Below are 477,500 nucleotides of genomic sequence, written 5' to 3'. Positions count from 1 at the left end.
TTCCAGTTCTTTTATTTCTTTTACAATATTCAGCAACTCAATACAGTTGGTGCTGACTTTGATTTTTATTTTCTAGTAATTGCTTTTTGCAGCCAACAGAGTATGTCTAGGCCGTTTGGATCCTGTATCATTATTGCATCAGGCAATACAAATGTTTCCAATGCCCTACTCATAAAATCCCAGCTGAATCTGTTAAAAGCTTTCTCATAAAGACCACTGACAACAGAAATATTTTCTTACATTCTGCTTCCCTCTGGATCATCATTGCTCTGTTAATGTTGTCAGATGTTTGACTCCCCTCCACAAAAACATACAGATCCACACTGATCCATACCTATCAGTTATGGCGCACCTTTGCCATTCTTTTAGGTAGTATAGACATAAACACTTTATAATTGTGGTTTAAAACAGAAATGTATCTATATGAGTCTGGGTCTGAAGTATTTTTGCATTCTTTAAGTAACACAGCCAGTTAAATGCTACTAATGCCCCTGGCCTTGATGAACATTTCTCATGCACCAGTATTAAAAAGAAAAGCTTTAAAAAAAAAAAAATATATATATATATATATATATATATATATATATATATATATATATATACATTTCTTTTTTAGGGACTTTGTAATACATGGTTTTTAATAATTTTTCTTCATGGATGTTTTTTAAAACATTTTTTTAAAAATATTTGGATTACATATGATGTACACTTTTTTGTAGTTAATTTATTGATTAATTAATGACTGAGTTATTTAATGGTGACCTTACTTCCTTTTTACTTAGATCTGATGATGTCCCAGAATATTGATGGAGGGATGAAAGCACAAAACTTCAATTTTATGGAGTTTTCACAATAAAATGACTTTTTATTGACTTATCATGGACTGGATGTGGAGCTTATTATAAAGTCCTTGTTCGAGCACTGTTTATTTTATTTGTGTTCTATTAGTGTTTGCTCCAAATGGTTTTGTTTTTCTAAAATAGAAATATATCTGTATGACTCTCGATCTGAAAGATTTTTGCCATCTTTAAGTAACACAGCCACCACAGCTTTCTTGCAAGATGTTGGTGCTCCCCCTCCTTTTAAAATACTGTTAAACAAAATCTTCCAGAGCTTTATCACTTTCTTCCCCCAATTTCCAAACTTCCACAGGAATACTATCTGTTCCTAGAGACTTTCCTGAAGATTGATTATACATCACAGTTTTTATATCATTTCCCCCCATCTTAACTGTAGCTGTTAAGCCTTGTCTATCTCTAACCTTGATATAATTTTTATAAATATTTCCATTTGTATGCTTCCTTGATTTCCACATTTCTATGCTTTATACAAATGTTCATAAAATTTCTGGAATATCTCTAAAACATCTATAGGATCTCTGGTTATTTTTCTTGTTACAGTTTCTCTAAGTTTGGCGACAACCCTTTCACCATTCTGTTGAGCTAAAAGTTTTTGTGCTCTGGAGTTATCAAAAAATAGTTGCTTAACTGTAGTCTTTCTAAGCTCATGCATATTATCCAGATACTCTCTTATTTTCTCTTTAGCACTGTGCATTTGTTCCTCATCTTGTTCCGTGAGATTCCTTTTATTCTCAATGCTTTAACCTTTGTCTGCCCCTCTAAGTAATTTCTATTACTTAACCACTCTTCTGTCTGGTGTACATTGAATAATTATTATCTTCTACCACTCTTCTGTCTCCAATTTTTTATACTTTGCCCTTCTGCCACAATTCTGTCAGGATCAACTGTTTCTGGTATGATTGCATCTTTACTGCTTTCTCATGGTTAGGTTTAGAGCATACACTCAATATGCCCTTTAAATTAAAAAAGTCTGCTGTGAAACACCAGTCCAGTTGCTTATTTGTACTTTCATAAAATTAATACAGTCTTTTTTTTCCAGTTTCACTGGTACAGCAGACCATCTCATTTTTTTCCATGCTCTGTCTTTTAACTCTGCCAATTTTTTTAAACAGTTCTTCTTGAGAAACCCCATATTCAGCCAGCTTTTTCTTCATGTCATCCTCTGATTTTTGTAGTTTTTATCAGTTTATCTGAATGGCCAGTTAAAGGTTGTTCTATTTTTTACACCCTCTTTTTGTTTGAATTGATATATTCCTTCAATGTTTCATTCATTTTAATCACCTCTAAAATTTGACTTATGATTTCTTTTTTTCCTCTACCATTACTGGAAGCCATCTCTTGAACCAAAGATGAAGCTTGAACTGCTTTTTGGAGAACAGCTGCTGAATCCTTCCCAGACAGCATTTTCTCTTCACCTTCTCTGGTTGTTTTTCTTTCAGGTTTTCCAAAATTCTTCTTTGCTGGCATCCAGGCAGTGTATTTACTAACCAGTAACTGAATTTTACCAAAAAAAAATTTTTCAATAGCACTCCTTTTTTCAGTTTCTGTTTTCACACTGGGAGAGCTGAAGTTATGCTGTTGATCAGTGTGCAACCAACTTGGAAGTCTGGAATCTTGACCTTTTTTAGATACCCCGTCATGCTAAATATCAATTATAAAGGGACTAAATACAACTGATGATCTTGCATTGAACTTTCTTTCAAATGTTTTCCCATCTATAGACTCTCTTAATCTATTAACTGAGATCCTTTTGCAACTTTCTCAGAATGTGCCAACAAGCAATACGTTCTCTACTTTGCTGCATGAATCTGAATATCTGGATCACCATAGTAATACCAAAATTCATGCCTCCCCCCCTTCCTGGGCAGCCAGCAGCAACCTTCAGATGACCCCAACAAACAGTCATCAAAACCTATTCACAATTCCTTCACTGATATACCAGCAAAATCTGTGGATAGAACTGGAAGCAATAATGATGGTAACAACAATCTAAGTGCTAAAATAAAGAAAACTAAACAAAAGGTTCTAAGAGGTGATTATAACATGATCAGTATTTGAGCTGCTCTTCACACTTGTATATGTCTTTTGCTTGGGATTAATATCACTCAGTCATGATTAGAGTTTTGTATACATTGTACTGGTGGAGATTCATTTGCACTTACTGTAGGGTAGACCATCTACATTGCTTACTTAGTGGTCCATTGACTGTTACACAACTTTAGGTGCATAGAAGCCAGATTGTTTATAATTCTTGTCTTATTTTTGTTGGTTTGTTTAATTATCAATTGTTTATAGTTACATTTTTAGTTTTATAAAGAGAATTTTCCTCACTTGAGTGCAATAAATGTGTCTTATTTTGAATACTCTGTTAATATAACTGACTTATGTTCTAATGTAAATATAATTCTTTTTAGCATTGGGTGAAAAAAGTATCTGATGAAATTATATTCTTACAGAAAATGAAATTATCAAGAAGCATCTGAAATGCTTAAACAATATGCAACAAGATGTTCTGATTAAGAGCTTATCTAAATCCTCCAAGTGTGGTGTTGCAGTTCTGATACATCCAAGACTGTCATGTCAAATGCAAGATGCGTAGCAATTCTGATGGGAGATAGGTTATGGCTAAACTAAAAAGTACTGAAGTTCCATTAATTATTGTACAATCTATGTCCCGAACACTGATATACGTCCTTTGGAGCACTTTAATAATATACGAGCACCGATCATTTGGGGGGGGGGGTGATTTAAATGTGCTCCCAAATTCAGTTACAAACTGTTCTAATCCTAAAGCTGAACATCATTTTCAGTCACAGAAGCTTTTGTTAGCTTTCATGGAAACTATAAAACTGCGTCATATCTGGAAACTCATGTACCTAGCTATTCCAGGGTATGCATTCACCAGTCATTTACGTGATAGTAGCAGCAAACTGGATTTATACTTAGTTTCCCATTCCTTGACTCAAGATGTAGTCACCCTTTCCATGGTCCCTTGTCCTTTCACAGATCATTGTGGTGTTAAGCTCTCAAATAACTGGCACCCATATAGCTTCCATACAGATAGGAAATGGAGCTCAGACCCTTTAGTCATGACTAATCCTTCCATGGTTATATTTATGCATAAAGAGACCAGGATCTTTATTCTGAGAAACCCTGTTCAAAGTATTCTAATTTTTACATTGCTTCGGGAAGCTGAAAGACTCTCACTTTAGTGACAAGAGAATACTTCAACATTGTGAAACCCTCTTACATAATCTTATTACTAGCCTCACAGAACACGCTGACTTATAGCTTCATAGAGCAGCATTACAGTGCTGGGGACAGGCAGACAAATGGGAAGGTTATTAACATACTGACTACAACAACATCGGCTGTAGTCCAGAACAGGATGCATTAAAAACAGTGAAAAAGTCTCTATAACTAATGCTTGATTCATTAATAACATATTTGCAGAATATTGTAAGTCTCTTTATGAAAAACCTCACAATCAAAGAGATCTTACTTTAAGTCCACTCTACAGAGAAATGTTTGATAGCTTACTTTCCATCAAGCCTCCCAAACTTTCAATAAATCTTTAGAAATACTCAAGAAGTGATATTATCCATAAGTCTATCATTTTCAGGTTACACACTGGGACTGGTTGGGCTGACCATAAGTTTAGATAAATCTTTCAAAGACCTCTTAACCTCAATTCTAACCCAGCTCTTCAATTTAATCAGAAATACAGGTGCGATGCCCCTGTCAATGAACAAATCATTTATTACAGTCCTAAGCCTAGAAAAGACCTGTTACTGGTAAATAATTATTGCCCTATCTCCTTGTTAAACACAGAAACCAAACTTTATACCAGAATACTAACCAACAGATTAATTCCCATCTCCCTACCCAGATCTACCCTGGACGGGCTGGGTTTGTCAAAAACAGATCCAGTACTGATCATTTGCATACTCCTTTGTTGTATAAGCAAGCTGTTAAGCTGTACCCCCAACCAATGGTGGCTATATTTGCAGATTTTGAGAAAACCTTTGACTATGTTCACTGGGATTACATGTGGGAGATTCTCACGAAGTTTGGTATATCTTCCATATATATTCTTGCAGTATACCTCCCCCTTTATCTTTATAACTGCACCATCAGAGATGCCCACTTTTTCCCTCATTTTTCTTATTGGCTATTAAACCTCTAGTACTCCTGATCAGTAGACACAGTTGGGAATTAATGGGACAAGAATTGTGCATTTTCGTATTTTCAGATGACTGCTTGTTGCTAACAGAAAATTCTCAAGTTGATCTTCCCCATTTTTAACACTTTCTGTTCCATTCATTCAGCCTCAAGCTTAAGAGTAAATGTGAACAAAACATTGCTGCCACATATTAATAAGCCAGCCATGGTCCTGAGACAAAATACGTGGGGTCCCCCCTTTCCATAGTCCTAATCTCCTCCTAAATACTTGGGTATCTAATTAGTCAGTGAATAATTACACATAGTCAACTTAAATCTTCACCTTCTTTAGGATTTAATATTTATCTCCATTCATTCTTGGAGAAAGACTGGACTCTCTTGCATGGGTCTAATATATGTTCTACAGATAATGTTCTTTCCAAAAATAGCCTATGTGCTTCATCATTTTCCAGTTCCTCCTACCTCAAAATGGTTAAAAAAATCAGTGACCAGATGATATAATTTCCATGGGATGATGACAGACAAAAGACTCCAAGATCCATCTTATTTCTACCCAAGAAAATAGGCAGTGCAGGTCTACCAGATGTTTATAAATGGGCTATATCTCCATCAGAGGAACATGTACTTATCTGGGTAGACTTAGAAGCAAGAACCTTTAATAACACCTCTTGAGCTGCAATAAGATGTTACCATGCTAAACTACCAACCCATTTACAACTCTGGTCTGCAATCTTGATAGCCCATAAGGTCCTATGGAATGTCTACCAATTTTTTCCAAACTTGCATATATGGCATACATCAGTCCTAAAATGGGCCTTCCTACAGAAACAGTGCCATCAGAGAGAAATCAAATAAGCCAGCATTTAGTTAGAGGTGATAACAAGCATTTTGTCACTTTTGAGTGATTTGCACATTAAAGTAGGAAATGTGGCTACAGGCTTTTGGAAATATTCACAATTAAGATACGTCTACTTCTAATCTACGTACTGTACTTGCCAAAATTCTCTACTATTTTGCAAATACTGTCAGAAACAGGCAAGAAACAAAGCTTCACATATTAACATCTTACTCTCCAAAGTGAACTTATGTAGATCACAACAGATGATTAAAAGAGTATTGTAACCTCTTTGGTGATCACAAGGTACAAGTTCAGGTTATATCCCATTATCAACCATTGCATAAATTACTTTCAACATCTAGATTGCTTTCTTATCAATTGGGATTATTGTGGCATGAGTATTCAACTCATGCACAACTGGATTAGAAAGGATATTTAGTTACATGCACCTGCTAATCTTGTCCTGGGAAGACTGACGATAAGCTGTACACACTCTGGGAGTGCACATTGGTCTAACCAGTTTGGAGGTTTCCGATCCATACCCTGGCCACCAATTGGCTACACACCAATCTTGAAGCTACTCCTACTCTCTGGATATTGGGTGACTTCACTTCATCTACTAAACTGAATAGATCCGAAAAGCTTTGGTTTCATCAAGTGTCTGTCATGACTAGACTACACATTTTGATTCCTGCACCGCAGCAGCGCCTTATAAAGTATGCTAAACTGATCTGTCCAGGTAGAATAGTTCACATAATCCATGATGGGCTCAATCAATAAAAAAGCAGATTATCCAATGACTCTTTGAATGGAACAATTAAGTATCTATGTTATTATGTCATATGTTCCTTATTTTTATTAAATATTAACTGACACTTTATCTCATTACATTAGCTATAATTTTACTTTTATCTTTATATTCTTTTTTCTGCATTAAAGTAGCTTATAGTTGGCCGTCAGTATATTGCTAAATTCTTTTACTTGCACTCATGACTTTTTAATCTCTCACTGATTTATAAATGTATAGTTTTGAATAAGTGCAAGTATTTACAATTGTTTTCTTTGACCATAATCAAATTGTTAGTAGCATAATACTGAATTTATCTGATTTTTTATGTGTTTTTTTTTTATTAACTGTTACTCTTTCCTGGAGTGCTGTTACTGATTTTTGTCAGTAAAAATAAATAAATAAATAAATAATAATTCTGAGTCCCTCAACTACCAAATATAAAGGAATGTTGTAACTCACTGTAATGTGACTGAAGTACTTTTATGGGATTACAGAGTCCCCCTGCACCCCCCCCCAAATGATTGTATGTGGCCTCCACACCTCTGTTACATAGGCATACTAACTGAAAGCCTTCTGTACCATACCTTAAAATAAGGGGAATACTCTTGAGGTACAGCAGGCTCAGATGTAGCATGTATATTCCTCATATTTATATCGTTACCCTTGTAAGTTGAAGCATCTCATTTATTGTCAACTTGAACACTTTTCAAGCTTTTGACTTTAAAAACAGCACATTACACCTGCAAAATAATATTGCTTTAGAGAAATCTTACAGTTATCTTAGTCAAACACTAAATATCTCTGGACTATATTTTTTCTTTATGTATTTATGATTTATACTGAGATGCCCCTCTGGGTTTTAGCCCGTTTTCAGTTGTGGCCAGGTGAAAAGTGTTCAAGTGCAAAGACAGTCAGAGTTCACATTCATAAAGTGAAAAACATATGATATACTATAGCAATAAAATCCAGTATTACCCACTCCCAGCCATGGGTCATTGCTATTACACAGTGACATTATTTAAGAAAAAAGTTAGTTACTTTTCTTAAATAATGTCCTTGTATAAGGGTGTCGTGCTGCTCTTCCACTCTTTGACCATTGAGAAAGGGAATTGTCCCCAAAATTTTGCATGTATATTACTTTTTTGTGATTAAAAATATTTGATGCCATTGAGGTCCATTTTTTGTTCTTTTGTTTGGTAGTTTATCTAGAATACCCGAGAGGGGAATTGTGTCAAATGCCTTAACCAGGTCAAAGAAGGCAGTATGCCCTGTTTTACCCTCATCGATAGCCCTAGTGACTTTCTCAAAGAAGTCCACCAGACTGAGCAGGCTTGGCCTGCCCTTGACAGAACTGAAATGGATTAGGTTCAGTGTTCGGAGGTTTTCTATGTTGTTATTTATCAGGTCCATGATTATTCTTTCCATTGCCTTGTATATAAGTACTATAACCTCTTTATAACAGGGATCCGCAAGGGTGGCTTGTTTTCTCCATTTCTTCTAGGTTTATTTTGGTCTGGTACTACCCTTTCCTTGACGTTGTTTATATGATCATACAGGGCTTCTGTGTACACCTCTGCATATTTTCTGTATTTTCTGGGTCTGGGGGAGTTTGGAAATTAGCAATGCTCTTGCTTAATAGGAGGTAGTTTGCCTCAGAAAAGTTTGTAAAGATTTTGGGGTTAGGTGGGGATTCTACTTTTATATTTATTTCAAGGGAGATTACTTTGTGAGCTGATCTAATCAAGTGAAGACATCACACATGAAGGGTGCAATGCTCTCCCATATTTGTGAGTATGTGGTCTAGGATAAGTGTACCCCAAGTGGGAGTGCAGACTAGCTGCTCTAGGGCATTTGCATCGATAAAGTCTAGAAATTGTTACGTTTGAATGTTTGTGGTTGTGTATGCTTACCAGTTAATGGAGGGGTAGTTGAAATCACCTATGACTTTGGTATAGAGCTGAATGGTAAGTGCTTCTAGTAAATTTAGGTATGAGGTATGATTTTTCTGTTTCATGTTGCGGGACCTGTAGCTAGCAAGGATATGGTAAGGGATTTTTCCTACAGTTATTTGGACATGGAGCAGTTCAAGCATGTCATATTGTTTGACTTGTTTTGAGGTGTGCTTGTCCTTTACATAAATGGATACACCTCCACCTTTTGTCTTTTCATGTGTTGTGGGAGGTCAGAATGTATGAAAGGCATTATAGGTTCATAGGTTCATAGGTTCATACTAGGCTATCTGCCCGAGGGCATTTATAAGCCTAGCCCATTGTTTTGTGGCTTACGCCACCCCTTTAGTATGGGGAACTATACCCATTATTTTGCTGTGCCTCTGTCGAGCAGTGACACTGAGGTAATTCCTGGGGTATATCTGCGATCTCCCATCCATTGGTCAAGATTTCTCTTGAACAAGGCCAGCGAGGTGCTCTGCCTCACATGTACCGGGATTTTGTTCCACAGCATAGGGAGTCTTTGGGTGATGAATCTATCTCTCCAGCACGTCCTATTAATAGCCGTGTCGAGGTTTAAGTCTCCCGCCCTTGTGGCTCTGATGGATCTAGATTTTTGAGGTGAAGCATATTCATCAAATCTGGGTTTGACATGGCCTTGTATGTTAGGCAAAGGTCACCTCTGAGCAAGCGGTGGCGACTGAATAGAGCTGGAGTTCTTTCAGTCGGGCAGCATAGGACAGATTTTGAGACCCTTTATCCTTTTGGTGAGGAACTTTTGTGGCCTCTTCAGCTGCTGCAAGTGTCGGGTCAGATACATTCCGAATGGGGCATTGTACTCAATCATTGGTCTGATGAGTGATGAGTAAAGGGAGACTATGACCTCCCTTGATCTAGATGAGAATCCCTTCATGATAAGGTGGGCAATGTAGAAGGACTTCCTAACTACTTTAGCTACATGGGTGTCGAATGACAGACTACTATCAACCTGGGTCCCCAGGTCCCTGATAACTTCTTCTGTGCTCAGTGGATTGCCACCTATTTGGTAGCTAGGGGTAACCTTGTTTTTCCCAAAGGGTATGACTATGCATTTTTTGGCATTTAACTTTAGGCCATGGCTCTGGCACCAGTTATCCGTTTCTGTGAGACCCTTCTGAAGGATATCTGTGTCAGATGTGTTTTCTACTATGGCGCCCAGTTTGCAGTCATCTGCAAACTTTGTCAGCCATAACCCTCCTGTGTTTGCTTGTACTTCGGAAAAGTAGATGCCAAACAAGAGTGGGCCCAGGACTGAGCCCTGTGGGACACCACTTGTGACAGGTTTTGAGTCTGACATGGCGCCAGCAACTCTGACCCTGTGGGTTCTGTCACTCAGCCAGTTTGCAACCCATCTTGTGATGTATGGGTTAACATTTAAGCTGATGAGTTTTTCAATGATACCCGAGTGGGGTATTGTATCGAAGGCCTTAGCCAGATCGAGGTAGGCTGTATGGACTGCCTTTCCTCATCAATGGCTTTGGTGACTGTTTCAAAAAGTCAACCAAGTTTAAAAGGCATGATCTGCCTTTGACAAAGCCAAACTGGGTTGGATCCAAAGTCTGCAAATTCCCTATGTCTTTATTTATGAGGTCCATTATGATCCTCTCCATGGCTTTGCAGATAAGGCTTGTCAAGCTAATGGGCCGGTAATTTCCAGGGTCTGTGGAGGCACCGCCTTTGTGAAGTGGGACCACAGTTGCAGTGCGCCACTCCCTGGGTACGTATCCAGAGGTAAGACTTTGATTAAACAGCTGTCCTAGCTGTGGGTTTAATTCCTCATTGAGTTCGTGGAGCACACAGCCGGGGACACCATCGGGTCCCATGGATGCTGTGGTTTTTGCTTTGGAGAGAGCAGTTCTCACTTGGGCGCTGGAGATGTTTGGGGGCTGCACTCATTTGGTATAGATATCTCTCCTTTTGTGGGGGAGGGGGGGAGAAGTTTGCACTGAACCTGTCAGCCAGTATGTTGGCAATGTCTGTAGGATCAGTAATCTTCACATCATTTTGAACTAGTTCTGAGCATATCTGGGAGTTTCCTCCTAGGTTTCTAACATAGCTAAAGAAGGCCTTATGATTGTCTTTTGAGTCTTTAGCTATTTTTCTCTCGAAATTTGCTTTGGATGATTTTATGAGAGCTCTTAGTTTTTTACTTATAGTGATCAAGGGTGTCTTACCTTTTAAGGATTTTGCTCTATCTTGTAGTAGCTTCCTCCTTTTGTTGTAGAGTTTGTTTATGGCTGGGGTCCACCAGACTGGACGCTTGCCTTTGGTACAAAGAGTCTTTGTTTTGCTTGGGATTGCCTTATCCATGCAGTCCTGCAGGTGCTGGTAGAAGGCGTTTGTAAGTGATTCAGCGGCTTGAGTATTGTTTTCCATGCTCGGGGCCTGAAAGGAGAACACACTAGTCTTTAGAAGTGTGAAGTCGGCTTTTGAAAAGTTCTTTAATGTGATCTTTTTTATTTCAGGTGGGGTGGGATGAGGACCTCCAGCGAGATTAGTTTGTGATCTGATCTCACCAGTGAGGGTATACTTCCGGTGTTGAACATTGTGCTCCCATGTTCGTGATGATGAGATCAAGTATGTTATCTCCTCTTGTGGGGATGGTGACTAGTTGTTCCATGGCATTTGAGTTTATGAATTCCAGGAACTTTTGGGCTAGGGTGTTTGGGCTTGAGTAGTGTTCCCAGTCTATATTAGGGTAATTGAAGTCACCTAGTATGATGGTGTTTGGTGATACATTTATCCTCTAGTGTTTTCAGGAAGGCCATGTGAGTTTCCTGAGTTTGTGAGGGTGGCCTGTAACATGCTACAATTTGCAGAGCAGTCTTGCCTATGGTTAATTGCACCTGGATGGTCTCCAATGCATCGTGCGTTGCCACCAGTCTTGAGGTGTGGGCGTCCTTGATGAATATGGATACCCCCCCTCCTTTCTTGGTATTGTCCGGATTTTGGGGCCGGAACGCATGATATGAGGTAAAACCTGATAGCGCTGGGGTGCTCTCAGGAGCCTTGAACCAGGTTTCTGTCACAGCACAAACATCGATGTTCTCCATACTGAGAAGGGCCTCGAGTGCGTGCATTTTGAGATTTAGACTTCTGGCATTGAGCAGCATTACCCTTAGTTGGTTTTCTTTTTTGTGTGCCAGGGTCGAAGGATTAGAATTTGAGCCTTGCCTCAAAAAGGCACTATGGGGTGGCAAGAGCCTTTGCCAATATCCGAATCCCAGGGTGACAGGTGCAAGCCGTCCCTCATGGCAGCGTGGCTTGTCCAGCATGTCATCCCAGGCAGACAGATATTGGATCCCCTTTGAATGACACCAGTGTTTAAGCCAATTGTTAAAGCTGATCATCTTATCTCTGTATTGTGGCATCATTCTTGGTGAAGGTAGGATACTGCTCAAGGTCAGGGTCATACCTGCCTGGGCTACATAATCAGAGAGCTCCTCAATGTCTCTTTTCATGTAGTCCAAGGAGGTACGTCTCAGGTCGTTTACACCAGCGTGGACAATGACTGAGTCATATTTGTACCTGCTGTTGAGAGACCTGAGTGCTTGCGTTATGTGGCGGATTCTAGCGCCCGACAGGCAGCTTACTGTGACCTTCTCCTTACTCAGTCTGGTGAGCGGGACATCAGTGTGTCTGACTATGGAGTCACCAATGACTAGTGTGTCTGGCATTGTGTTTGGCCTTAAGGGCTGTGACTGTTTGACACTCTGACTGTGAGGTCTATGTGTTGCGGGTATTGTGTTCTGAGGTGGTGGTTGTTTGGGTGTCTGCTTTGGTGGCCTCTGCTGTTTTGGTAGATTTTTGATCAGAGCCTCCGAGTATGTCTTTGTGTGTTTATGTGTATGATTTGAGGTTGTAATGGTACTATGTGAGACTGGGTCTATAGTGTGTGTGGTAACCTTCTCCTCCTGACTGGTCTTGCCAGTCCTATGTTGAGAGAGCTCAGCCTCCAGTTTGGCCGTATAGTTGCATCTCTCGCATGTATTTGCGTTTTGTGGGAGGAGGAAAGGGTTGTCTGTGTACATGAGGCAATTGAAACATTGCCTCAATATTCCCAGGTTCACCAGCTGAGCAGGAGAGGACACTAGCAACTGATCCCTCGACATGCTAGAAGGGTAGACGAAAAACTTTAAAAAGATTCGGGGACGTGGGTGACCGAGAAATGGGGGTTGCCTTTTGGGGTACTATCTATGACAAGAGTGCCGTATCAAGGTAATAAGTACTGTAGGAGCAAGTGCTAGGTTTAATAGATAGAGAATAGTCTACTTGGAGTCAAGTAGAGTTGATCTTTTAGTTATAGGATACGCTGATTTGATCAGTAGTATAGTTCGAGGAAGGTAGTTTTAAGGGAAAATTTGAAGAGTGGACTTTAGGTAGCCCAAATAGTTTAAACCTGCTTAACCGGCACTGCCCTGGTGTGCAACAGTGGCAGCTCAGCTAAATCGCTCTAAATCGCTAGCAGCGTTTAGCGTTTATACCAGGGGCTGGAAAAAGCTAGAAACTGGCCCAAAACGACCAATAAACTACTAGTTACTGGCTGAAACCTCACAAAACTGGACAAAAGGCAGCTCAATGCTTCCCACTCCCACTGGTAAGCAAGGTAGCTTCCCTTCCCCCAAATAAGGCAAGGAAACAGTACACAGGAACTACAACCAAAGCCCAGGAATCAGCAACTCTGAAACTGGACTAAACTAGTAAAGCAGGAAAGCAAGGTAGCTTCCCTTCCCCCAAATAAGGCAAGAAAACAGTACACAGGAACTACAACCAAAGCCCAGGAATCCCGAATAACAGGATTTGTGTTATCATGCATTTTCCAAAGGATATGAAGTCTGCAATTAAAATGTATGTTATTATTCAGTGACTTTAATCCTCAACGAATTGTCAAAAAACACAAACTTTATGAGAAACAGACCAAAAATATGAGGCAAAAATCCAGAGATTCTGTAAAAATCTTGACAGTTGAGAGGTATGAGCTGAGCCATGATCTTCAAAGTACCTCTTCGGCATCAGATATCAACATGCAAAATGGTGCAGATCCTGCTTAACAAAATTTGCTTATTCATGCTCCTGTCAGCCTGGGGGGGGGGGCACCACTATATCTCATGTGTTACAGTGCCATTGTGTGGTATTAGTCAACATGACAAAATCACCCAAATCAAATTTTTACACAATTGAGAGGTTAGCATTGGCATGGCATGCAGTCTATAATCCATGCTCCCATCTAGAGAATGCTGCTCACCACAGTTGATACTTAAAGCAGTGGTCTATACAACTTTTCTCCCAGTTGACAGCACCTAGTCTCTGCTGCTGCCCATGTCTTCATTCAAATTTGGGTGAGTCTGAGATGGAAACCCCAGTCATGTTTTTGGGACGTCGGAGGTACCCCATAGAGACACAGGGAAAACAAGCAAACTCCTTACAGGCGCTGGCCAGAGGTTAGGAGTGAACCTTCTGCCTTGTGCAATGGAGGCTAAGACCTTAACCATTATGGCTGCACCTGTAGCCCACAGCATTTAAATTAGTGCCCTTCTGTGACTCCTAGACTTTGGGCATGAATATTGCCATTCAGCCACTGTGTTAATTTTACCATCTCCTAAAGGGTCTTAATCTCAGCAGTCATTACTGAGATGACTAATAGCCTATTCTCTCTAATGTATTATCTAAGTTGCTAGACAATTGAAAGTAGCTTTGTACATTTGGAGAGGCCATGTACACCTGATAGGCAGAGATAAAGTGAGGTGAGTGCGGTATATCTGGTTGTATTTTACCCTTTATTTTATATATTTATATATATATTTTATATATTTATGAATTTGTATTACCTAATCAGGGTAGGGCACTGAGCCACATGAACTGGGGTGGCTTGCTTAGAGTCACACAGCATACAAAGGAGGCTGAAGGAGACAAACCTTGGAATACAACATGAAGCTTATTAATAGCTCATAGCCTTAATATTTTCTACTATCTACCAGACATATACATCAAACATTAGTATGGTGTACTCTGCTGTCTACCAGACATATACATCAGAGATTAGTTTGGTGTACTCTACTATCTACCAGACATATACATTAGTATGGTGTACTCTACTATCTACCAGACATATACATCAAACATTAGTATAGTGTACTCTATCTACCAGACATATACATCAAACATTAGTATGGTGTACTGTACTTTCTACCAGACATATACATTATACATTAATATGGTGTAATCTACTGGGTCCATTTCACATGATAGCTCAAAATACTGAAATTCATTTGACTGACTTTCAGAATACTGAAAGCTTACAATGATGAACTGCAAAATACCAAATGGCAGTGTGTACAGTATTTTAAGGTAAGTAAAGGGTATATGCCCTTCTCCTCACTGTAGTGCAATCCCAGAGTTAGTATTTATACTTTGGGGGGAGTGGGGGATGCAGTCCCCCACACTGGGGGGTGTGGGGGGTGCAGCCCCCGCCTAGTCTGGTTTTATACCATCTAGTGTCTGTTAATAAGATAAGTAAGTAGTTTTTCATTTTGGAAAGTTAGTCATTGATGCTGTAAGTGTGCATTTTTTTCTTTTATAGTTTTCATTTGGTGAGACAAATTGTTGGTGATGTTTTGCAGTTTATTTGGTATTGCGAACGTGGGTTTTGTGAATGTTAATGTTATTTGTGATGAAATATTTGGTATTCATGGATTTGTGCATTTTTCTCATGCAAAGCAATTCACTGGTGAAGGTAAGCACATTAGTATGATGTACTCTACTATCTACCAGACATATACATTCCTGGGTACTCTACTATCTACCAGACAAATATGTGAGTATGATGTATTCTACTATCAACCAGACATATACATTAAACATTAGTATGGTATACGCTACTATCTACCAGACATATACATTATAAATTAATATGGCAAACTCTACTATCTACCAGGCATATACAGTATACATTAAAATGGTGTACTCTACTATCTACCAGACATATACATTAATATGCTGTAATCTACTATCTACCAGACATGTACATCAAACATTAGAATGGTGTACTCTACTATCTACCAGGCATATACATTAATATGCTGTAATCTACTATCTACCAGACATGTACATCAAACATTAGAATGGTGTACTCTACTATCTACCAGGCATATATATTAATTTGGCGTAGTCTACTATCTATCAGGCATATACATTATACATTAGTATGGTGTACTCTACTATCTACCGGACATATACATCAAAGATTAATATGATGTACTGTACTATCTACCAGACATATGGATTATACATTAGTATGATGTACTGTACTATCTACCAGACATATAGATTATACATTAGTATGGTGAACTCTACTATCTACCAGACATATACATTATAAATTAATATGGCAAACTCTATTATCAACCAGGCATATACATTATACATTAAATTGGTGTACTTTACTGTCTACCAGAAATATACATTAATATGGTGTAATCTACTATCTACCAGACATGTACATCAAACATTAATATGGTGTACTCTACTATCTACCAGGCATATACATTAAACATTAGTATAGTGCACTCTGCTATCTACCAGGCATATACATTATACATTAATATGGTGTACTGTTATATGTACTAGACATATACATTATACAATAGTATGGTGTACTCTACTATCTACCAGACATATACATTATACATTAGTATGGTGTACTGCACTATCTACCAGACATATACATTATACATTACTATGGTGTACTGTACTGTCTACCAGACATATACATTAATATGGTGTAATCTACTACCTAAAAGGCATATACAATATCTATCAGGCATATACATTTTACATTAGTATGGTGTACTCTACTATCCATCAGACATGCACATTATACATTAGTATGGTGGACTGTACTGTTAACCAGACATATACATTATACATTAATATGGTGTACTCTGCTCTCTACCAGACATGCACATTAATATGGAGTAAACTACTATCGAACAGGCATATACATTAAAGATTAGTATGGTGTACTGTACTATCTACCAGACATATACATTAATATGGTGTAATCTACTATCTACCAGGCATATACATTATTCATTAGTATGGTGTACTCTACTATCTACCAGGCATATGCATTAATATTATGTAAACTACTATCTATCAGACATATGCATTATACATTAATATGATGTACTCTACTATCTACCAAACATATACATCAAACATTAGTATGGTGTACTCTACTATCTACCAGACATATTCATTATACATTAGTATGGTGTACTCTACTATCTACCAGACATATACATTATTCATTAGTATGGTTTACTCTGCTATCTACCAGACATGTACATTAATATGGTGTAATCTACTATCTACCAGGCGTATACATTAAACATTAGTATGGTATACTCTACTATCTACCAAAACATATTAATTATATATTAGTATGGTGTACTCTACTATCTACCAGACATATACATTATTCATTAATATGGTGTACTCTACTATCGACCAGACATATACATTATCCATTAGTATGATGTACTCTACTATCTACCAGAGATATACATTATACATTAGTATGGTGTACTGTACTATCTACCAGGCATACACATTACTTTGGTGTAATCTACTATCTACCAGACATATACATTAAACATTAGTATAGTGCACTCTACTATCTACCAGGCAAATACATTAAACATGTACTATCTACTAGACATATACATTATACATTAGTATAGAGTAGTCTGCTATCTACCACACATATATATTATACATTAAAATGGTGTACTGTACTTTCTACCAGGCATATACATTATACATTACTATGGTGCACCCTACTATCTACCAGACATATACATTACACATTAGTATGGTGTAGTGTACTATCTACTAGACATATGCATTATATATTAATATGGTGTACTCTACTCTCTACCAGCCATGCACTTTAATAAGGTGTAATCTACTATCTACCAGGCATATAAATTAAAAATTAGTATTGTGTACTGTACTATCTCCCACACATATACATTAATATTGTGTAATCTACTATCTACCAGACATATTCATTATACCTTAGTATGGTGTATTCTACTATCTACCAGACGTTTACATTATTCATTAGTATGGTTTATTCTACTATCTACCAGACAGGCACATTAATATGGTGTAATCTACTATCCACCAGGCATATACATTAAAGATTAGTATGGTGTACTGTACCATCTACCAGACATATTCATTAATATGGTGTAATCAGCTATCTACCAGCCATATACAGGGGTTGGGAGGGTGGCCTAATGGTTAAGGTGTTTGCCTTACAAACACAAGGTGCAGGGTTTGAGTCTCACAAGGGATAATTAGCTAGGCTTAAAATGGCTCGCAAGAGCAGTTAGCTTAGTACTGATCTATGAACCTATGAACCTATTAGTATGATGTACCCTACTATCTACCAGACATATACATTAGTATGGTGTACTGTACTATCTACCAGACATATACATTAGACATTAATATGGTGTACTCAACTCTCTACCAGACAAGCATGCACATTAATATGGTGTAATCTACTATCTACCAGACATATACATTAAAGATTAGTATGGTGTACTGTACTATCTACCAGACATATACATTAATATGGTGTAATCAACTATCTACAAGCCATATACATTATATATTAGTATTGTGTACTCTACTATCTACCAGGCATATACATTAATATTGTGTTATCTACTATCTACCAGACATATACATTATACACTAGTATGATGTACTGTACTATCTACCAGACATATACATCAAACATTAGTATGGTTTACTCTACTATCTACCAAAGATATTCATTATACATTAGTATGGTGTAGTCTACTATCTTCCAGACATATACATTATTCATTAGTATGGTTTTCTCTACTATCTACCAGGCATATACATTAATTTGGTGTAATCTACTATCTATCAGGCATATACATTATACATTAGTATGGTGTACTCTACTATCCTCCTGACATATACATCAAAGATTAGTATGGTGTACTGTATTATCTACCAGATATATAGATCATACATTAGTATTGTGCTCTCTACTATCTATTAGACATATACACTATACATTAATGTGGCGTACTCTGCTATCTACCAGACATATACATTATACATTAAAATGGTGTACTCTATCTGCCAGAGATATACATCAAACATTAGTATGTGTACTCTACTATCTACCAGACATATCCATCAAACATTAGTATGGTGTACTCTACTATCTACCAGACATATACATGAGTATGATGTATTCTACTATTTACCAGACATATACATTAAACATTAGTGTGGTGTACTGTACTATCTACCAGATATGTACATCAAACATTAGTATGGTGTACTCTACTATCAACCAGACATACACAGTAAACATTAGTATAGTGCACTCTACTATCTACCAGGCATATACATTAATATCGTATACTGTACTATCTACCAGACATATACATTATACATTAGTATGGTGTACTCTACTATCTACCACACATATATATTATACATTAGTATGATGTACTGTTCTATCTACCAGACATATACATTATACATTACTATGGTGTACTGTACTGTCTACCAGACATATACATTAATATAGTGTAATCTACTATCTTCCAGGCATGTACATTAAACATTAGTATGGTGTACTCTACTATCTACCAGGCAAATATATTAATATGGTGTAATCTATCTATCAGGCATATACATTATACATTCACATGGTGTACTGTACTCTCTACCAGACATGCACATTAATATGGTGTAATCTACTCTCTACCAGGAATATACATTAAAGATTAGTATGGTGCACTGTACTATCTACCAGACATAGACATCAAACATTAGTATGCTATACTCTACTATCTACCAGACATACTAATTATACATTAGCATGGTGTACTCTACTATCTACCAGACATATACATTATTCATTAATATGGTGTATTCTACTATCTACCAGACATATACATTTAACATCAGTATAGTGTAATGTACTACCAGACATATGCATTATACATTACTATGGTGTACTGTACTGTCTACCAGACATATGCATTAATATGCTGTAATCTACTTTCTACCAGACATATACATTATACATTAGTATGGTGCACTCTGCTATCTACCAGACATATACATTATACATTAGCATGGTGTACTCTGCTATCTACCAAACATATACATCAAACATTAGTATAGTATAATGTACTACCAGACATATACATTATAAATTACAATGGTGTATTGTACTGTCTACCAGACATATACATTAATATGCTGTAATGCTGTAATATACTTTCTACCAGACATATACATTATACATTAGTATGTTGACTCTACTATCTACCAGACATATACATTATACATTAGTATGGTGTACTGTACTATCTACCAGACATAAATTAATATGGTGTAATCTACTATCCACCAGGCATAAACATTATACAGTATTATGGTGTACTCTACTAGCTAGCAGGCATATACATTAATATTGTGTAATCTACTATCTACCCGACATATACATTATACATTAATATGATGTACTCTGCTATCTACCAAACATATACATCAAACATTAGTATGGTACATTCTACTGTCTACCAGACATATTCATTATACATTAGTATGGTGTACTCTACTATGGAGGTGTTTAGGTGAAATGGCAGTGGAGTTTCTAACCAGATTGTTTAATGAAATCTTGGAAAGTGAGAGGGTGACTGAGGAATGGAGAAAAAGTATTTTGGTACCGATTTTTAAGAATAAGGGTGATGTGCAGAGCTGTAGTAACTACAGAGGGATTAAATTGATCAGTCACAGCAAGAAGTTATGGGAAAGAGTAGCGGAAGCTAGGTTAAGAAGCAACGTGTTGATTAGTCATCAGCAGTATGGTTTCATTCTGAGAAAGAGCACTACAGATGCAAAGTTTTCTCTGAGAGTATTGATGGAGAAGTACAGGGAAAGTCAGAAGGAGTTGCATTGTGTTTTTGTAGACTTAAAGAAAGCATATGACTGGGTGCCTAGATAGGAGTTGTGGTATTGTATGAGGAAGTTGGGAGTGTCAGAGAAGTATGTAAGAGCGTTACAGGACATGTACAAGGGTAGTGTAACAGCAGTGAGGTCTGCAGTGGGAGTGACGGATGCATTTAAGGTGGAGGTGGTATTACATCAAGGATCAGTTCTGGACCCTTTTTTATTTGCAATGGTGATGGACAGGTTGACAGACGAGATCCGAATGACTGAATGTTCAAAATACTGAAATTCTTTTGACTGAATCCATAATTCCAAATGTTCAAAATACTGAAAACTCATTTGAGCATGTCCATCAATTCTGAGTTGGACATGGCCTTGTATTTTAGGCAGAGATCATTTCTGAGTAAGCGGTATGCAATCGAGTACAGCTGGAGTTTCTTGAGTCGGGCTGCATAGGACATCTGTTTGAGGCCAGTAATCCTCTTGGTGAGGTACTTTTGTGGTCTTTCCAGCTGTTGCAGGTGTCTTGTAAGGTACATCCCAAATGGGGCATTGTATTCTATGATGGGTCTAATGAGTGATGAGTAGAGAGGTGCAATAACCTCTTTTGTTCTAGATGCGAACCCTTTTGTGATTAGGTGGGCCACATAGAAGGATTTTCTAACCACCTTGGCAATATGATTATCAAAGGAGAGATTACTATCTACTTGGGTCCCCAGATCCTTTATTACATTTTTTATGTGGTAGTTCGTGGGTACTTTGTTTTTTCCAAAGGGGATGACTATGCACTTTTTGGCATTTAGCTTGAGGCCATGACTTTGACTCCAGGTAACTGTCTCAGTGAGACCCATCTGGAGGGTGTCTGTATCATCCGGAGAATCAATTATGGCCCCTAGTTTGCAGTCATCTGCGAACTTGGTCAGCCATAGTCCTCCTATGCTTGCCTGTACCTCTGAGAAGTATATACCGAACAGGAGGGGTCCTAGAACTGAGCCCTGGGGGATGCCGCTTGTAAATGGTTTAGAGTCGGACATAGAGCCTGCAACTCACACCATGTGGGTTTTATCCATGAGCCAGTTGGCAACCCATCTCATGACGTAGGAGTTTATGTTCAAGCTGGTGAGCTTGTCTATAATACTAGAATGGGGAATGGGGTCGAAAGCCTTTGCGAGGTCTAGGTAGGCTGTGTGGACCTCCTTTCCCTTGTCTAATGCCTTGGTAACTGTCTCAAAGAAGTCCACCAGATTTAGGAGGCATGATCTGCCCTTAACAAAGCCAAACTGGGTAGGGTCCAAAGTTTGGAGGTTCTCAATGTCTCTGTTAATGAGTTCCATGATGATGCATTCCATAGCCTTGCAGACCAGGCTAGTCAGGCTTATAGGGCAATAGTTCCTGGGGTCCATTGTGGCTCCACCTTTGTGGAGCAGGATAACTGTTGCTGTGCGCCACTCTGTGGGTACATAGCCTGTAGAGAGGCTGAGTTTGAACAGTGTGTTTAGGTGAGGGGTTAGTTCATTTTGGAGCACTTGTAAGACACAGCCTGGGACACCATCCGGTCCCATTGAAGCTGTTTTTTTGGCTTTGAATAGGCCTGTTTTTACCTGTATGTCGGTGATTGATGGGGCCCTACATTCTTCTGGTATGGTTATGGGCCCTTTAAGGGGTGAGAGGGGGGTGAGGTTTGCACTAATCCTGTCTGCCAGAATGTTGGTAATATCAGACGGTTCAGTGTATTTTGTGCCATTCTGCACTAACTCAGAGCAGATCTGAGAGTTTCCACTTAGGTTCTTGACATAGCTTAAGAACACTTTGTGGTTATCTTTGGAGTCATTGGCAATTTTTCTTTCAATGCTAGCCTTGGATGATTTTATGAGGGATCATAGTTTCTTGCTGATACTGATCAGGGATGTCTTTCCTTCTTAGGATTTTACTCTTTTCTGTACTAGTTTCCTCCTTCTGTTGTATAGCTTGTTTATGACAGGGGTCCACCAGACTGGTTTCCTTTTCTTGGAAGAGTGAGTCTTGGTTTTACTTGGAATAGCACGATCCATGCTATCCTGAAGATGCTCATAGAGTGCCTTTGTAAAAGTTTCAGCAGCTTGGACAGCATTGTCCTTTAGCATGGGGGCTGTGAACCTTTCCACCTCGGCCTTAAGTAATGTTAAGTTTGCTTTTGAAAAGTTTTTCACGGTGATTTCCTTGATTGGGGTGGGGGAGGAATGTGGATATCCAGAGTGATTAGTCTATGGCCTGATCTAAAAAGCGAGGGTTGACCTCTGGTGTGAAACCCCAGTTGCCGATGCTGGTGATGACCAGGTCCAATATGTTGTTCCCTCTGGTGGGGGTGTTGACCAGTTGATCCAGGGAGTTTGGGTTTATAAATTCTAGGAAGCGTTAGGGAAGGGAGTTAGTACTTGAGTAGTTCTCCCAGTTTATGTTTGGGTAATTGAAATCACCCAGTATTAGGGTGTTTGGTAGGACCTTCATATTTCCCAGTGTCTCCAGAAATGTGGAATGTGGGTCCTGGACCATGGTGGGTGATCTGTAGCAAAGTTTTGCCCATTGTTAGTTGCACATGGATGATCTCTGATGCATTGTGCTGCGCCACTAACCTGGAGATGTGGGTATCCTTGTATGATGTACATGTAGAGTATGGTGTACTCTACTATCTACCAGACATATACATTAATATGGTGTAATCTACTATCTACTAGGCATACACATTATACATTAGTATGGTGTACTGTACTGTCTACCAGCATATACATTAATATGGTCTAAAGTGCTATCAGGTATATACATTATACATATGGTGCACTCTACTATCTACCAGACATATACATTATACATTAGTATGGTGTACTGTACTAACTACCAGACATATACATTATACATTAATATGGTGTACTCTACTCTCTACCAGACATGCACATTAATAAGGTGTAATCTACTATCTACCAGGCATATACATTAAAGATTAGTATGGTCTACTGTACTATTTACCACACATATACATTAATATGGAGTAATCTACTATCTACCAGGCATATACCTTATACATTAGTATGGTGTACTCAACAATCTACCAGGCATATACATTAATATTGTGCAATCTGCTATCTACCAGACATATAAATTATAAATTAATATGATGTACTCTACTATCAACCAGACATATACATCAGACATTAGTATGTTGTACTCTACTATCTACCAGACATATTCATTATACATTAGTATGGTATACTCTACTATCTACCATATGTATACATTATTCATTAGTATGGTTTACTCTACTATCTACCAGACATGTGCATTAATATGGTGTAATCTACTATCTACCAGGCATATACATTAAAGATTAGTATGGTGTACTGTACTATCTACCAGAAATATTAATTATACATTAGTATGGTGTACTCGACTATCTACCACACATATACGTTATTCATTAGTATGGTGTACTCGTGTTCATATCATGTTATCGAAAGCCGATAACGTTGAATGCCACAATGTCGAACACTATGCATCGAACGCTAAAAAAAAGCGAAGCTTCAGAACATTGAATTTTTTCCTAGGGAAAGAATTTGGTTGTCCATTTCTGTGGTTTCGCTATTTTTAGCACTGTGTTGGAAAGTTACGGGGGTTCAGGTAAGTGTGTGATTGTGTGGACATCAGGTTTAGGGCATGGGTTATGTGAGTTAGGGTTAGGGCGCTGGTGAGGTGAGTGTGCGATAGTGACAGAGTTTAGGGTTAGGGGCAGGTTAAGTGAGTTAGGGTTAGGGCACGGGTAATGTGAGTGTGCGATAGTGATGGACCTTAGGGTTAGGGTTGGGTTAAGGTAAGTGGATAAATAGTAGTGTTTGTATAGTTTAGTTTAAGGTTAGATGTATGATTTTAAGTGAAAGTGTGTGGATTGCAGTTGTTTTGGTGTGCCTGTGTTGTGTGAATGTGTTTCGGAATAGCGAATTATTTCAGTGGGAAAAAATTTGCTGTTCTGAATGATCAGTATTGTGTGCTTTAGATTATTTAGGTTCGATTAACTGGTGTTCGACGTTATCAGCTTTCGATAACGTGATATAAATGCATGTACTCTACTATCTACCAGATATGTATATTAATATGGTGTAATCTACTATCTACCAGGCATATACATTAAAGATTAGTATAGTGTACGGTACTATCTACCAGACATATAAATTAAAAATTAGTATGATGCACTCTACTATCTACTAGACATATACAACAAACATTAGTATGGTGTACTCTATCTACCAGACATATCTATTATACATTAGTGTGATGTACTCTACTATCTACCAGGCATATACATTAATTTGGTGTAATCTACTATATATTAGGCATATACATTATACATTAGTATGGTGTACTGTACTATCTACAGCAGATATACGTCAAAGATTAGTATGATGCACTGTACTGTCTACCAGACATATACATTATACATATAATGGTGTACTCTACTATCTACCAGACATATACATTATACATTAAAATGGTGTACTCCACTATCTACCAGACATATCCACTAATATGGTATAATCTACTACCTACCAGGCATATATATTATACATTACTATGGTGTACTCTACTATCTACCAGACATATACATTATACATTAATATGGTGTATTATACTGTCTACAAGACATAAACATCAAACATTAGTATGGTGTAGTCTAGTATCTACCAGACATATACATTATACATAAGTATGATGCACTCTACTATCTACCAGACATATACATCAAACATTAGTATGGTGTACTCTACTATCTACCAGACATATACATCGAACATTAGGATGGTGTACTCTACTCTCTACCAGACATATACATTAAACATTAGTATGGTGTACTGTGCTATCTACCAGACATGTACATCACACTTTAGTATGGAGTACCCTACCATCTACCAGACATATACATTAAACATTAGTATTGTGCACCCTACTATCTACCAGGTATATACATTATACATTAATATGGTGTACTGTACTATTTACCAGACATATACATTATTCATTAGTATGGTGTACTGTACTATCTACCAGAAATATACATTATACATTAGTATGGTGCACTGTACTATCTACCAGACATATACATTATACATTACTATGGGGTACTGTACTGTCTACCAAATATATACATTAATATGGTATAATCTACTATCTACCAGGCATATACATTATACATTAGTATGGTGTACTCTACTATGTTCCTGGCAAATACATTAATATGGTGTAATCTACTATATATCATGCATATATATTATACATTAGCATGGTGTGCTGTACTATCTACAGGAGCTATACATCAAAGATTAGTATGGTGTACTGTACTATCTACCAGACATATACATTATACATTAGTATGGTGCACTCTACTATTTACCAGACATATACATTAAAATTAGTATGGTGTACTCTATTATCTGCCAAACATATACATCAGACATTAACATGGTGTACTCAACTATCTACCAGACCTATTCATTATACATTAGTATGGTGTACTCTACTATCTATCAGATGTATACATTATTCATTGATATGGTTTACTCTGCTATCTACCAGACAAGTACATTAATATGGTGTAATCTACTATCTACCAGGCATATATATTAAAGATCAGTATGGTATACTTTATTATCTACCAGACATATTAATTATACATTAGAATGATGTACTCTACTATCTACCAGACATATATATATATATATATATATATATATATATGAGTATGATGTATTCTCCTATCTACCAAACTTATACATTAAACATTAATATGATGTACTGTACTATCTACCAGACATTTGCATCAAATATTAATTTGGTGTACTCTACTATCTACCAGACATATACATTAAACATTAGTATAGTGCACTCTACTATCTACCAGGTATACACATTATACATTAATATGGTGTACTCTATTATCTACCAGACATATACATTATACATTACTATGGTATACTCTACTATCTACCAGACATATACATTACACATTAGTATGATGTACTCTACTATCTAACAGACATATACATTATACATTACTAGGGGGGACTGTACTGTCTACCAGACATATACATCAATATGGTGTAATCTACTATCTACCAGGCATATACATTATACATTAGTATGGTGTACTCTACTATCTACCAGGCAAATACATTAATATGGTGTAATCTACTTTCTATCAGGAATATACATTATACATTAGCATGGTGTACTGTAGTATCTACCTGATATACACATTGTACATTAGAATGGTGCACTCTACTGCCTACCAGACATATACATTATACATTAGCATGGTGTACTCTACTGTCTACCCGACATACACATTATACATTAGTATGGTGTATTGTACTATCTACCAGACATATACATTACACATTAATATGGTGCACTCTACTCTCTACCAGACATGCACATTAATATGGTGTAATCTACTATCTACCAGGCATATACATTACACATTAGTATGGTGTACTCTACTATATACCAATCATATACATTAATACTGTGTAATCTACTATCTACCAGACATATACATCAAACATTAGCATGGTGTACTCTACTCTACTATCTACCAGACATATTCATTATACATTAGTATGGTGTACTCTACTATCTACAAAACGTATACATTATTCATTAGTATGGATTACTCTGCTATCTGCCAGAAATGTACACTAATATGGTATAATCTACTATCTACAAGGCATATACATTAAAGATTAATATGGTGTACTGTACTATCTACCAGACATAGACATTAAACATTAGTATGGTATACTCTACTATCTACCAGACATATTAATTATACATTAGTATGGTGGACTCTACTATCTACCAGACATATACATTATTCATTAATAGGGTGTACTCTACTATCTACCAGAAGTATACATTAAACATTAGTATAGTGTAATGTTCTATCTTCCATGCATATACATCGAACATTATTATGGTGCACTCTACTTTCTACCAGACATATACATTATATATTAAAATGGTGTACCCTACTATCTACCAGACATATACTTTAAACATTCCTATGGTGTACTGTAGTATCAGATGTATATATCAAGCATTAATATGGTGTACTCTACTATCTACCTGGCATTTACATCAAACAGTAGTATGGTGTACTCAATCATCTACATGAAACAGTAGTATGGTGTACTCTACCATCCACCAGACATATACATTATACATTATTGTAGTGTTATCTACTATGTACAAGGCATATACATTATACATTAGTATGGTGCCCTCTACCATCTACCAGACATATAGATTATATAATAGTGTAGTGTAATCTACTATCTACATGGCATATACATTATAAATTAGTATGGTGTACTCTACCATCTATCAGACATATACATTATACATTAGTGTAGTGCAATCGACTATCTACAAGGCATATACATTATACATTAGAATGGTGTATTCTACCAGACACATACATTATTCATTAATATCATGTACTCCACTATCTTCCAGGCATATACATTATGCATGTACTATATACTAGACATATACATTATACATTAGTATGATGTACTCTACTATCTACCAAGCATATACATGAGTATGATATATTCTACTATCTATCAGATATATACATTAAACATTAGTATGGGGTGCTGTACTGTCTACAAGACATATACATTAATATGGTGTAATCTACTATCTACCAGGCATATACATTATACAGTACTATGGGGTACTGTACTGTCTACCAGACATATACATTAATATCGTGTAATATATTATCTACCAGACATATACATTATACATTAGTATGGTGTACTCTACTATCTACCAGACATATACATTATACATTAATGTGGTGTACTGTACTATCTACCAGACATATACATTTTACATTAGTATGGTGTACTCTACTATCTTCCAGACATATACATCAAACATTAGTATGGTGTACTCTACTATCTACCGGACATATTCATTATACATTAGTATGGTGTACTCCACTATCTACAAGGTTTATACATTATTCATTAGTATGGTTTACTCTACTAACTACCAGAAATGTACATTAATATGGTGTAATCTAGTATCTACCAGGCATAGACATTAAATATTTGTATGATGTACTGTACTCTCTACCAGACATAGACATCAACATTGGTATGGTATACTCTACTATCTACCAGACATATACATTATTCATTAGTATGGTGGACTCTACTATCTACCATACATATACATTAAACATTAGTATGATGCACTCTACAATCTACAAACATATACATCAAACATTAGTATGGTGTACTCTACTATCTACTAGAATATACATTATACATTAGCATGATGTACTCTACTATCTACCAGGCAATACATTAATTTGGTGTAATGCACTGTCCATCAGGCATATACATTATACATTAATATGGCGTACTCTACTATCTATCAGACATATCCATTAATATGGTATAATCTACTATCTACCCGGCATATACTTTATATATTAGTATGGTGTACTCTACTATCTACCAGACATATACATTATACATTAATATAGTGTACTCTACTATCTACCAGACATAAACAATATACAGTAGTACATTAAAATGGTGTACTCTACTATCTACCAGACATATATATCACACATTAGTATGGTGTACTTTACTGTCTACCAGACATATATCAAACATTAGTATGGAGTACGCTACGATCTACCAAGCATATACATTATACATTGGTATGATGCACTCGACTATCAACCAGGCATTTACATTATACATTAGTATGATGTACTCTACTATCTACCAGACATATACATGAGTATGATGTATTCTACTGTCTACCAGACATGTGCATTAAACATTAGTATGGTGTACTGTACTATCTACCAGACATGTACATCAAAGATTGTTATGGTGTACTCTACTATCTACCAGACATATATATTAAACATTAATATAGTGCACTCTACTATCTGCCAGGCATATACATTATACATTATTATGGTGTAGTCTACTATCTACCAGACATATGCATTATACATTAGTATGGTGTAGTGTACTATCTATCAGACATATACATTATACATTACTATTGGGTACTGTACTGTCTACCAGACATGTACATTAATATGGTGTAATCTATTATCTACCAGACATATACATTATGCATTAGTATGGTGTACTCTACTATCTAGCAGACATAAACATTATACATTAGTATGGTGCACTCTACTATCTACCAGGCATATACATTATACATTAGCATGGTGTACTCTACTATCTACCAGACATACACATTATACATTAGTATGGTGTACTGTACTATCTACAAGACATATACATTATACATTAATATGGTGTACTCTACTCTCTACCAGACATGCACATTATACATTAGTATGGTGTACTGTACAATCTACCAGGCATGCACATTAACATGGTGTAATCTACTATCTACCAGGCATATACATTAAATATTAATATGGTATACTGTACTATCTACCAGACATATACATTAATATGGTGTAATCTACTATCTACCAGGCATATACATTATGCTTTAGTATGGTGTACTCTACTATCTCCCAGGCATAAACATTAATATCGCGTAATCTACTATCTACCAGGCATATACATTCTATATTAGCATGGTGTACTCTACTATCTACCAGGCATACACATTACTATGGTGTAATCTACTATCAGGCATATACATTACACATTAGTATGGTGCACTCTTCTATCTACCAGACATATACATTATCCATTAGTACGGTGTACTCTACTATCAAACAGACATATTCTTTATACATTAATATCGTGTACTGTACTATCCAGCAGACATATATATTATACATTAATATGGTGCCCTCTACTCTCTACCAGACATGCACATTAATATGGTGTAATCAAATATCTACCAGGCATATACATTATACATTAGTATGGTGTAATCTACAAGGCATATACATTTATATTGTGTAATCTACTATCTACCAGACATATACATTATACATTAGTATGATGTACTGTACTATCTACCAGACATATACATGAGTATGATGTATTCTACTATCTACAAGACATATACATTAAACATTAGTATGGTGTACTGTACTATCTACCAGACATGTACATCAAACATTAGTATGGTGTACTCTACTATCTTTCAGACATATACATTAAACATTAGTATAGTGCACTCTACTATCTACCAGGCATTTACATTATACATTAGTATGGTGTACTCTGCTATCTACCAGACATATACATTATACATTAGTATGGTGTACTGTACTATTAAGCAGACATATACATTATACATTACTATGGTGTACAGTACTGTCTACCAGACATATACATTAATATGATGTAATCTACTATCTACCAGGCATATACATTATACATTAGTATTTTGTATTTTACTTTCTACCAGGCAAATACTTTAATATGGTGTAATCTACTATCTATCAGGCATATACATTATACATTAGCATGGTGTACTGTACTTTCTACCGGACATAAACATCAAAGATTAGTATGGTGTACTGTACGATCTACCAGACATAAACATTATACATTAGTATGGTGCACTCTACTATCTTCCAGACATATACATTATACATTAGTATGGTCTACTCTATCTACCAGACATATACATTATACACTAGTATGGTGTACTGTATTATCTACCAGACATATACATTATGCATTAATATGGTGTACTCTACTCTCTACCAGACATGCACATTAACATGGAGTAATCTACTATCTACCAGGCATATACATTAAATATTAATATGGTATACTGTAGTATCTACCAGACATATACATTAATATGGTGTAATCAAATATCTACCAGGCATATACATTATACATTAATATGGTGAACTCTACTATGTACAAGGCATATATATTAATATTGTGTAATCTACTACCAGACATATACATTATACATAAGTATGATGTACTCTACTATCTACCAAATATATACATTAGTATGATGTATTCTACTATCTACAAGACATATACATTAAACATTAATAATGGTGCACTGTACTATCTACCAGACATGTCGTCAAACTTTAGTATGGTGTACTCTACTATCTTCCAGACATATACATTAAACATTAGTATAGTGCACTCTACTATCTACCAGGCATTTACATTATACATTAATATGGTATACTGTACTATCTACCAGACATATACATTATACATTAGTATGGTGTACTCTACTATCTACCAGACATATACATTATACAATAGTATTGTGCACTGTACTATCAAGGAGACATATACAGTATACATTACTATGTTGTACTGTACTGTCTACCAGAGATATACAATAATATGGTGTAATCTACTATCTACCAAGCATATACATTATACATTAGTATGGTGTACTCTACTATTTACCAGGCAAATACATTAATATGGTGTAATCTCCTGTCTATCAGGCATATACAATATACATTAGCATGGTGTACTGTACTATCTACCGAATATATACGTCAAAGATTAGTATGGTGTACTGCACTATCTACCAGACATATACATTATACATTAGTATGGTGCACTCTACTATCTACCAGACATATACATTATACATTAGTATGGTGTACTCAACTATCTACCAGACATGCACATTACACATTAATATGGTGTACTCTACTCTCTACCAGACATGCACATTTATATGGGGTAAACTACTATCTACCAGGCATATACATTAAAGATTAGTATGGTGTACTGTACTATCTAATAGACATATACATTAATATTGTATAATCTTCTATCCACCAGGTGTATACGTTATACCTTAGTATGGTGTACTCTACTATCTTCCAGGCATATACATTAATATTGTGTAATCTACTATCTACCAGACATATACCTTATACATTAGTATAGTGCAGTCTACTATCTACCAGGCATATACATTATACATTAATATAGTGTACTGTACTATCTACCAGACATATACATTATACATTAGTATGGTGTACTGCACTATCTACCAGACATATACATTATACATTAGTATGGTGTAATCTACTATCTACCAAGCATAGACATTATACATTAGTATGGTGTACTTTACTACCTACTGGATATATACGTCAAAGATTAGTATGGTGTACTGTACTATCTACCAGACATAAAAATTATGCATTAGTATGGTGCACTCTACTGTCTTCCACACACATACATTATATATTAGTATGGTGCACTCTACTATCTTCCAGACATATACATTAGTATGGTGTACTCAACTATCTACCAGACATGCACATTATACATTAGTATGGTGTACTGTACTATCTAACAGACATATACATTACACATTAATATGGTGTACTCTACTCTCTACCAGACATGCACATTAATATGGGGTAATCTACTATCTACCAGGCATATACATTAAAGATTAGTATGGTGTACTGTACTATCTACTAGACATATACATTAATATTGTATAATCTTCTATCCACCAGGCGTATACATTATACTTTAGTATGGTGTACTCTACTATCTTCCAGGTATATACATTAATATTGTGTAATATACTATCTACCAGACATATACTTTATACATTAGTATAGTGCAGTCTACTATCTACCAGGCATATACATTATACATTAATATAGTGTACTGTACTATCTACCAGACATATACATTATACATTAATATGGTGCACTCTACTATTTACCAGACATACACATCAAACATTTGTATGGTGTATTCTACTATCCACCAGACATATTCATTATACATTAATATGGTGTAATCTACTATCTACCAAGCATATACATTATACATTAGTATGGTGTACTCTACTATTTACCAGGCAAATACATTAATATGGTGTAATCTACTATCTATCAGGCATATACATTATACATTAGCATGGTGTACTGTACTATCTACTGGACATATACATTATACATTAATATGGTGCACTCTACTCTCTACCAGACATGCACATTAACATGGTATAATCTACTATCTACCAGGCATATACATTAAATATTAATATGGTATACTGTAGTATCTACCAGACATATACATTAATATGGTGTAATCAAATATCTACCAGGCATATACATTATACATTAGTATGGTGTACTCTACTATCTGCAAGGCATATATATTAATATTGTGTAATCTACTACCAGACATATACATTATACATAAGTATGATGTACTCTACTATCTACCAGAGATATACATGAGTATGATGTATTCTACTATCTACAAGACATATACATTAAACATTAATAATGGTGCACTGTACTATTTTCAAGACATGTACGTCAAACTTTAGTATGGTGTACTCTACTATCTTCCAGACATATACATTAAACATTAGTATAGTGCACTCTACTATCGACCAGGCATTTACATTATACATTAATATGGTGTACTGTACTATCTTCCAGACATATACATTATACATTAGTATGGTATACCCTACTATCTACCAGACATATACATTATACAATAGTATGGTGTATTGTACTATCAAGGAGACATATACAGTATATATTACTATGTTATACTGTACTGTCTACTAGAGATATACAATAATATGGTGTAATCTACTATCTACCAAGCAAATACATTATACATTAGTATGGTGTACTCTAGTATTTACCAGGCAAATACATTAATATGGTGTAATCTACTATCTACCAGGCATATACATTATGCTTTAGTATGGTGTACTCTACTATCTACCAGGCATATACATTAATATGGCGTAATCTGCTATCTACCAGGCATATACACTATATATTAGCATGGTGTACTCTACTATCTTCCAGGCATATACATTAATATGTTGTAATCTACTAACTATCAGGCATATACATTATACATTAGTATGGTGCACTCTTCTATTTACCAGACATATACATTATACATTAGTACGGTGTACTCTACTATCAAACAGACATATACTTTATACATTAATATAGTGTACTGTACTATCTAGCAGACATATACGTTATACATTAATATGGTGCACTCTACTCTCTACCAGACACGCACATTAATATGGTGTAATCAAATATCTACTAGGCATATATATTATACATTAGTATGGTGTACTCTACTATCTACAAGGCATATACATTTATATTGTGTAATCTACTATCTACCAGACATATACATTATACATTAGTATGATGTACTCTACTATCTACCAGACATATACATAAGTATGATGTATTCTACTATCTACAAGACATATACATTAAATATTAGTATGGTGTACTGTACTATCTACCAGACATGTCGTCAAACATTAGTATGGTGTACTCTACTATCTTCCAGACATATACATTAAACATTAGTATAGTGCACTCTACTATCTACCAGGCATTTACATTATACATTAGTATGGTGTACTCTACTATCTACCAGACATATACATTATACATTACTATAGTGTACTGTACAGTCTTCCAGACATATACATTACTATGGTGTAATCTACTATCTACCAGGCATATATGTTATACACTAGTATGGTGTCTTTTACTATCTACCAGGCAAATACTTTAATATGGCGTAATCTACTATCTATCAGGCATATACATTACACATTAGCATTGTTTACTGTGCTATCTACGGACATATACATCAAAGATTAGTATGGTGTACTGTACTATCTACCAGACATATACATTATACATTAGTATGGTCACTCTACTATCTTTCAGACATATACAGAATACATTAGTATGGTCTACTCTGTCTACCAGACATACACATTATACACTAGTATGGTGTACTGTACTATCTACCAGATATGTACATTATACATTAATATGGTGTACTCTACTCTCTACCAGACATGCACATTAATATGGTGTAATCTACTATCTACCAGGCATATGCCTTAAAGATTAGTATGGTGTATTGTACTATCTACCAGACATATACATTAATATGGTGTAATCTTCTATCCACCAGGCATATACATTATACATTAGTATGGTGTACTCTACTATCTACCAGACATATACATCAAACGTTAGTATGGTGTACTCTACTATCTAACAGACATATTTATTATACATTAGTATGGTGTACTCTACTATCTACCAGACATAGACATTATTCATTAGTATGGTGTGCTACTATCTACCAGACATATACATTAAATATTATTATAGTGTAATGTACTATCTACCAGGCATATACATCAAACATTAGTATGGTGTAGTCAGCTATCTCCCCGACATATACATTAAACATTAGTATAGTGTACTCTACTATCTACCAGGTATATATATTATACATTAATATGGCATACTCTACTGTCTACCAGACATATACATTATACATTAGTATGATGTACTCTACTATCTACCAGACATAGACATCAAACATTAGTATGGTGTACTCTACTATCTTCCAGACATATACATTATACATTAGTATGATGCACTCTGCTATCTACCAGACATATACATTATTCATTAGTATGGTGTACTCTACTATCTACCAGACATATACATTAAACATTAGTATGGTGTACTCTACTATCTACCAGACATATACATCGAACATTATTATGGTGCACTCTACTAACTACCAGACATATACATTATATAATAAAATGGTGTAGTCTACTTTCTACCAGACATATAAATTAAACATTCCTGTGGTGTACTGTACTATCAGACGTATACATCAAACATTAGTGTGGTGTACTCTACCATCTACCGGACTTATACATTATACATTAGTGTAGTGTAACCTATTATCTACAAGGCATATACATTATACATTAGTATGGTATATTCTATCATCTACCAGATGTATACATTATACATTAGTATGGTGTACTCTACTATCTACCAGACTTACACATTATACATTAGTATGGTGTACTGTACTATCTACCAGACACATATATTATACATTAATATGGTGTACTGTACTCTCTACCAGACATGAACATTAATATGGTGTAATCTACTATCTGCCAGGCATATACATTAATGTTGTGTAATCTGCTATCTACCAGACATATACATTATATATTAATATGATGTACTCTACTATCTACCAGACATATATATCAAACGTTAGTATGGTGTACTCTACTGTCTACCAGACATATTCATTATACATTAGTATGGTGTACTCTACTATCTACCAGACAGACAGCATTCATTAGTATGGTGTACTCTACTATCTACCAGACATATACATTAAATATTAGTATAGTGTAATGTACTATCTACCAGGCATATAAATCAAACATTAGTATGGTGTAGTCTGCTATCTACCCGAAATATACATTAAACACTAGTATAGTGCACTCTACTATCTTCCAGGCATATACTTTATACATTAATATGGCGTACTCTACTATCTACCAGACATATACATTATACATTAGTATGGTGTACTCTACTGTCTACCAGACATAGACATCAAACATTAGTATGGTGTGCTCTACTATCTTCCAGACATATACATTATACATTAGTATGATGCACTCTGCTATCTACCAGACATATACATTATTCATTAGTATGGTGTACTCTACTATCTACCAGACATATACATCGAACATTATTATGGTGCACTCTACTAACTACCAGACATATACATTATATAATAAAATGGTGTAGTCTACTTTCTACCAGACATATAAATTAAACATTCCTGTGGTGTACTGTACTATCAGACGTATACATCAAACATTAGTATGGTGTACTCTATCATCTACCGGACTTATACATTATATATTAGTGTAGTGTAACCTATTATCTACAAGGCATATACATTATACATTAGTATGGTATATCCTATCATCTACCAGATGTATACATTATACATTAGTATGGTGTACTCTACTATCTATCAGACTTACACATTATACATTAGTATGGTGTACTGTACTATCTACCAGACACATATATTATACATTAATATGGTGTACTGTACTCTCTACCAGACATGCACATTAATATGGTGTAATCTACTATCTACCAGGCATATACATTATGCTTTAGTATGGTGTACTCTACTATCTCCCAGGCATAAACATTAATATCGCGTAATCTACTATCTACCAGGCATATACATTCTATATTAGCATGGTGTACTCTACTATCTACCAGGCATACACATTACTATGGTGCAATCTACTATCAGGCATATACATTACACATTAGTATGGTGCACGCTTCTATCTACCAGACATATACATTATCCATTAGTACGGTGTACTCTACTATCAAACAGACATATTCTTTATACATTAATATCGTGTACTGTACTATCCAGCAGACATATATATTATACATTAATATGGTGCCCTCTACTCTCTACCAGACATGCACATTAATATGGTGTAATCAAATATCTACCAGGCATATACATTATACATTAGTATGGTGTAATCTACAAGGCATATACATTTATATTGTGTAATCTACTATCTACCAGACATATACATTATACATTAGTATGATGTACTGTACTATCTACCAGACATATACATGAGTATGATGTATTCTACTATCTACAAGACATATACATTAAACATTAGTATGGTGTACTGTACTATCTACCAGACATGTACATCAAACATTAGTATGGTGTACTCTACTATCTTTCAGACATATACATTAAACATTAGTATAGTGCACTCTACTATCTACCAGGCATTTACATTATACATTAGTATGGTGTACTCTGCTATCTACCAGACATATACATTATACATTAGTATGGTGTACTGTACTATTAAGCAGACATATACATTATACATTACTATGGTGTACAGTACTGTCTACCAGACATATACATTAATATGATGTAATCTACTATCTACCAGGCATATACATTATACATTATACATTAGTATTTTGTATTTTACTTTCTACCAGGCAAATACTTTAATATGGTGTAATCTACTATCTATCAGGCATATACATTATACATTAGCATGGTGTACTGTACTTTCTACCGGACATAAACATCAAAGATTAGTATGGTGTACTGTACGATCTACCAGACATAAACATTATACATTAGTATGGTGCACTCTACTATCTTCCAGACATATACATTATACATTAGTATGGTCTACTCTATCTACCAGACATATACATTATACACTAGTATGGTGTACTGTATTATCTACCAGACATATACATTATGCATTAATATGGTGTACTCTACTCTCTACCAGACATGCACATTAACATGGAGTAATCTACTATCTACCAGGCATATACATTAAATATTAATATGGTATACTGTAGTATCTACCAGACATATACATTAATATGGTGTAATCAAATATCTACCAGGCATATACATTATACATTAATATGGTGAACTCTACTATGTACAAGGCATATATATTAATATTGTGTAATCTACTACCAGACATATACATTATACATAAGTATGATGTACTCTACTATCTACCAAATATATACATTAGTATGATGTATTCTACTATCTACAAGACATATACATTAAACATTAATAATGGTGCACTGTACTATCTACCAGACATGTACGTCAAACTTTAGTATGGTGTACTCTACTATCTTCCAGACATATACATTAAACATTAGTATAGTGCACTCTACTATCTACCAGGCATTTACATTATACATTAATATGGTATACTGTACTATCTACCAGACATATACATTATACATTAGTATGGTGTACTCTACTATCTACCAGACATATACATTATACAATAGTATTGTGCACTGTACTATCAAGGAGACATATACAGTATACATTACTATGTTGTACTGTACTGTCTACCAGAGATATACAATAATATGGTGTAATCTACTATCTACCAAGCATATACATTATACATTAGTATGGTGTACTCTACTATTTACCAGGCAAATACATTAATATGGTGTAATCTTCTGTCTATCAGGCATATACATTATACATTAGCATGGTGTACTGTACTATCTACCGAATATATACGTCAAAGATTAGTATGGTGTACTGCACTATCTACCAGACATATACATTATACATTAGTATGGTGCACTCTACTATCTACCAGACATATACATTATACATTAGTATGGTGTACTCAACTATCTACCAGACATGCACATTACACATTAATATGGTGTACTCTACTCTCTACCAGACATGCACATTTATATGGGGTAAACTACTATCTACCAGGCATATACATTAAAGATTAGTATGGTGTACTGTACTATCTACTAGACATATACATTAATATTGTATAATCTTCTATCCACCAGGTGTATACGTTATACCTTAGTATGGTGTACTCTACTATCTTCCAGGCATATACATTAATATTGTGTAATCTACTATCTACCAGACATATACCTTATACATTAGTATAGTGCAGTCTACTATCTACCAGGCATATACATTATACATTAATATAGTGTACTGTACTATCTACCAGACATATACATTATACATTAGTATGGTGTACTGCACTATCTACCAGACATATACATTATACATTAGTATGGTGTAATCTACTATCTACCAAGCATAGACATTATACATTAGTATGGTGTACTTTACTACCTACTGGATATATACGTCAAAGATTAGTATGGTGTACTGTACTATCTACCAGACATAAAATTATGCATTAGTATGGTGCACTCTACTGTCTTCCACACACATACATTATATATTAGTATGGTGCACTCTACTATCTTCCAGACATATACATTAGTATGGTGTACTCAACTATCTACCAGACATGCACATTATACATTAGTATGGTGTACTGTACTATCTAACAGACATATACATTACACATTAATATGGTGTACTCTACTCTCTACCAGACATGCACATTAATATGGGGTAATCTACTATCTACCAGGCATATACATTAAAGATTAGTATGGTGTACTGTACTATCTACTAGACATATACATTAATATTGTATAATCTTCTATCCACCAGGCGTATACATTATACTTTAGTATGGTGTACTCTACTATCTTCCAGGTATATACATTAATATTGTGTAATATACTATCTACCAGACATATACCTTATACATTAGTATAGTGCAGTCTACTATCTACCAGGCATATACATTATACATTAATATAGTGTACTGTACTATCTACCAGACATATACATTATACATTAATATGGTGCACTCTACTATTTACCAGACATACACATCAAACATTTGTATGGTGTATTCTACTATCCACCAGACATATTCATTATACATTAATATGGTGTAATCTACTATCTACCAAGCATATACATTATACATTAGTATGGTGTACTCTACTATTTACCAGGCAAATACATTAATATGGTGTAATCTACTATCTATCAGGCATATACATTATACATTAGCATGGTGTACTGTACTATCTACTGGACATATACATTATACATTAGTATGGTGTACTCAACTATCTACCAGACATGCACATTACACATTAATATGGTGTACTCTACTCTCTACCAGACATGCACATTTATATGGGGTAAACTACTATCTACCAGGCATATACATTAAAGATTAGTATGGTGTACTGTACTATCTACTAGACATATACATTAATATTGTATAATCTTCTATCCACCAGGTGTATACGTTATACCTTAGTATGGTGTACTCTACTATCTTCCAGGCATATACATTAATATTGTGTAATCTACTATCTACCAGACATATACCTTATACATTAGTATAGTGCAGTCTACTATCTACCAGGCATATACATTATACATTAATATAGTGTACTGTACTATCTACCAGACATATACATTATACATTAGTATGGTGTACTGCACTATCTACCAGACATATACATTATACATTAGTATGGTGTAATCTACTATCTACCAAGCATAGACATTATACATTAGTATGGTGTACTTTACTACCTACTGGATATATCGTCAAAGATTAGTATGGTGTACTGTACTATCTACCAGACATAAAATTATGCATTAGTATGGTGCACTCTACTGTCTTCCACACACATACATTATATATTAGTATGGTGCACTCTACTATCTTCCAGACATATACATTAGTATGGTGTACTCAACTATCTACCAGACATGCACATTATACATTAGTATGGTGTACTGTACTATCTAACAGACATATACATTACACATTAATATGGTGTACTCTACTCTCTACCAGACATGCACATTAATATGGGGTAATCTACTATCTACCAGGCATATACATTAAAGATTAGTATGGTGTACTGTACTATCTACTAGACATATACATTAATATTGTATAATCTTCTATCCACCAGGCGTATACATTATACTTTAGTATGGTGTACTCTACTATCTTCCAGGTATATACATTAATATTGTGTAATATACTATCTACCAGACATATACCTTATACATTAGTATAGTGCAGTCTACTATCTACCAGGCATATACATTATACATTAATATAGTGTACTGTACTATCTACCAGACATATACATTATACATTAATATGGTGCACTCTACTATTTACCAGACATACACATCAAACATTTGTATGGTGTATTCTACTATCCACCAGACATATTCATTATACATTAATATGGTGTAATCTACTATCTACCAAGCATATACATTATACATTAGTATGGTGTACTCTACTATTTACCAGGCAAATACATTAATATGGTGTAATCTACTATCTATCAGGCATATACATTATACATTAGCATGGTGTACTGTACTATCTACTGGACATATACATTATACATTAATATGGTGCACTCTACTCTCTACCAGACATGCACATTAACATGGTATAATCTACTATCTACCAGGCATATACATTAAATATTAATATGGTATACTGTAGTATCTACCAGACATATACATTAATATGGTGTAATCAAATATCTACCAGGCATATACATTATACATTAGTATGGTGTACTCTACTATCTGCAAGGCATATATATTAATATTGTGTAATCTACTACCAGACATATACATTATACATAAGTATGATGTACTCTACTATCTACCAGAGATATACATGAGTATGATGTATTCTACTATCTACAAGACATATACATTAAACATTAATAATGGTGCACTGTACTATTTTCAAGACATGTACGTCAAACTTTAGTATGGTGTACTCTACTATCTTCCAGACATATACATTAAACATTAGTATAGTGCACTCTACTATCTACCAGGCATTTACATTATACATTAATATGGTGTACTGTACTATCTTCCAGACATATACATTATACATTGGTATGGTATACCCTACTATCTACCAGACATATACATTATACAATAGTATGGTGTACTGTACTATCAAGGAGACATATACAGTATATATTACTATGTTATACTGTACTGTCTACTAGAGATATACAATAATATGGTGTAATCTACTATCTACCAAGCAAATACATTATACATTAGTATGGTGTACTCTAGTATTTACCAGGCAAATACATTAATATGGTGTAATCTACTATCTACCAGGCATATACATTATGCTTTAGTATGGTGTACTCTACTATCTACCAGGCATATACATTAATATGGCGTAATCTGCTATCTACCAGGCATATACACTATATATTAGCATGGTGTACTCTACTATCTTCCAGGCATATACATTAATATGTTGTAATCTACTAACTATCAGGCATATACATTATACATTAGTATGGTGCACTCTTCTATTTACCAGACATATACATTATACATTAGTAAGGTGTACTCTACTATCAAACAGACATATACTTTATACATTAATATGGTGTACTGTACTATCTAGCAGACATATACGTTATACATTAATATGGTGCACTCTACTCTCTACCAGACACGCACATTAATATGGTGTAATCAAATATCTACTAGGCATATATATTATACATTAGTATGGTGTACTCTACTATCTACAAGGCATATACATTTATATTGTGTAATCTACTATCTACCAGACATATACATTATACATTAGTATGATGTACTCTACTATCTACCAGACATATACATAAGTATGATGTATTCTACTATCTACAAGACATATACATTAAATATTAGTATGGTGTACTGTACTATCTACCAGACATGTACGTCAAACATTAGTATGGTGTACTCTACTATCTTCCAGACATATACATTAAACATTAGTATAGTGCACTCTACTATCTACCAGGCATTTACATTATACATTAGTATGGTGTACTCTACTATCTACCAGACATATACATTATACATTACTATAGTGTACTGTACAGTCTTCCAGACATATACATTACTATGGTGTAATCTACTATCTACCAGGCATATATGTTATACACTAGTATGGTGTCTTTTACTATCTACCAGGCAAATACTTTAATATGGCGTAATCTACTATCTATCAGGCATATACATTACACATTAGCATTGTTTACTGTGCTATCTACCGGACATATACATCAAAGATTAGTATGGTGTACTGTACTATCTACCAGACATATACATTATACATTAGTATGGTCACTCTACTATCTTTCAGACATATACAGAATACATTAGTATGGTCTACTCTGTCTACCAGACATACACATTATACACTAGTATGGTGTACTGTACTATCTACCAGATATGTACATTATACATTAATATGGTGTACTCTACTCTCTACCAGACATGCACATTAATATGGTGTAATCTACTATCTACCAGGCATATGCCTTAAAGATTAGTATGGTGTATTGTACTATCTACCAGACATATACATTAATATGGTGTAATCTTCTATCCACCAGGCATATACATTATACATTAGTATGGTGTACTCTACTATCTACCAGACATATACATCAAACGTTAGTATGGTGTACTCTACTATCTAACAGACATATTTATTATACATTAGTATGGTGTACTCTACTATCTACCAGACATAGACATTATTCATTAGTATGGTGTACGCTACTATCTACCAGACATATACATTAAATATTATTATAGTGTAATGTACTATCTACCAGGCATATACATCAAACATTAGTATGGTGTAGTCAGCTATCTCCCCGACATATACATTAAACATTAGTATAGTGTACTCTACTATCTACCAGGTATATATATTATACATTAATATGGCATACTCTACTGTCTACCAGACATATACATTATACATTAGTATGATGTACTCTACTATCTACCAGACATAGACATCAAACATTAGTATGGTGTACTCTACTATCTTCCAGACATATACATTAAACATTAGTATGGTGTACTCTACTATCTACCAGACATATACATCGAACATTATTATGGTGCACTCTACTAACTACCAGACATATACATTATATAATAAAATGGTGTAGTCTACTTTCTACCAGACATATAAATTAAACATTCCTGTGGTGTACTGTACTATCAGACGTATACATCAAACATTAGTATGGTGTACTCTACCATCTACCGGACTTATACATTATACATTAGTGTAGTGTAACCTATTATCTACAAGGCATATACATTATACATTAGTATGGTATATTCTATCATCTACCAGATGTATACATTATACATTAGTATGGTGTACTCTACTATCTACCAGACTTACACATTATACATTAGTATGGTGTACTGTACTATCTACCAGACACATATATTATACATTAATATGGTGTACTGTACTCTCTACCAGACATGAACATTAATATGGTGTAATCTACTATCTGCCAGGCATATACATTAATGTTATGTAATCTGCTATCTGCCAGACATATACATTATATATTAATATGATGTACTCTACTATCTACCAGACATATATATCAAACGTTAGTATGGTGTACTCTACTGTCTACCAGACATATTCATTATACATTAGTATGGTGTACTCTACTATCTACCAGACAGACAGCATTCATTAGTATGGTGTACTCTACTATCTACCAGACATATACATTAAATATTAGTATAGTGTAATGTACTATCTACCAGGCATATAAATCAAACATTAGTATGGTGTAGTCTGCTATCTACCCGAAATATACATTAAACACTAGTATAGTGCACTCTACTATCTTCCAGGCATATACTTTATACATTAATATGGCGTACTCTACTATCTACCAGACATATACATTATACATTAGTATGGTGTACTCTACTGTCTACCAGACATAGACATCAAACATTAGTATGGTGTGCTCTACTATCTTCCAGACATATACATTATACATTAGTATGATGCACTCTGCTATCTACCAGACATATACATTATTCATTAGTATGGTGTACTCTACTATCTACCAGACATATACATCGAACATTATTATGGTGCACTCTACTAACTACCAGACATATACATTATATAATAAAATGGTGTAGTCTACTTTCTACCAGACATATAAATTAAACATTCCTGTGGTGTACTGTACTATCAGACGTATACATCAAACATTAGTATGGTGTACTCTATCATCTACCGGACTTATACATTATACATTAGTGTAGTGTAACCTATTATCTACAAGGCATATACATTATACATTAGTATGGTATATCCTATCATCTACCAGATGTATACATTATACATTAGTATGGTGTACTCTACTATCTATCAGACTTACACATTATACATTAGTATGGTGTACTGTACTATCTACCAGACACATATATTATACATTAATATGGTGTACTGTACTCTCTACCAGACATGCACATTAATATGGTGTAATCTACTATCTACCAGGCATATACATTAATGTTGTGGAATCTGCTATCTACCAGACATATACATTATATATTAATATGATGTACTCTACTATCTACCAGACATATATATCAAACGTTAGTATGGTGTACTCCACTGTCTACCAGACATATTCATTATACATTAGTATGGTGTACTCTACTATCTACCAGACAGACAGCATTCATTAGTATGGTGTACTCTACTATCTACCAGACATATACATTAAATATTAGTATAGTGTAATGTACTATCTACCAGGCATATAAATCAAACATTAGTATGGTGTAGTCTGCTATCTACCCGACATATACATTAAACACTAGTATAGTGCACTCTACTATCTTCCAGGCATATACTTTATACATTAATATGGCGTACTCTACTATCTACCAGACATATACATTATACATTAGTATGGTGTACTCTACTGTCTACCAGACATATACATCAAACATTAATATGGTGTACTGTGCTATCTACCAAACATATAGGTTATACATTAGTATGGTGTACTCTACTGTCTACCAGACATATACATTATACATCAATATGGCGTACTCTACTATCTACCAGATATATACATTATACATTAGTATGATGTACTCTACTATCTACCAGACATATACATCAAACATTAGTATGGTGTACTCTACTGTCTACCAGACATATACAGTATACATTAGTATGATGCACTCTACTATCTACCAGACATATACATTATTCATTAGTATGGTGTACTCTACTATCTACCAGAGATATACATTAAATATTAGTGTGGTGTTCTCTACTATCTACCAGACATATACATCGAACATTATTATGGTGCACTTTAACTACCAGACATATACATTATATATTAAAATGGTGTAGTCTACTATCTACTAGACATATACATTAAACATTCCTGTGGTGTACTGTACTATCAGACGTATACATCAAACATTGGCATGGTGTACTCTACTATCTACCAGGCATTTACATCAAACAGTAATATGGTGCACTCTACCATCTACCAGACTTATAAATTATACATTAGTGTAGTGTAACCTATTATCTACAAGGCATATACATTATACATTAGTATTGTGTACTCTGCCATCTACCAGACATATACATTATACATTAGTGTAGTGTAACCTATTATCTAAAAGGCATATACATTATACATTAGTATTGTGTACTCTACTATCTACTAGACATATAAACATTATGCATTAATATGATGTACTCTACTATCTACCAGACATATACACTATACATTAGTATGGTGTACTCTACTATCTACCAGACATATAAACATTATTCATAATATGATGTACTCTACTATCTACCAGACATATACACTATATATTAGTATGGTGTACTCTATCTACCAGACATATACATTATATTAGTATGGTATTAGTATACACGTGTAAATGCCAGTACCATATTATTTTTGAGGGCGTGCACAAATAATATGATGACTGATACAGTTAGTTAATCATGCACATTACATTTTTTTTTGCCCTGTGTTGTAGGGGATAGTGACTTAACATGATCCGAGAAGTAACAGTTCTTTTACCTGGTTAACAAATAAGTAAATTAAACACATCATATCTCCTACTAGAAAAAGTGGAAGTGTGAATCATGTGAATGCATTTTCTGCTGTCCAGTTCATGAGATGATTTGATAGTTCCAGAGTAAATGGGCAAACAATGGAAACTACAACAAAACGTGCTAACAAAACCATATTTATACCCATCTACATTATGCTTTGGTAATGCTGGTATGTTTTGCCATGGTTCACTAGGATTGTGGCAGGATAAAATAAATCAATTATTTTATCTGATTTGCTGTGTTTGTTCTCTTGTTGAAAGTTCCAGATGAAAGTAAGGGTCACACAGATCATGTTTGCTTTTAGAGTGTGAGGAACAATTACAAATAATGGAACATTTTTAACTTGTGAATTTAGCTGGATCGAAATTGGTTTAACGTTTCATATTTAAGTTACTTGCCTATCGAATGGATTTTTATAGCTAGTTGGATTTGACTAGGGCACAAATTGTTGACAGTGCATATTATTTTCTTTACTGGATGGGATACATGCTGTCTGTTCTGTATTATATCAGTGCAACTGGAAAAATAGATCATTTAGTTGTATATAAGCAAATCAGCAAATGAGTTTACAAGAATAAACATCTAAGGACATACAGCTAATGTGCTTTTAGCAGATTTTTTTCTTCTTTGGTATGTAGCTTATATCTGAATATGGGGGCTTGCAAGTATTGGAAAGCAATAATAGTTTTATAGTGTTTTCTACTTTTCTTGTAAGGAGCTTCATTTTTACTTGTTAAACTGAATGATCCTTATTACTGTTGTTAGTTTCTTATTTTTTTTTGTTTCACTGTTGTATAAATACCTTTATTCTTCATCATTAGCTGCCATGAGGTTTTGAATAACCCCTTTAACTATTACTAGTGTAAATTAGACTTGAATTCATTAGCCCATCCAGTGAACAAAGGATAGCATTTCAGTAAAGTGCAGTCCTGTCTGCAATACACTTAAGTGGTGGCATTGGAATATGAGTCCAACAGGACAGTTATGAAGAGACAACAGTTTAGTCTTACAGCATCAAAAACATCAGTGCAGCCACCAATGAACATGTCACGCAACTTTATTCACCAAGTCAACTTTTAAATCATCCCATTTAAAAAGAAGGCCCCGATTTTCTCAGTATAATAAATGGGATAACATCAGTGCTTTCAAGTATCAGTAACAGCAGTAAAGACTAGTTTTAGTTCAACTGATGCATGATCTAGTACTAGTATTTGATGGGTAACCAATTTATTAAGTAGGTACAGATGCCTTGTTAAAATATATTAACTAGAACAACATCTCAAACATTTTAAACAGAAGCTAAAGTCACACTTGCAGAGTTTCTGCCTCTCCCCCTGCACTAACTCTGGTTAAGTACACATAGACTAAACATGATTCCAAACTTTTTCCAGCCCTTCGTCTACATCCCTGCCATCTCTTTCACCTGACTCCTTCCCTACCAGTTTCCCACACTTCATTCCTTCTGACATTTCACTAATAGAATCTACATTAACCTTCCTTCTTCTCCTTCTTCGAACGTTCAGTCAGTTCTAACCCTTCTCCTTCCTCGATCAGTCTTTAGTTTACCTAAACAAGCGCCTGTTTTATGTCTTTATTATGAAACTGCTTATAGAAGTTTATACTGTCACTGATTCGTTGAAATGTATGCCTGTAAATTATGCACACCATCTTCCTTTGCTCAAAACAATATTCTGTATTTATTCCTTATTGTACTATCTGCAATGACTCCATTATTATGTAGATTTATCAAAATACTATTGAATGTGTTTTCTGTAACATAAGAAAACTAAAATTTCAGTAAGTCATGAAAGAAGAGCCGGACTCCAAACACTTAGCGCTTTTGTTCATTTTAATAACAAACCACAAACTTGATCAGATTAAGTTTCTGTAACATATGTAAACTTTTACAAAATGTCTTTTTATTCAGTAGAATATATATACTCTTGTAAAATGCTGTTTTTTCTACAGTATGTAGTATTTATCTAATATGTATTATTGGGAGCTTTTCTCCCTGGGCCTGCACTGAAAAGGGACTTCTGTGTGTACTGGTCAGTAAAAAAAAAAAAAAAAATATATATATATATATATATATATATATATATATATATATATATATATGTTCTTGACATTGCTCGTTATCTGGCTGAGTGAAAGATAAACCTCAAAGCTTCAGTTCTGTACCTGGATTACAACAATTATCCCTATTACTCTCGTAAAATGAGATGCATACCTCTCCACTCTCAGGGTATATATAGCTGTTTGACCTTCTTGTATATCCTTTGTACTTGTTATTGCATTATTTCACCCATAGAAAGTTCAACATCCTCTTAAAATCCAATAATTATGATTATAATAGCATTAGACTCCCATTGTGTATCTCTCTTTGTAAGAGATACACCAAAAACTGCACATCTTTTTCCCATATAATCTCTCTTTAGACAGGTATATCTGCCTTCCACATCCTGTAAGGTGTCCAACATCTTTACCACCTCATAAAATGTTGTTCTCTTTCTTAATCAATCATAATTAGCAGCAGTTTTCTTGCTCGAAGTTCATCTAAACAACTTTCTCTGTCGTTTTCCCAAATGAGCTGTGCAAAGCCATCACTTCAGGATGAATCTGCTTAATGAATTAAACAAATCACTTCTTTTTACTAGTTGGCAAAGCCCATAACATTATATCATCAGTCTCAGACTTAAATTTTCAGACTATTATTTACCGTGTATAGTTAAACTCATTCATGTTAAATGCTAAATAAGTCAAAATAAGTTACCTGTTTAAGCCCATCTCACCTGAGTCCATATCATAACTTTTAAGCAAAACATTAGTCAAAATATCGCACATAATGCTGCTCCTTCATTAAGAATAATACCTTTTTCCTTTGGAGTGACAATAAACATTGATCCTGTGTGAACAAAAGCATAAAACATTCCTAAATATTAACAAACAAAGAAATGTTAGCACTTGGCACATTGTAAGATTCAAACCCTCTATCCAGTCATCCAGTAGACAACTCCTTTTACTGCCAGTCAGCCCTCTGATAAATATTAGTCTCTCTCAGTCTGAGGACTGTGTGCAGTATCTTACAATTATTCTGTAATTATAAGGATGCCCCCCTCTTCGCAAGGGTCCACATTACATCAATGGTTTCCTTCCAGTAACTATATCCATGTGGTGTCAGACCTTCAAACTGCTTCTAGAATTAGTTGCTTCCAGTCAGCTGTGCCTAAGAAAAATATAGCAAACTAAGAAAAGGAAAAAATGCTGGCAAATAGAAGTCAATGTCCACTGGCGGTTTCTCCCAGAGTTAACGTTATAATCTCTATAAATCAGCATTACTAGCCTGATTCATTTAATTACTTTATTTACTGAAGTACGAATAGTATTTATCATCACTTTTCCATACCTACAAGCATGATCTCAGAGTTACTTTCCCAGTTTGAGTACCTGTTCTAATAAATACGTGTCCATCCTCCAGCAGGCTGTATGTGATCTGATCTCTAGCCTACTCAAGAAAGGCTCCTCTCTTATTGCTAAATTAAATCACAAGACTCACTGTCCTGAAATGGAGTGAGCTTCTCTACTCTTGTCTGTTATTACTACATCCACAATTAAAAGGAAAAGGGGAAACAATAAAAAGGTCCCCTGCCAAAAATAAAAAAGGTCCCCTGCCCTTACATTACCTCGCAGGACTGGATAGCTTTAGTTCTACATTACACCTCTGGGGTCCAAGACTGCATGTACACCATTTAGTAAAATCCATTCTTAGTCCAAAAATATAATGGTGCTTCTTTCATCTGTAAGGCCAATCTGCTGCCATTCAGCTTTGCTTTATCTTTAAATCAAGGCATCAATTTGTACTACAACTCAGTGCTTTAAATGAACTCTGTCACTAAAACAATAAACATCCCATGAACTTCTCATTTGTATTGCCTCTCATAGCACCATCATCATCTTCTTTCATGATGATGAAACTACATCGTGATTTTCCTACCAGCTGTATAATGATCATGTCTTAGGATGACAACTCAACATATACTCAAGGACCACATCTAAAGAAAATATTCCTAGATTACATTTGATCATATCTCAAGTAATAAGAGCTCTACTTTTTTAATGATATTTACCTACAAGTAACATTTCTAATATTCTTTTCAGAGATTTGTATCTTTATGTCAAGACTACAAATGTTAGGTTTACTAAACTTGAAACAACAAAAACAAAGCTACTACAAGTATTGTTAAATGAAAACCTTAAGAAATGAAAATAAATAATTTTACAGGTGCAAAGAATCCTGCACTCCCATGTCCCTTTATATATGCTAACTCCACAGCTGCACCAATGCAGAAAAATTTCAAACACTGCATAATTTGATATGATTTCTGTCACCTACAACAAAACATAAATTGTAGCTATGGTTTGAATATGCCATTAAATAAAGTAAATCATTACAAACACACTCTAAATTGGCCCTAGGTTTGAGAGAGAGTGTGTGTGTGTGTGTGTGTGTGTGTGTGTGTGTGTGTGTGTGTGTGTGTGTGTGTGTGTGTATGTGCCTTCTGTGGAAGGTTGGGTGCCGGCTGGCAACTCGACACTGTAAAACTCCACTGCCAATCATGAGCGGACAGGTGAAACGCTGTGGTGACCCCTAACCGGGAAAAGCCAAAAGAAGAAGAAATAGTAGATTACAAACACGAAAGTAAAAAAAAAAAAAAACAACCAGAACCCAAAAACATACTAAAATTTTGCACAAACAATACAGTCAAATTGCTTCCCACCCAACTCATATAAATAAAAGTAATTTCAAAAGAAGCAATCATGCATGTTTTATTTATTCTACTCTAGTGCATCTAAAAAAACTTGACACAGTTCAACTACACAATCCCTATCTTAGTTTTATGGATACACTAGATGACAAAGTATATTCTGATCATTCTCGCTTTTTTGGTGATAGATTCCTGACTACACTTTGGTTAATTTTGCAAGCTATTCAGTTGTGACTTAACATTTCAGAGCAGACATGCCCAGTATCAGCTGTAAGAAGGCAGGTACAGTGACATCTAGTGGAGTTAATATCCATTATGTGGTATTGCAAGGAAGCAGTTCTGTTTTATAGGCATTATAATTTTCCCACAATTTGATTACTCTTGTCTCAAGTAATATTTTCTTGTTAGGGTGTAGTACAGTTAGTGGACATTTACATTATTTAAAGAAATATGAATTTGTAGCATGTTTTAGGATGTATAGATGTTATTACTCTGAGCTATAACACTATATATATATATATATATATATATATATATATATATATATACACGGATCACCTTTAAAATCCTGAAAGCTCAGAATCCTGAATCTCAAAATCATGAACACAAAATCCTGAAAGCTCAAAATCCTGAAAACTCATAATCCTGAATCACATAATACTGAAAAACATACAGGACACCAACACAGACTATACTGCAGCTACACTACACTGCACATACACTACTATCTATCCACTTACCCTAACCCAGACCCTAACCCTAAGGTCCGTCACTATCGTACACTCACCTCACCTGTGCCCTAACCCTAACTCACTTAACCCGCCCCTAACCCCAAATTCTGTCACTATCGCACAATCACCTCACCCGCACCCTAACCCTAACTCACTTAACCCACCCCTAACCCTAACATCCATCGCACACTCACCTCACCTGTGCCCTAACCCTAACTCACTTAACCCGCCCCTAACCCCAAATTCTGTCACTATCGCACAATCACCTCACCCGCACCCTAACCCTAACTCACTTAACCCGGCCCTAACCCTAACATCCATCACAATCGCACACTTACCTGACCTGCTCCCTACCCCGAATGTCCACACAATCACACATCAGTGTTGGTGTCCTGTATGTTTTTCAGTATTATGAGATTCAGGATTATGAGTTTTCAGGATTTTGAGCTTTCAGGATTTTGTGTTCAGGATTTTGAGATTCAGGATTTTGAGCTTTCAGGATTTTAAAGGTGACCCATATATACACACACACACACACACACACACACACACATGCACGCACGCACGCACGCACACACACACACACACATTGTTCTCTGAACTTCAGTCCACATTATTGAGATTTTTGTCAGCAAAGCTGTTTAACAGGATATGGTAGTAGCATGTACATATAAGGGCATTCATCAGTGTGGTACCTACCTTGTTGCTGAACTTGCTGACTTACATACTGCATACAGTATTAATATGTGTCTCTTGTACAATATGCATTTCATCTTATGCTTCTCTTTACATACAATAATCTTTTTTTCTTCTACCATTGTGCACCTTCCAGCTGACTATTTGCTGCTTTCTGCTTCTACTGATCCTAACAATAGTGTCACTATTATTATTATCGCCCAGAACGTGGAATTTCCTTGGTCATAGTTGGTTTGGAAGGAGTTTCTAACGACATCATATATGCTATCTTCCAGGTGGGAATTTTGTTTTCTCCTTGTAGCTGATCATTGGCTGCCATCAGGACGTTTCCTCATCCACTGGGTCTGTTTGGAACTCCTATTCCACCTCTGGAGTTATTCTGACCCATGCATAGCATGACTGAGAAGACCAAGGTTCCTGGTGCAGTGTCATACAGCTGCCAAGGAATGTTCTTGCTTTAAGCCTTAGCTTTCCATTCTTCTGAGCACACCTGTTCACATCTAGAGGTGGACATGCAATGGGAACATGCTGTCATATATTTCTACCTCTTCAGTGACACCGACAGTGTCCACCACCTCTTAATATTTTAGGGAAATGCATCAAAACGTGTGAACCCAGACTATACAAGGGACTGAACATAATGTGCATCCAAGAAAGTGCCCCCCCATGATAAGCATAATCATATTTCCTCCACCAGTGCCTCAGGTGCCTGAGCCACGAAATCAACCTGAGTTGTATTGGACATAGTCAAGCCTTTTTCCTCTATGCCACAATGCTAGCATATTTTAACGCCCTTGCTGGGCAGAGCTGCTAATGCCACCTGCATTACTATACATTAGGTGACTTCTCTCCATCCCTCCTCCCCAATGCTGAGTTTTTAATGGCAATCTGTCTTGTGATCACAGTATGAATCCCATCAGAGTGTAGGTGCAAAACTGGAAAGAGAGAAATGTACATTTCTGTTGACAAAACAGCCAACCTTAGAGTTTGCAGTAAAATAAGTAGTCTGATTTCATCCTCAAAATCTCCTTCTTGGAACTGTTTTAATGGCAAAACAAATTATGTTCAAAGTGGGTGCTAAATGATATTATGTCTATTTTGATTCCAGTGCAAGAATATTTAGCTTTGTGGCTTATTACTTTTTTTTTTGCATTCTGTTATTGCTTAGAAATGAACTAATATAATTCATAAAATAGTCTATAACTTTTCTAAATCATGCATGCTGTAATTTTCAATTTTAGTGAGATAAAACAAATTATGTGACACTTATTTTAACCACATAAATAAACTACTGTAAAGACACTTTTCATGTAAGACTCAAGACTCAGTACAGATAAGATTTCTCAGCAGAGATGATTAACCATTTCATAAAAAAATAGTCTAGCCAAGTAAAGACAAAGCTCCAGAAAGTATTTTAATGCAAATTCAGGAATTCTATGGCGACAGTTATACAGAAGAGCAACTTCCCTTTTTGGATAGTGTATCTGGTAACCATCAATTGCAAACAAGATGCGATTCTATCTGATCGGTTTTCCATAGGAAGTCACTGCTGCTGTGTATGCACAGCAATTCATTTGTTTTCACATATTTCCGTTTTTTTCAGTTTGTTGTAGCAGTGGAGCTAAAGTCTGGGGCGGTGAGCTTTCCCAAGCATTCACATTTCACTGAAAGTGTTATGTATGGCCTTTTCCCCACTGTAGTGCGACCCTGGAGTTGGAATATATATGGTAAGGGGAGTGTTGGGGGCATATTTTAAATATTTTGAACTATGCACACATGGATACTTGCAGTTTCAATAAATTACTCTTTTCTAAACTTAATATACGTGCCCCCCACACCCGCCCTTACTATATATATACTAACTCCAGGGTTGTACTACAGTGGGGAAAAGGCCATATATAACTTTGAGTGAAATGTGTTTCACTGAATTGAGTTTTCAGTGAATTGTGCTTTCTGTGATTTGTGCACAGTCATTTGAGTTTCAGTGAAATGTGCTTTCAGTGGTTTGTGCGCAGTCATTTGAGTTTCAGTGAAATGTGCTTTCAGTGGTTTGTGCGCGGTCATTTGAGTTTCAGTGAAATGTGCTTTCAGTGACTAGTCCTAGGCCCTAAAGGCATATGTTCTGAAGTATAATAAATTGATATGGCTCTAACACACAGACTTTTGCAATAGTTTTTTATACTAGTCATGCTAACAGTATCATGTTCAGTTGTCCTTGACTTTTTATCTTTATTATAGTTTCTGCCATCTTTCTCATTACTCTGTCTTTCAGCATGGGACCATGCAGATGGCTTCTCTTCTGTATTATCATTTCTGCATGATCACTGAAATTCAGTCATTTACAAAAAGCTGCTCTATTGAGCAAATAAACCAGATAGGGTTGGTGAGTGAATCTGATAGATCCCCAAAGTGGTGATCAATTTCATCCTCTTTTTCTCATCATTTTATTTTGTGTTGTAATTCCATGGAAGAACATACATATTTCAGTAAAAACACCACCTGATACTCTGACGGGATTATTGTCAGGCCTTTATGTAGAGGCAGCTAAAACAGATAAAGCCACTCTTCTTGATATAGACATCAGCAGCTCTGTAATTTAGCAATAACCCATAACTGTGTGTATAGGTTATGATGGATTTACCCATAGTTGTCATTACCCTAGTAAACAAATAAAGTCAATCATGGGTAAAATCAGAATTTCTCATATAAAGGAGTGGATTATTGCTATTACATATAAAGGAGTGGATTATTGTTATTACATATAAAGGAGTGGATTATTGCTTACATATAAAGGAGTGGATTATTGCTATTACATATAAAGGAGTGGATTATTGCTATTACATATAAAGGAGTGGATTATTGCTATTACATATAAAGGAGTGGATTATTGCTATTACATATAAAGGAGTGGATTATTGCTATTACATATACAGTAGTGGATTATTGCTATTACATGCTGCCATTATTTAAGAAAGAACTGTTTTACCCTTTTTAAATAATGTTGTTGTATAAGCAAAGCTTAATGTTCCTTCTCTTGTTCCTCTCCTCCTTTTCTAAGGGATATCTAATCATTGATTTGATTGAACATGCCTTCAAAGTACAAGTATAAGAATACAGTTTCTGCAACTTTTGTAAATTTCAGATTCAGGAAAGAATATGTGTCCCACTGTTAATGCAAGAATTCTTGCGGACTTCCAGTATCATGTCAGTTAGGTTTTTTTTTTAATATTTTTGTATTTTTTAATTTTTAGTCTCCTTTAAGGAAGGTGGAAGACAGAGTTTCCATCTTTCTGATATATGTATTTGTTTCCTCTGTTTTATGGAGTGGAGAGCATGCTTGCTATATTTTTTTTTACTAACCACAGTTCTCTGGGTTCATTCTGGTGTTTCTTGGCGGAATTGCAATGTGCATGCTGATTGTTATGTACCATAGGTTCACTGGTGTTTGCTAGGCTATTAATCTGTGAGGATCTTAAGAAACCTAGTTTTCCATTCCTATGTAAATCATTAGCTCTTATAGTCTGCAAAATAAATCTCCAAAGACAAGCTGCACATGTATATGCTGGGTACTTACTTGTTTCCCCTATACTTGAGGGCCATTAATGCTAAACCAGAGGTGAATTTGTAGTTAGTCATCCATACATCTAAGTTACATTTGAATATAGTAAGAGAAGTACTCTGCTTTATACAGAGGGGAAGCTGGTTGCATTGAAGTGATATTCTCTGTGATGCATACTTATCCCTCTGTTAACCTTGTAAAAATGATTTAGGCCACTTAAGTGAGTATTTCTGATACCATTGAACTTCTGAATCTGTAGTAGTTCTGATACAACAGAGTATGTTGAGGTTCTAAATGTGAGGCAGAGGTTGCCTCTCAGTTGCCTGTGTGATACTGATCAAAAGAGACAAGGCTTTAAGATTGTCTGCATACTTTTTGTGATTTAGGCCCTTGATTCTTTAGTGACAAGCATTGTGGTCATTCCAGCTGTGACAAGTGTTTGGACAGGTACATAGCAAAAGGGGCATTATACTCAATGATTGGCCTAATGAGTGTCGAGTACAGAGGAATAATAATGTCCCTTAATCTGGACACCATCTACATGCAAGTTATTGCATAATAATGATTTATTGTATAATAGCCATTTAGATTAGGGAGAAAAGAAAAAAATAAATAAATAAAAGTAAAACAGACTTGAAATAAAAGTAGTACAGCCCCCCCCCCAAAAAAAAAAAAACAATTGATACCTGTTCACAAAAAAATTACACCCCATATGTAGCTCTCCACTTTGCCTATGTGTTATCTTGACACAATTGGTTTTGTCCAGTTGACCATACTTCATTATTTTCTTGCCATCACTGTTGTGGCGGCTCTGGAAAATTCTGAAACTGTGTACAATTGTACATTGATGTTGTGAAGAAGTGGACAGCTATGGTGCTGTCCCACAACCCTCCAGCAAATTCCTGCATTCTTTCCCTTGTGTCCTACCCTCTGCTTGCCAACCTCATTTTTATCACTGTTGTATCTACCCCTTTTTCACATTGTTAATCTGTTCACAAAATAGTGTCACTCACAACACACATGGCCAGAAATGGCCCATGGAAAAGCCTTCACGTTATGTCCTCGACATTTTGTGTGGAGTTTGGCATAGCACAGCAATGCTGAATAATGATGAACGCTATTTAACTTATCATTACCAAAACTGAAGATTTCAATTTAATCTGCAGTGGTGTGATTACTGTCACACAAATGTGTTTACATCTGCTGCACTATGGCAATACAGAGTAAAGGCAGACTAAAAGCAGCACTATGAAATACTTAATTTAACAGTTTATATGCTGCTTGATGTATTAAAGCAGGAGTTCCTATATGGTGTGTTGACATAATTACCCTGTTTGTTGCCTGATAGTTTTGCATAGTGTCATTGGTTCGATTACAGCTGTATGTCAATTTATTATTTCATGACATTTTGTATTACTATCATAAACTTAATTGCATGCATCTGCATTTCTCTCCATATAGCACATTTCCTTAACATAACATTGGAATGGTGCAGCAAGACATCATTTTAAAAACATTGCAGCCCCAATAGGGTGATTTATTAAGTCAGTTACGTCCTGGTTACGTATTCATGTTTATTTCACTCCCCTACCCTTTATTTGTACCTGTAGCAATCAGTTGATTGTACAGTGCATGACAGATTAATGATGATTTAATAAATAAGACTAAAACACCGTGCAGATGTGCCTAGATTTCCCACAAAACACATTTTTGCTATTCCTCTCTGCATCTATCTCTGACTGTCCTTGTTCATCCCTTCTGGTTCATTAAGTTGCCAGCGTGCTTCAATATTATGTTATTTTAATGCTGTGAAGTGGTAATTCCTTTGTGAGTTGTTGAGCTAATGCTCACATGTGTAGAAAGATTTTTGAATAATTTCAAGAGGTCTAATTCATCTATTAGCTAAGTGCTACTGAGTGTTTTTGGTACATTAAGTTATGTGTAGTTGTCACATCAACAAATTTTTCACTTCCAATTCATTTAGGAAACTCACTTATTGCAATTCATTGCTTCATTATGATAGTTGGTACTTAATTTTTCCTATACTGTAACACCTATGTATGCTATCTGGATGATATTTTTATTTTATGGCAAGGACCGATTGGGATGATAATGCCCTTCCTGGAATATATTAACAACATGACAAATTTTTTGAAGTTTACCCACCCAATAAAGGAAAGTGTAATTTCCTATTTGGACGTACTACTAATAAAAGATGAATTGAATGAAAGATTTCTAGATGGAATCTTCCGAAAGGATGCATATTCTAATAGCTTTCTTCACTTCAGTAGTTGCCACCCTTTCCAGCAAAAATGAGCTGTTGTGAAAGGACAATTTGTCCGAGCAGCATGGATGGCCACATTGTGGGAGAGTTTTATTAGAGAATGCAAATTACTAAAAGGAATGTTTATAAAAAGAGGGTACTCCATTAAACTAATAGATCTAATAATGGAGGAGGTTACAACTAAAAGAAGTAATGGTTACTTTTTACCAATTTTGACCCCTAGAAATAGGGGGAGGAAACTAATGTGAACATGTTAGATTTGGTAGAAACAGGAGAGGTAATGAACGACGAACCATCTGTACATCCAGATGCCACTCCAACTAATATTGTAACTAATACTCACAGTGGAACACTTTCCTATCAACATAGTTTTTTGATAACATATAGTAAAGATACATTTAAGGTTAAAAACATCTTAATGAAGAACTGGAACTTACCAAGAAATTATAGGGATATGAGGGATATTCTAGGGGATAAACCTATTTGTGTATACAGAAAAGGGCACTATATAAAGAACTTACTTGAACAGAAAAAATATAAACAAAACAAAGAACACGTACAAATGTGGAACATGTAAGTTCTGCAGTAACATCTTTGAAGCCGAATTTTTAGAAATGTATGGGGTGAAAATAAAAATTAGAGAGAGATATTGCTGCATTAGTGAAAGAGTAGTTTATTGTGCCCTATGCTGTAATTGCCCATGTTTTTATGTGGGCAAAACTGAGCACAAACTGAAGAACAGAATAGGGGAACATCTCAGAAATATAAGGGACAGTTGCAAATGTAATGCCCTAGCCAAGCACCTAATGGTCTATCCAGGACACTAATTTAAAATTATCATTTTAGATTCAATAAGATTACCTGATTGGGGGGAGCCTGGCCATATTTATTAGAGAAGATGGAACTTGCCTGGCAACTTTGCGTGAATTTATTATATTGGCCAGGCCTGAATGCTAACATGTCCATCAGTAGTTTGCTGAAACTAAAGGCATTAAATAGATGACACTGATAAACTAGATTATTGAGTTTAAATCCCGTGATGGATGTCAAGCATTATGTATATATGTATTATACATAAATGAACTATGAATATTTATTAAATAATGACATTCGTAATATAGGGTGAAAATGGGGGGGTAATAATATTTATCAAATTTATTTTTACTATATGCATTTTAAATAATTGATTAACTAGCATAATTATTTTGATTTAGATTTTATTTAAAGAAGACTTGCATGATAGATTTCCGGGATTCTGTATGTATGGGTTGTATATACATGCTGCCACTTTAACACTAGGATGAAATTATGTCATTGCTTTTTATTTATTTAAACAGTGAGTAAACTAATTGTTTTTATCTGATGAAGCCTCTAATAAATCAAATATGAGACGAAAGCGCTTATCCATTTTAAAGAAATAAAAAACATGACCTGCTTTGTCTATCCACGGACTTGTTTCTTCTATAGTTACCTATAATGTGGATGCAAAACCTATAAGAAATATCATTATAAACAATTGTAAAGTTTTGGACATTGGCAGTATGGACATGGAAAACCTAGGGTCTGAACCAATTATTATTATTATTTATAGACTGGACCATAACATCAAGAATTACTTGAAAAAAGGGAATGGGCCCCTAACCACTACTAAGAGATGAAAGGGGATGTTGAAATGTGGTAGATGCTCCCAATGCCCCTAGATTATAGAGGAGGACTTTGTCACAGTCAAGGGATTTGGCAAAATAAAACGCCTGAGGAGGTGCAATTGTGGTACTATGAAAGTAGTGTAAATTGCCCTATGCAGGAAATGCCCCTTGTTTACTGGGAGGGTGTTGAAAGAAAGGATTACTGAGCACCTAAGAGATGTTAAAAAATAGGACCCAAGAAATGCCATATGGAAACATATTAAAAAAAATGATGGGTATGAATTTTTTTTTTTGTTATTGAAGTAATGGGTCAGGACCCTCAGGGGGACTGTGGAAGTTGAGACTTGAATGCAAGGAACTTGAATGGCAACTTAGGATTCATGCCACGGGGCCATATGGGTGAAATGAGGCTGCATTTCTTTCTTGTTATTTGAAAATTAAGGCACTGAATTATTCATTTGGTCCAATTATTTTATTACTAACAAAAAAACAACAGTGACATTTTAGTTGCATTTGATTTATAGCTAGCAATATGACAATAATTGCATGAAATGTTTTTAAAATGGTGATGACAGGTATAAGGAGGTGAAATTGATATATTTTTAATTTTACTGTTTTGATATTGTTTAGTTTTTTATGCAATAACTCAATACTGAGAAGAAAGTGATATCCCTTTTAGTTGAATACTGCAAATTAATTGGGGGAAAAGAAGGTGGGTTTTTTTTAGTTGTTATTTAATCCCAATGTAATGTAAGGTATTTTACTCTGAAGAAGTCCTGTGATATGAAAGGGGCAAAACCACTAAGTGTGTTAAAGTGTATTTAATAAAAATAATATCACCTGGAAGGATTTTGAATTGTGCTCAGTGGCTTTATGGAATTTACTTGGTGACCTGGTGGTATTGACTTCACTGTTTGCTGTTCCCTTGTTCAGTTCTTGGTAACTATCACAATTACGACTTTTTATGTATTGTGCTAAGATAATACTTAGGTAATGTTTTTATCGGCATGCTGCAAATGTTCGAATGCATATGAATGAAAAATATTTCATGATGTTTTGTCTGGCTACTGTGGCTGTAAATGTTGGCTAAACCTTTGCTTAACACGTCATTATCCTGCTGTTACATTAATGTGCCTGCACCTGTTCTGAAGCCTGTCTTGCATGGATTTTTGTGCAGAAGTCGGCACAAAGCAACAGGAAGTTCTGCTAATTACCATTGTAACTTCAACACTTCAAGATATGATTATGCATGCCTAACACTTTGCCATCATTAGCACAAGTTAACTTAGCTGTGCTGTGCTCAAAGAGTACAATAAAAGCACAGATAATCAAAGAATTATAGTTTTCTGTTGCAAAACATTTGTATGTCTGTATTACTGTTGTCAATAGCTGATCTTGATTTCAGAATGATGTTGACTCACATAATTCATTCTTCTAAAGTATATGTCTGCTATACAGAATTTACACTTGCAATGTGTAACCAACTTGGTTAACATATCCTCACAGAATCCATCACTGTCATTCTGTAATGTATTGTCCTATGTATGATGTGCATGTTTATCTTGCTAATGCCCAGAGTGCAAGTATTAGACAATACAAGTATGCATTCATTGTCAGAACAATGTTTGATTGATAACACAGTGGTGGGCAACAGTCAATGTGTATGTCATCCCATTATGTGGGATGTGTTAATATCCCTCACAATAACACAATGTACAGTAAGGACAGTATCTACATTTCATTATAAAAGTATGTCATTACATGTGACAATCATAGTGGTGTTACATTGTTCTGTGTATACATATGCATTTATTGTACAACCTGTGATGCACAGTACCATCTCGTCTAAACATTGCTTTTTAGAAATACTTAAAATGCCCAGTTTCACATAGTTATTGTCTGTCATCTACTGTGGTGCTTGCATCTAGTACTGTGCTCTCTAGAGTGTATAACCTAGATAGGTAGAAGGTTCAATTCCAACATGGAAGATGTGTGTGTGTGTGTGTGTGTGTGTGTGTGTGTGTGTGTGTGTGTGTGTGTGTGTGTGTGTGTGTGTGTGTGTGTGTGTGTGTACCACTTGGTGCTGTATCGGCATCTCCTGAGAAGAATACATTTCACTGTTCTCAGATAGCTGTTACCCTAATTTTTAGAGAAGCATCCTACATGACACAAACTGATGAGGTAATCCTGACAAAAGTACATTGTGTCCCCACTGATTTTTAGAGAAGCATCCTACATGACACATACTGATGAGGTAATCCTGACAAAAGTACATTGTGTCCCCACTGAAAGTCAGACTTTGTTCACAAAGCAATAGTATCCAAGTATTACTTTGATCAAAAACCTTACTGCCATCCATAGAAAAGACCTTCTCTGTCCTAGCACCAAAACTTTAGGACTTACTCTCTGCTGACCTCTGTAATCTCCACAATAAAATATATTTACAGAGCAAATTCTTACATAGCTAAAACAAAAATATACCTCCAAATGCTTCATTCATCATCAATAACAAACTAAACATGCATATTCCTCCCACTAATAACCACTTAAACCTACAACCCACAAGTTTAATTCCAGCAGAGGCATGCCACTTCTACCAGTCTTTCTCCCACAAATTCTACCACCACCTCCATCCTTTTCTCTCCGTCCCTCCTCTACAACACACAACTAACAGTCCATCATCTAGCATCCTACTGTTTACGACTCACTATATCTACTCATTGTTATCACCTGTAGCTCTCTGGATATGTATATAGTATATATATATATATATATATATATAGTATGTGTATATATATAGTTATGTTTTAAGTTTAGCATAGTTTTGATACTGAGCTGTTATGCATATAATGAGCCACTTATGCCTTCTTTGCTAACTTGATACAATGGCTCATAGGTTCATAGGTAAGTACTAAGCTAGCTGTCCTTGCAGCACATTTTAAACATAGACAATTTACTTTTCGTTGCTTTAATTAGCCTATTTAATTTGGTGTTAGGCTAACCTTATCTATTCTGTGGTCAATGATTATATATTACCCCTAATGAGAGTAACTGGGATCATACCATAGATAATTTGAGGGTAACCATGCATGCGATAAAGCATTTAGGAGCTACCTCTGTCCATTAGTAATACACTGTTTCTCTAGTTTACTCGACTACTGCATTGTTTTTCTTATTCCTACTGTAACACTGAGGCTATGTCTAACATGGACCCAGTTTGAATCAGTCCAGTACCCTGGTTCACAGACTTAATTAAATAAATAAAGAAGATGAACTCACTGATACAGATTATCACACAGTCCTCAGACACACAGTTCCAACTACCATTGAACAGAAACAGTCTGCTAGATTGGATTCCTAGGAGCAAGAACTTATCTTGGAGGGGCTGGGGAAAGACTTTGTAATGACACAATACTAAATAGTCCTTTCAAAGAAATCACACCTGTACAGGAGTTTGGGACACTTTTCTTCCTTGGGATTCACAATTCAAATAAAAACAACTGGTTTTCTGGAAAATTCCCAGCAATAGTTACATGTGGTAATTAATAGGAAGTAATTGCTAGGCTATGCTATGTAATTGTGGATGCATGTCCAACTCTAAGCAGTTCTGCTCTACAGCACTTCGCCTTTTCAACAACAACAAAAAAAATGGTTACAGATTCAGTACTTTTTTGTATTTCACATTTATATTTTGTTGTAGCGTTGGAAAAAAATGCAATTACATGTTTTCCCCTTTTTTCACATTTTGTAGCTTTGCTGCATTTTTACTAACAAAACACAATTACGTCCATATAGGTAATAACCCCTTAAGAGGCTATGTTCTACTATTCTCACTCAGTTCTTATCTGTGAACAAACTCTCCATTTCCAAGCATTGTTACTACTTTCTGTCTTGAGCACTCCTTCTTCCTGTATAATACTTGTGTATATATGTATCTTCATATTCAGCTATCCTGGCTGTGCTTGCTATACTTTCTTAGTAGTTCTAGTCTAATCAAATAGTTCTACTCTATAATATAAACATGTCTAGAATTATATAGCCAACATGAACCACATAAATAGTACTCAGCTAAGACAACACTGTGAATTTGCCTGTTTTTCTTAATATAAAATAATTCAATTCATTTTTTATTGATTCCATAGCCAAACTTACCTCATCTTTCCCAAATAATATCTCCTCCAACATATCTGAAATCTTGGCTTCAACCTCCAATAACTCTCAGTCCTCTCCTTTCACTCTCAAATCCATTCCTACCCACACTATAAAAAAACTCCTACTAAAATTAAAACCTTGTTCTAATGCCCCAGATAACATTCCATCCAACTTTCTCAAACTAGCTGCTGATGGCACAGCCCTTCCCATCACCATCCTAATTAATTGCTCCATCTAAGAGTCCTATGTACCACTCCTCTGGAAAAAAAGCCTTCATCATCCCCCTCCACAAAGGAGGTAACAACTTTTCAATCTCCAACTTTCACCCAATAGCTATCCTGTCCCCTATCTCCAAGATTCTCGAAAAAGGTATCCACCTGCAACTTTTACCCTACCTACTTGACAACCAGCTATTGACTCCAACACAACATGGGTTTAGACCAAGATATAGCACCACCACTGCCCTCCTTTCCTTCCTCGACATCATCAACTCTGCTCGAGACTCTGGCGACATAGTTTCTACCCTCCTCCTCGACTTATCCAAGGCCTTCAATACTGTCTCTCATAAGCTCCTCCTTTCTAAGCTCTCTTATCTTAACCTTTCCTCTTCTTCTATAAACTAGTTCACCAGCTATCTTTCAGCCAGGGAACAAGCTGTAAAATGGAACAACTGTACTTCTTCTTTCCTTCACACCCCAACAGGTGCTCCTCAAGGCTCTATATTGGGTCCCTTGCTATTCAATATTTTTATTAATGACTTCCACCAAAAAATCCCCAATGCTAAACTCGTCCATTATGCAGATGACTCTACTATAATCTGCTCTATCAAAACTCTCCCCAAATTAATAACCCTTACTCAAGAGGCCTTCTCCTCCACCAAGTCCTGGATGCTTGACAACCATCTAGCCCTTAATGCCTCCAAATCCAAAATAATGATTTTTTTCCACTTCTAGACACACTGCTATTGAAAAAGCATCCTTCTCTATACTCAGTCAAAACAAGACCTCTATTGAAATAGTTCCCCATGCAAAATTTCTGGGCGTCCTTATTTACGACTAGCTAAAATTTGACATCCATCTACAAACCAATATAAATAAACCCATCAAAAGCTTGGAATGCTTTATCGTCACAGGCGCTACCTTTCTCTTTCATCCAAACAACTCCTATCCACCACCTACTTCATCCCCTCCCTTCTATATGGCACCCCACTACTCACTAATCTCCAATCAACCATGAAATCTAAACTATCTTCATGCTATAATAAAATGTCTAAGTTTGTCACAGGATCCAAATCCTCCACTCATCATTGCAACTCCCTCCATGACCTAAACTGGTTGGAACTCCCAAACCACCTAACTTGCATTCAACTAACAACAGCACACAAACTAATTTTTAAACCCTCTAGCTGTCTGTCTCTCTCCTCTACCTTAAAAATCCACCAGCCACATAAAACACAAAGATCCACAAATCAAAATCTCCTGGAACTCTGCAATCCTTTACATTCTCCAAGTCAACTCTTACTATCCTTCTGCCTTGCTAGATTATGGGAACTCTCTTCCCCCTCACATTAGAACTACCCAGAATCTCCCTTCCTTTAAAACCTTACTTCACTCTTATCTCTCCTCTCTCTGAAAATGCTCCTGTATTCATCCTTCCTGAATCCTGACACTCTCTTTATCCTATCCTATTCAAAACACAGCCATTGTATGAATAATTCTTTTGTATCCATTTATGATGTACTAATTGAACATTAATTTGTTATTCTTGTAAATATCTTAAAATCCTGCACTTAGTTATTACTTTTGAATGTTTTTTAATATTGTTTTACTGTCTGGAGCTTTTCTTCTCGGGCCTCCATTGAAAACGGGCTACTTTGGCCCAATGGACTTTCTCGGTTAACAAACTGCAATAAATAAATAAATAAATAAATAAACAAATAAATAAATAAAAAATCTGCAAGAGCTTATATATCTTTTTTGTATAATGTGTTGTCTATGTAATGGAACTTTTCTACTTGGGAATCGACTAAACATGGCTTTTTACACCCAATCAGACTTTTCTGGTAAACAAATTCAAATACATAAATAAATACGAGTTACAGGTTTTTATAAACTTTCCACATTTTTCCGCAGCATCTCAGCTGAAAAAATCATTTGCAGGTTTTTATATAGATGTTAAAAGAGATAAAGAAAGAATAAAATAAATTAAATGAGGGTATTAAAATGATGTCTGGTGAAAAAGTAAGTAAATTAGATGAGTTAATTAAGGTAAAAAAAAAATCAAAGCAGTTTTAAAACAGGTGAAATTTGAATTTTCACCTTAGAGGATTGAAATGGATACATACCTCTCATCCTCTAATAGCAATAAATCTGGATGAAGCCATAACTAAAAGTAGGACAAAGGCCCAAAAGTAGGGACAATTTTTAAATATTAAAGAAGGTAGTAATGAGATAAGAGCAGATCACTGACTCAGTAAAACCAAGCACAATGAATACACAACAAAAGCCAGTTGGACAGTATATACTATACTTTAATAAAAAGAAAATAAAATCACAAAAAAGATGAGTGCTTTCGCAACAAAAGTTGCTTCTTCTGACCTTATCAAACAGTTGAAATTACAGCACATATATAGCACAATTAATCTAATTAAAACAGACAATTAGACACAATCAGCGCTTCAAAGCCCTGGACCTTAGAGATGGCCTTAAAGGGATAGTTTCATTCAATCCCATTGCCCTATTAGCTGCGAGCAGGAAGATCCATTTAACCTCTAGACAATTAGTATGAGTTCTAACATCACCCCCTCTATTCATATTTCAATGCATCTCTTAACACCAAAAACTTGACTCTATGCATCTGACCTTCCTTTACAACATGTTTTGCTAATGCATTCCTACTATCCTCTTTGCTAATAGTATAAGCATGCTCCTTGATATGGTCTCTCAAGCATCTATTAGTCCTCAACATAGTAAGAACAACGTAACTCACAAATAGCTAAATATATTAAATCCCTCATACCACAGTCTGCATAGATATTAAACTCAAAACTCCATCCACTAAGGGGCTGCACAGATAAATTATCAGTCTTTATATACCTACAAACATTGCATGCTCCACAAGAGTACATCCCTTTCTTCTTAAAAACTTTTAGATATGCATTATCCTTTGTCAGAGATTTATAGCATAACATTCTTCTCAGAGATGGATTATTCCTAAATGCAAAGTGAGGCACATTACACAAAACTTCTCTATACTTATAGTCTGATATTAAATCCTTCCAGTGCTTTCTACACTTTCTGCAGATATTCAACAAACAAGTTGAGCATCCCAACTGTTCCAGCTTACACACAAAAAAAAAAAAAAACACATCATCTACGAAACGGCCATAGTGCAGGATGGAATCTAAAAATGAATTACAACAGTCAAATACATATAAAACTCACCAATGGGCAAACACCACATTCGCATAGCTGTTCGCACATACTGTGCCCATTGCAACCCCCACTTTTTGAAAAAAATATCTATCCATAAACATAAAAAACATTATTATTTGGCAATCTGGTCTAAGGACAATGCTATTGAAGAATACTTGTTACTGACTATGGATGTGGTCTCCTTGTTTACTGTGATTCCCAATGATTTTGAGATAGAAAACGTCAGGAAATGTCTGAGTAGATGCTCAGAGAACTCGGTAGATAAGGTTGATTTGATTTGTTTTTTGTTAGAGTTGATTTTAACTAATAATGTTTTTACATTTATGGATAGATATTTTCTTCAAAAAGTGGGGGTTGCAATGGGCAAAGTATTCCTGAATAGTTACGCGAATATGGTGCTTGCCCATTTGGAAACTTTATATGTATTTGACTGTTGTAATTCATTTTTAGATTCCATCCTGCACTATGACCGTTTTGTAAATGATGTTTTTTTTTTGTGTGGGCTGGAACAACTGAGACGCTCAACTTGTTTATTGAATATCTGCAGAGTTCTACAGAATTTCTAATGTTTACTTTTGATTATTCCCCTTTATCCATTGACTTCTTAGATGTTCAGGTTTATAGGACTGTTGATGGGTTGGATACAGTTCTGTTTAGAAAACTGTGTAAGGTTAATAAGTTACATGCTCGAAGTATGCCCCCTAAGAAGGTGAAGATGAATGCCATGAAGGGTCAATTTTTTAGAAATTCTATACTACTTACTAGGGACAGTGATATGTATACTTCCTTTGTTATCCTTGCTGATAAGTTTCAGCACTGTGCTTACATTTGTGGAAGTTTAATGTCTTTTCTAAAAGGCTTTCACTTATTCCTGCCATATGTAATGTCTTACATTGTGCACTGGTATCCACAGAACCTATTATTAGTGTCTTTAGGAAGAGCTACCACACACACACACACACACACACACACACACACACACACACATGCACACACGCACACACGCACACACGCACACACACACACACACACACACACACACACACACACACACACACACACACACACACACACACACACACACACACACAGACATACTATACACCTATATATGCAGTCCTTTGCATTATTCTTCAGTAAAGTTTCAAAGCATAACTATTTATTGTACTCACTGTGGCAGGACTAGCCACCCAGGGGTGTAAACATTGGCTGTAGATGATTGTCACTGTTTAAATGACACCCCAACCCCATAAACAGAAATGAGAAAAGGGGTTGTGAATGAAAGGATGGATGGATGGATGGATTTGTTGTGTTCACTTAGGAGTATGAGTCTGAAAAGAAAGCGTTAAATTTTATATTACAAATGCTCTGTTAATTCCGTGCTGATGTTTTGAGCTTGTGTGTATAGTGCTTTACTGACACTTTCAGCCTCTGCTCCCTAGAGTATACAACTAGTTTCCATTATACTTCCTTTGTGATTGGGTCAGTGTGGAAAATTATATCATATTTAGACTTTATCCAATAATAATAACTTCCCATTCTCTAGTCTTGGAACAATTGCCTAAATATTTCCTTCACCCAAAAGGCATGGTAGGTTTAATAGCTATTAGAAGCTTTAAACCCTTATGCTGGTATAAGTTTTTGGTTTCTCCAAATCTACTCTTTTACTTTAAGGCCTCTTAAAGGTGTAATATTTGGTCCAGTTTTCCCCACCCCTTCCAGATTCCCTTACTGTTCTTTTCTCACTTGTGGGATTGCCACACTGTCCATGTTATCCATTCTACATCCCTTTATCTTGGGCTATTCTTCTTTAGTCCATTCTTATGCATAGCACCGTATGTTGTATAAATGTGACCACCTCCATCCACCTTATGTTGTATAAATGTGACCACCTCCATCCACTGTATGTTGTATAAATGTGACCACCTCCATCCACCGTAAGTTATATAAATGTGACCACCTCCATTCACCGTATGTTGTATAAATGTGACCACCTCCATCCACCGTATGTTGTATAAATGTGACCACCTCCATCCACCGTATGTTGTATAAATGTGACCACCTCCATCCACCGTATGTTATATAAATGTGACCACCTCCATCCACTGTATGTTGTATAAATGTGACCACCTCCATCCACCGTATGTTATATAAATGTGACCACCTCCATCCACCGTATGTTGTATAAATGTGACCACCTCCATCCACTGTATGTTGTATAAATGTGACCACCTCCATCCACCGTATGTTGTATAAATGAGACCACCTCCATCCACCGTATGTTGTATAAATGTGACCACCTCCATCCACCGTATGTTGTATAAATGTGACCACCTCCATCTGCCATATGTTGTATAAATGTGACCACCTCCATCCACCGTATGTTGTATAAATGTGAACACCTCCATCCACCGTATGTTGTATAAATGTGACCACCTCCATCCACCGTATGTTGTATAAATGTGACCACCTCCATCCATTCCCAGCTAGTTACATCATCAAATAATCTTCAACAAAACAAAGGCAGTGTTCTGTGGCACCACTGCCATACTGTAAATTGACCTTTTATTCATTTTACTAAAAACACCTAGCCAGTATGCATTTAAAGGGTTCTGTCCATTTAAATATGGATGCCACTCTTTCCAAACTAGGCATACTGACTGCATTCAAAACAAACTTTCCAGTCAGATAAAATATACCTACTCATTCTCCTTGTCTCTCCTTATGTCAGGTCTGCCAAGGGAAAAGTAAGAGTCAGTCTCCCATAGACTGCCTGTCATCACTGCTTCTTACTAATCAGACGCATCACTCTTCAAGCCCCACTAAATGGAGTGTGTACTCTGCTGATGAATTCTGCTATGTACCTTCTGTAAATGAAGCTGAGGCTAAATGTTTACCGTTTGCACTCCCTGCTTTTGTACCTCCCTTTCATTGTTAAGCTGTTAAAGGAAAACATCATTCTCCAGTTAATTAACCACAGTTACTTTTTTCCTCATTTCATAGAGATGTAATTTTGTGTCTAAAAATCCTTCTGTTAATTTTAAATTCTTCATTTATATTTTCTGTCAGCTCATGAAGGCCCAACCTGTTCAGATCTCATTGCTCCAGATAAGAATCTGTCTCCACCTGCATGATCTGGCTTGAAACTCTTTTCTAATAGCTCTTATTATTTATCACTGCTCACAGCTTTACATCCTCAAAGTATGTCTTGCTGATGTCAGTAAAGGGCACGCATTAATCCTTAAAGTGAGACAATTTTCCAAAGAGGTAGATTTTGGATACAATGTATGTGAAAATACCAATGAGGTAGTTATATTGCATCAATGTATAAAGTAACCACAAGTGCTGTCACGTTTTACCAGTGAAGTGCTGTTTTTAACTAAATATAACTGGTGATACTTTAAGGACAGTCTAAAATACTGCATACCTTACAATTTCTTTTGAAATTACAGTTGCTAGCCACAAATGAATGAGCAGAATTGCTAGACTGACATACTTAACACTTCCAAAAGAGTATGGGATGAGGTCTGTTAATTGCTGAAAAACAATATATTTGACTCTGTAACAAAACCCTCATTTTTGCTATGTTTTTTTTAAAGATTTCCAGGTGCCATGAAAATCATTGTAGTAGGGGAAAAAAATCTTTCTTTTTACATCGAGGAGAAGTCACATAAAGCAGACACGGCTTTCATTGTAGGAAGAAGGATCATATTAATATGGCAGGCCACATGATAGCCAGTTAAGGGCATAAGAAATTAAAACATAACAAGAAACAGTGATTCTGAATTATTAGTATAGAACAGAATGTTAAGAATATTAAGATATGATGAAAAAACATGGAGATTCAGAGCAGTTTTCCTTTAACTCTCAAGCACTATTCTGCACAGCATTCTCTTCTCAACTACCAAGGTATTTTTCTCTTGCTCTTCCTGTCATCTTTCTCTTTCTATACCTTCTCACAGACTTAATAAAGCAAAGCATGTTCTATCAGTGATTGGGGTATGGATTGGGTTTCCTTAATTATCATATCCCAACACTCCAATACTTCTTCCACAATGATCCAAAACATACTTAAGGCTAGTATCACAGTGTAAGTGTCTGCTGAAAGGCACACACAGTGCAGACTACTGATATATTGTAAAGTTTATGGTTGCCTTTGAACTTTTGATGTATATTTTATTTCTGTGTTTTCTCTAACACAGCATTATTTTGTATTGTAATTGTCCACATGTCTGGTTATTGTATAGCATATTATTTATACTTTCACATTTAATTTGTGCCTTCTAGGTTGTGGTTGAAAAATACAGTCCATGGCTGGGTAAATTATTATCAAAAAAAGTAATTTCATAGCTTCCGTCAATCAAGAATTACATGCAGAGTAGATTTGTATCACCTTTATATCACCCACATGGAACTAACCTCCATAAATAAATGCAGCACTTAAGGTCACATGAATTAGTCCCTATGGTCTTGGCCTGTCACCTCAGTTCCTCCACCATATTTTCATCAAGATTTTACTTTTTTCTGTCAAACCAATGTGGCATAATCCCTTTTAACTGTGTTGCTGGGATTTTCCAAATGGTAAGCATTTGAAATGTCAGGACCCATTGAACAGATCCCAAAACACTGAAACCGAGTGGCCCAAAAATGGACTTACATATACTTAGCCTGAGTTGGCTATTTCCTGGAATATTCCCTTTTCTCTGAGGTATGACAATCTCAAAGTTGTTATATATATTATACATAAGTTCGGGGGAGAGGGGTGCAGGGGGGCTTGACCCCCTGCAAAAAAGAAGTTTAAAGGAGAAGTGCAATGACTGAGATTTGCTCTTCTCCTGTAGTTTTTGTCTTTTTTTTAATTGACATTTCAAGTTCAGACATTTCAATAGGTAGGCTTTCCAAATATATCCACTAAATATCATACCATTAAGTGTAAAATCTTCTTCTTCTCCTTTCGCTTTTCCCATTAGAGGTCACCACAGTGGAACAACTGTCCCCAGAATGATTGGCAGTGAAGTTTTACAGTGTTGAGTTACCAGCTTGGTGCCCAACCTTCCACGGGAGGCACACACATGCACACACTCATACCTAGGGCCAATTTACAGTGTCCAATCCACCTGCAGCATGTGTTTGGGATGTGGGAGGAACTCCTAAGGCAGCAAAAAGATAGTCAGACAGGGAGAAAAATGAATGAGTTCAGACAGAATAGCTTATCTGAACCATGACTGAGAAACAGCAACAGGTGAGTGACTTGCAATGATGAATAGAGACAGTGTATTACATGAGTGACAGATAAGGTTGAGGGTTGGTATAATTGTTAAGGTGTTTACCCTACAGAGACAAGGTACAAGGTTTGATTGTCACCTTTGAAACAGAAATTAGATCATCTTAAAATTACCCACAAGGGCAGCTAGCCTAGTACTTACCTATGAACCTATAAGAACATCACAGAATATATGCAGAATATTGTACACTGACGCAACTATATCAGATGGACCTTCCTGTGCATGGTGTGGGTATAGTGACAGAAAACTGCATTCAGATTACCAGAGTGAGGACTGTACATTCACTTTAGCTTTTCTAAATGCATCCCATATTATGATTCCTGCTGTGTGCCCTAGACTATTTTTTTTCTTTTATTATAATGATACTCTTCCATGGAAGAGGGGACCCAGTCTATAACAAAAAATGCTGGGTTACAGCAACACTGGTGAGAAGACATACTGGGGCACAGTTACTGCAATTAGGTCATCCATCCAAATTTATATAAATTTTAAGCAAAACCACAAACAGGTTTAAAAAAAAAATAGCCTGAATTCAACCATAAACTTTGCCTAATAATAAAATGATTCATTTTAACAGTCCTTCTATTTGCCATAGTATACTTATAAGCTGTATTTTGTTACAGTGTTCTTTCTTTTACATCAGTATGTGTTTGTAGCATTGTTCAGTTTGTTGGATTTAAGCATACAACTTGGACAAAAACGTGGATGGCAATAGACGATCAATGAACCAAATATTGTAACTAAAAGATGTTCTTGCACTTTTATGCTTTTTGTTTGGTAACACAGATATAGCAGACACTGTGTAGTACATGACCTAGAGTCATTATAGACATTTCTGGTAAACATTAGCTATGTGCTACTGGTTTAGTCACCTTAGGAAGGCAAACAAAGATTGCATTTGTTGGCCTGCTAACTCAGTATAAATAAAGATCCCTCTAATAAATCTGTAAACGGTTAAGAATTATCTGGGAATAAATTTAGATCCGTGTGGTCAGTCAAGTACAAGTAAAATGTCTCACTATTTTTCTTCGAACAAGGTAAGAATAAACTTAAAAGTATCTTATGCTACATAAAAGAGCAATGTGTTGCTTTACATGGCTGCATTTAAGGTATATACCTAATCACATATGACAAGTCTTTATGTGTTCTCAAAAATGTTGTTTTAGTGGAACAGTTAGTTACTTGTAATTTGATTCTTGTAAGAATGGATTTGCAAGAGCCACACTGCGACAAGAAATTATAACGTTTTTTATAGTGAATTAGTTTAAATCACCTCTTATTTTTTTTTTTTTTGTCAGATACATATTTTGATATTTTTCTGCATAGCTCCTACAATATTCTGGTTATAAACTTTATGGGAACAAACATTATTACAAACACAATACAGTGTTTTTCTTTATGATTGCACAATTGTGTCACTGTTTGCATTTCAACCAATTATTATAAATTTAGTTCAGAAAATAAATAAAACTATGTTTAGACAGATTTTTATTGGTAATAACCTTAAAAATAACCCTATTCTGTGTCCCTATGTTTTTCTCTACTTTTCCGACATTAATAGTGCTGAGTGATTTTACTAAACTGAACTGAATGGGCAATAAAGACAGCAATGAAATATATGTGTATATGTAAAGTATATGAATATGTAGCGGAAATGGACATCTGCCATAGGTCTTTACTGTGCTTTTATTAACCCTCAGAAAGTGGGATTTGGTAAAGGAAATGCAATGCTTCCCTGTTAAGTAGATTGCCATTTTCACAGGATCCAGGAGACCCAAGTCCATTTTCATATATGGTCATAGCACACTACTAGTACAGTGTTAATGTTACATTATGCTGTTTTATATTTAAAAAGCTATTGTTAAGTGACATATAAAATGTAGCTTCTTACAGAATCAGCTGTTACTTTATCCTTTATTTCCTTAGTTGTAATCCAAACTGATAAGCAGCTTTCTATATCAACAAGGCCAGTTAATATTCCTCAGGAACCATGTGACTGTAGGATGGGATAAACCATGAACCATAGTGCACATATTTATTTTTAAAAGGCACATTTTGACTACCATAAAAGCATCAGAAATGCCACCTTGAAGCACATAAAGAAATTAAAAGAGTGCAAATGAGATAACAAAGAATATAAATGAAAGAGGATATAACAGAAGATTAAGTGGCAAATGAAATACATGGCAGAAGGTAAAACATCTTCAGGAATGTTTGTGTGAAGGACATGGGCTTGAATAGCCTAAAGCCTAGAAAATGGACACTTTTAATATTTCCTGTGTAATCAGTTACCAAAAGCAGTAGGGGAGGCCAGGACACCTGAGACCTGGTTTATTCAATAAAGGTAAAACAATGGGGGCAGGCATCACTGAAATATGTGCAGGATGTTCAACTTTTTTTCCTTGAGAAAGAACTATTTAGAAATTAAGGTATCTTCAGGTTACATGAATGATAAATAATTGGTATTAATTCCACTTAAAACTAACATAACACTCATTATCTTCAGTGAGTCCTTGATAGATGAAATAATGAAGAAAATACATCTGCATGCCATAGAGGAGATAAGGAGCATAAAGAGAGAGATGACTCTTAAAACTAGCCTTGTAGCTCAGAATGTTTGATAATTTAATTCTAGCAATGAAAAGGCTTTACAGTTTTGTGTATTGTTTGAGACTCATGGTAATAGCTTTACTGATAAATTGAAGAACTACTACAGAAGAATGAAATTTATTTCACTGCAAACAACAGAGATCAATGAGCTGATTTGCCACTGTTCTTAAGATTTTATTCTCTTTCAATTTCTGTGTCTTTAAACATTGTAGACACCAGCCAGAAACCAACAAATAAAACAAACCCTCTGAAAAAAGCAGCAAAAAGAGGGAAAATTCCACGAATTCCACTTTATTCACCAGTAATAAATTGATTGAGTGCTTTCATAAGCTTTCAAGCTTATGAAAGCCCTCAATCCAAAGCTTATGAAAGCACTCAACCCATTTGTTACTGGTGAATAAAGTGGAATTGGTGGAATTTTCCCTCTTTTTGCTGCTTTTTTCAGAGCCTTTAAACATTGGTTGGAGCGATATTGATATCCGGATAAAAGTTTTTAATTGGTACCTTTTGTACTTGATTGGATAGTAGAGTATATAACAAGTAATGTGCATGCATGTTGGTATGTGGCTGTGGTAGAGTATATAACAAGTAATGTGCATGCATGTTGGTATGTGGCTGTGGTAGAGTATATAACAAGTAATGTGCATGCATGTTGGTATGTGGCTGTGGTAGAGTATATAACAAGTAATGTGCATGCATGTTGGTATGTGGCTGTGGTAGAGTATATAACAAGTAATGTGCATGCATGTTGGTATGTGGCTGTGGTAGAGTATATAACAAGTAATGTGCATGCATGTTGGTATGTGGCTGTGGTAGAGTATATAACAAGTAATGTGCATGCATGTTGGTATGTGGCTGTGGTAGAGTATATAACAAGTAATGTGCATGCATGTTGGTATGTGGCTGTGGTAGAGTATATAACAAGTAATGTGCATGCATGTTGGTATGTGGCTGTGGTAGAGTATATAACAAGTAATGTGCATGCATGTTGGTATGTGGCTGTGGTAGAGTATATAACAAGTAATGTGCATGCATGTTGGTATGTGGCTGTGGTAGAGTATATAACAAGTAATGTGCATGCATGTTGGTATGTGGCTGTGGTAGAGTATATAACAAGTAATGTGCATGCATGTTGGTATGTGGCTGTGGTAGAGTATATAACAAGTAATGTGCATGCATGTTGGTATGTGGCTGTGGTAGAGTATATAACAAGTAATGTGCATGCATGTTGGTATGTGGCTGTGGTAGAGTATATAACAAGTAATGTGCATGCATGTTGGTATGTGGCTGTGGTAGAGTATATAACAAGTAATGTGCATGCATGTTGGTATGTGGCTGTGGTAGAGTATATAACAAGTAATGTGCATGCATGTTGGTATGTGGCTGTGGTAGAGTATATAACAAGTAATGTGCATGCATGCATGTGGGTGTGCGGCTGTGCTAGAATATATAACAAGTAATGTATGTGCATGCACGTGGGTATGTGGCTGTGGTAGAGTATATAACAAGTAATGTGCATGCATGTTGGTATGTGGCTGTGGTAGAGTATATAACAAGTAATGTGCATGCATGCATGTGGGTGTGCGGCTGTGCTAGAATATATAACAAGTAATGTATGTGCATGCACGTGGGTATGTGGCTGTGGTAGAGTATATAACAAGTAATGTGCGTGCATGCACGTAGGTATGTGGCTGTGGTAGAGTATATAACAAGTAATGTGCATGCATGCATGTGGGTGTGCGGCTGTGCTAGAATATATAACAAGTAATGTATGTGCATGCACGTGGGTATGTGGCTGTGGTAGAGTATATAACAAGTAATGTGCGTGCATGCACGTAGGTATGTGGCTGTGGTAGAGTATATAACAAGTAATGTGCATGCATGCATGTGGGTGTGTGGCTGTGCTAGACTATATAACAAGTAATGTATGTGCATGCACGTGGGTATGTGGCTGTGGTAGAGTATATAACAAGTAATGTGCGTGCATGCACGTAGGTATGTGGCTGTGGTAGAGTATATAACAAGTAATGTGTGTGCATGCACGTGGGTGTATGGCTGTGGTAGAGTATATAACAAGTAATGTGTGTGCATGTACATGGGTATGTGGTGGTGGTAGAGTATATAACAAGTAATGCGTGTGCATGTGCCTATAGTAGAGCATATAACAAGCAATGTGTGTGCATACACGTGGGTGTGCGGCTGTGGTAGAGTATATAACAAGTAATGTGTGTGCATAGATGTGGTTGTGTGGCTGTGGTAGAGTATATAGCAAGTAATGTGTATGCATGCACATGGGTATGCAGCTGTGGTAGAGTATATAACAAGTAATGTGTGTACATGCATGTGAGTATGCAGGTGTAGCAGAGTATATAACAAGTAATGTGCATGCATGCATGTGGGTATGTGGCTGTAGTAGAGTATATAACAAGTAATGTGTGTAAATGCACGTGTGGATGCGGTTGCAGCCCAGCCCCAATGTGTGTGCTAGTCATTAACCACTTTATCATAATATGTGGCTTATTCTGCCTTGAGTGATGTGCCTCATTTATGCCTTCAGTGGTACTGTACCTTATCTTGTAGGAATACATTATCCCATGGAGCCTTAAGAAGTACCATGTTGACCCTCCCAATATCCCTTTCCTGTTTTGTAACATATTGTTTTCTGCCAAGCCTTGCCACCAAATTCAAATGTGTTAACCTAATACATACATTTTGTATTGTTACAAGCTGTAGATATGTTAGATCTGCTTTAAATGTGGATCTCTGTCTACCTAGTTTGTTGTTAGAAAAAGAGATATAAATACTTAACTATCACACATAACTACCATTCACTACCTTGAAACAATCGAATCATTTTGTTGTGCATGGAGTGCTTGTGATTATACCCTGGTACAAGAAGAAGAAAAAAAAACTTCTTAAGCATCTTTCTGACATCATATGCACTATTAAGTTTAATCTTGTACTTGTGATTAACAGCTGACAATGCCTGCTGGAAAAGAACAGTATCAGAAGATAAAACAGCTTTAAAAGCTGTTCAATACTTTGCTCTGCCACAGTTTTTGCTACCATTTACCCTTAACCGAGATAGAATTTACTAGGTTTTGTCAAAGCTTTAAACTCAAGACACAGCATTTTAATTCTGCATAATTTTCAATGTCCCTTCCAGTCCGCTGCTTTAATATGCCATACAGATAAATGCAGTTTTCTAATATGCAGATTAAAGTGAGTGACACACTTGGCACTAATACTGCCTGCATCAGTTTGCCGATATGAATGACTCTAAAACTAATGAAGTCTCTAGAGCTACTGTAAATGATGGATATCACTGTACCTGCTATTAGAAAACAATAACCTAAATGTGTTTTGTGAAATACAGGACGCAGCAAATGCAAGATACAGAGGTACAAAGGTAAAATGAGACAATTCTGGAAAAAGTGCAGAACCTCAAGCATGGTTCCTCTTTATTACATGTTTTATTTTTTTTTTCACATTGAAACACTTCAGTTTTGCTTATCAATACTGTAATCATATTGGCATTTTCAGAACATACTGATTAAGCACTGCTTGTAACCAGTAATATGTTTGTTCCATGCCGAATCACTTTTTTTAGGCTATTATTCAGTTCTTAAAACTTATCTTATCCTGTACTGGTGTCTTTCTTTTTGCAGTGTAAGATCTCTGGCAGTTAGTGCAGAGGGCTAAAGCTCTGAGCTGTTAATGACCTGCTTGTTTTGCCCAGGGTACAGTGTTCAATTTCTTCTACTATCATTTGCCTGCTATGTGACTCAGAACAGTCATTTAACCAGACAGTGCTACCAGGCTACCCCTGAAATGGGACAATTATGTCTAGTGTGTTTACCCAGTTAACATATCATTGAAAAAGCCATCACCAGTGTCCTGAGGTCCCTAAACAATCTCATTCTGTGATGCCACCCTGACATCTGTCAAACATGTTCCTTCAGATGGGAACCTCCCCAAAGACAAAGGGACACAGAAGACAATCTGAGTGTAAGCACTGTTGGGGGGTTGTTAAGGACAACCTAGTGTAGCGTCATCCGCACATTTGTACACAGAATTTTATATCAACCCTATCTGGATGATGTTGCTAACATTGCATACATCACTAAATGCAATATCAGTTAGTCCACCCTCACATGTCAAATTCTATGGCAATCTGCTAAGTGTCCACAAACAATAACCCCACCCTCTTTCCCCCCTGGAATGTCTGGACTGATAATTCCCTCTTCTTCCTACACCTTGTCTGTCTCTTCAGTGCCTAAGTTGTGGTGCCTCTCATCGGTATGAAATTTAGCAACTCTGCAGTTATTTTGAACTTGTAGTCCACTCCTTATTCATCTGTACTATCATCAAGTGCAGATTGATATGTATCAAATGCTTCTACTTTTTATCAATAGTTTTTATTGATTGTTAATTTGACTATTGATGTGCTGTTTATTTTCTGGACTTTGTACTGCATTATTAAGAAGGGCTTATTAATTGATCTAACCTGTTGATGAATTCAAACTGTATTTGATTTGTTATTTTGGGGATTGTGATGACTCACCACTGGATCAGTAATCAAGGAGCCTCAGTCTTAAACACTGGCACCTGTGGAGGACCAGCTACTTTAAGACCCTTAACAAAGGGTGTCCAATCTTATTGTGTAATATTAATATAAATATTAATATTAATACAAATGGTAGTTTGACCAAGAGCAAGGCTATTAAGAGTGGCCTACAGTGTTACCAAATAAACATGCAAGTACTCTCAGAACTTAAATATGTCTCACAAAGATCAACCGCAATGAAAAGTTTAAATTTATTTAATAATAAATAATAAAAAAAACAAGAAAATACTCAGTATATATATTCACAGTGATATCAGAGTTCAAAACCACAGGAAATATTTAAAACAACCTTGCAAGACTGTCTCAGATAAATAAAGAAAACATCTAAACTATACTTCATTGTATTCCTGACCGAATCTAAGAGAATTACTATACCCTAGTTAACTTACTTTAGAGCAAGGCAGATGTCTGGCAAATGATTCCTGTTGCTGTCAGGTCCAAGTCGGAATAGAGAATGCTCTGTCTTTCTCAGAGGTTTCTCAGATTAATATCTCAAATATTACTTCTGGGATAGCTTGCAGAATTACATAATTTCTTGTCATCTAACTCTATCCCAGGTGAAATTCCCATTGCTGGAAGCTAGCAGTATTTAGCATCTACCTGTGAAAATACATAGACCTCAGATCTTTGGCAGATGCTGGAAGTCATAAAACAGTTACATTTCTTCACATTCAAAACTAGTAATTATTTCCCCTTAAAGACAAGTATAGGCATTCTGTCTTTAGCTGCCATAAAGTAATTTAATTGCAGCTATTTTTCTGAAGTTAACCTCCTGTATTCCAGTTTCCACTGTTGAAATATATACATTTAAACAGTTATAATAGTGTATGTGCATTCTGTTCTCTTCCAGCAGGGCACACTAAGAATACATCTTTAAACTCAGTACTTTACAAAATACCTTTTTTAACACACATTAAACCGAGCACAGAAAACAAATGGAATGGAGTTTGCAGTGCAGTGAGGATTGAGAAATTTACCCCTTTCCCCACTGTAGTGTGATCTTGAAGTTGGTATTATTTAGTTTGCAGGGGCTGTTTTTATTGCTCATTTTAAATGTAGAATCTCTTCTTATGACTGCAACACGATCTGCAGTCATAAGAGTACTTTATAACATGCGCAATAGATAGTTCATTACAAGTTTCGGTGCTACAAAATTTCATTTATGTAGCATTGCAATGTTTTCATCTCAATAATATGACTGTCGACATTCTAATAATTTGAGCAATTGAAGGTAATCCACATATATATATATATATATATATATATATATATATATATATATATATGCAAAATTAAAACAGTTAATAAAGTACACTCATGATGTTCTATGTAGTAAATATGAGAAAATAATTACAGGCCATTGTGAATTAATGCTCTTTTCTTAAATGCCAAATTCAATGAAAATCCCAGATTTTTTTCTAGTACACAATCCAAATTTGAGATTTACCTGCATTTTCCACAGAAAAATGGAAAATCCATGTGTCATACGAGAGAGAAAGAAACATGGGCCTGAATTCAGAAAGGTTACCATGAAGTGTACATGATGTGTACGGCACTTTATCCTTTCCACATTCAGTGACAACCCTATCAGTACCATGGTGGGCTGTTTCTTTGGTCGTGTTAGTCACTAAAGAGGCAGTCCTAGGTAGAAGAATATGTTAATTAACCATGTGCTGTCCCTCAGAACTACCTGTGATAAGTTATTTATGCAGCTAAGTGCACAGTCAACCCTGGTCTCTCGAGCATTCATATTTATCATATTCTCATGTCTTTACTTATGATCGTGAAGCATAAGCCAGTTTTTAACTCTTTGTAAGATCAGATGAGCAGTACATCCTGCTTATGCAGTCTCTGCCACATATCTTTGTAGTATAACTTCAAGAATGGATAAAGCCATAAATAGACTTCATGTCACATGGTATTGCCTCAGTCTCGGGCCATTTGCAGTAAAGAATTTAAGCTATACAGTCAGCTCCACTTAAATACATATCGGATAAAAGCATATTTTGCTTGAATGCATAGAGTCCATTCAGTCGCATTTTTAGTTAATGGAAATGTTTGGAGTGTATTCCGCATTATCCCATATTGGTTAATTGCATATTTTGTTTAAATACATAGCTGTCTCATATCCAGTGTAGATCATTGATATGTTATTTTACTTCGCATAACTGCATAGCCAGTATGGCTGCATGCTGTAATGGTGGGGTGTACATACATGTATGTCCTGGAGTCATTATGTGAACAGGAAGTCTATCAGTTATCTACGGGATATTACAAGAATGTCAAAGAAACTATTACTTTAGCTGAGCAGGTTGACGTTATTAAAAGACTTGATAATCGAGATGAGAGTGATGATGAGGTTGATGTCTCTACTTCTGCAGTACACTTCCATGACATTATTCAATCTCTGGATATATTGCGCAGATTCATGAAACAAAAGGGATATGAATCGTTTTCCACTTTCTGCGAACTGAAGGACATTGTATTTCATCTGAAATAGCTTTTCAAACAGTAAAAATTTTTTTTCTAAATCACATGGAACTGTATTGACTACTGTAAATGTTTTATGCAGTACATTTTTCTATAAAGTTTCTGAAATGTATCACTGTGCACATTGCCTTACCTAGCATAAGAAGAAAGAAAAGGCACATACATTGTGACTATAGGGAATAAAATCTATTTTAGATGGAAGTCAAACCATACTGATTTTCTATGCTAGAGACATCAGAAAGTACACAGACTGAATGTTAAGTAGAATAAAGCTAGAATAAAGTGAATAAGTGGTAATGAAGCCTGTGGCAAGCAGAATAATGATACTGTAGAGTAATGATACTGTAGTAATGATAGTAATGATACAGTAGTACAATTTTGCAAATAGGCTTTTCTTCTGCAACTAGATGTAAATAATCCTGTTATTGATAGACTTCCTGCTCATGTATTTGTATATCATCTGAAACAGTAAACAGCTGTAAACTGTAACTTTTCTATAAAGTTTCTGAAATGTATCACTGTACTTGTGTTTTTTGTGATTACTGTTTATCCAGCAATAATGTAACTATTTCTCATATCAACTTCACTTATGAACATACTCCACCTAACTGCATTAACTAACCTCTGCCTGAGGCTATGCATTTAAGTGGAGTTGACTGTAAATACCAACAAAGTCTCTCTCACATTACTCAGCCATAAACTATAATTTTTTAAAATAAGTATTAGGTGGTCTTCGAATGCTACATGGAGGTACTGATTATACAAGTAACAGGTTGGCATAATGGTTAAGGGCTTCAGCACAACAGATACAAGGTACAGCCTTTGATTCTGACCTCTGGTTACTGGCTTGGCTTGTATTAGTCTGCAGTTCAATAGCGTAGGGTTTACCTTTAAAGAAGAAGATAGCTTCCACCATAAGGAGATCACTAGTGTGCAGTTATGAAAAATATCAAGGTGCAAGTCTTCTTTTTGTCTTCTCATATGTCTCATTGTCACTTTTTGCTCTCTTTAAATTACTACACTGTTAGTTCATGTGAATAAACAATCAATTGCAGCCACCAGCAGAGAGTCATTCACACATTCAGGAGGGTGAACTGAATGTTTCAGTTAACATTGGTGAGTCATAAAATAATAAGTAGAATGTTATGCATGCAGAGAGCATGAATATTGCTGAAACATGTAGTAAATAATAAACAATGAGTCTTGCAGGATACAAAATGATCCAAAAAGTACCACTAAAAATCGACTGCAGAAAACTGTAGCAGTTGATCAGAAAATACAGCAGCAGACTCAAGAAATTGAATTTTGCAGAACTACGCAGCCCTGTTCACTAAGCTAGGTTGTTTGCCAGGCGAGTACAGTATGAAAACATCTCCAAGTACAGCATCTGTAGTCCGTGTGACCAGAAGAGTATCAATGGCTCTAAGAGAAGTAATATAACAGATGAAAATAACTCACAACATGGGTGTGATTGTATAGTAATCAAAATGTGCCAAATGGGTTAACAGTTTAATCGCTGTAATAAAATAGGACAAAGCAGAATATTTACAGACATACAAGACTTGATTAAGGTAATAAAAAAACATTAGCCACTGCTAATAGTTGGAGAAGTTGTGTACACTACACATAATGCAAAATACATTAAAGTGAATGATAGATGCTAACCATGGTTTCTTGGGGGCTAAGTTAGAAGGAAAAGCCCACATCTTTGTATTTTTAATGCACCACTTCAAAGATTTATTTCACCTCGCTGTGACTGCAAATGGTCCACTGAGATGAGTGCACTACTCTGGTAAACAAATATAAATAGATAAAATAAAATATGATTTCGAATTTTCAGACATTTGATACTTTGATAATTTGTCAGTGCACAGGCTGTGGAAGGTCAGGACAATGTGGTGAATATTATTTATGAAACCTAGCAAAAACATGACGCATTAAGTATCAAACTGCTAGTCAGAATAAGGCGCTATAACTTAAAGTAAGACAGAAACAAATGTAGATTTTTGTTATCAGCCTGAAGTATGTAGGTGACATATTAGCTTCAGAAGGACTAAAGCCAGAGACTGAGAAATGCACTTGCCTAAGTCAGAGGATAAGCAAGTTGTTATGAGATTGTTGGACATGGTGCTATACTTTACAACATTTACACCATCTAAACAGACATTATAATGCTTCTGAGAATGTTCTTATTGCATGACATTGAATGGGAAAGTTCACCAAAAACAAGATAATCGTTTGTTTGGGGTACCTGCTTATTATGCTTATTTATTCATTTATTACAAATGATTAACCACAACACTCCTGCTGAGATTTAATATCTCTTCTTCAGAGGAGCTGAAGGGATAAAACGCTTCAGGTACATTATTTGTTAGATGTACATAAACCAACATAGATAATTAGACAGTTCATAAAATCAAATGAACAACATTTGCATAATACAAAGAATAGTGTGTTAAAAAGGTACACATTTAATACAGGGTGCTCATGTTGAGAAATATAAACAAAAAAGGAACACAAAAGAAAATGAAAGAAATAGTAATTAGAACAGTTAATCTGTCATTAGTAGGATGTAGGTGCAAGGGGTGTGTCAGCAAGTATTACAGTAGCTACAGGAAGAAGGCTTTTTGCTGAATGGGTTTGGGGAGTTGGAGAAATGGTTAGTTTAAGTCATGTGGTTTGCAAGTAGATTCCAGTCAATTTGGAAGTGAAGCCATATATATGCAAATGAATAAACCGTAAAGCATTTACTGATGCATACACCAGACATGCTCAGACTGACAAAAGATTGGTAGCCATTGTGTATAGATATGAGAAATTTCAAAGTACATATATGGAAGACAAGTGCTGATTTACACATACCATAAGTCACTGCAAAGCATCTTCATAATGTTCTTATACACGACACTTGTAAGGTTATAAAGCATGATATTTACACTGCAGAAATATGATTTAAGAGAATGATATAAACCCAGAAATGGATTACATTTCAGATATATGGAGGAAAAACCATTATGAAGGAGTAAGCTGAGGATTTACTGAGTAAAGCCTTAGATATAATATGGGTCCTACCAAACATACCCATGTCAGAGGACAGAATCACACAATTTAAGAAATACCTACAGGAAGACGAAGAAATGCAGTTACTATTAGGGAGCAATTAACAACGTTGTATATAGAAATATAGGTGTACTGCACTTACAGAGATGAAATCAGCTGTATACAAGAATGCATATTTAAGCCAATTAATATCATAATACTGAATCAGCTCTGAGATGGAGAAAATACAGAGGACTCTTTTCATAGAATAGTACTAGGCTAAGTGCCCTTTTGGGCCATTTTAAGCCTAGCCAATTACTCCATGTGAGGATCAAACCATGCACCTTGTGTTTGCAAGGTAGACACTTTAACCATTATGCCAACCTCCCACCCTTTTAGAAGTTATAAAATGTACAGAAGAGCATGTGAAGTATGAAATGGCCAGGAACATCAGGACAAATTGAGATGGTAGGGCACAACTGTGACACATACTATGTATCCCAATCAGAATCACTGTGAAGAGATAATACATTAAATACTTCACCTGCTCAGGCAAAACTGTAAAACTAGAGCATTATTGCTTCTGTTTAAGGAAGAAAAATACATCTGAATAATCTTGACATGGGTAATCTGAAAGATACAACATATGCCAGTGCTATTAATACATCGAAATATATATTTTAAGGCACACATTACAAAACATATTAATTTTTGTTAATGGTCTACAATTGCCAAATTAAGAATTTAAAATGTTTATAAATTCATGGGAATTGAATTATATTACTACAAGCTGAAGATACTGTCAAAGTAATGGCCAAGTAAAAATAATAATTCAGACAATGAAAAACATCATGAAAAAGAATACAAGTACTAAAACGTGAGGCTGTTATTTACCTGTAATGGAAAAGAGAACTGCACCTTTGCAAGGAACTAAATTTATCACCTGCACAACTGTTAACAGGTACAAGGCTAAGAAGTAAATTTTAGTAGGTGCTACTTTGTTATTACTAACAAATTAAGTTAATGTTGCTCAACTATTAAGAATTCAGACTGAAAAAAAGGGAATCGGACTGAAGGAAAGAGAATCAGACTGAAGAGGGAGGTTGGTATAATGGTTAAGGTGTGTACCTTACAGACACAAGGTACAGGGTTTGATTCTCACTTGGAGCACTTTTTTAGGCTTAAAATGACCCACAAGGACAGTTAGCCTAGTTTTAATCTATGAACCTATATGGGAGGTTGTCATCTATGAATTGTTGTAGCAGTCATACTAAAATGGTATCAGCTTTATAAAAGGGAAACAGGGTGAGCATGCAGTGCCAATAAATGTGCATGAGGGTCAGTTTGAAGCTGTTTACACCTTAACATAGATACTTTTATGTTCAAGCAGCAGAGTTACAAATCTACATCAAAAATCTGCATAGAATAGAATCAAGGTGGTATTTACAGAGAATGGAATTAACAAGGCCAACATTAAGTTCAACTTGCTCAAATAATGAGGACTCAAAATGATACCAATAGAAGTCAGAAGAGCTAAGAAATATGTACTGACGTTAAGCTTGAAAAATTCTATAAAGCAATAAAACTAGTCCCCATGATCAACAGAAATAGTTGGGACTGAGAAAAGTTATAAGTTAAGACCCAGAACACATAAAAGCAATTACTTGTGACTGAGATTACTGATAAGCATATACCTGTGTCCATAAATGAAAGACATCTGAGGAAGTCTTTAAGATATAGTGACTACACATAGCATATTTGTAGAGTACATGATGTTGTTACAAGCTGCACAATATTTAAAATGTTGTTTCTGAATTCGCTTGATATTCATTTAAGGAAAAAAAAGTAGTATGGTATAGTAAACTCCGGCATGTTTTTAATGTAAATACTTCATAACATATGTACTAGCGTATGTGGTACAACTCAATCTTATAAAAAGGGAGTTGTGGACTATATCTGTAGTATAGCTTTAAGAATGGGTGAAGCCTTCAGGGGTTTTTCTTAGCACCCTCACAGGGGAGGTACAGTAAAAATTCAAGCTATAAATATCAACTGAATCTTGTTATTATTGATCAGTTATTGTTGCAATTTTATAAATGAATATTAGAGCTTGGATGACTGTAAACAACTCTCTGTTTGCTTTGAACAGAACAACCCAAGCCATTTTAGTATGTAAGAACGCAGGCACTTAAAAAGAATAATTTTGTTCTGATTAGATATTACAGCACAAGGTAAATCAGCAAAACATTAACAAATATATTTAACACAGAGAAGTGGCAGTTACTAAGAACAAACTAAGTCTATTTTTAGCTCCCTGCATTGACCAACAACTGCTACCAGCTCCTTTCCTTATTTACCGTGTCTCTAGGCCTGCTTTAGCCTTCTACAGCCTCTACCCTATTCATGGCTAGGGTTGGTGAGAAGATCACAGACGGTGGTGCACCATCATACTGCTGTTAATGGACATGCCCTAACCCATCACCCTTTACCAACCTTGCAAGTTCTGCTATGGATGCCTTCTGCAGGTGCATGCATGCTTCTACACATGTCAAGTAGCACACCACTTGTAGTGTGGAGCTTGTCAGGCTCTTCATGCTGCTATTGCAGTGAGCCGGATTGCCTTCCACCTTCTCAGATGAGCAAGCCAGCATGAACCTGTCACTCCCATCCTTACCTGCCCACTCCCTTCAGCACCCTTACTGATAATTAAACATGAATCATTTAGGGTGCAATCAGAGTGTCATCCTGGTAACTATTTGAAATGTCAGGACCCACTAGATCAAGTTTCAAAATATGGAGATTGAATGGCTGAAAGAATGGACTTACATATTCTAAGTCTGAGATGCCATTTCTCACATGGTGTATGGTGAGTGTCCTCCCTCCAAAAAGAAGTTTTAAGGAAAAGTGCAATTTTCAAGATTCACTCTTCTCAAGATTTTTGGTCCTTTTTCTTCAGCTTTTCGGCACTTGGCATTTTGAGTGCAGACATTTCATTTAGGAGCCCTTTATTCCTCTGTGCCTAGCCTGGTCAACAAATATAAAATAAATAAATGAATAAAATATTACCAATGGGTGAATATATAACCACAAATATATACTTAGCCTCCCTGAAGAGAGTTTAGCATAATGTAAATTAATATTCCCCTCTAAGAAATTATTTTAGTAAGTTACAGTAATTACCGAATCAAAGAAGTATTGAATTCAAACAAACAGAAAACAAAGTCTAAAATATTAGCTAAACCTTCTTAAAATCAGTCATTATTAACAGCATTTGAGTAGCGTTTAATACCAAACTGATTCATGTTCATAGGTTCATAGGTGTGTACTAGGCTGATGGCCCTGGAGCCTTTACAAGCCTAGCCCATAGAAGTGCCCTGGCATCGTGCTGCCCGACGTTAGTTCTGATGTTATGTAAAATCCCTACAAAACTAAGACATTATAACAATAAAAAAGTAGCAATCAAAGCAGCTAAGTATCCATTTGCAATTTAAACAATAATAGTGTGTCCCAAGTTCTATAGCAACTTAGTACTTCTAGTGAAACTGTAACTTGTAGCATCAGAATATTGAAGCATTTTGTTTTAGTTCTGTTGCTTACTTTCAGCAGCACTCTGTATGGCAGCCATAGTTCCCCGCTATATTTTTCTCCTGTTCCTGCTTTATATTTATGCCCCACATTTGATATATCCTTTATAAAGAGACATTTTCCCTATACTAATGCCAAAACACCCTTTTGACATGTGATGGACTCATCTCTGCATATGCATGGCCCTTAAATTAAACTCTGTGAGCATACCAAATGCTAAACCTCCTCTGATGTCACCAGCTAGTTCCATAGATTTTTTTTTTTTTGGGGGGGGGGGGGGGGGGGGCATTGTTTAAGTAAAAAAATTGCAAATTTTTTTTATTTTTATGTTTTATTAAAAATCACGCAAATATACTAGGAGTTATGCGTTAGAAAATGCATCTCTACACTTCAACCACCAAATGCAGCAATAAATATAGTATCTGTATCAAAATACATTAACTTTAAGCTGGCTGGCACATTTGCCTCTATTAACAAACCTTTTCTTAAGTCCCAAAACCTAATTATTGTAGATAGAAATAGAATCTGTTTTACTTTATTTGAACACTTGGAAACATACAACAGGAATCCAAAATAAGTTACAGTCCAGGCAAGACAAAGCACTAAAAACTCCACTATTTAATATAGGGAGTTTTTTGACCCTGAGTCTTATACTGTGCATATATTCTTTTGGAAATGAATCTATAATCATTAACCAAAATGTTTGAGAAAAATATAAATTTAACAACTATAACTTGAATAAAGTAAGAAGAAATATAGTGACAAAATGGACTAATTCTAAGTGTGCATTATATACATATGCATGTAATAAGCATTTTACTAGGCATATCCATACACATGTACAAAAAGGTCCATTGCGTTCATGAATCAGGAAATTGTTTTTAGTAATTGTTTTCAGATTCATTAATACCTACACTAAGTGTACATAAGGTACATTCATGAATACCCCTACCACATTTTTTGTGCTTCCTAATTACTCAGAAAGATTATACTAAGTGTACACGTAGTTTACACTTTGAGGTAACCTTTATTATGAATACCCCTAGAAATTCAAGGCTGAAAAAAAATCAGTAGGAAAACTAAAAGCAGATGGAAGAAGGTGTTAGTTACTGAGTGCAGTTTAAAGGTGTAGCTATTTTAAATTCAAAGTTCTACTGGCTGAGAACTGGATTTTAAGGGAGTTGAGAAGAGTAGCTGAAACTGTAAGCGATACCACATCCAAAATGATCATGTAATGTTGTAAAGCACTGCGATTTTTATGTAAATGACCCAGATCATTTATTAAGTATGTTGCAGTGGACAGATTTATATAATGATGTCATTTTAAGAGGGGACAGTTACATGGTGTAAGACCCTTCTTTAAATATGTCCCATTGGGACGAATGGTATACTTTAGTGTGCATGCGGCTTTACAACTGACCTAAGGGATCTGGGATTTATAGGTCAATATTGTGCTCCAAATCTTCTAGAACAAGATCAGTGTTGTACACTACATCTTCTGGAGTAAGAACAGTGGTATGCACTCTACCATCTAGAACAGAATGACTGGTATGCACTGCATCCTCTGGAACAAGGTTGATGGTTTGTACTACATCCCATGGAGCAAAATAAGCTACATGCACTATATCATCTAGAACGAGATCTCTCTTATTTGGTTACCCTAGGGTAGGGCTACTACTCAGTCAGACTACTGAGTGCTTAGATCCAGTTTACCCCAGACAATACATGCAGCTGAAACTCTTACCTATTCTTTGTCTGTTGATAACTCTGTCCATATGGAATTAGATCACTGTGCCCACTTCCTCTGTCAAACCTCACCCTAGTTCTTCTCAGATTACTGAAATTCAAGATCATTATTAAGGTGCTTGAACCCATCACAAATAAAAGCAAAGATAAGAAAAACAAAATCCAATAAATAACATGGTTAAATAATTGCTGAGAAGCAAAACAAACTTTTAAAACCTCAAGTTCTCTCATGGCTTTCTGGAGACAACACCAGATTAGAATACTTTACCCAGATAGCCATTCAATTGCTTGCCTTTGACTTCAGTTGGAAAGTACTATATCCTCAGCCATGAATGCCTTTGAATGGTTCTATCCAGCACAACAGTTCCTCTATTATCACATCCATCATTAATATGCAGTTACTTACATTGTCGGATGTCCGTATAAGCTTACATATTTTTTCAGAGTGAGACACCGGAGATGCCTTTAGCTGAGTTACCTCTTTGTTTTAGAATCTGTCTTTGGTACTGTAACATGAGAATCTGCTAATTAATAACTTTAATACTCAGAGTTGCAGAAGTATACAATTCTTGTCAAGTGTGTCTGTGATCCTAGTTTTGCTGCGATCTGGCAGTGTATTTTCTTGTACTTCTTTTGATTAGACAGCTCTGTAAATCCAGGGTCAGCGAGTGGATTCTAGCAGAATATAAACTGATTTTGCTATATATACAAAGATCAGGTTTATGTGGCTGTGACTATGGTTCTAAGGACAAATTATTGTATATATCTTAAAATGATGGAATAATACTAAGGATGTGTAATTGCTTAGGAGCATCAGTTTTCTGTAACTCTGCATGTAATTCAATAGGGGACAAATGTTCTTTTAGTGGCCCACGTAAGGTGATATTTCATTAAATATATTGCCTCTGCAAATCACCTGTCTTGTTTTGAAATCCAAACAATAGAGAATCCTTCTTTCCAGTGTCTTTGCTTGAGAAAATATGAGAAGAAATCTAGACATTATATAGTAAAGTGTCCCTGTGTTCATCAAACCTGAAGGAGGGGGGCAGGAGGCAGCTGTTTTTTTTTTACTTTTTAACCACATCAGTCCCAGAAATAGAAAATTATGTGAGTTGCTAAAGACCGAGATGCCAGTTGTAGCAAGACAAAACACTACTGCATAAAATTCTTGTAATAAAATGAAGCCGGGTTGACAACTTAGATGTCAAGTGGCATGACATCTGATTCCCAAGCACTCTTCCATCAGGTGTGTAGGTAGTGGTCATTTGCTCCCAGTACATGAAAGATGTTTTATATACAGTGACTCCCCACTGATAACTATCTCCTGGATCATGCATGAAGAGAGTAGCAGAAATGCAAGTAGTATCGGGCAAAGAATGGAGTAAGACTAGTGTTGTGACATATGCCAGATGCATGGCAGCTATGTGCAAGGTGGAATGCTACTTTTTTGCAACTTGGAATCTTTTAGGACTGGTTGCCATTTTAGCAGCCATTACTGGTAACAAAACAGTCAGTTCCAGTTTTGTTTATCCTCATGGAACTTCCTGTTGAAGGAGTGAGGTGAGTAAGGGACCCACTGTAATAGAAAATGCAGTAACACTAGATGGATAAGGAAAGAACTTTCTTGTGGAGGGCAAGGTGGCAAACAGATGATTCCTCTATAAACTAAGAGAGGATGAAGGATATGTAAACTACTTTGAATGTCTCTATCTAATTTGTTGAGAATGATCATTGAGTTTTAAGAATAACAAGTACTGTTTTTTTCTGACATTGAAGAGTATTTTGTGAAGAAGGAAAGGAAGTTCCATCTGTAGAGCTTTATTACTAATGTGATTGCAATGGCAAAACTTTATTTTGTTTCTTTTCACTGTTGGACTAACAATAAACTAATTTGGATTTGTATTGAAGCAAAACTATATTACTTACAAGCTAGACGTACTGGTCCATGTGTTTTTTGAATTTTTGGAGGAGACTTGAGTCCTGTAACTGGCAGAAGACTTTCATGCTTGGTTTTAGTTCCACAGTGATAAGACTGTCCCAGTGTAAGCTGTATGTGAACCCTGATGAAATCAATATGAGAGTTAGATGTGTGCAAGCAAAGATTCTCTCTTAAGAAGGTGCTCAAAGAGCTAGTAAGAGTCATTTATGCAAAAAACATTGTACTCTTGGATATATAGTTTACTACGTGTTTTTCATCTGTGCTGTTTTGCTGAGGAGTCAGAGAATAGAAAAATAACAGTAGCCAGGGGCTTCACATATATGATTATTTTGTGCAGAAGAGAAAACTTGCTATGCTATGTTGTTACAGCTTAATACTTGGGTACATGCTTTTGCCTGGTGTAACCCTAACTGCTTCCATACTTTGCTTGGGGAATAAGTATGCAGTACAAAATATGTCTCATGATTTATTTATTTATTGCATTTGTTTACCGGGGAAGTCCAATGGGCCTAAAAGAGCCCATTTTCAGTGGAGGCCCAGGGAGAAAAGCTTTGACAAGAACATAGATACAGAAAATATTAAACTTTAAATATCATTGGTCAGCAGTAGCAAAATGCATAGGCATTTAGTTATCATATAAGAAGAAGGAGAGAGCAGGTACATAGCCAGGAAAAGATCTGATGATTTTTCAGTATTAGTTGTTTCATATGGCAGGTGGAAGTGAGTTCCATAGTTTGGCGATGGTGAAGGAATAGAGGAGCTGACCAGCAGGTAAGGTGGGCTTTTCTACTTTTAGAAGGAGATGATTTTCAGATCTTAGCTGCCTGCTGGGTTGGTATTGGGTGAGTAGTGTCAAGAGAGCAGGACAGTTTGTGGGTCTGTAGATTATTTTTGTGCACTGTAGTTAGTTGGCTGAATGAGAGATGGTGGGGGAGTTCCAGCCAGCCTAATTGTTTCAATGAATTACAATGGTGGATTTGGGCTTGGTGGAAACTTGGCTATTTTGTTATAACACATTTCAAGTTTGGATTTTGCAGAATTTTGGATATTAGTGGGGAGAGGGGTGCCATAAAGAAGAGAGGGCAATAAAAAGATGGTTGCATGAGCTTGTCTAGTAGAGAGCTAAGAAAGTGTTGGTGCCTGTAGAGCAAACTGAGCTGTTGCTGTGTTTTTATGATGTTATTGTTTATGTGTAGGTCAAAGTTAAGGTTGCGAGTGCATGGCTTCCAATTTGGATACATAAGTGCATCTCTCACAAATCTGAGTGATGGGAGGTAAGAGGAGAGGGTTATCAATGTACACGAGGCAGTTGCTACATTGCCTCAGGATGCCCACGTTCACCAGGTTAATAGGGGAAAGCACAGGGAACTGACCTTTAGAAATGCCTGGAGGGGTGGGCATTAATAATAAGTACTGGAGCTGTTTCCTTGTAGAACGTTTAGTGCTGGTAACAATTTTGTGTACTACAATAATTGCTATAAGAAGTCTGGTAAAGTGTTAGACTAATAAGCTAGTAAAAGTGCAGGAGAGGAGAGAACTAGCAGATCTAATGGAAAAATTGAAAAGCAGACTTTTTGGTACAGCTCAGAAGCTTACAAACAGTCCTGGATACAGCATATCTGTAGGCTAGATAGGCTATCTAGTGCTTACCCCTCTCACTGATAAGCTAGAAGGCTTCCCTCTGACACGGAAAGGCTTGGGGTCTCAGAAGCTTATAGTCTTGGATACAGCAAATCTGTATCTGGACTTGACTAGTTGCAGGAAAGGTGGGAAACAAGCTCAAATGAGGGCTTTTAAACCAGAAAGTAGAAAGAGATGGAAAAAACTGACCAAATGTACAATAAACTACAATTTCTGGGCCAGAAACCACTCCTCTTGTGGTAGATAGGCTACCTAGTGCTTACCACAACCACTGATAAGCTAGAAGGAGTCCCTCCAACACAGAAAGGTCTGGGTGGGGGGGCTCAGAAGCTTACAAACAGTCCTGGATATAGCAAATCTGTATCTGGACTAGTCTAGTTACAGGAAAGGTGGGAAGCAAGCGCAAATGTAGGCTTTTAAACTAGAAAGTTGAAAGGGATGGAAAAACTACCCAAACAGACAATAAACTACAATTTCTGGGCCAGAAACCACTCCTCTTGCGGTAGTTAGACTACCTAGAGCTTACCACTCCCACTGATAAGCTAGAAAGCTTCACTTCAACACAGAAAGGTCTAGGGGGGCTCAGAAGCTTACAAACAGTCCTGGATACATCAGATCTGTGTCTGGACTAGACTAGTTACAGAAAAGGTGGGAAACAAGCTTAGAACTTTTTTTTTTTACAGCAAAGCAGCTAAAACAGCAGTAAAAACAATTCAAATTCAGTGCAAACCAGCACACTTGAATATGTAGCAATATTAAAGCAAATACAGTTTAAATAAATGCAATTAAATAAAAAAATGACTAAAAACAAGTGCAGAAAGTAGTAAATTAAGAAAAAAAATCAAAATGGAAGCACTTAGAGTATCAGAAAACAATGGCAACAAATATATATATATATATATATATATATATATATATATATATATATATATATATATACACAATTCAGTCAAGCAAAAATTAAGACAGTGCAGAACTCTGAACCATTAAAAAGTGCCAAAAAATATACTTATCAGCTCTATATTGCCAGATTGTTTGAGAAGGTTAAAAAATAAAAAAGATAGCTAGGTGCACAAGACACAAGATAAAAAATGCCCAGTTCTGGTAGGTGCACTGGTGCCAGGAATGGAAAAAATAGCAGTGCAGAATCCCCAAGACATGGAAACATTCTTACAATGGGGCTAGGCCAGGCCTGGGGGAGGATGACTCCTCTGTTGTAGAAGGAAGTAGCAGTCCACAAAAATCACAAAAACTGATAGGCCAAAAAAGAGCCATAAAGATGATAGAGTGGACTATTGAGGATAAGAAAGACATTTTGTATTGTTACTATTATGCAAGAAGCCCAGAATTTCCAAGCAGAAGATATACAAAAAGATGAAGAGAGAAATTACAGGAAAGAAAAATAGTTCCACAAGAAAAATTGTCATAAGCGTCAAATAAAAATTTGTGTTTATTAATACAATAGATTTATGAAAAACATTATATAGACCAAGAAACCTTGATCTGTTTGGAATAAGAAGCATCTGAGGAAGTAAGAAAATATAAACAACAAAACCTAGAGACTTTTGAAAGGTATAAAAAAGAAATATGGACATGAGAAAGAAAGCGAGACCTGATATGGTGCAATATTTATGCAATGGAGAAAGCCAAATTAATCAATAAAAAGGCAGCCCCAAAGATATTCAAAGAGAGACACAGGAAAAGGTTTTCAGATTTGGAAAATTTCACAATAAAAAAATAAGGTCACAAAGAGGGAACGTATAACAGAAGATTAGAAAAGCAGAAGTTAAAAAACATAGAAGTTGAAGTTAAGGAATACTTGCGAAGTGAAGGATTTAGTGTAGAAAGTCTAACACAAGTTATTTCACAGCATGATGGAATGAGTCCCTAAAGTAAGGAGAAACAGGAGGATCAGAAAACATCTGAAGAAGAAATATGGATATGGGAAAGAAAAAAAGAGATTTAATGTGGTATAATAGTTATGCAAAGGAGAAAGAAAAACAAATCAATACAAAAAGAGCAGCACCAAACATATTTGAAGAGAAATACTGGCAAAGGCATCTGCACATGGACAATTTTACAATACAAAAAATAAGAAAACAAAAAGAGGAAAAGTAGAAAATTAGTAATGGAGAAGTTAAAGAACTAGAAACTGAGGTTCTGGAGTACCTGTGAAGTGAAGGATTTAGTGAAGAAAATCTAACTCAGAAAACACCACAGCAGGATATAACAATGGATCCTCAAATTAAGGAGAAAGCAGTGGAGTGAGAAACACCTCATTATTTGCCATATGAAGATACTTTGGAGTCTTCCATAGGAAACCAGTACAAATGTTCAGTTGGAGTAGCACTACAAGGGGAGGAGAACAGGAACCTGTGGCAACTCTGACACAGTCAAGGTTATGGAATGACAGGCCAGTGAGTTCCTATATGAAACAGCTACGGATGACACAGGATGACACTGAAGAGAATGTGGCACAGGAATATACTTTGGAACTTTCTATAGAATGCCCAGAAGAAAATGATATAAGAGAAGAGTTGCTTGATTTAATAGAGATGGACAGACATATTAAGAAAAATGAAAGAAATAGACTACAGAAAGTCAATAAAACCCGAAAAGTTAGAAGTTTGATAAAACAAATGAACACAGTAATTAGGACTGTCCATAGATATTCATGCGATATAACAGAAGCAAACAGGCTATATTACTGTGCAGCTAAATTAATAATAGATAAAACTTTTACCACAAAAACACAGGGTAGTAAGGGAAAGGAAGGGGAGAAATCAAATGCCACATGGAAGTATCGAACAGAGAAAACTATCAAGCAATTAAGACAAGAAGTGTGACTGTTAGACGAGTATAGAAGAGGGAGCAGATCAACAAAAATACTCAGAAAGACAGACATGATAAAATCAATGCACAGTATCAGAACAGACCAGGATCTATCGCAAATAGTAAACTAAAAATATCAGCACAGGCAGAAAAACTTAGAAGATATGCAGATAAATATTAAGAAAAAGTACAAAATAAACAATTTACTGATGACCCAAAAAAGCCTTATATAGAATTGGGAAACAAAGCAAAAGCCACAAAACACCACCAAAAAAAGAAGAAATAGATATTTTTTGGAGAAATATCTATGAAGATTCCATGGAACATATAAGGGTGCTAAATGTATAGAAGAAGTAAAAGGAAAACCTTTCCTGACAAATCAAGCCAGGCTAGCCACAGCCAGATCTCAACTTCAATCTACCTTACTCTACTGCTCACACATATTTACAACCTTCCGCAAAACCAACCTAAACAACCTATCATCCTGCTATAATAAAATTGCAAAATCTGCCAGCAATCATCCCCATAAATCTCATCACTGCTCTGCTCTCCAACAACTGAACTGGCTTGAGCTTTCCAACCTAACACTGAAGCATCCCACTTTTGTACACAAAATCATTCACAACCCTAACCTATGCCCCTCACGGTCCTACCTAGTTCAACCACAACTCAGTACTAGGCCCCTTAGCTCTTCCAACAGATTGATGCTAACAATAACCCAGTCGCACAACTAGTATGGCAACTGCCTCTACTCTAATAAAATAGCTAAGGCCTGGAATGCTCTCCCCCAACACATTCAAAACACTCGCAAGTACCCTGCCTTTAAAACTAAAACCAGAGAACATCTCATATCCAGCTGGTTCTGCTTTAGCTGTTCTGGATAATCAATCCCCTCCCACTCTACTTTTTTCCAACCCTCTCTCAAAGGAACTTTATTGTCTTGCTCTAGCCCATTTTAGATTTTTTAAATTTAAATGTGTTACAACTTATGACACCATGGATGCTTCTCTCAATCAAATTCAATCATTATATTTCAATATCTACAATGCTAGCTACATTCATAATCTTTTATCTCTGTACAACTAGAATATACATGCATTAGTTTTGTATTAAGTGTATCATTATCTGTATTTATTTTTTATGATTTTTTATGACTTTGTGTTATCTTTACAATATCATTGTGTGTGGAGCTTTTCTCCCCGGGACTCCGCTGAAAATGGGCTCCATGGCCCACTTGGACACTACTCGGTCAACGAATGTAAAATAAAATAACATAAATAAAATAAATAAATAAATAAAGTTCAAATGTACAGGATATGAAATGGGATGAAGTAACAGCGTGAGAGATGGAAAGAAAATGAAGAAAAACGCCTATTTGGAAAACTCCAGGCCCAGATGCAGTAACTAACTTATGGCTAAAAGTGTTAACATCTTTGCATGAAGATTTAGCCATAAATAAGAACTATTTATATGGTCACCCTGAACAGACACCAGCCAGGTTTACAACAGGAAAAACAATATTCCTACTTAAGAGTGAACCTGCAAGCTATCCTAAAAACTATAGACCAATAACTTGCCTTCTGATGATGTATAAACTATACACTGGAAGTGATGTCAACAGAGCTTACAGATATTTAGAAGAAAACTCAATCATGGCACTAGAACAAAAGGGTAATAAAAGAAAGTAATTCAGAACAAAGGATCATTTGTCATTAAAGTCATAATGGAGAACTGTAAAAAGGGGAAGAATCTAAGTATGGCATGGATAAATTACAAAAAAAGCATTTGACAGCAGTCCACATTCATGGATAAAAGAATGCTTGAAAATGTATAAAATACACCCTACACTGATCGATTACATTACAGCGACCATGAAACAGTGGCAAACCACTTTGCAGTTAAGCCATGATAAAGGACAAATTATTATCCTAGGGATAAAAATTCAAAGGGGGATATTCCAGGGTGACTCTCTCTCACTGCTGCTCTTTTGTCTTGCCCTTAACCCATTAAGTTGTCTACGTAAGATTAGATCATGGCTACAATTTGGTCCCAGTAAACAACAAAGTGGGAAGAATTCTCATCTTCTTTTTGTAGATGATTAAAACTGTATAGTTTATCAGATCATTATGACTGAAAGCACAACTGCAAGTGGTCAAAACTTTTTCAGATGATATAAGAATGTCATTTGGTTTTGATAAATGTGCAAAAGCAACCTTTACAGCAGGAAAGCTGCAGCACCAAGAAAAGATCAGTTTGGGACAGGAATGTGATATAAAAGAACTTGAGCAGAGGGAGTGCATAAATATTTGGGAATTGATGAAGACTCAACAACAAAACATGAACAAAGGCTAATAAAACTCACTAAGGAATATTTCAGAAGACTAAAATTAATACTGAAAAACAGCATTGACATCTAGGAACAAAGTCCAAGCTATAAATCAATTTGCTCTTCCTGTCCCACTCCTAACTTACAGTTTTGGGGTGATTGACTTGCCCCAAAAGGTGTTGGATAGGTTAGACAGAAAAACAAGAAGGATGCTTCATGCTCATCAAATGACATAAAAATCAGTGCATACCAAAATTATATATTCCCCGTTCTGAAGGAGGTATGGGCCTCCTTGACATTGATTACATGTATATCTGCAATTGTGGGACTGCATACATATCCAAACATAGTGAAAGTTTTGAAACATGAGGAGAATAACTCTAAGATGACTTCCCTGCTTAGTTTAGCAGAAGCATATTGGCGTCAAGTGTGAATGGAATTCAAATCAGAAGTAGATAAGCATCAGGCAGCAACTGAATGCGCCAAAAACAAAATAAAGAATATAAGGCGAAGGATCAGATGAAAAGGAAGAAATGTGGAAAATGCATAAATATAGTTACAAGTATAGAAAACTCTTGGAACAACCTCATGTTGATCAGGATCGAACACAGAAATGAATGAGAAGAGGTGAATTTCAACCAAAAGACAAAAGGTTAATATTGATGGCCCAAGACAATGGACTGCGTACACTTTGATTTACAAAGTTTCTTGAACGTGTGGGAGAAACAGACAAATGCAGGTTTTGTAAAACAGAACTGGAAATAGTCTCACATCTTGTTGCTAGTTGTGATGTACTAATGGCAGACAGATTATATACTGAAAGGCATAATAATGTTGCAAGACTGCTGCACTGGAAATTGTGCAAACATAGTCTATACTCTAAAAATACTGAGGTAGCTGAAAAACACTGGAAACATGAGGCATAAAGCATCATAGAAAATGATGAAGTTTATATCACATGGGATCATCCATTACCAACAGTTCAAAAATAGATGCGAGTAGTAGGAGCAATGGGTCTTATAGAAAATAATTTACAATCATACGTAGATATGTTACCGATACATGTAACTTCATATGAATTGCAGGAGTCATTACTGATCACATTGTGGGTGCTGTGAAAAGCACTTTTGGCTAACATAAAAGACTGAAACAAGACTAATTTCATGAACTTTAATCATACTTTGACTAAGGAATAGGGTTCATTCCCGTCATGGTATTAGAAACCCGAAAGACTTGGAGAAATTAAAAAGGGAAAAACTTGCAAGGAAATGGTATTGGATTTAGCCTATGGTGATTTGAACATGGAGAATATGGAGAAGCTCAAGTGCATTATCATGTTTGACCAGCACTGAGGTATATTTATTTTTGCTGTCGTTTTTTAGTTTTATTTATGCATTTGTTAATCAAGTAAGCCCGTTGCTCACAAGTGTTCCTTTTAGGGGTGACCTAAAAACACTGTATGGTTAATTGACTTCTTAAGAATGACTCAGTAGGGCAATTCCATGGAAGGGGCCAGCATGGTCTGTGTGTATTCTGGGCCATGGCATTTCTGCCATTCCCATGGTTGTAAATATTTATGTGGTGGTAAGTTACTGTTTGCTTGACATTCATCACATAGTTTTCTTTCCTTATCCACAACCAGGTCCATGAAAGTCCATCACATATATCATATAGCTAAGCATTTTGTAACAGATACAGGTGGTACCTCACAATCTGACCACCTCGCAATTCGACTGTTGCATAACTCGACCACCTGGGCATCCCACAATTCGAACGCAGTCTCGCAATTCGACCTGGAAAGGAGGCTGAAAAGTTGTTCATTGTTTACTGTTGCTGTTGTGTTGTTTATGTAGTGCAGTTGGGTCTATATTAGAACATTGAAGTTTCAAAACTTCGAATGTTCTAATATCGACCCCTATTCAGTGAAAGCTGAAAACATCGAACATACAGAACAGCAAATTTTTTCCTAGGGAAAAAATTTGTTGTTCCAAAACACATACACACAACAGAAGCACACCAAACAAACAGCAATCCACACACATACACCTAAAATCTTACACCTACCCCTACACTAAACTATACATACACCACTAACTATCCACTTACCTTAACCCAAACCCTAACACTAAGGTCCGTCACTATCGCACACTCACCTCACCCACGCCCTAACCATAACTCACCTACCCTGCCCTAACCCTCATGTCCACACAATCGCACACTTACCTGACCCGTGCCCTAACCCTAACTCACCTAACCCATCCTAACCCTCACGTCCACACAATCGCACACATACCTAACCCACACCCTAACCCTAACTAACCTAACCTATGCTCAATCACACACTTACCTGAACCCGACCTGTAACTTTCCACCACAGCTCTGAAAATACCGAAGCAACAGAAACGAACAACTGAATTCTTTCCCTAGGAAAAAATTTGGTTTTCTGTAGCTTCAATATTTTCAATTTTCACTGAATAGATGTCGATATTAGAACATTCAAAGTTTTGAAACTTCGATGTTCTAATATAGACCCATGCAGTTGTTTCTTTTAAGTGTTGAGAAGAAGTGAGGAACTGGGGACAGAGTAGAGTGAAAAGAAGAGTGACAGGGAAAATAGGTGAACGAGCATTGAAAAGAGCAAAGAAATCACAGGTAAAATTGGGAGAGGAGGCAAAATAGGACAAATAGCAGAACAGTATAGCGTGCCTAGGTCTACTATCTCAACATTTTGGAAAAATAGAGACACCATTATGGGTGCTAAGGTGTCAAAAGAAGAACAAAGGTTTTGGACAAACACAAAAAAAACAATTCATGAAGATATGGAGATGATGCTTCTTGTTTGGATCCAGGAGAGGCAGAGGAAGGGAGATCCAATAACTCAGACCATGATCTGTGAGAAAGCTAAGCTCATCTTTGAAGACCTACAACAAAAAACTCCAGGAAGTAGCTCACAGCAAACAGAGAAATTTAAAGCAAGTAGGGGGTGGTTGCACAGATTTAAAAAAAGAAGCGGCATCCACAGTGTTCTGAGACAAGGAGCTGCAGCTAGTGTTGACAAAGAAGTTGCACAGAAATTTGTCAAGGAATTTGGAGAACTGATACAGAGAGAAGGCTATCTGCCAGAACAGATTTTTTAATTGTGATGAAATGGGGCTTTTCTGGAAGTGATTGCTAAGTAGGATTTACATAACCCAAGTGGAAGCTAGGATTCCAGGTCACAAGCCGATGAAAGATAGGCTTACACTCCTCCTGGCAGCAAACGTCAGTGAGGACTTCAAGCTAAAGCCTCTGCTGGTGTGTCACTCAGAAAACCCAAGATTTTTTGGAAAAAAGATAATGAAATCAAAACTACCTGCAATGTGGAAATGAAACACCAAAGCTTGGGTAGACCAGTCAGTTTTCAAGGACTGGATTTTTGAGGAGTTTGCTCCAAGTGTCAAGAAGGGTTTACTATCAAAATATCGAGTGTACTTCACCATTCATTCATACTGCCAAACTACTTACATGAAATCCGTACTGCCAAATTGTCCAAATGTAGAAAAATGTTTGAACAGCGACATTTCCGACCAATCCACAGCTAAAAACAATTGCTAACATGGGTCAAGAAGGGGGCGAGATTTTATGATCCAGAATATTGGTGCTGGACATTTTCAGTATTCTGAGTTTGGACTTCGTGTAAGTGGATTCGATGATGTATCATTCAAAATTTTGATAGTAAACCATCAAGAAGTACCTGACAGAGGTCTCTTTGCCAATGAAAGCTCTTCTGCTTCTGGACAACACATCTGCCCACTCATGAAAGTTAGGAAGTTCTTGAGATAGACTATGATTTCATCAAGATCCAGTTCCTGCCCCCCAATACAACTTCTGTGATTCAACCTATAGATCACCAAGTCAATACCTGCTTCAAGAAGCTCTACACAAAACCACTCTTCTCAAGGATGTTTGATGTGACCCATTCTTCAGATAAAACACTGAAAGAATTCTGGAAGACAGAGTTCAACGTTCTTTATGCCATATCATTCATCAAAAGTGCCTGGGATGGAGTGTCGCAGAAAGCCCTTTGTGCAATCTGGAGGAAACTGGTTCCTTCCTTTTCCCAGGGTGAAACTGTGGATGAAGCAGCTGAAGTGCTGCAAGACATTGTTTCCACAGCAGAACACCTGGACAAAGGGGATGTGGATGATGTTAAGGAACTGCTACAAGACCATGATGAGGAGCTCACAATGGAGAAACTTACACCACTTTGCAATGAGCAGTTCAAAGAAAAACAAAGGGAAATTTCTTCTGAAGATGAGAATGACAGGGAAAAAGCACCTATGCTGACAGCTTGCATTAAAGAACTTTTATCCAATTGGGAAAAGGTGCAGGCTACGATCTTGGACTGGCACCCCAACACAGGTGACATCTACAGGATGATGGACCACTTCAAGACCATCCTGAAAAAGATGCAGAGAAAAGTCACCCTGGACAATTTTTTGTTACCTACACCTGCCAAAAAACAGAGTAAACAGACAAGACAGGGTGACGAAGACTCCCCTTCGAACAACTAAAGACTAAGTGGACTCTATAAATAGTGTAAATATGGTGACTCATGTTCAGTTTTTGGCATCAACACTGGTAGGACTGGGCAGAGAGAATGGCCACAAGTGTATGATGCCTACTCACCTGTTCTGGAGGGGAGGGAGATGACATGGCCAAACTCATTGGTGACACCTGCTGGAAAGCAAAAGCTCACCTGCAGAATAGGCCAGGTCAAGCTCATGCTGTTAAGCAACAAATGCCCCACTGAATTAGTGACGATGGGTGTCAGCATCCATATCATTCCCTGTCAGGGAGTTATTACATATCAGCTAGCCTTCTGTGGTAGGGAACTTTCTGGGATTAGTACACTGTCCTGCTGTCCAATTCCAAATGATCACCTCCAGCTGAATGAATGGGCCAGTCAGGTCCCTGAACAGGAATGAGTGAGACAGGTGGCTCTTGCCCAGTTCAGGATATGTGTCTCTAGCTCACTGGGAGAATGAATAAGCCAAGTAGGGGAGCCACTGAGCAAAGTCATGGATAGGCATTAAAAAACAGACACACCAGTTTACACTGTATTGTGTTATTATTTCTTTTGAGTGTGGATAGGAAACTGCTTTAAGATGGTTTAAGTTATAATTTATATCACATTAAACTTAACTAAATAAAGCATTAATCATAATCAGAGACAACAGATATTCATTTCATAACTGCTATCACAGAATGATGTAATGAGCATGCATTTTATCTGGTCTGGAAACGTTAGTCTGGATTCTTAGATGGATTTAACATCAAATCAGTTTGTATGTGATATGTGAGCCATAGTTTTCGGAATACAGTAGTACTCCATCCCTCCTTCTCATCCTCGCCTCCATTTAAGATATGTTCTACACTTCAAATCATAGTGACCTACATTTTTGTAATTTTTTGAGTGTATTTTTTTAATTTTGTTTGGGCAAGGAATGAATTAAATCATTTTTCATACATTTGTATTGGAAATGGCATCTTGCAATTAATTCAACTGTTTCGCAATTCAACCACCATTCCGGAATGGATTATGATTGAATTGTGAGGTACCACCTCTGTTCCAAGGTGTGCTTGAAGCAACAGTTTAAGTTTTAATGAAAGTATTTTCCAAGGCACTATGAATTTTGATCTCGATGGTGTGCACTCATCTATGGCATTTAAAGCTAGGCTTCTAGAATGAAATGTTATGAACTGTGGCTGCTATATTACCAGACAATCTCTTCATCAAACACTCAAAGGTTTATTTTGCTAACCACACATTTGTGTACTGTCGATTAAATGGTCAGGTATATGAACATACGTTGGTTTTGGTGAAATAGGTAACCCAGTTAATGCATCAACATTAGCATAGTAGTTTCCAAGTCTTCCAACAATTCCTAAACTCATACAGTGTAAGTGGAACTACCTAGTACTGTAGTTTTTGAAAACTCATTTGAGGAACAGGTTACTTTTTAGTGAACAAGGTGCTCAACTTCTTGCGATCTACTAATATAGCGAAAGCAGGAGCTGTCCACTTGTGAACAGCTTTCCTTAGCAGGTATCAGTTCCCTTTGTGATCAGCTATCTTTTGTGAAATAATAGTTCCTCTGGCTAAAGCAAAAAATCATAGCAAAGGGTCAGCTGTTACCTGAAATGTGAGCCCACATTTCTTAGGATTGTAGCAAAGTATTAGACATTTGCAATTTTAGTTAATGCTCTTTGTGTCATGGCCAGAGTACATCTTTCCCTCACAGCAATTGTAATAGTTTAAGACATCTGGTTTGGTAAAAATCTGCTATAGTAATTAAATAAACCCAGGAATGCTTTTGATTCAGTAACATTTGTAAAGTATGGAACTTACATGGTGGTTCTGATTTAGTCTCTGCAAGACACCATGTATAAGTATTGTACATTTTTTTACAAAACAATACATCTCTTTTTAAGACACAAATCTCAGTTCACCAAATCTTTTTAATTCTTTGCCTAAGTCCTGCAAAATTTTCAGTTGGCATAATTCCTTCCAAAACCTAGACTATTATTTAAATAAATAGCAATGTGTGACACACATATGTCATCATAGTTCTGAACGTAATGTACCAACTAGACGTGAGATTTGGATACAGAAGTTACTAAAGGATGTTGTAAGACATGCAATGTTTTTGACTGAGGCACGGAATGTTTTGGGCTGATACACACTTAAAGTAACAAAACAGGTAAAAGGAGTTAGTTAGGTGAGTCACAGATTTACAAACATGGGAGTAAGATGTAATTAGGACATAACATTTGAGCTAACGAAGGACAGCAGGGAAGTACCTAGAGAATAAGAAAGAATGCATTACTGACCTCTCCTTTTTTGAAATGGCAACCAAATAGGTTAAGTCTCTGTCAGATCCAAAACACTTCTTTTCTGATTCAATAAAATGGAAAATAAATCAGATGTACTGACTGGAAAAAAGGTTAGTGTCTGTTGCTTCTGATCTCTATTTGAAAAATTCTGATAAATGTGTCGACTGCTGTAATTTTCAAAGTTAATAAGAACGACTAAAGTGTAAATTCATTTGAATTACTTTAACATGCATTTTAGAGTGTTTGATTGCTCAGCATTTACAGTTTGTTGATGACCTTTTTTCACATAATTGGTATGAGTAAAGTGCTGCTGTTAGAATTTACTGCAAAGATAATGGTCACCATCATTAAGTCTGTTATGATAACTATGACAAGAGATGCTAGCTGACTCCAAGGTTCATAAGGATATTGCCCTGACAGTTCCAGCTGATTCCATCTTCATTTAGTGCTCTGAATACTGAAAGATATAGCCAATAACAGAAGGGAGTGAGAGCCAGATGCTGACTTCACGGTCTCAGGAGCCTCCTGATTCTGCTGTACTGCAGGAGTGGCTTCTGACTGAGGGTCCAGAATTGCATTGCATATTATCAGGGAGTGAGACCACTGAGTCTTGTCAAGGAGTGCTTGCTCTACGAGCACTACTAGCCAGCTCAATCTCAGCATAGAGGACATTTTAATAAGCTTGCCAGACAACATTGCGATAACTGAGAAATTTCCTATTCCAGTAGGTGCTGATGGCCATTGTCCCTAGCTCTTGCCTCCTCCTGGTATTCTGTGACACTAAAGGAAGGGGAGGAATGCTGGGCCTATCAGACAGGAGGGCTACTGGTTGTAGGTGGGTTAGGAGTCAAAGAAGACAATATGAATGAATAAACTGAAAGAGTACTTGAAAGACTGTTTTCTAAATATATATGCTGCAATGGGAAAGAGTTACAAAAAAGTTGTTATACTTAAAATAATTTGCAATCGCATAGCTATGTAGTATTCTAGATGAGAGAATTCTGAAGTTAAGGTACAGAATTCATGAAATTCATTTGATATATACGAAGAAAAAGAAAAGAGGCATTTAATTAATTTAATCTGTAAAAGTTACTTGTTAAAATTAGAGAGGGATTTAATATATTGCTAACAACAAGGGGCGTGCTATTTGCATAATGCAGAAGAAAGTTAATAAAAATCTTTTCCTATCAGTTCTGTATTCTTACAGGTAAGAAATTACAAGTTTACTTGTTCTGATATGACCATATGATTTAAGAATGGAGTTTATTCTTATCACGGTATTAAAACAAACTTAATCATGTGTGAAAGTTAAAATGAGTATGCAGTATATCCAATGCTGAATTCCTAAGAGCAGTAGTTATTAGTATATCCAATACTGCGGTTCCTGAGATCAGTAGTTATTAATATATCCCATACTGAGGTTCCTGAGATCAATGGTTATTAGTATATTCCATGCTGGGGTTCCTGAGATCAGTAGTTATTTGTATATCCCATGCTGGGGTTCCTGATATCAGTCATTAATAATATATCCCATGCATGGTATTAAAACAAACAATCATGTGCGAAAGTAAAAATGAGTATGCAGTATATCTAGTGCTGGGTTCCTAAGATCAGTAGTTATTAGTATAGCCAATACTGCGGTTCCCGAGATCAGTAGTTATTAATATATCCCATACTGAGGTTCATGGTTCAACCAAATCTACTCGAGCTACACGCTCTAGGGATATAAACCTCAACACAACAATGAATAGAACATGCTGGAGGGATAGATTCCCTTCACAGAGACTTCCCTTGCTATGGAACAGGGTCCCGATCTACATAAGACAGAGCCCCTCATTATCACTCTTCAAGAGGAACCTTGATGAGTGGATGGGTAACAGAAAGTTCACACCGGGGATCACACCAACAGCACTACTAGATAGGGGCCAAGGGTACTAGCTGCTAGTATAAGGGTCTAGGGAACTACTAAAGGGGCGGTGAATACCGCACAATGTGGCTGGGCTAATATATGCCTTTGGGCAGATAGCCCAGTACCAACCTATGAACCTATGAACCTATGAGATCAATGGTTATTAGTATATCCCATGCTGGGGTTCGTGAAATCAATAATTGTTAGTATATCCCACTGTAATGTTCTTAAAATGAGTAGTTAATAATATATTCCATGCTAGGGTTCCTGAGATGAGTAGTTATTAGTATAGCCCTTGCGGGATCCTCAGGCATTGGTTATTAGTATATCTCATGCTGGGGTTCCTGAGATGAGTAGTTATTAGTATATGCCATACTGGAGTTCCTGAGATCTGTAGTTATTAGTATATCCCATGTTAGGGGTTCTGAGATCAGTAGTTATTAGTATATCCCTTGCTGGGGTTCCTGAGGTCAATGGTTATTAGTATATCCCATGCTGGGGTTCCTGAGATGAGTAGTTATCAGTATATCCTAAGGTGGAGTTCCTGATATCAGTCATTAATAGTATATCCCATGCTGGGGTTCCTGTGATCAATGATCATTAGTATATCCCACTGTGGGGTTCCTAAGATGAGAAGTTATTAGTATATTACATGCTGGGGTTCCTGACATCAGTAGTCATTAGTATATCCCATACTGGGGTTCCTCAGATCAGTAGTTATTTGGATATCCCATGCTGTGGTTCCTGATATCAGTCATTAATGATATATCCCATGCTTGGGTTCCTGAGATCAATAATTGTTAGTATATCCCACTGTGGGGGTTCCTAAGATGAGTAGTTATTAGTATTTTACATGCTGGGGTTCCTGAGATGAGTAGTTATTAGTATATGCCATACTGGAGTTCCTGAGATCTGTAGTTATTAGTATATCCCATGTTAGGGGTTCTGAGATCAGTAGTTATTAGTATATCCCTTGCTGGGGTTCCTGAGGTCAATGGTTATTAGTATATCCCATGCTGGGGTTCCTGAGATGAGTAGTTATCAGTATATCCTAAGGTGGAGTTCCTGATATCAGTCATTAATAGTATATCCCATGCTGGGGTTCCTGTGATCAATGATCATTAGTATATCCCACTGTGGGGTTCCTAAGATGAGAAGTTATTAGTATATTACATGCTGGGGTTCCTGACATCAGTAGTCATTAGTATATCCCATACTGGGGTTCCTCAGATCAGTAGTTATTTGGATATCCCATGCTGTGGTTCCTGATATCAGTCATTAATGATATATCCCATGCTTGGGTTCCTGAGATCAATAATTGTTAGTATATCCCACTGTGGGGTTCCTAAGATGAGAAGTTATTAGTATATTACATGCTGGGGTTCCTGACATCAGTAGTCATTAGTATATCCCATACTGGGGTTCCTCAGATCAGTAGTTATTTGGATATCCCATGCTGTGGTTCCTGATATCAGTCATTAATGATATATCCCATGCTTGGGTTCCTGAGATCAATAATTGTTAGTATATCCCACTGTGGGGTTCCTAAGATGAGTAGTTATTAGTATTTTACATGCTGGGGTTCCTGAGATGAATAGTTATTAGTATATGCCATACTGGAGTTCCTGAGATCTGTTGTTATTCGTATATCCCATACTGGGGTTCCTGAGATCAGTACTTACTTGTATATCCCATGCTGGGGTTCCTGATATCAGTCATTAATAATATATCCCATGCTGGGGTTTGTGAGATCAATAATTGTTAGTATATCCCACTGTGGGGTTCCTAAGATGAGTAGTTACTAATATATTCCATGCTAGGGTTCCTGAGATGAGTAGTTATTAGTATATCCCTTGCTGGGGTTCCTGAGGTCATTGGTTATTAGTATATCTCATGCTGGGGTTTCTGAGATGAGTAGTTAGTAGTATATGCTATACTGGAGTTCCTGAGATCTGTAGTTATTAGTATATCCCATGCTAGGGTTTCTGAGATCAGTAGTTATTAGTATATCACTTGCTGGGGTTCCTGCGGTCAATGGTTATTAGTATATCCCATGCTAGGGTTCCTGAGATCAGTAGTTATTTGTATATCCCATGCTGGGGTTCCTGATATCAGTCATTAATAGTATATCCCATGCTGGGGTTTGTGAGATCAATAATTGTTAGTATATCCCACTGTGGGGTTCCTAAGATGAGTAGTTACTAATATATTCCATGCTAGGGTTCCTGAGATGAGTAGTTATTAGTATATCCCTTGCTGGACTTCCTGAGGTCATTGGTTATTAGTATATCTCATGCTGGGGTTCCTGAGATGAGTAGTTATTAGTATATGCCATACTGGAGTTCCTGAGATCTGTAGTTATTAGTATATCCCATGCTAGGGTTTCTAAGATCAGTAGTTATTAGTATATTCCTTGCTGGGGTTCCTGAGGTCAATGGTTATTAGTATATCCCATGCTGGGGTCCCTTGAGATGAGTAGTTATCAGTATGTCTCAAGGTGGGGTTCCTGATATCAGTCATTAATAGTATATCCCATGCTGGGAGTCCTGTGATCAATGATCATTAGTATATCCCACTGCGGGTTCGAAGATGAGTAGTTATTAGTATATTACATGCTGGGGTTTTTTGACATCAGTAGTCATTAGTATATCCCATACTGGGGTTCCTGAGATCAATAGTTATTTGTATATCCCATGCTGCGGTTCCTGATATCAGTCATTAATGGTATATCCCATGCGTGGGTTCCTGAGATCAATAATTGTTAGTATATCCCACTGTGGGGTTCCTAAGATGAGAAGTTATTAGTATATTACATGCTGGGGTTCTTGACATCAGTAGTCATTAGTATATCCCATACTGGGGTTCCTGAGATCAGTAGTTATTTGTATATCCCATGCTGCAGTTCCTAATATCAGTCATTCATGGTATATCCCATGCGTGGGTTCCTGAGATCAATAATTGTTAGTATATCCCACTGTGGGGTTCCTAAGATGAGTAGTTATTAGTATTTTCCATGCTGGGGTTCCTGAGATGAGTAGTTATTAGTATATGCCATACTGGAGTTCCTGAGATCTGTAGTTATTAGTATATCCCATGCTAGGGTTTCTAAGATCAGTAGTTATTAGTATATTCCTTGCTGGGGTTCCTGAGGTCAATGGCTATTAGTATATCCCATGCTGCGGTTCCTGATATCAGTCATTAATGGTATATCCCATGCGTGGGTTCCTGAGATCAATAATTGTTAGTATATCCCACTGTGGGGTTCCTAAGATGAGAAGTTATTAGTATATTACATGCTGGGGTTCTTGACATCAGTAGTCATTAGTATATCCCATACTGGGGTTCCTGAGATCAGTAGTTATTTGTATATCCCATGCTGCAGTTCCTAATATCAGTCATTCATGGTATATCCCATGCGTGGGTTCCTGAGATCAATAATTGTTAGTATATCCCACTGTGGGGTTCCTAAGATGAGTAGTTATTAGTATTTTCCATGCTGGGGTTCCTGAGATGAGTAGTTATTAGTATATGCCATACTGGAGTTCCTGAGATCTGTAGTTATTAGTATATCCCATGCTAGGGTTTCTAAGATCAGTAGTTATTAGTATATTCCTTGCTGGGGTTCCTGAGGTCAATGGTTATTAGTATATCCCATGCTGGGGTCCCTTGAGATGAGTAGTTATCAGTATGTCTCAAGGTGGGGTTCCTGATATCAGTCATTAATAGTATATCCCATGCTGGGAGTCCTGTGATCAATGATCATTAGTATATCCCACTGCGGGGTTCCGAAGATGAGTAGTTATTAGTATATTACATGCTGGGGTTTTTTGACATCAGTAGTCATTAGTATATCCCATACTGGGGTTCCTGAGATCAATAGTTATTTGTATATCCCATGCTGCGGTTCCTGATATCAGTCATTAATGGTATATCCCATGCGTGGGTTCCTGAGATCAATAATTGTTAGTATATCCCACTGTGGGGTTCCTAAGATGAGAAGTTATTAGTATATTACATGCTGGGGTTCTTGACATCAGTAGTCATTAGTATATCCCATACTGGGGTTCCTGAGATCAGTAGTTATTTGTATATCCCATGCTGCAGTTCCTAATATCAGTCATTCATGGTATATCCCATGCGTGGGTTCCTGAGATCAATAATTGTTAGTATATCCCACTGTGGGGTTCCTAAGATGAGTAGTTATTAGTATTTTCCATGCTGGGGTTCCTGAGATGAGTAGTTATTAGTATATGCCATACTGGAGTTCCAGAGATCTGTAGTTATTAGTATATTCCATGGTAGGGTTTCTGAGATCAGTAGTTATTAGTATATGCCTTGCTGGAGTTCCTAAGGTAAGTAGTTATTAGTATATCCCATCATACCTCTCAACCTCTTAGAGCTAGAAATCTGGACAAAGTCACAAATAATGGGATGACAAATGCCCAAAAATAGGAACAATTTTTAAATATTGCTCTTGCAAACTTAGAAAGTTGGTAGAATAACATGTTTTGCATTGCCATGAATTATCTGAAGGGTATGAAGTCTGAAATGTAAAAGCCTATTATTATTTTTTGACTTCAACCCTCAATGATTTGTTAATGATCTGCCAGAAAACCACAATTTCAGGAGAAACAGACCAAAAAATATGAGGCAGAAATCTGAACATTCTGTAAAAATCTGTACAGCTGGGAAGTATCGTAAAAGAAAATTGCTGGACAAACGCAATAAAATACCTTCGGCGACACCAATAAGCGTGATAATGCTGTAAAGTGGAATGAAACGCTGGACAACCTCCAATAATCCACAGAAATCCAAGTAGGCTTATAATCCTTTAATGGACAACGACAAAAACTACACCATAAAACACGGCAAAACACATAAAGCACTTCCTGTGAGGTCAGAAAGGCTCGCACATAACACGTGAATGCATGAAAAGACTGTGCACACCAACAAGTGAAACTAATAACCACGAACTAAAACTGAACCAGTTGTTTAGCGCTTTCAGCCAAAACTAATGGCCTTCTTCAGAACTGAAAAAGTATAATGGCTCATTCAATTTATAAACATTTTGGCGCCACAAAAGCAATTAAGGAATTATTTAAAGATACACTTCAGCAACAAAAAACCTTAACACTATTTCAGTCTAAAAATCCTGTGAGTGGTACAAACCTCAAAGAATCATGTGTATATCATCTCAGTGGTACAGTGGTATGACATAATAAAACATAATAATATAATATAATAATATCTGACATTACCACTTGCTAATCATATATGGTATGAAAACCCATATGCAGATGGTAAATGTAAACAAATGTAGATAGAAAGAAAGATATCAATATATGAGTGCAAATATGTATGAATATATACATGTATAAATATATGAATAATTTTATTATATTATTGTGTTTCACTAATACTATATAAAAAATATATATATGTAGAAATGAAAAGTATATATATCTAAAACATGTTCATATATACACAACAATATACCAAAATCTAAAATACTCACAACTACACAAAAATACACTACAAATAAATATGTGCAAATGCTATACTAAAATAAGTTGATATATATGAAAATACTATAACGTAATTGTCAAATAAATAATAATAACAAAGTGGCTACATAAATATGCTAAAAACTGTCTATCAGAATCACCCTACTAAAAACTATTAAGAAGGTGTCAATCTGACTAAAACAAATCATATTGTAAACACATAATTATCAATTCAATTAATATTATCAACCTTATCTATGTTAATAACAATAATGTGTACTATAATAATAAAGATCTAACAGAAATACATTCATTTAGACCTGGTGGATTTGTGGCATCAAGAAATAGTTGCCACCACGTTTCTTTAAAAGCAATAAGGCTTTTAAAATTACCACCCCTTGGATCATTGTAAATAACGTCTAATATAAAAAACTTAAAAGTATGTTCACTTCCCAATGCCTGTATATGTCTGTAGAGGGCATTATGTATATCTTTGGTCTTAATGCTGTACATATGGTCATAAATACGTTTTCTTAAATTACGTTCCGTTCGACCTACATAAAATGCAGGACACATGTCACACTTTGCAAGATAGATGACCTGTTTCGTGTTGCAATTTCCTGATTTACTAACAATAATACTTTTATGACCATTAAGAAGATGTATCTTCTTTGCACTAGACATATACTTACAATAATTGCAAAATCCGCATTTGTTACTAACAGTATTTCTTTGATTGCTATGACCCAAATGTTTAATATTATGCTGTTGTTCAAATAATTTCTTCATATTAGTTCCCATTCTATAAATGAATCGTGGTTTCGAACCTAAGATGTTAACTAAAGTCTGTTCGGTACTGATCAAATACCAAAATTTGCTTATAATTGATTTAATATGGTCACTTCCTACACAATATGGTATGATACATGCCCGTTGAAAACTAGGATTGACACCATTAGATATTATTATGGGATTGTTCGTCACCTCACCTGATCCAAGTAGAACTTTATATTTACTTTTAGCTGGGAAGTATATATATCCCATGCTGGGGTTTTTGAAATCAGTAATTGTTAGTATATCCCTTAATGGGGTTTCTAAGATTGGTAGTTGTTAGTATATCCCATGCTGGGTTCCTGAGATGAGTAGTTATCAGTTTATGAACAACAAGCAGAAGTATACCAGATGACTGAAGGTCGAGTTAGCACAAAATGCAATCCAACAGGTAAAAACAAGCTCAACCACCATGGCTGACACATATAAAACTTTAATAGAAAAACAATAAAAAACAAAAAGTAAAAAGTAAGCACTTTCATGGCTGGAGACCACTTCTTCAGACCATAATACTCCATACAAACTGCAGCACTGCTAAAAGTACAAGTCACCCAAATAGAAAAGCCAATCAGGTCACATGGCTGCTCATAAACTGGTAGGGCAAAGCCATTCATAAGAGCATTCTAAAAAATTATAAAATCAATGCCTTAAGCCACATGCTTGTAAAACTGATTTGATGGAAACATTATTATTCAAACCAGGGAAAAATCTGCTTTTAATAAAGTAATCCACCTAAGTTCAGCATGTTCAGTAATGTTTCTGATATTCCTCTCCTCTAATGGTAAGTTCAATGCACTCTAAGACAGTAAATTTAAACAATGAGCAGAGCCGGAATCAGATACAACATTTAGCTAAAACATTTGTAAGTTTTTATTGCAAATGCCCTCAATATGTTCAAATATTCCCTCTTTCAGCATCCGATTTATTTTTCCTGCATAAAAACTGCTGCACGTTTGACATTTTATATAACAAATCACAGTCAAACCCTTGGAGTCAGCATAGAAGTCAAACTGGATTTGATAGCAAAAAGAGGGATATTCAACAGAGCTTGTAATCAAAATACATTTGCATGCTTGACAAGATCGACATGGAAATGTACCTGTACGACCTGACAAAAGAAAACTTTTGCATCTGGTATATTTATAGCATAGTTCTCTTTTTAAAGATTTATTATTGTGAAAAGAAAAAACTTTATGTGGGCCTTAGTGTCCTTCTAACTGTTTGATCTGTCATCAGAACTGGCCAGTTCTTTTTTACAATCTCACAAATTGCTCTTACTTTGCTTTAGTATGTAAGTACAACTCGAGCGGTGACAGTTTCTCCATCTGACCTATTAAGTGCTACTTCATTATATTCCTTAAAATAGGGTCGTGCAGTAGTTTCCCTTAAGGAATGTAATTCAGATATTGCTTCATCTACTTCCTTACAAGAGTAGCCTCATGCCAAGAACCATTCAGACATCGCTGTTAGTGCTTCATCTGCACTATTGTTCATATTGTGAAGCCTCAATGTTCTGAGCAACTGATCCTTCAGCACATTTTAAGAGACGTGTCTTGGATGCATGCTGGTTTTATGCAAAATGTTCTTTTTGCAAGATGTCCTAAAAAGTTTAGTCTCTGTTTTCCACATTTATGTCCTTGGGTACAGTAACATCTAAAAAATCAATTGATTCACTCAAGAAGCGATGAGTAAATCTTCAAAAGGTAGTTATGGTATGTAGATAATCAACAAATCAAGAAAAGGTCTCAGACGTACCTTTCCATACCAAAAAGATGTCATCCACAAATTGTCTATAGTAGCTGATGTTGTCCACAAATGGATTATTTGAATAAATAAATTCATATTCCCATTACACTAAGATCAAATTCTCATATAAATTGGCGCATGTTGTGCCCATTGCCACCCCAACAGACTGTAGATAAAAAGCATCTTCAAAGATAAACACATTATTCTCTAGAACTAGTTCAGGAAGCATACATATCAAAGGCACTTTGTAGAAAAGTCACTATTCCTGTACAAAAAGGCTCTAACATATTAAATACCAACATAATTTGGAATGACAGTAAAAAGTGAATTAATGTCAAGGGTAACCAGAAGTAGTTGCTCAGTATTCTCAAGTTCTTTGTACCAAGCAGAAAAGTCATGCAAAAATATTTTTTGTATCTTTAAGGACACTGGGTACACCATCCAAAAATAGGACACAAGGATTTTTCCACAAAAATAGTAATGCCTCTGCCACCCATCCTCTGCTAGAGAGACAATTGGTCACATGGGGGGTCATTCAAATACTTGTGCACCTTAGGTAGCCCATATAAAACAGGGATAACTGGATGCTCGTTGAAAAATAATTATGTAAGTCTAGAGAAATCTGGCCAGTCATATGCAAATCAGAAAACATAGAACTCAACCTTATTAATCAGACCTTTAACCTGCTGCTTCAGAAGGGATATATAGGTGTTTGCATCATCTAACATTTGATGCATCTTAGTAAGGTAATTATCGCTCATCTTGTATATTCAAATACGAAGATGAGACTTGGGTGTTCGTTTAAGTAGTTTATTACACACAAACTCATCTGGATGGAGGACTGAAACATTAAACTTAAATGAACTAACTGACTGACTGCTACACATATATATCCTTTCGCTTTGGCGGCTCACTTAAAATGGAGCTCTTGTTTGCATGTGCTCAGTACTTATATGAGCATGCCCACTGTCTGGTATGCTTCTTAAAGATACAACACACACTCTGATCTACATCCTCCATCTTTGACTAGTCTGCCTTGCAATGAAAAAATGACAGTAGAACAATCATACAAATTCTACAGACACATATAAACAATAACAATCATGTCCAGGTTACTGTGTATCTAGGATTAGGCACCACAAATAAAAGTCCCAAGTGGATGCAGTTGTATAATAGAACCACAAAACAAAAACCGCCAATCAGGCAGAATAAGTTCACCGGGAAGCAAATACCAATTTCTTAGCGAAAAACTGCTTTAAAAGCAGTTTTTCACAAAGAAAGTGGTATTTGCTTCCCAGTGACCTTATTCTGCCTGCTTGGTGATCTAGGATTAGGTCCTGAGATACGACCTGACCTCGTAATATAATAATTAGAACTGGGTTTAGCAACAGGGACAGTTACAGGGGAATGTTCTCCTTCAGGATTTTTAGGAATACTTTCAGGAACAGGAACAGATGATGAAATGTTCTTTGGAACAGGAACATTGGACACATCACTGTGAGAATTAGAGTCTCCTTTACAGGCCATATGCTGTAGCACTGGCTTGGACACCAGTAATAAATGTTTCCAATTCTGCCTAAATTCCATCCCTTGTGATTCCACAATGTACAAACTCGATTCTTCACAAAAATGTTTCACAATTTCAGTCCGATAAAATCCTTTTGCTATCTGCATCCTCATTATCTCTCCTTTTAATAGATTCAGAGATTTGCTGGTCTTGTCATAGAAGGACTTTTGGGGCAAATGATTTTTTAGAAGTTGGGCTTTTACTGCTTTGTTGTTTTTAGCACATGGAACCAAGACATTCTTACGGATTAGTAGTGTGGTGAACCAAGTAAATTATCATGAGGAATGTTTCTGAGATAAGCAAATTTAGAAAAACATCAGCATTGTCTCTTTTAGATTTCTCTAATAGCTGTTTTGCACTTTGAACTGCATGTTCAGCCAAACCATTTGATTGTGGGTATTCAGGACTACTAGTAACTTTAACAAAGTCCCATGTTTCAGAAAATATTTTGAACTCCTGACTTGTAAACCATGCACCATTGTCAGAAATGACATTGTGTGGACTAACATGGACAGAAAAATGCCTCTTCAACTTAGTAAGACAGTACTGGATGTTAGGTCAATCTTGAACCAATCTAAATAACAGTTTACTAATACAAAGTAATGTTGACCATTCCATGTGAAAATATCTGTAGCTACTGTCGACCAAGGTAGTTCAGGAATCTGACTTAACTGAAGTGGTTCTTTTTGTTGATGCGCTTTAGTACTATTACAAACAGACCAAGATGAAAGTACCTTCTCAATATCTTTTGACAAAGAAGGCCAAAATAATAGACCTCTCACCCTTCTTTTGGTAGAATCAGTTCCTGGGTGTTCACAATTCAAGATTTTAATATACTCTTGCTGCAAGGATGTTGGAACAATTACTTTTGGACCCTTCATGATGATACCATTTTCCTGGGCAATCGGGATAAAGTATCAGCAAGATAAAGAAGCTTACCTTTTGTATAGACTATTTTGAAATTGTAATTTTGCAATTTGAGTATCATGTATTACAATCTCGCAGGAGCAGTGTGCATTGGCTTTTTCAAAATAGCGACCAATGGTTCATGGTCAGTCTCAATTTGAATAGGTCAGCCATAAATATAATCATGGAACTTCAAACATGCAAACACAGTTGCCAAAATCTCTTTTTCAATTTGCGCATACTGCATCTCAGTTTGGGTTAGAGTTCTCAATGCATAGGCTACTGGTCTACCCTCTTGATTAATGACTGCACCAAGTCCAAACTTTGAAGCATCACAGGAAAGAGTTACTGGTTTGTGAACATCATAGTATCTTAAAGTGGGTGGACTGGCAAATTTTTTTGTTTCAGGACATCAAATGGTTTTTGGTGTTCTAACCAAGACCAGATTTGCATGTCAGCTCTCTTAGCAGTGCTGAAAGTTGACTCAAATCTGGAATGAACCCGTCTAAATAGTTGACCATACCAAGAAAACGCTGTAAGGCTTGGTCACTGTCTGGAGCTGGCATCTCAAGAATTGCTGTTTGCTTGGAAGGATCTGGTTGTAAGCCTGAACTGGTAAATAAATGACCCATGTAAGTAACTTCTGGTAGCCTGAATTTACATTTCTGAGGATTCAGCTTAAGATTCACTTCATGACCATGTTCCAGAACTTTCCTGACATTTCTATCATGTTCCACTTACCCACTGCCTCCTACAAGAATATCATCTAATATAATAACACTTGGATAGCCAGAAAAAAATGTTTCCATCACAATTGAAAGACTTCACTGCAGAATTTATTCCAAATGGCATTCTGAAAAATCTGCATCTAACAAATGGTGTACTGAATGTGGTTAGCACTGAAGATTTTCAGTCAAGCAAAATTTGCCAAAATGAACTTTGAACAGTGGCATTTGGCATGAGGGCAGCAACTTCTTTGACTTTATGCATAAAAAAATGAGGCATTTATAGTGCTTTGTTCAAATCTCTTGGATCAATACATATTCTAATATCATCTGAGCTTTTCTTATGCGCTACTACCATGGAAGATACTCATTCAGTTGGTTCTTCTACTGGACAAATTACTCCTATCTGCACCATTCTGTCTAGCTCAGCTTTGACTCTGTTCTGCATAGCTATTGGAACTTTCCTTGCTGGTCTGATGACTGGGCTTACCTCATGGTCTAACTTCATGGAGTACACAACTGGTAGTTCGCTTAGTTTGTCTTTGAAAATATCAGCATACTCAGAAAAAATAGTTTGGGCAAAATTTGAGCTGTTATCATTCAAGCTTACTTGGTGGAGTTCTTTATTAAATGAAAGCAGTCCCATTTTCAAACTACCGACAAAACACAAACCCAAGGCAGCAGCTCGTGGAACAACTGATGAGACACAGCATAATAAAACCAACAATAATTACTTCCACCAAAAAGAACTGATAGTCCAAGAGTATCAAAAAATTCTCGTTTTTATTCCACAGAGTTTAGCGCTTTCATTCCTATTGGAACTTCATCAGAACTCAGTTTAAAAAAACAACACATCCATATTAATACAATCTTAAAAACAATTAAAAACAATCACATGTACATTCCTAACAATAGAATCAGCTAAACTTCATTTGAAATTCAATTGCTTTAATTTTAAAACAGGAAGTAAAGATGAGCGTCATTCAGACCTGGAAAATATGTTGCGTTTAACACTATTTGCCACTTCAATTCAGTCATATCTAAATGCTCATCAACCACACTCCCTTGCAAATCTTTAACGACTTTCTCCACTACCATGAATTTAAAAGAGTGGGTGGGATTTTTATTAATATGTCTGTATAATGGAACAAACAAACTAAACGAGCAAGGGCAAAAACACACAGTCCAAAAAATCCACTTTAATTCACTTAAGCGCTTTTCGTCAGCAATGTACGCTGACTTCTTCAGAAACTGTTAAAACTGGTTAATTAACCACCTGACCTTTATATAAACAAACAATTAAAACATCTTAAACACGTGGCTAGAAAAGCCAATCTGTTAATGCTATTCAAGATAACTAAACTAGAAATTCTCAAGACATAAATAATGACAATAGATGTTGAAAAATGCAGTACATTATAAAAAGTAGATATAAAAGCGCTTAAGTGAATTAAAGTGGATTTTCACGTTTTTTGGACTGTGTGTTTTTGCCCTTGCTCGTTTAGTTTATTTGTTCCAGTTTATTTACTAGTTATACGTTTTTCGATGTCTGTATAGTGCATTACTCAACTTACAATTCCTAATATCTGCACTGTGCTCATACATGCGATCACGCAACCTTCTCATAGTTTTACCTCTGTAGAAACTTGTACATTGCTTGCACGATGCCAAATAAACTACATTTTTTGTGTCACAATTAAATCTTCCCTTTACATAATAAGTGACATTCCTCACTGTAAAGTGGTCAGTAGTCATAATACCTGAACATTGTGAGCATGCTCCACATTTTCTAGTTCCATTAATTTGCATATTATTAGAACTATTAGAGTGCCTGAATTCCAATTTCTGTTTAAAAGACACCCCTTTCTATACACGAATGTTGGTTTACCACCCATAATATCTGTTATTTTACTGTATACATCCATATCACTGGCAAAAATATACCAGTTTTTTTCAATTATATTTTTAATAGCCCTGCTATCCAAACTATAGGTAGAGAGAAAACTCTTATTATTGACCCTCTTTTCTCGGTTAGTGGCCACCATTGTTAAACCATCATTTCCCAATAGTGGTAAGAATACACCATTTTCAAACTATCATTGAGGCCTAATAATGACTGTATGTGTCTTTTGACTATGCAAAATTGCAAGTCATAACTGTTCCCAGAAGAATAATATGAATAGTCTACTGAGCCTTCAGTTTGAATCTCTTCGCCACCATAAGCAGCAAGCTTCACACACTTTGCCAAAACAAGTTGTTTTCCAGCTTTTGCTCTAGCAAACACATCTGCTGACATAACATTGCACTTTAAACCAGTATCTACTTTGAGCTCTATAGGCCTCCCTTTAATCAGAGCAGTACAAAATACTTTGTTCTTTGCCCATAAATCTACTGTATTGACCTTTTCACAAATCACAGACACACTGTCAACATAAAAAGTAGAGTTGCAGCTTTCTAATTTATCAACTTGCCTCTTTGTATGCTCTTTTTTAATAAAAGAATGTGCCCCTTTAGATTTGCAGAACCTTTTGAAATGATTCTACTTTTTACATTTGTGGCACAGCTGACCAAAAGCTAAGCACTTCTCACGTCTGGCTGGTGAGTACCTCCACAATTACAACAGTTAACTATGAGGCTTGTTACAGGTTTTGCTGAGTCACCCCTGTGCTTTGTTCCATGTGCCCTTTATCTTACTGAAGCTGCTCTGGGTTTTATAGGAACCCTGCCCTTAGGCCTGTATCTTTTAAGCTTGTGTTGCGTACTATCAACATTAGCACTGGAAGAAGCTACTTGCAGCTTTTCATTTGTAAGCATATTTGACTAATCTCTATGGCCTTATTCAAAGTTAAATCACTGCCTCAAAATTAAATCTTTCTCACTGCATCATTAGCACTACACACAAACCTGTCTTTTGTCATCTCATCTCTCAAATCACCAAATATGCATGTTTTAGCTTTATTTCTCATGTCAGTTATATATGCTGCAAACGTTTCACCAGGCTTTTGATCTCTTGTGTAAAATAAATGCCTTTTCATTGTAATGCTTGTTTGGGGGTTACACATTTCCCTAAATTTATATTTTAAGCACTCATGGTCAGGGCCCCCTCATGTAATCTGTCTCTATAAGTAGAGGTTCTATGAGCAACAAATATGGGAGGGGGGGGTGAAGAAATGTCAGGCACAGTTACTTCAGGTGGTTGAACTTTTAAAGAACCATTACTACTGTTAGCTGCCTCACTAGTATCCTGGGCCTGTGTAATATTGTTATCAGATGTGATAATCTCTTCTTCATGTGCAGAACCAACAATAATATCTGCAGTGTTGGTTCTGTCACGAGGCCAGGAAAAAACATTGGCTTTACTAAAAATCAAGTAAATCTGTTTGTAGTTTCTTCTTTTTGATCATTTGCAGCCTTGACTCATAAGCTCTAACATTGTCAAATAAATCATCCAAGTAAGCGTTATGTTGTTCAGAAGTAAATTTACTTCTTATGCCTATTTGTAATTTCTTAATGTCGCATAACAGAAGTTCTTCATCAGGTTTAAAAAAGTTTATAAGAAGCTTCATGTAATCAAAGCTCACCTGTAAGTTAATCAGTTGCCAGTGTTTCAGCAGTTCAGAATACTTGTACTATACGCAGGCATCTTCAGAATGCTTAACCCTCATGGTACGACCGTATGATGAAGTGTAGTTTCTAAATGTAGGCACTGCCATTGAAGACTCAGTCTGAACAGCTTGTTCTCTAGCTTCTTCAATACAGCCATAAATGCTTCAAGTGTATTTTAATCCATTCTGGAGTCAGCAGAAGGATCATTTTTAGCCATATAAAGCAATGGATTCGCTTCAAAAGGCAACAGTCGTTGCAAATGAACCATACCAGAAGCACACGTCCTATTAGGGTTATAACCAAGTTCTAAATCATGCCCTTCAGCCATATTTCACCAAATGACAAAAATGAACAACAAACGTAAGTATACCAGATGAACGAAGGTTGAATTAGCACAAAATACAATCCAACACGGCTGACATTTATAAAACTTTGATAGAAAAACAATAAAAAACAAAAAGTAAATGGTAAGCACTTTCACAGCTGGAGGCCACTTCTTCAGACCATAATATTACATAGAAACTATAGCACTGCTAAACGTGCAGGCTACCCAATCAGAAAAAAACAATCAGGAAACATGAATACTCAGAAAGTGGTAGGGCAAAACCATTCTAAAAAATTATAAAATCAATGCCTTAAGCAATGTGCTTGTAAAACTGTTTTGATGGAAACATTATTATTCAAACCAGGGGCAAATCTGATTTTAATAAAATAATCCACCTAAGTTCAACACGTTCAGTAATGTTTCTGATATCACCTCCTCTAATGGTGAGTTCAATGCACTCTAAGACAGTACATTTAAATCAATGAGCAAAGCCAGAATCAGATACATATTTAGCTAAAACATTTGTAAGTTTTTGTTGCAAATGCCCCCAACATATTCAATTATTTTCTCTTTCAGCATCCTTGACATTTTGCATAATAATTCACATTCAAACTACTGCAGTTAGCATAAAAGTCATACTGGATTTGATAGCATAAAGAGGGATGCTCAACAGAGCTTGTAATCAAAATATGTTTGTATACTTGACAAAATCGACATGGAAAAGTACCTGTATGATCCAACAACAGAAAACTGTTGCATTTGGTATATTCATGCCATAGTTCTCTTTTAAAAGATTTATTATTGTGAAAAGAAATACTTGGTGGGGGTCCAGTGCCCTTTTAACAGTTTCATCTGTCATTAGAACTGGCCAATTCTTTTTATAATCTCACAAATCACTCAATTCAATTCTGTCCATATTTTTGGGCCTTTTCCCCCCATTGTTTTTGGCTTTGCACAAATGTTTTGTTCTAAGAGGTTGAAAGGCATGGATACTATGGCTAGCAGTGGTTAATGGAGCTGTTTGTAGATGAAATTATTGCTATGCAGTTTGCTCTTGTAATTAAGGCTTTGCAGGACTAGTGTGTCTGTGGTTTAATCAAACTGTAATATGAACTGTGACTACTCTTTAGTTGAAACAGAAATACATTAATGCAACCATTTATTTTTTATTCCGGCAGATTTTAACTAGACACTATGACTGCCATGCAGTTTGCTGTTTTAATTAAGGCTTTGCGGGACTAATGCTTGTTGGGCTGAAAAAAAGCTGGAATGGGCAAGTTGTAGCTACCACTTATATGATACAAAATTATATTACCATAACCATTGTTTTTTTTTTAAATCCTGGCAAGGTAAAAATACCAATGGGCACTGGTTCTGTCTGTAGATGAAATGATTGTTGCGCCATTTGCCTCTGTAATTTGGTATTTACATGATTACCGTATATTTGGGTTAATCAAACTAGAATACAATACATGCCTGCTATTTATGTGAAACAAAATACAGTAATATAATCTTTATTCTTTACCCTTGCAAGGTCAACATGGTTACTTTAAAAAGGCAATTGGATGAGGGATGTAATTCAAGCTTTTGAGGACTAGTGTGTATTTGCATGAAGCAAGATGGAATACAAGCTGTGACTGCTGTTTGTACAAAACAAAAAAAAATTAATGTAAGCATTATTTTTTTATCCTGGCAGGGTAAAACCAGAGACTGTTAGTACACAATGGGAATAGGGGCTATCTGTGAAAGAAGTGATTGGCCTCGTTGTTTACTGTTGTTATTCTAACTTTGCAAGACTCTAGTTTTTTGGCTAAAGCATGTTGGAGTGAAAGCTGGGACTACTAATTATGTGAAAGAAAAATACATTAATGTAGCCATTATTTTTTATCCTTGGAGGGTCTAGCAAACTAGTTACTCTGGATAGGCAATGGGTATTGTGGCTGTCTGTGGGTGAAATGATTGACCACAATGTTTTTGTTGTAATTCTAGTCTTACCAGACTAATGTGCATTTAGGTGGAGCAAGCTGCAATACAAGTTGAGGCTACTTTTGGTATGAGACAAAAATACATTATTGTATCCAATTTATATTCTGGTAGGGTAAAATCCGATACTCTGGGTAAGAAGTGGGTATGGATTATGTCTTTAGTTGAAAATGACTGGTGCTTTTGTTTGCTGTTGCAAATCTAACGTTACAGAACTAAAACATATTTGGGTGAATCGAGTTGGAATACAAGTTGTTAATACTGTTCCTCTGAAAACAAAAATACATTAAAGGAGAACTGCATCCATTTTTGACATCACTTCAACTTTCCTGTATTACTAATGTCTCTGTATCAAAGTAAGTGGCTATTTGTTTTCTAATTTGTTATACCCTAAATGGCCTAAAAGAGGGCTGCCATGCTGCATGATTTTGTTTTAAAGTCAATGTTTTGCTACCCTGATGTTTTAAAGGTACAGAGAGAAAACTCTATGATGAGAGGATCATTTACAATGGATCTCTCTCATCAGCTTCCAATAATACTCTGACTACTTACTTTTGATGATCAGCATAAACTCATACTTTTCATTACTTCTCTTACTTGATTTTTATTTTTGGTCATCTCAATATAGCATCTTAAGTAATCTTAAGTAATGTTTGAAGTGTGGCTGAGTTAACTGATCTTTTCAGAGTAACAGCCATAGATTCAGTGTTCAAGTATGAGAAATTTGACCCCTGTGATTGACAGGTTTTACTTGGACTAAGCTAGTTTGTCTTGTACTCACAGTTTGTAATACTATATCTAGATTTGCAGTCTTAAATGTTAACATTCACTCTCCAACTTACTGACTTGCCTCAACCAAACACAGTATACAACACAAAAACAATATAAAAATACTAGAAGAAAACATGCACTTTTACAAAAAATACAGGGTAGAAAAAATAATTAAAAATCAAATACTGACAGAAAATCAGGAAAGTAAGAAGAAAATCTATTCTTTGTAGTGCTAAGTTTGGTTAAAGACTGAAGACAATTAATTTGTAATAAGAAAAAAATAATGTATGAGTGGAGTTTTCTTCTTCATTTGCATTTTCTGAAAATTAAGCTTGAAAACATTGCTTTTGTTTAGACTCCTAAACGTAGTTCTGGTGTCATGTGTGTGTTAGAGATTATAAAACAAGTTAAGTTAAATCTTGTAATTTATCCTATACATGAAGATAATGTACAGGAGTTTAGTCTATAATTTGAGAAAGTGGATGTGCAAAATTTGATCCATTCTATACTCAAAGGCCAGAAGAAGGCTTAATCAAGATATGGTAGGCTGGTTAAGAAACATATCAACTTTGCTATACTGATAGCAGCTGGGGACATGGCATCAACCAATTAGCTGGGATAAAATTAAAGTATGAATTTGGAGAGGGTTAGTATTTTTAAAGCATAGCAATGTGTAAGGTTAAGGAAGAAGATAATCCATCATTAAAAGTGTGTCTTTTACAGGCAGAATTGTGACACTAGTGAGAATTAATCTGATACGTGTGGCATCATACACATTTTTTTAGTAAAGCTGAATATAGGGTTATACAGGAAATGAGAATGGAGTAGATGCAGCCCTTGGCTATAGTAATTGTACCAAAGGTCTAGGATAAGACAGGAGTACATTTGAGATATGTTACTAAATCTCATAAGTATTAATTCTTTTAATGACATTGCCTTCACAATGTTTCCTACATTCTATCAGCAATATGTAGAATATTGCCAAATGTACCCCTTCAATGTTAGAGATACAGAGATAAATGTCTGGGATTTACAATGAATTTTGGCCTAAAAGGCATTCCTAGATACCTCTCCATTTTTGATTGCTGCTACAATAAATATACTTGGTTAAAAATGATTTGATGCTATTAGATTTATTAATACGTTTACAGACAAATGCAATGAATCATAAATGGATGACGCAAGAATATCGAACAACAGGATCAGAAGTGATAACTAATCACTAAGTTTTGTTATCTAGAACATTCATATACAGCTAAAGAAATAAGGGATAAAATGGTGGCTAAGTGGGCTGGCTGAATATGTGAATTTCATTTAACAGTGTAAAGAGAGTTTGTTAACTGACACATGTTTTTTTACTTGCCTCATGTTGAGCTGTTATCAAGTAATAAGATGGTTTTGGGTTGGTGAATGTCTTGAAATTTTTTTGACTGGCTGACTTTGGGTAACAACATGGATCAGATGAAAACACTGTATTCAGACCTTGCTTTGCTTGCTAACACTTTTGATAATACACCTCTAAGAGTTTACCCAGTGGTCAGGGCTTTGGGTATGCATGTAGACTGTGGTCTTACCTTTGACTCCCATGTGGCTACAGTGGTGAGGAAATCCTTTTATCCTGTACAACTTATAAGTAAGGGCATAGCATCTAAGTCCATAGAGGTCATTATCCCACTGTACTCTGCCCTTATTAGACCAATCATAGAGTACAATACTCCCTTTGGTATGTACCTGACCAGGCATATGCAGCAACTAGAGTGACCTCAAAGGTTCCTTGCAAAAAGAATACAAGGCATAACAAGCCTGCCTTATGCAGAGCACCTTAAAGCCCTTTCTCTATACTCAGTCTCCCATAGGTTGCTGAGGGTGATCTATGCCTGGCTTACAAGGCATCCACAAACCTCACACTTATTAATCTCCTACATATTCATAAGAAAAAGAGTACCAGAAATACAAGGTCTAGGGACCTGCATTTCATCTGTCAAATAAACAGAACATGCTGGAGAGACAGATGCGTGTCCCAGAGACTGCATCTCCTACAGAACAGGCTTCCCATTTATGTGAAGCTGAGTTTGTCTATTACCTAATTTAAGCACAACCTAGACAAGTAGATGGGGAAAAGGAAATTTACATCTGGCCTGGCACCCATATCTCTTACGCCAGAGGTATCTTATAAATACCTGGCCCTCAATGTCCTACCAGGATACAGGACATCATTATTCTTTTGGGAAAACTTGTCTAGGCTTAGAAAGGCCCCCATGTTGTTAGCCTAGTAACAGTCTATGAATCTATGAATTAATGAATCTATGATAGTGTTTATTTGGCTGCTGGTTATTTAATTCTTTTAATGAATGTAATGAATCTTTTCATACTTAAATGTTAGTTAGTTATCATGTTACATTATGTCAGAGTTAGTTATGTAAAAAACAAATCTGAGAACCTAGCTCCTATCATTGTCAGGGACCCCTCTCTCCACACTGAACTTAGACATGCATAAACAATGCTTCCCAGCTCAACCCTGAACTTACACATGCATAAACAATGCTTTGCAGCTCATAGCGCTTTACATAGAATGTAGGTTAACACATTAATAACAATCAATCTGTACTAGGCATCCACATGCACGCAGTATGAGAACTTATGAGAGGTTTAGCTGAAATCTAGGCTCCACTTGAGGCATCACTCCTGTTCATAATTACCTTAGAATGGTTAACACTGAGCAACCATCCATGTAGTATCTCCCATATATTATTTATTTATTTATTTATTGGCATTTGTTGACCGGGAAAGTCCACTGGGCAAAAAGGTACCCATTTTCAGTGGAGGCCCGGGGAGAAAAGCTTCACATATATACAAACATCAGAAACAAATATCAAAACAAAATATATCAAACTATGAAGTACAGATCAGGAGGGAAGGCTCCACAATTAAGACAGACTACTATTATAGAATAATATAATTGCAAAAAAAATATATTATTTACAAATTACTATATAAACACCATATCATAGGTAAAAATTATATCACAAGAAAAGCAAGGTGTACAAGTACTAGAGTATTATAATTCAGTTGAGTTGACTGAGAAATCAGAGGTGTTAGTAAAGTGGGATTATAGTTGAAAAAGTTATGGGATTATGGGGGCTTGCATTTTATTTCACATGTACAGCTAGGGATTTGTAAAAAAGTAGGTTTTTAGTGCAGCTTTAAAGTACTTCAGGGAGTCTAGTTGAGTAATGGAGGAGGGCATTCCAATGTTTGGCTATACTGTATGAGTACAGGCACTGTCCTGCTCTCTTGTTGGGTTTAGCTACACTTAGAAGGGTTTTCAGCGACGAAGAATGGAGGGATCGAGTGGGGGTGTGTGTATGCAAGATGGATTGGAGAGCTGGGCATTTATCCGGTTGGAAAAGTAATTTATGGGCAGTAGTTAGTTGGGTAAACTGGAGATAGTGGTGAAATTCTAGCCAGGATAGGTCTGAGAGTGCGCTGCAGTTATGTGAGTGGTTAGGCAGGTTAGAAGCAAATTTTGCTATTTTGTAGTAGCATTGTTGTAGTTTATTATTGAGTGATGTTTGGAGGTTGGTGAAAATGTGGTTATCGTATGTAAGACATGGAATAAGCAGGGTGTTAGCTAATTTGATCCTAGTTTGTTTGTCAAGGTAAAGTTTATGTCGGTATAATTTGCCCAGTTTGAAGTGGGTTTTCTTTACTGTGTTGAGAATGTGTTCAAAAAAGAGTTTGTTGTCAAGGTTTACTATCAGTATTTCGACTCACACTCAGTCGAGCGCACTATGTTCGACAACGGAAAGTCGAACACAGCAATATCGAACTTTACAAGCAAGCCTAGGAATGGGTTTTAACATGGTTCGAGATAGGGGCGAGATTTGTAGTTTGGCAATAGCAGCGAGCTGCTATCTCGACCCATGTTAAAACCCGTTCCTAGGCTTGCTTTTAAAGTTCGATATTGCTGTGTTCGACTTTCCATTGTCGAACATACTGAGGTCGACCAAGTGTGAGTCGAAATACTGATAGTAAACCATTGTCGATAGTAATTCCTAGAAGTTTTGCAGATTGTGCCTGTTCTATTTTAGTTTTGTTATATGAAAAAACTTTGAATTCTGTAGTTGGAGGCTTTGATGAGAATAATAACAGCTTAGTTTTTTTGGGGTTAAGGATTAGTTGAGAGTCATTCAGCTAAGTCTCTATGGAGGAGAAGGCATCTTGGGTGATTTTTTGGAGGTTAGAGAAATTATAATATAGTATGCTTTGATGGGAGGCTTTATTTAGATCATTAATGAATATATTAAAAAGCAAAGGTCCTAAAATGGATCCTTGTGGGACACCTGTGTTAATAGCAAGGTAGCCAGACTGTTGCTTTTGCCATTTAACCGATTGTTGTCTGTTGCTTAGGTTGGAGGAAAACCAGGATGTTATGCTTTGAGAGCAACCCAGTTTGTCTAGCTGTTGCAAAAGTTTAGGGTGAGATACTGTGTTGAAAGCTTTTGAGAGGTCTAGCAGAAGTACTGAAGTGGGTAGACCAGCATCAAGAGCTTTATTCACAATATCAGTAAAGGAGAGTAAAGCTGAGGTAGTACTATGGCCTGGGCAGAAGCCATGTTGTGTGAGAGATAAGAGGTTATTATTGATGAGGTGATTGAGTAGTTGGGTCTGGATACATTTTTCTAGGATTTTTGATAGTGGGGAGAGAATGGAAATGGGTCAGAAGTTTGAGAGATCATGGGCATTACCTCCTTTATGAAGTGGGGTAATAATGGATGTTTTCCACAGTAGGGGGACATATGACTCAATGATAGAGCGGTTAATAAGAATACTCACTGGGTAGGCTATAGTCTTGGCTGCTAGTTGTAAGTATTCTGGTGGTAAGTTATCAGCAGAGAGTGAGCAGGGTTTTAATTTGGTTAGTAATTTTTGAATTAAGGCTGTAGGCATGGGTTGGAGTGAGAAAGATGAATTAACTGGTGAATTTTGTGCGGGGGAATGAGGGTCAGTGGGGGGTAATGCTAGAGATGGGATTTATTCTAGAGGGTGAGTCCTTCATTAGTTTTTGGATGGTGTTAATAAAGTGGTTACTGAATATGTGGGCTCTCTGGAGAGGATTTTTGTCATGAGCTGGTGATGGATTTTGAATGTTACCTGGATATAGTTAATCCTGATCATTACTGTTCTTCAGCTGGCAATATACATTTACTTCCTTCAGATAAACAACAAATTCTGATCCAAAGGATCAAGTCCTTAAAATATCCCAGAAGGAATGCACATCACTCTTATGTTTGTTATGCATACATTCAGAGCATAAACATGCATCTAGAGCCAGGTGCAGAAAAAAATAATTAAAGCTATTGTTCTTCATTGGTTTTCTGCGTTTTGGCCAGTCATTGCTTAAATAGCTAGAACTAGTTAGAACAATGTGGGTTGATTTTGTAACATTGTAACTTTCATGATTTCTTCATTATCTATTAAATGTAAAGGTTTATATCATTACACACAATATAGATAAACTTACTAAGCTGGGCATTAATCCCTACATCACTTGATGGGTTGCCAACTGGCTTACTGACAGATCCCACACTGTAAAAGTAGCTGACTTCAAATCCAGCTAAGGACAAGTGACAAGTGGAGTACCTCAGGGTTCAGTCCTGGGACCACTCTTGTTTGGCATCTACTTCTCTGAAGTACAGGCCAATACTAACGGACTCTGGCTAACAAAGTTTGCAGATTACTGCAAACTAGGAGCCATTATTGAATCTCCAAATGATGTGGATACTCTACAAAAGGGCCTTACAGAAACAGACACTTGGTGCCATAGCCATGGGCTCAAGCTCAATGCCAAGAAATGTATAGTTACCCCCTTTGGGAAAAAAACATGTACCCATGAATTACCACATAGGTGGCAGTACACTAAACACCGAAAGTGTGATAAGAGACTTAGGGACACAGGTGGTCAGTGGTCTTACCTTCGATAACCACATCGCCACAACAGTCAGGAAATCCTTCTATGTTGCACACCTCATCACTAAGGGCATTTCATCCAGAAAAAATGGAGGTCATTGTCCCACTGTACTCATCCCTCATTAGACCCATTATAGAATACAACGCCCCATTTGGTATGTACCTCTCAAGACAGCTGCAACAACTGGAAGGGACGCAGAAATACCTCACTAAAAGAATCACAGGTGTAAAGCACATGCCCTATGCTGACCACCTTAAAAAACTCCAGCTATACTCTGTCGCATATTGTCTACTCAGAGGCAATCTCTGCTTAATGTACAAGGCCATGTCAAACCCAGAGCTGTTGGACATGCTACACTTAAAGAAATCCCAATTCCTCAGAGCCACACGCTCCAGGGATCTAAACCTTGTCATCACAATAAACAAAACATGCTGGAGGGATAGGTTCCTGACCCAGGGACTCCCCAGACTCTGGAATAGACTGCCCATACATGTCAAGCAGAGCGCCTCTTTGGCCGTCTTCAAAAGGAACCTTGATGATTGGATGGGAGAAAGGAAATTCACCTTGGGGATCACGTCAGTCGCCCTGCTAGACACGGGTCCAGGGAAGTAAATAGCGTGGGAAGAAATAGCCAGGGAATTGTTATGGCTAGGCTTGTATAGGCCCTAGGGCCGATAGCCTAGTACCAACCTATGAACCTATGTAGGTCTGGTCCCTTAAGTGTATCAGTTTATTGTTCAAATATATCTGAAGTGTATGAAAATATCTTATTTCAGTCTTATACTCTTATTTAACACAAAGAAAGTAGTAATGGGATCATCCACTTTCTCTGATCCTGAACCGTCTTTGAAAAATGATTGTCAAAAAAAAAATCATCACACTGTTACAGAATAAAGGTCTGTCAGACCATACATAAGGTAGTACTGCCTTTTTTTTGTCAAACTGATAAAAGTATACTATTAGGGAATGAGATTTGGCATTCTGGGTCCTGACTTTTGGCCGCAAAGCCTAGACACACTCTGAATGGTACCAAAGTCTGTTTTCAAAAACATAGGCAGCCATCCCTTTAAAAAAGAAATAGTGTTATATCTTTGCCCATGAATATGAATGTTGGATCATCAGTCTATTTTCTAGATCATTGACTTTCAACATTGCAGGTTGCTGTTGATTTAACACATATTCTAGTGCGTGTTTATTTCCTGGAAATGTAAGCACTGCTCTTGTACTGCTTCCCACAGCCAGCACCCTCTTCTCCTAGTGCCCCTGCTTGTCCAGGTGCTTGATATACCTCACCTTTGTGTCTTTATACTCCAGGAGCAGCACTCAATGCCTGTATCACCTGGATCTTCCCCCTGATAAAAATACATAGTAGTTTCTGGGTATTTGTGACCACTACTGGAGTTTCTGGAATTTCTTCTTCCTAGATGCTTACAGTCAATTAATTATTTTTTTTGTAAAAATCACTCTTTGCAGTGAGTTAACTGCTGGACCTTTGCACCACAAGAGAGGGTCTCCTAGCTCTTTGATCACTTAGTACTCCTGTAAGTACAATGAAATAGTAAATTGGGAACTGTGCTTTTATTTACATGAGGATTTAGTTTGATTTGCTGCTGCAGATACTTTACGTAACTTCTCAAATGGGGAGGCCATAGCTTGTTTCAGGGGTGGATCAAATTAGTCAGAAAGTGTTGCATATTTAAAATGTGTTGGAATATTGAATAGTTGTATCTGTGATGGAGCATGCTAAGTAATAGTCACTGAAAGTATATACCTGATTATAAACCAGTGGTGAGATGATAATGTTCTGAGACAAATCTCAGTTATATAAGAAAACATTAGACATCACTCAATTTAACTTCTAAAGACTAAAGCAGAAAATGGAATTCAATGTAAAAGTATAAGATAGTCTATTAAAACAGAAAAATAAATAAAAAATAATACACTTAAAGTTTCAAGCTATAAAAAGCACATTTTTCATCAGACAGGTTAGATGCTAACTCTATAGCCTCTCAAGGATTGTGAAAGGAGAAGCATTACAGAAAAAAAGAACATATGTGCAGCACTCACCTGCAAACATAGTTCAAAACATTAAACTGGAACATGTACATCCCTATTCCCTCAGTCCCATTACCACATATTTAATTTGAACCACAGCAAGCCACAAGCATCTAACAGTGAATCTAGCCAAGTTACAGAATTAAGAGCAGCACTCACTTTTGGCATCATTTGATGTTGGCAGCCCAATAATAACAACAGCTATGGTAAGATTGGTGAGGATTAGTCATGCACCCCTATCAAAGGCATTTTAATATTAAGAGTTGCTGGTGACAGGATGCTTAAGAAACTATTAGAGAGGTCTATAGCATGTGTTGGTCTTTGCTCATAGTAGTAAGCTCTGTGTTCTTGTATACATTTCAGTAACCATTTGAAATGTCAGTACCCACTAGAATGAGTCACTCCCATCCTTCCCTGCCCAGTCCCTTCAGCACCCATACTGATAACTGAACACAAGTCATTTAAGGTGCAATCAGGATGTCATCCTGGTAACCATGTGAAATGTCAGAACCCACTAGATCGAGTCCTGAAATGTGGAGACTGAATGGCTGAAGTAATAGACTTACATATACTAAGTCTGAGATGCCATTTCTCTGAATATTCCTTTTTCTCCAGGGTATGGCAACTTCCAAGTTGGTATATATAAGTTTGGGGGGTATGGAGTGGCTTGGCCCCCACATGGGGGTGCAGGAGTTTTAAGAAAAAGAGAGATTTTCGAGATTTGCTCTTTTTCAGGGTTTTCAATCTGTTTTTTTTCCCGGGCTTTTCAGCTCCGAGCATTTTGAGTGTCAACATTTGCAATAGGGAGCCATAAATTTCACATGGTCAGGACTTATAGCTATGTAAATCCACAGAAGAATATGTGCTATAATTTTCACCTAGATTATGATATTTATATCGATATGCAAAGCTAATCTTGAGCTAGACATTTTGCTGAACTTCTTTCAGCATTAGTAAATACTTAAATTATCCAAGCTTAAGTGAAGTAATAGTTTGATATCCTTATCTAAAAAAGTATAACAAAAGGATGGTGTGCACGTTCAGTACTGTAACTCTTGTAGAATTCTGAGAGAATCTGTTAAGGTTCTGAGGCTTTGGCAATGAGAAGCAACTGGTACAAGATCAGAGTTCACTGAAGGAAACAACTGCTTGAAAAGCAGAGAAGTATGAGTCTGAGAGATCATGAAGATCTCTGTCTTCCAAAAAATCCCGATGTTCCTTATTCTTTTTTCCTTGGGAAAAGTAAGCAACTTTTGTGTAAGGCATGCATAATACCAACATATTGGATTTTATAATCACAAAGCTAAGAATAAACAAATATGTGTTCTACAATGGGTTTGCGTGTACCTAAATTTATCATTTCAAAACAGAAATGGATTTTGGATCACTGGAAAAATCCCAAATTTTGACTGCTTATATACATGAAAATCATGGCATTTTCCTTAGGCTGTCACATTTTTGGCCTTATCACTCATTCATCTTAACTTTAAGTTCTTCTCATGTTTACTTTGTATAATTGTGTCAATTTGATTATTGTGTGTTCTGTACTTAAGACTCTATTTTAATTTTGCATACATAGATGCACTAAAAAAATTATAATGAAATCACACCCAGTTAATAGCTAGAAATTTTACTTTATTTGTTAACCAGGTAAGCCCACTGGGCACAAATGTAACTTTTCACAATTAAGCCAGGAGTAGTATCTGGTTTAGTGACTTACTCAGAGTCACACATTAGGCAAACAGAGGAGAAAGGAAACAAACCCTGTACTCTTTGGTTACAGGAAGCAGTTCATTAACAGCTGTAGCCTTAGTCATCTGTACTAACTGCCAAACACAAAAAACACGCACTAGATTTGTAGATTTCTTCCCATAAAAATGAAATAATTTTTTTTCAACTAATATAGATCAAAAAAACTCACTAAGAGGATTAAGGGCCTTAAACAATTACCCTATGAAGCACGACTAAAAACGCTCCAGCTCTTCTCAGTCGCTTACCGTCTGCTCAGAGGTGACCTATGCTGAACCTATAGAGCCATGTCAAACCCTGAACTAATGGACATGCTTCACCTCAAAAAAATGAGATCCCTCAGAACCACTCGTTCTAGCGACTTGAACCTATGCACAACAATAAACAGGACATACTGGAGGGATAGATTCCTGCCCCAGCGACTCCCCTCACTCTGGAATAGAATCACAATCCATATTCGACAGAGCTCCTCTCTGACCCTCTTCAAGAGAAATCTTGATGAGTGAATGGGTAATCGTAAGTTCTACCCTGGGATCACTTCAGGAGCCCTGTTAGACAGAGGCCCAGGTTACTAATCTAATGGGGCGGCGAAAGCCATCACTCTGTGGCTAGGCTTATAAATGCCCCTGGGCAGATAGCCTAGTACTTACCTATGAACCTATGAACCTATGTCTGACAAAAGCAGTACAGCCACATAACTGGAGTAGTAACAAAGTGAAATAGCCTTCCCAAAAGTCAAAGGGACAGTAAATTTAATAAGCATTAGACCATGTGAGGGCATGTCAGGCAGCTTAAATTAAGAGAGAAACAGCACTTCAGCCACTGTATTATTTACATCTAAAAAGTAACATGGCAACAATACTGAGGAGCTCAGTTCAGATTCTTGCAACAGATTTATAACCAGAATGACACCTACACAAAACAAGTACAGCACAGGTAAATAAAAGATGAATCACCAAGTTCAATTTAATAAGCAGTAAACATATTTTCTATTACTAATGAACTACCACCATCTTGAATAGCTTCTCCCTGTGATCTTGGTAGGCTTTTCACATGCATCTTTGACTGGAAATTGAGCCAAACTGCATTCTAATTGTATGAGGAACCCTGCTGGATATGTAGCAGATGATATCACTATCCAACAAATCATAATATCTCAAAATTCCCCATTTACTACTAAAAACTCCTGTTGTCCACCACGTCAGTAAAACTTAATAATAAAATCAAAGCTTTAATAAAAAAGAATATAACATAAAACAAGCAGCCCTCAGTCTTCCGATAAGCGCTTTCGGCAAATATGCCTTCCTCAGATCGTATAAAAAGGACTGTTCAGCTTTTGTTTTTATAAGGCATCACAGCCATTCATCTGCAACACGCCCTTGTTGCAACATATTAAAGCTTTGATTTTATTATTAAGTTTTACTGGTGGACAACAGGAGTTTTTAGTAGTGTTTGCCTTTTTTTTCCTCGTTGTTGTCCTTCACAGTGTAAGAAAGTTTCTTACCTAAATTCCCCATTTAGGTTTCCTTAAGCATTGTTTTATAACTAAGACTCCTGGCCCACTCTATCCCCTTGGGTTTTTCCATATGCCACCATAACAATCTTGGAATTATATGGAACCATACTATTTAAGTTGTATGTCACATTTGTTTCTGGTATAACAAGCCATGCATTATTGTTATTATGACTTTGCTTCTAACCAGACCCTAATCACTACACCCAAATGAATACAAATTACGCTCAACCTTCTCAACAAGTTTACTTACTGATGCACCAAAAGCAAAAATTGCTTCTATTTCATGCTCATAAGGCTGTTGCACTCTGTGTTGCATTCTGAATTCCTGAAACCCATCTATCTGCTTTCTTGCCTCATTAGTTCATGCTTTCTAGCCTCAGAAAATGTACACATACCCCAAAATGTACATTATTTTTGTCCTGCATGGTAAACAAGAGAGTTATTGAATGGTCCATATTAATGCCCATTAACTGCTCACCTCCTCTACCTTTCCTTCATTAGGAGTACCCCTAACTTACACGTCTTATTTTTACCGTAATGGAAGACTTGTACACTGTTAACTGCTTTCTACACCTTCTCTTCTCATGATTATTTGGGTCTATGGCATTACAATTACAAAATTAGCTGTCCCACAGAATTACACCAGACTGAATCCCACATGATTTAATGTCCTCTTAAAAGCTGCTTTCAAACTGCATAATTAGTGAGGAATGTTTTCCTAGGGGTAAGTATAGGGCAAATCACTCCAGGTCCTCTGGTGATTGCTATTATGGTTTTGGCCCACCTTGCTGTACAAAGTCATGGAAAATCCATTATAGTTTCTTCCTGCTGGGCAGCCAATCTGTAGATCATTACCAGTCTAGTCAATAACTTATATTCAGTAGTTCCCACTGGCTTAAATGAGGGCAGTACAAGATATATTAGTAGAGAATCTGAAGTTTTTCATTCAGTTATCTAGGTTTACTGTGAAGGTGGGAAGGTCTGATTGACATGTAGTGGCAGCTTGTTCTAGAGACAAGAGTACACATTTGGATATGAATCCATCATGCAATTATGTCTTATGTATCTGTTGATGAAGGTGTAGTGCCTTTAAATGGCTTTTTGAAGAAATATTTATTCTGAAAAAGAGCAGGAAATCAAAAGTCTATAAGAAGCTGAGTACAGAGAGAAGGCTGTAAGTCTTCCCTGATGACTTAGATTAGGCCTATGAAATTTTAATTAGGACGCTCTGAGGTCTTTCAAATGGTATGCTTAGGTGAATACTTGCCAAAAGGGGTATTGCTTTCAATAATGGGGCTAACAAGATATGTGTAAAGAGGAATTTAGACTTCTCTGGAATTAGGTGAGATGCCTTTGAAAATTAGATGAACCACATAGAAGTCTTTCTGAGCTACTGCCAAGACATGATGGTCAAATGATAAGAAATTATCAACAGGAGTTCTTCGATTCCTTACAACAATGAAGTATTACAGGATTGTATCGCCTACATGGTAACAGAAAATGTTTTGTTTACCAAAACTAACCATGCCACATTTTTTTCACATTTAATTTAAGACCATTGTCCTTGCACAAATTGTTAACATGGTCTAACCCATGTTAGAGCAATTGTGTGTCAGTGGAAGATCAAATAATAACACCTAGTTTACAGTTATCTGTTGGCTTAGAGAACCATAGGCTAGGAGTGTCGTCCTCAAGGTCTGAAGAGTTGATGCCAAATGGGAGATGGCCCATCATGGCTCTCTGTGTTATACCACCAGTAACTTTTTTTTTTATTTTCAGAAGTGGTACCTGTGATTCTAACCAGATGGGTTCTGTCAGACAACCGGTTAGCTATCTAGCCCACAACATAACAATTTATATTAATTTCAAGACTGTAATTAATGCCTGTACAGAGAATAGTGTTAGAGGCCTTGGCCAGATCTAGCTATAGTGTATCTATTGTGTAATCATTGTCCTGCTATTTAAGGAAGAGGGACTGATGTAATGTCCACAGGCTATTACACAATAACAATATTGTTCTTGAAAAAGTTTGCAGATGTTTGCCTTGTGGCAGAGCTCTTGCTATTTGAGGGACAATGACCAATGTAATGTCCATAGCTTCTGCCATGTGAGGGAAGATGGTGACCAAGTGGATGAGGAGACCTACATCATGTAAAGGGCATGCACTCTGTGATCTCAAGGTCAAGGAGAGGTGCAGGAGGCAGGGTAGGTAGACAAAATCATTTGAAACTTCTCAAGAATTTCTTATAATGGCTAATTTCCACCATATCTGTATTTTAGACCTCAAACACATGTTCTCAACCATTTTATAAAGTAGCATAGCAGTTTGTCAAAGAGCACTTTTCCAAAAGCTGGAATTTTCAAAAAAAAAAAAAAACAATAGCATATCAGGCTTTTGTTAAATAGTAGTCTTAAAAGTTACTATACTCGCAGCTTTTGTTAATGCTCACAAAACAAAGCCCATTACTGAAAATAATAAAGAAATGTATGTTGGTGAGTGCAGGAGAGAGAGAGATAAAGAAAATTAAAATTATAAACAGTCTTGTACATAAACAGAAGCAAAGTCACAAATTCATAAATCAACAGCAGCAGAGGGATTGTACGTGAAAATGTATGCCACACGGCACACAATACAGTGCATAATTAAATATATATATTTTTGGTAGTAAATGCTAGAGGCATTAAATCCACCCAAACAGGTGACTACACTTGACCAACTAATCACATTAATATCTGATGGGCCTTCTGTTGACTGCAAATAAGTGGTGTATATACGAGGAAATACAGATTTGCAGTTGTTTAAGTAGCTTTATAACACTTTAAAATTACATTATGAAAGCATCACATACAATTCAGTTTCCAAAGACAGCAATACTTTTCAACTGTTAAATATATTGAGCTGTACTGAATCAAATGCTGAAGAATCCAGTGTTAATTGTAATCTGAATAGATGTTATACAGGCATGTGCTACCATCTCTCACAAATGCTATTATGGTTTACAAATACTTCTTGTATACATCGCTAAATGGCAAATTCTTTTTTTGTTACCACAGGATGGAGATGTTGAATTTGTCCGCACTGGCTATGGTAAGAATGCAGTAAAGGTACTGCACATCAGACGGGAAGGAAAGCAGCATTACATCAAAGAAATGGAGGTGAATGTACAACTCACACTAAATGCACGAAAGGAGTACCTGTATGGAGACAATGCTGATATAATACCAACTGACACAATTAAAAATACTGTCCATGCCCTGGCAAAACTCAGGGGGGTAAGTTCAGTATACATTGTTTCATTCATTGACCATATTTCCAATCACCATTATATTTTGCTTTCTAAGAACTCTTTGCTTTGAAAGTTGCAGATATAATTTGAAATTTTCCATTAGACTGTAATAAAATGCCATTAACACTCAATGACCTGAAAAAGCCATACAAATTATAATAAAGGCTTTAATCTGAGCACTTAAATGGATCACATCAATGACGGTTATTGCTAATGCATGTTACCCCTAACTTTAACCCTGTTCCTGCTACAACCCCAACCCTACATCTTACTTTAAAAAAACATTAATGTAAAGCTACCACTATACCGGACCATCAGACACACATACCACATATAGCAACAAGACTTGCTAGACGTACATATAGTTTTCCAACCCTAATTGCACCTCTTAACTCAGCAATAGACTTTTTCTTGAGTTCTGATAACCACCAATCTCATTCCCTTTCCCATCACAGCATTTCATACAGAGTTTAAGCTTAAAACCCACTTGACTGGTTTTGCTCATGAATTAGCTTTCATATGCCATAGCAATGTTTAATAATCAGATGACGTATTTTTATGAATGCAGTGACAGTTCCTGCACCAACTAAGACTCCAAGAAATAATAGATTCAATTAGGATGCACCTGCCCAAGCTTGTTTTTTTTCTTTCTTTTTGCATACAATACAATGAAAATATACTAATCAAAATAAAAATGCAAACTATGTATGTACCACTGTTCCTATCACTGTCTTTGTGATCTGTTTAAATGTGGTTTAATGCCTTTATTGTAATTTACGTGACTTTTTATATGTAAAATAGAAAAGTATGTATTATTTCTTACTTATATGTGTAACTTAGATCTGATGAATCTCTGTCAAATGCGAAAGCCGTCATCTCGTTTTCACTAAATAAACAGTGGTTTAAACAAACAATACCACAGCTGTGCCTCTCGAGTCACACAAAAATTAGAGCAGGTCAATTAAGGTTAATTACCTGTGAAATGAGGGTGGAGCGAGGAGCTAAGCCTTCTATTTAAGGGGTAAAATAAAACATTTCAACACTTTAGTGGCTAAGCTCACCCAGACTCTGCCACAACTTGCTGTGAGGGAAGGTTAGTTTGTTTTTTGCTTTCTTGAAGTTTGTATTGCTTCATTGCCTTCTTCTGTTTTGTATATATTGATGTATTTTCTTTATACTGTGTTTTACTTGTATTCTACTTTTAACTACATATTTAAACTAGGAAACAGACTACAGCTGTGCCTTTTATTAGTCACACTGAAATGCAGTTTTTCCCCACCATTTCATCCTGCTGCTGTTGTGTTTTTAAACTTAACTGTCTTTCTGGTTGCCTGACCCTTATCTTAATTTGACCACATAACTCCTTGCCTCTCCTCTTTCATTGGCTATTGTGAGTAAGTACACAATTATCACTCCCCTTCAGCTTTATTTATTTATTTATTTGTCATTTGTTAATTGGGTTAGTCCAACTGAGCCAAAGGCCCATTTTTAGTGGAGACCCCAGGAGAAAAAAAAATAAAAAAATATGAAAAATGACATAAATGCAAGACTGTACAAATGAAAAAATATATATAAATTCAAGATTGTACAAATTGACAGTAAACAGTTACATAGAAAGTTTATATAGGTCAAATTACATGTTATAAAAGTAACAGAAGATGAAATACCTATGTAAGTCTAGAGCAACAAGTTAATATCTATGTTGGCATTACACTGTATTACAGAAAACCATCTAGATAGGTAACGTAACATGGAAGTGTTGCTATTTACAAAAAATATATGTGCAATGAAGCAGCTGATAGCTAACAGAAATTAGAAGTAGAATAGAATGTGCCCACTCCCTTCTGATATGTATTACTCTTTTAAAATTAGTGGCTCTCCACTTAGATAGCTAAAGCTTAAGTTATTCCCTCTGTTATAGCTAACCGCTAAGTGCACACTACAGGTCATAAGATATTAAACCTTTTTCCCCCATCTTAGCTTTAAAATCTCCGACATCTACTCCAAGACCACCAATTACTGGAGAGCCCACATTCTGCCTCTCAGTAGTCATCTTGGGATTATTCTTTCTGGTTAACTTTTTGTGAGATAATGAGCAGAGGACATTACTTCCTGGAGACTGGTGATCACGAGAAGGCCTATTAATGCCTTCATAGGCACCAGCTTATAATTTGTCATTATATTTTGCTCCTGGTGAGAGAAGGAGCAGACTGCATTGATTCCTGACTGTTTCTAATTGGGCAGCGAGTGTCTGTGTTTCACCTTCCTGACTGGTCTGGTTGCAATTCAAGGCATCTACCAGGAAAGGGCCACAACAAGCCTGCAGACCCTTGCATCATCTGGAACAAGACAGTGGATCACCAAAGAGCATATGACCTATGTCTTATCTTAGGACTGATAATACTGTTTTGCTTCTGGTGAGAGAAAAAGCAAAGGAGCATACTGCTTGATTTCCTGATGTCCAACCTAACTTCATAATATCTGCAAAAATACTTCTTTCATAAATAATCAGGATCTCCTTATTAGTTTTTCTTCAAGTGTTTGCCATTGCTCTGCATAGAGACAGACACCTTGAGTTGACATTTTTCCTTTAAAAGCACAACTGGAATGTCAATAAGGTTGTTAGTAGTACACACACTGCACCCATCACACACAATTTTAAAGCGGACAAATAGACCCACATATGCTGAAGCACTTAAATGTAACCTTCCTCAACCCCAAAGACATCCTAGATGAAGTACACATAACAATTACCCTCAGTAGCTCTGAATGCACTCTTGCAAAACAACACTCACATCAACACATACAGCCACATCTCATGGAGCCTCTACTTCTATGTCCATAAGGTAAGTCACCACACAATCCAGCATTCTGGCAATTGGAGACTCCATTGTGAGATATACTGATGTCCCTGTCACCAGGCTGAATAAGGAGAAAGTCATGGTCAGTTGCTTATCAGGGAGCAGAATCTGCCACATTACTCTCACACTCAGGTCACTGGGCTACAAGTACCAATATGACACAGACATAGTCCATGTGGGTATAAATGATCTGAGACATACTTCCCTAGACTATATGAAGAGAGGATTCATGGAGCTCTCAGAATATGTGTCCCAGGCTAAAATGAGTCTAGTATTGAGAAGCATTTTACCATCTCAAATGATGATGCCACCATATGAACAAAAGATGACTGACTTTAATAATTGGCTTAGTTCTGATGTTATTCTAAGGATGTGCAATATTTGTCAGCAAGGAAGGCTATGGTCAGCTAAAACATTGCCCTCCCCATAGTACTTTTTTTAGGCAATGTCAAACTGAAAGAACTTTTGACATAGCAAATCAAGACCAAGAAAATCTAAATGTATTACTGCTCAATGCCAGCAGCCTAAGTAAAAAACTCCACTCCTATAGAATGCTGATGTCTGTGCGGTCACTGAGACGTGGTTTAAAGCTGTAGGGAGCACACCAGCAATGCAAGGTTATAATGCCTTCCAGACATTTAGACCAGCTACTATACAGACAGGTTCTAAAGGTGGAGGTGTCTGTACCAGATCACTCATGCAAAAAAAGAGACAAGGCTTGGACAACTTATTTAAAACATAAAACTCACAGTAATTTACAGCATTTCAAAACCTTGTAAAGAAACAGGTTCATTTAAACAAAAAACAGTTCTATGCAAAGCCAAAAGATCAGCACAAATCCAGTCCAAAAACCTTCTGGCACACTATCAAAATAAAATCCTAAACCCATGAAGTCAATCCTCTCCCCAACCATCCTGTGTTAGTACCTCCCCTGATATAGCAACTCAATTTAACTCTTACTTCATTTATAGCATAGCTTCCATCACTAACAAATTCCCTCCATCTCACTCTACCTCTCTCAGCCTCCTATTAGCTGTCACTCCACATTTTTCCTTCAATTGGTTTTTACTTCCTTTATCAAATCCCTCCTGTGCAATTCAGGCCATGTTCCCCCTCTGCAGACAACTTCCTAATGAATTTTTAAAAATGTCTGCTGACTCAATTGCCTCCCCTGTCTCAACAATCATTAATACATCCATCAAGGAATTTAGAAAGGAGCCACTTTTGAGATTTTAAGTATTTTTCCTCTGTTTATTTGCTAAGTTTTTCTGCATAGCCGCCTATTTTGAGCATTTTCTGGCTTGTTAAACTTGATTTCTGCATTAGTAACTGTATTTAGAGCACAACCTAGAGCTGTTTACTGAATTTCCTGTTTGCACTTATTTTTAAAATTGTTTTTTTCTCAAAACTTGCATTTTATCTGTCTTTGGCCTAGCACTCTTGTGTGGGGTCATTTACTGCACTGTTATAACTTGTTGATACTTGTGAACCTCTGCTATCTCTGAAAAAACAAAAAAAAAAAATCTTGCTTTTTCCCTACTTTTCTGAGATTTAAAAAAGTTCAGTTACAGGCTTGCTGTTCTTGAACTGTTTGTAAGTTTCTGTGAGGCCATTTTTTGCTTGGGCTAAAGGGAAGTCTCTCTGTTGATCAGTGGCAGTGAAAAACATTGAGCAGCCTGCCTGCCCCTGTGGGAGTGGTTACTGACTTGAAACTGTACTTTTATTGGCCATTTTGGGTCAATTCCAAAACTCATTCATCTTCCTCTCTTAAAACCCTCTTTTGCGTGGTTTTGCGCGTTTTTGTGCATAGCGCAACAGCGGGCAGCGCCGTCTAATTGGGTTTAAACTATTCCTGGCTCCACAAAGTCTGCTCTTCACTTTTTCCCTTAGAACTGCTCTATCTCTCAATTTAAACACCATATTCTCATTCTAAGGCCCTTCACTGGTCCAATTAAGTAATCCTACAAGTTAGCACTATTAAACCATAAGCACTACTTACTCTTATACTCTCTACGATTACCCTGTCCTCTATTGGTCCGTCTTAAATTCAGTTTCCCTATATTACTCTAGCATGTCCAAAGGTCAGTCAATGGTTTCCTCTCCAGTCCAGCTGGTGAATCTGGGAATTTTGAGGCAATGTTACAACTGTCTCATGTACACGGACAACCCTCTCCTCCTCCAAACAAGTTCAAATATATGTGAGAGATGCAACTATTTAGCCAAACTGGAGGCTGAGCTCTCTCATCTCAAAACTGGTGTAACCAGTCAGGAGGAGAAGGTAACCTCACACAACACAATTCCAGTATCACATAGTCCCACCACATCAGCGAACCAAACACATAAATACACAAAAACATACTCGGAGGCTCTAAATAAAAATCTACCTAAGCAACAGAGACCTCCAAAGCAGACAACCAAGCAAACGCTACCTCAAAACAAAACACGCACAACACATAGCCCACAAAGTCAGTGTACCAAGCAGCCACAGCCCTTAAGGCTGAATAACACACCTGATACTCTTGTAATAGGTGACTCTATTGTCAGACACACTGACGTCCCGCTCACCAGGCTGAATAAAGAGAAGGTCACGGTGAGCTGCTTGTCGGGTGCTAGGATCTGCCAAATAACGCAAGCACTCAGGTCACTCCAAAGCAAATACAAATATGACTCAGTCATTGTACATGCTGGTGTTAATGATCTGAGACGTACCTCCCTGGACTACATGAAAAGAGACATAGAGGAGCTCTCTGATCATGTAGCCCAGGCTGGTATGACCCTGACCTTGAGCAGCATCTTACCCTCACCTAGAATGATGCCACAGTACAAAGACAAAATGATCGATTTTAACAATTGGCTAAAATTTTGGTGTCATTCAAAGGGGATCCAGTGTCTGTCAGCCTGGGATGACATGCTCGACAAGCCACGTTGCTTTGCTAGGGATGGCTTGCATCTGTCATCACTGGGCTTTCGCATATTGGCAAAGGCTCTTGCCACCCCCATAGTGCCTTTTTTAGGCAAGGCTCAAAAGTCAAACCCACCCCCATAGACAGCACAAGGAACAAGAAACTAAGGGTAATGCTGCTAAATGCCAGAAGTCTTAACCTCAAGATGCACGCACTCGAAGCTCTCCTCAGTATGGAGACCATCAATATCTGTGCAGTGACAGAAACCTGGTTCAAGGCTCCAGAGAGCACCCCAGCACTACCAGGCTATACCTCATATCATTCTTTTCGGCCCCAAAACCCGGACCGAACCACAAAAGGAGGGGGAGTTTCCATATTTATCAAGGATATCCACACCTCCAGGTTAGTGGCATTGCACGAAGTATCGGAGACCATCCATGTTCAACTAACAGTGGGCAAGACTGCTTTTCAGTTTATAGCATCCTACAGACCACCCTCTCAAAGTCAGGAATCCCACTCGGCTTTCCTGAAAACATTGGAGAACATGAAGATCTCTCCGAACACCATTATATTGGGTGACTTCAACTACCCAAACATTGACTGGGAGCACTACTCAAGCCCCAGCACCTTAGTCCAAAGATTCCTGGAAATTATAAACTCAAATGCTATGGAACAACTAGTCACCACTCCCACAAGAGGGGACAACATACTAGACCTGATCATTACCAACATGGGGACTCTATGCTCCACACCAGAAGTATATCCCTCATTGCTAAGATCAGACCATAAATTAATTTCAGTGGATGTCCACATCCCGACCCCACCCCCAGCCCAGAAAACCACAGTGAAAAACTTCTCAAAAGCGAACTTCTCACTTCTCAAAACCAAAGTGGAATCCTTCAAGGCCCCAGGGCCAGTGGAAACTATGGCCCAAACTGCAGAATCCTATACAAATGCATTCTACGGACATCTCCAGGAATGCATGGATCATGCTATCCCAAACAAAACCAAGACCCAATCATCCAAAGGCAGGTGTCCAGTCTGGTGGACCCCTGCCATAAATAAACTGTACAACAGAAGGAGGAAGCTACTACATGATAGAGCAAAATCCCTAATAGGGAAGGCATCTCTGATCAGTACTAGCAAAAAATTATGATCCCTCATAAAATCCTCCAAGGCCAGCTTCGAGAGAAAAATTGCACAGGACACCAAAGACACTCATAAGGCTTTTTTCAGTTATGTTAGAAACCTGGGATGCAACTCCCAGACTTGTTCTGAGTTGATTCTAAATGACAGAAAATACACTGAACCCACAGAAATCGTCAATATCCTGGCAGACAGGTTCAGTGCAAACTTCTCCACCCCCTCCCCCCCAAAAGTGCAAGTATCTATCCCAGCAGAGGGCTGCCTCCTAAACATCTCTGATGCTCAGGTGAAGGCTGCCCTCTCCAAAGCAAAAAACACTGCTTCCATGGGACCAGATGGCGTCCCAGGTTGCATCCTACATGAACTCCAAGAGGAACTAATCCCTCAAATAAAACAGCTATACAATCTCAGCCTCACTACAGGATATGTGCCCACAGAATGGTGTACAGCAACAGTGGTCCCACTCCACAAAGGTGGAGCCTCTACGGACCCTGAAAACTATCGCCCCATAAGCCTGACTAGCTTAGTCTGCAAGGCTATGGAGAGGATCATCATGGAGCTCATAAACAAAGACATTGGGGACCTACAGACACTAGATCCTACCCAGTTCGGCTTTGTCAAGGGCAGATCCTGCCTTTTGAACCTGGTTGACTTTGAAACAGTCACCAAAGCCATAGATGAAGGGAAGGTAGTCCACACAGCCTATCTGGACCTTGCAAAGGCATTTGACACAATACCCCACTCGGGCATCATAGATAAGCTATCCAGCTTAAATATAAACCCCTATGTCACAAGATGGGTCGCAAACTGGCTCAAAGACAGAACCCACAGAGTGAGAGTTGCTGGAGCCATGTCAGACTTGAAACCGGTCACAAGTGGCATCCCACAGGGTTCTGTCCTGGGACCACTCTTGTTCGGTATATACTTTTCCGAGGTACAGGCAAATGTGGGAGGACTATGGCTCACCAAGTTCAGACGACTGCAAACTGGGCACCATAATCAATTCTCCAGCTGACACAAACATCCTTCAAAAGGTCTCACAGAGGCAGATAACTGGTGCCAGCGCCATGGTTTAAAGCTAAATGCCAAAAATGTATAGTCATACCCTTTGGCAAAAACAATGTGCCCACAAATTACCACATAGGCGGAAACCCATTAAGTACAGAGAAAGTTATTAGGGACCTGGGGACCCAAGTTGATAGCAATCTCTCCTTTGAAAACCACATTGCCAAAGTGGTTAGAAAGACCTTCTACATAGCCCACCTCATCACGAAGGGTTTCACATCTAGATCAAGAGAGGTAATCGTGCCCCTTTATTCATCCCTCATCAGGCCCATCATAGAATACAATGCCCCTTTTGGGATGTACCATACCCGTCACCTGCAGCAATTAGAAAGACCCAAAAAGTATCTCACCAAGAGGATCAAGGGTCTCAAACAGATGCCATATGCTGCTCGGTTAAAAAAACTCCAGCTCTACTCAGTTGCATACCGCCTACTTCGAGGCGATCTATGCCTGACATACAAAGCTATGTCAAATCCAGAATTAATGGACATGCTCCACCTCAGTAAATCTAAATCCCTTAGAGCCACACGCTCGAGGGACTTGAGCCTCAGCACAGAAATAAATAGAACTTGCTGGAGGGACAAGTTCATAACCCAGAGGCTCCCTTCGCTCTGGAATAGAATTCCAGTTCATGTGAGGCAGAGCACCTCATTGAATCTTTTCAAGAAGAATCTCGATAGGTGGATGGGGGATCGTAGGTTTGTCCCAGGGATTACTCCTGTGTCACTATTAGACAGAGGCACAGTAAACTAAACCTTAAAAAGTGCACAGTATACTCAAATCAAGGGGTGGCATAAGCCATACAGAATCAGGCTAGGCTTATAATTGCCTCAGGGCAGATAGCCTAGTATGAACCTATGAACCTATGAACCTATGTCCCCTCCCTGTGGAAAACAATCCTTCATCCTTACTCTCCACAAAGGTGGCACCTCCACAGAAATCTCTAAGTGTAGGCCAATTGCTATTCTTTCACCACTATGAAAAATTCTAGAAAAATGTATTCATAAACAACTTCTTCAGTACCTCCTTGACAATAATCTTTTCTCTTCCACCCAACATGGATTCAGACCAGCACACAGCACTTTCACTGCTCTACTATCCTTTACTGACACTGTTAACAAAGCTCGTGACTCTGGAAAGTTTGTCTCTTCTCTGTTCTTAGATCTATCCAAAGCCTTTCATACTGTCTCCCACCCCCAACTCTTATCCCAACTATCTCTTCTGAGCTTAACCAAAACATCCTTACAATGGTTCACTAGCTATCTCTCTAACAGATATCAGTCTGTCAAATGGAACTCTAACCTCTCCTTACTTACCTGTTAGCACTGGGGTACTCCAAGGCTCAATACTAGGTCCACTTCTCTTCAACATTTTTATTAACCATCTTAATACTGCCAGCAAACAAGCCACCCCAATTCAATATGCTGATGACACTACATTAATCTGCTCTGCCAGGACTCTCTCATCTAAAGAGTTTAACACAAGAAGCATTCAATTCCATTGAGTCTTGGCTCACCAACAGCCATTTACTACTTAACCCCAAAAAACAACACTTCTACTATTTTTACTGAAACACTTTTCTCCAGGTGCATCTAACTTTGCTATTACTTCTCTGAACAATACTTTAATCAATGTGGTTTCACATATAAAACTGTTAGGTGTAAGTATTGACAATAATCTTAAGTTTGACGTACATATCAGCAACATCATAAAAAAAATAATCAAAAATTGGGCATGCTGTATAGGCTAAGAAATTTATATCTGAAGAAGTACTGTTACTAGTGCGAAAGCACTAATCTTTTGATACGTGTTTTTATTTTATTTCAACTATTAAAGTGTTACCTCTTCAGACAGCTTCTGTGGTTTTAGTGAATACTCGCTGTTTGCCTGAAGTGCTCCTATCTTGCTTGTTTTAGTCTTATCATAAAAAAACTAATAAAAATTAGGCAGGATGTATAGAGCTACGAAATTTATCTCCATCTCCACAAGAGCAACACTTGCCACTACCTACCTCTTACCCTCCCTTCTATATTTTTCACCTATCCTATCCCATCTTTACTCTTCCTTCAAAGCAAAACTTACTTAATGTTATAATAAGGTAGCTAAATTTTCCACAGTGCAGGCCCACTACTCTCACCATTGCTATGCTTCCAAGTCCCTAAATTGGCTTGAACTACCCCACCTTCTCACCTTTAATCAACTAACATTAACTCCCAAATTACTGTACAACCCCTCATTTTCGCAAACTACATCATCGCTATTTCAACACTATATTCCATCTCATGACCTACGCGCCTGCGACAAGTATCTACTATCTTTTATAAACCTCAAAGATCTATCGGGGTTAGTCTGTACTCTCACTATGTTGCCAAATCATGGAATAGCATTTCAGAAGTAATCAGACTTATACCCCACTATTGTTCTTTCAAGTCTAGGCTGAAAGAACATCTAACCAACAATTGGGTCTGCCCATGCTCCTTGCCATCTTAGTACTCTTCTATGCCCTTCTTCCCCACTGTTAATAGGCTTTCTCTTGATGTATCCTACTTCCTTTCCTGCTTTACCTACTTTCTAGACTCATCTCTCTTTAATTCCTTAACATTCCAATGTCCTTTCTTTATATTATTACACTAACCTTTATCTGTCCCAGAATATGACTGAAATTTACTATCTAGTTCTCCTGCCAGAAAAAAGTATATTGCTTTTATGACCTATTATTTATTCTGTTAAATATTTTTCATGCATCATTATATAACATGCACATTAGGAACTCTCTTCTACCTTGTAAATAATGTATGATCAACTTTATTGCTTGCCTTTATATTTTGCTTATTTTTCTTTTATTGTATTTCACATATTGTACTACTTCGTTATTGTCTTAATATTTCTAACCATTGTTCAATGTTTTAAATCTGTTTAATGTGAGCTTTTCTCCCCAGACCTTCGCTGAAAATGGGCTCATACCCAGTCGGACTTTCCCGGTAAACAAATGTTAAATAAATAAACAATTAACATCAAAAATAAATATACCTCAAGGCTGGTCATACAGAACAATGCACTTGAGCTTCTCCACATTCAAATCACCATAGCCAAAATCCCGTACAAAACCCCTGCAAGCTATAAGTCCCCCTCCATGACCCAGGAAACCTATAACATGTATTTAAACTTATTGGAAACACTCATGATCCAACCCAATACCATATTTATGGGTGACTTTAATTATTCCACTTTTAACTGGGAATCATAAATGACACCAAATGTACAGGCACAAAGAATCATGAATTTTGTAAACACAAACTCCATGGACCAGATTGTCAATGCATCAACCAGGCAGGGGTGCAACCATACTGGCTCTGGTCTTCACCAACATGGGAGAGTGCTACACACCTATACTTTCTCTGGTAAGGTCAGGCCACAAAATGGTCTCCTCTGAAGTAAAAATAAAATTTGGATCCCCAGCTAACCCTGGAATATTCAGGAACTAATCTAAGGCTAACTTCTACTATTAAGTGATAACCTGGCAAAGTTTCAAGCCTCCATAAACCCTGAGAACACTGCTGCCTACATGAAACTGTTCACAGAAACCCTATACAAGAATGTTATTAGCTGCATAGAGACAGCTGTGCCCACCAGAAGTAGTACAGAACTAACTCAAAAAACAAGCCACCCTGGTGGAATCACAACAGCAATAGGCTGTATAACAAAAGGAGGAAAATCATGGCTAAAATTAGGAAGTGCAGCATCTAGAAGGATAAATGCACTCTCATCAAATTAAACAACCACCTCAGAGGACAAATAAAGTCTAACAAAGCCAAATGTAAGGTAAATGTGGCCTCCCAGGCCAAGAGCAATCACAAGGCATGGTTTCCTGGGTCATGGAGGGGGACTTATAGTTTGCAAGAAAGTGGTCTGGGATTTTGGCTATATGCGCATGCTGCAGCCTCAAAGGCAATACAGAATTGTGTGCAGAACTTATTGTTAATGGAGCCACCTATAGTGAGCCAGAACATATAGCAAACCTATTGGCTGATAAATTCAGCTCCAACTGTACCCCTCTCTCTTCCTCAAGCTTCCCTCAAAGAATACCATGAAATATAACTTCCTGCTATTACTACAGAACAGGTCCTTAATGCTTTCTCTAAGGATAGGAACACTGCATGCAAATGGCATGAAACATGTCCTATCAGGCCTTCTGGAATTATTATTTAACCGTAGTTTCCAAACAGACTCTGTGCCTCATCTCTCTGCACAAAGGTGGGCCATCTACAGACCCTGGCAACTACAGACTCATAAGTCAAACTAGTCTCATGTGCAAAGCCATGGAAGGAATTATCATGGAAATGATCAATAGTGACACAGGAAATCTTCAGATACTGGACCCAACCCAATTTGGTTTTGTCAAGGCAAGTCATATCTACTTAACCAGGTGGACTTCATTGAGAAGGTCACCAAAACAATAGATGAGCGCAAAATGTTTCGCACTCCCTACCGTCACCTGGCCAAAGCATTTGGCACAGTACCCCACTCTGGCACTGTTGACAAACTCAAGAGGTAACGTACAAATCCTTATGTCACCTGATGGTTAGCCAGCTGACTCACAGTCAGGACCCATGAAGTTATAACTGGTGAGTCCACCTCTACAAAGAAGCCAGTCACAAGTGGAGTCCCTCAGGGATCAGTCTTGGGACCACTTCTCTGAAGTCAAGGCCAATGTCAATAGGGTCTGGCTGACTATATTTGCAGATAATTGCAACTTAGGAGCTGTCATTGAATCCACCAACCACACAAATGTTCTCCAGGAAGGGTGAACACAAACAAATAACTGGTATCAGAGCCATGGACTAAAACTAAATGCCATGAAATGCATAATAGTATCCTTTGGGAAGTCATCTAACCCTAGTAAGTATCATGCTGAGAACACACCCCTAAAAGTTAACCCAGCAGTCTGGGACTTGGGGACACACATAGACAATAATCTAGCCTTTGACCATCATCTGTGTACAGTAGTGAAGAAATCATTCTATGTTGCACAATTTATAAACAAAAGTATGGCATCTAGGTCCATGGAAGTCATTGTTCCACTGTATTCAGCATTCATCAGACCTATCACTGAATACAATGCCCCCTTTGGTATGTACCTAACCCAGCATATCCAAACATTTTAATGTCCACAGAGGTTCCTCTCTAACAGAATATGTAACATATCCTATGCAGACTGCATCAAGGCCCTATTCCTGTATTCTGTCAACTACAGGCAGTTGAGGGGAGTTATATACCTGGGATACAAGGCATTGTCTGACTTCACCCTGATGGACCTCCAGGAATCAAACTGCACAAGAATTACCCATTATAAAGACTTAAACCTTACCCCTGATATAAATAGGACCTGCTGGAGAGACAGGTATGTATCCCAGAGATTATCCCCGTCTCTGGAAAAGGCTCCCCATCCATGTGAAGCAGTCTTCCTTCCTAACCCAATTCAAGTGTAACTTGAATAATTGGATGGGGAACAGGAAATTCATCCCAGGGTTTGTCACCAATGTCTCTAATGGACACAGGCAGCCTGTAAATGGCTCATCTCCCAGGCCTCTGCTTGTAAATCTTTCATCTCTAAGCTCCTGCTTACACTTATCAAGGGTATGAGAGGTTTAAAAAGGCCCTTTTGGCCATTAGCCTAGTAAACATGAACTTATGAAATAAAGTGTATCTGTATATGAATCTTATTACAGAGTTTTTCTTATTCCAATTAACTTGGATGCACCAGGTATTAAATCTATTATTAGTGACATATGGAAAATCATTAGTGGTAACACAGATTTATTGAAGACTGTTGGAAATTCACCAAAATTTGTATATAAAACACTCAAAATTTAAAAGATTTGTTTGAAAATCCAAAATCAATAGTCAAAACACTTTTTTGAGGTCCTTTTGTTACATATCTTTGCAAAAGTACATCACAAAGAGGATCCTAGGCCTTAAACACTTATCCTATACGGACAGACTCAAAAAACTCCAACTATTCTTTGTGTCATATTGCCTACTTAGAGGCGATCTTTGCTTGACTTACAAATCCATGTCTAACCAAGCTCTGTTAGAAATGCTACAGCTAAAGAAATCCCAGTCCTTCCGCACCACACACTCCAGAGACTTCAACCTCATTATTATAATCAACAGAACAAGCTGGAGGGACAGGTTCATAACTCAGAGACTGCCCATGCTATGGAATAGACTTCCCATACATGTCAAACGGAGTACCTCACTGGCCCTCTTGATGAGTGAATGGGAAATAGAAAATTCACACCGGAGATCACTCCAGTGGCTCTACTTGACAGAGGCACTGGGAACTAAGGTTAGGTGGCACAATGCCATGGTAATTCTATGGGTTAGGCTTGTAAAGGCTCCAGGGCCATAAGCCTAGTACACACCTATGAACCTATATCCGTGTAAGGATTTTAAGAACTACAGGTTCATTTATAGTGGTCACAGTTTATCTTTAAAGACATATAGATGGAAAGATATTTCCCAAAGCTCAATACACTTGTATGAAGAAAGGAGTAGTTTATCTTGCCACCTGTGAATCATGTGAAGGTTTCTTTATGTTGGAAATGGGTCCCTATTAGACGATCGAAACACTGTTTCCGCAAATACAAAATGATCAACACGTATTGCGCGAACTACGTAAACACCGAATGTCCAAAACAGTGAAATCCGAAATGTCAAAGTATTTTGGTTGGCCCATCTGCGGTATAGCTCTGTAAGGTAAGTGTGCAATAAGTATGGACCTTAGGGTAGGGTGCGGGTTAAGGTAAGTGTATAGATAGGTAATATAGAAGTAGGGTTTTGTTAAATGTATTTATGTGTATTATTTATTTTGTTAGGGTATATCTCCGTAGGGGAAGTGTGCGGTAGTTACGGACCTTAAGGTTAGGGAGGGGTTAAGGATAGTGCATAGATAGTTGTTTATGTGGGGTTTAGTGTAGTCTTAGAAGTTGGGTTTTGGTGCTTTACTTTAGGGTTAGGAGTAGGGTTTAGTTAGTGTTTGTATGTGGCTTATTTATTTTGTTTGGGTAGGTAGTATGTAGCGGGTGGTGTGGTTGGCCGACTATGACCGTTTGATGTTTTAAATTTCACGGTTTGGTGCATTCGGTGTATTTGCGGTTTGATTAATACGTGTCGATATTTTGGTATTCGCTGTATTGGATTTTCGCAGAGCTGATATAGACCCGTTGGAAATATGATTACAACATTGTCTGAATATGTTAATGAAAACAGGTTGGCTAGAAAATATATCAGGATAAAAATGTCTTGGCAAAGCATAAAATGAAGTGTAGAACTTTCAGAAAGTTTTCTTATGCAGTAATAGACATGGTTGAAACTGATTTTAATATGGGTGGCAATAATAATGTTCTTGAAAAAAGGTAGAATTTCTGTAGATGTACAATACTGTAATTAGCATATGTGAGTGGTATTATTACCAGTTTATGTTATTCTGTGTGTATGGGCTTCTAGCTTAACTGTGTAGTTGTAGGGTATTGGTTTTAGCATGTATAGGTAATGGCATATAGGAGAATGGCAGAATATGTTAAGAATTGTGTGGCTCCTTCTGTTACATGAAGGGGTTTCAGTTGTAGTTGTAAATTTATATCAGTTCATATTTTTGTTGGCACTTAAACAAACATTTATAATCAAGTCCACCATAGTTATATCTTTTGACTGGCTTAATGGTATATGTCTTTAACTTCAGTTGAAATATTAAAGTGTAATGGTAAAAAGCAACAAATAGGATACCTACTCTCAAATTACGAATTAAGTTAGGGTTATCTATTAGAATGACATTCAAAATATGCTTGCCTCTGGTACTTTCATAGACTAGCTGTGTCATACAATGTAATAAAATACTGGGTGATATTCATAGTCTGGGGCTTCATATTTTCATGGCAGTGGTCCAGGAGGTATGGCACTACATAGTTATGCAAATCCCACATTTTCAGGATGACTATGGAAATGTGGAGGACTTTTTGTGAACACGCCTCCCCTATCGCAAATGAGTAACATGATTAACACAAACAATAGACAGACAGCTAGTACGCTGTTAAGGGGCTTTACATGGGTCTATATTAGAACATCGAAGTGTCAGAACTTTGAATGTTCTAATATCAAACCCAATTCAGCGAATGCTGACAACATCGAACATTCAGAACAGCAAATTATTTCCTAGGGAAAAAATTGCTGTTCCGAAACACATACACACAACACAAGCACACCAAACAAACATCAATCCACACACATACACCTAAAATATTACATCTAACCCTTCACTAAACTGTACATACACCACTAACTATCCACTTACCTTAACGCAAACCCTAACCCTAAGGTCCATCACTATCGCACACTCACCTCACCAGCGACCTAACCCTAACTCACCTACCACACCCTAACCCTCAAGTCCACACAATCGCACACTTACCTGACCCACGCCCTAACCCTAACTCACCTAACCCACCCTAACCCTCACGTCCACACAATCGCACACTTACCTGAACCCGACCCGTAACGTTCCACCACAGTGCTGAAAATAGCAAAGCGACAGAAACGGACAACCAAATTCTTTCCCTGGGAAAAAAATTGGTTTTATGCAGCTTCGCTATTTTCAACGTTCGCTGACTAGGGTTCGATATTAGAACATTCGAAGTTCTGAAACTTCGATGTTCTAATACAGACCCGCTTTACACATATGCTTATGAGTTCAAAGTGTGTAAATAGCCCTGAATTTACACCAGAAAGTAACAGTTTTCAGTCAGAATATGGAGATCTGAGGGGAGCTTAGTTGGTGCTTCTACATACCTGGATATTTTTACTGGAGGGGTCACTTGGGTTAATGTTTTATTTTAATGCTTGTGCATACCTGGACATTTTACTGAAGTGGTCACTTGGGAAAATGTTGCTTTCTCGTGCTTCTGCATACTGAGAACTGTTACTGAAGGGTTTGCTAGGGAATAATTTATTTGTGTGTCAGGGAAGTGTTTGTGTATATTTGAACAAAAAAGTTTGTGGAATGCAATTTCAGTAACAAAGATGAAGCACCACATTTAACAATCGATGTCTATACTGCAGGGATTTCAGACTATGAATTGCAAAACTGCCTCATTAGCATATTACTCTTTACAGCATTACAAATTAGCTATAATGATCTCTATGAATCTTGCCTTTGCTACACTCATTCATAAACATCAGGAATACCCCTATCACATTTGTGCAAGTGACTATGAATACTAGCCAATATCTACAAATTCTTTTTCATAGCCTGTTTTAATTGTCAGATTATTTCATGAAATGCAAGGATAGTTACATCATAACAACATTTTATCATATCCAGAGTTTTATTTGGGTTCTGTATGTTTTGCATTCATACTTGGACTTCAGTAGCATAATACTATGTTTAAATGATTGTTTCCTGTGCCCTTAGTTATCTGAACTGCTACACATTTAAAAAAAAAAAAAAAACACCCTGGAGCCATGCTGTTCTCTCTGCTTCTAAAATTTATTTACTGGTGCTTCTGGTACCTTGGCATTTCACCTTCCAGGATTAATATCCTTGCACCAAACAAACCTTTTTATACAAATTTCTGCACATAATTAATTAAATAATTGGAAACCAAAAAAAAAAAAAAAAACAATTAAACAATTATACCACACTTCACTGATTATAAAGTGCATAGTGCAGAACCCAAAGGATATCCTATGCAAAATTTCTCACATATACAATGTTAAAAAATACAAGCAATTTCACTTTTAAATGCTTCAGATACACTGTGAAAACCTTAAAAGTTCAAGTTGACTTCTAAATTTAGCCCCCTAGGTTGCATGGTCCTGTAATTAAGAATTAGCCTACTTTCTAACTCTAAAGGTTTACAAGCAAAATCACCCCCAATAGCTGACTGTGGTTTTGCCAATACACTAGGGAAAAACTGTTACCTGAACCTCCATGAGCTTGGTGAAAATGGTCAGCAATGGGGCTATTCAAATTAATGTTTCTAATATCCCTAAAATGTTCCAACACACACATTTTTACCTTCCTTTTGGTTTGCCCCATATACCATTTAATAGATGTGCAACCACATCTGATGATGTAAACTACGCCACACAAATCACAACTAAAACTTTCAGAGGAAGTGAACTTTCTTTCATTTACCTTTGAACCTGACAAATTTCTGATCTTTTTACATATCTTGCATTGCCCACAGACAAAAGAACCCTTTGATTCCTCCTCTGTGGAAGTAACATGTAAACATTTATTTATTTATTTTATTTATTTGCAGTTGGTTTACCAGGATAGTCCATTGGGTCACAAAGAACCCGTTTTCAATGGAGTCCTGGGGAGAAAAGCTCCAAGCAGAAAATTACAGTGAAAATATCTTGTTACAAATTGTTAAAGTTATAGTTACAAAAGCCTAGTAAAAACAATTACAAATACAACAGAATAGTGATTAATATTAATATAGTACAATCAAAAGAGAGAATAAAATTTACAATATGATAACAGAGGTGACTTTACATATATGGTATGTTACACTAGGAGGTGCATGTTATGCAATCGGTATCCAGGCTTAAACAAGTGACATCAGGATGTATGAGATAGGAGGAGAAAAGAAGAGAGGAGAGGAGATTATATGGGGTGAAAGCAAGAGCATTCCCACTGGGAAAATAGATGTGAGCGAAGAGATTTTTTGAAAGAACGGATGTTTGAGGTGGTGCGGATGGGTGGTGGTAGGGGGCTCCAGAGACGAGCTAGACTATGGGACAGGAGATTTTTTCCTGGGGGATGAGATGGTTTATACAGTTCTATTAGGTTTTGGTTGTTAGATCTAAGTAGTCTATCAGGGAGGTGCATTTTGAAGGTAGGGGAAAGGGAAGGACAGAGGGAAGGGTAGAAAATTAGCTTGTGGGCAACAGTAAGTTGCGTATAGGTAAGATGATTGGTGAGTTCCAACCATTTTAGTTTGTGGAGAGATGAGCAATGGTGTGAAGTGGACTTATGGCCAGTAGCAAACTTGGCAATTTTGTTATAGCAAGAGGAGAGTTGTGATTTGAGTGAAGATTGTAGGTTAGTTAGGAGTGAGGCACCTAGAGGAGGGAGGGGAGGAGAAATGAGGTGGAGAGGGTGATTTTAGTGGAGGGTGTTAAATAGCGATTTTGTCGGTAGAGCATACCAAGTTTTTTATGGGTTTTTTTGATATTAAGTTGAAGATGGAAGCAGAATTTGAGCTGACTATCAATTTGGACACCTAATAATTTGGCCTCTGAAATTAGTTTGATGGGTGTATTACTATGACTAGTGATAGGGAATGTACTTATATTATAAGAGGTGGCTTTGGATGGGATGAATAGCATTAGTTTGGTTTTAGATGCATTTAGTGCGAGGTGATTTTTTTTCATCCATAGTTCGGTGGTTAAGAATACATCTTGTGTGAGCTTTAGAAGGGTAGGTATAGAGGTAGCAGAACAGATAATAGTTGAATCATTGGCATATTGGATGATGTTAGTGAAGGGGATGGAGTTATGGAAGTCATTTATGAATATATTGAAAAGAAGGGGGCCTAGTATGGATCCTTGAGGGACTCCAGTTGGGGTATTACGGAATGGGGAGGTGGCTTTTTTCCATTTTACAGCTTGGCATCTATTAGATAAGTAGCTAGTGAACCAATTCAGAGAGGAAGGTGACAGGTTAAGCTTAGAGAGTTTAGTTAGGAGTAAATTGTGGGAGATAGTGTCGAAGGTCTTGGAGAGGTCTAGCAAAAGGGTTGAGACAATGTGGCCTGAATCTCGTGCTTTATTCACAGTTTCCAGGAAGGAGAGAAGGGCAGTCATAGTGCTGTGACCGGGTCTAAAGCCATGTTGTGTGGGAGTAAGTAGATTATTATCTATGAGATATGGTAAGAGTTGTAGGTGGATACACTTTTCCAGGAGTTTACAGATGGGGGATAGGATGGCGATGGGACGGAAGTTAGTTATGTTATTATTGTTGCCACCTTTGTGCAAAGGTATGACATAAGCCTTTTTCCAGATTTGGGGTACTAAACTTTCTTGAATGGAGCGGTTGATTAGAATACTGATGGGGTAGGCAATGGCTTCTGCAGCTATAGCAAGATAGTATGAAGGAATGTTATTGGGGGCATGAGAGCATGGTTTCAGTTTCAGGAGGAGTTTTTTTATGGTGAATGTGGGTACAGGTTTGAGTGAGAATGGTGGAAGTTGAGAGGAGGGGGTATTGAGGGGTGGTGATGGAGGGGAAATAGGAGGGGAAGCAGAGATGGGGGTACAGGAGGTATAGGATTGAAAGAGGATGATGGGGATAGTGTGGAGGGTGTGGTGGTGTTAGAGGATGAGAATGATGAGGTTAGTTTGGATATGGAATCAATGAAAAAAGTATTGAACTGAGTAGCCAGATCTATGTCTGGAGCTTCAGGGTCTGGGCTAGGGTTGTCTGATTTGCTGGGGTTAAGAAGGGTGGAGATGCCTTTCCAAAACTTTTGGGGGTTTGTTTTGTTATTGTTTTGGAGTATAGAAAAATCGTTCTGTCGATCTGTGATGATTAATTTTTTTACTTTGTTCCTAAGCATTTTGAATTCATTATGAGTGAGGGGAGTCCTGCATTTTTGGTAATATGCCCAAGCTTTATCTCTGAGGTGCATGGTTGCTAGTGTGTTTTGTGATAGCCAAGGAGCAGTTTTGTTTTTTATTCTTTTTGTCCTTAAAGGAACATGGTGGTCTAGGAGGTTCAAGAAGGTTGTGTTGAAGTGGATGACTGCTTGTTCCAGTGGTAAAGTTTTTAGAGTATTCCAGTTTATTGCTTTTAGAGAGTTGGAGAAGGTGATGGGATTGAAAGTTTTTTGGTGGCATATAGTAATATAAGTGTGTGTAAGATGCAATGGAGAGGGCAAACGACGTATGAATGTGGGTAAGTGATCACTAAGGGAATCGGGAAAGGTGCCACTGTCTGAGAAATAATGAGGGTGGGAGACTAAAATCCAGTCAAGGATACTACCATTATGGACTTGTTTTGAGGGCCTGGTTATGGAGTTGATCAGTTGTGAGAATATATAGAGGTTAATGTTAAGTGGGTTTGTGGGAGACTGTATAGAGGACCAGTTGATATTAGTATCCCCCAGAATTATTGTTTCCATGCTAATGTTAATAGAAAGCCAGGAGAGGATGTCCACAAGTGTAGAAGTATTGTCACCAGGAGGGATGTAAAGGGAGACTATACATATGTGTTTATGTTGGTTAACTTGAACTAGGGCTAAAAGTAATTCAGCTTTATTAAACTGGGGTGTGGGTTTGTTATAAGGAGTAACTGATAAGGAGGATAAGTATAGGAGGGCTACTCCACCTCCTTTTTTGTGGGTTCTATCTTTTCTAATGATTGAGTAGTTGGGTGGTATTATTTCAGTATCTTTTATATGGGGTTTCAGCCAAGTTTCAGAGATAGACAGGATATCTGGTTTATTGTGTGCAAGCCAGACATGGAGATTAGGGACTTTGTTAGCTATGCTTTGGGCATTTAAGGAGGTGAATAGTAAGGATTTATCTGTTGAGGGAGATGTGGAGGGTCCTGGGTTGGGGTGTATGTCTCCAGAAAGTAGTAAGGTGGCTAGATGTAGGAGTAGGTTAGAAAGGTAGTTAGATTGCTTGGAGTCAGGGGTGAGTTTTATTAGGTATGTGAGGGTATTATTGGGTGCAGAGGGGATAGGATACTAATAAGGGGTTATGAGTTTGTAGGGGAAGAGAAGGTGGTGTTGTATAGGGTACAGGTAAGGAGATATTGGGATGTGTGGGTGTGAAAGGGGTTGGCTAAGATGATAAGTTATGTTTTAGGGTGGAGAGTGGTTAATGTTTGTAGGTTGGGTGAGGTAGTGAAAGTAGGTTATACTGAGAAGTAGTAGTAGTTGGAAAGAGTAGAATTGTGGTTTTGAGATCATGGTAAGATAGAGTAGTGAGAGTAGGTTATTTATAACTAACTAAGTTGCAAGGATGGGAGAGCTGTGTGTTTTGGGTGGGGCAGGTGAGAATTTGATTAAGGGGAGGGAAGTAGTTGTTTAATGGGTAGGATTGGAAGTAGATAATGGAGGGAGGATTGGAGTCTAATTGCTTGAGGCTGGATGGTGGGTATGGTTATACAGGTATAAGTGTAGAGGTGCTAGGGGTGGGTGAGATTTGGGGGTAGGGTAGGGGAGCAGAGTGAGCCCGCAGGGCGAACGGAGAGGGGAGAGCCAAGGTAAGCTGCTGATGGCTGAGAAACAATCAGTAGAGTACTGATAGCATGAGATGAGTACAGGGGACAGGGATTAGACAGGGTGGAGACACATAGATATAGGAAAAGAGAAGACAGAGAGGGGCTTAAATTGGAACTATAGGGATATTTTAGGAAAAATTAAGGCTTGGTGTAAGAGGTCAGGAATTATAAGGGTAGGGTGCCATCTAGTGGGCAAAGCAGAAAGTACACTTGGCTCTGAGGAGACAGGTCCCAATAGATGGTGGAGAAGGGTGGGAGCCCAGTGAAAAAGGAGGGCTAGAGAAGAAGCAAGTATGGGGGGGGGAAATGAGAAGGTTGGTTAGGTGGATGGCTATCCTGGCAAGGGAGACTATTGAAACCACCTAGCAGGAGCTTTAGACAAATATAGTCAGTTAATTAGGGCAAGCAGCAGTTACCCATACTTTCTTATTTTCTTCAGAGGCTATGCCTCAGGGAGAAGCTTTGGTCCTGTTCCCGTGGTGAGGATAAGGCAGCAGGGTGAATAGTATTTTATTGTAGGAGTAGATATCCAATGAGGCACGGACAAAGTGGGGGACAACAAGTTTCTTATTTTCTTCAGAGGCTATGCCTCAGGGAGAAGCTTTGGTCCTGTTCCCGTGGTGAGGATAAGGCAGCAGGGTGAATAGTATTTTATTGTAGCAGTAGATATCCAACAAGGCACGGACAAAGTAGGGGACAACAAGTGAAGGTGGGGCCAGGGATGCGCAGCAGCCGAGGGCAGAATCAGAATTTAAAAAAAATGGGTTCAATAATTCTTTTAAATTCAAGAACCTCCCATAAGAAAAAGTTACCTGTTTGGGAAACAATCTGCCACCATGCCATCATGACAAATTATAGGCCATAAATTATTCATCAAGGTTCTTAAAATGTCTGAAAAGGGAGAATATCTGGTGACAAAATAAATCTTACCTTCATGTTCTTCCTCTTTTACTGCATTTGCTTTTAATCATTGCCTCTCTACCTTATTATGTTCCCATTACCTGTGCTTGCATCCAGCTTTCTTCTAGCTTTATCTAGCATATCCGAAGAATACCCTCATCCTAATAATCTCCCTCTCACTTCAGCTAAATTTATTTGCAATAATTTTGCATGTAATGTGTTGATAAAATTGCATTTAAATTCACCATAAAGTAAAGAACTAATCAGGTGGGAGGGTGCATACTGTTGGCATGTAAAACATTATCCACTGCTATTGGCTTCCTGTATGGTTTACATTGTATTCAATCATCCTTCCCTACATACACTTCCACATCCAAAAACTGCATTGACCATCTATTCAATATGTATGTAAATTTCAAACCACACTGATTCCTGTTTAATTCATCCAAAAAAATCACCAAATTATAACTAATTTCCTTTGCAAATAAAAATCAAATCATCAATATTTCATTTATATGTGACTACATGCACAGAAAAACGTTCTATGGAATATGTGAACTTTTTTCCAAATTGTTCCATAAAAATAATGGCATAGGAAGGGGTGTAAAGAGCACCCATCACAATTCCCTCTTTTTGCAAAAAATTTCTTCCCAAAAGAAAAATAATTATGTGTGAGATTTTAATAAGAAAAGAGGTGCAGGATCTTCTCCCAAAAAGTTAATAACAGCCTCTAAACCCCATTTTATTTTGATGTGAGCGTATAATGATCTAACATCTGCGATGACCCAATAGTAGTCATCCTGCCATTTAATTCCTTTCATATTCTCACACAAATCTGCAGTATTTTTGATGTGAGCTGGAACTTTTCGTAAATGTTTCTTCAGATGCACATCCAAAAAAATGCCAACATTCTCTAAGTAAGACTCTACTCCTAATACGATGGATCTACTTGGAGGATCATTAAGATTTTTGTATATTTTTGGGATCACATAAAAAATAGGATCTCAGTTTTTTTTTAACATGCAACTTCTTAACATCTGAGGCTGTGAGGAAACCTAGCCTCTCTCCTCTTTCCAAAATTTCAAGTAAAGATTAATTAAACTCAATGAGTGGATTATGGGGTGGTTTTTCATAACCATCTTTATTCAAAAGCAAATCATACACCATTTGATTGTACTGATTCTTGGACATTATTACCCAATTACCCCTTTTGTCTGCCTGCCTACAAACATAATTATTGGTAACACAATAAAGGCTTTTGAGAGCTAACCATTCCCCTTTCTATAAATTGAAATCTCTTGCTGATTTCATAAATTTTACTTATTCAAGTTCAACTTTTTTTACATAATACTTTTTCAAAACTGCATAAAGTAATAGAAGTTCTCAGTGGAATACATTTGCTCATGCCGGAAAAATCGGGCGCAAACAATTTCCCATAACCCATGCAAAAACCATCACCTAGAACAAAGCCATCATCCTCATGTGCTTCTAGATTATTATCTTGTCCTGCATCACAAAATTCATTTTTATATACTGAAACCTTCAATAAAGAATCATCCAAATCTATATTATCGAATGCGCTACTAATATTGTTGCTAAATTTTTTATCATGAATGTTTAAATGTAATTTTCTACAAAATCGTTTTATTTCAATTGATACATCAGCTAGAGTTGGTAATTTAGTAGGCATGAATTTAGCACCTTTTAACAACAAATGTTTAACATATTCTGTAACAACCAAATCCAACAAATTAATGATATTTAACAGTCCCAGTTGATTGGAACACTCTTCTGTGTGGAGTCTGCATGTCGTCCCCGCGGTCGAGTGGTGTTTGTAAGACATGCATAGAATAGGCATGCCTTTGTTGAAGGTTGGGTGTCAATCTGGCACCTTGGCACTGTAAAAATCTACTGCCAATCATTAGCGGACCAGAGTATCACTGTGGCGACCCCTAACTAGGAAAAAGCCAAAAGAAAAACAACAACTTTGAAATTAAATGCATGCGAGTCCAAATAAATTAAATTGTCCATGCTATGTGCCGAAACACTGGAAGCTTGTGCTACATTTTTCTCGCACATCCTCTGTACTTTCACCCTTTCCCCCAACTATTTTGGTGAAAAACTGCTCCATTGCCATGCTTCTCCATCTATCCTAAAACATGGCCATTGTCTTCTGTCTGAATATCTTCAAATGATGCAATCTTCTTACTAGAGGAAGTGTCTACTGAAGACGCTGATTAATCCCATGTCATAGTAGCCCATCCTTCATATTGCCTGAACTTTGACCTTCCTTGACATGATTTTCTTTGCCAGGAATAAATAAGGTAGCTCTTAACATCTCTCATGTCTCTGTTTAAAGTTTTGTTTTAAGACCAACAAAATGGGTTTGTGACTCAGAAATAAAATATTCTACCTGCATTCCTTGTAATAACTGTAATAGCTGTAATATGTAATATCCATATATGCAAAAGTATAACAGCCTCAGTTTGACTCATCCTCTTGCAGGTAAGTCAGTCATTCCTTTTAATCCTAAGTGGCGACATCCACCCAAGGAACTACAGTGATTACATATGTGGTAGAGTGAATCTGTGCATCTTCAGCTTGACGACATCTTGATTTTCGACTGGAAACAGACTGCCTGCCTTGCTTGGATTACTTTTGAATACTTAGTAATTCTGTATATATTTTTTATTTTTATTTATTTATTTTTACTTAAGATGAGTTTAAGTTTGCTACTTCTACTACTATTGTCTGATCTGATTAATATACAGTGATTAACTAGGGATATATGGACTTAAAATCTTCCACACAGAGAAGTTTCTTACACTGTTTTGATTCTGGTTCATGGATATATCAAGGGGATTTCAGAATACCCCCAATAAAGCTGCAACACTGTGTTACTGAATAACTAAGAAACAGAGTGAACATCTACTCCAGGAGGCAGGACATTCCTCAACACAACTCAAGCACTGTTATCCACAAACAAATGAAATGACTTAGGAAGATACTGTGAAGAATTCAGAGAAAATAATCATTCACCAACAGGACAGGAGGCCAACAAGCACAGTGTTCTCAGGTACTATGTGGCACATTAGTGTGTGGCAAAAAGTTATCTACCATGAATGGTCATATGTATACAGAGCAACAAGATGTGTTTTTATCCATGATGTTATAGAAACAAGTTATATGGGCCATTGTAGAGCTAGTATTTTATACTGAAACATAACCTAAATGTAATTTCCACTGAAAATAAAAATTCACTAAAAACGTTTTACTGAGTGCAAATGAGAGACAGTATATCTCACCCCCCCAGCTATATATTTATTCTAATGCCTACACAATATCTTGAGAAAGAATAAAACCATGATACCAACCCCCCCAGCTGCACAACTCCCATTTTAAAATTATTATTTATTAAGTCATGTATTCAAATCTACCGCATCCACTATACTGAAATCTGTACACTTAAGTTCACCCAAATGCCATCTAGGGACTTAAACTCCTTCAAGTTGTATGTGAATTTTCTGTTACCAGTCTAGTCATCAATCCTTTCTTTAAAACTTTGTTACATTTATAAAAGTGCTAATCTCCACTAACACTCTGTTACATAATTTTGTAACTGCTTGTGTAAAATAATTACTCCCGTTTCATGTAATGGTAAGGGCTTTCTACTGAAAATCTGACAAATGTGTGATTGTCACATAAAACAACAGATCACAAATCTTCAGAAAAGCTTGAATGTGAAATACATTAAAAATCAAGAAATTACACACGTTTTACATGGGGGGGCATGTTTTCCTGCATCCCTGCTTGGGGGTTGTACCCCAACACATCTTGTAACTTATATAATGTATACGGCTCCAAGATTCCACTATGTCAGGGAAAAGGAAGACTCCCCAAAGATTGTAGAAGCTCAATCTTTGGTGCATCATTCCTAGAACACCACACCAATGGTCCCCAATAAAAGTGCTGTTCAGTTGTATAGAGAAGTGAAGTTTGGCATCCCATGTTTAATGTTACTGCAATTTGTGCATTGCCCTAGCTAACTAAATCTGAAAACTGCATTAGACATAACACATTTAAGTGAATGGCATTTCAGTGTACATTGTAAGACCTGGCCAGTGTATGACCTGTGTTCTGTTTGCAGTAGACATCATCAGATTACTACATCACCAAGGATAGGTCAGTCAGCACAGCCATGACTGCTTGCAGGCAGAGCATATATAAGTCATGCGCATGATCACACATTAATCGAAGGTCATTTAGATTAATTTGGGGGAATGCACAAAGCCTCACAGCTACCTAGTTATGCAACCACAGTGTACAGCTGGTGATAATTTAGGTATATGGAGTGCCACCATCTAGACTTTACCACAATGTGAGAATCCTTCCCACTGCTGTTGGATGTTCCCTGCCACCCAAGAATGGTGTGTTGAAATGATACATTATGGGAATCTGGTATCTATCATAGTGTGGCAGGGCTTGTAGGTGTATCCGTAACACTTTTAGAAGTTCACTTGGCAGCAACCTGGAGAAACAAGTCCTCCTTCCATAAAATAACACATTGTCGCCCATGTTAACTAGGGATTCAGATAGCCTGTATTTAGTGCTGATAATCAGACAACCTGATATATTATCAGGGCCAATGGATGAGATTATCTTAACTTTTGAGAGAGGTGAAAGGGCTTGTTCCATAGTAGTTAAAGGGGGTGTCTGGTACTGTAGAATCTATATAACTGTGGCTGGAGGACAATTTGCACTAAATGCATCTGCTAGGATATTAGCTATTTCTATTGAGTCAGAGTGGGCAGTACCATTGTGGACTAGCTCTGAAGATTGTTGAACACTAGTTCTTAAGTTCTGGATATAGTTAAAAAAAGATGTGTAATTATTTTTGTTTTTGAAGTGGCTGTTTTAAATTCATATTCATCTCTAAGCTTCCTATTGGTTCTCTTAATCTCTTTACTAGTTTAAGTGTGCTCTTAATGGTAGTAGAATGAGACATCGTGTAAGCATTACATATTTTCTTTCTTGTTATATAATTTATTTGTATGGGTACTCTACCACAGGGGTTTGATTTAAATTTAATAATATATTTGGAGAGGATAGAGAGTTTCTTATCAGTACAGCTATTTAAAATGGAGCCTAAGTCAGAGGCATAAGCTGCAGCCTTAGCAAGGGGATCCATGGATTACAGTGGAATTTTTTTAGGCCATCAAGTAACTGAAGGTATGTTTTTGAGAAGTCCTTAAACATATCTGGGCTGAGCCTGTAATTGTCAGTCTTTGATCAGTGTTCTGCCCCGATAAAGAAATTTATATATATAAATTAATAAACAAAGGTATTTGCATGGGAAGTTTTAAAGGAAAAGGCCACTGATGTATGGTCTTGTTTATCATTGGATGAGGATACATATAAAAGTGCAGAAGAAATGGCCATATTTGTTAGGACAAGAGCAATGATTCTGAGGCCTCTAGAAGGAAAATTAAATAGTTGTACAAGGGAATTTTCATTTATAATGTCAAGTAAGCATTGGTCATACTGACCATTGCCAGTGTAGGTCAACTACTTTATTAATGGATTGTTGATGTCCCCCAGTGTAAAGGTGTTGGGCTTACTGAGGATTTCAATTAATGTGTTAAAATAACTATCATGCCCAGAAGGAGACATGAAGGGGATGGTGTTCTATAGTTAGTGGTGTTAGTATGGGTGCCGACACCTTGTTTGTATAAGCAATTTGCCTCCATCTGTAATTAGTGTCTGTATATCTCAACTGTGTACTCATTCTGTATTAATAACAAATGGTTGTCAGTGAGCATTTGTCAGTTAATGCATTGATTCAGAGTACCTAGTGGTAGAAGGCTGGCAAAAGATGGGATAGAGGGACAATGTACCCATGGTTGACATATGTTGTGCAATATTATGGGATTTGTTGACTGTTGGTCAAATTATGGGGTGTGGGGATCTGTATGCTACATAAAAGGGAAGTTAAGTGCAATTAATGCAAAAAAGTGAAAAGACAGTATAATATACTACAACACAGCAGCTGCATAATTTATAAAGGGAACGTAAAACAGATACAGGACAGGGCAAAATGTTAATATCTCTATAAAATATAGTACAATATGATACCATACTATATATCGCTACTCAATTTGGCACAACACAGTGGAACCCAGTACAGTAAAGTTCACTAGTAGTATAGCTTGGTGAAATGCAGTATTATAGAGACCATATAAACAGTAGGGATGGATTGTGCGGTACAATAAACTGGCAGTGCTGCAAGCAAGAATATCACAATGTGGCAGCAGTGCAGCTTCAGTTATTAGTGCATGAATGCATAACAAACACACGACACAGCACTGTAATCTAAACACCACACATGTGGTCAACTAGAACACATCATGTGGTGCTTAATACAATAGGAAAATTGCCCCAAGAGTTTGTGAGGAGGATGTTACACTAAGTAAAATTTTACAAAAGCACTATGGACATGACCGTCCAAAGTTCGGCATGTAAGGGGTCTTTGGAAGGCTTGGATACCAGGTACCAAAACTGTACAAAAAAGATGAAATTATGCAACTAGGTATGTGATGATGGTATTACAGCAAGGCTGCAACATATGCGAACAGGAAACAATCAGTCAGAGCAAGTATATTATATAGCAGGATAGGAAAATTCGGTCACAGCTAGACAGTAATATTGCAAAAGAGTAAACAATCAATCACAGCACAGAATAAGTACATTAGGGTAATAATCACCAACTGTTTAGAAATATATACAACAAAGCAAAAACTAGCAAAGTTAAATTCAACATCAACAACTGGCAGAAAGTGCCACAAGTTGCAACCACATGCACCCAGGGGCATACAGCTGCAGGTGGTCAGTAGGGTGCACTAGTCCAGGGAGTAGGGGATGGGGAATCAGGACAGCTATCAGGAAACAACTGTAACCTATCACCAGACACACCCAGGAACAGCTAAGCACAAGTGATCACTAATGTTTACCAGTCCAGGTAACAGGGAGTGGGAGGAATAAAAGTGTTACCTGATTCAGAGACAGGCCCACTATAGTCCTGATGGCCACACTGTAGGATAGTGAGGCACTCTGGGGGAAACAGCTAATATTAATTAGCCTTGTGCTCTCATCAAAAATGTCTACAGTAAGTGATTTACTCTGACAAATGATTCCGAGAAACACTCATCTGCATTATTATCACAGCAAGCCGTGATAATTACCATGGGAAAAAGATAGTGGTTACCCATTCAAATAAATAGGAGAGACCGCATTGCAGGTAAGTTTAGAGAAGTTCATCTGGGAGGTAGTGGTTGGTTTATGAGTGTGTGGATGTGTGTAGCAATGTGACAGTGATGTGCAGATCTGCTGGGGTAAGGGGGAAGGCCCAATCCATTAACCTGCCTAGGACACCATTTGACCATGATGCCAAGCGGAACATGAAAAAGGAGATGCAACAAATGCATTGTGCAGAAAAGGAGTATGCAACAGGTTCATTGCGCGGAATGCAGAAAAGGAGTATGCAACAGGTTCATTGCATGGTCTGCAGAAAAGGAGTATGCAACAGGTTCATTGCACGGAATGCAGAAAGGAGTATGCAACAGGCTCATTACACGGAATGCAGAAAGGAGTATGCAACAGGCTCAGGCATGCGTCAGTGTGAGCAGGGATGCACAAACACATACCGCTCAAGTGTTCAGACTCTTATATTCTTGGTTCCAAAGTCATTAAATAATGAGAGACATTTGAGTTAAAGACTTCATACCCTTCAAGAAATGCATGCCAACATAAACCCTCTTATTCTAGCAACTTTCCAAGTTTGTATGAACAATATTTTAAATCTATCCAATTTTTGGGCTTTTCATAACCCCAGTATTTTTGGCTCTGTCCATATTTCTTTCACATAAAGGTTGAGAGCTATGCACAAATAGAAGTGTTCTTAAAGAAGAGCACCCATAAAGGATCTGTCTCTTGTTTTAGTTTAAGCTTTTTGTGTTTAAAATGTGAAAAGCTTTTAAAAGGCAAGTCTGCACCTCCTTACTTTTTGCACCAGAGACGGATCACACTATCCATCCTGCATTAGTACGTTTCTGGGTTTAGGGAACAAATTGTGTAATGAATGGCAAAGCCATCAATAATGAACTAAATTACCTAACTCTGCAGTACTAGATATTTAATATAGCTCATAAACCAGGCCCACACATATTCCATGTAGTCACTTTTTTCCTGTAGATTTATGTTAGACTGCAGTTTCCTATTGATTTCAGTGAGCTGCATTCTTTGCTAAAGTTTCTAGTGAATAGAGCTTTAGGGACTTTGGGCTTCTGTTCTGGATAGAGACTGAATATGACTAGGCCTACTGCATTCTGACCAGAGAAATGAATGGACAAGTTGTGGAAAGTAGTGATGTAGGAGGAGGAGGATTAAAGTAAAACCATACATACACACTAAATATGTGAGTGTATATATATATATATATATATATATATATATATATATATATATATATATATATATGCCTTTGTAGTGTTTTTTCTTTGTTGATATTACCGTTTCGGTGAACCGGTATTCACGAAAGTGCACTTTCGCATAAATAGGGCTGTACTTTTCCTTTCAAAAGCATATATTCACACATGTATATATTATATTTACTTGATATGGCCAAAATTTCAGAATTTTAGACCATACAAAAAAAAAAAAACACAACAAAATCTTACCTTCACGCTGATCTGCCCCCCACACCCCCTGGAACTTGAATATACCAACTCTGAGATCGCACTACAGTGCAGAAGATGGAAATCTTTCCATTCTGCACTGTTTGGAGATGCCGGTTCCACATTGTCGACATTTCAAATGTTGATCATATGGTTTCGACCATATGGTCTTCAGCATTCTGAAATGTCGACCATGTGAAGGGGACCCATATATATATATATATATATATATATATATATATATGTATATATATATATATATATATATATATATATATATATATATATATATATATATATATATATATATATATATATGTATATATATATATATATATATATATATATCATCAACCCTGTTTTTTCCACGCTCATCATGGAGTTGGAGTGTCACATTTTATCATAAATTAAATGCAGCAATGCATCAAAATGTAGCCATCAATAGGGTGAACTATGCAATACAAAGAAATAGGTACAGGTTAAGATTTAATTATAAAAACTTAACCAATACCAGACCTAAGCTTTTACAAAGACTTTAAAAAAACAAGAAAGTATTTGGACTGCAGGTTAAAGATTGCCTTCCCTATCAGGGACTGATATGAGAGTATAGGCAAAGAGAAAGAAATAGGAGGGTTCTAAACCAAAGACCAGCACTGGTAGAGTTTTTAGTAGAATATAGAACAGAAGCTGCTATTAAAAAGGAATAATTAGTAGAGCATATAAAATATTGCATGATAACTATAAGAATCAATCAGAGGAGGTTAAAAGGGATTGGGAAAAAGAGAATGGATAAGCAATTTACAAAGAAACAATGGGAGGACATATGTATGTTTCCTAATGTTTATATAGATATTTTTATACCCCAAGTAGACTCCAAAGAATTTTTCCTAAGGTAGACAGTTAATGTTGGAGGTGTGAAGGGGAAGAAAGAGATAGTTGGTAACGTATTTTCTGGGAGTGCAGTGAGTTGGTGGACTTTAAGGATTCCCTGTAGGATGCTCTGTCAGAGATGTTGGGTGGGCAGATTGGGCTATGATACAGAATCAGAATTCTCTAGACATGGTACAGCCTTGCTGTGTCTAATAATGATGGCTGCCAAAAAAGCAATTATTAGAAAATAGAAATCAAAATCTAAACCAACTATACTGGAAGTAGTGAATATAGCAACAGAGATAAAGCAACTGGAACTGAGATCTTTAGAAAAGGGTAGGAGCAAACTACATAGGAAATGGAAATTGTGGGAACAATACATATAGGAGAGGAATGAGGTTTAAAAGGAGGGAGGACTTATATGAGCTATGTGATGTTTGATTGAGAAAGGTTGGGTAGATTATAAGTGATGTAGAATGTTTGCAACTGGGAGTGTGTCAGTATGGTTTGTGATGTAATGTGCTTGTGACTAGGATTGTGTTGGTGTGGTATGTTTTCATTTATATAAATGTATGATTGCAAATGTAGTAAGCAATGGTTTAATAAATATGTTTCTTGTTTAAAAAAGAAAAGGCAGGAACTGAATAATTTATGCAATATTGCTTAGGTTATATGATATATAACAATATATGTGAAGTTTAATGTTTGCTATGTTAATATAGTTTGATTACTTTTATGTAAATGTAAATTTGCCTATGTCACAATGATAATTCAATAAAGGCGAGTGGTTTGGGAGTTTAAAGGTTGCTGTATTTTGTCAGCTAATAGCAACTCCCATGGCGCTGGGAGAGGTCTGTAGCTTCACAGTATGTAAGGTTCATGTACACAGTGGGATTATCTTTTTGAACAAGGAGCTGAAGTACAAATAACAAAAGCTTCAAAAGGTCATTAGAGGATGAAAATGCATCTGTAGTGATAACAGCATTTATGGTTTTATTCTGAAGAAAGTGTGTTTCAATAAAGCTTGTTCGTGTGGAAAATACCAGTGGAGTTGTGCCTTGGTGGAATTGCTCTATTTTTCTTTTGGTTTTGAATTTAATAAAGGTGTTTGGAAAAAAAATTTAAAAAAGCAAATGTAAAATGACTGCAAAATGCATAATCAAAAGACATCAAAATAATTACATTGCTTTACCTAGTAAGGTTACCAGCAGTTTGTTCTGAATACAAAAGATTAAAATGTCTCCCTATTGAAATGTTAGCACTTAAATGCCAAGTGCCAACAGGCCAAAAAAAAAAAAGACTGAAAACGTTTGGCCTTAAATAGTGAAGGCTGGAGAATGTGCGGTAATATAACATAAAATAGAATGGCTTTGTTAAACAATGTCAAGGTTCACAGCTGTTACTGGCATGCTTTATATAAAGAAAAGAGAAGCTTTAAGAAAGTGAATGTAGACACATTCATTAATAAAATGTTCTGATACAGTGGGAAGAAATCTGCTTTTAACAAATGAATTTTAAAATAGCACTGGAAATCCTTCTTAGCTCAACTGATAACCAAGGCGATTTCATCCAGATCCAAAGAGTTAACCAATCCCCTTTATTCAGCACAGATCAGTCTTTTTAAAGAGAACAATGTTCCATTTGGTAAGTATCTCATTTGACATATCAACAATCTTATAAAGCCCAAGAGTTTCCCAACAAAAAGCTATCTTGCAATTATGAACCTTAGTTACTAGATGGAATCCCCTATCACTGTACTCTGTGCCTTACAGACTTCTGGGGGGGGGGGGGCTTGGTGCTTTGCCTGCTGCACCATTACAGAGCTGGGGGACCTTGATCAGTTTTATTTGAATAACTCAAATAGTTCAGCTAATGGTAAAACCAGACAACTAATCCTTCATCAACAGATAAGCAGAACATGATGGAGGGATAGATTTGTCACCCAGCACCACCCCTTCTCTGGAATACATCTGAAGTGGGTTAAACAATGTCTTTCATTATCGTCTTTCAGACTAAACCTAGATAACTGGATAGGTGCTCTCAGGTTTACTCTGGGACTAACTGGCCCCTCCCTCCTTCAGAAAGGAGGTAAAACCTGAGGGGGGGGGCGTGACAAGGTATTCATGGTGTTTGGATTGAATGGCCTTATAACTGCTATAAAATCAATGAAATCTAATGGCAGATAAATGTGGCAACATGAATCAGAAAAGTCATAGTAAGAAATGTGCCCAGTAGCTCATGTATATGCTAATATGTTTTGCTAGTTTTATGCATATTGCAATGCTTTTTACAGACTGAAAACCTCCTCACTTTTACTGCTATCTTAGGGAGGCATTTAATCTACACTTCTGTAAGTGAGAGCAATGGTTTGGAACTTTGCCTCATCACAGCTGATGTGGTGATAACTGCTTAATTATGTCAGGGCTTTTATCATTTAAACAATAATGCTGGTCACTCTTGCAGATGGACAGATGATGTCAGTAAAATCTCAAGCAAGCGCAAGGCTTGGCATTGATGAGTACTCATGAGGTTTGAATGTAGGACAATTTGTGCCTGCAATTAGGGGGTGCAGGAAGGAAGACAAAGGATTTAAAAGTGGTACTTTCCTTGATGAAAAGAATAGTATAACTTCTAAAGTATTTGATAAATGTCTTTACTATCTGTCTTAATGCTGCCTGCAAAGTAATGCTTAAAATGTTTAATTTTTATTGTTTGTAAATATATATTTTATGCGGGACTTTTCTTCTCAGGCCTCTGCTGAAAATGGGACTTGTGCCCAGTTGGACTTTCCCAGTAAGCAAAATATAACAAATAAATAATAATAAATCAATAAAAAGATGAAAAGATTCAATTGGCAACTTCATATGCTGTTTTAAGCATGTTTTATATTGTGTGGGTAAGAAATATTTGTGGAAGATTTTTTGTGCATGTTTTAAGGGATATATTGTGAGGAGTATTGAGTTTCATGGCCTCTGGTACATTTTGAACTGTACGTGCAGTTTAATTATAATGTTTTCTAAACTTTACTGTGTTGCTTAAAGGACACGATAGTACATATTTATTTTATTTATTCACACTTTTTAACAAGATGGGCTATTTAGGCTAAAACCTCCTTTTCAGCAGAGGACCAGGAAGAAAAGCTCCAGCATACATTATAATGATAAAACACAAATACAGTCATATAACAATGTAAAGACAATCATGACTATAGTACAATGCAAACAAAATATGAATATGAATACTTACATATCATCTAGTACATATTACGTTATACATATGAGTGACAGGATTAAGACTGGCACAATAACATTTTGTTTTTTCTATACATTAAATATATTTATACTATATTTGGATGTTAAGATCACAGTCATTTTCAGTTGTATATTTTCCATTAGAGCTGTTAAGAAATGATTAATTATGATATATGAATAGATGTGAGGCTTGTTAGTAGTGGTGATAATATGGGGAGGATGAACAGATGTAGTGACAATAGCGGAAGAGAGCTGTAGGTGTTAATGTTAAAATGAGAAAGGCAGATAAGGTTGGGGTGAATTGCACTGTGAGAGGTATAGCATGGAAGTTAGGCTCGTGAGCTTATCTTTGGTATTAATACATGCTATATCATAGGGAAGGGAGGATATGCTGGGTAGTTATGTAATGCTAATACATGAGCAGTTCTGTTAAGCTGTAAGGTATTGTATTAGATTGCATAAGAAAGTAAAGAAGTAAAAGCTATGAATATATTAAATAAACAAAACAGTTTTTTTTCCAGAGAAGGATCAGTAAATTAATAAGCACCAGATGAATTGTATGTGAGCTTTTTATATGAAAGGTTAACAAAAAACAGTTTCTAAGATACACAGCTGTAATTCAATAAATAAGCACTAAATATTTGTTGGTAATTTCCTTTTCAAACTTCGAATGTGTAAATGCAATTTGCTTGTGTCAGTAAGTTTTCTTCAGATATTTTATAGCTGATATAAGTTGTACACTACCAGTAATAATGAACAAATGTTTGTTTTTCCTGCCATTTACCTTCTGAGAAGAGACAGAATGAGTCACTTTCAAAAAATGCTGATTTTTAAAGCTTCTAAGCTTACTCTCGTCTCTAGTATAAGTGCTCTTGTACCATTAGCTTGTGACACATTTCTCTACTGACACTCACTCATGTCAGCAAGTGCCCTGCCTTCCAGTAAAGGCTAACTATCCCTCACAGAACCCTGGCCTTAAAACTAAAAATTCCCACCCAGTCCCAAAACCTAAACTCAAGATTGGTCTTTACACCTAAAATCTGCCTCCTCCTAACCTTAACCTTCCACTACCCACTGATCACTCCCAAAACCTAAAATCCCCCTCCACTCCCTAACCCTAAACTCCCAGTCCCTGTTTCCCTTGCCCACTTATCTGCCCACTTACGTTTTCTATGGTGAGTATTTGACTGCATCCAACTGTTGTGACGACTGCATCTCTGAAGTGATGTTCAAGCCCAAGCACCTGTTTGGGTAGCTGGGCAGATGGGTTAAAGCCATTCGAGTCCCTGGCTGTGAGTCAGTGGAATTCAAACAGCTGAGGCTCGAGTAGCTGAATAACACCCCTTACTTTCTGTGTCATCTAACCAATTTATTTCTACAGGTTCCATGTTTTCCAACAACAAAAAGCTTTCTGACCTTCAAAAAAACATTTACTGTGTTTGTCTTTGTCAAGCAGGGAGTGAAAAACATACATCATATCAGTTTACAAAGACACTCTGTTTTCTCTCTCTCTATATATATATATATATATATATATATATATATATATATATATTGACATTGAGAGAGAGAGAGAGAGAGATAGGTGGATAGATATATCATGGCCAGTGTTAGCAGTTTGGGTGCCCCCAGCAAATGTCAAGCTGGGGGCTCTAGACACTCCCACAGAGGGAGATTCATGGTGATTAACATTCTGGTTCCAGTAAAGTTACATTACAACAACCCTACATGCAGGTCTGGTCTCAGGTAAAATGGTGCCATGGATGGAGGGTTTCATAGCATCCTCTGTTGGCTATTGCTCCCAACCTGCACACATCTCCCAGTGGTCCCCCTGGTTTTCTTCCATCCTGGCCCTCCTCACAACATACAGATTGTTTTTCTTCCTATCCCACATGTTGCCTTACTCTTTACTGTCTTCCAGAAACCATGTTTTTCTAGATGCACTGGAGTGCAATTTATACATTTTTAACAATCTTTTAATCCAGAGATGGCCTGAACAAAAATCATGACTAATGAAAGAAATTTATATTTGACTTTTCTTTTTTCTTGCATGTTTTCAACACAATGTATCAGGCCAAGACTGCACAGTCATAACTATATAAGATTTATTTGAATTAAGCTGAGGTGGCCCTCAGAAGACATGGGATTACAGATGCACTGAGGTGCATTTCAGAGCATGTTTTCAAAATTTTGATCCATTGATGGCAGAAAATAAATCACGAGTAAGGAAAAATTCTGTGTTATTTTTTTCAAGGCTGAAAAAAGTTGTGTCCGAGGCTTAATGTTGAAAGGTGACAAAACTGTACTGAGAACACAAATGTTTTCAGGAAATTTAAATTCTATATGGGAATAGTACTTGCCTCTCTAGCCACACCCCACAAGAAAAAGACAGGCATCATCCTTCTGATATTATATTGGGATGAAAGCAAAGTTTTACAAAGAGTGTCTTTGTAAACTGATATGATGTATGTTTTTCACTCTTTGCTTGACAAAGACAAACACAAATGACCAAAGTCATACATTTCAGTTGACTGCTGTCATACATATTCAAAGCATGCCTTCTTAACCTTACACCGAAAAGGATGCCACCTTGTACCTCTCTTATATTAGGCTGGGACAAAGTTGAAATTTCAACCAGTTGCTATCAAATGAATATAAATATGTCTCCTTACCCCTACCCCCGAAATGTAGCCACCTGTATAAAGTGTCTGATGTTTCATTATCAGGAATGTGAAAAAAATAATGATCATAGTAATATATTCCAAATTTTTGTTCCCAGACAGTACGGTGTCCCTGCGTGAGCCATTGTGATTCTCTGTGCCTTCCTCTGTGTTTTTTCAGAAAAGAAGTCATGACCACACTGACCCCACACCCACCTAGCTCAACAACTTTAGAGAGATCAAGGAATGCAGAGAAAACAAGTTTGCCTTAATTTCTGGCTTTGTTAATAGCATCTGTGAAAGTTAATAAGGCCACTTAGTGCTATGGGTTGGTCTAAAACCATGTTGTGTTGGGGCCAGGAACTTTTTCTGAAGCATATGTTGAAGAAGTTGCTTGAGAATGCACTTCTTCAGAAATTTTGACAAATGGGTAATATGGCAATATGTCTGAAATTGGTTATATCACATAAGGTTCCTCCTTTATGAAGGGGGTTGATGATTTTTTTTTTCCTTAGAGAAGGAACATATGATTCACTGACTGATCTGTTAATTAGAAGAGATACAGGCTAGGCTATGGAACTGGCAGCCATTCTGAGGTATTCTGCTGGGAGATTGTCTACTGAAGGAGAGCAGGGCTTCAGTTTTAGAAGTAGTGATTTTGATAAGATGAAGGTGTGTGATAAACCTGAACAAAAAATGATTGACTTTAACAATTTGCTTAGCTTCTGGTGTCAGTCCAAGGGGATCCAATATATGTCAGTCTGGGAAGACATGGTCGACAGGCCATGCTGCTTTGCCAGAAATGGTCTGCACCTGTCTCCTCTTGACTTTTGGATATTAGCAAATGCATTAGCCACCCCTATTGTGCCTTTCTTAAGCAGTGTCAAAATAACCAACCTCCCAACATAACAAAATCTTCTCTAGATAAACTCAAGGCACTGCTGCTTAATTTAGGAGTTTAAACAAGATACTGCACTCCCTTGAAGCTCTCCTTACTTTGGAAGATGCTGATGTATTTGCAGTTACCAAGACATGGTTCTGAGTTGCAGAAAGTACCCCAAATGTTTAGGGCTACAATGCCTTCCATACGTTCGTACTACAAACTGAGCACAAAAGAACCAAAGGAAGAGGTGTATCCATCTTCATTAAGGATAAGTGCACCTTGAGACCGGTCAAGCAGTATGACTTTCTCTTGAGCTACTCCATGTCCAATTAATTACAGGCAAAGTCCCCTACCACATCATAGCTAGCTATAGGTCCACCAACATAAAACAGGAAAAGCATACCACATACCTGCACTTATTGGAGTCACTTGCTATACAAAGCACACCTTACTCATGGGTGATTTTAATTATCCTACCATTGAATAGGAAATATACATGACCACAAACATGCTGGCTGGCTCAGAGGTTCTTGGACTTTGTCAATGCAAATGCTCTAGAAGAGCTAGTCAGCACACCCACAAGAGGTTCAAATGTCCTAGACATAGTACTCACTAACATGGGAGGGCATTGCACCCCCCCTACATGTGATATCCTCCCTGGTAAGATCAGACCATAAATCATCTTATTTGATGTAATTATAACACTAGATACTCCATGAAGCTCAAAAATGTTTAAGAATTTTTCTAAATTGCTTCCTACTAAGTGATGGTGTAAGTAGTTTCAAAGCCCCCTTGAATGCGGATAACATAGACTCCTATGCAGAGATAGAATCAGCTGTACTTGACTGGCTTAAAATCATGTCTTGCTGAAAAAAACAAGCTACCTTCGTAGACCTCTAGTATAAGCAGGCTATACAACAAGAGAATGAAACTAATGTCCTACAGCAACGGGGAACTGGCTCAGCAGAGGAAGAAATCCCTCTCCAACTTAAACAAACAAATTAGAGATCTTGTCAAGTTTTCCAAAGTTAATTATACTGCAAAAATAGCCTCCCTAGTTAAAGATAATTACAATGCATTCTTTAACTACGTCTGAAATCTAAAAGTAAATACGCATCTATGCACTGAACTGGTTGTGGATTTGCCCACCCATACTCAATCAGATGTACTAGTCAACCTGCTAGCTGACAGATTTGGCAAAAACTTTATCCTCCTGTCCCCTCCAGTCATCCCCCAATATATACCTGCCACCAACTGGGAATTAATCCCTAAATTACCAGATCAGTAGCCAACTGGCTTACCAACAGGACACATACTGTCAAAGTGGGTGACGTCACCTCTAGTAAAAGAACAGCCACCAGTGGCATACCACAGGGCTCTGTCTTGGGCCCTTTACTGTTTGGAATTTATTTCTCAGAAGTCCTGGCAAACTTGGACAGCCTGTGACAAATTAGGAGCAATCAAAGGGTCTCCCAGCAATCTTAATATGCTGTAAACAGGGTTAACAAAGACAAATGATTGTTGCTAAAGCTATGGATTAAAGCTAAATGCAAAAAAATATATTACTATTCCCTTTGGAATAGCTGACATCCCTGCTAATTACACTACAGACAACATGCCACTAAGTGTAGACCCAGTGGTACATGAGCTAGATATTCAGGTTGACAGCAATCTAAACTTTGACCACCACATATCCACAGTAGTAACAAATTCCTTCTGTATGGCATAGCTTACATGTAAAGGCATTGCATCTAGATCTAAGTATGTTATAATTTCATTATACTTGGCCCTCATCAGATCAATAAGTGAGCACAATGCTTCCTTTTGCATGTACTTCACCAGATACCTGCAACAACTGGAGAGACCACAGAGGTTTCTCACCAAGAAATTACAGGGTACACAAAACAAGTCTTATATGGAAAGACTGAAAGCCCTATCACTGTATTCTGTCTTCTGCTTAAAGAGCAGTCTCTGACTCAGCCCTGATGGAAATGCTACACATTCTTAAAACAAATTTCAAGAGAGTCACTCACTCCAGGGATCCTAACCTAACCTCTACTATGAACGGGTCATAGTGGAGAGATAGATGCATTTCCCAGAGACTGCCATTTCTCTGGAACAAACTTCCAATTCCCGTGAAACAGAGCCCCTCCCTGATCCTCTTCAAATGCAACCCAGATCAATGGATGGGTGACCACAAATTCACTGCTGGGGTGGTGCCCATGTCCCTTCTGAAAACAGGATGTTGGTATTAACTACCATAGATCCTTACCTCTGCAAACTTCACTCACATAATCGAGGAAGTCGGTATTAACTTCCATAGACCCTTACCTCTGCAAACTTCACTCACATAACCACCAACACTTGGGGTAACACAGGATAAATATGGCTAGGCTTGGAAGTGCCCTAAAGGCATTAGACTAGTAACCTCCTATCAATCTATGTAGAAGGTTGGGATGGATTTTAGGGTGAAATAGGGGGTGTTTCCTGTCTAAGGAGAGGGCATATCAGGATTATTGGGTAGAAAATCTTTAGTAGGGGCTTTAATGCTTTCTTTAAAATGTGTGTTTAATTGAGCAGCTATTTCAGAGGGAGTGTTATTTGGGGCAGGATTAGGAGTGGTGGATGTTTAAGGATGATATTTTATTAATAGAAGACCGGAATTTTAGGGTTGGAAAACTGATTTACTAAGGAGTTACTGAAGTGGATTTTCTTGCCTGTGATAGTCTGTCTTTTAGTACCATTATATAGTTCTTTAATGTATTGTAGGATTTGGGGACCTATATTTTATCCATTCTTTCCACGCCCTATCTCTTTCATAAATTAGATGCCTGCTTTGAGTGGATAACCAAGGGGTATGTTTATTCTTTATTGTTTTTGTTCTAGTTGGAGCCAGACTATCAAAGGTTTTCAGGAAAAGTGAGTTAAATTTGTGTACAGCTTCGTTGAGTGGAATATTTTTCAGAAGCTTAGAATTCTGTTAACTCATTCCCTCCAATGGCGCTCTGGAAGTTTGCACTGTAATTTCCAATGGGTGGTGCCTAATCCTTTTCTTAGAACCAAATTATGTCCTCACATTTCAAATTTAAATTCATATCTCTAGAATAATAGGGGGTACTAAAGAAGTATAAATGGCAAGCTCTTCAGCTCAGACTATTTTATAGTGGCAGTACTCTTTAGGTTCTAGGTCTTAAAATGGATTTTATAAGTCACAGTAGACACAGTAACTGTTATGTTTGTAATATTTTGTAAACAGCTTGCAATGTCTCAGCAATCACTCAGCTTGCACACATACTGTCAGCAGCATTTTGTCCACCCAGCTCAGAGCTTTCATATGAGGCTAAGTAGTTCTGTCTGTACTACTTGGTTGCTGAGATATTTAGAAAAACATGACATTTATGACAATATAAATAAATATATGTTTGGTCACGAGGGCGAAGCCCGAGTTGCCAAATAAAGATAACCGTGGGTAAATCCAGTATTGCCCACACCCAGAAGTGGGTTATTGCTATTATACAATGACATTATTTAAGAAAAAAAATAATTACTTTTCTTAAATAATGGCATTGTATAATGCCTCCTTGCTGCCCTTCTGCAGCTGTCTGGTATTCTGCGGCAGTTCTGATGTACTGCGCATGTGTATGCTTACGCAGTACATCAGAGCTGTGGGCAAAAGCAATGGAGAAAGCAAGATCTCCGTTGCTTTTTACAAACTGTCTCGCTATGTTAAAGGAGTTTAACATAGCGAGACAGCTTTAAAAAAGCAACAGAGAATCTCTGTTGCTTTTTTAAAGCTGTCTCGCTATGTTAAACCCATTTAACATAGCGAGACAGTTTTGAAAAAAGCAACTGAGAAAGCAAGATCTCCGTTGCTTTTTAAAGTGTCTTGCTATGTTAAAGGAGTTTAATATAGTGAGACAGCTTTAAAAAAAGCAACAGAGCATCTCCGTTGCTTTTTTAAAGGCTGTCTCACTATGTTAAACCCATTCAACATAGCAAGACACCTTTAAAAATAGCAACGGAGAAAGGAAGATCTCCGTTACTTTTTTTAAAGCTGTCTCGCTATGTTAAACTCGTTTAACATAGCGAGACAGGTTGTAAAAAGCAACGGAGATCTTGCATTCTCCATTGCTGTAAAAAAAAAAAAAGAGTTATACTAATGGAAAAAGTCCGGGCGACCGGACCTTTTTCCATTACTATAACTCTGATTTACAAGGTGCACGCTGACCAATCAGTGTGCATGTTTTGGAATATTAATGGGGGGGGGGTCATTGTATAATAAATTTTTTCAACATGTTTACAAGAAATAAGCATTTTTTAAATGCAATAAAATGAGTAAATTAAAATCAAATGCTTAAAGATGAAATAACAATGCCACTATTTATAGTATATGCAAAATATCTGAGACCAAATTATTAGTAATTAGCAGAAGGCAAGCATACTAATTCTAAAACCAAATTAAATTATATATGCTAAGATGAAAATGTTTCAATTAGGGCTAATACTTTCAAGCAAGGATTATTCAAAAAATTTATCAGGGTAAATTTAGTTCTCTTTTACTGCTGAACAGAAATTAATTTATCATTAGTTGCACCTCCACAGAGATCAAATATCAATACAGTTGTGTATGCCACTGTGTAATATGAAATATGTTAATGCTTTGTATGTAGCATGGTCTTGGAATTATTAATGCAAATATAAACAAGCAATATTTGAGTCCTAGAGGTGTTAGCAGGATGTAACTGCAAAAACGCTTGGAGGCATCACTCAGCTATAATAACTTAAATGTATCAGGGTTAAAATTAATGATGTCTTAAGTGTTTTTGACATGGTGGGTACTGATTCTGTTTGCATATACAGGGAGGTGATCACTGAAGGAATTAAAGAGAGGGTGCCAATGGAGACATACTTAGTGGAATCAGGCACTAATATCCAGTCGAAATTTGAGCCAATGTTTTTGGGATAGTTATAATGTATGGGAGAGGAAATGAGATTACTCCATCCAAATAGGTTTAGGCCAGGTGATGGATATTGGTGGAGATAATCTGCAAATCAAAATTAACATCACCTAGAATTATCTTTTCATTAGAAATTGTACATGAAGTCCAGTTTATATTTTCCAGGTTTGTAGCATTGTTACCTGGGAGAATATAGGGTACTGTAATACATGATTGTTAATGGTTATTTAGTTTATGATGGGAGATGAGCAGTTCAGCATTATGGAATTTGGGAATAGGTTTATTGTAGGGTAGGTTTTTGAGATAGTCAGGGTATAGTAATGGTACTCCACCACCTGTTTTCTTTTTTAGTTCTATCAGCCCTGATGATATTATAACCAGGGTGTGATACTTCAGTCAAGTATATGAAGTTTTAGCCATGTTTCAGATATGGTAAGAATATCTGGTATACTGTGGGAGATCCAAACATGGAGTTCTGAAATGTTATTCTAGATGAAATGAGTATTTAAGCTGATAAATTTAAGCTATTTGGGTAAGTTTGAAATAGGTTGGGTTTTGCTGGTTTTGGTGATGGTGGTGTAGTTCCTGTTTTGGAAGGAGATGGGTAGGCTGAGGGGAGGGGTGGCTTGGGACAAGTTTTGTAGGCTACTGGGAAGTCATGCTTATCTTGAATTAAATCAAAAGCATATGCACTCAATCCTCAGAGATGTTTTTATTCTTTCAGACATTTTTATCAATGTCAGACTCAAACTGTGAAAAAAATGACCTAATCATTTTTTAAACTAACTATTTTTTATGACTAGGGCTGGGTTTGGGGAATGCTCTGAATGACAGCAGCAATTGTCAATTATTTAAAAAAATGAATGGAGTGTTTCTTTGAAAATGCACTATATTTCAATTTCATAAAAGTAATACATTGGTGGAGATTGCACAACTGAGTGAATTATGTAATCCATGTGTTGAAGCAAAAAAGGACAGTTCTCGGTTATCCATAATTTTGTAGAATGTTCCTGATTCTGTGTCATATTTTTTGGTCTGTTCTTCAAAAACTATGCTGTATTGAGGCAAATTATTGTGGCTTACAGTCACTGCATAACAACATATGTTTGTCTTTTAGACTTCATGTCCTTCAGCAAAGGCATGCCAATGTAAAACCTGTTATTCTACCTACTTTTTAAGTATATAACAGAAATATTCAAAACATTTCCTTTAGTTTCAGCCTTTGTGCCCCATTATTTCTTGTCTTTACCCATGAGTCTTGCACTAAGAAGTTGTGAGCTATACAGTAATCTGGTTTGTTTTGGGCAGGTAAGTACTAGTAATTTCTAAGTAGATAGCATCAGTATTCAAAAGTGTCCTTGAGGTTCAGCCTTTGTCCCCCATTATCTTTTGACTATTCCCATGAGTCTTGCGTTAAAAAGGCATGAGCTATGCAGCAATGTAACTTGTTTTGGGGTGGGTAAGTCCACAATTATATGACAGCAACAGGTTGGAATTCATTGCTGGGGCAATTCTTTATTATGTTTCACTTACTTTATACTTAGATGATAAATGTGCATTTAGAAAGTGGACCTGTGTTATTTTCAGGGTGGAGGCAAGCAGGTTTTGTGTGTGTCTGTGTGTGTGTGTGTGTGTGTGTGTGTGTGTGTGTGTGTGTGTGTGTGTGTGTGTGTGTGTGTGTGTGTGTCTGTGTCTGTGCGTGTGTGCATGTGTTTGTAAGTAAATGACTGTGTTTTATTTCTTGGAGGGAGAAGGGGGATAGAGAGAAAGAGAGACAGAGTGTGAGAAAGAGAGAGTATGTAGACTTGCCTGTGTGCATGGCATGAAGCAATGGATTGCACTATATGTGTTGGACAACAAAGGGCTGATTTACTTTACTGTGGTCATTGTTTAATTATAGTCTATTTTTCATTTGATTGCAATCAGACATCTAAGGTGTACTCAGTCCATAAAGGAACTGCAAATGGTGGGCATACAGACAATTAGTGTCCCTTGCTGTTAGTTGACCACAGTTAAACAGCCATAGCCACTGTTAGGCAGCTGAGAATCCTATAATTACAGGGCACTCCTTTGTCATCCATGATTGTGTGGGGGCCTCCACAGGAGCTACAATTGCTTGGAAAAAAAAAAAGAAAAATCCTTCCTTCCTTTCTTACGTCATTATCCAGATACCTACTTTATCATAATCAGGATCTTGGTATGACAATGATTAGGATAAAATGGGTAACCAATGAATGAAGAAATATAAGTTAAGTGCAAGAGATCAACAACTTGAATGTTAATAGGAGCAGATGCCTTCCATCTTCAAGGGCATTTTTCTTCTCTCAGATATAACTTTATAAATGCTAGCAGACCACCATATACATCTTTGGGTACTGATTGCAGTACATACTGCTGGCATAAGTGATCTAGCCATGTCTTTACTTTTTCTATCTATTTATTTATTTACTTATTAATTACAGTGATTGGGGCTCAGACTATGGTTTGGGATGGTACCAATAATGGCAGTAAGTCAATATACATTACTCTGGACCATACTCTTTTTACTTTCTTTGCAATCATACATTGGTGGTACTTAGCAAATGGAGGTGAGGTAATCTTTAAGAGTAAGGAAATGACAATAAAAATAATCATTAATATGATTTATCAGGGGAGGAAAAAGTCAACAAGTTGGAATACACTACTATGGCTATTCTTTCACCTTCACAAGCTAACTTCACTATTAAACAGAAGGCAGCTATCGTTTGGGGGAAGACAAACTGTGTGTAAAAGTGCAAAGCATTTATATGAACACCATTGAAGGATTATTGACATGGCATGTATGGGGAGGAAAAAGTAGTTTGCAAGCATTAAGGTGAAGCACATTACTTTAGCTATTATGTCTTTCATGTTCTTCACACTCAGGCAATAGAAGTCTACAGAGGATGTACATATCTTTTTTGTGGGTGGAAGCAGGTAAGCTGTGTTGGAATGCAACTGTCAGTCAAATTGTCTTTTACGTGACAAAGCATGTGTGTTTGTCCATACCTTTGTGTGCGTGTGTATGTGTGTATGTGCCTGTACGTGCGTGCACATGTGTGTATGTGTGTGCATGCACATGCACATAATCGTGTCTGCCTGTGTAAGTGCAAGTCTGTGTGTGTATATGTGTGTGTGTGTGTGTGTGTGTGTGTGTGTGTGTGTGTGTGTGTGTGTGTGTGTGTGTGTGTGTGTGTGTGTGTGTGTGTGTGTGTATACAGGAGGTGCTTGATATGTGTAAGTAATCTATAACTGAGGCATAGCTTATCAGAACTGGTATATTTGAATGTGATAGACTGTGGAAGCAAAGGGCTAAAATTGTGAGGTTTTTTTTTTAATAGTGAAGACACATCCCATAATTTGACCGTCTAAGCATTACTTTATTATTACTTAATGACAAGTATGCTTATTTACTTTATCTTAGACAGGCATGACTTATAAATTCATAGCTATATTGCTACAGACTGAAATTCTGTATTATATGGAACTTCCACTCAGGTGAGAGCAGTATGTCTTCTCATCGGGTTCCATACACTAGATCAAATTTTCATTAATTCGAAATAGTGCATGGTATGCTCACTGCAGCGAAAGTGCACTTAATCGAAAGTGCGCTTACGCAAAGTTCAGTACAACGAACGGGTGTTGTGCCCAACTTCCGTGCAGTACTCACTGACATTAGGGTTAGGGCACGAGTCACAGTAAGGGGATAGCCCGTAGGGCCCATAGTATTGTAGAAGATACTATTGTAGATTTGAAACTGCTGTATGTTTGTATGGGTCTAGGCCTATAATGCCATACTTAGCAATGCTAATTTGTGTCTAAACATGAGATATGTGATATGCTTTGTGAAGACTGGTAGAGAAGGGGTGAAGGCTGCCAGCCTAGTCAAATAGAATTTGATACATAATTCTGGCATTGTAAATATAAATATAAAATACAGGTTTGTTTCTTAAATGAAAGAAAACACCATAAAATGTGAACTTCAAGATTGTAGCAACATTACCATCTGCTGTAAGGAAAACTAAGCCAAGCATTTCAAATGTTCTTTGAAATTAAAATGATGTTTTATATGTCCTTTGAAGTTAGAATTTGGAGTCGATGAGTCTGGAGTAAGCATCCTGCCTATTGTTTTAAGGCTAAAGTTAATGACCAGAATTTACATGTGGAATGTCCTTTATTGTTCTAAGTGTAAAAGAATGTAAATGTATTTTCAGTGTGGCCTGGGAACCAGGAAAGTGTAAACAAATGATGTAATGTTTTATCAGAACTGCAGTTTCAATTTAAACAGTGAGAACCAGAGATTATTAAGCATTTTTGTCTTGATATCTATCTCATCAGCTCTCTGCCTGTGTCCTTGTAAGTTATTTCAGAAGTATGTTTTCTTGTAGTAATAGCTAGGAAATTAGAAGAAAGTTTTTCTGCTATATCAGAACTTTCCTACTGCATTGTTTTAAGTTTCTGTGTGATCTCTGAAATCTTGAGTAGCACTGTGGTGTAGTGGTATTGTCTTGTGTTTTTAGTATTTATTATTAAATATTTTAAAAACCTTTTACCTGTGGCTGCTTTGTGTAGAGATAAATTAAGCTCTAGAGTACATTGCATGTTTATAAGTGATCCTGTAATAAGTTCTTCCAAAGCCTTAAGATTGCTTAAGTTACACTACTACTGGATAATAATATTCCACAGTAATAACTGGACACCCTTTTAAGGGCCTTTGGGTAGCTGATAACTATTAGCTGGTGGTGGCAGTGATTACTACCGTATAGTCTGGATAAAGGGGCACAGCTGGAGAATCTGTGTCAGCCTTTCCCAGGAGTGTCTGTGAAGTTGTATAAATACTTATCTATAAGAGTATGTGTGTCAGCTACATGGGTAGGGACATAAAGCACTGGCTGGACAGAGATGGTACTGGAGGTTTTAGCTTGCCAGCTAGGCTGAGATCTGGACCCTATAGCTGTGCCAGTGGGGAGTCTTATTGGGGACCTGGGGAGCAAGGGAGCAACCAGCCCCAGACTGACTGTGATCTTTTTATGCACTTAAGGGAAATTGTACTTTAATGTGTGTATTTGTTATCATTTCCTCTTAAATGAGACATCCTCTCTGGTGTTAGTGGTGAGGATTGAGGCTCCTTGATTGCTGGGCCAGGGCGTGGGTGTCACATGCTTGACTGTAACTGAATAGTTTTGTGGTTTGCATGGCATGGCTTATTGCATTGCTGTGTACTTTGATGTGGCAGAGATTTTTCTCAATGCAACATCACTACAGCTAAAAACAGTCTGTGTGTCTGCTATTCATGAAATAGAAGATTGCTTGTACATGGTCTCATATACACATTAGTATGACATAAGTGCACTATGCAAAAGTAATTTCTAAATGTATTTCTGGTGCTGTCAGGACAGACTTGATTGGGCCCCTCAAATTATTAACACTGGGCCTGTAACCAAGAAAGTAAAACTAATATCTGATGCCCTTTAAATTATGCATGGACCTGCTTAAAATACAACATTTTCATGGTGGCTCATTAAGGGCACAGTATTCTTTTGACAGTTTGACTTTTGAGAAGGCTGTGAGTGGTCACATAGTTCAGTGGTTTATTTTATGGAAAAAAAACATATATTTTAAATGATTATTCGGACTGTTCAAAAGCCTCCCTGTTGAAGACGTGGCTCTGCTACATATTCTATTTCTTCTGTGATGTGTTCTCTATGAAGTGCACAAGAAAATGTATCTTCAAACATGACAATGTGAAAGTGATGATGAGAATAAAAAATAAGTTATTTAAACAATGTAAAAATCATTACAAGTTCAAGTTATTCTTTAAGCTTTTAATACTTATATGTCAGTAACCTGTGGTTATGTAAGTGAGCAAACAGTACATACACAAACTTTCTTTTAAAAAGAAGTTTACAGGTCAAAGCAAAAAAATTAAAATGGGCACAGAATACATGAGTCAGAGATCAAAGAAGAAAATATTATATCTTTAATCAGAATGTTGTGTGTTTCTAGGAACTAACACAGTGTAGTTTATGTCTTTGCTCATAAACACATTTCCAAATAACAATGGATTTGAAATAATGTTCAGTGCTCTCTCATACATGAATGCACTTTACAGTATTTTGACTTTATGTCAGTAGTTTCACTATGTTCTTTACAGATCAAAACTGACCATGTTCATTACAGGTGAAAACTATTGAACACTTTGCCATGGATATTTGTAACCATTTCTTGACGTCCTTCAGACATGTTAGAAGAGTCCACGTTTACATTGAAGAAGCTCCATGGAGAAGGCTGCAAAAGGTACAGATAAATGTAAATGCATGATAATTTATGTCTAGTTCATTTTACATCTCTAATGACCACATGCCTTTACTTATAGAATGGAACTGGCCACGTGCATGCTTTCATTTACAGCCCAGAAGCGGTTCGGTTTTGCAATGTTGAACAATACCTAAACGGTAAGTAATTTAATATGAGAAACGTAAAGCTAGGAATGGTAAGTGATAGTCTTTTACTTGGCTGGATACAAATTATATATAATGTAAGCTTCACTCTTAGTTACTAATGCTATTTTTTTATTCTGTAAGTGATGAAGAATTGAATTTCTTCAGTTATTTGTGTTTTGCTTGAATACAATCTACAAGCAGATAATAGTTCACGCACAGTTCTGTTACAACAGTGAAAATCTCTTGAGCAATTCTATTCATTTTCAAGGACAGCCAGCATGAATTACACAATCATAATGCGAGCAGCTTTGTGTATCTAATTTAGCTGTTTTTTTTCAGTGTAGTAAGGTGTACAGGTCATATAAATAAACTGTGGGGCATAATTTGTTGTCAACAATCAATTTATTTCTTTAAGTATGTTGTTTAATAAAGTACATAATCAGACTGGTGGTATAATATATAAAAACATGTGAACACCCATGTTGTTGTTCTTTCTTTCCACTGCAAATTTGCAGATTTTAAAAAACTAATCTGGTCTGCAGAACAAAGTCTGAACATTGTGTAAATGCAAAAATAGGGATACGTGTCCACTTAGCCTTGTTGAATCAGTGACTATGGATTTTTAAGGTTAGAATTATGCAGGGATGTGACAGTTCTTTTCAGATGGTAACTGCGTGAGGACAGAAAGTGAACTGTTTTTAGATATGATGTAGGTATTTTAACTGCAGTAATATGACTTGCTATTCAAACATCACTGATCACTGGGGATTTAGAATACTTTTATCCCTCTGTTTAAATACATTAGACTCTTTGTCATTTTAAACTTCCTTTTGTACAATTACTGGCTTCCTTCACCCTGAAGTAACTATCTTGTAGTATGAAAATGAGGTATGAATCTTCAAAAATTCACCCTGTCAGTGGTCTCCTTTGATAATGTTACTAGCTGGAAAGGTCTCTTTGTGGATGTGGACTACAGCACTTTCTGACATGTAAAGTAATATAGCCCATTGCATTTAAATAGGTACACATTTTACAGAGTGACATCAGAATAATGCATTTTGATTGCATGTGCTCTTGCTTATTGCATGAATTCTATGCAGCCAGCATCTTAGCCAGTTGCAAGCATTATTTAATGTTAATTCTTTGGCACACATTATTTTGTCCATATGGTCCAGTATCCAGCAATTAGTTGAGCTGATTGTGATGAAACTGTTATAGGGTAAGGTGTTTCTTTGGCATGGTCTGTCATGCATACAAGACACAGAGCAAATCCCATCTTGGTGTATGATGCTGTTCTGAGCATGATTCATGGAGAAAATCAGACTGCTGACAGTGTGAGCTCTGGCCAATTAAAGAGAATGTGCAAATGCTCAATATACTAGATATAATTTCAGGTCATAGCGCAATCACATATGGCTGGCCAGGTGAGATCTGAACCTATGCAATATGGCGGACCACACTCCTTGGTGAAGTATTACATATGCACTGAAGACAGAAGACATGGTGGGTTGAAATCTAAGCTCGGGGGATTGTTAGAGTATTGAAATGCAGGCATGCCTGGTGTTGTTGAGAAGTAAACTTGGAGGGGTAGAAACCCATAGACTATGAACATTGAATACCAGGGTGCAGTACAGGATAATAAGACAGCACACATATAAATACATACCTACATTCAAACACAAAACAACACTTATAATTTTATGTAGCATGTATGTTAGTGTGTATGTATGCAGATGTGCATGTGTGTGAGTGTGTTTATGTGTGTTTGTGACTGATGGTGCACAACTACACTACTACTCTACTATAAACATAGAAGAGTGACAGTGACTGCAGATGTACACAGTATAAGAAACTGTATGCACTGCCTTTCAGTTATGTATGGGCATATTTTCTATATTATTACACAGTGTATAAGTACAAATGTTGCTCTTGTTTTGTGCTTGGCATTTCAACTGGATAATGAGCACTCTTGCATATTGGTGATTCATGGTAAATAGCTGGAGGAGCCATTGTGCACTGATAACAATGTGCAGTATATTCTGGGTGTGGAAGGTGCTGCTTGTATAGGTTCATTCTACAGTGCCACATCTACATACACAACCTGCTTATTGTTGTATTCCCCCACTTTCTGCATTACAAAACATGTTTACGTTGTGTAGCATGGAAGCATATTTATGTACCATTTATTGATTTTAACTTTGTTAATCAGGTGGGTGGACTGGCCCATGGACCTTTTTCAGTCATAACTTAAGCCAATAGGCCCACCTAAATCCACAGTTACTTGGCATTTACAATCTAATATTGCATAATATTTTGATATCTCCAGTACAAGTTATCAAGATTATACACAGAATGACAGCATACAAACAGGATACAGGTATTTACAGACTGCATGATATTTTAAACTGTGTGCATAAATTTGCAAAGTGCATGAATATTCAAGCAGTGTCTATATATTTACAAAGCATATCTCACTACATATAGTATTGTATGTCTTATTTACAAGGTGACCTTAATAGTCTAAGTCAGTTGTAGTGCAGATTCATTGCTATTCAGTGATTCAGCAGGGAGAGAAAATAGCATACAGAGTATAAACCATGCATTTTGTTAAAAAATGACATGTCAGGCTTCTTAGAGGCATTATTTTGGTGGTTAGTGTTTACAGTCCCAGTCTTTTGTGAAAGAGAGAGAGAAAAAACAAGATGTGAGGTGTTATGGTTTTGTTTAATGTGTCCAAGAGAGATTCGGTGGAAGAGAGTGAGAGAGAGAGAGAGAGAGAGAGAGAGAGAGAATGGAAAGTGGAGGAAAGGAAATAGGTATAAAGAAATTACTTCCACGTGCATATGCACATTTATGCATTTTTGCACTTTATAGCCCCTCGGCTCTTGAAACAAAAGTTGATGTTACTTTAATCAAACAAATGATACATAAAGCTGATTAGTGATTGTTTAAAAGAATATTATTTTGACTTTACTAAAACCAGAAGTAAGAGCCTTAAGTCTTTAGCTGGGATTCATTAAGGCAGCCACCTCCATGTACACATTCAAATACTTGTTCCTAATTTAGTAACTACCCTAAAATGATGATGCACAGTCCTCTACCACAATGATGTGCAGCTCTGAATAGGGCTGGCCCTGTGCCATTACTGAATGCTAATGAGGCATTCTGGGGAAGTGATATATGCTAATTAGCCATATGCTGTCTCACTGACATCACCTCCAGGAAGGTATCTACATGGTTGAGTGATTCAAGAAATGTTTGTTTAGATCAGAACAGCCATCCCAACCACATCATAGTATTATGTTTAACCACTTGCCACAACTGTGGTATGAGGGTTGGAGGATGGAGGAGCCACTAGTCCTCAGTAAATACTACTAAAGCAAGTGCCATAATGGCACTGATGGCACACCAGGGATCAGGGGTGGGGGGTGTCAACAGACAGCAAGGTTTACTCGGGGTAGAAGGGCTGTAATGGCACTACCAGAAATACAGGGATTAGGGTAGGGGGGTGCACTAGATTACCAGGTTATAATAAATAGATGCCGTAATGGCACTTCCACTATTACAGGAGTGGGCGAAACCAGGGGAGTGCAGACACATTAGGGAAAAGGCACTGGGACTGTGGTGTGCATAGGTGTATGTGTGTGTGTGTGTGTGTGTGTGTGTGTGTGTGTGTGTGAGTGTGTGTGTGTGTGTGTGTGTGTGTGTGTGTGTGTGTGTGTGTGTGTGTGTGTGTGTGTGTGTGTGGGTGTGTGTGTGTGTGTGTGTGTGTGTGTGTGTGTGTGTGTGTGTGTGTGTGTGTGTGTGTGTGTGTGTGTGTGTGTGTGTGTGTGTGTGTGTGTGTGTGTGTGTGTGTGTGTGTGTGTGTGTGTGTGTGTGTGTGTGTGCGTGTGTGTGTGTGTACGCGTGTGTGTGTGTGTGTGTGTGTGTGTGTGTGTGTGTGTGTGTGTGTGTGTGTGTGTGTGTGTGTGTGACTTGAGTAAATGCCATTGGTTACATAAGCAGACGTTTACTACTATGACATACAGATCGGCAATAATCTGCAAGTCGTGGTTGTAAATGTGATTCAGACACATGCAAATTAGACTATAATGAGGTCTTACCTCATCACAGCTAACATGTCCCTGAACTTCAAATGAGCACACTGCAGGAGAAGAGTCTTTTTAGCATGATATATATGGCTCGTGTTAGGCCCTTTAATGAATCCCCAGGTATCTGCTTCTTAGTGGCTTCAAGTACAAATTCATCAATTGGAAGTGGTGGGTTATAAAACAATTCATAGGTATTTGACATAAAAATGGAATACTAGATTCTTCATATAACAAGGTTAAAATAAATATAGGTTCGTAGGTTCATAGGTAGGTACTAGGCTATCTGCCCGAAGGCATTTATAAGCCTAGCCAGAATATGTTGGCTTTTGCCACCCCCTTAGATTAGTTCCCTGTGCCTCTGTCCAGCAGAGCCACTGAAGTGATCCCGGGGTAAATTTTCTGTTTCCTATCCACTCGTCAAGGTTTCTTTTGAAGAGTGTTAGCGAGGAGCTCTGCTTAACGTAGATTGGAATCTTGTTCCAAAGCATGGGAAGTCTCTGGGACAGGAATCTATCCCTCCAGCATGTCCTATTTATTGTTGTGGTGAGGTTTAGATCCCTATGACAGTATTTTCTGTAAATCTGATGATGACAAACTCATAGCATGTGTTAGGTCAGCATTAATGCAGTTGTCTATTCTGTTTGTTGAGCTGATTCAGAAATCGTCTATCTTGGGATGAATACCTAGACATATATTAGACAATGCAATCATTGAAAAATAATGCACAATCCACACTACAAACCACATATAAAGAAACTGGAAGAAATTAATATATAACCTAGAGGCACTGTCGACATGACCTCAAGTACTCAAGGATATCATGGAGTCTGTCTAGATGTGATAGTTCAGTTCTTGTTGTAAATTACAAAAAACTCTTGTAATATATGGGCTTTTAGTGGCTTCTTAAATGATGCCTCAGAGTTAACCCCTAAAAGCCATGGAGGTAGTTAACTCTACATGATGGGGGCCTGTTAAATGAATAAGCACCTTAAAAACAAAACCCATGACATCATTGGAATAAATAACAGTCCTTCCTTAGTGAGTGAGGCAAGTGAATTAGCTAGCAGTGATGAAGGTCCATGATTGTGAAGGATCTGGTAAGTTAATACCAAGGTCTTCAGCATTGACCTCTGTATTGGTAAAATCTATCATTTACTGGTGGGAGAAGGAAAGGTGCAACTGAATGTCAGCTACATACAAATACTATTTTAATCCCCACCTTCCTATGATATTTGCCAGTGGAAGCATATATACTGACACTGTAAACAGCAAGAGTGCCATGACTGGGCCTTGTTGAATCCTAAAGAGAGCAGGCAGTTTCCTGATGAATTCATGCTAAAGATTACCTGCTATGACAGCAGCAAAATGTATGACACAAACTAGGAGAATGATGGAAGAAATGCCAGAGTGGGAAATGTGGGTATTTGATCATAATGTTGTGGTCCATAGTGTCAAAATGCTGAAAAAATATCTAGTGGCTTGGGTGTTTGATGTGACAGGAAAGGGTGGATGGGCAGGCCCATCCTGGGAAGGAGAGGGATGAAGCCAATTGCATACAGCTATTTCCTAGGAAGAGGAGGGTAGATTACGCAGATGATGTCTGAGGGCAACATTGTGGTACACCAATCTGCCAATTTCCAGTAGCCTTCATTGAACAAGTATGTCCACTTACATGAGGAAAAGGCATAGTGTCCTCTGTTAAGAAGCATGTCACATACAACCCTAGCAGGGGGTTTGGAATACGTCATTCCAAAAAATGCCCTGACTGCAGGGATGCTACTGAAGGGCACAAGTAACCCTCTTGATTTCATGAATGATGGTCCCTCCAGATATCTTTCATTCTCCGTATTGTACAGGCTATATCCCTTGTGTGAGATGAATGGGCTGAGCATATCTGGGGAGAACTAATGGTCAGCAAGCATGGCAGTTAAAGGATACAAGGAAAAATGTTGAAGTGCTATAGAAGTTCATCAACAACAAACAAGAGGTTTCAACAGTGTTGTATCAAGATATAAAACTGGTCTGCCATGAACAGGCTTGAGGAGGCATTCAAAGATAAATAGATAAGATTCCAACTTAACATTAACTGTTTTCTTTATAACATTTTCTGTAAAAGCAAGGTTAGAGATAAGCCAATAATTCTCCATATGACAAGGCTCAAGAGAATGAGTCTTAAGTATAAGAATTATATTAACCTCTTAATGGCACAATTGAAAATAAAATTTTCTTTAAAGAAGGTTTCATATTATAAACAATAACTGGGCCCAAGGACTCCAGACCTGGTTTTTGATAGTATCAGCCTGGTCCGACCTGAATCCAGCTTACAGTAATTTGAACAAGCAAATGAAATCACTCAATAGATATATCTGACATCCATCCAGCAGCACTATGAAAGAGTCTTGGCAAAATAATAGTTCTGCTCATCAGAGGCCAACAACAGGTAGCTATGATGACAAGGGCAATCTAATCAGTAAAGAAAGTCCACATCATCACAATCTGAGACAGAAAATGTTTTTCAAAAATTGCCACACTGTGCAATTTTCAACAAATCAAATCAGTTATTCTAAGCAGTTTTGTGGAGCAAAATTATCAAAAAACAAGAGTGTGACTTTTTTAATTAGTTGTCTAAGAAGCAGCCAGCATCAGATCCACACATCCAAGCTCATTCTGCAACAATTGTGTTTCCCACTGTTAGGCTCAGTTCTTAACCTATGCACCTGACAAAGACTGTTACTATGTCAGCATTCATAAGATACAAGATGCACGCGGCCTATACATATTAAAGTAGCTTGATGAAGGGCTCAGCAAGAAAATGCCTAATTATTGTCAATGATTCAGGATCATCTATACTACACTTGTATAGGATTTCATCTAAGATTATGTCTGCACTAAATATGTTTTTCAGATCCTTACACTAGGTTAGTTCATCACTGGGTGGCCAAATGAAAGTAGCTCTGGTTTGAAATGAATTACATGGTGGTTTGATCACAAACCACCATACTCATCTGCAAGTCTATGTAGAGTATAACCTTTTAGAATTGACTGCAGTAAAAACAACACAAACAAAACAAAATAGCTCCACAATTTGGAGGAAGTCCTGGCAAAAATCAATAGTTTCAATTTAGTGTCAGTAGTGCAACAGGAAGATTACTGACTCAGGAGTACAGCATAACGGGGGTGCTGCACTCTTGAGTGTGCTGTCCTTTGGATGAAACATTAAACCAAGGACCCATCTGTCTGAGTTCGTGGTAGTTCAGATGGATATAAAAGATCACATGGCACCTATTGAATCAAATTTCTCCTGATAGTATAAATACCACCTTTGGTCTCGCCTGAAAAGAGGCTACTAGCCAAGTGGGACTAAGCCAGTCAACAAAGGATACATAAATAAATAAATTGCTCACCCATGTGTAGAAATCACCTAAAGGGAACTACTTAGGATTATTTGGCACACACAGGGTCACTGAAGATGCCTCTGAGCTCTCGTAGGTTGTTGTTGTTTGTCTTTTGGCTTTTCCCGGTTAGGGGTCGCCACAGCGGAACTCCGGCCCGCTAATGATTGGCAGTAGATTTTCACAAACGCCGAGGTGCCAGCTCGACGTCCAACCTTCAATGAAGGAACACCCACTTATGCATGTCTTCGAACGCCACCCAACTGCGGGGAGGACATGCAGACTCCACACAGAAGGCACTCCCCGCACTCCAACCGAGAATCGAACGGGAGAACATCTTGCTGTGAGGCAACAATGCTACCGCTGCACCACCGTGGCTATTGTAGGTATGCCTCCAATTTAAGTACTCAACAGTATACATAAGGAAGTACCAATCATCAACTGGATATACAAAAAGTTATAAATCTTGCCAATGAGTCATTTCAAAGCCAGATCTAAAAAATGGCCACTCCTCCATAGATATTACCTAAAACTGGGCACTAAATGAAAAAGAGCTCTGGAAGAAGGAAGACTAAATGACTCATAAAGCCAGTTCTCCCTGATAAATGCCAAGTTAGTGTTCTACAGCATATTGGAAACTGTGGCTAGTTTGTTGTATATTAACCTAATGTTAATGAACAGTGCCCAAGGTTTGACCATCTAAGGACAGGTTCTGCCTAATAGTCAGTATTGATAGTTTAACTTAGTGAGTACCTTATGCTGGGCTCTGTGGTGACAGAGGGAAGAAGCTCTGAACTTGGTGACCAGAGTCTGATTAGCAGCCATAGCGCAGGAGGAGCCTGGCAATGAAGAAGAGGAGTGAAGCAGTTTGGTCAACTTTCCTCTCACAACTGGTGGGAGCAGTTGTTGCATTTTGTGTAGCAGATTGGCATAGTGCTATCCTCTGGAGTACATCTCCCATGTCTTGTGGAAGGTGAGCGGGGCTGCTTGCTGGCAACATCCCTTGCGGAATGTCTACCACGAACAGCTCATTTACACCCCCCTTCCTTTGTGTAACTAAGTATGCAGATGGACAAAGGACCACATAAGGAAAAAAAAACTTTGAACCACACCTGATAGCTGCCTAAATGATGGCTGTTCTCAGATTAATTTTTATCCTTAGTGATGAGGGAAGGAATGGCTCAGTTGACCAAGAAGGGGCTAATAACCAGCAGATAGTAGACGCAAAGAGAGACAAAAATTTTGGGAGTATCCTGAAGAGATATGAAACCCAAAGTGATATTAGTACAGTAAATACTTTGACATTCTTCATTTTCTGTCTTTTCCCTATAGTTAACAACAAATAATATGTGATATAATTATTCAAATTTCGTTTTGTATTTCTTTTAACAAAACTTATTATAGCCATCTTAACATATTTGGGCTGCTCACCTACCTGCAATTTTAGGCTTTGTAGGCCACCTGCACTTCAATGCTCCTGACTCCATTACATTAGCAAATAAATAAAAGCCATAGCTATGTCTGTGGTGGAACTGTTTTTTGCAGCTGTTTGTGTTGGAACTTCAAAGAAAGGTGTTAAAATACTGCATGCATATTTTCTCTTGATGAGATCCAACACCATAGAAGGATGGTGTTTAATTCCTGAAATGTTTGCTATTCTCCAATGTCAACTACAGTGGAGGGTGCTACACCATTTAGAAAAGAATAACTTCCAAAGAAAGTATTTTGATTTTGAAGTGCTTATAAAAGCCTACTTTTTGTAGTGTTGAAATAATTCTTCCACATAGTGATATGTCTATAAAAGAAAAGTTTCTGCTTATATGCAGTTTTGCTGGTAGAGTGGAACAATGCCAATAATAACCTCAACATTTGTGCTGACTGATTTCACCAAGCAGTAACCATATAAGATGCAAAATGATATAGCAGCAGATAACACTTTGGAATCACATAATTAGCCTTAGCGAAATTTGTTTCTTTATTTATTCATTTATTACTTTTTCACAGGGAATGTCTAATTACAAAAGTAGCAATTTTTGCAGAAACCTGGGCAAACATTTCCAATAAGTTAACAGACAGCTAAATACAGCAGTTGTTTACAAGAACAGACAATTATGATACCAGATAATCTCATTAATATTCAACAATGTGCATGCTGATTATTTAAAGCATGACTAAGAGGTAAATCCAGCACTGCCCCCAAGAATGTCTGTTTGTCTATCCAGCACTAACCCCAAGAATGTCTGTTTGTCTTTACCTGTTGAAAACAAAAGCTGTATCATCCATGTTCTCCTCTTAACTAAGAAGAAAATAGAAACACAAATACCAAAAGGGTACAAAAACTTCTACCCCTCACAAGGGCGCACACACATACACACACATGCACACACTCATTTGCACACGCGCACACATGCACACACACACGCGCGCGCGCGTGCGCACATGCACACACACACACACACACACACACACGCACACACGCGCACACACACATATGCACACGCGCGCACACACATACACACGCACACACACACAATTGCTTGAATATCCACTGTAGTCATTTCAGGGAGAGCTGGGAATCAGATCAACAGGTAGCATAAGACAGATACCAGTCCTGGCTTGGAGGGCAGGCCATCAGAGGACACAAGAACACTTAAACACACACACACACACACACACACACACACACACACACACACACACACACACACACACACACACACACAGATGCAAACATAAATACACACTCATATGCGCACACAAATACACACAGAGGGTAGTTTTGAGTATCACCAATTCCCATTTGAACATATGCTTAATTAGGAAGGATGTGAAAGGATAATGGACCTCATGACAAAAATACATGAGGACACATTGGGGACATGCAAATTCTGCATATAAGGCATCCAAAATGGACCCTAAAGTGAAGAACCCACTTTGTGAGACAGCACTGTGCCACAAAGCATATAGAAAATCCAGTTGTTATATCACTGACTTCTCGTATATCTAAACCTTTATTATCTAATATTTCTAGTTTTCAGCCTCCAGTTCACAGAAAATCTGTGTTTATACATATAAAGCCCCCAAAAAATGTCACTAAGCAATTCATTGTTCCAGTCATCTATGCAAGAGTGCGGAGATTAACCATAAAGCAAAGCCACTCACATTTAGCTGAAAGTATTACTGGACAAAACATTTTGTGTAGTACACCAGACAGATTACACAGCAGAGTCAAAGGTCGAGTTAACTTCTTGCATATTAAAATCTCCTGTCAATGTCTCCTATCCTTTAATTATAGCAGGACTCCCTGTCCTTGTTTACATATTAGTTCTGTCAGTTTGATTCCTAGAATTGTATAGAGGACACATCACCCATATATTTTATTGATCCAGTCAATGCTATAATCTAAGTTCCTGGTAAATTTACAATCAAGTTATGGTCATGTTGTACCATGTTTCTGTAACTGCCATATAATTAACACACTTTTTAGTAAAAGTCATTATTTTTGGGTAGTCATTACATCAACTATGCACAATAGTTCTCATTACCCTACACTTTTCATTCATATTACCTTTTTTTGCTTAAGTTATGTATATTATGTTATCCATGTTTTTCTCCGTTTACCAGTTATTAACATTTGGATAACATTACGGATGGCACAGTGGTGCAGCAGTAGCGTTGTTGCCTCCCAGCAAGAGCTTCTCCAGTCCATTTCTCGTCTGGGGTGCCTTCTGTGTGGAGTCTGCATGTCCTCTCTGCCTTCATGTGGGTTTCCTCCGGTGCTCCGGTTTCCTCCCATGTTACAAAAACATGCGCTTGGAGTGTTTCTCCCCAGGCCGCTGCTGAAAATTGGCTTTGTTCCAAGTCAGACTTTCCTAGTAAACAAATAATAAATAAAAAAGTAAATAGTATTATCATAACCACAGTGCTGTAGACTCATCTCAGCTCACCACTTATTATATAATATTTTGTCTTGAGTTTCATTTTCATTATAAGATGTAAAAGGCAAAAATGTATTTTTATATATATATATATATATATATATATATATATATATATATATGTTAAAAATACACACAGTACAAAATTCCTATTCCATGCAAGAAACCAGGACGCCGGGCAGATTAAGGTGATCTGATGAAGTTCCATTTTTTGATAGTGAACAAAGGGAGAAAAAGCACTAATCACCTTACTCTGCCTGGCGTCCTGGTTTCTTGCATGGAATAGGAATCTTGTACTGTGTGTTTTTTTCTTGTGTGGATATCAACTTTTTACGATATTTAGAGTTAAGAATAAATTAATACATAATGATTTCCTAGATAAATTCTAGCATACACTTCAATGCAACTAAGTCAAAATATATTAACTATGAAGACATCAATTTTAAACTAATAAATGGAGCATTGAAATCAGTGTGAAAAGACTATATAGAATGTTAATGTGTTTGTCTTTATATAACAGCAGCTGGTTCCATAATGAACACCCAAAAGCTGCAAGCTTTGTTAAACAGAAGTTGCACCTAACAATGAGCTTTGCTGCCATAACTTTAGTAAGCTGAGCTGGTTCTCATTATAGGTACATCATTTTATCAGCATATCTGACAATGGTGGATATGTATGCGTGTGCATATGTGTGTGTGTGTGTGTGTGTGTGTGTGTGTGTGTGTGTGTGTGTGTGTGTGTGTGTGTGTGTGTGTGTGTGTGTGTGTGTCTGGGTGTGTGTGTGTGTGTGTGTGTGTGTGTGTGTGTGTGTGTGTGTGTGTGTGTGTCTGGGTGTGTGTGTGTTAGTGAAATACTCCATAGCAAGTCACATATACAGAGAGCGAGTTTTTTGGAATATGATGTGTGATATAAGCCTGCTTTATTAATTGGACTTATACCAGTGTAAGAAGAACCATAACAGCATATCTGTGCCCAGTGCCAGTTCCCAGTATAGCACCCCACCCCCTCATCTCTTCAAGTAAAGAGCAAAAAAGAAAAAGACAATTTGCTAAGCTCCTGGGAGTAAGTCACTTATACTGGGAGCATGTCTTTTGGAATCTGGCCCAAAGGCTGCTTAGTTTTGGTGGGTGAGTGCAGTATTTTGCTTTAAATGAAAATGAATAGTATCCTTACTTCCAAAGGTGTCTGACCTCTAAATGAGACTATTTAAAAAGTGAGCGTGTAGGGTTGTCGTGGGAAGTCCTTATGCCTGAGGGGCCAAGAGGCTTGCCTTCCAGCAAAATCATGTATTTCACATTTGTAGGATAAGAATAAATTTCCTTCAGGACACAGGGCCAGATTCCTAAAGACTTACTCTCAATGTAAGTGACTTACTACACTGAAAGGCTTATCGATGAAATAGGCTTATACTGGAGTAAGACATACTTATAGCAAGTCTTTAGGAATTGGGTAACCTGGAATGCTAAAAAAGTCTAATTGGCATTATGGACTTTTTGAGGGAATTTTACACACACACACACACACACACACACACACACACACACACACACACACACACACACACACACACACACACACATATCTATATCTATATATCTATACATCTATATCTATCTATATAGATAGATATAGAGATAGATATATATGGTTTGCCTTCAGAAAGTTGAATGCACATAGCCGAGTGTGCTCAACACACACACACACACACACACACACACACACACACACACACACACACACACACACACACACACACACACACACACACACACACACACACACACACACACACACACACATGTATATATGTATATATACATATATATATATATATATATATATATATATATATATATATATATGGGTTTAATTTAGATTATCGAGTTTTCGGAAACTCGAACTTCATATAGTCGAGACCATATATTCAACTTTCTGAAAACTCAAGGCATTTGCATGGAGATTCTGATTCAGTGGGGAGGTGCAGGGGGACTTGTCTCCCTGCAAAAATGTAGATTTTTGATGGTTTGTTTCATTTGAGTTTTTGGAAGATCGAACATATGGTCTCAACTGTATGAAGTTCAAGTTTCTGAAAATTTGATCACCTGACACAAACTTATATATATATATATATATATATATATATATATATATATATATATATATATATACATATATATATATATATATATATATATATATATATATACATATATATATATACATATATATATATATGTTTGTACATGTGTGTATGTGTGTTGTGTCATGCTTTGTTCAGTATTGAAATATTAGAGCAAGAGGAAAACCATCTAATTTCAATGAATCAGCCCTGGTTTGATTGCCAATTTCACCATTGTTTATATATATATATATATATATATATATATATATATATATATATATATAGTTAAGTAGTTGAGTTAGCGATGAATTTGATACACTAACTTACTTGACCCAGGTCCCATGATCTTGTATCTATGCTGCTACTAGTTTAGTATATCAAGCAGGATTGAGCATTTACAACTTTACAGGTCAGCGACAGGTCACCCTGTAAATGTCTGTAGGAGAAAGAGAAAATGAAGACAACAGGGCTTTTAGATGCTGAGCAACAGAGGGAAGCTCATACGTTTTATTTATTTATTTTTTTTGTGATGGACTGTTGTGGTTTTTCAGACAGACATATACCAAAGGGCACATTATAGTCTAATGTAGGTCTGACAGTGTCTATTTTAATAGGGTCATCATTTATTTGGTAGGTATGTGAGAGCTCTTCTTTCCCAAACCGAATGATGATATTATCTATCTATCTATCTATATATATATATATATATATATATATATATATATATATATATATATATATATATATGTGGCCATCCTTTGCAGATGTACTAATTTTAATTCATATATTAGCTCTGCTGGATTTAATCTTAGCCCTTTCTGAGGTTGAGTATAACTCTGAGAATTTTTGCATTATTCTTTACAGCTATGAGATTTTTCTTTTCATTGTAGTCTTTGTTTATAGTTGAGTTATACCAGTTGGGTTTGCTTTTAAACTTGGCATTTTATTTGTGGCAAATAGGAACATGAGCCTCTTTGCAAGAGTTGAGTGTAAACATTGTGTACATGGAATGGTATTTACTGTAGTGTCATTGAGTGGTGGGGAACTGTGACATCATATCAGGTCATCAGTGAGTATGAGGAAACTGATCCTGAAGAAGACTCTAAAGGTGGTTGGGTTGGTCAGTGCCCTCTTCTGTAACTGTGTGATGAATAAAACAGCACAGTGATCTGATGTGACCAGTGAGAGGGATTTGGCTCATTTATATGTCTACAGAAGCAAGGCAAGTTACCAATAAGATGGCCAAAAACTTCAATTTGAAAAATGAACTTGCATATCATGACTTATGTGGTGTATGTCCAATTATACCCCTGAGTCAAACCTCCACTTACAGCTTGCCTTCAGTTTAGTCCTGTGGTCATATATACCACCAGCATGTTTACATTAACATTATATCATGTTCATTCTCAGATAATCTCCCTCAGTACTTTTAACTGCAAAAAATAGTGTGTTAGTTTTCTTCGATTCAAGCACATTCATTCAGTGTGGAAGTCCCCTACAGTAGTAAAAGACATGTGTCAACTTTCTTTCATTTATATTAGTATAAACACTGGATGGACAAGAAGCAAAATGCTGGGAAATATTTTCTAAATGTGTGTTTGTTTAACCTACAAATATTTACTTCAGCAGAAATACGTCAAAGTAACATGACCTTTCTAATTTGCAATATGCAGCATTGTAATCCATCAGCGATACAGATGTGGCTAGTAAGTACTGTTTATCTGTAAAATTACAGAATTAGACTGTTATACCATTTTGCAGTAAATATCCTGTTAATGATTTGCTGTGATACTGCAGACCTAAAGCAGTACCAATCTGTTATTTATAAATCTGTAATCCCCATTTTTAACTGACATATTTATATTAGATGCCTGGGCTGTATTACATCTATGTCAGTCCTGTTGCACTGTTTAGATTTTATTTATTTTTGTTACATCTATGTGCTTGTGTTTAATAATGAACCACTGACCTATTGTTAGGTTGTTAACAGTATTGATCTTACAACTATTTACGACATCGATAGATAGATCTATCTATATAGACATATTTATAATGTCCACAAAACCAAACCATTAGATTAGCTAACAGAACTACTAAAATATATACAAAGCATGTCAAAGTGAATTGATTTCATAGGTCCAGCAATATATATATATATATATATATATATATATATATATATATATATATATATATATATATGGATCTATGTCAGCTGATTGAGTTTTCAGAAACACGAAATTCATACAGAGGATGAGACCATATGATCGAGTTTATGAAAACTAACATCACAAAAAAAAAAAAAAACAACACACACAGAATTCTACTTTTTTATGTGGGGGCTGCACCCCCAACCCCCCCTGCAAATTATATATACCAACTCTGGGATCGCACTACAGTGAAGAAAAGGGTAAATGTCCTGATCCTCACTGTACAGCGATCTCCATTCAAAAGCTTTGAGTTTTCAAAACCTCAATCATATGTTCTCTACCATATGAATTTTGAGTTACTGAAAACTTTGATCGACTGATAGGGATCCATCCATCTATCTATCTATCTATCTATCTATCTATCTATCTATCTATCTATCTATCTATCTATCATCTATCTATCTCTCTCTCTCTCTCTCTCTCTCTCTCTCTCTCTCTCTATCTATCTATCTATCTATGTATCTCTCTCTATATATACAGTGGATATAAAATGTGTACACACCCCTGTTAAAATGCCAGTTTTTTGTGATATAAAAAAATGAGACCACAATAAATCATTTCAAAACTTTTCCCACCTTTAATGTGACCTATAACCTGTACAATTCAATTGAAAAACAAACAAATCTGTTAGGGGAAAAATATAAAAAATAAAAAATGTACAATAAGCTGGTTGCATAAGTGTGCACGTCCTTTAATACCTTGTTGAACCACCTTTTGATTTAAATACAGCATTCAGTCTTCTGGGGTAGGAGTTTATCAGCATGGCACATCTTGACTTGTCTTGCAAAAGCACTCCAAATCTGTCAGATTGTGGGGGCATCTCTTGTGCACAGCCCTCTTCAGGTCACCCCACAGTTTTTTATTGGATTTAGGTCTGGACTGTGGTTGGGCCATTCCAAAACTTTAATTTTTTTCTGGTGAAGCCATTCTTTTGTTGATTTGGATATATGCTTGGGGTCATTGTCATGTTGAAAGGTGAAATTCCTCTTCATCTTCAGCTTTCTAGCAGATGCCTGAAGGTTTTGGGCCAAAAGTGACTGGTATTTGGAACTGTTCATAACTCCTTCCACCTTGACTAAAGCCCCAGTTCTAGCTGAAGAAAGCAACCCCAAAGCATGATGCTGCCATCACCATGCTTCACCATGGGGATGGTGTTTTTTTGGTGATGTGAAGTGTTGTTTTTGATCCACACGTATTTTTTGGACTTGTGGCCAAAAAGTTCACCCTTGGTCTTATCAGACCATAGCACATTTTCCCACATGCTTTTGGGAGACTTGATGCATTGTTTTGCAAATTTTAGCCGAGCCTGGATGTTTTTTTGTGTAAGAAAAGACTTCCATCTTGCAAACCTACCACATAGTCCAGACATATGGAGAATACGGAAGATTGTTGTCACATGCAGTACACAACCAGTACTTTCCAGAAATTCCTGCAGCTCCTTCAATGTTGCTGTAGGTCTCTTGGCAGCCTCCCTGACCAGTTTTCATCTTGTCTTTTAAGCAATTTTGGAGGGATGTCCAGTTCTTTGCAACGTCACTGTTGTCCCATAATTTCTCCACTTTTTGATGACTGTCTTCACTGTGTTCCATGGTATATCCAATGCTGTGGAAATCTTTTTGGGGCTAATCCTGACTGATACCTTTCAGCCATGAGATCTCTTTGATGCTTTGTAAGCTCTCTGCGAACCATGGCTTTTGCTGTAGCAGGCAACTGAGTAAATCCCAAGAAAATCCTACTAGACACCTGAACTTTATTTGGTGTTAATCAGAGTCTCTTTAATTGATGGCAGGTGTGTACCCAAGAAGACTGAATGCTGTAATTAAATCAAAAGGTGCTTCAACAAAGTATTAGTTTAAGGGTGTGCACACTTATGCAACCAGCTTATTGTATGTTTTTTATTTTTTATATTTTTCCCCTAACATATTTGTTTGTTTTTCAATTGAATTGTACAGCTTATAGGTCACATTAAAGGTGGGAAAAGTTTTGAAGTGATTTATTGTGGTCTCATTTTTTATATCAGAAAAACCTGGCATTTTAACAGGGGTGTGTACACTTTTTATATCCACAATATATATATATATATATATATATATATATATATATATATATATATATATATATATGTTATCCAGTAATGCTTAACCCTGTGAATTAATCTTTAGAAACTATATTAAAACCACATAGCTGTCTAAAAAGTAGGAATGATTCACTCATAAAGAGGATTGTGGAGCCTTCCTACATTTAATTAAAAAATAATAGTTACATAAATCCTAATTCCACCACAAAAAGATTGAACTATTATGTATATCTGCTGTTTACATTTCTAGTGCATATATTGTTATGTTTTATTTGTTGCTCCTTAAGGTCTGGTCTGTAGCTGAGAAGGGTCAATAGACCAGCCCACCCACTCAGTCAACAAATAATAGATAAAAAAATAAATAAATAAAAAACATGTAACACAACAGCATTGTCTTTTAGCACTCTTATCATCATCTCCTATGTTTGACTAGCCTGCTGCCATGTTCTGATGCTCAGCTCTTACCAACCTCCCTTATTGGTTGTTATTCTACCTACAGGCAACACGGAGGAGAAAGAATGACCAAGTTAACAAAAAAGCATACATTCAAAGTCCATTGTTAGCATAATAAGACTGAATAGCCTCTTTTAATGATATTATCACTTCATTTTGATAAACGCTAACAGACATATCAATATTGTATTAGAAGATAACATGCTATTACAATTTTTTTCATACTGAACCTTTGATGCTCATAACAGCTTTTTTTTATTCTTTGCCATAGATACGTTCCATTTCTCCTTTTAATGTAATATTGTATAGTACCTTTACAGGGGCAGCAACACCAATGCAAATTCAGAATGTGACTTCACTCAGCTAGTAGGAAGCAGGATTTACCAGTTTTACTACATTGTAAATTTAAGGTACAACATCTCTAGTACATTTGCCAAAATAGTTTGATAACAAAAAGTATGCAGTGATGCTAAAGCTGAATGACATGCATTTTTCACATCCTTTTCTGTAGCAGCACATCTATATCTGCACTCACTATTTAAAATTAAACTGCAAGCACCTCTGCCTGCCATGATATTCTGTGTGACGTCATCGATGTTTATTTACCACTCAGCAACAATAATACATGTCATGAAAGAGGTACATAAGAGTAGTACACATGTCACTGTATGAGCTATGTGGGAAAAGGATTAGTGACATGTAACGACTAGGTTAACTTCACAAAAGTGATACTTCTTTTGTCACAAGTTCAGTTAGTTTACAATTCATCATATAAACAATACCACACCACATGCAAACTGAAAAGCTTTGTATTACTTAGTATTGTTGATAATAAAAAGTATGAACTGCTTTGGGAAGCTACCCATTTGTCATATGCAGCTAATTTCAACTTGTATAGTACACTACTGAACTACTGTACCTACTGTACAAGGTGGAATATAGATGTACATACAGTAGAGAGTTGATTATCCAAACGTCGATTATCTGAAATGTCAGTTATCTGAATGCAGCCTTCCAAAGTTTTTGGGTAAGAAAAATCATCAAGTCTCAATATGTAAACATTATATGTACTTACTTATGCATTTTTGTTTTGAGTTTGTAGCCCGCTCGTGTGTAAAAAATATTCTTTGTTGTCCACTGGAATCGCTGAGTTGTTAAAAAGCGTATCCCCTGCATGCAGAAAAAACAAGATTTTAGACATTTTTTTGTCTGGTTCAATGTATGTTTGATTATCTGAACAGTTTGATTATCTGAACTACCATAGGTCCCAATTAGTTTGGATAATCGATTCTTTACTGCATACGGTTCCCCTGCAATTTATCTAATGCGCATATGTTTGATAAGTTACAGTATGGGACATTTTCTCAAATGCTAAGATATCAAACATTTGTGTTATCATGTTTATGTTTTGCTGAAAGAGGTAAATGCGGATATAGCAGGGGGTGGGAGGCTTTTGTGCATGTGCACGTGTGGGTTTGCAGGTTAGAGTTAGATAAGGGGATAGAGTTAGTGTGTGCATGACGTTTTACTGGCCAGGGTTACAGTTAGGGTTGAGTAATGGAATAGATTTAGTGGTTTGTGTATGTATGTGCATGTGTTTTTGTGTATAGATATATCTGTATCTGTATCTCTCTATATCTATGTATCTATAGCTATCAATATATCTATATATATATATATATATATATATATATATATATATATATATATATATATATCTTTATATATATATATATATATATATATATATATATATACAAATATTCACACATAATGCATGCATAGATAAATAAATCAGTATTTTAATTAGTTCATCTGAAAAAAATAAATATAACATAAAAGGCAGTTTAGCAGCTTACACACTAATCAAGAAAAAGATAAGTAAAAGTAGAAGAACCTGTAATTTGTACCACTGAAGCTGTATTTGTAAATGTAGATGGAAATACACACAACCTGCTTACACCTGCAGAGACTCTGCTTAATGCATATATTTAAGCACATAAAGTAACATAAAGCTCATTCTAAATAAACATGGACATAGCGGCTTTATCCAAAAGTCTGTAAATTGTCCAAAGATTTGTTATAAAGATAAGTTATGCCTAGCTGGTTTGCTAGCACAGAATTCGTCAGTAATGCTGGCAACAGATGTGGGTCATCAGCAGGCAAATTAACAGTATAAGTATTTAGATTAATGCTCTTGTATCAGTTACAGGGCTGAGCCAGCGCTAGTCTACATGTGTACTCTGCTGAAAACTAGATGCTAAAATACGACCACATAAAGTGGAATCAGAAGGTGCTGTAATATAAAGGGTTATAATCAGGTTTCCAATTGTAACCGTGTTATTGTGTGTTCAAGACATGGACGCCAAGAAATTCACCTCAAGAGCAAAGACTGAGATGTGAATCTTGGCAACCATGTTGAAAACACATACTAATGGGTTATGGTCAGTGAGACTTGATTATAACTCTTTGTAGTACATGGAGTCTTATCTGAAAGCCAGTAAAGCACTTAGCGGGTGCTGTTGCAAAGACAGCAAGTAAGGAAAAAGGCCAGACAAAGTTACTAACAGACTAATGTTTGCAAATTTCTGTGGACACAGGAGGAAAGATATTAGGTGACCAAAGGAATGTCCCTTCACTTATACCCAAGTGGAACAGCTCTTTGTGCTGAGTAACAAATCTTACACCCTTATAGAAGCACCGTTATGGTCAGGTCTCATGTACAGTAGCGGGTAACAGGTTTATCTTTTTTTCCAGTTTTGGAGAGTATTCACTGCACTCTGTGTGCTGCACAGACATTGTATATAATTCTCCTAAAGATTAGGAGAAAGCAACAGAGATTTTCTCAGATAACAAAGTACAATGACCAAGTATTTATGCACTTCTGGATCTTGGACTATGTATCCAAAAACAAAATGGAAAGCTACAAAGAGACCCTTCTTGTATTTGCTATAAAGTCCTATTTTCATAGAAGGAAATTTCTGCTCAAGGAACTCTGTCCTTAGCCCCTGCAGCAGCCAGTGTTAATGGAAACTTTGCTGAGAGATTTGTCTAATGGTCCAGAGAGAGAAGTCAGCCAAAACAATATCTAGTTTAAAAGAAAGAAAAAAAAAGAAAAGAAACAGTAAAGAGTATTGTGCCTAAAGTTCTTCAGTTTCTGTTGTTAAAGACTACCAAATCTATGTGGTACTTTTAGAACTAGAATTATGTTTGAAATATTACTCTGAAATCCAGTATTGCTGTTTTTGTATCCTATTCATAAACCTCATTTTAAAACTGTAGAATATACTCTATGCCCTCTTTTGCTTTTTTTTTTTGCTACAACTTGTTTATATTTTAGCCCATAAATGTGCTTACTAGTAGCATATTATCTATCTACAAATAATCAGCTTGTAAAGCAGAAATCACAGTGAAGTGATTTATAAATGTAGCAATATAATGTTCAGAATGGCAGATAATTAAAGGTTCATAGGCGTTACTAGGCTATTGTCCCAGGATCTATTTTAAGCCTAGCTAGGATTACCCTAAATTTAACAAAATATTGCTGACATTTGCCAATACCCCAAGGAATTTTAAGGTTATGATATAGATTTTACACATCAAGCATTCAAAGGCTGCCTTGTCCATTAGGTACATAGGTGCCAAATCAGGGGTAAATTTGTGATTTCCCATCCACTGGTCCAAGTTGTATTTAAATAGGGTTAGGGATGAGCTTTGCTTCACATGCATGGGAAGCCTGTTCCAGATCAGTGGGTAATCTCTGAGACTCATACCTGTCCCTCCAACATGTCCTGTTTATGTTGCAGATGAGGTTTAGGCTTTAGGTTTAGACATTGAACAAAAATTGCTTAGGATCATAGAGTAGTTTTATTTTAGAAGCATTATATTATATGAAGTGGGGGTGACAGTCCAGGACACATAGAGAGAGGGAGTGATGAACATTAGACAAGGTTCCCACATCTGTCCTGCAGGAGTGTGTCACTCTTTGTTACACAGATATCAGGTATATGACATTTGTGCGTGCCAGCTCAGCAGAGATAGTGGCCAAATTGAAGAACAGGATTGGGAATTTCTGTCAGCCTGAACAGTGGGCCCCAGGGCTCATAAAAGTCTGTCAATGGTGGATATGGGTACAGTGAGCATTAATATTCCCATACTATGATGTGCTTCTGCTGTCAGGTTATATATCTGATAAAGTTTATTATCAGTAGAGTAAACATGTGTACTGTGTTAATAAGCATTGCAGGACAAAGATGATGACTATGTGATCCATGAGTTTGGTCAGTGACCTAATAGGTTGAAAATTGTGTAGGTAATTTACAGCATAGTTTGTAAAGAATTTAGAAAGTAACACAACTTTGTTACTTATGCATCTAGTTAAGTCAACCCTTCATTGTACAAACCCTCAATTAACACCCATTCTGTCATCACCTTAGAGTTCAGAATCCGCTGTCTGCTCCTAGTAAATCCAGATTCTCCTATACCTCTCAACTGTCCAGATTTTCACAGAATGTCCAGATGTTTTGCCTCATATATTTGGTCTGTTCCTTATAAAATTTGTGGTTTTCTGGCAAATCACCGAGGATTGAAATAACTAAATAATGACATTCATTTCAGATTCGGATTTCAAACCCTTCAGAAAATGCATGCTAACAAAAAATGTTGTTATTCTAGCAACCTTCTGTTTATAAAAGCAATTTTTAAAACATGTCCCCATTTTTGGGCCTTTGTCCCCTATTATTTTAGGCTTGGATTTCCTACTCTAAGAGGTGGAAAGTTATGGCATCTCTGTGAATATAGCCCTCTTTCTGTTGCCTAGCTCTTCCCTAGTATTTCATCTTCCTTATTTGTTTTGTTAGGTTGCTGTTAAACTATGGTCCCTCCATCTTTCCTGTACCTTCAAATCAAGACATTTACTCTAGGTTCTAGCCCTGCTTACTAACTTGCCCCCATCATAGGGTGGTGTGCCTTCTCTTTTCTGAGCTCATTTAATTTTCTGTTGTATGCAGATTATGGCTTTACCTACACCCTATTCTTTTCTGTCATTCCTGAACAGTCTATACCTAGGCATCTCCATATACCATCTTGTTTTGCTCCTGGACTATATTTCTGTAATACCAGCAAAGTCTATGCTCCCCTTTCTAATTCACTCTTTGAAACGTCTCCAGTTTTCTATCCTCATCCCATGCATCATGCTGATGCAGTGGAATTAAATTGAAATTAGTGATCACTTCCTATCCAGCCGTTCTTTTACTATGTCTTCGGGTAATTTAATATGCAACTATTTGCTAAAAATGCTACACCAAACACAACTTCATTCACAGTTCCACTTCCTGTGTGCATGCCAGATTCCAAGCAAATTGCACATAAACTTCTAAATACCTTGGCAACTTTCTTGGAGCTTAAAAATCAGCTTAAATGTTCTTCATATTAATCACTGCTGTAGTAGCTTAAGCTATATGAGTTATATCCTGCATAAGATATAACAGCCAGCCAGCCAGCTTCTAAAGCTTCAGAGTACCTTCCATGTAGTCAAACCTTTAGTCATCTCAAGCTGGGCTGACTAAATGGATAGGTTTGGGTCCCGAGCCCTTCAGAGCTTTCCTGCCATTGAAGAGGGAGCTCCTCTCCAGGCTTCAGGGATTGAGAGTCGGCTTGTGCTGTTCCATTGTTGGACAGATAAGTTCCATTTAGGGAAAAAAACCTTCCACATATTAATTTTAACATTTTAAGTTATTCTCCTGTATGGGAATGTACATTTTAGGTAGGAATATTTATTTTTATTGATTGTCACATGACTTAGTTGCACTTTTAAAAGGGAATGCACTTTTCAGTTTGACAGTTTAAAAGTTGATTTTTGCATTCTAAAAGCATTGTTTCTGTGGGTAAATTGTGTTTACATTACTTTTTGGGGCTGGTACAGTATATTACAGTACTTTTCACTGTGTTCTTATTTGGAAGGCTAGTAATTTGTCTCAGCTACAGAAGGGTGACCCTGCTGCAGCCAAAGCTGGTTCCTCAGACCACTCATCTTTCTCCCTGGATCCCCCTGGTGTTTTCAATGCAGCCACTATCAATGGGGGGTTAGCCATATCCTCTGCAGCTGTTGATGTCCCCTAAATGGGCAAGGGAGACCCTCTTTTGTTGGTGTTGGGAGAAGGGATAGGGAGAGCACCCCTACTAAAACAGAATGTTGTTTCATCCCTAGGGAAGCTATTGCTGCTACTGAAAATCTTGTTTGCCCTATAACTTTCCTTTCAAAAAGAAACAGAAAACTAAACACATGGCTTCTCCTGCTACAGTTTCACTTGACAGAATTAGTTTATTAAGCCTGACTCAGGGTCTTGTGCAGTCTATTGACCCTTCTTATCAAGTTGTTTCCAGTAATAGAAAAAGGGGTTCTTCTTTTCCTGAAAAGATTCAAGATTCAAGAATCTGAATCTGCTGAGGAATGTGACAGGATAGATACATTTTTTTTCTCCTAAAATTTCTGATTCAGAATCAGACGAGAGCATGCTATCTGAATCTCCCTGTCAAGAGTTCTCTTTTTCTGAGACTATTTCCAGAATGTGCCAATGTTTTTGTGGGTGAACACTGAGGCTTTTCAATCCCTCAAAAAAACACTTTGAAATTTTACAACTGGAATTCACAGAACATCTTCCCATCCCCCCAGTGCAGCCAGAATTGAAGGATGTGTTTGTCATGGATCCCTTTTGAAATGTTGGCACATGAAATGCCGAGGGCTTAAAATAAAAAAAAAAAAAAAGACTGAAAACCCAGAGAGGAGCGAATCTTGAAACTTCCACGTCCCCCTGAACTTATACATATACACTCCAAGGTTGCCATACCTCGGAGAAAAGGGAATATTCCAAGAAATGGCATTTCAGACTTAGCATATGTAAGTATGATCTTTTGGCCATGCAGCCTCCACATTTCAAGACTCACTCTAGTGGGTCCTGACACTTCAAATGGCTACTATTTGCCACAGCCTGTCGTTTCTATTATAGCCAGCCTGCTGCACCGAAGAAAGCAGACAGAATGTACAAAGTCCTTCAGTCTTTTAAATTTCTATACAGACATTCCAGATGTGACTCAGCAATAACAGCTGTAGCTGGTGCCAAGCATTTTGTTAATTCTAATCCCTTCTGACAAGGATAAATAAACAATTGATAGGTTTTGGGAAAAGTGTATGCTTGTGCAACTTTGTGTTTCAGAATTTTGAATTATCGGGCTCATATGTAAAAGTTTATTCTGACTCACTCTGAAAGCATGAGGAATGTTTTATCTGCAGTTTCTTTCTGTAAGGAAAAATCTGCATTGTGTAGTTTAGTTCATTTCACTTTTCAGGTCACTGTTCATTAAAATGTGTTTAAGACTCTGTAGATAATACAACCAGGGCTGTTGTCACTGGTACTGTGTTGCGATGATGGGGCTGTCTGCATTCTTGGAACCTTCCAGAGGATGTAAAAATGAGATTTTTAAGTCCCCTTTGTGTAGAGATTTAAGTTTTTGGACCCTCTGATGCAGAGGTTGTAAAAAATGTGATGAAAGGGGAATCTCAGATTTTCAGCCCTCCTTCTCTAAATTGTCCAAGAGTTTTTCTGCTCTCTAGTCCAGTTTTGTCAAGAAACAAAACAGTCTCAGCAAAATGCAGGTAAGTAGACACTTTAAAACTATTATATGAAGGTTCCTAAAAGAAAGCACAAAGCCCCCAGGACAAAGCACAGTCAAATAATTTAGAAAGACAGTGTAAGGAATCTTGTCCACCCCACCCATATCCCCACCTACACCCTGGCAATCCCTTATCCCTTTTAGAAAGTCTATCTATCTACTTCTCTCTTACACAACAGATTGTTTCAGACAAATGGGTTCTAAGACTGATTCAGCAGGGTCATAGATGGTACTGGGGAAACATCTCTCCTTTCTAAGGAATGAATCCACATCCACCTGATCAACCCCCTCTGTTGCCCCTTGTCCCTTGTGATAGTGCCCAAGTTCAAAATGCTTTCACATCACATTCTCTTACCCCTTCTTCCTCATTTGAATTTTTTGCTGACCTTGGATTTAAAAGATGCTAATGTTCACATTCCTAGCCATCCAAACTTCAGAGGTTTCTTAATGTTTTAGGTGTCTGGATCACATTATCAGTTCGCTGCTTTACCCTTCTGGCTATCCATTGCTCTAAGAGTGTTCACAAAGTGTCTAGCTCCAGTTATGGCACATTGCATTCTACAGGGTATCTGCATTTAGATTACTTGCTTATCTTTTTAGAGTGTTTTAAAAAAGTGTCAAGAATCTCTCACTGGGATTCCAAGAGAACATTCAAAAGTCTTTTTTTGATTCCATTACTCAGGATTGTGTTCCTGGGATGTATGCTAGACACCTTAGTTCAATGAGCTTTTCTTCCACAGGAGGAAAATAGAGCTATATTTAGATCTATTCCAGGGCTTTTCCACTCTCAGACTTCCATCACCATGATGGAATACCTCAAACTTCTGAGTCTCATGGTATCTATGATTCTCATGATACCTCTGGCAATACTCCACATGAAAAAGATATAGAAGTATCTAAGTTACTTTAATCTGAGCACCAACACCCATTATCTATTCAGATTCCAGTTTTGGGATTTATGAGAACAGAAATCATGTAGTAGAGACATCAAATATCCATGAATCTAGGTCTCCCCTGCTCCCTTCCTGCTCCAAAACAGTCATGGAGAGGTATCTGGCACAACAAAGACAGACACAAGCTTATATATATATATATATATATATATATATATATATATATATATATATAAATATATATATATATAATTATTATAATTGTCAAAGCACTCAATTCTCTGAATCAAATTTAGTCCCTTCCTACATTCTGTCAAAGCAAAACTGTGTTGCAGACAAGATGACAAAGGCAGACCCTCAAGAGTGCAGAGTAGATAAGGGGGTCTTCCAAGAATTAAACTATCTATGGGGAGTTCCTCAAATAGACATTTTTGCCTCCTCTTTGAATAATCAGCTGGCAAAATTCTGCTCCAGGACTCCATACAAGAATGCCAGTAAGACATATGCCTTTTCTTTCCCCTTGGACATACATTTTTCTGTATGCTTTTCCACCCCTTCCACTGATATACAGGGTACTTCTTAAGATTTAGAAAGAATCCCCCAAGATCATTATGGTAAATCCCTTCTGATCCAAGCAACAGTGGTTCTCTCTTCTTTTGGAATTGGCCAGGAGCAATTATCACAATCTTCTTCACAGACTGGATCTACTCACACATGAACAGGTTTGATACATCCTGACCCCAAACAACTTCAACTAATCGACTGGATGACAGAGTCTTAATACCTTTTAGGCACCAGTTTGCTGAGGATATGCAGAATCGGAGGTGCTAATGGAAGCAAGAAACTCCGCTACCATAAAATCATATGTTAGCAAATGGAAAAGGTTTTCAAGTTGGTGGCAACAACATAACCAGCACCTATTCAGTGCCAATGTTTCTTCGGTCTTACAATGTTTACATGAGTTACTTTCCTACAGCCTGTCTTATTCTTCTATCAAAGTTCATTTGTCAGCCATTTTTTAGGATGCGTGCCAATGGATCACCTTCTTTCAAGGCATTCCCATGTCAAAAAGTTTTTGAAAGTGTTGCATAAGCGATCTCCAAGAAAACTGATAGCTTCTCCTTGGGATCTTAATTTTGTGTTAAAGTTGCTAATACTTGTTCCATTTAACCCATCTCATCTAGCTGACTTGAGATTTTTAACATGGGAAGCAGTTTTACTGGTTGCTCTAACCTCTGCAAAAAGAGTATCTGAGTGGCATGCTGTTATGGTGTGTTATCCTTATCGCATTTTCCACAGAAGCAGGGTTTCCATCAGAATTAATCATTCTTTTATGCCTAAAGTGATCTCCAAGTCTACTTTAAGCCAAACAATCCAGCTCCCTATATTCTTTCCTGAACTCCAAAATCAGGAAGAAAAGATACTCCATTCCTTGAATGCTCACAGACAACTCAGGTGCTGTCTTGACAGAAGAAAATCTTTCAGAACTTCCCATTAGTTGTTCATTTCTTGTAAAGGTAAAAAGGGACAACCAGTATCAAAGCAGACTACTTCCAAATGGTTGTTCCTGGCTATTACCTTTTGTGATTCCTACCATAACAAAACAATCCCATGTAAGGTCAAGGAACATTCTACCAGAACCTTGGCTTCATCTGTGCCTTTTTGGAAATGGTTTGACTCTAGAAGTATTCTGGAAGCAGTACCTTGGTCCTGTCTACATACTTTTACAAAGTACTACAAACTAGTGTCCTTCTCCAGTCAAAGCCAAGTTTTCTAGGACCATTCTCCAGGGGATCTTGGACTCTTCTCCTTCCACCATCCAGAAGAACTAAGCTGTGATAATGTAGGCATAGAGCTTTAGGATACAGCAGTAGCAAGCAATACAAAGAACATGCATAAACATACATAGCTGTGAAGGGCTTGATTCCCAAACCTATCTTTTATTCAGCTCAATGTGAGCTGACTGATAGTTTGGGCACATGGGAGGTGCATGACTGAGTATCCATTACAAAAAACACAAAGGCTTTCATCATTTTTACTTTCTCCCCATGCTACCATTTTTCTGAGCTGTAAACATTTTCTTACAGATATAGTAATTCATTGACCCTAGAAACTTTACAAAAATAAAGTCAATGTGGAAAAGTATAACTTATAGAACAGCAAACAAGATGACATTTTTGCAGCTGTAAGGTCCCTGCACCCCTCCACACACATCTACCTTTGCGGATAAGGAAAAACTTTCCTACCTCTAAAATTCTTGAACTTGATCAAAATTAATTCAGCTATACTGCTAAAGAGGAATTCAACTAAATACATTTGAGTTTTTTTTGCAACTATATGATATTTTTTATGATATATGATATATGATATATATATGTATATATCTATACATATATATCTATGCATATATATCTATCTATCTATATATATATATATATATATATATATATATATATATATATATATATTCAACTTATTCTATTCCACCCACTTGCCTGTACTTCTATGCCAGCCACTGTCCATTTTTACTGTCCTCTAATTTTTTCCACCTCCTCTTATCTAATCTCCTATAGCTTCCTCCTCTCCAGCCACACTCTATCTTTTCTCACCTGAATAACCATTCCACTGTTACCTCTAGCTCCCATATTATACTATGAAACTCTACATTTTTTGAAGACTATCCTGTGCCATCCTAAAGCTTCCTGAGCCAGACAAACAGATGTCCCAGTCCCACAGCCTGAACATCTCTGAAATGTCACTCCCATTCTTCTCACCCAGCATGTGCTGTGATTTTCATGTCCCATTCTTGGATTTTTCACTTTTCCTTTATAATTATCATTTTTATTATCTTTTTTCTTCATGATCATATCTTTTTTAACTCACTAATACCTAATGGCGGTCAGTTAATAGGTTCATAGGTAGGTAGGTTCTTAGGTAGGTACTAGCTTATTGGCCCTGGGGCCTATACAAGCCCAGCCAAAAAGATACCCTGGCTTTTGCCACCCAAGAAAATTATTTTCCTGTGCCACTGTTGAGCAGAGCCACAGAGGTGATCCTTGGGGTGAATTTCCTATTTCCCATCCAGTCATCAAGATTTTTCTTGAAGAGTACTAATGAGGAGCTTTGTTTGATATAGATAGGTAGTTTATTCCAGAGTATGGGAAGTCTCTGGGACAGGAATCTATCCCTCCGGCATGTTCTGTTTATTGTGGTGACAAGGTTTAGGTCCCTAGAGCGTGTAGCTCAGAGGGATTGGGATTTCTTTAAGTGGAGCATGTCCAACAGCTCTGGGTTTGACATAGCTTTGTATGTTAGGCAGAGATCACCTCTGAGTAGGTGATATGTGACGGAGTAAAGCTGGAGTTTTTTGAGACGGTTCATGAGGGCATCTGTTTGAGGCCGGTAATCCTCTTTGTGAGGTATTTCTGCGGCCTTTCCAGTTGTTGTAGATGTCTTGTGAGGTACATACCAAAAGGGGCGTTGTACTCTATAATGGGTCTAATGAGTGATGAGTAGAGGGGAATGATGACCTCTTTTTATATGGATGAAAAACCTTTTGTGATGAGGTGTGCCACGTAGAAGGATTTCCTGACTACTGTGGCGATGTGATTATCAAAGGAGAGACTACTGTCCACCTGTGTCCCAAGGTCTCTTATCACACTTTCAGTGTTAAGTATACTACCGCCTATGTTGATGTTCATGGGTACAGAGTTTTTACCAAAAGGGATGACAATGCACTTTTTGGCACTGAGCTTCAGGCCATGGCTTTGACACCAGGCATCTGTCTCAGTGAGGCCCTTTTGTAGGATGTCCACATCATTAGGAGTTTCGATTATGGCTCCTAGTTTGCAGTCATCTGCGAACTTCGTTAGCCAAAGACCTTCTGTGTTAGCCTGTACTTCAGAGAAGTAGATACCAAACAGGAGAGGACCCAGGACTGAACCCTGTGGTACTCCACTTGTCACTGGTCTGAAGTCGGATTTGGAGTCTGCTACTTTCACAGTGTGGGTTCTGTCAGTGAGCCAGTTAGCAACCCATCTTGTGACATAGGGATTTATACATAGTTTAGTGAGTTTATGTATAATTCCAGAGTGGGGGATGGTGTCAAAAGCCTTGGCAAGATCTAGATAGGCTGTGTGAACCACCTTACCCTTGTCTACGGCTTTGGTGACTGCTTCAAAGAAGTCCATCAGGTTTAGGAGACATGATCTGCCTTTTATAAACCCGAACTGGGTGGGGTCCAGAGTTTGGAGATTACCAATGTCTTTGTTTATAAGCTCCATGATGATCCGTTCCATGGCCTTGCAGACCAGGCTCGTCAGGCTAATGGGGTGGTAGTTCCCGGGGTCCGTGGTGGCTCCCCCCTTGTGGAGTGGGATAACCGTCACTGTGTGCCATTCAGCAGGCACAAAGCCTGAGGTGAGGCTATGATTGAACATGGTACTTAGGTGGGGTGCCAGTTTGTTCTGTAGTTCATGTAGAACGCAGCCTGGGATGTTATCTGGTCCCATGGATGCTGTGCTCTTGGCTTTGGAGAGTGTGGTTTTTACCTGTGCAGCCATGATTACAGGAACTTTGCATTCTTCTGGTATAGAGATGGGCTCTTTAGGGGGTGGGGGGTGGGGGTAAAGTTAGCACTGAACCTATCTGCCAGGATGTTGGCAATATCAGTTGAGTCTGTATATTTACTGCCATTGTGCTGTAACTCAGAGCAGATCTGAGTTTTGCCATTGAGATTCTTGACATAGCTATAGAATGCTTTGTGGTTGTCTTTAGAATCAGTGGCAATTTTGTTTTCTTAACTAGCTTTGGAGGTTTTTATCAGGGATCGCAACTTCTTACTGAGGCTGACCAGGGAGCTCCTCCACTCATGGGATTTTACTCTCTTTTGCAACAGTTTCTTCCTTCTGTTGTACAGTTTGTTTATGGCAGGGGACCACCAGATTCGCTTCCTTTTTTTGGAGGATAGCGTCTTGGTTCTGTTTGGGATAGCACGATCCATGCACGCATGTAAGTAAAGTGCAATTGTGTAGGATTCAGTAACTGTATTGTCCATCTGCATGGGTGTCATGAAGTTCACCACTTCTGTCTTAAGAAGCATGAAGTTGGCTTTGGAGAAATGTTTTACCATGGTTTCCTTAATTGGGGATGGGGGCAGGATGTGGATATTTAGGGTAATTAGCTTATGGTCGGATTGGACCAATGATGCGTTGACTTCAGGTGTGGAACACAAGTCACTCATGCTGGTAATGACTAGATCTAGGATATTGTTGCCCCTGGTGGGGGTGTGGATAAGTTGATCCAGGGCATTGGAGTTTATGAATTCCAGAAAGCGTTGAGCGAAGGAGTTGGTACATAAGTAGTTTTCCCAGTTAATGATGAGGTAGTTGAAATTGCCCACTATTAGGGTGTTTGGTTGAACCCTAATATTTTCCAGTACATCAAGAAAAGAGGAGTGGGAATCCTGGGGCATAGTGGGTGATATGTAGCAAGCTACAATTTGGATTGCAGTTTTGCCCAGAGTTAGTTGCACTTGGATAAACTTGGCTGCATTATGCTGAGCAACTAGCCTGGAGGTGTGGATATCCTTAATGAATATGGACACATCTCTGCCTTTGGTGTTCCGGTCCACAGCCGAAAAGTGTGGTATGAGTTATAGCCTGGTAGTGCAGGGATGCTCTCTGGAGCCTTGAACCAAGTCTCAGTCACTGCACAGATATCGATGTTCTCCATTTTAAGGAGTGCCTCGAGTGAGTGCATTTTGAGATTTAGACTTCTAACATTGAGTAGCATCACCCTTAGTTTTTGCTTGCCTGTTCCTGTTAGGGTGGTGAATTTGTCATTTGAATCTTGCCTAAAAAAAGGCACTATAGCAACCTATAGCAAGAACCTTAGCCAGTATCCGGAACAGGAGTGACAGGTGCAGGCCATCTCTGGCAAAGCATCGTGGTCTGTCGACATGTCATCCCAGGCAGACAGATACTGGATCCCTTTAGAATGGCACCAGAAGCTTAGCCAATTGTTGAAGTCAATCATTTTGTCCTTGTACTGCAGTATCATTCTGGGTGATGGCAGAATGCTACTCAGGGCTAGGGTCATACCTGCCTGGGCTACAAGATCGGAGAGCTCTTCCATGTCTCTTTCCATGTAGTCCAGGGAGGTACATCTCTGGTCATTCACACCAACATGGACAATGACAGAGTCACATTTGTACTTGTTGTGGAGTGACTTGAGTGCATGGGTTATGTGGCGGATCATGGCACCCGACAGGCAGCTGACAGTAACCTTCTCCTTGTTTAGCCTGGTGAGTGGGACATCAGTGTGCCTGACTATAGAGTCACCTATTACTAGTGTGTTGGGTACATTGTTTTGCCTTATTGGCTGTGGTTGAGTGGCACACTGAGTCTGCTGGCTATGTGTCATTTGGGTTGTGCTGGGGGGTGGAGGTTGCTTGCATTTCTGCTTTGGAGGTCTCTGTTGCTTGAGCAGATTATTATTGAGAGCCTCAGTGAATGTTTTTGTGTTTCTATGTGTGGATTTTGGTGGTGTAGATTTAATGAGACTATGTGATAAGTGTGGTGTGGTGCAAGTGTTTACCTTCTTCTCTTGACTGTCAAGTTCAGTCTTGATTGGAGAGAGCTTTACTTCCAGTTTGGCTAGATAAGTGCATCTCTCACAGGTTGTAGTGTTGGGTGGTAGGAGGAGAGGGTTGTCTGTGTACATGAGGCAATTTCTACATTGCCAAAAGATGCCCAGATTCATCAGATAGACAGAAGAGAACATTGGGAGCTGACCCTTGGACATGCCTGAATAAAAAAATATTTTCCTCTAGATAAGTGAGGAAAGTGAGTACAAGAGCTGTTTTTCTCTAAGCAAGTGAGGAAAGTAAGTACCAAAACTGTTTTCCTCTAGGTAATGAGGAAGGTTGAGTGCTGTAGTAATTAGTAGGTTATTTAGTGCTTACAAGTTCTGAACAAGTGTTGATCACGAATAAGCAAATTCAAGTGCTAAAACTAAGAATCTGTATCTGGACTAAACTAGTTACAGGAAAGGGGGGAAACAAGTGCAAATGCGGGCTTTTACATCGGAAAGTTGAGAGAGAGAGATGGAAAAACTGCCCAAATGGCCAATAACTACAATTTCTGGGCCAGAACCACTCCTTATGTGGTAGATAGGTTACCTAGTGCTTACCACTCCCACTGATAAGCTAGAAGGCTTCCCTCCAACACAGAAATCTTGGGGGGGGGGGGCTCAGAAGCTTACATACAGTCATGTATACAGCAAATTTGAATCTGGACTACACTAGTTACAGGAAAGGTATATATATATATATATATATATATATATATATATATATATATATATATATATATATTTTTTTTTTTAATGAGGTGTTATATTCCTGACTGCTGTCAGGCTTGATATCAACTGGCTAGAGCTACCAGTCAAAGAATATTTAAATGTAAGAAAATGCTAAAATGTAAAGCAGTTTTTTCCTTACGTGTTCAATTCAATTAAAATAATTTTTCACACTTAAATAGATTAATTATGGTTCCGAATACAGCAATTTCAGTATGTGATTAAGTAAGCCCTGCTAACAAAATCAGTATTTGCGGTATGCCTTGCAAGTGCTGCAGATTTGATTGAGCTAAGGCATCACATACCACTAGTCGGTGCTGTAAATGTGCATGAGTTAATGTAGCTGAGTTTTTCTGCCTTACAGTTTATCCTTGATCTGCAATCAAATGCCAGACACCTGACAAAATGAAGGGTAATTATACGTAGAAGACAGAAAGGAATCACTTAATTTACTTAAAGATTCATTAGTCAGTGATAATAGAACAACTATGCCAGCCAGTTCTTTCAAATGAGACAATTTCACGTGTCATTTAGGAGCAAGCGTTTCATTCTTAGTTACTAGCAGGTGAAAGACCTACAAAAGTAAGATTGCTTTTCTGACCTAAGAATTAAAAATAACACAGTATTAAAAGACTTGAATAATATGCCTCATCTATCTAAATGTTATATGTTAATTGTACATTAGAACATATATTTACAAAATTTAAAATCCTAAATCACAAAAGTGTGGACTACTCTATAAGATGCAATATATCATTTGCGAACCAGCAGGTGTTAACAGAAGTAAACTGGCAGTACTAAACTGAAAAAGACTGCTTAATATCTGTTTCAACTGGGTATTTGAAAAATATAGTTCCAAGATAATAGCCCCTTAAATACGTTTTAAAATTATTTATAACTGTATATCAGGAATAAAGTCTGCAATCTATACATCAAATTCACTTCTGAAATCAGATAGTCTGTCAGATGCCACAGTTTATGAAATGCCAACTAAAACTAAGAAACAGCTATAAAGCAAAGCAGCAAATCTGAAATGTAATCCTACTGTCAAGCTCCTATTAACCAATTAACCCCCAAACCAACAAGCCCAGCTTAATGTGAACATAAAATTAAGAATAAACTTATTTCAGCTGAAGTTTAGGTTATAGGAAGGTAAATAAAGTTAAGAACAACAAATGGTTTAATGCTCTACAAATAATGGTATTGAATTAGTATACACAGTGTAACTTACCTTTTCTTCTATATAACATTAAGAAGGGTTTCATTCACAGTACTGTCCTGACTGACACCAGCAACCAACACTCACTGTCCCCGTAGAACATGACTCCAAAGTGTATGCATTGTCCAAAGAAATCCATGCCTGCCACAGAAATATGCAGGAACAACATGTTATCCCTGTTTTGTGATAGATAATCTGTGCATAATAAAAGTATTTAATCTAGCAATAAACATTATTGTGTTGAAGTTTGACATGTAAATAGGATGTGGTAGGCTTAGAAAATTCAAACTATAACTCATAGCAACTCAGTCCATGATACAGTGACATACAAAAATATGCTATGTCTTAATTCTATGAACACATGACTAAACCAAGAAAACAAGAAAGTGATATCTGATGAATAAAGACAGGTTTATAAAATATAGCTGTATCTGGCATCAAAATTAGCGGCATTACTCTGGCAGTTTATCTCAGACAATTGAAGATGTGACCTGTTAATGAACTTAAACTTACAGTCCAGTCTTAGACTGCCTCAATTTCAATTGGCAGTGTCAATAGCTAAAAATGTAGCCCATGTGCCTTTAGAGCTGGAACATCAGAAGTTTGTGAGCTCGATTCCTACACCAGGTTGTTGGGTCATTTTTCCAGTATGGACACTGCAGCGGAGCATGGGGATGGTGCTGCACTCCAGAGTGTGCCATCTTTTGGATGAGACATTAAATGAGGTCCCATCTTTCTGAGTTGGTGGGAGCTCAAATGGATATAAAAGATCCCAATGCACTTATCAGAATGAGTATGGGTTCTTTATTACAAAACACAATATAGAAAGATAACAAAGAAAATCCATACAATGTAATCACAGACACAAAATAACCAAATAAATAAATAAATAAGAAAGCACAAAAATGACGGAACTGTTAAAAGTAATACATTAATAAAAGTAGAAGAAAATGATCCTGTCATATAACAATGACATTTTCTTCAAATTATCTTACTTTCAACATTTCAACCATACCAAAAATATGATTATTTTGGCTGTCTCCCTTGCATCGCACTTTTTCAGAAATATACCACAGAATTCTGATACATACCCTATCTCCCCACTCTATGTAAATATCCATAAGATGACCATAAGTACCATGAAGAATATTATGCATTTGTGTTAATGAAAGACTAGGCATTTTCAACTTTCTTGATACCAAGGAAAAAAATTCAAAATATGCTTACATTTAAAAAATATAATACAAGGTTTCTTCTATTCCACAAAAATATTTTTTTCACTAACTTTCCAGTTTATAGTCAATTTCTGACTTAATTAGTAATTTTCCCAGGGATACTCTACATCAAAATCTAGCCATTCCCCATATTTTTTAATCTATAATGTCTTTGAACTAACAACATTTTTGTATACTGCATTAACTTCTGCAAAGGATCAAGTGAAAAAAGCATATCCATAATTGCAAAATACTATTGTTTCCTAGTTAGACTGTAAATAAGAAATATCTATTTTTCAGGCTATTATTTTCTTCCTCTGCTATTTAATGTCATTATTATAATTCCTTTCAATTGACACAATTTCCCAACATATTATATTTAATTTGAAAAAAATGCACCTAAGGGAGTTAATACTGTTGAACAAAGTTGGGGTTTGTGTAATGGTTAAGGTGTTTGCCTCACAGGCAACAGGCACAGGGTTTGATTCTCACTAAGGGAAATTGGCTAGGCTTAAAAATGTTCACAAGGGCAACTAGCCTAGTACTTACCTATAAACTTGTAAACTTCAATATAAATGCAGTATATCAAGGAAAGCCACAGGATGAATCAAACCCAAACATCCCTTTTATCAAAGTAGAATTCTCTCTTAATGGGATTCAGTTGACAAGCACAAATAATGCCAAAAACAATTTCTAATTAATCCACTTCATATTCCCTTGGGAAAGCATAATCAATTTCTACATATGTCAGTTTCCCTAATTGTATAGAATGCATATGATACTCTTTTTTGCAAAAACCCAACTTAAAGGTTTACCATACTTATACCATAGTCTTACGACTTTGTAAAACATCCTTCCACTGAGTTTTTATGCATTCCTTCACCGCAAACTGTAAACCCAATAAGACAATAGAGATAGAAGAAAATTCAATATTGTTTAATAATCTCCAACTAACAAAATATATATTTATGTCTATTCAACTATATACCTCCAGTCAACAGGAACATTTCAACTGTGTGTAATACAATTTTCAGAGTAAGTGCATCTTCTGTCACTAGTAAAAAATCATGAGCATAAGCTGACAATGTGGTACAGAAAATTGTTTTGTATTTCCCAATATTTACATTTGAGATGCACCTGATCAGTTTGTACAACTGCATTCATAACCAGTGTAAAGAACACCCTACTAAATGGACATCCTTGCTTAACTCCTGCATTAATAAAGACCTGTGGCCCTATCCAACCACTTATTTATACTTGAATGCTGGTATTAGAATAAATGGTTCTAAGCAACTGCAGTAAACAAGAACCAATTCCATTGTCAATAATATATGCCATGTATGTTGATGCAAAACCATATCCAATACCTTTTCAATATCACAAGCTAGTAACATTTTTCAAAATGATTTGTCGCCTTTTTTTCCAAACAGCTTTAATAATGTTATAACAAAATGTAAGATTTTTTTTACCTTTGCCTTAAATGCTCATTTAAGATATGTAAAAAAATTAAGTTTTTCTTTGTCCCTCATTTTTTTATAAAAATCCTAACAAATAGCATCTGGAACAGGAGAATTAATAGTATTAAAAGACATTAGCACCATTTCAAACCCAACCAAAAAAAAAAAAATGAATTCCTTAACCCAGTCTTTAGTTAGTAAAATAATTTATATACCAGAAACTTCTCTTTACCTGTGCTGCAAAGCCAAACATTTGTATTATATACCGAATAATAATCTGTAACATAGACTCTGTAGTTTGCCAGAGAGTACTGGAAGTATCTTAGATGCCAGATATTATAGAATCAGAAAAATACACATGCTTACCTAAAAAGGTAGAAACCTGTTTTTTCCAGTCATACTATACCCTTGCCTTTTTAATAACTTTTCTGTCTACTGTATTTGGTCAACTAGCAATCTTTCTATTCCAAAACATTTTTATTACTTTCAAAAGACATTTAAAATTCTGTCTGACCAAGAAATATATAAAACTTAAATAAATAAAAAGCAAACACTAATCGTTAAGATGATCATCCCACTCTTGTTGTATATGAAATGCTATACTACTAAACAAGTGAACAGTCATTTTTAATAATCCTTATTAATATAAGTCTATTATAATAGTCTATTAGCTTCACTCTGAAACATAGTCCACATAGCAATGTGATCTGTAAATCCAGCAGGAAGATTTCCTCCATCAACTTCAAGTAAACCCTTGCAATATATAACATAATCAATTTATGTTGCCAATGAATCCATATGATATGCTATCTCTCTGTTTTTTTCACAAAATTAGATTCCCATAATGAATAACTTCATGCATAGCTGTAACATCTAAGTTCAATTTCTTGGAAGAGCATTGGAGTTTTCAGTTAACATCTCCTACAAGAATAATATTAGATTTCATAAGAATAAACAGACTTATATCTTGGAATAACTGTACTCTCTCACTTAAGGGAGTAAGAGCATAAAGAACAATGAACAAAACAAAACAAAACAAAAATACTTCTCTAAGAAATGTTAATGGCTACAACATCCTAAATCTAGATATCACTATCTCTAGCCAGAATAGATGTCTCCGAAGAAGTCTCAATTTCAGAAGATATACTTTTCCTCCTTAGAAATAACAAATTGCACTTTTTGATAGTACATTAAATGATGACTATCAAGAAAACATGAATAGTCACCTGCACAGATGTATGCTGTTTCCAAACCACAGAACATCTCAAATCTTATTGTTTACTGTTATCACTCAGGGGACACAATAACATAAATAATAATTTTTGTCTATTGGTAGAATTTTGAGACATTATTATTTTAGCTTTTATTTTTTGGTATGACTAGCTCTTTTGTCTATAGTAAAATCAGCCTCACCCCCTGAAAACTATCCTTATCATCTCCCATATACTCACCTTTTAAATTAAGCACATAATATTTATTAAATTTTGAGACAGGAGATTGCTTAATCATCTGATAAGAAGATGAATATGGCTCCATCTGAACAGGATTCACATCATGTTCTAATACTAATAGGAATTTGTTCTGCAGCATAAGACTTTTCAGGAAGTGGAGAAGACTAATCTAACTGTCTGTATATTCTCATTTGATTAAGCATTCTGTCTTAAGTATATTCTTAAATCGTAGCCACCAGTCTGCCCAAGAAATACAATATAAGGAAGCAACATTATTCATATTTGGACTTACATGCCCCTGGGAATTACATTCAGGTCTCCATTGTGCCCACACCCTGTAGAACATAAATCATTAAGATGAGAAAAAAAACACACAGTAATAAAAAGACCTTTTACTTGTATAGTATATAAAAAAAACATTTGAATTCCAGGCTGTCAACAGCACTCAATATATCTTGCATATTTCTAACTTTTACAGCTAATGTCATCCAGGCCTCCCACCTACTAGTCCAATAAATGTCTCTCATCAAACATTTTATATGTACAATAAATAGTATCACAATGAGTGCATAAAAAATCATAAATCTTGTGCTCTTCAATTTCTGAAGACAGAAATTGCAAAACCAAGTTTGCTTTGTAGAAACATTTCTAGAAAAAAATGACAAAACTAAGTAATGAAAATTCATCTTTGTGGTTTTTCAGGCTAAGAGATGAATCATTTAGCAAGTGCAAGAATCTCAAATATTACTTCATAAAAATGTTCTTTTCCAATATGAGTAAAGCCTCCAAGGACAATAATATTGTCCCATATCTCATAACTATCAAGAATCTTATCCATAGTGGACTGAATTTTAAATATTCCTGTTTTACTCTTCTCTTAATACTTATTTTTTCCATCCATCCATTGATCATAGACTGTAACCATAACATTTTTATTACATTAATATTTTTGTCTTATGCCTTATGTATGCCTGTAAAATCTGCCACAGTGCTTTGTGGCTCACTTTATCAAAGGCTTTGACTTCATTACATGCTATCAGTTTTATTTCATTATTTTCTTTCAGTGTCATTCTTACTATTTATTTCACTGCCATTAACATTCCATTCACCTCTCTTCCTTTTATGCCACAGATCCCTTCTCCTACTACCTCATCCAATACATTCTGTACCCCTTTTTGTACAATTTTCATAAGTATTTTATAATTAATATTCCCTAGTGTTGTAGGCCTCCAATTTTTTATATATTTTCTTTCATCCTTTTTATATATACATTCTATCATTCTACCGCATATCTTTTTTCATCATGCCTTCCATCATCCATTCATTTAATATGCAAAAAAAAAAAATTCTATCCTAGTGCTGATTCATACTTACCTTCTTTTATCACCCTCTCTATTTCTTCTATTATATTTAATGTCTTTACTCTTTCAGATTTTTTCACTTTCCATTCTTTTTGCCCATCCACTTCTTCTATTTCTTTTATTTTATCTATAAAATTCTCTACTACCTCCATAATGTATTCTTGTTTGTATTTTATATCTCATTTTGACATCCAAGATAGCATCCATCCTTCATTCTCTCATGTTTACTTGTTTTTTTTAATTCCTTTCCTTTTATAAATAATATTTGCCTATGTAATACAATTTTTAATTTTTCTCTATTATTTTCATACTTGGTCCCAAGAAAGCTGATTTGGGCAGTTTTGTGTGGTTTGAAGTCCCAGAAACATTGGTAGAATTATTGCAGGCTATGTACAAGGACCCAATGGCTCAAGTACAAACAATGTTTTGTCTCACAGAGGGGTTCCTAGTGGGAGTGGGTGTGCATCAGGGTTCAGCTCTGAGACCACTGCTGCTCATACTGGTGATGGATTACATTAGCAAACAGGTCAGAGGGGACCGATCAACAAAGTTGCTATATACAGACAATGTGGCATTACAGGCAGACTCTGAGTGTGAACTTCAACAAAGGATAGGGGAATGGAATGCAAAACTGGGATGAAACTGAGTATAGATAAGATGGTGGTAATGGCAGCAAATGAGGGAAATCAGAAGAAGCTGAGAACTGAGGTAGAAGTGAAGGCAGTGGAACAGGTTTACAGCTTCAGGTATCTGGGGGGTAGTTGAGGAGAAAGGAAGTCTAAATGAGGAGATCAAAGCTAGAATCAGAGTGACTGCATCCAACTGGCACAGAGTGTCAGGGGTAGTGTGTGACAGAAGGATGCCAAAGAAGCTGAAACGTAGGGTGTACAAAACAGTGGTGTGACTGTTACTACTGGATGGTACAGAAACCCAGGCAATAAAGGCAGGTGATAGATACGGCGTGCATGAAACAGGTAGTAGGTTGCACACTGTGGAACAGATGAAGAAGTGAGGAGATAAAAGCAAAAGCTAAAGTAGCTCCATTTGCAGAAAAGATCAAAGAGAGCAGATTACTGTGGTTTGGGTGCATGTGCAGAAAAGCAGAAGACAATCCAGTAAAGAAGATTTTTTGAGACAGGCAGAGAGAAGACAAGAGGAAACGAGAGCATCCAGCAAAGATGTGGATTGATTGTGTGACAGAAGATCTGTGACAGTCAGGCATGAGTGTACCCACAAACTACCACATAGGTGGTAGCCCCCTAAATACAGAAGACGTAATAAGGGATCTGGGGCCCCAAGTAGATAGTAACCTCTCCTTTGATAATCACATTGTCAAAGTGGTTAGAAAATCCTTCTATGTGGCCCACCTAATCACAAAAGGGTTTGCATCTAGATCGAAAGAGGTCATTGGGCCCCTCTACACATCACTCATTAGACCCAGCATAGAGTACAATGCCCCATTTGGGATGTACCTTACAAGACACCTGCAACAACTGGAAAGACCACAGAAGTACCTCGCCAAGAGGATCACTGTCCTCAAGCAGATGCTCTATGCAGCTCGACTGAAGAAACTCCAGCTGTATTCTGTTGTATACCGCCTACTCAGAGGTGATCTCTGCCTGACATACAAGGCCATGTCCAACCCAGAATTGATGGACATGCTCCACCTAAAGAAAACCATATCCCCTCAAGCCACACACACCAGGGATCTAAACCTCACCACAACAATAAATAGGACGTGCTGGAGGGGATAGATTCCTGTCCCAGAGACTTCCCCATGCTCTGGAACAAGATTCCAATCTACATTAGGCAGAGCTCCTAGCTAACCCTCTTCAAGAGAAACCTTGACGAGTGGATGGGAAACAGAAAGTTTACCCCAGGGATCACTTCAATGGCTGTGCTGGACAGAGGCACAGGGAACTAATCTAAGGGGGCGGCGAAAGCCAACACATTCCGGCTAGGCTTATAAATGCCTTCGGGCAGATAGCCTAGTAACTACCTATGAATCTATGAACCTAAAGAAGGCAGGAGTGTGGCACTGAATCAAGAGATATGGCACTAGTTAACTTGACACCCTGACCCTATGTAGAAAATGGGAAAAAGGTGGTTGATAATGATGGTGATGATGATGATTTTCATGCAGCATTTTTTCTATTTCCCTTAATTTGTCACTTCCTTATTCTATCTCTTTTTTATAATTACATCAAATTTCTTTATTTCATCTTATTTCTTTGTTTTATTTTTCTTTCCACTTCCAAATATATCTTTATACTTCTGCTTATACACCACCCACCACTATGTCCAATATTTATAAAACTGTCTCACTGTAATTTGACATTGCTATAATGTTTCTGTCTCTTCCCTATTCTAGCCCATATTGTGCTATGATCTGAATACCCCTGTTATTTCATGTGTGTCTTTAGAGTGAAATATATAATCAATTTCAGTCTTAAAATTCCCTTTGTATGTGTCCATTCTCTATTCTTTCTTACTTTAAACCTCCGCATTTTATTAATTCCCTTAACATTTAACAGTTCATTTTTTTCCCTCAGGTTACAGTTAAAATCTTCTACCATCACTACTGATATATTTACTAACACATTTTTAATTTCTTCAAATAAATAAATCACTATTAATCTTAATACATTTTTGTCTCATTCTCATATCCCATATCACTACCCTTCTTGGTACTACTATTTTACATCTAGAAATCTTATTTTTCATTTCTTTTTATAAAGACTCCGGTTCTGTAGTATGTGTCATTTCCTACTGACCAAAGAATTTGCACCTCATACTGCCTGTATTCATTTTTTCTTTGCTACATTTGGTATCTAGCAAGCAAAAAAACATCCATGTTTCTTTTCACACCATTCCATCACCACCAAACTTCTTATATCATTTATAATGCTATTCACATTTAATTCTAAAATTCCTATATCATCCTTTTTTGTACGAGTTTTACTTCCAGATCATAATATTTGTTTCCTTTTTATGTCTCCCACCAACTGATTTTTCACTGTCTTGTTCTTATTTTTCTCCTGCCTCTATTTTCACTGTTCTTTCTCTTCTCTCTCTAAAACTGCAAATCTCTTCCCTTCCTTTATATTAATAACCTAGTTTTGTTATCTGTTCTCTAACCACCTCGTCATTGTTTAACCTTTCTTCAGTATCCCCTTCTCCCATACCATTTTCTCTTTCAATATCTTCTGTAGTAATATTTCTACTGTTTGCCTTTCTTCTGAGCATTCTTCTTTATTTTTGCTTTCCTTTTCTAATATAGGACAGCCATTTTACATTTTCTACTGACAGGCTTACAGGTTTTGCTACATTTTCCATCTCCCCACATTGGCTACACCTTTCTTTGGGAATTCCTGTACTGAATGATCTTCATCCACACAGAAATAACATGGTATCTAACACCCCTCCTTATTATTCACTATTATTGTATTTGAAATATGTAGAATTTCCCATCCTTAACATCCGTTGTTACTCACACTTTTCAATCCCCAGTCTTTACATAGTGAAAGCAAAAACAGTTTGAACTCGTGCATCCATGTCTGAAATCTTAAATTGGACATTTATTTTTTTTTTAGTTCTAGGCCCAAGCTCTGAAATATTTTTTCTTTCCACTGTGCTAGTAAATTTCTTTCTCTAGTCTTAGTCATATTTTTTTCCAGCAAGTTAAAGCTTTTACATATCACTTTACAAAACTTTACATTTTTCAAATTATTTAATGCTCTTATGTCTTTAATCCCAAACTCTAATGGCAAAATAATGCTATTCATGATGTCATACATGTTCACACTGCCATTGTTTTTACTCTTCAGTCTTACCATTGGTCATCTTCTCTGTGGTTGCTGAGAAACTACAAATCTTTGTCTCCTTTCAGTTTCTTCTTCCATTCTTCTTTGCCCTGTTACACCTGTGTAAACTTCATTGCGGAGGTAAACCCTTAAAACTGGCTGCTCCACCAGCCAGGAGTACCTCTGGTGTTTCACTTCCCAGCTATCACTTTTGCTTACAACCTGTCAGTTTCTTCTTCCTGTAATACTCTCTGCAACATGTTACTTCATCATGTTTCCTGTCCTTCCTTTGTCTGGTTCATCAAATATACCGGTATTTAAGTCTCCAGTCCTGCAGTTTTCAACTCTGTAGCAGTTATCTCATCTTCTTATCCTTCCTTTTCTCCTGCTCCTCGCTCTATCTCTGCTGCACTCTCCTCTATCTTGGAATTGCTGGAGCTGCAATAGCAGGCCTCTGATGCCACCTAGTAGCTCCAGAGAGTGCTTCACTTCTTCTTCTTTGAAGAGTAGGGATCCTTTAAGTAACACAACATAAACAAAACATAATTTACATATTTATAAAATATTCATGTTTACAGGTACATATCAGCACATTCCTATAAACTATCATTGTTACTATTCTTCTATAATTGATTCCCCTCCTTCTTACACAGCCACAATCTAATTTTTCTCAATATATCAGTCAAAATCCATTTCCTAATAAACAAAATTTCATTCAATCTTTTGTTACAAATAACCCGTATTACATAAAATAAATTCTTATCTACCCTTCTCACATATTCTTTCTTGTTTTTATAGGTTCATAGGTTTATAGGTGTGTACTAGGCTAATGGCCCTGGGGCCTTTACAAGTCTAACCATAGGATTACCCTAGCATAGTGCCACCCGACCTAATTTCCCAGTGCCTCTGTCGAGTAGAGCCACTGGAGTTACCCCTGGGGATGAATTTTCTGTTTCCCATCGACTCATCAAGACTTATCTTGAAGAGGGTCAGCGAGGTGCTCTGCTTGACATGTACGGGAAGTCTGTTTCATAGCATGGGCAGTCTCTGGGTTATGAACCTGTCCCTCCAGCATGTTCTGTTAATTGTGGTAATGAGGTTGAGGTCTCTGGAGTGTGTGGTGCAGAGGGACTGGGATTTATTTAGAGGTAGCATTTCTAACAGAGCTGGGTCAGACATGGCTTTGTAAGTCAAGCAGAAATCGCCTCTAAGTAAGCAATATGAGACAGAGAATAGTTGGAGGTTTTTGAGTCTGTCCATACAGGACAAGTGTTTAAGGCATAGAATCTTCTTTGTGAGGTACTTTTGTGGCCTTTCCAGTTGTTGCAGGTGTCTAGTGAGGTACATGCCAAATGGGGCATTGTACTCAATGATTGGCCTAATGAGGGAAGAACAGAGAGGGAGGCAATGACCTCTTTCTTTCTGGATGCAAAACCCTTAGTAATGAGATATGCCACATAGAAGGACTTTCTGGCCACAATGGCAATGTGGTGATCAAAAGAGAGGTTGCTGTCAACCTGTGTTCCCAGATCTCTTATAATGGCTTCTGTGTTCAGTGGGCTACCATCAATGTGGTAATTCACGGGAACCAGGTTTTTCCCAAAGGGGATGATGACACATTTTTGGCATTGAGCTTAAGGTCATGGTTCTGACACCAGTTGTTGATCTCAGTGAGGCCATTCTGTAGGATGTCAACATCACTTGGGGAGTTAATAATAACTGCCAACTTGCAATCATCTGCGAACTTTGTCAGCCAGAGTCCCTTCTTGTTGGCCTGGACTTCAGAGAAGTAGATACCAAACCCTGTGGGACTCCACTCGTGACTAGTCGGCAGTCTGACTTGGAGTTAGTTACGTTCACACTGTGGGTTCTATCTGTGAGCCAGTTTGCAACCCACCTAGTGATATAGGGGTTGATGCCAAGCTTAGAGTTTTTCTATGATTCCTGAGTGGGGAATGGTATCAAAAGCCTTGGCCAGATCAAGATAGGCTGTATGAACCACCTTGCCTTCATCCACAGCTCTGGCAACTGACTCAAAGAAGTAGACCAAGTTGAGAAGACAGGATCCACCCTTCATAAAACCAAACTGTGTGGGATCCAGAGCTTGGAGATTCCCTATATATATATCCTTGTTTATTAGGTACATGATGATGGGTTCCACAGCTTTGCATATCAGACTCATCAGGCTAATGGGGCGATAGTTCCCAGGGTCTGTAGTTGCTCCTCTTTTGTGGAGAGGGATGACTGTAGCAGTGTGCCATTCGGTAGGGACAAAGCCTGAGGTGAGGTTGTGATTGAACAGGGCACGTGAGGTGCCAGTTTACTCTGTAGTTCATGTAGAACACAACCAGGGATTTTGTCAGGTGCCATCGAAGCTGTATTCTCGGCCTTGGACAGTGCTGTTTTAACCTATGCAGCAGTAACACTGAGGTGATTGGCAATCTACTGGTATTGTGATTGGTCCTTTGGGTGGGAAGAGAGGGGTAAAGTTGGCACTGAATCTGTCAGCCAGTATACTGGCAATACCTGTTGGCTCAGTATAGGAGGTACCATTGTGCAGTAGCTCAGAACAAATCTGGGTATTGCTGTGGAGATTCTTTACATAACTATAGAAGGCCTTGTGGTTGTCTTTACTATCTGCTGCAATTCTGTTTTCATAGCTAGCTTTAGAGGATTTGATGAGGGATCTCAGCTTTTTGTTGAGGCTGATAAGGGAGTTTTTCCCAGTCTTGGGACCTCACCTTATTCTGCATCAGTTTCCTCCTTCTGTTGTAGAGTTTGTTTATGGCAGGGACCACCAGATTGTCTTTCTTTATTTGGAGGAGAGTGTCTTGGTTCTATTGGGTATGGTGAGATCCATGCATTTGTGTACATGTTCATACAGTGCATTGGTGTATGCTTCTGCGGTTATGCAACTATTCTCCATTTGCATGGGTGCCATGAAGTTAGCCACCTCTGTTTTTAGGAGCCCAAAGTTAGCTTTGGAGAAGTTTTTCATGGTGGTTACATTGTGGGTGGGTGGGTGGGGGGGGGATGTGGATTTCCAAGGTAATTAGTTTGTGGTTGGATCTAAGCATAGGTTCATAGGTTCATAGGTTGGTACTAGGCTATCAGCCCTAGGGCCTATACAAGCCTAGCCATAACAATTCCCTGGCTATTTCTCCCCACAGTATTTAATTCCTTGGACCCCTGCCTAGCAGAGTGACTGACGTAATCCCCGGGGTGAATTTCCTATCTCCCATCCAATCATCAATGTTGCTTTTGAAGAGGGCCAAAGAGGCACTCTGCTTGACATGTATGGGCAGTCTATTCTGGAGTCTGGGGAGTCTCTGGACCAGGGAAGTACTGACTATTGGTATAGAGCAACAGTTGCCCATGTTAGTAATGACCAGGTCAAGGATGCTGTTACCTCTAGTGGGGGTAAGAACGAGCTGTTCCTGGGCTTGGAATTAATAAACTCCAAGAAACGTTGTGCAAGTGTATTGGTATATGAGTAGTTTACCCAGTTAATGGAGGGGGTAGTTCAAGTCGCCTAGTAAGAGAGTGTTAGGTTAGACCCTAATATTCTCCAGGGTGCTTAAGAAGGTGGAGTGTGAGTCTTGGGACATGGTTGAGGTCCTATAACAAGCTAAGACCTGAATCTCTGTCTTACCCAATGTTAGCTGCATTTGAAGTATCTCTGATGCGTTATGTTGGGCTACCAGTCTGGAGGTGTGTGCATCCTTTATGAATATGGAAACATCACCACCTTTGGAGCTTCGGTCCATGTTCTGGGGCTGAAAGGTGTGGAATGAGTTATAGCCTGGTAGTGCAGGGGTGCTTTCTGCTGCCTTGAACCAGGTCTCTGTTACAGCACAAATGTCAGTGTTCTCCATTTTAAGGAGTGCTTTGAGTGAGTGCATTTTGAGATTTAGACTTCTAGCATTGAGCAGCATGACCCTCAGATTGCATTTGATTGTAGCTGTGGTAATTTGGTCTTTGGAACACAGCCTAAAAAAGGCACTATAGGGGTGGCAAGAGCCTTGGCCAGTACCTGGAAGCCCAGGGGTGACAGATGCAGGTTATCTCTGGCAAAGCATTGAGGTCTGTCAATCATGTCATCCCAGGCAGACAGATACTGAATCACCTTAGAATGACACCAGAAACTTAGCCAATTGTTGAAATCAATCATTTTCTGCTTGTACTGTGATATTATTCTGGGTGATGGTAGGATGCTGCTCAGGGCTAGGGACATACCCGCCTGTGCTACATAATCCGAGAGCTCCTCCATGTCTCTTTTCATGTAGTCCAGGAGGTACATCTCAGGTCATTCACACCCACATGTACAATGACAGAGTCATATTTGTACCTGTTGTTGAGGGAGCTGAGTGCATGCGTTATGTAGCGGATCCTGGCACCTGACAGGCAGCTGACTGTTACTTTCTCCTTATTCAGCCTAGTGAGTGGGACATCAGTGTGCCTCACTATTGAGACACCTATGACTAGTGTGTTGGGCATGCTGTTTTGCCTTAGGGGCTTTGGTTGAGTGGCACACTGTTTAGGAGAGTTATGTGTCTTGTGATTAGTGTTGTATTGTGGTGGTCGAGTGCATTTCTGCCTTGAAAGTCTCTGCTACTTGGGTAGATTTTTATTGAGAGCCTCTGCGAAGGTGGCTGTGTGGTTTGTGTTTTTATGTGAAGACAGTGCTGGTGTGTGTTCTGGAGGGCTATGTGTTCCATGTGGTGTGGTGCAAGTGTTGACCTTCTCCTCTTGACCAGCTATTCCGGTCTTGGCTGGAGAGTGTGTGGCTGCCAGTTTGGATATATAAGTGCATCTCTTGCAAGTCTGGGTGTTGGAATGTAAGAGGAGAGGGTTCACGGTTTACATGAGGCGTTGCTACATTGCCTCAGGATGCCCAGTTTCACCAGGTTAATAGGAGAAAGCACAGGGAACTGACCTTTAAGCATGCCTGGAAGGGTGGACATTGATAATAAGTACTGGATCTGTTTCCTTGTAGAACGTTTTGTGATAGTAGCACTTTTGTGTGCTACAATAATTGCTACAAGAAGTCTGGTAAAGTGCTAGACTAATAAGCTAGTATAAGTGCAGAAGAGGAGAGAACTAGTAGATCTAAGGGAAAAATGGAAGAGCAGACTCTGCAACCACTCAGAAGCTTACAAACAGTCCTGAATACAACAAGTCTGTATCTGGACTAGACAAGTTACAGGAAAGGCGGGAAACAAGTGCAAATGTGGGCTTTTAAACTGGAAAGTTGAGAGAGATGGAAAAACTGTCCAAACAGCCAATAAACTACAATTTCTGGGCCAGGAATCACTCCTCTTGTGGTAGATAGGCTACCTAGTGCTTACCACTCCCACTGATAAGCTAGAAGGCTTCCTTCCAACACAGAAAGGCTTGGTAGGGGGCTCAGGAGCTTACAAGCAGTCCTCGATACAGGAAATCTGTATATGGACTAGACTAGTTACAGGAAAGGGGAGAGAACAAGTGCAAATGAGGGCTTTTAAATCAGAAAGTTGAGAGAGATGGAAAAACTGCCCAAATGGCCAATAACTACAATTTCTGGGCCAGAAACCACTCCTTATATGGTAGCTAGGTTACCTAGTGCTTACCACGGCCACTGATAAGGTAGAAGGCTTCCCTCCAACACAGAAAGGCTTGGCGGGGATCAGGAGCTTACAAACAGTCCTGGATACAACAAATGTGTATCTGGACTAGACTAGTTACAGGAAAGAGGGGGAACAAGTGAAAATGCAGGCTTTTAAATCAGCAAGTTGAGAGATACAGAAAAACTGCCCAAACGGCCAATAACTACAATTTCTGGGCCAGAAACCACTCCTTATGTGGTAGATATGTTATCTAGTGCTTACCACTCCCACTGATAAGGTATAAGGCTTTCCTCCAACACAGAAAGGATTTGGGGGCTCAGGAGCTTACAAACAGTCCTGGATACAGCAAATTTGTATCTGGACTAATCTAGTTACAGGAGAGGGGGAAACAAGTGCAAATGTGGGCTTTTAAATCAGGAAGTTGAGAGAGATTGAAAAACTGCCCAAACGGCCAATAACTACAATTTCTGGGCCAGAAACTACTCCTTGTGAGGTAGATAGGTTACCTAGTGCTTACCACTCCCACTGACAAGCTAGAAGGCTTTCTTCCAACACAGAAAGGCTTGGGGGGGTCTCAGGAGCTTACAAACAGTCCTGGATACAGAAAACTTGTATCTGGACTAAACTAGTTACAGGGGAAACAAGTGCAAATGTGGGCTTTTAAATCAAGAAGTTGAGAAAGATGGAAAAACTGCCCAAACATCCAATAACTACAATTTCTGGGCCAGAAACCACTCCTTATGTGGTAGATAGGTTATCTAGTGCTTGCCTGTGGAAAATACAGCCCAGACTGCAGAATCCTTTATAAACGCATTCTATGAACACCTTCAGGAATGCATGGATCATGCTATCCCAAATAAAACCAAGACCCAATCCTCCAAAGGCAGACGTCCTGTCTGGTGGACCCCAGCCATAAACAAACTATACAATAGAAGGAGGAAGCTATTAAATGATAGAGCAAAATCCCAAAAAGGGAAGGCATCACTGATCAGTATTAGCAAAAAACTACGGGCACTCATAAAATTGTCTAAGGCCAGCTTTGAGAGAAAAATTGCACAGGACACTAAGGATAATCACAAGGCTTTCTTTAGTTATGTTAGGAACCTGGGTGGTAATTCCCAGATATGCTCAGAATTAGTCCAAAATGACAAAAAATATACTGAACCCACAGACATTGCCAACATCCTAGCTGACAGTTCAGCGCAAACTTCTCCCCCCCCTCCCCACCAAAAGGGAAAATATCTATCCCAGCAGAGTGCTGCCCCCCTGACATCTCAGATGCTCAGGTAAGAGCCGCCCTCTCCAAAGCAAAAAACACAGCATCAATGGGACCAGATGGTGTCCCGGGCTGCGTCCTACATGAACTCCAAGAAGAGCTAAACCCAAACATAAAACTGCTGTTCAATCTCAGCCTTACTACAGGATATGTGCCCAAAGAGTGGCGTACAGCAACAGTGGTCCCTCTCCATAAAGGTGGTGCCTCAATGGATCCTGGAAACTATCGCCCCATAAGCCTGACTAGCTTGGTCTGCAAAGCTATGGAAAGGATCATCATGGACCTCATAAATAAAGATATTGGGGACCTACAGACACTGGATCCTACCCAGTTCGGCTTTGTTAAGGGCAGATCCTGCCTCTTAAACCTGGTTGATTTCTTTGAAACAGTCACCAAGGCCATTGACGAGGGGAAGGTGGTCCACACAGCCTACCTGGACCTCGCAAAAGCCTTCGATAAAATACCCCACTCGGGCATTATAGATAAGCTCTCCAGCTTAAATATAAACCCCTATGTCACTAGATGGATTGCAAACTGGTTCAAGGACAGAACCCACATGGTTAGAATTGCTAGAGCCATGTCAGACTCCACACCAGTTACAAGTGGTGTCCCACAAGGCTCAGTCCTGGGACCTCTCTTGTTCGGTATATATTTCTCGGAGGTACAGGCCAACACGGAAGGACTGTGGCTGACCAAGTTCGCAGATGACTGCAAACTGGGCGCCATAATCGACTCTCCAGCCGACACAAGCATCCTCCAAAAGGGCCTCATAGAAACAGACAACTGGTGCCAGAGCCATGGCCTCAAGCTAAATGCCAAAAAGTGTATAGTCATCCCCTTTGGCAAAACAAAGTGCCCACAAATTACCACATAGGTGGTAATCCATTAAGTACAGAAGAAGTAATTAGGGACCTGGGGACCCAAGTTGATAGCAATCTCTCATTTGACAACCACGTAGTCAAAGTGGTTAGAAAAACATTTTATATAGCCCACCTAATCATGAAGGGATTCACATCTAGATCAGGGGAGGTCATCGTGCCTCTTTACTCATCCCTCATCAGGCCCATAATTGAGTACAATGCCCTTTTGGGATGTACCTTACCAGACACCTGCAGCAACTGGAAAGACCCCAAAAGTACCTCACCAAGAGAATCAAAGGGCTCAAACAGATGCCATATGCTGCCCGGTTAAAGAAACTCCAGCTCTACTCAGTGGCATACCGCCTGTTCAGAGGCGATCTGTGCCTGACGTATAAAGCCATGTCCAACCCGGAATTAATGGACATGCTGCACCTCAGAAAATCCAAATCCCATCGAGCTACGTGCTCGAGAGACTTGAACCTCAGCACTGAAATAAATAGGACATGCTGGAGGGACAGATTCATAACCCAGAGGCTCCCTTCACTCTGGAATAAAATCCCAGTCCAGGTTAGGCAGAGTCCCTCATTGACTCTCTTCAAGAGGAATCTTGATGAGTGGATGGGAGATTGTAGGTTTACCCCGGGTATCACTTCTGTGTCACTGTTAGACAGAGGCACAGTATACTAACCTCGAAAAAGGGCATAGCAAAATAAATTTAAAATGGGTGGCAAAAGCCAAACACATTCTGGCTAGGCTTATAAATGCCCTAGGGCAGATAGCCTAGTATGAACTTATGAACCTATGAACCACTCCTACTGATAAGCTAGAAAGATTCCCTCTGACACAGAAAGGCTTGGGGAGGGGGCTCAGGAGCTTACAAACAGTCCTGGATACAGCAAATCTGTATCTGGACTAGACTAGTTACAGGAAAGGGGAGAAACAAGTGCAAATGCAAGCTTTTAAATCAGGAAGTTGGGAGAGATGGAAAAACTGCCAAAATGGCCAATAACAACAATTTCTGGGCCAGAAACCACTCTTATGTGGTAGATAGGTTACATAGTGCTTGCCACTCCCACTGATAATCTAGCAGGCTTCCCTCCAACACAGACAGGCTTGGAGGGCTCAGGAGCTTACAAACAGTCCTGGATACAGCAAATCTGTATCTGGACTAGACCAGTTACAGGAAAGGGGGGAAACAAGCTTATAATTTTGTTTTTGTTTTTTTTTTTCAGTAAAGTGGAAAAGGAGAAAGCTGGAACAGAAGATAATTCAAGGTTAAGAATGTAAATGGGTTGGCCTTCTCAAATGTTCTCTGTCTATTAGGTAGAATGAACTAATGACACTAGACTGGGAAGAAGGTCCCAGATCAGATATGCAGTATGGGTGGCCAATTGCAAAGCCACCAAGTATAAGAACAAGACAAAAATAGGGAGATCTAGTGGGAAACTATTACAGCTACTAGCATTAGCCACTAAATGAGTCCCTACATAATCATATTCTCTATATTATTTACATCATAAATAATATTCTCAAAGAATTTTTCTTCACACAACTTTTTCCAGAGTTCAATTACTCTTTTACATTTAAAAAAATGCTCTGTTGTCTTTTCGTCCCACAATAATAAATGCACTCTTTCAACATTCTTTTCATATGTCATATTCCACTTTATTGGTAATTTATTTATTATCAGTCTTTACGATTCTGACAGTCTACAGTTTTTAGTACACCACTTCTTCCTTACTTTAATGGCTTTTATCAATTCTTCTGGAAATGTCCCCAAGGATTTACATAATAATATTGTTTTATCACACTATTATACCACATCCTTGTATCATTTTCTATATCATCAAGTTTTATTTTACATGTTAGTATTTTTCTTGGTAGTTTTTAATTTCTTCATTTATATAATCTTTACCTGTTTTTCTTATTCTTACCATCTCCCAAAATTATTTGTACTTATATTTAAACATTTTCCCTATTAATTTCTCATTCTATTCCTTTACCTTCTGTAATACTCAATGCAAGTTTAAAGAATAAACAACTGGATTTAATTACCATAATTCTACTCCATCTTCTCTCATATACAACATATTTCTTTTCACTGGACTTAATCTTGAACCTCATATGAAAGAAAATACTTATTGCACAATTTCTTTCTCATATTTTCTCAGGATTATATAAACATTTAAACAGTTACTATATATGCTATTTGTCCAATTAAAACACAATTCAGCATATAAACCTTTTTCTTGAATTCTAAACTATAATTCCTTCACATAACCATCCCATTGCCTCATAACTACATCATTTTCCACAAATTTTATCCTTAGCAAAGATACTTCATTCATTGAAAAACACACCCCTCCAATTTTCAAAACATGACCCAATCAATTACTTTTATCTTTATTCAAGGTCATTCCCATTTCCTTTAAACATGCTTTCAAAGAAACCAATACTTCCCTCATCCATATTTTATTCTTAACAACCATTACAACATCATCTACATATGTCAGAACTATTGTAATCACCACTTCCTTTTGCATTACATGTCCACCAGCTTTCATTTTCTAAGTTATTTCACTTACTATCGCATTCATTACTAATGCAAGCAATATTCCACTCATAGGACAGCCTTGTCTTATACCGTACTTCATGTATATTTCTTTACTCACCCATTCACTAATACTCTATTACTTTGATATGCTAACATATACACTCTTCTGATTCTATTACCTATTCCATACTTTTCCATAACATCCCACAAAACATCATGTCCTGCTGAACCAAATGCCTTACTAATATCACCAACCATAAGTTTCACATCTTCCCTTTTACTTATAATATCATCCACAATTTCTCACGCCACCAGTGATAATTCTTGGCATTATTTCCCTTTTATACCATATATACTTTCTTCCACAATGCCTTCATCCTTCCTTCCATTCTCCTCTCTATTATTCTCATAAAACATGTATAGTCTGTATTATTTAATGGGATAGGTCTCCATTTTTTATTTCATTGTTTTCATCTTTCTTCCATATACATTTTAATATCCCTATACATAAATCTTCATGAACAAACCCTTCTTTTAACCATTCATTCAAAACTCTCTATTTGCCAATGTATTACATTTCTTTTTCTAACATCCTTAACATTCCCTTCACCAACACGTGATTTATCACTCCATTTTCATTTTAAACGCTGTCAGTACAGTTACCTTGATGCTCCTAAAATATAACATTTTTATCTAAGTCATATTTTATTACTTCATCCTCTTTTTTATTAATATATATCATTTAGACTGTGGAACATACCTCCCCAAAGAAGAAATCCAGGGACATTCTGAAAAATAACCCCCTCCATCTGGGTGTATGTGCAATACTCTTTGTTAAAGCTTATTTTTAAGGTGTTTTGTATTGCTAATGTGCACACTAGCAGCTCTGCAGCAGTTCCTTTTACTAACTCGTTCCCCTCCAGCCATTTCACTCCCTGTAATAAGTAGATTCTACATTTTACTTTTCTCAGGAATGCCACTAGGTGGCGATATATTTCACACTCATTATATTGGGTAACTTTCAATACTTTTTCCCTGCTTCCTACAGCTGTAAGGCCTGTTGTCCTTTCTCATTGTTTTTTTTGCACAATTGTCTCACCTGTTCAATTCTCCTTGAATTAGACCAAACCTTAACTCATAAGTAACATACCTCTGAGCTTGTCAGTATCTTTGAGTGCTCAAGAGTGCCTGTATTACTGATTGTTTTTGTTGGTCTCTTCTACTCCTTCCTCCTTCTCATCTCTGCCCGCACCATTTGCCCTCCAAGCTCATTCCGCTTCCCTACCCTGCCCCCGATTTCCACCCATCTCCAGTGCCACTACACTTATAGCCCCCAACCCACACCCCATCTAGTATTCTGCCTATCTAGACAATCCCCACCCACCTCCTCATCCACCAACCCCTCCTGTCTCCTTTACCCAGTGCCCTCCCCTTACCTATTCTTACCTTCCTCCATTCTTACTACCAAGGACCACACACCACTTTGCCTTCTGCTAATTCCTTCCCCCCTGCACATCCTCACTGCATTCTATAACTTTACACTACGATGCAAATCAAACCTACACATACTCTACCATTAATGTGTCTACCTTTCCTCCTCTACTGACTACTCTCTCTTACCAGACTGCCTGACTTTTCTTACTCCCCTCTCTATCATACAACTTCAATACATGCCTTAAAAAGAATCTCACCCCTCAACTTATATCTCCCCTCACCTAAATTACTATAATGACTCTCTTCTCTTTAAAAGAAAGATTCTTCCTGATATCTGTAATACAGTCCCAATCCCTCACAATCCATACCTCTCCAGCTACCCTGCTTCCAACTCCAAAGAATCTAAAGACCTTGCCTTCCTCCTATTCCAACCAATATCTATCCTCCTCTCTGGTGACATACATCCTAATCCTGGACCCTTAGACAACCATGCTTCTAACCTTAACTTGTCTTCCTCACCCTCTCACCATAAGTCTCTCCTTTTTGCTACTATTAAAACCCAATGTTTATGCAATAAACTTCCTACTGCTCATGCCTGGCCATCACATTACCACCCTGACATTTTCTCTATCTCCGAAACATGGCTAAAACCCCATATAAAAGATTCCAAAATTACCCCTCCCAACTACAAGATCACAAGAAATGACAGAACTCTAAAGAAAGGTGGTAGAGTAGCCCTACTTTTCTCCTCCTCCCTAACAGTGACACCCTTTGCCAAGCCTATACCCCAATTTGCAACAGCTGAACTAACCCTGGCCCTCCTGAAAATTAATATCTATAAAAACATATGTATAGCTGCTCTTTATATTCCACCAGGAAATAACATCCCCATTCTTGAAGATATCCTCTCTTGGTTCTCATCCAATATAAGCAATGAAACTATACTCCTAGGTGATGTCAATATAAACTGGACTTCTATTCAATCACCTACATCACCTCAGAAGATAAACCTATACAACTACACCCAAATAATTACCTCTCTTACCAGATTTAATAAAGATAACTCTGGTAGCATTCTGGACTGGATATTAGTTTCTCACCCCAACTCCATTTCTGACAATGGCACCCTACCCAACTCCCTCAGTGATCATCTCCCTGCCTTTGCTTGTCACTCACCATCCTCCCTTCATCTTCACCACAACTACATCACAACTCGTACCCTAAAAAACTTCAACCCTCTAGCTTTCTCTGACTCACTAAAACATATGAACTGGAACCCTGTAAAAACCCTGTCTTTTGACAATGCTGTTACATACTTCAATACTACATTCAATAACCTACTAGATAGCTTCACTCCCCCAGAACTAAAAGAATCAAAACCAAATCCACCCCTTGGCTAACCAAAGCAATTATTACACTCATGCATCTCCGAGATAAATCTTGGAAGCATTGCCATAAATCTAAAACACCTAAGACCCTTACTGAGTATAAGCAGCTCCTTAATAAAGTGAAAAACAAATTGCTTTACACCAAAAGTCCTACTACTCCAAGCTTCGAAACAATCATAGATCCAACCCCAAAACATTTTGGAACAGTATATCTGCTCTCCTCTCTCCTAGCAAAAAAGACAATCCCTGCCCTGGCCCTAACTCTCCAGATCATATCTTAGCTACCCAATTCAACTCTTTTTTTATTGCTACAATAGCCAAGCTCACCACATCATTCTCCAATAACACTTCTACTTCACTCTCATCCCACACCTTCAACTCTAGTCCCACTGACATCAACACCACTCATCTCCCCCCTTTTACCAAACATTCCATCTCTCTGAACACAGTAAAAAGACTTCTACTAAAACTAAAACCATGCTCTCATGCCCCAGACAACCTTCCATCTAACTTTCTCAAGCTAGCTGCCGATGGCATAGCCCTTCCCATCACCATACTTATCAACCGTTCAATCCAAGAATCCTATGTACCCCTCCTCTGGAAGAAAGCATTCAGCATTCCCCTCCACAAAGGAGGCAACAATACTAAAATTTCCAACTTCTGTCCTATAGCCATCCTGTCCCCTATCTCAAAAGTCCTTGAAAAATGCAGACACTTGCAACTCTTTCCCTACTTCCTAGACAATCAACTTCTTTCTCCAACTCAACATGGATTTAGACATGGACATAGTACTACTACCATTGCCTTTCTCTCCTTCCTTGACATCATCAACCATGCATGAAACTCTGGCAACATTGTAACTAGCCTTCTCCTGGACTTATCAAAGGCCTTTGATATTGTTTCCCACAACCTCTTCTTGTCCATACTCTCTCTTCTCAGTCTCTCCCCCTCCTCTATTAACTGGTTTTCCAGTTACCTTTCTAATAGACAGCAAGCCATCAAGTGGAACAATAGTGTCTCTTCCTTCCTTCATACTCCAACAGGAGTTCCACAAGGCTCAATACTGGGTCCCTTACTTTTTAACATCTTCATTAATAATTTTCATCAGTGCATCCTTAATGGCAAACATGTCCAATACGTGGATGATTCCACTATAATTTGCTATGCTCAGTCTCTCCCCAAAACCATGCAACTCACACAAGATGCCTTCTCTCGTACCGAGTCTTGGATGTTGAAAAATCACATTGTTCTCAATGCATCCAAAACCAAAATCATGATCTTTACCCTATCTAAAAACACCTCTATTGATAAAACTTCATTCTCCATAGTCAGTCAGAATAAGATTCCCATTGAAATAGTCTCCCATACAAAACTTCTAGGTGTCATCATTGATGAACATTTAAAGTCTGACATTCATATGCAAACTAGTATTAAGAAAACACACCAAAAGCTCAGAATGCTGTATTGTCACAGCCATTATCTCACTCCCTCTTCCAAACATATATTGTCTATTTCCTACCTCATCCCCTCTCTGTTGTATGGAGCCTCTCTCCTTACCAACCTTCAATCCTTCCTGAAGTCAAAACTGTCATCTTGCTACAATAAAATCTCTAAGTCTGCTACTGGGATCAAATCCTCCTCCCACCACTGTGATACACTCCACTCCTTGAACTGGCTGGAACTCTCCCACTATCGCTCTTACGTTCAACTGTTAACTGCTGACAAACTCATTTTCAAACCCTCTAACTGCCCTTCCCTCTCTTCCATACTCACCTTGCATCATCCTGACAGACTACTCAGGTCCAGTAACCTAAACCTCCTCAAAATGTACAAACAGTTATGTGCACCTGGGCAATTTCTCCTGTCTTTTTCCCTCACTCACCTATGGAATTCACCCCCCCCCCCCCCACATTCGAATCACGCAAAACCACTCCGCCTTCAAGACCATGCTCCATTCCCATCTGTCTTCTCACTGGGAATGCTCATGCTTTCACCCCACCTGACTCCCTCTATGTCATTTCTGCTCCTCCATCCTTTTTTTCTCTCCTTTCTCAAAACTCAACCTAGTGACTCCCTTCATTTCATTTTCACTGTCTCTCTCTTTGTTCCTTTCTCATAACTCAGCCTATTCACCTTTCACTGTTCTACTCTCTTGCTAATTCATCCTACCGCTTACCTCATGAAACTGAGTGCTTAAGTGCCTACACTCCAAATTATACTTATGTACTACAAAATACTTGTTTTAATTTCATTCAATGCTTTGTTACAGCACCTTGTTCAAATGTTATTTTTCTGTCTTCTATATTACTGTGTTTTTAGTCATTTTGAAAACTGTATTGTACTTAACTTTGTTGATATTAGCTTTGTAATAATTGTATATGGAGCTTTTCTCCCTGGGCCGCCATTGAAAACTGGCTCATTTTGGCTCAGTGGACTCTCCCAGTTAACAAACTGCAAATAAATAAAATAAATAAATACCTTCCCATTTTCTGCTTTTCCCACTACTTCCATATTACTTTCAGACATACTTTCCTCATCTCCTTCTCAACATTATATTGCTTATTTATTTTACAATCAAACCTAAAATGCCTTTCATTTTTACATATTCACCATTCTTTTACACTTATTCATCCAATGACATTTTCCCTACATCGATTACATCTTATTTTTGTACACTTATTTATCAGATGATTGAAATCCCCACAAGAAAAAAAAAAGTTTTCGACTGTCACATATACCTAATTGTTCCTCTATTACCATCTACGTATACAACTCTTGGTAAATGCTTTATCATATCTTTTTCATATTTTAAAATAACATCCACTTCCCACCCCCTTTCCAAATACCCATCTTATCTTTAATTTTTACAAAATCAGAAATTGAAAAACACATAAATGAAAAATAATGTTTAACATCTTTTAAATCAATTTCATCAGTGCTAAATAATTTAATCAAGTCCCTTGCCTGGAAAATATGAGTTTATTCCACAGGTAAAAGTCCTTTTTTCACAATTAAACAAAAATCTTGGTATTAAGTCTTCAGTCTCAAATGTTAAGTCACAAAATGTCTGTTTCACCAAATGAATAAAGGATCTAATGTCTTTTTCCTTCAAATCCCAAAGGCAGCAAAAATGATCCCACAGAAAATATTTGTCTATTATTTCTTCTTTTGTCTTTCTTATCTGAACAACACATCTTTTTTTCTTTTTTTAATAAAGTTTACAGAACTTTTTATTCTTCCAACTGTAACAGCATAGAATTTTCCAGACTGCATCCCACCTGCAACCTTATGTCCATCCAGCTCATTGTCCATTTTGAAAACCTTTTCATCATATCCAACTACAAAATCGTAGAGTCTTCTCCAGGGTCACTTTTGTTCAATAAACCAACCAGCTTTTCATTAGGTAAACCTCCAGAAGCAATTTCAGTTACAACTTCTTCACAATACTGCAGTTTAACTTCAGCTAGACACTGACTATTTGTACTATCCAGTCAGTTTACAGTCTGACTGATAGAACCACACTACTATCACCAGCAGAACAACTCTCTTCTCCTGCCATTACTGCACAGCTTCTCTTAGCCGCCTCCCCAATGGGAAAAGAAGCAGGAAATGCAACTTCCTAAGACATAAATAACCACAATATTTTACTGCCATTGTTTATAATAAAATTTACTGAACCAGCATTATACAAACTGAGATGAACACCTTGTACAAATCAAAATCATTATCATGTAATAATATTTTTGGAAGATTGTGATTTAAATAGGGCTGGCACAGTGGTGCAGCAGTGAGCAATGCTTTATCAAAGTGAATGGTTCTGTAGTTCATTACCCATCTGAGGGGTCCTCCTCTGTAGATTCAGCACGTTCTCCATGGACCAGCATTGGTTTTTCTTAGATGTACCCATTTCTTCCCAATCTCAAACTTATTCTACAGTGGTGACCTTTCACATGGTCCATTGCATGCATGTGTGTGCATATTTGAGTGTGTGTGTGTGTGTGTGTGTGTGTGTGTGTGTGTGTGTGTGTGTGTGTGTGTGTGTGTGTGTGTGTGTGTGTGTGTGTGTGTGTGTGTGTGTGTGTGTGTGTGTGTGTGTGTGTGAGTGTGTGTGTGTGTGTGTGTGTGTGTGTGTGTGTGTGTGTGTGTGTGTGTGTGTGTGTGTGTGCATTTGTGTGTGTTTCTGTATGTGTGTGTGTGTGTGTGTGTGTGTGTGTGTGTGTGTGTGTGTGTGTGTGTGTGAGTGTGTGTGTGTGTGTGTGTGTGTGTGTGTGTGTGTGTGTGTGTGTGTGTGTGTGTGTGTGTGTGTGTGTGTGTGTGTGTGTGTGTGTGTGTGTGTGTGTGTGTGTGTGTGTCTGTGTGTGTGTATGTGTGTGTGTGTGTGTGTGTGTGTGTGTGTGTGTGTGTGTGTGTGTGTGTGTGTGTGTGTGTGTGTGTGTGTGTCTGTGTGTGTGTGTGTGTGTGTGTGTGTGTGTGTGTGTGTGTGTGTGTGTGTGTGTGTGTGTGTGTGTGTGTGTGTGTGTGTGTGTGTGTGTGTGTGTGTGTGTGTGTGTGTGTGTGTGTGTGTGTGTGTGTGTGTGTGTGTGTGTGTGTGTGTGTGTGTGTGTGTGTGTGTGTGTGTGTGTGTGTGTGTGTGTGTGTGTGTGTGTGTGTGTGTGTGTGTGTCTGTGTGTGTGTGTGTGTGTGTGTGTGTGTGTGTGTGTGTGTGTGTGTGTGTGTGTGTGTGTGTGTGTCTATGTGTGTGTTTGTATGTTCACATTGACATATATATATATATATTTGTTTCTCTGCTATGTGCAGCTGAGCATCATGATAAGTGCTGGCTCCCCTGCAACTTTGACTTGGATAAAAAAGAATATCAATGAATGAATGGCTGGATGGATAGATAGATGGACACTGTTCAAATAATGTCATTTGGGTAACAGGTGAATCAGTTAAGAGCAAGAGATGAGTAGGGATTATCTAGTAACATACTTATATTTGAAATGTAATGTGCTGTTTATTGCAATAGTTGAAATCTTCATTTAATTTTTGATTTGCACATTTCTGATTGTGAAAAAGATTTGGGTAGACAGTTCTGCCATTGACTGTTTTTTAATGTTTTGTTAACTTTTTTAAACTTATAATTGAATTTTTGGTAGTGGATCATTTATTTCCTGCTTTGGGGAGGAGATATTTTCAGGTCCCCTGTCAGTTTGCATTGGCCATTTTGTGAGAAATTTTATAGAGAACTATTGAGTATCACTTTATGTTTTCATTCTAAATATGTCTGTGTTACTATGTACTTTTTATAGTCAATTTGTACAGATGTCTATTTGGGTTAAGTATATGTAAAGCCTAGATTTATGTGTTGGTATGACTGAGACGTTGCAGGCTTGGTTTAGGCATGGAGTATTCTTTTTAGTTTTGTGGTTGTGGTAATTCATTTTCTAAACATCTGTTTGAATTTTGTGTGCAATCTAGTACTTTTAATATATATGTATTATACTGGTAAGGTCTGTATACTTGAGTATTATGTACTTCTTACATATACTATGCATAAATTATTAATGAAGCAAACAACTCACTACTGAACTACTGCCAGTGTTGAAGGATGATAAAAAAGTTTCTATTTTGTACGGAGAACCAAATAATCAGATTTATTCTACATATACTTGTATTTATAAAGAGATTTCAGTTTCTAAACAAGTTCTAAGCACTTGCTTACTCTGAAATCTCAAACAAGATTGGTTAGTTTGTGGTTATTCTTCTTGATTTTGAGGAGTCTCAGCCTGCAAATTACTTGCTCAAGAAGTACCAGTTTTCCTCAATAACACTGCAGGGAAAGGTCTTTTCTCTCACACCATTGATAGGGTATGGAATGACCTCCCCCAAAATATCTCCTCAGCACCATCCATCTCACTTTTCAAGAAGACACTTAAGTCACACCTCTTGCAATCATGGCTCTATCTTTGCATCACATAAATGCTTTTCTGCTCTCCTCCAAATCTTGCCACCCCTCACCTACTCACTGCTTACCTCAGCTACTTTGTACTACTCAAATACTCCCTTTCAGGAACTACTAGCCTACAAACTATGTCTCACATTGTGACATATCTCCTGAATAGCATACATTTTCTTGAGTGCATTCTTTCAATTTTATGCTTTGTTCTACCAATAGTGACATCCAAGGTTTGCTATGTATATACCAAGCTTGCTTAGATCAAACTAATGTACAATATATCTCCTTGATTGTATTTATGCCACTGTACAGAAATTTCTTGTTATTTGTTGTATCTGTGTTGTTATGTTATGGAACTTTTCTCCCCGGGCCTCCATTGTAAATGGACCTTGTTCCAGTCAGACTTTCCCGGTAAACAAATGTAAAATAAATAAAATAAAATAAAAAATATATATATAGTGCTAATATTTGATTGTGCCTGACGTTGGCAGTTATGTAGTCACCCACATATGGTCAACTAGGCAATTGATCTACAGGTATATAAGATCTCACAAACACTGGATTTGTGAAATTTGCCCTTACCTGTGTTTGTGTAATCTCAGTTAGTATAAATATATATATATATATATATATATATATATATATATATATATATATATATATATATATATATAAAATTAACAAAGAGTGCAGGGGTACTTACCCCAATTACAAAAATGATGCTTGATTTAACTTTTTAAAATAAAATGTTGCATGTGCTAAGGCTGCTTTTTGACATATGTGAATTGTTGTGTCGACTTCCATGTTTTTGACCATTTGTAGTCAACATTCGTGCAGTCAACATCAGGTGTTTTTACATACTTCAGGGTTCAAACCCTGCTGCAATGCCTCTGAAAATTTACCCCCATCATTTCTAAAGATTGCAGCAGAAGCCATTGCTTTCCTTATAAGCATCTTAATCAATAGGTCCATCCAAGAATCCTACATGTCCATGTTGTGGAAAAAAGCCTTTATTCTCCCTCTACACAAAGGAGGTAAAAATTATATCTCTAACGTCCGACCTATCGCTATCTTCTCCCCTATCTCTAAGATCTTAGAAAAGTGCATTCACCTTCAACTAATGTCCCATTTAATTCAGAACCATCTTCTGTTTTACACAAAACATGGTTTCAGACCCAGCCACGGTACTACCACTGCCATCATTTCTTTCCTGGATACTATTAACAGAGCCCATGATAATGGCAAAATAGTATCTACTATCTTCTTAGATCTCTCAAAAGCTTTTGACACAGTTTCCCACCCTCTGCTTCTTTCACAGCTCTTCTATTTGGGACTATCCAGCTCCACTCTTACCTGGGTTACTAGCTACCTAAAAGACAGACAACAGGTTGGCAGATGGCAGAACTCAATCTCCTCCTTTTTTCACACCTCTAATGGAGTGCCCCAAGGCCCCATACTTGGTCATCTCCTATTCAATATTTTCATTAAAAACTTCGACTCATCTGTGACCAATGGAGCCCTTATCCAATACGCAGATGACTCTACCATCATCTGCACAGCAGACTCTGTCTCTGAACTCCAACATAAAACCCAAGCTGCCTTCACCACCACTGAGTCCTGGATGCTTAATAACCACCTAGCCCTCATCCCCAACAAATCCAAGATCATGCTTTTTACCCCCAGGAAGTCTACCCTGTTGGACAAAGCCATTTTTGACCCAAAGCCCAAATAGAAATTGTCAGCCAAACAAAACTTCTGGGAATAACCATAGATGAGCAGCTAAAATCCGATATTCATCTGCCACAAAAATAAAAAAAAACATCAAAAACTCAGAATGCTCTATAGGCACAACCAATTCCTTAGCCCCTCCTCCAAACACTTGCCTCTACTTACGTACTTCCTTCCCTAATGTATGGTGCCCCTCTACTTACCATCCTCCAAACCACTCTAAAAACTAAGATCAAGACTTGTTATAATAAAATTGCTAAATTCACCACAAATTCCAGAAACCTCTCCATCACCGCACTGCTCTCGTCTCACTAAAATGGCTTGAACTTTCAAACTACCCCAACTATCTGCAACTAAATACTGCTCACAAGCTTATCTATAAACCTTCTGACTGCCTTGCCCTTAGTTCTATCTTCAATTTCTACCTCTCAAATAGGTCCCTTAGATGTGAGAATCAACAACTTCTTCAGGTTCACGAACCTAACCGGTTACCTGGACAATTTCTTTTCTGCTACTCCTTATCCAAGAATTGGAATCTTCTCCCATTAGCTATCAGAACAATCCAAAAGCTTGCCCACTTCAAAACTTCCCTCTATACTTACTATCCTCCACGTGGAACTGTTCCTGTATTCAGTACCCATAAAAAAGAAACATATCTCTTCGGACACATTCTCCCCTACTGTCTATACTGTGTTTTTATCTATAAATTCTATATGCAATAGTGCTCACTATCTCAGTAGTCTGGGTATTGTTAAAAAGATATACTCACTGTCTAAAATTGTATATAATTTAATTTTTTCAGAATGTGATTACAACGCTGTTATTACAACAATTTGGTAATGAATACCAGACTACATGTGTACATAACTTTATGTTGAATTTTTACTTATTTTACTGAAGAGCTTTTCTCCCCGGGGCTCCACTGAAAATGGGCTCTGCTAGGCCTAGTGGACCTCCTGTTAACAAACTGCAAATAAAATAAAATAAATAATAAATAAAGATTAGTGGTGTATATATATATATATATATATATATATATATATATATATATATATACGCACACACACACACACACACACACACACACACACACACACACACACACACACACACACACACACACACACACACACACACACACACACACACACACACACACACACACACATATATATATATATATATATATATATATATATATATATATATATATATATAGATGTACCTTTAAAATTTTGAACAAGACATCGTTGAATCCACTTACACAAAGCCTGAACTCCGAATGCTGAAAAAGTAGAATACTGATATTCCAAACCGTACAATCTCACCCCCTTCTTGACCCATGTTAGCACTTGTTGCTAGGTGTGACGCAGTCGGAAATATGGATGTTCAAATTCTTTTTCGGCATTCAGACCATTCGATATTATGGATTTCATAAAATTGATTCAATGATGTGATGAAACAGTTAAGCGTAATCGACATTTTGAAGGTAAGCCATATACATATATACACATATATATGTATATAGCTCAGTTCAGTACCTTAGTGAAATTGTTTCAATTCAGATAAATGCTGTAATATTTCATGTTTCACATGCCTTTCTATGTTTCCTGTCTGCCCATATTTTCAAAAAGCTAACTTCAGTATCGTGTCTCTTTTACAGAACCTCCCGTGATTCATTCTGGTATGAAAGATATGAAGGTACTAAAAACAACACAGTCTGGTTTTGAAGGTTTCTACAAAGACAAGTACACAACTTTACCTGAAGTGAAAGATCGGTGTTTCAGCACAGTGGTCTATGCTAGGTGGCGGTATAACAAATCCAGCAACATCGACTTTGATTATGCTTGGTATGTCTAGTGATCATGCTTCTTCATACTACAGTAGGAAAAACAAATAATTATTCTCCTCCCTGTTTAAGAAATTATTCTTTTGATCTGCTCCTTCATACCAATTTCTACTACCTCTTCTGTCAATGTAAAAGCTAATCAAACTCTGAACGATAATTTTCATGCTGGCTAGCTCAAAAACATTGTTGCACGAGAGTTCACGTTCAAGTTAAAGTTCATTTGGGGGCTTTGAAACAAGCATCATTACAATACAAATGTGTAAAGAAGTAGCACTGTGCAGTGCTAATAAATGTTAGTGAATGATTCATAACAGCAGTAATCGTAAAAAAGGTCATAAGTTAATTTAAATACGTGGATCTACAGCAACTCTTAAAGTTGGTCAGCACTGGGAACTCTTGTCTCTTTCACTAACTGGGAGACAAGGTTCCATGTTTGTAGCATTGCACTCCTAAATGAGTGAACACTGAAAATCTCCAAGTGCACTCTGAGAACCTGCAGTAAACCAAGAAAGGTGGAATACAAGGACCTAAGAGGGGAGTGAGGGATATAGGACTGAGAGCAATATTACATAAGAGAGAGCAAAACCATGTAGGCAAAATGTACTAGCAATTTAAGGTGATGAAAGGCTAAACTGACAGTCTGTGCAAGCCTCGCAGAAGCAGACGCACTGTAAGTGACATTAATATGAAGTGACTGTTAAGTAACTAGCCAACAAAATTCTGTATCAACCGTTGTCAGTCAGCTCCACTGCTAAGATGCCCATGTACATGAAGATAGATTATTCAAAGAGGGAAAAGATGAAGTCATGTACAGCATAAGTCAGGTCATGTGGAGGGAGAAAGTACTCGATGAAAGCAAATTTGAAGCAGAAACATACTCTAACAACAGATTAAATTGAGTTTTTAACTGCCCATTTGTCTTCTAAGACCACACCAATATTTATCACTTTGTCCGCAGTTCTAATGCATCACCACCATAGATGATGGTGGAGCTTTAAGCCAGACAGCCAGTATTCCATAAAGTCACACAAAACAGCTATGACCACTATCTTCCTGGTGTTAATTATTTGACAATTGATAGTAGCCTTGTTTTGGATGTATTCCCAGTCCACCACAAACATTTTATCCTGAGTTAAGGTGAAGTAAGGTTGCATATCATCTGTACTACAATTACCTTAATATATATTCTGTCAGTGGGAGCATGTATATGGTGAACAATAAGGGGTCTAAGAAACCCTCTGGAACAGTGAAGATGACAGCTGGACTGGACAATGTGTTCTAGCAACTGTGTACACCCAGAAAGGCAGGAAACAAACCAGTCCAGAAAAGCACTTGAACCCCCATATTATATCTGCCAATGGTTCAGAAGAATGTTGAAGTCAACATATTACTTCTGAAAAAAATGTGAATGTGGGCTCATTATCTTGTCTTCTAGCTATTAATATCAGTATGAGAAATTAAAGAAAAGAAGAATGCTTTTCTGTCACATTACTAATCTTATAACTGACCTATAAAATGTTCCACAATATGTACTGCCGACACTTTTCAATAGATTATGGCTTAAATACTCTCTTTACACATATAATAAGTCTTGTACCTTCATGAGCACTCAGTTTGATACATCCACAAGTGAGAAGAAATCTATAAAATAGTATCAGTTAATTGACACTGGACCCAACCCAGTTTGGCTTTGCCAAGGGAAGGTCATGTCTATTAAACTTAGTGGAGTTCTTTGAGAAGCTCACCAAGCAAATGGATGAGGGGAAAATGGAGCATACTGCCTACCTGGACCTGGTTAAGATGTTTGATACAATACTCCACTCGGTTTAATTGACAAACTCACCAAACTGGCACAAACTCCTACATAACTCACTACATTGCCAGCTGGTTCACAGACAGGACCCGGGATGTCAGGATTGGAGAGACCGCATCCACTAAGAGACTGGTCACTAGTGGGGTACCTCAGGTCTCCATGCTGGGGCTGCTCCTATTTGGCATGTACTTCTTGGAGGTAAAGACTAATGTCAAGGGCCTTCGGTTGACCCGATTTGTAGATGACTGCAAATTGGAAACCATCATAAATTCCTCCATGACACAAACATCTTACAAGAAGGTCTAACACAGACAAGTGATTGGTGTCAAAGTCATGGTTTAAAACACAGTGTCAAGAACTGCATTACAGTGCCTTTTGTGAAAACTACCACCCAGGCTAATTACTCCATTGAAAAAAACACCCCTAAGAGCTGACCAGGTTCCTCAAGCATAATATAAACAGTAATCCGGCCTTTGAACAACATTTGGTCAAGGTAGTAAGAAAATCATTTGATGTCACCTAACTTATAAGTAAGGGCATGGCATTCAGGTCCAGAGAAGTCATGGTGCTATTTTATTTGGCCCTTATCAGACCCATCACTGAGTATAATGCCAACTTCAGTATTTACCTGAGCAGACATATGGAGCAGTTGGAATGACAACAAAGTTTCCTTATAAGGATAATTCAGGGTTTAAACACTTTGTCCAGTATAGATCACTATAAAGCTCTGTCTCTATACTCTGTCTCCAACAGGTCACTGAGAGGCAGTCTATGCCTGCCATACAAGGCATCCATGGATCCTGCTCTGATGGACCTTTTGTGCAGCCATAAAACAAACATCAGAACTTCTAGATCCAAGGATTCACATTTTGCTTGTGACATACATAAGACATGCTGGTGAGACAGATATGTGTCTCAGGGGATCCCCATGTTCTGGAACAGGCTTTCCATCCATGTGAAGCAGAAACTATTTCTAACCCTATTTAAGCATAACCTTAACCAATAGATGGGAAATCAAAAATTCACCTCATGTATGGCCCCCATGTCTCTGATAGAGGCAGACAGTAATACCTAAACTAACATATCCATCCCACATAACCTTAAGAAACTTCCTAACTAACATACCCCATCCTAATAAATGCCCTTGATACACAGGGACATAAATGGGTTGGGTAACCATGCAACCCACCCCAATTTGGTTGGGTTGCATGGCTAGGCTTATAAAGGCTTTGGTGGTCATTAGATCAAAACAAAAAAACAGATCTCAAATACCAACATTTTTTAAAAACTTTTAAATTTAATACAGATAGACAAGCAAAGCTTTGGGGGCACTTCCCTTTTTCAATGCATCCCAAAAGCTTTGCTTATCTATTTGTATTAAATTTAAAAGTTTGTAAGAAACATTGAAGTGTGAGATCCAATTTTTGCTTTCTCCTATTGTTGGATGCTTTTCTGTTGATCTCATGTCTCGGCCCTAGCCTGTTGGAGTTTGCTGCTGTTTGGTGGTCATTAGCCTGATAAGCCTACGTACCTATGAAAAAAATGCAAAGACAATATAAATAATACTATAATGGAAGCTGTTTTATAGATACTGGCTAATTCAACATACAGGCTTCTGACCTCCATAAAGGTAAAACTCAAGGAGTAACATGTTCTACCTTTGTTGATTATGTAACAAAAATGTCAGACTAGTTCTGCGAAAACTAGTTTAAACAAAGCTGATGTTGCATTATACTTTATCACCTTTGTAAAGGATGATTCCATTGCCATTGCAGTACAAATAACCTCAGTATCTGCACCCTACTCCCTTGTAAATATAATGCCATATATTTTGTATTCCTTACATTTACATGTATAAGTCAAATTATTAATGCTTGTATTTATCAACTTGTTTTTTCAAATGTTATTACAGTCATGACTTCTTGTAAGTACTATAAGCTTGTAATACCAAATTCTGAAAAGAGTCATCAAACCTGTTCATCCATCTGGTTAACACAGCTGGGTAAATGAACAAACAAAGAGAGGTCTGAAGGAGGACCAGATAGAACAGTGATGTTGATCTACTGTGCTTAGGATATCAGTCATGAGCTGAATGAGCACCATCTCAGGATGGTGTCTAGTACTGAATCCACAATGAAATGGATCAAGGACACAGTACTTGTGTAAAACTGAAACAAGGAATGAATAAACAACCTTCTCAGTAACCTTACCAATAAAAGCAGAACATTAATAATGAGGCAGTGACTATCAAGAGCTTCCAGATCAAATGATTTCTTCAAGACAGGATCACCAAAAGCCTTCACTAATAGTAAAAGAAAGACCTCATTGCTCAAAAGGAGAAGATACAGTCAGATAACTCATAGAGCTCAGCACATCAAGATAGACAAATGTCACTCATATTAAGCATGGATCCAGCTGAATGCTTCAAACAAGAGAGAAAGAGAGATAGTGATAAGTTCAGGGAAATCTAAGAGCTGAAACTCACACCATAACCAAGCCAGATTTCCAACAGATATGCTGCATTCCTTCCTCTGAGTTTATCATACAAATGTTCTTTCATAATACTAACATATCTGCAAAGAACAAATCAAACAACACACATTTTTCAGAAGAATGTCTTATGCAGGTGGAAAGGCAGGCAGGATTACACAACCTGTCAAATACACAAAACAACATGCTATGTCAGTTCCATACACTACAGATCTCTGTTGACAGAAATTCTGTCATTTTACAAGAGAATCAAGCTTGAAATACAGCATGGTACTCACCAAGCCTAAACTTGGTATCACATAAGCCAGTTCACCTCTACCTATGCTCAAGCCTCCATGGCAGTCCTTCATCTCATGGAGGCATGTCATCTAAACAGATCTCATGTGGAACGATGCATGCAGGTATTACTCAAAATGGGGATGATCGACTGAGGACCTAATACCTTTATTATAGGCTGTGAGAAATGATCTATACCACTTGCACTTGTTAACTAGAAGAACTTGTAGAAAGCAGAAGCAAAGTGATCCAGCATTACAGCAGGCTAACACTTTTCCATCAGCTTAAGGCTGAAGGCCTGTAACTGTAGTAGGACAACTGCGAACAAAGCAAGGTGGCATTTTAACAATGAGGTAGGTGATACAACAAAATCAATGGTAGAGTGTATTTACTGACTTTTTACAGTTAAGATTAACACATTTTGTGTACTCTCTTTGATGCAATATTATAGTTTTTTTTACCATTCTTGGTTTTACTAAGTTTATGGATTTTTTTCAAAATAATTTTTATTTATTTTTAAAAGATTAAAATTGTACAAATCAAATAATCAATAAAAAGACATAAGTGGAACTATTTACATATTTCCACAACAAAATTAGAATAGTGAACAAAGTCATTAATATTTTTCTAATAAATAATTTAGTTTTTACCAGTATTTATTTTGATGAGTAATATTTGATGGCCTCATTTTTAAGGTTAACAGTTCTTTATTACATACATCTTTAGCTAGGAAAATAAAATCAGTGAAAGATAAAGCAGTTTTAGATTTCTAATTTGTAGTAACCACTTTTCTCGCTATGGTTAAGATAGACCAAAGGAGAGCCACTTGCATTCTAGGGATAGCATCTGGTACTGGGGAATTAAACAAAATTAGTGAGCTAGATATATATACATTTGTCCGACCACAATGCCTGAGAGAAATCTTTAAATTCATCACAAAGAGGTAAAACTAATTTTATGTTTTCATCAGTAAATAGTTAGTTGAGGTAAAGGAATGTAGACTCTATGTCAGGAGTGTTTGCCTCTGCAAAAATATATATATATATTTTTTAATTTTATTCATGTGTTGATTGGGTAAACCCATTAGGTATAACCCTGTTTGGTTAATCAATTTGCTCATAGTGACATAGTAGGCAGTAGACTCTGAAAGAGTCAAATTCTGGACTACATAATAAAGGAAAAAATTGAATATCAAGGAAAAAGATGTATGTGCACCAAAAATCACACTGGTAACCAAAGAAGCAGATGCACAGGTACAGTGTCAATGTAACACCCCCCCCCCCCCAGCTAAATGTCCAATATAAAGACAAGGCCACATGATGTTGTAAATTGTTAATTCCAATCAAATATAAAAGTACAAAAAGTTAAGTGCTTTCATGTTCTGTTTAAACACATACATACAGAGCTTCATCAGAACAAATGCAAAGTTCTTCACCTTGATTTAAATATGCTTCCTTCATTGATGTACACACTTAAAGTGACAATACTTATTTACAAAAAACTAATACTCCATAATAAAAGCAACTTAATTCATGTGAACAATAGCCACAAATCAGTTATATAATCATGTCAATTAACAATACATACATTTGAATACCAGCAAGATTCACAATTTGATGTTCTGAAATTAGAATTTATTTCTGTATATTTAGAGTTCAGAGAATCAGATATCTGCTGTAAGAAAAAGCTGATTACAGTTGCCTATTTCTTCTACATGGGGTGCACAGTGTAGATGTTTGACTGTGTTGTGTTAATGTATGATGCACATATGGCCTGGATGTATACTTGCATTTCATTCATTCTTTAGATTATTTTTCTATAGTTAATGCCACTGTGACTAGTAATGTAACTGCACAATTTTTTTTTCTGTTGTGTTTCTTGTCCCTCAATAATTCATTAAAAATAGAGCATAATCTGTCATAATGACTCCCATTTTTCCATATATAAATAAAATAATGAATGTTGTACCTTTTAAATTAAAAATCTATATAACTAAAACCAAAACATATAGCGAGTTCTGAAAAAAGTCATAGGTTGTCAGGTTAGGATACTCTTTGTTCTGTCCCCACTCAAGGGATATTTGTACTTATGCTATGGTACATCACGTGGGAAACATTAAAATTAATATTCCAGTTGTCTGTTTACATGATAATAATAATAGGTAATATATATCATACTTATGAATTTTTGAAAACATATTAAATATAATGTATAATAGAAAACTGAGGAAAAAACTATGAAAAATAAAAAGATCACATAAAACATGGAATTAAAATTCAATACATTTATGCAAAGAAGAAAAAATATGTGTTTAATAAATATATAAAAGTTACAACAAACATTTTTTTAAGGCAAATGCAAAATGATGCAGAGATACTGTAATCAAAGTTTGAAGACATATAAATTGGCATTCATATTATATGAAATAAATATACATTTTCATATTTAAAATCATTTATAAAAATAACTTATTATTCAATAAAGTATATCTGATTTATGCAGAGGTTTTCAAATTATATTTATATATCAAACAGAGACGCACAGACAGACAGACAACACATGGATATTCAAACCAAGTCTTCCATTTCAACTGCTCTTTTGACACAGGTCATAATACTGTATTATATTAGAAGGGAAAAAAAAATGAAGTATAAAACAAAGTAGGGGAATTACTGAGAATAGAAAAGTATACATATTTTTTATTTATCCATTTTGGCCAGGTTAGCCCCATTATGCAATGGCCTCTTTTTAGGGGACACCCAAGATGGTATTTGTACTGAGTAGGGGAGGTTTGGCTGGGTAAATCAGGGAACTTCCACCTACTCTTGGTAGCAGGGAAAATAGTTTGTGTATGACACAACTGACTTCCTGTCCCCTTTCTAGGCACATGGGTGGCCTGTAGGAACAGGGAGAAAACATGGTTGATTCAGGTTTTTCTGAAACTGAAATGAAAGTTGTTGAAAATGCAGTTGAAATGATAGACTCGCTACCAGAAATGTTCTCAAATGATTTGGGAGCAGAGAAAACATTGTTTTCAAATGAAGAAGAGGTTGAGGAGGAAACAGAGGTGAATGCAGAGGTGGAAGTGGATTCAGAGCACCATTTCCAGAAAAATCTGTTTGAATCAACACTAACAGTGGAAAAATGCATTATTTCAACTCTCAAGTTGGGAGGGTTGTAGGATGTTCATTTGGAGGAGATGATAAACCAGAGTGAGCCAGAAAGTGGAACCACCATATCCTGAAGTGAGATTATGGAGAAAATAGAAGAAGAAAATGAGCCAGAGAAAGTTCCAGAGAAAAAGACTTATGCTGAAACAGTGGGAGAAACCACCAAAGAGAAGAGGGGAATAAAGGAAACAAAGAAGAAATTTGTTGTTTAGGTGAGCAGTAAAAAAAGAAGAAGGTTTAAACAGATATGAGGTATTGGACAATGTTATAGTACTGATGGGTGTTAAAGTTGAGGTAAGAGCTTTCATTTTAATTAACAAAGACATTTTGTGACTTGATATTTGAAACTGGGCAGGCTATGGAAAAATTTTGGGGGGGTTATGAGAAAAGAAAACAGACTTTCGTTGGTCAAAATATATTGTACAACCCTTTTTTTAGACAAACAAGAAAAGGGTTTTGATTCAGTTTAGAAATGAAGTGGAAGCAAAAGAACTGAAAGAACATTTGTTGACAATATGTAAAGAAGTGATGGGCACTACTAAAACATATGATGAAAGAGAAATATGGACTGGGGGGTGGGAATGTGGAGTAATTTTAAAAATGGAAAATGACAATGTGATATATATACCTAGTATTATTAATGTGCAATAAAGGGCTTTTGAAGTGCAGAGGACAACCAAAAATGTGTTATTTTTGTGGAAAGAATGATCATTTAATTAATGAATGCGAAAAAAAGATGTTAAGTTTGTGGTCAGACAGGCCATAATGCAAAGAAATGTAAATTAAATTTGAAAAAAACGTGGCAATGCAGGACATTCATGATTATAGCGTGAGATAGAGACACAAGAAAATGAAAATAAAAAAGAAACTGTAAATTAAGTTATACAAGAAAAAGAGATAGAAGAGGATGTTATGCAGGAATTTACACCACAAATGAAACATGCAGAAGGTATCTTTAAAATTAAAGAGAAAGAAAAAGAAATAGATGAGACAAGTGAAAAAGAATCAGTGGCATATGGTAAAAGGCAAGAAAAATTCTATAGGAAAAAAGAGTTATTGAAAGAAAAAGATAGTTTGAAAATATTATGGTAAGAGAAAATAAAAAAAGGTAAGGGATAAAATATATTTACTATAACTATCCAATAAAGCTGAAAATTTTAACTTTAAATGTGAACAGCATGAGCAATATGAAGAGGAGAATTAATATTATCTATTGGTATGCAGCTGTAGGTGCTCAAATAATAGTATCAGAAGACATTAGAGTGTTAATGGAAGAAGAAAGGGTACAGACAGGCTTTGGAATGGTACTATTATTTGGAATATAGGCAAAGAAACCTGTTCAGGTATATGTAAATTGTGTAAAGAGAATATAAAGATATTAGATATAACAATAATAAAACTAGGGAGAAAAACTGTAGTGGATCTGAGATGGAAAAGGTATGTATATAGGGTTATAGCCTTATATGCATATGTGACAAAAGAGAGAGAGAAGCAATGTTTAAAAGTATACTTAATTATGTGTGTGTGAATATGGATATAATAATCACAGTTGACTTTGGACTGTGATGTTAAAATAGTTACAGAAATTATGAGGAGTGGACAATCAAAGATATGGGGAATAAATACTGGATATATGAAAGGAATTAAATTAAGATAGAAATTGATTACTTTTTAATATCAAAAAGTTATTTGGATAAAAATTCATGAAAATGAGGAACAAATTAAAATAGGAAAAAAGGAATAAAAATAATTAATGAAACAGAAATGGATATAGGAGAAAGAAAAGAGCTTATAGAAATATGGAAAGAACACATTAGAATGAGACCTTTCTATGAAAGTTGGACTATTTGGTGGATGCAATGTAGAAAGAAATATAAAAAATGTATTTTAGAATGTGTAGAAGAGAAAAGAAAAAGAAAAAATAATAATACAGAGTATTAACTGAAGAATTTTTAAATGTGTAGTAGAAAAAGATAGAACATTACATAAAAAATATACAGTACAAATTATTATTTATTATTACTTATTTACATTTAGATTTGTTTAACAGGAGTGTCCACTGGCCTGGAATGAACCCGTTTTCAGTGGAGGACTGAGGAGAAAATCTCCAATAGACATGTTAGTACAACATTCAGTTAATTACACATTGTATTAACAAAGCTACAAACAGCTACAACAAAGGTAAAAACAGCTACAAATGAGCTGAAGAAGTTTAACAGTCAGACTGATCATAACATTACATAAACATCAATTGAGAAGAAGTAACAATAATGATAATATACAATGAAATTGATAGTGTGCAGTAAATAGAAATGTCTAACAAAGTCATGGGCAGTAGATAAAGAAGAAAAGAAAGAAGAAGAAATAAATAGATGGAGTTGAGTGTTACAGGTTATCATATTTAAGGATGTGTGCGAGAGATGAAAGTGTGGGATAGGTAAGGTTATATGGGGTCTGGAGCAAGAGCATAGCCAATGGGTAGATAAGTGGAGATGAAGGGCCTTTTTGAAAGAGTTAGCATCCTTAGTGGATCTAAGTGGTGATGGGAGTGAATTCCTGAGTTTGGCAGTGCAGAATGAGTAGAGCATTTGATCAGCAGGGAGAGTGGGTTTTTGGATGAGCTGTAAGGTCTCATTTTCTGATCTAAGGGATCTATTTGGGTGATATTGAGTTAGAGTGGATGAGAGAGATGGGCAGTCGAGAGGTTTATGGATTATTTTGTGAGCTATAGTGAGTTGTTGGTAGATAAGGTATTGTGGTAGTTTGAGCCATTTGAGTGTGTGAAGTGAGAAACAGTGGTGGGCGGAATATGTGGCATTATTTGCAAATTTGGTGATTTTATTGTAGCAGGATTCCATTTTGGCTTTTAGGGATGTTTGTATGTTAGTGAGAAGAGGGGCACCATATAATAGGAATGGTAGTAGGAAGGTTGAGGCGAGGGTTTGTTTCGTAGAGGGGTTAAGGAAGTATTTTTGTGTCTAGAGTGTTCTTTGTTAGATAAGCAAAAATATGGCTTACAAGGGAAAAAAGAGGAAGTAGCACCATATTTATGTAAAATAATGAAATATAAAAAATAAGAGAATTAAAAAATGAAGACAGGAAACAAGTGAAGAAGCAAGAAGGAATATATGAAATAATGGGTCTATATTAAATCACCGAATGCTTAAAAAAGCAAACGGTGATTGATCGACCCTATGTGTTTAAAGCTACAATGTCGAGAATCAGAACAGCAATTTTTTTCCAAGGGAAAAAAGTTGCTGTTCAAACAAAAAATAAATAAATAAATAAAAATCAATTTCAGACATTACACACCCCTTACTTAAATATACCAACTCCGAGACTGCACTACAGTGCCAAAAATGGCAAAGTACTGAAGTGGCCAAGCAAATTCTTTCCCAGGGAAAGAATTCACTTAACAGCCGCTTTGATAATTTGCATTTTCAGCCTTTTAAGTTCGACCAAGACACATTCGAAAGAATGTGTCTTCGGTCTTCTAATATAGACCCGAAATAATTAAGAGCCATATATTAGATTTATATGGCAAAAGAGAAGTGTGCATAAAACAAATTTATGATGATGAGAGATTTAGTAAAGAAGACAATGACTATTTAGAGAAAAAATAAATATAAAGGGATTGAGTAAGATTATGAAATATATTAACATAAATTCAGCCAAAGGATTAGATGAGATAGAATATAATATGTATAAAGAAATGGAAGACTGGGAAAAATTTATATTTATACAAGTGATGACTGAATGGATGGAAACAGGGATTAAGTATAAGGAAGTTTGTCTGGGGAGTTTAACTTTCATGTATAAGAAAGGAAATAAAGATGAGATTAAAATTGGAGACTGAGAATGTTAAATAAAATGGACTATGCAATTTTTTATGAGAATAATAGCTAAAAGAATACAAAATAAAATGGAAAGGTTTTATGATCAAAATGCGTATGGAAGAATGGGAAAGATAAATCAGGGTTGGTTGTGGTTAATAAGAGAAGTAGTTGATGACATTATTAATAAAAAAGAAGAAGTAAAGGTTATGATAGATGATGTAAGTAAGGCAAATGATAATAGCCAGTATGAAACACTATGGAGAATTTTGCAGGAATATAACATAAGTGACAAAGTATCACAAATTATTAAAGCAATATATGAAAAAAATATGTGAAATTAAACATAAATGGTTGGATTGGGGAAAGTGTGAAAATATAGTGTGGAATAAAACAAGGATGAACAACAAGCAGTGTGATATTTTCATTAGCCATGAATTTAGTAGTGGTGGAAATAATTAAAATGACAAGTAATGGAGGATATAAAATGATGAAGAATGTACAAATACCAGTAATGCATACTTATGCGGATGACATTGTAATAATTGCTAAAAATAAATCATGGATGGAAGAAATAAATGAAAATTAAGTATGAAAAGTAAGTATTCTATTCAAGAAAATTGCTTTAAGTATAAATAAAGAGAAAAGCAAAGGTTTTGGCTGTGAGGGCATAATAGGAGGTGTAGAATATAATTGAAAAATGTATAGCTATATTGGGGGTAGTATTTGGTAGAAGTGAATATAAACCGGAACAATGGGACAATGTTATTAAAGGAATTAAAGAAATGATCACTTTTTGGAAAACTTAGATTTTTCATATAGAAAGAAAACACATTTGATAAATAATATAATATTGGGTAAAATACCAGTGAGTTATGAAAAAGGAATTATGATGGCAATATTTTCATTCATTTGGGGGTCGAGCTTGAACCCTGTAAAGAGTGGAATTTTATATATGAAAGAAGAGCAGGGGGTAAATACTAATTTGAGAAGGTATGGAAATGAAGAAAAGAAGTAAAAGTGTTATTGATGAAGAAATGAAAGACCGTTATAGTAAAATTGTGTTACTGGAAGCAAAAAAAGTATGCAATAGAAAAGAATAGATAGGAATAGTGTACTAATATTATGAAATCTTTTTATTTTGTTGATCCATGGAAAGTTAGAAACAAGTAAGAAAAAAGCAATAATGATGAGATATTCAAATGTGAAAGAATTAAAGAATGCTGTGATTTTTTTGTGGAGGTTGTCCACAGGTAAATTAGCAGGAAAAGCAAATATGGCATACAAAAGTAAACAAGATAGAATATGTATACAGAACATGTGTTTTTAAAATGTGAAAGAATTCAAGAGTTGTGGAAAGAAGTATGTAAACAGATTTAGTTAAAGATTATTTGAAATTTGAAATGTTTAATATGGACATGATAGAATATGTTTATTATGGAATGAGATCTCAAGAGAAGGCACAGAAAATGGACAGAGTTATATTTTATGTAACATGTACAATTTGGAATGAGAGACTTAATGAAATATAATAGATAATGGACATTGACAAAAATATTGGAAAAAATATGGTTTTGGTTGTAGGTACAAGGGTAGGGGGAAACACTTAAAAAGAAGTTGATGATGTTATTTATGTAAATAATGTAAATATGTAAATATTGAAATGTAAATAATATGAAATGTATGAATGTTTACAAATATAAGCTCTACTCTTTTATTTGGAGTTGCTAGATGGTGCATGAGGGCTGCTACAGCAGCAAGGAATAGGCCTAAGAGGAGGAGAGAAAAGCTAAGGAGAATTTGAAGGTGGAAAATGAAAATTTGGAGAAAATGTTATTCAGTATGGAGAATCAGAATGCAGATAAAGATTCCTGTGTGCTAGATAACACAAGTTAGTAGTGTTTAGCTGTCTCAATCATAAATTAAGTTAGCGGGTCCATTATGTAGAATTGGTGTCAGGATGACTTGCAGATGGTGTCCTGTTGAAAGAAAAGTTAGAAAAAGTAAAATATGAGAAATTTATAGAAACGTATTAGAGAATTTAGAGAATAACACAAGAGTATTATAATATGGAAAAAGAAATATATAAAATAAATTGAGAAAAAATGAAGGCGTGAATGTTTAGGTAGAGATATTTAGAGATAGTAAATTAGGATAGTAGTGTAATGATAGAAATGAAAATTTTAAAAGAAGAGATAAAAAGAACACAGAAGCAAATTATGTGTATTGTAGTACAACTGGTGGAAAATATGTATAGGAGTATTTTGATGGAAAATAAGAGAGAATGGAAATGAAATAAATTTCCAGAACAAATTAAGGCAGAATTTGAAAAAAAAGACATTACTATTGGTAAATTGGATGAAGTACTTAAGAAAGTAATTGTTGATTCAGCATCAGGCCCTGGCCCAGATGGCATTGGGTGTGGAATGTAGAAGAAATTAAGGGAGTGGTAAAGTGGGTATTTTGTAAATGTACTAAATAAATGGTTGAAGGAAGGTGATGATTATGAAGAGTTATGTAGTGGAATTTTACAATTTATATGGAAGAAAGATGAGAAGAATGAAATAAAAAAAATTGGAAAAACCATCATACCAAATAACATTGATTAATTTTTTATGTGAATAATACAGAGGAGAAGGGAATAAATGATGAGGGATATTATATCAGAAAGTATATATGGCATACAAGGGAAGAGATGTGAAAAATGGTTATTGGTCATAAGAGGACCTATGGATACTGTTATAAACAAAAGGGAGGAGGTGAAACTTATGGTAGGTGATATTAGCAAGCCATTTGATACCATAAGAGATTATGCTTTGTGGAATTGCATGGAGACGTATGGAATAGGTCATAAAATTAGAAGAGTGTGTATGTCAGTATATCAAAGTAGTAGGGTAAGAGTGTTAGTGAATGGATGGCTGAGTAAAGAAATATGCATGAGGTGTGGAATAAGAAAAAGCTATCCCATGAATGGACTATTGTTTGCATCAGTGATAAATACATTAGTATAGTAGCTTATAAAATGCAAGATGCTCAATATGTGATGATACTGACAGTTTTGACATAATTGAACAATATAGCTGCAGTTGCTAAGATCCAAATATGGATGAGAGAAATGTTGGTTTGTCTGAATAGATGTTTAAGGGAAATAGGAATGTTGTTGAAAAAGATAAAAGTATGGGCTTGGGTGATGGGTAGTGTCAATTGTACGAAGTATCTGCTAGGAATATGGGCTTGGGTGATGGGTAGTGTCAATTGTACGAAGTATCTGCTAGGAATAAAAACTGGGAAAAGTTATGTTGCAATAGGAAGGGTTGATAAAAGAAATGAAATAATTATGTCTTCTGCTTCTGTGGAGTACATATAGATTAGCAAACAGGAAGGTTTATCTGGTGAATTCAGAATTAATGAGAAAAATAACATATATGGAAAATGTTTATATGATCCCAGTAAAATATGAAAATGAAATTGTGCAATTGGTGTTTATTATCATATGTGATTTAAGATTAAACCCCGTGAAAAGGGATGTGTGGCATATACGTGAAAAATGAAGGTGAATTAGGTTACTAAATCCATTTTTGTATTGTGCTTCTTTAAACTTGTATATAGTATTAAAGTGGGTAAAAGAAAAGAATGATAATTTACTAGTGAGAATGTTTAAATATAAGTACAAATAATTCTGGGAGATGACGAGAATAAGAAAAAAGAGAAAAATAATATATGAAAGAAAAAAATAAAAATTATCAAGAAAAATGCTGCTAACATGGAAAATAAAAAATTGATGATGTATTAAAAGCTAGAAAGGTGTGGTATAGTAATGTGATTAAACAATATTATTAGGCAAATCCATGGAAAAATATACCAGACAAAGTGATTAAAGCCATGAAAGTAAGAAAAAAGTAGTGTAGCAAGATATTAGAGTGTCAGGATTTCCTACTGAGTCTGATAACAAATAACTTACCAATGAATGGGAATATTCATTATAAACAGAAAGTTGAAAGAGTGTGTTTATTTTGTGGGGAGGAAGAGAAAAAACATTTTTGAACTGTAAAAGAGTGGCAAACATCTGGAAAAGGTTGTGTAAAGATTTATTTTGAGAATATCAATGACATAAACAATACATATATGACTTATGTATGGCTATTATAAGAATAATAAAAAAAGAAGACATGAGAAGGATAGATAAGAATTTATTTTATATCTTCTTCTTCTTTTGGCTTTTCCCGGTTAGGGGTTGCCACAGCGGATCATCTGTCTGCTCATGATTGTCAGTGGAGTTTTACAGTGTTGAGTTGCCAGCCCAGTGCCCAACCTTCCACAGAAGGCACATACACCCACACACTCACACCTAGGGCCAATTTAGAGTGTCCAAACCACCTACTGCATGTCTTTGGGATGTGGGAGGAAAACGGAGCACCCGGAGGAAACCCACACGACCACAGGGAGGACATGCAGACTCCACACAGAAGGCACCCCAGCTGAGAATTGAACTGGAGAACCTCTTGCTGTGAGGTGGCAACACTAAACACTGCACCACAGTGGCCACCCCTATAAGAATTTATTTTATATAATATGTCTTATTTGGAATGGTAGACTGAAAGAATTTTTGTTTACTTGAAAATGAGTTTTGAAAGATATATTGCGAAAAATGACATTGTAGTTGTGGAAGAAAGAGTGGGGGTCAATTATGGAAAAACAACAATGAGTCTGCATACATTTATATATATATATATATATATATATATATATATATATATATATATATATATATATATATATATAATATATGTGGGTGTGTGTGGGTGTGTGGCTGTAAATATGTAAAGTTTTTAAATATGTAAATAATGCTTTTATACTGTGTTAAATGAAGGACCCCTACTCTTCTGAATAGGTACAATGAGATCTTTTATATCCACCTCAGCTATCTCCAACTCAAGCAGATGGCACCTCAGTTTAACATTTCATTCAAAAGACAACACAGTACACAAAGTGCAGAATCCCCATATGCTGCTCTGCAGTGTCAGCAAATGATCTACCTGGTATGGGAATAGAACTATAGCCTTCTGCAAGAAAGGTGGGTGTGATACCTGTTGCACCACTCACACTGACAAAAGGAAGTAGTTTAAATAGTGGAGTAAAATCATAAGGAGTGTAGAAGAAATGTCTGGCAGAAGCAAGTGTTGATACATAAAACTGTTGAAGAATTATTTTGATGGTAGGGAGTGGGTTGCTAACATCGCTGCTGCTTTCCCCTCATTTATCTAGTCCCTAGTGCAGTATCGGCTAGCTTCCATGTGTATCCCCATGCTGTAAGAAATGCAAATACTTCTTAATCCTTATTTCTCAGTCATCACATTTAAAGGATATTGTTGCAACACTATGTTATAAACTTGCTCATTCAAGGTACTGTGCAAAACTTGACAAAATGTTAAATGTTAATGTGAACTGGTCTACCCAACACCACATACTGCTTATTTGTTCATTTATTTAGTTTATTTATTTAAGTTTTCTTACTCAATTGCTTTAATGTAATAATTATAAAACAATGGAAAGAAATACATAAAAATGCCAGCCAAAAATATTCTTTAAAACAGGACAAAAGTATGACAATGAAATAAAAATGACTGCATCTGTGTTCTTGATTTCATTTTTATACTCACAGACTCAACCACCATTAACTTAACATCACTTTATACTATGGATTCCTTATTGTGTACATGTTAGATATACACACACAGTGCAATCTGCTATATGGATTCTCTGGAATGCTCAAAGAACATGAGCTTTTCAAAATATTATTTATACAGAAGTTGAGCCTTAATGTGTTTATACAGGATATATAGCAAGGGAGAGCATCAACTTTCCAGATTATAAGCAGAAGGCTGAGTACAGAAAGGGATCATTCCCTAAGGAAAAGTCCATGAAGATAGGTCTGTTTGGTAAACCAACTAGGCAGACTTATCACAGGACCTGCACTGGATGAAGTACAATTCCAGAAAGCTGTTAACCTTTAAACAGGTTGACAGAATGTATACAAAATCACTACCACTACACTCACATTTAGGATAATTTCCATGAGAAATAGGATACAAGATTTGGATACCCTTTGGAATACAGTAAATTTTAAATCTTAACATCATCATACAGTTTCAGTTTAGCTGTATGGGCGCTATCAGAGGTTGCTGTTGTTTTATCACTTAGCTGAGCATGACTGTGTGACCTCAAGGACGTCAGCGCACCATGCTGTCAATTCTTCTTTAGCCACTGATTTTTTTCTCAGCATCACTGCCTTCTCAGGTGAATCTTGTCTTTACGAAGACAAAGTATTTGAGGTTTTGCTGTATTATCACACATTTTAGTGAACAGTCTAAGTTTGTTTTCTTTAAGTCTTGATTGATATATTCTGATTACAGTCCATGGAATTCTCAAACCGTTTCTCCAACACCACTTTTCAAAAGCATTGGTTTTCTTGCACATTGTCTTACTTATAGCTCAACTCACACAGCATAATGCTATGACTAGTAAAATCGTACCTGTGACTATATGGACTTTTGTTGACAATGTGATGTCCTTGCTCTTTAAAATATAATTATGATTTTCTACACCTTTTCTTCCAAGAAACACGTCTTTTAATTGTATGCTTGCAAACATCTCCTGCAGAGATCTTTGAGTCCAAGAAATAAAATCTGTCGCTGCCTCTTCTTCGTCTTTCCTGTCTGCATGAAAAGAACTGATACAAAAAAGTGACACAATTTTAGTGTTTTTGATGTTGAGCAGCAATCCAGCTTTTGCACTTTCTTCTTTCACTGTCATCAACAATGTCTTTAACTTTTATTCACTTTCAGCCAAAGTGATATCATTTGCATATATGAGGTTACTACTATTTCTCCAGGCAATTTTGATTCCAGCATCTGATTTGTCTCATCCAGCATTTCTCATTATATGCCCAGAGTATGAATTAAGTAAATAGGATGACAATATGCAGTCTTGTTACACTCTTTTCTCAGTCTTGCCCCATTCAGTTATTTCATATTCAGTTCACTGTTGGTTCTTGTACTGCAGATTACTCAGGAGTTACCTTCTTATTGAACTTCTATCCTCATTTCTAAGAACCTGCACAGTTTGTAATAGTTCACACAGTCAAAGGTATTAGAGTCGCCTTTAAAATAAAAGAAAATACTTATCTGGAACACCCTTGCTGCTTCCATCTATTACCCAGTGGATGTTGGTAATCTGATCTCTCTTGTGCCTTCCCTTCTGAAACCAGCTTGAACATTTGGCATTCCATAAATTGCTGGAGTTCACTGTGTAGACTTTTGAGAATTAACTTATAAGCATGTGAAACCAGTACAGTTTTTTTCAAAAATTTTACCATTTTATAGCCTTGTCCCTTTGGGACTTGGTTATAAAATGACTTTTTCAAAAAGGATTAGCCTCTGTTTTGTTTTCCAGATTTGCTGGGAAATTCTAAGTAACACTGTAACAGCAAGGTCTACTATAAGTGCATGTGTGATAGTAGCTCACAACACATCTACTTTCTGACATTTGCTTGAAAAAGCAAGTTCTCAAACTCTCACTGTCCAGATGTCCTGTTTCTGCATACCTCTTGCAATATCTGATCCCATACAGTACATAGCCATACCAGAACCTGAATCCTAAACATAAAACTCCCACCCAATTCCTAACCCTGCTCCTCGGTTCTTAACCCTAAACCTGCACCCCCTCCCTAATCTTAAAGTTCCCAATCATTCCCTCAACCTAATACTCCAACCTCTCCTTCCTAATCCTAAATTCCCCGATCACTCCATAATCCTACAACTCCCTTCCCACTCACTAAACCTAAAACTCCAAACTCCCTTCCTAAAAATAAATTCCATAATTGCAACCTAACCCTAAAACTGCCTTCACACTCCCTAAACCTACAATCCTTCCCCTCTTCTAATCCTAAAATCCCCCTCCTACTCATTAATTTTAAACCCCCTCTCCCACTACCTAACCCTAACTCCTAGCACCCTTCCCACAGCTGCTTGCCCTTAATTCATAACCATGTTTGAACGTAAATAGCTTTCCCTCCTCGTGGTTGCTTGCCTGGGCTCACTTTTTGAGTTTGAGTATGAGCAGCAGTCTACACAAGCTACTAGGCGCTAAGTCCATGACATTGAGACAGTGTTTTTTTAGCACTTGGGACTTCAGCATCAATAGCTGAGCAATAATAATTGTCACCAAAAGTAAATTCTGCATCATTTCATATATGGCATGTACTCAAAAGACTTTCAAGGTAAGGGTGCACCTGTTTCTCAAATGTTTTATAGCAATTCATTGAAACCCATCTGAGTAGGATTTTATAGGCAGGCAGGGACCTAAATACAATCATAATCTCATCAGCAATATCTGCACAGATGGTAGGGTGTGGTAGCACCATTACAAATTTAAGGTTCAACAGGACTTCTTCACTTTCTGCTAATTAACTATTAGCATTCTTGAACATATTACTAAAGTCATATTCCTGTCATGATATTAGAAATCCAAAATATTTGGAGAAATTAAAAAAGGCAGGGAAATATCTCAAATATTGTGTTTATGAGCTTGGGGTTAGACTTGTCAGATCTCCTAGCTCTACAACCTGTTGGTAAGCACCAAACAACAGCCTCAGCCACCATAGTTGGAACATACAAACTTTTAATATAAATGATAAAAGCCAATAATGGCTGATAGTCACTTCTTCACACCATAACATCAATGAAAGTACTTCTATACTTAAAATATGAACTAACCAATTAGAAAAATCACTTTTTCCTACTACAAATCAAGTAACCTGAATTCATTCATAAAACCCCCAATCAAAAAACTTCATTCAAAAAGAGGAAGCCAGTAGAATCAATGCCTCAAGCCACGTGCTTGCAAGACTGGTTTAATAGAGTCTCATTCAAACCAGGAGGCGAGTCAGCTTTCAGTAAAATGATCCATCTGAGATCAATACATTCGGTGACATTTTTGATATTAGCCCCTCTATTGGTTCATTCAATAATCTGTAAAACAGTAAATTTAAAACAATATACAGAGCCAAAGTCAATAACATGTCTAGCTAAGGCATTTGTAGATTTCTTATTACAAATGTCATCTACATGTTCAAGTACTCTCTCTTTCAGCATACGATTGTTTTTTCTGACATAAAAACTATAGCATCCTTGACACATAGCATAATAAATCATGTTTGAAGATTTACAATTACATAAAAATCAGAACAACTTTACTATACTTACTTTAGTATTTAGTTGCATATTGTTTGTGTGATTTTTTTGACATAGAAGTTGATTTAAGTTCTCTTTGAATTCTGCGGTTACTGATTTTGATTATTCTTTTACAATATTTTATTAATTTGAAGCTGAATATGGATTCCTTAAATGAGCATGAAATTAGTGATTTCCTAATGCACAAATATCTTGTACAGTGTAATAAAGGTTATGCATATTTAAAGGGAATAGCTGATAACACTGGTGATCTGTGTTCCTCATGTCAAACGTTGGGTGATTTGCTTAGGACTGTTAGAAGTAAATCTAGCCTTAATGTTGATGATTGCACTAGTGCAATTGGCATGGCTTGGAGAACTGATGTTTTATATATTAATGACTGGACTGGTGAGATAAATAATGTTAGGCAAAGAACAGATAGAACACATTTAGGAAATGATGCATCTTTTTTCTGTAAAGATCATTCAACCCATATGAACAAGATGATGCCCCTGACAACTTTGGAATTCTGGATGCAAGTATTCAGCAATAAGAGGATCCAGATTGTTTAGAAGGAAACAAAAAAAAAAAAAGAAAGAAAGGAAGAAGTTCACAACAAATAAGAAGCAAGAAAAATAAACTGTTTAATGTCTGCAAAGAGAATATGTACTAAAAAGTACACTGCTTTGTTATGTAACACACAGGTTACAGTGAATGATAGCCATACATCCCCTTAAGTCTACTTTCATGTTGTGGAAAAATAATGGAGAAAGCAATACTGGATAAGTTATTGCCAGAATTGGATAGGTTGGGACTTGAAACAATATGTCAGTGTGCATATGTTAAAAATAGATCTAGTACCACCTGTAACATGATGTTCTATAACAATATAATAACAGGTATGAATGAAACATTGTGCTGTGATGTAATTTATATAGATTTAACTTCAGCATTTGACAGGGTCATACATAAAACATTGATCAATAAATTAAACCAACTAAGTATTGATGTACTCTTGATAAGACAAATAGCTGCATGGCTTACAAATAGGACAAGGCAAGTATCATACAGCAACTGGAGAGGTGAAATCCATGGTAACAGTCAGGGTGTCCCACAGGGCTCTGTCCTAGGCCCTTACTTGTTTAGATTGTATCTTTCAGACCTAAACTTTTCATCTGAGGTGTTCAACAGTCTATATACAGACAACATGAAATTGGGTAAACTGATTACATGTGTTACAGATAAGGTATGTCTGCAAAATAACTTGGCTAAATTTACAATTTGGACAGAGGAGAATAATATGCTGATAAATACATCAAAAATTAAGCATATGAGATTTGGGAGACATAAATTGGAAGATGAATATTTAATACAGCACACAGTGATTGAAACTGTAGACTCATTTAAGGACCTGAGTGTATGGGTAGATCCAGCTATGAGTTTTTCTATTCATATCAACCAATTGGTTAATGATAGTTATAGAACTATAGGTTGTATGAAAAGATTTATAAAGTCTAGGAAATCAAAAATGATGAAGTCATTGTTTGTTAGTTACATTAGACCCAAACTTGAGTATGGAATATCAATATGGAAAGCATATAAAAAACCAAGCATGAGTAAACTGGAAAGAATACAGTGGAAGTATACCAAGGCCATCCATGGATGTGAAAATTTAAGTTATTATGAAAGACTAAATATTTGAACTTGTACAGTGTCTCTTACAGATAACTAAGAGGAGATCCTATTCAGGTATATAGGGCATTTAGAGACAACTGCCTCTGGGAATGTTTGGAGTTATCAAAATGTAGTAGAGAATCATCAGACAGCCTATGTAGAAAATTCTATAGGAATGAGACGTGCATAATTGGTTCTCTGAAAGAGTAGCTGATACGTGGAACAGACTACCAAATTACATTAAAGCAAGTTCTAGTTTAGATATTTTTAAGAACAGCCTGGGCACTAATTATGGGAACAGGTGTTTTGGTATATAGGCAGGCTAGAAAGGAAATTAATGCCCATACTTAAAATATTTGTATGTATGTAGGTATGTAAAGGTGTGGCACTTTTATAAAATCATGCATACAGATAAAAATCACTGATGATACTTAGCATCAGGAAAGGAATTTAGGAGAGAAGTAAGGAGATAGAAAACTAAAACTGAATTAAACTTGGCAAACTATTCCCATGACAATGGAACAGTTTTCTACAAGCATATCAGATGTTGTAGTGGTGATAGCTTGAGCAGTATGGTATTAAAGTAGGGAGATATTTATGTTTCAGACTGTCATCAAGTAGCAAATACCTTCTTAGCCAATATTGCTATTACTGGATATATAAGCCTTACTGTACTAGTTTGCAAACACTAGAGAAAATACCAAATCTTAAGAGATATTTGGTGGAAGATGCTTTAAATAGAATTAAACAGTATACTACAGCTAATCCTAGGAATTTAAATGGTTATTTGTTGAATAACATTAAGGATTATATTTTCCCTTGTCCAACCTACTAGAACTGTCTTTCGGCTTTTCCCGGTTAGGGGTCGCCACAGCGGAACTCCGGTCCGCTAATGATTGGCAGTAGATTTTTACATACTGGTTTGCCGGGCCTAATGCACAACCTTCAACGAAGGAACGCCCATTAACCTATTTAATTTGCACTTGGCTCAAAATAATGCGCTTGCTTTGGAACAGTGCCAGAACTGTCCCAGTACATAATGAATGAGACACTCATAACCCAGATAAATATAGACAGGCAAGTCTGACATGTATTCTGGGAAATACATTGAGAAGATCATTTTAACTACTATTCAGGTAGAACTGTACTGCATGATGGATATTTTCTAACTTGGTTTTATAAGTGATAGATTTGCACTATTAATTTAACTTGCACCATTAGTTTAATAAAATTCTATATTAATATGGCTGATTCCCTAGACTGCAATATAGCAGTGGACATAGTATTTCTCAGTTTGGCTAAGTCCTTTGATATTGCACCATATATATTTATTATTAATGCCCTCAAAAGTTGGGGAATTAAATGCCATATAATAAGATAGCAAACAGGTCTTCCTGTAGAAAGTTTTGTGTTCAAGTTAGAGATGCATATACAGAACATTTTGAAGTTGACAGAGGTGTGTCTAAGGGATCTGTCCAAAGACCATTTTTGTTTAACATCTTTATGGCCACCATGCCTGAAAGTGGCCATGTATAGATCTAAAAATCTGCAGGTGATGATGTCAAACTAAATAGTATGATGATGGCTTATGGAGGATCACAAGAACATGCAGAGGTATATGGATTAATTGTATGCCTGGGTGTATGAACAGTTAGTATCATACAATTGCAATAAATGTAAAGTTATGGATTTAGGGCACTCCAATAATTTATATCCTTTTGCATTAACCCCTTATGTAATTCAGAGCTGTACAGAGTTTACAGACCTTGGGGTACTGGTGAACTATAGTTTAGATGGTAATATTGTTGTTATGCAATGTTATGGAATTATCAAAAATATTCCTGGATCTATTTATTCTAGGCATAGATCAGTACTTATTCAATTATATATAAGTATGGTTAAAGCTGCTATAGAGTATGATTCTGGCTTTTGTAGTTATAGTAGTGGCAATGTAAACAAACTATGGTTCATCAAAATTTTACAAAATTTTACAAAGCAAATGGTACAGTCTAGAAATGTATCTTCTAGTGGAAGATTAAGCCTTCTTAGCTTGCACTCAGTCAAATATAGACTGATGAGGCATGACCTAATCTGGATATATAAATGGGGTCATCCCCTTTTTGTGTGCAACAACAGATGATACCTTGTCCAATCATAGCTTGTATACCAGAAAAAGGAACATAGGTACAATAGTAGGCAAGTTATCACAGGGACCATTAGACACCCAACCATATACACTTTAAGTAGACAGACTTAAAAGTTCTTGTCATCCTTTATGAGTAGTTACAAGTAAACACCTAACAAATTGAGCAGGGCCAGGCTTGATAAACCTGGTATAAATGTGTCTACCCATCCAGTCATCAAGACTAGCCTAAAAGGAAGACACAGTAGCACTTTGACCTGTAGCAATAACCTATTCCATAGGATGGGAATACATTAACTTTGGAACCTGTGCCTCCAGTGAGTCTTATTGACTTGTTGTATTTTTAGGTCCCTAGTAGAAGCGTCTAGCCCAGTTATTGTACTTTGGGGAATAACATGTAAATTCTGTCTGAGCTCCTACTACTGAATTGACATCTCCCATACCAAATATTTTCATAAATTTCTTTCAGAGATCTAACTTCTATTGTTATATTTTTCCCTTCTAGATCCCCTGATAGATCCTCACTATTGCAAATAATTTCCAGTCCACACCTAGAAATATATTCCCTGCTGAAAGCTGATTATTTCTCCTAAAATCTTCTTAAACTCAATTAGAGCAGTTTTTGGTGGAATATAAATGCATGCCAGCATAATCCCTTGTCAATAGCCCCTTAACTACCACTGATCTACAATTATTGACTTTTTCCTCTTCTATCACTATTGGAGCCCACACTAAAAATCAGTATTATTACTCCCCTTTTCTCTTGTCCATGATATTTTTCTGACTATCCATTCTGAAATCCTTATTTTATCAAATTTACATGTTCATTTATTTCCAAATGTGTCTCCTGCAGTAATATTATTTTCCCTCTGCATTTCTTACTGTAACTCAATAATCTTTCCTTTTTGTCTGTAACTGCAAGACCATTTATATTCCAAGATACACAGCCCTCCACATCACATATCATGCATAGTTCACATACCTGTGTCTCACAGTCACTAAGGCTTCACCATAAACCCAACATATTAGTCATAGGTGGCACCATTGTGAGACACACAGATGTGCCTCTCACCAGGCTGGATAAGGAGAAAGTCACAGTTAGTTGTCTGTCAGGTGCCAGAATCTGCCATATGACATACACACTCAAGTCTCTCAACAACAGGTACTGTTATGACTCTGTCATAGTCCATGTTGGCATGAATGACTTGAGACGTACCTCTCTGGACTATATGAAGAGAGACATGATTGAGCTCACTGATTATGTGTCCCAGGCAGGTATGTCCCTAGCCTTAAGCAGCATTCTGCCATCACTCAGAATGATGCATCAATACAAACAGAAAATGATTGACTTTAATAATTGGCTTAGTTTCTGGTGTCATTCCTGGAGGATCCAGTATTTGACAGCCTGGGAAGATATGATCGACAGACCATGATGCTTTGCCAGAGATGGCCTTCATCTGTCTTACCTGGGCTCCAGGCTTCTGGCAAAGGCTCTTGCCTCCCCATAGTGCCTTTTTTAGTAAAAGTCCTGAGGTCGATAAAACCAACATAAAAATTTCAACAAATCGCAAATTAAAGGTCATGCTGCTAAATGCTAGGAGTCTAAACATGAAACTGCACTCATTGTAAGCATTCTTAACCATGAAAAATGCTGACATCTGTGTAGTCACAGAAACATGGTTCATACATTCAGATCCCAAACTGTGGGCAGTAAAGCCAAAGGAGGTGGAGTTTCAATATACATTAATGGCATACATACCTCCAAGCTGGTCAAACAGTATGATGCACAGGAGATACTACTGGTGTAGTTAACCATTGACAAGATCCCTCTTCAAATCATAGCAAGCTACTGGCCCCCAAATCTGACTCAAGATGCCCAATGCACCTATTTGGACCTGTTCGAATCTATCAAAATTGAACCCTTTACCCTGATCCTGGGTGACTTTAACTTCCCAAACATAGATCGGAAGAACTACTCATGCCAGAAGAAAAATGCCCAGAGATTCCTCGATTTTGTCAATGCAAATGCCTTGGAACAGGTAGTCAATACCCCCACAAAAGGTGATAATATCTTGGACTTGGTATTAACCAACATGAGTAACCACTGCAGCATCCCTATAGTATCATTCTCCCTGGTAAGATCCAACCATGAAGTGGTCACTTTCAAAGTCACCATCTCCCCTAACCCACCTCTAGCTAGGATCAGACATAAAAGCTTCTCCAAAGCTGATTACAGCCTCCTGAAGGATGGTATAAACAGCTTCACATCCCCCCCCCACTTCTGTAGGAACTGGCACCAATATCCAAAACTACACCAAAGCACTATACGAGCATTTATATAGATGCATGGAATCAGGAATACCCGACAGGACTAAATTATCCTCCGCAAGGAAGAGTAAACCTGTCTGGTGAACATCTCTATAACAAAATGATAAAATTGCTGTCCAAGACCAAGAAGGAGCAGGTGCCCAGTTGGAAGCAATGTCTCCTTAGCCTGAACAAGCAAATAAGAGCACTAGTGGAATCCTCCAAAGCAAACTTGGAGTCCACATCTACTAGAGACAGTCATAAGGTCTTCTTCACATATGTCTGTAGCCTCAAAGGAAGCACCCAGATCTGTTCAGAACTGGTGGTCAAGAACACCACATATACAAATGCTGTAGATATAGCAAACTTGTTGGATGACAGATTCAGCAAAAACTTCACCCTTCTGTCTCCCATCAGTAAATCAGAACATCCCCAGTACCTGCCACTTTCCCATATATCTAGGGAACAGGTCATCACTGCTCTCTCAAAGACAAAATATACAGCCTCCATGGTACCCATTAACATACCAGGCTGCATCCTAAGAGAACTCAGGTAGGAACTTGCAGCACCATTAGACACTCTCTTCAACCAAAGCCTGAGTACCGGCTTCATCCCAGCTGAGTAGAGGACAGCTACTGTCATCCCTTTACACAAAGGTGGAGCATTCATTGATCTGGGAAATTATAGACCCATCAGCCTAACTAGCCTGATCTGCAAGGCCATGGAATGGATTATCATGGACCACATTAACAAGGGCTATGGCAACCTCCAAACACTCAGTCTCACACAGTTTGGCTTTGTCAAGGGGAGGTCATCTCTGCTAAATTTGGTTGACTTCTTTTAGACAGTCAACAAAGCCATGGATGAGGGGAAGACTGTCCACACCACCTACCTTGACCTGGCCAAAGCCTTTGACACTATTCCCCACTCAGGCATAATAGATAAACTCTATCATCTAGGTATCACTCCATGTATTACCAGATGGGTAGCAAACTGGCTCACTGATAAGACCCATTTAGTCAAAATAGGGGAAGCCACCTCAAGCAGTCGACCCTTAACAAGTGGCGTACCCCAAGGTTTGGTGTTGGGGCCTCTGTTCTTTGGGATATACTTTTCTGAGGTGCAGGCCAAAACCAGTGGGATATGGCTGGCCAAGTGTGCAGATGACTGCAAGCTGGGTGCTGTCATTAATTTCTCTAGTGATGTGAACATCCTCCAAGAGGGTCTCACTCAGACAAATGACTGGTGGCAGAAACATGGCCTCAAGCTGATTACCAAAAAATGCATCATCATCCCCTTTGGGGAGAGTGATATCCCCACAAATTATCACATTAATACTAATGTCCTAAGCACACAATCAGTCGTGAGGGATTTGGGCACCCAGGTTGATAGCAACCTGACTTTTGACCACCATGTTACTTCCATTGTACAGAAAGCCTTCTACATGGCCCACCTCATAAGTAAGGGTATCTTGTCCAGGGACAAGGAGGTCATAACATCCCTGTATTCTTTCCTTATAAGGCCCATTATGGAGTACAATACCCCTTTTGGCATGTACCTTGCAAAGCACATGCAGCAGCTGGAAAGACCACAGAGGTTCCTCACCAGGAGAATCCAGGGCCTCAAACATCTACATATACAGACAGGCTAAAAGCCCTATCCATCTACTCAGTTTCATACAGATTCCTCAGAGGTGACCTCTGTCTGGCATACAAGGTGATCACAGACCCCACCTTGATGGGACTGCTGCATATTTGCAAGTCAAGCTCTACTCGGGTACCTTGCACCCGCAGCCTCAACCTGGTCTGTGACATCAACAGAACTTGTTGGCAGGATAGATTTGTGTCCCAGAGACTCCCCCATCTATGGAATAGACTCACTCTCCATGTCAAGCAGAGTACCTCTTTACCCCTTTTTAAGCTCAACCTGGATAACTGGATGCAAAACAGAAAATATACCCCTGGGATTCCACCCATGTCTCTGCTGGACAGGGGCATTGGGTGCTGACTTATCTAAATGTGCTAAACTCTAGACTAGGCTTATAAGGGCCTTAGGGCCAATAGCCTAGTAACCTCCTATGAACTTATGATCCTATGGGTAGAGTAAAAAAAGCTATTTTTCCCCTCACATATTATAAATGGCAGTTTTTTTAATGTTTATTTTCAACTTTTCTCTTACATGCACACACTAATGTTCAGCAGGCTGATCTTTTATAGTCATTTCTTCTCATCTCCTTTTGAACCTATATCACATTTCTCAAGATGTTTTGCTTTAATAAAAACCCTCACAAAAACAAAAACAGCTTTACTGACAGGAACAGTCTAATCTAAAATTAAAATTACCTATGCTAAACAGCATGTTTCAGCCTGTGTTCTCACTTACACCAGTTACTATCTGTTCTTTTCATATCTCTGTTCCCCTCCCAGATTTGAAAAACAGCCTGCAAGCTTTCAGAAAACATTAACTTTTTAGCCCAACAAAAACTGCACTGGCTATCTTTAAATAAAGCTAAAGTATGCACTGTTTATTAAAAACATTAAATATTAAGGCTTCTGGGGAGGCTATTATCTCTTATTTACTTCCAATAATTTCAAACTTTATTTTTCATTAAACTGCTTGTCATTGTATCTTTAAATTTGTATTTTCCATAGCAAATAATGCCCAGAGTTCTTGAGATTAATTGCTTGAACCTACAGACATCTTATCTCCATGTAAAACTAACCAACAATGAAAAAAATAGTTAACAAGTTGCAGATACAGGAAGGAATCTTTGTCATTTTCACTCATAACAGAATGTGCATAATTTCCCTGTATAACTGCCTTCAGTTGTAAATGTCTTCTCTGTCACTGAGAACATTTGTGAATGGAAAAATTAGTAAGCTAATATGTTTGCAGATGTAGGAGGACTGGCATTTTTCACTGCTTTCCTCATTTTGTCTTATTTTTCAAGTCTATTTGTTCACAAAAAAACTTCTTCATAGCTTAAGCCAAGGGCATTAATCTAGACACCCACCCTTGTAAAAGCAAGGGAAATTATCGTCTTAGTTCTACATATGACATAATCAATACATGTTAACACACACCCCTCTCAGCAGCCTTGATCACAGCATTATATCAACTTAAACTTGCTTCTCTTCAGCCTTTCATCCCTTGTTATACTGTAAAATCTGTATTTCTAACAACTAAAAAGTACTTGTTTACTTTAATATCTTTATCATATACAACACTGAAAAGACCCCCGCACCCCCACACATGCACATACTTTTAAAATTCCCATGATTGTACACTATACAAAACTCCTCTACAATATAACATGCATTTTATATCATGAGATGTATTATATAAATACTAATACAAACAAAAATTGTTTTACTTAACAGGTACTTCTTTTTTATTCCTTCAGTGTTCTTCGAAACACTAATGACTTATTGTAGGGTATATGCTTTACAGCCCATCCACAGAAGTCAACAAAAGTCCAGTCTTTTCTCAGCTACTTTTATTTACAAAGCCATATATCAAAAATGTGCTTGAGTGATTTATTCACTAATTTCAGTGTTGCTGATCTTCTTCCTGATTATCTCAATCTCCCAATACTAGATGCTGGTTCAAGTCCAAGGTACTCCTGAATCTTCTAGTCAATTCCTATGCTTTTTTCTGTCTCACAAGCATTTTCCTTTGAAACATTGGGAACAGTTTCACTGGGAAAGCCTCTCTGTGAACTTTATTGTTGGAAGAATTAGATGAAGAATCCCCTTTTGGTTGTTGGTTCAGTTTTAATTTGATTTTGTTTATGTATTTACTGGGTTAGTACCACTATGCTAGTAGCTCCTTTTCAGGGGAGATCTGAGATGGTATTTATGCTACTAGCGGAACTTTGGCCAGGGCTTATCCTTCAGGGGAAGTTTATTCTAGAGATGTGCCCATACATCATGTTCTGTTTATCAGCAGATGGATAATTTGGTCACGTTTGTGGTGTTTGTAGAGCCATTTGACTTGCAAACACACAAGAGCTCAAGTACAACAAAATCTCTAATAATGTGGTAGGTGAAGCACAGAGTGCTCCTCAAGAGGCTGTAAGATTTTAAGTTAAGGGACAGAGCTTCTACCCTTTCTTGGTAGCACAGTGTCTTTAAGGCCATAATCTTCTGGTTATGACCTTGTGAGGCTTCTCTAGTTGTTTAATATGTCTAGTATAGTATATCCTGAAGACAGCATTGTACTCTGATTGGATTAGTCAGGGTTAAATACAGGAGGACACTGTCTTCTTTAATCTAGATGATATAACCTTGCCTATCAGTTGGGCTGTGAAGAAGGACTTTCAGACTATAGATGCTATATGATGATTGAAGGAGACGAAACTGTCAACCCTAGTTCAAAGGTAATTTATTATGCTTATACATTGTAGTGGGGTGCTGTCTATACTATAGGCTGAGTGTAGGAGTTATTTCCCTAATGCAACAATACTACACTTTTTTGCACCTAATTTATTTTTATTTAATTTGCATTTGTTTGCTGGGTTTCAACAACTGGGTTTAGTCAAAAAATAAAACCTTTTCAGTGAGGGCATGGGGAGAAAAGCACCAACATACTACAAATATTTTTTAAACTGACATTCAGTAATATACATGCACAGACATTAAGTAAAATGCATCACCTATTACACATTCTTTTGTAAAGTAGATTTCATTTATATGAGATAAAGGCAATTATCACAGTATAAAAGATACCTGGGCATTAGTAGATGTTGAACATCGAACATTTGAAGAGGTGTCTTAGTGGATTTATCAGATAGATAATAGATCATGTGATTAGTGCTTAAAAACTCAAAGAAATATAGATGACGGAATGACCGAGGTAAGACAGAAAATGTTAATATTGCAGTTAAGAGGTGTGGTTTAAAGCAGGTTCATAGATATTTATATATACAGTATGTCTATCATAATAATTGATATTAGAGGTATAAATGTTCATAGGTTCATAGTTGGTTATTAGGCTATTGACCCAAGGTCTTTATAAGCCTAGCTGTGTGTGCCCAATATAATACTACAGAAACCCAATATAAAGGATCTTACCTAAACTTGAGATCTTAGTTAGCAACAACTCCTCATATCTAGAAAGGTCATAGGTGAAATTCCCATCAGGAATTTATGGTTTCCCATCCAGTCATCCTGGCTATGCTTATACAGGGTCATAGAGGGGCTTTGTTTGATGTGAACTGGTAGCCTATTCCAGAAGAGTGGCAACCTCTGAGAGATATATCTGTCTCTCCATCAGGTTCTGTTTATGTCACAGGCCAGGTTAAGATCCCTGGGCTGAGTGACCCTTGTCCCATTTGACTTGCGGATGTGCAGCATTTCCATTAGATTTGGATCTGAGATCGCTTTGTAGGCCAGGTACAAGTCTCCTCTAAGTAGTCTGCATGCTACTGAGTACAGTGACAGTAACTTCAGTCTATTGATGCATGACGTGCTGTAGACCCTGAATTTTCTTGGTTAGAAATCTCTGAGGTCTCTCAAGTTGCTGCAGGTGCCTGGTAAGGTACATATCAAAGGGTGCATTGTACTCAATTATTGGCCTGATGTGGGTTGAGTACAGGTGTGTTATGACCTCTTTCTCTCTTCAGGCAATGGCTTTGCCAATCAGGTTTGTGAGGTAAAATGCCTTCCTTACCACAGTAGACACATGGTGGTCAAACTTTAGGCTAGAGTCAACTTGCATTCCCAAGTCTCTCACTACTGAGTTGTTACTTAGGCTATTATTATTATTTATATGATAGTCTGCAGGGATATCATTTTTACTAAAGAGGATGATAATGCATTTTTTTTGCATTGAGTTTGATTCCATGGCTTTGTGGCACCAGTCATTGATTTGTGTAAATCCTTCTTGAAATATATTGACTTTGTTTGGCGATTCAATCATTGCACCTAATTTACAGATATCTGCAAACTTAGTCAGCCATAGCCCCCTCCATTTTGGCCTGAACTTCTGAGAAGTATATTCCAAACAATAGGGGCTCAGTACTGACCTCTGTGAAACCCCACTGGTGACATTTCTGCTGGTTGAGGTAAAGTCCCCAACTATGATTGAATATGATCTGTTGGTGAGCCAGTTAGCAACCCACCTGGTGATATAAGGGTTGATACTCAAAGGGGAGAGGGGCATGAACAGTGTCACAAAAACTATGTACATGTCTGGGAGATGTTAGTAAAACTATTCACATATTGGTGAAGACCGGTTGTAGGGCATATGATTCTGAGTGAAGAGAAACCATTTGATAATATGGCAAGCTGAAGATAACAGTGGCATTTATCCTAAAGCTACAGGAACACATCCACTGATTTGATAGGCGAAGTTTTATTATGTTTTAAATTAGTTTGAATTCTGAATGTATTTAAGTGACAGTGGGATGTGGCTCCATAGTTTAGCTACACCATTTGGTTATAGAGTCATCTGCAGTATTAGATGATTTGGCTATAGTGATTACTGATTTTTCTCTACAGCATACAATTCTATTAGTGGACTATTGTTATATTAAGTTAAGGGCTGGGCAATTTTCTGACTTATAGAAAAGTCTGTGTATTGTAATTAGTTGAAAAAGAGCTAGGTGATGAGATAGTTCCAACCAGTTAAATTTTCTGAGGGCCATGCAGTGATGTGTTTACTGCAAATTTGGTTGGTTTATTATACCATTTCTCATATTTGGACAGTTGTGAGACTTGAAGGTCAGTGAAGATTTGGGCAGAGAGATGGCAGTAAGAAATTATTGGCCATAAGTCTTAGTAAGGTAGCATTTTGCTGGTTTAATATCTCCATGCATTTTGGGTTTGTAGTACCATGAATGGAATGGACCACATTCCTATGTCAAACTATGATTAAAGTTCATGAAATTGGTATTGTTTCAACTCACAATGTGCCCAGAACTGACTCCTTCTGTAATTTATATGGAGTTACATGTATCGGTAGCAAATCTAAATACAACTATGAATTCTTTTTTATGAAGCCCATTGCCCCTACTACTACTACTACTGAAACTGTCTGGGCATCCTTTATCCATATTTCCCTCATTTCTGCTGGCAAATACTGGTATTTTCCCATTTTTGTTTCTCCAAGTCATTTGGGTTTCTAATATCATGATGGGAATGGACCCCATTCATAAGTCAAAGTATGATTAAAGTTCATGGACATGGTATTGTTTCAGTCTTTGATTTTTAGCCAAAAGTGCTCTTTGCAGCACCCACAATGTGCCCAGAACTGACTTCTTCTGTAATGCATATGGAGTTACATGTATCAGTAGCATATCTAAATAAGACTGTCAATTCTTTTTCATTGCTCCTACTACTATTGGAACTATCTAGAGATCCTTCTTCCCCAGTTCCTTTGTTTCTACCTGCAAATTCTGGTATTTTAAGACTTTGTGTCCCTTTGTAAGTAAGACACTGTAATCACAGTGTGTAGCAATTTCAGTGATCAATGCTACTTTTGTCTTCTTTTCATGGACTACTATATCTGATTTTCTTGTATCTGTTTTTTGAATTGTTGTTAATGGGTGATCCCATGTGATATAAACATCATCATTTTCTATAATGCTTTGGGGCTTCTCATCTATTTCAGTATTTTAATGTTTTCACAGTCCCCAATTCACAGTCTTCCCACATTATTATGCCTTTAAGTGTGCAGGCCCTCTGCTATTAGTGCATCTTACCCCAGTAATAAGATGTATGACTGTTTACAGTTCTGTTTTACAGAACCTGTATTTGTCTTTTTCTCCCACATGTTCAAGGGATTTTGTAAACCAACTTGTACATATTACAAAACAAACCAAGCATGTAAATGATTGCAAAAGGAAATGGAGACAAAGTAAAATCTTGTATAAGGCTTTTAATAAACAATAGTTCAAATCTGAGTATAATGCCAAACTGTTCACAAAGTGTTTTCATCTTTAAACCAAAAGACTTCATCAGTGAAAATGTTTTCATTGCACCTATTTTAAAACTGAGGGCCACAAAGTTGTAATGGTTTAAGTAAGGTTCTTGTTTTTTTTTCTAGCAATATATAATACACATACAACATATTTTTACATGCGTTTATGTGTTGTGTACACTTGGTTTGTTTTGAAGTCTGGGAGGTGTGCGTTGCTACTGTTCTCTCTTTTTTGAGTAACGTGTATGTACTTCAATATCCTGGGCCGCTAATATTAATCTTTCATCTTTTGGTTTAAATGTACCTCTCTTTAAGCATTCCTGTATCAGATCCTGACTGACATAAGATTGTTACAGAGGTTTTCTATACTTGCAGCTATATTTATGTCTTTTCTTCATTTCCTGCCTTCTCATCTGATTCTTCTGTTTATATACTTTATTTTGTTTTTTTGGCACGTTCAGTTGCTGCCTGATTTTTATCTACTTCTGGTTTGGTTTCCATTTCTACCTCTTCTAAATTTCTAGCTTATGCTAAATAAGCAGGGAAGTTATCTTAGACTTATTCTCTTCATTTGTCAAAACTTTCATTATGGTTGGATCTGATGAGGTCAACAGATGTATATGCAGTCCAATGATTGCAGATCTACATATGTAATCAATTTCAAGGAGGCCCACACTTCCTTCAGAAGGAGAAATATATAATCTCGGTTTACACTGATTTTTATATATCATTTGATAAACATGAAGCATTTTCCTTGTTTTCCTGTCCAACTGATCCAATACATTTTGGGGCCAGTCAGTCACCCCAAAACTATAAGGTATTACAGGAAGAGCAAGTTTTTTTACAGCTTGGACTTTGTTCCTAGATGTCAGGGCTGTTTTCAATATTAATTTTAGTCTTCTAAAATATTATTTACTGAGTTTTGTTTACATTTGTTCATGCTTTATTATTGATCCTGCATCAGTTCTCAAATATTTATATACTCCTTCCAGCTCAAATTCCTTTATATCACATTCCTGTCCCAGACTGATATTTTCTTGGTGCTGCAGCTTTCCTGCATTAAATGTTGCTTTTGCACATTTATCAAGACCAGATGACAGTTTTATATCATTTGAGAAAGTTTTGACCACTTCCAGTTGTGCTTTCAGCTCCTCATCTGATGAAGTATCCAGTTTTAAATCATCCACAAAAAGAAAATGAGAAGTCTTTATAGTTTGTTGTATTCTGGGAGCCAAATTGTAACCATAACTTAATCTGTTAAGTTGACAGCTTAATGGGTTAAGGGCAAGACGAAAGAGCAGCAGTGACAAAGAGTCACCCTGGATTATCCCCCTTTGAATTTTTATCCCTAGGATAATAATTTGTCCTTTGTCACGACTTAGATGCAAAGTGGTTTACCACTGTTACATGGTCACTGTAATATAACTGATCAAATTAGGGTATATCTTATACATCTGTAAGCACTCCTTTCTCCAAGAATGTGAGACAATGTCAAATGCTTTTTTGTAATCAATCCATGCCATACTTAGGTTCTTCCCCTTTTTACAACTCTCCATTATGACTTTATTTAACGACAAATGATCCTTTGTTCCATATGACTTTCTTTTATATCCTTTTGTTCTATTGTCATGACTGAGTTTTCTTCTAAATGATTATAAACTTTGTCATCATCATAGTTTATACATTGCTGGAAGGCAAGTTATTGGTCTATAGTTTTTAAGATGGCTTGCTGGTTTACTCTTAAGGAGTAGTATCATTTTTCCTGTTGTTAACCAGGTTGGTGTCTGTTTAGGGTGCACATATAAGTAGTTCTTACCCAGACATCATTTTCAAGTAACAACGTTAATACTCTTAGTCAGAAGTTATTTACTGCATTTGTACCTAGTTTTCAATAATTTGTTTTAAGCAAGTGGAGGTCAAATCTGAAATGGTCAGCTATGATGGCACTCAGTAGTTTTGTATGGTTGATTTGTTCTACCATGATGTTGTTGGCAGAGGCAAAAGTGAATACTGTTGTTTTCCTATAGATGTGAGGTAATGAGAAGTAATTTTATTTTTTTTTAGGGTTTACTAGTCATTGTGAGTTATTTAGCCATAACAAGAAGGATTGTTGTATCAGGTCTTGGAGTTTAGTGACAGATTTGGCAGAGCAGATTAGGATTATGCCATCAGTGTATTGAACTAGGGCAGCATTTGTGTAGCAAGTCATTGATGAATATCTTCAAAAGTGTGGGGCCTAGTATAGATCCTTATGGAATACCAGCAGATATAGGCAAGAAGGTGGAGAAAACATTTTTCCATTTCACTGCTTGTGATCTGTTTGATAAATAGGTATGGAACCATTACAGTGAAGAGCTGGTCATCCCTAAGGATGAGAGTTTATGTAAGAATTTCTATGGGGAGACAGTATCAAAGGCTTTTGATAAGTCTAGGAAGATGGTGGAGACTAGGCTTCTGGCATTATTATGGATGTTGACGATATTAACAAAATTTAGCAAAACAGCAATTGTACTGTGATGAAGGAAGCCAAGTCGGGTTGAAAATAGAAACTGGTTATATATTAGATAGTTAAGAAGAAGCCTATGAATACATTTTTCTAATATTTTGTTAGGGATGATGTAAGACCACTTTCAGTACACCAGATATTTACTAGGGTAAGTTATTTAAGAAAGGTATACATCAGAGAAGGTCTTGACAATTGCATCCAGTTTGCAGTCATCTGCAGACTTAGTTAACCAATGTTCTTTGTTCCCAGTTTGGGGATCTGAAAAGTAAATGCTGAAAAGGAGTCATCTCAACACAGATCTGTAGGGGAAGGTACTGTTTCCCTTCTTGCTGTCAGATAAACACATCTGACAGGACAGCAACTAAAGAATGTCCTCATTAATGCTCCCACCTTCCCACTTCCCATGATTGTATCACATTAGTCATCCTGTTCAGGAAGTATTTAACTGTAAGAATTAGGCTATCATGGGGAGGCAAGTTGGCAGCCAGCAAGTAAACATTGCATTAACAGAGCTCTTATAACTCATAAAGCACTATTGCTAACTTAAGTTGCATAATAGCAGGTAGAAAATGCAAAAAGTGTTATAAAAATATAGGTGACAATTACTGACTTAAAATTAGTATTGAAAAATGTAACACAAGTGGAAATGCTGCTGTCTTTGAGCTTACACTGAGCATTAATAAGCAATGCATGCCGGAATAACAAACTTACCTTGTGTCGGAACTGCTAGCAGAGTTCTTCAGTCTTGGGTTTAACTAGAAAAGGAAACACAAGTAAAAGGAGAAATACAATTGGTGTTATACAAGCTTTTAAGCAGGCATTTACAAACAAACCTAATTTCATCTTCCAACTTTACATATAAGAAGGTGCAATATATATAGGTCTAAAAAAGGAACAAAACTGGCGTACAAAGCAGAAAACATGGATACCCAGACATCTAAAACTAAACTTTCATCCATTCTATCCCCAGAAAAAAGAGTCATTAACATTATCTAAAAGATACAAAATGATGGTCAAAGAAGAAAACAAAATCCTGCAATCAAAGATCATACCTGAATCATGTTTAGCTCTGGAGGACTTAAGAACAGTATTATCACTGATACAGTAAGCAATAGACAACATATCATTGTAAGTCACTGAAATTAAGTCATCTAGACATCTCACATTGAATAGATACATCAGAACAAAGAATATCAGACTGTGAAGATAATATTTTAAAAGTAAACAAAATAACAACTATACACACAGAAGAACACCATTACATTAAAGATAAATTGCTAGGTCTTGAAGCCAGAAGTTGCTGAAATATTATTATTGCTCGGGGGCTTCCAGAATCATATGATAAACCAAAACTACAAGATACCTTCAGGTAAATATTTAATCAATTATTAAATAATTCTGCAGCATCCAGAAATATAATTATAGACCCGATACACAGAGGGATGAGGAAATTCCAAAAAGATGAATATCCAAGAATTATATATATATATATATATATATATATATATATATATATATATATATATATGCAAATCCTGAACTACCAAGATGTTTAGGAAATCTTAAAAGCAGCAAAACAAAATAAGAATTTTATTTGGAAAGGACATAAACTTTCTTTTACCCAAGATTTAGCTATATAAATTAAAATGGAAAGACAGAAACTCACACCTTATTGCCAATACCTTATCAAAGAAAACATAACATTTCAAACAGCATAACCTTTCGACCTTATTTTTATATTCACAGGAAATAAGTATACTGTCAAATCAAAAGATGAGGCCAAACAACCACTCCAAAGTCTTTTTTACTTCATCATTACCTAAATCTTTGGGCTTTGAAGGGGAAAAAAGGGAAAAGAGAACAGAACTGACAGATGCAGAATATATGTATTAGAAACTTGATAAGAAGACTGCTGCAAGACAGTTAAATTTTATTTTTGCCCAAAAGAGGGGGCTACTAACAAAAATCTATACCATTTAATTACAAATATATTATGTAAATCAGTGTAAAATGAAAGACAATGAGCATGGTGGGATTACCTAATAAATCCCTTCAAATTATTCCGAGGTCTGGATATGCAAAACAACTGATAAACCAAATGTGCAGCATTGATGACATGACACAGTAATTATAGAACTTTAATTAATCTGCTCCCTATCTTGCTGTAAGTTAAGTATTATTAAGGTAGTAGTATCAGAAGATAAAAGTGTTAACATATCTAAGCTCATATTTTACCATTGTAAAAAACAGTAAACCTAAACAAATATCTTTATATACAAATATTAACAACTTTAATATCTAAATATTTCTTATAACAATTTGTTCTTTAACAACTTGATATATACAGGTATATAAACATATCTAGCTTTAAATGGATATATAACAAGAATGTTAAATAAATAAATAGTTATATCTTTGAATTGATTATAATATCATCTCACTGAAGCTCTGATATGGAAACACAATCTTTTTAGTAAAATAAATGTTGGCTGAATTTTATCAAGTACCAGATGTTATTGTGGTCAACACATGTTATAAAATAGTTAGAATTATTAATAACATATTCATTTTTTATTGTTACAAGCAATTATTTTCTCCTGTCAAAGAAGGTGGGACGGGGTTAGGCCCATTAGGTTAGGGAGGAGTGGTATGTGACATTATATACATTGTACAGATAAGCTGTCATATAGGATTACTAGACTTTCATTAAGGATACTAATTCCAAAATTCATTTCTTAAACAGGATATAATGAATCATTTGTGTCTGATTTAAGTTAAGGGGTTACCTATGATATCTTTATATGTATTTTCCTTCCCCTTCTCTAATACAAATGAAATTAGCCATAAGATGTGACATGGATTGTTGAATCATGGAATGTGAGAGGTATTCACACAATAGATAAAAGAAAGTTATTTTTGAATTTATGTTTTAAATCAAAATCCCAAATTATTATGGTACAAGAAACATATAAGATCCTTGAACAGTGGCATGGGATTAACAAAAAATGGATTTCACACAAAGTTGCATGAACCAGTGCACAAAAAGCTGGGGTTGTGATCTTAATTAAAAAAAGTTTCATAGAAAGTGATTTACACTGGTCTAGATGAAAATGGTCATTGGTGTTATATTATCTATACAAATAATGTACTAAATAAAACAATTATATTACTGAATGTTTATGTACCTACAATCAATCAAAATAAATTCACATCAGAAATATACAATATCCTAAAGAAACTTTAAAATACAATGTCAACACAGGAGGAGATTGGAATACTATACAAGATCCATAGAGGGATACTACAAATGTAACAAGAAATTTTGATTTAAATGCTTTATGTGCTATAAACCATGAGAACACTTTTGCTTATGCAGAACTGTTCACAGAAACCCTGTACAAACATGCTAATAGCTGTATAGAAGCAGCTGTACCCACCAGGAAGAAGTACAGAGCTTACTCAAAAAACAAGCCACCCTGGTGGAATCACAAAATCAATTGGATGTATAACAGGAGGAAGAAAATATATATGGGTCTACCTTCTTTGAATGAAATTTAACCGAATTTTACTTTCCTGACCCCACTTCTCTGAAGTTGCAGTCTACCACAGACTGCCGAAATCCTTTCCCTGTGAAAGGAATCACTTGACCACCATGGTGAACTTTGCCCTCTCTTCAATATAATGCGAACTTTGAGTTGGTATATTTAAGTAGGGGAGGTGGGGTTGGGGGACATTGCCCCCCACAGGAGGGATGGTGTGGGGGTGAAACCACCCCACTTTGATGGGTTTACTTTTGGTCCATTTTGGTTTATTCCCATGGTGGCCAAGTGGTTCCTTTCACAGGGAAAGGATTTTGGCTGTCTATGGTTTTGGTAGAATGCAGCTTCAGAGAAGTGGGGTCGGGTAAGTAAAATTCAGTTAAACGTAATTTCATTCAAAGAAGGTAGACACACACACACACACACACACATACACACACACATATATATATATATATATATATATATATATATATAAAATAAGATATGTATCCCTTATTCAGGTTTTGCTGATGACGCTAATATTTATTTAGCCTTACTTAATGATATCCCAAAAATGTTTGAATACCAATGAAAAATTTGCAGAAATATGTAACTATTGTCTGAATCTGAATAAAACTAAACTCTTTTCACTGAATTCAGAGTACAGACCGATAGATATTTCAATATTAAATGGTATTAACATTATGGACAAATTGCAATACTTATGAATCCAGTACCAGCAAGACAAAACTGGAGAAATTAAAACAAATTTTTTAAACACATGGAATAACATCAAGAAGAATGTTGAAAGATGGAAACAATTTAATTTTTCTCTTCTATCAAAAGTAACAATAGTTAAAATGAATATTGTTCCCAAATTATTATATCAGAAGATGTCATCCTTCAAAACAATTCCCAAATATATTTTGCAACAAATTAAAATACATCTTAGCAAATTTATTTGACATCCCAAATCAGTCCGAGTTAAGTATAATAATAATAGAGAGAACCAAAGAAAATGGTAGCCTAGCACTACCTCTGCCAGATTTCTATCTTATTAACTCAATTAGAATAATATAGTATAATATAAACAAAGATGCTTAGCAACCAGTATGGGCAAAGCTCTGGCACAATAAATTAAAATGCATTCTATGGAATCTACTTACTCTTCCTTTCCTAAATAAAAATAATATTAAAAGGTTAATATTAATTATATAATTAAAGAGTTTATAGTTAAAGAGTTTATAAACTCCTTTCAAAAACTAATTGAATCTTTAGGTTTAAACTCTCAATATTAACTCCTCCAACCTGTAGATCACAATCCTAATATAAAAATTAACAATCAGAAGATAGACTTAAAAAAACTTTCTACTCCTAAAATACAAAAGCATTTGGGATTATCTGTCAATAGAAGCAGATTCATTAGAAGGACTAAGAAAGGAATTAAATATACCAAAAGGATATCTCCCAACCTTAAGGCAAATACAGCAATGTATTTTAGTAAGATATAAAAGATACTTAGATACAAACAACAAACTGTTATTTTTAAAGACCTTAATTAGTACCTTTTTACAACCAAAAGCAATCTCTAACTCATATAAGCTTGTACAAATCTATGAACTTATATAAATAAATGTACTTTCAATTATTGGAACAACCTTAATAACACATTGATGCATTATGGAAAATATGAAATATGAAATAGCTATAGAGTTGAATGATAAGTACATTCCAATTAAAAAAAAAATTACTATACTCAATTTAGGATTAATTGTAATGCTGATATGACCCCCATCAAGAATAGCAAGTTTTAAACCATCTTACCCATCACACTGTAAAGAACATCAAGATAAAATTGCAGATTTATAACATATACTTTGGTCCTGCCCTTACTTGAGCAAACTATGGGGAAAAACTTTATGAAAATCCATCCACAAATAATATACATATTACCCTGTGTAATTGGTAAGTTACTTTACTTCATATTTTTCCAGACAATTGCAGTAAAACTAGTGTTAGAATTTTAATTACTCTTTTTGCATTATTAAAATAGTATACATGCTCAATTGAAATCAGGACAATCTAGCTCATGGAAATTATTTACAGAGGTAGCCCTTACAAATATCAAAGCATAAAACCAATTTACAATAGCAAAATAACCAAATTATGTCCCATAAATAAATGAAAAAATAATATCAATCCTCCCATAAAGATTATATTACAGTACAGAGAGCTCAATAACATTTTGTATGATTACTTTTTAAACTAAATAGTGTAGCTAAGTGAGGTGGAAGTATATATATTTTTTACATCAAAGGCCATATGCTACTTTAGTATATGAAATTTGGTTTGATGGATTTGTGTTAGATATGTTGTAATTTTGTTCTATTCAGCTTAGCTATTTTGCAAGCACTATTGTATGTATGAAAACAGCATTGCCATGTAATGATGCATTGATGTTTCTTGACATAAAGTTATTATTAAAATAAAAAAATATATTGGGGAAAAAAAAGAATTAGGCTATGATTTAATAACTATGTTCAGGGTATTGTTGCTACATTTTAAAAGTTAGCAAAAAAATGGTCAACACTTTACTGTTTACTCACACTGTTTAGACATCTATGAGACACTATATGATTTTTAAAATTGCATTGTAACCTTGTTAAGATTCACCTGTGACACAGTGCCTGGCACCAGCTTAACAAGAAATTCCATAACAGCGAGCTATATCAAAACATAAAGACATCTCTGCAGAAAAAAAGCCCCCAAATGGTGCTGCCAAACCCTGTGTCCTGTCCTATCCAGTATTGCAGAATGTTTCCCCCAGCATAACCGCAATAACTAAGGGAAGATCCTGAGATAAGAATAAACCATGCTGCAATTAAAAGTAAGAGTCCTGATCCAACTAAACAGATATTGCCATGCCTGTATCATCCCAGACCAATATATTCAAAGCAGATATTTTATTTGCAACTGTTTAAAGTTTCTTCCTACAATTTATAGTGACTTAAATTATCTTAGCAGGCTTATATACATTTAGAACTTCTAACTGCATCAGACTAGGCTCCAACTACTTAAGCATGTTCAGGGTAACTCATCCACTGATTAACCCTTCTGACTGTCCATAGCACAGGCTTGAACAGGGAACCAGACCTACATAAATGAGTGAACCTCTGGAGCTGAGCCTCAAAAATAGCTCTTTAACACTGTACAGCTACTAAAAGCATACAACAAACTTAACATGTGTGCATTTAAAGTGCAACACCACACCCCTCAGCAGCACAGTACTTGGTCTTGGCATCTAATGTTAAACACAATAAATACTTAACTCTGCCTTGGCAAGCAGCATTCCTTTCAACAGGAGTCAGTTAAGTAAGTCTGACAGCTGAAGTTAACCTTGCCAGTGACTTCTTCCACAGAGTCAGATGAGCACCATGTATCCATTTAGAATTGTGATGAAGCAGGCACAATATTTCTCCAAAAAGCAACATCCTTATACTCTGCCAACATCAGAAGAACACTTGCTGAAAAATCAGCCATTATCTGCAGATTGCTTTGAAATGGTAATATATTCTGCTGTCTAAACCTCTTAAGAGCATCTTGCCTGTTTAGGAAATGCAACAATTGCTTTCAAGAGACAAAGTGATTTCTGCCTGTAACATCAGAACACAACACATGATGCTCTCATTTGTTTATACAACAGGTTTTCTGCTGAGAGGGCCATATCAAATTCTCAAAGGATTTTTATAGAAAAATAGTCAGGTTCTGGCCTTACTCCATTTCAGCAATGTTGTAGATGTTGTTTTCCCCTGATTATCTAGCTAGGCTTCACATTTTGAGTCCATCTTCTTCAGATGTCTATTAATCAAGTTAGCAGAAGCCTCTTCACCATTGGACACACTCATTTCCACAAAATAAAAACAGAACTATGCTGATAAATCTCTAATGTCTCTTTACACATCATTCACATCAACTATTTTACATGAGCTCTTGGACCACCCTATTCATGTCACTTGGTAGATTCCTAATCAGGATGGGTCTTCTCTTCCAGAAATTTATGTTTGAATATGAGGGCTATCTGAGCCACTGTTTTTGATGTAGAATTTTTTGAGAAGGACAAAAATCATATGATTGAAAATGTTTTTTAAAGGACAGATTTAGCTAAATCTAATGACACTGCAATTTTAGACAACTCAGCTATTTTTGAACCATTCCCAAACACAGGAAACTATAGTTTATTTTTAATCAAAAACCTTTTTGTCAGTTGCATTTGTTGCATGCTATTTTCCATGTCTTAATACTTGAAATCTCCAAGGGAGCATTTTGGTTTTGTGTCAAGAAATACAAAAAACCAAAACCTTAGTTTGCCTGCTTATGGCTTAGGCAGTAAGTGAAGCTAAAAACTACAGCTGTGTATATGTGGGAGACAATTGCTTTAATAGCAGATCTTTGATGTTATGGCTTCCTCTACAGAGCCCATACTTCTGGGTATTCCATAACCTACCAGGAATTCAACTAGCCAAAACAGCATCAAGCAACAGTACACCCTCTTAATCCATAGACTGCCTGAGGTGGTTCTTCCCCAAGGGGGTATTCCAGTCTCATTTGGGTTGCAAGAAGGAGAGTACCTTAGGTATCCACAGCCATGGACCCCATTATAATAACTTAGGGACATGACTTCTCCATAACTTATCCAAATTATCTTTTGCTTGATTAAGGCTGCCCATCGCTGGTAAATAAAAGTTATCTTAGAAGCATCACAAAAAAATTATTGTTCTGTAAGCACACAAATGTTACTTTAAATATATACTAGAAGCATCTGCCTTTCATACTTGCTGTTTTGTAAGCAATTTTTGTTGTATATTATCTAAGAACCTGCATTCTGTTATGTGACCATATAATCAGTATGCATATTATTAAATTTTCTGGCACGTTTCTCTCCAGGCCGGAGTTAAAAGTGGGTAACAACACAATCAGACAGAGACAACATAATGCCCATTACAGTCAATGTCATCATTCAATGTTCTTGAAAACATTAGAAAAAATATTGTGTCTCCCCAGGTTAGGACCAGAGTTATAGCTGGATATTTTTGCACTCGATGCTCCATCCCGTAAGGAGTGCCTCAAAAAATAAATAAGTTCTTTTTTTCTATTAGATTGTTGCAACTGCTTGCCACATTTGTAACAAGCAGTTGATACCACACATGAATACAGGTTTTGACTGCAAATGCAATCCCTGCATTTAGAAATAAATGCCAGTGTGCAATAAAGAGCAATTAGGAATGTACGATCATACCTTCTAACATTTTGTGCCTGGGACAGCTGCCCCTTTGCCACATCCTAGCTGCACCACTGGTTAGGACAACTGATATTATTTATTAATATCCATGCAATCACAGTATGTCAATATAATGTTAGAGTGCAAAGTGCAAAATACTTTTGACAGCTATTACAGTTCTTAACCTTTAATTATCATGTCAGGCTTGAAAAGTTAATTAATAATCTCAGTAGACAAAATACATCTCCAAATGAACATAACATATAACCATGAAAAGAAATCAAAAGTAGGTCAAAACAAAAGGTATGAGGAATAGAGGAGTGACCTTCTGGAAAGTGAATTGAAGTCAGTGATCTACTGTTAATATGAGTGCTTAACTCAGCTGGAATATATCAGTTCCTTCATTCCTTTCTCCAGATGCTTACCTCTAGGTAGGGTAGGATACCAAGGTATATGTCCTGACAGGAAATGGTCCCCATTAGCAATGAGAACCATCTGAAAGTTGATATTTAGTTACAGTAAAAGTTTCTGAGAGTCACATGAATTAATTCTCTGTACCTTTCAAGCATATAGCAACAGTTTTATATTTTTACAATGTTGTATTGTTTTCTTAAGGAAATGCGTCACTGACTCTATTATAGAGAAATTTGCTGGACCATTTGACAAAGGCGAATACTCTCCATCTGTCCAAAAGACACTGTATGATGCCCAGGTTCTTAGCCTGAAGAAAGTTCCAGAGGTATGTAGTAATCAGAATGTCTTCCATTCTAATAAATGCACATTATCTGTCATATATCATAGTTCCAGCATATTTAAGCACTGAACTTATTTATTTTATGTATACCACCCCATCAGTCTGATGAGCCTGATCTGCAAGGCTATGGAACATATTATCATGGAACTTATAAACAAAGACATTGGCAACCTTCAAACACTGGATCCCATGCAGTTTGGGCTTGTGAAGGGACGATCTTGTCTCCTGAACCTGATTGACTTCTTTGAATCAGTCTCCAGAGCCATGGACAAGGGTAAGGTGGTCCACACAGCCTATATGGACCTCACCAAGGCCTTCAACACCATCCCCCACTCTGGAATCATAGATAAACTTACTACGCTGGGCATTAATCCCTACATCACTCGGGTTGTCAATTGGCTTACTGACAGAACCCACACTGTAAAAGTAGCTGACTCCAAATCCAGCCCCAGACAAGTGACAAGTAGAATAACTCAGGGTTCAGTCCTGGAACCACTCTTGTTTGGCATCTACTTCTCTGAAGTACAGGCCAACACTAAGGGACTCTGGCTAACAAAGTTTGCAGATGACTGCAAACTGGGAGCCATTACTGAATCCCCAAATGATGTGGATATTCTACAAAAGGGCCTTAAAAAAACAGATGTTTGGTGCCAGAGCCATGGGCTCAAGCTCAATGCCAAGAAATGTATAGTTATCCCCTTTGGGAAAAAACATGTACCCATGAATTACCACATAGGTGGCAGTACACTAAACACCGAAAGTGTAATAAGAGACTTAGGGACACAGGTGGAGAGTGGTCTCACTTTCAATAACCACATCACCACAACAATCAGGAAATCCTTCTATGTGGCACACCTCATCACTAAGGGCTTTTCATCCAGAAAAAAGGAGGTCATTGTCCCACTGTACTCATCCCTCATTAGACCCATTATAGAATGCAATGCCCCATTTGGTATGTACCTCTCAAGACATCTGCAACAACTGGAAAGGCCATAGAAATACCTCACTAAAGGAATCACAGGCCTAAAGCAGATGCCCTATGCTGATCGTCTAAAAAAACTCCAACTATAATCTGTCGCATACCGTCTACTCAGAAGCGATCTCTGCTTAACATACAAGGCCATGTCAATCTCAGAGTTGTTGACACGCTACACTTAAAGAAATCCCAATCCCTCAGAGACACACACTCCAGGGATCTAAATCTTGTCATCACAATGAACAAAACATGCTGGAGGGATAGGTTCCTGACCCAGAGACTCTCCAGACTCTGGAATAGATACATGTCAAGCAGAGTGCCTCTTTGGCCCTCTTCAAAAGTAACCTTGATGATTGGATGGGAGATAGGAAATTCACCCCGGGGATCATGTCAGTTGCTCTGCTAGACAGGGGTCCAGGGAAGTAAATACTGTGGGAAGAAATAGCCAGGGAATTGTTATGGCTAGGCTTGTATAGGCCCTAGGGTCGATAGCCTAGTACCAATCTATGAATCTATGAACCCATAAATAACTTGCATTTTGTGTGCAATGCAGTATTTACAAATAATGTGAATATTTTATGTGTGGTGTTGTATTCTATAGTGAAATAATAGCAATAAAGAACAACTGCCATAGTTAAAAGTATAAAGACATGCAGATATGTCAACAAATACTGTGATCATTCCACAGTATGTTAAAACATGTTAAGGCACCATGACAGTTCAATGCATATTACCTCTCAGTGTAAGGCCCATTGTGTTTGAACTAGACATGTTTCATTTATTTACAGAGTATTTGTAGGCTGTCTGATGTTTACTGAAGATACACGTGAATTTTCTAGTTTAAATTGTCTTCAGTATTAGTGTTTTGAACAGATTTGAAACTGAGAATAGCTGCTTTATTCTTGTGACAACTAGGATTTTATAGGTAAAATTATATTGCCACCTACTGACTAAACTGTTTTAAAATAGGATTTAAATAATGCAATGTAATGGTAGGTATTCACAAAGTTTAAACAAGGGCAATAATCAGTGATAGTGCATCAAACAAAACATACTGCCAGACGGTAATAATTATTATGAATTTTGACTAACAGCTATCAGAAAAGGTGATATGTTTATCATGTACCTTATCAATGGTCTTTTAAAAAGAAAAAAAGGCAGTATTGTGTTCAGGAAAGAGAAACCATTGAAATAAGTCAGATGAATCATAAACATTATAAACAGCCCTACTTCTATTTAAAATGAAATTAATCACCAATTAGTGCTGTATCTGCAAAAAGAAAAAAGAATGATCTGAATAAAATGTGAATTGTATATGTGCAGGAAAATGCCAATTAATTATTATGCATATTTTGTAGTATAATTTCAAAAAAATATGGTCACATATTTGGGCTGACATATGAAAGGAGACACTGACTGGGGTTCACAAAAATATCACTACCGGGACTATCTGGACAATAATGGAGTACTCAATAGTCTGATGGTGATGTTCTGCAGTTCAGAGACATGATAAAGCTGTTATGAGCAACATCTCATTAGCTACATATTATCATGTCTCTGAATCAGACATTAGTGTTTTTAAACCTAACGGTGCTAATTTTCCCCCTCCAAGCTCAAGTTTTGAAGTATTTTGAAACACAAGTAAACACACACACACACACACACACACACACACAACGTACAGATACATACAGACACACACGCACACACACACACACACACACACACACACACACACACACACACACACACACACACACACACACACACACACACACAAACAGAGCATGCACATACATATGCACACACCAACACTAATGCACATAAACACACACACACAGATGGGGGCCAGATTCCAAAAGAGTTGCTCTCAGTGTAAGTCTGCCTTGATTTTAAAAGACTTGCTCTCAGTACAAGTGAATTAATTTGGTGTAATGCCTATCTATAAACTGACTTACACTGGAAGCCAGATGTTGAATGACCTGCTGTCAGCCAGCAAGTCTTTTGGAATCAGGCCCATAGTCACCACACATGCACAGACATCCAGACTGCAGCAATCAAGGCCAGACTCGAATATGAACTACCCATAATAGCCACAGCTTTTAGGAAAAAACTCTTCCATACTACAGCCTATTGAAAACAAAATCTGTTGCTTCATCGTTAACTCAGCCTCTCATGATTACCACTGCCTCTCCCTCAAAGAAGACAAATGGCTCCCAAAGCAACACAGAGCAGATCTGATACTAGAGCCTCTCATCTTCAAACTCATTGTCACAATCAAACTTTATACTAAACACACACATTAAAAACTGATGCTTTTTCCAAACGAAACTCCCAATTCAACTCCCACAAACCAGGCTACATTGCATCAACCACTCTTTCTTCATCCTTGCTCCTAAAATATGGGGAATCCCCTCCCCAACTAAAGGAAGTACAATGCCCCTTCCTCACATTCAGAGCTGAACTCAAAAAAATTCCACCACAACAAATCAGACTGTACTTGCCACACAGCAGGCCACTTCATACAAGGCCTTCCATGTTTTAGTCTTACTCTGTCCCAGCTGCTAACACATTTAATCTTCACCTTCCCACAATCCCATGTCCTGAGTCTCATTACTCCACAAAATTTCAACAGTTGTAAACCTTAAATGTTATCATGTAACACTGTAAAATGTCTTTCATAACTGTTCCTGTATCATTTAATTACTACTGTATAATTTTTGTTGTCTTTGATATGTACAATGTACTCCCCCTCTTTTGTCTTCCTTGTGAATTATTTTACCCAGAGCAGTACCTGCAGATGGTCTTTTCTGATCAATGGACTACCATGCTAAACAAATGTAAAATAAAATAAATAAAAAAAACACATCTGCGTGCGCATAATACCCCCCCCCCCCACATACATATGCACACAAACCCACATGTACTCACACGCACAAGTGGCTTCATAATACTTAACTCCCACAGTGCTGCAAGCCTTGATACTCCCAGTGAAATTACTGTGTTTGCGTTAGAAGACAGTATACACGTTTTCTGCTTTATTCCCCAGATAGTGTGATCGAGCTCTTCTTTGAATTACTCTGCCATGCTGTTAAGATATTGGCAGTATTTCTAGGGTTAGGCACATGGCTAATTAGCATTAGCCTTGCCCCCAGACTGCTGCATTTGCACGTGGCCTTGCTAGAGAGACAGTTGTTCATGCCGGTACCTTCATATTGTTGTAGAGCTACAATGACTCCTAAATTATTTCAGTCTTACATGCTGTGCAGTCACCCTGCTGTGAGCAAGACTGCCTGGTGCATTAGGCATTTCTGAAACTAAGGAACAATTACTAGGGTAATCTGATGCACTATTTTCTTTGGAAATGTGACTCAGAAAATGAGAAAATATGAAGTAAAAGGAGTGACGGCTGGGGCACAGCCATCACCTTTCTTCATATTTGAATAAAGTTTAGACAATCTTTCAAATGCCTCATTTACGCAACAGAGGTTAACAAAATATTCAGAGCATTCAGCTGTTCAGATATCTTCATATGATGGGATACTAAGTACGCATCCAGTAACCAAGTATATCCAACCTCAGATAGGCACCATCCGACCATTGCTATTTTTTTTTCTTTTATGGTGTTTGCTGCTGACTTCTGGCACTCCCATTGTTCCCATCCTCTGGAGGTCCCCAAGCATTGGCATCAACCTGATGTGCCCCATGCTGTGAAGGTCTTCCTATCAAGAGACCCCTGCACAGGGGAAAGCCCAGTGTTTTTTGTTGTTGTAAAGGATGCAAACCACCATGCACCTCCAAGTGAGATGACCCTAGCAGGGAGCTATCATACTGTGTCTCCGCAGTAAGCTTTTCTGTTTTAAGCCCCATGCCTTACTGATGTGGTAGACTGTGTCTCCAGAAGGGGTGTGTAATGGTGTCATGAGAGAAATGCTCCCACCTTCATGGTGATGTGTCCCTCAAAAGCCAACCACTCTACTGCAACACTGGGTTACCAGCACAGCAATGGTTTTGTTACCATTGCTTATGTCTTCCCATAGGTACTCCACGCAGAGTCCCATGCTATCACCCCTGGGAGAGGGGATCAGCAACTGCTTCAGCATTCCTCTTCCTGTTCACTGCTACAACAGCTGCCCCAGCTACTAAATGATTTAAGGCCCCCTGTGTTGTACGCAGGACTTTATCACTCTGTACCACTGGTGTTGTTACCCCCCTCCATATTTCTGTACACATCAGTCATTCTACACTCTCCTGCATGTATCCTGTTGGTGTTAATGTTTTCTTTACGCAAACAGCAATAAGTCTGCTTCTACTTAGTGTCTGTTTTCTGTTGCTCATACTCCAGGCATATTGGCATGTATCAGTTAAGTGTCCCGTTCTTCCACAAAACAGCATAGTTTCCATTAAGTCATCTTATTGTTAGCCTGTTAAATGTCCTCATCCCAAATACACTTAAATATTTACTTAGCATATGCAAAGTCTTTCCCTACTTTACACTGGAACAATATCCTTCACTTGATCTATTTCATCCCTACATTTGTGTCATTTAAAAAGGAGTTACTTGCAAATTTAATTCACCTACACTGTTGTAAGGACAATTGCGCTGTAATATAAACTATTTCAGTATCCATCCATTGTGCTATCTTAGGTGCTTCTATAGCTGCAAAATGTACATCTTTCTGTATTAATGAACTTTTTGTCTTCTGTTGTATTACCCGCCTTTAATCGCTCTTCATAGCTTCTCGTTTCCAAATTTTTGGTGAACTCATTTTCTGTAGTGCTTAATACTTTGCAAATACCTTATAAGAAATATTGTTATTAATTTTTTTTTAGTAATAGCAACGTAAAAAACTCCTGTTAAAAGATGAACGCTCCTAGTTTCAAACAAGTGTTAATATACGAAATCAACAAACTGGAGCGAAATGACCTCAGTGAAATGACGTTTCCAAAGGCACACAAAAGAGTTATTCAACTCAGTAGGAATAGTGTTTCCAAAAACACAGAAAGGTTATTCAACCCAATAGAAATAAAAGTTCACACTCTTCCAGTCCAGTAACCACGCACAACGGCATATAACCCAAACGAAATATTTATTTGAGCTAGCAAACAGTAAGTGCTTTCACCATAGGGCTTTTTCAAACTTCAACAGTAGCCTTTAAAATTAAGCAGCTTATATACATAAGGGGAGAAGTTCATTAGTATAATCAAATCAAATTAATTAATTAATTGGTTAAAATTCATCTCATTTGAATCATTTAAAGGCAAACCAAACCTATCCTTATAAAATATATGTAACTGTGGAAACAGTAACCTGATCTCTACCACGATGCAATAAAGTAACACTTGAAATGCTTTTAAATGTCCAAAAGGCAGCTGAATAAATAGCACACTTGTAGTTAAAAGTCCATGAAGCAGCCAAATAAACGTAGCAAAATTGTAAAAAACTCCTTTAATCCATAAAATCCATAAAATAGTGGGTAACGGTAAGCGCTTTCGCGTGGATGCAACCACGCTTCCTCAGACAAAGAAAAACCCCACATACACTGTTTAAATATCAAGAGTTAAAATCTAAATTGTGTCAATTAAGCTAATTGGCAATGAACGCTTTAAAGAAGAAGAACAACCCAACTAGCGTCTATATAACATTCTTATAATATAGATGTAAAACACAAGACAGAACTGTTCCAAACCGTGCATGACCACTGACATTCAGATCCAAAAAACCGTTTCCAAAATCATATCATTTGTAAACACTAGACTACAATAACTAAAAGTAGATGCAGGAGTAAATGTCAACTGCAAGTTAACGTGAAACTAAATAAATCAATTAAGGTGCTGCTAAAACATTTTTTTCTTTAGTCCCCAAATCCAACTTTGTGAAACTAATTTCCGGACCACTAGCGGTAAAATAAAGATAAAATTTCAGTAAGCAGTAAACATTTTTACAACAGATACATTGAGTTAACAGACATATAATTTTAGTTAGTCAATAGTTATAGTTTGACGGCAATAAAGTATTTCAAAAAGCCGACAACTTAAAATGCAGCTGAAGTCAAAATCACTCTAACCAGTCTAACTGCTGGACTGTAAATATAAGCAATATAAGCTAACATACTGACAGAACATATAAGCGTGCTGGCTGACTGAAACATTATGCATGAGACTATTTAGATAAAACTATATTTACAACATACCGCTGCAGAATATGGTTTCAGTGCTGTTAAAGGCGGAAGCTTGCAATGCAACCGCCACTTAACACTGAGCATGTTTCCTCAGAGCTATTTACTGACGTCCGGAAAAGGAGTTAAGCAGTAAATCCAAAGTGATAAATAGCAAATAAATAATGATTGAAATGAAATATAAAAATACCTAACACATAATTTATACCTAAAAAGTTTTTTCTTGATGTGTATATAGGTTTTTAAAATTTCTATATAATATATTATTATTATGCTATAAAAAATGTACATATATATGTGTACTAAAGGTATAAGGTGTCATTACATAAAGTAATAAGATGAAATAAGAAAAGAAATGATAAAATGCTTCATGGATAGTATATGTAAACAAACATGAATAAACATGAAAAATGATATAAATAAATGAATATGGTTAATATCAGTAACTGTAAATTCTAAAGCCTATATATGAACTATATATCAATTAAGTAATATATACCATATAATAAAATATACCATATAATAAAACCTTTAATTTTAAGTAAATTAAATTATTTCTTTTTTCTTTAACATAACTTATAACAACAAAATTTATATTTAAAATGATATTTAAATTATTTATATTTAAATTATTTAAGGTAATATCTATATCTATTGTCTATTAATACCGTTCTAACCTGAAAAGGTCAAAAAAATATATGTATATATAGTAGAGGGTTATAAAGGGTTATGTACTGATAACCATAACCTTCCAACTTTAGGGAAGTGTGTAAGAAAATGGTAAAAAATAAAAAGATGTGCAAAAATATATAATAGAGCAAGATATATAAATATAAACTATTTAACAAAAAATATAAATATATATATACAGTTTAATTTATTAATTCATTTATCAGCTATAAATAATATTCATATTTGTTATTAAAGAGTATGAAAATTAAAGATCTATAAAAAATATATATTATAAATTATTATAGACTTCCAGTTATACCACATTTACTATTGTTTTAACGTTTCCTAGTGTTCAGAATAGGCTTAATAGACACAAAAGTGTTAAGACCAGGAAAATTATGCGCATTAAACTTCAGTATCCACCTAAGCTCTGCTAAGGCTAAACTATTAGAGTCATCTCCCCCTCTAACATTTAAACGCACCAATTCTAATACTCTAAATACGAATGTATGGTCTCTATGGTCTTTTATATGTTGTGCTAAGGCATTCGTATCTGATACTTTCTTAATTTCATATAAATGATTATAGATACGATCAGCTAGCCTTCTTTTCGTGAGGCCTATATAGAAAGCAGTGCATTTTGTACACGTAGCTAAGTAGACCAGATTTTTTGAGTTACAAGTGGCTGGTGTATTAAAGCAAAAAGTAAAATCCAAAGAAGGATGAGTAAATATTATATCAGTGCAGATGTTAATGCACCTATTACATTTGCCACAGGGAACTGTTCCTGTATTCAATGTAGTGTCTCTCAATATTGGTTTATTATCCTTGCACAATAACTGCTTCATATTGGGGCAGTTTTTATAAACAAAGGTAGGATGGATACCTACTAAACTAGATATTAAAGTATCAGTTATTAAAATGTTCCAATTTCTGCAAATGACTCTTTCCAGACTCTTTACATCACTGGTGTATTTCGTGATATATGGAATCCTAGGTAGTTTTCCTGAACTCTTAGGCCTGTAAAAGTTGGGCTTCTTGGGTGGATATAAATCTGGCTCTAAAGGATACAGAACTTCATTTTTAATAGTGTCAACTAGTTTAGAATCATAACCTCTATTAAGAAAAAGAAGTTCCATTTTATTGATTTCTTGTTCAAGAGTTATTCTGTCATGACACAATCTAGTCAATCTAATGAACTGACTCTTGACAATGCCAGGAAATGTGTGCCTTGGGTGCATACTATTAAATTGAAGTAGTGTATTTGCCCAAGTTGGCTTTCTAAAGATGGAAGAAACTACTTTACCATGTTCATTAATAGTCAAGGAGACATCCAAGAAGTTTACACATTCCTTAGAGGCTTCCATTGTGAACCTTAGATATGTGGTAGTAGTCTCTAGAAACTGCAAGAATGATTTAAACTCAGCTAAAGTACCTTCCCAAATTAAAAGGACGTCATCCACAAACCGTCTGTAGAATATAACCTTTTCAAATACAGTGTTATTGAAAAGGAATTCCTTTTCCCAGTTTAATACTACCAGGTTTGCGTAGGTATTTGCACATGGGGTGCCCATAGCTACACCCCATGTTTGCAAATATGATTGACCATCAAAATTAAAAAGATTATTATTGAGTACTAAGTCGAGTAATTGACAGATCAAGATTATTTTATCATTTGAGAAATTAGTATCTCTGACTAATAGTTCTCTTATAGCTTCCAGACCCAAATCATTGGGAATGGAAGTAAAGAGGTTTTTTACGTCAAGAGTTATAAGCAGATACTCCTTATTCATGATGTCAAGAGTCAAACTACTCAGGTTATCTAACAAATGATAAGTGTCTTTTAAAATAGATGAGACTCCATCCACTATTGGTCTAAGAAATTTTTCTAAGACAGTCGAGATTGTTGCAGTAACCCAGTTGCCACCTGAAACAATAGGCCTAAGAGGTAAAGGTTTAACCTGTTTATGTATTTTAGGTAGGCCTTTTATTATTGGAACAGTTGGAAATTCTATAAATAAATAACTGTAAAGTTCTGGCGATATCTGCCTACACATAAGCAAGTCATGTAGAGTAGCATGCACATTTGACACTATGGAATTAATGTCCTTTTGAGAAATATTTCTATAAGTGTCTTCATCAGATAGCATATTAAACATTAATGAAGTATAATCAGCCTTGTTCATAATAATAGTACCACCTCCTTTATCAGCAGGTCTAAAGATTAAATCTGGGACCTGTTTGAATTTCTTAAGTGAGGCCATTTCTTTAGTAGTTAGATTTACATAAGCTATCTTATTTTTATGACTAGAAAACAAGACATAAAAATCCTTTTCACAGGCTTTTAAAAAGCATTCAAGGTTCGAACATAAAGGGGGGGAAAAATTGCTTTTACATTTCAGAGTCATGGGATCAACGTACTTTAAGTCACTTTTTTGTTCAATTGAATCTTTTTTAAAAAACATTTTTAGAGCTACGGACCTACAAAAGACACGTAAATCACATAATACATCAGTCAATTTACTGCATTGAGCAGGAATGAAGTTGAGGCCCTTATTGATTAAGCTGGCATCAAATGAGTCCATAACATAATCAGATAAATTAACAAAAAGGTCAGTCACATTCTTTGTCTCCTTGTCACTCCATACTTCTCTTCTGACATTTTCCGCTTTCTGGGGCCTCTGCTTTGTGAGCGTCCTCTCCCTTGAAATTTCTGTTTTATCGGGTAGGGTAAAAAACGACCTGCTTCTTGGGTGTTTTTAGATCTAGCCCCTAGTTGATTAGGTCGATGTATATCAGCAAATGCTTGCTGATTTGGTGGAGGGGTAGCAGAAGATGCTGTGAAGTTTAATAGTTCAGCTCCAGTAGAGGTAGGGGCATTAGCCCCTGTAGTAGACAAAGGAGGCAAAGCAGGGGTTTCATTAGGGGAGACAAAATCATTAGTGTGTACTCCTTCAGTATCTCGGCTTATGGGTAAAGCCTGTCGCTGTTCAGAAGTCTGAGAGTTATTGTGTCTCGGCCAAACAAAAATCTGACCAGTTTGAAAGTCGTTGAAGTCTCTTTGTAGCTTTTTAAGTTTGATCTGTTTCAGTTTGTCACTGAAGGAACTAACTTGTGAAAATATGGCTTGTAATTTCTTTTTAGCAAAGTCAGATTTATACTTTTCACACAGGTTTTTATGCATACAGTCTATTTCTTTACGCAATTCGGTTTCAAGTGGTAAGAAGTATTCATTGAGCAGGGACATGTATCTAAAGCCCTGTTCTATGTTTAAGTCCTGCCACTTTTTAAGGAGTGTAGGATGGTTACTACCATAAGACGGCATGCAAAAAACACGCATTCCTCTAGGGACAATGCGATGATGTAAAGAAGCCTCAAGATGTTGCCTCTGCCAGGCATATCTTTGCAGTAAAAATAACTTGTCTTCAAAGTCTTTAGCAGTTAAATTAAATTCAGCAATATTCTCTTCAGGTATAAGTAATGTAGATTCATTAGAGAACTCACCAAGCTCTAGAGCCAATAAAGGGTTTGAAACCCGATGCAACAGTCCATCTGGTATGTGTATATTATCCCTCGACTCCGGCCTGTAATCAAGTTCCACCACCTGGGTATCCATCGTGTAGTGCAGTCACCACACACTATAAAGAGTCCAAAAAACACAAGAGGCAACTGCGACTTAAGGAGATCAGGAAACACAATATAAAAAAGTAACTGTGGAAACAGTAACCTGATCTCTACCACGATGCAATAAAGTAACACTTGAAATGCTTTTAAATGTCCAAAAGGCAGCTGAATAAATAGCACACTTGTAGTTAAAAGTCCATGAAGCAGCCAAATAAACGTAGCAAAATTGTAAAAAACTCCTTTAATCCATAAAATCCATAAAATAGTGGGTAACGGTAAGCGCTTTCGCGTGGATGCAACCACGCTTCCTCAGACAAAGAAAAACCCCACATACACTGTTTAAATATCATGAGTTAAAATCTAAATTGTGTCAATTAAGCTAATTGGCAATGAACGCTTTAAAGAAGAAGAACAACCCAACTAGCGTCTATATAACATTCTTATAATATAGATGTAAAACACAAGACAGAACTGTTCCAAACCGTGCATGACCACTGACATTCAGATCCAAAAAACCGTTTCCAAAATCATATCATTTGTAAACACTAGACTACAATAACTAAAAATAGATGCAGGAGTAAATGTCAACTGCAAGTTAACGTGAAACTAAATAAATCAATTAAGGTGCTGCTAAAACATTTTTTTCTTTAGTCCCCAAATCCAACTTTGTGAAACTAATTTCCGGACCACTAGCGGTAAAATAAAGATAAGATTTCAGTAAGCAGTAAACATTTTTACAACAGATACATTGAGTTAACAGACATATAATTTTAGTTAGTCAATAGTTACAGTTTGACGGCAATAAAGTATTTCAAAAAGCCGACAACTTAAAATGCAGCTGAAGTCAAAATCACTCTAACCAGTCTAACTGCTGGACTGTAAATATAAGCAATATAAGCTAACATACTGACAGAACATATAAGCGTGCTGGCTGACTGAAACATTATGCATGAGACTATTTAGATAAAACTATATTTACAACATACCGCTGCAGAATATGGTTTCAGTGCTGTTAAAGGCGGAAGCTTGCAATGCAACCGCCACTTAACACTGAGCATGTTTCCTCAGAGCTATTTACTGACGTCCGGAAAAGGAGTTAAGCAGTAAATCCAAAGTGATAAATAGCAAATAAATAATGATTGAAATGAAATATAAAAATACCTAACACATAATTTATACCTAAAAAGTTTTTTCTTGATGTGTATATAGGTTTTTAATTTTTATATAATATATTATTATTGTGCTATAAAAAATGTACATATATATGTGTACTATAGGTATAAGGTGTCATTACATAAAGTAATAAGATGAAATAAGAAATAAAATGATAAAATGCTTCATGGATAGTATATGTAAACAAACATGAATAAACATGAAAAATGATATAAATAAATGAATATGGTTAATATCAGTAACTGTAAATTCTAAAGCCTATATATGAACTATATATCAATTAAGTAATATATACCATATAATAAAATATACCATATAATAAAACCTTTAATTTTAAGTAAATTAAATTATTTCTTTTTTCTTTAACATAACTTATAACAACAAAATTTATATTTGAAATGATATTTAAATTATTTATATTTAAATTATTTAAGGTAATATCTATATCTATTGTCTATTAATACCGTTCTAACCTGAAAAGGTCAAAAAAATATATGTATATATAGTAGAGAGTTACAAAGGGTTATGTACTGATAACCATAGCCTTCCAACTTTAGGGAAGTGTGTAAGAAAATGGTAAAAAATAAAAAGATGTGCAAAAATATATAATAGAGCAAGATATATAAACATAAACTATTTAACAAAAAATATAAATATATATATATACAGTTTAATTTATTAATACATTTATCAGCTATAAATAATATTCATATTTGTTATTAAAGAGTATGAAAATTAAAAATCTATAAAAATATATATTATAAATTATTATAGACTTCCAGTTATACCACATTTACTATTGTTTTAACGTTTCCTAGTGTTCAGAATAGGCTTAATAGACACAAAAGTGTTAAGACCAGGAAAATTATGCGCATTAAACTTCAGTATCCACCTAAGCTCTGCTAAGGCTAAACTATTAGAGTCATCTCCCCCTCTAACATTTAAACGCACCAATTCTAATACTCTAAATACGAATGTATGGTCTCTATGGTCTTTTATATGTTGTGCTAAGGCATTCGTATCTGATACTTTCTTAATTTCATATAAATGATTATAGATACGATCAGCTAGCCTTCTTTTCGTGAGGCCTATATAGAAAGCAGTGCATTTTGTACACGTAGCTAAGTAGACCAGATTTTTTGAGTTACAAGTAGCTGGTGTATTAAAGCAAAAAGTAAAATCCAAAGAAGGATGAGTAAATATTATATCAGTGCAGATGTTAATGCACCTATTACATTTGCCACAGGGAACTGTTCCTGTATTCAATGTAGTGTCTCTCAATATTGGTTTATTATCCTTGCACAATAACTGCTTCATATTGGGGCAGTTTTTATAAACAAAGGTGGGATGGATACCTACTAAACTAGATATTAAAGTATCAGTTATTAAAATGTTCCAATTTCTACAAATGACTCTTTCCAGACTCTTTACATCACTGGTGTATTTCGTGATATATGGAATCCTAGGTAGTTTTCCTGAACTCTTAGGCCTGTAAAAGTTGGGCTTCTTGGGTGGATATAAATCTGGCTCTAAAGGATACAGAACTTCATTTTTAATAGTGTCAACTAGTTTAGAATCATAACCTCTATTAAGAAAAAGAAGTTCCATTTTATTGATTTCTTGTTCAAGAGTTATTCTGTCATGACACAATCTAGTCAATCTAATGAACTGACTCTTGACAATGCCAGGAAATGTGTGCCTTGGGTGCATACTATTAAATTGAAGTAGTGTATTTGCCCAAGTTGGCTTTCTAAAGATGGAAGAAACTACTTTACCATGTTCATTAATAGTCAAGGAGACATCCAAGAAGTTTACACATTCCTTAGAGGCTTCCATTGTGAACCTTAGATATGTGGTAGTAGTCTCTAGAAACTGCAAGAATGATTTAAACTCAGCTAAAGTACCTTCCCAAATTAAAAGGACGTCATCCACAAACCGTCTGTAGAATATAACCTTTTCAAATACAGTGTTATTGAAAAGGAATTCCTTTTCCCAGTTTAATACTACCAGGTTTGCGTAGGTATTTGCACATGGGGTGCCCATAGCTACACCCCATGTTTGCAAATATGATTGACCATCAAAATTAAAAGATTATTATTGAGTACTAAGTCGAGTAATTGACAGATCAAGATTATTTTATCATTTGAGAAATTAGTATCTCTGACTAATAGTTCTCTTATAGCTTCCAGACCCAAATCATTGGGAATGGAAGTAAAGAGGTTTTTACGTCAAGAGTTATAAGCAGATACTCCTTATTCATGATGTCAAGAGTCAAACTACTCAGGTTATCTAACAAATGATAAGTGTCTTTTAAAATAGATGAGACTCCATCCACTATTGGTCTAAGAAATTTTTCTAAGACAGTCGAGATTGTTGCAGTAACCCAGTTGCCATCTGAAACAATAGGCCTAAGAGGTAAAGGTTTAACCTGTTTATGTATTTTAGGTAGGCCTTTTATTATTGGAACAGTTGGAAATTCTATAAATAAATAACTGTAAAGTTCTGGCGATATCTGCCTACACATAAGCAAGTCATGTAGAGTAGCATGCACATTTGACACTATGGAATTAATGTCCTTTTGAGAAATATTTCTATAAGTGTCTTCATCAGATAGCATATTAAACATTAATGAAGTATAATCAGCCTTGTTCATAATAATAGTACCACCTCCTTTATCAGCAGGTCTAAAGATTAAATCTGGGACCTGTTTGAATTTCTTAAGTGAGGCCATTTCTTTAGTAGTTAGATTTACATAAGCTAAGCTTCCAGTCCAGTAACCACGCACAACGGCATATAACCCAAACGAAATATTTATTTGAGCTAGCAAACAGTAAGTGCTTTCACCATAGGGCTTTTTCAAACTTCAACAGTAGCCTTTAAAATTAAGCAGCTTATATACATAAGGGGAGAAGTTCATTAGTATAATCAAATCAAATTAATTAATTAATTGGTTAAAATTCATCTCATTTGAATCATTTAAAGGCAAACCAAACCTATCCTTATAAAATATATGTTAAAACTAAAATAAGATAACATTTATACATATACAAAATTCCTATAATACTATTTAATTTAGTAGCCCCTGTAACTTAATAACTTCAATTCATATCTAATCATAAATATTTTTAATAATAATAAAATAAATAAATATAAATAAAGAGAATATAAAATACATATAAAATACATGTAAAATCACAGTTAAAAATATAACACTGAGATTTGTGTCATCATACCAATAAGGTATAAACACATGAATGGGCATATGATGAAATGTATACCTAGCTCATACCTAAGAAGCTAGGGAAGTAATAAGAAGGTATATGCGTGATAAATTAGCTGAAAATGTATGCATGTATATATAATGTGAACATTTAAAAGGACTAACAGAGAAACATTGACAGTAAACTACAATTTATGGTCATAGATCTGATGATATAAAACTGGTGATAGAGGGCTATATAGCAGATTATTTCATGATTTAGGCCTAGCCAACCTTTTCCTACATATCAAAGGTTTCACTTGTACTTTATCATTTATGCCTGGGAACTTGTCAGCTCTTAGGCGGATAATCCATCTAAGTTCACATTCCTGCAAGTAAGAGTCTATATCTCCACCTCTAATACCAGGTTTAACCTGTTGTAACACATTGAAAGTAAATAGATGACCTGGTCCTGTATTCCTTACATGTTTTGCTAAGGCATTATTCTCAGAAGCAGTCCTAATACTATATACGTGTTCTCTAATACGTTCCCTGAGTTAACTACAGGTCTTGCCTACATAGAATACTGGGCAGGACGTACACTTAGCAATATATACTACATTAGTACTAGTACAACTAGTCCCAGTATTAAACTTATAGACTTTTTCGTAGATGGGTGTATAAATCTATCACTATTATCTATGTATTGACATTGATTACATTCTAAACATGGTGTAGTATTGCAATCTTTTATTGGCACATTGCTATATCTAATTAAAGGACGATGACATAGTGTCCTTTTTAAATTAGGTTTATTTCTATAGGAAAAACATGGACCATCACCCACTATCTTAAATATATCATCATCCAATTCAAGAATTTCCCAATGCTTACGAACAATTTCCCTGATTTTATCTACATCTCTCGAGAAGGATAGGGATAACCTAACATCATCATTTTTATTCATAACAGATGTTACATGTGAGCTTTCCTTCTCAGAGAAATATGGTTTGGCCACAGTTTCCCTCAACTTATTGACTAATCCTATGTTCCTATCTATCTCTTTCACTTTGTACTTCCTTTCTAATAATCTATTTTTAAGGGCATTAACTTCTTCAGAATGCCCCATATGGCAAGGATTCAGCCTGGACGCTCTAATAAACTGACCTTTCATAATGTTATCAAAGACAAACCTTGGATGCATGCTTTGACGATTTAAAAGTGTGTTCCTATAACATGCTTTCCTGTATATAGAGGTATTCAAAAGACCAGAAGGTAATCTATTAATATGTATATCTAGAAATGACACTTGATTTTGGGAGTAATTAATAGTGAATTTCAAAAAAATCTGCGAGTCCATTAACTATTTCAAAGAAATCCAAAAGAGATTTCTCATCCCCTTTCCAGATAAAGAAAAGGTCATCTACAAATCGTCTGTAGTGACCAATATTTTCCTGGAACTGTGATAGAACAAATAAAGAATTCTCTTCCCAGTCGGCCATCACAATGTTGGCGTAGCTAATGGCACATGAAGTGCCCATAGCTACGCCATCTTTTTGTATGAAAATATGTTCCTCGAAAACAAAAATATTGTTCTCAAGGGCAATTTCTAAAAACAATGAAAGTAGATCAACAGTCCCTTCGTCAAAATCTGAATGGTTTCGAACATACCTCTGAAACCTTATTAGACCCTCTTCATTTGGGATCTTAGTAAATAGACTTACTACATCAAGTGTTACAAGTAAATAGGATTCCCTATCTTCCAAAGTACTAGTATATTCATATAGATCAACTAAAACATGTTTACTATCTTTCAGTATATGCTTATTCACATCTACTAAGGGTCTCATGTAGAATTCCAACATAATAGAGAAGGGCTCAGTTAGCCACCCCTGCCCTGCTACTATTGGTCTCATTAATTTTTTTTTAGTTTGTTTACTGAAAGAAGTTTCAGCCTACTAACCTGCTCAAAATCCAATATCTTCATTCATATCTCAGCTACTCCCCAGCATCCATATTGCCCAAACTTACTGATGTAGATATCTAGCTAAATAGCTAGATAAATTGATACATATGTTTGATATGGAATATGAAGAGGGTCTGGTGAGCGATACACAAAACATCTTTCAGTGCAAGATTAGGGAAAACATTTTGGGATTCACACTAAAGCCATGAAGTACACAATTAGGGTAGACATTTTGTGATGCATGCTAAAGCCAAAATTGCACTCTCTAATCTTCCAGCGCAAGATGCTTCAAAGATGTTTCAAACATCATATGACTTAGAAGCTTGTTTATCTACGTTTGACATTTTTACTGATATCATTTAATCTGAATTATTGTTTCCCATTCATTTCAATGGGAATCAGTAATTGTTTACTCAGTATGCTGTTGAACTGGGTTTTATGTATTTTCAGTAGGTTCCTAGAAATGGGCTATCTAGTCTTACAGTTAACTTATTTTTGGCTAGTTTCATTTGTTTATTTATGTAGGATGAGGCCCATTTTGCCAATAATTCTATTTTCTGTGAAGTCATAAAAATAATGTTAACTTTATTATCTAGAGAGTTGGCATAGATTGGGTATTGTTTTGGGGGGTGGACTTGGGTCTGTTGGGGCTGATGCTTAATGAGGGAAAAAAGTTTAAAAATGTTCATATTGCCTGTACTAGGAGGTGTGCATTATGGTTTTCAAGGTGTCTGATGAGGGACAGGGGGATAGATAGTTCCACCAGCAGGCATAGGACTCCCTGTTAACATGTGTGAAACATGATATTGTGATTCCCAGCACTTCAAAAATAATCTGTAGTTCAAACAAAAGAAACAGCAAATTTCAATACCTTCTGTTACACCATGTTACATCTTTTGAGCACTATTGTTGGTAGAGCTTTATCTCCACACACTCCTGATATGGGCAGCTACACCCCTTCACCCCTGATACTTAAGTGCATACCAAGTCTGAGATTACCCTAGCTCAGAATAATAGAAACACTTGGAGAAACTTGACCTTGTACTCATTATATACTCCCCTCATTTGCAGCTGTCGCTCATCTTTTTCCAAGCATCAGACTTGTGATCTTTATCATTTCAACAGGCCCCCAGGTGAAGACCCATTTGTTTGATTCACAGAAATCCAACAAATACAACATTGTTAGTCTTCCTTTTGTTCATTGGGAGAGGAGGAGTAGGCTAACTTGCTGTCGGACTTTTACTTTGTATAATAGGAGCACACATGAAAATGGGACAATTTCTTGAGCAGCCCAACACACTTTAAACAGTACTCACATTTTGAATATATATTTATCTTAGCAAATAATGAATGCTTAAGCTGTTTTTTTTTTAATATCACCTAACATGCAACAGTCATATTTAAAGTTACTGCTACATATTTTAACTGTTTTCCATTGCTCATGTAAGGGCACTTATGAGCCAGCTACATAAAGGCTGACACAGTAGTTGAGGGACAGTTCCTGTGCTGGATGACAGCTGATAGTGTATATGTTTATCTGGGGGGACTTTGGTATCTGTAGTGTCTCTGTCAGTAGATGAATGACTAGATCACATGGTAAGCTCACTGTTTTCTTCTGTTTCTTTACTCTCTGTCATTGGTTAAATCTATTCCCAAGTAGGATGTTGGGATACATATTCCCTTTCTCACTCACTAACAAGCTATCACTCCCTTTTTTAATTTCTCCAAATCTTTTAGGTTTCTCTTACCATGACAGGAATGGACCCCATTCCTAAGTCAAAGTATGATTAAAGTTCATGAAATTAGTATTGTTTCACCCTTTGATGTCAGCCAGAAGAGCTCTTTGCAGCACCTGCAATGTGCCCAGTAATGACTCCTTCTGTAATTCATACAGAGTTACATGTATTTGTAGCATATCTAAATATGATTGTAGACTCTTTTTTTATAAGATCTGTTGCTCCTACTACTATTGGAACTATCTGGGTATCTTTCTTCTACATTGCTCTAGTTTCTGCTTGCAAATCCTGGTATTTTATGACTTTCTATCTCTGTACGCAGGACACTATAGTCACTGGGTGTGGCGATTTCAATGATCAATGCTACTTTTGTCTTCTTTTCATGGACCACTATATCCATTTTTCTAGCATCTATCTTTTGAACTGTTGGCAATAGGTGATCCCATGTGATGTAGCCTTCATCATTTTCTATGATGCTTTCTGGCTCATGTTTCCAGTATTTTTCAGCCACTTCAATACCGTAATGTTTGCACAATCCCCAGTGTGACAATCTTGCCACATTATTATGCCTTTCAGTATACAGTCCTTCTGTCATTAGTATGTCACAATCAGCAATGAGGTATGCAACTGTTTCCAATTCGGTTTCACAAAACCTACATTTGTCTGTTTCTCCCACATGTTCAATGGAGTTTGTAAACCAGCGTGTAAGTAGCCTACTATCTTGGGCCGCCAATATTAACCTTTCATCTCTTGGTTTGGATTCACCTCTCCTTAACCATTTCTGTGTTCATTCCTTATCAACATGAGGTTCTTCCAGAAGTTTTCTATACTTGCAACTGCATTTATGCATTTTCCACATTTCTTGCCTTTTCATCTGGTCTTTCACCTTATATTCTTTCATTTGTTTTTTGGCGCAGTCAGTTGCTGCCTGATTATTATCTACTTTATTCCTGCTTGACGCCGAAATGCTTCTGCTAAGTTAAGCAGGGAAATAATCTTAGATTTATTCTCCTCATGTTTCAAAACTTTCACTACATTTGGGTCTCATGAGATCATCAGATATGTGTGGAGTCCCACGATTGCAGATGTATACAAGTAATCAATTTCAAGGAGGCCCATCCCTCCTTCAGAACGGGGAATATATAATCTTGGTATGCACAGATTTTTGTAGATCATTTGGTGAGCATGAAGCATCCTTCTTGTTTTAATATCTAATCTATCCAACACATTTTGGGGCCAATCAATCACTCTGAAACTGTATGTTAGGACAGGAAGAGCAAATTGGTTTACACCTTAGATTTTGTTCCTAGATGTCAACCCTGTTTTCTGGATTAATTTAATTCTTCTAAAGTATTCCTTATTAAGCTTAACTTGCATTTGTTCATGTTTTATTGCTGATCCTTCATCAATTCCTAAGTATTTATACCCTCCTTCGTGCCCGAGTTCTTTTATATCACATTCTTGTCCCAAACTGATATTTTCCTGGTGCTGCAGTTTTCCTGCTTTAGAGGTTGCTTTTGCACATTTATCAAGGCCAAATGACATTCTATTATCATCCGAAAAAGTTTTGACAACCTGAAACTGTGCTTTCAGTTCCTCATCTGATGAGCTATACAGTTTTAAATCATCAACAAAAAGCATATGAGAAGTCTTTAGACTTGTTATTTTCTAGGAGCCAAATTATAGCCATGACCTAAGCTAAGTAGACAGCTTAATGGATTAAGGGCAAGGCAGAATAGCAACAGTGACAGAAAGTCACCCTGGAATATCCCTCTTTGAATTTTTATCCCTGGGATAATAATTTGTCCTTTATCATAGCTTAAATGTAAAGTGGTCTGCCACTGTTTCATGGTCACTGTAATGTGGTCAATCAGTGTAGGGTGTATCCACTGTGGATCTGTGGATGATGCTTTAGGTGGGGTGCTTGTTGATGACCTTCATTCCATTTTTAGTGGGTTCTTATACATCCAAGTGTATTGAATCCTTTTTAAGCACCAGAGTAAGGTCATGTTCAGTACTTGTTAGAGATGCCCTTTTGGACAGAGGTGGTGCAAGAGAAAAAAACACCAAGTCCCATATGTGCTGCATGTGCTGCCAATATTAAATGGTTACAAAGACCTCTAATTCCCATGCACTGCCAAAATTAACTGTCTGGTTTTTGAAGGAGTGTTGTCAGAAATAATACTGTGGCTTTTAGACTATGTTGTTTTAACATTAGCAAGCATGAAACCATCTCCTTTTTGACGTTGGTGTACAATGGTTGAACAGTCCTGTGCCATTTTGATTGTGTTCCCTTCAGCCATCCCTTAACATTAACGTGACAAGGAAAGTTACTTTTAGGACCTGTTTGCTGTTTATCGTGAATACATTTATTGATTGTGATGCAGTAAGTGTACTGGTCTGTAAGCAAGTGGCTTGCACACTACAGTGGATCAGATCCCTTCAACCCTTCTTGCAGGCCAAGTAGCGACATTATATTTCTGTGACTCTTTTTCTCCTTTTAGGCAAATAGCATATTTGATAAGTAGTCCAGAAGACCACTGAGGAGCCTAGCCTAATTTTACAATTGCCTAAAGGCACTATCTGGTTAAGTGACTTGCTCAGAGTCATAGATTAGGGGCTAGTAGCATAACTAGAATAGGGTGTGAGTGCAGTACCAGCATTAATTTAAATAGACCTGACTGGGGTTGCAGTGACATAAATGAATGAATTTTAGATGTTAGGAACTGCAGCAAGGAGCTAGTAGAAGCTCTTCACTACAGGTTTTCTTTACTCCTCAAATTGTAACAGACAAGAGGATATATTTAAATATACAGAGAGACAGATAGATAGAAATACTGGTCATCAACTTATGGAATGACATTTTTGGTCCAAATGTTTGGACTGAAGAGGCACAAATCTGAGAAGTGCCCAGTGTGTGCCATCTAAGCTAATTACAGCTTTGCCCAGATTATACAGAAAACAGGTCATTAGCTGGTCATAGCCTTAATTCTCTGTGCTAACTGCCAGATCTGTTCATCTGTTTTTCCCTTGCTGGGTCTGACACCTCTTCTCATATTCCCTGACGTTTAAGGCTATAGACAGCAACATCACTTTCTTCTCAGATATACTGCTCTTGAGCTCTCTAGTGGTGATGTTTATCTCCTTGATGTGTTTCTGATATGTCCTACACTCTCTACCTGGTGACCAACCAGCATAGTGCTTTGTAGGACCAAGTATAGTGAATGCATGCTCCTACAAATCTGTTTCACAGCTAGACTGCTAAATTCTCCTTGGATCTCAAAGTCTCCCCTTTTGTCTTATTGCTTTGAGCCTGTCTCACTGACACCTATCAGATGTCACTTGTGCTTTGGGCCATCCATCCTGTAATACTGATCTCAAGTTCTTCAGTTTTTATTTGGCTACTGTGTGACTATCAACAAGTTCTCTAGCCAGACATGATGGTCCATGATCACCCCTTAAAACTGGCACTTTTGCTTTGTGAGTTTGCCCAGTTAACAGATAAAAAAACATATGCCCTAACATGGCATCATTAAATATTCATTCCCATCCTTCCTTAATGAAAAATTCAAGCAGCGGTGCAGCTATTCATGCCGATGCTTCTGGGGTTGCACTCATGACTTCCTTCTTCAGTACCACATAGCTGGCTTAGCTGTCCTTAATTTTGGCTCATGTTTTAGCCATGGATGTATCACGTCACATCAACATCACAAAATTACTTTTCTTACTTTGCAAAGTATGTAATTTACCTGTAAAATGAAGATGAAACATCTGCATAAACTTTGAAGAAACAATGAACAAATCCTTGAAATATGAACAGTTATGGTGTTTCCACATTCTGGTTCACAAAAAGACATATGTTAGACTCAGGAAAAGAAAGTCTAAATTGTCAGACAGGCTAAATAATCTTCTGTTTTACTGATAAGCAAATAACTGCAGCATCTTAAGTTTACCTAAAGTGCTTAAAAAGTTTTACAGAAAATCCTCATAGTTAATCTGCTGTTCTTTTCACATTGTATTTATGTATTGCCTTACAGATTGAAGAAATTGAAATTGTCATGCCAAACAAGCATTACTTCACCATAGACATGTCAAAGATGGGGCTCAGCAATAAAGATGAGGTAAGAGACCCTTTTCACAGTCAATACAGGTTAGTGCCTCTAAAGACTAGAGAATGCATTCCAGAAGGAACAGAGGACAGGTTTCCACAATAAAGTGTAATTGAAGTAGTCTCCTTTGTTAGGCATCCTATCTTCTCTTGCAAGAGAAACCCAGCCATGTTCTAAAGACTCACAGCTTTTTGACATATGAATGTTTTTACCTAAATGGAGTTCTAGGATGCAGTCAAACTACTCCTGATGGGCTTATTTATACATATTATTTTCACATTTGCACACTTGCAACCGTTATGCAGTGTTTTACTGATACTTAGGGTTCAGCGTCATCTTCTGCATAAAGGTAGGTCAGCAAAGATTCTGAAACACCTTGTAGATTCACTACATCATGCATCCTTAAATGCAGAGTTTACAAGACACTTAAAATTTAGAAAGAATCTCTCTGATTCAAAGATGGCCGCCATTCTGTAGACACTGCAGATCTACAGCTCTTCAGATACTCGGAATAAAAATTAACCCTGAGGATATACTGCAAGATTTTCTACACTAATTGTTGGCTATAACTAATCTACTACAACTAAATATCGCTTGAGAGGTAAAAGATCTGGAGGAAATTAAACAAACGCACAGGATTAGATCTGATTGTCTGTCTGACTCTGAACAGAGTATTAAACAAAGGAACTGTCTGACTAGTAATCGTGGATATTTACTATTCAGTTATACTAAAGTTTTGCTTTGCTTCACAATGCAAAAGAAGACAAAAGTATGGAAACAACAACAACTAAAACCAAATTATCAGCACTTCAGTCACGAGAAAAAGATTCAATAATAAAAAGGCAGAAGACTACAAAACAGCAGGAACTTTTAAAAGCTGGAATGACAAATAAACCGGATCAACTGGCTAACATGGAAGATATTAAAACTGCTTTGTTGCCCATCCAAGAAGCTTTGAAAGAATTATCAAACCAGGTACTCTCTTTTGGTGCCACATGCAGTCAAATTCTTGAAAGGATGGATAAATCAGAAGCTAGAATATCCGAAAATGAGGACAGAATAACATTGCTTACAAAAAAAACAGACATTCATGACCTGGATATTCAGTCTATGCAAAATAAAATTCTGGACTTGGAGGCAAGATCCAGAAGGAACAATATAATTATTAGAGGAATTCCAGAAACTATCTAATATAATGATTTAATTTCTACCATCATACAAATACTCGAAATATTGTTCAATGACTCTGACATCGCCAAACAAATAGTTATAGAAAGAGCCCATAGAGCTCTCAGAGAAACACAAGCCTCAAACATACCTAGATCAGTTTACGTCAAAATACTCAACTACCAGGATGTAAATAAAATAATTCTAACTGTTAAAAAGAATGGAGGTTATGTTATGTGGCAAAATAATAGAGTTTCTATGGTACAGGATTTACCATTGCAAATAAGACAAGCCAGGCAAGCATTATCTCCATACTGTAAGTTCCTCATTGAAAAGAATATTAAATTTCAAATGAAATACCCTAACACATTAATTTTTACAGTTGATGGCTCCAAATATTCCATATCTACAAAAAAAGAAGCAAAAGTTACCTTTTTGAAGATTTTTAAGTCTCTTCCAGCTTCGGAAGCTTGATCTGGCCATCCAGTCTGTTTACAGCAACGTGGATGCTGGGATTCCATGCTTACTACGTCTCGAGGCTTTGAAATCCTTTGTTTGTTCTTTTTTCTTCACCAGGCCCCTTGGTAAATGTTTACTTAGTTTCTTTTTGCAGCTCCAGCTCGTCCACGAAGATTTTCCGAACTTTTACGGCTTCTACGAACTGAGTCCCTTCGCGAAGTAACAGGAAGTCCTTTGGGTGCTGCTGAGGGTCCGCTTTCGAGGTAGCGCATCCTGAAGTCCGTCCGCATAATGGTTCCCCGTCGCAAACTCGAAGACAAGATTACATGATCAGGCAGTAGGAAGATCTCTGTGGAAGAAGGGGAAGCTAGTTGGACTGTAAAATGAGCATTCGTGGACATTTAATGTATGTTACAGTTTTTATTTCTTTAAAGGGAACTGTGAATCCATTCAGGTAGGATTACAACTGAACTAATAATGTACAGGTTTAAAATGTGTTATTTAACTGATATTTTAGAAGTATGATAGCTTTACCATAGTTATTCTTTTTTCTTAGGTAGTTTATCCTGAATGTGGTTGTGTTAATAACATTGTAGTATACTTTATTATTTATTTTCCTGTATTAATGATGTGTTTTTAATACTGCAAATGTTTAGATAATAAGGGGATTTAGTGTTGGGATAGTTAGTAGATAAAAAGACCAGAAGATATTATATTCTGGCATTTCTAGGAATGTGAAGGCTATCTTCTTTTTATACTGGCATGTGGTTCTGACTGTTTTGGGAACTGTGTTATTTAGTCATCATTTTATAAATTCAAGTATATTACCCAGTAAAGTATAGTTAGAGTGCTATTTTTATTCACCTTTTTTGCTGACATTATAATTTTAAATAATTTAGATTATATAAACAAAGTCAGATTTAATAATATACTTATAGGTTAAACATTTGTTTTCTCTCTCTCCCAGCTAACAATATATATGGTGAATTATCTTGAAGTCAATAATGTTATTGTTTAATAGGGGTACTGTCATATATCTGTTTTGGTTAGATTTAAATATGATAGTTAGTTATCTTAAGGTAATACAACTAATTAATATAACTAATAATATATGTGAACTATTAGAGAGGTATAATAGTAACTATGAGTGTAGTGAAGACCATTTATTTGATAGGTTTAACTAAATAGTGTGTTCAAGAGCTGTGGATAGTTATCAGTGTTTATTAGAGAATGTTTTGGTTAGGCTTTGTAGAGTTAGATGTAGTCTCTATAGGTTTTTTGCATGTTTTTGATGTTTTATTTTGTAAGATAAAGAATAGATGTTTAGTAAGGTTATTTACCCATAAAAGTTCTAACAGTGTAAAAAACCTATGTATGTCCTGGTCCAGGGGAATAGTGGATAGGCACTGGTTAGGGATGGGATGTCAAGATTGCTTCCAGACATTATATACTGTGCTAGTATATTTGAATTTAGTATTGTTTCTCAATTTTAAAATATCTTTAAAAGATTTAAAAATCTTAGTATGTAGATAGTAGACTCATAGAATACTAAAGGGCTCCAGAACTTGAAAAAAAGGAAATTATTTCTTCATTTATTTCTCCAGTCAAAGGCATATTTTATTTTATTACAAGAAACCCATTTGACCAATGACCAATGGGCTGTCCTTAAGGATAAGAAATGGATTAGAGAGGTGGTAGCTTCAGAAGGGACAACTAATAGTGCAGGGGTGGCGATTATTATTAAAAATCAGTATCAAGAGAAAATTCTAGATTTTAAAATAGACAAAGAGGGAAGATGGTGTTATGTGATTCTTTCATCTATACTTTATGATAAACCTGTGATACTTCTTAATATATATGCCCCATGTACCAATCAACAACTTTTTATAACATCACTTTATTTTATCCTGAACCAATATAATAATTGCTATATAATAATAGGAGGTGATTGGAATACATACCAAGATCCCAAATTGGATAAATCAAGTTCACACAGGTCTTTTAATAACCAAGCAGTGATAGCACTACAGGAACTTAAAACAGATTTTAAACTATATGATCCATTTAAATACACAAATAATCAAATGAATGCAAATAACTTTACATTTTATTCAAGTTGCCATAAAATGTGGTCTAGGATTGATTTTTTTCTAATTTCAGACGTACTAATGACTTTTGATCCCTGTGTATCTATACAAGCTCGACATTTATCGGATCATTCTAGGATCACATTAATTTTTAATAAGGATACTAGACATAATATGCATCTTAGAGGTTATAATTGGTCCCTAAATCCGTATTTATTAAATAAAGAAGATATAATTAAAGAAGTTCAAGAGACCTTTAATCAGCTACTAGTTAATCTTTCTAAACACCGGCATCCGTCTGATATAGAATGGGCAACGACCAAAGCACAAATAAGAGGAATCTTTCTTCAGAAGGCTACTTATTATAAGAAAATACAATCTAGAGACATACAAGAATTGGAAACTAAAATTAAATTACTAGATCAGGATTTAATTGGGAACTATAGTAAACAAACTGAAACAGAGTTATTAAAATGTCAAAAGGATCTTTTTTTACTACATAATAGTAAATTATCATTTTATGAACAGAAAATACTGGTAAAATATGCTAATCATATACAGACCCCTTCAAAAGCACTAGCGCGTATCATTAATCAATCGAAAATACCTTCTCAAATTTCTGAAATACACTTTAATAATAAAACATATACCAATACTGAAGACATTATGAATACCTTTGAATTAATATTTTCTCAGATCTATGGTGAACATCAGGAATTATTTATAAATAAGAGTAATAATGACTTTCGGCAGAAGATTATCTTTCCGAAAATTGGTGATGAGTTTCATATGAATTTAGTCAAACCAATTTCCTCAGAGGAGATAACAGATACAATTAAGAATTTGAAGCCATATAAAGCTCCAGGACCGGATGGTTTGACTACGGAATTTTATAAAACTTTTAGTGATATATTGGGGAAAATACTTCCACATGTATTTAACTATATAATCAATAATAAAATTAATGATCCGCACTTTAATGCTTCGAAAACAATTCTTATACCTAAAGAGAATGCTGATTTGCAAAATCCGGATAACTATAGACCCATTTCACTTTTGAATATAGACATGAAAATTATGACATCGATTTTGGCTAATAGATTGAAGAAGGTAATTAACCTGATAATATCAGAGGAACAAGCTGGTTTTATAAATGGCAGACAAACTACGTTATCACTTCATACACTAATTTCTTATGCCACTCATAGAAATTTTAATGCACAAAAAGCTTTCGATAGAGTTAATTTAGAATTTTTGTTTGATATTTTATCATATTTTAACATACCTCAAGACTTTATTTTAACATTAAAAAAATTATATGACAATCCCTATACAAATTTATTTATTAATAAAAATTTCTCAAAAAGAATACAAATTAAGAATGGTACCTGTCAAGGATGTCCGTTATCTCCTATATTATTCAATCTATATTTAGAACCATTATTTCTACATATCAAGCAAAATAGCTATCATAATGCTCCAATAATATATGGTACGAAAATATCCATGGCTGCTTTTGTGGATGATCTAAATATTTACTGTACGACGCCTGTTTCAGATACCAAGAAAATATTAAAAGCAGTGGAAGACTTTGCAAAAATATCTAATTACAAAATAAATTCAAAAAAACAAAGTTATTTCCTTTAAAGACGCCTACACCCTTTTCGCTTTTACCATTGGTAGGTCAGGTAAAATCCGAAGAAAAAATAAAATATTTGGGTATTGTTTTTTCAACAGATAATAGAGACTTTTATGTGAACAATGTTAAGTTAATTTGGGATCATATAGTGTCTGATTTAAAAAGATGGAATAATTTGAAATTACCAATAATGGCAAAGACCTCAATTATTAAAATGAACGTACTCCCCAGAATATTATATATTTTTAGAGCTACTCAAGTCCAAATTTCTAGGAAATTCTTCAAATAACTTCATACGGAATTAGGTAGATTTGTATGGGAACCTAGAAAAACTAGAATATCTTATGATAAACTGATGACTCGAAAAACAGGGTGGTTTAGATTTACGAATTTTGAAGCATATTATTTAATAATAAATGCTAATAGAATTCTAAGAGTGGTTAACTTTGACAGGTCCAGTCCTAAATGGTCACCCAAGTGGTTGATTCTGAATCATAAACATGCTGCTGGGTTGGGTATTAATTGTAAGGCATTACCTTTTTTAAATAAAGATACCCTTAAAATGTACGCTCTGATGGAACATATCAGAGTATATATAATATCAGTACAAAGTCTGTTTAACTCACTAAACCTCTTACAATATATGATGACTTTCCAACCATTTCATAAGAACCCGAATTTGAAAATTGGTAATCAACTGATAGATCTTAAAAAATTCCCACTTATAAGTGATTTAATCATACTTGATTTATATCCCTTTCTTGGTATCTCAATACACGACATGTTAAGAGAGATGAATCTTCCTAACTCGTATTTAATTATAATGACACAGTTAAAGGATCTTTCAATAAGTTATTTTAGTAACTTTAAAATTAAAGAAGAAGACTTAACCATTTGCCTAAACTTATGGCAAACTCTTATGCAGGACTGTAAATATATAACGGCTTCATATAATTTGATAAAAGACGTGAAATATAATAACCAAATACTCTTATCTAAATACTGGAAGGAGAAATTATTAACGATTGATGATAGTAAAATATTGAAAGCAATTAATCTAACCCTAAAATCAGTATCTCTTCAAAAGTTATTATTTACTCAGTTGATGATATTTAATAACGCTTATTACACTCGTCTCACTCTGCATAAATTCATCTCTAAAAATTCACCTAAATGTCCATATTGTATAGATCAAACAGCTGACCTTTTACACATGTTCTGGAGTTGTAAATGTATTTTCAAACTTTGGAATTCTTTAAAAATTCAATTACAAAAAATGGGTTATCAATAGTCTACACTTTCTTGGGAGTTTATGATTCTTCATATTCCTCCGAATAATTTGGATAGATCCTAAATGATCATACTCATAAATATTTTCCTGTTAATGAAGCTTTATATAGCTACAAATTGGCTGAATCCATCCCAGACTTCATGGGAAAACTTTAAAAATGTAGCGATAAGACATATTTTAGCACATAAATTACTAATTAAAGATCATAAGAAAAGTATAAATAACACAAAAATATGGGAGCAAATCTTTAACATCGTGTTAGCTTAAGATTCCAATCCACTTTTCCCCGGGAAGTACATACTTAATATGGAGGCTAGTATATATAAGCCTCATATTGATACTAGATTTGTATTTTCTCTTTCTTTAATACCCATCTAGAAGTTTATATTAATGTATAATGATTTTATGTAACTGTTGGAAGCATTCATGTATATAATGTACATATGTTGTAGTATTGTATTAACATTTGGAAAAGAATAAAGACTTATTATTGAAAAAAAAAAAAAAAAGAATCTCTAATCCAGGGATTGTGCCAGAATGAATAATGACACTTAAGCAGGCCATCACAGGGGTGTGCCTTATGTAAATCAGGCTCAGTTTATGGTAACTGGGGTACTGGAGTGGTTTAGAAACAATATGAGCAGCACAGCTGTTCCAGTAATGTAAAGCTATAACAGCAAAGGTGCATATTGATAAATTTTAGCATTAACTCTATGTTACGGGATATTTTTTAAAAAGTGATGCATGGATATTGAAAGAGCATCTTCACTGCTCAACATTGTGCCAGTCAGTTTTTTATGCAGAATTTTACACAGTTTGCATAATAGAAAATACTGGAGACATGATTCGGTAATTGCTATAGTACTGCTGCATAATGAAAATTCAGGGGGCCAATATCAATAAGATGCATATCACTGCATGAAAGGTGCAAACTATGTAACATGAATGCAAGAAGATATGGAAATTCTCCATATCTCTGCATCCTATTAATTGCACATGTCACAATTTGGCCTTGTTGTTTGCATTGAATGGCTTGGGCCCCATCATCTGAAAATTTGCCATTATTTTTACTTTACTTTGCGCAAATATATATTTCAGCGCTACATTTAAACTATTTAATCCACTTACTCTTGAGGCTATTCAAAATGGGGAGAGGGTTTGCCACTAATTTTATATATACATAGATATACAACTTTCATCAAGACAGCCACATTTCAACCTTGTAAACGTTGCCCACAAACATCAACAATGCCAATGGTAACATGCTACCATGCCTGCACCAAGAAACAACCTCAGTGCCTATAAAATTTAAAGTAAAACAGACAGCAAAAAACATTGCAGGGGAAGTGGCATATTGCCCAGCCATGAGAACTGTGCAATCTCGAACACCAGTCAACAATTTAGCCATATATCTATATATATATATATATATATATATATATATATATATATATATATATATAGTTCCCCTTTATAATCTTGAAATACTGAAATCTTGAATTTCAGTATCTCGAAAATATAAAGGCGAAGGACTCACAATCCCGAAACCCAAAAGCACGAAACACACAATCACGAACAAACACACACCCTACACCACACAATACACACACCATTCTACTCACACCACACAAACTACACAATGCTACACTACATGTAAGCAGGGGTCAAGCACCCCTGCACCCCCCATGTGGGGGGCTGAACCCCTACCCCCCTACTTATATATACCAACTCCAAGATCGCACAAACAGAAAAAAAAAACAAACTCACACCCAGACATTCTGCAGTCCCTTCCATGCACACACACACTCGCACACACACACACACACACACACACACACACACACACACACACACACACACACACACACACACACACACACACACACACACATATCACACATACACAAACACCAACGCATCCAACACTCACACTCATACTTCCATTTTCCTACCCTAACCCACACATACAACTTACAAAACTTCTCACATACACTCACTCACCTTAAATTCGGGAAACCATCCCAGCCAAACACTTTACGTAACGTAGCGTAAATGCATAAGCAGAGATTTGATATTTTCGTTTTTGCGCTTATGCACTTTCGCTATTTTGAAATTTCATCTTTATGGTCTCAAGATACTGAAATTCAAGATTTTAGTATTTCAAGATTATAAAGGGGAACTATATATATATATATATATATATATATATATATATATATATATACATACATATATATATATATATATATATATATATATATATACACATATATATAGGTATTTCAAAATCATTGAAAAATAAGTGTTCAAAATCAGAATGATCAAACTGCGAAGATCAAAATAGAAGAAGCCCTGCTGCATCCTCCCCACCCACCAGTGGGGAAAAGACAAATTCTGTCATCATATTAAATGCCAAAGGGCAGTGTACTGGAGCCGGGAGATGATATGGGAATGACAGTAATTCACTTCAAAATTTTGACATTCTGCTTGGATGGGGTGAGGCAGAAATGTAAAATTCTTGAGTCTCAAAGCACCTAGGCTATGTAGAATGCGAACAATGTTGGAAGGTATGTAGCTGAAGCTCATATGTCTCACCCCAACCTGCGATGCATAGGCTCAGTGGTCTAAAACACAAGGACAATGTCTTTTGCTTCGTATGTCCGTCAACATAGTGATAATTACAAGAGCAATACTCAGAAACAGTTATTTGCTAAAACTTTGTAAAGTGTTTGTGTTCAGACCATGTTTTAAAATATTGGGAAATGTATAAGAGCTTCTTTGGCATATAGTATTGGTAGTCCTTTTCACCACACTGTACTAGATTAGTAGCACAAGAGTTCTAGTTATTAGGAAGATACTGCGATACACTGACCTGGAATTGACTGAGCTTGGTTTTCCTGATTGTTTTTTTTTTTTTGGAAGTTGGCCTGGTCCAGTTTTTCTGGCTCACAACCTTGTATTAATTTGTGTCTATCCCCCTCCCCCACCTTGAACCTGCACTTCTCTCTCCCACTCCTGCTCCATTACAGAGGAATCTTAAAACCTGACATAGAAAGGCACCATCTTTGACTTAGCTTTTCTGCCCTTGCTTCATAGGAATCCCCAGTAGTGTGCTCTTATGTAAGTATTACCTGGTATTGTTTTTGTATGTGATTCTTATTGCTATTTTTGTGAAGTTTCACACATGGTCTGTTTTTTCATGCACATTTTTAGTTGTTAACAGCTCTATATGCTCACTTAGTTTCTGGACCTATATTTCAAAATAGTTTCTGTTTTTTGATTTACTCTACTTGCCCTGCATATGAGTGTTTTGGTTATGGCAGTACAGAATTATACTCATAGCATACTGTGGCTTTAAATAACAAGCACAATTTTGCTTTATTCACTAATGTAAATATTGTCACCTGCTATCTGTACTTTAAATCAGTAACCTGTTTAGCAATTAGAATAGAACTTACTGTAACCTCAGAGGAATACAAGCGATTCTGAGTTACTGAATAATACCACTGTTGTTATTCCTGACTTTTAGTGGAGAAAGCTAAATTGTGTGTAGCATCTTAGTAGTTACTGTTTCTTTTCATACTCCTTATAACAGTACATAATAGTGTAGTATATGTTATAATAGCTTGGTATCAACTGCTGTTACCTTTTGTTTTTTTTTTCTCTGCTTTCCTTACATTTTACATTGGTCATAGAATTGTGTTGTTTCTTACAAGATATGCTGCCCCTCCCATGCATCCCCTATCTTTTTACCTACTTGGTAATAAGAGTGTTTTAAAACTTTATACCTAACATTTAACTACTTTTCCTTTTTATTTAAAGTACCCTCAGCAAAAGTTTTATTCGGTGTCCTGGCCAACCTCCAATAAACAAAAGGCTGCCTGGTTGCCCTGCACTGAGACCCTGCATTGGTGGAATGCTAAAGTGCTTTCAGCTAAACTAGTGTATGTTAGCATTGTATTTAAACTGTCCTCTAAACTGAAGATATGTTGCTCAAGTCTTTTACTGTAAGTGTGCACACTACTGGTCCCCCCCCCCCTCATTTTTCTCTTCCTATTGTACTCTTAGGTCTACCTATGTACCTGCAGCCCAGAGTTGTAATGTTTATCCCTATAGTAGTGGTGATACTTTTCACCACAGTGTACTAGATTAGTAGCACAAGATTTCTAGTTATTAGAAAGCTACTGCAATACACTGACCTGGAATTGACTGATCTTGGTTTTCCTGATTGTTTCTTGGAAGCTGGCCCCTGGTCTGTTTTTTCTGGCTCGGGTTCATGTCACTTCTTTACCCTACCCCCATTCCCACCCACACCTGACATCATTTCCTTTATAGCTAAACCTGGTTTGCTCTTCCTCCACACCAGCAAATAGATACCCCCTCTCCTCTACTCATACCCCACATGACCATTAACAGTTACACCCACTTTCCACCCCTCCTGAGCCTTACCTGCTTTTATCTCTTTCAGTCACTCATTTTTATAAAACTCCTTCTATCAATCCTGATTTCTTCTACTAACCTTAAATAAATTGTTACCCTTTACTTCTTTCTGACCTGAAACTAAATCATGACTATATCTTTCAAAGCTCTATTTCTCTCCCTCCAATTTATAATTCTTTTCTCAGCTCTAGCCACTTACCATAATCCTCACCTGCTTACCATCCCATCTCCCACACTCTCTTATCCCACTACCCACCATACCAATAACTACTCCACCCCTATTTTTCCCTGTCTCTTTAAAAATACCACTATATCATTTCACAAGTTCAAAGTACTGTGCATACCAAATGCCCAATCTCTCATTAAAACAAAACATCAGTTCCTTTGCAAATATTTCTTCCTACAAATAATTCAAAGTACAATACTACTCTTATCTAGTGATATTCACCCCAACCCAGGCCCTTGCCAATAGCACTCTAACCATACTTATACTGCAACCCCCCTTTCTAACTGCCTCACAAATATCTCATTAAGATCACAAGCCTCCAAAAATCTATCTTTTTTGTCAATGACTATACAAAGCATTGTCAATAGAAGCACCCTCCTTCACACCTGGATTTCTCAATATAACCCAGATATACTTCCCTATCTGAGACATGGCTAAAACCTTATATTACAAACTGTGAAATTCTTCCCCCAGTTATAATATTTGTTGACTGGATAGAAGTAAAAAAGGGTGGAAGAGTAGCTATACTCTACTCTGACTAGCTCTTTCTCTCTACCCCCTCTCAATAGCTATCTCTGATTTCTGCCCTGCCAAAATACTTGTAGCAACCTGTAACCTAAATCAACACAAAAAAATTGTCATTGCAGCAATCTACATACCCACAGATAAAAACATTCCCATGCTTGAGCAGTTTCTTTCTTGGATTTCTATATCCATTCCCTATGAAACAATTATACTTGGGGATATGAATACTACATCCTCTAGCTAATCTATAAACCTTTATGGCTTTACCCAGCCAATCACCTTGCCCATGCACCACCAAAAAAATTCTCGGAATGGCTCAGTCATTGACTGGATATTAGTATCCAACCCCTAATCCTATCATAACCGTTCCACCCTACCTAACTTCCTTAGAGATCACCTCCCTTCCTCAGTAGTAAACACTCTCCCAATCTTAACAAGAGCCATCAATACAAAGAGTCTCATAACCCTAAAAACTGCAACCCTGTCAGCCTAAATGAATTACTGTCCTCTGTAAACTGGTCATTCCTACACACATTACCCCTTAATGAAGCTGCCCAAAGCTTCAACAATATATTGCTAGAAACCCTTAACACCCTGGCTCCCAGTAAAAAAATTAGGCTAAAATGTAATTATGCTCCATGGTTAAACCAGGCAACTCGATCACTTATGAACAAGAGAGACAGTGCCTGGAGAGCATGGAAAAAGATAGCAACTCAACTTTCCACCTGAACTTATATAAACAGCTTCTCAACCAAACAAAAAAGTAGGCCCTACCAGGCAAAAAGAATTTTTGTCAAAAATCTCTGAGCAACCCACATTCCAGCCCAAAGAAATTCTGGCACTCAATAAACAAATTACTATCTCCAGGGAACCCCTCTTCATCAAACCCCTTCCCTAACAAACCCTCTAATGAAACTACAACCCTACTTAACAACTTTTGCATTGAAACAATAGAAAAGCTTAGTAAACCAGAAACTCTTGATATTAAGACTCCACCTCCCATATCTTCCCTCATTCTCCCTAACACCTGCAGCAACTTCCTTCATCAGATTACTTCTTAACAAACTCAAACCCTGTTCCCCATCAGCCGACAAACTACCTCCATTATTTCTCAAAGATGCAGCCAAATCCATAGCATACCTCACAGCAAGAGGTTCTCCCGCTCGATTCACAGCAGGAGTACAGGGAGTGCCTTCTGTGTGGAGTTTGCATGTCCTCCCTCCGGTTGGGTGGGTGTTCGAAAGACATGCGTTGAAGGTTGAACATCGAGCTGGCACCTCGGCGTTTGTGAAAATCTACTGCCAATCATTAGCGAACCGGAGTTCCTCTGTGGTGACCCCTAACCGGGAAAAGCCGAAAGACAACAACAACAACAGCCCTCTATCTATACTTATCAGAAAATCCATCCAAGAAAATACAGTACCAGATATCTGGTAAAAAAATCTTCATAATATCCCTCCACAAGGGAGGAAATTCTACAGAACCCTCAAATTACAGGCCTTTTGTCATAATATCCCCCTTATCCAAGATACTGGAAAATGTATACATAGACAAATACTAAAGCATCTCTTACATGCAAAGTCCAATCAAAAACTAAGTCTTCTATACCACAACAGCAAATATATACCTAACAGATCTAGACCTCTATTGGCTCAAACATTTATTCTACCATCCCTGCTGTATGCTGCTCCCATACTTACTAACCTCCAAAATAATCTCTTAACCAAACTAAAAAACACCTATATAGCCAGATTTGCAGCCATTAATAGCCATAAATCCCATCATTGTATAGCCCTGAAAAGCTTAAGATGGCCTATGCTCCCCCACATGCTTCAAATATCACAACTACACATTGCATACAGCATCCTAAATAGCGTCATCTCTTGCCCTGCCCTTTCACCCATAACCCTACACACAGAATTGTGACCTTAGAAGCACACAACAAAACCTTCTGCAGGTGACCAAGCCAATCAAAAATATCAATTTCATACTCATGGAACAAATTTCCATTGTCCCTTTGCTCCACTACAAAAGTGGAAAATTCAAAAATCAACTAAAAATTAATTTCCAACATGCATGGATCTGTACTTTTCAGGAATTTACCTAATGAATTTTTCTTCTTCTCTCAATTAATATATCTGCCTGGTATCTGCTATCTAAACTGTCTACAAATATTACTCTCTCTGCAGTTAGTAACTATGCTATTAAATGCATCTTTGTTGTACTATGCCATGCTGTTACTCTGAATTTTTTACTTTAGGAATTGCTACGGTCCTTGTAAATAACTTAACTGCTAACCAAATTTCTCAAACATATTGCTACTGCATTCTCAAAATATTGTACTTTTGCCTTGTATATATTCATATTGTATAGTTCTCTTTCTCTGTTTTTGTACTGTTAAGTATCTTACAACTTGAATTGTTAGTTTTTTGTCTTCTTATTTTTTAATTGCTTTCCTGGAGCTTTTCTCCTCATGTCTCCACTGAAAAAGGGCTCTCTGGGCCCAGTCGGATTAACCTGGTTAACAAATGTAAAACTAAAAAATAAAATATAGGTATGAAGCTGTGACTATGTCTCAGGTGCCTTGAGTTTGATTAATGGCTTGCAGCTGGAATGGAGGATGTGCATACCTATGTTGTGGTGCCAAGAGCATGCTGGTGAGGATGGATCATTCACTGAGCCCTGGTGGAGATCAGATCATGTAAAAGTTGATGGTTTGGGACATGTAGGTTGTCTAAGGAAGTGTGGCTACAATAGGGCCCAGGATGGACATGTCCTCATAGATCACACCTCATTGCCTACACAATCTACAGCAGTAACATCAGTATGCTGAGGACTGGAGCCTAAAACACAATATGATGGATTCTCGCCTGATGATGTTCCACTCTTGGTGATGGGTGGCTCGCTCACCTTGACCTGCACATGGGGATTGGGGACATCCATGTCTATGAACTCTCCCAGAAAGGTAAACCCTTTCAGTATGGTCACATATGAGGGCTGCCAGGAATTGAGAATCAGAGAGGGATCATTATGGTGCTGGCAGTGGAGGAACATGAAGTCAGCAGCAGCAGACGAATAATATATATGTAGGTAAATATATGACATCAGGACTGAAAATGCTCTATCCATATTCATATGGAGATACCTGCATATCGATACCTGTGAATGAAACATGATTTAAAGTGGTAAAACAGTGTTATGTCTAAAGCACACTTCCCCAACCTCTTCCTATAAAACTTGCATGTTTCTCTGGTTTCTTTTTCTTTTGGTGAGGAAAGGATTTTATGTTAGGGGAGCTAAGGATTTCTAGTGGCTTTACATAGTGCTGGGCTGCCAGGTGTCTCTGTATCAAAGCTGGGAAGAAGAAAAAGGAATGTATCTGGTGTTATCATTTTGAAACCTAATTTTTCACACGTCTTCAAATGTGGCTTAAGTAGTGACAGATGTTTCAATGAAATTTACTGAAATGCTTCCATTTAAGGTGCAGTTTACTTATATTGAAACTTTATCTTTAGCTGATATTAATTTGATAGTTAATTTGATGGTTGACACTAAGTTTTATGATGTGCAGTGATCTTGCTTGCAATATACCATTCTGTTGTTTTAGAAAAAACATTAAAAGGTTGAGAAGTTGTTATAGTTTCAGGGCCTCATTATTTTCACAGAAAAGTGAGATATGACATATGAAAATGCATCATGCTTTTTAAAAAGCACCAGAACTTTTGAAATGGCCACTTGGCTACTATTTTTGTGTTTCTGATAAATAGTCTTAGTTGGCAATGAAGTCAATTTAAAGTAATTCTAAACTGCATATATTTTATTGAACTCAAACTTCATTTTGCCTTATTGGTCCAATTAATCAAATATTTTAACATTTGTGAATTCTTTCTAAACTGTATTTTCAAAACCTTTATAATTTGTAACAGCATTAATGAGATATTTGCATGTTTCATGATTCTAATATAAAAGACATAATTCATGAAGACACTTTCTCAGTCTGTGAAAGTTAAGGTTTTAAAAACCTAAATTTGTAACTGCCTTCAAATTAATACATCGTCATGTGGAGTCTTCAATTTTCAGGTATAATATCTCTTGTTAAATTAAAGCATGTTTTGCTACTTTCTACTTAGCACAACCTGGATGAGTGTCACCTTCTCTCATGAATGGTTTGAATAGCTTCCTCCCTCACTCACTGAGAAAGTTCTTGTTTTAGCACTTACTCAGGTAAATTAGGACAACTCTCTACAAGCACTATCCAAAAGTTTATCTTCTTCAACTATTTTTAATTGTATTTATTTGTCATTTGAGTAGGATTAAGAAGGATCGTTTTAGTAGGGTAAAATAGCACAAGTGGACCTTTCAAGGCAACCTGGATGCACTGTTTGGTTAACTAAGTCACACATATTTGCAAGAAGAGTTTGAGTGAATCAGACCCAGTAGAGAATGATGTTAATTAGCAGCTCATAACATTAATATTCTTAACAGCTTCCCTAACAACTAGTGTTAACATGAAGCCCTATCATTACCATAATGACTACCATATGGCCACCGTGCCTTGCTACAGCCTCAACAGTTGAGGCCTTGAACACTCTCTATTCACATTCAGTTGTTACATCCTCACTGAGCACACATTAGAAGTGTTCTTGGATGGGGAGTTGAACTTACCTCACACTGAAGGTGCTGTCATACTTTCCCAGGAGACCCTTGCTGCCTAGCTGACACCTGTTTCAATTAGTCCATCTCTTTAATTAACAAGTGAAGATTAGCCTACAATTCATAGGTACTTACTAGGCTAATGATATGTGAGGATCTTCAGAAGCCTAGCCATTCATTCCCAGTATGTTTCTAGCCCTAGTATTTTAGTATTGTGTTATGATTATGAATAAGCCAGTGGAAAGTAAACACTCACATATTACCCATCCGTAAGAGACAAGGGTGCCAATCAAGGGAGTGAACTTTTGATTTCCCATCCACTCATTTAGACTATGTTTGATAGAGTAGAGATATACTTTACTTTACATTGAGAGGAAGATGATTCCAGAGAAGTGGTATTCTCTCTGAGACATATCTATCCTTTCACCATGTTCTATTTAACTTGCAGCAGAGACTGAGTGCCCGTGATTGGGTGTTTCCTCCACTATTGGATTTGTAGATGCGTAGTAGTTCTGAAAGGATGGGGTCAGTGCAGACTCTATAAGCAAGGCAGAAATTGGCCATCTAGTGAGATACAGAAAAGAGGGACAGGGATTTGAGACAATCAAAGTGGCTTCTGTGATTTAGGCCCTTAATTTTCCTAGTGAGAAAGCATTGTGATCATTCGAGTTATGTCAGGTGGTTAGACAAGTACAAGGCCTTTATACTCAATGATCATTCTAATGAGTGCAGAATACAGATGAATAACCACCTCCTTGGACCTGGATGCCATACCCTTACTAATAAGCTGCACAATGAAAAAGGACTTTCTTACAACAGTGGATACTTTGTGATCAAATGACAGGTAATTGTCCACATGGATTCACAGGTCCCCTCACTACTGGATCAGTTTTCAGGGATGTATTGTTAGTATGATTGTTGCAGGGAACAACATGCTTGCTGAAGGATATGATTACACATTTTTTGAAGTTTACTTTTAGACCATTGCTTTGACACTAGCTGTTTTTTGGAAAAGGCCTTCCTGAAGGATGTTGGTATCTTCTGGAGAGTTTATGATGGCACCAAGTTTACAGTCTGCAAACATAATCATCCATAAGTCCTTGACATTAGCTTTGATTTCAGAGAATAGATACTGAAGAGGGGTTAATCAAGGATTGAACATTGAGGTACACTACTACTGACAGGACTTTTAGAACAGATTCACCCAGCGTAATTTTCTGAAATCTATTTTTGTTATCCAATGAGTTATATAGAGGTTCATATTTTGTTGGATGAGGTTATCAACTATGCCTGAATGGGGGATGCTGTTAATTGCCTTTGTGAGGTCTACAGATACGATGCATACAGATTTTCCCCATTCAACACTTTATGTCCTTATTTATTAATTCTGTAATTACACTTTCTATAGCTGGTTAAGCTTATAGATCTATAGTTGCCGGGGTCACATGACATCCCACCTTCATAAAGAAGAATGACTGTTGCAGTGCTCTACTAAACCAGTAGAAACCCTGATTGTAGAGCCTCTGTAGGGTGTTGAAAAATCACCAATTGGGCTCCATAGAAGCAGTGTTTTTTGATGTGGAGAGCACTTTGGGGGCTTGTTCCTAAGAGATGTGAGGGGTACGGATGCTGCTATGTGATCTGGAAGTGTGTGTAGTGGGGAGGAGGTAAAGTTAAAACTAAATTTATAAGCAAACTTAAAACAGCACACCACTGAATACACCAGATAAATGCTACCTGTCACCCAGTTTAAAAAGCACTTAGAAGTAAAATCAAGTTGGAGGTTGCAGGAGCAAAACAGGTCCAAAAAATGAAGAGTATCTCAAGACCAACTATGTAAAAAGAATGAGTATTTATTTAAAGATGAGCGCTTTCACTGTTAACACAGCTTCTTCAGATCTAAGTTAAAATAAATAAAAACTTAAAATGGTTCTTTTATATGATCACCTCTAGTGGTCAAACAAGTAATTACAATGAAGGTCATTTCATTTGGAAATGTAGTTGACTGGGATTTTCTTTTATTTTCAGGACAGGCATTGTTTGAGCATTTAACATCTATTTGATTTGTGATTTTATGATGTATATCCAACTTGTTATTTATTCATTATATGTATCCTCATTGTAATTACTTGTTTGACCACTAGAGGTGATCATACAAAAGAATCAGTTTATGTTTCCTTCATTGTAATTACTTGTTTGACCACTAGAGGTGATCATATAAAAGAACCATTTTAAGTTTTTATTTATTTTAACTTAGATCTGAAGAAGCTGTGTTAACAGTGAAAGCGCTCATCTTTAAATAAATACTCATTCTTTTTACATAGTTGGTCTTGAGATACTCTTCATTTTTTGGACCTGTTTTGCTCCTGCAACCTCCAACTTGATTTTACTTCTAAATTTATATGCAAGTAGATTGGCTTTGCACTCAGGTTTGAATATGTGATAGAATTTACTATTAGTGCTGCACAGCTTTGAGCATTATTTCTGATGAGTTCACAGTTTTCCAGTCTCACAGGTTCATAGGTTCATAGGCAGGTACTAGGCTATTGGCCCTAGGGCCTATACAAGCGTAGCCATATGGATTCCCTGTCTAGCGGCACTTACAGAAATTCATTTTCGTGCACCCCTGTCAAGCAGAGCCACCGAAGTGATCCCCGGGGTGAATTTTCTATTTCCCATCCAATCGTCAAGATTTTTCTTAAAGAGGGCCAAAGAGGTGCTCTGCTTCACCTGAATGGGCAGTCTGTTCCAGGATATGGGAAGTCTCTGGGACAGGAACCTAGCCCTCTAGCAAGTGTTGTTTATTGGGGTGACAAAGTTTAGGTCCCTGGAGTGTGTGGCTCGGACAGATTGGGATTTCCTTAAGTGGAGCAGGTCCAACATTTGTGGGTTTGACATGGGCTTGTACGTTAGACAGAGATCACCTCTGAGTACTTGATATGAAACAGAGTAGAACTGGAGTTTTTTGAGGTGGTCTGCATAGGGTAGATGTTTTAGGCCAGTGATCCACTTTGTGAGGTATTTCTGTGGCCTTTCCAGTTGTTGCAAATGTTTCGTGAGGTACATACCAAACGGGGCATTGTATTCTATAATAGGTCTAATGAGGGATGAATAGAGGAGAACAATGACCTCCTTTTTTCTAGATGAGAAGCCTTTTGTAATTAGGTGGGCCACGTAGAAAGATTTTCTGACTACTGTGGTGATGTGTTTATCAAAGGAGAGACCACTGTCCACCTGTGTCCCAAGGTCTCTTATCACACTTTCAGTGTTAAGTGGGCTACCACCTATGTGGTAGTTCAAGGGCACTTGTTTTTTTTCCAAAGGGGATGACTATGCATTTTTTGGCATTGAGCTTGAGGCCGTGGCTCTGACACCAGGCATCTATATCAGAGAGGCCCTTTTGTAGAATGTCCACATCCTTTGGGGATTCGATAATGGCTCCCAGCTTGCAGTTGTCTGCGAACTTTGTTAGCCATAGCCTTTCAGTGTTGGCTTCAACTTCAGAGAAGTAGATGCCAAATAAGAGCGGACCTAGGACTGAGCCCTGTGGTACTCCACTTGTCACAGGTCTCGTACTGAATTTGGAGTCAGCTACTTTGACTATGTGGGTTCTGTCAGTGAGCCAGTTTGCAACCCATCCAGTGACATAGGGATCAATGCCCAGTTTAGTAAGTTTATCTAAGATTCCGTAGTGGGGGATGGCGTCAAAGGCCTTGGCGAGGTCCAGATAGGCTGTGTGAACCACCTTACACTCATCCACGTCTCTGGTGACTGTTTCAAAGAAGTCAATCAGATTTAGGAGACATAATCTACCTTTCACAAACCCAAACTGTATGGGATCCAGGGACTGGAGGTGTCCAATGTCCCTGTTTATGAGTTCCATGATGATACGTTCCATGGTCTTACAGACCAGACTTATCAGAATGATAGGGTGGTAGGTACCAGGGTCCGTGGCAGACCCCACCTTATGGAGAGGGATAACCATAGCTGTGCACCATTCAGTGGGCATAAAGCCTGAGGTGAGGCTAATATTGAACATGGTACATAGGTGAGATGCCAGTTCATTTTGTAGTTCATGTAGAACACAGCCTGGGATGCTTTCTGGCCCCATGGATGCTGTATTCTTGGCTTTAGCTAGTGAAGTTTTTACCTGTGCAGCCGTGATTACCGAGACTTGGCCTTCTTCTGGTATTGAGATGGGCCCTTTGGAGGGTCGAAGGAGGTGAAATTGGCACTGAACCTATCTGCCAGAATGTTGACAATATCAATTGGATCAGTATATTTGGTGCCATTGTGCTGTAACTCAGAGCAAATCTGAGTGTTGCCATTGAGGTTCTTGACATAACTGTAGAATGCCTTTTGGTTGTCTTTAGAATCTGTGGCAATTTTGTTCTCGTAACTAGCTTTGGAGGATTTTATGAGGGATCTCAGCTTCTTACTGATGCTGACCAGGGAATTTTTCCAAGCCTGGGTTTTTACTCTTTTTTGCAGGAGTTTCTTTTTTCTGTTGTATAGTTTGTTTATGGCTGGGGACCACCAGATTGGCTTCCTTTTTTTGGAAGATAGCATCTTGGTTCTATTTGGGATGGCATGGTCCATGCACAAGTGTATGTGTTCATGCGATGCATTAGTGAAAGATTCTCTGTACTTGCTTTCACATTCCGTGCACATGGGTGTTGTGAAGTTTGCCACTTCAGTCTTGAGAAGTTTGAAGTTGGCCTTGGAGAAATTTTTTAAGTTGTTTACCTTGGTGGGGTTGGAGGCAGGATGTGGATGTCTAAGGTGATCAGATCTGACCAATGAGAAGCTGACCTGTGGAGTGGAGCATCTGTCTCCCATGTTGGTAATGATCAGGTCCAGGACATTTGTGCCCCTGGTGGGGGTATGGATAAGCTGGTCCAAGGCACTGGCATTTATGAATTCCAAAATAATGTTTAGCAAATGTGTTGGTACTTGAGTAGTTTTCCCAGTCAATGGCAGGGTAGTTGAAGTCACCTAGTATTATGGTGTTTGATTTTACCTGAATATTTTCCAGTATGTTGAGAAAAGTGGAGTGGCAGTCTTGGGGCTTAGTGGGAGATCTGTAGCAAGCTACAATTTGGATTACAGTCTTGCCTAGTGTTAGTTGCACTTGGAGAATTTCAGATGCATTATGTTAGGCAACAAGCCTGGAGGTGTGGATAGTCTTAATGAATATGGACACGCCTCCACCTTTAGTGTTCCAGTCCTGATTGGGTGGGTGAAAGGTGTGGTATGAGTTGCATCCTGGTATAGTTGGGGTGCTCTCTGGAGCCTTGAACCAGGTTTCTGTCACTGCACAGATATCAATGTTCTCCATTTTAAGGAGTGCTTCGAGTTGGTGCATTTTGTGGTTGAGACTTCTAGCATTGAGTAGCATTATCCTCAGGTTTAGCTTGCTTGGACTTGTTATGGTGGTAGTTTTGTCATTTGAACTTTGCCTAAAAAAGACATAATAGTGGTGGCAATGGCCTTGGCCAGTAACCTGAATCCCAGAGGCGACAAGTGCAGGCCATCTCTGGCAAAGCATTGTGCCCTGTCGATCATGTCATCCCAGGCAGACAGGTATTGGATCCCATTAGAAAGAAATCAGAAACTTAGCCAATTGTTGAAGTCAATCATTTTGTCTTTGTACTGTGGTATCATTCTGGGTGAGGGCAGGATGCTACTCAAGGTTAGGGTCTTGCCTGACTGGGCTACCAGATCTGAGAGCATCTCCATGTCTCGTTTCGTGTAGTCCAGGGAGGTGCATCCCAGGTCATTCACACCAACATGGACGATGATAGAGTCATAATCATACCTGTTGTGGAGTGACCTGAGTGCATGTGTTATGTGGCGAATCCCGGCACCCGACAAGCAGCTGACTGTAATCTTCTCTTTATTCAGCCTGGTGAGTGGGACGTCAGTGTGCCTGACTACAGATTCACCTATGACTAGTGTGTTGGGTACTTTGTTTTGCCTTATGGGCTGTTGCTAGGTGACACACTGGTGTTTTGGGCTATGTGTTGCTTTGGTTGTGTTGGTGGGTGGTGGTTGTTTGTGTTGGTGGGTGGTGGTTGTTTGTGTATCTGCTCTGGGGATCTCTGTTTCTTGTTTAGATTTACATTGAGAAGCTCCGCGTATGTAGGTGCATGTTTGGCATTGCTATGTGTGGGTATTATTGGTAAATGTTTTGAGGGGCTATGTGTTGAGTGTGGTGTTGTGTGGGTGTTGACCTTCTCCTCTTGACTGACCAGTTCAGTCTTGGTTGAAGAGAGCTTGGCTTCCAGCTTGGCTATATAAGTGCATCTCTCGCAGGTTGTAGTGTTGGGTGGTAGGAGGAGAGGGTTGTTTGTGTACATGAGGCAATTGCTACATTGCCCCAAAATGCTCAGATTCACCAGGTGGATAGTAGAAAACACTGGGAGCTGACCCTTGGACATACCTTGATAAGAGCTTATTTAATTTAAGTACTAGAACTGTTTTCCTGCTTAATAGGCAAGGAAGGTTGAGTGCTACAGCAATTTAAGGATGATATAGTGCTTATAAGTACATCTGCGCTATTTCTGGGTACAGAGCCAAGTTAGAGTACTGATACTTAAGAGACTGACTAGATCTTAGGGAAAATTTGAAGAGCAGACCATCTGGCTCTGGTACTAGATTTAATAGTGGCTCAGCGGCACTGCGCAAAGCACAAACCCGTGCAAACACGGGTTTTAAAGCAGGAAGTTGAAAGGGATAGAAGCAGCACAAAATTACCAATAGGACAACAAAACTAGAGTTGGAAAGCACTCCCCTAGCGATAGATAGGCTGTTCAAAGCTTACCACTGCTACTGATAGGCTGCAAGACTTCCTTCTATCTCTGCAAAGTCTGGTCGACTCCCAACACAAAACACAATCCTGAAATCAGCAAATCTGAGATCTGGACTATACTGGTTTAAAGAAAAGGTGGGAAATGTGGAGGCAGATAGGACTTTTGTAGTAGTTTTTTTTTTCAGAAATAGGGAGGCAGAAAATGCAGAAGCAAAATACACTTATAAAGCTCTAAAAGGTTAGCACACTTGAGTGTGTAGCCTGTAACAGTAAATACAATTTAAAACAAATGATCTAGTAAAGTGCAATGTACAAAACTGGCACAAATGCAGTTAAATAATTTAACACAATTGTAAAACACTTACGACAAGGTGCGGCAGGTAATAAAAAGCAGAATACAGATCTTCTGAACAATTAAAGTCTTTCTCTCTCCTTTCTGCTGCTGTAATTCTCTGCAGGACACCCAAACGGATCTGCTGAGGTAAAAACAAGCACAAACCCATGCAAACACAGGTTTTAAAGCAGGAAGTTGAAAGGGATTGAAGCAGCCCAAAATGGCCAATAGTACAACAAAACTAGAGCTGGAAACCACTCCCCTAGCGATAGGCTGTTCAGAGCTTACCACTACCACTGATAGGCTGCAGGACTTCCTTCTATCTCTGCAAGGTCTGGCCACTCCCAACACAAAACACAATCCTGAAATCAGCAAATGTGAGATCTGGACTATACTGGTTTAAAGAAAAGGCGGGAAAACCAGGAGGCAGATAGGATTTTTGTAGTATTGCATCTGTAACTTACTATATGAGGTAATAGCAGTATTTTCTAGCTGACGTGTGTTACTTAATGTTGACCTACTCTCAGGATTCTCTTTACTCATGAAACATTTGATAATTAACCTATGCATGTAACCTCTGTAAATATTGTATCTTAAACTTTACTGCTTGCTTAGTTATGTAAACTAATGTAATTAATGTCTTTTAGAACCTAATTGCTGACCTTGGAGCTTTTCTTCCCGGGCCTCCACTGAAAATGGACATGTATCCAGTCAGACTATCCCATTCAACAAGTATAAAATAAATAAAATAAATAGTAGGGTTTTTTTTCAGAAATAGTGAGGCAGAAAATGCAGAAGCAGAATATACTTATAAAGCTCTAAAAAGCTAGTGCACTTGAGTGTGTAGCTTGTAACAGTAAATACAATTTAAAACAAATGACCTAGTAAAGTGCAATGTACAAAACCAGCATGCAAATCTCCAGAATACATGGCATCACTTGTGATAATACAACCATCTATTTGATCATCGGCCTTTGACCTAAGATGTTTTAGTAATAAGTACATTTATGAGTCTCTTGCATTTGAAAAACGGTGTTTCTTGTGAAATTTATGACTTGCACAGAAGTCAAATAACATCTCACCAGTCATGTTTATATTGACAGGCTAGACCTTCCAGATATATCACTTCAAGTATCTCCATTATTCATACATAAACATTGAAGTATCCTAATAAGATTATACTGTCTCTGTGACTTAATTTCCTGACCACCTCACCATTTTCTCCAAATGTCAGATTTTTCAGTCTGACTCTCACAGCCACAATAAGGCAACAACTTATCCACTGTTAAAGATTTGTTTTCTATGGCACTGGACCCATCATAAGGAGCAATTCCAGAGTAAAGGAGAGACAACCCAATTTAGAAATCTATTCCTACAGCTCATTTTGCATCTAGATGTGAGTCCAGCTATAGCCAGTGGGTTCATTTCTAACATCTACAGCAGTTCCAGCTCTGTCTCTCCAATCAGGTGATATTTCATGTCACTAAAGGCGGTCTCATATGTAATGGTGTCTCATGTCTGCATTTCAGTTGGTGCTGATGTCTACCCATTAACTGTGACCCACAGGTTTGTCCTACATTAGTATTTTGGGATGAGCCTGGCTGGATTATGTGGGGGCTCCTAATCACCAGGCACTCACCAGTAGATATGGCCCCCATGCCTTGGCTCCACTGGGGATTCCAAGTAACAGTAGTTTGTACAACAGCCACTTTGATTTAAGATGACCTGTTACACAGAGTTATCAGAATGGATTTGTAAATTGAATGAAAAAATAAAAATGTCTTTTTTCATGCAGTACGGGCTAATTAGGGAAGTGCAATCTACATGCACTAGGGACAATTTAATATGGAAATGAAGAGAAAACCAAACTAGAGGAAGAATCCCATATGTCTCTGAAAAGGCAAAGTAAATAAAATAATCTGTCTGGCAGATGTATTAGGCTACCTGTTATTTATGATTATCATATCCACCATCATCCCTAATAATTTGCTATGAGAAGTGACTACAATGGTTGTGTGAAGATAGGTGAAGGCTGCCAGCCTAGCCAGATAGAATTTTGTAGATAATTCTGTCATTTGTAAATATTAATATAAGCCACAGGCTTGTTCTCTTAAATGGAAGAAAATGCTGTTAAATGTTGAACTTCAAAAATGTAACAACAGTGCACTCTGCTGTAAGAAAGCTGATAAGTCAAGCATTGTGTAATTGTTTGTTGTCAAAACTCGGAGCCAAGATGTCTAGCTAAAGGCATTCTGTCTATTGTTTTGAGGCCAGAGTTAATGGCTAAAATTTACATGTATAATTTATTTTATTGCTCTGGCTTCCTGAACAGCTGCAAGATCAAAAGGGCTATTAACCTCTGAGTTTCTGTTATTCTGGGAAAGCCAGAAAATTGTTAAGTATGATGTAATGTGAAGCAGCACTGTGTTATTAATTTAAAAAGAGAGAATCAGAGGGCATTTTGCATTTTGTCTTGAGAGCATTCAACTCACCAATATCTGCCTGTGTTCTGTATGTAAGTAGGATCTTAGACTTCAGTGTCTCTTTTAGAAATAGCTAGGAAATAGGAAGATTAGACATTTGTTTTCCGTATTGATGTCAGAACTATTCTACTGTATTATTTTATGCATTTTCCTGTGTCTGAACTCGACTAGCACTATGTAGTAAGAAGTATTGTCTGGTGTTTTTATTATTTATTATTAAATATTTCTAAACATTTCAACTGTGGCTGTTTTGTGTAGAGATAATTTAAGCTCTAGAGTACATTGCATATATATAGTGATACTGTACAAAGCCACTTCAAATAAGCCTTGACTGTTCAGTTGCACTTACCATATGGATAATAATATTGCCCAGTATAATTGGACACCCTTTCATAAGTGCCTTTTGGTAGCTGATAAATATTAGTGGGTGGTGGCAGTGATTTCTAATGTATAGTCTGGGTAAAAGGGGGCACATCTGGAGAATCTGTGCCAGCCTTCCCCAGGAGTGCCTGTGTGTTTGTATATAACTCATATCTCAAAGTGTATGCGTGTTAGCTACTTGAGCAGGGACACGAAGCACTGGTTGGACAGAGAGGGTGCTGGAGGTTTTAGCTTGCCCACTAGCCTGAGATCTGGACCCTATAGCTGTGCCAGTGGGGAGTTTTATTGGGTATCTGGAGAGAAAAAGAGAAACCAGCCCCAGACTGACTGTGGTCTCTGTGTGCTCTTAAGGGAAATTGTACTTTACTGTGTGTGTATTTGTTATCTTCCCCTATGTGGATGCCCCTCACTGGTGTTAGTAGTGAGGATTTAGGATACTTGATTGCTGGGCCAGTGCACGGGTGTCACATGTTGTATTATCAAGTGCGAGGACTTGTGAATTGTGTTTTTTCCATGAGAGGGATTTGGGGAAAAAAGTAGTAATTTTTTTTTTTTAGGGCTGAGAATGAGTTGTGAGTTACCAAGCCATGTTTCAGTGGCTGTTAAAGCTTCCTGAGTAATTTTTTGGAGGTGTGCCATGTTTTCAGATATGCAAATGAGATCTGCATACTGTATTAGGAAGGCCTGTTGTGTGGAAGTGTGGAGGGTGTTGGTGAGAATGTTATAGAAGAGGAGACAAAGGATAGAGCTTTGCGGTACACCGGTGGTTACTGTGAGGTATGGAGAGAGGGCAAAGTGCCATTTTGCTAACAGATACATATTGGATAGGTAGCTTTTGAAACACAGAAGAGTTGGCTGAGAGAGACCTAATGAGGACATTTGAAGTAGAAGTTTGCTGTGACAAACTGTATCAAAGGCTTTAGAGAAGTCTAGAAATAAGGAGGTGACTAGTTTGCCATTATCTCTAGCTTTATTGACAGTATTTATATAGGTTAAAAGTGCAGTGTTAATACTATGAGAAGGACTGAAGCCATGCTCTGTGGGGCTTAGGAGTTCATACTGCAGAAGATAGTTTAGCAATAGTTTTTGAATACATTTTTTGAGTATTTTGGTGAGGGGGATAAGATTGCTATAGATCTAAAGTTAGTAAAGTTTGCTGAATTTCCTCCTTTGCGCAAAGGGATAATGTGTGACTTTTTCCAGAGAGAAGGAATGTGGGATTCCTGGACTGACCTGTTTATAAGGAATGAGACAGGATAGGCAATGCTACTGGCTGCTATTTTAAGGTACTCGCTTCAAAGGTCATTACCTGTAGTAGAGCATGGCCTGAGTTTGCTTAAGAGTAATTTTATATAGGATGTAGACACAGGTTAAGTGACTTTCTCAAAGTCACACATATTCCAAGTAGAAATTGAGGGAATGGAACCCATGACTATAGGATGAAGGTCATTAACAGCTTGCATCCTTAACCACCTGAGATAAACATGTGATGTGCTATTTAAGACACATATCAGTGTGATAAAAACAAAAGAAAAATAAAATAAAGCTAAGGCTGCGACTAAACTAGGCTGTGAAATAAAATATATGTATATACTATACAGTAAAGTACAAGTCTAACTTACAAGTCAGACAATTTAAAATGCAACATGATGCTTACAAGAGAAATAGAATACATAAGCATCGTTTAATTAGATTATGGTGTGGTTCATAGATTAGTACTAGGCTAATTGCCCTTGTAGACCATTTTAAGCCTAGCCAAGTATCCCATGTAAGAGTCAAACCCTTCACCTTGTGTCTGTAAGACAAACACCTTAACCATTATGACAACCACCTAATGGCTTTCAAGATTCTCATGGATTTTTTTGTCTCACTATTAGTCTTTGAAGGACTGCATTTCAAAAACAAGGCAGGTTTTAGACACAGACTACATATTTCCATACCTACACAATATATAAATTGCATGAACTATAACTTAGTTGATAAGTATAACTTTTTTGTCAGCTGTGAAACTGATCAGTGATCTAATTGTCTGCCCAATGCCTCCCCATCTGGTGAGCATGTATTGATTATTGTTGGGTGTTGTCCTAGGATCACATCCCAATATGAGTCTGTTGCAGGGAACAATGTATAGCCAAGTTTCTATAGACAGAAGTGATCAAATATCAGCCATTAAAATGTGCACAGTAACTGCATCATAGTGATTAAAATGTTTACCTGTAAGAATATACAAATTACTTTATTAAACCTTGCATCAGAATCAGATTTTAAAGGTTTGGTAGTAGTGTAACATTATTTATCTCACCTGATGATAGTTTTCATTTTATGTTTCAGGCAGAAAAAACACAATGCATGATTTTAATATTCCACTCTTCCAGAATATCATGAAGATGTTTTTTGCAAAAGTGTTAAGACTGTTTCAGTGTTTTTAACATGTTTTTTTTTCAACAGGTTCTCCTTCCCTTAGATAACCCATCTGGAAATATTACTGGCACTATAAGAAGAAAGCATCCATCGAAACTGTGACACCTTTGACTTAGTATACAACACATACTTTCTGCCTGCTTGGATTGAAGACCAGCTAAAATAAATGCATCTACTTATACATAATGCGTGTTGTCTTTATTAATGTCTTCCAGATCCATCCTGAAACATTCCTCTCTAATCTCCATTCCCAAAACAGTGTACCTCATAGCATCTTTTAGGTCTTCAGCTGATAAAAAATAGAATTTTCCCTTTCCAATCTAGCCTGCAGTACAAACCAGGAACTGTAGACCAAAGCACACTGGCAGAAGAGAAGCTGGTCCAGACAAAGAAATCTAAACAAACAATCAGAATTTATCTTTCCCCCTGCAGTGTGCCATCACCTCATCTTCCTTGGAATATAAAGGCTGTGTAAACTGCATACCTAGCTGCACACATACACCAGCAGCATGTGCCATACTGAGATCCTCCAACTGTGTAGCAATCCAGTCCTACAGGTGGGCTGACATATAGAAGAGCATCATTATCCACTTCTCTGCCACAGACAGACAAAGGAACAGTTACTGAGACACCCTTCTCTCTGTATGGCACTCATACAACCTAAGTTTTTTTAAATCTTGACTTACTGGAGGATCTGCTTGGTGTGGCATGAACAGTTTATTTTCCCATGTTCTTGCCAGTTGGCTGTGTGATAACTATTTCACAATGTCAAGAAAGGTAGAATAGAAGTCATTACATGCTTCAAGTGGTTTTAATTAAAATTAACTGATATGAATAAGTTTCATTGCATCTAAAGAGAACATGCAGTTTCACTAGTTTATATAATTTTATCTAGGAATCTAATAATTACATTTTTACCTCTGGTCCATGAAAAGGCTAAGATTTAAAAACATGAAAAAAAAATTGCCACACATAAGTGTGATCACAAAAGAGATTGGTTATCAACAGAACGGAAGCATGTTCAAACAGTGTAAGACACTGAAAAAAGCTTTTCTCACTGGGCAGGGCCTCCATTTCTCCCCTCACCTAATATGGGGAACTGTACCCCCCCCCCATGCCCGCTATTTATATATACAAACTCTAAGATCACTGTATCCTGAGGAAAGAAGAAATCCCAGAATTACAACAATCTCAATCTTTAAATACAAAAGCTAGAGACCTCACACTCGTGATCACACAACGAAGTGTTAATTGCCACTGTATGGTACTTAATCCTGGCATACAGAAAATAATGCATGACTGAGACCAAACCACTTAACTAGGCAGTTCTTCTGGATTTCCATGGAAAAGTAGAACTTGTGCCATATTGGTTTACCTTGTTAACAATTAAAAAATGAATAAATAAAGAAACAAATCAAAATGTTGGGGAAAGCTTGACACATCTCCATTAAGTAATGCATGGGCAGTAATCAAGTCAAAATGTTTTCACTGCATTCTAATTTCACTGAACAACACAGAAATAATACACATGAACGAAAACTTGATCTACAACCCCAGCATATTTTTGATGGCATGGCTGAAAAAACTTGCTTGTCTTAATTTTTTTTAGTAGGTAATAAGAAGAAAAGGTTTACATAGGTCATCTGGCATTCTGTGCAGTTCCCTAACTGGTGTCTCCCTCAACTAAACTTTGAAGGCAAAAAACACTCTTCTGCTCTAAAACTGTAGCAAGTTGCTTGGTATCCTCATGGCTTCATAAAACAATACAAATATTGCACTGTTCCATCATAACAGCTTGCACCTGAGGGTAACTGTCCCCTTTTATGGCTCCCAACAGAAGGCATTTAGTGTGTGTTTGTGGGTGTGTGTGCGAATGGCTTAAAACCACTCTGTGTGTGTGTGTGTGTGGGGGGGGGGGGGGAGTATATAGTTCTAGCATGATATTGAGTCAGCCTTGATTTCATAAAACCAAAATGAAAATCTGAGATGATCTGGTAACCACCACCCCCACCAAAGATCTCTCTAAACCCAATACTTTCATTAATTTTCTCAGTCTTTTCCTTCCCATTACACTTGTCCATATTTCTCCCACTCCATACTCACTCCCGGCATAAGGTTTCTATTTCTCTAAAAATTCCTAGTCTACAAAATTGTCAGCTGCATAGATACTTTTCACAGTACCTGGTAGTCTAAGTGACTGTTCCTTGCTGTACAGTTATAGAACTTGGCTCTGCCCGCTCCGTTCCAGCCTCACTATGCTCGGGCTTCACTCTGCTCCCCTACCCTGCCCCCATCCCCTCCCGCCCCTAAATCACTCAAATTTATCTAATCCCAACCACTCCCACTCACACATGTCTACCAGTCACCACCTGTACAATTTTGAATTATAAAGTGGCCCACATTTCCACACTAATTCTAATCAACACCCATCCAGTAGCACACATATATTAACCTTTTACCAATCCCTACTCTTTTTACCATTACAAAATGCTATCAATACAAACACCCTCTTGTTTCATACAAATCTAACAGTTGTCACTCCCTGTAATCAAAACAGGCCAATCTCCACTATACCCTCCTCCCCACCATTACAATACAACACATATCCATCTACACATTCAGCTGCTCTGAACTTCCACAGTCACCCTCCTATCTGATTTAATCCCTACTCTACCACATACCCACAAACTCACAACTATCACCTCCCCCTCCAACATCTCACAACAAACACTAACCACACACTGGTAGTCCCACTTTAACAACCTCAACACACTAATAAAGCACACAATATTACATTCGCTAAAACACACATCATTACATCCAGTAAAACAAACACTATTTACTACCTTATCTCTCCACACAGCCAAGCTATTCACACTAGCCCTTCTTTATCTAACTTTTACAACCCCATCTACCAGTGGCGGCTGGTGACTTCAAATCAAAGGGGGGCTACAGGAGACAGCTGAACAGGTGGAGTCAATGGGAAGGGGTGCGGCCAACTAGAAAGGGGAGGAGCTATGCTCAAAACCACAAAAACTAACTAAATACATTGCCCTGGATGCCAAACCATCATTATGAGAGTCCAATCCAGACAAAATGAAGTCTAGGAGAATAAAAATATTTAAATGCATTGGCTGCATGACCGCTTACTTAATATCTAGATGGAAACAAAAAGGTTGTGAGGCATGAAAAAATAAATTACTTTTTGAATACATTAATGGAATACCAGTCAAAATCAAGTATAAGAAAAACAAGCAGTACTCAACTCAAACCACTTCTTGCACTGCAGTTCTAATTATAATTTATATTCAGCTTTATTAAAGTACCAAGTAACATGCTGAAAGTAGAAATCTCTGATGCCCCCACTTGTAAAAATGTTTCTTATCCAGAAAAGACCTGCTTCCTGACAACTATCTACTTGTTTCATGGGGAAACATGATCAAACTAAAAAATGAAAAGCAAACAAGAAATAAGCTCAAGATACATTGCTTAAAAGGATTACTGTACAGGTTATGGACCACACGATTGGCATTCTGTTTAGTTTATGGGTAAAGCCTGCATTGATGACTAGAAGTCTCCAAGTGTAATGAGCTTCTTAAAATAATGTAATCCTGTCCTTTATTACAAATACTGTCATATGCATTTCAATACCCAAGGCTTATACATTATCTAGTTAAGTATTCTCTACATGGCAACAACAGAAAGGCTTTCAATGTTGGCAATTCTTTAACAGTATGCTTATTAAAGCTTACTTGCATCTTATTATCTCAGCCAAGCTTACCTGATAGTCATTAAAAGTATTGCTACTTAAACACAGAGCAACAGGCATTTTGAGTAATAAGCATAAATCAACAGTACAAAAAATATGACAGAAACCAGACCATTCTGCAAAAATCAAGGACAGATGAAAAGCCACTCTAGTACTTGTGTCTACCTTGGAAGGGGGGAATACTCTGCATATTTACACCGCATAACTACTCCTTGCCTTGCTTCGACACATCCAGAGTCACTACATGGGGGAGTGGGGTGCAACAAGTATGTCACAATTTGAAATGTCTCTGGCTGACTGTGATGGCTCTGACACATTTATCATACCTCTCAACCTCAGAGCAAAAAATCTGCACAAAGCCATACAAAGGCCCAAATATAAGGACAATGTTTAAAATATTGCTCTTATAAACTTAGAAAGATAATAGAATAGGTCTTGCATTAGTATGAATTTTCTGAATGGTATGAAATCTGAAACTCAAATGTCTGTCATTATTTTCTAACTTCAGTCTTTAATGATTTGTCACTAATTTGCCAAAAAAACACAATTTTATGAAAAATGGACCAAAAATGTGATGTAAAAATATAAAATAGCCATACAATACAGCTGGGAACCTGTCAAAGAAGGGACACTTTAATATTATTACTGCTAACTTGAGCAGCTGACAAAATAAAAGAATCTACATGCATTTCTGAAATAAAAGTAATCTATAACTCTGATTATTACAGTTATTTCTTAATTGTAAACCCTCCATGTTTTCTTCCAAAATTGCTATTTTGCGGAGGGATTATTAGGGGGAAGGGATACATTTTGAGCCAAAATCAGGGACAGTTGAGAGGTTTGTCTATGCCTAATTCTATAAAGCAATTTATTTGCATGTACCTCTCAACCTGTTAATGCAATAAATCTGGACAAGGCCAAATATATTGGGGGAACATATAAACAGTACTAAAAATTGCTCTTGTATAAACTGAGACAGTTGATAGAACAGGTCTTACTTTAGCATGCATTTTTCTGAAGGTTATGAAGTCTTAAACTCAGTGTGTCATTATTTAGTGACTTAATTCCTAAATGATTTGCCAAAAAAACACACATTTTATGAGGAACAAACAAAAATAAGAAGCAAAAATATATTCATTCTTTGAAAATCCAGACAGTTGGGAGGTATAGTTCAGCTGGGGCTGTCTTTAAGTTTGCCACCCTTCCCCCTCACAAAATCATGGTCGAATGGAGCCTCCCCCTGCAGCCATTCCAATGATCCATTACTTGGCTATTTCACTCCATTTACCATAAACACTAATGTGCATACTAATTTACTTCTATGATGATTTGGACTTAATTTGAAAGTTTTATTTTGCATTTTACAGCACAAACACTAAGACATCTGCTAAACAAACTTAGCATTAAAACCTCTCTGCCCTTGAAGCTCACATTCATTGAAACAGCATTGAAACCCACATTCAAAGAAAATACATTTTACCAGTGGCAGATAAAGATTAATTCTGGGCTGTTTTCAAATCATAGGCTCCTTGCATATGAAACATACATGTGCTCTTTGTATACCTTCCTATTGTTTTGAACATTTTTCCAGTAAACAATGAAACAAAAACGCATGCACCAATAATGACAAAACTGCCCAATTCAGAACATCTTTCCAGTAAACAGTGAAACAAAATACATGCACCCATAAATGACAAAACTGCCCAGTTCAGAACATTTCCATCATAAAAGTCTACTAAAACTTCTACAGTCCACCATTATCAGTAAATATGCACAATTCTACAGTCCACCATTATCAGTAAATATGCACAATTCTACAGTCCACCATTATCAGTAAATATGCACAATCTCTGAAGAAGTAAAAAAGCCATCTAAATAATTCCACATTAAATAAATCTGTAACTAATGAAGAGGTTGCTGCTAGCAAACACCTTTATATTTCATGGTTTCATCAAAAAATAAAGTGCCTGATGCCCCTGAGGAATAAATTGCCTATATTACATTAAAAATGATAAGCTAGTAATATTGCAATAGGAAATGGATGGCAATTTGATAACAGGCTCACACTTAGTATCTTAACTTTTTCAGTACAGCAGCATTTACCCCTTGTGGGATTAGAACCAACAACCTTCTGCATCAAAAGAAAGTACACAACCTGTTGTGCTATTAACAATGCAAGCTGCCTCAGCATAAGCAGCACTAAACTTCTCTTCCCCTGCAGCTCTCAGCTCCTCGTAAAATCTACTCAATACTCAACTGCATCTCAACTTCGCAGCACAAGAAATCTGGAAAAAGCCAAATTTATAGGGGGGGGGGGGTCAAAAGGCCAAAAACCAGGGACACATTAAACATTGCTTGTATAATCTTGGAAAGTTGCTAGAATAAAATGCTGTGTTACCACCATACATTTTACTGCCAAGGTCCCTGTGCAAAAGAGTCAGAGCAACATACCACTATGCCAAATCAGCTGCTTTGTGAAAGAAAAATGTTGTGTTACCACCATACATTTTACTACCAATGTCCCTGTGCAAAACAGTCAGAGCAACATACCACTACGTCAAATCAGCTGCTTTGTGAAAGAGACGAAGACTGAAACTTAAATGGCTATCATTTAATGAATTCAGTTCTCACCATAGCTGTCAACCTCTTAGCACAAAACACCTGGACAAACCCAGTAATGAGGGAATACAGCCCTCAAACATATTCAGTGAATTCAGTTCTTGTCATAGCTGTCAAACTTAGCACAAAAAACCTGGACAAAGCCAATAATGGGGTAATACAGTCCCAAAAACAAGGACAAATTTCAAATATTCATCTTATAAACTTAGAAAATTGCTAGAATAAAAGGTTGTGTTACTATGTATTTTCTGAAGAATATGAAGTCTGAAATTCAAATGCCTGTCAATTTTACTTCTGACGGAACAAAAACAATTTTCAGCAGAGGCCCAGGGAGAAATACTGCAGACACATGTCTTTGTAAAATGGCAGGACACCAGAGCAAATCCACAGAAACACAGGGATGAGATGAAGACTCCACACAGAAAGCACCCTAGCCAAGAATCAAACCAGAAAACCTATAGCTGTGAGGCAACAATGCTACCACCGCACCACCAAATATCAAGCATTGCAGCATTTAGAAACCACAGATATTACGAGGAACAGATCAGATCAAATATGAGGCAAAAATCTGCAATTTATTTTACAAATGGTGGTGGGTAGGGAATTCAGGTCCTTAACACCTGCATACAAGATACAGGGTTCAAGCCTGAGTATCTCTACTCACCCCCATTTGTTCTCTCTAGCCACCAGTATATAGTAACTGGGGCGTTACACACACACCAGCCCAAACTCCAGTGAGCAAATGAACACCTACCCGGTAATCCGAAGCAAGCCCACAATCCAAACACCTACCTGAAGCCTTTGTCCACGAGGCCCACGCACTGACAGTCCCGCGAGAGCAGCTCAGTCCTCCTCATTGGTTCTGACTGTGGCTGAAGCAGTCCGGAGCTCCTCTGTTCTGTGTGGTCGTTACCACACAGATTCCTGGTATCTCACAGCAATGATTGCTGGGTACCTCTTTCTCCATATCCGGACTGCTGATAAAGGCAGTCTGAGTTGTCCATGCATGAGCAGAGGATCGGGACTCGTGAATTGTTTTTTTGTTTTACAGATTTTTTTTTGTTTTTTTCTAGGTGGGAGGGCTGCAGCCCGGCTGTCCGATAGGATGAGCCGCCCCTACCATCTACTATGACCACCCAACCAACTCCATCACCAACTCTCCACTGCCCATAACCCACCACTACAACTCCCAAATTTCACACAACCTCTACAACACAGAAATAGACTACCACCCACTTAAATACCAACAAACCAGACACAAAAATTAACCACTGTTTAGAAACCACAAACAACTAAGCAAACGTATAACAACTTTATTCCATATATTATCAAAACTAAAACTCAGTGGTAACATCCACCGCAACCCTGGCCCCAAGACTACCAATAAGCAAACTACCACTTACACCTCAATCAACTCCACCATACCCCTTCACCTCAAACAACACTCCCTGCTGTTCCTTAATATAAATTTAAGAAGTATACTAAACAAAAATCCATGACCTCCATGCACTAATTGACTTACATTCCCCTGACATAACCATTTTGACTGAAACATGGCTCAAGCCACATTTCAGAAACAATGAAATACTTCCCCCAGGGTTCAACATATATAGACTCGATCATCAAAATAAACGCGGAGGAGGTGTAGCAATAATGTCTAAATAAAATATAGCCCTAGAAGTTATCAACACCACACTTCCTACATCTAACAATGCAGAATTACTCATCACCAAACTGAATCTCAACAAGAACAAAACACTAATCATAGTGGCTATCTATGTTGCTCCAGGAGATAACACTAGCACAGTTGAAGATATACTTCACTGGCTATCCACAACCTTCCACCAAGAAACCATAATTATGGGTTACCTCAACACTGACTGGTCCACCTATAATTCCAATAATCCATCTATTTTCATAAACCTATATGGTTTCTCCTAGCTCATACAAAACCCCACAAGAATAGACAAAACCTCCAACAGACAATCCATCCTGGATTGGACTCTCACAAATAAAAATAACACGCCCCTTCTAGCAGGATGCCTCCCCAGTACCATAAGTGACCACCTACCCACATACATAATCAGAAACAATCTTAGTCCACCTAGACAAGTAGTCTATAGGCTAATCTGCAACAAGAAAAAATTTAATACCCACATTTTCAACTCCCTCTTCCAACAAATTAATTGGTCCCTCCCTCAAAACACTACCACTAGATGATGCTGTTCAACACTTTAATACTACCTTCCTCAACATCCTAAACAGCCTGGCCCCCTGCAGAATAGCTAAAATAAAACATCACCACACACCCTGGCTTAGAAACAACACCAAAGACCTATTAAAAGAAAGGGACAAGGCATGGGAACACTGGCTAACTAACAAATGCAATGACAACCTTCTACTTTTCAAACAACATAGGAATAAAGCCAAAACCGAGACAAAAGCTTACAAAAAAGCCTACTACATCACTGCACAGCAAAGAAACAAAAACAACCTAAAAAAATTCTGGGCCACTATAAACAAACTCCTGCAACCTGGTAGAACATCCACCCCCAATCCTACCACACCCCCATCAAATGATAACATTGCAACACAATTCAATTCCTTTTTCATAAACACAATTCACTCCCTTATTGACTATGACCAAAATATCACTACTACAATCCCCATAGCCAACAATGAGGGTGTAAACTCCTTCTCCTTTAATCCCATCCCAACCCATACCATAAAAAAACTACTCAGTAAACTCAAGCCCACCAGCCTAGCTGCTGACAACCTCCCATCAGAATTCCTCAAAGCTATCTCTGAAGTCATAGCCCACCCCATTTCTATCCTCATCAACCACTCTATCTCTGAAAACCATGTCCCACTATTCTGGAAAGTCTCCTATATCATTCCACTGCATAAAGGTAGCAACTCTACCAAGCTTACTAATTACAGGCCCGTTGCCATTCTTTCACCCCTCTCCAAAATACTAGAAAAATGTATTCACTCCCAGCTTCTAAACTACCTTCTCTCCAATAACCTCCTATCAAACATACAACATGGTTTTCACCCCCACCACAGCACCACAACCGCCATCCTCATTTTACTAACACAATAAATGAACACAGAAATCAGAATAAATATGTCTCATCCATCTTTCCAGATCTCTCAAAGGCATTTGACACAGTTTCCCACCAAAAACTGCTATCAGACCTGGCCACATTACATCTCAGTCATTCTTCCCTAGCTTGGTTCCACAGCTATCTAACCAAACTCCAGCAGGCTGTTAGATGGCAACAGGAGCTATCATCTTTGTTCCCTGTTAACATAGGAGTTCCACAAGGCTCCATATTAGGCCCCCTACTTTTTACCATCTTCACAAATCAACTCCATAAATCCACATCTCTCGCCTCTGTCATCCAATATGCAGATGACTCTACCCTAATATGCTCCGCCCCCTCTCTGACACAACTACAGGCTATAACACAGCCATCCTTCCTAGAAGTAGAATCCTGGCTAACTAACACTAACCTCATACTTAACCCAAACAAGACCAAACTCATGCTCTTTCTCCCCACCAAAACACCCAATCTCTCAGCCACATTTCAAATCCACTCCTCCAACAACACATTCATAAACACCAGCACACATACCAAATTACTAGGTGTCACAATTGATAGCAAATTAAAATTTGACCTACACCTCTCTCAAACCATTAAAAAAAACACACATCAAACTAGGCTCTCTTTACCAAATTAATCCTTTCGTAACTAGCCATTCTAGACTAAGCATCGCCAGGACTCGTCTCTTATCTATTGTTCTCTATGCTTCTCCTTAACAAAACTGACCTTACCAAACTTGAATCACCCTACAATAAAATAGCCAAGTTCACCACTAGCTCCCCATATAGGTCCCACCACTGCTCTGCCCTACAACAAATAAATTGGCTAGAATTCCAACAACAACTAATATATATATATATGACTTTACTATATTGTAATAACATTCTCCTTTTCACTAAAGTGCCTATTGCATATTGTACTTTTTTATTGTCTCTAGATATTTCTGTTAAATTCTATGTAAAACTGACACTGTACCTGTCAATGTTCTTGTTTTATTGGAGCTTTTCTCCCCGGGCATCCGCTGAAAATGGGCTCACATCCAGACAGACTCTCCCGGTCAACAAATGCAAAATAAATAAATAAAGAAATACATCTCATTAGCAACCATCCTCCCAGCTATGAATACATTTGATATTGACATTAATCAATGTTACAGGACTATAATTCATAAGTAATTGTGAGTCTCTAGTTGGTTTGAGATTGTTTTTGACTGATTCATATATTTATCTTTGCGACCATATTTTAATATGGTTGCATAATTTGATCAACAGTAAAGATGGTTGTTTTTTATTTTTTAAGAAGATGCATCACAAGTATCCAATGCAGGAGTCATGCTTAACTTAAGATATAATATTACCTCTAAAATGCCCTCCATCATTATATGTGAGTGTAATTTACTCTGAGATGTGGTTCTCTGGAAACTGATTTGGAGATAAATTCAAGAACATATCTTTCAAATGCTACGATTTGCACACAACTCTGTGCTGACATCAGATTTTGCCTTCCCCCTCCTTGATCTACTGATTTTCATTTATTTTCCTCCTATAATTAGAGCTGTTAATGGGTATATACATAACTGGGTGGTCACGGTGGTGCAGCGGTTAGCATTGTCACCTCACAGCAAGAGGTTCTCCAGTTCGATCCTTAGCTGGGGTGCCTTGTGTGCAGTGTCTACATGTCCTCCCTGTGGTCACATGGGTGCTCTGGTTTTCTCCCACATCCTAAAGACATGCTATAGGTGGACACTCTAAATTGCCCCTAGGCATGAGTGCATGTGTTTGCCTTCTGTGGAAGGTTGGGCACCAGACTGGCAACTTGACACCATAAAATGCAACTGCCAGTCATTAGCCGACAGGTGATTCACTGTGGTGACCCCTAACTGGGAAAAGCTGGAAGAAGAATGGGTATATACATAACTAAATAATTTAGATAAGCCTGTATGAAGATTCCTTATAACTAACTATATGAGTTCTAGTATCTATAAACTACCTATTCTTAAAAATGAGAAAGTGCTCCTCTTCTCAACAATCTGCTATGATTTTTAAAGGTCAGCATTATGACTTTTAATCTTCTAAGGTTAAGAGGTAGGGTCAAGCATTTAGAGATATATGTTCATCTGTATGAGAATTGTTGGAAAAAATATCTCCTAATATGTTTTAATAAATGTGATAAGAATATCTTCCAGTTGAGCAAGAACATTTCCATTTACTAGCACTGGCAATAGTTGTAGTTCATTTGAACATTTGAAATGTATTTATTTATTTATTTTACATTTGATGACTGGGATAGTCCATCTGAGCTTAGTAGCCATTTTTCAGTGTCGGCCCATGGAGAAAAGCTCCACATAGATTAACAAGACAAAAGTCAACAGTACAATAAATGATATAGGATAAAAGTGTCTATACAATACAAAAGGTTTAACATTTTAAAACAATGAATTTGAAGCAGTAAAAATATTTTACACATGTATGATATGTATTAGTAAGAGTTTTAGGTGAAAGGTGAGAGACAGTTGATAGGAAGGATAGAGAGGGGCTAGAGGAGAGATTACAGAACTAAGATAGGAAAGGTTTATGGGGATGGTTTCATTGACATATCCATTTAGATTGCAGGTATTGTTTAGTAGCTGTTTTAAGTTGTTTTTGTTGCTGTAGAGTCCTAATTTTGAGTGGAAGGTCATTCCAAGCATTAGCAGGGTTGAAGCTGTAGAGATTTTGTCCAGTTTTGGTATTAGGTTTATGGATTTGTAATAACTCTTGATTAGTACTATGAAGGGATCTTGTTGGGGTGTAGTAAGAGATTAGTGGAAACAGAGTTGGACAGTAAGAGGGTTTGTAGAGAATAGAATGAATGATCTGTGTCTGAGTTAGTTGGAGAAGGTTAGGTAGTTCAAGCCAGTGTAGTTCTTTCAATGAGAGACAGTGATGGGACTTATATATGTGTTTTGTGTAACAAATCTAGCAATCTTGTTGTAAGTTGTTTCAAGTTTGGCTAGTAGTCCAGTGTTGAGATTAGTTAGAATTTGTGAACTATACAGTAGGGTGGGTAAGAGATAGGAGTTAGATATGGTTAGCTTGGCTTCTTGCTTGCAGTGGTGTAGCGGTTACGTTGTCACCTTACAGCAAGAGGTTCTCTGGTTCTATTCTCAGCTGGGGTGCCTTCTGTGTGTAGTCTGTATGTCCTCCCTGTGTTCATGTGGGTTTCCTCTAGGTGCTCCGGTTTCCTCCCATGTTACAAAGACATGTGTCTGGAGCATTTCTCCTCAGGTCTCCACTGAAAATTGGCTTGTTCCAAGTTGGACTTTTCCCGGTAAACAAATGTTAAATAAATAAATTGCTTTTGCTGACTTAAGACACTGAATTGTCTATTTGTTCATTGTGTGTATGATTGCAGTAAAGCGGGGAGTGGAACTTACCCTTTCCTTGTTATTGTACGATCTTAGAGTAAATATATATAATTAGCAGGGTTTGTGGGGCTCACAAGAAAGCTTGCTCCCTTGCATAAAATTGTTTTTATTTTTTTATTTTTTATTTTGTGTATCAATCTTTTTGGATTAATGTTTTATTATTTCAACATTTGAGTGTTCAGTATTTCATTTTATAATCCAAACAATATACTGTGCAAGTTACTGAGCAGTTTTAAAATATTAACAGTGGCTTTGATGGAGTAGAAACATACTCAAAATATTTTGCATGAATTTTTGATTTGAAAAGTAAGGTATAAGAAATATCTAGCAATTTGAACTCATGATGGGAAAGAAACAGCATTGCCAGTTTCTCTGTGTCATATTTTTTTTTTTTTTGGAGTGTCTTACCTCGCTTTGTAAAATAGTGTTTGAGATTAGAAATCTACCTTTGTTGATATTTTCATATATGTTACTTTAATAATCAAGAAGCCTGCAACAGCATTGGATTTAAATGCAGCTCACCTAATATCCAGTGAGATATCCTCAGCCTGCTAGGATATGTATGACAAATGTACCGGTGCCTCACTGTATTCCTTGACCTCCTTGTTTGCACTTATAGCGAGTTTAACCTCCAGGTAGTACCAGAACTAAGCTATGAATATGTTGTCATTTTTAAATGAGTTAATGAGAGATCTGAGAAGGATCGTTCTGAGTTATATTCAGAGTTAATTCTCTGGAAGGTCTTAGACAATAAAGATAGTCAATTCTTGATAACAACATGGGAAAAATGTGAATGCTTTCCCCTGATGGGTGCAATACACAGACAACTAAAGAGAATGTGTACATTTATAAAATCTGACAATAATTGTACATATTTATTATTGTGGAGCAAGAAAGATCTAGGGCTGTCTAAGGAAGAGACTAAAGTTAGATTCCAATTCCCACCTAAAGTTAGATATGTTTTCTAAATTCAAGTAAGATCTTAAAAAGTAGAAGGAAGAAATTGGCGTTATCCTAACATGTTGCATATACTGGTCTATAGGGTAATAGGAAAAATGGACTGACACCTTCCGCTATAACAAATCTTCCTTAAAAATTATTCCTGACCTGTAGTATATTAAATGTGAAACCTCCTTTGATCATATTAGCTACTGTACAACTATTGGTGGAATTACCTGAGGATATGCATCTCGTACCTACTTCTTATTGAATGATTTAAATCAAGAAGTTTGAATAAGAGTTTCTTGTAAACAACATATACTTTGAAATATATTGTTAAATAAGTGATAGGAGAGTTTCCTTTAGCTATCACCTGTATGCAATATCACACATATGAGACTACTTGGTTTACCTGAATGTACAGTTAGGTAGAGAATAAATTGCTCAGAAAAGCAGCTTAACTCTTGTGACTTTTGGGAAGAAGACTACTACAAAATCTTTCATGATAGCAGTGCAAAAATTAAACCAAAGGCAGATACCCCCTAATCTAATTTTAACACCTAAATGACTAGCTTAAAACTTGAAAACACTAAATATGATTCCCCCTTAATTCTTTAAGTACAAGTGAAGTATTTACAACATGTTATCATTTGTTCTGTTCTTGCAGATTTATAAGAATAATCAGATCTCGTATAGTATATCTGCTGCTCCTCTCAACACATAACCAGCATTAACAGAGCTGAGTTTCAACTACAAAAAAATAATTTCACAATAAAATAGATTATAAGCAGGAAATAATAAAATGCTGACCCAGATGTTGACCCTAAAAAGCATATATTTTTTTCCTTTATATTTTATCAGTATTAGGCATTAAATTTAAGTACATTTGACTGGGTATATAAAATCATAGACTGACATGTATCTATCACCCTTGCTATAACTGTTTAACTAAACTGGCTAAACAATAAAATTAATGTGTCATGTATGCAGGTATCTCTTATTTTTGAATATTATAAACAAAATGCTGCCATTGCTAGAAAGTAAGATGGACTCAGATCCCACTATGAAAACAGTCATGGCATAATAAAAATATTGCGGTACAGACTATAAGCTACAGCTTCCAAATAGTTTCAGAAAAAGAGATGAGCAATATAAGGTTCTGCGTACTATAAGGAACTGTCATATAGTTATGTTGTTAACTTCTATTTATATGATTCAGTTATTATTTCTGTCTACAATACCATTACAGTCATACATTAATCAGTTATTAACATATATACTCTTCGATAATAAATTTGCATTGGTTATGTTGTATGACTAATCAATAAATATTATTGTCAGCCTTGATGAAAATATAATTTACTAGCCAATTATTAGTACTCAAAATAAAATAATGGGTTTCTGTTATCATAACTGCTAAATATTAAAAGACAAAAATCAGTGAAATGTCACAGTGGACTGGGAAGAGGGGAAAATGACCCAACTCTAGGAGAGAACTTATCTTTAGTCATGCTAAGATCAAGAGATGAGTTTCAGCCATATTGTAAATAAACAAGCCTAATATTAAAAAAAATAGAACTCAAAAAGCTTATAGATAGCAGTTTACCAGTTTGTTCCTCATGACTTATTGTTATCTTGTAAGTAAGAATCCAAAATTCACATCCCTAAACTATGACAGTATTGCCAATGTAAAATATTTAGAATGTATGGGGGTATATACTCTATACGGCAAAGTACTCACTTTTTCAGTTCATATGTAAATGAAGCATAACATGGGAGCTCTGAGCAGTTTTCTCAACATCATTTCATACATCTTTAATCAAAATGTGCAAGTCTATCACTGCCTAATGAGTAAAAAGTCACACAATGGGATGAATCACCAAGGCTACATTTCCACCTGATCAACTTTATTACTAGATGGTTTTATTAGAATTCCTAGACTAATTTATATCCCTGTTACCATCCATGCAGCAGCACTAGTCATATCTCATGATGAATTAAATCATAAATAGACTATTAGTATTGTTTTAGAATGACACACTACCGTCAACTCAAATCTCAAAATAAATTAAAAACTTGTCACACAAAAGATGGCATAATTGGAGGACAGCTGATAACCTTTCATATCAGAACTGTTGTATAAATCATAGATGGCTGTGATGTAGACTGCAACTTGCATACAAAGCATTACATACTGGAAAGTTAAAAAGCAGTGGTGACTAAAGATTATTGACTGGCCTAAGTGATTAAAAAACATAATATTACTTACATAGAGTAAAAAGATCAAGATTTATAGCACATTCTATTCAAAGAAATGGAATAAATTACCAGAAAATATTAAAAAATGTTTCACTTTAAATTTGCTTAAAATCATCTCTAGATATCTATATGTATGTATGTATGGATTCAATATTTTATTCAAAAAATCCAAAGTCTTTGCTGTCATGTTGCCTTAGGGTCTTAGCACTGGTATTATACAACTATGACACTATGCAAATATGATTTAGTAAATCATATCATGAGGTTTTAATAACATTTAGCTATATTAATGTGGTCTAGCAGTGTGGGAGTTAGGTCTAACAGTGTGTGAGTCTTACTCGGTGCATTCCCCCTCCTAATAATATCGCAACAGTTCTTTACTTGCTCTTATTTTAATGTTATATAACCAAAACAGAACTCTTAACAATAAATGTTTGTCAAACTTATAAATGGATAAATATAAACTGCACTGTCACTCTTGTTCGGAAATTAAAACTGTTAAAAGGAGTAGCCTGAAAACACTATTCTTAGAAAAATACAATTATTAAATGGTATAATGGCTTAGATGCTACATTCAGTTAAATATACTGTTACAAGTTTGATATAGAAACATTTAGCATTGAAAACTTAGTAATTATCTCTCTTCAACTAAAAGGGCACAGAATGTGGATGTGCCATTTTAAACTTAATGCCATTTTAAACTTAATGCCATTTTGAAACAGCAGTTGTATTTTGGATATTTCTCTCTGTTCACACTTCTTTGGCAGTCATTTTTAAGATACAGCCATGTCATTCATTTTTTAGCTGCTTGTAAACATGAAAAGCATCTGTTTCCATCTCTCTCTCTCTCTCTCTCTCTATATATACATATATATATATATATATATATATATATATAAAACATATGGGTCTACTTCAAAGTATCAAAAACCACTTACTTTAATCCAGAATTATCGAGATGAAAATAGTGAAACCACTTTTCTGCGAAACATTAAACCAGTGAAAACTTTCATCGGGAAAGGAACCACTTGGCTACCAGAACAAAACACACACAACAAAGCAAGTAAAACCCACCAAATTGGGGGGCTTCACCACACACACTCCCCTTAACTAAATATACTAATTCTGAAATTGCACAATAGTGGGGAAAAGGGGCAAACTTTCCCATGGTGGCCAAGTGGGTCCTTTCCTGGTGAACATTTTCGATGGTTTAATGGTTCGCAGAAATGTGGTTTAGCTATTTTTGCCTCTATGATTTTGGATTTGAAGTAGACCCATAGATATATATATATATATATATATATATATATATATATATATATATATATATAGCTCGAGAGAGAGAGATTTATATATATATATATATTGATAGATATAGATAGATATAGATATAGATATATCTAGAAGGTTAACCTTGAAGAGGAGTTACAAGAAAGCCCTAAACATAGCATGATGACAGAGCTTTTGTGGGTGCATTAACAAAACAGAAAAGTTCTTGGTCATATAACTCAAGTTTATCATTGGGGTAGTGTTCCCCTAACCCCTGAGGATTATATTTGCCCTTATTGGTGTACCCACTAGAAAAAATAAGAGGCTTTTATTTGAAGATTTAGTGAGAGCATCTATCTGATTTACTCTTGGAAGCGACTTATTATGGCAATCTTCCTCATTAGAGAGACTCTGATTATTCAGAAAAAATACAACTAAGTTTTTAATGAGATTTTAATCTGTAAATTCTACCTCGTAAACTGCAAATTAAAGCACACATGAAAGCTAATAATTTTTAATGCTGTCACGATTAATGCTGACAGTCTGATATTGAATGTATGTCTGAAGTTAGCAGTACTATTCTGAAGCATGCTAGTGGAGGCATGAGTTTTTGACTACAAAAGCTTTCATTATTTATTATTTTATTGCTATTATTATATTGATCTTCCCCTATTTCTGTATACTTATCTGATAGTCCTCATAGATTGACAGAGGAAGCCTAACCAAGTTTTCTTGAAAGCGCAATGATGCTCTGTATCCAAATAGGACACTGAAGACCAGGCATGTATAATCTATCTCTGTCTATAAGGGACATGGGAGCCAGGCCCAATGTAAATTTCTAGTTATCCATCCACTGGTCTAGATTTCACTTAAACTGGGTAATAGATGAACTCAGCTTTACATGGATGGGAAGCCTGTTCCATAGGAGGGGCAGCCTCTGGGACATATATTTATCTCTCCAGCATGTTCTGTTTAAGTCACAGACAAAATTCAGGTCCCTAGTCTTTGTATTTCTGGTACTCTTTGGCTTACGAATATGTAGTAAATTCATAAGTGTGGGGTTTGTGGACCAATCAAAGTATAGCTTATTTTTGTTGTTTTTCTCACCCAGTGAAAATGGAGAAAACCTTGGGGCTTCAGATTCGCTTGCTTTTGTGAACATTGAGAATTGCTCTAAATGTTCTGCTTGCCATCATCTTTCTAAATGTGCAAATTTTGCAGCTCAACAGGTGCTAATGATTGACAGTTGGTTTTTATGGTGTCGAGTTGTCAGCCCGACGCCCAACCTTCAACGAAGGCATGCCCATTCAACGCATGTCTTTCGAACGCCCACTCGACCGCGGGGAGAACATGCAGATTCCACACAGTAAGGCATTTCCTCCAGCTGTGCACAAGTCCTACATTGGGAATTATTAAAGGTGTTTAAAATAGGTATCTAAACCATACTGGTTAATGTCAAGAAATAATAAATTGCCTATATCCTTTCAAACCATTTGCCTCAGAATCCTTTGTATAACCTTGCAGATGATACAGGTAAACCTGATGGATCAATAATTCTCTGGGTCAGCTGAGGCTGTCATACTCTTTCTTGTAAAATCTATGACTTAGTAATACTCACCATCAAAAAACAGGAAGGGACTTAATGAAAGGTGACTAACTGGAGGGATTACAGTCACTTGCTGTTTTACACTAACAAAGACATTTGTTAATTAAGATGTCCAGAAAGTCCTCAATGATTTGCTTGATAGTGATAAAGTAACTTGAAGCCCTTGAAGCTGGTATTTTTCACCTTAGGCAACATCACCTCTCTTTCATGAGTTTTCACTAAAATTCAGCAAAACTATAAGTGTGATCCTTAGTACAAGATTAAAAGTATGAGTATGGGAATATATGTAGTAAGTTTGTATGGCACAGTGAGTAATACTGTCACCTCCCAGCAACAAGGCCTCTAATAGAGTTCTCTGCTGGGACGCCTTCTATGCCGAGTCTACATGTTCTCCCTATGTCTGTGTGGGTTCTCTCTAGGTGCCCCAATTTCCTCCCTCATTCCAAAGATAAGTGGTAGGCAGGTTGGCAACTTCTAAATTCTTCATAGGTAAGCGTGCATGCTTGTGTGGCAGTCTACTTCTGCACCCTCCCCCTATTGCCCTGTAAACTCCATTGATGGTAGTAGTTGTTTATTAAGTCACTGTAGGAGTCAATGTGACTTGCAAGTGTGGATGGACTGATAGTGAGTCCGTGGACAGGGTACAGTGGAATATTCTACTACCCTGAGGTACGGCAAGCTTGGTATTAGTATAGATAAACAGTAGTGAAAGAAAATACTTTAATGGCATTAGTAGTGCGTTTCAAGATTTATTTCTGTTTCTTTCTCAATAAAATTTTACCTTTTGTAGTTGCAGGACTCAAAATTTTTATTCTCACACTTCTGACAGAAAATCCAATTTGATTCCAAGTTATGTTCAGTGAGTTAACCCTGGAGTGTAATCTATGTTTACTCACAAAAATGATAATAATTTGTGGTTCAGAATGTGCCATATCGTTGATTTCAACGGTACTGCATTCTTGGGAATCATATCTACATTTCTTTCTTTACATTTAGAAGGATTTATAGTCATATTCTGATTTGGTAGTAACTTGAAATATTTATGAGGCCTATTTTAGTTTCAAAAGTTAATTTTTGCTTTACTGTCTCTGATTTTATTTGAAGTTACGGAGAATGTTGTTGTTTGTCTTTCGGCTTTTCCCAGTTAGGGGTCGCCACAGCGGAACTCTGGTCCGCTAATGATTGACAGTTGGTTTTTATGGTGTCGAGTTGCCAGCCCGACGCCCAACCTTCAACGAAGGCATGCCCATTCAACGCGTGTCTTTCGAACGCCCACTCGACCGCGGGGAGAACTTGCAGATTCCACACAGAAGGCACTCCCAAGCTGAGAATCGAACGGGAGAACCTATTGCTGTGAGGCAACAGCGCTACAGCTGCACCACCGCGGCATCACTGAAGTTAAGAAGAATATTCTAGAATTTTGAGAATAGGCTTTTTGGCTTACTGTAGTTTGTTTATTTCAGAATTCTACTTATGAAGTTTGTTTCTTAATCTCCCAGCACATTTAAATCTTATGAGGACATGGTTTGTTTGCATTTATCAAAGATGTTATACAACTGATCTTGTCTGTTGCTATCACGTTGAGGTTGTTTAGGGCATGATCTCAATTTGCGTTAATAAAGTTCCTTTCTGAGTTTGATAAGCAGGACTCCTGTATCATGATCATATTTTACAATAAAGAGTATGCCAGTCAGGGCCAAGCAATCTGGTGCTATGATACCTAAGATATTATCTAGCATACTATTTCCATGATAAAGTTTTTCATAAGCTATGCCAAACAGTTTTAGTTTAAAAGTATATACATTGTTGGTGGTGCAACAGATAGCATACTCACTTTTGGTGCTAGAAGGTCAGAAGGCTGTGGGTTCTCATCTCACTCTAGTTGATTGGATTGCTGACACTACACTGCAGTATTGAGGGAATGACCCCCAATATTCCATCTGCTATAGTTTGTGGTAGCTCAGGTTGAAGTAAAAGATCCCATGGTTGTTCCCTGATGGCCTGGCCAAATTTCACCTAGTAGTATGAATACCACCATTGGACTCCCCTGATAAAAGCCAGTAGCCTACTGGTACTAATCTGGTCAACAAAATAAAAATAAGGTTAAGGCAGAATTGTGTATACTTGTTAGTGAATGTGGAACTGCATAAATTACTTGTGTGATAATTAAAATATCCCAAATGTAATGTGCTCATTTAATTTGCTAGTTCTTCAGGTTTAGGAAGATAGCTATGGTAAGATATACATCTTGTTCCAAAAGCTGTCCCACTGACAGCCAATTATGTTGAGATGCAATATTATTAATGGGTACCATGGCTGCTGTTAGGTCTGCCATGTGCCCTAGGCTAAGTAGCCTTGACTTTACACTTTATTGCTCCATTGTATGCTAAACTACAGTTGCTTCCTTTATTGTTAAGTTCTCAAGCATCTCTTCTCTAGTCCATGAGGTTCATAACTTCTGCAAAAACTACTTAATGTTTCTGTTCAGACTTCTCATATGGATGCAGAATTTTTCTTTCCTTTTGTGTCAGCTTTAGGAACCACTACATAAAACCTGTGAAACTGAAAATGAGACAAACGTCAGTACAAAATGATAATAACATTTAATAGGAGCTGTGAAAAACTGAAAGGCTGCCAGCCCAGCCAGATAGAATCTTGTAAATAATTCTATGTGATTTGTAAATATTAATATAATACACAGGCTGGTTTTACAAATGTAAAAGAGACCTATATGTTATCATTAAACTATATGTTGTACTGAGCTTCAAAAATCTAACCACAGTGCACTCTGCTGGAAGAAAGCTGATAAGTCAAGGCTTGTATGACTGTTTGATCTCAAACTCGGAGACTTGGTGTCTGGACCAGTAAATTCTTTCTATTGTTTTGAGACTGGAGTTAATTGCTAGATTTTACATATATAATGTCTTTTATCGCTGTGGCTTCCAGCAGGTGCACATTACAAAAAGATATGTAAATTTTGAGTTTCTGTTAGCATGGGAAACTAAATCAGAACTGTTAAGAATGATGTAATCTAAAATGAGTCAGCAGTGATGCATTATCAATTTAAGAGTTTCTCAGACAGGGAGAATCAGAGCATTTTGGATTTTGTCTGAACCTGAACACATAAACTCACCAGTACTTTGCTTTGCTTGTAAGTAAGATATTTATTTAGAACAGTTACTTCTCTTAGAGATAGATAGAAATAGCTAGTTTAGTCTAGCTGTTTTCTATATTTATGTCAGACTATCCAACAATATTGTTTTAAAGCATTTTCCTGTGATTTCTGAACTCTGTAATGTCATTGTGTTGAAGTATTAAGTATTGTCTTGTGTTTTTATTATTTATTATTAAATATTTGTAAAACTGTGGCTGTTTTGTGTAGAGATAATTTAAGCACTAAAGTATTTGCATCTATTTGGTGATGCTGTACAAAGCCACTCCAACAGCTTTGCTGTTCATCACACTTACTAATTGGATAATAATAACATTGCACAGTAAAACTGGTCACCCTTTGGGAAGTGCCTTATAATAGCTAATAGTAGTGGTTGGTAGCAGTCGGAACTACCTTATAGTCTGGGCAGAAATGGAGCATAGCTGGAGAACTTGTGCCAGCCTTCTGCAGGAGTGTCTGTGTGTTTGTATATAAATCAAACCTTAAAGTGTATGTGTGTCAGCTACTTGGGCAGGGACACAAAGCACTTGTTGGACCGAGAGGGTGCTGGAGGTTTTATCTTTACCACTAGGCTGAGATCTGGAGCCTATAGCTGTGCTAGTGGGGAGTCTTACTGGGGATCTGGAGAGAAAGGGAGAAACCAGCCCCAGACTGACTGTGATCTCTGTGTGCTCTTAAGGAAAATTGTATTTTACTGTGTGTGTGTGTACTCATTATCCTTCCCAACGTGCGTGCCCATCACTGGTGTTAGTGGTGAGGATTGAGGCTCCTTGATTACTGGGCCACTACATGGCCATCACAGGAGCCAAAACGCATGGAACTGAAAATGAAACAACAGTATAACATGATGATAACTTTAAATAGGAGCCCCTACATAAAACCTGTGGAACTCAGAATGAGACAAACATCAGTATAACATGATGACAACATTTAACAGTTTATAACACCTGTCAAATATTACTCCTGAAATCAGGATGTTATCAATGACTGCTCCTTCACAAATGGTCTGCAGAGCTAAAATGAAAACATCAAAATGAACACATATTTCTGCACAACAAAATAACATGGCCTTATCATAGTATAAGCCTCTCACAACTGGTAAACACGGATCTCCTTTAAAACATCGACATGCAAAACACCATCGACGAGAACACCGAGACCGGAAGATCGGCAACTAAGATGACCGACAGTTTAAAAGCACGAAACTTCACATGCCCGACAAACCACAATCCCGACAATCAACAAAATAAAGCAACTACCTTTTCCGAAAAACACACACACAACACAAGCACAACAAAAACCTTACAAACCTACACTAAACCTTACATACACAAATATCTATGCACCAACCTCAACCCAAACCCTAACCCTAAGGTCTGTCACTATCGCATACTCACCTAACCTGCACCCTAACCCTAACTCACTTAACCCGCCCCTAACCCTAAAGTTTGTCACTATCGCACACTTACCTTAACGGTGTTCTCAGCATCAGGCTTTTAAACTGTCGGTCATCTCAGTTGTCGATCTTCCGGTCACACTGTTCTCGTTGTCGGTGTTTTGCGTGTCGGTGTTTTCAAGTAGACCCGGTAAACACAATATCAGTCAGAGCAATGGTTTTATGAGCAACAGTTGGGAAGCTACTTTATTGTCCACACTGACAAATTAATGTATACTCCTAACAATGTTTTGATTATTAACATATTCATTTGATAATTATGAAACTGAAGATGCCCATCTCTGATCCCAGTCAGACATCCATCAGGCTAAAAGAGCAGAGGTGAATGCAATACATATGAACAATTTAGAGCAATAGTAAAGTAGCATGTTTCTGGGACATGAGGGAAAACTAGATTAACCAGAGGAAAGCCCACACAAGTACAGGGAAAACACTCAAACTCCCCATAGTGGTTGGAGGTTAGGACTTTACCCTGGATGCTGGAGCCATGAAGCACAGATCATAAGTATTCAACTGATATGCTAACACTGACACTGTCCACCATATCATTTAATGATGCAACTCAAATCTTCTTAAAATTATCTGATATGATTTCACCAACTCCAAATTCCCATTCTGGAGTTAATGTGAGATTTAGCAGCTAAAAGTCCTTGATGACTTTTTAGGCATGAATTCTAAAAGAGACATATGAAAATCTGAATGAGGTAGTTTATATAAGTGAGGTGCAACCATCCCTGGATCCTATTCTTTACCACTGAACTCCCACAAAATGCCCCTTTAGCCTTTTGTGGATGGTAAATTTAGCATCTTCCTGGAATACAAAAGGAAACTTTCTGAAAATCAGTTCATTTTCGCTCCACATTATTCAAATTGGTGGATAACCATTCTGCTTTCATTGAGAAACATTGGTTATATTTGTTGTTTTATCTCCTCCATCATGGTTTAGACCCTGAGTTTCCAATGCCACCGGCTGCAAAACCCTTGTTTTTCTCCTGACACCCTACCTCTAATTATATCTCTATTCACTAATAATCCTTTTTGGTGCCATCAAGCCCCTTTATTACTTACATTTCCTCCAGCGATAAAATGCCAGATGTTCATTCACACAGTATGCACAAAACAACAGAAAGGCCACTTGCAACTTACAATTCTGAATTCTGAATAATTCCTGAACCTGTCTTGGACATCCTTTTGCATCCCGCCTCCAATGTCCAACTTTAGACATTATGGCCAGCCACATGTTGGTGTAAATAATATTCTAACATAGTTATTTTTATTAATTTTCACATCCATTAATTTTTGATCCTGTTTCATCCAGCCTGGCCTAAGTAAATGGTATATCTTTCTAATTTTCAACTAATATTGTACTATAACATGAAACTAAAATACATGAAAGCCACTTACCTGTTTTGTCATTTCTTGATCCTCTGTTGTAGTTCCTACCCTTTATTTTCTTGATTCATCAACTAATGGTGCAAACAAATCAATATCTTCATATTCCCTATCTTTTTCTTGAGTTAGGCTATTGAATGGTTGGTTACCTATCAGTTCTATTACCCACTATCCTGCCACCACGAGTTCAGATCCATGTGACATAGAAGCTTCATCCTGGCTCTACTCATCCTGCACTGTCTCATAGGTTTCTCCATACTCATCCTCTGTCGTGATGGCCTTTATACTATAGTCCACCATATGCATCAACCTGCTTCTTTCTCTGCTGACATTGAACTTACCAATTATAATGGATACCCCCCATGCCATTTAGTTTTACTCTTGTTGGAGTTGTTAAAACTTTGTTCTTCCCTTTTGCATTTATTGGTGACATAGTCTCTATTACAAGTTGCCCTTCATATAACGTTTTGGACCTCTTTTGGCTGCCTTCCATGTGGGTTGGCATGTAGTGAAGTAACTGCTCTTGCAACCTTCTTTCCCATTTGGCCTTTTTAATTTGCTTTGTTGTTGCTAGCCTATTCTGCAGTATAATTTGTCATGCGGTTGCCTATCAAATGATGTCTCTCATCTCCTTGGCATTTTTTGCACTCCCTGCAGCAATAATCTAGAACATGATGTATTTTCTCTGTTTTTTTATGTAATTGCATCATGAACAGTTCTTTTATCAGTTCCTGGTTACATCTACAACTGACATCTGTTTGCTTCTAAGAATTACCATTATTAGCTTTAAATAAATTGTGGCACTACACAATATAAAATGGTTTGCCACACATACTATACATAGTTAGCATATTTCCTTCTCTACTGCTTTGCTGCGCTATTTCTAGGATTGAAAACAAAGAATATGCTCACTCACTGGTCACTAATATGTGCTTATATACGTAACATTAAAAATAAGGACATGTAAAATACATCTGCAAGTCACATCTGGAAAATGAGTGTTTACAACAAATGCTAGTACATGCAAAGGTAATGAAAATGTTACACCAGAGATGTTTCATGAAAAGTGAGACAATTAGACGAAGGAGGATAGACACCTCAACAAACTTAAAGTAAGGTTGAATGATTATTTTTAACTGGAATTTCTTTAATTTACGTGATGTGGTGTATCTATCTCTTTCTATATCTATCTAGAGAGATAGCTAGAAAGAAATAGATAGAGCGGGAGAGATAAATATAAACTGATTATATACATAGATATAATTATTTATATTAATGATAAAAATAAGTTGTTGATAAATATTTTTATCTTGACAAAAGTTTTCAATATAATCTAAGGGCAATCAATTAATTCTGTATTTTTATATCCTGTTGCATTTATTGGTTGATCATTGCATTCTTCCATTTGGTTTACGTTTGCACCTTATACCTGTACTGTTGAATTGTCACATCATAAAATAATGCCCTGTTGGTCAAGCCCTGTCAAAACACACACTCTGTCTAAAATACCTTCATATCATTTCATATAATTTATCCTGATATTTGGCATTCAGGAAAAGAGTTTAAATATCAGATATCATCTAATGGATATCTACAGATATCATCTACTGGATATTTATAGATATCATCTACTGGAATGGCTAAGACAGAATAAAGGGACATAGTCCTCATGTTCCATTCTGAAATGCAAAATAATCCTGGCTTTTTCCTGGTAGCAGGCCTATGACTAGGGTTGCATTATATTTCTGTAGGTATTTAAACACCAGGGATTAGGATCTGGGTCAAAAATCACATCTTTCCTTCGTCATACATATGGTCTGTTAAAGTTTCCAATATTCTTTCTTAAAATTAATTGCGGTAAAGGCACGCAGAAATATTTTTGGAAAAAAAACAACTAATAAATGAAATAAAACAAAAAAGAGAATGAGGCAGAGACGAAATATGCTGCTGGAAAACTGCTTTACTGGTACTTCTGGTGCTTCTGGTACATTGGCTGAAATGACTTCAAGGAATAAATTGCACACCATCGAGCAGATCTTTAAATATACATAACTTTTACACATCATTAGTATTTAAACACCAATTACAAATTAATACAATGAACTAACCTGTTAACAATGTAAAAACAGTATAAAACACATAATAAAAATCTACATCACTATAAATTTCATATAGATATAATCTTTAACTGTTAAACATTAAGATTAATTTCCAAGTTCATACCACTAGGTTGTAGAGTCCTGTAATTAATGATAAATATTGTTTCTGTTGCCAAAAGCATGTGAAAAAAAATCACCCCTTGTGTCCAAATATGGTCTAGCTAAGATGCTGAAGAAAAAACTAACATCAGACCCTGCATGAACTGAATGAAAATGCTGGGCCACAGATGTCCCCCAAATGTTTGAGTATACATATTTTAATCATTCTTTTAGTTTGGCCTATATGCCACTTGGTGGATTTGCACCCACACCTTATTATGTACACAACTCCATATGAATGGCAATTAAATCTGTCAATCAACCTATGCATTCTCCATACCTCTCAACCTCTTAGAGCAAAAAATCTGGACAAAACCTAAAATGATAGGGGGACAAATAAGGACAGATTTTAAATATTGCTTTTAGAAACTTAGAAAGTTGACAGAATAATAGGTTTTGCATTAGCATGAATTTTCTGAAGGATATGGAGTCTTAAACTCAAATGTTTGGCATTATTTAATGACTTCAATCCTCACCTATTTGCCAGAAAAGTACAGATTTTAGGAAAAAACACACCAAAAATATAAGGCGAAAATCTGTACAGTTGAGAGGTATGACATTCTCCTATTGATTCTGCTGCCAGATATGTTCTGAATTATTTTGCATACCTTATACCTACTAGAAGGGAAATATCCCAAGTGTATTCCCCCCTCTTGTGGTCTTTTCAAATTTAATATTTCCTTCAAATTTAAAAATCTGTGATAGGAAATAATAATCCTTTCAGGAAACGACCTATTGCCTCACCCTGACTGATAGGACACAAATTGTTTAACAAACTTTTAAAAACATCAGAAAAGGGGGAGAACCTACTAACAAAATAAATTTCCCTCTCATTATCTTTATTGTCTTTTTTTCTATCCAAGTACACACATTTATCATCCATTCTACTTGATGTGTTTACCCTGTGCAATTGCCGTATTTTGGGAATCAGATTATTTCACGCAGGTCTGTAATCAAAAAGGATGATATCTGGAGAAAAGTTAAAAAACAAACAAAAAAAATATGGTAGAATAGCTAAGAATAATTTCAAAAACTGACAGAACAGATTCCATTCAAACCAAATGCAATAAACCCCTTCCAGAAACAAAAAATATATATATTTTAATTATATTGCCAGTCATCTTATTCAAAGTGGTACTTACTAAGAAGAAACAGACTCCCACAAGTCTCATCATAATTCTTAGTTTACAATTTGCATTCCTTTTTCTGCTCTAATTCCTAAAATGGTGGTAGCAAGTCACAAAGCAGTCATCTTCACTGACATCTAATGTCCAGAGCCATAGCTGTATTCGCAGTAATTGTGTTACTACAGCATTAAATCAGAATAATGCTCTTTGCCTTTAACCCTGGAATGTGTCCACTTTACAAGTTTTGTGTATTCAGGTGGATAAGCCAACGCTAGACTGTATCAGCAATTTTATACATGTGTAACTTGGCTGATAATGCTTAAAGCAATGTTTTACTTGTGAACTCGTAATACAGGCTGACATTTCAGAAAAAAAGAGCAGATGGGGAAACTGCATGGTCACTCTAATCCTTTCAATGAAACAAACTGCAAAAAACAGAACAGTTTTATAAATAATAATATATATGATGCATTGCAATATGAAGGAGAGGGAAAAATACAATCATGTTGTAGACAGCAGAAGACTAAGCCTCATCTTAAAATTAATATTTTTTATAGCCTCATTTTAAAATGGATATTTTTATAGCTGTTTTCTCATTGTTTATTAAATTAACTTGACTACCTCAGTTTTTCTTCACTCATGCATTGCAACAGTAATTTGTGTAATCATACCTTTATTTTATGGAAGTGTTGCTACAGTCTTCTTTTTGTATATGTGCAGTTCATAGTTCTATCCAGTATTTTTTTTATGTTAAATTAAAACCCACTGGCAGTGAAAGGGGAACCATGGACTAAGTAGAAACACAACAATAATAAACTGCTTTTGGTTTCAAAATAACTGAAGTAAATCCACGTTATACCAGTTGGCGAAACATTAAAAATACATCCTCCTCCCACATAAACGGCATAGGCATCCCACTTCATGTTGTTGAAATACTACTAAGTACTGAAAGGAGCTTTCAGCAGAAAATTTATTTTAGTATGCATACTCAGTTAAAGAGTGTCATACAATTGCAGCTAATATTACAATATTTTATAACCAGTTTGGAGTGTCACATGAACAAAAACCACTTTAGCACTGCCAGTAGTTTTATTGTTACATACTGGTACATATTTTATTTCCCTGATTTATGCAGGCTTGTAATAAAACTACATATGCATTCAAGTAAACAGAAAGCGCCTGGTTAAAGGAATATAAAACAAAATTTAATGAACATATTCTGAGGAATATAATCTATTCATTTTACAAGACTGCCCATCTGGTTATACTTTTGATAAGATACAACGATGAATTAAAATTGAAATATGAGAGTATCCAGGAGTGCATTATATAATTCATGAAAGTCTAGAGAAAGTTTAAACCATTTTTAAGCATTTTCAAAAAAAAGAAATAAAAAAAACACTTCAGCAATGATCTCAGTCCTGGGTCACAAAAATGCTGCAACATTACAAAGAGCCAAACTACATACACATTTCATGTTACCACAAGCATACAAGAAACTAAGACTAGCATAAAGATGCAGATTATAAGCACCTCAATATATTAAGTGTTGGGCTGGGAGTGGCTAATGTTTGGTTTGTCTATGGTTTGTTCGGTATGGTCGCAAGAGCAAAGTTATAATTATGATTTTATTTTATTTTTGCATGTTGCATTTTATTTTTCATTTACAAGTATTTACTGAATATGCATAGAAAGAGGATGAAGAATGAAAAGGATATTTTTTCTGTATTGTTCTTTATTTTATATGTTCTTTTGTTTTCCTTTATATTTCTGTCCTGCTTTTATTATTTTCATCCTCTTATCTTCACATGCTGAATTCTGTTATTTTTGTGTACTACCTGTAATGAAATGTTAGGCTTATATTTATTTTGGTGTATATGCATTTTATTCATACCCGGGGATTTGATAAGTCTATACAGAGTTTATGTGTTTGTGTGATGAGCAGCAACGCTAATTGCGTATACATGCCACGCATGACATTTGCACAAATACAACTGAGGTTTTCTGGCCAGCAACACCAGGAAGCCATGCAGAGGAGCATGACCACATAGGAAATGTGCATACAAGTCTGCCTACTGGCAAACCTGCTCTGCGAGATTGAATAGACAGCCCCAAAAACTACCAGGGGTGAAATTACTGCAATATGACTGAAGTAAGAACACATTACGGAAAAGTTTACTCATTGCAATGTATACTACAACAAGTTTTTGCATAAAGAAATATTGGATGTTGGAGGGATCAGCAAGGGCAAATGCAATACAACAATAATACATGAGGCAAGGAAAGTGTGCTGATTAAAATAGCCACAGACATAAATAGGAATGAAGAAAGAGGAAGTGGGCATTTACAGTAATGCAAAGTACCAAGACAGGCTATGTCAATGTATGTACACTTCCAAGACAGGTCAGTAGCATAACATCAATTGCATACGTACATCACACAGTACACACTGCTGTTTACACCTCCTGTGTGAGTATATTCATATCAACACACATGATAGTGTATATGTGTGACTATCACACAAGGGTAAATTTCAATGTAGATGAAAGGTTGTGATATAAACATCACTGATATGCTCACTGGAGAGGACATTTTGCAAGGATGTTTTATACTATAGGGGGTACGTGCATGGAACATATGTTTTATGTTTTTCTCATTACATTTTTTCACTCTTATGTTTTTGTAGTGTAACATGATACTTTGTGTTTTATAATATCTGTACTTGATATTTTGTAATGTAACATGAAAGCTGGCGATAGTCTGTACCTGATTTTTGGAATATTGTGATTGTGGAGCTTTTCTCCCTGGACCTCCACTGAAAATGGGCACTTTCTGACCCAGTTGGACTTTCCCGGTAAACAAATGTCAAATAAATAAATAAATCTGAAAAATGACTTGCTTGAGTATGATTGAAATTTCAACATACCTCAGAAACAATCATGGAAAAATAAGCAACAGACTGATGGACAACTGCTGACAGAAGCAGGCACAATCAGAAACAATTATAACATATTTACAAAATTAATCTGTGATAATGCCAGAATATGAGTTTAAATTATTATACATGTTCTGCAGGAACAGACAGGTCCAATTATTATGATTGCCATTATTCTATAAAGGGAAGTCACCATCCCTTTTCCAAAAATAAACTGTCTTTAGAGGAGTTAAGTGGGGCAGTGTTACACCTGGAGTTGAATTCAGGGGCAATCTTAGCCATTTGACAGGTTTGCATGACAGATAAGCCACAGGTCACATGTGGACGAATAAAACCCATGCCAACAATGTTGCCAATGATCTCTGTATTTCCTGCGTGAAACACAAAAATATATGTCACACATGCATCTTGTACAACACCTTGAAGGGAAGTCTGCACTGTCAATTCCTAATAGGTATGCATACTAAAGAATAGCTCTGTATGGCCAACAAAATACACTTGATTAAAACACCCCTAGCCGACATAGGTATCAGCCATAATGATAACAGCACTTACAAACAACGCACTATTATGAGTTGATTCCCTACACACAGATGAGTATTTAGCATGCATGTGCCATATGTAATAGCAATGGATATTGTCTGAAGCACCTGCATTTGATGAGTGAATTAAGAAGTGGTGTGTCATACTGAATGGCACAGCACTATGTGAGACTGATGGCAATGCATCAGCTATGGCCATGTGCACAGAAACTACAGCAGTGCAAAGTCTAGCATCAATGAGTGAGGAAGCTGTCACTGTGATACTGTTCATATACCAAACAATGCATGGAGCACACTGTATAAGTGCATGTCAAACCTCAAGACATGTGCCACATAATCACTGTCCCCCTGACATTGACAGTGAAAATGTTCTACCATGAAATCCTGACATGCATGCATGTGTTCATGCAAACTGTCAAGTGATAATAGTGAAGTGATAGATATACTGTTACATCTGTGACACTATACAGTCACACTATAGCTGTACCTAGTATACAATTGGACTTCATAGGTTCATAGTTTCATAGGAGAGTAGTAGACTAATGTTCCAAAATGACATAAAATCCTAGCAATATTTAACGTGTTTCACAATTTTAAATAGCTGTGTAAACAAAGTTCCCACAGTTATGCGCCTATATTATGTTATCTAAGGCGAACTACCTCTATCCATGAGGGACATGGACATAACACCATGAGTAGAATTACCATTAACCAGCCATTGATGTCGGTTGCATTTGAACTGGGTCAGGAAAGGCCTTTGCTTTATGTGAATAGGAAGCTTGTTCCAGAGAAGGGGTAGTGTCTGAGAGATGTTTCTATCTCACCACCATGATTTATTATGTCAGAGGCTAAGTCAACATCCTTGGAAAGAGTGACCCTCGTGCAGTTTGTTTTAACAACGTGTAACATTTCTATTAGAGGCAGATTGTAGAATGCCCTGTAGGCCAGACACAAATCAGCCATTAGCAGTCTGTAGGGGACACAATGCAGCAATATGCTTTTCAATTTTTCCAAGAAGGACTTGTCTTTTACACCCTGCCCCTTCATTGTGCAAAATCTCTGGTGTTGTTCCAGCTGTTTTAGATGTGTGGCAAGTTACATGCAAAAGGGTGCATTGCTCTCAAATATTGTTGTGATGAATTAACGAATGATCACTGACCAGGAACAGAGTCCAAAAGCAAACAATTATTCAAGTTAAACTTTAATGCTGTGTAGAAGTCAATAAAAAAATAAAAAAAATACAATAAAAATCAAGCGCATTCATCTCCGTAATTGGAGACTTTATCAAGATAAGGAACAGTCCGTTAAACAAACCATTTAAATAGTCCATACCCAAGTATTTAACCAATCCAAAACCAGCAATCATAAATAATTCATGAAGTGTCAGGACACATAATTACAATCCTTCACAGTAAAAGTATTTAAAACAATAAATAAACCAAATATAAAGAAATGTACTCAAACAAATAAAGCACCCATTCAAATCCTACACTAGAGTGGCACCCTTCTATGTAAAAAATCATTTAATAAGAAACATTTAAAACCTATACATGAATAAATAAATAACTATATATATACATATAAATACCCGAACACAGAAATGCTCTCATTTGAACCTATTCATATAAAAATATAGAAATAAGCCTCAATGCCTTATTAATAAATACTGTACAAATACTAAAAGACATATGAATTCAGCCCAAATCTATCAAATACAAAAATCAAATACATATACAATATATCATTAATATATAATTAATTAAATAAATAAATATTAAAAAAACATATTTCATTTTTAGCTTCCATTATCTATCCAATGTCTTTAATTTCAAAAAGCAAGTAATTTAAAAAGATTCATTTAAACCTGGCCATTGGATTGCATTAGTCCTAACTTGCCATAGGGCCTCATGTCTTTCAAGATATAGTTGCCATGGTCCACCCCTTGGATCAATTTGCAAGTGTTCAATCACAGTAAATATAAAAGTGTGGCCTGGTAGTTCATTGCAGTGTTTCGCCAGGGCATTTGTGTCCTTTTTCAGTCTAATATCGCTTAGATGTTCATAAATACATTTTTTTAACCTTCTCTATGTCTTTCCAATATAAAAGCAGGGACATTTTTACTGCAGAAGGCACAATAAACCACTTTATCTGTGTAACAAGAACAGGTTTTGTTAAGACTAACCCTCACTCCATTTATATTGAAAGACAGCCCTTCCATTATATAATCAAAATAATTACACAGGCCACACTTTTTCATAGAGCCCTTTACGTGTCCATGGCCAACGCTTTCAAAGATGTTTTTAAGACATTGCACCTTCCTATAGACTAGAATAGGTTTTTCTCCAACACATTGCCTAACCTCACTACAGGATGACAGAATAGCCCTATTTTTAAAAAGAATATCTGTAATTTGTTTACTTGCCAAATTATATTTTGTAATAAAAGCTGAACGAAAATTAAGTTTATTTGAACCAATGTTATTCTGTGCCTCAAAAATTGTGTTAGACACCATACTCACTTCATTAGATAGAGTATTAAACTCACTGAAATCATTCATGTGTTCCGATAGCCTACACTCATAAGTTAAAACAGCCTTAAAAAAGCCTCTTTCCCTTTTATTAATAACTTCCAACATTAAATCATTAACCAAATCAACCAGCTAGTCCCTTTTCAGAAACATACCCTTTAAAAACTCACATTCATTAAGAAAAGAACTAAAACAGGAAACCATCCGGGCAGCCATTACGAACTGCCCCTTCACCACCGCTTTCTTCTGCTTATATGTATGAGAGCTATCAAAGTGTAAAAAACTGTTGGAATATGTTTCTTTCCGGTAAATCTCTGATAAGAATATTTTTGAAGGAATGTCCTTTAACAGCCTGATGTCTAAATAAGAAATTTCATTCAAGCCACTTCAGGAAGGATGTCAAATCATTAATATAATTTAAAAACTCACCAATTATATTTTCAGGACCGTCCCAAAAAATAAAAATATCATGCAAAAACCATACATACATACATCCTGCAGTGGGTATAATAATGTGAGTTAAATACATTTTTTTTCTCCCACTGCAGCATAACCAATTTGGCATATAGGCCCCCACAAGGGGAACCCATAGCAACTCCCTACAGTTTGGGTGAAGAACTCATTTTCAAAAAATATATAATTATTTCTTCAAACCAGGTCAAATAACTGTTCAAATACATTAATATTGGGCTGAGATATCCCTCTCTGTAATAAATACTCACACTCTCATTCGACTCCAATGTTCTGGGGTATCGAAGTATATAGATCTTTTACATCTATAGTGATAAAAACACCAGTGTCCACAAATTCCAAATTATTAACCCTCCATAAAAAAATCCCATGAATCTCTACAAAGACTCGGTTCATCAGATAAAAAAGATTTTAACTTAATATCCAAGTAACTGGCCAAGGGATAAGTGATAGAACCCGAGCGTCCACAATTGGACGCATAGGTGGATCTGAAACACTCTTATGTATTTTAGGTAAATCAAAAATAAGTGGGGTCCTTGAATGGGGAACAGAAGGAAATTAAACATCAATGGAAATGGAATCCTCGATGAATAAATCATTAAGTTCATTCTAAATTCTGTTATAGGTACCATTCAATTCATTTAGAGATATTTTCTTATATGCATCCCCCTCAGAGATTTTTCTCATTCGTATATTGTAATCACACAAGTCCATTTTTACAATACCCCACCTTTATCTGGTTTTATGATCCTCATGTCCTTATTCAACCTCAATTTAGTTAAACCAAACTATTCACCCTTACATAGGTTGGTGTGAAAAACTTTCTTCTGCAAATTTCTCACATCAATTTCACACAGCCTTTCAAAGGTCAACAAAGAGGGATGAATGGGTGGGCTATAGGTACTAGAAATGTGCAAGGGGTTACTCACATGCTCAACAGATTTAAATAAAACGTTTAAATTCAACTTCCTCACAAAATGTCTTAGATCAACTAATGTATGAGCTAAATCACAGTTCCTAACAGGCACAAACATCAGCCCTTTAGCAAGTAAATCACAGTCATTCACATCAATTTGTACAGAGGAAAAATTGAAGACATTAAAATCACCTTTGGAATTTTTAAAAATGGAGCATTTATCAAAGGATTGTCCTTGTGCAATCAATTCCAACCCCAACACCCCCCCCCCCGGTAAGTAGATTGCCCTCCTTGACCTCTGTTCATGGGATATGTCCCTTGACACTGGACATTCTGGTTATGTCTGTCCCTCAGTCTCTCGGACCTCCTCAATGGAGGAAGATTCTCTTGGTCTAAAAAAGAATCCTGGTTATTGGAATTTGAAGATAAAGAATCTGGGTTAAAATCACTATTCCAAGTCTGTGGCCTAGGAAGCTGAGGGCAGGCCATATTAGCATTATATTGGGCCCTATCTCTCTCAGTTTTTTTTTCATTTTTCTATTTTTTATTGAGGCCATTTCATGTTCGATGCTTTTAAAAATCAGATTGTAATCAAATATATTCTCTTCATGTGCCACATCCTGGACAATTTTAACATCAAGATCCATTGCTTCCTTCATTAAGTCAACTAGCAAAAGTTCATTATGTTTGACCACAAGTTCCATGTATTTAGAGTCATGTCTGTCAAACATTAAAATCAGTTCCTTATGTAAAGCTGAATGAGTCACCGACCCTGTGGGGAAACGCCACATATGCAACCCCTTAGGTACCAACTTAAGTCTCAGGCACTCTTTAAAATAAAAATTGTCCAATTGTACTTTCTTAATTTTAAGTGAAAGGTGGTCTAACTTTTGAAAATTATTAGCATAGGAAGAAGCACTTACAGTTTCATTCATGGAAAAGGCCATTCATTAATTTTTATAGGGCCATTTTGATTCATTTGGGAACCTCCATGTGCAGTCTGCCTCACTGAATTAGCCCCATTAGATGAACCAGTAGTCCCATTTGGGACAACCAAATCATCCGAACCACTTGCTGCCAGCTAGTTGCTAAAATTCAGATTATTATGCACTCTCTGACTTCCTTGCCCTAAATCGGTGTTAGTTCCATCAAGAAATTGTAAAATAGGACTCTCACCACCAACCCGACTCACTGTAGAAGCCAAAACTTCCTGGTTCCATCCTCCATTCAGAGCTGATGTCAGCTGGGCATGCTCAATGTGGTCCAACCTCTGTGACATGCATTTCAACTGAGCCATTATGCTCTCAACGGACTGTCCAAATGACTGTAAAAATAAAGATTGCTGGGACTCCATCCCCTGGTTCTCCGATACCATGTTCACACAAACAACAGAATAAAAGTCCAATAAACCAATCAACGAATGATCAGCAACCAGGAAGAGAGTCCAAAAGCAAAAAATTATTCAAGTTAAACTTTAATGCTGTGTAGAAGGCAATAAAAAATAAAAAACAATACAATAAAAAGCAAGCGTTTTCATCTCCGTAATCGGAGACTTTATCAAGATAAGGAACAGCCCATTGAACAAACCATTTAAATGGCCCATACCCAACTATTTAACCAATCCAAAACCAGCAATCATAAATAATTCATGAAGTGTCAGGACACATAATTACAATCCTTCACAGTAAAAGTATTTAAAACAATAAATAAACCAAATATAAAGAAATGTACTCAAACAAATAAAGCACCCATTCAAATCCTACACTAGTGTGACACCCTTCTATGTAAAAAAAATCAATAGATAAGAAACATTTAAAACCTATACATGAATAAATAAATAACTATATATAAATATAAATATAAATACCTGAACACATAAATGCTCTCATTTGAACTTATTAATATTAAATATAGAAATAAGCCTCAATGCCTTATTAATAAATACTATACAAATACTAACAGACATATGAATTCAACCCAAATCTATCAAATACAAAAATCAAATACATATACAATATATCATTAATATATAATTAATTAAATAAATACATATTAAAAAACATATTTCATTTTCAGCTTCCATTATCTATCCAATGCATTTAATTTTATTGAAAAAGATTCATTTAAACCTGGCCACTGAGTTGCATTAGTCCTAAGTTGCCATAGGGCCTCATGTCTTTCAAAACCCAGTGGCCAGGTTTAAATGAATGCTTCTGTTAGGGGTTGCCACAGTGGATCACTGGTCTGCAGAATGAGTGGCAGTAGAATTTTATGGTGTTGAGTTGCCAGCCTATTGCCCAACCTTCGTCAGAAGGCACACACATGCACACACTCATACCTAAGGCCAATTTAGAATGTCCAATCCACATGCAGCATGTCTTTGGAATGTGGGAGGAAACTGGAGCACCCGGAGGAAACCCATGTGAACACAGGGAGGTCATGCAGACTTTGCACAGAAGGCATCCCAGCTGAGAATTGAACTGGAAAACCTCTTGCTGTGAGGTGATAACTCTAACCTCTGCACCACTGTGCTGCCCTCCCCCCAGTTACACATACAATTCATATGATATCATGGGCATGCTCAGTCAACCTGTTATACATAATTATTGTTATGTATAATTATGTTTATATTGTCATTTTTATATACATTACAGTGGAATGCCATTTAAAAAATGGAGTGTGCTGGATTATAACCCTGACATACCTGTGTTGTGGCTATGAACTTTCTCCTTGTACCACAGGGAAAGCTAGACAGCTGGTGTATTTTTTACACTTAGTATTTTCCAGAGTACTTTGCTCAGCTCAACACTGCTTATTCTATTTACAGGAAGGCAGGCAAAATAAGTAATTATTATCATTATTATCATTTTAATCAGAGTTACTGGCTACTGAGACTTGACTGCATATATCAACTGGGCACAAGCTGATTTAAGTATACTTTTCTCTGCAATTATTTAAGATTTGAGTCAGTAAATATTGTGTGTCTTTGATTCAGTAAATGTGTCCCTGTCTCTCTGCAGTTAAGTTGCCTGAAGTGTGAAAAAGTGTAGCCATCTGGGCTCATTGAAAGTTGTTAGACTGCTTTGAAATTCCTGTGCTAGTGTTAGTTAGCCTGGGGGTTTCTGCTAGCATTAAAATCTGTGTTGATTACATTTCTAGTAATCATTTTAATCGGAGTTGCTGGCTACTGAGACTTGTCTGCATATATCAACTGGACACAAGCTGATTTAAGTATACTTTTCTCTGCACTTATTTAAGATTTGAGTCAGTAAATATTGTGTGTCTTTGATTCAGTAAATATTGTGTCTCTGTCTCTCTGCAGTTAGTCCCCCATCTCACCCCCCTCCCTTTTTCCTGTTGTGGTGTTAATCTTGGTGGCTTTGGAATTGCTCACCCCTGCTGTAAATCTGTTTTTTCATACTTCTCCTGGACCCATCTCATTTGCTCACTCAGTTGAGTACAGTGAGATCATATTTTGATTTCAGATACTCCTACCAGTCCCATCTCCTCTGCGGTGTACAGAGATAGCACTTGGGAAGGACATTCCCCTATAGTATCTTAATCTGCTCTGTTTCCTCCCGCTCCAAAAAAAAAAACATTTACACTTCATCTGCTTTACTGTATTTGTGTCTCTTCCTACTTTATTACCTTATTTTGCTTTTGCCTCTTCTTAAAAGTACTCATTTGAATTTATTCTGCTGCCTTTATTACTGCTTGTTAGTAGCCTGATTAAATTGTAACTGTTATTCTAAGGCCCTTGGTTTAAGCACTTGGGCTTCAAACCAGTTGTTTTACATTAAGAAGGTTTGTGGTCTGCACTGTTGTGGCAGGACAGGTAGCGTACATCCTTCTAAGTTGGGAACTGCTGATTGAAGGTTCAGTGTCTGTTATTCTAAAAGTGTATTAGTTCTAGGTTAAGCACTTGGGCTTCAGGCCAGTTATTTTACATTAAGAAAGTTTGTGGTCTGCACTCTTGTGGGAGGAGAGGCTAGATTCTGCCCTTCTGAGCTGGGAATTTCTGGTTAAAGGCTTATTGCGCATGTTTGCTTGAACTGTTTCTTTATGAAATTGGTATGCTTTGTTTGCTGTAGCATAGACTAGATTCAGGCTGGCTGGATCTAGCTTTGTTTGTATAACTTGTGCACTGATACAGGCCTTCTTTTTTGGAAAAGGTTTCTCTGTACCCTAGTGGCAGGACTGTGCAGTTAGAACTTGTCTGATTGAAGACTGCTGGAACAGGGCTCAGTTTTGAGCTTTTTAACTGGTTATTTGGGTAAAGTGTTGTTTTGACTGTATCTGCTCTATTTTCTGAAAAAAAACAAACAAAAAAATACTTATTTCCTGCCTTTCTGAACTAGTATAGTCCAGTTTTCAGGTTATTGCTGAATCCAGGGCTGTGTTACAAATTTCTGTGTTGCCCATACCTTACTTGGATAGAAGGAAGTTTCTCTGTTCACCTGTGAGAGAGGGGAGCTTTGAGCAGCCTATCTGTCCTTGGAGGAGTGGTTTCAGCCCAGAAGTTAGTAGTTTATTGGCCATTTTGGGCTAATGTTGATTGTATCTGCTCTATTTTCGGAAAAAAAACAAAAAAAAAACAAAAAAAAAATACTTGTTTCCCGCCTTTTTGAACTAGTATAGTCCAGTTTTCAGGTTATTGCTGAATCCAGGGCTGTGTTATAAGTTTCTGTGTTGCCCATATCTTACTTGGATAAAAGGAAGTTTCTCTGTTCACCTGAAAGAGAGGGGTGCTTTGAGCAGCCGATCTGTCCCTGGAGGAGTGGTTTCAGCCCAGAAGTTAGTAGTTTATTGGCCATTTTGGGCTAATTTCTATCTCTTTCACTTCCCTGCTATAAAAACCGCATTTGCACAGTTTTTGTGCTTGTATTCCACTCAGCAAGTGCCTTCCAGGTGTTCTGCAGAGTCTACAGCAGCAGAGAGACAAAAGAGTGACTTTGGAGTGATTAAGTATCATTTTTCTGCTTTTCTTGCTGTCTTAACTAATTCTGCCTAAAACACCAGTTTTTTTAGTGAATCTGTGATTTAAAAAGTTTGTTATTGCTACATATTGTACTTATTTGCTGCCTGCACTTGAATTAAGTCATTTTTGTGTTTAAATAATCTGTTTAACTGTTGTAGACTGCATACTAAAGTGCGATAGCCTTTTCTGTGCATTTAAAGTGTTGTTTTGATTGTATCTAAAAAAAAAAAAAAAAAATATGCTTGTTACCTGCCTTTCTCAACTAGTATAGTCCAGTCTTCAGGTTATTACTGAATCCAGGGTTGTGTTACAAGTTTCTGTGCTTGCCCATTGGCCATTTTGGGCTAATTTCTATCTCTTTCACTTCCCTGCTATAAAAACCGCATTTGCGCAGTTTTTGTGCTTGTATTCCGCTCAGTAAGTGCCTTCCAGGTATTCTGCAGAGTCTACAGCAGCAGAGAGACAAAAGAGTGACTTTGGAGTGATTAAGTATCATTTTTTTGCTTTTCTTGCTGTCTTAACTAATTCTGCCTAAAATGCCAGTTTTTATTAGTGAATCTGTGATTTAAAAAGCTTGTTATTGCTACATATTGTACTTACTTGCTGCCTGCACTTGAATTAAGTCATTTTTGTATTTAAATAATCTGTTTAACTGTTGTAGGCTACACACTAAAGTGCAATAGCCTTTTCTGTGCATTTAAAGTGTTGTTTTGATTGTATCTACTCTATTTTCTGAAAAAAAAACAACAAAAATATGCTTGTTACCTGCCTTTCTCAACTAGTATAGTCCAGTTTTCAGGTTATTGCTGAATCCAGGGCTGTGTTACAAGTTTCTGTGTTGCCCATACCTTACTTGGATAGAAGGAAGTTTCTCTGTTCACCTGTGAGAGAGGGGAGCTTTGAGCAGCCTATCTGTCCCTGGAGGAGTGGTTTCAGCCCAGAAGTTAATAGTTTATTGGCCATTCGGGGCTAATTTTGATTGTATCTGCTCTATTTTCTGAATATATATATATATATATATATATATATATATATATATATACATATATATATATATATATATATATATATATATATATATATATATATATATATATATACTTTTTCCCGCCTTTCTGAACTAGTATAGTCCAGTCTTCAGGTTATTGCTGAATCCAGGGCTGTGTTACAAGTTTCTGTGTTGCCCATACCTTACTTGGATAGAAGGAAGTTTCTCTGTTCACCTGTGAGAGAGGGGTGCTTTGAGCAGCCTATCTGTCCCTGGAGGAGTGGTTTCAGCCCAGAAGTTAGTAGTTTATTGGCCATGTTAGGCTAATTTTGATTGTATCTGCTCTATTTTCGGAAAACAAAAACAAAAAAAACAAAAAAATATACCTTTTCACACCTTTCTGAACTAGTATAATCCAGTCTTCAGGTTATTGCTGAATCCAGGGCTGTGTTACAAGTTTCTGTGTTGCCCATACCTTACTTGGATAGAAAGAAGTTTCTCTGTTCACCTGTGAGAGAGGGGAGCTTTGAGCAGCCTATCTGTCCCTGGAGGAGTGGTTTCAGCCCAGAAATTAGTAGTTTATCGGCCATTTTGGGCTAATTTCTATCTCTTTCACTTCCCTGCTATAAAAACCGCATTTGTGCGGTTTTGTGCACCAGGCAGTGCCGTTTAGCTAGAGTTAAACTATTCTCGGCTCCACGAAGTCTACTCTTCAATTTTTCCCTTGGAACTAGACAAACCTTCAACTTTACCACTCAAACCATTCATTTCACAGTCAAGCACTTGCTTAAAACTCATAGCAAGCACTAATTAACCCTAGCACTAGACGCCCCTATACTGTCCAGAAGGACAAGGCTCTCTATTCGTCCCCACCAGCCAATCAGAAAAACAGCTTACTCTACCTATTCAAGCATGTCCAAAGGGCAGTTTCCGGTGTACTCTCCAGTCCAACTGGTGAATCTGGGCATTTTGAGGCAATGTTACAACTGCCTCATGTACACAGACAACACTCTCCTCCTAAAACCAAACACTAATATATGCGAGAGATGCAATTATACAGGCAAACTGGAGGCAAAGCTCTCTCAACCCAAGACTGGAACTGACAGTCAAGAGGAGAAGGGTAGTACTTGCAACACACCACCAGTCTCACATAGACCTAATAAACCAACACCGGCAAATAACACATGAATACATGAAAACATACTCGGAGGCTCTAAATAAAAATCTGCAAAAGCAACAGAGACCTCCAAAGCAGACATGCAAGCAACCTCCACACAACTTCACCAACCATGAAACACATACTTCACATAATCAGTGTGCCACGCAATCACAGCCCTTAACGCAAAATAACATACCCAACACACTAGTAATAGGCGACTCTATAGTCAGGCACACTGATGTCCCACTAACTAGGCTGGACAAGGAGAGGGTTACAGTTAGCTGCCTGTCGGGTGCCAGGATCTGCCACATAACACAAGCACTCAGGTCACTCCAGGACAAGTACAAATACAACTCTGTCATTGTCCATGTTGGTGTAAATGACCTGAGCTGTACCTCTCTGGACTACATGAAAAGAGTCATGGAAGAGCTCTCTGATTGTAAGCCCCAGGCCGGTATGACCCTGACCCTGAGTAGCATCCTGCCCTCACCAAGAATGATGCCACAGTATAAAGAAAAAAATGATCAATTTCAACAATTGGCTGAGTTTCTGGTGTCATTCAAAGGGGATCCAGTATCTGTCCACCTGGGATGACATGCTCGACAAGCCACATTGCTTCACAAGAGATGGCTTGCACCTGTCACCCTTAGGCTTTTGAATACTGGCCAAGGCTCTTGCCACCTCCATAGTGACTTTTTTAGGCAAGGCTCAAAAGACAAACCCACCACCATAAATAGCACAAGTAACCAAAAACTGAGGGTAATGCTACTCAACGCCAGAAGTCTAAACCTCAAAATGCATGCACTCGAGGCACTGCTCAGTATGGAGAACATTGACATCTGTGCAGTAACAGAAACCTGGTTTAAGGGTCCAGAGAGCACCCCAGCACTACTAGGCTATAACTCATACCATACCTTTTGGCCACAGAACCAGGACCGAAACACAAAAGGTGGGGGTGTATCCATATTCATCAAGGATACCCACACCTCCAGGTTAGTGGCACAGCACGATACTTTAGAGATCATCCATGTGCAACTAACATGGACAAAACTGCAATTCAAATTGTAGCTTGCTACAGATCACCCACCATGGCCCAGGACCCCCATTTTGCATTTCTGGAAACACTGGGAAACATAAAGGTCCTACCAAACACCCTAATACTGGGTGATTTCAATTATCCAAACATTACCTGGGAGAACTACTCAAGTACTAACTCCCTTGCCCAACATTTCCTAGAATTTATAAACTCAAACACCCTGGTTCAACTGGTCAACACTCCCACCAGAGGTGACAACATATTGGACCTGGTCATCACCAAAATGGGCGACCGGTGTTCCACACCACAGGTCAACCCCTCACTGGTTACATCTGACCATAAACAAATCACTTTGGATATCCACATTCCGCCCCCACCCCCGGACAAGAAAACCACCGTGAAAAACTTTTCAAAAGCAAACTTCACGTTACTTAAGACCGAGGTGGAAAGTGTCAAAGAACCCATGCTGAAGGATAACGCTGTCCAAGCTGCAAAAATCTTTACTAATGCATTCTACGGGCACCTACAAGAATGCATGGATCATGCCATCCCAAGCAAAACCAAGACTCACTCCTCCAAGAAAAGGAAACCAGTCTGGTGGACTCCTGCCATAAACAAGCTATACAATAGAAGGAGGAAACTAGTACAGAAAAGAGTAAAATCCCAAGAAGGGAAGACATCCCTGATCAGTATCAGCATGAAACTACGATCCCTCATAAAATCATCCAAGTCGTGCTTTGAAAGAAAAATTGCCAAGGACTCCAAAGATAACCACAAGGCATTCTTTAGCTATGTCAAGAATCTAAGTGGCAATGCTCAGATCTGCTCAGAGTTAGTGCAGAATGGCACAAAATACACTGAACCGACCGATATTGCCAACATCCTGGCAGACAGGTTCAGCACAAACTTCACCCCCCTCTCACCTCCAAGAGGGCCCATAACTATATCAGAAGAATGTAGAGTCCCTGAAATCACAGACACTCAGGTTAAAACAGCCCTCTCCAAAGCCAAAAACACAGCATCAATGGGACCGGACGGTGTCCCAGGCTGCGTCCTACATGAGCTCAAAGACGAACTAACCCCTTACCTAAACACACTGTTCAAACTCAACCTCTCCACAGGTGACGTACCCATAGAGTGGCGCACAGCAGCGGTTATTCCACTCTACAAAGGTGGAGCCACAACAGACCCCGGGAACTATCGCCCGATAAGCCTGACTAGCTTGGTCTGCAAAGCTATGGAGCACATCATCATGGAACTCATTAACAGAGACATTGGGAACCTCCATACACTGGACCCTACCCAGTTCGGCTTTGTTAAGGGAAGATACTGCCTCCTAAACCTGGTGGACTTCTTTGAGACAGTTACCAAGGCTAAAGATGAGGGAAAGGTGGTACACACAGCCTACCTAGACCTTGCAAAGGCCTTCGACACCATTCCCCACTCTGGAATTATAGACAAGCTCACCAGCCTGAACATAAACCCCTATGTCACAAGCCACCACAGACCCCGGAAACTACTGCCCCATTAGCCTAACAAGCCTGGCTGATGGACAGAACCCACATGGTGAGAGTTGCGGGAGCTAGGTCCAACTCTAAATCGGTTACAAGTGGAGTTCCCCAGGGCTCAGTCCTAGGACCCCTCCTGTTCGGCATATACTTCTCAGAGGTACAGGCAAGCAAAGGAGGACTATGGCTGACCAAGTTCACAGATGACTGCAAACTAGGGGCTATAATTGACTCTCCGGCTGACACAGACATCCTCCAAAAGGGTTTCACTGAGACGGATACCTGGTGTCAAAATCATGGCCTCAAGCTAAATGCCAAAAAGTGCATAGTCTTCCCCTTTGGAAAAAACAAAGTACCCACAAACTACCACATAGGTGGTAGTCCCCTAATTACGGAAGACTTAATAAGGGATCTGGGGACCCAAGTAGATAGTAATCTCAACTTTGATAATCACATTGCCAAAGTGGTTAGAAAATCCTTCTACATGGCCCATCTAATCACAAAAGGGTTCGCATCCAGATCAAAAGAGGTCATTGTACCCCTCTACTCATCACTCATCAGACCCATCATAGAGTACAATGCCCCATTTGGGATGTACCTTACAAGACACCTGCAACAGCTGGAAAAAACACAGAAGTACCTCACCAAGAGGATCACTGGCCTCAAACAGATGCCCTATGCAGCTTGACTGAAGAAATTACAGCTGTACTCGGTTGCATACCGCCTACTCAGAAGTGATCTCTGCCTGACATACAAGGCCATGTCCAACCCAGAATTGATGGACATGCTCCACCTAAAGACAACCTTATCCCAATGAGCCACATGCTCTAGGGATCTAAACCTCACCACAACAATAAATAGGACATACTGGAAGGATAGATTCCTGTCCCAGGGACTTCCCATGCTTTGGAACAAGATCCCAATCTACATCAGGCAGAGCTCCTCGCTGACACTCTTCAAAAGAAACCTTGACGAGTGGATGGGAAACAGAAAGTTTACCTCGGGGATCACTTCAGTGGCTCTGCTGGACAGAGGCACAGGAAACTAATCTAAGGAGCCAGCGAAAGACAACACATTCTGGCTAGGCTTATAAATGCCTTCGGGCAGATAGCCTAGTGCCTACCTATGAACCTATGAACCTATGTATCAACTCTTGTGCTCAGCATTTTCTGGAATTCATAAATTCCAATGCCTTGGATCAACTTATCCACACCCCCACCAGGGGCAGCAATATCCTAGACCTGGTTATTACCAACATGGGCAACCGGTGCTCCACATCAGAGGTCAATTCCTCGTTGGTCAGATCTGACCACAAGCTAATCACCCTAGACATCCAACTCCCTCCCCCAACCCCCATTAGGGAAACCACAGTAAAGAATTTCTCCAAAGCCAACTTCACGCTTCTTAAGACAGAAGTGGCAAACTTCACGACACCCGTGCTAACAGACAATAGAGATATGACTGCTGAATCCGACACAAATGCACTTTATAAGCACTTACACAAGTGCATGGATTGTGCAATCCCTAACAGAACCAAGATGCTATCCTCCAAAAAAAGGAAGCCAATCTGGTGGTCCTCTGCCATAAACAAACTCTACAACAGAAGAAAGAAACTGTTGCAAAAAAGTAAAATCCCATGATTGGAGAAACTCCCTGGCCAGCCTCAGTAAGAAGCTGAGAACCTTCATAAAATCCTCCTTAGTTACGAAAACAAAATTGCCACTGACTCTAAAGACAACCACAAAGCATTCTATAGCTATGTCAAGAATCTCAATGGCAACACTCAGATCTGCTCTGAGTTACAGCACAATGGCACTAAATATACAGAACCAACTGATATTGCCAACATCCTGGCAGATAGGTTCGGTGCTAACTTTACCCCCCTATCATCCCATAAAGGGCCCATCCCTATACCAGAAGAATGCAAAGTTCCTGTAATCATGGCTGCACAGGTAAAAAACACACTATCCAAAGCCAAGAACACAGCATCCATTGGACCTGACAACATCCCAGGCTGTGTTCTACATGAACTACAGAATGAACTGGCACCCCACTTAAGTACCATATTCAATCATAGCCTCACCTCAGGCTATGTGCCCACTGAATGGCACAAAGCAATGGTTATCCCACTTCACAAAGGGGGAGCCACCACAGACCCCAGAAACTACTGCCCCATTAGCCTAACAAGCCTGGTCTGCAAGGCTATGGAACGTATCATCATGGAATTCATAAACAATGACATTGGTAATCTCCAAACTCAGGACCCCACCCAGTTTGGGTTTGTAAAAGGCAGATCATGTCTCCTAAACCTGATAGACTTCTTTGAAGCAGTCACCAAAGCCGTAGATGAGGGTAAGGTGGTTCACACAGCCTATCTAGATCTTGCCAAGGCTTTCGACACCATCCCCCACTCTGGAATTATAGATAAACTCACTAAACTAGGTATAAATCCCTATGTCACAAGATGGGTTGCCAACTGGCTCACTGACAGAACCCACACTGTGAAAGTAGCAGACTCCAAATCCAACTTCAGACCAATGACAAGTGGAGTACCACAGGGTTCAGTCCTGGGTCCTCTCCTGTTTGGTATCTACTTCTCTGAAGTACAGGCTAACACAGAAGGTCTTTGGCTAATTAAGTTTGCAGATGACTGCAAACTAGGAGCCATAATCAAAACTCCAAAAGATGGTTTTGTTTCATATATAGATATATTTGTGTGTGTGTGTGTGTGTGTGTGTGTGTGTGTGTGTGTGTGTGTGTGTGTGTGTGTGTGTGTGTGATTAACTCAAAAGCAGTGAAAAGAAATAAATGAGCAAAAAAAAAAAATGATCTAAAAGATTGAACCCCCCCCAAAAAAAATCAAGCCCCATTGTACCCCCCACACCTCCTTCTGATTATATATATATACCAATTTCGAGATGACACAATAGAGTGGAAAGGACAAATTCCCAGAGTGTGTATTACTGCAATCTTGTACACACAGCAGTCAACATTAAGAGAATTCAGTCTCTTAAGCCAAGAGAACTAGCCAAAAAAGAAATGCTCAATATTTCATTCATTCATATGAATTGCAACAATATGGGCAGGATTCACGAAGCCTCCGTGTAAGAGTTATAACTCTTACACGGAGGCTGCAGTTAAACGGAGTGATGTCAGCATGCTCTGCATATTCATGAGAGCATGCTGAATCACACCTAAGGCTAACACGGTCCATGTAAGACAGTAGGGGGCGTGTCCGTAGGCCGAGCCCTGTAAGCGGACATGCCCCCAGAAGAGTAAAAGTGCCCAAAGTAAACACCCACGACAGAGTCCATGGAAATGTGAATAAACACAACACAACACATGCCCCCACAGACTATGAACAGAAAATATATAAATTAACATGTTATAAATTTTTTTTAAATCGTAAAGATGTTTGCACGTGAGTGCGCTCGTTTGCACGGGCGTGCCCGTAGCGCAGCTACAGTTAGCAGTCAGTGGGAAAGCATATAAGAACTAAATATGCAAAGTAAGCCAAGATGCAATAGTGTAGCAGTAGAGATGTCGGCTGAAGAGCAGGCATTCATGGTTCGAGCCCACACAACACCAATTTTTATTTTTAGCAAAATAAGCACGAAACAAGTCCCTGACAAACATGTACACATATAAAATCACATTTTATGTAAAATGTAATGAAATAGTTCATTTATTTTGAAGAAATGTGAGGTAACAAAACAATAAAAAATGTCAGATGTGCCTATAGCTGAGCCACAGTTTAACAGGGTGAGTGCATCTGCCCGTAGCTGAGCAGTGATTTACCTGGTGCAAAATGAGTGCCCGTAGCTGAGCAGTGGTTTAACAGGTGCAAAATGAGTGCCCGTAGCTGAGCAGTGGTTTCACATGCTGAAACTGTGTGACCCTAGCTGAGCTGAGCGTAATATGCGTGCTGACAGCCAAATGAGGCGTGAACCAGCGCACCGCGCTAACAAGCTAACCGACGGGCAACGTTGAGCAAGCTGTAACAAAACTGCCTTTACACAGACACACCCCCTAGCCTGTCTAGACAGTCATAAAAGATAAAAAGCAGTGGCCAGGTTTGAACCCAGGATACCATGCACCATAGTCAAGGTACTGAACCACTAAGCCACGACAGCTGTACTCAGAAATGCAGCAATAGCAAATATATAGGAATGAATAGAAAGTGGAGCATGACAAAGCAGGTTTTGTGAAGTGGATACAATTCCAAAATGGCCAATCACAGATAAGTGCAGGAAAAACGGCATATATAAGCCCCATAGGCGGGAATACACAGCATAAACAATTGTAGAACTGACTTGCAGCCAGAATGTCAGGTGTAGGTGAGGGTAGTTGCTTTCGAGCACAGAGGTGGGGTGTTGAGGAGTCCAGATACATGGTCTGGCTCCTAGTCCACAATCATGAGGCCCAACTCATGCAGGGCCAGTTCCTGTGGGGAGCATATAGGGCTGAGGCGTGGGACCGGTTGGCTCATGATCTCACCAGTGCCACAGGGATTCCAAGGACTGGTGAACAGGTCCATCACCACCATGCGGACCTGAAGAGATGCAAGCAGGACCAATTGAACCTTTGGATCCAGGAGGCCCGGCAAATGCCCAACGCCCCACTACTGAGTAAGTTACATTTAATTATGTATGTAAGAAATTAAATTAGCTGATATTATGGATGTGTATTCCAATATTACTTCATTTATATTACAGCTGCAGGTGTCCGTTCTGCGAACCGCAGAGCCTATGGCGATAGGCTGGTGCGGTTGCGCCACCAGGCAGATCAGTAATCCACTCCCAGTAACTGTAAAGAAATATCAAAGTATGACAGTTAGCAAAAGAGTGCAGTGTAGTCACTAAGTAATAAAATGTGCAAGTAACAGTGTAAAAGTGTTTGCAAGTATTGCTTGATTACAAAAGTGTGTTGCAGTCTGTAATCCAAACAGAAAAATGAAAATGTCTCAAATAAAGTCTGAAATAAAGATGCCCCACCTGTAATATAATAGTGCATAACCTGCAGCAGGCTGAAAAGTACAGCTGCAGAAGATGAGCAAATCATATGTTCATAGGTTCATAGGTTCATACTAGGCTATCTGCCCTAGGGCATTTATAAGCCTAGCCAGAATGTGTTTGGCTTTCGCCACCAATTTATTTTGCTATGCCCTTTTTCGAGGTTAGTATACTGTGCCTCTGTCTAACAGTGACACAGAAGTGATACCCGGGGTAAACCTACGATCTCCCATCCACTCATCAAGATTCCTCGTGAAGAGAGTCAATGAGGGACTCTGCCTAACCTGGACTGGGATTTTATTCCAGAGCGAAGGGAGCCTCTGGGTTATGAATCTGTCCCTCCAGCATGTCCTATTTATTTCAGTGCTGAGGTTCAAGTCTCTCGAGCACATAGCTCGATGGGATTTGGATTTTCTGAGGTGCAGCATGTCCATTAATTCTGGGTTGGACATGGCTTTATACATCAGGCACAGATCGCCTTTGAACAGGCGGTATGCCACTGAGTAGAGCTGGAGTTTCTTTAACCGGGCAGCATATGGCATCTGTTTGAGCCCTTTGATCCTCTTGGTGAGGTACTTTGGGGTCTTTCCAGTTGCTGTAGGTGTCTGGTAAGGTACATCCCAAAAGGGCATTGTACTCAATTATGGGCCTGATGAGGGATGAGTAAAGAGGCACGATGACCTCCCCTGATCTAGATGTGAATCCCTTCATGATTAGGTGGGCTATATAAAATGTTTTTCTAACCACTTTGGCCACGTGGTTGTCAAATGAGAGATTGCTGTCAACTTGGGTCCCCAGGTCCCTAATTACTTCTTCTGTACTTAATGGATTACCACCTATGTGGTAATTTGTGGGCACTTTGTTTTTGCCAAAGGGCAAAATATATCCCTGTTGAAATACTGAAACATGACAGAAGTGAGACTGCTGGAAAGGATTGTAATAACTACAGGTAAAACATGTCAATAAAGCCTAGACGTAAGTACCATCCTGAATAGTAAAATGAAAACAAGTGAGAGGGTGTGATAAAGAGTTATCAATCCACCAATAAAGTAGTAAGAACCCCTGAATAAAGTATACTGCAGTCAGTACAGAATGAAATGAATGTGACAAGTAGAACCAAACTGCGAAATGTGTCCAAAGTGTTGCTGCAGCTGGAATGTGTATCCCAAAATCTGGATATGTTGCTCTCAGTCTGCAATATGCAGATAGCATGATTGTCTGAAATATCAAACATCCACAGTTGTCTATAGCTATATAAAGCAAATGTAGCAGGATGATTTAGCTGAACAAAGCCAGATATGAACGTGTATGAATAACAATAAAATGTATATTGATGTAGCAGTAACAGTCCTATCACCAAAGTGAAGTAGTTATCATATAGGAAACTGTAGTTAGAACAGTAGTGTGTATGTATCTGTAGCTATTAGAAATGTACAGCATATATATTGGTATTCGAAGGTGTTAATAATATTTTCTTCACCCCACCCTATAACCACATATAATCCATTCCACGCGAAACTGGCATGTGCAGTCACAATTAACACCCCTGGACATTTGTCCTGATGGGTCATTATTTGCATGTCCGTTGATGCATCTGCCCTGTTCATACATCCAAACCTGATGGCCTGTTGCCATAAATCAACCCTGCATGTTGTTGGACTGTGTATTGCTGTTCAGATTATGCATGTGTTATGCTCGCTGTTCAATGGTGTGAATATCTGGGTGTTTGGTTAATGGGAATACTAATGCATGCTGTTACAACTAATTGCGAATGGTATTGTATGTTACTAACCCAAACTGTCATGACATAATGCAAAACATAGAACGACAGGGAAGGCGGGTTCCAGCGGACCCACCTCTCCCACCTCAGCTGGCGAGTGCACCTGGCACTAGTGCCCAGTCTGGACCCTCCTCCGGTGGCCCTGTGCCACCTGCGGGTGGAAGCGCTGCAGGGGATGGGGCCCGTCCCCCCTCTGCAAGCGTGGCCGGAGGAGAACCACCACTCACCCTCCGTAGCATCCAGACTGTGGTGCGTAGGGAGATCCAGGACTCTGTTCTTGAGCCCCTACGCCAGCTTGAGGCACAGGTGGCACAACTTATGGGCATGCCTGTTGCCCGACCTACACAGCCCCCAGCACAGCCCCGTCCTGGGCAGTGAAGAAACAGTGGCAACTGCCCATGGGTGGGGATATCAGTTCCACTGTTGCCATCTGTGGGCTCATGGGCTCTGGATATCCAAACCTCCGTCCCCGTCAATTGTGTAACCCCCCCACATGTGTCATACACCACCCCTGTATGCGTCTTGTTTGTCTTGTCTGTTGACCTACCCAACCTACCTCCCCAGCTATACCGACTGTCTTCACCTGACATACCACTCTCACCTGAAAAAAAAAAAAAAAGGGCACTCTGTACCCACAAAAAAATTATGCCCCATACATAGCTGCCCATTCCACACATATGTCTGCCGGACATGGAAACTATCAATTACAATTGGCTGTACAACAAGTATTATTGTTGTCCTTACACCTCTCTCAGGGGTGGAAGGTATCAAATGTCACACCAAATTACAAACATATGCACAGCTGTTGCTGATGAAGAAATGGGCAGCTATGGGCCTTACCTACATCCCTCCTGCAAAACCCAAGCTTGTTTCCCTACTGTCTTACCCTCTTTGTGACCCCTTTTTCACCACTTTCCTGTCTCCCCATTTTCATTTATTTCAAAGAAAATAGCGTGGGTGTGCGCAAGAGTAAGCACGTTTAAGTGGTTGTAAGCGGGTGTGCGCTTGTGTGCGTGGAGCTGAACGCCAGTGCGCATGCGTGAGCTCTGCGCAAACCAGCGCTAACCCGGTTACAACTGCTTAAAAGTGCCTTAGTCACTTTGATTGACAGGTCCTGTAGTCAGTTCAGAAGCAAAATAAAATCCCACTGGCAGCCCCGAACCCAGGACCTTGGAAACAGTAGTCTGCATGATTTACCACTAAGCCATGACTGTAATACAAGAACATTGTGCTAAAATAAATATACCATGTAATAGTAGGAATGAATGTAAAGGGAATATAGGATGTGTAGTACGCAAAGCATGTCATTTAGAATTACTGTCAAAACTAGTGGATTTCCATAATAGTAGTGTGTGAACAGAAACAGCCATGCTAGTTGGTAGCTAGTAGGTAATAATGTCACTTGAACACCTTGCAAGCCACACACATACTCACAGCAGGATAATCACTGCCCATACCCCACAACCTCTTACAGGAACACATCCGGACCAAGTAATAAAATATGTGGAGCAAAGGGCCAAAACCAGGGACACATTACAAATAATGTTACAACAAACTCAGGCAGTTCAGAGAGTAACAGGTTCTGCATTTTGTGGGATGTTTGGAAGGGTATGAAGTCTGAAACTTGAATGTTTGTCACTATATTCTGACTTGAGCCCAGAGTGATTTGCCAGAAAAAGCTGTGCATGAGATATTGACCAAAAATATGAGGCGGAAATGTGGACAACCTGCAAATATTTGTACACATGAGAGGTCTGACACCACCATATTTGAATAGTTAAGAGCCTAGACATAGCAACAGTGAATGAGTTACAGGGATGCCCCACAGACTCCATGTGAAATGTACAAACAGTAGGCAGAAAGGTGTTACAATGCATGCAATAGTAACTATGGAGTCCTGAAAGTATGCACCACTTGCATGGCAGAAAAAGTGTAGTAATACATATGCGCATGCTATCCCACAGTCACAACTGCAGCATACCAGACAATTTAATGGGTGTACCCCACTGATATGTACCATTCCATGAGGCAGATAACAGATGCACCTGAGAGTCTCTGGGGCCTGCTCAGCAGCATACTCAAATGCCCTAATAGATGTCAAGGCCCACACCATGGCCAGACCACACTGCATGCTGTAACACCCTAGCAGATATAGCAAGCATTCCAAGGTGTGAATGTACATGGAAAATAGGAAAGCCACAGCAGCACACTACAGTCAGGACACCTAGCAGGCATACAAGTAGTGACTGTAAAGGGCAAATATTGAAGCCATAGCAACAAAGTGCAAGCAAAAGTGCAAGGAAAGCACACACACACACAATAACAGTAGTAGTAGTCGTAGGTGTCAGTGTACATACACAGTTAGTACAGGAAACTGGAGAAATGAATGGAGGAATGTTAATCTACAACACAGCTGGAAATATGAGAGAGATACCAACCTTTACACTCACAGAACATTGTCCACAGCATACCAGCATGGTCCCTGCCCTTAAAATCTGAAAGGGCTACGCCTATCTCACATACCTTTTTATAGCACTGTTCTGAAATCACAGTGAGAACTGCAATCAGTAAACAACTGGCTGCATGCAATTAGCAAATGCTGGCTAACAATTGGTGCAGAGGCCATCACATGGACATATACAGATACCTACAAAAGTATGCTGTACTCCTAGTCCACACATGCAATACTTTCATTGCACCCTGAGGAGGAAGTGAGAGACAGAGAGAGAGAGAGAGACAGAGAAAAACGAAATTAAACAGACACAAACAAAACTGTTCAGCAACAGCCACCTGAAAGGTGACAACTGGCAAGTGGAGCAGCAGGACACAAAACCAGACGGCAACACAAGCAGCTGTGACAAACACAGGTAATGTAAAGTAATACTATAAAGGTCTACATACTGTGAACCCTCCATATGTGTCATTGGTCTGTATCCATATGTATATGAAGATGTGCAAAGGGCAGGGGACATACAGCAACTATCAGTGAAGGCTGTACATACATTTGTATGTGAGAGCATCTATGTGCACATATCAATGTATGTTGACTGTAGGTTGTATTGCAATGTACAAAGTAGGTTTCACAGTTATGTATGTTTAGCAGTATGTTAGTGTGTGTATACAGTATGGTAGACAAACATGTTGATATACCTGTCTATCATATGGATACGTATGTATGTCAAAATATGTATGTATGTATATATATATATATATATATATATATATATATATATATATATATATGATATGCATATATGTATACATACATAGAGAGAGATGTAGGAATACATAGACAGATGTAGATAGAATATGTACAAACATATATATGTAATACACACATACAGATATAGATATATGTAGATACATATACATAGACAGACTGATCTGACTATCTACAGGTATGACTGTATATGACGACCTCAACACCCCTGTCCCACCCCTCTGTCACTCTCACCCCTCTGTGTCCCCCCTCCATATCTATAACAATATATGTACATCAATATATATATGTGTATATATATACAGACATATATATATATATATATATATATATATATATATATATATATATATATATATACATATAGATATATCTATATACATATATATATATATATATATATATATATATATATAGAGAGAGAGAGAGAGATGTATATATATTATGAGTGAGGCACATGTGTACAGATGTATTGCAACAGGTGCCTGGTGACAAAGGCATGGAGTGAACACCAGTGTCAAAACTGGTGTACCATACCCCATTTCAAATCACCTACAGCAGTAACCACCAGATATGTGATTGGCTGCCCACCACTGCATGTGTCAGGGGTGAACAGGGTCATAAATGTGTACAATAGTCCCCCCAATGATATGCACAGTGGCACACTATTCCTGGAACATGGTATGTGTCAGCAGACATGGTGTGTCAGCTATGGACATGTAGGTCAGTGTACCTCTCCACACCACATAATGGCTGCCATGGTATGTACCTCACATGACAGCTACAGATATGGAGAAGGACACAGTGACATATACAACACTGTGACAATGCACTCAAACACATTACCAATGCACAGTGACTGACAACACCACAGAGTACACACATACTACCCACATAGAGGTTCCCACTCCTGGATTTACATACGTAAGTCATACCCATGACAGATGTCCAACAACCATAGTAACATCTCACACCATCCACAACCTAAATGACTGCTGTGTGTTGTCCATGCCACTGCAATAGAGAGCACATGTGGAGGTAAAGGTTCCTACCCACAGATAAGATATACCCTCCAATAAACCACACAGTGTTAAGAAGCAAGACTCCCCATGAGTACATGTCACACATACCCCTGCTGAATGTTAGTCAGATAGGTAATATGCCATATGAGTCACCCTGTGTAACTGTGTGACAGCAGCAGGTACCATCACACCACATGTGTCACAATGGTCAGGGTAGCAGAACAGTATGCTGCTGTAGTCCCAGGGGCAATAGCATATTGTATAGCATTGTATTGTAATGTATTGTATTGTGTTGTATTGTATTGGTATGTTGAGGTGCCTCCTTCGTGGAGTGGAACCACTGCTGCTGTGCGCTAGTGTACAGGTACATATCCTGTAGTCAGGCTAGTGTTACATAGCACTTCTATATGTGTGTTCAGCTCCTGTCAGAGTTCATGTAGCATGCAACCGGGGATACCATCAGGTCCCAGTCATGTTGTGTATTCTGCTTTCCTGAGGGTGGCTCTCACCTGGACATCTGTGATGACAGGGAGGTTACAGTCAGCTGGGATAACTATGTCTTATTTTGGGGGAGAGGGAGGGGTGACACCTGCACTGAACCTGTCTGCCACAATGTTGTCAATATCTGTGGTTCCAGTGAAATATTTGTTGTTGTGTACTAACTATGAGCATAGAGGAGGGATTCTGACCAGGTTGCTAAGATAACTGAAGAAGGCCTTCTGGTTATCTGTAGTGTCCCTCTTGATTTCCCTCTCAAAGTTGCCCATGGATGTTTGTATGAGGGAAAATAGAACCTTACTAGTGCTGCTCAGACATGCCTTCCCTTTATGGAATTATGCTCTGTCTTGCAGTAACTTCCATCTTTTGTAATGCAATCTGTCTATGGCTGGGGTCCACCAGACAGGATGCTGTCCCTTTGTGGAGAGTGTCTTGGTCATATATGGGATTGTATGATCCATGCATTCTCGGAGATGTCCGTAGAAAGCATTTGTGTAGGGGTCAGCATTGTGGGTTGTGTCTTCCACTGGCCCAGTGGGCTGAAAGGATACCATGTCACTGTTACAAAGTGTAAAGTTTGCATCTGCAATGTTATTCACAATAGTCGTATGTGCTGGTGGTGGAGGTGGGATATGTATATCTAGGGCAATTAGTGTGTGGTCAGCTCACAGTAGTTGATGATGTAGGCCATACAGTACCTAGATACAAACCCCCAGAGTGAGGAGGTGCTCTGGACCTGAATCAGTATTCTGACTGCTGGGGTTTGGTAGTATGTCGTATGGAGTGTGCCAGGTACTGTTGCACAGTTGCTGGCTGAGCACTGATACCTGGCCATTTACATGTGTATCCACCAATAGACAGACAGATGTTATATATGTGAGATATGTTGCATCATAACAGTCGAGTAGCATGTGTAGTATGTGTGCCAAATTCTGCTGACATATATTGCTGATATCAGGTTATTTTCTCTTTCAGGTACATGGCTCACCACAAATCCCGCTTACTCCGCAGCTGAGGATGAGGAGATACACCAGAGCCTGGTGCGGGATTATGCAATACTCTTTTCCCGCACCAGCCAGAATCAGCAGGAGAGGGCTGCACTGTGGCAAGACCTGGTCAGTCGGGTAAATGACATAGGCACGCATAATAGGACATATGAGCAGGTACGACATCACTGCAGTGATTTAATCAGAAATGTCCATCAGCGTGCGTCGGATATCCACAGGCAACAGGTTGCCACAGGTGGTGGGTGGCTACACATCCCCCACTCACCAGACTGGAGGGACTACTCATGAGTGTAGTGGCTCCAGTCCGCCAGCAACAACAACAGCAGCAGACATGCATTATGATGGAGGCTGGAGCCACACAGCAGCAAGACTATGAGCGTGCAGGTAATATGCCATATGTATAGTTGACTGTTGTGTACACTGGTAGTTAATGCATGTGTGAGGTGTGTCCTTGGTTTGTAGCTGTCATCATAGTATTTAATGTGCAAGTGTGATATCCTCAATATTAGCAGCTGACCTGTGAAAGGCGACTGTTGTACTACTGACCTGTATCATACCCAGTAACAATGGCACAGTTGTGCCCACTGACATTAGTTTCCTCACTTCTGCAGGTCCCTCCGGTGTAACAGCAATGCAGCCTGTCCATGCTGGTGAGTGTGTATTAACAATACCTGTAATAGTCTTGATAGTAATAGTAATATTAGGCTCACTTAGTAGTGCTCTTTGTATGCATGCAGGTGTGTCTGTGTCTGTGTGTTGATATCACGCATACTGAGTAGTGTACAATTGTGTGCAACTGTGTGCATGTGTACGTGTGCATGTGTGCACCTGTGCATGTGTGCACATGCGCATGTGTGCATGTGTGCATGTGTGCACCTGTGCATGTGTGCATGTGCGCATGTGTGCACGTGCACATGTGTGCATGTGTGCATGTGTGCACCTGTGCACCTGTGCACCTGTGCATGTGTGCATGTGTGCATGTGCGCATGTGTGCATGTGTGCATGTGTGCATGTGCATGTGCACGTGTGCACGTGTGCATGTGTGCATGTGCGCATGTCTGGACCTGTGCATGTGTGGATGTGTGCATCACTGGTAATGTGTAGACATTGTAAACTGTGTTTCCTGTTTCCCTCCCACAGGTTCTGGTGCTGCTCTGGTGTCATGCAGCAGGGAACCTGAATCAGGTGCCATGGGTACTGATAATGGTGACATCTGTGTAATGGCACAGGAAGGTATGCCAGGGTCCATCATTGGTCAGCCGATTGACAGTACACAGCTGTCAACCCCATCAATGCACACAGTTATCCTGCCAATACACCCTTTGTCACCAATGTCCCTAGGTGATGGACAGCATACAGTGGGCATTGACCAGGGTAATGTGGTATCTGTGGCGCATGCCTCCCCACACAGCAGCCATGGGCATGGCCCTGAGATGGTACCACACAGACAGATGTCCAGGGGTTCTCGTGGGAGCATCCGTGGGTGTACTGCCCCTGTCAGATGTGCCCACAGAGGTCTTACAACCTCAGCTATGTTTCGGGCTGTCATGCAGGCACAGTCACGTATGGAACGGTACACCAGACAGGGTCTGAGGGAGCTGACAGCATGTCGCACAGCCATGACTGACAGTATGCGTGACATTGCGGCTGCCATCCGTAATTTCACCGATGTCATAGACAGACGTTGTGGGGACATATTAGACCGGTTCCACAACTACATGTCCATGAGCCAGGGTGATGGTGGACGGTTGAGGCATCGACGTGGGCATATGCCAGCAACAGCAGCAGCTGGCAGTCGTCGCGGACGACAACAGGGTCGCGGCTGCCCCCATAGTGCCAGCAGCAGCCCCAGCAATGCTGGGTCTGTGCTGTCATCAGACCGCCCCAGGAGACCACATGCACGTGGCTCTGGCCAGGCCCGACAGGGATCTGTGTCCAGTCAATGAACACCTGCTTCTGATGACAGTACCCAGTCTGCGTTGGTACCGGATACAGTCCGTAGCACCCCTGCAAGGCACAGGTATCGTGTCCGTGGCCAGAGACACTGATCTGTATGACCTGGCAGGTACTGTCTGTGGCTGTCCACAAACACCAGTATATGGCAGCCATGAGGTGGAACTGTGTGCATCCATACACACATGCGAATTGACAACACCTAGGGCTACCACATACACGCACACACTGCATCAACATTGCCCCACCTTGTACTGCTGTCCCTCACCAACACACATACACATACATGTCAATCGGTGGTATCGGTGGCTGACTCAGGCATACCAAGTTCACACCCTGTGCATATGATGAAACTGTGCCACCTCCTGCAATCTGTAACATCAGTGCAGGTACAGGTTAACATGTTGCTGATGCACAGGGTGACTACATAGATGTGTAGTAATAGTATCATGTTGTTAACAGTACTGTGTGCTGGAATAATTGTGGGTATATCACAGCATGCCTGATGAAGTAAGGGTGTGATTGTCATGTACTATTGTCTACACCCATGGTAAGTACCATAGTGTATCATCTGCACATGTTGGCATACTGGTGGTAAGGATGTCAACAGAAGGCTACATACATAGGTAGCACAGGGGATAAGGTAATGAATGTATTAATACGCAATGATGGACATGTAAACTGCAAGTGGCATGTTGCCCACACTGGACTCTGCAATGCGGATGTTTGAGGATGTTGATATGTGTGCAGTACTACATGACTGGTACAGGACACACAGGAGCACCCTAGCACTGCAAGCTCACATCTCATACCATGCTAGACAGCCCCAACACACAAAACTAACTGTCACAGGAGGGAGAGTCCCCATACATGTCAGGGATACTGTGGTGGCAGGCCAGGTAGCATACATCCTACTAAGTATGGAACCACTGAGTGAAGGCTCAGTGTCTGTTATTTGACATGTGTATTACTGCAGGTATGAGCACATGGGTTTCCATCCAGTTATTGTACATCCTGACAGTACATGGTCTGTACACTTGTGTGCGCTGAGACTGGACCCTAGCCATCTGACCTGTGTATTTCCATGTACATGTGCATAGTGCCTGCATATTTGCAGTGTTACCTACTGGAAGTGGTACAGCTTGTTTGTTGTACAATGGACTACATGCAGCCCTGCTTACTGTAGCTTTGTTTGCATGCATGTTTGCTTGCAATTACCCTGGAATACTGATCCCACCTGCAATGCATAGTTACAGAGCTTCTGTGGACTCCTAGTGACATCTGCATAGCTTACTATATGTATGTCCATGTCTCACTTGACAGAATGTCACTGTTTGTCCTGTTCACATGTCCGTTGCCTGTGACACATTGCATATGACTTACCTGGCATTTGTCCACGTGAGCAGTCATATATGCTACTGCTAACTAATCACAGGCACTACACCCTCACATATTCATCTTCTGTTGAACCACCTGCTTCGCTAGGGACGGCTTGCACCTGTCACCCCTGGGCTTTTGGATATTGGCAAAGGCTCTTGCTATCCCATAGTGCCTATGTTAGGCAAGGCTCAAATGACAAACCCACCTTCATAGGTATCACAAGGGATAAGAAAGTAAGAGTAATGCTACCCAACGCCAGAAGTCTAAACCTCAAGATGCATGCACTCGAAACTCTCCTTAGCATGGAGAACATCGATATCTGTGCAGTAACAGATGCCTGGTTCAGGGCTACTGAGAGCACCCCAGCACTACCAGGTTATACCTCATACCATGCTTTTCAGCCCCAGAACTTGGAACGAACCACATATGGAGGGGGAGTATTGATATTCATCAAAGATACCCACACCTCCAAGTTGGTGGCAAAGCACCAAGCATCAGAAACTATCCATGTGCAACTAACAATGGGTGAAACTGCCTTCCAGGTTATAGCCTGCTACAGACCACCCTCCCAAACCCAAGAACTGCACTCGGCCTTCCTGAGAACAGTGGAAAAATGAAGGTCTCTCCAAACACCATTATATTGGGTGACGTCAACTACCCAAACATAGACTGGGAGCATGACTCTAGCTCCAACACCCTAGGCCAAAGATTCCTAGAATATATGAGCTCAAATGCTATGGAACAACTTGTTACCACTCCCACAAGAAGGGGAAACATACTGGACCTGATCATCACCAACATGGGGACTCTATGCTCCAGACCAGAAGTGTATCCCTCATTGGTAAGATCAGACCATGAACTAATCTCACTGGATATTCACATCCCGACCCCACCCCCTGCCCAGAACACCACAGTGAACAACTTCTCTAAAGCAAATTCACACTCCTCAAAACTGAGGTGGAAACCTTCAAAGCCCCCGGACCTGTGGAAACTACAGACCAGACCGCAGATTACTCTATAAACGCATTCTATGGACACCTTCAGGAATGCATGGATCATGTGATCCCGAATGAAACCAAGACCCAATCCTCCAAAGGCAGACGTCCTGTCTGGTGGACCCCAGCCATAAACAAACTACACAATAGAAGGAGGAAGCTACTAAATGATACAGCAAAATCCCAAAAAGGGAAGGCATCACTGATCAGTATTAGCAAATAACTACAGGCACTCATAAGATTGCCTAAGGCCAGCTTCGAGAGAAATTGCACAGGACACTAAGGATAATCACAAGGCTTTCTTCAGTTATGTTAGGAACCTGGGTGGTAATACCCAGATATGCTCAGAGGTAGTCCAAAATGTCACTAGAAACACCAAACCCACAGACATTGCCAACATTCTAGCTGACAGGTTCAGCGCAAATTTCTCCCCCCCTCCACACCGAAAGGGCAAATATGTATCCCCGCAGAGTGCTGCCCCCCTGACATCTCAGATGCTCAGGTAAGAGCCACCCTCTCCAAAGCAATACACACTGCATCAATGGGACCAGACAGTGTCCCGGGCTGTGTCCTACAAGAACTCCAAGAAGAGCTACAACCAAACATAAAACTACTGTTCAATCCCAGCCTTACTACAGGATATGTGGCCAAAGAGTGGCGTACAGCAACAGTGGTCCTTCTACAGAAAGGTGGTGCCTCAACGGATCCTGGACACTATTGCCCCATAAGCCACACTAGCTCGGTCTGCAGAGCTATGGAAAGGATCATCATGGACCTCATAAATAAAGATATTGGGGACCTACAGACACTGGATCATACCCAGTTTGGCTTTGTTAAGGGCAGATCCTGCCTCTCAAACCTGGTTGATTTCTTTGAAACAGTCACCAAGGCCATTGACGAGGGGAAGGTGGTCCACACAGCCTACCTGGACCTCGCAAAAGCCTTCGATACAATACCCCACTCGGGCGTTCTAGAGAAGCTCACCAGCTTAAATATAAGCCCCTTTGTCACTAGATGGATTGCACACTGGCTCAAGGACAGAACCCACATGGTTAGAATTGCTGGAGCCATGCCAGACTCCAAACCAGTTACAAGTGGTGTCCCACAAGGCTCAGTCCTGGGACCTCTCTTGTTTGGTATATATTTATCGGAGGTACAGGCCAACACGGAAGGACTGTGGCTGACCAAATATGCAGATGACTGCAAACTGGCCGCCATAATCGACTCTCCAGCCGACACAAGCATCCTCCAAAAGGGCCTCATAGAAACAGACAACTTGTGCCAGAGCCATGGCCTCAAGCTGAATGCAAGAAAGTGTATAGTCATCCCCTTTGGCAAAACAAAGTGCCCACAAAGTACCACATAGGTGGTAATCCATTAAGTACAGAAGAAGTAATTAGGGACCTGGGGACCCAAGTTGATAGCAATCTCTCATTTGACAGCCACGTGGCCAAAGTGGTTAGAAAGACATTTTATATAGCTCACCCCATCATGAAGGGATTCACATCTAGATCAGGGGAGGACATCGTGCCTCTTTACTCATCCCTCATCAGGCCCATAATTGAGTACAATCCCCCTGTTGGGATGTACCTTACCAAACACCTGCAGCAACTGGAAAGACCCCAAAAGTACCTCACCAAGAGGATCAAAGGGCTCAAACAGATGCCATATGCTGACCGGTTAAAGAAACCCCAGCTCTACTCAGTGGCATACCGCCTGTTCAGAGGCGATCTGTGCCTGATGTATAAAGCCATGTCAAAGCGGAATTAATGGGCATGCTGCACCTGAGAATATCCAAATCCCATCAGGCTACATGCTTGAGAGACTTGAACCTCAGCACTGAAATAAATAGGACATGCTGGAGGGACAGATTCATAACCCAGAGGCTCACTTCACTCTGGAATAAAATCCCAGTCCAGGTTAGGCAGAGTCCCTCATTGACTCTCTTCAAGAGGAAGCTTGATGAGTGGATGGGACATTGTAGGTGTACCCCGGGTATCACTTCTGTGTCACTGTTAGACAGAGGCACAGTATACTAACCTCGGAAAAGGGCATGGCAAGATATATTTACAATGGATGGCGACAGCCAAACACATTCTGGCTAGGTTCATAAATGCCCTAGGGCAGATAGCCTAGCATGAACCTATGAACCTATGAACCTATGTACCATGTTCCCCCATTGGCCCTATGTGCTGTTAATCACCATGGCAATCACAATACTATGGTAGCATGTGCAAAGGTCAGTTGTCAGTCACCTCTATGGTACAGTTGTGGAATATGTGGGTCATGTGGCAATGTCACAGCTGCCACATGTACACAGTCAACCCTGTCCCCTACACATGGACGTACAACACATGTATGAGATGGAACCACATAGCCAAACTGGGGACTAAGCACTCTGAACCCAGTACTGGCATAACATGTCAGGTGGCATGAAATACTACAGTGACTACAATACCAGTCTGATGTAGACCTACACTGACAGCAATACAAGCACGTGAACACACTGGGCCATTCATGGAGCCTAAGCATAGCATCCTGCATGAGTGGCAGACACCTCTGCAGCTGGCACACAGGCATACGTTATGCCCGAACACATCACGCATAACACATAGCACACAAATCCTGTGTGCCAAACAATCACAGCCTGTACGGCTAGACAACACACCTGCCACAGTTGTGTTAGGTACCTTTATTGTCCGGTACAGTGAGGTCACGCTCACCAGGCTGGACAAGGTGAAGGTCACAGTGATATGCCCGTGGGGCACTATGGTCCACCACATAACACAAGCATACAGGCCAGTCAGAGGCATGGACAAATATGACTCAGTCATTGTCCATGCCACATACCTTCTCCTGCTGTACTTATAGGGTGCTGACATCATCAGTGTTTAGAAAGGGGAATGTGCATCCTGTAGTGTGTTTTCCCAGTTGCCAAAAGGGACATTTTCCTCACACAAAATTGCACACACACTAACCCCCCTCATCCAAACACACACACTTGCAGGATTCAAACCACTACCTAACTATGTTATGACACTTGAGACGTACGCATTAGCAGAGCGCGCTATTTGCATTACTGGGAGGTTTCCCTTCTCCTGCTATACTTATAGGGTGCTGACATCATCAGTGTTTAGAAAGGGGAATGTGCATCCTGTAGTGTGTTCTCCTAGTTGCCAAAAGGGACATTTCCTCACAAATTGCACACACACTAACCCCCCTCATCCAAACACACACACTTGCCATTTGCAGGATTCAAACCACTACCTAACTACGTTATGACACTCAAGACGGACGCATTAGCGGAGTGCGCTATTTGCATTACTGGGAGGTTTTACTTCTCCTGCTGTACTTATAGGGTGCTGACATCATCAGTGTTTAGAAAGGGGAATGTGCATCCTGTAGTGTGTTTTCCCAGTTGCCAAGAGGGACATTTCCCTCACACAGACTTGCACACACACCAACCCCACTCACACTGAGCATTTGCAGGATTCAAACCCCTACCTAACTATGTTATGACACTTGAGACAGACGCATTAGCAGAGCGCGCTATTCGCATTACTGGGTGGTTTCCCTTCTCCTGCTGTACTTATAGAGTGCTGACATCATCAGTGTTTAGAAAGGGGAATGTGCATCCTGTAGTGTGTTTTCCCAGTTGCCGAAAGGGACATTTCCCTCACACAGACTTGCACACACACCAACCCCACACACACTGAGCATTTGCAGGATTCAAACCCCTACCTAACTATGTTATGACACTCGAGACCGAGGCATTAGCAGAGCATGCTATTCACATTACTGGGAAGTTTCGCTTCTCCTGCTGTACTTATAGGGTGCTGACATCATCAGTGTTTAGAAAGGGGAATGTGCATCCTATAGTGTGTTTTCCCAGTTGCCAAAAGGGACATTTCCCTCACACAGACTTGCACACACACCAACCCCACTCACACACACTGACCATTTGCAGGATTCAAACCCCTACCTATGTTATGACACTCGAGACAGACGCATTAGCAGAGCGCGCTATTCGCATTATTGGGAGGTTTCCCTTCTCCTGCTGTACTTATAGAGTGCTGACATCATCAGTGTTTAGAAAGGGGAATGTGCATCCTGTAGTGTGTTTTCCCAGTTGCCGAAAAGGACATTTCCCTCACACAGACTTACACACATACCAACCCCACACACACTGAGCATTTGCAGGATTCAAACCCCTACCTAACTATGTTATGACACTTGAGACCGAGGCATTAGCAGAGCACGCTATTCACATTACTCGGAAGTTTCGCTTCTCCTGCTGTACTTATAGGGTGCTGACATCATCAGTGTTTAGAAAGGGGAATGTGCATCCTGTGGGGAGGCAGACGCCAAGCACACTCTGGCTAAGCTGTCATTCCCTAGGACAAACAGCCTAGTGTTGACCTCTACACCCATATGTTTAATTGTCAAATGCACATTATTTGTTGCTGATAGACTGTTTGCAGGTCTTTATTGCCATAGCATTCCCTGTTTGTATGAACAACTTGTGTATCTGTGGAAGATGTTTGCATATGGGAGGGATCCACTATATCAAGCATGTCTCTGTAGTCATTTAACTGTGTGCACTGGGCAGATTGCTGTAATGTGGTTGGTTCCTGGAATAACACGTACAAATACCAGATATGTGTGGCCAACTGCTAAACTGAGATTTGGCCTAAGTGTGTGAGCATGCCCAGTTCAGCCTTCCCATGGCATGTTGTCTGACATATGTCTCATTTATCAAAGTGTGTGAGCATGCCCAGTGTGAGCTTTCCATACCTTGAACTCTGCAGCCCACCACATTTGTGGATGAGTGTGAACTTCAACAAATATCTCCCGTTTATGGTTGTGTGTTGTGTGTCATGTTGTGTAGTTACTGTCCGACTGCTTTGTGTGTGAACACAACAGGGATTATACTGTGCCTGCAGGGTTTGCATGGGATACTTTGCATATAGTTGTCAACATCCTTTCATACTGACCTAACACTGTAGTACCGTATAGTGTACTGGTTCAGTACTTTGACTGTGGTGGACAGTATCCTGGGCTTTAGTCCTATCACTGCTTTACATTTCCATAGTGAGCACAATAGCCTGGTTAGGGGCCAGTTGTGCACATCTGACCATGTTGCATTATGTTCAGATATGAACTACTTAAACCAGGCTTGTCCAACATTGGTAGTGTATTCCACAACATAGGTGTACATTTGCAAACACTAGCGATGTGCCCTAGGCCATTTCTAATGCTAGTCGGAGAGTGTGTTTGTCCTTCGACACACATTGTAAGTGGAGTTTGTCATGACATATGTCATGGTTAGTATACTGTGCCTCTGTCTACCTGTGACATAACAGTGATACCCAGGGTAAACCTACCATCTCCCATCCACTCATCAAGATTCCTCTTGAGGTGAATCGATGAGTGACTCTATGGATAGCCTGCACTGGGAGTTTACTCATGAGTGGGGGTGGCTTCTGTGTTATGGATCATGCAGTACAGCTTATCCTATGTATGTCAGTGCTGGGGTTCAGGTCTGTCATGTGCATAGCTCACTGCCATTCAGATTGTACAAGGTGCAGCATGTTTATTGATTCCAGCTTGGACATGGCTTTATACATCAGGCACAGCTTGCCTCTGGGTGGGCAGTATTGCAGTGTGTGTAGCTGCAGTTTGTTTAATCAGGCAACACATGGCATCTGTGCAAGCTCTTTGATACTCCTGGTGAGGTACTGTTGGGGACTTTACAGTTGATGGAGGTGTCTGCTGAGGTACATCCCACAGGGGCTATTGTAGTCAATTGTAATGCTGATGAAGGATGACTGCAGAGCCACAATGACCTCATCTTATCTAGATCTGACAACCTTCATGATTAGGTGGGTATATGGTATGTTTCTGTAAACACTACAGCCACATGTTTGTCCAATGCAGGATATCTATCACCTTGTGTCCCCAGGTCTCTCATTACATGTTAAGTGCGTAATGGGTTCACACCTATGTGGTAATTGGTGGGCACTTACTGTATGTCCACGGGGGTTGACTATACACTTTTCTGCAATTAGCTTGCTGACATGGCTATGGCACCAGTTGTCTGTTTCTATGTGGCCCTTTTGTGGGATGCTTGTGTCAGCTGGAGGGTCAGATATGGTGGGCAGTTTGTAGTCCTCTGCAAACATGTTCAGACACAGTCCTTCCATGTTGGCCTGTACCTATGGGACATATATACCAAACGAGGGAGGTCCCAGGACCAAGCCTTGTGGGATGCCAGTTATATCTGGTTTGTAGTCTGACATGGTTGCAGCATGTCTGACCATGTCAGTTCTGTCCTTGGTCTGGTTTACAACCCCTCTACTGACATAGGGGTTTATATTTAAGCTGGTGAGCATATCTATAATGAAAACGTAGGGTATTGTATAGAAGCCTTTGCAAGGTCCAGCTACGCTGTGTGGACCACATTGCCCTCATCAATGACCTTAATGACTGTTTTAAATGAGTCAAACATGTTTAGGGGCAGGATCTGCACTTAAGAAAGCCACACTGGGTAGGGTCCGGTGTCAGTAGCTCCCCAAAATCTTTATGTCTGCGGTACATGCTGATCCTTTCCATAGCTGTGCAGACCAAGCTTCTCAGGATACTGGGGTGGTAGTTTTCAGTATCCATTCAGGCAACACCTTTGTTGAGAAGGACCACTGTTGTTGTACACTGCTCTTTGGGTACATATCCTGTGGTAAGGCTGACATTGAGCAGTAGTGTGATTTGGCATTCCATTCTTCTTGGAGTCCATGTTGGACTCAGCCCAGGATACCATCTCATACCATTGCTGCTGTGTGTTTTGCTTTGTAGATGCTGGCTGTTACCTCAGCATCTGCAATGTCAGGGGGGCAGCAGTCTGCTGGGATAGATATTCTGCATTCTGGGGGGGGGGTTGCACTGTACCTGTCAGGATGTATGTTGGCAATATTTGTGTGTGTTTGGTATGTTGTTTGTAATATTTGTGTGATTCAGAGCATATCTGAATTCCCAACACGGTTCCTACCATCAGTTGTGGAAGCCTTGGGATTATCCTTAGTGTCCTGTACAATTTGTATCTTCATAGGTTCATAGGTTCATACTAGGCTATCCACCCTAGGGCATTTGTAAGCCTAGCCAGAGTGTGTGTGGCTTTCGCCACCCCTTGCTATGTGAATATTATGGACACTTATGATTTGCTTTGCTGTGCCTCTGTCTGGACGTGACACAGTGAAGACCCCCAGTGTAACTCTACGATCATCCATCCACTTGGCAAGGTTCCTGTTGAAGAGTGTCAGTGAGGGGCTCTGCCTAACATGGAGTGGGATTCTGTTCCAGGGTGTGGGGAGCCTCTGGGTTATGTATCTGTCCCTCCAGCACATCCTATTTCATTATGTGTTGAGGTTGACACCTCTCACTCTCACAGCTCCGATGGCTTTGAGTTTTCTGGGGTGGAGCATGTCCATTACTCCTGTGTTGGACATGGCCTTGTACAACAGACATACAATGCCTCTGTGTAGGCAGTATGTGACTGCATTCAGCTGGGGTGTCTACAGCCAGGCAGCATATGACATATATTTGAGACCCTTTATCCTCTTGGTGAGGTACCTTTGAGGTCTTTCTAACTGCTGCAGGTGTCAGGTAAGATACATCCCAAATGAGGCATTGTACTAGATTATGGGTGTGATAAGAGAACAGTATAGGGGCACAATGACCTCTGTTGACGTAGCTGTGAATCCTTTCATGATACGGTGTCCAATATAGACAGTCTTCCTAGCCACATTGGCAATGTGAGTGTCACATAACAGGTTACTGTCCACTTGTGTCCCTAGATCCCTGATTACTCCTTCCATACATAATGGTTTACCACCTATGTGGTAATTTGTGAGTACCTTGTTTGGTATTTGGTGGGACATTCATACTGTCCAGTGTCTTCAGGATGGCTGGGTGGGGTTCCTGTGTGTGAGAGTGTGGTCTGTAGCATGCTACAGACTGTACAGCAGTCTTGCCTACGGTTAGTTGCACATGGGTGGACTCCAATGCCTTGTGCATTGTCAGTTACCTGGACGTATGGGTGTTTGTGCTGAATATGGATACTCACCCTCCTTTTATGTTTTGTTCCAGGTTTTGGGGCCATAACGCATGATATGTGGTATAACCTGGTAGTACTGGTGTGCTGTCAGGAGGCTTGCAGCAGGTTTCTGTCAATGCACAGACATCAATGTTCTCCATACTGGGGATGGCCTCGGGAGCATGCATATTGAGGTTTACACATCTGGCATTGGTCAGCATTACCCTTATGTTTCTTTCCACTTATGTTTTGTAGGGTGGTGGGTTAGTCTTTTCAGCCTTGCCTACGAAAGGCTCTATGGAGGTGGCAAAAGCCTTATCCAATATCCAGATGCCCAGGGGTAACAGGTGCAAGCCATCCCTGGAACAGCTGCGTGTCTTGTCAAGCATGACATCCCAAGCAGACAGACATTGGATCCCCTTGGAATGACACCAGTAATTGTGCCACTTGTTATAACAGATCATTCCGTGTTTGTACTGTGGCATCATTCTTGGTGAGGGTAGGATGCTGCAAACGGTCAGTGTCATACCGGCCTGGACTACATAATTGGAGAGCTCATCTATGTCTCTTTTCATGTAGTCCGGGGAGGTACATCTCAGGTCATTTACACCAGCATGGACTGTGACTGCATCATATTTCTACTTGCTTTAGGGTGACCTGCATACTTGTGTTATGTGGCATATTGTAGCAGCCTACAGGCAGCTTACTGTACCCTTTCCCTTGTTCAGTCTGGTGTGCGGGACAGCAGCGTGTCTCACTATGGAGTCACCTATTACAACTGTATCAGGCATGTTGTTTCTCCTTCTGGCCTGTGACTGTTTGGCACACCAGCTTTGTGTACTATGTGTTGCATGTGCTATGTTTGGAGGTTGTTTGATTGGGTGTCTGCTTTGGAGGCCTCTGTTGGTGTGGTGTGTTTGTAATTCGGCCCTCCAGGAATGTTTTTCTGTGTTTATGTCTTTGGTTTGCAGTTGTGATAGGTCTATGTCGGACTGGGTTTGTGGTGTGTGTGGTTACCTTCTCCTCCTGACTAGTTTTGGGAGTACTGAGTTGAGGGAGCTCAGCCTCCAGTTTGGATAGATGGTTGCATCTCTCACATATATTTGTATTTCTTGGGGGGAGTTGGGGGTTGTCTGTGTACTTGGGGCAGGTGTAACATTGCCTCAAGATTCACAGATTCAATTTGTTGTGGCTGGCCTTAGTGGATTGTATGTGTGGACATATTTTATTGCCATACTACTGATCAGTGATTATTTCTTTTTTTATGTTTGCTCTATCATGTAGTAGCTTCCTCATTCTCTTGCATGGGTTGGTTATGGCTGGTGTCCACTATGCCAGATGCCTGCGTGTATGGCATTGTGTCTTGTTTTAATTTAGGATTGCATAATCCAAGCATTCCTGGCAGTGTTCATGGAATGCCTGTATAACAGGTTCTGAGGTGTGGTCCATATTTTGCACCTGCACAGGACCTTTAATGGATTCCACATCAGTTTGGAGGAGTGCAAATTTTGCTTTACACATGTTTTTCACTGTGGTTTTCTGGCCAGGGACTGTGGTCAGGATGTGTATATCCAGTGTGATTACTCTATGGTCTGGTCTTACCAGTGAGCAATACACTTCTCATCTTGCCATCCAGTACCCATGTTGCTGATTATCACATCCAGTATGCTTACCCCTCTTGTGGGAGTGGTACGTTGTTCCTGGGCATTTCGGTTTATGGATTCTATGAACTTTTGTCCTACAGTGTTGGAGCTAGTATAATGCTCCCAGTCTATGTCTGGGTATTTTCAGTCACCCAATATAATGTGGTTTGGAGGACTTGATATATTCATGTATTCCAACATAGGCCAGGTGCAGTTCCTGGTGTTGGGACGGTAGTCTGTAGCAGGCTATAAACTGGGGAGTTTTAGCCACTGTTACTTGACCATGGCTAGTCCATGCTGCTTCTTGTTGTGGTACCAACATGGGGGTGTGGTTATCCTTGACAATTATTGCTAGTCACCCTCCTTTTGTAGCTTGTTCCATGTTTTGAGGCTGTACAGCACAGTATGAGGTGTAACCTGGTAGTGTTAGGGTGCTGTTTTGAGCCTTGACCCAGTTTTCTGTTACAGCACAGATATCAACATTCTCCATACTGGGTGAGTTTAGACTGCATGCATCTTGCTGTTTAGACTTCTGGCATTGGGTAGCATTACATCTAGGTTCTTATCCCTTCTGATACCTATGGAGGTAGGTTTGTGTTTTGAGCCTTACCTATTCAGGGCACGCTGTGGGTAACAACAGCCTTTGCCAGTATCCATACGGCCTGCACTGATAGGTGCACGCCAGTCCTAGCAGGTGGAGCATCATGTCATGCTCAGCATGTCATCCCAGGCTGGCACACATTGAATCCCCTTTGACTAACTGCAATACTTCAGCCAATTATTGCACTTGATCATCTCATTGTCATATTGTGGCATGATGCTTGGTGAGGGTAGGATGTTAGTCACGGTCCTCAGGTGTGCATATAGTACATGGTGTTACATTACTTAACACATGGCATTCATGCCTCAGGTGGTGCTGCAGGGCTGCCTCTGTCGGATGCACATATTACACTCCCTGTACATGTTTGTGAGCAGGTCATGTAATTTTAGGCATCCCTGTTACTATTTGAGTGAGTCAGAGGGGGTATCATTCCCAGGGTTCCTACTGAGCCAGTGTATGTGCTATGCATTGCCTCTTTGCCAAGGCCAGGGCATACTGGGCATACTGGGCATGCCTCCTTCGGCCTACTGGGGCAGGCTCAGGTTGTCGGTGCAAGCATCAAAGCACCAGCCGGTGAGCGGGGTAGGGCCTACATTAACTGCAAGGGCTTCCCCTCCATCAACTGCCAGGTTGTGTGTGATGCCCAGGGCATAATAATGAATGTGTGTGCTGGCTGCCCTGGGAGCTACCATGATTCCCACATATGGCATTTGACGCAGCTGTACCAGACATTTGCCAATGGGGACATCCCACATGGACACCTAGTGGGGGATGCAGGTTATGCACTGGAGCCGTGGCTGATGACCCCCATATTGCTGGCCAATACCTCACGGGCATTGGGGAAATATACATGATCACCGACATGTGCTGACATGGCATCCAGGAACTGGTGCAGTACCCTGGAGGTTGATGCCTGTGATATCCCCATCATATCACCAGTTGGTCTCTGGAAGGTACCAGTTGCTAGTATTCTTAGACCAACACATACCTTGGTTTCCACTGGGATGGGTTCCCCTCTGTTGGTTCTGTGTGTGAGGTGTGGCCTGCACAGCTCCACTATTTGCTGCAGGAGCTCTCTGTCCACTCTATAGCGCTCTACTATCTCCAGCTCATGTAACCCATGGTAGGTGACCCTGGGCCTGTACACTCTTCTCCGTCTCCTCACTGTAGGTTGTCTGGCACCATCTGCATTGTCACCACCCTCAGCAAGTCGCCTATGTCTCATTATGACAGCCCCTAACATTTCTGCTCTGAGTTCAGCTTTTTCAGTTTTCACTTCTAATAGCTTACTCCTGTCTTGCAGTGTCTCTTGAGAGAAACATCTTGCACTGCTGTTTGCAGAGTTTTAAGTGTTGGGCTGAGCTGCTATTCTGCCTGTCTAATTGCCTGCTTCTAATTGTTTTCACCTGCTAGCTCCAGCAGTATTCCCTGCTAGCTTCCTACTAAATCTGTTGCTTCCTTTTTCCTTTCTGTTTCCTCAGGGGGGAGCCGTGTGCATACCAGCAGAAACACGCTCACAGTGGCTTACACGCACGCACACATGCTTACACGTTTCAGAACCTGCTTATTCGGGTTAAAACGCGTGCACACCCACGCAAATAGTGTTAAACATCTCCCAACACGCTCCCACATGCTCAGTCTGTCTTACACGCGCGCACACTGTCTTACTCGCGCTTCATGGTGCGCGCACATGCGCATGCACGCCCAGCAAGAAACTTTGGTGTAGGCAACAGTGTACACCTTCCATTTCTTGACTTTCCCATACTTATGTTGTGGCACTCCTCTTTCCATGATATGTGTCTGACATCTGTCATGTAACTCTGACCTCCAATGAACTGCATTTCTTTCTGCCATTCCCCCTTGTGATGTCACCTATCTCCTACTCTATTCCTCCCCCTTATGTATCTCTTACACTACTCAGAATGTGCTCATTTGCTATGTGACAGTGGAATTCAGTATCCTAACACTCATTTGCATCAGATTGCCTACTAATGCTTAGTTACATCTCTTAGACTTAGCTTCCCCCCTTAGCAACCACTAAACGGTGGCCATGTTGTTTTTGGTCTGCTGGTCCCTGCATTGTAAAGCCATGTATTGCATAAAACCCACATTTGTGGGTTTATAACCTTCGTTTTTATGTTTTATATAGCGCAGCCCGTTTGCGCGGGGCTGCGCTGCGTTTAAACACCGGCGATCGCCGAAAAAAAAATATATTTATTTTTCATATTTGCATTGGGGTACCTTGCCAATGGCCACATATGTGACCATTGGCATGCTGCATGACACATATGCACCCTTTATTTGGAGCTGACATGGCTCCATTGTGGTTTTTGCAGAAACGTACTCAGTTGTCAACTGAGTACATTTCTGCAGCTAAAACGGCTCTTACATGGGCTGCTTTGGGCTTCCTGGATCGCTAATCAACCTCATTTGCATGCTATTCGGCTGCAAGTGAGGTGATTAGCTTATCCATGCCAACTCCGTGTAAGAGACGTTTTAGCTGGTCTCTTACATGGACTTTGGGCTGTTCCTGGATCGCGAAGGCTGCATGGAGTCTAAGACTACTCTTAGACTCCGTGCAAGCCTTTGTGAATCCTGCCCTATGTGTTTGTATGTGGTGTGTGTATCTTTTTCTCTCTCTCTGTCTATACACACACACACACACACACACACACACATATATATATATATATATATATATATAGATAGATATATATATATATATATATATATATATATATATATATATATACATATTTGCAGATGCAGATGATTACATCATGAAAGGTAGAAAACTCAAAAGAGAGTATTAGAAATAGTAGAAGAAAAAAGACAGGATCACAAAACACTGAATGACACGTAAGAGTGAATCACAAAACACCGAATACTTCTCTCCCACTAAAGGAAACCCTATCTCAGTAAACTCCAGCTGCAAAACTGAGATCAAGTGTCGTCTTGGTAATGATACTATTAGGGAAAGATTGTTAGTAATGTTAATGTGTAGGGTTAAGGATAGGGGCAGGGATAGGGTTACGAGCATTTGAAGTTTCATATTGTAAGTATACATATAGATATATATATATATATATATATATATATATATACACACACACACACACACACACACACACACACACACACACACACACACATGCACACATGCATATACATTATGTATATAATATGGATATGATATGTATAGTATGTATGTAAGCCACGGTGGTGCAGCGGTAGCGTTGTCGCCTCACAGCAAGAGGTTCTCCCGTTCGATTCTCAACTGGAGCGCCTTCTGTGTGGAGTCTGCATGTCCTCCCTGCGGTCGAGTTGCATTTGAATGACATGCGTAAATGGGCAAGCCTTCGTTGAATGTTGGGCATCGAGCTGGCACCTCAGCACCATAAAAATCTATTGCCAATCATTAGCGGACAGGAGTTCCACTGTGGCGACCCCTAACCGGGAAATGCCGAAGGAAGAACAACATATATAGTATGTATGTATATATAGATAGGTGGGCAGATAGATACAGATATGCAGATGAGAACGAAAACAACAGGCAGCCTGACATGTAGTATTACAGATCGAAGATTAATGGCTGGGGCTATTTAGATAAGTACAAAAAGACAGCTTTTTAATGGTACAATATAATAGCACTGTGATCCCGGAAATAATCAAAGACATAATCATAGACCATGCTGGTCCTTCATTAAAAAAAAAAAAAAATCTTACACCATGGTACTAACAGTGCCCCCAAACCATATCCTAAAGTCTCCCTCTTTCAAACACCTACAAAGTTCAACTCATACTTCATAGTGTCCATAGCTGCCCTTATCTCCGACTCCTCTCAAGTCTCATCAGAATCAGTACTTTCTTCCTTATCAAATAACCTGCCTCTTTAGACTAAAACCAGTCTCTTCCTTATATATATTAGGCATTTACTACGCAAACATAACCCATATTTACTAAGAGAGCAAGAGTCAGTGAAGCTGTAAATGCCATTACGCTCCTTCTCTCAGCAAGACAAAGCAGCCGCACTAATTTCAATGTAGTTCCTAAAAAGCAGGTCACATGCAGCCTGCTGATTATAAGTGTCTTCCCAAATGTTACAGGGGTCCTTAGGCTTGCTGTAATCTTCTCTTATTAGAAGCACTTGGTAGTGAATTCAGCAGCTCAGCGCACTAGAGTACAGATCAGTGCAAAAGTCCACACCGTAAATTGAAGGTTCAGATCAAAATAACAACCAGAACAATTATGAAACTCCTACATATGCCTCACAAAGACAGCTAGGAATAAATGCTCCTCTACTTCATCCCTCACTGGGAGCCAAACAATAGCAGTCATCCCAAACTGGCTCCTGTGAAATGGTTTTCAGATTTGCCAGAGATTTTAGTCTTATTCCTGATGTTGTCAATTTTAAGTGTAAGCTGGAAAAGGGAATTAATGCTGGCATTACAGTGAACACATAAAGGGCTGGAAGATAAGAAAAAAAGAGTAAGTTAATTCAACACTCTAAGGGAAAAGGACTTCTCAATATGATCTTGTAGTGACCACTAGTATGACTGGGTAAGATAAGATGGGAATGTGCTTTTAAAGTCAAATGTATATATGGAGATGGCAGCTCAAGAGCCACTGTGTTTTAAAACACAGAACAGACAAGATGGGCAGAATGGGAAAAATCTCAGTCACAAAGTGGCTTATACAGCAATTCACAAAGATTAAACCTTGTAATCATACCTCTCAACCATCCAGATTTTCACAGAATGTCCAGATTTTTGCCTTGTATTTTTGGTATGTTCCTCACAACATTTTTGTTTTTCTGGCAATTCATTGAGGATTAAAGTCAGAAAATAATGCCAGACATTTGAGTTTTAGACTTCATGCCTTTCAGAAAATTCATGCTATTGCAAACTGTTAATGTGAAGTTGTTCATTCTTAATTGATGGGTTCGGAGCCGATTCCTCGGCTCCAGTACGGCCACATTCAAAGCTCGAGGTCTTCCAGTAGCTCGAGGCCAAGCCCCCTATCCCATGATGCACTGTGAATTACCTCAGATCTAGTTTGCTGTGGCATCTGATTGGAGGTTCCAGTGAAAGCTCTGGCTAGTAAATTTTAAAATTTCTTTACTTAGCAGCTTTTTATATAGCATTAGTAAATTTTTTGGCATAGGTAGTTAGATAGTTAGCTCTTATAGCTTCCTTGCAGTTCCCCTTCCCATGTGTTATTATATACTTACTATATATTTACTCTTTAAATATTTGGCCTCATTGTTTTGGCCTAGTTAACTTTGAGTGTGTGTTTATATAGCATTTTTTTATAGTACTTATAGTTATAGTATAAGAGTTTTTGGAATACTTTTATCTCAGGCTCGTCTGTGTGTGTGTGTGTGTGTGTGTGTGTGTGTGTGTGTGCGTGCGTGCGTGCCTGTGTGTGTGTGTGTGTGTGTGTGTGTGTGTGTGTGTGTGTGTGTGTGTGTGTGTGTGTGTGTGTCTGTGTGTGTCTGTGCGTGCGTTTAGAGTCTATTATTACTATTTTCACACTGAGTTTTGATCCACGTGGGTTTATAGTGTTATCATGGTGGATGATAAGGACAAACATCCCAAGTCCGGTTTTAAAAAATGTCCTGACTGCAATCAGAAAATGTCAGTCACTGATGGGCATGTTACCTGTGTATATTGTTTAAGGGCTGTCCACTTGCAAGAATCTTGTGCTATCTGACATTTCTTTTCTTCCAGGGTTCGGTTAGAGAGGAAAAGGAAATTAATGGAAAGGGGTTTGTTAAAACACCCTTTTCAAGAGGCATTGAGTGACCAGGATTTTGCTAGCAAATCTTCTAAGTCCTCTAAGTCATCTGTTGAATCTAAGGACTCAGAAAAATCACAATCAAGAACATCTGATGAGACATCGGCTCCACAGGTTTCAGAGCCGACTGTCTTTTCTTTTCACAGCCGGCCCACAGCCTTGGAGCCGGTATCCGAAGTGCCTCAGTCACCATTACTCTAGTCGGCACCATCTGTGCATTCATTTAGGTCATCTGTCAGCCTTTCAGATTTGGATATGGATCGACTGGTGCAGAAGCTTCTGCAAGCACCAGACCTTGCTAAATTGTTGTTGGCTCCAACCCAAGCGGATTCGGAGCCGAAGACCACTACTCCTGCTTTGTCTACTCCTCCTCCAAGCCATACCAGCCCTTCAGACCCAGAAGAATCAGACCTGTTGATTGTGGAGCCATTGGGGTCGAGGCCTGTTCCAGTATCCTCGGCTCCATCCACTCTGACATCCTCAGCACCAACCGGGGTTTCTAGGAGCTGACACTCTCCAGTCAGATCCGGAGAGGATAGTCAAACTGACTTGTCGGTGCTGACTATCCCTCTCAGGGATTTGGCTCAGATGAGCTCAGCTCCTACCTCCAGCACGGAGCCCACTGCCTCAGTGTGGGAGAATTTGACAGTTCCCTTGAATATGTTGACTTCTTCCCATCGGAGCCATGATGCCTTCGATGCTATGAGGAGAGCTTTGTCTCCCAAGACATCCTCAACTTCAGGCCTTGCATCCTCATCCCCTAAAGCACCTGTGTCTGCTTCTGCTTCCATCATCCAGGCTAAGTGTAGAGACCCAGAGCCCCAGGTAGCCCCACAGGGTGGCCCTTGCTGTTCCGAGACCTCTCCAGAAGCCCCCAGTGAGGAGGTTCCTAGGAAGAGATTGTGAAGAGGAGACACTTGGACTTCCCACAGGAGTCTTTAACATCTGATACTCACTTGGATGAGTCAGAAGGGTCCCCACGTTCCCCCTCTGAGGATATCTCCTTTGCTGAGATACTTGAGATCCTTAGGCAAAGGGGTGATTGGCAGTCCAAAAACCCTACTGAGAATGAGTCAGTTCTCCTGAACGCTTTTGGGTCTCAGCGCTCCACCTCTTGGGTGTCTCCCCCCTTCAATGAGCTCATGCAGTTGGTTTCTCGAAGGGCGTGGGAGTCACCGGAGACTATGTAACTTGTCCCTAGGAGGCCTAACAAATTTATATCAGCCCCACTAGACAAAACATTCTTAACCAAAGGAATTCCTGTTGATGCCATGGTGGTGGCGGCGGCCACCAAAAAGGAAATGTCTGAGACTTCCTCATCTATCCATCCTCCTAATAGAGAGCCTAGGATTATGGATAGATATGGGAAACGCTTGTTCAGTTCAGCGACATTTGCTCTCCGTTCACTTTACTACTTAACCCATTTTACTAGGTTGCAAAGAGATCTCCTTAAGGAATTGGAAGGTACTCTTCAGGGTACAGTAGCTGCAGGAGCCTCTGATAAAGTTGCTGCCCAGCTTTCTACCCTAAACTCTATTGTCAACTCATCCATCCATCTCATATCCTATGCAGCTGATGGAACGAGTAGGTCAGCGGGTACAGGAGTCACTCTTAGAAGGCATTCCTGGATGCACTTGTGTTCCTTCATGGAGCTCTTCATGTCATCCTTCGTGAACACCCCCTTTGATGGCTCATCCCTTTTTGGGCCTAAAGTGAAGGAAACCTTGACCAGGTGTGAACAGGAGGGAAAGACTCTGTCTGCCGTCGGAGTCCATTTTTCCACCCCTACCCGACCTTATCCCAAAGGTCAAAGGGGAGGAAAAATGTGGTTCCGCAAAGCCCAAAGAGCCTTTCAGGACACATGTGGTGAACCCCCCTCCAGGGGCAGAGGAGGGGGTAATAATGGAAGATGCTGCCCTCACAGCAGAGGGGGTCTGCAACACCAGGGTGACAGAGATCACTTCTCTGGGCAACCCTATCAGCACTCCTGAAAGGAGGCCTGACTATCCTGCTCTTGAGGCAGTCAAGGGTCACTTATCTTTGTACCCAGACGCCTGGCTAAAAATAACAAAAGACAGCTGGGTACAAAGTATCATTTCCAGAGGGTACTTTATAACATTCGCCACACCCCCTCCATCCATAAGGAGAATCCTGGACGTTCCACCCAGTTACTCGGAACAGGCAACTATAGAGGTCCAAAAGTTGCTAGAAAAAAGAGTCATCCAGCCAGTCCCAGCAGACCAAACAGGATCCGGAACTTACTCAACATTCTTTTTGGTTCCAAAGAAAACAGGGGACTGGAGTCCCATTTTGGACCTTAGCAGACTCAACCAATATGTAAAGAAAGAGAAGTTCCGGATGGTCACACTTCAGTCTATACTTCCCTTCTTAGGAAAAGACAATTGTATGTGCTCGATAGCTCTCAAGGATGCATACTACCACATAAAGATGGCCAGGCCATCCAGAGATCACCTGCATTTCCGGCTGGGAGCCAATCATTACCAGTTTTGAGCCCTGCCCTTTGGTCTCACTACAGCTCCCAGCGTGTTCACCAAATGCATGGCAGTGATCATGGCTCACCTGAGGCATCTAGGAATCCAGGTGTTTCCATACCTAGACAAATGGCTCCTTACCGCCACCACCAGGCATCAACTGATTCAGGCAAGGGAGTACACTCTGTCACTCTGCAGTCATCTAGGCATTACAGTCAACTCAGAAAAGTCTGCCTTGTCGCTATTGCAGCATATCTTTTTTATCGGGGCAGAGCTAGACACCTCAACCACCACTCTAAGGCTACCAATAGAAAGAGTCTTTCTTCTTTGTCAGCATGTCAGCACATTGGTATCAAAAGACAGAGCACCAGCTTCAGAAGTTCTGAAAGTACTGGGTATGATGGCAGAAGCAATCCTAGCCATACCATTAGCAAGAATGCATATGTGGATCCTTCAATGGCTGTTGTTCACTCAATGGTCTTACCAGGAACCACCCATGGACCACACAGTATTGATTACAAGCTCTTGCAAGAAAGACCTTCAGTGGTGGTTGACGTCTCTTCATGTCACCATAGGACGCCTCTTTGTTCTACTCCCTACTGTAGCCATTGTGACCATGGATGCTTCCCTGATAGGGTGGGGGGGCATTTTCAGGGAAAGACTGCCCAAGGCACATGGACCGATCAGGAGTCACATTTGCATATCAATATCCTGGAGATGAGAGCAGTATTTTTGGCATTGCAGTACTTCCAGGACTCTCTTCCTCTAGGAACAATTGTGATTCAGACAGACAATATATCAGTAGTCTGGTATTTGAACAAACAAGGGGGAACCAGATCTTACCCCCTTTGCTGAGAAACCCTCAGAGTTTGGCAGTGGGCTGTTTCTTACCAGCGCTTTCTGTTGGCAATGCATATCCTGGGGAGATCCAACGTGACAGCAGACAAACTAAGCAGGGCAGTCTGGTTGCCACATGAGTGATCCCTCAAGAAAGAGATTGTGGACAGGATTTTCTGCAAATAGGGCCAGCCTTGCTGCGATATTTTTGCCAGTCACATCAACACAAAATGCAGAAGCTACTTTACCCCGATTCCCCCTCTGGGATAAGCCCCGTGGGAAGCACTTGTACATGATTGGCCCCCGGGTCTCCTCTATGCATTTCCACCAATACCATTGATACCCAAGTTTCTACAGAAAGCAAAATCTCTGGGAAGGACCATCATTCTTATAGCTCCTCATTGGCCTTGGCAGATTTGGTTCCCATTCCTTTAACCTCATCTCTTGGAGAATCCCTGGATTCTGGACCCAGTTCCAGACCTCCTGACACACCCGTCAGGGGACCTTCATCCCTCTCTGTAGTTATTGAAGCTGACAGATTGGCTGCTCCAGTTCTCCTCATAGCCAGGCTTCATAACCTTTCCAATGAGACAAAACAGATCCTTTTGTCTTCTCATAAGCCTTCCACTAGAATAGGATATCTTAGTAAGTGGACGACATTTTCCATATGGGTCTCTAAGAATAATATTGATCCTTACCAAGCCTCCATGACATCCATATTAGAATTTTTGACTATGATCTTTAACAAAGGAGTGGCAGCAGCAACAGTTCGGGTTCAGTTGGCTGCTATTTCTAATTTTCATCTTGGGGTTGACGGTTTGAATATCATGTCCCACAAGTTATCCAAAGCCTTTCTTAAGGGGATATTTCATATGAGACCACCTGTGAAAACTCTCTATTCTCCATGGAATCTAAATTTTATGCTTTCATGTATAATTCTCCCTCCGTTTGAACCAGTATCATCTTGTGACCTCAAATATTTGTCGTAGAAAAACATTTTTCTGGTAGCTATTACTTCTGCTTGCAGAGTGTCAGAGCTTCAGGCTTTATCTATCAACCCTCCTTATTTGAGTTTTCATGCTTGACAGAGTATCGCTTAGGACAAATCCTTCTTTTTTGCCGAAAGTTTGTTCAGAAACCAATATTAACCAAGTTATTGAGTTACCAGTTTTCTTCTCTAATTATTCCAACAAGTTAGAGTATATGCTGCAACAACTTGATGTTCACAGACAGCTCAGATTTTATTTGGATAGAAAAAAAGATTTCAGGAAATCAGACCAGCTTTTTGCTTCATTCTCTGAATCTAGGAAAGGCAGACCAGTGGCTAAAACTACTCTGTCTAAATGGTTATATGATTGTATCACCTTTGCCTATTCAGCTGCTAATATGCCCTTGCAACATAAGATTAAAGCTCACTCAACCAGAGCAGTTTCTACATCCTATGCATTTTCAGCCAAACTTCCCCTTGATAACATTTGTACAGCGGCCACTTGGTCAAAACCTCATACCTTTATCACTCATTACAAAGTTGATAAGGCCTCCAGGGATAGAGCATCCTTTGGGTCCAAGGTCCTGAGAAATGTACTCCCGTGAGCCACCCGAGATTGATGGTACTTGGGACGCTGCCCATCAGTTAAGAATGAATAGCGGGATTGAACAACTTCACATTAAGAAGTTATGTAGTCACCATAATGTTCCATGTGAGTTGTTCATCTCACCTTCATTCTTATGTTCCTCCTTCCTACCCCCTCCTGGCTGATAGTTGACCTAGATGTTGGTTTCATCCAGGTTGCTCAAATTCGTCTTCCCTTCTATAGGGGAATAACTATTATATATGGTTATAGTATATGCAGCAAACAAGATCTGGGGTAATTCACAGTGCATCATGGGATAGGGGACTTGGCCTTGAGCTACTGGAAGACCTCGAGCTTTGCATGTGGCTGTACCGGAGCCGAGGGATTGGCTCTGAACCCATCCGTTAAGAATGAAGGCGAGATGAACAACTCACATGGAATGTTATGGTGAGTACATAACTTCTTATTTTATCAACTAAGTTTATGAGTGCAATATTTAAAGTTGTCCCTGTTTGTGGATCATTTGTCCTCCCATTATTTATGGCTTTGTCCAGATTTCTTATGCTAGGAGGTTGAGAGGGATGCTTGTAATGCTTTGTTTACTTTAAATAAAAATGTTGTTTATGAGCTTCTGCCACAATTTATTTAATCCATTTGTAGTCCAGGAATGCAACACAAATGCTTGCTATATGGCTCTAATAAACATAAAATAACATAAAATAAAATAAAACTCAAAGAAAAAAGCAAACTTAAAGCAAAGCAAACTGCAATAAACAAGAACAAAAAGCAAGGCACAATCTAAACATGCAAACCATAAATGAAATCCAAACTAATTAAGTAGTAGCTTTACTTGACAGCTCACTCAGATTAAACCTTGTCCTGTTGTTACCTTAAATAAAAAAATACTACTTCTTAGCTCCCACCATATTTAAATAGTCAAACCCTCTGCAGTCAAACAATGCAGCACAAATGGTTGCTAACTAGCCCTTAACCAGACACTGATTTAAAATTGCAAAACAAAAGAAAATACATTTAAAATAGAGAAACAGATTTAAAGTAAAACCAGTTGCAATAAAACAGCAATAAAAACAAGAAATATTGAAAGCATAGAAACTACAAAATCCAAAACAGTCAGAGAGCAGTTTTATCTGGCATCTCTGACAGATCAAGCTTTTCCTCTTGTGAGATGTCAAAGGAAAGCAGAAATTGCACAATTAGGCACAAACTTTCCCTAACCAGTTGACCCACAAAAATATTTCACAATGTTTTATAACATCTATTTTTTTTTTTGTATTTGGGATCTACAAACCCTTCCTTCAAACTAGGGACAGTTGAGAGGTCACTCTGTGACTCTTCTGCCATGCCAAGCTTGAGCATTTCTTGAACATCTTGTCTTACTCTTTCTGTGACTCTGGTACTCTATAAGGCCTTAGTCTAACCTTTACTCCAGTTGTTACTCTCAAATGTCCTGTTAGTGTAGCTTTCCAATGTACTCAAGAACAATATTTTATTTTAATGAAAACTCTCTCACTTCTTGCTTTTGTACTTTTGACAAGGATTCCTCAAACTGCACTTTGTGTAGACATTCTCTAGTCTCAGCGGTATCAAATTCATATTGTAATCTCACTACAGTATTTGTACTTCTTTCTATGGCTTTAGCATATTAATGTGTTACATTTCCTCTGTCTTTTTCTTTCCTGGTTGTCTAACCTTGTAGTTCACTGCATTTATATATTTTAATCACATCAAGTGGACCCTGAAACTTGGTCAGAAATGCATTGTGGAGAGGACTAACAGTGTTCATAGATTCATAGGTTAGTACTAGGATAACTGTTCTTATTGGGCATTTTAAGCCTAGTCAGTTATCCCATTTTTAGAATCAAACCTTGCACTTTGTGTCTATAAACACCTTAACCATTATGCCAACCCACAATCCCTAAAAAAAAATCAAAACCCTTCCAGCTGGAACTAATCCAGAAACCTAAGGATGCCTTTGGAAATCATTAGACTCCTCAAATCTCCCAGCTGAGCTGTCTCCTGGGTTAAATTCTCTATGTCAGGCAATCCTAATATAAACCCATTTGCGTTACTATAGGCATAATATTGGTAATCTATCCTGCACATTAACATAGTTTTATATCACAATTTTAAATGGTATATGTTTCTTCAGAATTGTTTGGAAATGTCAAGTAGCCCTCTCAGAAGTTTATAGGATGGGTTCTGGGGGTGTAGGTTTCTCTGAATGAAGTTAATAATACAGTGCAACTTTTACCAAGAAGGAGTGAAGGGCACTTTAAGGTATTTTGAACAAACAGAGATGTATTATTATTGTGTGAACAATAGGCATTCAATTAATGAATGTCCTACATGTAGGGGTAACCGATGAGGCCAGGATGGTCACATGACCAAAAACTGTGAAATGATATGTTATAAGTGCAACAAAAAAGGACAATTATAGTTTAGTTGCGAGGGGGTTCAAAAGTAGTAAGAAGTTACAGAATTATCTGTTGCTCAAGGGCAAAGTATTATTGAACATGAAGAGACAAAAACTTTCAAATAAATATTGTGCAAGATAAAGAGTTTCAAGAAGGTGATACAGAGGGATCATTAAATTAGAAACTGAAGAGAAAGAAGACAATGTACTATAAGATAATATTGTGCAAAAAAAATGTTATCCCTTTATAGACACAAAAATCAAACTGGGGAAAAATAAAGTAGCTGTATCTATAGGTTTTAAGTGTTTTAGATCTTTAGATTGGAAGAGAAAAAAAAGTTAATTTTGAAACATAAGACTACAAAAAGAGCTAATTCCCTCTCATCTTATTGAAAACAAATATTATTAAACTATAGAAAGAAGACTGTGTATACTAAAATGGTGTCATAAGGTTAAGAAAGATATAATCTGTTTGTTGGATGTATGATTATTGGGTAAAGAACAAAAAAAAACAGTTTGAATGACAATGGAGAAGACAATGGATTATTGTTTATGAGAAGAGACATTTTTTACAATTCCATTTTTGATTTCCCCTTATGTTAAGATTTTGAACATATAAAGAAATACTTTTTTTAGCCATGAAAAGAAAATGTCATATTAAAATACAATATGCAGAAATTTCACTCAGTAAAGATCTTCTCAAAGAAATTATCATTCCTACATTCAGGGGATATTATGGAGCAAAAAGCTTAAATCTCATTTTATTTTTTTACTGACTATAAAAGTGGTTTGAAAGTGGCCAGTGGTATGTTTTCAATAATGCACTGAAGCAGAGACAGATGTTAAAGCCGCAGGAGCTATTGAATGAATACATTTTCTGAGTTGACCCACATATGGCCATTGGTTCTTGTGATGTTGAACTTAGATGTCAGAGAAGCTGGAACATTCACTCAGCTCAGTAGCTTTCATGAACTTTTGTCATTCTCTTTGAGTGTTGTTTGCCTTGATTTGTCTTCCCTTGTTTGTTCTCTCCAATGTCTGTAAGAAATTTTTTCTGATGTTTTCATTATCTGCACTCATTAAACTTGTGATGAATCATAATTGAAACAACAGTGATTTTCATTGAATATTAATGGCATGAAACAGTTAAGGTTAAGACATCAATTGTATGACAGAGCAATATAAGAAATAAGATTGTATACTGTCTGCAAGAAGTTCATATTACATTATTAGAAGCAAATGAAATAAAAAACAAGTGGATATCTGGAACTTTATATGTGGTGGGTGTACTAATAATACTGAAAAGATTGGTCCATAAAATACTGCTGCTCTGAACCTATTATGCAGTATAAAGAAGAGACTTGGTTTATATTAATTATACAAATCCAGCTATTTAGTTCCATTAGTGCACCTTTAAGAGATTATAACATTTTCTTACAAGATATTTTAATGGGTTTGCATTCATTACTTTATTCAAAGACTGGGATGTCATTCTTGATCCCAAGCTTGATAGAATTCCACACTCTTTCCAAGTATAATGCCATGAAAATCATAGCTACTTCTACAGTCAGTTATGAGGATGCAACAGTTAGTCGATATTTGGAGATTAGAAAAATCTAGGATCAGAACGTACTCTCTGTTTCTCTACAGTCTATGGCATTTACTAGACTAGATTTTTGTTTATTATCACCAAAGTTTCTGATACCCAAAAATCATAGTAGACATGATTGCATGCAGGTTTTCAGAACAGTTGATGCTGCTGACGAAAGGTGAATTTTATGTTTCAACATCCATATATGGAAAAAAAGCAGACCATCTCTCAATTTTAGAAGATTAGGTTAAGAAATGGTTAACACTATATACCAAGGATGAACTGAATAAGCTAAAATTCTATAATGCATGTCTGGAATTCATGTCATCTATTAAAATAAATATTTTTAAATATGCAGTATGGACAGCTTTAATCTGTTATCTCTTAATGTAAATATTTTAAATAATGGCAACATAAAGAAATCATTAATGAAATATCTAAAATTAAATAGACGAGACATATTCTTGCAAGAGACTCACTTGATAGATAAAGATATGCAACTTAGGTTACAAAATATTATCATCCGGTTCTTTTTACAAAAAGAGGGGAGGAACTGCTATACTTTGGAAAAAATCTACTGTGATGCCTAAGGTTATGGAATCCATTAATGATCCTTAACTCATTCACTCCAGTACAGCTCTTTTGAGTGTGTAACTTTATCTCCCAGTGAGTGTGGCTTGAGCCTTTAAAAAAATGAAGTTATCACCTTACAGTTCTAACAAATCCTCATTGACAGAGGTCAAATATCAATACAGTTGTGTTTGCCATCATGTATCCTTCAAAATAAAATATTTTGATACCTTGTATGTAGTGTGGTTTTGAAACTGTGACTGCAGAAACGCCTGGAGGCTCACTCAGCTGTAATGAGTTTTAAGGAATGTATACAGTTGTAATCATTCAATGTATTGGCAAACTCTATACACTAGCTAATTTTTACTGGATCCCTGGAATAGGTGCAAGAGTGGCTAAAGATCACTTAAACCTATTACAAAGTCATTTGAAGGGCAGTTTAATTTTAGCAGGGGATCTTAACTGCACATCTAGTATAGAAGATACAAGTGAACAGGAGAAAGCTAAAATACTGACATCAGCTAAAACACTAAATATATGGATTAGTGACAATAATTTAGTTGATTTAATAGTAAAAGCAGAAGATAAATTGGTCTTCATGCATAATTCTTATGGACATGAGATGCAAAGTAGATTTGACAGAATTTATGCCGTTTACTTAATAAGGTGAATTATTTTAAAATGATTCATTGTCCTTTATCTGATCATAATGCACTAAGTATTAATATAGTAATAGATATAAGGAATTTTCAGATTATTTATAGAATCCCAGTATATATACGATGAAATTAAAAATTGTAAGAGTTACCTTAAGGAACAAATCAAGTTTTTTTTAATCTCTGAATGATAATGGTCAGGTTAGTAAAGTCATACTATGAGACTTCTTAAAATGCATAGAATAGGAAGATGGACTTGTAATAAAATGAAAGAGTGGGATAAACAGTTGTTAAAAATACAGAAGAAATTTACAAAGTGAGGTTTGAACAACAAAGAAATTAGATAATACTGAAGGCATTAAAATGAATGAGAAAATATCAAATACTTATAATGCATAGAAATAGTTTTAGAAAAAAAATAAATGCACAGTTATACAATTACATCAAAAATCGACACAGATCAGCTAATAGAAGTAAGTTGTTAACCAAAAAGGCACAAATCAATGTTGTTGTTGTTGTTTGTCTTTAGGCTTTTCCTGGTTAGGGGGTTGCCACAGCGGAACTCCAGTCTGCTAATGATTGGCAGTAGATTTTCATGAACGCCGAGGTGCCAGCTCGATGTTCAACCTTCAACAAAGGCATGCCCATTTATGCATTTCTTTCGAATGCCCACCCAACTGCATGGAGGACATGCAGACTCCACACAGAAGGCACTCCCCACAAATCAATAATATCCAAAATACTCACACTAATAAGCTTATTTTAGACATAGAGGAAATTTTTAATATTTTTAAAAAATTCCATGAGGATCTTAATAAAGACAAAAATAATAATCCTGATGATTACAAAATTGACAAGTATTTAAAGAAAAATGTTACCAATAAACTTAATAACAAACACATATTTCTGTTGAATTAAGCCTATTCCCCTAATAGAAGTTAAAGAAGCTTTAAAAAAGGGAAAATGGTAAGGCTTCAGTGTTAGATGATTTAAGTATGGAATTATAAAGTCTGCTTCCTTTAAATATTTTAGAATCACTGAGTGACATTTTCAGGGTAATTCAGAGTGACAAAATAATTCCTCCCTCATGGAAATTTTCTATAATCTCACTTGTACTTAAACAAGGAAAGGATAATAAGTTAGTTTCCTCATATAGACCTATTTCATTATTAAATATAAGCTATAAAATATTTACTTCCAACTTTTCTGAGATATAGTAGATAAATTAATTGAGAAAGATCAAACAGGATTTATAGACAATAGATTAATATATGATAATATAAAGGGAGTAACTATCCTAGATTTAGCAAAATGAATGAACAAGAAATTGACACTAATTGCTTAGATATTGAGAGAGAGCTTTTGGTTCTGTAGATTGGAACCACTTGTTTAAAATGGGTCTATATCACTTCTGCAAAGTGACAGTTTATGAAACGACATTTCAACGAAAATGCCGCTCATCGAAATCCACTCTTGTGGGGGGCTGCATCCCCCACTCCTCACCCCACTAATTATATATATATACTAACTCTGAGATCACACTAAAGTGGGGAAAGGGCAAATTTCCCAACCATCACTGTACCGTGATTGCATTATGAACAGTTCAAGGGACAGTGTGTTATATGCAAGCAAACTAAAAATGCTATTCACTGAACTGATTTATTGCTGAAGTAATATAGACCCATTTAAAAATTTAGAAGCATATGCATTTCCAGAACAATTTATTGTAATATTAAAAAACCTGTATAGAGACTCCAAAGCATATGTTAAAACTGGATCTTATATTTGTCAATGATTCACTTTAAACAAAGGTACAAAGAAAGGGTGATCCTTGTCCCCTCTACTATTTGCATAAGTTATCAAACCCTTAGCTAACAGTATAAGAAACAATGAAAAAACTGATGGATTCTCAATTAACAAGGATTATTAATCTAAAATACAACTTTTTGCAGATGATATTTTACTAATTATAGGAGATTTAAACTATTCACTCAAAGAAATAGATGAGGCTATTGAAAATTTTCAAGAATTATTGCTGCTGAAATTTAATAATAACAAAACTGAAGCTTTAGTGTTAAATCAATTACTAGATGGTAAGTTTAAAGATAAATATATAACTGGGAAGGAAAATAACTAATATATTTAGGAATAAAATATATCAAGATGTGAATAAGATTATTAATAACAACTTTGAAAAAATAACTGAAGAAGTGTTATTTCTTAAAAAAGAATGAATAGTTTTTTTACTTTTGAGAATATTACCCAAGATTTTTTATATATATATATATATATATATATATATATATATATATATATATATATATATATATATATATTGCATTCAATATATCCAATACCAAACAAAAAAACTTAAATGGAAAAAACGTTAACTTCATTCTTATGGTATGCTAAAAAAGCTGAGACTTGCTTAAAAAAATCATATAATATTATGGGAGTATGGTGGTATTAGCTTCCCAGATGTAGAATTGGATTCTATTGCTGCAAATTTTAACTCTATTATAATCTGGAAAGATTCAACCTACACTAATCAATGGAAAATCATTCAGGAGCAGATTATAGCAAATTCTTACAAGTTTATCAAATATGATAAATTAGAAGTCTGTAATAATCCCTTCATCTGGTTAATATAATTTACATTAGAAAGAAATTTATTTCACTCTTTAAACTCTGCATGTATGAAATCAATTCTTAAAACAGTTAAGAAATATGTTGTTAAAACTCCATTAATATCAAAATGGAAATGTATGTGCTTTCTCATTGTACACAGCTCTAGATTTAAGGAAACTCAGAAGAATGTTAAAATTAATTTGATAAAAAGGAATGGATAAGTATTATGGCCTGATTGCTGTAAAAAGGAAAAACTAAGTCACCAGAATATTTAATGAAAGATTATAAGCTGGACGAATCTGTTAACCAGTTCATGTTATCCATCAGTAAGAAATTAAATGAATTTGTGATAATATGAGTGAGGAGGAGTAAAATATTATTCCCCATTGTATTAATACATGAATGCTATCATTGAAGTTAAATTGACCTACAAAGGAAGCTCGTCCAAGTTCTATAAGTTAATTATACATAATAATTTTGATGCAAAATTCTGGAACTTTTTAGTTAGTAGTAGATTGAGTGGCTCAATAGATGGTAAGAATAAAACTTTGTTAGTTTAATCAGTTAGTCAAATTTCTTCAAGTTTACACTGGAAAGTTTTTATGTGGAAATATATACACAGAATGTTTGTTACTAATTATAAAATCTCTAAGTTTAGTAAAATGACTTATTCAATTTGTCGGCCATGTAGTAAAGTTGTATATGCTGATTGGATGCACATGTTTATGGATTGTAAAAAATTAAATGTATATTGGGAAGAGATAAGTATATTTTCTAAGGGGTTATGGTCTGATAATTGTTCTTTAACTAGATCAATAATACTCATGAATGTTCCACTTCCTTTATCTGTAAAAGCCAAACAAAAAATCTGGGGTTTACTGGCAGTAGCTAGAAAAGTTATTACGACAAATTAGAAATCAAACTCAGTTCCACCATTCAAAGAATTTTTAAATTTAACAGCAATACTATGTAAGACTGAAAGAAGAAGTGATTGGAATAAGATCTATAAATCATACTAAGACTTTTAGTGGTTGGGATAGCCTTGAAATATTGCTATTGAAATACCAAGACTCTTAATGTTTTGACTGTATAAGATTATCTTGATGATTCAATGTATTCCTAACATTGTATAACCGTATGTGATGTTGAATTTCTTATTTTCTGTTTATATGTTGTAAATATGTTAAATTAACAAAACAATTCTTTAAAAAGTTATATGTTATACAATTGCGCATCCATAAGCATTCATCCTAGTTCTGATTCTTCTGGCTTGTCCCTCCTATATAACCTGTATCTGGCATGCCCTGCCCTGATTAGATAAACACAGTCTTAGAACTGCATGTAAAAGAAACCAGTACTTTGAAACTACTGTTGTGTGAAGTTATTATAATGGAAGCAATACAGATCATCTGACATGTTTTGCATCTTGGCTCTTTGCAGGATTTAGTGCTGGTTTGGAGTGTGCTCTGTTCTGGTATGAGTATACATCTCACAAGAATTTTCCTTAGATTTGGTAGTTGTTTTAAGGACAATAGCAAGAGTGCTTGAAAAATATTTCTCAACATGTCATCCTTACTAAATATTGATTGTAGGCTCTTTATGATTTTGAAGACTTGTTTAGATTCTAGATGGTATGTCATCACTAGTGGAACTCTGTCACAGGAGTTTCTGTCTTTACACTGGGAAAATTGTTCCCTTAGTAGCTATATTACACTGTCTACGTCCCTTCTAAACTCCTTGGCAGAGTTAACTTGATTAAGCATGGCTTCTGTCAGTTGTGCCAATTATATGTCTGTCTCTGCCTGACTAGAACAAATGCAGCAATATTAAAGTTTCTGTAAATAATTGACTGTATGCAGCTGTGAGGATTACTGCTTCTGTCCAGAGACATCTGTCTGTCATTTGTAATGTCCCATTGTGTACTAGTAACCTTAATATCAAGGCAGGCTACACTTACACTCTTCAATTCTAGTGGCAGCAGAAAGCTAGCCTGGTTTGTTCAAGTTGGGAAACACACAGGGAGACTTAATGTGAGAGACTTCAGCCACTTTTCTTTGAATCCATAAATTTGTTGTATTTGCACAGCTCTTGGCTCAGTTCCACAGAGCTCAAATGCTTGATGTCTTTGCCTCTTTTCTTAGAGTGTTTGTCTTATATCCTTTGCCATTTAGGCTTAGACAGGTACTTTAAACTGAAATACTGCATATAACATTAATAAGCCATTTCTGAAGACTGCTGCTAAATTTGCAAATTATTTTGTTGTATTTTTCTGCATTTCATCTCTGTAAAGTGTATTTACTTTTCCATGGTCTAACTGGTACTAGTGTGCTTTGAAATCAACTTAAAGTGTGTGTTCCTCATTGTTGGCTTGTCTGCTTTAGAATCACTTTGTAAATATTTATTGTAGTTAGTTGCTTGATTTGTTTCTGGCACCTCTTCACTTTTAGCTAATGGGGACTGCAACTGTAGTGACAGTAGAAACTGACCAAGTTGAGAAATACACAGGGAGGCTTAAAGTGAGATTGTTTCATTTGTTTTGTTGGCAAGAGAGCTTTTTAGTTGGTTTAGTCACTTTTCTTTGAGCCTATAAATTCTGCAGCTTGTCGTGCAGTTGTGTTTAGCAAAGTATTCTACAGACACAAGCTTTCCGAAAGTAAATTTTGCCTATAAAACATTCACTAGTACTTTAACCAGTACTCCTACCAGCAACATGTTTGGAGCACTGCCACACAAATTCAGTCATACATAGCCTAGTAGTAGTTTTTACCTATGTGGCACCCAAGATAGCCTGCTATACTATTTCCTTGGAGTTCACCTAAAAATAGACCTGACTTCATGGATGGGCACTTTCCCAATTTGTCCACCACCAGCTTGGTAGATATGGGTATTCTGAGACAATGTAGGAATTGTTTCATGCTCACAAACAACCAGCTACTTTGCAGAGAAATTAATACAATATGTGATAGATTACTAAAATGCCACTGGAGGTAAGGCTCTCACACAAAAACACAACATTTTAAAAAGGTTGTTGGTAACATAAATATTACACCTCCCACACACAGTACTGAGCCAGTACATATACCAGCATATGCTGAGCCCTTAAAAGCAACCTTCCTAAACCCAAAAGACCTCCTAGACATTCATCTTACAAAAATAATCCTCAGGAACCTCAAAATCATTCCACCAAGACAATGCCAAACACATCACATACAGTCACATCCTTTGAAGCCTCAACTACAAAGCCCATAAGACAAACCAACACACTACCAATATTTTAATCATTGGATATTCCATTGTGAGACATGCAGATGCCCGATTCATCAGGCTAAATTAGGAGAAAATCACTGTCAGTTGTCTATCAGGGACCAGGATCTACTAAATCATTCATGCACTCAAGTCATTAGATCACAAGTACAAGTGTGATTCATTGTGATGTGGATGGAAATGACCTGAGACATACTTCCCTGGACTATATGAAGAGAGACATTATGGGAGCTCTCAGATTATGTGCCCCAGGGTGATATGTACCTAACACTGAGAAGCAGTCTACCTTCACCTATCATGAAGCCACGATATGAACAAATGTTGATTGACTTTACTAATTGGACTAGTTTCTTTTGTCATTCCAAGAAGGTATTGTATTTGTTAGCATGGAAGAATAGGATCAACAGACTTCAAACATCCTTTGCCAAGGATGGTCTGTACTTGTCCCCTCTATGCTTTCAAATATGCATAATGCCAGGAGTTAAACAAGAAACTCCACTTACTCCACTCTCTCCTCACCCTGGAGAATGTGGACATCTCTGAGGTTACTGAGTTATGGTTTAAAGCTGTGGACAGCACCCAGGTAGTGCAGGGCTACAATGACTTTGCACACTCAGGCCAGTTACTGCACAGGCAGGGACTATAGGTGTAGGTATCTCAATCTATGTCAAACAAAAACGCACCTTAAGAATAGTCAAAAAGGATATGCATCTAGATCACTTCTCCCTGGGCCTCCACTGAAAATGGGTTCTGTCCCACTCTGACTTTCCTGGTAAACAAATATTAAATAATATCACACTTCAGCTTCTCCATGTATGGATTTTCACATGCAAAGTCCCATATCATATTCTTGCAAGCTGTAGGTCACCCTCTAAAACCCAAAAAACTCCATAACTTGTATTTGAACTTACTGGAGGCCCTCCCCATTCAACCAAATACCATATCCATGTGTGACTTCAACTACCCCACTATAAACTGAGATATTTACACAGCCCCAAACTTACAGGCCGAAAGATTCCTTGACTTTCTAAATACAAACACCTTATACCACACAGTCCACACAGTGACTAGGGGTGCAAACATACTTGAACTGCTACTCAAAAACATGGGAGAGCACTCTACCCACCCTAGTGCAGTGTCTTCTCTGGTAAGGTCAGACCATACAGCAGTCTCCTTTGTAATAAAAATCAATTATATGACCCTGGCTAACCATATAAAATTAAGGAAATATTCTAAGGCAAATGTCTTACTACTAAGTGATAACCTGTCAAAATTTCTAGCCCCACCCCCAAACTTTGAGGACACAGATGCCTATGTGGAATTATTTACAGAAATCCTGTATAGTCCTCTTTATATTGCATACAAACTACTGTCACTACCAGAAATAATCCCAGAGCTAATTCAAAAAACATACAACCCAGGTGGAATTCAAACATAAACAGGGTGTATAACAAAAGAAAAAAAATGTCATTGCCAAGATTAGGAAGTGCTATGCCCAGCTTAATAAAAACATTCTCATCAATCTAAACAAATGACTAATAGGGTAAATTAAGTCTACTAAAGTAACATTTGAGTTAAAGATAGCTTCAAAGGCAAAGGGCAACCACAATGCGTACTTTAGCTATGCCCAAAATCTCAAAAGCAGCACACAGCAATGTGCAGAACTGAGTGTAAATGTAGCCAGCTACACAGAACTGGATGAGACAGCAAATATGCTCTCCAACAAATTCACCTCCAATTTTACCCAATCTCACTCTTCACCAGCCACCTCCAAGGAATACCATCAAATAACCTGCCTCCCCTCAACTATCACTAGAGGGCAGGTCATAGATGTGCTCTCTAAGACCAAAAACACTGTATCAACAGAACCTGATAATATCCCAGGATGCATCCTAACTAGCCTGAAACATGACCTACTGGGACAACCGGAGTTGCTGTTTAAACATGGCATCCAGACAGGCTTTGTACTTCATGAATGGAGAACTAGAAGTGTCATCCCTCTGCACAAGGGCAGACCGTCAACAGATACCGGGAGCTAGAGATTCATATTGTCATATGTAAAGCCATGGAAAGAATATCATGGAAATAATTAATAAGGACACAGAAAGCTTTAAAACACTGGCTCCAACCCAGTTTGATTATGTCAGGGACAGATCAAACTTACTCAACCTGGTGGACTTCTTTTAAAAGGTCACTAAGACAATGGATGAAGGCAAAATGGTGCATATTACCTACCTTGACCTGGCTAAGGTATTTGACACAATACCCCACTCAGGCATTGTTAACAAACTCACAGATACAGGCATAAACCCATATGTTACACACTGGATAGCTAGCTGGCTCAGGAACAGGACACATGAATTTAGGATAGGGGAGACCACCTCCACATAGAGGTCAGTCACTATCGGTGTCCCTCAGAGCTCTGTGCAGGGTCCACTCCTTTTTGGCATCTACTTTTTGAAAGTCAAGGTAAATGTCAAGGACCTCTGGCTGACCAAGTTTGCAGATGATTGCACACTAGATGCAATCATAGAATTCCTCCAAGATACTAACATCTTGCAAGAAGGACTAATGCAGACAAATGACCGGTACCAAACCCACAGTTTAAAACTCAATGCCAAAAAATGCATAATAGTACCATTTGGTAAGTTAGCCACCCTAGGAAATTACCTCACCAATTACACATCCCTAAGAGTAGAACCAGACGTCAGGGAATGGGGTACGTATATAGATAATAACCTGGCTTTTGAACTGCATGTGTCTAAGGTAGTAAGGAAATCCTTCTATCTGGCTCAACCTTTAAGAAACAGCATGGTATCCAGTACCAATGAAGTCATAATTCCACTGTATTCAGTCCTCATCACGTCCATCATTGAGTACAATGCCCCCTTTGATATATACCTGACCAAGTACACCAACATATGGAATGTCGACAGAGGTTCCTCACAAAAAGAATATAGGGCATAAACATCATGTCTTAAACAGTACACCTCAAAGTTCTGCCCCTATACTCTGTTTCCTACAGAATATTGACAGGCAATCTACGCCAGGCATACAAGGCATCCACAAATCCCACTCTGATGTACGTATCTCAAATGGAATAGCATCACAATTACTTGATATAGGGATTTAAACTTTGCTTATGACATAGATAGGACATGTTGGAGGGACAGTGTGTACCTCAGAGAGTTCCCCTTCTCTTGAACAGGCTTCCCATACATGTGATGCAGAGCTCTTCCCTCACCCTTTTCAAGAAAAAACCTGGACCAATGGATTAGAAATCAAAAATATGCACTGGATCTAGCACCTGTGTCTCTAATAGACTGAAGCAGCCTGTAAATCTGGCCCTAACTTACATATCCACCTTAAAATAACCTGTAAGGCACAGAAACAGTGGGATACAATGGGATGCTTGGCTAGGCTTAAAAAGTCCCCAGTGATTGATAGCCTAGTATATACCTATGAACCTATGAACTTGAGGATGACTATTCCAAGGAAGGCTTAACAGATGAGTGTATTATGTAGAAATAAGCAAGTAGTATTTATGTGCCGTGCTGTTGAAATTCCATATCTAGGTTTGCCATGAAGATGTTTGCATATTGTGGAGCCATTATAGTGGCAATTGTAATATCCACAGTCTGAACATAATGTTTCCATTAAAACTAAAATTGTTATATTAGAATGAGTTCTATAAGTTGTCTCAGTATTTATGTATTAAGTGTTTGTACAGAATGTAGCACACACCACTTTAGCAGCGTGTGTGTGTGTGTGTGTGTGTGTGTGTGTGTGTGTGTGTGTGTGTGTGTGTGTGTGTGTGTGTGTGTGATGCATTCTGATATGTCAGTGATTCATGTCCTATAGGGTTATTCCAGGGCCACAACCTCAACATATTCAAGCTGCAACAATGGCCACACTGTATGTAACTAGCATGTTAGACTGGCAGAACCAGAATTTATTTATAAATCTAAGTGTGTCCACAAATGGGTAGCTGCTGTACTGATACATGTCTGACAATGTACATTCTTGTTCATCTTAACATGCATGTGGCCAAGATGAAGGGGTCAATACAGTCACCATTGTGATACAGAATATGGAGCCAGTGACTGGGAGCACCTTGGAATAGCAGGTGTCAACAGGATCACACTGCCTGAGTTTGACGTAAGATTTGGTGAGGAGGGGAATGAGGAGCATGTAAATGGGGTTATGCATCAGATACTTGAAACAACCGGTAACCATGACAATACAAAGGAAGACGGCTGCACCTCTGGAATCAGCCACACATTCTATACAGCCTATTTAAGGCCCAGGTGGACACCTGCTGCTGTCATTGCAGAGCTATAGCAGTCCATGAGAGGCTGTCACATTGGCTCAGGTGACCAGTGCTGAGAATCGAATATGCCATGTTCATGTGCAGGGTGAAGTACATATTCACAGTCATGGGCTGATGCATCCAGTAATAATATTTTTCAGGCCAGACCACTAAATATATACAGCCATCTTTGATGTCATGGCCAGCTGTTGTATAATGTGCTGATTGTATGTCCCTAGACAATTTTTGTACTGTGAGTTGGGAGGAGGTGATAATCTGCATGCCTGAAGCACTTTAAAAGGATTATAAGTCTACTGTACCTGACACATAGCACAAGCACCTAAACTGCTTACACTATGCTTTACCTTGGTCAAGGAAGCAGCACAGCTTTGTGCATCATTTTACTGTTCACACACTTAACTTGGGTATGTCAGGCAAACTAGTTTGGCAAAGCATGCATAGATGACTGCCACATGCTACCCTGGAAAAACAAAATGTACCAAGCACTGCAAGGATGCTACAATGTATATGTTCTCTGCCTGTTGTGTGTCATGTATCAGTGATGCTTCTTCTTTGTCCTCCTCTTCTTCAGCCTGCTGTGAGCTGACATTAATGTGATAAGCTGTTCACCTGCCAGCCTCTATCCCAGCTAGATTTTGGGCAGTATGGCACAAGCCCAGACAATGTGTGCTGATTCTTACTGTTAGTATTAGGCCAGACTCTTGAGGTATACAGATACCCGAGATACTCCACAGGGTGCCAAACATATTCTCCACTTCTGCACATTTAGCTGCTCCACACCCAAGGTGTACATCTCCTCAACAAACCATTAGTGAAATCAAGATGGCATCAAAACTCAGAGTTACAGTAGGTATGTGGCACCATCCATGTAATAAAAAGATTTGAAGAATATATTCAGACTTGTCTCTTTCTTATAATGTTCATCTTAACAGGGTGTTTTATGGCATGGTTCAGTTCAGTTGGACCAAATGCCAAAAATTAAATTCCACATGACAGAAACCAAATAAGAGAAACACATTAGACTGAAATTGTTTTTGCAGGTGCAGTGGTGCAACCCCCTCCCCCCTGCACCTTGTCATCCCTTCTAATATAGTCTCTCTCTATGGTTGGAATAAGAAATATTTGATTATTTGATTGTGCACAAAAATAAATTCATTTACCTTTTTTTATCAAGTAGTATAACACTGGAGCAAGAATATATTAGCAACGGGAGTAGAAAAAGCACCCACATAAGTCTGTGCATCACGGCTTGGCCACAGACAAAATATGTGCAAATGTGTGCTGTTTTGTAAAATGTGTATTATTCTGAAGTTTCAGTCAAATTGTTTTCAGCCATTCTGTCTCAAATGACATTTGGTCTTTTGCATTCAGTATAACTGAATAGAAGCTTGTGGATCTCATGCCTGCAAGGTAGCCTTATATATGTGCTCATTGAGTAAAGGTCGTGCACAGGCTACTCCTTGGCATTATGCAGGCATCGTAGGTAATCATGAGGCTCTTGATAATGATGTCATTTGATTTACAGTTTACATTGCATCACTGGGAGTAAAACGCTTTTTGATTCAAATATGACATCCCTTTACTGTGTGTAGAGGCACTTATTGCTATGTGGGTACTGTGTGTTTTACTCAGTATCCCTAGTGGTTCTACTAATATGTATAATGTTGACAAGGTGCTTTGTCATTCTTGGTGGTTATTGAGGAACATGATGTATTTCTTCAGGTCCCACAACATACTAGTGAGAGCTGCATCCAGCACCCTGAATGCAGAAGCACCAGAATTGCTTATGTATCACTTGTAGGGCACTAAATTGTCCCTTTGCCTAGGACATGGTGCATAGAACTAACAATAGTGTCTAGCAGGTTGGGTCAACTTGGCAAACTGGCTCATTTAAGGTCCAAAATGGCATATGTCACAGGTTGCATTCAGAATTGTTGTTTGTACCTTGTAAAACACAAACATCTTTTGATTAATAATAATAATTAATTGTAATAATAATAGTGTGGTTCTGTCCGTTGCAGTGTTGCTAAAATTCTTTCTCCAAATTTTTATCTTAAACCTTACATAAAGTAAGTAACGTTAATACCACTGCCAAAAACTGAAAAAAACTTTTTCTACTCATTAGCACATTCAGGTGTCTAGGAATATGACTGGACAAAACCTTAAACTTTCATCAACATCAAGCAGAAAAGACATAGTCAAAATTAACAAATTACTCCTCCAGGCCCGGAACATTTCTCATTTCAACACAGAAAGAACAACAGCTGGAGAAGGAGTTATGCTTGCACAACTTGAGCACATCCTCCCTCTTATTACTGTGGCCTCCCAAGAAAATTGAACCTTGATGCATATTAACAACATTAGCCCCAGAGTGGAAAAAATCTTATTGACTTTGTCCTTACCAACACTATTCTTATAGTTTCATCTCTGGCCGTATCCAATCACAAGTGAATAATCTTTTTCTTTGAGGCACCTAAACTCACTTCAGGGTATACCTCTGAAATGAAGGACATCAAAAAGAAAAAAGAAAACATTAAAAGTATATGATGAATTCTTGAATGTTATCGTCAAGATTTCCACCCCATCATGTAGTCTTAGGGTCAGGTCACATGCCAGCAACCTTTATTCCTGTCTAACAAATAGCATAAAAATGTCCTAAACACAAACAGATATATTTGGGAATGTAAAAATAAACAATATTGGTGGAATGCCATCATTAATCAGTGCTATAACATAAGAAAAAGCTAATTAAGGCCTATAGTAAATCAAACTCTACCCACATTAAAGACTCTATCAAAAAAGATAGACAAAAATCTGAAAGTTACCACAAGGAAGATCAAAGCAAAACACAAATTACAGTTAGCAAAGTATTGTCAAATATTGTCACAAATTCTTCTTTAACATCAGTCAACTAAAAAATACCCTAAAAGCTCTGAATTAATTTATAATGGTATTACCTACTATGGCCCTAAAATATTGCTAATATACTAGTAAGCAAATGTGGTGCCAACTTCAAATCACTAACAGACATTGAAGTTCCATAAATTTCTGAGACCCTGCCTTCCCTCAAGATTATTATGGATCATGTTTTAATTGCACTCTCTAAAACTAAAAATACCACATCAATGGGCCCAGAAAATATACCTGGTTGCTTAATAAACAGCACCAAAATAGCCTGTCTAAACACATCCTAAAATTGTTCAACTTATACGTAGCCACATGGAATGGTGCTGAAGTATATAAACAGCTACTGTTATGCTCATATATAAAGAGACTCACCTCAGATCCCAAGAAATAGAGACCCAACAGCTGAAGAGGCTAATTTGCAAAACCATGACATGTAGTATATCTGATTTTACAAGCTCCAGCATAGAAATACAATTGCTCTAGATGTACAATAATGTGGCCTTTTATCAAGGAAACTGTGGCTGCTTAATTTAGCAAATGCATTCAATAAAGTCAGTGTAGCTGTAGGTAGCAGCCATGCAGTTCATTCAGTATATCTGGATCTAACCAAGATGGTTGGCACTATTCCCCATGCAGTAATTGTAAATACATTTAAAGACCTCAGCATAGACTCATATGTTATAAGATAGACAGTAAACTGGCTGACAGATAGAACTTTTGAAGTTAGAGTAGCAGGTACCATTTCAGAAGGCAAACAGATATTTTCCAGCATTCCTCTACTCACAGTACTGGAATCTCTTCTGTTTGGCATACACTTGTTGGATCTTCAAAACAGTGATACAGACATATGGAAAACTAACTTTGCACATGTCTGCCAGTTGGAAGTTGACAATGACTCAGCATCCAACATTGCATTGCTAAAGCAAGGGCTAAATCATGCAAATCAGTGGTGTATTACAAACAGGCTGAGATTAAATGCCAAGTGTCTTACATTTTCACCTATGACAGATCCTGGCAGTAGCTTACGGTATAAATAGCACCTAACTGCAGACTTATACAGTGGTCAGAGACCACAGCACCACCAAACAACTCTCTATCCTTTGACTATCACAAACAGTAGTCATGAAATCTTTCTATTTAGCTGAATTAATAACTAAAGGTATTTTATCCCAGTCAAAAGAAATCATCATTCCTCTATACTCATTCTTAATTAGACCAGTTACTGAATATAATACAAAAATTAATGGAAGGTGGCAAAGGTTATCCTGCTACATGGGGGGGGGGGGGTCCAAAGACCTGGGGAGCTACAGACCAATAAATCTGACTAGTCTCATATGCAAGGCCATGGAAATAATTATCATGCCTCTGTTAAACAATGATGTAGGAAACCTACAGACACTGTTCCCTATCCAGTTCAGTTTTGCCAAAGGTAGATCATGCCTATTTAACCTACACTTCTTTGAGAAGGTCACTAATGTTATGGATGAGGTAAACAGTACACACTATCTACCTCAACCTGGCCGAGGTACTTGATACAATACCTTACTCTGGCATTGAAGATAAACTTACAAAATAAGGCATAAAGCCATATGCCAACCAATGACTCACTGATAGGACACAAGAAGTTAGCATAGAAAAATTCTCCCCCACAAAGATGCCAGTGACTAGCAGAGCCCACAGGAATCAGTTTTGAAGCCTCTCCTTTCTGACATCTACTTCTCTGAAGAAAAGGCAAATGTCAAGGGCCTCTTGATGACCATGTCTATAGACAACTGCAAACAAAGCCCGGTCATTCAATACCCTAAAGACACAAAAACCCTTCAAAAGGGCCCAATACAGACAAACAAATGGTGCCAGAGCCATGGACTAAATCTCAATGTGAAGAATTTTGCATAAAAATACCTTTTGGGAAGACGGCCGCTCCTGGAAATTGCCACATTGATAATATACTCCTGACTGTAGACCCTATGGTCAAATATCGGGGAACACATGTTGATAGTAACCTGACCTTTGACCATCATGTGTCTACTGAAGTAAGAAAACCATTCTCTGTTGCATAACTTATAAGTAAGGGAGCATGGCATCCAGGTGTAAGGAAGTCATTTTTCTACTGTATTTGGCTCTCTTCAGACCACTCATTGAGTAGAATGCATCCTTCGGTATGTACCTGAGCAGACACTTGGAACAGCTTGAGAGACTACAAAAGTTAATCACAAAATGAATACAGGGAGTATACAAAAAATCCTATGTGGATCATTTCAAAGTCCCCATCATTGTATGCGGTCTCCTGCAAATGTCTGTCTGTCAGTCTATGCCTAGCCTAATAGGCATTCTCTGATCCCACATTTGTAGATTTTGTTGTACATCTGCAAAACTAATAGCATCAGAAATACCTGTTGAAAGAACCTAAAACTCATTTTGATAAGCTCATCCTTAATCTTATTCAAATGTAACTTGGACCAATAGATGGGAAATTGCACATTTACTCCTGGTTTGGCACCTATGTCCCTAATGGACAGAAGCAGTCTGTGAACATTTATGTATACAAAAGTCTCATAAACAGGGACGTGAAGGCTTGTACAAATCAACGCTTCTTCCTCACCAAGTCACAATAACACTCAGTCTCTCCGCAAACACTGGTAAATGGTCATAAATGTCAATGGCAGGTGAAAAGCAAACGAAAAGCAATCCAAAACACTCAGTAAAATGAGTATCTCCTTTATTGCATGCAGTAGTAAGCGCTTTCACCAAAATGGCTTCCTCAGACTGTAACAGCACACAAATCACAGTCATTAAATAGCATAGCCAATCAACAGGGTGTAGTATAAATTAATCAATCAAACCTTAAAGTATTCATAAAACATCTATTATAAAAAACATATATTTTAAAACATAGATTAAAAACAATCGAACTAAAATATTTATTCATTCATTTATTTAGTGCTTTGCCTATATGCATCATCAACTCCCCATGTAATCAGGGATTGTACTCTAAATCCTTGCTTCAGGCTCCATTAAGCAAAAGAAAAGAAATTGCCAACACTCTGCATGCACTAAAATAAATACTATAAACAACTATAAAACAACTACCCCCTCAGCTAAATCAAGCCCCTGCAACATGAGGCTGACTTAAGTCATTTAAGAAAAATAATCAGGACTGTTAAAAAGTAAAACAAGGAAACAAAAATGGCAAAATAGGTAATGGTATCACTGGCAAAACAGACTCAGTCTTATATAATTAAACATATATTATGCTGTCTAAAAAATATAACTTAACTATCAAATTAAAATATGTTAACATATCCATTGCTATATTAATAAAATAATACCAAAAACTTACTCCACACCTTCAAAAAATAATACATTAAATATCCTCTCAGAACTACACAGCAAAGCCACCTAAGAAAATCTCCCTTCATAAAACCTAAGACTGCATATAGACCTTGGACAGTGCATGCACTGGGGGAAAGAATACACCATAAGGGAAAAACATTCTTGTGGTAGCAGTATTATGCTGTCCAAAATAGTCCAAAATATGGTTGGAGCACGTCCAGAAGAGGACAAGTGGCTTCTATAGAGGTGGTAGATGAGGAGAGGTCCTGTTAGTGGCTGATGATCAGCTCTGGAGTAGGCAAGAAAAAAATGGATCATACATATAAATACTGTATAACCCAATGAAATAAATGGGAAGCGATAATTTATACTAAAAGAAAACATTAAAAATATAGAAATAGTGTGGTCTGCTTTGTGTGGTTTTTGAAAGGTCCTGTATTATAAGATTAAAAAACTTGATACACAGCTTCACCATTCATCATGTAACATGGAACCTATCCTAACCTTACAGCATAAAATATTAATATTTATATGTGTGTGTGTGTGTGTGTGTGTGTGTGTGTGTGTGTGTGTGTGTGTGTCTACTTCAAAGCATTGAAAGACCACATCAGTGAAGACAAAATCATTGAGATGACATTGGTGAAACTTTAAAACATTGAACACCCGGAACTCTGAAAACCATCCCCAGGAAAAGAACCATTTGGCCACCAAAAATAAAACAACAAACAAGGAAGCAAGTAAAACCCTGTAAAGTGGGAAGCTTCTCCCCCCACACCCCCCCAACTAAATATACCAACTCTGAGATCGCACTACACTGGGGAAAGGGCAAAATTCACCATGGTGGCCAAGTGGTGCTTTTCCCGGAGTTAGTTTTTCCTGTTCTGAGAGTTCAATGATGCGAAGATTTGATGATGTCTTCTCGATGAGTCCGTCTTAGACACTCTGGTATGTATGTATATATATATATATATATATATATATATATATATATATATATATATATATATATATATATATATATATAATATGCATATAAAGCACACAACACACACACACACACACACACACACACACACACACACACACACACACACACACACACACACACACACACACATGGAATAAATACTCCAGTTTATATTACATGGTCTGTATTCCAAGCAACTGCATTAGAACTCATGCACACTTCAAAAAATCTGAAGTAGCTTTGTAACTACATTAAAGAGTGGAATAAAAATTTGTTGTAACTTTGTAACTAGATTAAAGAGTGGAATCCTACTGAATTCAATAATTAAATGTTGAAGTACTGATATTAGTTTTGTAGCAGTTTATAACACTTGGATAGTATTACTTTCTTTTTGTAGTGTCAAGATATACAGAAATCATTTATATCAAAGCAAAATGAACATAATTTTTTATTCAACAATTATTTAAACTGTTTAATGCTTCAGGATTTAGTAATAATTTAACATTTATCTAGTCTCTTTAACAACAGATCTGACATCCAGGCCTAGATCTTTCAAAGACGCATCATTTTAACAGTAACAGCCTTCAGAAGTGCCTTCAGTTATCCTGGTTTTGTCTTTTATAACACGTCTACACTGTCATCCATGCTTCTGTCCATTTGAAATGTTGAAAGAAGCCCAGCATGGTAAATGTAATTTCAAAATGGCAACCGAGCCATTTCTCTGTGAGAAATTACCCATCCAGGACTGTTGTGTTTGTTTGTTTTTTGATGATCAAGATGAAACAGAACCCAAAGCTGCAATGGGCATAGTAAATTCTATGTGCATGACTGATGTCACTCTACTCTTTTGAGCAAAACTTTATTTACTGTGAAAAAAAGTATCATGGGTTACCAAAGGCTGAGTGTGACACAGAAAACATTGGGTGAAAATGATATTTATCCCTTACTGAGTGTTACATCTCTCATTTAAGTTGTCATTGTTATATTCATCACTAGTTCCTTCAGTGAAGTAATTAAAACAAAACATATCATGCAAAACCTGTGCAAAATACTAGCACTCTTATTACAGTAATTAATATAAATCAAGAATCTGAAATTTTGAAATGAGTTATTACATGGATTATGAAAATAAAACAAGAATCAGAAATTTACAGTTAAATGTGCACATTTACATTTTCTTTTTTTCTTAATGAAATCAGATTGATTTACTTAGTCACCAGTTCAGACACAGGATAAGAGAATTGGAGACTGTAAAGTGGTGGCTGGGGAAAGTATAGTTAGGCAGCATAGGATGGTGGTTTGTAGGATGACATTGGTGATCAAGAAGAGGAGGATGAGTGTGAGGGCAGCACCAAGGATCAAATGGTGGAAATTGAAAAAGGGTAATTGTGAGGTGAGGTTCAGGGAAGGGTTAAGACAGGCACTGGGTGGAAGTAAAGAGTTACCGAACAGCTGGGTAACTACAGCAGAGCTAGTAAGAGAGACGGCTAGAAGGGTGCTTGGTATGACATCTGGAAAGAGGAAGGAGGACAAGGAGACCTGGTGGTGGAATGAAGAGGTACAGGAGAGTATACAGTGAAAGAGGTTGGTGAAGAAGAAGTGGGATTGTCAAAGAGATGAAGAAAGTAGACAAGAGTATAAGTAGATGAGGTGCATGGCAAAGAGAGAGGAGGCGAAGACTAAGGATAAGGTGTATGAAGAGTTGTATAAAAGGTTGGACACTAAGGAGGGAGAAAAGGACCCGTACCGATTGGCTAGACAGAGGGACCGAGCTAGTAAAGATGTGCAGCAGGTAAGGGTGATAAAGGATAATGAGGGAAACATACTCACAAGCAAGGAGAGTGTGTTGAGCAGATGGAAAGAGTACTTTGAGGGGTTGATGAATGAAGAGAATGAGAGGGAGAGACGGTTGGATGATGTGCGGATAGTGAATCATGAAGTGCAGTGGATTAGCAAGGAGGAAGTAAGGATAGCTATGAAGAGGATGAAGAACAGAAAGGCCGTTGGTCCAGATGACATACCTGTGGAAGCATGGAGGTGTTTAGGTGAAATGGCAGTCGAGTTTTTAACTAGATTGTTTAATGAAATCTTGGAAAGTGAGAGGATGCCTGTGGAATGGAGAAAAAGTGTTTTGATACCGATTTTTAAGAATAAGGGTGATGTGCAGAGCTGTAGTAACTACAGAGGGATTAAACTGATCAGTCACAGCATGAAGTTATGGGAAAGAGTAGTGGAAGCTAGGTTAAGAAGGGAGGTGATGATTAGTGATCAGCAGTATGGTTTCATGCCAGGAAAGAGCACTACAGATGCGATGTTTGCTCTGAGAGTGCTGATGGAGAAGTACAGAGAAGGTCAGAAGGAGTTGCATTGTGTCTTTGTGGATTTAGCGAAAGCATATGACAGGGTGCCTAGAGAGGAGTTGTGGTATTGTATGAGGAAGTTGGGAGTGTCAGAGAAGTATGTAAGAGTAGTATAGGATATTTTCGAGGGTAGTGTGACAGTGGTGAGGGTCTGCGGTGGGAGTGACGGATGCGTTTAAGGTGGAGGTGGGATTACATCAAGGATCAGTTCTGAGCCCTTTCTTATTTGCAATGGTGATGGACAGGTTGACAGACAAGATCAGACAGGAGTCTCCGTGGACTATGATGTTTGCAGATGACATTGTGATCTGTAGTGAGAGTAGGGAACAGGTGGAGGAGACCCTGGAGAGGTGGAGATATGCTCTAGAGAGAAAAGGAATGAAGGTCAGCAGGACTAAGACAGAATATATGTGTATGAATGAGAGGGAGGATAGAGGAATGGTGAGGATGCAGGGAGTAGAGGTGGCGAAGGTGAATGAGTTTAAGTACTTGAGATCAACAGTTCAGAGTAATGGTGAGTGTGGAAGAGAGGTGAAGTAGAGAGTACAGGCAGGATGGAGTGGGTGGAGAAGAGTGTCAGGAGTGATTTGTGACAGATGAGTACCAGTAAGAATGAAAGGGAAGGTCTACAAGAGGGTAGTGAGACCAGCTATGTTATACAGGTTGGAGACAGTGGCATTGACAAAAAGGCAGGAGTCAGAGCTTGACGTGGCAGAGTTGAAGATGTTAAGATTTGCACTGGGTGTGATGAGGATGGACAGGATTAGGAATAAGTATATTAGAGGGTCAGCCCAGGTTGGAAGGTTTGGAGACAAAGCCAGAGAGGCAAGATTACGTTGGTTTGGACATGTGCTGAGGAGGGATGCAGAGTATATTGGGAAAAAGATGCTAAGGATGAAGCTGCCAGGTAACAGGAAAAGAGGAAGGCCTAAGATAAGGTTTATGGATGTGGTGAGAGAGGACATGCAGGTGGTTGGTGTGACAGAGCAAGATGCAGAGGACAGGAGGAAATGGAAACAGTTGATCTGCTGTGGTGACCCCTAACGGGAGCAGCAGAAAGAAGAAGAAGAAGAAGATGAAACTATTGTGGGGTGGTCGCTGTGGTGCAGCTGTTAGCATTGTTGCCTCACAGCAAGAAGTACTCTGGTTTGATTTTCAGCTGGAATGCCTTCTGTGCAGAGTCTACATGTCCTCCTTACAGTCAGATGGGTTTCCTCCGGGTGCTCTGGTTTCCTCTCACATTCCACAGACATGCAGTATGTGGATTGGACACTCTAAATTGGGCATAAGTGACAGTGTGTGTGCGAGTGCATGGTGCAGAAGTGACACCCCAACCCCATGTGTAAAATGGGAAAAGGAGTTGAGGATGGATGGATGGATGAAACTATTGTGACTGAATGTTGACAGTGTTCCTAGTGTCACATATTCTCAAGTTAAAAGATGTGAATATTTAGACTAGTTTTCATTATTTCACACTGCGTAATGTCAGAAGCCTGGGTATAAAATTAATTAGTAACTGCAGTATGTATTAACACAATATGGTATACGGGAATTGTTCATACCTGTTCGCAGCTTATACAGAAGACATGGGGGTTGGTGAGGAGATAGCAATCAATTTTCAGGATGGGATAAAATGCCCTACAGAAGAAGTTATTGAAGAAAATGAAGAGATGACATGAAATATGACAATTGTTCTGCTAGTCAGTATATAGAAGATGGTGAGTGACAAATAAATGTTATACTGATAAATCCCTGAGTTGGAGTGCTGCATCCTTTAGGTTTCGGCTGAACTCTATGCAATGGATATTACATTGGACAGAGGAGTAAAAAAAATAACAGAATTCTGGAACATATTTGGGCTATCAAAATAATTCCAGCACAAGTACTATTTTAAGACCTTTTTAAAATAAAATCAAAGATCAGACTATTCAGTGTTGGCATATAAAGTTATTTCAAGATTACTGTTGTTTTAGGTGTTAGTTTAAAGTTGGCGGAATGTACCGGTAGGCTTGTCATCTCTTTGCTCATTGGAATGAACTCAGAACTTGTAAAGAAATACTTGATTGTATAACTGGTCAATGGAGTACAATGCATTCAAGTTGTATGTAAAATATTCTATTTATAATGTGTAAATTATTTGCACTTGGAAAAGTGAAAGATGAAGTACTGTGGTTATGTGTTTTTTGCTGCACTATGAAAGCTGAAGCATTGAGGAGTATTAAGTTATTGTTGCACTGTGAAAGTTAAAGTACTTGGGGTATTAGTTGTTATTATAATAAAGACATTATAAATATATTCTTGCTTTTGTGGCATCCAAATCTAAGGAAACCTGACTCATTAGGTAAATATAACAACAAAGACCATAGCAAAAATCAGCAGGACACTATGCTGCAGGAAAGGTAGGATCTATAATGTGACATATCAAGCTGAAGAACTGAATACATTCTAAATTGTTTACTGGGAAGGGGTGAAGCACAGCGTTAGCACAGAAATACGGGACAGTTATAGATGCAGAGAAATATGGAAAATGAACATGGATGAAGGACAGGAGAACCGAAAGATTCCTTGGAAAGATTAGGCACAAGCACTGAATGAGATGTTTCACAGATTGTTGAAGACATGGAAGAGGTTCTAGGAGAACAAGTAACTGAACATCACAGTCACTCTTTTGAAGGGGGGAGGTACTGCAGCAATGGAAGATGGGGATGGTCGAATCATTAAACAATGGTAGAATCTATCCCAAATGAGGTCAGGAAACACATTCTGCTGGCCATACTGTTGGCACTCATGAACAGTGATTGTCTTGCTGATGCCCGGTAACATGATTCAGTACAACAGAGGCCTTCCCAATTTATTTTTGGTATGGTTCAGTTACTGAACCACAAGGTAGACTTGAAGAGCCCTGTGAATACCGTGTGCCTAGAGTTCAGTAAGCCCATGATGATATTTTATTTTATTTATTTATTTATTGCATTTGAGGAAATTAGAGGGTAAGGGATGGGACATAAAATGATGAAATGGGTTTACTGACTGGAAGCCAGGGGTGGAGGTTAAGAGTAATAGTCAGGAGGCAAGTCATCAGGCAGTACAGCATTGACAGGTGCACTGCCAGAAAAGGCTTTGTTTAATAAGTTTGTGTCTGATATCACAGTGTGGGTAGGTAGCACAATCAACATGTATGTTGATAACACAAAAGCTGAGGCAACTGGGTGAATACGGTCAGGTCACCAGAGTGCATTAACAGGTAACCACTGGAATTCAGTGTAAAACTGTACACAATTTTTTGAGGGTTTCTGTGTGCATGTGTGTGCTTGTATGTGCAATGCAAATACAATAATGAACATGTTATTCAATGAAAATTAAACAACATTTGCCACATATTCAAAGAAAATTAAATATTTGTTACATGTTATGTGGGTTCTTTCTACACAACAGGCTAATTATCGTATTTCTGTCAACAACTAAATAATTGTTAGTATGTTCAAACTGATTTCAGACAGGCATTAGCATGTTCAGTATACTGCAGTGAATGGAATCTTACATCACTGTTGGCCAGTTAGATAACATCCAGGTCAATTTTCATTAAAACATAACCATGCTAACTGAAAAGCAAGCTCTTCTATAGTGTTTTCCCAAAGCCATCCTTTCATATGTTACATATACTGCAAAGCATCAAAAAATCAGTATAAATAAACTGATACTTTAAGACATTTTATCAATGCACTGAAAAATATGAAACTTTATGATGTGCCTAGGCTTAATTGTGCCGACACCTAAGTATAAAGTGCTGATAATAATAAAAATCTATATCTGTAAAACAGCTTTGCAAAGTTTGATAATAATGCTGGCCTATTAGCATGCATGGCTCAGAAACTAAATGCCTATCATGTGCCATATTACAAAGACAGCATTATTGTAGGTCAGATTAAGGACAATCGGGCAAAGTGCATGACATCTATTTAAATGTATTTACGACATAGGTTTGAAAGAGGTAGGCTGCTTGTAACTTAACAGAAGCAAACGAATGGGGGCAGGTAGACCACCAGGCAGAAAAGTGCTTGCTATCTGCTATCAGAGGCTCTCTTCCAGTGTGAGACAGCCTGAATTTGTGAAGGGCTTCCTTCTTGCCCCATGGTGGTATGCTTTTTTGGCCAATGTCTGACCCTAATAACTGGAAGCACACTGTAGACATTCTGCAGAATGAAGGTGTTAAATCCCAGGCTGTGAATAATTGCATCTTAATACTTTTCCATGCACATAGTAAAGGAAGAAGGTAGGCAGCCTTTGTATAGGCAGATCATGACATCGGTTCTGACAAAACTGCCAGCCTGTATCACAGTCTGTGAGTGAGCGGGGCAGAAACAGACTTAACCTTCATGCTTTAAGTACTCCATAAAAATACTTCTGGGGAAAACTGCTAAGCAACACAACCCCTTTTAAATTAAGTTTGTACTAAATAAGGATAGGGTGTTGGTGATTTGTAATTACCTTCAATCAAACAGCAATTCCTATCACCAGAAAACAGACTACATAACATCAGAATCTGTATATACTAAAACATTCCTCTTTTTCATTTAAAGCTTAGCATAAGTCATACTTGAGAATTTTAATGCAATAATGCATGCCAAATTGTTTCCTTTTAAAGTAAATTGTGTTCAGTTTCTGATTTTAATTTATATTAAATTATACATCTAGGCACAATTCTGTTTTTCATCCTACTGAACTTTTCAAAACAGAAATCAATAACTACAAAACTTGCACTTACCATGCGACCATTCCAAACCATTATTAAAGTTAATAGATTTTGGCTGTGCAAACAATATAGAATAATATACTGAATTTTTTCAAGTAGTGTGCACACTTATGAACTTAGAAGTGAAGATGTCTCAGGTTATATCAGAAAATATACATGATATTTTCCAGTGTTCAGGCAGATAAATATAATCTCTTTAGACAAATTAGCCTGTTTTTTTTTTACCCAAAGTTCATGTCAAACAGTCCAGCAACCCTTAAGGCTACTCACAAAGCTTTTAAACTGTTAAATTAACTACTGGTAGCTAAACGTTGTCAGAGCTACTGCAGTACATTATAACTTATGCAAGACAAACTGCACAAATGCATCCCAGCTGGGGGTGTACACAGTACAAAGCTGTTACATAAACAAGGCACACACTCTGTCCATGCATCCACCAAATGTGCATTTCAAAACTTAAAGAGTGATAATGCACCTTCTAGAATCCATAGCAATGCTGGGCAAATAGTGGATCTTATACAGCCAAATTGTTTTGCTGTTCTACTAACTGGTAAATTATAAGATATTATTGCCATGTAATGAAAGCATACACATATTTAAGGCTCATTTTTTCTGTACCTGCAGCAGTTACATTACAGTGGCTGGGCTTCATAGACAATTAGTGCACTGCACAATGCTAATTAATGAACACACAAAAGGTACAGAGATTCAAAGACAATGGGCAATGCATCTCACCAGCTGTGAGCTGTCCTACAAAGTGAGCTCCCGATTATAAGCACTCTACAGCTCACAACATTTGTCTATGAACCCCAACCTGCACATTACACAATGTAATAGTGATTAGACTTTTTATCAAAAATTTTCCTCCAATATTTGTATATGTCTGTGAGCTAGTCAAGTGGTAAAATACTTTAATAGTTCCCTGGCAAAGTTTGTAATGTAGCAAAGAAAAGTGAAGGATTGGGAGAATTAGTAAACCACTCCAAAACTATTTTGCAAATGAGTCACAGAACGTCATGTCAACAAAATTAAATAACATCTGATAATATAAAACTGCCTTCTTTTAAAATTGTTTTCAAAACCAAGACTGAAAATGTATACCAAACATCTTGTGGAAATACAAGTCTTTGGAAACAATAATACTATAGCAAACGTCTGAATTAGAGCAACATGGTGTGTATACATTTCTAAAGCATACATTTTCTCACTCAACTAGTTGCTTGGGTACATGGGTATCGAATATAAGGCTGCAAAGATGCTGTACGTTCATAGAAATTAAAAGGTTTAGCCAAGGCTCTGCCTTGTACTCTGCACTTTAAGATGTGGCTGTCCTCATGGCAGTTTTAAGTTTTATAGGCTTCTTGGTAAAATCATTGTCTTCAATATAAGTGACGTCATTCCGTTAAAAAATACGTCTAGTGAAATGCAGCATGTAAACTTCCATTGCATAATTCAGCAAATTTTCTGCTTATTTCCTCACAGGCTGCACAACCTGTTTAGCGCTATCGTTTTGCTGAAGCATGTTAGTGGTGGAATTTCACTCGGCACAATCAAACTCACTGCCATACTGTTCTTCAAGATGATCCCAATTTAAAGATGCTCTATGAGGAGTTGTTTTGTAAGTGTAGTGTCTGTAGGGGTTTCACATGATATTCATAAATTTTCAGAGCTGGACCCAGTTTTATTGCCAAGCCAGTTAATACATCATTCCTTGTCATCAGTAGTAGAGATTTTCCATCAATTTCCTGTAAGGAAAACACAATACAATGTTCTTTAAAAAATAATACAAAGCATTCAGAATGTTATATTCAACATGATTCATGCATTTGAATTGCAATGCAGATTAATTTATTTCACACTATTAATATTCAAATGCTATTTTTAACACATGGCTACTTGGAACATCCTATTTAATATTTGTATGCTTTAATCATGTTTTTTAATAATGTTGGTATCCGTATTATTTTATGTATTATTTTATGCATTATTTTTTATGATACACAAGCCTTTATATATTGAAGGGCAGTGTCTCTTTTAAACACTAACGAGCTAATTAGCTGCTCAGCTGTTAACACTGTTAATCAAGTATATAAGAGATGCTTTTCAAGAGCAAACTGTTTACTTGATAAAGCTCAGGATTTTCCTGAGCGAAAGCGCTTGTTTTCATTCATTGTGACGGTTCGTGACATTAAAGGATTGGTTTTATCACAATTGACTACGGATTCTGTTTCCAGGCTGTGGATCTTGATTATCTACTTTAATAAATGTGTTAGAAAAACAAATTTACTAGCAAGTAAATATAAATTAAAAAAAAAAAAGTGTTTTTGCTCCTGAAAGACTAAAACCAAGATTCATGAACCTCTTGCATATAATGCACCCTATTTCTTTTATACCAGTTATAAGGATTTGGAAGGCAAATAATAATTCATAGATGATCCCTTCTGTCAGCATCAGTTTGTGCACTAATACTATACAGATTACACATAGCATGCACCAAGCATTGTTTTAGTGTTTGAACGGGCTCATACAACATGCTGCCTATCCTGGTGTTTGCACTGCTTACAGAAAAAAAATCAGTGTTGCATGATAGCACTGTAATCTCATGCACAATCACTGCTGAATAATAGCACTGTAATCCCATGCACAATCACAGTTGAATGATAGCACTGTAATCCCATGCACAATCACTGCTGAATAATAGCACTGTAATCCCATGCACAATCACTGTTGAATGATAGCACTGTAATTCCATGCAAAATCACTGTTGAATGATAGCACTGTAATCCCGTGCACAATCACTGTTGAATGATAGCACTGTAATCCCATGCACAATCACTGTTGAATGATAGCACTGTAATCCCATGCACAATCACAGTTGAATGATAGCACTGTAATCCCATGCACAATCACTGTTGAATAATAGCACTGTAATCCCATGCACAATCACTGTTGAATGATAGCACTGTAATCCCATGCACAATTACTGTTGAATAACACTGTAATCCCATGCACATCCTAATAATAAGAGCGCTTCATCCTGCACCATCATAACACTAATGACAGAACCTAGCCTGCTCTCACATCCTCACTAGCAGTGACTGTAGACATAGTCCTCCACATCTGCCTACTAGTAATTAGAAATATAAACGTATCCACACCCTCATCCTGGAAGTAATCATAGCTCTCACAACACTCATCCTGTCCAACCTGACAAGAACACCAGGTCGATCACTACCACAATTGTCTGTGATCATCCCCTATCAGCCAGTGTCAACCAAGCCTGGTAGTAAAGAATGTAAAACTAGCCCAAGTACCATCTAGACTAGTGTGATCAGCCTGTGATCTAGCCACCAACCATGATAGCAAATGGTATTATTGATATCACCTCAGCCTGCCAAGTATGAAGACAAGCAGGGGAACAACCAGCATTCTGACTTTCCCCATTTACGACCAGCCACTTCAGGAAGTCAGTGAGCAGCCTTTTCCCCATCTCCAATGGGGGCTGTGATCAATGTTCCCATCTTCTTCCTACTCAGCACATCAGAAGTCAGATCCTAGCCAAATACATTTGTCCCAAGGCTGACTGTTGCCTCCTTAAAACCAACTTACATTTGTTTTGGGATTAGCCTTTTGTTATATTGGTAACTGGTCTCCACAGTTATCATGTCTGTAATTGTCCCCTATATCCAAAGTATTAGTTTAAGGGTGTGCACACTTATGCAACCAGCTTATTGTATGTTTTTTATTTTTTATATTTTTTCCCCTAACAGATTTGTTTGTTTTTCAATTGAATTGTACAGGTTATAGGTCACATTA

General features: G+C 37.6%; 2 protein-coding genes across 2 annotated transcripts in view; one reads left to right on the top strand and one right to left on the bottom strand.

Moving 5' to 3' along the window:
- Positions 1–75,537: 75,537 nt before the first annotated feature.
- LOC122809027 (uricase-like) lies at positions 75,538–360,742 on the top strand. The gene is made up of 8 exons (XM_044080229.1): positions 75,538–75,638; positions 142,531–142,749; positions 193,484–193,600; positions 193,680–193,758; positions 260,905–261,091; positions 307,867–307,990; positions 331,568–331,651; positions 360,584–360,742. Exons 1-8 carry the CDS (start codon positions 75,612–75,614, stop codon positions 360,656–360,658), a joined length of 912 nt encoding a protein of 303 aa, XP_043936164.1. The 5' UTR covers positions 75,538–75,611; the 3' UTR covers positions 360,659–360,742.
- Positions 360,743–469,895: 109,153 nt separating this feature from the next.
- Positions 469,896–477,500, bottom strand: part of SAMD13 (sterile alpha motif domain containing 13) — a 344,770-nt gene continuing 337,165 nt past the window's right edge. Inside the window, exon 4 of the mRNA XM_044080228.1 lies at positions 469,896–475,429. Within this exon, the coding sequence (XP_043936163.1) occupies positions 475,286–475,429 (144 nt within the window). The 3' untranslated portion in view covers positions 469,896–475,285. The remainder of the gene's footprint in view (positions 475,430–477,500) is intronic.

Source organism: Protopterus annectens, chromosome 8.part0 (assembly GCF_019279795.1).
Source record: "Protopterus annectens isolate FY-2018-M chromosome 8.part0, PAN1.0, whole genome shotgun sequence".
NCBI classification, from domain to species: Eukaryota; Metazoa; Chordata; order Ceratodontiformes; family Protopteridae; genus Protopterus; species Protopterus annectens.
The sequence above is the reverse complement of the archived record's forward strand: the minus strand, read 5'-3'. Positions and strand labels throughout refer to the sequence as shown.

Coding starts and splice junctions, on each gene's coding strand:
- LOC122809027 (XM_044080229.1), top strand. CDS start 75,612: ATGTCTCACTATTTTTCTTCGAACAAG. Junction 193,601..193,679: donor CATGGAGAAGGCTGCAAAAG/GTACAGATAAAT, acceptor CTTTACTTATAG/AATGGAACTGGCCACGTGCA. Junction 307,991..331,567: donor GCCTGAAGAAAGTTCCAGAG/GTATGTAGTAAT, acceptor ATTGCCTTACAG/ATTGAAGAAATTGAAATTGT.